The sequence below is a fragment of the Musa acuminata genome, chromosome BXJ2-10 (genome assembly GCF_036884655.1).
Source record: "Musa acuminata AAA Group cultivar baxijiao chromosome BXJ2-10, Cavendish_Baxijiao_AAA, whole genome shotgun sequence".
In the NCBI taxonomy this organism is placed as follows: Eukaryota; Viridiplantae; Streptophyta; class Magnoliopsida; order Zingiberales; family Musaceae; genus Musa; species Musa acuminata.
In genome coordinates this window covers 30,482,467-31,026,699 of record NC_088347.1, presented here as the reverse complement: position 1 = coordinate 31,026,699, position 544,233 = coordinate 30,482,467, and the positions used below count along the sequence as shown (strand labels likewise).

At 41.3% G+C, this 544,233-nt stretch overlaps 79 protein-coding genes, 7 long non-coding RNA genes and 2 pseudogenes across 150 annotated transcripts in view; 43 read left to right on the top strand and 45 right to left on the bottom strand.

Moving 5' to 3' along the window:
- Nucleotides 1-4,225, top strand: part of LOC103969831 (uncharacterized) — a 5,625-nt gene extending 1,400 nt beyond the window's left edge. Inside the window, exons 2-6 of the mRNA XM_009383472.3 lie at nucleotides 625-725; nucleotides 2,337-2,406; nucleotides 3,164-3,191; nucleotides 3,281-3,341; nucleotides 3,840-4,225. Coding sequence (XP_009381747.2) covers nucleotides 625-725; nucleotides 2,337-2,406; nucleotides 3,164-3,191; nucleotides 3,281-3,341; nucleotides 3,840-3,945 — 366 coding nt within the window. The 3' untranslated portion in view covers nucleotides 3,946-4,225. The remainder of the gene's footprint in view (nucleotides 1-624; nucleotides 726-2,336; nucleotides 2,407-3,163; nucleotides 3,192-3,280; nucleotides 3,342-3,839) is intronic.
- A 278-nt stretch (nucleotides 4,226-4,503) lies between these two features.
- LOC135625122 (uncharacterized) lies at nucleotides 4,504-11,308 on the top strand. 2 transcript variants are annotated; one of them, XR_010491908.1, is made up of 9 exons: nucleotides 4,504-4,941; nucleotides 5,032-5,127; nucleotides 6,250-6,360; nucleotides 6,506-6,815; nucleotides 7,803-7,893; nucleotides 8,033-8,375; nucleotides 9,041-9,189; nucleotides 10,063-10,653; nucleotides 11,007-11,308. XR_010491908.1 is itself a non-coding variant. In XM_065129473.1 (8 exons), the coding sequence occupies exons 1-8, from the start codon at nucleotides 4,645-4,647 to the stop codon at nucleotides 10,565-10,567; spliced, it is 1,902 nt and encodes a 633-aa protein (XP_064985545.1). In that variant the 5' UTR covers nucleotides 4,504-4,644; the 3' UTR covers nucleotides 10,568-10,930. The 2 variants fall into 2 exon arrangements, 1 of the variants encoding a protein (XP_064985545.1); XM_065129473.1 differs by lacking the exon at nucleotides 11,007-11,308 and having other exon boundaries at nucleotides 10,063-10,930.
- Nucleotides 11,309-11,439: 131 nt separating this feature from the next.
- Nucleotides 11,440-12,874, bottom strand: LOC103968774 (zinc-finger homeodomain protein 6-like). Of its 2 annotated transcripts, none has more exons than XM_018819970.2 (2): nucleotides 12,646-12,874; nucleotides 11,440-12,564 (listed from the first exon to the last, which is right to left on the bottom strand). In XM_018819970.2, exon 2 carries the CDS (start codon nucleotides 12,488-12,490, stop codon nucleotides 11,552-11,554), a length of 939 nt encoding a protein of 312 aa, XP_018675515.2. In that variant the 5' UTR covers nucleotides 12,491-12,564; nucleotides 12,646-12,874; the 3' UTR covers nucleotides 11,440-11,551. The 2 variants fall into 2 exon arrangements, with proteins under 2 accessions (XP_018675515.2, XP_018675514.2); XM_018819969.2 differs by having other exon boundaries at nucleotides 12,669-12,874.
- Nucleotides 12,875-14,190: 1,316 nt separating this feature from the next.
- On the top strand, nucleotides 14,191-18,308 carry LOC135625121 (iron-sulfur cluster assembly protein 1-like). The gene is made up of 3 exons (XM_065129472.1): nucleotides 14,191-14,541; nucleotides 15,392-15,446; nucleotides 18,000-18,308. Exons 1-3 carry the CDS (start codon nucleotides 14,247-14,249, stop codon nucleotides 18,160-18,162), a joined length of 513 nt encoding a protein of 170 aa, XP_064985544.1. The 5' UTR covers nucleotides 14,191-14,246; the 3' UTR covers nucleotides 18,163-18,308.
- A 1,234-nt stretch (nucleotides 18,309-19,542) lies between these two features.
- On the bottom strand, nucleotides 19,543-22,321 carry LOC103968772 (dof zinc finger protein DOF5.6-like). 4 transcript variants are annotated; one of them, XM_018819110.2, is made up of 3 exons: nucleotides 21,083-22,321; nucleotides 20,954-20,986; nucleotides 19,543-20,650 (listed from the first exon to the last, which is right to left on the bottom strand). In XM_018819110.2, the coding sequence occupies exons 2-3, from the start codon at nucleotides 20,978-20,980 to the stop codon at nucleotides 19,805-19,807; spliced, it is 873 nt and encodes a 290-aa protein (XP_018674655.2). In that variant the 5' UTR covers nucleotides 20,981-20,986; nucleotides 21,083-22,321; the 3' UTR covers nucleotides 19,543-19,804. The 4 variants fall into 4 exon arrangements, with proteins under 4 accessions (XP_018674655.2, XP_018674656.2, XP_018674654.2 ...); XM_018819111.2 differs by having other exon boundaries at nucleotides 19,543-20,647; XM_018819109.2 differs by having other exon boundaries at nucleotides 20,954-22,321.
- A 125-nt stretch (nucleotides 22,322-22,446) lies between these two features.
- LOC103968771 (small ribosomal subunit protein uS12) lies at nucleotides 22,447-25,048 on the top strand. The gene is made up of 4 exons (XM_009382079.3): nucleotides 22,447-22,585; nucleotides 24,053-24,208; nucleotides 24,305-24,431; nucleotides 24,729-25,048. The coding sequence occupies exons 1-4, from the start codon at nucleotides 22,581-22,583 to the stop codon at nucleotides 24,867-24,869; spliced, it is 429 nt and encodes a 142-aa protein (XP_009380354.1). The 5' UTR covers nucleotides 22,447-22,580; the 3' UTR covers nucleotides 24,870-25,048.
- Nucleotides 25,049-25,806: 758 nt separating this feature from the next.
- On the top strand, nucleotides 25,807-27,246 carry LOC135625775 (probable UDP-glucosyl transferase 73B6). The gene has a single exon (XM_065130866.1). The coding sequence runs from the start codon at nucleotides 25,807-25,809 to the stop codon at nucleotides 27,244-27,246; it is 1,440 nt and encodes a 479-aa protein (XP_064986938.1).
- A 672-nt stretch (nucleotides 27,247-27,918) lies between these two features.
- Nucleotides 27,919-33,037, top strand: LOC135625120 (RING-box protein 1a-like). Of its 2 annotated transcripts, XM_065129469.1 has the most exons (5): nucleotides 27,929-28,148; nucleotides 28,271-28,321; nucleotides 28,460-28,519; nucleotides 32,632-32,703; nucleotides 32,794-33,037. In XM_065129469.1, exons 1-5 carry the CDS (start codon nucleotides 27,995-27,997, stop codon nucleotides 32,829-32,831), a joined length of 375 nt encoding a protein of 124 aa, XP_064985541.1. In that variant the 5' UTR covers nucleotides 27,929-27,994; the 3' UTR covers nucleotides 32,832-33,037. The 2 variants fall into 2 exon arrangements, with proteins under 2 accessions (XP_064985542.1, XP_064985541.1); XM_065129470.1 differs by lacking the exon at nucleotides 28,271-28,321 and having other exon boundaries at nucleotides 27,919-28,148.
- Nucleotides 33,038-35,794: 2,757 nt separating this feature from the next.
- LOC135625119 (uncharacterized) lies at nucleotides 35,795-38,753 on the bottom strand. 4 transcript variants are annotated; one of them, XR_010491907.1, is made up of 3 exons: nucleotides 37,218-38,753; nucleotides 36,672-36,718; nucleotides 35,795-36,504 (listed from the first exon to the last, which is right to left on the bottom strand). XR_010491907.1 is itself a non-coding variant. In XM_065129467.1 (3 exons), the coding sequence occupies exons 1-3, from the start codon at nucleotides 38,597-38,599 to the stop codon at nucleotides 36,432-36,434; spliced, it is 462 nt and encodes a 153-aa protein (XP_064985539.1). In that variant the 5' UTR covers nucleotides 38,600-38,635; the 3' UTR covers nucleotides 35,882-36,431. The 4 variants fall into 4 exon arrangements, 1 of the variants encoding a protein (XP_064985539.1); XR_010491906.1 differs by having other exon boundaries at nucleotides 35,795-36,718; nucleotides 37,218-37,284; nucleotides 38,258-38,637; XR_010491905.1 differs by having other exon boundaries at nucleotides 35,882-36,504; nucleotides 36,572-36,718; nucleotides 38,258-38,637.
- A 307-nt stretch (nucleotides 38,754-39,060) lies between these two features.
- Nucleotides 39,061-40,068, top strand: LOC135625118 (uncharacterized). Its single transcript, XM_065129466.1, has one exon. The coding sequence runs from the start codon at nucleotides 39,139-39,141 to the stop codon at nucleotides 39,940-39,942; it is 804 nt and encodes a 267-aa protein (XP_064985538.1). The 5' UTR covers nucleotides 39,061-39,138; the 3' UTR covers nucleotides 39,943-40,068.
- Nucleotides 40,069-41,744: 1,676 nt separating this feature from the next.
- Nucleotides 41,745-47,777, bottom strand: LOC135625117 (peroxisomal membrane protein PEX14-like). Of its 2 annotated transcripts, none has more exons than XM_065129465.1 (9): nucleotides 47,594-47,777; nucleotides 46,351-46,577; nucleotides 46,172-46,214; nucleotides 45,075-45,265; nucleotides 44,750-44,933; nucleotides 44,512-44,658; nucleotides 43,923-43,997; nucleotides 43,779-43,846; nucleotides 41,745-42,444 (listed from the first exon to the last, which is right to left on the bottom strand). In XM_065129465.1, the coding sequence occupies exons 1-9, from the start codon at nucleotides 47,649-47,651 to the stop codon at nucleotides 41,962-41,964; spliced, it is 1,476 nt and encodes a 491-aa protein (XP_064985537.1). In that variant the 5' UTR covers nucleotides 47,652-47,777; the 3' UTR covers nucleotides 41,745-41,961. The 2 variants fall into 2 exon arrangements, with proteins under 2 accessions (XP_064985537.1, XP_064985536.1); XM_065129464.1 differs by having other exon boundaries at nucleotides 46,166-46,214; nucleotides 47,594-47,775.
- Nucleotides 47,778-51,240: 3,463 nt separating this feature from the next.
- LOC135584486 (L-aspartate oxidase, chloroplastic-like) lies at nucleotides 51,241-56,500 on the top strand. 3 transcript variants are annotated; one of them, XM_065129462.1, is made up of 8 exons: nucleotides 51,241-51,424; nucleotides 52,041-52,174; nucleotides 52,410-52,773; nucleotides 53,221-53,463; nucleotides 54,381-54,437; nucleotides 54,573-54,653; nucleotides 54,908-54,969; nucleotides 55,260-56,500. In XM_065129462.1, the coding sequence occupies exons 2-8, from the start codon at nucleotides 52,041-52,043 to the stop codon at nucleotides 56,275-56,277; spliced, it is 1,959 nt and encodes a 652-aa protein (XP_064985534.1). In that variant the 5' UTR covers nucleotides 51,241-51,424; the 3' UTR covers nucleotides 56,278-56,500. The 3 variants fall into 3 exon arrangements, with proteins under 3 accessions (XP_064985534.1, XP_064985533.1, XP_064985535.1); XM_065129461.1 differs by having other exon boundaries at nucleotides 52,030-52,174; XM_065129463.1 differs by lacking the exon at nucleotides 51,241-51,424 and adding an exon at nucleotides 51,432-51,554 and having other exon boundaries at nucleotides 52,030-52,174.
- Nucleotides 56,501-57,046: 546 nt separating this feature from the next.
- On the bottom strand, nucleotides 57,047-61,764 carry LOC135625116 (protein KINESIN LIGHT CHAIN-RELATED 2-like). Its single transcript, XM_065129460.1, has 3 exons — nucleotides 61,298-61,764; nucleotides 58,530-60,559; nucleotides 57,047-57,439 (listed from the first exon to the last, which is right to left on the bottom strand). The coding sequence occupies exons 2-3, from the start codon at nucleotides 60,497-60,499 to the stop codon at nucleotides 57,223-57,225; spliced, it is 2,187 nt and encodes a 728-aa protein (XP_064985532.1). The 5' UTR covers nucleotides 60,500-60,559; nucleotides 61,298-61,764; the 3' UTR covers nucleotides 57,047-57,222.
- Nucleotides 61,765-67,078: 5,314 nt separating this feature from the next.
- On the bottom strand, nucleotides 67,079-75,675 carry LOC135625115 (protein EXECUTER 2, chloroplastic-like). Of its 2 annotated transcripts, XM_065129458.1 has the most exons (11): nucleotides 75,323-75,675; nucleotides 73,811-73,927; nucleotides 73,665-73,730; nucleotides 72,261-72,367; nucleotides 72,114-72,195; nucleotides 71,290-72,033; nucleotides 69,774-69,900; nucleotides 69,543-69,706; nucleotides 69,390-69,464; nucleotides 68,362-68,454; nucleotides 67,079-67,501 (listed from the first exon to the last, which is right to left on the bottom strand). In XM_065129458.1, exons 1-11 carry the CDS (start codon nucleotides 75,626-75,628, stop codon nucleotides 67,400-67,402), a joined length of 1,983 nt encoding a protein of 660 aa, XP_064985530.1. In that variant the 5' UTR covers nucleotides 75,629-75,675; the 3' UTR covers nucleotides 67,079-67,399. The 2 variants fall into 2 exon arrangements, with proteins under 2 accessions (XP_064985530.1, XP_064985531.1); XM_065129459.1 differs by lacking the exon at nucleotides 68,362-68,454.
- A 393-nt stretch (nucleotides 75,676-76,068) lies between these two features.
- On the top strand, nucleotides 76,069-79,271 carry LOC135625114 (uncharacterized protein At4g28440-like). 2 transcript variants are annotated; one of them, XM_065129457.1, is made up of 3 exons: nucleotides 76,069-76,226; nucleotides 77,216-77,440; nucleotides 78,702-79,271. In XM_065129457.1, the coding sequence occupies exons 2-3, from the start codon at nucleotides 77,218-77,220 to the stop codon at nucleotides 78,887-78,889; spliced, it is 411 nt and encodes a 136-aa protein (XP_064985529.1). In that variant the 5' UTR covers nucleotides 76,069-76,226; nucleotides 77,216-77,217; the 3' UTR covers nucleotides 78,890-79,271. The 2 variants fall into 2 exon arrangements, with proteins under 2 accessions (XP_064985529.1, XP_064985528.1); XM_065129456.1 differs by lacking the exon at nucleotides 76,069-76,226 and having other exon boundaries at nucleotides 77,134-77,440.
- An 860-nt stretch (nucleotides 79,272-80,131) lies between these two features.
- Nucleotides 80,132-81,708, bottom strand: LOC135625774 (bidirectional sugar transporter SWEET6b-like). Its single transcript, XM_065130865.1, has 6 exons — nucleotides 81,535-81,708; nucleotides 81,283-81,319; nucleotides 80,949-81,165; nucleotides 80,699-80,860; nucleotides 80,356-80,475; nucleotides 80,132-80,257 (listed from the first exon to the last, which is right to left on the bottom strand). The coding sequence occupies exons 1-6, from the start codon at nucleotides 81,581-81,583 to the stop codon at nucleotides 80,132-80,134; spliced, it is 711 nt and encodes a 236-aa protein (XP_064986937.1). The 5' UTR covers nucleotides 81,584-81,708.
- A 2,170-nt stretch (nucleotides 81,709-83,878) lies between these two features.
- Nucleotides 83,879-90,429, top strand: LOC135625113 (proline-rich receptor-like protein kinase PERK8). The gene is made up of 9 exons (XM_065129455.1): nucleotides 83,879-85,699; nucleotides 85,888-86,283; nucleotides 86,399-86,485; nucleotides 86,571-86,641; nucleotides 86,733-86,809; nucleotides 86,889-87,036; nucleotides 89,123-89,284; nucleotides 89,381-89,570; nucleotides 89,722-90,429. Exons 1-8 carry the CDS (start codon nucleotides 84,673-84,675, stop codon nucleotides 89,564-89,566), a joined length of 2,154 nt encoding a protein of 717 aa, XP_064985527.1. The 5' UTR covers nucleotides 83,879-84,672; the 3' UTR covers nucleotides 89,567-89,570; nucleotides 89,722-90,429.
- Nucleotides 90,430-90,642: 213 nt separating this feature from the next.
- LOC135625112 (uncharacterized) lies at nucleotides 90,643-94,914 on the top strand. The gene is made up of 2 exons (XR_010491904.1): nucleotides 90,643-90,722; nucleotides 94,719-94,914. It is a non-coding gene; the product is annotated as an uncharacterized LOC135625112 (long non-coding RNA).
- A 2,414-nt stretch (nucleotides 94,915-97,328) lies between these two features.
- On the bottom strand, nucleotides 97,329-105,044 carry LOC103968758 (putative phospholipid-transporting ATPase 9). 2 transcript variants are annotated; one of them, XM_009382066.3, is made up of 12 exons: nucleotides 103,766-105,044; nucleotides 101,697-103,036; nucleotides 101,460-101,570; nucleotides 101,051-101,327; nucleotides 100,862-100,950; nucleotides 100,652-100,760; nucleotides 99,941-100,144; nucleotides 99,698-99,823; nucleotides 99,429-99,527; nucleotides 99,161-99,352; nucleotides 97,675-98,268; nucleotides 97,329-97,589 (listed from the first exon to the last, which is right to left on the bottom strand). In XM_009382066.3, the coding sequence occupies exons 1-12, from the start codon at nucleotides 104,156-104,158 to the stop codon at nucleotides 97,548-97,550; spliced, it is 3,576 nt and encodes a 1,191-aa protein (XP_009380341.2). In that variant the 5' UTR covers nucleotides 104,159-105,044; the 3' UTR covers nucleotides 97,329-97,547. The 2 variants fall into 2 exon arrangements, with proteins under 2 accessions (XP_009380341.2, XP_009380340.2); XM_009382065.3 differs by having other exon boundaries at nucleotides 97,329-98,268; nucleotides 103,766-105,043.
- A 3,536-nt stretch (nucleotides 105,045-108,580) lies between these two features.
- On the top strand, nucleotides 108,581-116,037 carry LOC135625110 (tRNA(adenine(34)) deaminase, chloroplastic-like). Of its 2 annotated transcripts, none has more exons than XM_065129452.1 (4): nucleotides 108,581-112,616; nucleotides 112,688-112,775; nucleotides 113,726-113,853; nucleotides 115,902-116,037. In XM_065129452.1, exons 1-4 carry the CDS (start codon nucleotides 109,030-109,032, stop codon nucleotides 116,014-116,016), a joined length of 3,918 nt encoding a protein of 1,305 aa, XP_064985524.1. In that variant the 5' UTR covers nucleotides 108,581-109,029; the 3' UTR covers nucleotides 116,017-116,037. The 2 variants fall into 2 exon arrangements, with proteins under 2 accessions (XP_064985524.1, XP_064985523.1); XM_065129451.1 differs by lacking the exon at nucleotides 115,902-116,037 and adding an exon at nucleotides 115,375-115,784 and having other exon boundaries at nucleotides 108,582-112,616.
- LOC135625111 (uncharacterized) lies at nucleotides 115,961-118,810 on the bottom strand. Its single transcript, XM_065129453.1, has 7 exons — nucleotides 118,435-118,810; nucleotides 117,740-117,832; nucleotides 117,217-117,361; nucleotides 117,001-117,111; nucleotides 116,835-116,917; nucleotides 116,686-116,743; nucleotides 115,961-116,286 (listed from the first exon to the last, which is right to left on the bottom strand). Exons 1-7 carry the CDS (start codon nucleotides 118,735-118,737, stop codon nucleotides 116,207-116,209), a joined length of 873 nt encoding a protein of 290 aa, XP_064985525.1. The 5' UTR covers nucleotides 118,738-118,810; the 3' UTR covers nucleotides 115,961-116,206.
- A 1,875-nt stretch (nucleotides 118,811-120,685) lies between these two features.
- LOC135625996 (piriformospora indica-insensitive protein 2-like) lies at nucleotides 120,686-123,618 on the bottom strand. Its single transcript, XM_065131189.1, has 2 exons — nucleotides 122,404-123,618; nucleotides 120,686-122,047 (listed from the first exon to the last, which is right to left on the bottom strand). Exons 1-2 carry the CDS (start codon nucleotides 122,602-122,604, stop codon nucleotides 120,818-120,820), a joined length of 1,431 nt encoding a protein of 476 aa, XP_064987261.1. The 5' UTR covers nucleotides 122,605-123,618; the 3' UTR covers nucleotides 120,686-120,817.
- A 1,765-nt stretch (nucleotides 123,619-125,383) lies between these two features.
- On the bottom strand, nucleotides 125,384-127,336 carry LOC135625928 (uncharacterized GPI-anchored protein At4g28100-like). Its single transcript, XM_065131078.1, has 2 exons — nucleotides 126,521-127,336; nucleotides 125,384-125,826 (listed from the first exon to the last, which is right to left on the bottom strand). Exons 1-2 carry the CDS (start codon nucleotides 127,196-127,198, stop codon nucleotides 125,482-125,484), a joined length of 1,023 nt encoding a protein of 340 aa, XP_064987150.1. The 5' UTR covers nucleotides 127,199-127,336; the 3' UTR covers nucleotides 125,384-125,481.
- Nucleotides 127,337-131,654: 4,318 nt separating this feature from the next.
- On the top strand, nucleotides 131,655-133,380 carry LOC135625186 (putative transcription factor bHLH086). Its single transcript, XM_065129602.1, has 5 exons — nucleotides 131,655-132,260; nucleotides 132,454-132,555; nucleotides 132,692-132,757; nucleotides 132,848-132,913; nucleotides 133,013-133,380. Exons 1-5 carry the CDS (start codon nucleotides 131,724-131,726, stop codon nucleotides 133,136-133,138), a joined length of 897 nt encoding a protein of 298 aa, XP_064985674.1. The 5' UTR covers nucleotides 131,655-131,723; the 3' UTR covers nucleotides 133,139-133,380.
- A 3,923-nt stretch (nucleotides 133,381-137,303) lies between these two features.
- On the top strand, nucleotides 137,304-147,561 carry LOC135625108 (heat shock 70 kDa protein 17-like). Its single transcript, XM_065129450.1, has 14 exons — nucleotides 137,304-138,299; nucleotides 139,504-139,736; nucleotides 140,557-140,716; nucleotides 141,841-142,086; nucleotides 142,203-142,339; nucleotides 142,531-142,867; nucleotides 142,947-143,108; nucleotides 144,389-144,463; nucleotides 144,548-144,648; nucleotides 144,734-144,803; nucleotides 145,409-145,465; nucleotides 145,588-145,649; nucleotides 146,756-146,828; nucleotides 146,923-147,561. The coding sequence occupies exons 1-14, from the start codon at nucleotides 137,529-137,531 to the stop codon at nucleotides 147,127-147,129; spliced, it is 2,691 nt and encodes an 896-aa protein (XP_064985522.1). The 5' UTR covers nucleotides 137,304-137,528; the 3' UTR covers nucleotides 147,130-147,561.
- Nucleotides 147,562-148,165: 604 nt separating this feature from the next.
- Nucleotides 148,166-151,796, top strand: LOC135625106 (GTP-binding protein BRASSINAZOLE INSENSITIVE PALE GREEN 2, chloroplastic-like). The gene is made up of 3 exons (XM_065129447.1): nucleotides 148,166-149,705; nucleotides 150,827-150,994; nucleotides 151,145-151,796. The coding sequence occupies exons 1-3, from the start codon at nucleotides 148,215-148,217 to the stop codon at nucleotides 151,493-151,495; spliced, it is 2,010 nt and encodes a 669-aa protein (XP_064985519.1). The 5' UTR covers nucleotides 148,166-148,214; the 3' UTR covers nucleotides 151,496-151,796.
- Nucleotides 151,797-153,719: 1,923 nt separating this feature from the next.
- LOC135624229 (uncharacterized) lies at nucleotides 153,720-154,352 on the bottom strand. Its single transcript, XM_065127646.1, has one exon. The coding sequence runs from the start codon at nucleotides 154,271-154,273 to the stop codon at nucleotides 153,893-153,895; it is 381 nt and encodes a 126-aa protein (XP_064983718.1). The 5' UTR covers nucleotides 154,274-154,352; the 3' UTR covers nucleotides 153,720-153,892.
- A 3,724-nt stretch (nucleotides 154,353-158,076) lies between these two features.
- LOC135625105 (U-box domain-containing protein 3-like) lies at nucleotides 158,077-161,354 on the bottom strand. The gene is made up of 2 exons (XM_065129446.1): nucleotides 160,943-161,354; nucleotides 158,077-159,192 (listed from the first exon to the last, which is right to left on the bottom strand). Exons 1-2 carry the CDS (start codon nucleotides 161,245-161,247, stop codon nucleotides 158,340-158,342), a joined length of 1,158 nt encoding a protein of 385 aa, XP_064985518.1. The 5' UTR covers nucleotides 161,248-161,354; the 3' UTR covers nucleotides 158,077-158,339.
- A 7,529-nt stretch (nucleotides 161,355-168,883) lies between these two features.
- LOC135625993 (uncharacterized) lies at nucleotides 168,884-169,422 on the top strand. The gene is made up of 3 exons (XR_010492229.1): nucleotides 168,884-168,994; nucleotides 169,068-169,135; nucleotides 169,234-169,422. It is a non-coding gene; the product is annotated as an uncharacterized LOC135625993 (long non-coding RNA).
- Nucleotides 169,423-170,269: 847 nt separating this feature from the next.
- LOC135625866 (rust resistance kinase Lr10-like) lies at nucleotides 170,270-172,948 on the top strand. Its single transcript, XM_065130980.1, has 3 exons — nucleotides 170,270-171,277; nucleotides 171,365-171,552; nucleotides 171,647-172,948. Exons 1-3 carry the CDS (start codon nucleotides 170,583-170,585, stop codon nucleotides 172,768-172,770), a joined length of 2,007 nt encoding a protein of 668 aa, XP_064987052.1. The 5' UTR covers nucleotides 170,270-170,582; the 3' UTR covers nucleotides 172,771-172,948.
- Nucleotides 172,949-176,712: 3,764 nt separating this feature from the next.
- On the top strand, nucleotides 176,713-177,931 carry LOC103968746 (rust resistance kinase Lr10-like; annotated as a pseudogene).
- Nucleotides 177,932-178,627: 696 nt separating this feature from the next.
- Nucleotides 178,628-179,497, bottom strand: LOC135625104 (E3 ubiquitin-protein ligase RHA2A-like). Its single transcript, XM_065129445.1, has one exon. The coding sequence runs from the start codon at nucleotides 179,306-179,308 to the stop codon at nucleotides 178,808-178,810; it is 501 nt and encodes a 166-aa protein (XP_064985517.1). The 5' UTR covers nucleotides 179,309-179,497; the 3' UTR covers nucleotides 178,628-178,807.
- A 3,452-nt stretch (nucleotides 179,498-182,949) lies between these two features.
- Nucleotides 182,950-185,145, bottom strand: LOC135625974 (auxin-induced protein 5NG4-like). 2 transcript variants are annotated; one of them, XM_065131149.1, is made up of 7 exons: nucleotides 184,928-185,145; nucleotides 184,722-184,786; nucleotides 184,479-184,595; nucleotides 184,156-184,390; nucleotides 183,902-184,060; nucleotides 183,625-183,776; nucleotides 182,950-183,518 (listed from the first exon to the last, which is right to left on the bottom strand). In XM_065131149.1, the coding sequence occupies exons 1-7, from the start codon at nucleotides 185,066-185,068 to the stop codon at nucleotides 183,350-183,352; spliced, it is 1,038 nt and encodes a 345-aa protein (XP_064987221.1). In that variant the 5' UTR covers nucleotides 185,069-185,145; the 3' UTR covers nucleotides 182,950-183,349. The 2 variants fall into 2 exon arrangements, with proteins under 2 accessions (XP_064987221.1, XP_064987220.1); XM_065131148.1 differs by having other exon boundaries at nucleotides 184,722-184,784; nucleotides 184,875-185,143.
- A 5,788-nt stretch (nucleotides 185,146-190,933) lies between these two features.
- LOC135625917 (protein PHYTOCHROME-DEPENDENT LATE-FLOWERING-like) lies at nucleotides 190,934-201,092 on the top strand. 5 transcript variants are annotated; one of them, XM_065131060.1, is made up of 12 exons: nucleotides 190,934-191,225; nucleotides 193,790-193,871; nucleotides 193,949-194,013; nucleotides 194,132-194,209; nucleotides 194,963-195,043; nucleotides 196,382-196,549; nucleotides 196,638-196,736; nucleotides 196,819-198,134; nucleotides 198,621-198,802; nucleotides 198,872-199,017; nucleotides 199,102-199,140; nucleotides 199,723-201,092. In XM_065131060.1, the coding sequence occupies exons 1-12, from the start codon at nucleotides 191,073-191,075 to the stop codon at nucleotides 200,746-200,748; spliced, it is 3,435 nt and encodes a 1,144-aa protein (XP_064987132.1). In that variant the 5' UTR covers nucleotides 190,934-191,072; the 3' UTR covers nucleotides 200,749-201,092. The 5 variants fall into 5 exon arrangements, with proteins under 5 accessions (XP_064987132.1, XP_064987136.1, XP_064987133.1 ...); XM_065131064.1 differs by having other exon boundaries at nucleotides 199,112-199,140; nucleotides 199,723-199,860; XM_065131061.1 differs by having other exon boundaries at nucleotides 190,992-191,225; nucleotides 193,846-193,871.
- Nucleotides 201,093-204,466: 3,374 nt separating this feature from the next.
- Nucleotides 204,467-213,706, top strand: LOC135625103 (CDP-diacylglycerol--serine O-phosphatidyltransferase 1-like). 3 transcript variants are annotated; one of them, XM_065129442.1, is made up of 13 exons: nucleotides 204,467-205,570; nucleotides 206,325-206,509; nucleotides 207,317-207,382; nucleotides 207,625-207,684; nucleotides 208,242-208,332; nucleotides 208,755-208,809; nucleotides 208,880-208,980; nucleotides 209,096-209,212; nucleotides 209,311-209,395; nucleotides 210,467-210,546; nucleotides 212,642-212,895; nucleotides 213,116-213,204; nucleotides 213,307-213,706. In XM_065129442.1, the coding sequence occupies exons 1-13, from the start codon at nucleotides 205,562-205,564 to the stop codon at nucleotides 213,432-213,434; spliced, it is 1,320 nt and encodes a 439-aa protein (XP_064985514.1). In that variant the 5' UTR covers nucleotides 204,467-205,561; the 3' UTR covers nucleotides 213,435-213,706. The 3 variants fall into 3 exon arrangements, with proteins under 3 accessions (XP_064985514.1, XP_064985513.1, XP_064985515.1); XM_065129441.1 differs by having other exon boundaries at nucleotides 204,482-205,570; nucleotides 210,455-210,546; XM_065129443.1 differs by having other exon boundaries at nucleotides 204,488-205,570; nucleotides 208,901-208,980; nucleotides 210,455-210,546.
- A 1,804-nt stretch (nucleotides 213,707-215,510) lies between these two features.
- LOC103968742 (alpha-1,3-arabinosyltransferase XAT3) lies at nucleotides 215,511-217,860 on the top strand. Its single transcript, XM_009382047.3, has 3 exons — nucleotides 215,511-216,141; nucleotides 216,252-216,335; nucleotides 216,538-217,860. Exons 1-3 carry the CDS (start codon nucleotides 216,012-216,014, stop codon nucleotides 217,776-217,778), a joined length of 1,455 nt encoding a protein of 484 aa, XP_009380322.2. The 5' UTR covers nucleotides 215,511-216,011; the 3' UTR covers nucleotides 217,779-217,860.
- Nucleotides 217,861-219,873: 2,013 nt separating this feature from the next.
- On the bottom strand, nucleotides 219,874-222,625 carry LOC135625099 (alpha-1,3-arabinosyltransferase XAT3-like). The gene is made up of 7 exons (XM_065129433.1): nucleotides 222,607-222,625; nucleotides 222,229-222,476; nucleotides 222,085-222,114; nucleotides 221,871-221,954; nucleotides 221,541-221,633; nucleotides 221,287-221,439; nucleotides 219,874-221,197 (listed from the first exon to the last, which is right to left on the bottom strand). Exons 2-7 carry the CDS (start codon nucleotides 222,359-222,361, stop codon nucleotides 220,038-220,040), a joined length of 1,653 nt encoding a protein of 550 aa, XP_064985505.1. The 5' UTR covers nucleotides 222,362-222,476; nucleotides 222,607-222,625; the 3' UTR covers nucleotides 219,874-220,037.
- Nucleotides 222,626-226,931: 4,306 nt separating this feature from the next.
- Nucleotides 226,932-229,732, bottom strand: LOC135584449 (alpha-1,3-arabinosyltransferase XAT3-like). Of its 3 annotated transcripts, none has more exons than XM_065129435.1 (4): nucleotides 229,181-229,732; nucleotides 228,997-229,098; nucleotides 228,526-228,675; nucleotides 226,932-228,399 (listed from the first exon to the last, which is right to left on the bottom strand). In XM_065129435.1, exons 2-4 carry the CDS (start codon nucleotides 229,076-229,078, stop codon nucleotides 227,189-227,191), a joined length of 1,443 nt encoding a protein of 480 aa, XP_064985507.1. In that variant the 5' UTR covers nucleotides 229,079-229,098; nucleotides 229,181-229,732; the 3' UTR covers nucleotides 226,932-227,188. The 3 variants fall into 3 exon arrangements, with proteins under 3 accessions (XP_064985507.1, XP_064985506.1, XP_064985508.1); XM_065129434.1 differs by having other exon boundaries at nucleotides 229,177-229,731; XM_065129436.1 differs by having other exon boundaries at nucleotides 228,526-228,828; nucleotides 229,177-229,196.
- A 768-nt stretch (nucleotides 229,733-230,500) lies between these two features.
- LOC135625100 (probable protein phosphatase 2C 40) lies at nucleotides 230,501-235,570 on the bottom strand. Of its 3 annotated transcripts, XM_065129439.1 has the most exons (5): nucleotides 235,411-235,570; nucleotides 232,827-234,015; nucleotides 232,470-232,734; nucleotides 230,959-231,039; nucleotides 230,501-230,867 (listed from the first exon to the last, which is right to left on the bottom strand). In XM_065129439.1, the coding sequence occupies exons 2-4, from the start codon at nucleotides 233,964-233,966 to the stop codon at nucleotides 230,993-230,995; spliced, it is 1,452 nt and encodes a 483-aa protein (XP_064985511.1). In that variant the 5' UTR covers nucleotides 233,967-234,015; nucleotides 235,411-235,570; the 3' UTR covers nucleotides 230,501-230,867; nucleotides 230,959-230,992. The 3 variants fall into 3 exon arrangements, with proteins under 3 accessions (XP_064985511.1, XP_064985510.1, XP_064985509.1); XM_065129438.1 differs by having other exon boundaries at nucleotides 230,501-231,039; XM_065129437.1 differs by lacking the exon at nucleotides 230,959-231,039 and having other exon boundaries at nucleotides 230,501-230,789.
- A 1,704-nt stretch (nucleotides 235,571-237,274) lies between these two features.
- On the bottom strand, nucleotides 237,275-244,740 carry LOC135625102 (uncharacterized). The gene is made up of 8 exons (XM_065129440.1): nucleotides 244,566-244,740; nucleotides 244,322-244,468; nucleotides 242,803-242,915; nucleotides 241,403-241,495; nucleotides 240,356-240,458; nucleotides 240,179-240,253; nucleotides 239,586-239,681; nucleotides 237,275-237,571 (listed from the first exon to the last, which is right to left on the bottom strand). Exons 1-8 carry the CDS (start codon nucleotides 244,656-244,658, stop codon nucleotides 237,512-237,514), a joined length of 780 nt encoding a protein of 259 aa, XP_064985512.1. The 5' UTR covers nucleotides 244,659-244,740; the 3' UTR covers nucleotides 237,275-237,511.
- A 670-nt stretch (nucleotides 244,741-245,410) lies between these two features.
- Nucleotides 245,411-250,158, top strand: LOC103968737 (fruit protein pKIWI502). 3 transcript variants are annotated; one of them, XM_018818905.2, is made up of 6 exons: nucleotides 245,411-246,055; nucleotides 247,623-247,722; nucleotides 247,836-247,931; nucleotides 248,016-248,096; nucleotides 248,750-248,796; nucleotides 248,886-249,120. In XM_018818905.2, exons 1-5 carry the CDS (start codon nucleotides 245,523-245,525, stop codon nucleotides 248,777-248,779), a joined length of 840 nt encoding a protein of 279 aa, XP_018674450.2. In that variant the 5' UTR covers nucleotides 245,411-245,522; the 3' UTR covers nucleotides 248,780-248,796; nucleotides 248,886-249,120. The 3 variants fall into 3 exon arrangements, with proteins under 3 accessions (XP_018674450.2, XP_064985503.1, XP_009380317.2); XM_065129431.1 differs by lacking the exon at nucleotides 248,750-248,796; XM_009382042.3 differs by lacking the exons at nucleotides 248,750-248,796; nucleotides 248,886-249,120 and adding an exon at nucleotides 249,814-250,158 and having other exon boundaries at nucleotides 245,412-246,055.
- Nucleotides 250,159-250,755: 597 nt separating this feature from the next.
- On the bottom strand, nucleotides 250,756-251,695 carry LOC135625773 (uncharacterized). The gene is made up of 3 exons (XM_065130864.1): nucleotides 251,670-251,695; nucleotides 251,245-251,559; nucleotides 250,756-251,074 (listed from the first exon to the last, which is right to left on the bottom strand). The coding sequence occupies exons 1-3, from the start codon at nucleotides 251,693-251,695 to the stop codon at nucleotides 250,756-250,758; spliced, it is 660 nt and encodes a 219-aa protein (XP_064986936.1).
- A 1,416-nt stretch (nucleotides 251,696-253,111) lies between these two features.
- On the top strand, nucleotides 253,112-254,242 carry LOC103968736 (uncharacterized). Its single transcript, XM_009382040.3, has one exon. The coding sequence runs from the start codon at nucleotides 253,444-253,446 to the stop codon at nucleotides 253,903-253,905; it is 462 nt and encodes a 153-aa protein (XP_009380315.2). The 5' UTR covers nucleotides 253,112-253,443; the 3' UTR covers nucleotides 253,906-254,242.
- A 1,164-nt stretch (nucleotides 254,243-255,406) lies between these two features.
- On the bottom strand, nucleotides 255,407-260,648 carry LOC135625098 (uncharacterized). The gene is made up of 9 exons (XM_065129430.1): nucleotides 260,367-260,648; nucleotides 259,964-260,157; nucleotides 258,304-258,482; nucleotides 257,550-257,834; nucleotides 257,408-257,466; nucleotides 257,229-257,265; nucleotides 257,040-257,111; nucleotides 256,556-256,883; nucleotides 255,407-255,995 (listed from the first exon to the last, which is right to left on the bottom strand). Exons 1-9 carry the CDS (start codon nucleotides 260,512-260,514, stop codon nucleotides 255,657-255,659), a joined length of 1,641 nt encoding a protein of 546 aa, XP_064985502.1. The 5' UTR covers nucleotides 260,515-260,648; the 3' UTR covers nucleotides 255,407-255,656.
- Nucleotides 260,649-263,071: 2,423 nt separating this feature from the next.
- On the bottom strand, nucleotides 263,072-263,479 carry LOC135625772 (uncharacterized). Its single transcript, XM_065130863.1, has one exon. The coding sequence runs from the start codon at nucleotides 263,477-263,479 to the stop codon at nucleotides 263,072-263,074; it is 408 nt and encodes a 135-aa protein (XP_064986935.1).
- A 1,216-nt stretch (nucleotides 263,480-264,695) lies between these two features.
- LOC135625097 (ABC transporter G family member 7-like) lies at nucleotides 264,696-271,670 on the bottom strand. Of its 2 annotated transcripts, none has more exons than XM_065129425.1 (11): nucleotides 271,360-271,670; nucleotides 270,834-271,024; nucleotides 270,550-270,700; nucleotides 269,884-270,016; nucleotides 268,938-269,139; nucleotides 268,175-268,451; nucleotides 267,619-267,750; nucleotides 266,440-266,660; nucleotides 265,906-266,118; nucleotides 265,674-265,758; nucleotides 264,696-265,110 (listed from the first exon to the last, which is right to left on the bottom strand). In XM_065129425.1, exons 1-11 carry the CDS (start codon nucleotides 271,597-271,599, stop codon nucleotides 264,943-264,945), a joined length of 2,013 nt encoding a protein of 670 aa, XP_064985497.1. In that variant the 5' UTR covers nucleotides 271,600-271,670; the 3' UTR covers nucleotides 264,696-264,942. The 2 variants fall into 2 exon arrangements, 1 of the variants encoding a protein (XP_064985497.1); XR_010491902.1 differs by having other exon boundaries at nucleotides 264,991-265,110; nucleotides 265,829-266,118.
- Nucleotides 271,671-272,207: 537 nt separating this feature from the next.
- Nucleotides 272,208-275,175, top strand: LOC135625096 (beta-glucuronosyltransferase GlcAT14A-like). 2 transcript variants are annotated; one of them, XM_065129424.1, is made up of 4 exons: nucleotides 272,208-272,995; nucleotides 274,115-274,163; nucleotides 274,243-274,358; nucleotides 274,420-275,175. In XM_065129424.1, exons 1-4 carry the CDS (start codon nucleotides 272,497-272,499, stop codon nucleotides 274,959-274,961), a joined length of 1,206 nt encoding a protein of 401 aa, XP_064985496.1. In that variant the 5' UTR covers nucleotides 272,208-272,496; the 3' UTR covers nucleotides 274,962-275,175. The 2 variants fall into 2 exon arrangements, with proteins under 2 accessions (XP_064985496.1, XP_064985495.1); XM_065129423.1 differs by having other exon boundaries at nucleotides 274,084-274,159.
- Nucleotides 275,176-276,050: 875 nt separating this feature from the next.
- LOC135625837 (uncharacterized) lies at nucleotides 276,051-276,583 on the top strand. Its single transcript, XR_010492165.1, has 2 exons — nucleotides 276,051-276,143; nucleotides 276,266-276,583. It is a non-coding gene; the product is annotated as an uncharacterized LOC135625837 (long non-coding RNA).
- A 300-nt stretch (nucleotides 276,584-276,883) lies between these two features.
- Nucleotides 276,884-278,870, bottom strand: LOC135624145 (uncharacterized). The gene is made up of 3 exons (XM_065127547.1): nucleotides 278,740-278,870; nucleotides 278,567-278,646; nucleotides 276,884-277,960 (listed from the first exon to the last, which is right to left on the bottom strand). The coding sequence occupies exons 1-3, from the start codon at nucleotides 278,790-278,792 to the stop codon at nucleotides 277,170-277,172; spliced, it is 924 nt and encodes a 307-aa protein (XP_064983619.1). The 5' UTR covers nucleotides 278,793-278,870; the 3' UTR covers nucleotides 276,884-277,169.
- Nucleotides 278,871-279,386: 516 nt separating this feature from the next.
- On the bottom strand, nucleotides 279,387-290,694 carry LOC135625095 (uncharacterized). Of its 2 annotated transcripts, XM_065129421.1 has the most exons (13): nucleotides 290,164-290,694; nucleotides 288,435-288,517; nucleotides 286,449-286,506; nucleotides 285,788-285,847; nucleotides 285,043-285,172; nucleotides 283,604-283,830; nucleotides 282,453-282,545; nucleotides 282,308-282,379; nucleotides 281,735-281,767; nucleotides 280,561-280,701; nucleotides 280,142-280,198; nucleotides 279,770-279,856; nucleotides 279,387-279,683 (listed from the first exon to the last, which is right to left on the bottom strand). In XM_065129421.1, exons 1-13 carry the CDS (start codon nucleotides 290,257-290,259, stop codon nucleotides 279,645-279,647), a joined length of 1,176 nt encoding a protein of 391 aa, XP_064985493.1. In that variant the 5' UTR covers nucleotides 290,260-290,694; the 3' UTR covers nucleotides 279,387-279,644. The 2 variants fall into 2 exon arrangements, with proteins under 2 accessions (XP_064985493.1, XP_064985494.1); XM_065129422.1 differs by lacking the exon at nucleotides 280,561-280,701.
- A 136-nt stretch (nucleotides 290,695-290,830) lies between these two features.
- LOC103968728 (actin-interacting protein 1-2) lies at nucleotides 290,831-299,116 on the bottom strand. Its single transcript, XM_009382034.3, has 6 exons — nucleotides 298,624-299,116; nucleotides 297,792-297,953; nucleotides 296,140-296,326; nucleotides 295,058-295,480; nucleotides 292,862-293,269; nucleotides 290,831-291,542 (listed from the first exon to the last, which is right to left on the bottom strand). The coding sequence occupies exons 1-6, from the start codon at nucleotides 299,013-299,015 to the stop codon at nucleotides 291,285-291,287; spliced, it is 1,830 nt and encodes a 609-aa protein (XP_009380309.2). The 5' UTR covers nucleotides 299,016-299,116; the 3' UTR covers nucleotides 290,831-291,284.
- A 1,695-nt stretch (nucleotides 299,117-300,811) lies between these two features.
- On the top strand, nucleotides 300,812-301,771 carry LOC103968727 (myb-related protein 308-like). Of its 2 annotated transcripts, none has more exons than XM_009382033.3 (3): nucleotides 300,812-300,984; nucleotides 301,068-301,197; nucleotides 301,277-301,771. In XM_009382033.3, exons 1-3 carry the CDS (start codon nucleotides 300,852-300,854, stop codon nucleotides 301,614-301,616), a joined length of 603 nt encoding a protein of 200 aa, XP_009380308.2. In that variant the 5' UTR covers nucleotides 300,812-300,851; the 3' UTR covers nucleotides 301,617-301,771. The 2 variants fall into 2 exon arrangements, with proteins under 2 accessions (XP_009380308.2, XP_064983676.1); XM_065127604.1 differs by having other exon boundaries at nucleotides 300,822-300,984; nucleotides 301,088-301,197.
- A 3,913-nt stretch (nucleotides 301,772-305,684) lies between these two features.
- LOC135625094 (stem-specific protein TSJT1-like) lies at nucleotides 305,685-308,427 on the top strand. Of its 2 annotated transcripts, none has more exons than XM_065129420.1 (4): nucleotides 305,685-305,893; nucleotides 305,971-306,211; nucleotides 306,280-306,364; nucleotides 306,479-308,427. In XM_065129420.1, the coding sequence occupies exons 1-4, from the start codon at nucleotides 305,691-305,693 to the stop codon at nucleotides 306,685-306,687; spliced, it is 738 nt and encodes a 245-aa protein (XP_064985492.1). In that variant the 5' UTR covers nucleotides 305,685-305,690; the 3' UTR covers nucleotides 306,688-308,427. The 2 variants fall into 2 exon arrangements, with proteins under 2 accessions (XP_064985492.1, XP_064985491.1); XM_065129419.1 differs by having other exon boundaries at nucleotides 306,280-306,400.
- Nucleotides 307,235-309,014, bottom strand: LOC103968726 (pathogenesis-related genes transcriptional activator PTI6). Its single transcript, XM_009382032.3, has 2 exons — nucleotides 308,636-309,014; nucleotides 307,235-308,544 (listed from the first exon to the last, which is right to left on the bottom strand). The coding sequence occupies exon 2, from the start codon at nucleotides 308,378-308,380 to the stop codon at nucleotides 307,463-307,465; it is 918 nt and encodes a 305-aa protein (XP_009380307.2). The 5' UTR covers nucleotides 308,381-308,544; nucleotides 308,636-309,014; the 3' UTR covers nucleotides 307,235-307,462.
- A 2,875-nt stretch (nucleotides 309,015-311,889) lies between these two features.
- LOC103968725 (uncharacterized) lies at nucleotides 311,890-312,951 on the bottom strand. The gene has a single exon (XM_009382030.3). The coding sequence runs from the start codon at nucleotides 312,791-312,793 to the stop codon at nucleotides 312,203-312,205; it is 591 nt and encodes a 196-aa protein (XP_009380305.2). The 5' UTR covers nucleotides 312,794-312,951; the 3' UTR covers nucleotides 311,890-312,202.
- Nucleotides 312,952-320,012: 7,061 nt separating this feature from the next.
- Nucleotides 320,013-321,884, bottom strand: LOC135625093 (uncharacterized). The gene is made up of 4 exons (XM_065129418.1): nucleotides 321,739-321,884; nucleotides 321,012-321,221; nucleotides 320,836-320,899; nucleotides 320,013-320,749 (listed from the first exon to the last, which is right to left on the bottom strand). Exons 1-4 carry the CDS (start codon nucleotides 321,834-321,836, stop codon nucleotides 320,468-320,470), a joined length of 654 nt encoding a protein of 217 aa, XP_064985490.1. The 5' UTR covers nucleotides 321,837-321,884; the 3' UTR covers nucleotides 320,013-320,467.
- A 1,340-nt stretch (nucleotides 321,885-323,224) lies between these two features.
- On the bottom strand, nucleotides 323,225-324,162 carry LOC135625091 (ribulose bisphosphate carboxylase small subunit, chloroplastic-like). The gene is made up of 3 exons (XM_065129417.1): nucleotides 323,899-324,162; nucleotides 323,684-323,815; nucleotides 323,225-323,588 (listed from the first exon to the last, which is right to left on the bottom strand). The coding sequence occupies exons 1-3, from the start codon at nucleotides 324,076-324,078 to the stop codon at nucleotides 323,358-323,360; spliced, it is 543 nt and encodes a 180-aa protein (XP_064985489.1). The 5' UTR covers nucleotides 324,079-324,162; the 3' UTR covers nucleotides 323,225-323,357.
- A 1,113-nt stretch (nucleotides 324,163-325,275) lies between these two features.
- On the top strand, nucleotides 325,276-327,833 carry LOC135625092 (uncharacterized). Of its 2 annotated transcripts, none has more exons than XR_010491899.1 (4): nucleotides 325,276-325,445; nucleotides 326,473-326,569; nucleotides 327,046-327,168; nucleotides 327,544-327,833. It is a non-coding gene; the product is annotated as an uncharacterized LOC135625092 (long non-coding RNA). The 2 variants fall into 2 exon arrangements; XR_010491898.1 differs by having other exon boundaries at nucleotides 325,289-325,445; nucleotides 327,068-327,168.
- A 22-nt stretch (nucleotides 327,834-327,855) lies between these two features.
- LOC103968720 (NAC domain-containing protein 92) lies at nucleotides 327,856-329,591 on the bottom strand. Its single transcript, XM_009382026.3, has 3 exons — nucleotides 328,913-329,591; nucleotides 328,523-328,788; nucleotides 327,856-328,423 (listed from the first exon to the last, which is right to left on the bottom strand). Exons 1-3 carry the CDS (start codon nucleotides 329,064-329,066, stop codon nucleotides 327,881-327,883), a joined length of 963 nt encoding a protein of 320 aa, XP_009380301.2. The 5' UTR covers nucleotides 329,067-329,591; the 3' UTR covers nucleotides 327,856-327,880.
- Nucleotides 329,592-330,851: 1,260 nt separating this feature from the next.
- On the top strand, nucleotides 330,852-333,035 carry LOC103969823 (uncharacterized). The gene is made up of 6 exons (XM_065128592.1): nucleotides 330,852-331,045; nucleotides 331,113-331,450; nucleotides 331,533-331,895; nucleotides 331,979-332,347; nucleotides 332,434-332,630; nucleotides 332,705-333,035. The coding sequence occupies exons 1-6, from the start codon at nucleotides 330,864-330,866 to the stop codon at nucleotides 332,954-332,956; spliced, it is 1,701 nt and encodes a 566-aa protein (XP_064984664.1). The 5' UTR covers nucleotides 330,852-330,863; the 3' UTR covers nucleotides 332,957-333,035.
- Nucleotides 333,036-333,205: 170 nt separating this feature from the next.
- LOC108951374 (uncharacterized) lies at nucleotides 333,206-335,185 on the top strand. The gene is made up of 2 exons (XR_001975782.2): nucleotides 333,206-333,613; nucleotides 334,500-335,185. It is a non-coding gene; the product is annotated as an uncharacterized LOC108951374 (long non-coding RNA).
- Nucleotides 335,186-345,277: 10,092 nt separating this feature from the next.
- On the bottom strand, nucleotides 345,278-355,880 carry LOC135625090 (uncharacterized). Of its 2 annotated transcripts, XM_065129415.1 has the most exons (14): nucleotides 355,551-355,880; nucleotides 354,595-354,669; nucleotides 354,408-354,515; nucleotides 353,679-353,711; nucleotides 353,505-353,594; nucleotides 352,332-352,457; nucleotides 350,982-351,125; nucleotides 350,418-350,837; nucleotides 350,183-350,317; nucleotides 349,138-349,359; nucleotides 348,717-348,992; nucleotides 348,370-348,507; nucleotides 347,057-347,362; nucleotides 345,278-345,844 (listed from the first exon to the last, which is right to left on the bottom strand). In XM_065129415.1, the coding sequence occupies exons 1-14, from the start codon at nucleotides 355,740-355,742 to the stop codon at nucleotides 345,629-345,631; spliced, it is 2,481 nt and encodes an 826-aa protein (XP_064985487.1). In that variant the 5' UTR covers nucleotides 355,743-355,880; the 3' UTR covers nucleotides 345,278-345,628. The 2 variants fall into 2 exon arrangements, with proteins under 2 accessions (XP_064985487.1, XP_064985488.1); XM_065129416.1 differs by lacking the exons at nucleotides 354,595-354,669; nucleotides 355,551-355,880 and having other exon boundaries at nucleotides 353,513-353,594; nucleotides 354,408-354,512.
- A 3,219-nt stretch (nucleotides 355,881-359,099) lies between these two features.
- Nucleotides 359,100-365,858, top strand: LOC103969821 (uncharacterized). Its single transcript, XM_018820018.2, has 10 exons — nucleotides 359,100-359,659; nucleotides 359,793-359,930; nucleotides 360,974-361,162; nucleotides 363,924-364,061; nucleotides 364,158-364,279; nucleotides 364,365-364,497; nucleotides 364,581-364,710; nucleotides 364,800-364,879; nucleotides 364,969-365,100; nucleotides 365,289-365,858. Exons 1-10 carry the CDS (start codon nucleotides 359,189-359,191, stop codon nucleotides 365,553-365,555), a joined length of 1,800 nt encoding a protein of 599 aa, XP_018675563.2. The 5' UTR covers nucleotides 359,100-359,188; the 3' UTR covers nucleotides 365,556-365,858.
- A 1,964-nt stretch (nucleotides 365,859-367,822) lies between these two features.
- Nucleotides 367,823-374,003, bottom strand: LOC103968717 (transcription factor BEE 3). 6 transcript variants are annotated; one of them, XM_065129410.1, is made up of 9 exons: nucleotides 373,794-374,003; nucleotides 371,956-372,084; nucleotides 369,963-371,105; nucleotides 369,469-369,879; nucleotides 369,241-369,360; nucleotides 369,057-369,122; nucleotides 368,892-368,960; nucleotides 368,726-368,809; nucleotides 367,823-368,190 (listed from the first exon to the last, which is right to left on the bottom strand). In XM_065129410.1, exons 3-9 carry the CDS (start codon nucleotides 370,017-370,019, stop codon nucleotides 368,080-368,082), a joined length of 918 nt encoding a protein of 305 aa, XP_064985482.1. In that variant the 5' UTR covers nucleotides 370,020-371,105; nucleotides 371,956-372,084; nucleotides 373,794-374,003; the 3' UTR covers nucleotides 367,823-368,079. The 6 variants fall into 6 exon arrangements, with proteins under 6 accessions (XP_064985482.1, XP_064985484.1, XP_064985483.1 ...); XM_065129412.1 differs by lacking the exon at nucleotides 371,956-372,084 and adding an exon at nucleotides 371,339-371,511; XM_065129411.1 differs by lacking the exon at nucleotides 371,956-372,084 and having other exon boundaries at nucleotides 369,963-370,780; nucleotides 370,941-371,105.
- Nucleotides 374,004-378,433: 4,430 nt separating this feature from the next.
- On the top strand, nucleotides 378,434-379,865 carry LOC135625962 (transcription factor MYB62-like). The gene is made up of 3 exons (XM_065131125.1): nucleotides 378,434-378,765; nucleotides 378,895-379,024; nucleotides 379,102-379,865. The coding sequence occupies exons 1-3, from the start codon at nucleotides 378,621-378,623 to the stop codon at nucleotides 379,763-379,765; spliced, it is 939 nt and encodes a 312-aa protein (XP_064987197.1). The 5' UTR covers nucleotides 378,434-378,620; the 3' UTR covers nucleotides 379,766-379,865.
- A 6,676-nt stretch (nucleotides 379,866-386,541) lies between these two features.
- Nucleotides 386,542-397,777, top strand: LOC135625088 (AMSH-like ubiquitin thioesterase 1). The gene is made up of 15 exons (XM_065129408.1): nucleotides 386,542-386,669; nucleotides 386,734-386,861; nucleotides 389,197-389,261; nucleotides 392,506-392,581; nucleotides 392,842-393,030; nucleotides 393,169-393,266; nucleotides 394,155-394,251; nucleotides 394,327-394,373; nucleotides 394,850-395,168; nucleotides 395,337-395,426; nucleotides 395,507-395,569; nucleotides 395,652-395,726; nucleotides 396,510-396,572; nucleotides 396,650-396,702; nucleotides 397,350-397,777. Exons 2-15 carry the CDS (start codon nucleotides 386,748-386,750, stop codon nucleotides 397,522-397,524), a joined length of 1,524 nt encoding a protein of 507 aa, XP_064985480.1. The 5' UTR covers nucleotides 386,542-386,669; nucleotides 386,734-386,747; the 3' UTR covers nucleotides 397,525-397,777.
- A 71-nt stretch (nucleotides 397,778-397,848) lies between these two features.
- LOC135625089 (uncharacterized) lies at nucleotides 397,849-399,773 on the top strand. The gene is made up of 3 exons (XM_065129409.1): nucleotides 397,849-397,989; nucleotides 398,064-398,191; nucleotides 398,532-399,773. Exon 3 carries the CDS (start codon nucleotides 398,679-398,681, stop codon nucleotides 399,474-399,476), a length of 798 nt encoding a protein of 265 aa, XP_064985481.1. The 5' UTR covers nucleotides 397,849-397,989; nucleotides 398,064-398,191; nucleotides 398,532-398,678; the 3' UTR covers nucleotides 399,477-399,773.
- Nucleotides 399,774-400,630: 857 nt separating this feature from the next.
- Nucleotides 400,631-403,571, bottom strand: LOC135625087 (uncharacterized). Of its 2 annotated transcripts, none has more exons than XR_010491893.1 (3): nucleotides 402,740-403,571; nucleotides 400,952-401,119; nucleotides 400,631-400,869 (listed from the first exon to the last, which is right to left on the bottom strand). It is a non-coding gene; the product is annotated as an uncharacterized LOC135625087 (long non-coding RNA). The 2 variants fall into 2 exon arrangements; XR_010491894.1 differs by having other exon boundaries at nucleotides 400,631-400,846.
- A 336-nt stretch (nucleotides 403,572-403,907) lies between these two features.
- LOC135626012 (uncharacterized) lies at nucleotides 403,908-405,342 on the top strand. Its single transcript, XM_065131202.1, has 2 exons — nucleotides 403,908-404,791; nucleotides 404,983-405,342. Exons 1-2 carry the CDS (start codon nucleotides 404,069-404,071, stop codon nucleotides 405,049-405,051), a joined length of 792 nt encoding a protein of 263 aa, XP_064987274.1. The 5' UTR covers nucleotides 403,908-404,068; the 3' UTR covers nucleotides 405,052-405,342.
- An 839-nt stretch (nucleotides 405,343-406,181) lies between these two features.
- Nucleotides 406,182-412,387, bottom strand: LOC103968711 (uncharacterized). Its single transcript, XM_009382014.3, has 6 exons — nucleotides 411,744-412,387; nucleotides 411,602-411,672; nucleotides 409,809-411,509; nucleotides 408,599-408,728; nucleotides 406,452-407,409; nucleotides 406,182-406,313 (listed from the first exon to the last, which is right to left on the bottom strand). Exons 1-5 carry the CDS (start codon nucleotides 411,880-411,882, stop codon nucleotides 406,706-406,708), a joined length of 2,745 nt encoding a protein of 914 aa, XP_009380289.2. The 5' UTR covers nucleotides 411,883-412,387; the 3' UTR covers nucleotides 406,182-406,313; nucleotides 406,452-406,705.
- Nucleotides 412,388-414,592: 2,205 nt separating this feature from the next.
- LOC103968710 (delta(7)-sterol-C5(6)-desaturase) lies at nucleotides 414,593-418,684 on the top strand. 2 transcript variants are annotated; one of them, XM_065129407.1, is made up of 4 exons: nucleotides 414,885-415,013; nucleotides 416,717-416,896; nucleotides 417,266-417,571; nucleotides 418,208-418,684. In XM_065129407.1, the coding sequence occupies exons 3-4, from the start codon at nucleotides 417,289-417,291 to the stop codon at nucleotides 418,498-418,500; spliced, it is 576 nt and encodes a 191-aa protein (XP_064985479.1). In that variant the 5' UTR covers nucleotides 414,885-415,013; nucleotides 416,717-416,896; nucleotides 417,266-417,288; the 3' UTR covers nucleotides 418,501-418,684. The 2 variants fall into 2 exon arrangements, with proteins under 2 accessions (XP_009380287.2, XP_064985479.1); XM_009382012.3 differs by lacking the exon at nucleotides 416,717-416,896 and having other exon boundaries at nucleotides 414,593-415,013.
- Nucleotides 418,685-419,765: 1,081 nt separating this feature from the next.
- LOC135625086 (probable calcium-binding protein CML18) lies at nucleotides 419,766-420,492 on the bottom strand. Its single transcript, XM_065129406.1, has one exon. It carries the CDS (start codon nucleotides 420,449-420,451, stop codon nucleotides 419,900-419,902), a length of 552 nt encoding a protein of 183 aa, XP_064985478.1. The 5' UTR covers nucleotides 420,452-420,492; the 3' UTR covers nucleotides 419,766-419,899.
- Nucleotides 420,493-420,774: 282 nt separating this feature from the next.
- On the bottom strand, nucleotides 420,775-424,064 carry LOC135586231 (LEAF RUST 10 DISEASE-RESISTANCE LOCUS RECEPTOR-LIKE PROTEIN KINASE-like 1.1). Of its 5 annotated transcripts, none has more exons than XM_065129402.1 (5): nucleotides 423,789-424,064; nucleotides 423,263-423,720; nucleotides 422,254-422,283; nucleotides 421,912-422,181; nucleotides 420,775-421,819 (listed from the first exon to the last, which is right to left on the bottom strand). In XM_065129402.1, exons 1-5 carry the CDS (start codon nucleotides 423,803-423,805, stop codon nucleotides 420,903-420,905), a joined length of 1,692 nt encoding a protein of 563 aa, XP_064985474.1. In that variant the 5' UTR covers nucleotides 423,806-424,064; the 3' UTR covers nucleotides 420,775-420,902. The 5 variants fall into 5 exon arrangements, with proteins under 5 accessions (XP_064985474.1, XP_064985475.1, XP_064985476.1 ...); XM_065129403.1 differs by lacking the exon at nucleotides 423,789-424,064 and adding an exon at nucleotides 422,628-422,778 and having other exon boundaries at nucleotides 423,263-423,534; XM_065129404.1 differs by lacking the exon at nucleotides 423,789-424,064 and adding an exon at nucleotides 422,628-422,778 and having other exon boundaries at nucleotides 421,912-422,178; nucleotides 423,263-423,534.
- Nucleotides 424,065-430,796: 6,732 nt separating this feature from the next.
- Nucleotides 430,797-431,978, top strand: LOC103969818 (LEAF RUST 10 DISEASE-RESISTANCE LOCUS RECEPTOR-LIKE PROTEIN KINASE-like 1.2). The gene is made up of 2 exons (XM_018819172.2): nucleotides 430,797-431,505; nucleotides 431,593-431,978. The coding sequence occupies exons 1-2, from the start codon at nucleotides 430,797-430,799 to the stop codon at nucleotides 431,976-431,978; spliced, it is 1,095 nt and encodes a 364-aa protein (XP_018674717.2).
- A 790-nt stretch (nucleotides 431,979-432,768) lies between these two features.
- LOC135625771 (LEAF RUST 10 DISEASE-RESISTANCE LOCUS RECEPTOR-LIKE PROTEIN KINASE-like 2.1) lies at nucleotides 432,769-435,421 on the top strand. The gene is made up of 2 exons (XM_065130862.1): nucleotides 432,769-432,850; nucleotides 434,570-435,421. The coding sequence occupies exons 1-2, from the start codon at nucleotides 432,769-432,771 to the stop codon at nucleotides 435,367-435,369; spliced, it is 882 nt and encodes a 293-aa protein (XP_064986934.1). The 3' UTR covers nucleotides 435,370-435,421.
- A 1,436-nt stretch (nucleotides 435,422-436,857) lies between these two features.
- Nucleotides 436,858-439,175, top strand: LOC135625084 (leucine-rich repeat extensin-like protein 5). The gene is made up of 2 exons (XM_065129398.1): nucleotides 436,858-438,126; nucleotides 438,218-439,175. Exons 1-2 carry the CDS (start codon nucleotides 436,988-436,990, stop codon nucleotides 438,927-438,929), a joined length of 1,851 nt encoding a protein of 616 aa, XP_064985470.1. The 5' UTR covers nucleotides 436,858-436,987; the 3' UTR covers nucleotides 438,930-439,175.
- A 1,231-nt stretch (nucleotides 439,176-440,406) lies between these two features.
- On the bottom strand, nucleotides 440,407-441,134 carry LOC103968706 (large ribosomal subunit protein uL24y). Its single transcript, XM_009382009.3, has one exon. The coding sequence runs from the start codon at nucleotides 441,063-441,065 to the stop codon at nucleotides 440,604-440,606; it is 462 nt and encodes a 153-aa protein (XP_009380284.2). The 5' UTR covers nucleotides 441,066-441,134; the 3' UTR covers nucleotides 440,407-440,603.
- A 443-nt stretch (nucleotides 441,135-441,577) lies between these two features.
- On the bottom strand, nucleotides 441,578-450,648 carry LOC135625083 (receptor-like protein 4). Its single transcript, XM_065129397.1, has 9 exons — nucleotides 450,494-450,648; nucleotides 449,368-450,420; nucleotides 449,126-449,276; nucleotides 448,000-448,071; nucleotides 446,689-446,757; nucleotides 445,666-445,734; nucleotides 444,436-444,513; nucleotides 443,473-443,678; nucleotides 441,578-442,200 (listed from the first exon to the last, which is right to left on the bottom strand). Exons 1-9 carry the CDS (start codon nucleotides 450,579-450,581, stop codon nucleotides 442,097-442,099), a joined length of 1,890 nt encoding a protein of 629 aa, XP_064985469.1. The 5' UTR covers nucleotides 450,582-450,648; the 3' UTR covers nucleotides 441,578-442,096.
- Nucleotides 450,649-453,616: 2,968 nt separating this feature from the next.
- On the top strand, nucleotides 453,617-455,804 carry LOC103969817 (transcription factor NIGT1-like). The gene is made up of 5 exons (XM_009383459.3): nucleotides 453,617-453,908; nucleotides 453,978-454,165; nucleotides 454,260-454,542; nucleotides 454,617-454,693; nucleotides 455,178-455,804. Exons 1-5 carry the CDS (start codon nucleotides 453,788-453,790, stop codon nucleotides 455,469-455,471), a joined length of 963 nt encoding a protein of 320 aa, XP_009381734.2. The 5' UTR covers nucleotides 453,617-453,787; the 3' UTR covers nucleotides 455,472-455,804.
- A 1,803-nt stretch (nucleotides 455,805-457,607) lies between these two features.
- Nucleotides 457,608-458,618, bottom strand: LOC103969816 (AP2/ERF and B3 domain-containing protein Os01g0693400-like; annotated as a pseudogene).
- Nucleotides 458,619-459,766: 1,148 nt separating this feature from the next.
- LOC135625082 (uncharacterized) lies at nucleotides 459,767-467,913 on the top strand. 2 transcript variants are annotated; one of them, XM_065129396.1, is made up of 5 exons: nucleotides 459,767-463,630; nucleotides 463,912-464,027; nucleotides 466,544-467,055; nucleotides 467,157-467,332; nucleotides 467,403-467,913. In XM_065129396.1, exons 1-3 carry the CDS (start codon nucleotides 463,491-463,493, stop codon nucleotides 466,651-466,653), a joined length of 366 nt encoding a protein of 121 aa, XP_064985468.1. In that variant the 5' UTR covers nucleotides 459,767-463,490; the 3' UTR covers nucleotides 466,654-467,055; nucleotides 467,157-467,332; nucleotides 467,403-467,913. The 2 variants fall into 2 exon arrangements, 1 of the variants encoding a protein (XP_064985468.1); XR_010491892.1 differs by having other exon boundaries at nucleotides 459,767-463,617; nucleotides 463,912-467,055; nucleotides 467,157-467,913.
- Nucleotides 467,914-468,071: 158 nt separating this feature from the next.
- On the bottom strand, nucleotides 468,072-470,465 carry LOC135625081 (DELLA protein SLN1-like). The gene is made up of 2 exons (XM_065129395.1): nucleotides 470,335-470,465; nucleotides 468,072-470,233 (listed from the first exon to the last, which is right to left on the bottom strand). Exon 2 carries the CDS (start codon nucleotides 470,144-470,146, stop codon nucleotides 468,359-468,361), a length of 1,788 nt encoding a protein of 595 aa, XP_064985467.1. The 5' UTR covers nucleotides 470,147-470,233; nucleotides 470,335-470,465; the 3' UTR covers nucleotides 468,072-468,358.
- A 4,445-nt stretch (nucleotides 470,466-474,910) lies between these two features.
- Nucleotides 474,911-490,786, top strand: LOC135625080 (uncharacterized). 2 transcript variants are annotated; one of them, XM_065129392.1, is made up of 14 exons: nucleotides 474,911-475,215; nucleotides 477,314-477,404; nucleotides 477,535-477,619; nucleotides 477,817-477,901; nucleotides 480,811-480,880; nucleotides 482,509-482,578; nucleotides 485,017-485,062; nucleotides 485,142-485,391; nucleotides 488,207-488,412; nucleotides 488,520-488,594; nucleotides 489,885-489,954; nucleotides 490,059-490,139; nucleotides 490,305-490,384; nucleotides 490,491-490,786. In XM_065129392.1, the coding sequence occupies exons 1-14, from the start codon at nucleotides 475,082-475,084 to the stop codon at nucleotides 490,567-490,569; spliced, it is 1,422 nt and encodes a 473-aa protein (XP_064985464.1). In that variant the 5' UTR covers nucleotides 474,911-475,081; the 3' UTR covers nucleotides 490,570-490,786. The 2 variants fall into 2 exon arrangements, with proteins under 2 accessions (XP_064985464.1, XP_064985466.1); XM_065129394.1 differs by lacking the exon at nucleotides 477,314-477,404 and having other exon boundaries at nucleotides 475,025-475,215.
- Nucleotides 488,540-494,173, bottom strand: LOC103968701 (uncharacterized). 5 transcript variants are annotated; one of them, XR_010491890.1, is made up of 4 exons: nucleotides 493,838-494,173; nucleotides 492,500-492,793; nucleotides 491,894-491,985; nucleotides 488,540-489,598 (listed from the first exon to the last, which is right to left on the bottom strand). It is a non-coding gene; the product is annotated as an uncharacterized LOC103968701 (long non-coding RNA). The 5 variants fall into 5 exon arrangements; XR_010491891.1 differs by lacking the exon at nucleotides 488,540-489,598 and having other exon boundaries at nucleotides 491,709-491,985; nucleotides 492,500-492,551; nucleotides 492,634-492,793; XR_010491889.1 differs by lacking the exon at nucleotides 488,540-489,598 and having other exon boundaries at nucleotides 491,709-491,985.
- Nucleotides 494,174-499,133: 4,960 nt separating this feature from the next.
- LOC103968699 (uncharacterized) lies at nucleotides 499,134-509,068 on the bottom strand. 6 transcript variants are annotated; one of them, XM_065129387.1, is made up of 7 exons: nucleotides 508,526-509,068; nucleotides 504,945-505,067; nucleotides 504,749-504,815; nucleotides 504,586-504,659; nucleotides 504,435-504,479; nucleotides 500,963-504,223; nucleotides 499,134-500,850 (listed from the first exon to the last, which is right to left on the bottom strand). In XM_065129387.1, the coding sequence occupies exon 7, from the start codon at nucleotides 500,802-500,804 to the stop codon at nucleotides 499,392-499,394; it is 1,413 nt and encodes a 470-aa protein (XP_064985459.1). In that variant the 5' UTR covers nucleotides 500,805-500,850; nucleotides 500,963-504,223; nucleotides 504,435-504,479; nucleotides 504,586-504,659; nucleotides 504,749-504,815; nucleotides 504,945-505,067; nucleotides 508,526-509,068; the 3' UTR covers nucleotides 499,134-499,391. The 6 variants fall into 6 exon arrangements, with proteins under 6 accessions (XP_064985459.1, XP_064985458.1, XP_064985460.1 ...); XM_065129386.1 differs by having other exon boundaries at nucleotides 500,963-503,576; nucleotides 504,125-504,815; XM_065129388.1 differs by having other exon boundaries at nucleotides 500,963-502,729; nucleotides 504,125-504,815.
- A 2,282-nt stretch (nucleotides 509,069-511,350) lies between these two features.
- On the top strand, nucleotides 511,351-516,520 carry LOC135625079 (phosphatidylinositol 4-phosphate 5-kinase 1-like). Its single transcript, XM_065129385.1, has 8 exons — nucleotides 511,351-512,801; nucleotides 512,891-513,052; nucleotides 513,165-513,330; nucleotides 513,757-513,867; nucleotides 513,983-514,176; nucleotides 514,278-514,408; nucleotides 514,488-514,590; nucleotides 515,435-516,520. The coding sequence occupies exons 1-8, from the start codon at nucleotides 511,594-511,596 to the stop codon at nucleotides 515,736-515,738; spliced, it is 2,379 nt and encodes a 792-aa protein (XP_064985457.1). The 5' UTR covers nucleotides 511,351-511,593; the 3' UTR covers nucleotides 515,739-516,520.
- A 2,917-nt stretch (nucleotides 516,521-519,437) lies between these two features.
- Nucleotides 519,438-530,270, bottom strand: LOC135584357 (oxysterol-binding protein-related protein 1C-like). Of its 5 annotated transcripts, XR_010491887.1 has the most exons (13): nucleotides 529,473-530,270; nucleotides 529,023-529,379; nucleotides 527,428-527,536; nucleotides 526,166-526,614; nucleotides 525,176-525,331; nucleotides 523,808-523,975; nucleotides 523,564-523,704; nucleotides 521,597-521,827; nucleotides 521,364-521,477; nucleotides 520,711-520,893; nucleotides 520,208-520,231; nucleotides 520,007-520,094; nucleotides 519,438-519,818 (listed from the first exon to the last, which is right to left on the bottom strand). XR_010491887.1 is itself a non-coding variant. In XM_065129383.1 (10 exons), the coding sequence occupies exons 1-10, from the start codon at nucleotides 530,085-530,087 to the stop codon at nucleotides 520,726-520,728; spliced, it is 2,508 nt and encodes an 835-aa protein (XP_064985455.1). In that variant the 5' UTR covers nucleotides 530,088-530,270; the 3' UTR covers nucleotides 520,505-520,725. The 5 variants fall into 5 exon arrangements, 1 of the variants encoding a protein (XP_064985455.1); XR_010491885.1 differs by having other exon boundaries at nucleotides 520,007-520,411; XR_010491886.1 differs by having other exon boundaries at nucleotides 520,007-520,231.
- An 8,086-nt stretch (nucleotides 530,271-538,356) lies between these two features.
- LOC135584350 (uncharacterized) lies at nucleotides 538,357-542,757 on the bottom strand. Of its 3 annotated transcripts, XM_065129382.1 has the most exons (3): nucleotides 542,610-542,715; nucleotides 539,680-539,780; nucleotides 538,357-539,581 (listed from the first exon to the last, which is right to left on the bottom strand). In XM_065129382.1, the coding sequence occupies exon 3, from the start codon at nucleotides 539,567-539,569 to the stop codon at nucleotides 538,529-538,531; it is 1,041 nt and encodes a 346-aa protein (XP_064985454.1). In that variant the 5' UTR covers nucleotides 539,570-539,581; nucleotides 539,680-539,780; nucleotides 542,610-542,715; the 3' UTR covers nucleotides 538,357-538,528. The 3 variants fall into 3 exon arrangements, with proteins under 3 accessions (XP_064985454.1, XP_064985452.1, XP_064985453.1); XM_065129380.1 differs by lacking the exon at nucleotides 539,680-539,780 and having other exon boundaries at nucleotides 542,610-542,757; XM_065129381.1 differs by having other exon boundaries at nucleotides 539,680-542,715.
- Between the last annotated feature and the right edge of the window lie 1,476 nt (nucleotides 542,758-544,233).

Below are 544,233 nucleotides of genomic sequence, written 5' to 3'. Positions count from 1 at the left end.
TCATTTAGATCCTCTGACAGCCACTTTCTTGTTGAATAACTTGTTTCTGCTTTACTTTCATAGCATACTCGACCAATTCAGAACATGGCATGAAGCAACCAGTGTCCATTTGCTTGGTGAGCCAAACTATTTGTGTAATATCTTCCATATGCTCTGGGAACTTTGAGGAAACTATTTCAATTGTTGAAGAAGCTAGAGGGTTGCTAGGGATCATGCACTGGTCGTCTGAAGATTTCCATTCTCGTTCATAAAAAAATATCTATTACCAATAACACTTTGTTTTGAAGCACCACCATCCATCTATTCCACACGTGAAACCCTTACTTTTCCTTTGCAACGATGATCCATGTTAAAGACATTTCACAAATAACTTAAATATCTTTTGTGCAACTGTTGTTCATATGACAAAATAGTCATTTACCCTGATGTCATGATCTGGAAATTTGTAGCTGATCTGACTGTTCCCTTTAAAATAAAAAAAAAGAAAGTGAGAGAATTCCACATTTACAATTTTTTTTTTGTAAGCATGTATTTTGGTCCCATTAATTGCAATTGATATATGGTTTATTTGGATGAACATGAATTAGTAATTGCATCTTCACATTTTCTGCTCTACTTTGTTAGATCTATGACCTAGAAACTACATATTTACAAGACTCAAATCAGAATGGAAGTGTGCTGAAAGGTTTTGAAGGTTTCTTGTCATCATCAAAGAGTACTGCTAAGTAAGTTTATTGAATTTGCAGTATAAATTTGTGCTTCCGTTCTTATTTTCTCTATTTATTGAATATTGCTTTCTACAACCAGTAGAACAATAATGCTGAAGTTCTCTTCTTAATCCTGCTGAGGTTATGCACTGTAGGTTGTCTTATACCTACACAAGAGTGATGGATCTTCATTCTGTTACTCTGGAACTTGCAATCTCGTACCTCTTTTCTATTTCTAATTGTACAAAAAACATCACACCCTTATTTTACCTTTAAAGATGTGTCTTAACCATCTAGCAGCAACTGCATCCCTGTTGGCTGTTGACCCTGCTCAAAATAATCTCGATTTTGCTGGATTTTACCAATGTGATCATAAAATATAATTCTCTTGAATTTTCTAGACCAAGCTTCTGATAAAGTTGGCTATTCCAGTGCCAGGTCTTTGATGCATTTCTTGTTATACACATGGATAAGGACAATAGTGAAAGTGACATGGATTACTAGTATCATGTGTTTATTTGTTGCCATAAATGAATTTTTTTTACCTTGTAACTCCCAAAACTTCTTCATAAGAGTTCTGTTCCATGCCTAATTTCACATGGAAGCTCAAAGTGTCTCCGCTTCATCATATTTGACCAATATCCCAATTGCTTTTTTTTAATATCCCAGTCATGTTGTTGACATAAGGCATGCCATTTACAGTTTGTGTGTATGGAAATTTAAGAAATCATTATATAATAATTGGGAGCATGCAGTAGATAAGAAAAAGAAGGGATACTGAAATTTGGCCTAACACATAAAGGAATATTCTACAGAGAAATCCTTTAACTCGAGAGATGATCATGTTCACGTGTCTGTGATACTCATACTATAATATTGGTATTCTCAACTTTCTTGTGGAATACATGCCACATATCTCATAGAAAACTCATAATCAATTGTGAATGATGTAATAAAGATTCCTTAACTTGTTTGAATATTCATTTTCTATCAATGTGTCTGCACAACCATATACCTTTTGACAAAGTTTTATTAACTTGCCTTACTTCTAGGATTGCCATCTAGTGGCACATGCCATTAAATAACAAGAAGTGAATGGAGGTGCTGAGTAGACATTAATTTTTGTCTCACTGAATGTTGCAACTACTTTTTCAATGAACTGCTTTATCTGGAGTTGTTCCCTTATCAAATTAAATCCTTGAAATACCATGAATATTGTACATGAAGTTTTATTTTATTTTATTTTGTCTTACTTGTGGTAGAGAGGAGCACTAGTATCTTTTTCACAATTCTTTATCTGCATGATGATTGTGATCTCTGAAAAATGTGCATCTTGATTGGCATTAAATCATTGATATGCTTGTGGCCAATGATTTAAGCACCGATGTATACCTGGTATACTGCTTGGTGATGCATAGTGTATCTCGGCTGGATCGATCACCTCCTAATGCTAATTGTATCTATTTTGATTTAGTAATGCTGCTTGAACACCCATCTGCATGTTTTGGCACACCGGTCTCTTCAGAGTTCATATTTTCAAGAACTTATCTATCACAAGCTCTGATGTATAACATTTCAGGTGGTAACAGCTTATAATAACAAAAACATTATTTAAAATTATGTTTTCAGCCTGAAGCGTTCCAGAAGGTTTCAGCCTGAAGACAGGCTATTCTCCTTGTCATCAATTACCTCCCCAGTGGTATGTACCTGCTGCAACTTTCTAAACATTAGCTAAATGGTCCTGCTTCAAATGCCAATTATTTTTGCATGTCAAAATAAATTTAACAAGTGGAAAATGATATCAGGTGGAATTTTTTGTATTATCTCTGATTTCACATTGTATCTAAAAATTCCATTTGCTGTTCTTATATAAGCTACAAAGGTAAATATGTTTTTTCACATCTTTGTGACTTCAATCTGTGAATTTATTAAAGAAGACCTACTTGTTACAATATGCTGATTTAACTTTATCTTCCTCTTCTGATTTTTTTTCCCACTTTGCCTTATGGAATACAATTGGCAGCTTGCCTCGTGTTAAAGTTTACGATCATGATGAAATACTTGATATTTGGGTTCTGCATCATTAAGTTGAGGGTTCATTTAGTTGTTAACGTATTGGTGTCTGCATGGCACTAACCTGGTGTGCCTGAGAAGGAAGCCACAGCATATCTTTGGCAGTAGTCACCAACACAACTGGTGTCAAAGGGTTGCTTTTGTGGCATGCGGAGTACAATGGAAAAAGAGAAAACAGTCAGGTCAGGTGATACAATAGTGAGATGGGGCTAAACCACATGTGAATATTTTTGTATTTAACATTTCCATCGTATGTAGTTCCTAATTCTATCAATATTATCTTTTTTTTAATCCTCACTTGTTGCTGTAGTTGGTCTTAATTACTATTGTCATATGACACGTAATGCAGAGATGAGCAGTCTAACCATTGTGCATGTGTTTAGGTTGAAGAACATGTTGCTGGTCGGGATGGTGAGTTTTCTTCTGAGACTATCCTAATGATTTTGTAGTAAGGAAGCTATAGTTGGCCTGTTTATCTGTCTCTTTGTTTTTTTTTATAGAGGGAAGGTCTGAATATGGTCCAGGTCGATCACGGGGTGGAGGAACTCCTGCAAATGGACAGTAAGTACACTTAATTATATTCCCATGCACCTATAGATGGCGGTGAGGTGTTGGAGGCAGTCTGTGGATGGAATAACGAGTTCCTATCTCTTTGCTTTTTGATTGGATGAATTCAGTAAAAGATTTACATCTGGAAATCCCAAGTGTGTTTTTCACCTGAACTTGATTCAAGGTGCATTTTTTGTGGTGTTAGAATGTCATGCCAATGGGATCTCTGTTAACTTTTAAAATCCACAAGGGTTATTGTCTGGTAGGAAGCGATCATCTACATTGAGGAACACAACTAGATAGCCCTCATGCGGTCAAAGAGAGCTTTCTAATCTGGAACTACCTCTTCATAACTTTGTGCAAATTATGTCAAAAGTGATTTCTAGATTTTATTCTTTGTGAATCTTCTTATCCTCAAGATGATGTACTCTTTTATGATTAATCTTGTTAAACCTTTCTATTCCAAGGTGCATGTGGCTGATCGATATCTTTGTCCTCTATTGTTTCCAGAGGAAAGCCAAAGAAGGGGGGAAGAACCCCTTTGAGAGAGGGGAAAAGGCTACGACCATCAATTGAACAGGAATTGGATGATGAAGAAGACCTTGATATAGTTTGAGATGGTTGTTATGCTTGGTAATATATATATATATATATATATATATATATATATATATATATATATATATATATATATGAGAGTTTTGTTTATCAGTTCTATCTGCTGTGCCAACTATTCTGATATTGCATAGAAAATTTCAGGAGAAAGAGTTTTTTGTTTTTCGAAAGGCTCTTTCAGGCCTCTTAATTTTGATTTATCGAGTGACTGACTATACATTTGAATTTATAGTGGTCGATTCACCTAATATTTATTGGCATAGTTATTTGATCCCAATTAGGTCAACCAGTTGGATTGGAAAATTTGATAAATTTAAGTTTGTAATGTCTCTCTTTGTTACATTTTCACTTCGTCTTTGGAGAATGGTGCATCAAATTAATTATCTACATCATTTAAATCTGCATTATCGTATGTATTTCTGGTGTTTAAAATATTACAAAATTTCAATATTATTTAATAATATGTTTTGTATATTAATTTAATGTTCAGAATTATATGGTTCATCCTCTAACATCCCATTCTGTGAATTAGTATAGAATCACCATTACTCATTTCTTGCCAAGAAATTGCATTTAGGGCTTTACGCGGGACACAGATGGAGGGTTCAGATTGCCCCTCCTGACCACCCGCGCCGCCCTCTCTCCTACTACGCCTAAAACCCTTCGCCAAGTCCCCTAAGACCACACGATTCTCTTCGTAATGCTCCGGCTGTCGCGCTCCGCCGCCGCCCTTTCGGCGACAGCGGCGGCCGCGGCTGCTCTCGCGGCGCTTTCTGACCACACCTACGCCGATGGCCCTTTTCGTTTCCCTTATCTCTCCTCCCCCTCTCCTACTCCTGCGGCGCCAGCTGTGCCGACCGCGGGGACCCGCCCACCGGGAGAGGCTCCAGGTGCGGCCTCTTCGTCGTCCACATCGTCCGGTGGGTTTGATCCTGAGGCGCTGGAGAGAGGGGCGAAGGCGTTGAGGGAGATCAATAGCTCCCCTCATGCGAAGCAGGTGTTTGCTCTTTTTCCTGGCTTTTAGTCCTCTTTTTAGCCCTCTTCAGCTTGTTTGGACCTGTCTCTATTATGACGATCGATTCTTTAGGTGTTTGAGCTGATGAGGAAGCAGGAGGAGACGCGGTTGGCAGAGGTGGCTGCCGAGAAGACCCAGTATCTTGCGATTCAAGCTGAGGGTGAAATTGTGAGCAATTTAATTTTTTTGTTTCATCTCCTTTCGACCTTTCTCTGTGTTCTTGCGGCACAGTTCCAGGGGCGGCGTAGATTGGAGACTATTGTTTATTTTCCAACACAAAAATTGGATTACATGTGTTGTCTTTTTTTCTTTCTTGGCATACACGAGTTGACGTAGAGTCCAGATTTTGACTTTGGCATTTGTAAATGCAACGAGTTCGTCAATGTCCTCGACTTAGTTTCATGGTTTGACACCATAAAACTGATATCTTTAGCAGGGAATTTCAAAGCACATTATGTGGCCTCAGAGTTGACAGGACAAAGATATCATTTTATTATGCAATGAGAAAAAGGCATTCTAATATAGTTTTGTTCATCAGTTGATTGTTTGCTGTAGTTGGAAATGGAAATCTAAGTCTATTTGATGCTATGTTGTACCATTTACATCACTAGGATACTGAGTCCAGTTGTAATTTATCAAGTAGTTGGACTGCTGATCCAATGTGGAAGTGGTAATTCTTGCTAAGTATAAAATTTTAGTATATTTCATGAAGTTTGTTATGGCATTCTTGCTTCACCGTGGTGTTTTCAGCATAAGTTAAAGTCTAGCAATTCTTTCTACAATGGAATCGTGCCATTTTCACAGAAAAAAAGAGGATTGCATTTTGGGTGGATTCTATCTCATGGGTCTTGTAACTACTTTCCATTTCCCTCGTGGTCTGCTTCAACAGTGCAAAACCTAGTTCTTGTCATAATGAAAGTAACTGGGTTTCCTACACTTGCATGGGAATGGATTTTCATGTCCTAAAATTTGAAGCTTCTATTACTTACAAGAAGCAATTCGACTATCTGACATATGATGGAAAATTAGAAGAGGTCATACTGATGGTCCATAAGCACAATTAATCAGTTTCAACTATTCATGGGTCTATATGGATTATATACCACCTGTTAATTCAGTTTAGTACTATGTTCTGCAGCAATGCTAGGCTTATTGTATCAAGCTATTTATCATCCATTGCATTTGACAGTTGTTCCCTGTGAAACAAATTTCATTTATCAATTTTATTCCCCGGAAGTTTAATGTTCATATTGCATATGTTTCATCAAATGTGTGCTGCTCTGTTGCCAGGAAAAGCAAAGAAAACTGGCTGAAGAACAGAGGAACTTAGTCCAACAACAAGCACAAGCTAAGGCACAAATGGCACGCTATGAAGATGAATTGGCAAGGAAAAGGATGCAGGTAATTGAATTTTTGTTTTTACTCTCAAGCTGCAAGAGTATTTACTTCAAACAATATGGTTATATGGTGAACATTTTCTTATGCATTGATCAAAGCTGAGCTTGCTAAATGGATATTGGATTTCCAATGCCTTATTTCTTTACAGATAGAACATGAAGCCCAGAGGAGGCAGAATGTCGAACTTGTAAGGATGCAAGAAGAATCCTCTGTAAGAAAGGAACAAGTAAGGCGTGCTACAGAAGAACAAATCCAGGCACAATTGCGTCAGACTGAAAAAGAGAGAGCTGAAATAGAGCGTGAAACAATAAGAGTTAAAGCCATGGCAGAGGCTGAAGGTCGGGCTCATGAAGCGAAACTCACGGAAGAGCATAACCGAAAAATGCTTTTAGAACACATGAAGGGTGAACGCGAGAAGTGGATTGCTGCAATTAATACAACCTTTAGCCACATAGAAGGTAATGAACTACTAGCAAGCGCCTTAGGAAATTGCACATGGAAGTAATTAGTTTGTGAACTAACAAAAACTTTTACTTGAAGAATCTTATCCAAATTTTGTGCAAATTGGGACTAGACGACTATTGGTTATTTCTAGTAGTTTTGGGAGAACATGGGCCTATGCATTAGAAAGAATAAGTTTTTTTGTACCAAAAGCATCTTACTTGCTGAGTCTGCTGAATTTGACTCAAATCAAACTTCTGTGGAAGTTAGAGAAATCAATAAAGAAATGTGATGCCAACTGCCTTTCATGATTCTTTTTTCTTTTTGACTGAAGTTTGTAGACTTTAAAATTTTCTCATATATTGATCCTTTTTCTTTTATTTCCCATTTATACTGTTCAATTGGAATCACCATCATTTGTTTGCATACAATTGTATTAATTTGCATGCGATTATATAGTTTGCATATGCGTTATCCTTATGACTTATTCAGAGCATTAACCTTCTAAAGGTGGATTTGCAGGGTTACTTGAGACTATATAATTCTGAGAGAGGATAGAATGAGGGGAATTTGTATATATGCTACGGACATGCTCGTAGGAGACTTGTAGATATCCTTGTTATACAAGGTGAGTTTTTTAGGATTAATGAGGCGAGGTAAGATAGGAGACCTAAAAAAAACTTTACTGAAACAATAAAAAGACATTGAACTATTTTTAGTTTAGCTACTGATGTTGCCTTACTGAGCTCTCAATAACATGAGAAAGATTCATGTAACCAACTCCGAATAGTTGAGACATTATGGTTTTTTTGTTTTTGTTATTGTTGTTGTCGTTGTTTCTGTTGTAATTTGCCTTCGGTAACTTTCCTGAATAAATCTGTCCATTTTGAGATCTAGCTAATGTGTACTTGCTTGTCAAGTTATCATATGGTACAGTAGCAAGATCTCTCTAATATTCTATCTCAGAGCATTTCTCTGTGCTGATAGTCATTTGAAAATTACAGGTGGTTTGAGGATGTTACTGACTGATCGGGGTACACTAATTATGGCTGTTGGAGGAGTAACTGCCCTTGCTGCTGGCGTCTACACTACTAGGTTTACCCGAACATCATCTTTTTGTTCCATCACCTCTAAATTCTTCTGTACTACAAGAACTTATGCCACTAGATAGTATTTCTTCGTTGTCCTTCTCAATTAGGTGATGTTTGTGCTGACCTTGATCTTTCATATACAGGGAAGGTGCAAGGGTTATTTGGGGTTATGTCAATAGGATATTAGGCCAGCCATCACTAATACGTGAATCGTCAATAGCCAAATTTCCATGGTCTGGACTGGCACCTAAGATCAAAAAAATTGTTTCAAGTTCTGGGGCTGCACTTGGAAAAGAGACATCGTTAGAAAATGGGTCTAATTTTGACAAAATTATTCTTCATCCTTCTCTAAAGAAAAGGATTGAGCAACTTGCTAGAGCAACAGAAAATACCAAGTCACATCAAGCACCTTTTCGTAACATGCTGTTTTATGGACCTCCTGGTACCGGGAAGACCTTGGTTGCTAGAGAGATTGCTCGCAAATCGGTAGGTGCATAAACTTATTGCTATCTTGTCTATTGTTTTCTGCAACTTCCTTACGTGACACATGCTTTTACCCTTCTTCATGTAGCAGTCTTAACTCAAGATTTTTTATTATCCATCTTTATCAGCATGTCTGTTTTCCAGTGAAGTACATGTATGGGTTGGATAGACCATTACATACAAGGCCCTAGCCAATCAGACTGCCTGAAGTGGTTATATCCTAAAATTGATTGTCTGCACAAATATAATTTTGACTCTGCCTAGAGGCAAAAAAGAATAATTTGGTGGCTAAAAGACCAGTGATGAACGGCTGTTAGATGTTCTTATGGAAGTCTTATGGTAAAAATTATAAGGCAGTGAAGGAATAGATATACATGTTAGCCCAAGAAAATTCATGTTCTTATCTGATAGGCTGGTTAAAATTGTACACATAGGTTAGCCAACATGGCTATGCCATGGTTGGCATCATAGTGTTTGTTGATATGTCCAAATGCTAGCTTGAGAAACTAATTTAATATCGTCTGTCTATTCCTCTTTCTCCTTGTAATTGTTTATCAAATGTAGTTGTCACAAACAGAGAATTTTATCAGTTGGAAACAAAGTCAGGATGTTTTTGGCACTTTTCATAGTTACATTTTAGTTCAAATGTCAACATATTGTGTCTACAGGGCCTGGATTATGCGATGATGACTGGGGGGGATGTTGCGCCACTGGGTTCAGAGGCTGTCACAAAAATCCATCAGATATTTGATTGGGCTAAAAAGTCAAGAAAAGGTTTATTGCTTTTTATCGATGAAGCTGATGCTTTTTTGTGCGAGTAAGTTACTGATCTAAATCTTGTTCTCTTATTCTGCTGATTGGTTTAGGTTCAAGTTCTATCATTCTTAATTGTAAACATCTATCTTGTAAATGTTTTCATTACCTATACTTTGCAAATGTCTATCCTGCAAACATATTCATTCCCTTTATCTTTTCACACTGTTGATAATGTTGTCATTTGGGAAAGGGAGGTTTTCAACTATATTCTTTTTTAAAATTGTAGAAGCATCCCTTTCTTTGTAATATATGTTAAATCAGCAGTCTTTGTACAGACAACATTTCTGAACTTAGTTATGATCTTGGACCCTTGGTTGTTCCCTTAAAATCTAAATCTAGTTATCAATGATATTAAAGAAATGAAAGATGGGGAAAGGTTGGCAACTTCCCCTTCGGAATCAACATGCTGGCCATCTCATCCAATGAAATACTGATTGGAGCACCATGTAGCCTAATTCAATTTATTGGCCTGGATAGGTTGTCTTTCCATTTGTGTCACTCTGGTCAGGAGCAACTATTGTTGTAATACAGTTACTGAAGATACTAAGCTGGTGGATTGCTTAAACCAGTTGTCTGAAGTTTATATTTGGTAACATGATATATCATACCAGTTCCTATTGTCTATGAATATTGAGGACTTCTGCATTTTGCTCTTACCAATCCGATTGTCAATAGGCTGGCTGTAAATAGTTTACCCAATACATTGTGTATATCGACAAACAGCAAGCGGTATGCAAAAATGATATGGATGCTAGAATTTCTTTAACAGGAGAACTGGATCATTGGAAATCATCAGACTATGATTGCTTAATTTTTGGTTTCAGGTCTGGTTTTATAGCAGTTTGCTCATAATTTTTTTCATATTTGTACCCAGGCGGAACAGTATACATATGAGTGAAGCCCAGCGGAGTGCATTGAATGCATTGCTTTTTCGAACCGGTGACCAATCAAGGGATACAGTTCTTGTCCTGGCTACAAATAGACCTGGTGACCTAGATGCAGCTGTCACGGACCGAATGGATGAAGTAATTGAGTTTCCACTGCCTGGCGAAGAAGAACGTTACAAGTTGTTGAAGCTCTACCTAGGACAATATATATTGCAAGAAGGCGATGGCCAATTATGGTGGAATTCTCTATTCAAGAAGCAGCAGCAAAAGATAATTGTGAAGGACATGACAGAGGATGTGCTTCGTGAAGGTGCACGAAAGACTGCTGGATTTTCGGGACGCGAGATTGCAAAGCTCATGGCTAGTGTCCAAGCGGCTGTATATGGGCGCCCTAATTGCATGTTGGACTCGGAGCTCTTTATGGAAATAGTGAACTATAAGGTCACCGAGCATCATCAACGCACCAAGCTTGCTACAGAAGCCATATATTGAGAACTACAATATGGAGTTATCCTAGCTACATATCTCCCTTGGCGGATCGATCACATTGATCCCAATTTTTCGCTAATAATTTTCAGGTGAGGCTGTAGTTATCAACACGAGTACATGAATGTCCTGTAGAAGGGTCGCTCATTAGAAAAAATAGGTTTTTTGTTTGCCCTTTTGTTATTGTATTTGAATTTTGATTAGTTGGGAACTCAAAATATGCATGAGGAGAAGAAAATGTCCCCAAGATTGACATTCTTGGATGAATGTGGAGTCTGGAGATGAGCTTTCCATTTCCTTCCTGTAGAACAAAATTAGTGAAATGAAATCATAAGAGCATACTCCTGCAGTCTATATGCATCGATTATACATATGTTCTGATGCAGATTCATCGCTTTGGTGTGGTCTATTGCTAATACTGAACCGTTTCATGTTTATTTTCAAGGAGCCTTTCGATCGCTGGAATGGCAATTGTTCTTTACAAATCCGTTTCTGCAGAAGGCTCTTCAACGGAGTCTTGTAAGTGCAAGCAATCAACAGACAAAATGTACGAGAGACGTGCAGCAAGAAAAGATCTTCCACACTGCAACCTTTTTGCTTTCCCTTCCGACTCACCAGCATTTTATTTGGATGATGATTCTGAATAATCTTTCATGAGAAAAGGAAACCGAATTATTGGGTTGCTCGAAAGTCCATTATCTCCTCCCTAAATCAATCATTCATCCTGGATTTTACTTGGTTTTAGGATCAGGGCAGTGGTGCCGTCGTGGATCCAATCGATGATTCCATTGTCGCACACTCGTAAATGCTTCATTACTTTCTCCACCGAGCGCAGCAGAACCATGTGGCGTGGCAAAAGAAACTACGATGCAACAGGATTAAACAGATGACTCTTACATGTCATGCCATTACTCCATCTGCTGGTCTAAGAACAAGAAACAACAGCGGAAACAAATTAAAGGTACGACAAGGCTTCTCTCCTCATGCTCCTCAGTCTTCCGGCATTTCATGCTGCGGCTGCTCCTCCTCGTCCTCCTCCTCCTCCTGCTGCGGCGGCGGCGGCTGCTGCTGCTGCTTCCTCGAGGAGTTCTTGTTGTTGTGCATCCACACCTTGAGCACTTGCCTGCTGACGCCAACGTCTCTGCAGAATTGCTGCACCGCGGCATCGTCCTGCTTCTGCATCCTCCACCCCACCGTCTCGGCGAAGGCCAACATGCTTTCCTTCTGTTCTGCCGTGAATTTAGTCCGAAACCTCTTCTTGGACGCAATGAACTGCTGCGGCGGCGCTCCAGCCATAAGCTCCTCGCTTGATGACTCCGTCGCCGCCCCCACGCTTGCACCGGCGCTGTTCCCGGCGTGCAGCAGAAGGCCGGATGGCTTCAGAGCGTGATGGTGAGGAAGTGGAGGTGGAGGGAGGTGGGGCGGAGGAAGCAAGAGAGGGACTCTGCCATGGGTGCCGTTCTGAAGGTCGCAGAGCGCACAGTCCGTCTCGTTGTCTTTGCGGTGGAAGCTCCGGTGGCAGCCGCAAGCGGCGCACCTGAGCGCGTCGTCGCTGCGTGGCATGAACTCGCAGCAGCCGTCGAGGATGTGGCCACCGAGGCTGGCGGCATGATTCCGGAGGCACTCCCGGTACCGCAGTGCCGTGTCAGACTCAGTGGCAGCAATGGCGGCGGCGGCGGCGGTAGAATGAGTCCGATTTCCACCACCACCGCCACCCAATGCACCTGACACGGCAGGAGCTGCGGAGATGGGAGTGGGCTTCTGGATAAGAGACCCCAACCCGTTCCTAGCGTCACCTGCTCCTTCTCTTCCCCCTCCTCTTACGTAGAGGAGTGAGGTGGAGGAGGACGGTAGAGGCCTGGTGAAGGCTGATTGCTGGAGAGGAGTAGGGTTGTAGACCTCCTCCTGCTCCTGTCTCCTAAATTCCATAAACTAGACTTGGAGACAAACTGTTAACTGATGTTACTCACACACCACCAAGGGAATTAAGAGGCGAGTTTGATCTGCAACAGGACCAGAAAGTCGGAACATAGTAAAGAAACCCAAGTTCAAATAAAAAGTGTCGGACGGGAAAGGAGACGAACTTAATGCAGCATGCAGTCATCACCTGAGGGAAGGAGGAGTGGTGGTGGAGAAGAGGGAGGAGATGAGAGCAGTAAAACATGGGGGTGGGAGGAGGGACTTGAGGGTCTAAGAAGAGAATCCGGAACAACCGACAGGGTCATGCTTCACTCTCCCCTCCCACGCTCTGCAATTTGACCCCACCTCCATTATTACTGCTGCCCCCTCTCTCTCTCTCTCTCTCTCTCTCTCTCAGGTCTGCTAGAATATGGTAGGTGAGGTTAGGATTCATTGATTGCTTATCTCCTGGGTTGCAAGTTGTGATAAAGCTTCTGTGGGTGTCAGCTATCTTCTTCTGGTCTCTGATGAGGCTGGCTGGGTGTGTGTGCGGTGGTGCCCCTGTCATACCTCCATCAGCTCAGCCATCATGCAGTCCTGGTCAGCCAAAAGAGTCTCAAAGGCTGGGTTTGGAGTGGGAGTTGCAATGATGGGGTCCTCCACACCCCAGCAACCCTGTGGGCATGTCAGTCTCTCCGCCAAAAGGGAGGCCCCTCCTCTCTCCTCATATTCCCTTTCTTTTTCTTTTTGCTACTCGAATTCTTGTCTTTTGGTGGATGCATCGATGCGTCGGGGCAGCAAACAGATTAATGGTCTGGATCCCCATGATATGTACTGTCACATACGTGCTGGAGACAGAATGTTCATCGACTTGTCCAAGCTGCAGAGTCGAAGGATGAACATTCACTCTGTTCGTTTCAGCCAGAAGGCACCATCTGTTCGCATCGAACGCATTGCCTCAACCCTTGAAAGATCGAGAAGAACATGCGATTTCTTCCGCATCGCCCGCATGCATCTCCCAACGATTCACGTATGCCCTCTGCTTCGGCATCATTCCTGCTAAGATTCTCCGGTTTCTTTTAAGGCCACCGTCTCCAAGTCGTAGATGCGTGCATGGGAAGCACCAGAGCGTAAGCCATCTTCTTCCCCTTCACCACAGCATCATGGGAACGATCTCTCGGCTGTTCTCAACTCGGGAATCATTAATCCGGCCAGTTGATCAACTCGTACGTCTCCGAGGTTGACAAGAAAAGTAAAAACAACCCATACTATATTTGTCGATAAGAGGAATTATTATTATTAAGCAAAAAAGAAATCATGGGTAAGACAATACGACGATCGGGTTCGAATCCGTTTGTTAGGGATTGGGCTCGGTTGGACTCGGGCTTGAATTGGGTTCGGGGTGGCGGTTGTAAATTTCCTAAACGAGCGAGGGTGTTCCCGTGATGTCACCGATCGTTTTAGGGTAGCAAACGAAGTATCGAACCCACGCAACGACCTGCGGCTCCATTTCTTCGGGAAAGCTTCGTTGCGTCGGATCAGATGTTTTGGATAAAGTAATTCTCCGCGTACTCTCGTCCGACGACTGTTCATCTACCGACGTGTCACCTTTTGATTAATGATTGCATTGTAACTATTATTCGTAATATTGTAACGGATCCGGATCCGGATCCGAGCCCAACTCCAGACTACCCGCATTAATTTATCTGCGCTCCTATGGAAGTCTGTTCTCCTTTCTGTCTTCGGTCCAGAGGCGGTCCGAGAGGGTACAGAAAAAAAAAGGAGGATGTTGAGGGCCGCGGGGAGGCGATTTCTAAGATTAGGGTCGGAGCACCGGGCTCCGACGGCGGCGGTGGCCGCGCGGGGGTATCACGAGAGGGTGGTGGACCACTACGACAATCCCCGGAACGTCGGCTCCTTCGACAAGAACGATCCGACGGTGGGAACGGGCCTGGTCGGCGCGCCCGCGTGTGGCGATGTGATGAAGCTCCAGATAAAGGTCGACGATGCCACCGGGAAAATCGTCGACGCCTGCTTCAAGACCTTCGGCTGTGGCTCCGCCATCGCCTCCTCCTCCGTCGGTCTGACCCTCCGATCCCTAGTTCTTAATCCCTTCTCCGATTTTCATCCATTCCGTTTTTTTCTTGGTGACGTCCGATTTGGTCTCTAATGAAATAGTTCAGATAAATTCTTAATAGATTTAGGTTTGGAGGTGGAGAATTGATTTGTGTTGTCTGATTATGTAGAAAATGATTAAAAGATAATATTTTCTTGGTTTTTGGAATCCAGAAAATGATCCATTCCATAAAGTTAATCTTTAAATGCTATTGATGGGATTTGGATAATCTCAGAAATTTATAGGGAGGAGAAAAAAAGGAACTTTGGTCAATCAACCTCACCCAGGGGATCAAACCTCCACATCCAAGCATTAATATGGTTTAATTACTTCAATTTGGGTGTCCATATTCCTTAAGATATATGGAAGCAGTTAGATGTTTCACAAGAAAAAGGAAATTACGATCTTAATTTCTGTAGTCGGATCCTACGTTTGATACCAGATGTGGGTGACAATTAAGAGCTCTGGACTTTCATATAGCTCAGTTTTATTTGTTATCCTGCGGTTCCAGTTGTTCTCTTCGGGCTTCAAAGGATGGAGTATAATTTCAAATCTTTTGGTGATCTCTGGGAATATTATGAAATTAGACTTGCGTCTGATTTTGTAACTTATAGCTGTCGAAAGCTGCCAGGAAGGGAAGGGTTACTACTCTTTATTGCTAAAGATTATTAGGCTCATAATCTTGTTCCTTATATGCAGTGTTTTGGTTAACATATGAACTTGTCGTCAGTTCCATGAATGATTTTTCTATTTTGAGAGTAGGAAGTTATTTTTTGTTCAATGCAACTCAGATATCGATCTGGTATCTATTGCAGCTACTGAATGGGTGAAGGGAAAACACATGGAGGAAGTGTTATCCATTAAAAACACGTAAGTGAACTCTTATCTTCATCTTTAGCAATTTGAATTTCTTACTCGTATTCTTTAATTCTTCAAAACTAAAAAAAATAGACCTTGAATATTCTGCATTCTTCTAAAGTATTTGCACCGCCAGGATTTCTTTGAAGTGCCGGGAACATTTGGTTGCTAGATAATATCAGCAAACTCCATGATCTCCTTGTAACCAGAAAATAGTAAAACCTCTTGAGCCCTTGCTTAACAAGCACACTTCATCAAAATATATCTCCTCTGTTTCTAGACCAGGAAACAAGTGAATACAAAAGAAAAATATTTTGTCTGACTGCAACCGTCCGATTGTTGTGGAAGACATGATACTCATAATTTTGTAATAGGGACCTGGATGTGGAGATCCACTGGAAAGAGTGTCGATCACTTTACTGATCTTGTGAATTGGTTGGTTTAAAGATATTTGAAACTGCTGATGTTTTAGTGGAGACCTCTTATTAGATTTCAAACCATTTGAAGGGTTATATATACCCACCTGTGCGATGTCTGAGATGCTATGGATTTAGATGAACTTCTTCATACATTATAATTATTTTGCACCATTTGAGATTCAACTTCTGAACTTCTATGATTTAGTCGAATTTGTTCATACATTATATCTAGATTCTGGAATATTTATCATGTACACTTTGAGAGAAGACACAATTACATGTTTAACTTGAAGAAATTTTTATTGTTTCCTGAGAAATAAAGTAGAAAGAAATTACTTCCAAGTATTAAAAGAAGTATCAGTAATATTTTATGTTTTTATTTGCTGCACCATGTTCTTGATTTGCTGTGGTTTGCTCTCTGAAGGTTGAGATTCAATGAGATATAAGTTGGGAAAATGGGTATAGGGTTTGTAACTAGAGAAGAAATTGAAACACTGAAAGAGTAAAATGGGGCTAGGAAATTAACTATGAGGAAGCATTGTGTTCAATCAGAGTCCTGGTTGTTTTGAATTGTTGATGGTAGGAAAATACATAGAGATGGTAAGGATGTATCGATTGCACAATATGGAGTGCACAATATGGTAAGGCTATATGGAGTGCACAATATGCTGGGGGTGTGATGATCTATCATGACTGAAAGAGAATACCTGGCAATCCTGCAATTATGGTATACAAGTCACTAATATGGTACTTTACAATTTCGGGCACATAAGTTTGTCATTTTTGAATTACAGATGTAGGAACTGCCTTTTGTGTTCAATAACTTTTCATACCCTTTCTTGGACATTGAACCCTCACGACTAGAGATGATAGGTGGCACATGCGAGTTTTGCAGGAAAATAGGTAGATAGATGATAAATCTCTTCCACTACATGAAATTTATGCGAAAAATTTTATATTTTTTGCAAAGGCCAATGCCAAAAATTGTTGTGAAAATGTCTTAAGTAGCATGGTTCATGGCAGTTCATGTGATGGTTGTAGTGTCTGGATGATGCATGTGGATGGAACTTTTGAATGATTGTTTCATCTTTCAGATTAGATCATTGCCAAACTAGATGCATGTTTTGCCAACATAACCAGGTATGGAGGTAGAATTTTCATGCAGGGAGTACCGGACTGATACCAGTAAAGAATTTATTAGCAAGTAATTCAATAGGCTGTTGGTCTATCCTTTTTTCTTAATTTGACTTATTTGCTCTTGATAGATAGCGTTTAGAGGCCTTTTTTCCAATTAAGAGAATAAAGTCCATCAAAGTTTGAAATCTCCATGAATTGCCAATTTAAGTTTACATGTCAGCGTATCAAATTGGATCCTATTTGTAGGAAAAGAAATGGTTATACATACTATCCTTGACTTAATGCTCATAATCATTTATTCATTAACAAAAGGAACTTTCTATGTATTTAGTGGGGGAACTGTAGGAAGTTTGTACAAATAAATAAAATTGAAATAACTTCTCCTCCTAATAAATGACTATACTCCACAATCATCAATTAGTGTGAGTTAATTCAACATGACCTGTCTTCAAAATTTATGTATTGGTGACTCCATAACTTATAATGAAAATGGTTGATTTGTGAGAATCTGTACTGCCAAAAATGTGTATGCCTATTTGGTCGGTAATCTCCAGAGTATGACCTCCTTTCCTAACCCTGAAACAGGAATCAAACTGAAGCTACTTTTGATATGCAAAGAAACTTAGAGCCTTCAGGAAGCAAAATTAGGATCAAGTACCTTTTATAGTGTCCGATGCAAAATTTACGACAGCTAGGTCAATATTTTCTTGGAAATGCAGTTTTACTTTGGGCTTGGATCCTTGCTTGCATTTGTAAACCTTCTAGCAGGTGTGATGCTTCTCTCTTTTCCCATAATCTTTGTCCTCGGTGTGTGTGCGCCACCTGTGTAGCTGACAGTTTGTTTTGGAAAAGATTCTAGCTCTTATCTGATCTTTAATGCCATGTTTATGGTAATGCTTTTGATTTGAACCAGATGGTTACCTGCTATTGAATCTGACAGCTCCCAGAATATTGTGGTCTTTCTCATTTACAATTGACTCCGATGATATTTACTTGTGCGATTTTACAGAGAAATTGCCAAACACCTTTCTCTTCCCCCAGTGAAGCTCCACTGCAGCATGCTTGCAGAGGATGCAATCAAAGCTGCTGTGAAGGACTACGAAGCAAAGAAAACCAAGCTGGCAGCCGGAAACGCTGAGACCACACAGACGGAGAAGGTTGATGGCGCTTGACATGCCACGGTCATCATACCACTAGATGTTGTTGGTGCTGTGCTCGTGTGTTAGCTTTTGCTTGGTGTGCCAATATCAAGTAATATGTCACTATAGCAGAATATGTCTTGAATAATAAATCTTGAATATGATCGTGATTTACATTAGCTCTTTGTAGGCCCTTCTGCTCGTTTACTCAAATTTCAAAATCAGCTCTAGATATTTTGTCTAAATTCTTTAAAATGGTATCATATCACGTACGGCCAGTGAATCTTGCATTCAACTGTAATAAATTTATTTGTTTATTATCATTAATCATGACGGCTACAGCCGCTTTTCTAATATTAGGTTGCATTGCGGGCGGTATCGAGTATTACTGGAGCAACGAACCAATACAGTTAGCTTCCCCATCGTGCTTCCCCATCGTTCTTCGACAAAGTAGGCTAGCCATATGCTGTAGCTGTCCGAGAGAGCTGCCTGCTGACCGCACCCTTGGCTATTGCTCCCTCATCCATCCTCCTCCTCTCTGGGAAAGCAAGCCACTGCAATCACATCCTCAATATGTGCAGTTGCTAACTTGACAATGGTGTCCTGGGACCCGAACTCGGTTTCCATCGAGTTTTTGAACCTTTGTTCAACCAGTGAGCTGTCGGCGGAGGAAAAGCGTTCAGAATTATTTCCTGTACTCGCATGGACAGGCACCGACGAGGTATGGTCTAGCAATGAGTAAGACGAACCTTTGAGACCATTCCTTTCGTGGCCCCTACAACTGTAGATAGATATCGCTTTACCTAGGACCTAGTTTTCTGCATCCTGGATTTGACACGCAAATCTATGCAGTCAACCTTATCCCATCTGCAAAAGGATCACGGCTTGCGTATGTACCACCGTATCATCTCATCTCATCTCATGTCCTCTCGTCTCCCAGGATCATGCATGCCGACGAGACCAAGAGGTGGCAGAACTATACATAAAACTAGAGTAGAAGAAGCATTTGATGCTGGAAACCTCAACGGATTCATATGAGTAGACGGAATTTGATGAAACAATGGCATCAATGAGAAGTACAGCCTAATCATGCATGCAATGGCATCTTACATTTCTCCCGTGAGTTTGCTTTTATTTCTTATTAGTTACAGTACTAAGATATTCTTAGTAGAATTGAGGTCTAAAATCTCGAGTTTTTCGACTGTGTATTTAGTGGCTAAAAGAGAAGTATTTTGGACGTGACAAACTTAAGTTCAAGCTCAAAGTAAATACAAGTTCAAAGCACCGTAGCATACATACGACCATCTTGTGGCGTGAGTTAATGTAAGGTATCAGATAGAAAAAGACATAAACCGAACCTGAGTTCATCCCTTCCGAGTCTTGGAATTTCTTTTTCTGAAACGTCGATTGTAGTTCTTTCTCTAGGAATCCACTTAAAGATCAAGTTGCTACAAAGACTTCATCAAGGGATAGGGGAAAAGGACAGAAAGAAACAAGAAGAAAGTATCAAAACATTGATTAGGTCACTCCACTGCTTCTATGATCACTTCACATTGCTCCGGAAATGGAAGACCAATCGAAAGGGAAATAGCAAATACTCGAAGCAACATAGGCAGAATGCTTCTTCTCTACCATTACGTAGTTGATTGTGGTAACGACTAGCAGAACTCTAGTTTCACATGGTCGCCGAGGAGCCATGTCCGTTCATCATCCCACTCCACGATCCAAGGCCATCGGAGCAACCCATTGCTTCACGTCCAGCATCGGCACAACACTGATCTTGCCACTCCATCGATAGAATCCTATCGCTGGGCTTGACATACACCGCATTTGCCTCCTCGCGCCCTTCCAAGGGGAGTGCCAGCTTCTGACATGTCTCCATGAAGGCCGCATGGTTCCCATCGATGGAGAAGCCACAAGCGTTCGAGCCATGGAAGCCGGCTGAGGTGAATCCATGGCTTGCTTCTCCGAGGCCTGCTATGCCTCCGCCCAAGGGAAGATGGCTCCTAGGAAACATGGCTCCGAACTTTGTATCCATGAGATCGAGACCATCCATAGTGTTGTCGAGCATCAGGTTGTACTTGCACTCCGTGAAATCGATGTTCCGGGGAGTATAGGTCAGTGACTCGAGATGCGACAGTTGCACCAAGGGAAAGGATTGGTGGAGAGCCTGCAGGGTTGCGTCCTGGAACTGCGAGGCCGTCGGATGAAACAGGTCGGCTGTCTTCTTAGCATTCGGGCGCTTGTTCTTCCGGCAGCCGCCGCCGACAGGCACATTCCGAAGCGTTCCACCTTTAGTCCAATACCTCCTGCATGTCTTGCAGAAGTACCTCGGCTGAGACAGGCTGTAGTTGTTATAGTAGCAGAACTTGGTGTGAGTCGAGTCACACCGAGGGCACTTGAGGGCCTGATCATGTTGCGGCCGCAGCCTTTTGTCCATGACCGGCGGCCTTGAGCATGAGATCAGTTCGCTGGACGGGGAGGAGGAATTCGTCCCGCTGTCCTCTTGAACCATGCCCTGCTGCATAAATTGCGACAAGGATCATCATCAAATGTAAGATTCCAATCACCACTCGACATACTTCGAAAAGATCAACTGAAAAGAGAGCAAATCTTAATGCACATAGTCAAGAACTACAAGCATCATATGATTCAGCATCAAGAACTACGGTCCTCTTGATGTACACACATGCAGAATCAAAAAAATGAGAGGCGAGTCGATTTTCTGCTACGGAACATGAAGGCATCGAGCATTCATTTATGCGACCAACGTATGTGGATTGCCAAACATCATGGCCACAGAAATTTCGAAGCGATGACTTGCCTTTAGCCAGTCGGAAGAGGCGTCCATGCAAATCTGCATCGGAGGAGTTGACATTTTGCAGATAAGAACAAAGCAGAAAATGAGATTTAACTAGTATCCAAATTAAACAATATGTTGCAAAGGACCGACTACTGATGCGGGGGTGCGAAGAGGAGGGAAGGATAGCTGGTGAGCGTCGGTGGGGCATGAAAGGTCGTGAGGATGTGAATATGAAGGGAGAAAAAGATGGGCGAGCGGCCACTGCGGCTCTCCTCCTTGTGGGAGTGGGGACACGTCTTGTCGGAAGCAAAGACCGACGACCCTGTGATACAGCTAGCTTAGCGGCCACAAAAGAACCGGCCGTCTGCCTTTCGTGTTTAGTTTGCAGAGAAAAGAAGGACGTACGCGGACACCAACATTAATCCCATGGAAGTCAAGCATCTTCTACGCACGATATTCCATGTCTGTATACTGTATCATCGTCGTATGTGATTTTTCTTCTTCTCGTATTCGCCTTGCGGACACCAAACTGCAGTAAAGCAGCTGCAGTTTCATCACGAAACAACGTGGGTCGTATTCTTCTTCCACCGACTCCTTCAACTCTCCATCGCGTGGATGCAACCAAACTGATCGTAGTGTTCTTTTCCTGGCTGCTGCGCAAGCCTAGCCTGCAAAGACAGAGCCACAGATAAATCTCGATAATGTGTGTAATGGAGACGACATCCGATCCAAATTAGATTCAAAAAGTTATGAGTTCTTGTTTTGGCTTTATAGGCTCGTCGAATTTGGATTTGAATCGTCCCATCGATAAAAATCTTATCTCTTCTGCGATTGCTCGGACACCGGCAGCCGGAGCCGTACAGTGAAATAATCCAAACACGTGTCAGGAGCTGCAATGTCGTTGGGCGATGGGAATATTTAGGTCCTCGGGAAAGCAGCAACAGCAGACCGCAAGCTCACTCCACGGCACGCTGTGGTCCGAAGAGGTGACATGGGTGGAGACCACCGCTTCCCTTTCCCCTTTCTGGCTCTCCACCCCTCAAGCAAGGGATCGATTCCACGGGACCCTCACGTGACTGCAGCGTGTCGCTCGTCGTGACGGCGAGACGTACGCTCGCGAGGAGCCGAACGCGCTGCTGCTTGCTGCGAACGACCGTCTGATCATCTGTTCGATCGACGAGACCGCGCGCGAGCACGGGATAGATGGCTGAGATCGTGATCTCCTCCTCTTGGCGAGTGGTGATTCGCCGTCACCGTGCACTGCCTGCAATGGCGGAGTGTGCAGCGCTGGCCGACACCGCCCGCGTTCATGGCATGCGTGACCGACCGAGTCGATTCCGTTGCCTTTCCAGTTGCTGCCTTCTGAAAGAAATGGTGAACACGTTCAAATCACGTGTAAAGACGCGTACGTTGGGCCGGGCCTTCTTCAATTGGGCTGACAGCCTGACTTGTTGTTACCATAGACACGTCACATGGACTCAGATGCTAACTGGGCCTGATTGCAGGCGTATACCGGCGGCTCGGTCCATTACTATATATTGCTTGGGCACAGCTAGGGCATCCCCACGCTCCGCCGCACTTGGATTCTTTCCAGCCCCAGACGCCGAGGGAGAGGTGAGAGAGGAAGGACGTTGCGACATCCAACACGATGGGGTGAGTTTCCGTGAGAGGTTGACTCGTGTTACTTTGTTGTTTTCAGTTGCCTCGTCCTTTTGTAATGCCACATTTGAACTCCTCCTTGCGGTGTATGCACTGGTGCTATACTTCTTATGTTCTTTGGATATCTTGGATTGGGTTTTGGATCTGGTTCTAATGGACGATGGAGTCATCTTTGGCGGTTTACGTTGGAACTTTCAAGTTCAATATTGGTAGTTTTACTGCTTTAGGTGGTTAAATGCTTTATCTTTTCAAGGTAATTGGAGAAGAAAACGAATGGGTTTTGATTGCTTGGGACATTCAATCCATGTGATGTTAACATAGGTTATGAGCGATGACTATTGATTTTAATAAATATGTTGCATTTAATGTCAATATTTCTCTGAGTGAGTAGTCAAAAGGCACTCTTCATTTGTGCTTTTTTTTATTTCTTTGTTTATTTTTGAACTGTGGATTTGTAATTCTTCAGTCTTACATCGTTCATCATACTGTTTTTTTAATGTGTAAATTCATCGCTATAGTTTAGCTCTTACATCATGTATCTGATGCCATAAATTGATCACTATAGTTTAGCTCTTGCATCATATATCTGATTCTATTTCTGCGAGGTCTGTAGCAACGAGTGAAACAGGTTTTTACTCTATTCTGATTAATCTTTGATGCGAACCGTTTGATTATAGTAGAAGTTGAAGATAATTGAATATTAGGTTGCCTTGCTAGTTCATGTGGAAGGAAATGCTGGACATCAGGATGAGTCATTTGCATGTAATAATCCAAGTATGCTATGTAGACGTTCTGGATCAGGGAAACATTCCTTGAACATTTGTGCCTAGTTGTTGGAATCCCGAATTGGTTTGAGTAAGCGTATGATGGTGATATGATTTTTTTCTTCTCTGAACTTACTAGGCCGTATCTGTCTCATGTTCATGCTGCAAGTTGGCAACATGTAAAACAAAACAACGCTAATGTTTGGCTTCCTTTGTTTTTATTGGCTTCAGCCTTGACCTAATTTTATTGGGTCCTTAAGGTTTGTTACTGGTACGTAGTTGCTTGGCACTGATCCTCTTTAACATGAAATGGAATTTAAGTTTATGATCCATGTGATTTGATTGTCTTAGAACAAAGGCTTCAGTGGTAGGGGTGTCAGATTTGGTAACTCAGTCTCATATTGTGGCAAGGACGAAGTTTATATGTCTGTGACATAACCAACAAAATTATTTAGTAGTAACTTTAAGATCATGTATGAGAATGGATCTTGATTATGAAATATATCATGTGCAGAAAGAAAAACAGTGATCAGTGCTTCTAAGTGTTGTGACAAACTCACCGGTTTTTGGTACCTGGCCATTGGATTGCATTTCAGATGATAAGGAGTAGAAACCATGAAACTATTCTGCCTCTAAGATAAAGACAGATGTTTGTTGAAAATGAAAGCTTTTTCATTAACTTTTAGCTCGGTTCCAGGAAGACTCGTGGTATGGGAGCTGGGCGCAAGCTCAAAACTCACAGGAGAAGGCAGAGATGGGCAGACAAAGCATACAAGAAAAGTCATCTTGGCAATGAATGGAAGAAGCCCTTTGCTGGTTCTTCGCATGCCAAGGGTATTGTCCTTGAGAAGATGTAAGCTATATGATTATAACTTTTACTCTTTTCTCCTCTTTCTTTCAGTTTTGGTTGCTTATACTGGCAGGTCTGACATTGGATTGCCTGTTGCAGAGGTATCGAAGCTAAGCAGCCCAACTCTGCCATCCGGAAGTGTGCGAGAGTTCAGCTGATAAAGAACGGGAAGAAAATTGCAGCCTTTGTACCAAATGACGGTTGCTTAAATTTCATCGAGGAAAATGTAAGTTTCATTTGTTGATTTTTCTAGAAATTCTCTATCATTGAGCTCTCCTGGAAAATGATCTTAATTTGCTTGTCAGCAAGAAAATTAGTGAAAGGGATATTACCTTGTTGGTCTTCCATAGACCTGGTGTGGGAACAATCTGGTGCCATCATCGCATTGCCGAGTGTGTACATGCTCATGGTGCTGATCTTGCTTCAAGATTAAAAAGAAAAGAACAAAATAATTGTAACCATCTTATCGGTATCAGTTTTCCGTAACTTCTGCTAATCGAAGGGAGTTGCTTTGCTTTTGCAGGATGAAGTCTTGATTGCTGGATTTGGACGTAAGGGCCATGCGGTGGGTGATATCCCTGGGGTGAGGTTTAAGGTTGTGAAGGTCTCAGGTGTGTCCCTGTTGGCATTATTCAAGGAAAAGAAGGAGAAGCCTCGGTCTTGATGCTTTATGGCATTATTCCGAACGAACCAGTTAGTCATTTGTTTTAAATGTCTTTTTTCATGGTTTCCGGTGAACTGTCTTTGAAGATGTTTTATGGTGTCTGTTTGTCAGCATTGCTACCTGCTCGACCACCATGGATGCTTTATTTTGTAGTTTATGCCAGTGTTGTCATTTCCTCACCGATCTAGAGCTTTAAGTAATCGATTGGGTTCAATCGATTCCTTGCGCTGGAATGGTTTTAGAACATGTTTTTGCAGGTACTTGCTGATGGAACTATTTGGCTTGAAAGCATGACAGTGGAAGACCCAAAGATGGTCACCGAGGTATGATCGACACTGGGCTCTATTTTTTTTCTTATTTCACAGATTTACTATTCTTCTTCAAAAAAATAGATTCTAGAATCATATCATATAGCACCATACCCTCGCATGGTTTTTTTCTTTTTTTTGGAGTTGTTTGACATATGTGCGATAAACATTAACATACCATAAATTCTCACGGCATGACACATTTTGAAGAGAATTTGATAGTTTAAAAACTGAATAGATCGATCCATCTAGAAGACAAAAGAACTGTTGATTAATGCTTAGCTTTTGGGCTCTTCATGGCTTAAACAATTGTTGTATTAAATCTCTTCGTAAGGTAGCCATTTTAGGACATTGAGATCTAAAACTGCTAATACAGCCAAGTATAAGAAACAGATGAATCCATTTGAAACCGAGGAAGGACAGACAAGAGAGTTAAAGATTGGTTCTTGAATAGAAAGTGAGAGGAAAAATAGAAAGATGAAGAGATGGAAAGAGAGGAGGGAAAGAAAGAGTGTATGACAGCCCATTTCAATTGTTCGAGAACAATATAAAAGCCATTTTTAAGCAACCATAGACTTCGATTGTTCACTCACTCCCTGTAACTGTGAGCAAAGGACTTCCATCCATCCATGGGCTGGGAAGCACCACCTCTCCACATCCTTCTGTTCCCTCTCATGTCCCCCGGCCACACACTTCCCATGGTCGATTTGGCCAAGCTCCTGGCCGCGCGTGGCGTCAGAACCACCATACTCACTACCCCAGCCAATGCGCCGTCCCTGGAAGCTGCCATCGAACTGGCCCAACGCTCCTATCAATGCCCCATTGAACTCCATGTCATCCCCTTCCCCTCGACCGCCGTCGGCCTACCCGAGGGTTGCGAGAACGCCTCCTCCGTCCCGTATTACCAACATCCCACCTTCATGACCGGCGTCACCATGCTCCAAGAACCCTTCCGCCGCGTCCTCACGGAACTTCTCCCTGACGCCGCCATAACCGACTGGTTCCTCCCATGGACTTTTAACATCTCTGAGGAGCTCAACATTCCACGCCTGGTCTTCCATGGCATCAGTTTCTTCGCCCTTTGCGCCCACGCAAGCCTACTCTTCGAGCAGCTGCCCACCGACGAAGATACCATCACCATTCCCAACTTTCCTCGCCGTGTCGAGCTGCAACGGTCGCAGATGCCTGACGAGACACAGATGCATCCCGTTTTCACGGAAATTATACATCAGATTGCAGAGTGGGAGCCGAAGAGCTACGGGGTGGTGGTGAACAGCTTCTACGAGCTGGAGGCGGAGTTTGCGGACCACTTGAGGAACGTGCTGGGGCAGAAGGCATGGCACGTCGGCCCCGTGTCCCTGTGCAACGCGCGAGCGGAGCAGCAGTCGCGCAGAGGAAACAAACCCGCCATCGACGGAGAGGAGTGCCTCAAATGGCTGGGTGAGAAGGAGGCCGGATCCGTGCTGTACGTATGTTTCGGGAGCATGGGCACGTTCACGGAGGCCCAGTTCCGCGAGCTAGCTTTGGGCCTCGAGGCCTCCGGCCGCCCGTTCATTTGGGCGGTCAAGAAATGCCGCGACGAATGGTGGCCGGAGCGGTTCATGGCGAGGATGGAGGGAAGGTGCCTGATCCTGAGAGGCTGGGCGCCGCAGATCCTGATACTGAACCACGCGGCCGTAGGCGGCTTCGTGACGCACTGCGGTTGGAACTCGAGCCTGGAGGCCGTCACCGCCGGCGTGCCCATGGTCACCTGGCCGTTCTTCGCGGAGCAATTTTTCAACGAGAAATTGCTCGTTGAGGTGCTCAAGATCGGGGTGGCCATCGGAGCGAAGCAGCACACGGTGGTCCCAGAACAGAGACCCTTGATCACAGCAGCAGAGATAGAGAGGACGGTAAGGCGTCTGATGGATGACGGTGAGGAAGCAAACATGATGAGGTCGAGGGCGAGGGAGTTGTCGTTCATGGCAAAGAGCGCCGTCGACGAGGGTGGCTCGTCTTACATTGATACGCAAAACTTGATCCAAGAATTAACCAACAGACGGACGATGCCAAACTCGAAATCCCAGTAGGAGTCCGCAACGTTAGCTGTTATTGTGATTGCTAATCTTGGTGTTATAATATTATGCGTGCATGCACATGTTACACCTTTCTGTTACAGTCGAGGCCACGTTTGCGAAGGGATTTAGTCAAATAAAAAAGACATGGATCTCTGTGATGTGATCAGTGACATGTGTGTATATATATATATATATATATATCAGTAGTCCACGGTAGACGCAGAAGATAGGCCCTTGCTCGTAGCAGCAGAGATACTGATGGTCATAAGCCAGTTGATGGATGGAGACGATGAGGAGGCGAAGAGAACGAGGGGGAAGAGTCAGAAAGCTCTCCCTAATGGCCAAGAGGGCTACCGAGGAGGGTGGCTCCTCCCACGGTGATGTGGAAAACGTGATCCAAAGGGCAAAAACTGGTGTGCTCTTCCATGATATTTCTGCCATCGGTGACGACACATGAAGCTCGCATGTCGACATGGTTTGACGCTTTTTCTCCTCGGAGAATATGATGGCGCTGACGTTTGAGTTGTCGGAATCCGAATCACATCGATTCATTCAATTGCACTTCGGATGGAGCTCAATCTACACGATCAAATAGCAAAGCCATGTTGGTCCGACCACGTACGATGGTTGTGGGCTGAGCATGAGCACATTGCAATATAGGAGTCCCCTCGTTGGCTATTTAAAGCGAAGATGAGATAGAAGGGCCCTTCTTCTGTGCCGTCTCCAAACCCTCCCCTCGTAGTTCTCTTTCCTCCGATCCATGGCTTCCCTCGACACCGACATCAATATGGTCCCTGCCGGGGAAGGCTCCAGCGGCGCCGTTGGGCCGTCTGCGGCGCCGTCCTCCTCCACCTCGAAGAAGCCAAAGAGGTTCGAGATCAAGAAGTGGAACGCCGTTGCCCTCTGGGCCTGGGGTATGTGCCCGATCCACAAACGCTTAGCAGTCCGTGTGGATTCTCTCGTTCTGGGTTTCGGCTTTTGCCCCAATTTTCTTGGATTTCTTCGTTTGGTTGACCGATTGATGGAATCGCTGCAGACATCGTGGTAGATAACTGTGCTATTTGCAGGAACCACATCATGGACCTCTGTGAGTCGCCTTTACCCTATCACCGTTTCTTGATTTTCCTTGTCTTGTGTGCTGATTCTTGTTTGTATTTAGGGTTAGGGTTCTTGAACTTGTTATTTGCTCCGGGTTTTGACGGTCATGTTCTTGAATCCTTTGCAGGCATCGAGTGCCAGGCTAATCAGGCGAGTGCCACCAGTGAAGAGTGCACGGTGGCTTGGGGTATGTACTATCTTTGGTTTCTTTTTGGATGATCGTATGATATAGTTTCCCTTTTATGAAAAGTTGGTAACCAACAAGTTACAGACATCTTTCCCGTACGTTTGATCTTGTAATTTTCTGTTCTGTTGTCGAAATGATTATTCACTGTTTTGGTTGCATGTACTAGTTTTTGCACCTTAGTTCAGGCAATAGTTCATCCTACAAACTGACCAGCACAATTTCAGGCTGCTTTTACAGCATGTTAATTTCAACTTATTTTGGCACACTCATAGGTGCCGAAGTTGGCAACTTCTGCAAGGTTTTTTTTATTCTTTGATCTGTCTGTCGTGTTGCTAATTCATAAGCAATGATCTTTGAGTTATTATAAATGTTAGTATCATGTAAGAGATTAATTGTCAAGTTACAAATCTGACTGGTGCTATCTAAGGGTAAGCTATCGTTGATTCATGGGATTCATTCATTGTGTGAAAAGGGAAGACTTACTCTGGAAGTAAAGCATTTTGCTTCTGTTGATACTCTATGCTGAAGATTGATTGAGGCAGGCTAGTCTTGTGATTGTGTTTAAATTAATGTTCTAATTAGTTGTTATGGTATGAGGAACCTCAGGTATTGTGTATCAAACATGTCTTATGTGGCTGCTTATGAGGTTCAATTAAAATATAAAAAATCATCATCCGTAAAGTCTAAGAACCTATTCAAGGTCGAAGTCATATGAAATGAGTAAAAATCCTAAAGTGATGAATCTCATATTATCACAGATCATATGTCATGAAACCAAATAATAGAATATATGAAGCAGTAGTAAAGAGCGGGTAATGTGAACATATACAAATGTGTTTTCATGCTTATTTCAGTGCGCAAGATTTTACATATCCATTCACGCCACATACTGAGGCTGCATAAACATATGTGAGATGGTCATGTGAGGCTGCATAAACATATGTAAGATTTTACATATCCATTCACACCACATACTGACTCTGTAGTTTCACTTAAGTTGATTTCATATTTTTGTTTGGTGAACCCAATTCTTTTATTGGTTTTATTTAGGTTTTTATGTCATTATTTTTTGGGGCAGAAACATGATACTTTTACCAAACTTGAAAAGTCTTTCATGGGCATCTCATTTTTCCTTTACTAGGCTGTAATTTTCCTCCTCCACTGAACTTCAATTTTATTGTGCCATGTAGATCTCTATCCTTGTGCCTATCTCAACCCATGTTATGATCACCTCATGATGAACTCTAATATACTCAAGAGCAGGGTTTCTAATTTCGAATGATATCACCCGTACGGGACGGTTCGTACCGGTCCACCAGCAGATAGGTAGGCGGATTGCCCGTTATCGAGCGGGTACCATTGATTGGGGCTGTTTTCACCCTGTTACCACCCGAAATAGGTCGGTGACGGTCAATTTCGATCGTTGCCGTCGACCATAGCCGCCCGCTACCGGACGGTTTTGGCCGAGGGAGAAGGAAGAAGAGGGAGAAGAAATGGGAGAACCTAGAGATCCGACGTCGCTTTCCCTCGACGATCCCGATCCGTCGTTGGCCTCCCTCGCCAGACTCCGCAGATGAGATGTCCCCTCCTCGTCCGAGGCGACGAGACCTTGGCGTCGTCGGTGACTTCTCCTAATCTGCGCGGGGAGAAAAATCCTCGGCGTTGTTGGTGACTTCTAATTTGCGCGGGGAGAAGAAGCCTTGGCGTGTGGAGAACAAACCTCAGCGGTGTCGTCGAGGCTTCGAGGTTTTCTTCTCTCCACGCGGGGAGAAGAAACGACACGAAGTCACCTCGACGGCGTCGCCCCTTTTTTTATTTTTTAACATATATATATATATATATATATATATATATATATATATATATATATATATATATATCGACGTACCACTCAGTATACTCGTACCGTACCGAACTGAACTCGATACTCTGATACGGTACGAAATTACAAACCTTGCTCAACAGGAAGAGTAAAATGTTAAGTCAACCTAGGCTAAACCTTTGCTAGTTGTTTAGTCTCTTGGACAGATTAAAGAGATTGTAGACATAACTTATATGAAGTTGGAAGACGTTGTTTTATTTTTTGTTTGTTGAGGAGGTTCCCTTTGACACATTTTCCTGCTCATGTCTGTTTCTTTTCCATATTTATTTTTTAGCATTAAATTTATGAAGCATGATGCAATATTTTCAAGGCATCTTTTTGCAACCAATCAGTTCTGCAATTTTATGGTTAATTGCTTGCTTCTCTATTCACTTGGTTACATGGTTTTTCTCACAACTATGGCCATCTTTTTGGAAGCAAATAGAGTGGCATGGTAGGGTAAGCCCACAATTGTTATTTGATATAGCAACCATGACCAAGCAAAAAGAACATACTCATGCAAAAGATAACCAAACGAATTACGAATTTGGTTTAATTATGATATGTATTAATGAGTGAAAGTGTAAGAGGGTTAGGATATTATGAATTGCGAGAATACTAGAATTTGGAAAGGAACACCCGATACGAAGATGAATAGGGAGAATGCAAGGCCTAATTACCCAAAAAATTCATTGTTATTGTCAATATGGTACAATTTGATTTATTTTAGGTTAACAACTCAAATACTACTAATGTTGTACAATATAAGGATCCTATTATATCATCTGGAACTGCTAAATATAATATCTTATCATATTTTGATTTCAACAGAATATAAGGCCCAAATTAATGATAAGATAGTCTATTTTTATACAAACTCAATGTCTAATTGACAAAAGAGGAGTTGAAATCTAATCTAGAATTAATTAAACAAAAAGAAAAAGATAAGTTCATTTGGATTGGGATGTATTAATTTGTTATCTGATCTTTTGAAGCAAAAAACACAAAAACATATATTGAGATTCAATTTCTTCAATCTCGGGTATAGAATCAACAGTGTATGTGGCCATTTTGATACATCAGCTTTAATGACAAATGGATTTAGGAAGTTTCTGGTGTATTTAGATGCTGGATCAGTAGTTCAGTGGTGATTTTTGCAACTGAGGAAAGATGCTGTTCTTCTCTTTGATTTTGCTCGTTACTTGTGAATTCATTAGTTGTTGTAAAACCAATATCATGTTCTTTTGGCTCTTTGATCACCTACATCTTTTAGTGTTTAAATGATATGTTATTTGAGCGCAATCATACTAGGCCTAACATCCGCAATAAACTTTCTTTTTATGAGGATTAGCAAGTGAAGAAGTAGAAATTTCTTTTAATCTCTTGCAATGGGTGTCATTGTCTTTGCTTGGCATCCAGTTTTTATATTTTGGATTTTTAATTTCTTTCTGAATTGATGCAGATTTCTTCACATTTGCTTTCTATTTTCTATAATTTTCTTCATATGCCCTTTAATACCTAAATGTCTTGTAAAGCTACTTTAGACATTCTGACTTTTGATCTGTATGTTGAATTTCATTTTACTGCTTCTGTTGAAGAGAGTGTTCCTTCCAATTGTAGTATCCCTGCTGTTGCTTGCGATTTTCTCTCTTTTGTTTCTCGTATCCTTTGGTATAGATCTACTAAGGAGCAACCCTGACGGTAGAACATAAGGTGCTGGCTTGGCACCAAATTGATTCAAGCACCAATAGAATGGTATGAATAAACAGAGTGAAGGTGAGGGGGGCTTAGAATTTTTATGGTAGGAAGACAGGAATCAGAATTTGCTTCCGTAAACGAAGCAATATCTATGCTTATTAAGCAATATTCTTTTACCAAATTTTCAAACTTGCTGTGGTACCAGATTGATGTAAGCTAGATAACTAGTACCAAGATGCAAACACAGTGGTGACGGAGCAAACTTGTATTTATTTTTGTGCCTTTAACCTGGTGTTTTCTTTCATCTAATATATCTAAATGTTTCCTTTCATTAATATATTTTTTTCTCCGAGCATTTGAATTGGTATATGTTCCTCATTCTAACCTGAATTTTGAATACCCTTACCCTGGTTAGAAAGAAGAGTGCCTAATTTCTTTTGAGGCTTATCCTCGGCACCTGAAAAGACTCCAGTTGATGTATCTGATCTTGTCCTCTACTCAAAATATTGAAGTCCTGCTCTTTTTTTTATTGTCTGTGTTTGACGTTCTTCAGGTGTCTGTAATCATGCCTTCCATTTCCATTGTATCAGTCGATGGCTCAAGACTCGTCAAGTTTGTCCTTTGGGTAACCATTCTTTTGTTATACGGCCTCGGATTTTACTGCTGCATGTAGCATGTGCTGTCGCTGATAAACAAAAGCTATATTTATCTGCAGATAACAGTGAGTGGGAGTTCCAGAAGTATGGTCATTAGAACAGTTGTTCTCTGCTGAAGAACCTCCTGTTGAAGATGCTTCCTTGTTAGTTTGAATCCTGCTGTAGTAAGTATCCAGATTAAAACCTGTTATTTGCCTAGTGTTGCATTGATGTGGATTACTTATATTCGTTGGTTTAAGTTGTTCACCCTTATGATGGACTGGTATTGTTGCAAAATTTCTAGATTTGAATTGATTCTCTCGACATGGTGAGTACTGCTTTTCTGGTATGATAGAGGTTTAATATACACATACATATCTCACCGCCAAGTGAAGTTCTTTGCAGGAAATTGGATTGTTTAATTCTTGTTTTAATCATGTTGTTGGGATACATGGACTGCTTGAACGAATGACAACGAACATGCAATTTATACCAAAGATTTACATATGTACGAACTTGGACAGTGGCTGTCATTGTATCGGGGACCTAAACATGAGATTTCAATGTTCTGCTCAGCTCCACCCCATCTGCTAACGTTGCAGCTGTTTCTAGTTTTAATGCAAATGATCAACATCAATGGTGGTTGCTATTATGCGTTGACATGGGGATGGGGGGGACGTCCTTCCAAATTGTTGAAGAGATGTATTATGCATTATCAACAGGATTGAGATCTTATGAGGAGTTCAAAAGAAAAATACATTATAATTTGGAAGGATATAACCGTGGGCTCATCTCTTGATCTAAAATTAATGTTTCCGACTCGACGAGTCCAAGCGGGGAAGAAGGTTCCGTTGCCTGTTTGTGAGGCCGGCCAGCCAGACGATGAGTGCAGGATGACGGAGGCGGTGGCACCGGAGATGTGTACGAGTCGATGGTTTATGGTTCGTGCATAGTCACGCATCATTTTGAGAGTCCACAAAAACTAAAGAGAAAAAGAAAATCATTCCATGGATCGATTCCGGTTACCGCTATGAATATAGAACTCGAGATCCTGAAGGGTTTTGAGGACAAAAGAAAATACTTGTGGCTCTCTTTGTCGTCAGGATGATAGGCGGTGAACGTACGAAAGGTATTCGTACTCGCTGTGATATGGGTCGAGTGGGCCGGCTTTTGAAAATTAAGGTATAGTTGACTGGGCCCAGCTTGGTTTTGACTCAATGGTGCGTGCGAAGAAGACCTTCCTGTTCGTGATGACGGTGGGTGGGGGTGGTGATTGATATTAGATCACTGTACTAGTTAGCATGATCTGGTCATGATTGTCGTCGGATGAGGCGCCGCCGCCGTCACTCAAAACTCATTCAAGCTCAGCGCCGCCACTTATTAGGAGAAGGACTTGCCCTTTGTCGGCAACTACGGGGGATGATGGGTGCATCTATCTACACAGTTCCGAGCGAGACCGACGTCGGCGTCAAATTCGACCATCATGGAATGAAGCCAGACCCGAGTAGGCGATGGAAGGTAACGCCGCCGGTTGAGGAAGAGACGGCGGCGAGGGTGTCGGCGGCGCTGCCGCATGCATGGAGGAGCACGCGGCCGCCACAGATGGGATGAGCCGATGCTTTGAGATTCGTGAATTTTCAAATAATCTCAGATGCTCGTCCAGATCTGGTCACCGTGGGTTATGTTAAGAGCGAGATCATGAAGCGTTTGAGGGCCCGAAAAATCTTTTTGGGGCTATTTTGACGCTAAACTGACGGACGGTAAGTACACGGGGGCGGTCCTTGTATCAACTCGAATAGTGCGACCCAGTGAAGCGTTCTTCCATGGTTCACGGGCTCAAGCACACGGGCCCATTGTAGTTACCCTCTGTCCGCCGACTCTACTGGGGTGGCGCGCGGGAAGACTACGGCGGTGCTTTGAGAGTCGCGAATTCTCATAAATAATCTCAGATGCTCGTCCAGATCCGGTCACCGTAGGTTAAGTTAAGAACGACATCATGAAGCGTTTGAAGGCCCAAAAAAAATATTTTGGGCTATTTTGACGCCAAACTGATATACGGTAAGCACACAGGGAGGTGCTCGTATCAGATCGGAACAAAGTGGCCACTGAAACGTTCATGGGCGCATCTTAGTTACTTATCCTCTGTCCTTCGACTCAATTGTGGCGGCGAGCAGGAAGATGGCGGCGGCGGTGGAGATGGCAGCATCATGAGACAAGGCCAGTGTGGTCATGAAAGAGCACGGGGCGGTCGGGAGCCCGTAGTAGTCAATGCAACATAATGCGGCGGGGGAAAAAGAGGATGGCGACGAGGGTGGTCGATCGTAAGTTAGCACGGTGGGGGAGGAAGAGATCGGCGACGGGGGTGGGGGCAGCGCTGTCGGCGGGCGTGAGGAGCGGGCGGATGTACCGGACATGGGGTTGAGGTGATTCATTGCCGAATAAACACGTGTCAATTTTCGTTACGTCATCCAGTAACTGCAGGTAGGAATAAGAAGCGTTGTCGAAGGGTTTCACACCCCAAAAACAATTTTTTTTGGTTGTTTTGCCGTCGGGCTATTTGACGGTAAGCTCACGAGCCGTACTCGTACCCACAGGACATGGATCGGGCCGCGTCAGTCTTCTTTAAATAGCGAAATCCCATATCTTTGTCCTGCTCGGTTAGGCCCACCCACGGGAATTGGGATTTAATATCCGGCTCGTCCTCGTCCCTGTGCGTCGATCGCGAACTTTCCCGTTCCTTTCTCTCCGACATCATCCAGTATTGGAGGTGGGAACTGCTGTTTCAACAATCTGCGAAATAGGCACTGATCCATTTTCCCTGTCCGATCGATATGGTGCGGACGTCCGCTAAACCGAAACCAAAATCCGACTTGCAGACCCCCAAGACCGAGCATTGATCGAGACTGAAGTCCGGCGTAATTTGACAATCCGAGAGCTCAAGCCAACACGACCGATTAACCCGGTCTACATAACAGCCAAACCACTGTTGATGCACACGGCGCGGCTGCATTTACCTTTTAGTTCGCAGGATCAATCAGGATTGGGTAGAGATCATTCACGCCACAGGCGGTAAAGAATCTCTGGAAGCCAGTATGTCGTATGTTCTTTGCATTTACCTTTTTCTTTTTTTCTAGACAAAAGCATTTCTTCTATGCACATGTTATCACGTCAAGAAGTAATAAAAGTTGCAAACATATGGGATATAGATAACATTTTCTGAGAAATATGCTCGGCTAGACTTGTAATTCTTTTTCTTATTCTGTATGTGATCTGGACTTATCACGTTGGGCCTCATGTCATTCATCATGAGGCGTTCATCGTCTTCACGACTAGCAAATGGTGATTGTGACGCTTGAGAACATGTGTCAAACTTCCACTTGCCAATTATATTGGATTGATCATCACCGTTGTCATCACTGGTCGGTGCCACCACCATCGCAACACTACTACGTCATCAAAATCATCACCACACCATATCATGCATCCAAACCACCCTCGTCATCATTACCATGTCCACATGGGTGAAGGACCTCTCTCTCTATTACTACCAATTGCAAGTGCCATAGTCCTTATCAGCACTTCCATCGAGATCATAAGAGTCAAATTCCTCAATAGGAAGATGCCCAGACACGGACATGTTATCAATCTCCTGTCGCTCTGGTCGCTTGCATTCGACAAAAGATCATCTGCATCCTCGTCTTCTTCAGAGGCCTTTTTTCTATTTAGGCGGAACTTCATCCTCTGCTGGCTCCACGATCACATTACCAATCAGACAGGTGGCCGAAGTCGATCTACATAAAACAACAAATGTTGGTTTCAAATGCTAGAATTCAATATATGAAGTGAACCGTACAAAACCTTTTCAGTTAGTTCATGTCGTCCATTTTAATTATTTTGATAGGTCCTTGAATCTTGTAGCTCAAGGTCATGCCAATTTTTGCAGGGCGAATGGCTGTACCCGTTTTCAGTCTTCAAACAAATTTGAGAACCAAACAAGTCCTGTACCTTCAAAGGTGTGAGAAAAAGTCACATATTAAAGCACATAATAGAGTCTAAAGATGATGATTGTGTTTCTACACGAGTCAATGAGGCCAGGTGCAGTTTTAATTGCAAAGACAATCTCACATCATACGTCTAGCTTGGTTGTTACAGACATTATCAACCAATATAGCATAGTAAAACACAGAAAGTACCAAAACAGCTTGTAGATGAACTGAAAGAACACAGCTAGAGGATAATCAGTTATTGTAAGGAATACGGGAAATATCGTTAGTGTGATGTCAGAACATATAAAGTATATATAGCTGAAAGGACACTAAATTGTTCCCTACTATGATAGTGATGTATACCCATGCAATTTAATGAGTATACGCAAAACCCACAAAGCCTAAAGATAAAAACAGTTATTTGTGGAGTATGACAATTAACATCTTCAATTAAGGCTGGAAGATTACATGATCCCATTTAAAGGGATGTCTCTTAAGTTTTAAGAAACCAAACAAACCTTTATTGCAGCCGCAACTTGAGATCCACCATGCCAATTCCTTCAGCTTTTCCTTTAATTTTGGTATCTTCATAATTTGTCGATATAGTCAGTGAAAGGACAGATCATTCAGAGCGTCACCATTCAAAACAATTTGAACCCGGATAACAGAGTCCAATCTATGGTTGCAAGTAATGGGTGGACATATGCGTAACCAGTACAATCAACTCCCCCCAACTTTCATGGTCTACATTACTATTCACAAAACATGCACAAACTTGTAAGCAATATTGTGTTTACTACAACTATTAAGAACTAACATTCTTTAACATTGTAAGGAGGTGAATAAGAAAGCCCCTATCAGCAATATAATAATCAAGTACCAGCTATCAGAATTATGAGAAAGAATTAAGATTCTATAACAGTGTGATTAAGTGAATAAGAAATCCCCATCATGTGATTGCGTGAACCTAAGAAAGGCTTTTAGGATAGTATGATGCAAGTCATTGATCCATAAGGACTCAATTTCAGTGAAGTCTTTATTTCTTTGTACCAGAGTTTGCGGAGAGGTAAATTCTTTACAGAACAAGAATTTATCCAATATATTTAGTTATAACTATAAGTTTAGCTTAGAATTAGGACAGAAAAAGAATATAGTCTGTATAAGAAACTCATTTCTTGATTTTCAAGAATAGTAAATACATAATTGATTGTATAAAAAATTCCACCGTATGAACTGATCAATCTAGTTACACTGTACCTCTGGGTACGTCTCACTACTCAACTCTATGTAAATCCAAATACGCTAGTCTGCAAATCCATAAGCAAATCTCTATAAAGGTTATCTACATCCCACGAGTTCATTCTCAGCAATAACAATCGCTATGGCAGAAAATCTATCGTAGAATTTAGGCTCAGTAAATATATCATTTTCTTTAATTAAGATCAACATTGAGAAAGATGCATGCCCTCTGTCCCCAGATAATTGGTCTGTACGACAGCCGTTAACCAAATAGCCAAACTCCATTCATCAAGAAGAGGAAAGAAACAAGACAACTCACATAACAACGCGTCCAGTGCAATAAGGTTATCCACCCGACGATGTACCAGTGCCCAGACAGAGCGCTCTCCTTCATCAAAAGAAAATCGGGGAGACCCTTCTTCTTCTTCTTCTTCTCATGTGAGTTCTCGACGGCGGAATCGATTCGCAAGGCATTAGGTTTGAAAGGGGCTTGGAGCCGAGATCTTCTTGGCACCTCCTTTCTCGTCGGAAACAAACGACGAAGAGGGTTGAAGGTGTGGGGATTTGGAGGGCTTGAGCGGTCACAAGGAGAGGAGAAAGAAGTTGGACGGGCGAGGGCGGCAGAGGAGGCGCGATCGGATTGAGGGCTTCGAGATCCCATCTTTCTTTCCCTCTGGGAGAAATGGAATGCGGTTTTAAGCTGTCACGACGGTTATATTTTGAGACTAACCCAAATGGAAGTTTATGATGGGCTGTCCATGGATCGGAAACGGGTTGGGCTAATAGCCCATGAATAGCAACCACACGGACGGCGATCCTTCGTCTGCAGAGAGAAGCTCCGCATGGACGGTTCAACACAACCCACGCGAATCGCCTTGACGTTCTAGAAACCATCGAATGTGCGTGCGTGAGAACAAACGGAAACGCTCGCTGCTTCCGCTTGCGGTCAGCGTCGCCCTCCATTTGCTAAAATCCTTCGATTTCACCTTCCAACCAAATCATCCTCCGTTGATTATTGTGCGATCGAAAGGAGAACCGTCCAGATTCGATTTGATCGACGTATTGTACAATCCTTGGGTGTAGCCGAACACATCGGACGACCATAGGCTCGGTCTGATGGTGATCTGAGCCACCGCTCGCTCTTTATAAACGCCGCGAAATCCCAATCGACGAAGCTAACAACACAGCGAAAGAAGAACGATGACGACGGAACGCCCCGGCAAGCCATCACTCGCTGACTCCCTCGGCTTTGGAAGCCGCGGTTCCGCCGCCGAGGAGGACGTCCCGCCCGGCGACGGCTCCATCCCAGCTGTCCACCATGATCCTGCTCGCCAGATCGAGATACTGGAGGCTGCGGACAAGGACGCCGCCGCCGCAGACGACGACGACGACGACTCCAGCGAGGACTTCGAGTTCGCGTTCGTGGTGAAAGACCCCGAGGCCTTCCCCTCGGTCACCGCCGACGAGATCTTTTCCGGCGGTCGGATCATCCCCGCCTACCCCGTCTTCAACCTCGCCTCCTCCGACGCGGGGGAGACGGTAGCGGCAGCAGACGCGACGGATGTGGCCGAACAGATTCCCCTCCGACAGCTCCTGATCGAGGAGAGGGTGGCACGGTCAGCGTCCTCGTCGTCGCAGCCGGAGGATGCCGGAGAGGACTGCGTGTTAGCGCCGGACCGGTGCAAGAAGAGCGCCTCCACTGGGTCATCTCTGCGTTGGCGGCTCAGGGACCTGATGGTCGGCCGGAGCCACAGCGACGGGAAGGAGAAGTTCGTGTTCCTCGAGACGGCGTCCGGCCCTAAGGCGACGGCAGGGAAGGGGGCGAAGAAAGCGGGGCGGGTGACGGAGACGGATGTGGTCACCGCCCCCAGGGGCTACTACGGAAAGGGGTCAGGCGAGAAGGCGGTGAAGGGACCGCGACGGTCGTTCTTACCGTACCGGCAAGAGCTCTTCGGGCTGTTCGCTCCAGTCAACGGCCTCCGCCGGTCACATCACCCCTTCTAATCAAAATATTTTCGGCTCCAATAATTCCTCATTTTGTCCGTAATTATTCTGTCGTAACAATTTAAGGTGGTGGGTTGTTCTCTCTGTAAATTTTTTGTATGATTAGATATATATTTTTCACTCAAATATATTCTCCTCGTGGAAGTGTAATGAGTTGGATTGGTTTGGAATCAGAAGATTCTGTAATTAGCGCATGCATGATGATTGAGGCTTATAGTATTAATCGCCGGACGGAATGAAGAGCGATGGTGTTGCCGAATGAATCGTTCGATGGAAACACAAGCACATGGGAAGAAGCCCCGCAAAGGATTCGGTCTTAGTTCGGCGTCTATGATGATGGGAAGACTGGGTCTTGGTCTGGAGTCGACATTCACATGCCCTCTCCTTCCAGGAAGCAGCTAAAAAGTAGCAATGTGTTTTCCTTCCTTCACATTAATTCTCCTCGTTTCTTGTGGAATCGTGTGACTCACTATATCGAACCGCATTGCCGACTCGGAGGGAGCGAGCTTTCCTTCCCTTGTCCGCGAGTGCTCTTTGGGTGAGCATCCCATCGGTGATTAATCAAGTCCCGAATGGATGGGCGTGACTGCGACACCACCCCAACCAACAAGTCTTTTTAATGATATATATACATATATATATATATATATATATATATGTATATGTATAAATGATATTGGTCTTTGTCTTTGTTTTCGCTGGCCGGATACAGCAGCAACCGAGTGCGTGTGGGTGGAAAACAACAAAGCCAAAGCAATTTACTTTTGCAAGGTCTTCAGGAGAACCTGTCCAAGTCAAACACCTTCCAAGAAGCTTCCAGTTGAAGATGAATCAGCTGATGGTGTTGGAAGATGTCACTATCATCTTATTCAACGTGAAGACCTTGAGGGTATCCAGAACAATTGAGCCAAGTCAAGCAATGCGCATGGCTAAATCCAACAAATAATTGGGAAATGGTTTTGTCAGTATGGTGACTTATCTCCCAGCTGAATGAATCGTTCGACGCAGCTGTGGCGGTGGCTTATCTCCCATGTTAATGAATGCCTCGCCTGTGGATAAGGCCATCATTCTGTGGATGGGGTTAGAATGAATAAAGAATGATGGTTAGCATAGGTTAGATGCCAAGGAAAAGGGTGGGTTCATCGAGATGAAGAAGAAAAGTAATATGTATATATATATATATATATATATATATATATATATATATATATATATATATATATATATATATATATATATGTACTTATTCTTTTAAAACGCTCGAGGAGCGTTTGAATACTTGACTTATAAAAATAAAATCCAGATGTACTTCTATTATTATTAATTAAAAAAAATATTGAAAGAAAGTTCCATTTTAATGCTTGTATTAGATGAATACAATATTAGCTTGTACTAGGTTTTTTTTTTTTTCTCAAACGAAAAAGAAAATTACAACGCTAGTTACTATCAAACCACTGGCCTATACATTAGGATGACTCATTTTATGGTCATTGTCTTGTTGCTCAGATCGTACTACATGTAGCAGCTTATTTTCATAAAACCACCATTAAATAACAAAGCTTCTCATTTTAATCAGACGAGCGTATTGTTTTAAATAATTTACAGAAAAACAACCAGTTTGCTTATCAGAAACCCTAGTACAAATGAACAATTTCCATAACAAAAAAGATTGTGGCATAATCAAAGAAAAGTTCATCGCCGGGTCAAACGTGTGCAATACAAACAAATGATCATCTACTTTTTTGGGTGAAAAAGAGAGACTTCTCATAGATCATTTTATGAGAAATACTATGCATCAGCGGTAACGGAACAGCAATTTATTTATTTATTTTTTACAATTTTATCATACTATCTCTGAGTGTTGATATATCCCCCAAGAGTCGTTCTAAAACTGAAATGATATGAGCTTAGACCAGCTTAGCACAGTGCAATGGATGAGGAACGAGGATTTTAACTAATCATCACCAATATTTTATTTTCCCTCATATGTTCTATCTTTTTTTTCCGAGATTTGACATTTCAGTTGATCTCAATGCCCGCTGACTTTTCTTCTTGTATTTCAATCTGACTGGTACTTAAAGCCATGCTACCTGAGTTCTCTGCCTCGGCAACGGAATCAGTTCTCATTTCCCTTTCTTTTCCATCATCAGAGCTTGCAACCGACTGTTCATCCCCAGATTGCTGCTTCTGAACAGGTGGTTTTGGGCGTCGAATGGCATCTGCAGCTTCTGGCAAAACAACAGCTGGTGGCTGCGGTGGTACCCATCCCCGCTGCTGGGGCCTTTCATCGAACTGCTTCCTCTCCTCCCCTTCAGTTTCTATTTCAGTTATTTTTGTGCTCTTCTTTGACCACTGAGGCTCTGGAGTATCATAATGATTTCCTGTCATCCCAGAAGAGGGACCATAGCTCTCTACTGTTTTTGAACCCAACCTTTCATCGCTGGTATGAGACTGCTGAGAATAGCTGGGTCTTTGCTGAGAGTGCTGAGCAGCTTGCCATGGCTGTTAAGCGCAGGACATCAATAAACATAAAGATCAAAAGGAGCAGCACAGGAAACCACATATAACACACATCCAATAAGAACGAACAATACTGATACGGTCAAAAGGTATGACATAGGAATTTACACAAGATCGTCAACCGTGGAGAACCATAAAAGCAACACCTAAGTTGGTAAAAAAATTATCATTCTAGAAGATTGACAGGTCAGTTTCTAGACAAAGTTTTGGTCTGCATTGGAAGAAATTATATTGGTTTCTTATCATTAATAAAATGGCCCAAACCAATGGATGATAACTTGTAACTAAACGCATTCCATGATGTTGTACTATAAAAGAAGATAAACCGTGGGAGGTTTCTCTGCTCATAATTCCCTAGCCATTCACTACAAAATAAGTATTTAAATTCAACAGCGTACAGAGATTGTTATAAATAATTAATTAATGGCAAAAATAAAAGTTATTTCACGTGCAATATAATTTAAATTAAATGCAAATATCCACACGGAAAAGATGAAGCTGAGGTAATAAGACAAGACTAAAATCAAAAAGATATTATGTCAAAACAGGGCGGCAGCTTGGTTGGGTTTAAACCAATCCAATCATCAGACTGGGTTTTGTGAAACTAGGGTTGGGCAATCTCAACCCAACATTATCTCAAGATTGATTAGGATTGACCCACAACACAACCCAATTCAACCAAATTTAGACTGACAAACTCAAACCTAACCAATTTAGCAATATGTGATTATGCTATCTGTAACTTCAAGTTCTGTTTATTACCAAATTTATTTACCCTCATATTTTTTATCTGGTAAAACTCACAGCCTAACCCTCCACAACCAGACCCAACCTGTCATGGGTCAAAGATGACCTCCAACTCAGCAAAACCAGGCTAGGTTGGACCTCTTTGTCTGAAGTACCAGTATGTTCTGGTAGCAAAGAATTGTCAGTCAAGGTTTTACCATGGTAGTCTTACACACCTAAAGCGGAAACAACATTCATCATCATTAGAAAAATCCTTAAAATGACAAAATTATAATAAAAATAATCCATTTATCACTTATTGTGATAAAAAGTTTAAAAGGAAAAAATAAGAACTGGTTCATACTGTTATCACTTATCTATTTATTTTGGCTCACAGATATCTGCACCATATTACTAAAAGCTATGAGCTATCAATCTTATCCCAAGAGAATGCATAATAAATAGATCATAAATTGATAAAATCCCAGATAAATCTAAAGATCCTAACATAAATGGCAGTGAAAAGAAGTTTTTAAAAGTGAACCTCCTTGCAGTTACATTATCATCGCAATCATGATAAAGTCACATACCTCAGTGTATGAGTTGTGATTGGGTACATACAAAGAATCCATAAATGCAGGTGATGATTGAGACCTCACTGTCAAAAGGCACGAATGAGATAAAATGACATGACTAAGGAACAAATTCTTAAGGGAAAAGTCATAAATAATAACCTTCTCCAAAGTTTGTATTTGATGTGTCACCAAATTTAACATGTTGAGAAGTTCTCCATGCATTGTTAACTGAGCCTGAACAAAGGACAGACATGAGCAGCGTTGAGTCAGGCACTAGAACAGATCAAATCCAGTTCACTGTATTCATCATTATCTATTTTCTAAATTAGATGTATAACGAGTAGCAATAACAAATATTCGTTACCTTTCTATATGATGGTTGATTCATATATTACAATCTTCGCAAGAAAATAAACTTACCAGGTTCACGAATTTATCATGGCTGGCATACCTGTTGTTGATTTACAAGGTCATGCTAGACACATACTATCTTTTCAGCAAATGCGTGTTGCCTCTTATTTGCAATTAAGATTAGTATCTTAAAGCCATGATAAACAAATACACTTAAGTAACCACATGAAATTATCTATAGATGAACATACTAATGAAATATGACCAAAAATGACTCGGCAATTATTAGTTTGAGATAACAAAGTCATGCATGTCATGACCCACATTGAGGCCATTCAACATGGGCAAGATATCATCAAGAAAGATGAGATTGAGGGCGTCCATTTGATCAACTTACCATTCCCATTTGTAGAATGGATATTTTCTTGAACCAGCTTGTATTCATCCCTTCTGCTTTCCAATCTACGAATAGCATCACCCATGGATTTCATCTCCTTAACTTGAACATCTAGTGCGCCCATGAAAGCCTCAAAATACTTTCTCTCTGATGAAAAAAACCAATAAAAAAACAAAAACAAAATACAGATGGCAAGAAACCAACAATTATTATTATGTGAAAAAGAATATAAATCTACCTTCACTTTTTGTGCCTAGCAATTCTTGACTTGCTTTAGCAACAGTGGCAGCAGCTGCGGCAGCTGTTTTTGCAGCTTCTGCTGCTTCTTCAGCCAGTTTTGAGTCCAGCTTATCCTCCCCAGATTCACTCTCTTCTTCTACAACCTTCCTGATCCATGCTTTCAACCTAGGGACAACCATTTTCTGCAAAATAGATATGCAAGAAGAGAAACTGTATCAGGCTATATCCTAACAAAATCATGAATGTATAAAGTTAAGAACAAATAGGTTAACATTTTGCACAATCATCAAAGTCCGCAAGGTATGGAAAAGGACCAGAAGTACCTTGAAAAGAAGAGCAGTACCAACCCCTGAAGAAGCAAGAACCCCTGCTGCAAGAAGTGCATGAGACCAACGAAACTTTGGCAGCTGCTGGGTTGGAGCCACGGAAACTATGTTGGCAGGAGCAGCTGCTGGTTGAGGAGTTTGTACCAGATCTTGGTGCTGCATGGTGGTGGATGATTTCTGCTGCATAGCTGTTGCACTCATTGCACATCAAACACTGATTAGTAAGGTGGGAAGATATAGGAAGTAGCCTGATATTGACATATTATGGAGTTAAGAAAAATGGATTCTCTCCAATACACAAGGTAACAACAAGCGTTACGAGAAATGTAGAGATTGATTGCAAAGGCTGCCCAATTTCTTAATGGAAAGCCTAGAATATATTAGAAATACTAATACAATTTGATATGCCTTGTTAGTTAGTTAAACAAAGAAAGATATGTTATTCCCATAGATGTAGATAGAGTGGTTAGATCTTGGAAGATAGAACTTTGAAACTGTGTATGATATACTCTTCACTGCAAGTCAAATATTCAAGTAAGCATAATCGTAGCCCCACAACGGAAGAAACATGATCATTTTAGCAAGTCCAGAAGACAATGAATTATTGCTCCATCTTCAAAAAAAAAAAATCACAATTTCACATTAGATGGATTTAAGGCAGCAGTTTGATTTAACTTGTGTCCTCTAAATCCTATTCTGTATATTATCATCCATCCTAAAGCTTTAATTGTCAAATTGATGACCTTCTGCCTCTTAATAATCTTCTAGGAATAATTAATTCCATTACAACAACTATCTAGAGCAACAGATCGGATGTTGCTGTTATATAGATTTGAACTATAAGGTGCATTTAAAAAGAAAATCACCGTTGAAGTATCATGGGTACTAAGGTAAAATAAATCAACCAAATGAAGAATAGAAAGTTGGATAAATTCAGCTGTCCAAAAGTGGATAAAACAAAAGGCAATTGGGTTGGAAAACAAATATCAGACACAAAACAAAAGCTTGATAGGCAAGAATTTCGACAATCCATTGCCTGGGCAGAAAGAAACAGTTGATGTCAAAAGGCTGCTGCGAAGATATATTACCAGGACCTGTAGTGTAAGCTTCACCGGTTGCAGCATTTGAAGGTGGGTCCTGAAATACACACGAAGCATCCAACTTTTGCATTAGAACAACAAAAAGAAGAGCCAAAGTCATAAAAAAAATGGCACAAGTGAAAGTGCAATGTCATTGTCAATTGATATACATATGCATATTTTAAATCTCTTACAGGCACACGACGAAAGGCTTCATCTATTTCCTCCTTGGTTAGGCCTTTCTTTTCAAGAAAAGAACGCCGGTGGACAACTGGCGAACTCCTAACTTTTGGGTGTGATAGAAACTTAACAGCATTTTGCACTTGGTCTTCCCTCAACAATGGCTTTCCCAAGAATTCATTGGCAGCATCCATCTTGGCATCACTCCCATCCCCACCAATTAGTTTTTCTGTCTCAGAACCTGCAAGTAGAATACACGCCAAACTCAGGAATCATGCTATCCGCCAAGATATGCATCCTCCACATGCTGTGAAAGAAAATAGTTGTTGGACTGTGTAGATCACCAACAACCAAAAGGTGTGTAGCACACCAATGTTACAACAGCATAACAAGGAAGACCACCTAACGCATCATCATATGTTTTGATAGCAAAATGTGTCTATCATATAAAATGAATAATCATAAACACAGACACAAAGGACGTGACACGTATGTAACATACTACAATATAAATACTTAAATGCAATATCTGAGGGTTTTGTTTATCAGTTCATGGGAGTTTTGACTTCGAAACGAAGCCAATCTTTCCATTTCCCAATTTCCTTCATGCTGATCCAAAGAATGGGAAATTTGTCAAGAAATAGTCCCTGCTGCTGATATCTGACTTTTTTGCTGGTTAGACAGCCTATGCTGGTGAAAAGATACAACAGTATCAACAGCGAGAGGAATCCATAATGTCCCAACTGTTTGGTGTCGACCCATAAAAACCCAAAAACCTTCGATCTAAACCTACTATGCCAAAGGGTTCAGTCAATCAGAAAAACCTTCGACCTTTAATCCCGTATAACCGATAGTTTTCCCCTAGCCCTAACAAACTTAAACTCTTTCTCCTGAACTCGGAATCGGAATCGGCGAAAAGTTAGCAACGATACATCATCCAAAGGCCAAGTTCACGTCTCAAACTATCAATTAAACCATTTGAATCCCACAAAAAATAACTTCCGAAGAACCTAATCATAGAAGACGGTCCCCCAACCATCCAATCCAAGAGGTCGCAATTTCTTCTCCACTGATATAAGAACCGCCAATCAAATCCAGCAACATAATCGCCAAAAATCCGTACTTAATCTGTCGGTGGCCGATTGATGTTCGCATCAACTGAGCAATATTCCGATCACCAATAAAATGGAAGTAAAAGAGAACGGGAGGAAATTTAAAAAGAAGGGAAGAATCGATGTCGGAAGCCCGAGTTACTACCCGGATTTGGAGAACCCTCGACGGAAGGGGGCGAAGGAGTTGGGGATTGGTTCGCCATGGCCGGTGTGGACGTCTGCTCGCGTCGGCGTTTGGCGTGGTCTTCAGCGACCACACGAGAAATAGACGACTAAAGGGAGGCGAAGGATAAGATATATTGATGTATACTTCAGACTGCCATGAGATGTCAGGGAAATTGGCTTTTGGTGATGCGAACACCGATGCACGCGTCGCAATAAAAATATAGGAAAGTTGCGAAGATCCCTAAAAACCGTCCTGCGACTCTCAAATTTCATAAATACCATTTTGTTATTTCGAATGATAATTTAGATCACACTAAATTAATTTCGACTCCTAATAACTTTCTTTGACATCTCGTAATGTCATTGATTCTGATTAATGGAAGATTTTGTATGGCCTTCCTGGAATGTGATATTTATCTCGTTATTTTGTTGCTTGCCTGTAATCCTGGGTGTCAATATATCATATTTAATTTATTCTGGTATTTATGGTTTCGATATATTTAGACATCTCTTCCGAATAACAAATTTTTATTATTTGTGTGAGAGGATTATTATATTACATGGGGCAAATTAGGATTACATTTCACATCAATTGTTTTTTTTTTTGTCAAGATTCCTATTCATAATTTTTTATGATTAAAAATTTATAACATTCCTAAGACATTCTTTGAATGCTCTCGTAAGTTTTTTTTTTTCTTCTTCTCTAATGAATTAAGAATGATATAGAATATGATGAATCACGTCGACCGAATATAAATATCTTTTTTTCTTTTTTTCTTTATGCTCATCGAGCGATAATAATATGGATGGCGTCATATGGTAGAGTGATATCGATGGAGCTACGGTTTCAATGGATGGAATAAAGATATGATTGATAAATAAATAATTATAAATAGTAAAATATAATTTTTTTTTTTTAGGGAGTGCTAATAGTAATATTTTTTATAAGTTCTCTAAAAAAATCCTAAGTTTTCACTTTTACCTATGGAATGTCCCCTTTTTATATTATTTTCTTAGTATATTTTTTTCTTAAAGACAAATTATCTATAACCTTCGTCTCATCAATCGTTACCTCCACCTAGTCGTGGTTCCCCTCGCCTTTTCAGCATTGTGAGTTGTCTCCACCACTGTGAGGCTCTTATTGTTGTCCTCGTTACCTCTATCTTTTCTTGTGACCATCATCTTTATTTGTGAGGCTCTTCCATATAAGCTCCTAACCTTGTCCTTATGAAGTCTCTATCTTGGGTGCTTACTACTCTTCTCATTATTTTCTTTATTATCCTTCCTCCAAAGAACATGAAGGAGGATAAATAAGATGGCCACCAGTGGTATGAGACCATGGGATGAAAGTAGTAAGAAGTTAGAGAATGGAGGATGAGCCTATAGACATCACAAATAATTATAAGGAGACGATAGCTAACCTCATCCCCTCACATGCCCCCAAAGCCTCCCTATGGGAGCTTCGTAGGGGTGGAGCTGGGCCGGACGTAGAGGGGCCTCACAGATGAAGGTGACATGAGCAACACTAAGAATCGATATTATAGAAGCTACTAGTAGCATGGCATAGCGAATGGAGGGATGGACGTCGGCTATGAGTAATTTTATCTTTAAGAAAATAAAAAATCAAGAGCATTCAAAACTTGAAGATAAAAAAAATATATTATTTTTTAACCTATAATTAGTGAAAAATAGTTCCCATGAATTCAAACATAAAGAAATATGAGTTAATATGTTAGTTGAAGTACAGGAAAAAACAATTGGTGGCATGGTAAAAATATTTTAGTCTAATATATTAAAATGATGTTTATACACGAGAAACAAAGTATTGAAAAGTTTTAAAATTTTATAATTAATAAATATCTGTCTTACTATAATATACTGGATCGAAAATAATTAATTTTTTAATCCAAGCATATTAGGAATTCGATCTTTGTTCATCCAAAGCTAATTGTAAATTTTATTTCGTTGGTTTTCAAGCTCAAGAGTATTAACATAAATCCTATTCGTGCATTGTCATCCTACAATCAAGCATGAGTCGAGTTGGCATCTTGTGTGACGTGTCCAGGTATGTGAGGTTTCAGCGAGCCTTACGTCCGTATGCAATACTCACGTCATCTAAGTCTATTCTACATAGACAAACAATAATAGTCTGGATTCAATAAGAAATGAGGATCCGATCCAATAAACTCCATTTCTAGACGATGATCCAATTACGTACGAACGTAGAGTTGTAAGAAGTATCAATATCCGCATTATCTGAACACAATTAAGGGATTCTGGCTGTTTATAATTATCCCAAAATCATCAATCTTCATAAGCATATATACCCACCATTCAGAACCTAAAAATTACACCATTTTTAATTAAATAAATTAAATTAAAGATGGTGTTAGTGAACAAATGTGTCGTGGCTGGTGAGTCAGCACGGCCTGGTCCACGGGTCAATGTCGGTAGTCTTCTGTCGACTGAGCTGGATGCCGAGTTTGATCGGGCCCTCACGACGGGGTGTTGATCAACGTTCCTTGGTATGTTGATCCAGGCGTCGTGTATGCCGAGCTGCGTCTCTCCTTTTCCGGGATGGTTGGCAGCTCGTCTTCATGAGGTGCTTGCGCCCTCGGGAAGGAGCGGTGGTTGGCGTTGGTCGGGATCCGGGTCGATTGGCTACTCTCATTCGTGCACTGGATGGTGATTCCCGGGTGGTTGGCAGCTCGCCTTCGTGAGGTGGCCACATTTTCCTACAAAAATAGCCCTTGTTGGGATCACCCGACGAGGCCCCTCCGACGAACAAGTCAGTGGAGTGATCAATTGATTTTTCCACCTTTTTTTTCCTCCCCCTCGACCAAATGCTTGCTAAAGGTCTTTATATTACTGTACGCGGGTCGGTCGTACGCAGGTTGGAGTGATGGACGTGTCGAACAGTGTCGTAGTACGGATTCTGACTTGGCGTGTCTTGGGGCCGACGTCGTCTCGGGGTTCCCGAGGTCGAGCAGTGCCCTAGTACGGATTCTGACTTGACGTGTCTTGGGACGGCGACGTCCCGGGGCTCTCGAGGTCAAGCAGTATCTTAATATGGATTCTGACCTGACGTATTTTTGGGGCCAAAATATACCGTATCATATGGTATTTATTATATACGAAGAAAATTTAAATATACGTTTATAATTTTGTGACGATGACCACTAACCAAAGTTAAGAGCCTTTCGTTTATGGTTGGCTTGCATCACTCTTTCCCAACAACTACTTTGACCGCGAGTCAGTTGGACTCTCTCCCCAACTGGACTACGCTTTTTCATTGATTGGACCGCCGTGGCGGGCCCACACTTGCAAGTGGACACCTACCTTTCTAGTAACGACGACCAATAAGAAAATGTGGCAATTTCATATATATATATATGTTTGTATAAAAGAGAAAATAAAGATAATACACGCTCCATAAATAAATAAAAAATGAAAACAATAAAAAGGAATTGGAATGAATTTAAAAAGATAAAGTGGGCGTGATAGGGCGAACCTTCGTCGAAGATGTGGCGCCTCGACCACCATCGACCAAGTCAGTCACGTCTCCTCTCTCTTGCGATTTCCACTTCTTCTTCCTTTCTTTGGCATAAATAAATCTATCCCTTTTGGATCGCCACACAATTCCACGATCACAGAGAGAGGGGGCCCCAAAAAGAATCAATATTACGTTACGTTTCTTCCCATTCCATATCATTCTTTCCGCCCCGTGTCGCTTCCGTTTGCCGACCTTGTCTTCTGGGGTTCAGCGAAGCGTTGCGAGTTCCGGCCAGGAGGACCGGAACGCGTGGAAAAGGTGAGCCCTTTGGTCTTGTAAAGGTTGGATCGTTTCTTTGGGATCGTGTGTCGAACTGCGTCCGGGATGTGTCCTCGATTGTGAAGTTCAGTTTCCATATCGAGATCGATCATTTTTCTCTCGTAAAGTTGTGAGTTTTAAGCAAGTTTCTTGCGTTTGCAAGCTTGTTTGTTCTTTCTTAAACTGAAATTCTTTTCTTGCGTCGTCAGCTTTCCGCTTTTTGTCGCCACTCTCGTTTTTCTATCAGCTGCCAATCTTAAACTCGAAAGTATTGTCGAAGTTGTACCTGAAAACCTAATCCGTTTTATCATTTTTATACACAGAGGTTAAAAAGAAAAGAAGATTTCATGTTTCCAGATCACTATAAATTTTTTCCCCTTCATTTTTACTGTAGTTTTGTGTTTTTTTGGCTAGAAAATTACAGATCTAAAAAGATTATGTTCGGAAGTTCCATAATGCCGATTTAATTAATCTTAATCTGACGTTCCATATAGATCTGTCTTGTCAGCCTTGTTAAGCAATCTGGTTATGCTCACTCGCAAAAGTATATATTCACTTTGATTTAGATATGAGTTTTGTCTGATTTATTTTTCTTTGTCTCCTAGCACCGATATAGATGGCGATCAGTCTCTTTGATGGGAGTGCCAACTTGCAATACGGATGGAACTTGCATATCAAGAAACAGCATCAACATGCTGCCGGACTTTCCAGTTTAGTTTTCAAGACCGGTTTCTTAACCGATGTTACCAGGTATGTCTTTTGTATTGTGATTATAAGTTTTAACAGTTTCCTCTTCCGGTGCCTTAAGTTTCCTGTATTTTATAGTTGATCTGATATCGGTTGTGTCATCAACGGTGGAAACAACGATCATACTGTCAACTTTTTGCTGATTGAATATATTGTAGCTTTTTTTTTTGAAAATTCCAAAATCGGATTTTTAAGTGATCTGTTTTACTCTAGTAACTTATAGTGCCTTCTGTACCAGGTTATGTGCAATTTCCAGTGCTGCACATGGTGCAGTATTTCGTTCTGTCCGTGCGCCGCCGATGCCAAAGAGCATCTCTGCCGCTAGGAGTGCTAGAATTTTGTGCTTGCAAGACAACAATAGCAATACAAAGTATTTTGATTTTGTAGTCGTTGGCAGTGGTGTTGCTGGGCTAAGGTATGCTCTAGAGGTTTCAAAACATGGATCTGTTGCCGTAATTACTAAGGCAGAGCCCCATGAGAGCAACACAAATTATGCTCAGGGTGGAGTAAGTGCTGTTTTGTGCCCTTCAGATTCGGTAGAGAGTCACATGCAAGACACTATTGTTGCAGGGGCTTATCTCTGTGATGAAGAAACAGTCAGGGTAAGCTTCCTTGTGTTTCAGTTTGACAGCCTCTTTCGAAATATGCATATCATATTACGGATATAGCTTGGACTATTTTTGCTCTCAAGCTCTCTTTAAATGACTTGCTACGCTTTTGTTGATTGTGCCACCTTCTCTTTTGGGGAGTGATTATGTTGTTATGGTAATCCAGTGGATAAAAAGACAGAAGCAGAACTATGAAATAAAGAGATTGAAAATGTCTTTGCTTATTTTGCATGCTATGAAGTTAGAGAGATGGTGATCCTGTAGCATTCAAGTTAGTAAATTTCTTACAAAGATCTCAGAGGAACTTCTTGTACTTAAAGAGAATTGTCATTTGATTAATTGCTTCCCCAGCATTTAGTATATCTTATTGACCTCGAGTTGCATTTCCTTTAATGGTGGTATACAATTACCTGCTAACACCTCTACAACTGGCTTTTACAGGTAGTGTGCACAGAGGGCCCAGATCGAGTTAAAGAATTAATTGCTATTGGTGCATCATTTGATCATGGACATGATGGAAAATTGCATCTAGCCAGGGAAGGAGGGCATTCTCATAACAGAATTGTTCATGCTGCTGATATGACTGGACGAGAGATTGAACGGGCATTGCTGAAGGCTGTTGATGATGAGCCGAACATACATTTGTTTGGCCACCATTTCGCTATAGATCTACTGACTTCTCAGGTCCTCCTTTCCTTCGGTCCTTCTTTCCTCTATGATATGTTGTTCTCTAAATTTTCTTCAATTTTATTTATGAATTGAAATCAGATTATGTCTTAATCAAAAGCATTAGCCAGTGGTATCTGAAGAGCATATGTCGTGGTCTCTGGCTAAAGGTTCAATTGATCGATGATATTATGATTTGGAGGCTTGTGATATTTTTACATTTTCGGTTTCAATGATCCTACAATATTTATCCCAGATTATTTTCCCTAGACACCTAATATTTGTAATCTATTTTTTGCTACTTTGGAGGAAATTGTTTTCTGTATGTGGTCTTTGGTTGACTGGTTGACGAGGTTTAGATATTGATGATGCATTTGAGATATGGGTGATTTCTTGAAGGAAGAAAGTCAACTTTAAAGTCCAATTGTCTTGAAACCTACTGAAAGCAGTTGTGCTTGTATCACATGGATAAAAGTTCTTGGGTGCTTCTTTTGGGTGAATTATCGATTAGGTTCTATTGAATCTTCGAGTGATGGTTGATATCATACAAAAAAACATGTTTCCAGAAGGCTACAACTGTAAGTTAAATAATACAAAATTGTCTGCGGTACCCTGTTCTTGATTATAGTTCTTCAATTTTGTAGCAGACTATATGCTTAAAATCCAAAAATATTTGAGATTCAAGATGTGAATCCCAGTGAAATCTTCTTTATTTTTCCTTTTATGTTGAAACATATTCTTGTGTTTTGTGAAAATAATCATCATGGAAACAATATGGTATGTGTGACAAACTCATTAGCACATACTCTGTTCCAAATTGTGTTTACTTATTCTTAGAGCATCAACATGTTCATTTTAATCAGTGATATAATAGTGGTCTGCCAAGATATCTGAAAAACAGTTATACTAAGCTATTCTACCGGATGATTTTGCAGGGTAATGATGAGATATATTGTCACGGTGTGGATACACTGAATACAGAAACTCAACAGGTTGCAAAATTGGTTCCATTTGAAATCGATATTTGTTAGTGGTATTCTAGTTGACGATGTGACGATGTCTAGGTCATTATTGTATGACTAGCTAGTAGTATATGACGTTTAGAGTTTTGTGTTTGTTAATTTCAGGTTGTCCGTTTTATCGCAAAAGTAACATTGCTAGCATCAGGTGGAGCTGGACATATATACCCAACAACAACCAATCCACTAGTAAGTACCGTCTAACCTTGGAAGTATGAGTTGCTGAATGTTGGCCTTTGATTTTCATGCTAATGATGCAGAAGTTGCCTAATCCTTTGTAAATGTATATGAGGATTTTTATTAAAACAAATGAAGAAAATTTGAATCTAGGGCAATCTATTGTTGAATTAATTTCTTATTCAGGGAGATTTTTTTTTATTGCAAGGCGAACATGAGAACAATGGTTGTGGTGTTCCTCTAATTCGAGTTTCACATGCCTGCAGGTAGCTACAGGAGATGGAGTTGCAATGGCCCGCCGTGCTCAGGCTGTTATTTCAAACATGGAGTAAGTATCTCTTGGGAGAGAAAGCCTAATTATCTGACTAAGCGCTCCAATAACTTTCTGATTCTTGTTTCCTTTATTAAGTGCTCTGAACTCCGAAGAACTTTTTTCGTCGTGGAGATACTGCTTTTTTTTTTTGACAAGCTTGTCTCTCATCCAAATAGAATCTTAACTGTCAGATGCCTTCTCTTGAGCATTCTCACATAGTGTGCAATATTGAAGAATATTTATATTCTTTAATGAATAAATTGTCTTTGTTAACTTAATGCATTGACATTTTTTCCATCATCAAGATTTGTGCAGTTCCACCCTACAGCCTTAGCTGATGAAGGCCTCCCAATTAAGCCAACTAACAGACGAGATAATGCTTTTCTGATCACAGAAGCTGTCAGAGGAGATGGTGGCATCCTCTATAATCAGTCAATGCAGAGATTTATGCCATTGTACGATGAACGAGCAGAGCTAGCTCCAAGGGATGTAGTTGCAAGAAGCATAGATGATCAACTGAAAAAACGAGGAGAGAAGTATGTTCTACTGGACATAAGCCATAAGCCAAGAGAACAAATACTTGCACACTTCCCCAATATCGCAGCAGAGTGTCTCAGATATGGACTGGACATAACAAGCTCACCCATACCGGTTGTTCCAGCTGCTCATTACATGTGCGGTGGTATCCGTGCAGGACTACAAGGGGAGACAAATGTGAAAGGATTATATGTGGCCGGTGAGGTTGCATGCACGGGTTTGCACGGGGCTAATCGCCTTGCAAGCAACTCGTTGCTTGAAGCACTGGTGTTTGCTCGACGTGCAGTGCAACCGTCGATAGACCACATGACCAGATCAAGCCTTGGCATTCATGCTTCAACCATGTGGACTCGTCCAGTGCTTCCCACATCCCTTGAAAGCCACACAATGCAGGAGATTTTGTTCAGGACAAAAACAACAAGGGTCGAGCTACAATCTATAATGTGGGAGTATGTAGGTATAGTACGTTCTACAAGCCGATTGAAGACTGCAGAGTGGAAGATTGGAGAGTTGGAGGCAGAATGGGAGGAGTTTTTGTTCCGGAGAGAGTGGAAACCGATGATGGTTGGACTGCAAGCATGTGAGATGAAGAATCTTTTCTGTTGTGCTAAGCTTGTCGTGAGCAGCGCTCTTGCAAGGCAAGAAAGCCGTGGACTACATTACATAGAGGACTTCCCTTTCTTGGAGGAGAGTAAGAGGAAGCCAACAATAATATTTCCGACTTCATTGAAGTTGACGTGGAGCTCACAACAGGCACATAAACTAGCAGCAGGTGCACCACGATGATAAAATCTCAATCCCGTCTTGTCTTTGGCATGCTAATGCAAGTTTCGTACGAGAGCTAAGTCAGATTGAAATTCATTTAAAACCAAAGGTTGATAGGTTTAAGTCTATATCTTCAATTTCAAGCCTAAAATGTCTCTGGCACATGAAAGTTTGATACTGGGAAATACTCCTGTAACATTGTGCATTCCTATTAATACAGAATTGAAAGTAACTTCAGTTTCTACTCTTTTGGTGTCATATAGAAGAGTAGACCCTAAACTTAAACAGCAGGGTTTTGATGTACATGCACTTTGCACTTGCTCTCTGTGTCTTGAATGTTACCATCATAAGCATTGAGAACTATTTCAAATTATAACATCGTTCCAAAGAATCTTTCAAGTTCTCTTTTCTAGTTTGTTTTAGCACATAGCGACGTTTTATGTACCATAGCATAAATGATCAGTCTAATGGATATCTTTGTGATGTATGACTTGTTCTTTGTCCAATCTCAGCTTTCAGCCAACTAAACTAATCCTGAGACACCCTATTTATACCATTAGAAACTTATCATTCAGGCAACCCTACAGCTCATTAACCTGTCCCACATAGTTCTTATATTTCACCATCATGGTGTACAAGGTGTAGAATTCCTCAAGGAGTGCCCCGAATACACTTAATTCTCTATTTTCTTTTCATTTATGGTTAATAATGCAATAAAGTTAGTTCCTATGATCCATAATTGGGCTTAAAGTATGATATGAAGCATAATCTCAAGTACTAGCATGTAGAATTCAGATGAAAATTCATTTGATTATCTAAAAGATCAAAAGAACCGGTCGAGTAACCATTATAATGACACATATACAACAGAATCTTGCAATCACACAGCCCTCTGTCCTCTGGAGTACAAGAATAGAGAGTATTAAAAAGAATCAGTGCATCAACAGTTAATTCTGGAAATATACATCATGCTTCATGCAGAGTGGCATCTTTCTTTACAACGCGTGGATTGGTGTCAAGGAGAGTTTCCAGTGACCTGGCTTTCCTGTTCCTGACTCTCCCGGCTTCCTTCAGCAACTCGGCCAGCCTCCTCTTCTCATCGTCTACGTCCGGGTTAGCTGTTCCAAGCTTTTCCTCCCTGAGTCCGACAATGTATTCCAAGATCTCAATGGCTTCATCCAACCTGCATTGAGGGAATAATCAACCAACAAGATGTACAATCAGCAACATGTATTTTTTAAAGGAAGGCAATGCATTAAACTATCAAAGTTTAAGTGATTATTGAAAAGTTCTTCATAGGAATTGATATGATTTGAAATCACATGGGCAACAAGAGTCACTAGTCATTCCTGCCCAGAAATTATGTGCAAAACGTCTTACAGAATTAGTAAATCACTCCCTACATCTTTCTCCACTGGTACAAACTTAGCTATACCCACCACAATATTATTGGTTCAAAATACTGCTTCCACCTTTTTAGACGATCGGTATATCAAGAACTGATTCACTTTTACACAGGCTTTTATGTGGACCAGATGGCCATTTGTAACAATGCATGAACATGATAATGAAAGTTAATACATTTCCAAAAGGCTGCAGAACACATGCATGTATGGATAAGTCAAAAGGATCAAGCCAGAGTTTTATTTATAAACAAAGTCCATTGTTCTATCACATTATTTGACTGAAAAATAAACCAATTAAAGTGATGAGGGAACAAATATAACACAATCCTAATAACTAGTGATTATAATTTAAGATTTAACTTTAGGAATCACATAGAAGCAAATTAATAGATGTCCATGATTAGTTTTGTTTAACATTGTATATCATGACTTTTGACTCTTCTAAGATAAAATCGTCGTTAATAATTTTTTCCCATCAAATTTTCACCTGAATGATACCAAAAACGTTTTATGATCTGTCTTGATACCCAAAATTCTCAGTTAGTAGGCAAAGTGTACCCAATAGCCTTCAAGTATCAGGATAACGACATTCAACATGTAAGAACAAAATATCATTTTTTTTGTCATTTATGATCTATATCAACTATGATTGACATAACACAACCATGGACGTTAGAGTTCCTCTAGACTTTGAAAAAAATCAGCAAAGGGGGAAAGAGATGTTAACATTCAAAGATTTTATCATCTTCGATTCATATTTTAAGAACAAAAAAGACTAATATACAAACACTCTGTTCCTAAAATATGAAAATAAGATGAGAAGAGCCAAAGAACATACAAAAACCACGATCATTAAAGAGAGACTACCTTCCCATTGCGTCATAGGTTCCAGCAAGATTGCCGTAAACTCCAAGTGTCTCAGAATGATATGGTCCACATACTTGCTCAAGAATGCTCTTTGCTTCCTCAAACAATTCTGATGCCTCATTTAATGCATACCTCTGTACACAAGCTAGGCCCATCTGGTTTAAAGCGATTCCAAAGAAAGCAGACTTCTTCTCCCCACAAGCACGAAACTTAGCTATTGCACTCTTAAAGGAAGCATAAGACTCCCCATAATTCCCTAAGATATAGTATAGTACACCAATCTGTGCCTCAATTCCAGCAATCGTGCTTTGTTGACCAGAAGAACTATTATACATCTTCAAGGCCTTCTGAAGTAACTTGAGTGCCTGCTCATGCTCATTCATTGACTCATATATGGCAGACACATCCGTCAGTCCAGCAGCAATCTCCTCTGAAGAGGTCCCTGGAATAGGCTTTCCATAAATGCGGAGAGCATTTTCACAGTAAGACTTAGATTCCTTAAACTTTCCTATTTTATTGTACAGATCAGCAAGTCGCACAAAGACAGAGGCAATAGTGGTGTGGTTAGCTCCTTTTGTGGTTTTAAAGACGTCCAGTGCTTTCTGATATGCAAAGACAGCTTCATCATATCGACCCAGTGAGAGATAGATATCTCCTATGCTGCAGTCGACCGAAGCCACCTCTGTTTCCTGGCCATTAGCTACCATAGCCACGCTTGCTGACACTAGATGCTCAAGAGCCACTTCACGGTTGCCCTTGGTAACACAGATGAGACCCATAAGTCTCCTATCTGCTGTTTCTTCTAGAGAGGCTGCTTCGCCGCCTTCACTATGGATGTCGAGAGCCATCTGGCACAACTTCTCTGCCTCATCAAATTGCAGTGCTTGAATATGAGCTTCAGCCAAATAACGGCAAGTTTCACCAACCCGAGGATCCATATCTCCCAATGTCTGCTTCTGAATTTGTAGCCCCGTGGTGTAGCATTGTATCGAACTCTCTAGCCGACCCAGCATGGCATGAATGTCACCCAGTTGCATATAACCAGAAAATTTAGCAAGGGCATGCTCTTGGCCTTCTTCAAGGACTGGAATTTCAATAGACTTTTGAAGAACAGGAACAGCCTCCCCAAACTTTCCTAACTTGCAATAGATTGCTGCTATAACATGCAAGCTCATGACCAAGTCCAAGTTTGGCTTCTGACCAGCACATTTCTCAAATGCCCTGGCTGCTCGGAGGGCATACCTCAGGGCTCTTCTTGGGTTGTCAGAAGCAATTAAATCTCTTGCATGCTTAAGGAGGAAAGGCCCTAGATCAGGGTTGTCTAAACCTGTGTCAGATGGGTCCGCGGTTCCATTATGCGACTTTGCATCTCCCCTCGAACGATTATTTATTTTCTTTGCACGGCCAACTCCAACATTAGCCGTCACTTCATTCTCATTATCTTTGTCAGGGGATCTTCCATTCTTTGTGTCAGATTTCACAGATATACTGGTTTCCAACTGTAACTGCATAGGCCTTCTCGACTGCTTAGATGATCCAGAGGACACATTTGGAGAATGAACCTTCTCGGTATCCTCTTGTTTCTTACCATCAGAACCATTTTGTATTTCTTCTCCCACATTGGTGCCATCCTCCTCTTCTTCTATCACTCGGATAGCTTCCATCTCTGCACCTACTAGATGGCGCAGCTCCGAATCAATCCTCGACTCCTCTCCATCAGAACCAAAGCTGTGCCGGGACCGTGACCCGTCACTAGAGCTTTCCATCTCACATACATTATCATAAAGTTGCTCAATTGACGGCTCATTAGAAGTCTCAACGGGCACATTGACAGCCTCACCTGGAGCAGTCTTTCGGCTCGGAGAAGCATCCGGAGATTTTTGGGTGGACAAATTCTCTTTGACGTTAGAAGAATTCAACTCATGAGAAGCCTCGTTCACAACGATTCCATCCCTTGGGATTCCCGGCATGATCACGGAAGCAGAAATTGACCAGACCAGGGGAGGAACCGGGTCCAACAACAGGAAGCTCTGCAAATATTTCCAAGAACAAAAAAGATCCAATCTTCCTTTAGAGGACAACCAGAAGCATGTACAAAATCATGAAAATATAACTGGAAACTCTGCAAATATTTGCAATCACAGAAGACAAAAGATTCGATCTTTCTTTAGAGAACATATAACGCAACCATGAAAACGAAGAAAGCAACATTTCATCTCGTGCTCAATCAATTACCAACTCGGAGTTGCAATAAATGATGAGATGAATTCAACGAAGGGCAAAACGACCAAGATCCAAACAAACACGATCACTGATATCGGATAAACAAAGAAACAACCAAAAAAAAAAAAAATCAAAAGCTTAGGGTCCTCGCCTTTCGGCCACAGGAGAAAACAACTCCAAATCAATTTTCGATTCATGAACAAATGGAACAGTGGGAAGCTTCGAATGAAAAAAAAGATCAGCATACAAAAGAGCAGCAGAAAAGGGGCAACTTTTTTCCTTAGATCGGTCCAATCCCTAAAACCTCATTCATAAAAAGCCAAATTCCTCCTGGATCTCACTGCATCGACCTAAACGGCTAGAATGAAAATTGAACAACAGTAGGAAAAAAGACCACAAAGAAGCCATTTTTCAATATGGGGCCAGCTAAATTTCTAATGAATCTGCGGCGCACAAGAATACGGGAACAAACTCGTCGGTTCCAAAGATCCAAAACAGGGGAAGGAAACAAGAAAACAATAAAAGACTGCAAGGGAAGATCTTACCCTAAATTTCCGACATCAGAGAAGCGTCAGCAGATTTCCAACTCCTCGACAGAAATCTTCGGACGGGGGAGACGACGGAGAGTGGGAAATCTGAGCTCCAGAATTCCAGCCGAGACCATAGAAGTCGGGACCTCGAGGACAAAGAATATATATCGGAGGAGGGCATAGAACAGGGATTTGACGCAGCGGCGGAGGGCAAAACCGGTATTTACGCCGACGGGCGATGATGACATGGGGCCATCTTAAGCTACTCCTCCTTCAATACGGCCGTCACATCCGTCGGATCGACGGCTGTGATCTTGATGCAAGGGAAAATTATGTGAGATAAATTACTAGATGACAAAAATACCCCTATCGGCGAGAAAACAAAAGGATAAACCCGCCCCAGGGCGACGGTAGGTGAAAAGAGAACGCCATGTCGGATGTTAGAAAAAGGAAGACGGTGTCGGGTCACGGTCGCATTCGTTGGGCACGTCGATCGGAATGCTACCGAGGCTCGATCAAATCCAGGAGCGACATCTCGACGAGATCGCTGCAATAACTCCATCACTGAATTCGCAGCTCCGACAATGGCAGCGATGTCCACAAAGCTGTCCTGTTCCTTGGCCAGAGAGTAGTGGTACTAACCTGCAAACGATCACATGCCGTCGATGACAGCGGATGAGGCCATCCTCAAGTACCGAGATTCCACTTGGGAACTAACCGAAGACATCGAGTGGGAGAGTGGTCCTAATCTTATTTATGGTGAGCTTAATTAATTGGGATGAAGGAGAGTTAATACAGTGTTTGGGAGCATAATTACGAGGAGGCAGACAGCTGGCAGGTCCAGCAAGGCGACAGGCTGGCGATCGGATCATGTCACATGGCGTCATTCCAATTAAATCCCCGGTGGGGAATTTTGTCAGACTCCCAATCTGATTCTTTTTATTTTCTTTTTTTAATTATATTTTTTAATATTTTAAAAATGATATTAACTAGATAAAATACATTATTGCTTTGGACTTGCCTAAAATCGTAGATTGAGTGAGTCCATCTAATTAAAATTTTCTTGGATTTCTTTTGCCGGATAAAAAAATGAAGGGGGAAAAAACTACTCAAAGGGAATCCATCCTAACAAAATAATAATAATAATAATAATAATAATAATAATAATAATAATAATAATTTTATATCTGGGATCGATCAAAATAGATGGAGAGTTATAGCATGTGTTTCCGGTCCTTTGTGATAATACTTGTTTTTCTCTGGATCAGGAAAGAAAATTTCTCGTGCATGAGGTTGGCGTGAATGATTAATTCACCTATAAATGTTTGAAATGGTGGTGGGTGGTAAATGTTTCCTTTATGGTATTGTTTGATCCCCTGTGACGATGATTTTATATGACTTCTTCTTCTTCTTCTTCTTCATGGGTTCTAATAAGAACGATGCATGCTGATAAGGTATATTTTGGATCCAGGCCTCATCACGATCGACGCCATGTCACGCTACAGTCATGTCAGCAAGAGGAGTACCCCCACGCGCTGAGCCAGAATCCATACCAAGGCATTGCTTAGTATGTCCCATCCCGGAAAGCTCGGGACGGCGTTGTATGATATCGTTTTGCGTGCCCTGAGACGACAACCGTACGAAGGTACCATCTCACCTCTCGATGATCGATCACCATGTCAAACCCGTGTACGACCGACCCTCGTACAGTAGTATAAAAATCTTGGATCAGCATTTGGCCCACGGAGAGGCAAAAGAGCAGATCAACACACCGCTGACTTGCTCGTCGGAGGGGCCACAGTCGACAATCACCCAACAAAGGTCATTCTTGTAGGAAAGCTACCACCCTCGAGCTACAAGCGTTCCAACCTTGGAGTCGTCGACTAGCGTCTAGACGTTAAGCCACTAACCGACGTCTGGACCGAGAGACGCTGATCAACACCCTGACGCCGACACCCAATCGCAAGGGCTTGACCGACCACGGCAACCAGCTCAGCCGACCAAAGACTCCCAACATCGACCCGTGGACCAGGCTGTGCTGACTCACCAGTTCACCAATATTTTTAGCGCTAAAGGAAGGGCTGAGCAAAAAATGATGGCAACTGTTCTGGAAGAAGCTTATAAAGAGCGGGATTAGGGCTTCCCGAGGAGAGAGATGGTCGTAGCATTTAAAACCCATCATAACTCCTCGGATTCTCCAGATTTGTCGGTCTCAAAGCTCCCGCTAGAGGCATCTCGTCACCCGAAATCTCCCGCCATAAACCATTCGGAACAAGAAGTTTCCCACCAGTCCCTGCGCCGCTCCACCATGCGCACCACATGGCGCGGTGGCACCCGAGCAAACCCCAATGCGCCACCCAATGATGCCCCCCAGTCTTCATCCTAATCACACCAGATCGGCTCCTGACTTGCGACTAGCCAGTCTTTGTCCAAGTCGCGCTAGGTCGGTCCTCCGACTTACGACTCGCCAATCTAGCCTAATCCTAAGTGCAGACCCTCGGCCCACAGGCCCAGTCTTCATCCTAGTCGCGCCAGATCAGTTCTCGACTTGTTACTAGCCAGTCTTTATCCAAGTCACACCAGATTGGTCCTTCGACTTGCGACTCGCCAGTCCAGCCTGAGCCCGAGTGCAGACCCTCGGCCCACAAGCCCAGTCTTCATCCTAGTCGCGCCAGATCGGTTCCCGACTTGCGACTAGCTAGTCTTTATCTGAGTCGCACCAGATCAATCCTCTAACTTACGACTCGCTAGTCCAGCCTAAGCCCGAGTGCAGATCCTTAGCCGATGGGCCCAGTCTTCATCCTAGTCGCGCTAGAACGATTCCCGACTTGCGACTAGCCAGTCTTTATTTGAGTCACGCCTGATCGATCCTCCGACTTGTGACTCATCAGTCACAAGCCTGAGTTCAAGATCAGTTACTCGACCAACATGTCATCTCCTCTCGGATCACACAGTTCGATCTCTTGGCCAATGACTCGCCAGCCACAAGCCCGAGCCTAAGATAAGTTACTCAGCCAATAGATCATCTCCTCTCGACTCACACAATTCAGTCTCCTAACCAACGACTCGCCAATATCATCCTGCATGGGCCTAGCCACCCGACCGACGGTGCAAATCCTTCCCAAAGCACAGGGCACCACCCCCGAACTGCCTCACGATGAGCCAATTCGGCTTCCCCTTGCAAGCAATGAACACAACCATGACATTCCTACCCAAACGCGCCCCTCGCTCTCTCAAGGACCCCACGACACGCCTCGATGGGGGGTGGAGAAGTGATAATGTATATTTTGGATCCAAGCCTCGTCATGATCAACACCATGCCACGCTACAGCCATGTCAGCAAGAGGAGCACCCCCACGTGCCGAGCTAGAATCCGTATCAAGGCGTTACTCGGTATGTCCCATCCTGGAAAGCCCGGGACGGTGCCGTATGGCGCCGTTCCGCACGCCCCGGGATGGCGACCGCACGAAAGTACCATCTCACTTCTCGAGGATCGGTCACCACGCCAAACCCGTGTATAATACTGTTGACCCTCGTATAATAGTATAAAAACCTCCCGGGTCGGCATCCGACCCAAGGAGAGGCAAAAGAGCAGATCAACGCACCACTGACTTACTCGTCAGAGGGGCCACAATCGGCAATCACCCGATGAAGGCCATTCTTGCAGGAAAGTGACCACCCTCGAGCCACAAGCATTCCGACGTTAGAGTCGTCGACCAGCGTCCAGACGATGAGCCACTAACCGACGTCCGAACCGAGAGACGCTGATCAACATCCCGACGTCGACACCTCATCGCAAGGGCTCGACCGACCACGACAACCAGCTCAATCGACCAAAGACTCTCGACATCGATCCGTGGACCCGGCCGTGCTGACTCATCAGCCTTGGCACATCAGTTCACGAACACACGTCACATGATACCCGTCTTGTGAGCTTCCATGAGCAGGTGTTCGATCGCGCCTCGGATTCTTCCGCCTGGGAGAAGATAGCATCATTCTGACAGTAACAAATGTGATTTGGAGATGCCACCCCATCGTGTTGTCTTTTGCAAAACGTACAAGCACAAAACTTGCTCAGAATCTTACAACTATTGGTGGCTCATACAAAGCGAACCCCCCCCCCCCCCCTCCTGCGCTGCTTGGCGAGACGAGGAGTGGGGCTGAAGAAAAGGAGAACTCGCTCGATCGCAAGCGTTTGCTGCTTGCGGAGTGGGGACCGCAGTCGGGTGGCAAGAGCTGTGTGTCCTCCATGGGAATCCGATCGCTGCACTGCTACTGCTACTGCTACTGCTTAATGTTAATGTTGTAGGCTTTTAGCACGAGGCATGCTCGACAAAGGCAGCGACTTTCTATAGTAGATTGTTCCATAAAGTTGTAAATCAGAAAAGAGTTGTCAACTCGGACAGGACGCCGTACTCGTTTATATATCATGAGACATTTTGTCACGAATGTGTGCAACCATCTGCGTACAGCCTTTTTCGTTTCGACCAGTGTCGGTCCTCTCTCTCTACCGAAACCTCACGAGACCGTGTAATCAGCGGTATCTTATCAACTCTAGCGGGAACACAAGACAATGCGAAAAGCAGAAGAGAGAATAGATTTGAAGTTGATGATGTTGATGTTGATGTTGATGGAGAGGAAGCTGTCGTGATGAGGGAGGAGGAGGAGAAGAAGGTTCCGCCGGACTTCAATTTCATGGCGGTGGGTGGTGCTGGGCTGGCGGTGGCCCCCGCCACCACGAGGTTGAGCTCATCTCCGGTGCCTAGAGATCGATCACTTACTTCGAGAGCACGGCGTCGGGAGGAAGAGCGTGAGCACACAGAGTCGCATTAAGTTCCTACCCGCGAGCATTTATTACTCTTCCTGCTTCTCTTGCCTTTGGATATCGCTCGACTTGAATTAACAGGCGACGACGGATGGATGGCATGTGGACTCCACACGTTACGACGTTAGTTCAATCGACGGTAAAGAATTTAGAGATCGTTGGCTTTGCCCAAATAGAATTTTCCTAGTGCCAGAGAATCCCTCGTGGTGCTGTCTAATTTACCAAATAAAGAATTGGTGTTCATAATGATGATAGAGCCCTTTACGTGATTTTGTTTATCGTCTTGCAATATAAATACTCGGACGACGGCTTTAGCAACAGGTCAGTGGGTGATGATTCCTCTCGAAGTCCTTTGGAGTGGATGGTGGGTGGGTGTGAAAGTGATAAAAGTTATATCTTTGGGAAAGTAGTGAGTGGTTCGGGCTGTACGTGTCCACTATGTTGCTAATGTAAGCTTGGAAGGACGACGACAGTCTGTGAGGAGTTGACTCTCCAATTTAAACGGATTTAATTGCTTGCTATTATGAGCGCCCCATATTTTGATGGGTACGACCGCTTGTCCTCGGCCGGGTCGGGCGGCGCGCATCACCGCGTATCTACATGTGATTGGGCTACGACGACGATAAATTGGATTCCAACCAACCAACCAAGCACCACGACTTACCGGGGGAACTCGAGATACGAGAGTAGAAACATACTGCTAAGCGTCCACTGCATCTGCAACTCATGACCGAGGTCGGATACAAAGTCGTGGCGGTACACATCAGTTTTTTTGTGTCTTTCGAATGGTTGATAGCTACGCGCTCCACCGTGGCGCTTTCCTCCTATCCTATCCACGTTATGCACAGCCTTGTACGGGCCGACACCCCTCCCAGGTTAAAAGCATTAGCCGATCCAATAGACTGGTTATTAAACAACCGATACGGGCATTCATATTTACTAATGGCTGCGAGGCAAATAATTATGTCGGATGAAGTGAAAACATTATCAACATATTTAGGAAACATAAAACAAAAAAATTACATGCCTTGTGTACGACAAGAAAAGAATCTATAGGAAAGAAAACCTTTCCATCAGATCTTCTTGGGAACTAGAACAGCCTTTCTATCAGATCCTCACTTGGAACTAGAACACAACATCAGGAGCTAATCATATTAGCTGACATATGAACAACCATTTCCTGGCATGTAGAATGAGATAAAAACCTTTATCGATCAAAAGCCAGTTTACTGAAGCCGTTCCGGAGGAGTCTTGCTTATATCTGGATGCAAATTTCGATCTGCACGATAGCATTAATCGGGGAGTTTCAACCGCTCAAACAAGACCAGAAATTTCTGCTCGGGTACAACATAGAGAAAACCAAGCTCTGTGCCTCGGACGTATGGCCCCAAACCCTGCATAAACATAATCCCAACACTGAAAATCACAATTGTTTTGCTGGTTTTGCATTTTTGGGATACAAACTTAGTTATTGGGGTAACTTTCTTCAATATAATAAAACTTGCCCCAAAAGGCTAAATATTGCTGAGATTATAAGGTTCGGTAAGAGATGTCAAACTTGTCAGACATCTGAAATGCAGTGGTTATAAAGAAACTAAGGATCAAAACCAAAAATTATTTTGTAAAACCCATTATAGTTTTTCTGAGTGCCAACAATTCAAGTTGCTTAGGAACACGCTAAACACTCATCACATGAACAATAAGATGCAAGCCCTTTCATGGCATTCTAAAATAACTTGTTTGAAATTGTATACCTATCTATTTCAGTTGCTCAGCAAACTTCAGCCCATTCATTGAATGCAGAAGACTACGATTCAAATGCTCATGATCATCTGCCGATGCATCCCTTCCTCTTCTTGTAATGCATCAGTTTCTCGCCCTGTAACTTCCCTCCTTCCACATACCCTTGCTACATTGAATTACATTTATTTTTGCCATGTTAATTACTACTCATTTGTATTTTTCCCATCTTATTTAATTAACATGCTGCATCAGGCAACAGTTTATCAGATCATCTAAAGTCACAAAACCATGATAACAATCACCACAACCATGCTGATCTCATTTATTATGAAGTGATTTAAACTTTTGTCATGCCTATCCTACAACAAGTATTCACTTCTTCCACTTCAAAAGGTCTGCCATCTGTTTAGCAAGCATTCAATCCTAATTTTTACGTCAACTTTTGAATGGTGCCACCTTAGTGATACAAATGCATATAATTAGAAATAGGCAGCCTCAGATGTATGTTTACCTTGCCATTAAACTGAAGCAATTCTCCATCAACCCACTGTGGATTTTTAAAACCAGGTTCTGCTATTCTACCCTGGCCTTTGTAACTTGCAACCTGCATTCAAAACCAGATGCTAAGATGAGTTTTAACCAGGGCATACAGTTTAGAATGATACCGCCTGGTACGGGCGGTACGTACCAGTCCGACAAGTTACCAGTACGCGGACCGCCCGTTACTGGGTAGAATGCATAAAAGCACCCCGTATCGGACGATACGGGGTTATATCGGGCGGTAACGATCAAAATTTCGACCATTACCGCCCGACACAACTCGGTAACGATCGAAATCGACCGTTACAACTTGGTAACAGTGCTCCAACGGTCAAATTGACCATTGGAGCCCTTTCTCATATGTTTTAAACCCTTCTTCTCCCCTATTTCACTCCATTTCATTCTCATACTCTCTTAAACTATCTCAAACTCTTTTTTTCTCTCATTTGTGCTCTCCTAAACTCTACAAAACAACGATTTGTGAATTAAATCAAAGCTAATTTGGAAAGATTAAGAACTTTCTAATCAAAAGGTATGTATTATCTTTATTTAATTAGAAGTAATTAAGATCTGTAATGTTATGATTAGTCTGTTTAATGTTGATTAATTCGAAATTAGATATTATTAAGTATCTAATAAGTGTACCGCTCGGTACACCTAAATTAGGTATACCTAAATTAAGTATCTAATTAGATACTATTGATTAATTCGGAGGATTTTACACCTAAATTAAGTGTATTGCTCGGTACGCCCTGGCGTACCGCTCGGTACATGGTACTGTACCATACCGAGCCAAGCTCGAAACACCGGTACGGTACGGTATTTCAATCCTTGGTTTTAACAGTTTTCGTGTTCTTACGAATTGTAAAATTACTTTGAGAAGATTCAATCAAATAAATCACCAATGTGGCAAAGGCTATTATTGCTGAAAACATTGCCAATCTTTTACTGCTTCCTCAAGCACAGATACTGATTAGGAGATTATCAAGAGACAATTACCACACCAAGCTCCTCTGGATACATCCCACGATTGGATCGACGATTTCCCTTCCCAATTTTAGCACGAAAAGTCACCTGTTCACAAGAAAAAATCAGAAACAAACCTAACTGTAGAAAGAAGGCTGAAAAAGCATCAGATAGCAAACTACATGCCTGGCCAGCTGGAACATTTAGATCCCCAGTCAATTTTACTGCTTCAACATACTCAAAGAACTCTATGTCAGAACCCAATTCATCAGTACCATTCCAATGACCATATTTGCGCTGTATCTGTACCACCTCAACACCATAGGGACCAAAAGCACCCACATACAAGCCTGCATGGAAGAGAACAATGGTCATGACATACTCTACAGAAAAATTACCCAGCATTGAAAAACTTACCATCAAAAGGATCCAAGCTTTTATTGTCAGTAATGATTCGATTAAAAACAGTAGTTTTTGAAAGTTTATTTCTTCTCTGAGCGTGGCTAATTGCAAGCTTGATAACCTCACGAACTTCTTCAGAGACCTAAAAAATATTGAAATGTGCTTTCAGTTGGTCAAGAAACACACAATACACATATACAGCACTTAAATATGCAGTCAAAAGCACACTTCCAAAACATCATATGTCCATGGAACAGAGGAGAATATAAAAAACATAAAACAATGTGCTCTGATAACATGGTGCCTGTGCTATGCTTACACCACAGCAACTTGTAAGTGCACAAATTTGCTAAGTGGCATGCCCTATGCTTCGTAGCAGTACCTTCCATGTTGGCAAGAGACACACAGCAAGCATGTTTGGTTCACTCCAACTAGCAACAGAACTAACTACAAATAATTCCCAAGTCGCTTCACAAGGCCCATACAAAATAATGAACCACCAGTATCCATATTCTTTATCAGCTGGATCCCAAGCAGCTAAAATGATCGTCACACAGTTGAATTTAAAGAAGTGTCTAGTCTTTTAAAGACATGTACAACAAAAGTCCATTCCAAACTTTAAGTTGCCACAAATTACAATCACATCATGTAGTACATATCAAAAAATTAGTAATAGTTTCTACCAAGAAGTAAACAATTCATTTGAACCAAAGGAAGCTCACGTTAGAGAAATACAAGTCAAGCATTTGGAAAAATAGACCTGAAAATAAGGAAAATTGATAGTCATATATGTAAATTGAGATGTAGTAAGCAGAAAACAATGAACCGAAACAAGGCCAAAAGTCATTTAGACAACAGCCTGGATACAAAAGCAGCTATCAGAGATATGACCTTTTTTCTCATATAGAATTCAGTTATAACGACAATGAGTTTTGCATCATCAGAAAACATTTCACCCTAAAGGCTTCATTTATATCCAGGCTGACATGTGGTGATCAGCATAAAAGGACAGCAAAAAGACAGCATTCTCTTAGATATTAACCTTTAGACATGTATTAATCAATTATTTAAGAACGAAAGAAATAACTAAAAAAATAGTATGGATTCTGATTCAACAATTTAACGCTCAGAAAAGGGAATTGCCTAATAAAAAGAACAAGTATGAGTCAGAACCTCCGTAGAACTATCGCTGTTACACACTATCTAGAGACTCCCCGAATTTAGGAGTGACCACTTTCACGTAAACCTATTGCCATAGAGGAACCTTCTTCAGACAATTTTTCAACACCTCATATATAGTATTAGTAGTATGAATGTGACTTTTCAGATGTTATAACCGACAATATTACAAATAGATGTATAACTCTAAAAACACAAGTATCAATAATGTGAAATCAAAAGGGAAAAAAAATTCAACATTAGCCATTACCAAACTTGGTAATGAAATTTTTGCCAAGTCAGATAAGCAACTCTTTGATGAATTCCAAGGAAATAGGAAATCATTATCCTTAGAAGAAAACATATTTCCAACCTTTGAAATTGCTTTGTCCGAACTGAAGAATGCATTTGCAACATCGGGAGGCATAAGATCTGAGGCTGATTGAGTAGCAACAGCAGCAACCCTGATTTTTTCAGGCTTTCTTTCTACAATATGTGGATCAGAACTTCGCCCAAGAAGATACAATGTGAATGAGCCCTTCTCCACATCTTTCATTTCTGCAGGAATACGTTTATATGACTTTGTCATGGAATCATCTTTGTTATGAAGAACTCCACCAACAAAAAGCTTCACGGCCATATCTTTACTTTTATTGGCTGAGTCAGCATCCTCACCATCGGGAAGCATCTCTCCCTGACTATTTTCTGATTTACTGTCATCATTAATGGAATATTCAGGAGACCCATCCTTCTCATCATCTTCCTGCACCAACTGCTCTGACGATTCTGCATCCATCTTAATTTCCTCTTGGACAGAGTTGTTTGCTAAATTAACATTGAAACCAGGAATTCTTTCCTTGAAAAAATTTATAATGCTCTTCAGCCCTTCTTCATCAGAATCCTTATTAATGACATTATCTACATTCCTGATCTTAGCTGCATCCTTTTTGTTTTCTTCTTCTGAATCTTTGCTACTTTCACTTCCAACCTCATCAGTAGTTGGACTAACTTTGATGGATGATTTCAGAGAAGGTGATATGGGAGTGTCATCTATGCCTCTCGACGGTGATGAAGTAGACAAGGTTGAAGTTTCTTTAACTGGCTGCAGTGCTACTACCTGTCTAGTACCATGTGTCAGATGTGAATAAACAACTGGCCATATGATAGTAGGAAGAGCTTGTATCATTATCAGTGTACCTGTGTTAAAAATTTACCATCATCATCTTTGACAAGAAATATTTCAAATAATGGTGTTCCTGAAGATCCACTTAGCAGTTGCCTGAAAGAGAATTCTGGCGGTTATAATGGTTAATCTAGGTTCACAGGATAACACAAGAATCTTACCTTGGACTGTAACTCTTGGCTATGTATCTTCCAACAGCAGGGGTTATCCTAACTATTCTGCCAAAAGGATCACCAGAATCCTTTGCCCAGCCTGCCCACCAACCAACCTGAAAAAAAAAATCATCTAGAATAACCTGCTTTGACTAGCAGCATATCAGAAGGTAAGAGATATATGATGCTGGTGTCTTGGAATAAAGAGGAGAAGATGTGGACACAAGATGATTCACACTATCTAGTAATATATAAAACAAATACACCACAAATGGGTTGAATAAATCTCAAATGTCTAAGAAGATGAATCCTAAATGTTGAATGCAAGGGGCAGGAAGGACAAGAGGGATAGGTTACCATGCCAACATGACATGTTATTCACTAATTTCACTTAACCTATTTCTGTTTAGGATGGCAAAGAACAAAGTTGGAATTTTCACATTAGCTGCTCATCGTAAGCAAGACCTTAGCTGCTGATTCATTTGACGCACATATATATATATATATATATATATATATATATGTGTGTGTGTGTGTGTGGTCATGCGCCCTCCGCAAAACAAGCTACTCACTGTCAGCAGGCACCATGGTCCTTAGGAGCTATTGAACTCCCTCGGTCACTAGACACCTAAACATGTTTTCATATGTATTGAACCTCCACAATAGAGCTTCCCCCACTCACTTCCCTTTCCAACACCACCTGAATTTCCACCTCTATAAAATCGATGATGATGACTACCAAATCCCTTGTTCCCCTCCTCTCTATACCCACTCTCAATCTCCCCACTCTATCTAACTCAGGCTTGTGAGACTATATTTTAGACAACAGTGGAGTTGGCTAAAAGAAAACACCTAAAGATGAACATTCCAATTTGAAAAAGAAAACCTAGAGTCATAGGCCGCACACTGTCCCTTCCAAAGTAAATGAAGAAAGCACAAGACATGGCTCAAATTAATACCATGTTTTCTGATGTTATTAGTATTGCGTGTTTTACTTTGTTAATGAACTCACTTCCTTTTTTCCCTGATATTCAATACTGCCTGTTGCCTTAGTTTGAATCTCCAGCATTGTTTTTCTTTCTCTTTGTTGTTGCTGCCACCTTTCTACCTCCTCTTCTTTTCCTTCCTCTATCTTATTGCCTTAAGTCTCACAACCACTCTTTGTTGTCGACGTAGCACTCACAAAAGGATTTTATTATGAGAGTAGACTCATCCAAATTATATTCTCTAAAAATTCTGTCAAGAAAACTTCAGAAAACCAGAGAGATTATGAAATTCTATATATGATCAATTAATCATATGTAATTTTAAAAAAAATTGAAGCACACAACAGATAGTAATCTTCTAAAAGGATAGGATATCAAAATTCAGTACATTCATGATGCATTAAAGTTTATTAGGACTAGAAATTACCAGTCCACTCCCAGAAAGCATACATAATCTTGATGCATCATGATAACGCTCTTCTTCTATAGCATACTGCATATAAGAAATCAATTTTGTGTTTTTTTAGCTCTCCTCAATTAGCAGTTCCATAACAGAAGGAAGAAAATTCTTGCCTTCAACTCAGACATAACTTCTGCAACAGTGTCCTTTGATGTTGCTTCTGCAATAGCTGCTTTCAATTTGGCAGCTTCCAGAAAATCTTCCCTTTCAACAGCTTCTTCAAGTTGAAACTAACATACAAATTTGTAGACACATCAGCGTTTTTCCGAGAAAAAAAAGGCCAACACCATGGTTGGATAGCATATTCTCAAATGCATTATACCACCATGGGCAGTAAACAGCTAGAAGATCCAAAAAATACTAAGAATAGCAACAATACAATATATTTACATAACTTTACCTACATAAGACAGCTTTTAAATGCTGAAAGATAGTTGGAATCAGAACAGTTGTATATAGTGATGAAACACATGATTCATACATAGTGCTGAAAAGAAGCTAAAAATCCAAGTCAGACAAAGAAAAAAGGTAAACTTTGTGAAATAAAATTTACAAACGGGAAATGATGACATAACAATTTAATTAAAGAAAGTCCATTTTAAAACTCTAGCCAATGACAGATTTGATCTACATCAAAAAGAATTTTGGAACTGTGAAATCCTATATCATATCATCAGTTGTCAGCCAGATCTAGTAAAGAGATTTTCCCCTCTAAAAATCAACAGCAGAACTATCAATTTTGCTGCCATGACAAAAGGTTGTGCATCATGAATGCAAGCATCTGGGCTTCATGCACATGAAGCCCAGATATACTATCCACATGCTGCAGCTTCACTGAAATTCTGTTCTTAATTTTAAACCTTTTGCAGCACATAATCTTGTTCACTTTGATAGTCACAGGTTTTTGCTTGTACTTTTAAATCCAATGATATAGATGCATCAGACTTATTTGTTAGATAATGAAAACTGTTACATTGGTGTATAACTATAACTCATCGACCATGTAACATTGACAATGAACATAAGACGAGAGAGGTCTGTAAAAACCCACCTTTTTGTTTTTTTCTCTGTGCATCTTTCCAGGAAAACATCAAATACAGGAACACTGTATTGAAGTTTCTTGGCCAGAAACTGGTTCCTACACAATTCACACACAGAAGCTCACTGCCGTCAACCCAGATCTCGCTCAGGACTTTCTTTGTTCTAGATATTGTTTCATGATAACCAAAAACAGTGGAAGAATTGCTGTTCCATATGGCAAAAACTCAAAATCCAATCCTCATTCTCTGAGTTATTGTATCCTCTTATGTTTACCTGACCAAATAAACACAATCTGCACGAGTAACTCCTTTTGCATTATGAAAACATCGTCTTTGTCCTTTTTTCTTTCAAACTGTTCGTGTCCGGCATTTTTCTAATTGTTTGTGATTCATCAACGCTGACATGTTCAATTTCTCGGTGGAATACATTCGAACTGCCTCAATTTTAGATTTGAATAGTGCAGATATGTAGTTCAAAAGGAAGCCAATATTGCACGATCATACACTAGAAACCTCAAAAAAAAACGAAGATCATGAAGAAGGGATGAGATAAGGCATCCGTGGTGGATCGAGAGTGCCACTTACCTTGAGAAGAGAGGAAAAGCTCTCGGCCTGGTCGGTCTCGGAGAAATGTTGGTTCCAACGGTTCCAATCCCAATCGGAGCAGATTCCACCGCCGCCGCCGCTGGTGGTGTTGTTGGAGGCAAAGTCGCCGCGCTGACAAGAGAGGGCGGGAGGGCCACGGTTTCTCCTCAGGGCGGGGCGCCGGGGAGACGGGGCGGCGAGGCTAAGGAAGCGCAGCTCCCCCGATGACGGTTCGAGTTTCGGAGGACGGAGAAGAGGTCCCGGAGGCGGCGGCGCTGCCGCGGCCCACGAGTTCGTCAACGACATCTCTCTCGCTACACTAGATCCCCTGTTGCCGGATAAGAGGATTAGGGATTTGGACGGTGCAATTTAAGAGCTACAAATAGTTGGGATTTCGTACACCAAAAGAAACAACAAAATCGTGTTCAGCGTCTGGTTAATCAACACGTGCATCAGTGTTGTTCTCCCAAATACCCCTAAAAACTTGAACTACTTTTGTTAGAATTCCTCATCATTTATTGACTGGACAAGTCGCGGTGGGCCCAAGTTCGCTTGTTGGTGAGTTAGCGCAACGTCTTTTGCATCGGATCAGCTCCGTTTTCCGACGTATCAATATAAGGCAACAAATAAAAGCCAGTGCATGGGTGATAAAGTAAGTTAAAGGGGACCTTATCCGAACAGGATTTGAAGCCCATATCAGTAAATTCATTGAATGCAGAACCATCTGCCATACGTGCTCACTTCTCGCGACGGCTGCCACCCAGATGTACGGCCGAGATAATCTGATCGAACGGCTATAAGAACGCTCCCTTCTTTCTTCACGAGACGAGCTCCCGAAGTCTTCCCTTTCCCTGTCGACGGCGAAAGAGATCTCCGTCTCCTCTACTGGGTTGTACGAACAAGGGTGATCTTTTTGAACTTGCGTCTTGCGATCTGCAATTGGTTTGTTAATTAGGTCTCCGATCGTGTTTTCTTCTCCGACTGCGGCCCCGACCTCCAGATTTCTTGTCTTGTTTGTTCCCTTTTGGTTCTCAATTTTTTCAAGCGCCTTCTTTTGATCTAGGGATTTGAATTCTTCTGTGTCATAGCCTTTGATATCGTACCTGGAATAGTTGCATTTTTCTTCTAATTTTAGTGTCAGATTCCATTTTTATTTTTCTGAGGGAATTCTCACGCTTGGGTTCTGTTTAATGATCGGTAAAAGAGTGAAATAAGTCGACTGCAACGTTGTCTGGTCTCGATCGAATTAATATTGCAATTTTTTAGCCCATTTCGATCTTTGAAATTTTTCGGACCATGATAATGACAAATTTCGTCAAATTTTCCTTGGTTCATTCGTATAGGAAGTCTTCGACTGTTGCTATAATTTGCCTCTAACGCAGCTTCTACAATTATGGTAGAATCTGTTATTTATGTGGATAAATTCAAAGCGCTTTCAGCTCATCTGTTAAAAACGCTAATGAAAGATAGCCGTGTCGTGCCGCAAAGTCATCCAACTTCCCTTTTAGCTTAAATGATAGTACTGGAGTCATCATTTAATGATGTTGCGTGCATAATTAGGGTTCATATATAACATTATTGTTGTGTACACAGTTAGGTTGAACTTCATATAGTGGCGCCGACTGCTATCTGCTTCGCATATGTAGATTGGATTGTATTTATCTCCTCCTTTCACTAAGTTAGCTATATTATGACACAAAGAGCTAGTAATGGTTTTATGCCAGTAGCATCATCATATATGCTTGTTCTTGAATTATACCATCTGTAGTTAACATTTTAAATTACTGTGACAGAATGATGTCGTCCTCTATGATTGGTGTATTGTAATGGTCACTGAGAATTATAAAGGTTTTTCTAGTGTGAGTATCTTTTCTGTGTTTGGTTATTTCTCAGAAATGTCTGATACGAAGTCTGGATTGAGAAAACCAGTCTTTACAAAGGTTGATCAGCTGCATCCTGGGACCAATGGGCACACCCTGACAGTGAAGGTGGTGGATTGCAAAATGGTCATGCAGAAGAATCGCCCAGCCGGACCTCAAGTTCGGCAAATGCGTATTGCAGAATGCTTGGTTGGTGATGAAACTGGAATGATTGTCTTCACTGCTAGGAACGAGCAGGGTAAACATACCTATAACAATTAACTCTATTGACTGCTATCTTTATTTAATCCATTGTAGTTTCCCCCGATAGGACTTATGGGATCGTACTTGAAACACCTGTATTTTCTGGGTCCAGTTTCCATCAGAATTTATATGTGCTCTTTAAAATGCATCTCCACATAAAGAACTTATTTTCTTTCAGTTGGAACAACTTTATTATAGATTTGCTATTGAGCCTCTTTTTTTTTGGATTAGATGTACACTTCAGTACTCATGCAAGACCTTTTAAACATTAAATATATGAGTAATCAAGATGATGATACATGTATAGAAAATGTCACCAAATCTTTTCTGAGAAAAGACAGCGTTTCATTTGTAATGACCATCAAAGATGGTTGTTCTACCCCAATTTACAATTGTTTTGTAATGACGATCATGATTGTTTTAATTTTTCTTCTTGTTTTTGTTTCTAGTGTTACTAAAAGTGCTTTCAGTCGACAACTTCTCTCCTACCTTTGACGCTTCTTCTGACATGAGGTTTTCTCAAAAACTGTATCGCTTTGTAGATTTCAGCCTTAATACTAAAACAAATGAACAGTCTGAGACATAAAGTTTGATAAACTTATATCGGAAGTTTGCTTTGGCCATCATTATCAAGATATACTTCTGTTTTTATGGTGTTTTCCTCTGGTTTACAAGAATCTTCTCTTGAACTAATATGTAAAAACACCATAACAGGAGAAAAATATCTCAATTAAGGAAAAAGAGGTACAATACTGAACTGAAAGATTTGCACCTCTATATATTGTGCACTGCTTCACTTGTCTTGTTTCTTTTTTCCTTTTTTGTCCATTTGCACTTAAATGTGGAGATATCCTTGGAGGTCCCAGTTTCACAGTTTCTTTACTTCCAGTGCTTCACTTATTCATTTTAGTTCCATGGATCTTGCTTCAGGGCTTGCAAATGCTTGTCCGGTAACCTGCATGAGTAATTATTTTAATTAACTATGGTCATTACACAATGGGATCATCTGTGAATTATTTAGCGAACTCTATATGTTTCATTACTTTATTTTATGAGCTTGATGGTGGCGAAAGTAGGTTGTTGTTTAGTGAGTCTTCCCCTCCCTTCACATGAGCTTGCTGCAATCTTTAGACCTTTGGCGTTCATTAAACTGTGAATTAAATTAAGGATTATTTGGTGAGTTATATTTGCTGATCCTTCTCAGTTATATGCCTCCTGTCACTTCTGTAACTTGTAAGGGCATGATTTATTTTCAGTGGACTTGATGAAGCCAGGGACCACCTTGATCCTCCGGAATGCAAAGATCGATATGTTTAAGGGATCCATGAGACTGGCAGTGGACAAATGGGGCCGTGTTGAAGCGACTGATCCAGCCGATTTCACTGTGAAAGAGGATAATAACTTGTCTTTGGTGGAATATGAGCTGGTGAATGTCGTCGAATAGCGAGCAGGCATTGCAGCGACGCTACGGAAAACCCTGCAAGCTGACCAAATCAAGATAAATATGGTTTTTGTTTGTTTTAGGTTGTTGGCAAGTGGTGTTTTTATTCTCCAATCGGGGCAGCTAGGATAAAGCCATTTTAGGACAACATGGTGCAATCATGACCAAGCTGCTTGCAGGCTTCAACCTTGCTATCCTGTGGAAGTCTTTGTCAACCGACAGATGCTAATTACACCTCAATTTGAACTCTGTTTGGTTTGATAAAGGTCAGTCCATTCTAAGCTGTTACCGGCTGGCTAATTCGGTTCTGTTCTAATAATGTCTATGCCTAGACTTCTCGTATGTTAAATACAGAAGAATAAATATCAATGTTATCTTCCAGTGAGATTTGGGCACTCTTGGATGGTGAGTTTATGTAATTCTATAATCCCACACAACATTTACCCAAGTGAAGTCAAAGTTGCTAAATTGCAGTTAGGCATTTTACAGCTTCGAGAAAAGCGACAGCTCACTCATCAGGATCCAGGAACAGAATTGGTGTCGCTGTGTTATCATCAGGAACACCTCGCAGCTTTGATGGAGGACATGAGAATGCAAACTGCTCGAGAAAAGAATGGGCCATGCGAGAAGAGCTCGCAATGCGTGTTATTCGTACTGCGATCGCTTCCAATCTTATGGTTCTTCTCAGTATAATCCTTCTCTTGGGATTTGGTTATAAATCAGAAACAGTCTTCCATTTTAATGTCTTACAAACAAAATATCTTCGAGTGTCTTGATGGCAGTTCAACTGAGGCATCCTCACGGCAAAAACATTACTTCAGTGACGAAGAAGAACAAGTTCTTTACCATAGTGTTCTATGATGGCAGCCCATATCCGTGTGGATCTCCACCGAGTACGAGTCGGTAGTATGATAGACAAGCCAACATTTCCGTTACGATTGGCAAGCTTTGTAACTTCTCTTTTTCTCTGCTTATATTCTCTCGAGGGTGTTGTCTCCCAACTCCATTCGGCTAATCTAACTGGATTATACAAGTTGGATTCGTCCTCCTATAATTTTGGTTGTCATTATTTCGGATGCCTTTTCTTTTATTTGGTAAAACTAACGTTATGATCGACGTTATTGTGTCAAAAGAAAGATGAACGTAATAAAGGATATACTTCATTGCATCAAACACCGTTCCGACCCACATGAGAAGACAAAGATGACGGCAAATAAAACATCGAAGGCGTCGACAGAGATCGCCTTAAACATCACGTGCACTGTGCAGCTCCACCTCGGCCTTGGCATCCTTCTTCGGTGTGGCTTTGAAGTAACAAGCATAGAGTATCAGTTGCAAGAAGCCGAAGAGGGCACCCAACCCATTGGGAATCTGCAGCACGAGCACAACATATCAATAGTTCAACTTGCACCGAGTCTGAACATTACGCCTAATCAAATCACATCACATCACGTTAGCGAGGCTCTTACGAATAGGTTGACGTCGAAGGGGAGGAAGGAGTAGGTCGTCCAGCAAACGCCGTTAAGGAAGCTAGCAAGAGAGAGAGTGAAGGGCATGTACTCGACGCTCTTTGTCTGGATCACCAGTTTCTGCCACAATGCATTCAAGATATCATAAATGCATGCATCACAAATTGTCCATCGACTCCTAAAGATATCATGTGTGTTCATAAATGCACTTTCCCTGTTCGTCGATGGCACATGCCTGCATGGTCAGAGTGCCTTGTCCATGACATATTCTAGGATAGGCTGTTAAACGCAAAGCAGCTATCACAGAAGCATGAACTTTGCAGTGCTTCCAGTGTGGTCTTACCATGACCGCAAGCGGCGAGGCATACATGCAGGTGCCGAAGATGATGCAGAGGATCCCCACGATGAGCGACCTCTTCTCGTGCGTGTGCGCGGCCAAGAGCACCGCCACCACCACCACCGTCATGAACGCCAGCTCTCCCGCCAATATCTTGAGCACCTTCAGCTGATATGCGTTCTTCCTCAGTGCCATGCCTTTTTAAAGACGGTACAGTAGAAAATTAGAGAGAGAAAGGCGATCGTGTTAGGCGTACGCGGCCTTCTCGGGTGGCATAAATGAAGAAGATGGTGAGGTAGGCGGATTCGATCACGAGACCAATGCCGTTGATGGTGACGACGAGGATGCTGTGGGGGTGGACGATGGGGAGCCCGTACAAAAACCACATCATGCAGTTGAGGAGAGTTGCGAGGTAGGGGATAGGGGAGAATTGCTCCACCGCCTTTTTCTTGATTATTTGTACAAAGGTCGGCCTGTAGACATTGCAGTTCCATAACCCAACCGGCCGTGATCAGATCTTTCCGGATTCAAACCCACCCACCCCAAGAAGAAAACGAATCAAAGATTTGAGAGAGTCAATCGAAGCTTACACGGGTGATAGGAACAGACCAAAGGAGATGACATTGCCTGCAATCGAAACGGCAAATAAAGTTACATACACATCGATGGATGCATTTGTCGGTGAGAGTTGAGATCTGACTGAGAACGAGTTTCTTTTGGTTTTCCTCCTTCCAATTTACGTTTTACGAATTCGTGTTTTGGTCAATAAAATTAAGGGAAAATGGATTATCTGAGAAAACGAAGACTCGGGTGAGAGGGATAGTGGAGAAGGAAGCTTATACCGATGAGACCAATGACATTGCGGACTGCGTCCTGGCTCAGCATCACCATCGCGGCGACTGGCTAACTCGGGCTCAGAAACGAGGTGATCTCGGAGAGGAAGTTGCTAGCGGAGCGTCGTTTCCACCGTCAGTGCTTCCTCCTCCTCCTTCCCTCTCTCTCTCTCTCTGTCTCTCTCTCTCTATATATCTCTCCTTGGTTCATTCAGTTGTCGAGCGTGCATGGAGGGGCGTCTTATAGCCGTCTCGGGCTTCGGGGTAGACCCCACTGCCGGATGGGGCACACGAAGCGCCCCGACGTTCTCATTATTTACGAATTAACCATCTTCTTCTGATCCGCTTGGCGGTCTCAACGGACCATGCGCTGTGGCTTGCAGTGCTGTCAAGAGCGAGCGATATGTTTTTTGGCAGCCCTTCACGTGGTTTACCGTCAATCTCACCTTCCCCGTAATTGGAGGCGGACGAAGGTGGGTGAGATGGTTAACCCATCATGGGGCCAATTGATTTTGTTTCTCATTGTTTTGGGACGCGTCATTTTATTTGCCTTTTATCTTTAGTCAGAATTAGGTGCGACTGAGTTGCGTGTATGTATTTATTTGCATTGATCCCGTCGACAGATAGATAATTGGTGTAATCGGTGGATCATCGATTAAAAGGGGAGGTGAAATGAGCACAGCATTGACCGGTTCAGGCGCGCCGATTGGAGGGGCACTCGACGCGTCGCAACATTTGGTTAGAGCGTCCCTTCTTTGTCGGGGATCCGCAGGTTACCTTCCCATGACCAGATACGTTCTCTCGCCCACTTTTAGAAACACAGAGTGCAGGGTTTCAGTACTAAATACGTACTCACTGCTGCCTCTCTCTCTCTCTCTCTCTCTCTCTCTCTCCGGTTTTGGAAGAAACCACAATCTGACATGCACGTAGGCGTTGTTCGGTCGGGCCATATAATTTTGCCATGCATATTATTTTCGACGAGGTCGGCGTCAGACACCTAGAACCGTTCCGTAAAATTTAGGACGATGCAGCACGGTGCTAACCCATAAGGGTCGATCGGTGCTCATCTGCAAAGTACAATCCTTCCTCTCGAAGAATCAACAATCATTAAAGGATCGAGTACGACCGACCACCCTAGACAGATAGAAGAGCTAGTCCTGTGACTAATGAGGTGGGAGAAATTCTTTAGACATATTTAACTCATTCTTGTTCTACTCAACATTAAGTTTAACTTAAGCTTCAGAGGGGTTAAGTTAGAAAATTCTCCTCCTGACCTCGACCTATGTGCAGAAGCCTAACAACGGAGAAGCACGTCGCTCGTCAAGAGAGAAAACCACGCTCAGGGGACGAGGCTTAAACCCAATCCAACTCGATGCTCGCTCTCACCACTCGAGCATCCACGTGGATGACTCTACGCATCGGGAACTGGATCAAACCATGTTGACTTCTCGACATAATGATTTACCGACAGATAGCTATGTGGTTCTAATAACTGTTTCCCCGACTCGTGGATCACTCGTGTTCAGGTCGAAAGGAAGTGAGCACTCGTGGATCTTTTTGGGTTCATTCATGTACATGGTTGGGTGGCAGCTCGAGCTTCTGCAGTCCCCGTGGTGGGGGTCAGACCTAATTGCAACTCAGGAGAAGGTGCGGGCTACAGCTTAAGTTGTCGGTTGCCAGTGCTGACATCCCAAGTCAAAGTCATCCATGATTCTGTTTCTCCTATTTAATTTAAACCGAATCAAGTTGTTAGTTGAATGAAATGATCAGTCGGTAGATATCCTGCTTCATTGATTGGTGCATTCGTGATTCATATATAGCACACATCTCCTATACTAATAATCTTATCACCAGAGTTGCTAACGTGAATGGTCATCGTATGACTTACGAAGCCAAAATCTATTTCTCTCGATGGGTCCACTCTCCCGGCGGTGATTATAATACTCGCATTAATTCTAAGGTCCACTGTGTTGACGAGTCAACGAGGAGATGGTTAGATACTACGCAAATACTCAGTCACTGACGCTCTTAGTGTCGTGATAGCCAACCATTGACACGTCAAAGCCAGTCTAAACGCAGAGGTTGAATCCCGGTCGCTCAGCATCTTCGAATTTTACAGCTCAATCAATGTTTACGGTGGAAGAAAGGTGGGAATTCTGAACATAAGCTCGCAGATGGTGTTACCTTATGGGACAAGAAAAAACAATATAGAATTTTAATTGGTAGATTTGTCATTGCAGGGAGACGATTAGCTTGATTCTTCATATTTTTACTCTTGTGCCAACTCGGCTACCTCACTGGCTTTCTCTCTCCATTCCCACCCAAGAAGGTCACTCGAGTCATCGTCACGTTTTCGTTGCCGATAAAGGGTGGAGGAGCGGGTGTGTTCTGCGAGGTGTGTGCTCTGCAGCTAGGAATATTTGAGTTATTTTATGTTCAACGTTGCTGGGAACGCGCTGCAATTTGGCTGGCAGGTTTAGGGGCTCGGTTTAGGATTTTGTGATCCGTGTTCTTCTTGGTTTTGGCCTTTTTCCTTTTTTTTTTGGCGCAATCTCGGGAAAGGTGGGATGTCGAGGGAGGTTGCATTTTGAATGACCATTTCATTCATCGGAGTAATATTTGCGGCGCAGTTCGGACCTTCAGTGGTGCTTTTTTGCCATAAAGGTGGAATCTTGCGAAGCTAGGTCACATTCTTGGGTGAAGTATTTCCTTCTTTGCGTTACGAGCGGTGGTGTGTCGTTGGGTTTGTTTGAGGAGAGACTTCAGAGATTTGTCGGAAACGAGTAGATATGGAATTTTCTCATTTCGATTTCTCGGTTTAGAAGCTGTGTAGTTTTTGTTGGCTGATTTCTTTACAGAGAAGAAGGATTTCTGGCGTCACAGAGAACAGACTTTTGATCGCTACCTCCGCCGATGTCTCTCTATGTCTAAAGCGAGGGATAATTGCAGGTTCCAGTTTTGTACTAGAGATTACTAGGATCTGAGGTTTTGCTGATTCTGAGATCTCTTGTTGCCAAAGGAAGAAGCTTTTTTTGGAATCCTTTCTTGAGTCTCATGGATTCATGGTGATCTGAGTTCTCCATATTTTCTTTTCATTTGATATATTTATAGGTGGAAGGGAGAAAGGAATTGACAGTATTAGTGAACATGTCCTCTTCCCCTCCACCTTCTGTTTCGGCGACTCCGCCTTCTTCTACTGTTTCGCCTCCTCCTGCTTCCTTTTCACCTCCTTCCACATCTGACTCACCACCACCTTCTCCGCTCCCTGATCCCGTTGCTCCCTCCCCTACTCCTCCAGCGTCATCGCCAGAGCCTCCGCCACCACCGTCACCACCCCCTCCAGCTGCCAGTTTCCCTCCGCCTGCTACTGCTTCTCCGCCGTCGTCGTCTCCACCACCTTCTGCTTCTCCCCCACCTCCTGTTGCCTTTCCTACACCCCCTGTCGTTACAGCTTCTCCCCCGCCACCTATTACAGGCTCTCCACCGCCATCTGTTGCTGCCTCTCCCCCGCCACCTACCGAGGTTTCTCCTCTGCCACCCACTGCAGTCTCTCCCCCGCCACCAACCGAGGTTTCTCCTCCGCCACCTATCGCAGCTTCTCCTCCCCCGCCTTCTTCGGCATCCTCACCTCCTCAAACTCCCAATGCACCTCCGCCGTTGTCTGGCTCTCCACCACCTCCACCTTCGGCCGGACCACCTACCAGAACTCCTCCACCGCCTTCTGTTGAACCACCAAATGCTCCGCCTTCTCCTCCACTTCCACCGAGATCTCCCAGCCCTCCTATTCCTTCGGCACCAGCACCTAAAAGCCCATCGACTCCAGCTCGTTCACCCCCTGCCGCTCCTCCTAGCAATTCTTCCGCTGGTACAGTTCCTTCCCCAGTTCAAGCCTCTCCTCCCTTACACTCTCCCACCGTTCCATCTGACAATTCGCCAAATCCAATTAGCCCAAGTTCCAACAAGTCCACTCCTGGTTCAGATGTGGTGAGTGACAACTCTCCAGGTGGTGGTGGTACGAAGACAGGCACTGCTGTAGCTGTTGGATTGGTGGTTGTATTCGTTATATTTTGTTTTCTAGGGATTGTGTGGTATGTAAGGAAGCGCAGGAAACCTGTTGCTGGATATGTTCCAGGGTTTGTCATGCCTTCACCACGCTCATCTTCTATGATATCAGGTCATGCTCTAACATCTCGACAAGTATTTTCATTGGTTATGGTCTTACCAGCTTCTTTGTCATTGAGACACCCAAAAATCTTGACAATACTGATCCAAGAAACTTTGAAATATCTCAACATGACACCTCCCATGTTATCAAATTTTGATTATTCGACTGGTCTAAATACATGTTCTTTTTCTTACCAGAATCACCCCACCCAAGGTCTCCATCAGCTCCTCTCGTATATCACCACAAGTCTGCAAGTGTCGCGTCCGATGCTGGAATAGTCAATGCTCAGTCGTGCTTTTCTTATGAAGAGTTATATGAAATAACAAACGGTTTCTCACCCCAAAATATTTTAGGTGAAGGTGGTTTTGGTTGTGTTTATAAAGGATGCTTTTCTGATGGAAGAGAAGTTGCTGTGAAGCAATTAAAGGTTGGCAGTGGACAGGGTGAACGGGAGTTTAAAGCCGAGGTTGAGATTATCAGTCGCATACACCATCGCCACTTGGTTTCGCTTGTAGGGTATTGCATATCGGAGAACCAAAGATTGCTTGTTTATGATTTTGTGCCCAATGATACACTTCACTCTCATCTTCATGGTATGATTAACTTATCAGTTCGTTGGATTTATAAAAGATAACTTGTAATATTTGGAATCCTGTATGTAAATTTGTTAGTTACATGTGGCACCATTTCTGTGCAAACCTTTTTCAGGTACAGGAAAGCCAGTTATCGATTGGCCAACAAGGGTTAAGGTTGCAGCTGGTGCAGCTCGTGGCATAGCTTACCTGCATGAGGATTGTAATATATGAACTTAGTATTACTAGCAACAGTTTTCTGTAACTTCTATTTATTACTTATAATTTGGTTTGGTGATTTTGACCAGGCCATCCAAGGATCATTCATAGAGATATAAAGTCCTCAAACATTCTATTGGATAACAACTTCGAGGCCCAGGTTATCCTCCATTAATACCTCTGTGGACAGTTTCTGAGGCACTTCCTTATCATAAATTCCGTCTTGTTAATAATTTGTGTATGTCGAGTAGGTTTCTGATTTTGGGCTTGCAAAGTTAGCTATGGATGCTTGTACGCATGTCTCTACACGCGTAATAGGGACCTTTGGGTGGGTAAACCAATTACTTGATAACCGTGATTCCATGGTTCTTTGATATTAAAAATTATGTGATTGTTTTTCCATCTAGATATTTGGCTCCAGAATATGCATCGAGTGGCAAGTTAACTGAGCGATCTGATGTTTACTCCTTCGGGGTTGTGCTTTTGGAACTCATTACAGGACGAAAGCCTGTTGATGACACCCAGCCTATGGGTGATGAGAGCCTTGTTGAGTGGGTAAGCTCTGAAATTTCTTTCTCAATTTGTCTCTTCAGAAAATTGTTGAACTCAAAACTAAATGCATATCAGATATAGAAAACTCAGTAGCACATTCAATTTTCAGGTGCTGTAGCACTTGATAATGAATGGGCAAGTCAAAATTATTGTGCAACTGAAGAAAATCTGTAGTTGGTCTTGAAACTTATCATGTCTAGGGCTTGCATCAAAGAAAGGAGACAGCTTACCTTGATGATCGAACAAATGTTTTCTGTAACGCTTCAAATAACTTTCCTCTTATATCCCACTTCATTTTACCCCATTTAAATTGGTCAATCTGTCTGGGAAATACCACAAATTAAGACGAGCCACATGATCTTCTTGTGGTAAACAGAACCGAAATCTAATGAACTTAAGAGAGAATGTTCTTTGTGTCAAATGGTGTTTGAACGATAAAACCAAATCTAATGCTTTCCTGGAGATTTTTTCGTAGAATATTATTAGCCAATTGCTACTTGATGCTCTGATAGAAAATTCCAGAGGGCTTCATAAATTGATGGATCGAACTTTTGTTTGTAGAATGAGGTTCTTTTTTACTTGACTTTCTTTCCTCCTTTGTTGTTGTGTTAGATATCTTCCTATGGCCTTAAAGATGTTTGGCTTTAATGTTGTTATGGTGTCTACTCCTCTTTCCCCATTACAAACTTTTGCTTTACTAGCATTTTTATCCGTTTTTGTTTTTTCTTTCTCTTGTCCTTCCAGTCCTTTATAGTGGCATATATATGGAGATTTTCTTCAATTCCCCCATAGAAGTTACCTTTTAGAGGTTCATTGTGAACAAGGTTTTTGTCGGGTAACAAAGCTCATTCTGGTGGTCTGCCACTTGTAACCTTGAAGGGCTTATATATTTCAGCTAAGTAGCTTAGCTTGAGAAAATAGGGTTGGACTGTGAATGTTGCTTGTTAAATTAGATACTCGGATACACATCAGATTCTTATATCAATGCCCATATAACATTATTATCATTTTCAATGTTCATTTTGGAAATGTATTTTGTAACACCCCTGATTAGTCCCACATCGAAAGTGAGCAAGATTAATATTGGCTTATAAGGGTCTGATGAGTGTACTACTATCAATTTCAGCTTAAGCATTTTGATCAGTGGTTTAAATCAAACGAAATTGATAGGTCAGTTAGCCTATCAGACTCGTGGTATCAGAGCTGACCTAGCATTTGGGCATGGTGAGGGGCATGGTGAGGGGGCTCGAGTAGGAACGACGTGGAGCCACCACTGGTTTGGATCAAACGAAGTTGACATAATCCCCAAAAGAAGTTATAGGTCCCCAAAAGAAGTTATAGGAGACATCTCGCGTTCATAGTTTGTTTGAATTAAGTATACTACTAATTGGTTATTGTCATAGTTTGCTGTTTCTCTTGGTATAAATGCACAGTTCATTGGACATCCATGCTTGGGACTTTAAAGTACCTAGCAACTGGATTCCTTCCCGAAGAATTGCACTGATGCTGCTTTTACCTTTTCTTTCCTTCAATTAAGTATTTGTTGTTGTTGGTGATGCACGACCATAAAACTTAAGCTACCAATTTGCACTTCTTGGTACGAGCGCAAGTTCATGTTAAGCTACAGAGCTTTTATTTGGAGAGCTCTTGGGCATCTTTTTTTCCATTGGTTTCCATTAATGTTCAACCTTTAAGCGGTGCCCAGAAGGCAGAACATCCAACATCAAAATTTGTGCACAATATGAATTATGTACCTAATCTGTCACCATGCATCTATTGCCAATTTGCCACCAAGCATCAAGTGATGCCAAACAAATCATGTTGGAGACTCAATGTTGGAGTCTGAGATAGGAAACCTGAATAAGTGGAGGTTAGGGTAGTTTTCTTAATTTAGTTGTCCGAATGGAGTATTAATAACAAATAGAGTCATATATTCCCTGATCGAGTTCCCTTGGTCAGACTTGTCGATAACCAGATTGCATCTGCTTTCTCGTTGTGTGGATATATAGATTCTAGAGTATCTGGCGTAACTAAGGTTCCTTTGTCTCCTGCAGAAATTTATTTAGTTTATGTCGATGTGATTTTGTAGGCACGACCACGGCTGTCCCATGCTCTTGAAACTAGAGATTTTGGAGAATTACCAGATCCAAGGCTCGAAAAGAACTACAATGAAACTGAGATGTTTCGAATGATCGAAGCAGCAGCAGCATGTATTCGTCATTCAGCAGCAATGAGGCCTCAGATGGGAAAGGTAATAATTCAGCATAAAACGATGACTATGCTAAATGTGAGGGGAATCTCATCTACTTGCAACGTGTTGCTTGTTCTATGAAATATTTTCGTTCAGGTAGTAAGGGTTCTTGATATCCTAACCGATGTTGATCTAAACAATGGTGTTAAACCCGGACAAAGTGAAATCTTCAACGTAGCAGAAACAGCAGAGATCAGACTGTTGCGGCGGATGGCATTCGGGAGCCATGTCTTTAGTTCTGGGTATAGCCAGTCTGATTGGAGTCATCAATCGGATATTTGAAAAGGTTTGTTTTTTGGCCTTTTGCTTTTTGTTTCATTTTCTTCCCCACGTAGTTATTCTTTAGCAAAAATGAGGCCTTCTTTATGGTTTATTCTCTTAATTCTTTTTTATTCTGTTGTCTGTACCTGTAACATATTCTCTTATTTCTGCTACAGAGGCGTCACATAATCAGTAGCAAATTCTTTATTTTCATGAAGAATCTAATACTCGGAGTCACCAATCCACAACAGAGATCTATTGTTCTTTTAACTCATTCGTTTCGGTAAAGCAATTCATCCACTGCTTTGATGGCCAGTCGAAGACTAGAAAGTTGTTTCAGCTGATTGAAGTTTGAAACTACAGATGGTCACTCGGAAAAGCAGCGGATTCTGTGAATGATCTTTGAGTGATGGAAGTTGAACAATGTTATATATCGATTCGAACAGTGATGTTACCCTGCACAAAACATCCATGTAACAGAAGCTGCTCGTGGCCGTAGCACCTGAGGAGGGTTATGATGTTTAATGCTCTCTCCCTGCTGGTAATGTAGATGGACGCATCTTTCTGGAGGATCTGATGCTTCATGGGTGTCTTGTATATCTACGGTCAGATTCTCCATTGTTGCTCCGGTCAACAGCCTCCGAAGGCGGGGAACGAGGGTTGTCGTGGGCTGAAGTCAGCTGTGCAAGAGAAAATTGCTGGACCATCAACGAGGGGCAAAAAAAGAATTTCAAAAAAAGAATTTTAGGGCCATCATCTCATGTGCATTTTTATGTTTTTGGGTGATACAAAGTAACAGTAATTTCAAGAGAATTTGTACATTATCAATTTGCGAATACTTTTCTTTAGAGAATAAGATCGATTATGTACTTTTATTATTACTATCACTATAATTGTTGTAATAAGATTATTATTGTATTGCATGTTATTAAACATCACACCGGCACGCAAACGATCCGCTCCAGGAATGAGTTTAAGAGATAAGAAAGTCCGGTGAATGCTTCGATGGAAATCGACTAACGGTGTGCCACGTACGTGTACCCTTTTTTGTGTGCATCTATAAAAGGAGGCGCGGTGGTCGAGGTTCTCACGGTGAAGCTGTGGAACGGAAGCGCTCCGATGGACGGATCGGCCGCCCACGGAACTGAAGCTTTGGAATCCTCGCGCGATTCTCAAGGTGGTGTTGGTTCCACGACGATCTCGATTTCGCATTTGACTTCTTGATTCTTGCTTTGCTTCGATCCGATGTTTGTTCCCTTATCATCACCATTTCTTGGAGTTTAATGCGACATGTAACAAGTCGAGAAAGGGTTTTGCGGTTCTCTACATGAAGGATGGGTGTTCGATTTTGTAGATCGTTCTGCGCTTTCTTGTGTCTCCTTTTGACCTCTTGATGCTAGCTTTGCATTAATCTTATGCGTTGTCACCGTATCTTGAAACAAAATGTGATCTGTAACAAGTAGAGATGGGATTCTTGCCTCGTTCTCTTCTTAAACAAAACGACGTTGGGTGTTCGATTTCCTACATCATTCTTTGCCGTATTTGTTGTTCCATTTGATCTTTTGATGCTTGGTTTGCTTCTGTCTCGTGTTTGTAACTTTGTTGTCACCGTTTCTTGAAGTTTAATGCGACCTGTAACGAGTAGAGAAGGATCCTGCGGTTCTCTTCTTTAAGGAAGTGATGATGGGTATTCAATTTTCGAGATCAATCTTCGGTTTCTTTATTGTTCCATTCCATTCGATCTGCTGATGCTTGCTTTGGTTCAAATCTTATGCTTGTTTCCTTATTGGCACCGCTTCTCGCCTCGAAGGAGATGATGATGGGTATTCGATTTTGTAGATCAATCTTCGGTTTCTTTTCTGTTCCATTTGACCTTTTCATGCTTGCTTTGCGTCAATCTTATGTTTGTTTCCTCACTATCACCGCTTCTTAAAGTACAATGTGATTGTAATAAGTAGAGAAAGGATCTTGCAGTTCTTTTCTCAAAGGAAAAGATGATGAGCATGTGATCCATTTGATCTCTTAATGCTTGCTTTTCTCCACGTTTAATGTGGTCTGTAACCATTGGAGAAATGATCTTTCGGTTCTCTTCTTGAAGGAAAATATAATGAGCTGGAGATCAATCGCTAGTCTGTCTCTGTTTTGAGTGTCTATTCAACTTCAAGTTTATTCTTGTTTTACTGTTCTTTTCTTTTTTGTTGCAGAAGAACTTACTTATCGCCCTTTATATAAAATCATTGAATGCAACTATTTGTTCTTCTTTATCATAAGATGTAGGCAATTCCTTCCTCGAATACGAGGTGAAGTTTAGTGGGGATTTGAGTTCAATCATGCTGAGCGCAGACTCAGTACTCACCCAAAGCTTAACAGTTGGGTGGGTGATGCGCTATGCTTCTAGTCTAGGCAAATGTGTGACATGGCACTTCACAAGGGGACTCTACTTATTTCTTGAAGGTGCAGCTCTTGCTAGTCTGCCAAGCTCCAAAAGACATTGGTGCCTCTGTACTTTTTAAAGCTTGATTTAGTGAGCCAAAGATGTTTTGGATTATAATTAGGTTGAAGATGTTTGGAAGTATAGATTTCTAGGTGCAGCCAATTACCTTCTTTTTTTTTTAAATTCTTGTAATATTCTTTACATTATGAACCTAGATGAGAAACTGCTAGACACTCGAGAAATGACTGTCCAGTTGTATTTTTGTTTAAGGTGATGAACAAGAAACGAATAAGGTACATGATGAAAATAAATTTTGTTAAGAAAATAGACTTTTTATGTATTACATGCATAGAGTTAGATATTTGAGACCTTAATGCATTAGGCCAAATATTACTTGGTTTTTCTTAGTGATGGTTATTGTTGATGATAAGATATACTGTTTGTTATTCCTTTTTCTGTCTTTGCTTAACGCATATAGATGTTGAATTCTTTGCTGTTTTACATTTAACATGTAAAATAAAAAGTGTCTAGCTGTTTCTGGATTAAAAGGATACATAATGTATAGTAAGGAATTTTTGGATCTTTAGTGTCATTCTAGTTGAGAATTTTACTGCTATGCTCATTATCACTTTATATAATTATATTTTGTAGCTTAATGTTTCCTTTAGCTAATTATAGTCCTGAAATAACCAAACTTATGTTCCAATTCTTCTCTTCCATAATTAGAAATCTGGTTTGCAGGGATCCAATTGAGAATTCTGGTAATTAGAATGATATCAAATATCTAATATTCTTACATAATTCTATAGAAAAAGAATATGGTCAACTGAAAGATGGATACTCACTTAAGATCATTATTGGGCTTATGACAATTAGTTGAGTTGGTTATTATCCTTCTTTCTGTCTCACACATTTTCTCACAACGTTCTTTCTGTCTGCATTCTTCATTTTATTGGACTTGTATATTAGTTTGCTATATCTCTAGCTGACATAAAGACTATGTATATGTATATCGTTCATAGGTTAAATACTTAACGTATGTAATTGGAGATTTGATTCCCAGATTTAAGCAAAGACATATGAGATCTTCTAGGTGCAGAGAGGGTGTCTTCTTTGCTTAATCTTAGGAAATTCTTTTAACTACTCATGCAGATATATCAGAAAATTTTTGGAAATTATTACTTGAAAATGATGCATCAGAATAAAATCTGAGTTAGTATAATCTGTAATAAAAGTTAAGCTATAACATAGAAGATTGAGGAATCAAGATTAAATGAAGAGTTACCTCTTTAAAACCTTCATAAATCAGAAGCTTAATGTTTTTCACATATATGGTGCTTAGTATTCATGAAAAGTTGAATGGTGTATTTCTGTGTTCTTGTCATAAAGTAAATATATTTTGGGTGGTTTCTTATGGAACAGAAAAGGGTCTGAGATTGATTGCAGTAAGAGATAAGGATATCAGCTCCACTATCATTGTTGAAGTGCTAAAGTTTGTCTTTATGATACCAAGGTTGAGCAGCCGGATGTTTATCACCATTGAGAAAAGAGTATATATGTTGCCACAAGTAATCTTCCTTATGCAGAGGCCAAACTTATTTGATAGCCCGAGGATGTCTCTGTCTAACTTAACCCTATGCTTTTTACGTTTTATCAATGCTGGGGTCACCAAGTGACCATCCTTTTCCTTTGACTGATAACCCAAGGATGTCTCTGTCTAACTCAACCCAAGGTTGGTTGAAGGATAAAACAAGAAAATAGAGAAAATGGCTCTTGGATTATAGTAGGATTGGCGAGGGCAATGCTAAGAAAGCAAACTTCATCACTGAGTATGTTATCTTCAAAAAGAAGGCCCTGAGATTAAAGAACTGCGAACCCACTGGTTTGCACACTCGCAAAGGTTACTATCATCCCCTCAATTTTTCTTCACTATGATCGTTTGGTAATTCTTTAAAGGGTGGTTAAGTAGCTGATTGCCTTCATACATGTACGCATTTGTGAATAAAGTGGGATGTTCAATTGGTCTAATATCCTAGACGAATTAGCAGACAATGTTTCTTTTTGGACAATGCTGTCATAATTTTAACAGCCTTATGGAAGCTGTGTTCAAAAAATTTAAAAAGTAGTTGTTTTTAGAATTCTATCATTCTGATTACCACTGATTATCTGAATTTATTGGAGGTTTAAAAGGTCAAAATGTTTGAAACTTATCTTTCTGTGTAAACAAAGTTGTAAATTTGAATTAAATAATAAAATTGTGATTTATTTGTCAGCAGCATCATGAATTCTTAGTCATGCATTATAACAAAAAAAAAAATCTCTTGAAAATATGCCTCCTATTAGTGGATAAATTAGTAAGTGGATATTTATTAGCTCAAATTCTCAATTTTTGTTTTGTTTTTCTTTTTCAGTTGGTTGTAGTTTTGGTTTTCCTGTTGATTGCATGATTAAGAAATTTTTAACTTAAGATGTTGGATGGCATCAAGTGGTTGGTGATTTTGCCTTTTGTTGTGTGATTTACAATTGATGACCTCACTTGTGTTCGTTGCTTTTTGTTGTATGATTTACATTTTGCCTAAGTGCATGTGTCTCTCACCTAAATAGTTTTGTATTTAGGCTTGGAATCTGTATGTAGTTGAGTTTTCTGTCATCTCTCTGAGTTTTCTATCAACTCAAGCAAATCTTGGTTTTGTATATAGGATGGCTAAATACTTTTTTTTGTGTGTTTTCTGTGAATAGGATGGATTTTATGAGGTATCTTGATGGAAAAAGCTCCGGAAAAGTTGGTGGAACCATCTTGCATCCATTATACAAATTTATCATAACAAGGAGGTGCCGGATGCACAAAGATTCCAAGAGACATAAGTATCACACAAATGGTGTTATCTTAATATATGTTACTAATATATTGCTAAAGCTCAAACAATTGCTAATATATTGCTAGTGTTGTGTATATGATTGCTATAGCTGATTTACGAACCATGCAGAAATAAAGAGACGTCTACCAGAAAAGAGAACCATATAGCAAGAAATTGATTTCTTGAAGAAAAGTAAACTGTGCCCGATTCAACAACTGTACAGAAATAAAGTGATTTCTCCAAGAAGTGAAGCAAATTACGCCCGAATCAACAACTGTGCAGATATAAAGTGATTCCTCACATCCGAGAATCAGATCACGGCCGATTCGAGAACCACTAGGAAAAAAGTGCTTTCCCCAAGTAGTGAAGCAAATTAGGCGCCCGAATCAAGAACTGTACAGAGTTGAAAGTGATTTATCCTAGAACAGAATCTGATTACGCCCGATTCAAGAGCCGCAGCGAAAAAGGTTATTTCTCTAAGAAGAGAAGCAAATTACGCCCGGTTCAAGAACTATACAGAAATAAAGTGATTTCTCCTAGAAGCGAAGAAAATCCCGATTAGAGAACCTTAAAGAAATAAAGTGATGCCTCCGAGAAAGAGAAGCCAATCCCGATTCAAGGATCTTTAACGAAAAATAAATCTCTTCTCCAAGAAGAGAAGCAAATTAGTTACGTCCGGTTCAAGAACCACAAGAAAAAAGCCCACTGTCTGTACTCAAATCTTACCGAAACCAAAATTGAAATCACAAGACGATAACCCAAAATCAGACGCATATGATGGGAAAGAGAAGAAAAGGAACCGTGCAATGTCGAAAAACTGAAATCGCGATTAGAGCTCTTGCCGTGCTAGCGTTTCCGAAGTTTCGATCGGCGGCCGATGCCGGGTAGAACGCCCGCGATTCGGCCAGGAGGATCTTGCCTGCCTCGTGTGGGTGCGTGTGTGTGTGTGTGTGTGTGACAGAGAGAGAGAGAGAGAGAAAGAACAATCTTGCCCTATTTATAGTGAGTTTTAGTGATGACGTGGGATGTTCCAACTGGCTAGAGTGCCATGTTTCCTATTCTCTGTGATTTCGGGTGAACGCTCTCTGAACTGATATTTACTTATATTTTTCATTATTTTCTTGACTAACATTTTTTTTTTCTTTTTGAAGAGTGGTTATCATAAATATATATATATTTGTTATATAATACATAGAAAACCCAAACATGAAAATAGAATTATGTGCATATTGGGGTCACTTATGAATGAATGAATGTACATCATATTCGTAACTCGTGCTTTCATTTGACATCATGTTCATATTATTAACCAAATGTTATTACAGCATAACTGTTAGTGCTCCATTGTTTCCATCAGCCATCATCATTGTGTTGTATCACGAGCCTTCGGATGAATCCGCTCGATAAAGATCCCATGTGCTCCTGCAGGTAAATCACAATCTCTGTTCTCACCAGAGGCTTTCTTAGTGGAAAGCTCATCCTTACACGAAGCTTTCACTCATGTAGGAAACAATGAATATAGCCAATACGACACGACATCTAAGAAAAAGGATCCATCTTTCTTAGTCACACACACTAATAAAACCTTCGACCATGCATTAAGCTTTTCTCCTTTCCATGTTGTTCTCCACTAAACCACAAAAGCTGGCTCCTTGCTTTTTAGCTTTACAAGACTCGTCCTCTGTTCCTTCGGCTTGTAAGGTGGCATGAAACCGACACAACTGCGGCTCCTCCACCTCCCCCTTCTGTTCTTCTTCCTTCGCTGTGATGGCTTCGACCACCATGACGCCGGTACCAGACTACCGAGGACAAGCTTTAGCTCCTTCCGGGCATCGTTCGGGATCGCTCGGGCCATTCTTTGCCGTCATGTCGGCGATAGTGATCCTGACGGTGTTCTCATGCGTCTTTGGGCGGGTGTGCGCGTCGCGGGTCGTCGGTCCCGACGCATCGTACGACTGTGTTGGGTGGACTCGACGAAGATGGAGCTGGTGCACGTGGCGTCGCAGCATCGTGAGCGAGGCGAAGGCCGCGGTAGCTGCGGAGTCGGAACCATCACTTGCCTTGCCACAGCCATGAGCTACTTCGATGGATCGATCATTCCCTCCTCAAAGACTTGGCAACTCGAAGCTGTTGCTGCTGATTTCGCAAGGTTTGGCTGTGAAGCTTTCTTGTGCGTCGATCGATCGCATTTGAACTGAATGTTGCGAGCGCTCGACTCTTCATTTTTGAAAAGCAAGCGGTAGCTTTGCTAAGAAATGATCTTGCAAATGTCATTCCTCCTCTGCTATTTTTTTGATTCAAATACACTTTCCACTCCCATGTATTCGTCATAAGATGGAATCATCATAGATGGCAATAATGCTTTCTGCCGGAATTAAAAACCGAGTCGATGTTCGATCACCTCTTTGGCCCATTCTTCAGTTCATCGTTTCAGAAAAGGTTGGAAGAGCATGAGATGAAAGTCAAAAATTTGGCAATGCATTTGAATCAATTGCGACAAGGACTAAGAATTTACTGTATTAAAAAGAATCTACACCGAATGGGCAAAGAATCAAAATTTACAGCTGCTATGGCATCAAAAAATAAACTCATAATACATGGACACTCTAACCTGACCTCCAAAACCTAAATACTCAAACCAACATCATCCATCCGGGCAGCAGCTCTGACTCGAGCCTCCGCACTTTTTTAGGGAATCTAATGGTACAGTTTAGGAGGATTCTCGAATAGAAGCAGATGGTTGAGAGTGTAACTGTACAAGAGTGACCGATTTCAGATGACACAACAGATTATGGTGAGTGAACTACATGATGGACTCTGCTTCCTAACTGACTAACCTTTGCATCGATCCGAGCAGACACCCCAACCGTCGTAGGTCTGACCGACCTCTGGCGCACCACTTGGCAGTACTCAGGATCATCAGCATGGCCATCAAACCGCAACCACTGAATCATGTTATGGTACATCGGGAAGAACCGCATCCGAATAACCGAATAAGTGAAGAACGGGATGAGGGTGGCAACGACGACAAAGAGTGTTGTGATCCAATATGAAGGAGCTGGGGCCAACCCCTCCACAAAGACCATGAAGGCAGAGGTTGATAAGGTGGGCGTGATGGCTCCGTAGGCTAGCAGGAAGAGATACCACAGAGCAATGCCACCCCAGATGAAAATGTGCTGTATCAGAGTGAAGTAGCTGACAGAGAGTGCCATTTGACAGTTGGCAACCCATACCACACATGTGTACATTGTGGCCCCAAGAACTGCAAAGTCGACAACCTCACCACCTTTTCGGAAGGCCTGGTGCTGTAGTGCAGTAGTGCAGAAGAAGAAGATCATGACACCATTACAGGCACCATTGAACATCCAACCCAGTATCCGGAGCCAGCTGAACAGGACATTTTGCACGCCTTCTTGGTAAAGCATGGGAAACTGTTTCCAAACAGAGGCAAAGTTTCAGGATCTAAATGTTCTAAAGTAACAAAACAGTGCCAGGGTAACAGCAATGAATAAACATTTGAATGCAACAATGGATTTCTCATTCACTCATATTACATGATGTAGTTGAATTTTTGTTTGATAAATTCCCAAAAAAAAATCAGAAACTGGAAAACAAAGTATGTAAGGTTAAAGAATACTTGAAATATTTACTCCATTGAAATGAACTATACATCTATACATTGTTTGGTCACAAGGGCCACAAGATGCATTATTTTGGATCTTATAACAAAAACAGTGAAGAATATATTTATACACAAAAATTACCCTTTTACTTGCTGAAGTTCATAAACTTGTTTTCTTCTTTGCTATCTATTAGTGTAAGCACATGATGTCATTTGATGGATATATAAAGTCGAAACTTCAGCCAAAAATTCATAAAGGTAAGGAAAGGAGTACAACAGTGAAAATACATTCGACATTAAAAACTGTTCTTTGCCCAACTACAGAATCTAGTTGGATAGTTCTGCCAATAGATAGTCATTCAGTGAAATAATGCTTAGCTATTTATGATATTATAAAGCTAATCCTACCATCAAAAATACACTCTGATTTGCCGTCAAACTTAGTCGTCAATGATTCCCAAGAATTTTTCAGGAAACAAGGAGCTCTAAAATGTTTAAAAATGAAGTTAGTACAACTTGTTTTCACAGGATATATTAGTATATTGTCACAGAGTTGGTGGTAGTATGGTTAACTTTTAATCGACTACAGATCACACTATGAAAAGACAGAAAAGTTGGAGAGATCACATACACATCACAGGTAAAATAATTGAGAACAATCATCACAGGACAAACTTTGTGGTCTATGGCAATGGACATACCTTTAAACAAAGCCGAGCAGAAACATCCTGATCGAATACCCCCAAAGCAATCACGGGAAGAGAAGTGAAGAAGACATTATACAAAGACAGATACCAATCATTATATGCAGGTTGGCCAGAGAATGATGCATATGCCTCATACAAGAAGAGGGTGAGTCCAAAAGTGATGTTTTTGTAGAAGAAGTAACATATCTGCAAAATGAAGGAACATGTCAGGAGACTAGGCTGAAAAGAGAGTTGAAACCGAAATTTATGTGAGAGAGAATACCATTGATGATATCCTTTGGTAGCACCAATGCCCATGCACGAGTAGCAAACGCTCCAAAAAGCGAAACTGAGCTATTGCAACATCGCTCGCCATGACAGCCTAAAAAATTGTTGCAATGGATATATTTTAAAAAAACACTTAAGATGCACTTCATAAGATCAAAACACTTAAAAAGTGTAGAAGGGCAACAAGGCAGCAGCGTGCAGTCTAGCATTTCACTGAACTTTTGGTGGTTTTCTGTCACCAAACATGTAGGTGCAATCACTAACCTGCATTCCTTCAGCACCACTAATGCCAACCCCTATGTCTGCTTCTTGAAGCATTCCGACATCATTGGCCCCATCACCGATTCCTAAGGTTACTTTCCCGGTGCCAGCTTTAACAAGTCTTGTTACCTGAAAATGATTAAACACCTCCATTAATTTCAAACCAGATGAATTACCTGAAGTATCAACCAGACCTCTCTTTTCATTTTTTTTTTATTCTCCATTTAGAAAACTATCCATACTCACAAGGGCTTTTTGCTTGGGGGAGGAACGACAGCATATAACTGATGCACATCCAACAGCCAGTTGTAAGAATAAGTTCTTAACATCATCTTCCAAAGCGTATGCAAGTGATTTGCCATCAATAATCAAGGCGAATGACTCAGTACTTGACGAACTAAGAAGTTTCTTTCCTTCGTTTATCTGATAGATGACACTATCCCTTGATGCCTGAAATATTAAAAACAAGATATTGTAGCAAAGGCCAAAATGGAGAAAACATTTGTGTCTCTCTCTCTCTTAGCTTATGACAAAAGCATCTTGCATACACATAAACCAAATATAAAATCGATAATGAAGTGTAAAAATGATCTTGGTATTACTATGAGTTAAGCTCATAAGAACAGTTAACATTGAAGATGTTCTAATGGTGCAGTTTCAACTGAATGGAATCAAGTGCAAGTTACCTGGCAATTTTTTTTTTTTTTTAAGAAAGACAGGATTCAGTGAAGTTTGCAAGTACTTTCATTTAAGTCATCAAAATATGCTTCAAACTGCACTATCTATACGTTCCTTAATAGTTCATTTAGCTAGTATCATACGCTATCCGTTTCTAGAACTGGTATTTGAAGAGGTCAAGTATAGAAATATTACAGCCACTTAGTGGCATCTAGATTTTTCAATGCTAGAAGGCCTTATGCTAATTTTCTTTGGTATACTTCCTGCTGAACTAATTACCTTAGCAACGGCGTCTTTGTTCCCATCTTTCTCCAACCTTATTATTTCTGGTCCATCCAAAGTGATTATTATTTGCTTCATTCCCTGCCTTAGAAGACTGCAAGCGTAGCTGCAAGAAGTAAGAAGAAGAAGTTGAAGACAACGTGCCAGAAGATAGAATCAGTAATTTTCCTGTTAAGGTATCAAGGTGCAGATCAAATAAATGTGTACCCTATATTGATGGCTGTCTCCATCTTGTCACCAGTCAGAACCCATATCTTGATCCCAGCTTGTGCAAGTTTGTCTATGCATTCAGGTACCTGTTCACCCATTACCCAGAAAATGAAAACAATAAGCAAATGCATACATGAAATGGCCATAAAATACACATGAATCATGTCCAGATAAATTCCAACTCACCCCATTTTGCAGTTTATCTTCAACAGCCGTGGCACCAAGAAGAATCAAATCCCTCTCTATTGAATCTGCAGCTTCCTCAATTTTTTCATCTCTATCAGCAGAGACTGAATTCTTAGCGGCCATGAACTTTTCATTGAAGCTTTTGTATTCTTCTTCATCAAGCTGACGATATGCGAGAACCAAGGTTCGTAAACCAGCATCAGCATATTCATGCATCTGCTCCTTAGTTTTATCTTCAAATTCCCTTCCATCTTGAGCTAGTCTTTCAAACATAACACTGTGTATATGTACAACAAATTCCATCAGAAATTCTAGGTGTCTATTAAGAAATGAAGAACATAATAAGTGGGAATCTTGTGCTTTATTCCATTATTATGTTTCCAGTAGACAAGATAAGCAGCTTACAGACCTGTCAGCACCTTTGCTGAGGAGTAGCAACTTTCCTTCCTCATCCTGAACTATTACAGACATCCGCTTCCGGGTGCTGTTGAATTCTAATACACTTAACAGCTTATATGACCTGCCAAGGAAAAGATCAGACTGAGTTGTGAAAACAAAAACGACATCAAGCAATTTAAAGTCTACATCAGGTGCAAGTTTAATGGACATTATTCACTGAAAATAGTTCAGCAGATATTTTTCTTACTTCTCGACATGCATGCCTGACACTGGATCAAATTCACGGATACAAATGTTCGTCTGCGTCCTCTGGTAGAACTCAAAGCCAAGTTCTCTTGCAGCAATAACAAAGGCAGCCTCGTCAGGTGATTCGGCTTCATATGATATTTTCCCTGTTTCCTCATCTACTTCAGGTATTGCAGTATGGCAGACTGCCAGCAACCGAAAGAACATCCGAACGACATCCGAGTGAGGCTCATTAACCCAATTCCCATTCATGATGCGTTCATCATCGAAATTAAACCCTTTAACTGCCAGTTTTGGGTGCTCATGATTTTCATTAGATTGTTCATTTTCCATCAACGGGAACCCTTTCCTCCTAGCGATTGCTCTCTCAACCTCAGTATACCCATGGCCATAAGCAGTTCCAGCAATTGAGCATTTAATGAACTCCATTGAGTTGCAAGTCAGAGTTCCAGTCTTGTCCGAAAGGATCGTGTCAACTTGACCTAGCTCCTCATTCAAGTTTGATGTCCGTGCATGAGCAGGTTTATCTGACTCCTCATGATACATCTGGATGTCTTGGTTAATAAAAATAGTCTGCAGAACCTTAACTATTTCAATGGAAACATATAAGGAAATCGGGATGAAATAGCTATATAACATCATGGCCGTCAAAAAGTGCAATATTGCCGCAACAGCTGCTTTCTTAGGATCATAATAGATTGAAGAGTCATCAGGTTTAAGATACCATCTTTTCATCTTGCCATCTTGAATATCATCACTGGTTATTATACCGAAGATAACTGACCCAATAAATGAGATCGCAACCAGTACTAACAGGAGAAGATAAATTAGCTTATCCATTTTCCTCTCAATTTTGCTCCTTTTTGATGGTGGATTTGTGGCATTCTGCATCACCTTTGTATCATGACCTGTGAAAACAACAACTCCATATATGTAGTCAGTATTCCGCAACTTCGAGTCCCTAAGAAGAAGTTGTTGAGGTGAAAGAGGGTACTGTTGCTCTTCATATTCCATGGTTCCAACAAAAGTATAGAGGCTTGCATTTGGATCCTCGCACTTGATAATTGCCTTGAAATTTTGGAAGCTAGAATCTGCTTGTAAACCTGAAGTTGCATCCAATGCTTGTTTCAATTTCAAGTTTGTTTCTCCATCGAGGTTCATTGTCTCGACATAACATAGTCCATCATCATAACCCGATGCAAGCATAACAAGGTCAGTGGGGAAGAAGTTATCCTTCTCAACCTTCACAATGTCACCAACCCTTAGATTCTTCCATTCTGTAAATTCGAATTTGCCATCCCCACGATGTATTTTGACTTTTCTATTATTCACTTCCAGATCCTGCATAAGGAAATATTGACATCAAACTTTTAAGGATTTTCAGTGTGAAGTATGGGAACGGATTTGGTAATCATACAGAACTTCCAGAAAGCTAATAGAAGAACACATATGGTATTCACCAAACCTAAGCAGTTTAATAATTTCCATCATCGGTTGCAAAGTATGAGAGGTAAAAATTATTTCCTCCTATTAGGATCAGATAATTAGATCGCTCACTACTAATCGTGCGGTGGAACCAAGTTTTGTTTCCTTTCATGACAAAACATATTCTTCAGTGACGCAGGTGGCATTTTAGGTTATACCAAAACTACTAGGTATCTATAAATGTTAACTTCAACATATGTGTGTATAAGATATTTAGATAAACAAGGCCAGTTCTGTTTTCTTTCTAATACGAACTATGTCTAGATCAAATTCTAGAACCTTACACCAACAGTCCACAATCATCCTGCCAGAGAACCTCTCATTTTCCAAACATTCACGAGTTACCATATTCGGTTTTGCCCATCTGCATATATTCACAATTTGCAGTTAGAAACACATGAAGATAGTCTCAAGTTAAAAGTGAGATATGCTATGGATTCTGTAAAACAGTTTTGCTGGTCTAGAATTCCAAATTAATTACAACATCGCGAGAAAAAAAAAAGTCTGCCACATGCAACCAGGAAGATGCATCACAATTATCATAGCATCATAAATCATCTTTAAAAGAGGATTGTAAGAACCTACCTGCTGATATCGTCGCCAGTCTTCGATAGCTTCCTTCGCCATGGTGGCTCCAATGACCACGATTAGTGGGAGAATCGCGCTGACAGCAGAGTAAGGGGCCAGTGGGGTAAAAGAAAGGCATCCAGTAAATAGAAAGAATATGTTAGCAACTCTCCTGAACTGCTCAAACAGTGACTTGGGGAAGAATGTAGCCAACGTGTACTTGGTGGTAGAGACGTAGTTGGATCCGTAGTTTAGGTTGGCAGCCTCGAAGCAATCTGGCTCATTGGCATAGGCCACACGGGAGAAGCCCGGGCCTCCGATCTGAGAGTGGTCGACGTCGAACTTCGATCCACCACAAGCAAAACTGTATAATCGACCGAAATGAAGCTTTCTTCTCCTCCCTCGCGCCATTCCACTTACACCACGATTTCACCAGACTCGAAAAACTAATTTCAAGGAGAAATCAGAAAGATACAACCTTTAAAGCTTTAAAGCCCCTGCAACTCCCTAAATTCCCCCAGCAGACAAAAGTATCTCCTTGTCTTCAACAAAACCAATCTTAGCAAAAATGGCTAGAACTCTTAAAAGTCTCGCCTTTAAGAACTTCCCATAATACTAACCCACGCCTAGCGGCAGACACAAATAGATAACGAAGAAGATCCAATCCAACCTCCTCCCTCTCCGAGACCGGTGAGCTAAGAAGCAGCAGACTCTAGAAAAGAGAGAAGAATATCAATGTGAAGACACAAAAAACCCAAGAAAAATCACACCTCCGATGCACTTGCAAGCCCGATTCATAAAAAGGGCCAGAAAAATCGCTTATTTATCCCTCCGACGCCAGAATCCCTAGATCATCAGAGCTTTCAGGCTGCTATAAATGACAAGGGAGGGGAGTAATGTTAATAGAGCCATCTTCGTTGAAAGATTCGTGGTCGGAAGGGACGGCAGCGTCGCGTTGAACCTTCAAACCTCGCACCAATTCCAAGCTTTGACTCGAGCCCGAGGGTGGGGCGAAGGCAAACCAAACTAGAAAAGCTCATAAAAATCTCGTACGAGCCCATGGATTTGGTGTCGAAATGGCGCACCAATTCCGTGAAGAAACATTCGCAAAATGGATCCAGACTTTCTAGAAGGTCAATCTACACAACCGGTCAACTACGTTGTATTTGACGGAGAGAGATAGAGAGAGACCTCCCAGCTTCTCGCCGCTCACCGCCGGTCCAAAATGTGGTTTTTCTACTCATCTTCAGCCCCGTTCCTTCTCTCCCCCTTCCACGAAGCTTCTCGTCGATGGAGAGGGGGGAGAGGAGAGAGAGAGAACGACAACTATTAATTAAGCGCTATGACATGGTAATAATAAGAAGAAGATGATGAAATTAGTTTGTGACGCAGGAGCTCCGGAGATTCCAGAAGAACCCAAAGGGCATAAATGTCAAATATTTAATGATATCGGAGGGGTACCACTTCCAAATCCTCGTAAAAGTACTTTCTGCAGACGACACACGGAGACTATGATTTATCTCTGACTAAGAAGATGATTATAATAATTATTCTAACTTTTTATTGACAGCTGAAGTTTTCGATACGATCACAAATTGTAATAATTATTAAACAAAACATTTTTTTTCCGCATAGAATTAAGATTTTTCTAGTAAAATACCAATAATGGGCTTTGACATTGACGGACGGCTTCGATCAACTTTCATGCTTTCTTCGTTTACTCAGCTGACATCTGACGTTGGATCATATATTAAATGCTCCTGATAACGTAAGAAGCTTAGATTCATTAATTAGGTGATCAAGTCTCGAGACCATTGGCTGCCGCGAAGGTTAACAGTAAAGGGAAGTCAATCGAAGCGGTCGCCATCGGCTGCAGAAGAATGTCTTTTTGTACAAGATGGCGACTAGGGAAAAAGAACAATAATAATTAATTATGTTTTAATTTATTTGGGATCAAATATATATATATATATATATAATTAATTTCCCAAGAAAAAAAACACACACAAACACCACAAACACAAGATTAACACATCCAGCACTTTAAACATGGGATCCGGTCCGAATCCTTATCCACTACATGTGATGTCACGCGTGCACGAGAATACCACAAGGAATCACGACAATTTACAATCTAAACCATGCTTTACGAGCAAGTTGAAATGTCGATACTGCACAAAGGTTCACATGCGATTGCCCCTAATAAAGCGAATTGATGTCACGATGCCATGTGGTAGAGAGGATGAGACAGAGGAGCGGTTGACATTTATTTGTTCGCCTGCCTCCTCCTGGAAGATGCGGAATCATAAAGTTACACGGCCACTCATAGGTGAGGATTTGGCTTAGTTACTTTGGGCGTCAACCAGTGGGAAAAGGAATGCCAGGAGGAGTCTGAGTGCGTGCAACACATGATTAATGTCCTATCTAAAAGACCCAACGACTTTGGGGAAAAAAAAAAGTCGTTTTCGTTGATTTGCTATTTATTACATACTACCTTTTTTTATATTTTTGAGCGAATTTTCGAAAAAAAATCTTTGAACTTTGAGAACTTTTTAGATAGCACTTAAATTTTAAAAAAAAATTCACATAACAATCATCGATCGTATGAATGAAAGATCACTTTACTCTTGCCTCCGTAAAGAGCATCACAAATATCCACACTAATCCTAACTACCTCTATCGCTTATCGTAGGGGTCGGTAGGCTCACGCGCACGAAGGCACAAGCACAACGCTTGTTCAGGATGGAGGGGTGAGACCATCGAGGTCAACCAATGCATGGAGGCGCAGACATAACGCTTGTTCGGGGCAAAGGAGAATAATCGATGAGGCTAGATTACGCATGAAGGCACGGGCATAGTGTCTATTAGAGCTAAAGGGGGTAGTCGATAGGGCTAAGTCATTCACGAAATTATAAGTGCAACACTTGTTCCGAAAGGATGCGATGATGGGTTGTGGTCAATGATCAATGGTAATGGACAATGAGAAGAGTCAACAACATGATGGGCAATAGGGTGGCAGAGAGAACGGTGATGATTTGGTGCACAAGTGGGGTTTATGGGAAAGGAAAAAATAATAATAAAACGAAAGGATAATAAATAAATATAATTAATTATATAAAAATATGAATGAAAATATCCAAATTAAGATTTTTATAATTAATAAATTTAAATTAAATTAGTATAATATTTTTTCCATCGATCCCTTCAATATGTCATCTTCTAATATAAAATATTTTAATACTAGTCACATGTCACTATCTCGCAACAGTCATGGAGTGGATGTGAACGATAACTCAACATCCGTCTAACGCAGAGTAGAGTCAACCTAGCAGGTAGTGCCCCTTCAATCACTAGCTTCACAACGCATGAGCTGGTGCCACTCTACAAAGGCCAAGATGGGTTGACCCACATTATCTCAAGCTGGTCCTACCTAGGCACAGCTCCCTCCCACTAGCTTCACAGGTGTAAAAGTTGGTCTCCGACATCTGAGCCCTCCAAATCCAACTTAAGCATTGGAAGGGTTGAGTCGAAATCCCCTCTCGACATTAACATATCGTGTAGGATCTCCGTATAGATTAAGCACCCTTCGACTCCACACCTTTGAAGCAGCTCGATCGCAATCTCGGAGTTGGCCTCTCCGGTCCGAACTTGCTATCTCTAATCTAATTTTTCTAAAAAATCCATCAGGATGATCAAACCATACCAACCCCTCGGCCATGATACAAAGGTGTAAAAACACCTTCCATACTTATAGTTGGAAGATCAGAACACGACTCTTCAAAAAACAATAAAATAAATAAATAAATAAATCGAATTAGTTATATCCACTGATTGCAATTAGGTTCGGTCCGTTTTCAAACGCGTGACTTCGCCGTCTACTTCGTGGACTTTTGGTGGCTGGTAGAGTCAGCCATCACGACCAAATGCTTCCCAAGTATTTGACGTCCGCGACCAAATGTTTCTAGAATATATATTAGACACGGCTTTCTTTAGAAGACATAAATTGACAAAATCGTGTGTGTAAAGTATGCATGATGTTTCGATCATTTTTTCTCCAACAAGAGACAAAAAAAATATTCTTAAAATAAATTTTTAAAAATGATAAAAATCATATATATATATATATATATATATATATATATATATATATATATATATATATATATATATATATATATGAAGAGATGATTAGGGGCTATCGGAAATTTGATCATCCGTTGACCGGTCAACTATCTCCGGTTGGTCAGTTTTGGATTCTCTTGATTATTCGTTATCGGGATAAGGGATCCGCCCATGTGCTGTTCACGTGTTTGATGGAATGCGAGACCCGAAGATGTGGTATTTCTATTACTACACCCAAAAAAATATTAGAATAAAAGAAACAAATAAGACAGTTTCTCTGTCTTTCTTTATTAGTTTAATTTTACAGGCATTTAATAAGGGTTGCCTCCTCCGATGCATACGAATGAGATCTACGTAGCCGTTCACTTGAATCCGAGATCATGTGATCAGCGTGCAGATTGAATCCATCCCATCTATCCATCAAATAACAGAAATATTTTATTATTTAGAAAATGGATAACATGTTTGATATCAATAGTTTTGGAAGTGATGGTGGGCCATTTGTCAACCTCGGCCCGACCCAAACGGAGAAGAAGCCCAGCGTAGTTCCCTGGAGCTCAGGTTGGGCTTCATTTAGCTGCATGGTTATATTAATTATTATGTTTGTGAGTAATAATAATATGAATAATATATCAAGGTATATTTTATTTTAATGGAGAAATGCATCACAGACTGCTTATGATCCATCCCAATAGTCATTGTTCATCGTTATCGCCTCCCATTGGCTTGAAGTTTTCTTTAATAAATATAAAAATCGAAACTAAAAACAATACAAAGGCTCTTTTTACGTCATATGTATTGCATTTCTCCGTCAGGAATACTCTCCTACCTGTATTGCATTGGATCCATCCATGCGTGGCCCCACCAGTGAGTCACTACGCAGGTGACGCGAGCACGTTGCTCCACCCAACCCGCAGGAAGACATTGCTTTGTTATCCGTACCACCTTTGCATTGCCAAAAGAGTTGCTGCTCGCATCGTAGTTCCGCCGGACCACCGAAACCTGCGTCACCCTTTCCCATCGTTACCCCTCGTCTCCCCTCTCAGGCTCAGCTCTCAGGTGGCGACCGCACCCCCGCCAATCGCCCGTCGTCGGATCTTCATCCAACGGCCGTGCCCTTCTGGTATGCCCTTCTCTCTTCCCCTCCTGTCCCAGTCCCCATGTACGGCGGCTACGCGGCCGCTACCTTCGCTGTGAGGGCAAAATCCTCCATTTGCCACTCTCGCCGCCTTGCCCTCCTCGACGATGGGGGAGGGGATGAATTCGCCCTCCATGGGCTCTCCATAAACCCCAGATTCATGCTCTATGGCTACTACTCGAGGCAGTCCAGTTTGATCTACTGGTCGCATCTGAGAACCTTTCTCGCCGGTCATGGTCGGCGCCACTACCTCCGGCTGAGCCTCCGCGACGTTCAGCCGTGCGCTCCCAGGGTGCCAGCGAGGAGAGGAGGGTGCAGGGCTTGTTGTTGCTGTCGGAGCCCCCAACCGAGGTTTCAAATGGCCGGTGAGTGCTGCAGAGAAAGCTTCGATGACGGGATGTGGGAAGATGACGCGGACTACGTTGAGTTTGGCGATATGAGGAGGCATTCGAGGAGGGAGGTTAAAATTAGGTCGGATGATGGTGAAAAGGTACGATCTTTGAGAGCGAGGAAAGATACATCGAGCTCGGTCTGCCCCTCGTGTGGGCATGAGAACAAGATGAGTGGGGGGCTGAGCTCTGGTGGTAACAAGTGTTACACTGGCAAGAAAGTCAATGCAGCGGTAAGAGAGGTTCGAGAAGGTTGGAAGTTGGAGGATGATGTTGATTATGATTCAAGAGAAGAATCAGATTATAGAGCTAACAACTATAATGTGAGGGACTTGACATCGGCAAGGGTCTCTAATAGGAAGACTGAGGGTAGGTCGGCCAAATCAATTGCTTCAGCCTATCAAGAGAAAGAAGATCACCAATTTAAAGTGGAAGACGAGGTCAAGAAGAGAGACTCAAGGGAACGTTCCCGAAAGTTTGCAAAAATTGTTAAGGTGGATGACAATGTGGATGTGGCTTCCAGTTTTATTAATATGGCTGATCTAAGGAAGGTGGACAGAGACAAGCAAGTCGTTGAACAAGATAAACAGGAAGTTGACAAAAGAATGCAAAGAGGCGCTTCATGCAGTTTTTTGGCTCATGGAAGGAGGGATGAATATTACCTTGGAAAGCAAAACATTATTGGGAGGGAGTCCAGGGAAGGATCACAAAAGTCTGTAATAGCATCTGATGTACATGAGGACGATATGATGATGACATCCAGGCCTAAGAGACACGTTGATGAAAGGAAGGTTGATATGGCAGAAAGTTCATTGAAACAGCATGGGCAAGTAGACAAAAGAGTAGTTAGACGAGCTGAATCGAGAACTGAAGTCAGTGACGAATATGTTAATAATGAGAATCAGGTTGCCGTGCAAAGGGAAGCGATAGAAGGATCTCAAAGATTTAGGAGAATACCTGGGGTGCATGAGGACAATGCAGGGAGGATCGCCAGTGCTGAGAGCATGCTTGACACGAGGAAGGTGGACAAGGAACATTCTTCTACATCAATCATGAAGAAGCATACTGCAGTAGATCAGCAAGCAGTTAGAAGCTACGAATCAAGAGAACAATTACAAAATTTTAGACAGATAGAAGAGGTCCATAATAGCAACATCCAGAACGTCTCAAATAATGAAAAGCGACACGAGGAAGTGCTGGTGAAGAACAGAGATGATAAATCAATTTCAGTTCACATGGCTAGAGATAACAGAGGCCACATTGGCCAACAGATTATTGATAAAATGGAACTTGGTAAGCAGTATGAAAATCAAGTTGATGTTTCTAGACCCCATGTAAGGGGAACTGAGAATGCCAGCAGCTCTCAGAGCCTTCTGCGATCGAGAATAAATGATCGAGTAGACTATTCTACTTCAATTATGAATCCAATTCATCAAGTGGAGAAGCACCAAACACAATCAGAAAGTCAATATACTTATCAATATAGTCCAAAAAGAGAATCTGGAAAGGCCATGTGTACTTCTGAGTTGCCAAGGAAAGATAGTGGAAAGGTTTCCACTGCCCAAGTCATGTACAATGCAGACATACAAAATGAGCTCAACAGTTGTCAGTATAGTTCGAGAAGAGAATGTGAAACAGATGCTAGAATGTCTTATGCAGTGACTGACATCCAAAGGAACTTTAATTCGCAGAATATATCTAATATGAGAATCAGAAACAGTAAAGAGAGATCTTCATTGTTGATGGTGCAGGATGATAAAAAGAAACTTGGTACTGTAACCGGAGAGAGTTCACAGCCGATAAATCAAGAAATCACTTCTCTTGGTGCTTTTGATGGTGATTCCAGCTTTCTTGACACACATATGCAACAACCAGATGATCCATCCTGCAGAGATGAGAACTACCTAGTCAAAAGTGATACACTGGATTCTGCTAGTAGATTAGAGAGCTCTTCTGCGATGTATGTTGGTGAGTTTGTGGACAAGCTAAGGCACGAGTCATCAACTTTTATATCTTCTGGAACTCAGACAGAAAAAGCACATGGTAAAGGCATTCAAGCAACTACATCCATGCAGTCAGATAGACTTGTTGCCACAATAACAGAAAAGGATGAAAAATATATACAAGAAGGTTCAGGGAGATCTTCTAGGTCTGGAATTAGAGGGCCATCAGATGAGATGTGGGATGTTAGGAGCCTGATTTCTCAAAAAGATGGTAGGAAAGAAGAACAGGGGGAACATGGTTTATCTGCTGGAGTTATAGATTCTACAACCACTACCCCTACTGTCGAAAATACCATCGCTGGAAGATCCCCCAAGTCATTGTGGGCTCACATAGCAGATATAATGAGAATGGGTTGGGTTCATCGTGCTGAATCTCATACTTCAAATCGGAAATCAGGCAAGAGAAGCTCCTCTGAAGGCAGTGAGGCTTGGTTTTCTGGTCAAGATGCTAGTGATGATGAGAATGATCCTAATGCAAGAAGCAGTGAAATAAAGGAGTTATTGCCAGTTGCAGCCCCTGTAGATCGAGGCCATGAGACACATTCTAGTATTACTCAAGGATGTTTTCAGGCACCAGATGTTGTTGTCATGCAGTTGGGAGGTGGTGCATCCACCTCGATGGCAACTGCAGGAGGTTATGCATCAAAAGGTGCTTCTGCTAATTCAAGGCCAGAACAGTCAACATTGGCTGAGAATGAAAAGGGAACCAAAAGTATAATTTATCGTGCAATAACAGTTGACAAACCATCATTGATGACTGGTGATGCATCTTCAGTTGCCATTGATGAAGGAATAACTTATACAGGAAATCTTACAGTACCTGTATCTGGCTACAAACCATCATTGATGACTGGTGATGCATCTTCAGTTGCCATTGATGAAGGAATAACTTATACAGGGAATCTTACAGTACCTGTATCTGGCTACACGAATTTTGAAGAAGATCTATTGAGAGAGGAACCACCTGAAGCTGACAAGACCGAAGGGAAGGATGGGGAGTTAAAAAGGAGGAAACTTCGAAGGAACAAACAAGTACTAAAAGAAACATTTGAGGAGTGGGAAGAAGCATACAGGTTTGAAAGTGAACGGAGAAAAATCGATGAGTATTTTATGAGGGAAGCTCTAGTGGAAGCTCAGAAAGCTGCAGACATCTGGGAGGTACCAGTTGGGGCTGTATTAGTGCAGAACGGAAAGATAATTGCTCGGGGCTTCAATCTGTAAGTATAAATTTACTTGATCCTGCATTAGAAGAATCACTGCATAAACATAACTCGGAATGTATTCACAGAGTGGAAGAAAGGCGTGATTCAACTGCACATGCTGAAATGATTTGTATTCGCGAAGCATCTAATCTTCTTCGGACCTGGCGCCTTGCAGTAATCTTTCTTGCCCTGCAGAGCTTGTTATAGTGTTACTTTTGTTTGTTAGTGCAGATTGTTTGTTATGGATATTAAAGATGAACAAGTCTTATAGATAGCATGAGATTTGATTTTTGTGTCAGTTCCCTAGGTTGTGTACCTTTTGTGGACCATTATGAAATAGTATACTTTTAAGTTTCAACTTACACTTTTTTTCTTCCATGTTTTGGAAGAATTTTATGGATGGATTTGGTATAGGTTTGTTGTGCATAAAGATTCATTGGTTTCAATTCGATCATGAACCATTTGCATCTGAAACATGCTCTTAGTAGTTTAGCTGTAATAAGATCAATGAAAAGGTAGAAATTTGATCAGCACAAATTTATTGAAATGTGTACTAAAAGAAGAAAATATGATACTAGCTAAGCATAAAAGTTGAACCCAGCAATCTTCAACATTAATGGTATTAATGGTACCAAACGTATTTCTTCACAGTATTCTTAGTCAATTTAGAACTTTCTGAAGGTAGTTGAAAAGGAAAGATCTGAAGTACTTGATAGATTTGTGGAAAGCTGGTTCGATGAAGTAATTTGACAATTTCTTGCACTAGTTTTGGATCATGAAGAAAAAAGAAGCGACCTCATCACTAATTATGGTGCCAAGTAGGTGATGATATCAGGAGGTGCAAACCATGAGGAACACAACAGCTAGGCTGTTACACACTTCTCTTTTTGGTAGTTAAGACGGAACCTTAGGGGGTTGATGCATGCCTAATGAATAGACAATCCTTTTGAACTGCTGATTCCTGAGGTCATAAGCAAATGAGCCAAAAGCTCATATAGTTTTCTAAGCCACATATTAATTGGACCCCATTTTTTATTTGTGAACATGGTTTCTGTAATTTTCACCAGGAATACTGGCACATGTTTTACACTTCAGTTAATTATCATTTTGAAAATGTGCTGCAGGAAACAACACTTTATGTGACACTTGAGCCTTGCCCCATGTGTGCTGGAGCAATCCTCCAGGCTAGAGTTGATACTGTGGTATGGGGAGCTCCCAACAAACTACTAGGAGCTGATGGCAGCTGGATCAGGTACTTGTTAGAATATTTACCCTTTTTTTTTTAACTAGATAACATATTGGTATCTTCTCGTTTATATGCTCAAATGCAAGTTGAACTGATATTTTTCCAATACATCATGCTTTATTGATTTTCATGATACATGTTCGAATATTTACCTACTATTTTGCTTTGTAAATGTCTTCTCTCTTCTCTACATGCATGGGGACAACTGAGGTTATAATCGTCACTCATCATACTTAGTATGATATGTGTGAATGGAAAATTCTGATCAACATGTAACCTCTAATCCAATCACATGAGTCCCTTTGACTTCTGTCCACACCTTTTTGCAAGACTACGGACAGTTTGACCAGGATTTCCTTTTGCATTAATATCTTGTTCACATTTGTCTTATTTTAATAGAAGAAATTCTTGCTGTGTACTCTTCTAAACTTTCATATCTGTCCATCTACCTTGTAAAAGTGTGAACTGTCTGCATATACCTTTTGACATTAAGAACCCAGTAGGTTGCTTCTCCTCAACAACCCAGTAGCATTGATTTTTGGGAGGTCACCTTTACAAAATATCCCTTCCCTCAATTCTATTATCTGGTGGGGCCCCACCTATTGCTTACATCAATTTCTGTGGTGGTCCCACCCAGTCGGAGTGGGATGGAGCTTTATGGACATCTTACATTTTTGCAGGGGGTTATACAGAAAAATATAGAACTTTGGAAGGGTGCTGTGGTATAAACCCCATAATAATTTATCAGAAGTCGCAGGTATATAGTGGATTGTGGATCCTATTTCATTCTTTGGATCGATTGTAGGTCCGCATAGTATGATGCAGTTGAAGAATTTGATTTGGATCCATATTAGGATTCAAGGTACCAGTTACCATTAAGACATTGATAAGAAAGCAGATCTTGTTGGTTTTGGATTAGAAATGAGGTGGGCCTATCACTCTGGGCGAGAGCCTGGAATCACGGCAGGCCTACATGTTAACATCCAGTTGTATCTGAGGAAACCCACAAATAATTGAAAATACAGCTTGACATGCAGGATGTAAGAAGAGGTCCAGGGCTGTGGTTGGTTCACGCTTAGGTTTCCATCTATCGATTAAGCAAATGATTTTTCTTACCTGCGTTGTTGCATTTCCTAATTCAACTATGCTATTTATTGGATTCATTATGTATCGAATCCAAGCTGCAAGTCTCTTTTCAATATTAATTATGTTACCAGCTAACTGTTTGTCAACTCCGCACCGTCTGTGTATTCTAAATAACGTTGTTGATCGCTTGGTCTCATGATACCATATCGACGAGCTGTTACTTGCAGTAATGTCTGGTATGATGTCGCATTTAGGTGTTGATCTGAAATCATGTAGAGTTTCCACAGAGAAACTAAATCACCATGAATCAAGATTTTCTAAGTTGTTCTTGTTGTATTTGGCTTATTTTAAACTGGGCATATGACAGTGTGCTGATTCATCGAGAGAAGGCTCTCTCATGAATCATAATCATGACGGTTTACTGTAATTCTTCTTATACAGGCTATTTCCTGGTGATAATGGAGGAAGTAGTAGCTTAGATCCATCAAGCCAAATGGCCGGTCCTGTTCATCCCTTCCACCCTAACATAAGAATAAGACGTTGGGTGCTTGCAACCGAGTGCTCCGATGTACTGCAACAATTCTTCCAACTCAGAAGGAAGAAGAAAAAGAAGCCGGAGTCACCACCGCAACCATGTCTGCCAGTGCCAAACCACCCTATAAAGTTATTTACGAGGATGCATAACATCTTCTCCGTAATGTTTTGTTTGTAGCGTTTCCAACGGGCTGGCTTTTTTTTGTACGATCGATCGCCGGTGATTAGGAGTTGCTTGTGCAGAAATAATTGTCATGTTTTGGTTGCTCTCCATGATTTTCTATTAAATTAAAAAAATGGTTGATAAGATCTAACAATTAGTACGTCTAAGAGTGATTAGTTTTCCATTAATGTTCTCCATAATAAAAACGTGCTGCTCCCAAACTGTGACAGGATAATGTTCTCCATAACTTCTCTTCTGTTGCCTGCTATAGGATGGTGATCACATTGGCAGCAAAAGAGAGACAAGGAGGTAAATATATGACAACCATGCTACGAGAACACGCATCCAAAGAGTATATATTCTTCCGAGTTCCAGTTCAATGGTAAAAGAATATCTGATCGTAAGTTACAGTCAGATTTTAACAGTGTGTCGAGTTTCCAGCCCATCAGCTTGGCAACACACTTCTACAGGGGCTTCAGTTGCAAGAACTGATTTGTGAGAATAATAAGCTCAAAGCAAACAGACTGATGGCTGATTACTTTCAGCAATTCCCAGCTTAGTCACCGGAAGAAAAGTTCATGTGATCCTCCATTTCTGCTCAAAGGCACTGCAAATCCTGTTTAAGCAGCATGCTGCGCTGAGAGGGTATTCTGAAACTGCAAAAGCCAAAGAAACCAGCCGTTAGCTAGCAGATCCTGTTCCTCGGCACCGACACATGTTTCTAATCATAAAAATCATGTGTTCCTGATTTTTTTTAAAATAATATCCTGAAAAGCAACCAAGTGTCGATCTAGAGATCATATGAGCATCTGCAGAGAATGACTCATATTTAAACTTTTTCAAAATCATATAAAACTACATGCAAAGATGGATATTTGTAGGGTTCATGCAATTAATTGGCTGTCTGCAAGACACTACATCAAGTAGATACCTGTTAGATAAGACAATATCATTATCCTTCTATAAAGACAGAACAGCATTATATCATAAAGCACTAAAGCATCAACAATCTACATAGTTGTTGCGAACTGCCTGTTGATTGACTAGAAGCTTACTTGATATAAAATCATCAATGTATTCCTTATCGATCACTCCATGTGCCATTGCACCGACCTAAAAAATGGAAAAATGGAATGTTGTGTATCATTTATAATATTGTTAAGAGTTCGATGAATAAGAAAATAGACTCATATTTCAAAGATACCACAAAAACAAGGGTGGCATCGTCGCTAGCAGCAGCAACATAATTACACAAGTTAGCCAACTTTTCTGAACTGTATGAGAGACCTACAAAGAACATACTTCAAAAATTAACAGATGTGATCATTCGTAAAGTTTGTTTCAAATAAAATCAAAATATAAAGTATCACCTATTTTCCTGGAATTGACAGGCAGGTGGCGAGTTACAGGGTTCTTTATTACATTAAGAAGCTTCTCCCGCTTGCCAACAGCAGTAATGCTTAACTTTTGTAACAATTGTGCTACAGCATTCACAGATCAGATGTGGCAACTTCCACAGGTTAATTTACTGAAATCCAAATGTACAACACCTGAGAGGAAAATAATTGCAGATCTATTGTACTTACACATAAGACCGCAGAATCGCTTGAAAGTCCTTGGAATGCGGACATATGGTTTAATTTCAAAAAGCACTCCTTTTTCTGTTTTTACATAGACAGCCTGTAGTCTACCAGCCTTGGCTAGGGGGCTATCAAATATTGCAAGAAGTGCCTATTGCATCAGTTGACATGTAAATGTCTATATGTTAGTAGAGCTGCAAAACTTTCCCCAAAAATTGGGAGTGAACTTTTCAATGCAGAAGTATGAACCTGAGCATTCAAAACAAATAAAATGAAGCAGATGGGCATCTCATGATCATTAAAACTTCTCAGCTATTGAATGTCAAAGATCACACAATTCTTGGAGTATCTAATGAAGCATAATTTATATACTGCAATTTGACAAGGATAGGCCACTCTTCCAAACACAAGCAAGATTGCCAAATTATAAAACAAAAAGACAACCAAGACATTCACAACTATATAATGAGAATTGCGAAACAGACGGAAAATCGTAATACATAGGGAGCTGGCAAATAAATTGACGTACCTGATGAATAATGTCAGGCCGATAATCGGCAGGATTCCTATTCTGCTTCTTTAGGTAATTTGCATGATCATCCGAGTTCAGGATCTGGAAATTCTGAATACAGAGAAAGACAAGTTTATAATTTCCACACCCAAGGAACCACCAACAGGAAGGAGAGAAAAGAGGTGCATAGCCCACTCGATACAAGGGAAGATGCACAAAAAGAGACTCCTTTTCACTTCTCAAATCCTCTAATGGGACCAGAAACCATGTTTCTCAAAATGAAAACCAATATTCCGACAAGAAAACACTAACTTGACCCCCAGAAGCCCTGTATAAGCAGTTTGATTTTCCTTCTAAAATTTTCAGACATTAGCTCCTACCCAGTACCCTTTAGACGGTCCAAATGCCTACTTGAACCTAGAAATCACCTGTAAGGATATTGATCTTCCTCAAGAACGGTAAGTCTGCCAAAGAATGCAAATAATAGAACCCAAATTACCTATATGAAACAAAATTTTATGCAAGACAACTTTTTTCCCCACAAGTCTTTCCAACTCCGGACCACGAATTGCCTACCTGAGACTAGGTACGATCAAATACTTTACGAACATGGACTACAGATTCCATCAAAACCACGGTTTCAACGCAACCACAGCAGAGAAAACCCTACTCCCAAACCCTCGATTCGAAACTCTTGAGTGACTCCGGCTTACCTTCCCGACCTTGCCGACCTCCAAACACGCCTTCTCGAGGACGAATATGACCCCCGGCCGCTTCGTTTTATCGACCGGCGCGGTGATCGGGATGCCGGGCATCTCGTTAACGGCCTCCTCCGCCCTCTTCTCCTCCTCGGTCTCCGCAATCTCCCCTCCATTTCCGGTCCCCTCTTCAACGCCGACGCCTTCTCCCTCGTCGGAGAGCACCTCCTCCTCCTCCTCCTCCTCCTCAACTGGCGCCGAAGCTTCCACCTTTCGCTTCTTGAGCTTTCGCCCCTTCACGCCGTACGGCCGAACCATCTCTCCCCGCGCCGTCAGCGGCGACCTGATATCCAAAAGATTAGGGTTTTTGTTGCGCTGGGGAAGGGAGGGGTTTAAAGAAAAAGGACGGGGATCCGATCGTCCAATTAGGGTTTGGCCCCTCTCTTTACTCGATTTTATTGCAAAGTCCCTAATCGGCTTCTTGCATAAATATACTTTCAATTTACTATCCTACAAAAATATTTCAAATATATGTACTTAAACGTAAATTTTTCTCTGTCCTCCATTACTTTGACATACATTCGCCTCTACAGGGCTTCATTTATGGGGATGCGACATTTTCGGGATTGCTTCTTTACTGGGCCTAAAAATGGGCCCAATTGAGAAACACGTCGACACCGCATTTGGGCCGAAGGGATAAATATCCCTTCGGGGACTGCCGCATTTGTTCTCCTCGTTGCAATCAATCCAAACACGAATGTCAAATCACATGATGAGACTGCTAAAGGACTGCAACTGCCCCATCAAATCGACTAATCCTTTTACCTAAATGCCACTGCGTGCACATCAATCTTCACTGCTGGCCACCAGTCGAACAAAAGCCGAATCAACCAGCGATGGAGATAGATACCAGCGCAACCTACGAAAAAAAGCTGGCGATCGACGATGAAACACCGGCATGAGGTGACATTAAATATGCAGAAACCGCAGGATGATGCCGTCCTCGATCATCATTAGACTGTGGTACGATGGCCGCAGGGCTGCGAAACACAGAGCCTAAAACTAGGGTATCTGAGTCGTAGGCTCTGCTCCACGGTAACAGAGCGCTCCTGCGGGCTCGATAGGGTCAGAACTCCTCTGAGGAAGGCAATCAGGTAAATGGTCCACAGAACCACCGGCCTCCGAGTAAAAATTCTTGGAATCCGCCATCTACTGTGCGGATACGAAGATTCATGATAGAACGTATCTTCTGGTCGACTGTGTGCGTCAGTGGCAGCGGATTTCGGATGTGGGATTGGATGCCCTGTTTCAGAAGCTTGATCTGACAACAGAAAAAGTGGCGCTGCAAAAGTAGAGCATTTGTTGATTTAGCGTCGGGCATTGTTGACATGCTTCGGACCAGCATGGAATGCAGCTCTGTAGCCACTTCTGAAATGTTCCAAGGTGGTGTTCTGTATGCGAACGTCTTGTCCGACTGTTGGTTGTGCCATGGCAGATCCTGTTAACATCTATCTGGAAAAGGATGCTTCCCTGTATCACTTTTTAAAGGATTTTTTTCATCATAAAAAATCTGTCGGCCTCCAAAAGTATAAAGAGCGAAATTTTTACATACTGTTTTAATTATAAAAAATTCTCTTAAAATATTTTTGATCTGATTATTTTATCTCTATTTTCGTCGGATTCATTATTATCTACGTCATCGCCGCTATACTGTCGTGGATCGTTGTGAGCGTTCACGTCAATTCTAACCACCCTTTACATCATCGCTCCATCGTTGTGAGCGTTTACGTTAATTCTAACCACCCTCTACGTCATCGCTCCTATGCTGTTATTTCTAATCATCCTCTACGTCATCGCTCCTATGCTATCATGGACTGTTGTGCGTTCACGTCAATTCTAACCACCCTCATTAAACATTAAAAGCATCATATATATAAAGGAGAGTGTCCTGCAAGATTAGTGGAGACACAAACACTACTAGGGAATGACCGATTAATAAAACTAATTTATAAATGGATGTGTAAATATCTGTGATGAGGTGGAGAGGGATAGTTGACAAGGAGGAGAGCGATGATTATTAAAAAAAAAAAGAGAATGCTCTTTAGAAATTTTTAAAAATTAGGATGTGTTATGAAATTTTTTTTAACTTATGAATTTTTTTTCTGAAAATTCACCCAAGTCATAATCTATCTATTGCTAGAAAAAAGTTTTCAATATCCCTTTCTGCGATCTTCATGAAGGTGTTCATAAGCATATTTTTAACAGATGGAAACGGGTAAGGGACAGTAGTTAGATAACTATTCCAACATTCTGCTTGATTACAAGTAGTTTAAAAGAAGAAAAAGAAGAAGAAGAAAAATTGACGTATAGAACTATCTACCTACGCAGGTTTGCAAATTTACAAGAGCATGATCAAAAGAAACATGATGATTACCACTTCCTGAGCAACAATTCCCCACCAAAAGCCACTAATCGAAGAAGGCAGAGCAGGAAGCCAAAAGCAGGGCACCAGACCAGAATTCTTGTCGAGATTCTCATTGTCTACCCTTCCGTTGGAAATGGAGTCATCATAGGTCGAAGGCTCTCGGTCCTGCTTGCATTGTGCCACACCATAAGGAACATTTCCCGTGACAGCATTGTAACAGAGATTTGGGTTGTCCCATGAAGCAAATTTCTTTCCCATCCTCCGAAAGAACCTCTCGGGGAACCGAAGCTCTCCTGTCAAATTGTTGCCATTGAGATAGAGAGCATTAAGAGAAGGCAGAGCTGCTAATTCAGAAAAGACACTGCCGGAGAGATGGTTGTTATCCAATGCAAGGTATCTCAGTCTCTTCAAGCTCGCAATAGCTTCAGGAATCGTCCCAGTCAAGCCCATATGAGAAAGGTCCAGGGTGGTAAGGTTCCTCAGGTTCTCCCAATCGAATTCCACGATACTCCCACCCCATGGGTTGTAAGACAGAAGCAAGTCCTGAATCGACTCCGTGCCAAGGAGAGATTTCGACGAAGCACCAGATAAGCTGTTGTTCCTGAGGTCCAGTAGCGTGAGGTGCCTGAGATTTCCGAGCTCCGGTGGAAGGCTTCCGTGTAATTGGTTATTGCTGAGATCCAGCTTCAGCAGTGACCTAGCGTTGCAGAGAGAAGAAGGGAGAGAACCCGTGAGAGAGTTCCTGCTGAGGTCCAAGATCAACAGCTCAGCCAGATTGTTGCAAAGCGAAGCTGGAATTGTCCCGGACAACTGATTCCCCGACAGCATTAGCCTCTTCAGGTGGATTAGATTGCCAAGTTCCATTGGCAGCTTCCCAACAAGGGAGTTCTCGACCAGCACCAGGGACTGCAGATTCCGAAGCTGACCGAGGTCGGCTGGGATTTCTCCAACGTAGCCTCGATTCGAGCGCAACTCCAAGGTTTCCAAGGTTTCAGCAAGATTCTCCCAGTTGCTCGTTGGTATGATTGTTTGTCGACGAGAAGAGAAGCAGCTAAAGATGGAGAGGCTTTTGAGATGCTTGAGCTGAAAAACCAGTGGACTGAACTCTGCGTCCTCCGCGCATTCGAGGGAATTATCAAGGATAGGTCCGATGCTTATGGCTGTAACATACCATAAACCATCAAAAAGATCGCACGACACCCCCTGCATTTGAGAATTTTATGGATCAAATATGCGAAGCTGTGTTCTTCCTCCAAGTTCATAGCTGAAGAGTGCTCTTATACATGGCATGAAGCTAATAAGAAGTGGGATACTCCGCAACTCAATTAGGTATCAACTAAAATGTGTGTTCGTAGGATAATGCCATGCCGAACATGTTTTTTGCAATTCAAAGATGAAGTTCTGCTACCTCCGATTGAGAATTTTAAGAGAGAAAATAACTAAATTTAACTTGTAGCGGAAGAACAGAAAAGATGATAACTTCAAAGGTGAGATAAACTACACACATCAGTTAACTAAGCATAAACAAAGCTATTAAACAGTCGATCTCTGGATAGAACCTGTATTAGTGTCCAGCCGCAGGGATCTGGATAAAGATCAGAGCCATTCCAGGATCTGCCGACAAAGCCTTGGATCACCCGATACAGGGCATCCCGCTCTGTCTTCTCCATCGGAGCAATGGCGCTTTCTGGTTCGGATAACGAATGGAAGATGAGGAGATGGAGGAGGAGAAAAGCCAACCGAGAATCGCTCTTCCTCATTGCCGATTCCGAGACCAACTCAAGGCGATACTATTCGGAACGAACGCAGGGCCGAACTAATCGAAGAGGGAGAAACCAAAAGATGCAAATCAACAAGGAAGATCTCCGATGACTCAACCAAGGAAACGTAGAGATTTTGACAGCGTGAGAAGAAGCGGAGCTTCTCCTCCCGTGAAGCGCAATAATTTCACGTCGATGGAAGCCAGACCGACGTTCCCAGAGAAAGCAGCACTCGGGACTCGCAAGAAAAGCAACAGCGAGCAGAAGATTTGAACAATGGCATGCGCGAACTCATACTACCACAAAGAGCTAAACCAAAGATACGGACATCAAAAGGAAAAGGATCCAAGTCATGCGCGAACTTATACTACCACAAACAGCTAAACAAAAGATGTGGACATCAAAAGGAAAAGGATCCAGGTTTGGCTTCTGTTCTCCGACTCTGATTCAGCCACCAACGAAAGAAGGCAACCGGTGCCGAGCAATTTCCCAGAACCGATGCGACGACCAAAAAATAAACCCGAAGGAGAGCAATCAAAGCATGGCAAAGAAGAATGGTATTTGAAGACCACAAGTTAGAGAGAGAGAGAGAGAGATCTAACGTTGACATTTATCGGAGCTTTTTAAAGTTGAGTAATGATGGGAAGGACTACAACGGGAAAAGTGAGTTGAAAGGATGGAAGATGGATGCAAGGCCGCAAAACAAAGAGAAGGCTGTGTCTGAGCCGGCAAGAATCGTACCTTGGGTTGGTTAGTTGTCTTCTACGGCCCCCTCCTCGTTCCAGTTATAACCACTGCCGGAAGAGACACACTAGCCATAACAGGTATGGTATTGGTCCAAATCTAATCTTCTTGCCCAAATCGATTGACTCACCGTAAGACAAGACTTTTCTTAGACTATATCAGATTAATCAGTGAGGTGAGATCGTATGCCTCCTTTTGTCCTCATGCCCTACAGTTTACGAAGCAAATAGAGAGGCGGGCTGCTCTTTGGCATGGTGCTGCAGAGGAGTAATGGAAAAGCTACACCGACCGATGTTTACAGGCCTAGAAAAGCCACATGGAGTGTGCCCTTTATTTGACGGTGGAGGTACTCTGCACTGCAGTCTGATCCTAATTTACCTGCCGTTCCATCTGCGAAATGCCAGCCCGAACAGTATCTACCCTTTAAGACTCACCAAGAGGCAGGCAACCTCCAGAATTGGTCTGCTATCTAAACGCACTTGTGCCTCAGCCATCAATGGCTAGTTGGGCTTCATGAATGAATCCCTCTGAATGGAACTCCCTCCGGTCGAGCCTTGGTTTCAATCGAGAAGCACGATGAGTGCATGATTGCATCAAAATTTCCAGACAGGTAGCGATGGCCAAATTAAATTGTGGAGCTATATGTTAGCAGTGGCATAACCTTGTAAGTTTCAGAGCAGGGGATGATGTCTATATACCCTGACTTGTAGGTTTAAGATGGCCAACGATTTTACTGATGCAGTTTGCAAGAAGACAGCTTCGTTTGGAGATCTCTGACGATTGTAGGACAGCGGCAACTCACGCCTCGGTGTAACTTGGCATGTACATGTTATGAGGGAGCAAACAAAGAGGAAGGTCCAGACCAAACCCACCGACATGGCAGGCCACCACGTCGCAAAGCTTGGGTGAGACAGCAGCGGCATTAAGGAGCCATGGAGATGTGGTACCGTGGACCACCTTCTGCGAGATAAAGAAGGAGAGGTGGATGAGGCCACCTCCCTGCCCCTTCTTTACGCCCAGTCCCTGCGCATGCCGGCGTTCACATTTTGGCAGCTGCAGCTCCGGGAAACCGACCCAAAACCATGAATCTCGAAGCCACAATAATATAGGTTAAAAGAATCGATCAGAGAAGAGTCGGAGAAGATACTGCCCGACTATGACTCGGGAGAGGGGAGCGGGTGGTGGACATCACCATTGCCGAATGTTTATTTACACTTATATTCCTTTGATTAGCCTATTATCTATGATGTTTAGTTGATTTATCTTTTATGATCCGTGAACTTATAACCGGATCGAGATTTATTTGAATATCCTTTCTTACGATTTATCATAAAAAGAGAATTAAAGATGGTTGGTTGTGGACCAGCCCAAGAAGGACTAGTCTGCTATAGATCTTAGGAAACCAGCCCACGACATGTCTCTACACATTAGACCTTGTGAGATTGCTGCATTCTCAGGCTCTGCAGCAACAGAAGGCTGCTGCAAGCCCATAGTTGCTACTACAACTGATGTCCTACAGCGACGCTAAGTTTATTAGGCTGCCGTGCCACCCTCTCTCTGCAACCTGTGATACCCTAGGAATGGTTTTATGCATCGGCTCAAGTCCAAAGCAAGTCAAGACATGCTCTTATGACTTGCGCACATCATCCTTGATTTACTCTAATGATTTTGTACCCTTATTTGTTGTTATCTAACTCATACATCACATGCACAATTAATTCATCATGATATATAATTTTTACTGGGCATTTGTGCTCATCCAAAACTATTTTCATATATTATAATATAAATTATTTCAAGATAGTATGGTAAATTATTTCATCCAAAACATTTAATCAGTATGTTGCTATTACCTTTTTCTCGTATTTATCTCTATGCATTATTTTCTTCCTTCTCTCATATAATTGGCATCTCGTCTCTAGCGTTCTAATTAATGTAATAAATAAATAAATATATAGCAAACAAAGCATTCCCAACCCAACCCCACAGCCCACGTTCTAAGAGCCCACCATAACAGATGGGTAGCTTGGAGGCATGTGAATCCATTATGGCAAGACAGCTTTCATTTCTACACAGTCCGGACTAACTTGAACAGTCATTTAGATCCTTTTTCTGTTTTCCTTCACGTACGAACTAAACATGGTAGAGTGCAAAGACGACAAGGGTTAGCAGCGAGAGCTGGAACAGGGGCAAAGACCCGACGGTGGAGCATCCGCCATGCCCACCGATCTGGTCGGATCCAACGGCGAGCGGCATGTCGTAGAGGGAGAGCGAGCACGAGGTTGGATCGGAGCCTCCGGCGCCATCCGCCGCCATGAGCACCCGGAGGACGGAGGTGGTGGCCGGCAGGAAGAGCGTCCGGTTCTTCGAGAGGAGCCATGTCACCCCCATTAGTTGGCATTCCCTGTCGTGAGCCGGGGTCGCCTTCTTGTCCGACCCGTTTGCATCGCCGCCACCTCGTTTCTCTTTGGACTTCAGCTGCCAAAACCGACGCAGATTTAGATCTGTTAATGAGCAGTTGAAGGTAGAGATAAGCGCAGATTTGGATCTGTTAACGAGCGAGAAGACAAATTTTGGGGAATTTATGCTTGAAATGTCATGTGACGACGCTGTTTTTCCGCAATAATTGATCCGAGAGAAGAGAGCATCGGAGGACAGCGTTGGCAATGGCTCACTCAGCTAAACTGCAAGCTTTCCTGGGCCATAGGGACGGTCGAATTCTCAGACAGAGTGACGCAAGTACCTATGCATGTGAATCCACATACATTCTGCTAAGTTCTAGCTCAGGTATTTCCAATCAGTGAATTCATACTGATTCGACTTTTCCCGACAACTCCTATTGACCCACAGGCAGCGGCAATCATAGGCACGAGTGTTTCGACTGAGAATATAAGAATTTAAGATCAGAATATTTTTTTGATGACTTTCAGCTAAAAATTTAAGAGTTTGCTCGATTGGATACTTATGTTAGCAAATCGATACGGAGAATATGTTAATTTCGCAAGTCCATCTCAACAAAACTGAGAATGGAGAGAGGTTTAAGATCGAATGGATTGGAGGATGATTTCTTGGAGGACTGTCTTTTTAACGTCTCATCCCAAACCGCACCTTGCGAGTTAAACGAGTTAAGCGAGTCAGGTAGGGAACTCAAATGGGGCGAGGAGAAACTCACCTGGTTAAGGGTCCGAAGGCACCGTGTGCACCCGGCGAATCCGGGGCGAGCGCAGTCCCTCTCCAACCGCCGCCCGGCGTCTCCCGCCGGGACCCACCGCCCCTCCGTGGCGTTAGCCACGAATGCCCCCGCGCAGGCCAGCCGCCGAAGGCGGACTCCGCAGAAGCAGTACGCCGCGTCGCACGTGCCGTTCACGCGCGGGAGCTCCACCCCGCGGTCCCGGAGCGCGCGCTCCACGCCGCCGATGCACGACTCGGAGTCATCAGGCAGGGTGGGCAGATCGTAGCCGGCGGATGGCAGAGGCCGGGCGGCGAGGGCGGAGGCGGAGTAGGCGGCGAGGAGCCAGGCGTTGAGGGTGGGACAGCAGCGGGAGCGGGAGGGAAGGCTGCCGTCGGACGCAGCGCAGGCAGCGGAGACGGAGGAAAGGAGGTCGGTGGGAGGGTCGAGGGGGCAGGCGGCGGAGACTTCGGACTGCTCTGGGAAGGCGGGGATAGTGACTGGTGGGGAGAAGGAGGAGGCGGCGCCGCCGCCGCCGCCAGCGGCAGCCGCCGAGGTGGAGGGGATGAGCTGAATGGAAGCGGGCTCAGGTTCGGGCAGGACAGGCTGAGCGGCCAAGAGAGTAACCTGGAGGAGTAGAAGAGATAGCAGCAGCGGTAGGAGACGAGCCATCGTTGTCATTCCTCTCTCTTCTCTTCCCACCACGGTGTTTCTTCTGAGGCAGTGGAGCTTACGTCGTGCTCTTGCTTCGTTCTCAGGGAATGGGTGCAGTGCAGTGCTTTTGCTTTTCTGATGTGTGCTTGCCCCCTTCCTTCTAATATCGACTCACTGTGAGTAATAGATTGGTGCCTGGAGTTGATTGTACATATGATTGGGGGTGAACGTAACTCGCACATAACAGTGTAGAATACACTTCGGTGAAAATGTCTCACTCCCCTGTGAACAACGAGTACTTCTCCGTACCTGCAAACCGTTGTGTTTCTCCATCTCACTAAATCATGCTGATAGTGTTTGTGACTGGAACATGACATACGGAAACATGGAGAATTGTCTTTTAGATCCCGTCTGTTGGTACCCTTTTGGTTCTAATTCGCCGGTGGGCGACAACCTTGGCCTGAGAGTGTCATCGAGACACCGCACCAACTTAAACGCATCGAATGGGACGCTAAACTTCTCGTGTTCTTGAATCTTGATAAATGCTTCAATCTTTCAGTCAACAACAGTTATCATGCGTAGGTTCTTCTCCTTCTTTTTAGGTCTTCTACTTCCTGCAAAGTAAGAAAGAAAAAGCAATTCGACTACCCTTTTCATCATCTCGAGAATTTGGTCAAGGTATTTGCTGCCACCCAAAAGCTGTCACACAGTCCTACACAGTGCATAACCTGAGTATAGTATAGCAGGAGACGGTCGGACAGCATAGAATTTTCTCCACCGAAAAGAAAAGCAGTTCATCGTTCTTTGAGTTGCCATCACCTGCTCGTCCTCCATCATTCTCTGGTTATCATTCCTGGTGATGACTTCAAGATACCAATATGTGACAGAGTTCTAAAGCTCGTGCTTATGTGTGCCAATGCCAAATTAAGCTCTCGACTAAACAGAGAACCAGAACAAGCAGAACTCCATCATTAAGTTTCGTCAGCCTTTTTGCGAGCTGCAATCACATTCTTCTCATCCTGTGAACTCTCGCCCTTTCTCGTGATTCATTCAGCATCGACCATACTAAAATGGACCTGTGCTGGTGAAGTGTGGCATGAGCACTTTTTAGCAGCACTATTCTACTTCCTTAAATCGAACCATCGATCCTTCCTGGCACGGAGAGATGACCACAGCTGCACTGATACCGAGAAAAGAGCGAAGGGAATGAGAACTTCGAGAAGGGCATCGATTAAAGCCCTCCGTTCATAGGTTCTGTTTCATGTCTCACGGCTTGACGCTCTAAGTGGAACGCGGAGGAGCTTTCGATGCTGTAGCTGTTGACGTATTTACCGGGCATTGGCTTCGCTCACCTCACGCGCGTGAACGAAGCCAGTGAGCGAGTCATGGACGCGCACGGGCGCGTGACGACGGAAGCAAACAGCAGGTAGCCGTGCTTGGGACCGCATGACTGCGTGTCCAACCTTGTCTGTTTGTCGATGTGCTCACAATCCCAGCAGACAGCGGTTCTGAGCAAAGGATTCTAGGAAGAAACACTTGATGAGGCTGCGTGATGACATCAAATCATGGGCCTTTTACATGGGATTTTATCTACTGCAGCAAGCCAGTGCGAGGATCCTGATGGATCACGCTGAGTCGCCCCATCGTCGAAGGTAACTATTTGTTCCCAAGTAGCCGAGTAATTCTACGTATTCTTCATTTCTAAGCACTAATACATAATAAACTCTGTGTGACCATGAATTATCATCTGCTTTCCGTTTCAGCTTTTTGCAAGGAGTCGTGTTGCTTGTTTCATGCACTTTCTTTTTACGGTTGCCTTGTGTTTGTAAGAATGCCAAAACGATCATGAATGTGATTCTAGGATTGGTAGGTTGTTGGCTCATATCTTTTAAGCTGCTGCAGTATCTCATTCTGTACTCGGTTTTCTCTACAGCATTAGTCTGTGAGCCGAGTGAATAGATAGTATGCATGAAACCTCATCAAGCGAGCATTAGTTTCCAGGCTGAAGGGCTTTACCGATAGGTTAAGATCAATTGCTTCAACCATGGATAGACAGAATTTGGACCCTGACCGCCGTAATGGCACAAACTGATAAGAGCACTAAATACAGAATTTGGAACCTGTCGATAGGTGATGTGGTCCTTTTGGTATCACTGCCAATCGAGTGGAATTGGTATTTGTTGCTATGCTGCAGACGGGATTTAAGAGAACAAGCAAGCAGAGACAATGCAGTAAGGCATGACAGGAACAGCCCTTGGCTGCTTCTTTTGCCTGCCGGTCTTCTGTTTGTACTTCACACACTGTAGTTTTCATATTCTACCATGTTCATGGCTGATGACAAATAAATATTTTAATCAAGTGATCATAATATCTTAAAAACAAAACATTTTTATGGTAATTTTAGTGGTTTCCCAAAAGTTTTTCGTATTATGCTGTCCCTTTTTAGGGCCGTGTCGATATTAGGCCGACAAGAGAGATATATGAGTCCATTATTAATCAAAGCAAAACATATAATTTTTTTTTTCTGGAAAAAGAAAGAACAACAAGTTATGAAATTTGGTTTAGCCTAATATTCTGCATGATGGTTGGACGATATACATTACGACACATCTTGAGTCTCAATTTGGTCATATGAATCACTAGTTTGTTATTTATCTACTGATTATAAACAATTAAGTACCAGATGACTGGTTATGGTACATGAAACTTAAATGTACATTTTCTTGGGGATTAAAGACCTGACTCACCTATCATGGTCTACAAGCTTTCACTTGTTTGAGGGTGAGGACCGTAAACATCAACTCCAAGCTATTATTTAACGTCTACTGTATGGCACTCATTTGCTCATATACCATGGAACAGAGAGCTTATTGGTCCATCTTAGTTCTAAGCTCTTGAGATCCCACATGAACAGCTGTGCTTGGTAGACTTGTTGTTATGTCATGCATTACACACTCCAACAGCTGTGCCCACCCAGCATTCAATGCTTTTAATCGCTGTCTTGATGATCCATTAATACTTCACCTCTATCATGCCATCTGAAGGGTGGGGGGGTGTTCTGTCGTGTACCACGTGATCTCCGCGGATCCGTGGGTTCATCGACAACAGGCAACCCACTCATCACTATCATTCATTTGGCTACTAATTTAGTCCTCCCATCAGTTAAAGCAAGTGTTAGCTGCTGTTGTTAATTGTGATGTTGGCTAAACAAGTTGAGGAGCACGGCTTTCAGCACAGTTTACATCGTAAGTTTATGTGAAAAGCAGATTAGTTTAAGGCTTGAGCTTTACATAAGTTTGTGTCTGGTGGTGCAGTTTTCTTAACACGGCTTCAGAGAGGACCGAGAAGGCACAGATCGGGTGCAACAGCGGAAAACATGCTTCGACCGAGATCAACTGGATGCTTAATCAGAATTGTTAGTCCTTGAGATCATTTAACTCTACGTTGATGTTCAAAAAAGTAGATCATTTCTCTGCGACTATGAAGTTCAAATGCATTTCCCTAAGCTTTGAGACTTCAAAGTTTTATGGCCTGTAGTTGTTTAGCTAATGTTGTGTGGGTTTTCATCGTTAATGCACCAAGACCAACTGCCAAAGGCTATTCTGCTGCTGCAGCACTGTTCATGGCTGCATAGTGGCCGAGAAGGTATCCGACAAGCAGCACTGTTCATGAATTTGTTTGTCCAATTAAGTGCAAATTTTTTACTGAAAATTGACTTCATGAATGACTAGTCATGCATCTGAATCTAAATGCTGCTTTGGAAACCATTTCTAGCTTTCTTCTTCACTGTTGTGTGTTACCATTTCTAACACTATCTCAAGGTTCTGTCTCGCATTCACAGAACCCAAGTCGTAAGATGCACATATGAGTTCTATTCATGCTTGCCATATAAAAAGTTGGCCATGCCAAGTTACAATGCGAGAAGGCATAAACAATGAGATGATGATTCAGCCTAGGAGATGACCCAGCAGGTAAAGACTCAGAGTAAGTGGTAAGCTCTAGAAATGAGCTGAGTTGGAGTTGGATGGATCATATCATAGGATGTGTTAATGGAACCAACTTAAGGCGTCGATGCTGATCTCTTGTTTCGGTATTGATGCCACAAACTACTACAAAAAAGAACGCAGCATTTAAAGCTTCCAAGTTTGATGTCCAGAATTATACTTGTTTTGAGATAAGAAAATGATGCTGGGGTTTCATGGCCACGTGCTACAGAGACGTGGAGGTGAGGAGGAAGGGAGGCTCATGTGGGAATCTTAGACGTGGGTTTGCCAGACTTCCAAGCCCTCCTCCTTCATTCACGCCAGCTAACACCAACCTCTCACAGAAATGTATGCGAGCGCTTCTAAGTTCCATTAATTCTGATGATATAGAGAATTTAATGAACCCCTCACATGGATCTTTGTTTAAAGGAGCAGTAGACATCTCCCTGTATGAGTTGCAAGCCTACGCCATGCATATATAAGATCAAACAAGAGCAAATCCTCCGCAAGGAAGTCCATCCATCTTCTCCCCACTGTCGATTAGCACCACTAGGATTGGCCGAACTAGGATGATGCTCTCGCAAGAAGAAAGCTCTGATTCCCTCGGGCGCTACTCGAGCACTCTTCTTCCTTTCATGTCAGACCCGAGCAGCTCCTCTAGCAGCGCGTACGTGCTTGGCGCAGTGAATTTGCCACCGCAAGAAGCTCTCTCTTTCCTCGACTGCAAAGCCGCTGCATCCGAACACTGGGCCTACTCCAACGCTTCGGTGCTTAGCTTCGAGCAAGGCGACCATACGTCTGGTGCTGGTTACCTGAGCCTTGATCATGAGGACGAGTGTGATGCTTGGGTGGCCGCCATGGATCAGAACTATCAGCTGCGTCACCCTGACGTCAAGCGTCGAGCTGCTGCCGATCGCTCGAGGCTAATTCACGAGCGAGATTCTTTCGAGGTAGAAAGCGGGTACGGTTCGGTAAGAACTCCGGTGAAAGATAAGCGGCAAGGTCAGGTTCGGTTTGGGTTGGTGTACCCCGGCGCTGCAGCCGCAGTCGATGGCCGTCAAGAAAGCATTGGACGAGCGACGGTCCTACAGAAGCGTCGACACATGGTATCTTTTTTGTTGTTGATCCTTTTGAGTTTGATCATGCCGATACACATTACGATAATCTATGGAATGAATCAAGCGCGGTTTCTTGAACTAAATTTAAAGGGAGAAACGAAGAAGTTTTGTTCTAATTGCTTGAAATATGCAAAGCGATTCGGCACATTCTGATCGAGCATGGTTATGCATCTCGTTGCAGGATGCATGTGATGTTCCAAGTCCGAAGAAGCAGTGTGGTAGTACTGGAAAGACAAAAGACAAGTCTAGTCCAACCAAGGATCCTCAGAGTATTGCAGCAAAGGTGCCTTCATCTGCTATATCTACACTAGTGATTCGGATATGTTTTTTGTTCTCTTTCTTACCGCTATACGAGCAATTACACGATCGATAGTTCGTGGATCACATCGAGCAATAAAATAGATGTTTCCTCGTTACAGAACCGGAGGGAACGGATCAGCGAGAGGCTCAAAATTCTACAAGATCTTGTTCCTAATGGCACCAAGGTCTGCCTCGCATCAGATCGATCTGGTTTCCCATACGTGTTCCTTTCATGGTCGTCTTAGCACTTATGTTTCTCCAAATAATTTCCGTAGGTCGACTTGGTAACCATGCTTGAGAAAGCAATTAGCTACGTGAAGTTCCTTCAGCTGCAAGTGAAGGTGATGCGCTTATCAAACTCTGTTAGTTTTCCTTCTTATTCAATATATCGCATGAACTAATTAACATAAAGAGATTTGCTTCTTTGCATGCCGGTGCAGGTGTTGGCTACCGATGAATTCTGGCCGGCGCAAGGGGGAAAAAATCCAGATGTTGGGCAAGTAAAGGAAGCTATCGATGCCATCTTATCCTCTCAAAGAGAGAGGAAATCCAGCTCTGAGCAGTGAACAATTTGCATAGGAGATCAAAGCCCAGGAAGGAAGCAATGCTACGTACATGAGAAACGAGACAAAGAACTCGATGCAAGTAGAACCCACAAGGAATAGTTTGAATTTAGGTGTCGATGAAGACTTAATATTTCTTTCTTTTTTCTTCGTTTCTTTATAGCTCTGTCTCTCTGACACTCGCTTTGTTCGATGTAGTGATAACTGAAATAAACTACAACATTTCAGGATTATATCGAATATTTGCCTTTGTTGTTCTCTTGTTCTAGCGAGAACACCCAGTTTCTCTTTACATGTTGAGAATCGATATCGCCTGTTCGAGTGCCGAATCACTACCAGAAGGATCTAAATGCATAACGAGGTCCTACAATCTGTACAAGTTCGAGCTAGTAAACACACGAAGAAACAACAAATCACCAGGCTCCAAGATCAAGCTCATGAAAGTTGTGCGATTATGTATGTCAGTGACCTAAATGTCAAACAGAAGAATAATCACCAGATGAATAAATATACATATCTTTTGACCTTCATCGATCAGGGTAACATGGGAGGTACAGCAGGTAGTACAAGAAAACGCCTTCTTTCACCTAAGAGAGTACTGGTTGATGCAACTACATGTCCTTCAACACATACGTGCAGGCATGATTCTTCTTAGATGGATATTATACGACTGGGTGATGGAAGATCTAACTGAGGAGTGGGTGATGCAAGTTTACCAAGTACCAGCTTAATTCGAGGCCGATGCTGTCCTTTAAATAGCAAGGTAAGCTATATAATCATGAGAAGACCATAGGCAAGCCTTCACTGAGTATACATATACCTTCTGCTGCTATCAATTTATTTCAGCGACAAATAGAGTATAACATGGTGAAACGCAAAAACGTGTCAGAGATAGAAGTTCATGTTCTTGCATTCCTGGTGGTAAGACAAACAAAATGGCGGTATACGCGGAAGTACTGATTAGAATATGTTATCTTTCACGGTGATCACCGAAAGCCATTTCTTTAGTAGGTGAACCCTAATGTTAGTAGTAGGGAAGAGCAGCAGTGAGAAATTGGAAGAACAACATGGAGTGCAGCGGAGGATACGTGCCTGCCACCAAGGGAAGGAACGGTGGTGGAAGCTTCACTAGCTTCACCTACCAAAGCCTTTGCGCATGTGTGCATTAATTTCAAGCCCTCGTATCCAGGGAACACGTTCCCAAAGATCAACCCTCAAGGACTGATGAAACCCTAGATAGCTAAGAGCAGCCGGTTGCCGTTCTTCCCTGACACACAAACATGCCATTAACGAATGGGTTTCCCCCGGCCCTAAGCAGAATCCATGTTTTTCCTAGGGAATATGCTACCGTGACTCGCGTCGCAAAGAGCTCCCCACCACATGATCGCTCGATCTGCTGGGCCTCATGCGGCCTCTTCGATCTGTAGCTCGGACGCTTCTTCATCGCAGACACGGGCAGCAACGTCGTGGAAGAATGACGACATGTTGTGTTTCTCTCGGTATTAAACCGAGCGAAGACATGAATTCTTTTATGTGAAATGTCTAATGCAAGAAATAGTAAATTCATAATTTATATAATTTTTTAATATTTTTTTTATCTTTATAATACTAAATATTTTTAATTAAAAAAATATAATTTCTTGGGAGTGAAAAAATCTTCTGTAAATTATAAAAACATGTCAGTGACATTTGAAAAATTATAGAAATAGTATCTAATACTCATGAAATATATTCGAATATTAACACTTTAATCTAAAATGAGAATGTATCAATTGATTATGAAATTTATGTATTAAATAAATAATGATAATTCTTATATAATAAATAAAATTATGAATTAGCCACATGTAACATATTTTGATGGCATACATATTTATCAAGTAATAAAGATATACAACGAATATGCTCCCGATAACAGATGGATTATATATTTTTCAAACAGAGATAACTTATATCATACTCCTGATAACAAAGGAATTGTACAAATATTGGTCTACTTGCCCTTGGCATGGAAACAAAGTCCTCGATTAAAATGTTATGATCATTAATTTATATTCATTTATTTCTTCTATTTAGGAAATTAATATGATAAAATATTATGATATACCATGTTTCATATATGATCAGCTACCCTATAACTCTTTTCATAGGGTGCATTTTCAACATGGGTCACTTAACATAGCTATGTATACCATAACATAGCTATGTATAGCATGTTATAATAACCACATTAATGTTTATTAAATCATAAGTTTTAAGTTTATTAAATCATAAAGACATGATATATCAATATCTCAATAACTCTCAATCAATCTAAACTCTAATTGGGTTCAATTGGGTCAAATAGAATTAACTAATCAAATTAGTCCAGAATCATCATAAACAACCTTGAATCAATAAAGGATAGAAGGAAAATATTCAAATTATTTAATTAAATTTTTATTATTATTAATAATTAGGAAATAAATTAGTCAAATAGGTTCACGTTATTGATTGGAAAATAAATAAATTAATATTTTAGATTATTTAATTAAATTACTAAATTCTTTTATATATATGCATTCATATGATTAACAAAACTAATTTTAATTAATTTCATAACATATTACACAAACTAGGAAACAAATAATTTAAATAATAATTTAATTTATGATAAAAAATCTCTTATTATTATTCATGATTGTGTGTCGATAGTTGTGTTTAATGATAATAATTTAATGACGAGAGAACATAAGCTTTAGAGTTTTTATTAAGGGGAATATCTATTCCATTAAGAACTCGACACATGGCAATCATGGTTTAACATACTATAAAAAACCCTAACGAATCATAAAAAATCAAGATCATTTATTATTAAAAAGTTTATTTTATTTTTATCAATTATTAATTTGAGTGTCAGAGGAATTAGGTCGGAAAACCCATCCGACTTTCGTCTTTATGTAAATTAACTATAAAACATACATTTGAGTTCACCACAGCCGAATTTGTAGCTCTCTTATCATGATCTTATTAAGCTTAATATGCTTATGGCTCCAACCCTAGTTGAATTAGTTTAAAGCACTGTCTATGTTAAAATATTTATTAGAAAATATTTATTTTCCTAAAATTCATGATTAGTAAATAAATTAATTAATAGTTTTTGGATTATTTAATTATTATTATTTCTTAAAATTCACATCATCGATCACGAAACAAATTCCTAACTTAAGAAAACTAACTTTAAATAAATAAGTCAAATAAAATAACATATTAATTATGATGATTTGATTTATGGAAAGAAAAGAAAACTGTGTGATCTGCGATGAGATAATTTACTGACGAGAGACCAAAAGCTTCGGCGTCTTCGAGGAGGTAGCACTACAAACTTGAGGCGGCTAAAGGGGTTAGGGATGGTGAGTGCGGCAGGCCGTCTGGTTGCTAAATCTTGGTGTGCGTTTGACAACCCAACCCTTTCCTCACCTTCGTCGGGGACCTGAATGACACAAATAAAACAATGCAAGTGTTTGTCCCTCGGAGAGATGAACGATGATCTTTCATCATCACAACACTACCTTATAACAATGGTAAAGGTTTTAAATGTCGATTGCTCCTCTCTACTAATGAAAATATCAATTCTTCCTCATTAAAATCGTTCCTCTCACCATTCCTACAACTTTCTCTATTTAAAATCGTTCTCTTTTGAAGCCTCCAAATTTGGTTGCTTACCATTTTATTCTATTTCATTTTGGTTCGTATTCTTTGTTCCAGTGGCATTTGTTTCCGCGTTGGACTTGGTGTGGGGGCCCAGTTATGGCTCGCTCGGCTCTTCCGATGAGATCCTGTTTGCCCGAGGTTCGGCAACTCTTATGGGCTTGAACATCACCAGTAAAAGGCTTACGATTGGCCGGCCCATTCGATCCATGACATGCGGCGATCTGGTCCGTCCATATTTCAACGGTCAAGATCACTCCATCAAGCGTGATCCGCCCGCAGACGCACCCCTCGACGGGGAGTCGTCCATCCACGACCCTGGATCTCCCAACGCACCCCGCTTATTACCAGTCGCCACGTGTACGTATGTCGACGTGGCAATATGCCATTGGCACTATTGCGGCTTTGCCATGTAGTATTTTGCTATATATATTATATATATATATGTAAATGAGACGGATTATTATCGTTTGCAACAAATAGCGAGGAATAATAGAAAGCGGAAAGAAACTCTCCACGAGAGAGAAGACGAGAGACCGTTCCGCATCCTACTTCCTTCCACAGAGCTCCTTCGGAGGCGACAGCGCCAAACCCTACCCTACTCATCCTCCAACGGTGAGATTCCCCTCCCATTCCCCATCATCCGGCTACTGATTCCAAATTATTCTTCATCTTTGGCTGGAGCTCGAGATCGGCCGCAAAGATGTCGAGATTTGCGGCCGGAATCCGGATTCTTTTGGTATTAGTTTCGACCTTTTCCCTGCTTTTGATCCCCTCCGAACCGGCCGTCTCGAGCATCGATCTTGGCTCTGAATGGATGAAGGTGGCCGTCGTCAACCTAAAGCCCGGCCAGAGCCCCATATCCATCGCCATCAACGAGATGTCCAAGCGGAAGTCCCCCGCTCTCGTCGCTTTCCATGGTGGTAACCGCCTCGTCGGCGAGGAGGCCGCCGGGATCGTCGCGCGGTACCCGGACAAGGTGTACTCCTTCGTCCGCGATATGATCGGGAAGCCTTACAAGAATGCGAAGGATCTCACGTCTTCTCTCTACCTACCGTACGACCTCGTCGAAGACTCGAGAGGGGCCGCCGGCATCAGGATTGACGATGGGGTCACCGTCTATACCGCAGAGGAGTTGCTTGCAATGGTCCTTAGTTATGGGATCACCTTAGCAGAGTCCCACGCGAGGGTCCCGTTGAACGATGCTGTGATTTCGGTGCCGCCGTATTTTGGCCAGGCGGAGCGGAGGGGAATACTTCAGGCCGCACAGCTGGCAGGAATTAATGTGCTCTCGCTGATTAATGAGCACGCTGGTGCTGCTTTGCAGTACGGGATCGATAAGGACTTTGCGAACGAGTCACGGCATGTTATATTATATGATATGGGTTCCACTAGTACTTACGCCGCTCTAGTTTACTTCTCGGCGTACAATACAAAGGAGTTTGGGAAGACGGTATCGGTTAACCAGTTCCAGGTAAGACTCTGATCACCTTAAATTCAAATGTGCTACTTAGAAAGCTACTTTTCATGAAGTGCCCGTTGTTTAGAACTCTTGGGATTATATAGTTAAATAATGTCCTATGCTTGCATTTGTCTCTACCGGCCTATCTTAGTCGTGTCTCAATCTTCCTTCTCTAAAAGTAGCCAGAACTTTTTTTTCCTTGGTCTGCTTCCATTCTCTATATACATACATGACCTTTCTTCTTATGTGGCGTCATGACCATATACAAATATATGGCCTCACAAACTGCATTTTAGAACACTGATGACAGAATTATACTGTTACTTTCTAGGACTATGTAGAAACTTCTTAGATATATAGTTTTTTCTGGAATTTAAATGGATACTATGTGTATACTGGGGGACTGTTCCAACATCAATTAAAGAAAGAGCAGATGGAGAAACTTGCAAGTCAGGTTGATGTAATGTACAACGAGATATTGGGCTTTTTTTATTTTCTATATCAACAATGATGCCTTTTAGGTTGTAACGGGTAGCCAAATCCTTCACCTTGGAATAACCTTAACTAATAGGAACCGATATGTATGCTTTGATAAAGCTGTGGGTAAGAACATCAACAAATTGAAAATCATGTAGCTTATTGGACTCATTGATGCAAAGTAACAACTGGTGTTCAGCTGTATGAAAAATCAACTATAGAATATTTTGAGTTAGATTTAGGTGTAGGAATTTTGTGGGCAATCCCTGCAAAGGCTGATATGAAAGTCCTTAGGCTGGAACTAAGCAATTTGGTTTCTATAATTTGCTGGAAGCTCAGGACAGCATTCAGCAAATATGTTTATCACCAAGTTGATCAATTATGGTTGAGAATCAATGTCTATTCATGAGTGATATCTCTTTACAACAAAGATACAAGCAGAAAATTTAATACCCACCAAACACAAATAAGAGGAAGCAATAATAAAAACATGGATAAAAAGAAGATTCAGTTTTGGTGTTTCCTATATTCCTTCCTAGAATATGACTTTAGTTGGGTTGAAACTTATGACTTTGATGTTGTTGTAGAATGTGACTTTACTTGCATTTTCTTGTTTCATATACTCCCATTAGTTTTGCTTTCATGCAGCATGCACATTGTTTAAATTTTGTTCTATGCAGCAAAAAATGATTTAATCATTACTTGTATGAGTTTCATGCTAGCATATTAATTCTGACAGGTAAAGGATGTTAGATGGGATGCGAAACTTGGAGGTCAAGATCTGGAATTGCGTTTAGTGGAGTACTTTGCTGACGAGTTCAATAAACAATTAGGAAATGGGTTTGATGTGAGGACGTCTCCTAAGGCAATGAGTAAATTGAAGAAACAAGTCAAGCGAACAAAAGAAATTTTGAGTGCAAATACAGTGGCCCCAATGTCAGTGGAATCTCTATATGATGACCTTGATTTCAGGTATGATCACCCTTGTGGTGTTGGGTATTTATTGGCCTGGATAGGTGGAGCACTGAATCTGATTGCTGATGACTTGAAACTTATACTCTCTCTCTATATATTTTCTATTCCTATTAATATAACTTGTTTTCTGCCATCATTTGGCTACTACCATTTCTCTTATTGTACTTCTGTTAGCACTATATTATTTTAATTTATCACATCATTTAAATTGTTAAAAGTCAGTTGTGGGATGCCTAACACTTGAGTAAACCTCTGTCAACTTTCAGTTAACTTGCATTCTGTTTTCCTTGAGCTTTATTATTACTTGATTGTTGAGTTTGACTTTCATTATTATGTTCAATTAATTATGCATGTACGGTTGGATGCTTTGTCATATAAGATTTTTCTTTCCCTTAATCTGCATACCTTACTATGTTCATTTATGAAGTTTGATTGAATGACTAGTTATATGATTGATGTTCTTAGGTTTTTCATGATTGTTTTGAAGCATTTTATATTTTGGAATTGGTTGTACCTAAGTTATCGGTCATTTTTTAAAATTTCATTGAGCAGAAATATTCGCTAACTTTCTTGAGGTTGTTACAAAAAACTCTTTCACAAACCAGGAGACGAAGTTTATCTGTTATTATTTGTAGTAATGTTTTTAAGAGGTATTTACAATACTCAGTGATGTTATCTTAAAATTTTTTGGATGTTGTAAAAGTTATTTGTGATTGTATTTTCCTGCTAGTATTTGCCAAGTTTATGCTATAATGTTATCTTCAGCTTTGCATTTACAAAGTCAATACTGAATGTATTCAATGTTTGTGTGTTTCAGAAGCACTATATCTCGTGAAAAATTTGAAGAACTCTGTGCAGATTTGTGGGAGAGGGCACTTGTGCCATTAAAAGAGGTTCTGAGAAACTCTGGATTGAAGATAGATGATATTTATGCTGTGGAGCTGATCGGTGGGGCTACTCGTGTGCCAAAGTTACAGGTAACTAGCAATAATATTTCTGTTTCTTTGGCCTTATAACTTTGTTCCTGAAAATATGCCCTACTTATCGCATAGACAAGTTGGAGTTCTGAAAGAGGCTTTAGCCAAGAGTGATCATTACAAAAATGATCTATTTGTCGGTTTAGATTTTGGATGATGTTGTTCAGGAGGTTCTTGTCAAAATGTCCCTGTTTCGGAAGTTGTGTTATAGTTTTATAACCAAGTCAAATCAACAGCCATGTACCTTATATGAAGGTATATTTTAACCTAAAATGAAGATTGTGTAACATAGGTCGAGAAGTTGTCACCATTAATTATTATTAGCTAAAATCTAAATTCAAGTAGGGAACTACTGTAGGTTTTGTCACGACCCGGTCTTATAAGATAACTGGTGTATTAATTTCATTGAGCCTAAACCACTGAAAGTTATCGGTAGTACAGCTATCGGACCTTTACAAGCTAATCTAAGTGTTAGTCTACTTCCGATGTGAGACTAAGCCTAGTGTTACATGTCTTTATATATCTATTACATATCTAGAGTATCTGTTTATTTCTGTATTAGTGGGGCAAATTTAAGACTCTTTTTTAAAACAAGAAAGCACTGTAACAGTTTAACTTAACAATTTTCACCTAGATAGGTTGGTACTTATCATCTTGGTTGATCACCTTTGGGTATAACTGGTGTTGGATTAGAAATCATAGCAAACATATCAAGAAATAAGTTTGAACTAATATTCTTGCCTTCTAGATTTATTCATTTTCGGATAATTGTATTTTGTTATACTTAAACCAAAGTCTGAAGTTCAGACTCTGAACAATCAATTAGACAGGGATTGCTAATTGTTTTAGTATATATTATATTTGGTTGATGGTTGATTCCTGCAGCAAATTTACATGATATTGCCAATTACTTTTCTTAGAAACATCTTGAGAAGTGTAAGATCAAGTTGTATAGTTTTGTTATGAATAGAAGTTGCATGTGGTCCCTTATGCACACCTTTTGTAGTTTTCGCTATACCTAGTTTCAATGATATGTATATCAGTTATTTATCAATGCCATGTTGATGATTACCATAAAAAAGTTCGATGGTGGAAATGACTTACTACAATGTATCGTGATGCAGGCTAAGCTCCAGGAATTTCTTGGCAGGAATGACCTGGACAAGCACCTTGATGCTGACGAAGCAATAGTTCTTGGTGCATCACTACATGCTGCCAATTTGAGTGATGGCATCAAGCTAAATCGTAGGCTAGGAATGATTGATGGATCTTCTTATGGTTTTGTGCTTCAACTAGATGGGCCTGATCTTTTAAAAGATGAGAATACTGATGTGTTGCTTATACCACGGATGAAAAAAATGCCCATCAAGGTAGAAACTTTGCATTCTATTGAGTCTACTTCATATGTTTAATTAAAAATTTCTGATATAACACCTATTCGGGCTCTTAACTCTTTGGTTATTGTCGTAACCCTTTTGTTGAACAGTTATTCAGGTCTATTAAACATAACAAGGATTTTGAAGCTTCACTTAGCTATGACAAAGCAAATGAACTGCCCCCAGGAGTTTTTTCATCTAAGTTTGCACAATATTCAGTATTGGGTTTGACTGAAACTAGTGAAAAGTAAGACACCTCACCTCTGAATTAATCACTACAGAGAAGCTATTGAAAAATCTTGTTGTTTTTTTATTTAAGTTGCTTTTTGTGATATTTCAATATTACATATTATTTAATTTCTTTTTGTTTATTCTTTAGTTGTTTTTTCTAATTGCTAGTGTTACATTGAACTTCTGTGTCACCTTTTTCTTTTGAAGGTATGCTGCTCGCAACCTCTCATCTCCCATCAAAGCAAATCTGCATTTTTCTTTGAGCAGAAGTGGAGTTATATCTCTTGATCGAGCAGAGGCAGTTATTGAGATAACAGAATGGGTGGATGTTCCTAGGAAAAACACTACATTGGAAAATAACACCACTGACAGTTTTAATGCATCTACTGAAACAAGTCCAGGGAATACTTCACAAGGCAATGCAGAAAGCCTGAGTTCTGATGATGATGCTGATATCTCATCCAATGCCACTAAAGGGAAGCAAGATAACGATATCATTACAGAAAAAATATTGAAGAAGAAAACCTTTAGGGTACCACTAAAGGTAGAACCTGATTGATTGTTCTGCTTTTTTGTTATTTAAAAATCATTTTCTGAATCTAGAATCTTTTTGTATGCCATAGGTAGTGGAGAAATCTTCAGGGCCAGGATCTGTTCTTTCAAAAGATTCATTTTCTGAAGCTAAAATCAGATTAGGTGCACTTGACAAAAAAGATGCTGAAAGAAGAAGAACTGCAGAGCTCAAAAATAGCCTGGAAGAGTATATATATTCTACAAGAGAAAAGGTTTGTCGTGTAGTTTTTCCTATTTAATAGTGTGCTCCCTGTTATATGGTGAAGGTATTACTTTGTGAGATAATCAACTCTTTGTTGTTCTGTTCGCACTCTAACACGTTACTTTATTATTTAATTTCTCTTTGAAGGATTGAAAAATATTATGAGCTCAAAACACAGTTTTTTTGGGTTATTGATGGTTAAGCTTAGTTTGATTAATTTATAACAAAATTTCCAAGTTAATCCAAAAATTTGTTCCACCTTTTGTAGTTTTGGGTAATTTAGCTTTCACCTCTAATTATAGCGGGGGAACTTTTTCCATCTCTGTGGATGGTTGTAGTCTGTATACCATACTAATATAGGTGTATATAAGAAAATCATGGCTGCACAGATTGTCCACTTAGGACAACCTTTAATCAATTATTTTGGCTAGAATTTCATACTCCTCAATGGTTGAAACTGATAAACAAGGCAATGTAGGGATCTGAGATCAGGTTTCACTAAATTCTATCATGCAACCAATTTTTGAAATAAACACGTAATCTTGTATTAGTATTGCTTTAGGAAAAAAAAACAATCAGAAAAGTCATCCTAGAAATATTTTGGAAGATCATAAAACATCTATAAAGATTTTTTTTTCCTGGAAAAAGATAAACAGATAAGGAAAATCAAATTGTATCATCCAAACATATTTAGAGAATAGCATGGACTATGATGTATAAACTTTGTTTGAGAGGAGACTTTGAGAGCAGTTATTCCTCAATGTTGGTGATGGTTCATCATAATTCTTACTTCTTAGTAGCTTGCCTGAAAGTTATACTCCTATAGTTTCAAGCAACTCGAGAATCCTTCATAGCTCCAGTTGTTTTTCAATCTAAAAACTTGAATTTTTGTGTTGACATGTGCATGCAGCCTTTAAAAAGGATCGTTTTGACAACTCTAAGTTTGGTAGCCTTTGGCATTTCTGTGAATAAGTTATGGCAGTTGAAAGAAACCATATTGTATAATACTCATATTTAACCATTCAAATCTGAGAAATCTTATTTATATTGGATGTTACCCAATTTTAACCATTCAAATCTGAGTGCAACAATGTGAACAAGTATGACACTCTGCTAACATAAGATATGATAACCATGGGATTGGGTATTACAGGAATATTCCCATCTATCATTTAAATAATTTGATTTTCAGAAAATTCTGCTGGTAAATGATTTAACTATTATGTTCTAAACTTTTGTATCGTTTAAAGTTTAAACTATTCTCTCTTGCTTTAACTTTATTTGTTGCAGATAGAAGATAATGCTGAAGTTGGGAAAGTCTCATCTGAAGAAGAGCGCTCTTTCTTTGTAGAGAAACTTAGTGAGGTGGGGTTGGTCATTTATTTTACCAAGTCTCTAGTCACATGGTGCTTTGCGCTGGGTTTTAATCATTCTTTTCTGTTATTGCAGGTGCAAGAATGGTTGTATACTGATGGTGAGGATGCTTCAGCTGGTGAATTTAAAGAACGACTAGAATCACTCAAAGCCATTGGTGATCCTATATTCTTCAGGTAAATTACAGTTTAACTATTGAGGAACATGGTGGTGATGATAGATAAAAATGTATAATATCTAATACTTGATTTCTCTATCTAGATTGAACGAGTTAACGGCACGACCACTTGCTTGTGAGCATGCTCGTCTTTACCTCAATGACCTACAAAAGGTACTTAGTAATGCCAAGATGCTGATTTCACATGCTTAATTTCCATTTACTAATAAATAGAGGGACAACTCAATGCATAAGGTTCCCACCAATGGGATCCTGAGGGTCAGATATACAGAGTTTGAGTCTACATGGATAGTGCGAATCATGTTATTCGAATCCTGGACAGTCACCATGGAGCAAAACTTATTGTGGACCTGTGGTGCCAAGGCTAACTATTTAGACTGTTTCTTCTTATTTTCCTATATGTCTGGAAAATGTGCTAATCTGATGCCCATAAGTGTCTTTGAATCCTCTTACTTGTTTGAATGCAACCTACATAAGACATCAATGTCATTGTTAGAGAACGTAAACAAAGAGGTTTTGATTTATCATTGTAAAATCTGGAGTTGCAAACTATGAAGTCAGATTTGTTAAGCTGATTCATGTTGTTCCTTGATTTGTTCAAATATCCTTTCTTGTAACAGAAAAGTCATAAGTTCAATCAAAATAGCTCAGACTGGGGTAGAACTTGTATAAGTCACATTATGACAAATGCATTGATTTGTTATAGACTGGCTACCGTGTAACGCATCTGTTGATTATATTTTTCTGAATGTTTACAGATTGTGAATAATTGGGAAATGAATAAACCGTGGCTTCCCAAAGCTAAAACTGAAGAGGTAATTATTGGCATTATGACTTAAAAAGTTGATTCATGCAGTAGGTGATATATATTTTCTTGTAAACTATTCTCATGTTAAGAGGTTGTAAATACAACTCAATCGAATGAATTCTCTTGCAGGTACTGAGTGAAGCTGAAAAATTAAGAAATTGGCTCGAAGAAAAGGAAGAACAACAAAAGAGGTGTTTTCTTGGGCTTTATATATTGATGAACCTCAACTTTTCTGCAAAATGTTCCCTTGTTTCTACTATTGAATAAATTTTATTTTTCTTAATTGGTCAATAAACCATCATCTTCTACTTAAGATTTGTGGGGCTAGGAAAGGTGGGGGAAGACACTAAATGTTATACGGAACACTTTGAATGGTTTGTGGCATCTAGTTTGATCATTTAAGTTGCCTACCAAAGGAGTTCAATTATAGAAAAAGATTCATCTAGCTGACTCTAGTAATTGTGAGCTTTTGCTGTTGTGCTGCATCTGTTTTTTAAGCATTAGAAATGAGTATTCATGGAGTTTATTAGGCTGATGTTGGGTTATGCTATTGCTGCTAAAGTTGAAGCAGAAATTCTATCCATGCCCTTTCTTCTGTGACCATTGACCATGGGAACTACCTCAGAATTGTTTTTGCTTTTTCTTAAGCACTGTCATTCTCAAATTTGTGAAAATGAACTTCCATTGTAATGTTTTGTATAGTATAAAATTTCTGCTGGATCAAGGAATTAAGTACCAGTCAGTATGGTGTGTACCAGACCATAACCAAGGGCAGGTACTGGACCATATAGGCCTGTACCTGTCTGTACTTGTTTTCAATTATTTTTTATTTTGATATCGGTTGATCTACCTGTACTATACAGATCTATCAAGTTACTGAAACCAGTATCAGATCTAGATTTTAGTCCTGGATATCAATATATAGATCCTTCACACACTGGTTTTGGATAATTTGCAATAGGTTAAAAGCAGCATGATAAAAGCTAGATGGGCTTTGGTAACATCAGGATGTCCAAACACATGAGCATATAGGGTTTCGAAAATATTTAGGATTTTTAGTTGTGTGATAAAATATAAATTACATCTAGGGACGGTCTAGTTTGGTTGCACTGCCTAACATCTCAACAGTATACTATTTGGTATTAGCTCAGGTGGATGTTAGAATATTTTGTGAAAATGTTGGTTTGCCTGACATCTCAACATACCATAGTGTGATCAGCAAAACCTTCCAATGATTTTTTGCCTTTGGTTTGAATTTGTGTTCACTCAATTAGTGTTTTTTTTTCCTTTGTTCCAGGACTTCCATCTTAAGCACACCAATTTTCGAATCAGAAGTAGTATACCAGAAAGTGGCCAAGCTTCAGGATAAGGTAAGGGAGCTCTGTACTGTGTACATAATATAAAAGCAGGTTAATCAATTTCATTTTGTGCTATTTTGACATACCAAAAATCCTGTGTTTTTAGGTTGCAAGTGTCAATAGGATTCCAAAGCCAAAACCAAAAATTGAGAAACCTCCAAAAGAAGAACCAGTGAGCCAAGAGAACAGCACAGGCACCTCAAACAATACTTCTGGTGAGCCAACGCCTGAGGCAGGGCACACCACGCAAGATTCTGTTGATTCATCCCATGCTGGAACTGATCAAGAAAGAGCGGTCCATGATGAGTTATGATCATCTCGTCTCATCACTGGCTCCATATCTAGATGGATAGCTATTGATTTTCAGGGAATATACCACAACTACAACTACAGATGAGCTCAAAACACCAGGCATTATTTCTTCTCTTCAGCAAATATAGGCATTTTGGTCATTTACATGAAAGGTAGATTTCTGCGGCGAGCAATTTTGCTAGCCCAGTGTTGCATCTACGAGCTATAAGCTATACTTAGGATCATATTTTTGCAATATTTAGTTTTTTTCCCTTGCTTCAATGGCTGCAGAGGGGCAGTGCTTTTTCAATTGGTGGATTATGTTACCATCCAAGAGGCTGATGGCATGTTGTAGAATTTGCACTGGCTCTAATATGTACTTCTGTTTTAGTGATTGTGGACTGCAACTTTGATGAAATGAGGAGCTTTATGAAACAGTGATTTAAAATTTTTATTCTTGCCCATTTGTACTTTTATCTTTTACTTTAATGGATGATCCTTGACAATGTTATCCGTATCAGATTTCTCTTTTGGGGGGTTGGCAATCATGCTAGTTCAGATTAATGTTTACAGTTTGGCAAATATATACCAATGATATTTAAATTTTAAATGTAAATTTACACCAAATATCATCACAAAATTGGTGTACAGATGAATATTCTACTTTTATGATGTTCTTATTATCTTATCAATCACGTATATCAGGTCAAATTAAATCAATAAAAATAACATAATTATTTTCGGGTTCCAATGATCTTTATACTTGTCATAATCAACAAAGAGAAACTAAATAAAGGATTTTAGTTTTTAGCTCTTAATTTAAATATTTTTTATAGGATGAATTCTAAAAAAGATGCAAGTGATTAATGGCAAGGAAGGAACGATCGACATTCCCTGTCAGCACGAGTAGACACAGTGATTAATAGGGATAAAATAATTATTTTTGAAAAAAAACTTTGGAGGTTTCTGCAAGGAAAAACACAATGTTTTTTTTTTTCTTCCGGGAATTCGCTCATATTTTTATATACAACATTTGTATTTTTAACTGATAAGAGCCCTTCGCGTACCGGATAGCACCAGCGTGAGCAGAGCCCTGAGCTCACCCCGATGGCGGAATCGCTGGGCCTCGCCTCCGTCGCCCGCGAGCTCTTCTTCCTCCGAGTAGGAGGAGGAAGAAGAGGAACAAGCAGCGGCTCTGTAGGTTATCTTCTGCTCTCCTCTTCTTTTTCTTCTTCTTCTTCTTCTTCTCCAAACGCTCCCTTCTCCCCACTCGCTTTCCCCACCCGGGGTATCCGTCCTTCCTCTTGCTCTCTTTCCGCTTCTGCCAAGTCGTTGATCCCGAAAGGCCCGGTATTTAGTGAAGGGAGGGAGGAGGACGAGCGCCGCCTCGTCTGCCCCGGCTGCGGCATCTTCATGCAGGACACTGACCCCGATCTCCCCGGATATTACCGGAAGAAGGTTGTCGCCCCCCGGAAGGAAGAGGAGAATCACTTTGGTGGCCTCTCCTCTGACACGGATGGATTTCTTGAAGAAGAAGAAGAGGAGGGAGGGATCGACGGGTTGGCGTCAGGGTCCGATCTTGAATTCGATATGGATGACCTTTCTGATAGGGTTTTGATGGAGGGAGCCAAGGAAGGAGAGGCAGTGGATGATGGGATCGATTGGGACTTGGACTGGGATATTGAAGAGGACGATGAAGAGGATAACCTTAGGAAGGAATTGGATGGGTTTGCTCCAGCCGGCGTTGGGTACGGGAACAACACGGAGGAGACGTTAGAGAAGCGCAAGAAGGAGAAGGTTTCCAAGTCGGAGAAGAAACGGAGGATGAAAGAGGTTAAAAGAAGAGACACGGAGGAGGATTCCGTCACAGTGTGCGCTCGATGCCACTCATTGAGGAACTACGGGCAGGTGAAGAACCAGAAGGCAGATAATTTGATTCCCGACTTTGATTTTGATCGGCTGGTCACTAGCCGGTTGATGAAACCTGCGACCAGCGCACCGGTGGTCGTCATGGTCGTCGACTGTGTGGACTTTGATGGTTCCTTTCCAAAAAGGGCAGTGAAATCCTTGTTCAAGGCATTGGAAGGAGGCAATAGGCACTACAAACCATCTAAATTACCGAAACTTGTGCTCGTTGCAACGAAGGTCGACCTTCTCCCTTCTCAGATATCACCAACGAGGTTGGACAGGTGGGTTCGCAACCGGGCTAAGGCTGCAGGAGCTCCTAAGCTTAATGCTATTTATCTGGTAAGTGCACGCAAAGATCTTGGAGTGAAGAACTTGATTTCTCGTATCAAGGAATCGGCAGGACCCCGTGGGAATGTCTGGGTGATTGGGGCTCAGAATGCTGGAAAGTCTACTCTGATTAATGCATTTGCCAAAAGAGAAGGTGTAAAGACTACAAGGCTCACCGAGGCTGCAGTTCCAGGGACCACATTGGGCATTCTCAGGATTCCAGGTATCTTGCCTGCAAAAGCAAAGATGTATGACACTCCTGGTCTTTTGCATCCATATCTGATGACAATGAGGTTGACAAGAGAGGAGCAGAAGATGGTGGAGATCAGGAAGGAGCTGCAGCCAAGAACATTTCGGATGAAGGCAAGTTGCTCGATACTGTGTTTACAACCTTTTTAGCTATCTGATTAACATGCTTAGGGCCTATATTTGTTAGCTAAAGTTTTTGGTCATAGATGTTTTGCACCTAACTAGTAGTAATTGGTGACACCTATTACAATCAGATTCAGGGTGTTCTTCGACCAATTGAGAAATCTAACAGATTAGTTACTCTTCTGATTCTTTATCATTGTAGTAGCATGCCCTTCAGAAGGATAGCACACTATCTGTGCACTTCTGTGACAAGCATGTGAGAAGATCGTATAGCTCCAGAAATATCTTCCAACATGACTCACTTATCACAAAGCCACTCTTTGATGAAGTATTTTTTTCACCTATTTGTCGAGTGTTACTGCATATGGATTTCATACATGCCATGAATGTTAGTTCAATAATGGCTTTGAGTTATATCTTTGTGGTAGAATTTTGCATCCAGAAGTTCCCGTTCTGTTAGAATTTGTTTGATCTTGGTAATTTCATCTGATAACAAGGTACTGTTGGGAATCTTGAACATGCTTTTGCATCTGGATTTTGAACCTTCTGTGGAATAAATAAATAATCTGCTAATATTACATCATGGAGTTAAAACTCAATGTTCCACATGTTCAGGGTAACTGACGTGTAACGTGCTCAGAGTTGCATGCAGTAAAAGTCTTGCATTATTCTTCTTTCTTATTGACTTTTTGGTATATAAAAAGTAGAGAACAACTTTGATCCACTTTGTTCTTAGGGATCATTCACAGACGAGCAGCAAGATTCTACTGCTAGTGAGAGCAAATGCTTTATATTCAACTCTTCAACTAGTTGTCACATTTTTTTCTTTTGCACTGTATGTTCTTCTTACAAGCTATGCAGATATCTAAATTGAACTTTGACCACAAGAGCTATTCATTTGTTTCGTTTCTCGGGTGACCGTTGTATTCTTACATGCTAGATCTATACTGTCTGTCTTTGAAACTTGAAACCAAATTGTATTTTTCAGTGTTGGATCTGCATACAGTTGTTTCAGAAAAACAGTTGTTAGATGGAGATTCAGTTGCAGATGTTTGTTTCATGCTGGTTCTTTGTTGTATTAACATTAATATTGTGGTTTATGTCCATTTCAGGTCGGGCAGACTGCTCATGTTGGTAGTTTGATGAGATTAGATTTGACCCAGGCTTCTGTGGAAACAATTTATGTTACCATTTGGGCATCATCAAATGTATCTTTGCATATGGGAAAGACCGATAATGCTGATGAGATAAGAACGAAGCATTTTGGCATTAGGCTGCAGGTGGGTTTTTTTTTTTTATTTCCACCTTTTGTGGCAGTAAACCCTCTATTCTGCTACCGCTATGTGATCATGCACTCCTACTTTGTCTTCAATCAAATCCTATCTTTGTCAGAGGCTTACCAAGATCCATTTCTGTGCTTGGGTGTTTAGCCACCTATTGGGCAGGACCGAGTGGCTGAACTGGGTGAATGGAGACAGCGAGAGGTGAAGGTATCTGGTAACAGTTGGGACGTGAACAGCATCGACATTGCAGTATCTGGTGTAGGATGGTTTTCACTGGGACTGAAAGGTGAAGCTACTGTGGTGCTGTGGACCTTTGATGGTATTGAAGTAACACAAAGAGAGCCCTTGGTTCTTGATAGAGCTCCGTTCCTGGAGAGGCCCGGATTTTTATTACCAAAGGCTATATCTGATGCCATAGGTAAGCAAAGCAGGATGGAAGCTGAAAAAGAGAAGATGAGAGAAGAGCAAACAGATTTTCTTCTTAATGCAAGCATCTAAATTTCATCTGCGATTGTAGACTATAGCTTCCTCGGCAAGCCTTTGGTTTGGTTTGTACCAAACAAGCATTGCAAGGAAGAAGTTTCTGAAGAGAGTATTCTCTTTGGACTCTTTATGCAACCGAATACACCCTACTAGTTTCCTTTGATAAAATATCTCCTGTTTTGCCTTAAATCTTACGTGAAAGTGTTATGTAATAGATCGGTAGAGATTCTGTACCATGGAAGTCGTGAAATTTGTCGTTGAGGATAATCTTGGCAAAATTATGAAGCTGATATTTAAAGGATGAACATTACCTGAAGTATGGACTCCTTAGATCTTCCAACTTATGTATCTTGGAAATTTTTAACATCTCCGGCTTTCCTTTTCTGTTGTGCATTTGCATTCAAATAAGGTGGCTCGGGAGCACACTAGCTTTACTCTAAGGTTGTATACAAGTCAATGCAGTTGTTTGCTTTAAGGAGTGCATTGATCCATCTCATCCACGAGCCAATGCAGTTGTTTGCTTTAAGGAGTGCATTGATCCATCTCATCCATCTCATCCAATGCAGTTGTTCGCCCATTTGTGTTCAAGGTATGGGTCTCCCTTTTTCTTTCTTATGGTGATTGCTTGCTTCCCTCTGTTGCAACTTGACTTGTGTTTATTCCCTGTCAATTGGGAAATCGGGCTTTGAGTCATTTATTCTCCTTTCAAACAAATTCATGCCATGAAGTTCATCTGATGAAAATTTTGTCGTAGTTTGGCTTAGACTGTCTTTGTTGTATTGGGAGTCGATTCAAATTCTAATTAGAATTATCATTAGAATGCTGATGTGCTTTTCCTTCATGCAGGTTGTATTCCATAAAGGTACCCGTCAAGTTTCCTCTAACCTTATTGTTGTGTGTGTATTTTACCATCATATAGTTGTATTTTTCCTGTAAAGAATACAATTTTTTTATGAGTAATTTCATTTCCGTTTCGATCCTGATCGTGTTTACACTGATATACCTCAATCCTTGCCTCGTTCTTAGCTCAAAGCTGATCAAGTTCGACCCGGATAGGCTGGATTGCAACAGTGACTACAAATGATACAGGAACGGAGAACGTTCTTAATCCAACGTTGGCTTGTGTTAAGACTTGGAAGATTAATGTGTCACTCTGAGCTTGGATACACCTTCACCTAGCCTAGTCAATCCATTTGTATCTAGCAATTCTTTCAAGTTTTCTTGTGTCCTACGAAAACGAAATTACCCTCATAACGTGAGATGGTGTTCTTGATCAGGTCACGGGCTATGACTTTTTTTTTGTGAAGCATCACAGTCGCAACCTTTTACGGTCAATCCTTCAGCACAGATCACCATATCGAGAGAAAGAGAGAGGGGCACAAATTGCCCAAGGACCTAAAACACATCTGACTGGTAATCAAAGATATTAATTTTAATATCTCATCGGTCCCGTAAGCCAGTCAAAATTCTCCCGAAGGTAAGATAATCTAGAAGCAGGGTCGAGGAACTTGTTTTAGAAGCGATGTCCATCTTCAACGCATGAACAAGTCAAATGAACCATCTCTTCTATCGTACGACGAGCCATGAGACTCCTAACGTTGTTCACATAGGTCGAACTTGCCGAAGAAGTCTATCGATCTGCTTCCAGCCGACTGTTTGAGTCAAACAGCTAATCCGAGTTTGATGTACGGGTTAGTCTGACTTACTCAAGCTGGATTCAGCAGTGAGACCAAAGACTTAATGCGGCGAAAGAGGAAGAGAATGCTGGGAAGGGACCAAACATGCTCTGACTTGGTCGACAATCCCCATTGTTGTTTGTAATCTTGTCCTCTTGGAGCTTTGACTACCAGAATAGCAGCAATCCGGTTGCTGCTTCTCTCTCAATCGCTAGATCAAAGACAGCTGCTTTCCGATCACTAGATCCAAGCTAAATGAATCCTTCTTTGACTGCCAGTACTGAAAGCTTCCTATCAGTACGAACATGGAAAATGGATATAAGAAATATCTGTCCGTCTTCATCACCCATTGTTACATGTTGAGAGTATAAGGAATCAAAGTTCCCATCTTTCTTTGTTACAGGCCAAATAATGTTCAAGCTCATCCAAACCTTGAAGTAATACTCTTTCAGCTGGCAATCTCTCCTGTTTGCAGTCTGCAGAAGCTACTGAGAGCCATATGTAGCAGAACATCTTCTTCAGTTATATATCGGAGACCACCACGAAGCTGAAAAAGAGCTATATATCGGAGACCATATTGATTCAACCATGAAAACTCAATACATCCATTGAACTGCAAAAGAAGTACATAACACTCATCCCTTCTACTTTGTTTGCACATGCCAAAGTACTCACGGAGGAGGAGAAGCATAAAAGAAACCAGAACAGAGTTCACGTAGGAATTATAGTCACAGCGCTAACAAACGTAACCGGCGGTCACCGGACTCTTCTGGGCGAAAGAAGGCAGCGGGCTCCGCAGCGGGGAGCGCGGTGTGGGCACCGCCTGGAGCTGGCGTCCGTCGGCGTCGTAGTAAATGACCCCGGAGAAATCCAGTGGCTGGCACTTCTCCCCCATCAGAATCGTCCTCCGCCACACACCGTCCTCGCCCTGCATCTCCTCCTCCAGCTCTCCCTCCGTGTCCTCGTCGCCGAAGCCTCCATCCCTCTCCTTCTTCTTGCCGCGGAAGGAGGGGATGAAGCTGGACCGGCGCCGGGAGAGCTTCCTGGCCGCCCGCGACATGTTCCTGGACCAGGCGGACACGAGGGCGGTGACCGCGTGGAGCAGCCCGATCGCCATGGCCTTACCTACGGAGCTCGGCCTGGAAGGCGTTCGGATCGATGCCTTCAAGGTCTTCGCTCACATCACGCTCGCACACACACACGTATATATATATATATATAGATAGGGAGAGGAGGGAAACACAGCGGTCCGGGATTGGACCGGGTATTTTGAAGTAGAAAATTAGCATGGGAGTCGGTCCAACCAAAAATAAAAGGGGTTGCTTAGGAAGTAATGGTCATATTGTGTGCGCGCATGGCCAATAAGAAATAGTAGATGAGCATCAAAAGAAAGAGGAAAAGGTTTGTGATTCCCTCAAAAGCTTTCCTTTTGCTAAATGATATCTTTGTGCATTAAAAATTAGGGTTTATCAGATATTCCTCATCAGTAATTTTATTGTTGGTCGGCAATTTCTAATCAAATCCCATTCATCACTAACATACAATTCCCACTCCCAGTCTTGCCTTCGATTCTATCATACTTTAAATCCACTTGCACCTCAAAGTGATTGCTAGTAAAGGTGTGCGTGGAAGTGTATCACCATTTGCAAACATATGGATTCTCTACGATCTCCATTTCGGTCACATCCATCCAATCATGTCTTACAACCAAAGTTACTGACCAAAGAAAGCATATCCATTTGCCTCCAATTTGAACAGGTAAAAGAGATGGCTGATCCTAATCTAACATGGAAGGAAGAAAGTTTAGGCAGCTTTCCTTTGTTTCCTTTCCGCAGCCATTTCATTTTAAGGGAGTCAACCTGCAGAGATTGGGTCGAAGATTTTGTCCAAACTCTTATTTTCCTCGTTTGGCGTCACTGCGTGTCCATCATCGCCCACCATGACTAAGACCGTAGTGCAGTGGCCGGCGCAATGGACCCAACTCACATCTCACCGAGCTCCAATCCAGGAAGGACAATCCATGGATGTCCACCAGAGATGAGTGGGAGCTTTTTACACTTGAAGAAGTTGGTTCAGCAGCATTTCGTCGGAGATAGAACAGCACACATCAGATCATGTGATGGTGGCGGCACCGAGTTTGAAGTTTTGTGACATTTGTGGCTCGAGAAGATACAAATGGCAGCGCAAGTCAGTTCCTTGTCATCCATTAAGCTGACAAGCTGCGTAGATAAACTGCATAGATAGATCAGCAAGTGGTGACCAACCCCTGCCAAGAACGAGACGGTGGCATTCACCACCGGGGTGGCTCATCTTACATGGCTGGAGACATGCGGGAAGCTCTTACAAGTCCCTGATAAATTAGTTCGTCCAAAATGCTCTACTGTGGCAATTAAGCAGTCAAATGATGAGCACTTCAGTGGGCCGTCTTAACGCTAAGCTGTAGGATGGTTTGATATGCCATCGTACACGAGCAATGATCGAACTATTTGGATTCTTGCTGGGTTTCAACTCTCATATACGATACACCGACCTTCAAGGATTCGCAGACGGCAAGTAATCGGTGAAGAACATGAGCTGCAAAAGCTCTCACGAGCTTCAGATCTTTTGTTTATCCTTTGGCTGTGGTTGAAGGTGAAGGTGCATCAGAAGGCAAGCAATAGTTATCCTTACTCGAAGTCAGCATTGAAGACCAAGTCTAACAAGTTAGGTTGTAGTGGAATGATAACGGAGGTGGGCATCGAAAGACCCACTTCATCTGCTCAACAGGTCATTCTTCTCTCTAAAACCTACATAGTAGTTGGGTCAGTGTGAAGGTCAACGTACAAGGCCAAAGACATAATAAGCTCACATTTATCACGGGACCAGAGTTGACTTACTCATGTATGTGCTCTCTTCCCAAACATATTAGTCTCTGACTTCATGATGATCTTCCAACCAGTCATCCGAACCACTCTTGTTAAGAGATCATTTGTTTTCTTCACCTTGACTTGTGTATCAATAATGCATGTCCATTGCAGGGTCGTCTTCGCTCGCACATGTTAAGTGAACTAAACCTTCAATCATTTGATGTCAGAAAAAATAATATATACATATATATATATATATATATATATATATATATAAAATTTTGTACTCTATTTAAGTCGTGAGAGGAAAGAGAAGGCTCAAGATGTGGTTATGGGCCTTTAAAGGGTCTCATTGAGTACTAGCCCGGCCCATAACCTCTGGTGTATCGAATTTAATTTGGGGCTAAAAGAATGCCTTATTGGCTCCAACGTATGGAAATTGAAACTACACCACTGTGTGAGCTTTGCTATTATTGCACAATAAGGAATAAATAGGGGACATGAATTTTCTTTTTCATTCGTCTCCATCAATATTAAGCGAAAATGCGGTGCATCATGCGAACGACTAGTTAATATTCCAATATCACCAATCTTGATGCATCGATCTCGATCTAACAGTTAAAAACAGTTATAGTCTCACTAATTTCCAACGACTCCTCGGAAGCTGTCGTCTTAGTGTACGGAATAGAACACTGCTTGCTCTACTCTCAGCCTAAACGCTGCCCGCCTCTCGGTGGCACGACCTGAGCCAAGTTCGGCAGCTGGTTTCCCTGGGAGTCGTACAGGATTTGGCCCGAGAACACCAGGGGCCTGCACCTCTCCCCCATGATGATGCTCTTCCTCCATAAGGCCTCTTCTACGGCTTCGCTGCAGAGGAGCTCTCCGTCCTCCTTTGGCGGAGTGCTTGGGCTACTGTCTGTATTCTCCTTTGCCATCTTGGAGTGCTTGCGGGTGGTGCAGAGGGAGTTGACAATAGAGGCGACCGCGGCCACCAAGGCCACAAGGAAGAACAGAGCGGCAGCGGCGTTGGAAGCGGGTGAGAAATTTGAGAGAGGAGCATGTCGGGCCATGTTTGCTTGTGTGTGTGTTATTGTTGGACCAGGCACTTGCCTTTTAAGCAGGAAAGGCAAGGAGAGGATGGTGTTTGGCGACGATGGAACCGGACAAAGAGTGAACATCTCCTCCATTTCGTTTAAAATCTCATGCAACACACCTCTCTCTCTCTCTCTCTCCCTCTCTCTCTCTCTCTCACACACAAACACAAACACAATAGTCGCACAGAATTCTTGGGAAGCTGACTGCATCTGAGTCAGTGGAGAGGCATTTTATAATTGGGATGGTTAAAGTGTCGTTACGGGGGGTCGGTAAATGTGCTCCAAGGAAAGAGAGTGGGGGAGGGAGGAGACGCTTACGAGCGAAGATAGCCTGATGTTTCAGTGCGACAAATCAATGAGGCCAAAGCTTCCGGCACAACTTTGCTTTCCATTTGCAATGGAGAGGTTGAGATGTGAACTCCCACCCTCGTTTATATCTACTTGTTTGTTCCTCGTTAGTTTGTATTCGAAGCTCTCGAAGTGCTCTGTTGCTGTCATTCCGTGCTGGTGCAGCAAGCCAGAAGACATCAATAATTTCACCATGGCTTTTTGGGTTTTGATTCGTCTGAATTGGCTAGTATGATATAATTCCATTAGAAAGGTGTATTATTCTAAATGACAACTACATAGGGTCGGATGATTCGGCCAACTTCTTCGCAAAGATCCATACATATTAGCAAGTGTAGGACACGCTCAGAGCATCACCACCCAAGGAAAGTGAGAAAACAAGGGGCAACTTGAAATTACATTTCAGATGTTGCTGTCGGAACTCTTTTAGGCCAAACGACTGTTTCTGAAAATTCCATGCATGAGAAACACAGACTCACAAACACTATGGTGTCGATATTTGCAACCCACCTTTGGAAAGGGATTAGGGATATTGGATTTGACGTCATGCTGGCTGCATATTTGGCACTAATATGCAATAATTGCTGGACATAGATAGAATCCAAAATATCAAATCAAACCAGAGATCCATATGAACACTAAAATATGAGACTGCAATTGGCTACGCTATAGAATTGTAACACAAATAGATCAGGAATATACTTTGGGATCATAAAGAGGTAACATAAAAAAGAACATATGAGATCAAACTAACAGCGCTTGGCTTGCGCTTCACCAGTCACCCGATACCATTAGCAGCCTGGACTGGCATCATCATGTTACGTTATTATGTGCTCACCACTTAAGCACTAAGGACAGAGAACAAACGATAACGCTTGTAGGAAAAGAAAGTTTCTCATTTTGAAGAGACTTCAGATCGACGCTTACCAGCAGGTAGTTCGGATGGAGTGCACATGAGTGCTCTTTGCTGCAGCTGCCTCAGGCTCTGCTCCATGCTAATCTGAACCATCTCAGCTAGCATTTTCTTTGCCTTTTCAGCTTGCTCGTGGCCGTCGATCTTAGACACGATGCTACTAACAATATTCTGCAGCGTATCCGCTTGTAATTCAGATCTCGGATACGGAGAGTCCCTCAATAACTCTAGGAGTCGATGGGCTTTGCCTTGAGATTTCGATGTCCCTTGAACGGTGAGCTCAAGAAGACCTGGAATGACGCCTTCTTTGAGAATGACTTCTCTGTATCTACTTCGGTCGCTCTCACACATCGTTAAGAGGGCTCCAACTGCATGCTCTCTGCTCTGAAGAGATCCTTCTTCAAGAATTTCCACCACCGTGAGCACCCCAGCTTCCTCGGCCATCAATGCAGTTCTCCCTTCATCAAAACCAACCAACGATTCCAGAAGGGCACAGCATTTTTCAGCTGTTTTCGAGGACTTCTTGTGGGTCTTGAGAAAGCCGATCAGAGGAGGGATAGGATGGAGTAAGAGGATAGTTTTGAGGTTATCTGTGATGGTGGAGAGATTGTAGAGAGCCGCAACGGCATCTTTCTTGGCTTGCTGGCTTCCATCTTTAAGGACGTTGACAAGGAGAGGGATGGCTCCAGAGGCACTTATGCTGGCTTTGTTGACTGATGCAGCAGAAAGGGTAAAGAGTGCAGCAGTGGCATATTCTTGTAAATCAGAATTTGTGGACTCTAAGAAAACAATTAGTGGTTCGAGTGCACCTGCTTCCACTATGCTGATCTTATTCCTGTGAATATCGAGCACGATGCAATTCAGGTCAGCATATTTTGAATTTTTCTCCACCAAGTTTAACACAATTACTGCTGCAAATTAATTAAAGAACCTAGTGTGGTTCTAACAGTCACAGTAAATCTTACATATTGAAGTGCACCAATGTCTAGAAATCACCATGCATAAAACTAAAAACTGTGAATTAAGACAGTTCGTTACTCTGACAAGATAAACCTGTAGGTTTTACATTTATACCTTTGTATCAACCGAGATATTGACTTCTGTTACTCTTTCTCTCGAGGCATATAAGCAGCATTAGCAATTCAAGAAAGCATATTTAGGGAAAAGAACACATTCTAAATGAAGAACATCAAGAAAGATGTTTGTATCCTTTGTTTTGCTAAGTAAGCTTGCTTTTTACCCTCATATGTATCGAGACTATGACTTCGTGCCAACCTGAGCTTCCCATTTATCCTCATAAGAACTAATACAGAAAGCTCCTCTGGTCCTAGGCAGCACAGAAGAATCCCTAGAAAACAAAGAACACGGTTGATAATAGGCTAGGAATACGACGGTGGACCTAGAAGTATTCTACATCATCAAGTTCAAGAAGAGCAATCCACTGAGCTTCCACAAACCTAAACAAATCTGGTAAAGTAAAGAAGATACCAGCTAAAAGGTGAAATTTAGAGAACGGCCAAGATGATACACAACTACTTTCACTGATTGCTTAACGCTGATCGAAAGGAAAACTATATTCATGAGTTTTTTTTTTCATTTTCTGCCTCAAAATTTTAATAGTCTAATCATACCTTAACATTGAAAGTTTCTTTACTGGTGGACCACAAAGTCAGACTATTTTTTCTAACAAATAATGGTGGCAAATGAGATTTAAGATGCATGAAATATATATAGTAACCAAAATGGTGATATAACGAAGCAGAAACCCCATTGAACTAAAGGTCATACACCTTCTACAAATCCTGGAAAGACACTCAGAGTAGCAACTCTACATTTCTTGTTATAAATGGTAAACTCATTCAATAGGTAGGCAAACTTGTTCTAGAACCTCCTTAGGCTTGGATTTCTGACAAAATTCATAATTGAAGCACAGATTACCAGACAACAAGCTCCTTTTTTGTCACACTAAACAGATGAAATGCATTGTACTTCCATTTTGAAAACTCAATAACATACGGTAAACATCTTCCTTTCTTGACAAAATTATGAAATAACAGATAAAACAAGGATATTTTTATTGGATGGTTTTTCTTAAGCTAAAGTGCTTTTTTTTTTAATTTGGTATCAACCTTTCGGCTAAGATGTAACTTCTGTAACAGGGTGTTTTTCACAACATCACAAAGTTGTGAAGTGTCATAACTAATTTCCTCAACCAAAAAGATAAAAATTCCTCACCTACTAAATCTAGACTCATTCTTAATCTAAATTCACATGATATCTCTGCAAGCAAACAAAAAAATGTTTTTTTTGTTTGTCCCAACAAACTTAAGTTCCAAAGAGTCAAGACAAAAACAGAAAAGAAAATCATCACAACAGCTTAAAATGTTAAAAGATTTATTCACATAGAAAAGATATGATAAACGCGATCCTATAACCCATCGATTTCACATAAGAAGAGAAGGCAACGCAATAGAGGCAAAAGAAAAATAACAGCAGCATGAGAGGAACGAAATTTTTCTCCACCGTAAACAACATATAATTGTACCCAACTAATTTTTCCGAGGGCAAAAGAACAAAGATCTCACCTTTCATCCTTAACAGCAAGATTCAGGAGTCCGAGGATGGCAGCCTCGCTGGACCCGGAGCTTCCAAACCGAAGCATCGACACGAGGGGCTCGATGGCGGCGGAGAGATTTCGCCGATTCCTGGAAGACGTCTTCGTCAGCCTCCGGATCTCCAACGCCGCCTGGACCTTATGCTCCCCCGTTCCATACCTAATGCGATCCATGATTCCCTGCAGCTCCGCCAGGGAGACCCTCCTTTCGCTGCCGCAATAGCCGGAACCCTCACCGCGGGCCTGAATCTCCGACAAGGCCATCCCTAAAAACATGTATATCTCCCCGGGTAATTCGTCCTCGTCTCCCCCTCTCCCTTTCTTTCTAGTAATAGTAAGGCTAGGAAGCGGTGAAGAGGAAGGACGGAGGAGGGGAAGGGGGCAGGAAAGGGGGTTTTATCACGAACGATAATGGCCGAGGTTAACGGCGCCGACGCTTTCGCAAACGAGCCGTTAGCTGTGGTGACGGGGCAAGCGGAACCGTTCGTGTCCGCTAGCCTTGACCGAGGCGGTTGGATTTCTTGCGGGCCCCTGTGACGTCGAGATTGTTCGACGCTGATCTCCTCGAAGAGATAGCACCGGTCAAACCTTGTTAACGATTTCAGGCATGAACTGTCGTCGTATGTTACATACACAATCACGTACACGCTGATCTCTCTCGCGAGCTCACAGAGCGAGGCGCTCATTGTATGGACCCTACAGGTCGAGATTTGGAGGGCCAAATCTTTTGGGTAACAAGATTGGGACGTAAATTGGGTCTCTTATTTTAATGAAGGCACGTCAGAAAGGTCGCAAGTGGCCCACATAAATCGGGCCGAACCGTTGGGGTGGATTTGACCCGGCTTATCCCAATTTGATGCCGAGGCGTGTCCCAAGCATCAACCAAATCTTAACACGCATCTCAAGGCACGATGAATTCGAGTCGCGCTATGCATCTTAATATCTCGTCGAGGAAATTGACTTCACGGCATCGAGAAATATTGATGAATATTTTACGTATATTTATTTAGTATTATTAGAATGTCATTATTGTTGGAAATATCTGCACCAACTCCCCATGAATCACATGCGTACAAATTTAGGTGGTGATTGTCAAACCCGGCCCCACCGTGGAGCGATGTGTTTCAAGGTAAAGAAAAGGGTAAATTGCAAATGGAACATTCATTTATAGCGTATCGAGGGAAAAATTGGAGGTAAATTGCTGTCTGAGAATCGAGTTATCCCATTAATTATAGAGTGATTAGCCTTTGTTCTAATACCAGATTAAAATATAAAGATCAAAAAATTAATATCATTAGTTGGCTTATTCATTCATTGGATCCCTTACGACGTGTGCGATTATTGGTGCCCAATCCAAATTTGAGTGACTGACTGTGACTCATTGTTATTTTGTCAATGACATCTTCCTACGATTCAATATGTGGTGCTAATCGCACCACTATTGTTAGGTAAATACGTTCCTTGCACCTCCCACCTACAATCACTCTCATAAATAAAGATCCATGCAGGTGTCCAACGTGATTTATATCACAATACGACGTCTTGAATGAACACATGGATTTCACGTAGGAAACGTGTTTCGAAGACAGAAATGGGAAGTGGACATTGCAAGAGGTCAATTAAGCAGACAAAAAATATTCTCAAATGAATCATCACTCTTGATTTCATCAACTACTCTCCTCGATCGTAAACTCCTGTGGCGTGGGGACAACAGCATATGACAATTAAGCGTGTGGAATTGTCAACAATAATTATTGTTGACCTAACTGCGTGATGCTGCTCAAACATAAAAATATGGCACATATGTAGCTTCTGATAATTTGACCAGTTCACGTAGCTTTTGAGTGACAATAGCTAAGTACCGATAGGGTGTATTATGGAATTTGCCACGAGGACTCGACCTCCGCCACATCAGTCCGAGTGCAAGGCCTTAGGATGAAGACGTAAAGCCATATCGGAAGCTCCACCAGAAACCCGGGATGATAGTTGGCTGCTCCTCGTGCCATCCAACGTTGTACTGACCAATTCGATCGCAACAAGGATCACTCCGGAAAACCCAGAACGGCACCGCATGATGCCATTCCATGTATCCTGGGTGATGAACGTCCGAAGGTATGTTCATCACCCGGGGGGTCAGCGTCGGTAAAGACCACGTACGATCGACCCCCCAAGAGCTACGATAAAAACTCATCCCTGGCATCTGACGAAAGGAGAGGCCAAAAAAAGAGAAAAATATCATCTCCCTATTGCCTTAAGCTTTGAAGGGGCCTAAATTGGGATCACCTCCCATCTTGACCTAGGCTCATGTGTAGGAATCCGTCGGGGGAAATCAAGGCGAAAGAAGTGCGTCTACACCAAACTCGACCTCGATCCTATCAAGCGAGACTTTCATCCCCAAGACAATCTTGGATATCGCTAGTCGGACCAAGCCGTACTGACCATGTGGCCACGGCTATAAGTTCACGGAACAAGTACAACCGAGGCATTATGCTCGATCGATACGGTAATTATATATTAAAATCATCTATTGGTTTGGGTATGCTTGAATATATTGCCTAAGAATGTTTTTGTTTCGTTGACAATTGCATCACGAGAGATGAGAGATGTGACAAATGTCAAACCTTTCATGGCCGCTCGACTAAAGGCAGCAAATGACTAGGGATCTTTAGAATCTGTCTGACTATTAACTACCAACGCAACGTGGAAGTAGGAATAACTACGGCTGCAGCACTCGCAGAGCTCCTTTAATGTAAACTCTGTCAGCTGCTTTACAGGTCATGCAGAAAGAACCAAGAATTCCGTGCATGCAGCTGCTGTCTTCATGCCGGTAGCTAATTTGCCTTTGACTTTTGGTGTTCGCATCTTTCCTTTTGTTCTTGCTCCATACAGAGGTTCTTATTCTCGTTTCTGCAGAGTTCATTTAATTCTTAGTTCAAGACAGATCAGAATGTAGCAGAACACCAAAATCAGTCCCCCAAAGGAGAAAGAATAGAAAGCGATCGCACATATACACGCATCGTATAGATAGCACACAAGGACTCGCATGATTTAGCTGTGGGATAATCCACTTAATTGAATTTACACAAGATAAATCTCTCGAGAACCTGAAAATTTTCTTGATGGAGGGAGGCTAAGCTCAAGAAGAAGCCTTTTATGGTTAGTTTCTGGGGACACAATCACGGTGGGGAATGGGGAGAGTGATTGCTATTTGTTTGCATCTTCAAATGGTTGGCTCGTGGTGAAGTTGTCGCTGTTCACATTCTCCTTGTTTATAGAGTGTCAAACCCACGGCCACACCCTCAAGCAAGCCTTTGTTCTCTCTCTCTCTCTTCTCACTCTCGTTGCCTTTGTTTCCGTTCCTTCTCCCATGGAAGATGCCTCCGACGACCGCGCAGGCCATCGCAGGAGCCTGAGAACCATGGTTGTGGATGATAACCCAACGTGCCTTAAGATCATCACCACAATGCTCGCAGCATTGCATTTCGTAGGTACTTACTGTTAGTCCAATCCGTAGGCTTTGCATGCATTCATCCCGTTGCTCGTAGAGGCTTCTTTATGGATTTCAAGTCATCCATGGGTATGAAATGTCTTCAGTTCCACCTCTTCTTTCCTTTGCTTCTTCGTGTGTTTCTCTGCTCTGGCTTCTTGATCTCTCGTAAGTAATAACTAGTCTCGTTTGCTGCATGCCCAGCCACAGAACGCGGCTGTTCCATGCTTCTTGCATTGTTTTGTAAAGCCGCATGAGACATGATCTAAGAGTAGCTTTTCTTTCTTGGTAACGTGGTTGCTTAACAAATGAAGCTATGGTTTCTTGGGGCAGTTCAACCCTTCAAGAGCGCAGCTGAAGCTTTTCTCTCTCTCCGTAAACAGAAGGAAGAAATCGATCTAGTCTTAATCGAGGTTCACGTCGGAGAGACCGGCTCGACTAGTCTTACTAGTTTCAAGCTGATCGATCATGTCGTGAAGGAGACCGACGTTTCTGTCATCAGTTAGCAACATCTCAACTTGTAATTTATGTTCTCGATCTCCTCGTTTCGGCATTGCATCGATCCACCTCAACTTCTTTGTATTACTTGTTGATGCAGCTATGTGCGCTGATGATGATCACAACATTTTGTGCGAGTCGCTCAGACATGGAGCTTGTTTCCACTTTACCAAGCCTATGACGCCCGCGGTCATCGAGGTCATGCGGCGGAAGGCAATGCGCGATGTGAGCCGACCTGGTTCTGCAGAAGGAAAAGGTGTTTCCGCCAGTAAAAGGAATCTTGGTTTGACTTTCTACGGTGTGGTCGGTCCGAGAAGATCGATCCAAATGGCCGACGAGCTCTGCTATATCGAAATATCGAGCGGGGATGAGTCAGGGAAGGGCAGAACCACTGCTGGCAGAGTACAAGGCAGTTGTTCTAAGAAGCAGAGGATGGGCCGCTTGCTCTGGGACTCCGATCTCCACCAGAGGTTCTTGACATCCGTCGAGCTGTTGGGGAAACGTAAGCTTTCTTGTCGCTGAACAAACAATGGATGACATGATTCATATCAGCTCGACGTTTCTTCCATTGTGTCCTCTGATGCTTCTTGATCTGCTTGCAGATGCTGTCCCGAGAAAGATACTCGAACTGATGAACGTTGATGGACTGACCGTGAAGCAAGTTTCCAGCCACCTTCAGGTACGATCATTGCATATATTCGTGTTCATCGGATCGACGATTAAATGACACTGCAGTGCTCGCGAATGCAGAAACATCGGAGACGCCAAGAGAAGGCAAAGAAGAGGTCGAGTCTGCCGCGTGAGCTAATGCCCAAGCCATGGCAGCTGCAAAGCCAATCGACATTTCCGAAGAGGCAAGGCAAGATGAAGTCTTTTCTACCCTCACGCAAGCTGCCTTTGCGGCCTCTGTTACCCAAGCTTCCGTCAGCTATCAAGACCCAGCATCCTTCGGTGCTTTTGGCTCAGATGGAGGCGAGGATACCCCAACCACCCCAGCATCGTCCCATGACGACAGGAGGAAACAAGCACTTGGCTCTCAACCCTATCCAAACGAATCAAGCACGGCGAGGGGGGCACCAAAAGATCATGCAGTGTCTCAGCCTGCAACGCATGTTACCTAACGACACTTGCATGGGAACTCAGTTTCCGAGTTTTGCCAGCCGGGTAATAATCGACTGGAGCTCATCGTCGACCCACCAGATTCCGGAGAACGTCGTCCATTCCTCAGGCAGCAACGATTCGACGAAGGTTCTTGCCCCAGGTGTCAATCTTGAGCCGTCCGGATCGGATCGGGGCTCATCGACAGGTAATTAGTGATCAATTCAGAATCGTATATCATGGCGAGTGAAATCACTGATTACGTTTTCGATCACGAAGATCTTCCTGCCGTCGCTGGACTACGACATGATAAGTTGCAAGACTACTTCGATAATAGCTTAGTTATCGAGAGAGCTCTGCGTAAGGCCTTCGACGTCTCAAGCGATGAAGAAGACTCGTCGCCGCCTGATGCTTATATGAGCCTTGCAGAATTGGTTGGCTTGGACCGAGCGAGAGGTGTTGTAGAAAAGGATGTTACCAAAGACAATTCGTGTGTGGAGGAGGGTATGCTTGACGAGAGGAGCAGAAGTCCAGTGCAGGACTTCTCTGCCGCTCCTGATCGGTTCTCTCAGCGAAGACATGAACCGGAAAGCTGCAGCACGATGCAAGAAGCTGTAAACAAAGCCGAGAGCATAGAAAGTGAGAATTCCGGCAGCTTCGACATCCAAAAATTCAATGTGGATGAAGACCTCACGGCGGAAATCTTTGAGGAAATAAACAAAGCTAAAAGGTAGAGCATCACGGTGACTTCCTAGAGTTGATCTTTTAAGAAACAAGCTCGTAAATGCAATCAGATCGTCATCGACTTCTCTAAATGCAATCAAAACTGTATTTTGATTCCATCATGGTTCTACTCGGTTGATGTGAGAATAAACGAATCCAAAACCTGTTAATCCCACGATAAATGTCATCTGATAAATCATTATTTGTCCTCATCGGCGAGGACAATGAGCACTCTCAATTAGCAGAGTACCCAAAGAGACGCTTAGGCAAAGATAATACTCGACTCACACCACTAACTTCAGCATTTCCGTGAAGTTTCTGCTTCTTAATATAGCTCTAGAAAGTCTTTCCGTTGAGCCTTTGGAGAGAGTTGCAAGGAGACTCAGTGAAGCTGAGCCTTTCCTCACCAATTTTTAGCTCTATGAAGTATCTATGACGGCTGAAAGAATGTTTTCCTTCCAAAATTATGTAAAGAAGATCTAAGGAAGACCACAATACGTGACTTTTCGTGCTCTGTAACGTAGGGTAAAAGTAAAAGGTGTCACCTTTCCCAGTTATCGTTTGATCGTATGTGGGAAATCTCTGCTTGGACGTTATAATTTACATATCTTCTATAAATCCTTCGGGCGATCCACGAACATTCTCCAGACTGTTCATATCGTTCGAAGAAGGCGATGGTGCAATTCTCAGCTCTTCTTCATCGTCTTCTCCGTTGCGCCTTCTTCCACTTCTGCGGTATTCAGTTTGCATGATTCAACAGAGAGCAGAAAAGAGAGTCTGATGTACCCTTATGTATCGATTTTTTCTACTGGAACTTTTTGTAGCTAAATGTACAATTCTTTGCTGTATGTTGACCTACATTTCCACTGTGATGCACTTCTAAAAGATGGCAGGTTGCAGCTGATCAGAGAAGGCAGAAGAATTTAAAGGTTAATTTGATGGGAAATCAATGATCAATATCCTCAATCTTGCAATTAATTTCCCTTTTTCTTCAAGCATTTACTGATATTATCTCTCAATTCTTCGCAAGCAACTCGATTACGGTGCCCATTTCACTAACATCGCACCTTGCCTTTTGGCTTTCTTGTAGGATCATGAATAGATCCAGAGGATTGGTTCTTGCTTCTATGACAGATTATGCATTGGATGTGGGTTCATTTATAATCGATGTTGTCAATTTCTGATGGAGCCCTTAAGAAGGTATTGTTTGAAGCTTTAGCTATTCTATATATATGTATGTTCCCATAACAGGGTAGGAAATGCTTAGAAATTTTTGTTCTTCGGAATAACATCATGAGATCATGAACACAAGAAATTGGCAAAATAAACTCAATGTGCAGAAATCATTTATTCAGAGATCTTTCCCTCTTTCTTGCCCTGGAGGTTTCCGCTGGTAACACACACACACACACTCTCTCTCTCTCTAGCTCGGTCAACAGAGGTGACAACAAACGTGAGCACTTCCTGGCTGGCAGTGTGCATTGAAGGAAGTTTTCAGCAGGGAACGTGAGAAACATGAGCTCAAACGACAAATGTGTAAGCTTTACTTGTGGTCTGTTTGGATGCTTCTTCTGCCCGGACTGCAGTGAGGCAGCTCTCTCTCCATTAGGGCTACAGAAGAGCATGGGAAGTTTCAGACCCTGACCTTGTCATCATCTCCAACCACCCTGTTTTCCTCTGCCATCCTTCTGCTCTGCTTTCATCTGACCCTCCACCGTTTCTCTCTCTTCCTCTTTCTCCTTCTCCTCCCCTATTTATGTGGTCTCATGCTGCTGAAGTAGCACATCCAAGCAAACCCATCGTGTGCTGCCTTTGGAGTTCCGCCACCCTTTTGCCTCTTCCTCTCATTTGTCGATTGGTGTGGAACAGATGGCCCATTACAGAGAGTTCATCCACCCTACTTCGCAGTCGGAGCAATTCCCGGCAACATCAGCTGCTGATCCTCCCACCTATGACTTCCTTCAACTGCCTCAAAATCCACTGGCTCAATTCCATGACATGCATGAGGTAGAAGATTCACAAAATTTCCTTTCCGAGGAATTAAACTTCTTATCTACGACATTGCAAGCCTGGTGAAGGAGGTGTTGACTTTGTTTGGCTTTCTACAGGTGGTTGGACAAACACAGCCATTGCATCCTTCTAATTTCATGGAGCTCCAAAAGTGGCATTTACAACAATTTTGGCAGCAACAAATGCTTGAATTGGGAAACCTTGCAGGTGAGTTGATACCGTCAAAAGACTTCTTCCATGGGGGCGTGGAATGAGATTATGATTCTTCTTTTCCTTACAGATTACAAGCAGCATCAACTGCCACTTGCAAGGATCAAACGTATAATGAAATTGGATGGGGCGGCAAAGGTCTCGAATGATGATGCTCTTACAAGTCTTCTAATCATCCAGTTTTCAGTTTTTTGTGTGTGTGTGATTTAATGCTATATAACAAAATCTTTCAACAGATGGTTAGCTCGGACACGCCGATCATATTTGCAAAAGCATGCGAGCTCTTCATCTTGGAGCTCACGGTACGCTCATGGCTCCATGCCGAGCAGTGCAAGAGGCTCACCATCCGAAGAACCGATGTAGCAGGGGCCATCTGCCATGCAGACATGCTTAATTTCTTGGTCGACATGCTTCGCCCAGATGAGTTCCAGGTATTGCGATGTTTTAGCTCCAACTTGGGAGTCCTCTTTGGTTTCTGAACAACACAAGGAAGAATTCTTCCATTGGTAGGGTGAGAAAAGAACAAAGAACAGAACATAGTTTGTAGGAAAAATGAGGAGAAGAGAATTTTAAGACAAATAAGTTACCAGCATACCATCCTTTTAGCATCAAATTAAATGCTAATGGTGCCTTAGAAGTTTGACTTTTGTCTTGCAAAGGTCTTCATCAGGCAACCACAAATGCTGCAGCAGCATATGATGCCCCGGCAACAATCTTACCCTAACCACATCTTAAGTGAGCCACCTCCACCATTGGTAAGCTGTAAGAACTTGCATTCTCCAATAATAGAGCAACGTATATATAAGATCTTCATTCTGATTTCAAAGCAGGGCCTTAAATCTCCTAAACACTTTAACCAGGAAGAATCAAGGATTTGATTGCTGCTGTTAACCTATGCGTCTCTGTTTATTGTTTTCTCTTTTGCAGTGAGGAATTTGGACCGGCACCTAAACTGCTGGGAGCAGAATTGCGATGCCTCAAGAGACCGCTCAAGGACTGTTCTCATGGAGGGTAAAACGCCATGTAACGTGCATTCATGCCTAGTAAAGAGCTGATGCATTGATATTTATGTAAGAGACTCTTTTCTCTGCGTTCACCATTCTGGTTTCGCATGAACTTTATATACTGAAGTCGATCAACCTCCTGAATCCCTTCATATGCAGTAAAGAAATTTAGAACAATCTCCAAGAACATATGTATTTATCTATTGAAGGTGATCAGATCATATCACCGTGGTCTTATCCACGATGAATTTGTTGATAGAATCTATCATTCGTCCGTGGTGCCGATGCAACCTGGAATCCTTTTCTCAAGTCAAGCTTGATCGAGATAACACAATAAATACAACAAAGCAACTGTGTGTATTTTTCGACGCTTGACGACGAAATAATTTAATTGCTGTTTTCGCAGAAGAAGAAGAAAGTTGCATTCAGCGTTTACTAATGCATCATCTTAGGCGTGGCACCAATTGGGCCTTTAATTCACGTTATAGATAAACTGCTTTCTCTTACATTATGGGCGTCTTCCCTCAACCCCCAATCTGCAGAGAACCACCACCATCTCTTCTTCGTTACAAAGGAAGAGGATGAAAAGCTCAACCCCAGTATCCTTTTCTATTACTACCGTTTCTCCTCTCCTCCTCCTCTTGCTCCTCCTCACCACCGCCGAACTCTGTAGCTCCCAGCGCAATAAAAGCTGCCCTCGTTCTTCTTGCGGCGACCTCAGCATTCGCTCTCCGTTCCGTCTAAGGGGCGATCCGCCTGACTGCGGTGAACCGCAGTTGGAACTTGTGTGTGAAGGAAAAGATGCGGTGCTCTATCGCGACTCCGACAAGTACTACGTCACCGAGATCTCATATAAGAGACGGCTATGTCGGCTCCTCTATGCTGGTTTCGTGACAGGCACTTGCCGTCTCCCACCCCGTGTCCCTTTTAGAGTTATGGATTTCCGTACCTTCCTTTCACCGTTCATTTTTGAGCCAATTGGGGTATCAACTACAAACTGGGCCAGTTTTATGAACTGCACGCAGGAAATCCACAGCCCGGAGTATGTGGCCGTGCCTTGCCTTAGCGGGAACAACTCCACTACATATGTCGTGGTTGAGTCCGATGCATATGAGATACGCTACCTTAAGAATTCTTGTAGCTGCATCACCTATCTTCTGGTTGAAGGATTCTTGAGTACAGGCATGGATATCTTTGAGCTCCTACGGAAAGGATTCCTGGTTGAATGGTCGACGAACGAGAGCATCGTCGACCAGTGTTGGACAAGCGCGACATCGTGAGAAGATCTTTAACCTTTTTGATCTGCTCGGCTTCCTTATGTGTCCTGTTGGCTTTATTTGCTTACGAATTATTGTTCATACAGGTTATATACGAATTTTGTTATACATGGAACCGACGCTATTTACATTAAGTTTCTAGAATCCATTTCTTTTGAGATGGACTTTCTAGGTTGCATCTTCGTCGAGGAGAGTGATCGCAACCGCAGCCACACTATCTTCAGTATCGCACTGGTCTTGATCATTTTATTCGACGTAGCTCTCTGTTTACTAGGTAGAAGTCTATTGGTTCTACATTAATTGGTAGATCATCTATTCAAGTACATATAGACTCTGATCTTCCACCCGTCACCTATGACTGTATGCAGTGAGCAGAATAATATTTGCTACTTCATCTGTTGCTGTATTCCTGGCGTACAACGCTTGGAAAATGAGAGCACCCGTCGACTCAGTAGAGAAGTTTCTGCGGAACCAGCAAACTCTGTCGCCCACACGGTATGCTTATAGCGACATCATCGCCATGACAAGCCACTTCAGAGAAAAGATAGGCCAAGGCGGCTTCGGTTCCGTCTTCAAAGGGCATCTCCTCGGCCGGTACCCGGTCGCTGTTAAGATGCTGGGCGGCTCCAAGTTCGACGGAGAGGAGTTCATCAACGAGGTCTCCACCATCGGTAGGATTCACCACTTGAACGTGGTGCGGCTTCTCGGCTTTTGCTCCGAGGGATCCAAGAGAGCGCTGGTGTACGAGTACATGCCCGGCGGCTCACTCGACAAGCACATCTTCTCTGCAAGCAGCAGCAACCATCGCCGGTTCACCATGGAGAAGCTCCGTGACATAGCCCTGGGTGTGGCCAGGGGCATCGACTACCTTCACCATGGGTGCGACATGCAGATCGTGCACTTCGACATCAAGCCCCACAACATCCTCCTCGATCACGCTTTCACTCCCAAGATCTCGGATTTTGGATTGGCAAAGCTGTATCCGAAGGACTACAGCCTGATATCCATCAGCGCCGCGAGAGGCACGATAGGATACATAGCGCCTGAACTGATATCTAGGAGCTTCGGGGTCATATCTCACAAGTCAGATGTTTACAGCTTCGGCATGCTGCTCATGGAGATGGCTGGAGGAAGGAGAAACGTGAATCCAAAGGCGGACAAGTCCAGCCAGATCTACTATCCTTCATGGATCTACGACCAGCTCGCCGGAGAGGAATGGCCAAGAGAGCCAAGATTGGATTGGATTACGGAGATCGATGCGATGGAGAGAAAGCTGTGCATGGTTGGGCTCTGGTGCATTCAGATGAAGTCATGCGATCGCCCCTCCATGAGCCGCGTGATGGAGATGCTGGAAGGCGACGTGAATGACTTGCGCATGCCTCCCAAGCCCTTCTTCTCCTCCCCACAGCCAAGCTTGGGAAGACAGTCCTCCTGCATGCCTTCATGTTCTGCAGGACTAGAAATCATTTCAGAGCATGACGACCTTCCCTGAACCTGACACAAGTAAATGCGGTTTACCTGCATTGTCCAAGCTAGTTTCAGTATTCAAATTGCTGGTGTGAGCAGGCCACTGTACTGTCGATTTCCACAACATCAATAAGCAACACAAGTCTAAATCTCGTGTTAATGTAGATTTAAATTCAGGAGTTAATGCTACGTGTTTTATGCCATGTCCTATACATATATTTAGGGAAAGAACAATGGATTCGCACAAGTCGCCGCCGAGCCACCGAACATGATTCTGGGCGTTTTGATTTGCCAATGCCCCCAAAGCCTCCAAGTCAATGGCGGTCAATCTAATGATACCACTCAAATAAGTTAGCTTTCTCGAGGCTTCCAAGTCATCGGCAGTCAATATAATGAAACCAGTCAAATAAGTGGACTTTCGAAAGACTTGACGTCTCGAACACGAAACCTAAGCTTTCAGACATGTCGGGCAAAAAATAAAATAAAAAGACAAGATAACCACTTGGTATCTTTCCAAGGCTTGACGATGATGGATATGATTAGAAACATATTTAAAATGCATATTGAGAGTTAAATACATATTTAAAATATAAATTAATATTTAATATTTTTTAAATCATATTTGACTTGGATACTAAATAAATGTTCAAATGTTGATGCTACTAAGGGGGTAGCATTAGTATTTCAATATTTATAGAATACTAATATCATTTTTTTAAATTTTAAAGATAGCTTGTGACTTTATCTAAAATTATAAGATTATCAAAATAATTTAATAAAAATTAATATGAAAGTAATTTTTTGTTTATTTATTTTTAATATTATTTTTATATTTATTTATATGTTTATATTTATTTATTTATTATATTTTTCGGCCATATGAAAATTTTTTATAAGATCGGATACTTTCATTTATTTATTTTATTTCTTAACTTTATATTTAAATATATATTTTTTTTATTTTTTTCGTAAATACTAAAAATAATAAATGTAAAATTTTATCATAAAATATTTAATAAATTTTTAAAATATAATTTTACCAAACAAAACTTACGCCAATACACATTTAAAATATAGTTTTCATCTATTATTTATCAAGCACTTAAAGGTATTATACAACTATGTATTCACTCAATTTTTTTCAATTATATATTTAAAGTATAAAAATATTTACGAACACAAGTGAAGTAATTTGATTTCTCTTTAGACAGAACAACTAATAATAATAATATGGTGACTCAAATGTTGACTCGAATAAGTGCTCATCAAACTTGTGAGGATAGTGGATCATGTTGTCGAAAGAAGCGAAGTTTGAGGAAATAACAAAAATAAAGGAAAATATATAGATCGAGTGACACCCAAAATAGAAGGCAGACATCGTCCCTAAGATTGTTTTACTTCATATCTGTCTTTTCGCCCGTAAACAGACTTTATTAGAGATCCTTGGCATACGAGTTAGCCAAACACAACTTCTATATACTCATTATATTTCATATTTGCAGTCGGATAACTATGTGGGATTTTTTCATTAATTCAATTTTTTTCTGAATTTTATCTTAATTTCCTGATAAAAAAAACCAATCTTTAATAAAATCTGCCACTAATCTTTTTTTTTTATTCTTCTTTTCCACTCTTCTTCTTCTCTATTTATTTTCTTTTCTTTTTCCACTTCTCGTGCCTTATTTCTTCTTATGCTTTATTTTGGTTTATTCCTGCCAAGAGAATTCTTGTTTTCTGTCCAGTTTCTTTCTCTTCCTTCACACTCGCTACAATTTACGAGGACGTTCTCTCTCTCTCTCTCTCTCCTCATAAACTGATTGTACGTTGCCAAACTTATAATTTTTTGTGTTAGATATTTATATAATTTTTTAAAAACAACTTTTTCATTTATTCGCTATACCAAAGTATAATTAAGGATAAAACTAGATGATGAAAAAAATCAAGATTTATATTCTCTATAATCCTATACATTTCAAAAATTCATAGGTGTTGAACTAGTTTGGATTATCTAGTTGGATGTTGATGAAGAGATAACTAGGGTCACTCTTTCGTATTTACTCTAAGGTAATTTCAATTGATATTATGGTTCTCCAATTCTATTCGAGTTAGGCACTTATAAAATTGCATGGTGAGCACTCTTTACAGTGTCCTTTGATATCTAAGTAAAAACGAGGTTCGAAAGATTCAACTTTTATTTTAAGAGAAAAAGGTTTGTATTTCGGAATGCATAAAGAATCTCTTTTATAGTGAAGCTCTAAATATCATTACTTTCATAGTATATTGATTATGGAGAATGTGGTATATTTTTTTTATACATAACTACCATGGTGGCGCATGAGTGCGATAACATTCGACCCACTGAATCCTATTGATGCGTGAGCTATACAATATTGAGGTATCAATTATATGATGATAAGATGTCGAGTACTTAGCGATGACGTATCCTTCATGTGATACTTAATTTCAATCATGGTTGAATATATAATGTTCGATCCACTTAATCTCGTGTTGAGGAGTTGATCACGTGATGATAAAATATTGTCTATACGATGTTGAGATGTCGATCGTGACGATGAGATATCAATAATATGATACTGAGATATCAAACACATGATAATAATGATGTGACATTCACGGGATAGTAAAGTATCGATCATAGGATGTTAAAATATCAATCACACGATGCTAATATATCAATTACATGTTTATTCTTATGTCAACCAAAGAATTAAAAAACCTAAAATATACCATATGACGGTTTGGTAGGATAGCCGGTAATGATACTGATAGCAATTCATGCGTCGACCATCAGGTCCAATTAAGGACCTGACTATTATACGCATTTCATTTTTTGAGTGTCGTCGCTCCACTTAGAGCAAACCAAATCCACGGAGAACCATCTTCTTTGTTCCAAAGGAAGACCACGAACAGCTCTGCTTCTTCTATTGCTGCTTCTCCTTGTCGTCTCCTCTTTCTGCTCCTCACCGCTGCCGAACCCTCTAGCCCTCATCGCCATAAAGGTTGCCGTCGGTCCTCGTGCGGCCACCTCCATGGCATTCGCCTGAATGCGGTGAACCGTAGTTGGAACTCGTGTGTGAAGGAAAAGATACGGTGCTGTATCACTCGCCGACAAGTACTACATCACCGAGATCTCATACAAGAGTTCGCAATTCCGTCTCGTCTATGCTGGGTTCGTGACAGGCACTTGCCGTCTCCCAACCCGAGTCCTTTTTCTCTATGTAAATTACCGGAATAGCAGTATCTTCCTCTGTCCGGTCATTCATCACGAGACGAGTGAGGCCCAATCTGCAAACTGGTCCAGTTTTCTGAACTGCACGCAGGAAATCCAAAGCCCAGAGAATGTGGCCGTGCCTTGCCATTGCGGGAACAACTCCACTACATATGTCGTGGTTGAGTCCGATGCATATGAGATACGCTACCTTAAGAATTAATGTAGCTGCATCACCCTATCTTCCGGTTCAAGGATTCTTGAGTACAAGCATGGATATCTTTGAGCTCCTGCGGGAAGGATTCCTGGTTGACTGGCCATTTATAATCTCGAACGAGAGCATCGTCGAGCAGTGTTGGACAATCATGACATCGTGAGAATATCTTTAACCTTTTTTATCTGCTCGGCTTCCTCATGTGTCCTGTTGACTTTCCTCACGCAATATTGTTCATACAGGTCATACACGGATGATGATGATATACATGGCATCAACCCAATTTACATTTAAGATTCTAAATTCCATATTTTTTGCGATGAATTTTCTAAATTGCATCTTCTGCGAGGCGAGGGATCGCGACCACAGCCACACTATCTTCAGTATAGCACTGGTCTTGATCATTTCATTAGACGTAGCTCTTTGTTTACTAGGTAGGATTCTATTGGTTCTACATTAATTGGTAGATCATAGACTCTGATCGTCTACCAATCACCTGTTGGTGTATTCACAACGCTTGGAAAATGAGAGCACCCGTCGAGTCGGCAGAGAAGTTTCTGCGGAACGAGCAATCTCTGTCGCCGACACGGTAATGCTTATAGCGACATCATCGCCATGACAAGCCACTTCAGAGAAAAGATAGGCCAAGGCGGCTTCGGTTCCGTCTTCGAGGGGCATATCCTCGGCCGGTACCCGGTCGCTGTTAAGATGCTGGGCGGCTCCAAGGTCGACGGAGAGGAGTTCATCAACGAGGTCACCACCATTGGTAGGATTTACCACTTGAACGTGGTGCGGCTTCTCGGCTATTGCTCCGAGGGATCCAAGAGAGCGCTGGTCTACGAGGACATGCCCGGCGGCTCACTCGATAAGCACATCTTCTCTGCAAGCAGCAGCAACCATCTTCGGTTCACAATGGAGAAGCTCCATGAAATAGCCCTGGGTGTGGCCAGGGGCATCGACTACCTTCACCATGGGTGCGACATGCGGATCGTGCACTTCGACATCAAGCCCCACGACATCCTCCTCGGTCACGCTTTCGCTCCCAAGATCTCGGATTTTGGAATCCGAAGGACTACAGCCTGATATCCATCAGCGCCGCGAGAGGCACGGTAGGATGCTTAGCGCCTGAACTGACATCTAGGAGCTTCGGGGTCATAGCTCACAAGTCAGATGTTTACAGCTTCGGCATGCTGCTGATGGAGATGGCCGGAGGAAGGAGAAACGTGGATCCAAAGGAGGACAGCTCCAGCCAGATCTACTATCCTTCATGGATCTATCTACGACCAGCTCGTCGTAGAGGAACGGCCAAGAGGGCCAACATTGGATGGGAGCATGGAGATCGATTAGATGAAGAGAAAGCTATGCATGGTTGGGCTCTGGTGCATTCAGATGAAGTCATGCGATCGCCCCTCCCTGAGCCGTGTGGCGGAAGGCGACGTGAATGACTTGCGCATGCCTCCCAAGCCTTTCTCCTCCTCCCCACGGCCAAGCCTGTGAAGACAGACAGTCTCCCTGCGTGCCCTCATCTTCTACAGGACTAGAAACCATTCGAGAGCACGACGACGACCTTCCCTTAACTCGATACGCAAATAAACGTGGTTCCCTCAAATGAATCGCGTCTTTGTACTACATTTGCCATTTGGTCAAAATTGTGCCCCGCATCCTTTGACCGAAGAAAATGAACTTTGACATCCCACTTGATCTGTTTGTGACTCGCCCTTCTCTGGTTTTCCTCGGCCAAGTAGTTGGGAACTTTGCGTGTCGAATGGGATCGGTGAAAGCAAGTCCAACAAGTTGTCAGTCCAAAAGCATGTATGTTCTTCACATCTTGGAGCAATCGAGGCTGCAACTCAAGCTGGTTGGGCATGGCAGAAGAATTTAACGCAAAGAAGATTACTAATCGCTTGTAGCTTTACAGGCAAAACAAGTCTTCGGATATCGTTTGGCAAAGACTCAAGGTTGGGCTAATCCGAACCTTGCTAATCTCGTGTGGCATGATCCCTTATCAAGCACTTGAATTAAGCTCGACAAAAGTCTTCTTCATGAGCATGGGTGGCAACCCTAACCTACCCAGTCTCCATGTCCTCTCGACTCTACAACCTAAGAGACTACACAGTGACCTAAGAGGGCACAAAACAAGATTAACAACTGAATCAAAAGTACAAGCAATAAACTGGAATGAGCCATTAATCAGCAATTGACATGTAAAAGAAAAAAATCCATATCTGAGATCTAAATCGAAACTACAGTCATGCAAACAAACACCAAGACAGAATTAATTGGCAAGTAAAAGAAAAAAAATAAAAAAAATTCCATGTATCCTGTTCTATATATCGTTTTCACCCTAAGAACTCCAGTAATTTCTGCTATGGATGATGTCAAGAACTCAAACAGTTCATTTTTGCATGATAGATCTGATCATGGATACGAACCAAAATATGCCAGATTAAATATCTCTTGCAGAAGAGACCCAAAAAATAAGGCCTTATATACACAGGAGAACAAAAAGTGCATTAGAAACCAAAAAAGCAAGAGAAAAAAAGGCCAAACCTTTAAAAAAGGGCAAAGAGAGGGTTTTTATATGATAAGATATTTAACAGCAACAGCGACCACAAATGATCAGTGGTGGGAGAGCCAGGCGACGAGCTCGGCCCCGATCCGGCGGTCCGCAGCGGCGCGAACCTCCGGCGCGGCCAGCTCGGAGCGGCACAGCGGGCAGGTGAGGTTCAGGTGGTGGAACCAGCCTTCGAGGCACTCACCGTGGAAGACATGGCGGCAGGGGAGGCGCCGGACGCGGTCCCCGTCGGCCAGGCCACAGAGGCACACCGCGCACTCCGCCCGCCGGCCCTCCCCTCCCGACGAGCGGGAGGCGAAGGCGAAGGACCGGTTGGAGGCGAGGTGGTCGGCGAGGACGACGAGGCCGGCGAGTCCGGATCCGACGGACGGCTCGGGGTCGGCGTCGGCGTCGGCGTCGGCGTCAGCGGGGGAGGAGGAGAGGGAGAGGGGGAGGAGGCGGAGGAGGAGGGAGCGGAGGTAGGCGATGGAGGCGGCGGCCGCGGCGAGGAGGAGGAGAGGGATGGAGTCGCCGGAGACGTCGTGGAGATGGTTGGAGAGCCCCATTCTACTCCTTATTTCCCTTTAATGAAGCCGTGTATCGAGGATTTATAAGGGAATGCGTGCAGAGAAAGGGTGAGAGAAGAGAGAGATGAAATGGGGGATTAAGAGGAAGGACGGTTGTGGTTGATGTGATGGGTCCCATCACGGGCAAATGGTTCCATCAATGAGAGGCCTCATGTTGTCACGGTTCTACTCCCCCCTACTGTCACGCCTCTGCTTCTTCACCTCCCTCCCTTCCCTTCCCCTTCCCCTTCCTTCCCCCTTCCCCCTTCCCCTTCCCATCTCTAGATTAATCTCCAGAGACGTGTTCGAACGCTGCTGCTGTTCACATCTTTTCAATAACCATGTCCTCTTCGTATCAAATCTCATGCACCATTCTTCTTGGAGTTTCTTCTCCGATCCAGTGTGTACGCAGCTGGGCCATGTAGGGACAAATATTCCAGATTTCACCTCATCTTTATACCTGAGTTGAAGTGGATACGGCCTTCTCGCTTAATCAATCACAGAAAGACTAGTGACAGGATTGTGATGGTAACCCGCTATTACGGATATCGACAATTCCTTCTTCCTGTGAACTTGGAACTGTTCCTCTCTCTCTCTCTCTCTCTCTCTCTCTCTCTCTCTATATATATATATATATATATATATATATATATATATATATATATATATATATATCCTGATATCACAGATAGGATATCACTTATGTTTTCATCATGATGGGATTTCAAAAACAAAAAACCACATATGTTTTTATTTTTGGTCGGTCAAAAGTCTATCAAACTCTTGCTGGCATCACTGCTGACCTACGACGAGCAATTATTTGGTGCGTCGTAAACATGTATCGTCAATGACAATCTCAAATCATGGGGTCGAGCTAATGTCCGAATCCTAAACAATTGGCGTGGTGTGCGTGTGACAACATAGTCCAAGTTTCCATTCAACAGGTTGCATTTCTTTTATTCTTCCTCTTCTTCTTATTGACACTCAACTGGCAATAGTAAACTCTGGATACATATTGTATACGTACACCGGACGGACGACGGTGCTTCTCGTGTTCTTCTTTATCGGTTCATACGATCGATGAAATGGAGAGGGAATAAAATTATCGAGAGATGAAGACATGAGAATAATCTTTCACATGTCATATCCGCATGCGGCGGTGTCTAATTGGGCATCGATAAGATCGGTAGGCATTACATTTGGACCTCAATAGCCGATACATGTCTTTTTTCTTGTGAGATCTTCAAATCTACCGATAGCTCTTAATATAAGTTCGTGGCACACATGTTTATCCTCAGTCACATCTCTTCAAATCTACCTGCTCTTGATAAAAGGCCAACGACCACCACAACAAAAGATGTCACATCAGCTCCTGCAAATTGCACCACGATGTGACCCAACTCGTACGAAATTGTTTGGACTAATGCTGATGATCGATTCCAACCGCGAATCACTCGGATGCTTAACCTATTCGCCTCCGATGTCTCTGTTACTGCCACGGCAGTGGAAGACTCCATCCACAGAGCAGCTACTTGCAGGATCCCAACATCTTTATCCGGGCACTGTGATTCGAAGTATTCGACCTCATCCACCCACCTCTGGTAGAGCTGCGCACCAGTTGTTTGACTAAATGCCGACGCCGGTGCCTCTTTGGAGCCAAAAAGCAGACGCGGACATGCAACAGCGTATAAAGCTTCTGGTAACAGTGGACGCAGGTGCTTCTTCAGTGTTTTTCTAACGCATCAGATTCACCTGCCAAATGAGGTAGAGTCTTAGTGCGTTTTCCAGCGTGAACCATAGTGGAGGCCCTACTTCCGGATATGCCACGGCCTTACCAGCCTCCGCTGTTCTAGTAGGACGACATGGCCATACGCATGTTTTGTGTGAGATACTTGAATCTCCATTCTCAAGGTTTCCACATGATTGCAAAGTTCTAAGCCTTACTGGCATGAAGGAACAGCAATCAGAGGGTCGAGTGTTGTCCGAGAAGCCTCGAGGGTAATGGAGTTGAAGCAAAAGGAGGTCCAAAGAATTATCCAGTTGCTTCAATCTAGTGAAGCACGTTAGTTTTAATGGTCAACTTCACCTTCGGAGTCGAGAATCTACCCAACCGTTCCACTTCCTGAGGTCAGCCTCATTCTCTACAGTGATATCAGCCTCCAGGAAATGCTTGTAGGCCTCCAGAAAAGGATACGAAACATTATGTATATTTAATGTTTCCTGCGGTCTTCCATCAGTTTCAGAACTATAAATTAGAAACCAGGAAATGGTGGTTACAAAATCCTTTTCTTTAGAGAAAATTTGACGAGCATACCAAAAAGAATATTGATATTATTTTCTAAAAGAGAAGCATCCTGCTTTCAGGTCACAGTGGAAATTGTTGCAGGCATCAAGTTGTAGCAAAATTTAGAAGAAGCTTGATGCATTGATTTCGGAGCTATTCGGATAACATCTCTGTTTCCATGAACCCCTCCATGGCATGGCCCTTCGAAAGGACTTGGTTTCTTCCAGAGACAATGAATGATATCAATTGACTCGTTCAGTGTGGCAGGTTCGAAGCTACGGACAGCAGCCGAAGGAACACTCCAAGCTGTCTTCATTGCTCCTCTTGTGCCCATGCTCATGGCCAGGACTCGACAGTGACGCGTCTTAATTGGATCTGTTCCCCACAGTGCCCGATGTGGGGTCTGTGAAGGTTGGATCTACGATTAAATCCGTGCTCTGTTGCAGCAGTGTCATGCATGATACAACTTTGTGATCCCAGTTCATAGAATGCACACGCGTGGGTGGCAGGCTGAAGAGGCCTCTTGGCAGTTTATGGTGCAAACGACAGGGACAGGACGAAGCTTCATGTGAGGTGGTTCATAAAGATGTGCAAGGGGATTGGAAGACAACACTTCATTTCAGCTCTCCATTGCTATCTTCAATCGTATATGGTGTTCGTTGCTCGATTGACATGAAAGAACTTCAAGGTTTGTGATCCACAATTTATGGTGCGGTTCATCTCTTTGATTGAGAACAATTTAGTCTGAAGTCCCAAGTTTCTTTCAGAACTTTTCGGAACAAGAGTATGCTCTGAAATGTGGCAGTGCCTCTGAGGATTAGTTGATGGAATTTACTTTGTGAACAAAACCAAAATCATGCATCAAGCATGAACATGTGAAATAAAATCTCATCGAGGAATTAGTTCTATAATCATTCTTTTCATGGGAATCGGGTGTTTTTCTCATGGAATTTCTCACTTACGACAGAGTTTGGCAGGAAATCATGCTGAATGTCTAAGTGAATTTGGTAATGAATTGTATTCCAGAATGAGTCCAGATATGGAGGTCTGTGAAAAAGCCATTTAAGTTCAGTGACAAAGTTCTGCTATAAAGGCTACAATTAGCAGCAAAATGTCTTTCATGGACACAGTGCACGGTTTCGGTGCTAAAGATCTGTTCAAGTTTAGGGGTAATTTTTTTTCTTTTCGTGATAATCATACTTATACAGATCTTATTTCTGTCAGTGCTTGAGCTCAATCAGTTGCACTAAGAGTACCCACAATGGTTTTTCTTGCAAACAGATAAATTGTATTCAATGGTTGCCAGATCACAGATCATTACCTGAAATTTCAGATTCCAGCAGCTGACAGTACTGCATGATAAGACACTTAGACTGTGTTATTTGAGGGACAGAAGTATCATTTGCATGTGAGGCACCTACAAGTTACCAGCTTTCTGTCACATACTTCATGCCATGGCCTCTTGACTACAACACTCCAACAGCAGGAGCCAAAAGAGTTCAACATCAATCAAGATGTGAGTCACACCTTCATTTCAAAGTAGTTGGGCATTATCCCCACTGGATCAGAACCCATACTGCCATGTACAAGTTGGACAAGACTGGAAGAGCTTGTGAAGCTTACAGTGCCTATAGGAATCTATGACTTCCCACAAGACTTGAACAGGAAGAACTTGTGAAGCTTACAGTGGCTTTTGGAACCTATGACTGCCCACACCAACTCCATTATACTTTCAGGACACACAGAATGGGCCACTCTCATGGGATGTCAGTGACTGCAGCGTTTTCTTTATGCAAGTTCTCTTGGTCAAGGAGAAGCCTTCTAAGGTCATTATTCTCCAGTGCCTCCTTTGTAGGTTTCTTCTCCTCACTTTTCCCCCAGAGGACAAAGTAGAGGCCAAGCACAATCAGAATGGATCCAATAATCCTGGAAAAGAGCAAGGAAGACAATTATTAGGATGTTAGAAGATTATGCACTACATGGTAGAAATTGTGATTATAAAGTATTCTTCATGAAATTACTGTCACCATACCCTCCTGAGTACAACTGGTCACCAAGTATAACAGCTGCCATGATGGCCACCACCACTGTCTGCACTGGTTGGAAAACAGCAACAAAAAGGGGACCTCCCCTATCAATGCACCAAATCTGGAGAGAGAAAGAGACTCCTGATGCCACAAGACCCTGTAAAGGTTGCAAAATAAGCATCAAACGTAAGACTGCAAATCTGATGATCTTAAGCAGCAGCCCAAACTGTTTGTTTAATCACGAGAGAAGCAAAGAAGCCAGCAGATGTATGGTGGCATTACAGCATAGAGGATCGTAAAGAGCTCCCCTCCGGAGTGGACTTTCCACCTCTCAATGTCCTTCTCTGCGAAGGCTGCTATTATGAGGAATTGGATTAGCCCAAAGAAGCAGGTAATTGTAGTAATTGAGAGCCTGGCAGGGTACTTCTTGAGCAATGGAACCTGTATTCATTCAGCACAAGCAATCACAAGCTATCTTGTTATGATACCATAAACCAACTGATACCCTCATGAAGAGTAGATATTGAAGGGCTAACCTGAAGCACCATCCAACCTGACCATGCAAGGCAATTCCCAAGGATGTATACACAACCCAATGTCCAATTCAGTATTGTGTTCGATGAGGCACCGAGGAATAGTTTGCTATGTTGTTGGTGATTCAGAAGAGGAGGGCCCTTGTAGAGAGTAATGATGGTGGCACCTCCTATACTGGCAACAGTTCCGACCACCTTTGCCACACCATATCTACTGTTGACATTGATTTGCTCAAGCCTGCGGAACGAGGATTAATTAAACAAGAGCACATGAGATGTAATACTGCATGTATGCATATAGACTTGGTTACATTTCCTTCAATTACCTTAGAGCTGCAGCCATGGCAAATGTTATTGCTGGAACTGAGTTCTGGATGGCAGAAGCATAGGTTGGAGACAAATAATATAAACCCAAGAGATAGAATCCTTGGTTAGCAGTTATCCTGGAAGTTAAGAAAAAGAAAAGGAAAAAAGAAAGATTGTAAGCTGAACAGTAACCAAGTGTAGACTTGGAAAGAGGCACCGAAAGCTGGTACAACTCATGTAAACAGGACTTTGTATTTGCTTACCCACATAATGCCAGAAGAAAGAACTGACACAGCAAGGATAAGGTAAGAGGTGGCCTGTCTTTCCTGAAGAAAGAGAAAAACCAGACTTAGACATCAAATGACTAAGTTTCACTGCTCTCAGCAGGAGCATGTAAGCCAAGAGAACTGCCTTACTTCTCTAGAAAATATGCAAAGGGGGCCAACAAAACCAAAGCAATGACATTCCTATAAACTGGGAAGACAAGCTTGCTGATCCCCATGTTGAGTGCGGTTCTGGAAACTATATGGAACCCTGCATAGCTGAATTGGAGTGCAAGAACAGCTACAAGAAGCTTCACTTTCTCGGAACTCTGTGATCCTCCCGCCATCGTCTCTCTTGACAGCGAGTACAGGATGTCACAATGGGGAAATCAAAGTTGGTGCTTGCATCCAGAGGGGACGAGGCTTTATATAGAGCATTGGCCGTCTGCTCAAGTGCAATTTTCTTTAGTAGGCAATGGTTTGATGAACATGGCGTTCTAACAGTTAAAAGTAAGCCTTTGTTCTCTCTCTAGAGTTCTTTGCTGTAGTACCATTATTGAGTAGTGATGTTATTAATGCATTCACTGGATATGTTTGTTCTATATAGTATGATTCTTGAAATTGGTTGGGGAGACAAGCAGAAGTAAAATCATGTTGGCTAGGCTGCTACAAGCATACAATTAGCATGGAGGAGACATCATCATTTCCTTATCAAACAGGTAGGTCATCCTGTTCCTAATAATTTTTTTTCTTTGACATCTCTAGTTAGCGACGCTTACTTTATGTTATTTATAGTCAAATGACCTTAGTTACATTGACCATATGGAACTGATCCATATGATTTGGATAATTTCTTCATCATCTGAAGAGCTTTGTTTTCTCACAACTTGCGGCACTTGCTTTTGCCTTCCAAGTAGTATTTACAGCCATTTGCAGTTGCAGGCAACGTAAGGCTTCATGCAGACTAATGATGAACGAATCATGAGCCACAAGTTTATTAGATTTCAATGAAATAAGTGCATCTATGTTGGTGGCGGCTTTTGTTTTTTGATCTTTCTTCTGTTCACAATTAATGTCTTTCCAGTCCTTCATAAAGATGGATGGGCCATGTGTAGCATCAATATGTTATTTGTGAAACTGATGATGATAGAGTGTGGTTGGTCGGAGACTGGAAGGAATCAAATATCATGTGGTCCTCAATAGATGGTGTTAGACATCTAACTATTCATTTGGACTGGAGATCATAAACATGGTGAAGCACATGAGGAGGACTCATTGCATGTAATAGAATATCTCAGAACTAGACTTTGTTAGTGGAAGCTATGGATTTGGTGAATATACATGCAATGAGGCATTTTGATAGTTCCATTAGGTGTCCCTACTGATGACATTCCCCCTACTGTTAAGAAAACCTAAATGATGGTTGATGAGAGATAATACTCCAAGGGAAGAATCTCTCTGCCTCCTTGCAGATTTATTATTGCTCACATTTCTTGTTTTTTGGCAACTGTTTCTAACTGTTGTTACTGTTTGGTTTATTATGTTTCCTAAGCTATACTGTTTATTTTATGATGTCTGATAAGGTGAAGCTTTGTTTTGTAGAGATGTGGCTTTTTTGTGTTTCAGCTACAGCAAGCACAAAATTCAGTGGCTAGACTCATATGAAAGTAAGCCAAAGAACAGGAAGTCAACAAGAGAAGGGTAGAAGCAGAGAAGCTCAAACTGTCTGGCGAACTCTAGTGCAATGGTGATGGACCTTTTACCATAGAGGGCATCATCTTTCAGACGATTGCGAAGCAATCATAAGCAATGCATTGAATCGAAGTCTTCACAGAGAAATCAAGCAGGCAATCAGAAACTCAGGTCATCATATTCATAAAAGTACTGATCAACTTGAAGATTGTCTGCACTTGGATGACAATGCAATCCTGTGCCTGCTTTGCATGTGTACTACCTGTGTCCAAAAAGGCTAGCAGTGCACCCGCAGAACACCAAGAAGAGGCGGCAGAGGGATCCTTGGAAAGTTGCAGAGGTTCAAGAGCCAGCAACCTCCATGAGCAGAAGCCTGGAGCAACAGCCCCACTTGCTGCATGTGGTCATATGGCAGCAGGTCTGCAGCAGCAAGTTGAGAGCAGCCAGAATCTTTTAAGCCTGTGCAGCGGAGAGAAACAGGTTTCTTTATTACTCTCTGACTTGAACCCATAACACTTGTTCATGGCTCTCGGACAAGGCTGTTCCCAATCATGAGAAGCTCTGTTCCACTTGGCATTGGATATATTTGCCTTTCGAGAACACCAACCTGTTTCTTTTTCCTCTCTTTAAGTGTCGGCACTTATTTTCATCTGAAAATTCACATCAGCAAGTCAAAGCGACAACCAGCAGCACATATCTATAACATTTTCCATGCATTTATTATCAGATGAATGCCAGAAAACAAAAAACAAAAGATGATACATAGATTAAAATATATTATAATTATTAATGTCCTGTTTCTATATTTTTTTATCTTGGAAACATGATATTTGATTTTTATTATATTTATATAATACTCGATTGGAAATAATTTTTTTTCTCTTATGTAATTTTATCTTTTTAATATGTTATTATTTATTATATTTTAATGATTCAATGCTAATGAATAAATATCTTGATTATAATTTTATGATGTCATAATTTAAAATTAAAAAAAATTAATTAGAATTTGAATTGAAAACAACCGATAGGTTAGGTCACACCCCATAGACTAAGTTGAGCCGAAAGGCTAAACTCGCAAGTCAATAGGCTAGACTCAACTCGCAAGTCAACCCGAGCCCCTAGGCTAGCTCAACGCAGCCCAACATGGGCACTCATATGCGGTGCACATGATCAATTAATGTGCTATCGGTTAGCTCGACCAAGAATAATACATGCATAGTTATATGAAGTACACATGACTAGTACATAGATTGGCCTAACTTAGCCTACTGTTTTACGAGCTAGCTCATTTTCTTTTATTTGATTTGAGTTCAAATATTAATTAAATTAAATTAGATTTGATAAACTTAGATCGATTCAATTCTGAATCGATTTAGCTTATTCAAATCTATTTAACCTAAATTGAACCTAATCTGATTCAAATTATACCGGTCTAAGGTGATTGTAGATCAATTAAACAAGGATTAGAGATCAATTTAGTTAGGTTCTAGTTAAATCAAGTTTAATTAGATCGATTGAGTACGATTAAGTCAACCGAGGGATAATTAATATTATTTGATATTAATGATCTTTAAAAAATAAATTGAGATATTTTAATATATTATTTCATCTAAAATATAGATATGATTAGTATGAGATGATTTATTTTTCTAACGATGGTGAGTAGGGTGATTTCCTTCGGGGATTAACGGGCTATTATATGTGGCAACTAGATGGTTCAGCCATCCGCTATTAGGAGAAACATGTATCAACTTTGGTGAGTGTGAGACACTACTTCATCCTTTATTAGGAGTGCAATATAAGTTTATTTTCATCTGTTGTTGGGAGAATATAAACTCATCATATAAGAGAAAATTTTTCTATCCATTTATTGAAAGTGTTTCTTTAGGTATTTGATATATACTAGTGGGAGATTGATTTTTGGATATGTATTTATTTTATAGTTAACATATAGGGTTCCTAACTAATTGTTATTGAAATTTTTTTGTTTGATTTTGATATTCAGAGCAGTCTCTCGGTAGTACTAGATCAAAGTCTAACAGAGAATATACCTTCCTCTACCACTAGATAAATTCAATTCGATTTTATTTTTGAGTGATGAATAAATACATTTTAATAAATATTTATAATTTATGTATATTAATAGAATAATATTTATTTACTTAGCTCTTAATGTACAAAAATTATCGGTGAAAAGATGTTGTAATCCTATAAAAAAATTCCAAGATGTGACAAAAATTGTCCTCAACCCTATCCAAACATCTCCAAAACTATTGATTATAAAATATTTAATACTATTTTTAATTTTTTTGATTTAGGGTTATTATTTGTCATAATATGAGATTTTTGAATCATTGAAAGTAACCTAAGTATAACTCAAGTTTAAATAAAGAAATTATCATCAAACCTATCTAAACTTCTAGGTTGACATGATATTATTATTCTACCACATGTTGTATCCTTTTTTTATTTTTTTTTCAAATTTTAGGGTGTTGAATTATCCAAATAAGGGATGTGTGATGTTTGATTTCAAACATATTAAAACTTCTCTATAATAATAATAACATAATTCTAATATGCTTAGTATTATTTTTCCTAATTTATTTTTATTTTTAGATAATTAAAAAAGAATATTATAGTTTTGGGTGGTACTACCATCTAATATTGAGTGATGGTTGATTGTAGCTCGAGTTACAATGAATATAATTGATCAAAACTTATGTATGATATGATTCTAAGTTGATTAGTATTTATTTTTTAATTTTTTTAATAATTTTAGTGTAATTAGAGAAATTTGACACATGGTAATCCGAATAAAACATATCTTAACAAAAAAATTATCCTAATATCCACTTTGAAAATAATCAAAAATAAAAATACAAGGATTGTAACATTGCAAAATGATAACTTCAAATTTAAAATTTTCATAAGTTTACATTGTCTCGTAACGTTATAATACACTTGTCAAAAATTTGTATATGTATACTTGTATAGATATATTATCCCTATCATAAGTAGCATATAATTATATGACATTCGGAATTAATAATATCAAACTACAAAGTTGTATTTATGTAATACTATATATTTTCTATTATTCTAGTAAAATGATTCATAATGTATTGAAAAATAGATCGATGCAATCAAGCTTCAATGACACTACGAAGGACGTGCTTCAACAATACTATAGATATTTCACTAATACAACATAAGTCATATAGCGATTCAAGTAGATCGTATGAAATAAAATGAGGATATAACGAGGTTGCTAGGCTTCATTGAAGGCGACAATGACCAATAAGAATAAGGACATCAGTGATAGCCACCTCCCGAGACATCAGTGACAATTATGCTAAGTCTCTATTGTCCAATTAGTCACTAATGCTCAATAAATGGTTTTATTGATGGGGACTCTCACAAACACCAATGGCAAGGAGAATATTGATGTTGGTGATCACTCATTACTGAGGCTCATGACCACAATCACGATGATCAATAGGAAGGCGAAGGATGATGACTAAGCTAAAGCTCGATTGTCCCACTGATCGTTGATGCTCAACGTTTAATCGATGACCACGATAATGGTGAATAATAGGAAGGATGACATACTATTAGCGTGAAGGCAACATCCACCTTCTATGCTATTGGCATCGACAACCATGACCTCCCTTCCTCTGACAATAGCTTGTTAGCAAGAAATCAATGACAACAATGTTACCAACAACGTCGTCAGTGGGACTGCCCTTCCTCTCTTGTCCGACAACGCCCACCTTTTGTCGCTTTAAATGGCTATAGCTCGTGCTATCTTTGCTTCATGTTGGTGACAACAACAACAAAGGAGACGACGACGACGAAAACCATGACGTTGTCGATCACCATTGGCAAGAAGGTCGACAACAGTAGCCTTTCACATCGTTGTCGCATTGGTCGAATAGGTTAGTAGGGTGATTTAAGAAAAAAAAAGAAAGCAATTTAAGTCATAATAATAATAAATCAAATACTTCAAATTTTATTAAAATAGTTTGATTCAATAAAATTGATCCGATTGAACCATAAATTTGACTTAATTTAGGTCCATCAAATCGATTCAATCTATAAAAAAAATATAGTCAACCATAGTCAATGGATATATTTTTTTAGTTTTATAGATGATAATATAAAAAAAGACACATAAAGGTAAAAACCAAAGATGATATCATCCGATAAAACCTCATTATTGAGATTTTTTATAAATTATTCATTATTTTTTCTTTAAAAAATAATTTCCGACATGTATGCTTGTAGTTATTATATTTATTATTATTCTTGTTGTTATTATTATTATTATTGGTAATATTGCAATTTTGCCAAATGGAGCCTCTTCGCGTTTCCTTGTTTCAGAATGTAGACACGTACACACACGCGCAACAACAGCAGCTCGCTCAGGCTCACTACCCGGTGAGCATAACCCCCAGCTACTGCATCTATAAAACGAACCAACCCCTCTTCCCCACGTCTCGCTCGACACCTTTCCACGATACAAAGTCGCTTTTGCATGTACTCCGACACCCGAAGCCCTCCTCCGCCTTTCTCTCCCCCCTTTCGTCTCCCTCTCCCATTTGAATCCTAACGCCTCCTCCGTCGCCGCACCACCTTCAATACCCTGCTGACGCCTTTATGGGCGTTTCCTTCAAGGTCGCCCGCGTCGGCTCCCGCTACCGCCCACGGGCTCCCCCTCCGGACCCTGCCGACGCGGCCGACGGCGATGTGGAGAGCGCCCTCCTCCCTGTCGATGGCCCCGCGGATCCACCACGCAGCGATGATCCTAAGGTGAACCTTTAGTCTTACCAGCTTTGGGGTTTGTGTTCTCCCCGTGGTTTCTGTTCCAGCCCGATCTTTTTAGCAGTTGGGCGCATTCGGCCTTCGTCGCTTGTCCGATTTTGGGGTCGTGGCCGCGATTTAGGGTTTGCGTGTTGGATTCTTGTGAATGCTAAGGGTTTGGAGTTTGATTATTTGGGAGGTTATGTGGCTTTATTCCCTTAGTTACGCGTTCGCATCTGTTGTATTCCGAGTTGGATTGGAGCTTGGCGATGCTTTCTTTGTGGTTAATGGGTTTTCTCCGGGGTTTCTTGCTTCGCCATTGTTCTGTTTTACCCTTTATTTATAGGTTTCGATTTGCACGATTCCTTTAAGGGTTCCGTGTTGAAATGGTTATTGCCCAATCCAAATCCCCCACTATAACTTCGTTTATCTTATAGTATGTTTTTTAATTGTTATCTCGGCTGTTATTTTCCTTCTTTTCTTGTTCGCTTAATATGATCGAATTTAAGGATGGGTTTTCAGCTTAACCCGAGGCGGTGCCATGTGCATTCAGATTCAGCTTTGGTGAACTGTGCGACAAAAATAAGCGATATACATTGTCGCCCTCATTACACGGATATACTACTGTTATACTGACCCTTCTAGTGAAGCAACATGGGAGCAGTTTATCACTCTCTCAAGTCCAATGAAGTTTATCTTTCTTTACAAATATAATATTTACGCAAAACACAAGCAACTATGTTCTCCCAAGCATAAATGTGAAGCAAGCAAGTATCAGTTCAACGGCAACTCATGGCAGAAAAGTAGGTTGTATCATGATAACATATTACTCTAATGTCTACTCTTGACTCATTACGCACCTAGTTGCATTTGGTGATGGATGATTTCAGGGCATGCCATTTTAGGGTTTTACAATTATGTTATTCACCGCCTACATTAAGATTCTGGTGGCTGGAGCATGGATAAACGATACCTTTCAACTGTAGTGATTCATTTCTTCTATTTACCTGTTCCTTACCCAGTTTTAGACTGACAAGGTTTTGTACGCTTTACCGCTTTTCAAATGAATGGGCTGTGATCATTTTGCCTTCAGGATTGTATTGTCTAGTTTCAATTGGCCGACTGTTTTTATTTCTATACTCTGCAACAGTTGCCAATTCTATGTTCTTTCCATGATGATTTGGCTTATTACAACCACAATATTGGCTCACCTTTTATTTGTTTCATCCATGTTGGTTGTGCATCTTTGCATTCACTTCTTTAAACATGATAATAAATGCACCATCGCTAATTTCTTTTCTCCTTTGATACCTTGAGTTAAATATGACTGTATAACTTCCAAGAAAATAAAGGGTGCAATTTAAAAGAGAAGGAATGACGATTGGATTTAGGTGATGCAAAAAGGATGAGAAAGAATGATATCTGCTTGTGCGAGGGTTTGAATAAAGACATTCAGGCATCAGGCTACCAGGAGTAAAGAAACTGATAAAAAACATCTGATCACTTGCAACCACACGAGCAAAGTAGCCTCCCAAGAACATTGAAAACCCATCCGAGGGTAGCTCCACCAACTGGAACCCCCAGAGGATATATACACCAATCATTTTTTGAATTATTACAGGAAGGAGAGAATAACCTATGACTAACACCAGACGGAAGTTGAGAGAGTCCCTAACTAGTTTTAGTAGATAGGGAGGTGGACTTTCCCTGATTGGAATGTAAAGTGGGAAAAGGAAGGAGAAAAAGGAAGATAAGAAATAATAGAGAAAAATGAAGAGAAAGAAAGTGGTATATATTGTGAGTCTGTGACTATGTATATGTCTATGCATTCATCATTTTAAGGCTTTGGTCCATTTGTCGAAAAAACCAGGTTTAGAAGCCAGTATGATGGACCATGCAGTCTACCATCATGAGCCATTGTCTGAGTGAATATATTGGTTGTGTTAACTGTTAAGCTTGCTGATATATGCTTGATCCGTAATATCAATGACAAATGTTAAGATGATTGCCCAACAAGCCTAAACTTGTTGCATGTGCTACAGTAGATGCTTTTTTGCTTCTGGAAAATAAAAACCTAACTTAATCGACATAACTCGTTTTATTTGTCATTGACAGGTGAAGTAACTATTCTAGTTTCTTGCATGCCAGTGAATATTATCATAAGGTTTTATTTTCTTTTCCTTCCCTTCCAAATCCAAACTATGGAAAAAAACCCATATATTTTCTCTGCAATTATTATTCAATTGGATAAATTAAGGTGCTTCAGGTTCAGGCAATCTTGACTAGTTATCTGCTTTATGTTGAAGTATTTCAAGCCACCTTCGGTAGTTGTCTCCTTTATATTTGATACAACCTTTTACTAATGAATAATGATGGGTTTTTACATACTGCATTGATGTCTACTCATATAGGTTTGTGATGTTTCTTAGTTCAGACCTTCAGTTCATAATTTCCTATTTTTTGATTGAAATTTGTTCTTATTGCTTATGTAATATACCAACTGGATATTGTGCCATTTGATCTTTTGGGTTGAAGTTTGTTAAGGATGTTTGTTTTTGAACTTATTCCTGTAGGCTTCTTTGCTGGGGTTAGATGATGGACTTGGTTGTTTTTCTTTTTTTACAACCAGGAAGGAAAACAATTCCCTTGGAATAGGTGATTGCAATGGCCATCATGTTGTAATTATTATGCGTCAACATAAATGTCTTCTCTAAATGTTCTTCTAATGGCAGAGTGTGAACCATCCTTCTCCATTAACTTACACCCTGATGGTTTCTTTATCGGAAAACCTACTGAGGTTTGTCGCTTCTACATTTAGTTGATATGTGAGTTATTACAATCAATTTTTTATCAGGTTTCTGACCATTTAGTGTTGTCTTATTATGTTATGTTGATGAATTTACTACAAATTTTAGGGTATGCTGCTGCCTTTGCTTGAAGATGTTCCCAAGTTGCTGCACCCTTATGATAGGACATCTAAGATATTGTTTTCTGTAAGTATGCTATAATTAATAGTGGCAAATGATTTGGATATTGTTACTTGAATTCTGATTTGTACTTGCTTATCTAGTCATTGTCTTATACTCATTTCTGTTGAGTCCTCAAATATGTCACTTCTCTTTATGCTTTATGTGAGCTTCTTTCTGACATAATCAATATGCTAAGACATGGTCAGAAGAATATTTAAAAATCAATTCACCTTGTAGAGGGTGACTGGGGTTAGGTCAAAAGTGTCATGTGTGTGTCACAGATGTGGACACCACTGGAGCATCTATGTTGCTACATTCAACCCTATTCCGGACTATACGATAAAGTTCAGCTTCAGTTCAGTGTGCAAGATGAGAACAAACTGAGGTGATGACACTGAGGGTGGTCAAACCCAGCCATGTATTTAATTATATATCAAAGAAGTTGCACAAAATTTTTTTTTCATTAGTTAATTTGAGTACTTGGTTAGGTTTTGATGTGCTTTTACTATTATTAAGTCATTTCCTTTCATTTGCATACTTGAGAACTGGAGCTACACTGGTGTCAATTCTAGTGTTTGTTTGGATACAAGGATGGAGGGGGAGAAACTGACCTTTCTTTTTGTGTTGGATTTCTCCTGCCCAGGCCTGAATCAATTTTGGAAAATTGACTTTCTGTTTTATGTTTATCTAATTTAGAGTGCAAGAATGGAGCTTTTTCTGATTTATTACTTTTGTGCCATGTGTCTGATTCTAAGATTCTGATTTCTCTCTATGCAGGCAATTGAGTGTGGCTGGTTGCCTGGAGATATGTTGGATGACATACCTTGCAAGTACTACAATGGAACTCTTTTTTGTGAGGTGAAGTACTGCTAGATCATTATCATATTAGTTCATCATTATTTGCTTCCTTTATTTTCTTGTGATGTACTCATGATGACTGATATTCAGAAGTTTATGTTTGACATCTTGTAAGTTCACAAGGGAATTCTCTTTTGCCATGTTTATGGTAACTTTACTGATGGCATTTCAAATTTCATTGGCATGTACTATCTTGACAAGATACTGGAATACATGCTAGACCTTGGATCAATATTCTCTCATATGGCTGCAGTTTCCTTGTGTATGTCTCATGCACCATGAACAGCATAATGTGGAACACAAAACCGATGGCTGGTATATGGCATCGCATGCTTGGCACTTGACATGTTTATCCTAACTTATTTTGCAAAATACTATAAAGCAAATGCAAGAATAAGAGGATTTTTAAATCCAAAGGCTTTGGATTGTTGCAGAAGTTGGCTTCTAAAGCTTCTAAATTTATTTTTACATGATTTCAACATATTTCTAACACCATTACTTTTTAAATGGTGTTCTTCTAGTCAAAATCCTATTCCTTTCATTGCTACTTTTTTGTGAGTTTCCTCCCACTTCCTTTTCTGTGCTGTTTGGGATTTGGCCATAACCAGTGACATGCAGTTATATGAAATAATATGATGTGCAGGTTGGTAATAATGAACAATATTTTTAATTTTTTAAAATTATATATCATATATATTTTTTTTTTATAATTTTAGTTAAAAAAAAGATAACCCAGTGATAGGGTACACCTCTACCAAACATCTACTGATGCCCTATATGCTACATACCGTCATGTTCTAGTTCAACCACATCTTGCCATGGTATGATACATTTGGAGTTGCCTAGACCACGCGTGTCGTAGTCCTTGATTATTTGTTAATATCTAATAAGCCATAAGTTTTTACCCACATGCAATCATGCATTCGAGTCATTACCATGACACTGGCCATTTGTGAGTTTACTTTATGTCTAAGCTGTGGTGAAGAAAGATATTGAAGGTGATGATTACTTTAAGTGCCCATAAAGAAAGAAAAAATGGTGAATTCCGCAGCCTATGAGATGGAGTCATTTTCTTTTGCATCTAGCATTAGGGTTCAAGTTCAAATGCACATGTCTTCACTCATGCTGTTGGTGGTGATATAGTAGAAGATTTTATTTCCTCTGTGCGAGTAGATAGAGTTGTGCATCTCTTTTGCATCCATGCCTTTTAGGGTTAATGCTATGTTGTTATTTTGTGGTACTAGAATTTTCTTATTTGGACTTTGACCATAGTTGTCTCTGCATATGTTTTTATTTTGTTTGATATATGATAACCAAAATGAATATCTATTCTGGTAGGTGTGGGACTTTCGCACCTCTTTGTCTAAATTGGGGCTTGGTGGATGTGATTCCTCTCATGATGAGTTTCCTAAAGTTCAGAAAGTCTGCTTACGAATGGGTAATGAAAGTGTGGTCAAAGACTTGCAATCAATCTCAGATGATTCTTGGACTTATGATGATCTATTGGTTTGTGTGCTCAGCTAGTATGTTATACCAATGCTTGTTATCACTTCAAGCTTGATGTTGTTGTTTTCCTTTCTTGAGTTATTTTCAGCAAGTTGAATCTGGGATCATCAAGTCCTTGCAACCGCTGCTTTATTTGTGCCCAAAGCCATCTTTGGACAGATTGTGCAGGACGCCATCTTCGAAGAAGGTAATAGTTATGATGGTTTAAATTGCACTCTTGGGTTATGATATGGTTCCAAGTTGCATGACCAGCTCTGAGGATTATGTAGCTTGATTTAAGCATAATGGGGAGGAGATTGACAAGAAAGCAGCATGATGAGCCTGAAGTTGGCCTCAAGTCTGTCCCTATGGAAATGGCAAGCAGCAGGATTATTGACAACTTGAAGACACAAACAAGTGGTTCCCTTGAACATGGAGGATTATGTTATGCTCGGAATACCATTTTAAGAAGCATGCCATTCATACAGCAAGCTACTGATTGGAACCACAGTATACTTCACACTTTGCAAATGGCTTCACAACCATTTAGTATCTCAGATGCAGGTTGCTCTCTCCCCGTTCCAAATAATGCTGCAGCAATACCAAGTTTTCTATTACCACCTGATCACAATTCAAAAAACTCTCTACTTCATACTGAATATTGTGCTACTCTTGGAAAAAGGAGCCAGTTCCAAGAAGAAGTTACTCAGAATACTGCTGTAAAAAAGCCAAAACAAGGAACACCAGTCTCGGATATTTCACAAGCAGAAAAAAATGTGCTGCCTGGAATCCAAGAACAGAGGAGAGTCAAGTTGTCAAAGAAGCAACAGGAAGTTCAGATTAGCCAGCTTGTTGTAACTTGTGATCGACATAGTTGTCCGTTGATAAGTGAGACTTCAATGAAAATAATTCCAGAGGTTGAGGTTCAAATGACCTCTCAGCTATACAAAGAAGCAGCAAAAGATATGGTCAAAGAAGAGCCTACTGAAGAAAAAGTTTTATGTAGGTCAGATTTGGTGAAGGGTAAGAAGGATAATCTAGTGGATGCCAGAAGTAAGATTTTAAAGCAGCAGTTATCAGTTCAGAGGTCTCTGCCATTTCGTCTGCAGTGTGATAAAGATGGTCCATCCTTTGTGAAACACCCAAAGAATGGGGATTTTTCTCGGAAAAGAAAATCGACTCAAGGTTATCAGGTTTCAGCTGAAAGTTCAGACCAATTTCCAGTGTCTCAGTTGGGTGAAAACCAGATACTGTCATTGGGAACTTCCAGGACATGTCAGGAAGTTGCTGCAACTAAGTTACAGAAGGAAGATACTGCAGTAGATCCTGTGGCTTCAGTTGGAACTGCTTCCATGACATCTGTGTCCAACAGTACTTTAGTACAAGTGAGTAAGATGATACTCAAGAAAAAGCCCAAAGCTCTTACCTCAGCTTTTGCTGAGGGCACAATGGGAATTAACTTTGACACAAGTGTTAATGCTACACGAGTTCAGGACATATCAAATGGTTCCTTAGCTGAGATCATACCTGCACCAGCTCCATCAGAAGCTAATGATGATACGACCATTCTTGAGAAGTTCTCCAAGATTCAAATTATAACACAAAGGTCCTACCCAAGTCAAAACCTTCTTATTAAAGATGATTTTTTTTCCCTCAACAATCATTATATCTGTTAGCCAGTCGATGACTTCTTGAAAGCTTTTCCAAGATTCAAATTGTAACACGAAGGTCCTCCTCAAGTCAAAACCTTCTTATTAAAGATGATTTTTTTTCTCAACAATCATTGTATCTGTTAGCCAGCCAATGACTGAACATGAAAAGGACATTTCTTGCTTGAAAAGGACAACCTTTGCACAAGGCTCCCACTGATGGGGTGTTTGAGGAGGTTTAATGTGCATAACCTTACCCTTGGAAGCAGGGAGGCTGTTTTGGTAACTTGAATCCTAGTCAACTAGTCACAAGGAAACAACTTAACCATGATGCTGAGGCTCGTCCTCTTGCCAATGTCTGTCCATATAGCTAGTAAATCATGCAGGAAAATGTTTTTTTATTTCTTCCCAGGTAAATCATGCTATTATTTAATGCTCTTTAGGTATGGACTTGGCTGCAAGAAGAACAAAGTTGACAGTTACATTATGACAAAAGCATCATCATGTTCCCTCTTACCACCAGTTGGGATCTTGATGCCTGAAGATAGTGAAGAAATTGATGGAAGTAGAAATGTTTGCAAAACCCGCATACTAACATATAGGCGTGTTCTATTTTTCTTTGGAGGTACGTAATCTGTTTCTGTTATCTGGTTTTCTTTTTTAAGCTCATTTGCTTGAAGTTTCTTCTCCTCAGGAAGTAGCTTACCCTTGTCGGCTTCTGAGTCTTGGAGAAAGCTTGTCTTGACTGAATTTGATGAGCCTTGTGGTCACAAGGTAGGAGCTGAAATTGTCTACATAACTGATGAGAAGCGCTTCCATATTGCTTTACTTCCGACACTTGTAAGTCTCGATCAACTAAAGTTATTATTGACCAACATTTTCAAAATATAGTTGTTTTCACCCATTTGATGACCTGCTTTACAGCATCTTGCAGATTTGTTTGCTGCTCAGTTCACTTCATTGGTAAGTCTCCCTTTCTTGCTTGCATTTTTTGCCTTTCTATGAAGCTTGCACAACTACTTCTGGAATCAAGAGCTATAGAGCTTTGAGTTTCTGTATTGGCATGTCAATATGTCATATGCAGGAAAAGTGTGAATCAGTGTTCGTTCTGTTGTTAACTTTTTCTTAGTAGCATAATGTAGAAACTTTTGTGGTAGATAAAGACATCTAATTAGTATAATACTCCTAAATTCCTATTGCAGTTTTCCAAACCATTTGTTCATGATGGTCTTTTCTTTATATTAGTGTATTACATATTAATCTTTTAAATTCATGGACAGTCTGATTTACAATTGTTCATAGAAAATTATCAAATTGTCCATGTTTTTATTAGCACAATCCTTGTGTCCAATTATTATTTAACATGCATACTCGAACTCTTAATCTCTTGAATGTGAACACTACTGCTTAACCACTAGGATGTTTCCTTGAGGTCTCCCAAACTGTCCATGGTGTCTTGTTGTTTTTGGGTTATTTTTCCCGTAATGTTAGGAAAAAGCCTACTTGATGATGATGAACCTCACAGTGTACCTCTTGCTTGTTCAGATGGAACATGACGGATATGAACTTATGAATGATCGGCTGGAGCATTCTTCATCTACCACCTCTGATTCTTCTTTCAGTAGTTCTCAACATAATGGTTTTTCTGGTGTTCCGTTGCTCCCTTATGGAACTTCTAATATGGATCATCCATTGAGGAGAGTTACAACATTAGATAAGAGCATCTGCACTACTCATCTGCATCATTTTTCACATAAAAAGATTCTACTTCCATCGAGATTGACATCGTCTTTCGCTGTGGCCAGGCAACAACAGTTAGAAGCTCTTACCAATTTAGGTTTCATGCATCAGCACATTCCTAATGGTTGGAGATCCACGACACTTTATGAAGACACATCGGGTAATGTAAATAGTGCTGCCTTTCTATCACTTAATGGCTTGCAGCAAGGTCCACAGCAGCCTCAGAGAATCTTGCAAAGCAAAGTGGCCGGTGGTGGAACTGAAGATGATGTCATGTGCGGGGAAGAACTTGGGCAAATTTCTGGTTCCAAAAATCCTTGTCAACATTTCTTAAACAGAGGCACCAGTCAAATAACTCAGGCAGTTGATCTAGCAAAGACCAGATTGGCAGTAGGTCCAGGGATGGATGTTGGTCTAGGTATGGGACGTACGAGTAATGGATCTGGGATGACATTAAACCTGGATCATGCTCTGGGTAGAAGCAACGTGTATCCATTCCAAAGTAGAGACACGTATCTGCTACATTTTAACAGTCCATTAATGGACTTGTGCAACAATACCTGTGATCCACAGTATCAGCTGCATGTGGATCTTCAGCAAAGTCTGCTACAGAATTTGCAGCATCAACAGCTCCAGCGATTAGGCCCGCTTGAGCAGCATAATTTACCAATGATCCCAGCAGCAGTTAGTCCTCGACAGCTACCCAGAGTACCAGGCAGGCAGGTTATTTCGGGCATTGTAAATGTTGGAATCCCACAGTTGAGCTCCCAAAGTGTCAATTGTGGTGGGAGGTTCACAAAGGAAGATAATCATGGCAAAGACACTGTCTAGGTAGTAGGGGTGAAGCGTTTGGATAAAAAAAGTTGAGATTCAAAGTGTAGCTTCAATTTTCCTGTCTAAAACATCCTTTGGTGGGTTGCTGCTCATTATGGGATATGTCGCCATCATGGAAGTGGCAAGGAACTAAGGACTTAATGCATTTCAATTATTTGCTTAGGGTTCTTTTAGCTGATTTCTTTGTTAAGCATCTCAGCACTCTCGATATTATCTGATCACTCCCATCAGACTGGTGTCACTCTTTTTATTTTTATTGACATGTTGTACATGCGCCAGGTTTGCTTATTGTTACTGTTGGTTAATTGAAGGTACGATGTACCACTCATCTTTCACATCAATTTTATTGCTTGCATCATGTGTACTATTATTGTCTCTTGTCCTTCGATTATTTCTTTCTTTCCACTTTCTCTTTTTTCGTTTCGTTCCATACAGAGAACGAGTTGTCCAAGGAAAAGAATGACGAGCTTCTTTAGAATATAATAGAAGTGGAGACGTATTGTCTGGGCCACTGGACTGGCAACAAATGGGCCTATGATTGGCCTAATCTCCTGTAAGAATCTTTGTTTTATTTGTTCTCTATCTATTACTGCCGCTACTATTAACTACATTATTCTTAAAATTACATTTTTTACATATGATCACTTTTGATTCATATAATTGCAGTCTAACCTTTTTCTGGCTATTCTGGAGTGGAAGATAAGAAGTATATCATAATCCACGCCACCTGTGCCTCGATTTTTGTGCAAATATTTATAATGCACACGTATATCTATATTGAAGCTAAATATGAGACTGCATGTGCTGCTTATCTATCCATGGCGAGGCAATCCGATACAAATCATGTTCTTTTCTCGCATCTCCCACCCTCAGCAGCAGCAGCAGAGCTTCATGCTTTGTTTTCAGAAATACAAACAGGTTCTCGTCTTGCGGCTCTTCCGTTTATCACTCGGTGGGCGTTCACCGGAACGACGGTTCTAATGATGCTGTCCTGCGATCTCCTGTTGTTCTGGTGATGCTGTCCTGCGATCTACTGTTACCCTCACCGTGACATGATCAGGTGGAAGGGAAGACCTTTGACCGGTCAATTATGATGCGGTGGGCCAGGGCACAACCTGTAGCTGATGGGCCCCCCTGCGGATGTCGGACAGCTGTCTTCCAGGCTGTGCTTGTCAACATCCGACAACCGAGCACCGTCCGATCGCGATCGGACTGTTGTGCTGGACACTTATTCCTTGCCATGTACTGCAACCCCGCGCCCCCTTCCCTCCCACCATCACAGATTCCCTTCGCTTACTAAATATTAGCGTCCGTCACCATCGCAGTCATCAGATGTGCAAACACTCTTTTCGAGCTCTGCAGCGCTTTCAGACTCGTAACACCACTACTACTGTCTCGCTGCAGTCAATGGTCAACAATAGGCTCCATTCTCCTTCTTCTTCTTCTTTCTTTTTTTTTCTTGTTACTGTGTCAGTAAATTATCCATGAGAAAACTGTAGACAAAAGAAAACATGCACATTTGGGTGGGATCTCAAGGTTTCTCCCGCTTAACCTAGACCAGGATGATCAAAATAATTGTACCACAAGTATCAATGTTGGGTCCCAATAGGTGTCGTTATCTTTGGGTTCAAGGGTTAGGTCTGACAGCCCAAGGCAGCACCAAGTACTACCGATATGTGTAGGAGATGTCACCCTTTGTCGCCTCTCGTGGGACCTTTTGTCCTGTAGCTTATAGAGTCGGGCTGGCAAGCATATGAGACCACCTTTTGGCCATTCTGTCGTCTCCTTCCTGACTAGAGCAAAATATAAAGATGAAGGACGAGAGCGAGGGGGGGATTTAAATCTCGGCTGCTGTTAGCTTGCGTTTACGTAGCAGTAATATCACTGTGTGCTTGTAGCATTTTGAAGATTTTTGGATGTTTTCTTTTCCTTTTATGGTGCTCCGAGCGAGGCCCACGCCGCCATGTCCCCACACTTCTTTTGCCATTTTTTGGCTAATAACAAGGGAGGCAAGGACGGGATCTGAGGTGGCCGCAGGACCACACGGACGTCCTTCTTTCTCTGACTTCTTTTACCATCCTTATGATGCTGTCGTCGGGCCTCGGGGAAACGTCTCATAGTGGTTGGGAAATGCTGAGAGTTATTATCAGCGACGATGACACCTTTGTGTGGTTTCCCATGTCGAGAAAGGTCGAATATGCCTTGTGATGATACATTTGACATCGATGATAGCTGAGCTTGAATGATGATGATCATAATGGGTTAGATGATTGAAGTCCAGAAAGACGAGTGCATTAGTATTAAAACAAAGAGCAGGCGTCGATTGATGGAGGAGGATGGTAAAATATATACCAAGTTGTGATCGCCATCATTCATGATGAAATCACTACAGATATTGATGAGCAATTTAGAATGATTGACTTGCTACTTTTTATAATAACATATTCGATCATTTCATCTTCAAAATAAAAATTAAAACTCAAATATAAAAAGATGATGAAAGAGAAGTAGTATATTGAATCAACCAAACCATTTCAGCCGATGATACAAAGTCTCTCTCTCTCTCTCATTCCACCTGCTAGTGAAACGCATCCTATTGCAGATGGATGCGTGCCAGCTCTTCTCTTTCTCCTCCGTTCAAAACCCTTTTCTTGGACGCGTCAATGGCAACGGGGAGCTGAGCTTGGGCTCTGTGAATCATGCGTTTCTGCGTGCGGCCGAGTTTGGCGCCGTCAAGCGTGAAAAGGGATAAACCATTGCTGAGATACCCTCCGCTGAAAGTTTCACAGAAACCCTTATATTTCATTCACCCTCGAACTTAAATCTACCGTCGTCACTGTTCTTTGCTTCGTTCAAGTTTTTGGACTCGGGATGACCACAGTTGTAGATTTTACTACAGTAAGGCACGGGCAAGTATTCGTGCAGACAGTTCTGCACACATCTCCATGCATTCATTTTCCTTGTTCTAATAATAGGAATCGTTTGTGGGACATCAAGTCAGCTTGCGGATATACTATTCCGCTACAGTAAGTGGGGAGACCTTGTGGGAGCAAATGTGGTCTTCCACACCGGTTGAGATTGGTGCAGGCATTAGTTTACTCCGGTCGGTAGGTTCAAGGATCTTTAAATGACCATATATTTTGGTGTCTTCTTGGATGCGAACTCGCTAGGAGAAAGACATGAATGAATTGCTTACAATTTCTCGGAACATACATATCCATGACTCCTCACCTTCATATGGTTCATCTTTGTTGAACAAAGCAAGCAGCAGATCCTATCGCTGGCTGTGAGATCTAATGGTCGGTCCTCTCGCTATCTGTATCAGACCGAAACGCAAATGCTAATGCAAGTTTGAGACATGCTGCAACACCTCATGACATCGGGTTACATTCGTTCATCCAACTGCTGCTGGATGACCGTACGTGCGGATGTAGCACAGGATTGAAGGAGAGAAGAAAGCCTATGGATTGACTTTGTGGATCAAAAGAAAGTGGCCGCGTCCTTATCGCGTCTCTTAAAAACCAGATAGCTGCTACTCATTAGCTTCTGATGCACCGTACTTTTGTCATCAGAGCATCATTTAACTTCATTCCCCAACCTTTCGCACACGTACGTATGGGCATTCGGAGAAGGAAAGTGCTGATTTGAATGGACGCTGCGGGTGTGTGCGCGCGTGTGTAGGAACAGTACTCTGAAGACGAGGAGGCTATTATGAGGACAGTGGAAATCTCTCAGAGGGATCACTGTTGTCAGCGAGAGTGGAAAGATACATGGGACAGTCCTACGGCCTACGCCCTTCTATTGGCCTCTTTAGTGTGTCCTTATCTCCGCGTCGTCTCCCCCCTCCAAGCTGTTGCCATTGATTTCCTTCCTGAATGGTCTCAGTTCACCGACTTCCCTGTTTGGCTACTCTTCACCTGAGGGAGGAACTTTGTTTTAGCTGGCTGGCTTCGCTTCTCGGATAAGCTGAGTGGAATAATCTTCTCTTATTTCATTATGATTTCATGTTAATCGAGTATAAGAACTGTGTTGCCATTCTTTCCATTTCTCTACCCGAAGGAAGCGCTTTTCTAATTAATTGTATTATTATTAATGTTAAGGAGTTTGATTTTTATGTATCATTACATCCAACCTAATGTGTGAAGTAGTAATCTAATTAAGCCTCATATATATTTATATTTTTTATTTATAAAAATATATATAATAATACACAGTGGCCTCTTATGTAAATATGGTAGACTAAAAGGGCAGTATTGCACATAAAACACTGCTCTTCCCGTAGATCGAAGAACCTTTTTGACCACCTACGGAATCTCTTTCTTCCGTCTCTCTCACTCACTCGTTCCTTTATAAATCGTTCTTCTCTCAAACCCTGTTTTCGCCTCTCGCGATCGAGTCGGGAGGACTGAGGAGAAAAGAACTAAGAAGCTTGCGGCTTGATCGATTCGGGCTGCTTTTGGCGGCCCGGATCTCGTCGTCCTCTGATCGTACGGCGGGGGCGGGCTTGTCGGCCACTGCCTACGTGAGTGTCCGTCAAGAAACGGGAAATAAAGGAACCGCCTTTCTCGTGTTTCTCTTCCAGTTTTCCTGTGACGCTTTCAGTCCATTGCCTTGTTTTCGTTCTCCGCATTCCGGTTACATTACCGGAGAAAAAGAAAGAAACGCTGAAGGAAGAGTACAATCTTCTCTGTGTAAGGTACTCTGCGTTCTTGATTGGAATCTCTTGGTTAAGCCTTCTATTTTTGGGGTAGTTCTACCCATTTCTCGGTGTTTTGCCTCCATAATTTGGAAAATATCGTTCTGTTCGAAAATGAAAAGGGTATGGTCTCTTGCCTTTGTTGCGTTCTATTCGCTTTATCAGATACTCAACCATAAGATTATGTTCCTCCGAAGACAACTTTATCATTCATCTTTATTTTGGTGCTTGGTTTCGAGAATATTACCCAAGGAAAATGATCACTGGTGTAGATTTAGCAGAAGCCGCTATGGCGTTTCCTTTGAACGGGTCGCTTAGATGCTCTCAAGTTTGGATTTTGGATTGTGATTAAGGCTTATGAATTCGCAAAAATTGTTTCTTGTTTTCTTTAGTGGAATCCGTCCTTCGCATATCCGAAGGTGTAAAGGTTTTGGTTGGAAAGATTGTCTTTTCCAATTTCTCTTTTAATTTTAATCGTTACCACTCTAAGTACTATTTCCGAATTCGTGAGATTTAAAACTAAAACCGCCGCTTATAATAATGTAGCCATTTGTATTTCTGCTGATATAATCTGTTTCGCAGGCGATCTTTTTAGAGTCATGTGCTTTTATTTGTGATTTGCAGCAATCTGCGTATTAGATATCTTCAGCACCGGTCGTTTTAAGTCATAGAAGACAGACTTGGTTTTTTCAAGAGGTGGTTCTTTCTGACAGTTCATGGCCGTAGAACTGATTATTCCAATGAATCTTATGTTGGATTGGTTTTGGAACCTACATGATTGAATTTTATGTTGTTTCTCAGGAACGATGTCTGCTCATTTTTTAGAGTTCTTCATATACGAGTATTATGTCTCTCATTCATCGACTAATGACGCCAGGGAGCAGCTTGGCTGATGCTTATGGAGGCCAATGGCCTAGTAAAGATAACAAGAAGGAACCACATGGCTCAAGGAGATATTGATGCGAAATCTAAAAGTGATTTTGGCGAGCTTGATCCATGGACAGCTTGGGCATACAAGCCACGCACAATATCTTTACTCCTCATCGGGACATGTATATTAGTGTGAGTTATGGCTCTTTCTAGTTTGATAGTTTGTGTGTGTGTGTATGTCAGTGTCTATATATATATATATATATATATATATATATATATATATGTATGTATGTATATATGTATGTATGTATATATGTATATATATATGTATAATTTATATGTATATGTATATGTATATGTGTGTGTGTGTGTGTGTGTGTGTGTGTGTATGTATGTATATATGTACGTATATGTATGTATGTAAATATATATGTATGTATATATATATATGTATGTATGTATATATATATGTATATGTATATGTATGTATGTATGTATGTATATATATATCGTTCTCCTTTCTTTTCTAAATTGTCAATTAGAGAAGACACTGATATAGCATAAGCATATCTGAACTCATATTTGATTTAGCAGTAACTACTTGAAATATTGTGTTGAAAAAAAAGGGAGGATAAGTGATCAACAAGGGAAAGAATGGTTTAAGATATCTAGAAGAATGGTCACTGTGGAATTGCATCGTTAACTACTTATTTCATAGTCTTCCACAAACTTTAAGGTAACCTTACATAAAGATATGGTGATGAGGCCTTGGTAAATTACTAATAAGCCATTTTAAGAACAACAGAAAATCTCATTAGCAAGTTGTAGTGTGAAGCAAAAGTCAAGATTGAGTCACTGATTCAACCAGAAGTGTTTTGTTCAGAAAACACTAAGACACTACATCAGAAACCTGACAGTCCTATAATGCATATGCTTGTTAATGTTTTATGGTTTTATTACAGATTGGCAGGTTTACATAACCATCTTTTTTTACAGTTGGGCAAGTGGAGCACTTGATCCTGAAAGCACAGCATCAAAAGACATTGTTTCATCAGTAAAGAGGTGTGTTTATTACATTACTGAAAAGACTTTTGAAATTGCAAAAAAAAAAAAAGAAAAGACTTATGAAAAGTTATTTTCTTTGTTTGCATTTTGATTATGAGCTTAATGTCCAAGCTATGTTCTATAAGTTATTTACTGATGAATGGTTCTCTCTGCATCATTTTTGCTCTCGGTAGTTTGTATGTTTCAATTTGCTTTTATTATATCAGACTTGTTATCATTGATCTGTCTTTGTTTTTCAGGGGTGTTTGGGCAATGATTGCAGTGTTCCTAGCCTATTCCTTGCTGCAAGCACCTTCAACGTAAGTTATGACTTCCTTTGCTCGATCCGAGGATTTAAATTTGTTATCTCTTCATTAATTTTCATGTTCTCAATTTATTTGTGGAATGAAACATGGTTCATATGCCCTTCATAAGCATATTAGACATGAAAGTCATGAAATTTACCTATACTACCACAATCAATGAAATCTTAGTGATGTTTCCTAAGCAACTGTTCCTCTATATAGGCATCAGAAATAAAATTGTTTCTATCTTGTACTTTACTGCCAATATTCAACATTTTAAGTTATAAAGTATCTGGTATCATCACAAGGATGCAGAATGATTTGATAGCATATGGAGGATCTTGTGGTACTTGCACAAGGAAATTTAAACATAGCAAATGTTTTTTTTTTCTTTTTCTTTTTATGTCGAATCATATAAGTGGTGGGAAGTTCTGTCTCCTTCAAGATGTACAATCTAGTTTGCTAGCAAAAAGCTGTCACTTGTCTTTAGACTTTTATTTTAAAGCTGTTGCTGCATTCGTATAAGATGGCATGGTAATTTATACCTTGTTCACAGCATATATGTTTTTCAGGGTCCTTATAAGGCCGCATCCTGCCATTTGGCGCTTGGTTCATGGAATGGCTGTGGTGTACCTTGTTGCCCTCACTTTTTTGCTTTTCCAGGTATAAATCACTAAGAACATTATCATTTGTGAATCTTCTTTCTATTATTAATTTTTTTGAATCGTTTTCCTTTTGCTTTGCTCTGGTACTTGGTATTGGATCTAGAATCAGATGAAGTTTTAGTCACATTTTTAAATTTGTGCAATATCAGCTAATCTGTTCTGTCTTTTTCCTCTTAGTGTGTGTCATGGTGGACCATGTAATAGGTACTTGACTTTTGGTTGGTCTTGTAACCTTTAAAAAAAAAACATTTTAGAAGGTTCTGGTGCTTCTGTTTGATTGGTATTTTACCTTTTGTACTTCTTGTTGTGTTCTGAGAAGCGTCTACACTCAAATCTAAATATACACAACCTAAGTTTTGTGATCACTTCCATCTCTAAATTCTGTAATCATTTCTCTGGTGTCTTTGCCCCACTCCCCAGAATCGTGATGATGCTCGGCAGTTTATGAAATATCTCCACCCTGATCTAGGAGTTGGTAAGCATTGATCAGGAACCTTTTAATTTGTGTTATAAAAATATTATTTTTTGTAAATAAAAAAAATCAGAATTCTGTTTATATTGTACAGAACTACCTGAAAGGTCATATGGAGCTGATTGTCGTATTTATGTCCCTGATAATCCAAAAAGCAGGTTTATCAATGTTTATGTATGATTTCTTCATTCTTCAACCTAATTTTTTTTATTCTATATTTCTTAATGTTTTCAAGCAAAACATATTTTGTAGTGTTGCAATTACTAATTGTTTCTTATGTTATTTCCAGGAGACATTATTTGATGAGTTTGTTCTTGCTCATATTTTTGGATGGTGGGGGAAGGCGATAATGATACGTAACCAGCCCCTTTTGTGGGTGTTGTCAGTTGGCTTTGAATTAATGGAGGTCTGTGTTCACATTGAGCAGCGATTACTAATATAGATTATGACTTTTTTCCCTTTAAGAATCCAGCATTTTGAAAGTTTTCCATCCAACAATCACAGCTTACTTTTCGTCATATGTTGCCGAATTTCAACGAGTGTTGGTGGGACAGTATTATTTTGGACATCTTAATCTGCAATTGGTTTGGTGAGGCCCCATTTGCTTTTATATTGTTGCTGAATGCAAACAATGCTTATCAAGTTTTGAATTTCCCAAGTTTGAACTAGCCCAGCTAAACAGAACAGAATTTTTTTTGTGAGCCTCATCCAACTCTTTTGTGGCATAAGGTTTCATTCAATATCTATAAGGCTATAACTATGTTCACAGCTTATACTTCATTTACGAAAACTGGGGTATGATTCTAGTCTCTGATTTATGCATCCACATTATTTTGTTATTTGGTTGGTTTCTTAATTCCATGATAGGATGTCATCATTGCTTCAACCTTGTGGGCTTCTGGGCTTCAACCTTGTGGGTTTATCTTCTTCTTAAAAGAATTGTATATATTTGAATTTTGGGACATGTCAATGAGCCTTTTCTGTAATTTCTATCCTGGCAAGTTTAATAGGCTAAAAAGAAGTTTGCTCAGTGTATCTGGTTTGTGTTCTACTTCATAATATTGTTAGGTTGATGGTAGAAGCTTCCTCAACAGCTAGAATATTCATTGTTGGACTAGCAAAAATTCCAGGATTTTGCTTCCACCTTTTGCTTGTGCTTCTAAAATGACTCACTTATATAAATTTGTCTATATAACAGAGCACTATTGGGCACTTGCCACTTTCTTATTTCTGTTGATTGTATCTGTATTATGAGGAAACTCGTTCCTAAATGGCTTTATTACTGTTCTTGGGACATAATGAAGTTGCACTCGTGCACTATTGAGACAGAAATTAAGAGATTAATTTGGAATTTTGGAATTGTTATCTTTTGTTTCTCATGATGACATTTACTTGATGGTTTATGTAGTGACAGCTTGTCGAATTATCATAACGATGTAACTAATTTGTAAAAGGAGACTTTTCTGAAGTATCAGGATTTGACTATTCACCCATGAAATTCATAAGTTAGATTCTGTATTTTTTTATTTATATTTCTTTTTAACATATGAGGTTCTTTTTATACATGATGTATGAAATTTTACTCAACCAAAAAGAGGAAACAAAAGATTTGGCTGACATTATGATGATATTTTGGTTCATGGTTCAGGTATTTGTGCAGGAATGCGTACTGTTAGGTACTTTGATGGGAAAACCTATGAATGGGTTGGCATAAGTCGCCAGCCAAATATCATTGGTAAAGTATGTACTATTACAAGTATTCTTCAGCTTTTATGAATATTCGAGTCTGCCTTTATGATTATGTTGCAGGTTGGACCTGATATTTATCTTTCCTTTGTTCTTGGGAACATGATTAATTACCTGTCGATAAGAGTATTATGAATATAATGGTTGTGTTATTCTTTTATGACAGTAGATTAGGATAAGAATCTTTTTTTTTTCAGGTTTCAGAGTTCAATTAATGAATTTGTTTGCAGCATTTCTGCTAATGCTATGATACTTGATATATTACTATTACCTCTCTTGTGACCTTTGTAGAATGAAGACAGGAGGCAGATCATAAAGAGTTACACGATATATTGAACATACATACCCTAAATGATTCTTTATTTCTCTTGTTGCTTAAGTTGGGGAACATATGCTTCTCTCTTAAGAATCAAATAAAAGTTTTACCATGAATTTCTTGATATGGTTTCACAAACAAGTAAAATTAGCCTCACCATTTTGCAGAATCAATATACTAGTAAATGTCAGAAAAGATTGCACAGAGGTCTATTGACCTCTATTAATTATTTATATTCTTTTCAATTTCATATGTAATGCTAGAAAAAACTGCATGATGATCTGGTATTGGCTGGTTATAGAATGGTATCATGACTATTTGGGAGGTCTTTGGAACATGTGACATTTGGATTGCAGATGACTTCATTGAGCTTGAAGAGCTACCAGTGCATAAATGTTCAGCATCTCACCGTCATGTTGCTCCTTGATAAGTTCAAATTGTGGTCAGCCTCACACAAAATTGATCTTGCTGCACCACCAATAGATATGTTTTGTCAAGCTGCTTGTCATCTATAAACTACAGGCACTTGATTGATTTATGATTAAATTGCCATTGTGCACATGCCATGACACAAGTTGTCATTCGTTGGTGCTTGTGTCATGATCATGTGCTGGTCATGAATGGTGCAGATTAATGACTGTCATGTCAGGTGCCCTTTCAGTGATGACGGATCCTTGGTGCAAATATCTCAAGCCTATCATGCCTATGTTTACCCAGTGAATGACAAACCAAATTTTTAAATAAGAGCTTGCCAGAATAAGTGTAGGATTTGCTGCAGGGTATACTTTCTAATTTCTATCATTCTTTTCAATTTGGCATCTACATATAATAACTTGTTTTTATCCAGAAAAGTAGATAATATCTAATATAGCCAAATTTGTACAAAAAAGAATACTTCAAATTTTGACCAGAAATTGAATATTTGCAATTAGATTGTTGAGATTGCATTTGTGCAAATCTGGAAGCTTCACCAGTTCAGCTGAAGTTGAGGCAGAACTATTTTATGGATGTTTGGATATCTTCAACAGAAATCATTTCATGCATAGAAGAACCAACTTGAATAGAAGTGCTAAATGACAAATACCAAAGGATTTGCTTAGATTGAGATGAATGTCAAAATTGGTCATGTAGGGGTTTCAAGCAGGCTGGATTAAGGGCCCTGTTTACTTAAAAAATGATTCAGCAAGATGCTCAATCTAGCTCGCAGCATCTTACATTAGACATTCCTCCCCAAGGCATTTTATCCTACTTGAGCTTGATCCAGCCTCCGGATGTAACCATGTTCGAAGAAGTTGAGCCTGATTTGGATCTAATGGTTAAGCTTGTGATTAAGCCAATTAGCAAACTGCCTGCCTTACGGTTTGTACTTTGTTATGAGAATCCATGTCTATCTATGATCCAATGGGGACTTTGCTATCTTTTGATCTCTGTTCACTACAAGAGATTGTAAATTCTTATTCTGGTTTCTTAATTCTTACTATTCTTTAGTTTCATGTGTATCCAAATTTTGAGAAAGATTGCTGTACATGATTATTTAATCATCGCAACCCCCATCCCTGCTATAGACTAGTTGGCTTCTATTGCATTCTCTTATAGAGTCTAGTTAATTTCTTGCTTTTGAACTTGTACAAACTGATGGAATTTATAGACTAGATGGGAATATTCATATTTTTTAATGCATGTCTTAGTTGCTTCCCTGCCACAATAATTGCTTTGTTATCTCAAAGATGTATTCATTTTTTTCATCTATATACATGTTATTTGTTTTTCAAGGTCAAAAGAACATTGGGGCAATTTACACCCGCACGATGGGACAAAGATGAATGGCATCCTTTGCTTGGACCATGGAGGTTCATTCAAGTGCTGTGCCTCTGTGTTGTTTTTATGACCGTGGAGCTCAATACCTTCTTTCTCAAGTTTTGTCTTTGGATTCCACCTAGAAACCCCTTGATTGTTTATAGATTGGTTCTGTGGTGGTTAATTGCTATACCAACTATCCGTGAGTACAATACCTACTTGCAAGACAGGTATACTTGGTTCTACCATAAAAAAAAGTATTCTTTAGTAAATGTGCAAAATTCCTGTTCATCTCAAGTTAATCGTTAGCATGTACCACTAGTTCTTAATTTATTAAAACACAAAATGGTATCTAATTTTTGATGTATTTTCACTTTCCAAAATGCGATGATCACAAGCAACTGTTGCACCTAGAACTAGAAGGATGACTAACATGATCAATGGTTTCAGAAAGCCTGTGAAGAAGGTTGGAGCATTCTGTTGGATTTCACTAGCGATTTGCATAGTGGAGCTTCTGATGTGTGTCAAATTTGGACATGGTGGGTGCCTAATATTTTGGTTTTTATGGTTTATACTTCCAATGTGCTGCTTGCAAAGTTAATTTCTGCTATCACAGACTGATTAGTAATTCCTCAAACCAGGTCTCTTTCCCCATCCAATGCCCCCGTGGTTGATTACATTCTGGACGACTGTGGGTATGGCCCTCGTTGTCTTCCTACTTGTTTGGTCATCGCATATTCATCGAGTAGTGATGAAAAAAAGGTTATGATCGCCTTTCAGATTTTTCTTCTACCATTTATTGTGCCATGTAAATATGCCTCACATTTGTAAATGGCGTAATTGATGCCTAGACTGGAAACCAGTCTGGCAGGTAGAGGAAATTCCTTTATGTTCTGTTTTTTTTTTTGTGGCAATTATGTTTTTGGTTTCAATTCCTCCTGTACTGTTAGTAGCTGTTTTTCTCAATGACTTTGACTCTTATTTATTCAATTAAACTGTGAGATAAGTTCATATTTGAAAAATGAAATCGGTGTTCTCACTTGTGACATCTCAACTATCAGTCGTTTTAATTGTTACTGGTTTTTTCAGGATCATAAGCAATGTTCTCTTGTTTACATCACTAACCAAGAAACCGGGCACCGGTGTTTGTACTTTGTTAACTTGCTGGTTCAAGTTGGCTTGATAGAAGTATCTGTCACTGCACTCATTATCCCTATTGTAGGTATATTTGTTCCACCGTCCAATTCATATTCTACTCCATTTGTATTAACAGATGTCCAGATCATAAAGTATTTGGTACACTTATTACCCTTCGGTTGGTCATAGAATAGACTTATGGAGTGTTGGATGAAACATCTACAGTCGGAACCAATTTATTCGTTCCTCTTAGATATCAAAGTTAGGGCATCTCCTATGAACTTGCAAGACCAACTCTACACAGCTTGGTTGCCTATCTTACTTTGCTTGAGGAGTTAGATCAAGAACTACCTGTAAGAAAACTTTGTTTGAATGAAATGACTCTGTAAGATGATTGTCTCGATGGATGTTCAAAGTCTATACGTCCCTATCATCATGTTTAGGCTGCACTTTCTTGTCCTCTCCTATAGGTATCATATAGATTCAGCTGTAGTATGTTCTTATTCTGAAGGTGGGATATGTTTGTTGAACGTCTCCGACCTTTGCATGATAGCTTTGAGGTAACCCTGTAAGTCGTCAATGGTGGGTCTGCTAATTGTGTTAGGTAGAAATCAAAGTGACTATCTCCATGAATCTGTCCTAACTAAGAATGATAAAAGCTGCAATAATCTAAGGAGATGGATGCAAAGGACTTGATGTTCTTCTCTTTTCACTGCCAAATCACAGTGTTGCTGGAATAGACTCTTTAGATTTCGGAAGTTGATGACCTACCAGTTCTAATGCATCTCCACTTTATATGCCAAGTAATAGGTTGTGTGTAAAGGCCCCACAGGTCCAAAAGAAGAAATTGATAGCCATTAGGGTCTCCAATCTCATCATACATGCAGATCTGGGAAATGCTTCGGCATCGATTGCCTGAGAAAGTTATGTCAGAGAAAAGAAAAGAGAAGAATCAGGAATCTATGTAGCTGCCCAGTTTGATGCGTCATGAAAATTTGAAGTATTCTGCTTTCCTGTGTCCAAAAGAAAAAGAAGGGAAAACAAAGATTTACTTGGATTTTTCCGGTGAAGAATCTGATGTATATAGTTTCTTGCAGCGGTACTCGTTGGTAGGCATGAAAAGTGATGTGGTGTCATGTTGTTATCATCCAGTGATGTTAACGGCTCGTCGGCAATCTTGTTCGACTGTCCATTCTTTTCTCAGCGATCGAGTTGGCTTGCAGATGAACGAAAGCAGTGCAAATTGCTTTGCCCTGCGTCCAGTATTTGGATCAATGGTGCTGAGAACAGATTCTATCATTCACGAGCTTGATGTGAGCTTCTATGAATGATTTCACGTGGTTCTCGAACAAATCACATCGAGTTCACTCAACACAACAGTCAGATGGCGGAAGGAGAGGAGTTGAGCTGTTCTTACCAACTCTGTAGAAGTTCTTCCTGTAGAGAGAGAGAGAGAGAGAGGAACTCTTTATGGGGTAAGGTGATTGATGTTGCACATACTTAAAGTAGCTTCTCACTTAGATCATCATGCCTTTAAACTGCAGCAAGCAGTGCATATTTTAGTAGAAAATGACAACCTTTTACTGAATCAGATTTCAGCACTAAAAAAAAATGTCCACCAATCTATCTTATCTATCTACCTAACCAAAAAATAAAATCTCAGTGGCTATTGATATCTTCACAAGTTGGACAGAAAAAAGATACATTCATTCCCTTTTCACCTCTCTCGCGTTACAAGATTGTAAATTCCAATTTTTGTTATCATTGCTTTTCTTGTGACTGTTGTCATCATTATATTTTGCTGATGAAATGTCGTGAGGAAACCTTTTCTGTCATGTTTTTGGTCTTCCTAATGCCGCTTCTCCAAACATTTTATAGTCAACATCACTCGAGAAGTCAAGCCATCATGGTAAACTACAGGATGGAAATCTGGCTATGTTTGACCAGACAAAAGCTTGTCAATATGTCCATCAGTACGATAAATGTCCAGTATGAGGTGATAAAGCTATAATTTTGGTTTCTGTTCATTGCAAGGGTGGTTCAGAGAGATCAGGGATCAAGCAAGTTTGTGAAAGTGGCTTGCAATCAGTCGATCGATCCTGGGAATGGCCACAACAATGTAGTCTGCGAGAAGATTGAGCCTTTAATATACTTCAGAAGAAGAGTGCTGCGTAGGTTGGGGAGTTGAAGGAAGAAGCGAGGGAGAAGGATGAAGTCTCTCAGAGCTCCTCCCAGGCTCGAGCCAAGGAGAACGGGCAACGCGCTCATCGTCGCCGCCATGCTTCTTTCCCTCTGCATCCTCTCTCTCATCAAGGCTCGCTATTGCTCTGCTCCATATGGTCTCTCTCTCTCTCTCTCTCTCTGATTCTTGTTTGAGCTTTTCTGTTCTTGACGACATCTAGAGCTTGTGTTCTCAAGAAACGCCTGCTGTTGTTTGTTCTTCTTGCAGCAAAGCTACGATCATTGGCAGAAATAGAATCCATTGAGGTCCCAGAGTCGGCTGCGGCGAAGAGTTGGGAAGCCGCTCTACCAGGTAATATCGACTGCATGTCCTTTTTCCTCTGCTTGTTTTCGAGGAAAACATGGTCATTTGGGGAGGCACAAGCAGCGACGAAGATTAGGACTCTAAATCTACAAGATCTTTGGCAAAATTTGCATGTGTTCTGTCGATCATTTGGAGAGGCACAAGCAGCAACTTCTGTTGATCCATCGTTCGTGTGTTGCGTTACGTGCAGAGGATGAAGATGACGAAGGTGATGTTACAACTCCTCCAAAAATTGTTGCAGAAGAAACTGTGACCGTCATCAGCAAACCGATATGCTCCGAAACAAGCAAGAGATCCAACGTCTGCCGAGCGGAAGGCGATGCAAGATTGCGAGGAAGCTCCCGAACCATCTTCCTCCACCCTTCTTTGACAGATCGAGAATGGAAGATCAAACCTTATTGCAGAAAGCATGACGGCCCAGCCATGAAGAACATCGAGGAGTGGACTCTAAAGCCTTTGGCCAGCAATGAGCCGCCCCCGCGATGCACCGTGCACCACAAGGTCCCGGCGCTGGTCTTCTCCATCGGAGGATTCACCGGCAACCTCTTCCATGACTTCACTGACGTCCTTGTTCCCCTCTTCATATCATCCTACCAGTTCCATGGCGAGGTCCAGTTCGTGGTATCCGAAAACAAGCCTTGGTGGGTCAGCAAATTCATCTCGATCCTGAATCAGCTCTCCAACTACGACATCATCGACGCCGACGACGACGACCCGGACGCCGTCCGCTGCTTCCCGCGCGTCATCGTCGGGTTGAGCTTCCACAAGGAGCTGGGCGTCGACCCCTCCAAGACTGCAACGGGGTACTCCATGGTGGAGTTCAAGACGATGCTGAGGAAGGCGTATGGGCTGGAGAGGCCAACGGCGGCGCCGTGGGCCGACCAGCGGGATGCAAAGCGGAAGCCCAGACTGCTGATCATATCCCGCAGGAAGACGAGGGCGTTCCTGAACGAGAGGGGGATGGCGGACATGGCCATGAGCCTGGGGTTCGACGTGCGCGTCTCCGAGCCCGACAACACGACCGACCTGGCCAAGTTCGCGCGGCTGGTGAACTCCGCCGACGTGATGATCGGCGTGCACGGCGCCGGGCTGACCAACATGGTGTTCCTCCCGGCAGGCGCCGTGCTCATCCAGGTGGTGCCCATGGGCGGGCTGGATTGGGTGGCGAGGGACACCTTCAAGAAGCCTTCTTCGGACATGCAGCTCAAATACATGGACTATCACATCAAGGCGGACGAGAGCTCGCTCAGCGATCAATACCCCAAGAATCACCCGGTGCTAAAGGATCCCGATTCCATCCAAAAGCAAGGCTGGTACACGACCAGCAAGATCTACTTGGAGAACCAGAACGTGAAGCCTCACCTGAGGAGGCTTAGGAACACTCTGTTGGAGGCTCTCCGGCACCTGCCTCACGGCCTTAAAGAGGCTTAGAGTCATGGCTTGTAGCTGGAAGAGATCTCCCATATATATATTTTTTTATCCTTGTGTGCTAATTTTTGCATTCATTTATTTCCCTTGTGCTGTAAGAAAATGTAATCTCACACAAGTGTATCTCTAGATTGGGCTATAACATATGATGAATCTTACACAATGTAATCACTCATGCTGGGAAATTGGAGCACAGCAGTTGACATGTTTGTCATCGTTCAGTTCTCGACTCATTTGTATGTATATATATTTTTGGGTAGTTAAATATCCTTTGATGGAAAATTTCATGTACTGTCTGAACTTTCTGATATCAACTGCTTCCAGCTTGAAAATTAATTGGTAATATTAGCAGAAAAAACATGTAAAAATCTGCACCTGATAGCTCTTACTTTGGTTCCCTGCTCACCGGAAAGAAGAGTGTGAAACAGCTCGCATGAGGAGTGGGGTGGATAGAAAAAATCTCTCGCCAAGAACAACAGAGAGCTGAAGCGTCAATGTTCGCCTGTTCTTTTACTGTGTTGATGATGGGAGTTTGGTCACTGAGAGGGACCACTCACTCTTACGATTTGCTTTTGACATGACAAGGTTCGTCATCCTTATCTGTAGGAGACACACTCGTTGCTTGTTTCCTTGGATTCTTCATGTCTCGGGCAAACGACAATTAAACGCCCGTGATACAAAGGTGCGGAACTCCACTTCATCGTCTAGCATCTCTTCTTCTCCATTGACACAACTCGAATCTCATCCATGAACTTACTAATAAATAGCTCCTTTTGTTTTGGCGTTGAGGAGCTATCAAACAAGGCTGGAAACACCTCTCTCTCTCTCTCTCTCTCTCTCTCTCTCACCTGCATCTGAATTTTCATCCAACAGCTGAAGAAAAAGCAAATCCAACCATCATCGCCTGGGGCATCCAAAGGGCCACCAAAATCTGATTTTGAAAGCAGTGTTCTCATGTTTCGATCATGACCGTGGCTGTGGCCGGCCAGCTAAAAGCAAAAACTAAAAATGGTGGTGCAGTGACTGTTGGGACGACCAGCTGCTTGCCATATGATGAAGCAATTCCGTGCGTGGTCTGGCCAGACATCACATGCCACAGAATATGTTATTGCCCCATCATGTTGGTGGAGCATCTTTCTGCAATACTTTTTATCTCGAACTTCGAGGGAAGCCCCCACTGACTCAGATCGGCATGGAGCTCGATGCAAATTGTTGTTGTACATCAATAATTGTCCTTCCTCTGCCACCACTCTCTTGTGCTCCTCCGCTAATGCTTGATGCAGTGCCACTGAGAGATGGACAAAACAAACAGATACAGATTGGATCCGTTCCATACTTTTATTTATTATTTCAGATAAGAAAAGGGTTTCTCTAGCTTGGGTTAAGATTAGCTCTGCAGATTGTAGTTAGTTTCAGAGATCATAACCGGAGTGTTCCGATTGGACTTAACTGTAGTTTCAAGTAGAAGTTATCTTCGTTTTGGTAAGGAGAACACCACACGACTGCCATATCAATATCACTGTTGTGGCCGCAGGAAGATTCCCTGGTTGCTGTGCCATTCATGTGGCACAGAAGCGAGTGTCCTCTCATGGATTTGGCCGGAAAGCAGAGAAGAGATTGATCCTAAAGCAGAGAAGAGAATGAGCGAGGATAGATGGTGATTCTCACGTTTTTATCCTTTTCATGAGCCCCACAAGTAAATGACACTGGTAAACACTGTGTGCGGCGGTAAAAGTGGCTCGGAAGAACAAAAGGTCAGTGATCAGTGATGATGATGCTCATCGGTCTGACAGCAACACTTACTTTCCGTCCGGCTGTCGGTTTGAATTAAATATTCTCCAAAATAATTGCTCAAGCAAAAGGTTTCTCAGCCAGATGATCCATCATACTCGATGTCTCAACAAAGCTTGCTCAAATCTTGAGTATGATAGATAAAAAAAGTGCTTGCTCCTCGATCATCCAGGCATAAATCATCTCTGCATTTACATTCTTCAAGAATGCCTGTGATCGCTAAGGTTTTATGTTTGTCTCGAGATCAAGGAAGGTTGAAGTTGCCATTTTTCGCTAAAAAGCCAGCAAAGTGATCTGATACCTCATCTCGACAACAACACAACGTAATCTCTGTAAAATGTTTGAATCTGTGTGAGCAGAGCAACTCGATTTTAGTTACAAAAAGTTTCTGAAAAACCACTCTGGATCATGGCAAAGAAGACGAGTTGATGAAAGAAAAGAATTAGAACATGGAGTTCCCCTCCAATTCTGCTATTGGATGATATGCTCGAGTGCTTTCCACAGGACATTCTTGAACTTTTTGGTATCAAGCTTCACGTTCTGTTTATCCATGAATGTAGACCTCACGACATCAGCTCCTTGCTTGTGGAAGGAGAGGGGATCCTTGAACACGGGGTGGTTCTTCGGGTACTGCTTTCTCAGAGTGCTCTCCTTGATGCTTATACTGTACTGCACATAGTTCAGCCCCATATCCTTGGCTGGATCTCCAAAATCCAGCGTAGATATCCATTCCAAGCCTCCCCATGGCACGACCTGTATGATGGTTGCATTGGGCGGCAGGAACACCAAACTGGTGAGCCCGGATCCATGCACTCCGACCATCACGTCCACCGAGTTCACCAGCCTTGCAAGCTGACCTACGTCGCCTCCCGCCTCTCCATCATTGATGACCGCTTCGAAGCCCAACTGCTCCGCCAGCCGAGTTATCTCGGAGAGATTCACGAACGCCCGCGATTGCTTCCTTGCAATGATCAGTATCCGCGGCCGCTTTCCGGCGAGATCTTCGATGTTGGACATCGTTTCCCTCTCCAACGAGAAGGTGTTCCTGATGAACTTGCCGAAGTCAACCATGGAATAGCCATTGGGAGCTCTAGCGGGATCGATGCTTAGCTCCTTGTGAGCTCGAAGACCCACGATCACCCTGCTGAAACAATGCACGCCCTTGTCCTTGTCGAAATCGATCACCGGGTACTTGGAGAGCTGCTTAAACACGAGGAGGTACTTGTAGATCCACCAAGGATTCATGTCGCTTACGACGAACTGAACCTCGCCGTCGAACGGACGCGAGGTTAGGAAGAGCGGGATGAGCACGTCGGTGAAATCGTGGAAGAGGTTGCCGGTGTAGCCGCCGGCCGAGAAAACGATCGCAGGGACGTCGTGGTTGACGGTGCATTCAGGTGCTGCAGTGCTATATTTCACGGCCAACTCCCGGACGCGACTGGATGCGGCTTCGTCCCCCTTGCGAGCGTATGGACGAAAGCGGAACACCTCATTTCTCCCCGGAGATTCCACGAAGATGACATCCGAAGAATTCCCAGGGATTCTGATGTCGCCGGACATCTCGCAGATATCCACTCGAGGGTCCGAAAACTCACACGACAGCTTCTTCTCCACATCCTTGATTTCCTGGACTGCATCAGGCAACACGGTGTTGTAATGTCGAGAAAACGCTGTGTTCTGCTTCGGATTTGATGTCAGTGGTGATCGACGATCGACATACCCGGTTGGTCGGGAGCGGTCTTGTTTTCCACCTGAACATTATCGTTGATGGTGTAATTGGAGACCGTCGGCAGCGTCATTCGATTGTGCGGTTCGTCTCGGTCGGAGCTCCCATCGTTCTTCGTCCTGTCCTCCTCCGTCTCACTTGTGCTCTCTGCAACAAGTTGAGCAAAAGCTTTAGCTGCCTCAGATCCGTCAAACCAAATCTAGACCTTCCCCATGTCGGTTCTCAGCTCTCGGTGATGATGGACATACCCAGTACTTCATCGATGTCCGTCTTGTCTTCCTCGATTGGATCAGCAACGGCGCCGTTATTTTTGACCTGGAGATTCTCCTCTGCATTCTTTTCTGAAAGACGAAGCAAATCTTCACTAGATTGCATAAAAGCTCAAAAATCAAACTAAACTGTTCTAAACTCAATCTCAAATAGAAACCAGACAGTGCTAGACATCAGAGAAACTCAGGATGCTTCACCAGCTAAACCTCTATTTTCCACTTTCTTCCGGGATTTCAACCCAAAAAAGGAGCTGAGCTGAGCCAGATCTATTGATCTGGCGAAAGATGCAAACTGAAACAGATGCTCACCTGATTGCTGAGTAATTTGCTCATCTTCTCGCATGAAGGGGGCCGAATAAGGTGAAGAGTCCGCTGCTTTCTTTGGCTCCACATCTGGGAAGCGAAAGATTACGACTCTTAAAAGATGATCTCACAAGCATAAAATCTCTGGCTACAATCATAGCTGTTCGGATCGAACACCAAAAACATCCATGAATTACAGATTCAAGCCCGGGGGGTGCACCTGATTTCTTCGGACGCAACCTTGAACTGACTGCAACGCCGGTCAAACATATCATTTTTAGCATCAGAATTTGCAGGAATCCAAGCCGATGAACCCAAAAAAAACCAGTGGACAGAGAACAAAAACAAGATCGAAGGAACTCACGGGAAGGAAAAACAAGAGGCCTCGACACCACTATGAAGGTCATGGAGACCAGAAAGCACCCTATGACGAGCACCACGAACCGGAATCTTTGGGACTGGCCGGCGTTCCGGAACATCTTCAACTTGGCCGCCATCCTCGCAGGCGGTACCGGCCGCGATCCTCCACTCTTCAAGATGATATATGGCAGAGTTTTCTTTGTGCAGACAGGCCAATCTCTATCCACTCACATGGAGCCTGAAAGCCGCTTCCTGCCAGCCTCAATGACATGAGTAGATTACAAGAAACCATCTAACTATTTTACATGTGTTGTTTATGTCATGTCTGCAGTAGTTGGTAAAACTTGGCCGTGGCTGCGGTTGACGAACGTGGCAATCTCACCTTCTTGCCTTCTTCCGGGACATGGAATTGGTCCAAAGCTCGACTGCAGCAAGTTGGGTCCGCTAAAGCAGTTGGGGGCATTAACCGAGCTTTTCATCTCGGCAAGAAAAGCATAAAAATGGGAATGCGTGATAGGGAAGATGGCCTCCCACCGGCTACCTTGACTTGGTCTGGAGCTCTGCACCCTGTTTAATATCAAAACAAATCTCCATGATCCACTGTAGCATCTAATCCTCTACTTGGAAGGCCATCATTTTGACTAGCAAGCTATCAAAGATTCTGCGTGGATGAATGAATAAATAATTCTTGGGAAAACAAAAGATGAAGCGAAAAAGAAAGCAGAAAATTTGGGGGATGTTTTGGTTTGTGATTTGTTATACAGATTGAATGTTTATTTCTTATTCCTCTTTTCCTTTTTCTAATAACAAAATTCTTATCTCAAATGCCATGGAAGCGTATTTAGCAGAACAAGCCAACAGTGCTCTTGAAATGCCCCCCCCCCCCTATCTAGTAGTGGATTGGTTCCTTCTTCCTTTCCCCACTATCAGTCAAGTATTTCTCCTTTATGCTTAGTGCCTATCCGTTTCTCCCACTCCGATGGCACATCCGAAGGAACACATCATTGTTTTCCACTAGAAACTTGTAATCATCCAGAAGGATTTGTCAATAGGAATCGGATTGCACTGTTGGAGACATGAGGAAGAGGCCTCAGTAAAACGTAGTTTGCACACACACGAAAAGTTTGAACTTACTTCTGTCTTGCTTTGATGTCGCTGCCATTTGTGTCCTCCCACAACATAAAGGCAGCCACAACGCTCCTGCCGAAGGCAAAGGCATAGAATAATGCTGAGATGAACAACCAAAGCAAAAAAGACGCCTTGGGAGGTTGCAGTCCATGCTTTTAGAACAACTTGGGACATGCTCTTTCACCGGCAACTTTTAGAGGTTATCTCTCTGCTTTAGGGAGTGCTTTAAGACCATTATTTTGTACGGGGTAATGTGCAGACTGCACCACCACAAACCACAGCAAGGACACCGCCGTTGAAGCTGGTTGAACACATGTAGGTCCATCATATTAGGTCTTTGGGAAACCAAATCACCACTGAAGCTTCTCTTGGATGGCTCAATCAACCCAAACAAAATCAACTTCTTAATATTTCTTGTGCATTTTATAAGTTCCATGCATTATTATGAACTTTAAGTATCTAAAATGTTGTGTTATGTGCCTTTTTTCCTTCTCTTCTTAATGGTGGTGTTATATTTGTTTGTCATCAGAGCAGGTTGAACAAGTGTAGCATTAGGAAGGGTACTTACTGAGCTTTTTAGATGCAGGATGGTACTTTGAAGGGTGGCAATTAGCATCAAAAGTAAAGTTGGAAGATGGTGAATTTGGGGTGCATGTCCTGTTGAGATAGTGCACCTCTGTCTTGGAGCCTCTGAACACACACAAATTTGTGTGCCAAACTCCCATACTCAGTTTGATCCACAGGTCTTTGTTATTTCATCATCAGATAGTTAGCGCATCGTACATACTTCAAAAAGTTTCATGATCCAAAAACTTTGTACTTCTTAATATGATGGAGTGTCTGAGAGTATTCTCCTATTTATGCTTCTTAATATTTGTTTGTCCTTATCATGAACAGGTCTTATTTACTTTTCCTTTCTTTTCAGTAGAAGCAAAGTTGCTTGTGACTCGACAACAATTGAGCACCAACCCACCAAGAACAAGCCTTCGTGTTCAAGAACAGCTCCTCAACTACCATGATGAAGAGAACTTCTTTGACAACCAAGTATAAATTGTAGAAAATTTGCAGGACTTTCTATTTCCTTTTCTGTGAGCAAATCATTGTCACTGGTAGCTGCAATTTATACGTCACTGATTAATTCTGAGCGAAGCAAAGGCATTGGACCGATCCCAAATTGAAAGCAAATTTTATGAACCCAATCATCCATCTCAAAAGCGAAAATGATATTTTCCAAAGCAGAAACCGACTGATGAACCGACCGAAAACCAATAGGTAAATAGTTAAAGACATGAAAATCTTATTGTTGAGGAAAAGCGGGTGATCCGAAAGCATTTGTGAGGAAAGTAAATCTTGAGCTGATCCTTTCACCTGAATCACAAGAACTCATAAAATTCAACCTTCTTTTCCTGCGACAGCAGTGTGGGCAGGTGGATGATCCATGCATCATCCAAGGCTGTTCAACACAAAATATCAAATGTCATGAACCAAACCCCACCTCTCACCATGTAGCTGCCAGCTCTGTTATTATCAGTACCCAGTAAAGCACATGCAGTGAAGTGCTTGTGTTGTTTTCCTCGAGGCTTTGCCTACTGCCTGGGGTTTCCCCAAGAGAGTCATGTGAAATATTAATATGAGACATGCATGCTATCATCACAAGGAAACATAGTAGATAAGTTTATTTAATGCTTTCACCATAACCATAACTGACCTGCACCCACCAATCCTGACGTTGGCACTGAAGCAGTGAATTGACCCACATGATTTCCCATGGGGGCTTCAGAATTCTAACTTTTGCACCATCCTTGTTGAATTGCCTGCCCAGCATCTTGGATTACATGTTTTTTCTCAATCAATTTAAACCATCTAGCTAATTCTTTAGAGCATGAGCTTGTCTGTCATATCGATTAGCTGTAGATTAGACCAAGTCATCATCAACATGACACCTGGTTTTTTTTTCATGAACCATCTAATTAAAAAAAAAAATGGATATGAAACTATTGATTTCATTGGACCTACCAAATCAGGTCATACGTGTCAAAAATGTTGATCTTTTTTCCATATGCTCACTCATGTACATATTAAGTGAGAAAACAAAAAATGAAAAAAGAAAAAGAAAACCTTGCCGAGTGCCAAGTCATTTAGAATGATACAAACAAAAGCCACACAATCATTAAACATCAAGTATTTGAGTTGCTATGGCTTTTGCAAAAACAAAGAGTTGTAAAAGAAATGTTCAGGCTAGGTTTAGGCAGACAGTGGAAATGATCAGGCTTCCGTGGTGTGCCATACTCGGGTTGTGCACCAATTTGAAATCAAATGGATCTGCCGGGTTCATGTAAAATATAATTATATGCACTTTGATAAGTGGTAAAAAGAGGTAAGGTTGGATATGTTTCTTGCTTCGGCATCCTTAATCAATCAACAACCTACTAAAGCGTTGAGTTCTCAGCTGCTGGACAAAATATTAAGCTGTTTGGCCAGGTGACATCAGTTGCCAATTACCCAAGTTTGACCTGACTCAGCCTCGTTAGTGCAGTCAAAACTTCAGACAAAGTGCTAAAACTTTATCTAATTAAGATCATCGCCTAGGTTTATCTAACAAGATTAAAGAAGGGGTGAAAACAAGTAAGAATCCCTTTGGGTCCATGACTTAAAAACCTGCCTTCCATGGGGTTCAAAGGCTATCTTCAAAAAAACCATGATTGATAATTTGTACTACATAAGACAGGCTAACAACATTGGTTTAGGAGTCCCACCATGAGACACAAATAATGATCATCTAACCTTGTCCTCAAGTTGCAGCTACAAATCAATGCCACATGATTAGCATTTCAGGCTGGGGACTGCCAAATTCACCATAATCATGCAGCCCTAAATGTAGGTGGTGGATCTCAAAGGGTCCTTGATCCATGCATACTTTAATCATTTACATCAGTTGCATACCAATGACAGAAATCAGAAACCAAGTGCCATGATACAACCAACAAAAGGGCTCTTTGTCCTTCAGTGCATTACTCATTCACAAAAAGTAACAAAGTAATGGCAAAAGGTCACTTAACGCTGGGGCCTACCAAGTGAAAAATCAGTGAAATCAGGTAATTTACGCTTTAAAATCTTGTACAGTTTCATACTTACAAACCAAAAATCATGCAAACACTATCTTTAGGATGGCTACTGTTTTCTTGTGATAATATGCTTGTTGTACATGTGGGTTTCTTTAAGTTAGCATGGGCAGAAAAGGAAGGGAAATCTCATATATTTTTATTGAATTCTTATTCAGGGATGATGTTTAACTCTTTTTCTTCCCCTCAAGACTGTTAATAGTTCCATGGAACTCAATTTTTACTATGCGAGCAATGAATAAACTCCTCATTTAAAACTTGACTTCTAAAAAATTTTCCTTTATGAAGTAACCAAATAGTGAAAAAAGGCTCTTAAGATATGAAACCTTTTTTGTGTTGTTAATATACTCTTTTTAGGAAAAAGTAGGAGAAATCCCAACAAAACTAGTAGCTTAGAACCAAGCTTGCCACAGTTTAGAATGCAGATTGTCAGTAGCCAGGGCATAAGTCAGAGATGTCACAAAACACTTCCATGGAATGTAACATTTAATTATTTCTGGAAAAGAATGCAGAACCGAATATGTATTTTAATACTTACATACCTGACAATGTTTCAACAAGAAAGCAATGTGAGCCATTTCAACATTATATTATCTCCTATCTCACTTCGAAACAGCTAGTATAAATGAATAAATCAACCAGCAACTTATCACCTTTCGCTAAGAACTGAATGCACGGTAATGAAACCTGCTCACTGATGATAAGCAGATAAATTCATCTGTACTGCTGCTCACGGAGAAGTTGAAGAGCATGTTCCAGGACAGGCCTAAACTTCCTCACATCAAGCTTCACATTCTGCTCAACCAGGAAAATCCTGGAAAATGTATCCCATCCTTGATGGTGAAGCGACATTGGGTCTTTGAACACTGCATGGTCTCTTGGATACAACTCCGACAGAGTAGTCTCTTCCTCATTGATACTGTATTCCAAATAGTGCAGTTTCATTTGCCTGGAAGGATCTCTGAAGTAATTCCCAGCTATCCAATCTAGATTGCCCCAAGGGACTACTTGGATCACCACAGAGTGTGTTGGAAGGAAGACGATATTAGTAAGTCCTGATCCGTGAACACCCATCATCACATCGCATGAGTTCACCACCTGCGAAAATCTAGTAATGTTGGCATCTGCCTCAGTGACCACTGCATTGAAGCCCACCTTCTTAGCCATACGAACTATCTCTTTTACATTCGTGAATTTTCGGGTCGCCTTCCTTGTTACGATCAATATCCTTGGCTTCTTACCAGCTTGTTCACCTGGCCGCACTGGATGATCTCTCTTCAGTGAGTAAGCACTTCTTGTGAACTTGGTGAAGTCGGCCATGGTATAACCATAAGGATCTTTCGAGGGGTTGATTGTAAAGTCACCTTGGTCGCACCGGAGTCCAAGAGTCACTTGCTTGAAGCAATGCACTCTATCATCATTGTCATAGTCGATGATTTTGTACCGTGAGAGCTTCTCAAAGTATTTGTGGTACTTGTTGATCCACAACGGTTTGATGTTCACTATGAGAAATTGGACCTCGGCTTCAAAATGGTACGAAGTCTCGAAGAGAGGAACCAACACATCAGCAAAGTCATGAAAGAAATTTCCAGTCCATCCACCAATTGCAAAGACCAAAGCTGGGACAGTATGATTAACATCGCAGTGTTTATCTTCTCCATGACTCTTCACTAGTTTCATCGTTACCTCCCGAACTTTAGCACCTGAGCCTTTGTCCCACTTACGAGCATAAGGTTTGATGGTCCATGATTCACCTGTTTCTCTGTTGCTGAATTCAGAGTTTGCAACATATATCATGCGGGTATCCTTGCCGATAATTCTAACATCTCCATCTGCTTCACAGATATCTGATTTTGTGTTTGAAAGATCACATATTGGTTTCCTCCCGGGCTTTACATTATCACGTCTTTCTTCTTCATTAAAAACTGAAGTTTTTAATCAGAAAAAAAATGGTGTCAAACAGAGCTCAATTTAGCTCCCCTCTTTTAGAGGAATGCCTAAAGAGTGTGGATGGTTCGATTTTAGTCAAATTTGAAAGGTTGACACCCTACCTAATTCATCTGAGCTAGCCATCACTCTTGTCGGATCTTGATCAACAACGGTTGAAGAATTCTTAACCACCATCCTACCGTGACCCGTCTCACACTGACCATCTTTCAGCTCACAAGCCAGGCTTCTTCCCAATTCTGCCTCCTCTGTTTCTGATAGATGAATGAATCAACTAGATTAGATCCTTCAACTAACAAACAAGGCCTTGCCCAGTGCTTGTTTTTTTCTAGCCATGAGGTAAGTAAGATATGTGCTCAACCAAACTGGTTCCTTAGGGAGAGAGGGGAATCTTTCCCTGTGTCATACTTGAGAAACAAATAGTACAAGGAACCCTTCAGCTGGTGAAAGATGGGCTTTGCAGTGAAAAGTATGGAGTTCAGCTTTGCAGAAACTAAACTTGATTTCGAAATCATTGGTTTAAAAGGAGAAAAAAAGAAGAAGGAAAAAGACAGAAATATGATGAGTTTGCATACCTAGTCCTTGAGAACGGATCGAAGAATCTTCCGTCACAGGATGGACATCAGATGCCATGTCGGAGGTATTCCCGTTCGTCATCGGCGGTAGCTGAGAGTTCACTGCAGAAAAAGCAAGATGTGAGAACCGGAGTGAGCTGCCGTTTCTCACCTTTATGTGGCTCAGCAGCAGGAAGATACCTACGGAGAAGCGCAACATGCTGGTTTTGGACATGGTAAGGTAGCTCAGCGAGATCAGAAAGATTACGGCCAGCAATCCAAAACAGCAACTTTGCGGCTTTCCACGGCTGGTGTTCCTGGGCTTCATCTTGTGACTTAACCTCTCCGGTTCCGGCCGCCTCCTACTTCAGTGGAACCTCCAAAAGTGTGCAATTCTCGTCTTGCAGAAAGACTGAGAGGCGATTTTGATGATTAGCATGCAAAAGATGGAGCTACTTTATCCTCCCTCTTCTCTCCAAACAGTGATTGAACGGCGATGAGTCGGGTTGGGAAAGAGTCCAAATAAATTGGCCGTGATAAGGACCTCGTAACCTGTCAAGTAAAACAAGCACCAGAAGGCGGCTGCTACTGCTACTGCTTCCACCACCACATGACAGCTTTCTGTGTGGAGAGGATGCTCTGGAACGAATGCTTTTAGGTGGTGTTTGGTGAGGAAGGTGAGTTGAATGCTCTCACTTCTTCAGGGCTGGGTGGCTTAGTATTAGCGATACAAAGCACTCGACACGCTTTCTATTACTCGATATGCTTCGACTTAGGAATGTGCTGTTTTACTCGTTTGTTTTCACTTCTTAGAAGAGGTGGGTGGAGGAGACCTCTACATCAAACCACAATGTCTCCCTCTTCCTTTATTTCTACATAAATAAGGTATATACGTACGTGTATAATTTTTTGTTCTGTTCGGGTTGGGGACGAGGGATAAAGCAATTAAAGCAAAGCGTGATGAGGACCATTGGCTAGGAAATTGCATCGTGCATTGATTGGGGCGGACAGGAATTTAATACTGTGGCTCTCCGAGGCAAGTTGAGATTCTCTGTCAGAGTGTCGGTGGGAGTGCGAGACGAAGGCGCCTCTGCTGGCCGTGTCCCCACCCCTGTAGTGTCATAAGGACCGTTGGTATTGGGACGATAAGAAACCGAAGTATCACCAACGCTCGAGTTATTTCTGGAGAGCTTTCTTCACCTGTAAAGATAGCAGCAGACCCACCGCTGCATCATCTCCCTGTGTTGTCATAGGGACTGTTGATATTGGGACGATAAGAAATGGAAGTATCACCAACGCTTTTGAACAAGTGTAGACCCTTTAAGGAGGGGACCGGGCAGAGCCATAGCTTAAAAAGCATTTAAAGATGCGCCAATAAACCAGACCACGTTTTAAAGAAAAAAAAAAAAAGGTTCTATCGCCCTTTATTAAAAGACCATAATCTATGTAACACCAAGACTGAGGCCATAATCTATGAAAAGCAATATTTGTAATAGACGAAGATCACAATCCAAGTGCAACAGAATTAAAGAAAACTGTGCCACCAAAATTTCATTTTGAAGTTGGCAAAACTTTACTTTGTACAAATAGGATATACATACAAAGTGAAGAAAGGTAATAAATATTAACCACATTTAACAAGATGAGTACTTATCCATAATTCTGGCAACATGAACCTTTTGACATTCATAAATATGTAGAGGCAGTTGATGTTCGACTGTCAGTCCCAAGAAGAATTACCATTACTGTGACGTCGTCATGGTACTTTCTTCTCATGCCAGCAGGGATGCTCAGCAAGTCATCTAGACTCAACCCTGCGACCCCGAAAATGTGATGTGTTACATGAACTATACAGGAAACAACTGAAGTTCCAGACGCAATGATTCAAGTAACTGCAAAGATCATCGAGGCAGTTCAAACGAAGTCATGCATTAACAGTAGTTGCAAATCAGTTCTAGCACATGGAAGTTAAATTGCTTCAACCTATGCAGTGAATTATGACCAGGAACTCTCTTCGTCACTTCTCCCTGACCAAGAATGGCTGATCTGTATATTCATTTAGTACTGCATTTTGTTCGACAAAATGTGATTATAGAATAGCAAAGGAAACCAAATGCCAATAAATTCAGTAAATGCAGATAGAGAGGCTCCACGTATAGGATTAAAGAAGCAGATGCAATTTTAATGACCCTAGGAGACTGCAAAAAAAAAAAAACCCACCGAAAAGCTGCACAGACCTCAATTTGGGTTCAGTGGATCTAGATATACACTAAGAAGAGACCTCAATCATCCTAATATGATCTCTATAATAGTTATGTCTCAAAGGGTTTGAAATTGGAAGTCGAATGCTAAGGATTCCAGGCATGTATCTCTTTCTTTGATTCAAATATAACTTCCATATTATCTGTATCATGATTATGTCTAACAATTTCGCTCCCTTAACCCATGACACTGGTTTCTAGCATTTTAAATGTTCAAATAAGTAATAAAATATTGTAAAAAATATTTATGTAAATAACTTGCCCAAAATTACAATAAAGCAAATTCTTCTGTGGAACGTGATGTATCTAGACAGACTAGACTAGCTATTCAAAGAGTGGAATGTTAAATGCATGGGAAACACCAATTATATTACATGGCTATTAATCTTAGAGATATATTCTTTATTCTTATAATTCCATTAAATATTCAGAGTAATAATGAAGAGCTCTCATAGAATTGTTGCGTTCTGATATCTCAGGTTACACGATGCACCATCATCGAGTTAAAAAGTGTGACTTGAAAAGCATACCATTTGGTATACTTTGGTCAAGAACCTTCATTTACTTTGTCAAGTACCAAATGGAAGATGGGGATATCATGCAGAGGAATTGCCCTAAAACAGGGGAACCTCACGGGTTTTCCAATTTCAATAATTTGTAGTTCAATGTTCTTCAAGTTTTCTGAGAGTTCGAGGCTGCAACTCAAGCATTAAACTCGCACTAACATCCAAGATCAAACAATTGATTCCCAAAGAGATTATCATATATACATCTATTGAGCCTACCAGTAGTTTTCATCTTTGTAAATACTGAAAAGATCCTTCTTAGATAATATTCTGAAGGCATTGCAATACATCTAATGGCTACTAGGTGTTGCATCTTTTACATAACAAACCTACTGAACTCAAGTCCACTGATATACTCACGGAAATAACCTCTACATATAAACCACACATGGAATAATTTATTTATAATAGAAGTACTCATTTTCAGCCTACTTTAGTGACTTCTGGGGACGTTCTCTGGAAAATAAAATTCAATCTTGCCACAAAGGAACAGGTTAATTTCTATAATAAAAAAGGGTTGAATATAGTTGGTTTATCTTGTAGAAGTATCATCATAGGTATAATCTCGTGTGTAGCTTGATACACCATAGAGTGAAGAATTTTGTCAGTTACCAAAAAATCGAACTTCAATGAACATGGAAGCAATTTCACTGATGCGTGACCATACCTGCCATTTTGGCGGCTTTTGAGAGAAGCTGCTCCACTAGGAACTTGGCTGGGTCACCAGCTGGGGAGCTTAAAATGTAAGAAGATACTAGCTTCACAACTTCGTCGTTGCTCAAGAAGTCAAACAGACCATCACTAGCTAATATCACAAAACGATCACCTTCTGACAGTCTGTGGACACTAACAGATGGTTCTGTGGAGATATACGGTGGGCTGCACAGATTTGGAACTTGAAGTATACCCATCAAAGCATCATTCATCTTTCTCTGCATAATTAAAAAAAGCTAAATGACATTTTTGAAAGTGGATAAAAATTACAGTTTACAAGCATGAAACACATAGTTTCAATTGATGCTACCTCTTTTAGATATCCTACTCCAAATGCACGAGTTAGTCTCAGTTTTCCCTTCACCTTGCCATGTACAATCGTCTTAGGGTCATCAGGGTGCTCAGACAGAAGTCGCATACGTTCCATCTCGTTATCAACTGAGTGACATTCCATAAGCTGAATTGCTTCCAAATCCTTGGTATCAATGTTCTTTTGTTCAGATGTTGCCAGTATAGCTCGACTATCACCTAGGCTGAGTGTATATAAATCTGATCCATGAAGAAACACAACCAGAACACAAGATCCAATGGACACTAAATCCGGTCGGTCATCCATTTCTCGTTCAACCATATGCAGGAAATCACTTTCAGCTTGTGCAAGAGCTAGTTGAAGGCAATTAACTATGCCACATCTAAACGAATCAGACAAGGATTCATCCTCTTGGTCATGAACAACTCCTAGATCATTGAAACCATTAGCCAACAGATGTGTTTGTTTATGGAAATTATCATCCTCTATAAAGTGCTGGATGAAATCATTTGCATAAACACTACCTAAATTCTTAACATCATTATCCTTTATTCTTGAGTCCGATAGATTTAGATATAACACAATATTCTCATATAAAGTTCCAGCTAGAAAGTCAGCTGCATCGCGCCCATTGAAGCCATCAAAAATTGCACAAAATAGCCATCCATTTTCCTCCGAACATACAGCTTGTACTCTGTCTTCACCAGCAGCTCCACCTGCCATTTGCACTTCCATGACATTCAGGAAGCCTCCACTTATGGGAGCACTCATCGATTTGAACATACCCACATCTGAATCTAAGAAATCACCATGTGAAGACATGCTTCCAATTGAACTTGTTATGTTGGTCTTTGAAGAAGATGATAAAACATCCAAACTCGATAATGATGTCAAAGAAGCAACCTTATGAAATGTTTTTGGAGAATCCAAATTAGGCAAAATTCCCATCCCAAGTAAACCATTGCCAATATTGGTGTTAGCTAAAGTTGCATTTGCACTTATAGCAGCCCCTGATAAGAAAGCAAATGAACTTCTGCTTGCAGGAAACTCTTTGCTTGAACATTCTTGTTTAACAGAGCATTGATAACCAAAATTAATATTAAGTTGTTGATCCGATTCAGCAAATATTCTGCTTAGCATGATTTACTGTTGAGCCTGAGAAAGTCTCCTTCTAAAGAACACTAGTTCTCTGTATAACACCAAAATCACACAAGTAGTCAAAAGAAAAGTTATAATTCAAACAAGCATATAAAAAGCCATATGCATACTTATGTGAGAAATAAATTTAGTAGGTATCATAATCATGCACATCCAAAATATTACAACATTGTGGTATCATACAAAAACATAAAGTTTTGTACATTTAGTCATTACAAAAAATATACATATATATGAGACAAAATTTTGTATCCATTGCTTTGAGCTGGAATCCTATCCACATAAAGCAAGTACATGCTCATTCTTCTGCATACAAATGGGTATACAAACAAAAAACTTGCTCTAAGAGCATGATATGCTAAAGTAATTCAGACAAATTGTTACATATTATCATGCACAAGATTTGAGTACTAAACAATCACGTTAGTGCCATATACTAAACAAACAAGCTAATTGTTCACTTGAAACCCATGCATTTGCACATAAATGCATAGTTAGTAAGTTCAGAAACCCCCCAAAAAAGAAAAAGAAAACCTATTATGAGATTGCAATATAACTAATTCCGGATCGATTTGATATATCTAGAGCAACATGAATGCTAATATATCAAGGCTTAGGACATTTTGTGTACAAGTTGCAGTTAGCCTAGCACGCGAAGGGATGATACGATACTTTCAGTAAGCCATGCAATGAATTACTCAACAGTACCCCTCCAAGGAAAGAGGTTGTGTGCATGACTCGAACTTTGGTCACCTGGATCGCAAAGGAGCAATCTCATATGACACCTAGGCTTCACCCTAGTATATGCCCCATCACTCGTATACAACATTCAGAAACCTCAACTTGATATTCATTTCAGCTTCATGGTTCTTCCAAGGTAGACAAGATCTGTCTATTATATCCCACAAAGCTTCATCATGCCAACATCCCAGTAAACGACTATGGCCGCTCTGTTACTTTTTCGCAGATATGGTATCCTTATCAAAGAAACCTATAACTTGATTCCATACTTAGCAATAAGGCCACGGTTTTAGCAAAAGGACGATTCCCTTGACATCAAGCGATGTTGTAAAAATTCAATACCATAATTATGTTCTTTTTTTTGTGCCGATCGAACTGTCTGGAAAAGAGGGAGAAACCATCAAATCAAGAATTTTAACGTGTCATTAAGCTCTGTACAACCAAAAATTGACATGGATTTGCCTAATGCCCTCGAAGATGAACGAGGACAGAAAAGATAATCAAGATCAAGGTACGGCTTCAAGAAGAAGAGTTTGGGAATGACGGCAGAGATGCAGCCCATCAAACCTAAGGAACAACACTGCACAAGCAACAAAACACCGAGGGCAAACTCCACACACACCAATGCCTAAAAGAAGTAGGATATGAAGAAAGGAGCAACAGAAGAAACAACATCGAAACCTACCTTCAGTTCCGAAGATGCCTCTGAACTTAACCCGTATCGAGGGGAGAAGAAAGATAAGGAACGAAACGAAAACGCGAACGAGGACGGGTCGGTGCCACGAACGGCGTCCCCCGTTATACATGGAATTTAGGTGGTTTCGGTCCATAATAATAAATTCGGAACGATATTGTTTTTGTTATAGCAATGAGAAAAATATATCATATTATAATAAACAATAAAAGGGAAGAGATTATGACTTGTGCGGGAATAAACCATGACCACCCTTTTTTTTTTTGGTCTCAATCTTTTTATGTGATGCGATGCTGCCAGTCCACAAAATGATCGGAATCGATGCCTTCAACCTTTCTTTAATGGTGAAAGATTCACATCACGAGAAAAGGCATTGTTCTGCTCCTAAAAGAATGTTCGGCAACCGTGTCCTCCGAACTCCAATCTGAATGCGATCTTCATTTAATTTTGTACCCTATGTATGCATTTCACAACGAAAAAGGAAATTAAAGCTCAACAAACATATTGAATTGTGGCATCAAACCGGAACAATTTTTCTTGGGCAGTTAATATTGTGGTCGAATGGCAGTAGAGAGGCAGCCATGGAGTCGCATGGCTCCCCTTGATTTCCCATCTCGATCAAACATGCTGACTTCTCTGATGTCTGTTGATCCACGCACACCAACCTAGGCCACGAGCATTGTTGTGGGCGGGCGGGCGGCATGGTCATCCGCCATCACAAACCACGCTGGAATCTCTAGGAATCCATTATTTGTGGCTTAGCATCTTCTTTCGGATACCACACATCCAAGTCACAATTTCTGACTCGGTCTTATTTGGACCGCACCAATTTTGTCCCCAGCTGCAAGTGAAGGCATTCGTATTTTGGAGGTACAAATTAAACCAAATAAGAAAAGAAAAAAAAACCCAAGTACGGAGAGGCATCTTATCTAAATAGATAAGGTCGTAATACAGCAACACTGATGTCGCTTCTCCTAAATTGGATAGGGGATAGGAAATTATCATTGATCAATCATCGAAAAAAAATAAAAAATAAAACTCTGCAAGATTAAAAGTGTGTGAAAGATATGAGGTGTCAAATCAAATGAGCACACTTTGACTCTTAACACCTCATATTTCATAAAGCCCAAACAAGAAATAAAATTCTGCAAATGCATATTCACCCAGCACGCACTCAACTTTCTCTGGTCATGAAACAGGGATAACCACATACAACGGGCCTGTCCATGTGAAGAAGGATTAACATTGATAACGACATACAATGGACCTGTAGTTACCCAAGAAAAAGGTACACATTATGGATTTGGAGTAGCAGATGAAAATATCTATACACATGGGAAAACAATCCAAATAATATTTTCTCTAAAACAAAATGCTCAATCACCAGCTTCCATAAGAGAAATGTCCTCAAGGCTCCCTTGAGAATGTAGGGTGAAATCAAACGTATAACTAGCATAATGCTTTTCTGTTGTCTAGCTCAAAATAATTGAAAAAGACCAAGGAATTAGACAATATTGGAAACAAAAGATGTCATGCTTCAAGTTTACACAAAAAAAGGCTGGTTGTAAGTATTAATTCTGCTAGCTTCGATCGAAACCACAAACCATCCTGAGTCAATCCAAAGTCCAGTCATTTGGTTAAATAACTGGGATGAGAGCTACCCATCCACAACCTGACTCAGAATGTTCATCCCAAGCAATTCTCCCTATTTTTCATGCCACTAAAAATCAACCAAAATAATATTTTTCTCAAGGAAACACCCTGCCCAAACAAAGATCATGGAAGTATTTCTCCAACATTGTCAATAAATTTCTGAAACCTTGTCACACCAGGCCTTCTTCAAAGTTCTTACGACTGAAAGTTCGTAAAGTATAAATCAAGCAACTTAATTGGGGATACAGAGTAGATTCTCCCTGGTACATTGAGTATCATGGACTAATGACTACTCTTTGAGCGTGCTTGAGAAGGAAAATCAAATTCAGTTGAGCCATCTGTTTACAACAAAATCACTTTATACGACGGTATTGTAATTACATATTGCATGAAGGAAGCATAATTCCAATCTATGCAGAAACAAGGAACACAGATTCTATCAAGGGCTGATGCTATAGAAAACTTTGGTAAGACCTTTCTTTGTTCGGATCTGTGTGACCTGAAACCAAAAAGGAGACTAACAAATGCATCCATACTTTTTTTTTATAAAAAAAAAAATCAAAGAAGACAAATTTTTAATCTAAAAAATGAAAAAAGAGTAAATATATGGGCATTATACAACAAGCAGAAAAAACTGATTCTGCACAGCAAGAAAGACACCATTCAAGACGGAGCAAGCAAACTGACAGAAACCTATTCTTGTGCCAGAGTAAGATACAGCTTAAACCTAGCAACCAATTTTATTACCTAAATTCTTCAAGGTTAGATCTGGTTGTTCCACATTATGACTTCACAATGCAAGTCAGAAGGAAGAAGTGGGAAATTCCAGATAATAAGAGAAATAGCTGACATACAACAAAAGCTGTTTTGTCAACTTCTAGTTTTAGTGATTTTAACTCCAACACTTTCTCATCTATCCAACCACTTACTTTTTCTCATTTTTTGATCAATTGGGATGGACAACACATGGAATACAGTAAGTGCCTACCGGACATAACATGAAAGATACAATCTCTCATTAAACTGACCGTTATAAGATTACTCTTGAGACAATGTCACAAGAAAACTGAATACAAAAAGTCCCAAAAGAACTTATCAGTGAAGATACCTCTCACTCGACTTTCACTACAACAATTGGTCTTGGAGAAGAGGCCTCTACCTTCCCCTCACCAAAGCACCCATCATAACCCAAAGCATCCCCTTTGTGCATGGTGCATCTACCCAAGACAAAAAAACATTCAAAGCACTCAACATATCCCATAGCGTCTCCTTTGTGCGTAATATGTTCGAACAGAACAGAAAAGCATTTGAAGGGCCCAACGTATCCCATAAGGCCTCCTTTGCACGTGATGCATCCTCCCAATACAAAGAAGCATTTGAAGTCATTGATGCATCCCAAAGCGTCTCCTTTGAGCGTGATACATTCGCCCAAGAAAAAGAACATCTAAAGTGTCTGATGCATCCCAAAGCATCCATATCGAAAGTGTTGTCTAATTTAGCTAGTAAAGACTTTAGTAGATCATCATAGGATCCTAGGTTTGAATCCCACATTCGCCACTTACCCTTTGCAAAAACAAAAAGATAACACTATATAAAGTGGTCTTCTTATATATGTTTTCATTGGAAGCCGACTAAACCAACACTTACAACCTTTAGATGCCTACAGACCTAATTTGATGTTGAAGGAGTTTTTCGGACAATCAAACGTAGTCTTCTTCTATAGGAAGTGGAATATGGGATATAAACATATTTCAGCACTCGAACTGACGAGGGACAAGGGATATAAGATATAAATGCCTTCAGAAAAATTTCTCCCTCATCGAAGTTATGAAACTCAATGACTTTCTCTCTTTTGGATGTGATGGTACTCGAAAAACAAACCAGGTTGTTCAATTTCACTAAGTCAAATTGACAACCAAATTTGACCTTATCAAGTCTCATTTCATCACTTCTGTTGGGTAGTGTGTATATGCAAAGGCACGTGCTTCTTCCAAACTCTAAAAGTAAGCACAACAAAATAAATTACTATTTCACTATGATGTTTCATTGTCCAAGCCACATATTTCACAAAAGCCATAGGATTCAAATTCCATCCACCATCCAATTAGCATACATTTGTATAAGATTTTGAACTTAATCTCGTGCCATACTGTACCTATTAGTGGGATGATAAGGGAAGAAGTTCTTTGGTACATTCTGAAACCTGAATACTATTGCAACAAACATTAAAACACCACCACAAAATGCTTTGAAGTCTCTCCATGAGCAATGGAGCATCTACTTGGTGTTAATGTCCATCGCCTAACAGGAAAAACTCAATTAGCGGGTTACTTGGTGACTCACAGTTATATAGGTATCTATGTTCCTTCGACATGGAAGAAACATTTCAGCAGCTTCGAAATGAAATGGGAAAAGGATTTGTTATGCAAACATGCAATTATCATCAGTACATGTTAATATCCTTTGACATGCGAAGATAAAGACTTAATCAAAAGAAACCAAGTCAATCTTACCGTCAAGTTCCTTATATCGGCAATATCAGCAACATGTGTCCCACCACAAGGACAGCCAGGATGGTCACCCAACTTCACAATCCGTGGAGCACTATCCTGAATAGTTTCATGAAGCACTAAAAGATCACTTACATTCATAGAGGTACAAAATATCAACAAAACCACAATTTATGTCAAATTTGAACAAGAATGACAAATTAGTGGGACACTTTAGGAAGAATTTCACTACTTGATAGTTTTAATCATTAATTATGTAGATAACTTGTAACTAACAAAACCTGAGAATGATTAGTAACCTACACCAAGTTTAAGCATAAGGATTGTCAAAACTTCCTTCAGCACATCTATTATGAAGAAAATACAAGAACTCATTTAAACAGAATTATTGTACCTAACCAAAAATGCATTTCTGCATCTATGAGTTACAGTGTAGACTATAGAGGATGATATGTTACAAAGAAATGAAGAATATGTGTCTGAGATGCAATTGTTATCAGATCTTTTAGCAAAAAATTCATCATAGGGTATAACAAAACACACGCTTGCCACATAGTCTTAATTAGCAGTCATCTTCAAAGTTCACAGTTACATACCGTTGGAATGTAACTGGGAAGAACACCCCCGCACCACTCAGCACCTTCATTATAAGATAAAACAGAAGCTGAAACCTAAAGAAATAATCACAAAAGATCATGTTTTATGACTAAAAGAAGATCCAAAAATAAACACAACTTGCAAACAACTAATTAGTTACATAGTGTGGTACCCACCTTTCCTCCAGTTAAAATCAAAGCATTTGCTTCTTTCTCCAACTCCTTTGATTTAATTTGCAGCAGATCTGGTGGGATAATGCCTTTATATTCAACAAATGGCCTGTGAAAAACAAGTAATTTGTCATCCAGACTACAAAATTTGCATCCATGTAAATCTGACAATCCAAGTGAAAGTGCAAGTCGAGTTACAAAGGATGTAGCATCCATGTAGCAAAAAGGGCAATAAGAAAGAATATGGACAACTATGAAGTGTGTACAGAACAAATAAGATGGTACAACTACATGGAATGCATTCTGACTGAGATATTCTCTAAATCTAGGACACAATTAACGCCATGTGCCAGTGTACACGGAGTTCCAATACAAGGACAAAATAAATGTATGCTCCTTTGTGAATCTTGATTGCTGAAGAGTATGATGAACTACAACAGAATATACACTGGAGCACATTTTAAGATACGTTCTTATAAAAACTCAAATATGACACCGTACAAATTAATGCTCTGGAAGAACCAAATAAACACAAATAAGAAAGGGCAAGTGCCATGGATGGATGATACACTACAACAGAATGAAACAAATATTATGTGGCAGCTAATTCCCAGGAAGTTGCTTTAGGTGCAAAGATTCTATTAATTAGAATCAACAACTGGATATTCTGGGAGTACATATTTTAACCCCAGCAATATGATTACGCACTCAGACATCTGACACACAGCATGACTAAGTATGCTTTGCAGACCATAACAACACAAAATATGCATATTGCAAGCAAAATGACATAATAATGGTAACGACAATGAAGGGTTTTTTGAAGTTTCAAAATTCTGAATTTATAGCAGAGATATAATCTCAAGTAAAAACACTATTGGAAACTGCATGTCCACCAAAGCAGCCAAAGTACTATGAAATAAAAAAAAATGCAAAAGATGTAAAAGTGCTTAGCTATTAGCATCATAAACATCAGATGAAAAAAACAATCCATTAACAAAGAACATAGTAGCTGCTACTCCAAAAGGCGTATATAAAAGTGCAACATCATACCCATCCGAGAAATGGTAACCTTTTCCAGGTTCTAAATGAGATAAGCCCATTTTCCGCATGCATATATCAAGCAAATGCCCTGCTGAATGAAGTCTGCAGAAAAAGAAACAGAAGGCCTGAAATGAAAATTCCTTGTATTCTTATAAACCGTCATTAGTCGTGTGCAAACCTAACTAATGATCTTGACATTCACAAGACATTTGTTTCCATAGTGATGCATAAAAGTACTTTGTTTAGCATTATTACAGAGGAAGAATCTCGCACACACAATAAGGGTGCCCAAGTTTCTTTCTATAAGAAAAATTCATAGCAAAGCAACATAGATAAAGCAGCAGAACCTTCTCATTGAGCTTTCTTAGCTACATGCAACTCTTCTTCGACTTTACAAACAGTTCCAAACTAGGATTGTAAAAAGTTCATTTGCATGCCACAAATGGTAAAGTTCGATGTTGCAATAATACATGGTTTGTTATTCAATCATATTTGATGCCTCAGGAAAAAAATTGAAGCATGCATAAAATACAATGTTTTTATTATGTAAATATATCAGAAACTCAGATAACTACCTAATAGGCGCTACTCTATAGAATAACAAGCAGCTATAATCAAATGGATTAGTGTGACATCTATTGCTGATAAAATAGCAGCAGCAAAGATGGGCACCAAATAGTAATGTGGGACACCAATCAATTTTGCAATTGGTTCTACTATAAGTGGTCCAAGCCAATTGAGTGAATGGGCAAATGATGGGTGTGGTAAGGATTGACTAGCGCTCATCCAGGTAGGTCAAACTTAAGCCTTTATAGTACTGGTGAGGCAAGGTTGACTTGGTTATGGTTGGCTTTCAAAAGTACCAAACCAAACTGACTTAGATTAGTAAACTTTTGCCAACTTGATACTCCTTGGAGATCCACCCCAGTCAAGGATTTGAAACTAGCCAGAATGGTCCACCCGAGAAATGGTACAGAGACCTGGTGATTTCACACAGTACGGTTTCATACAGGGTATGGTTACCCTTAAGGCCTTAACTATAGTACACTTTAGATACAACTTGTTCAATTTAAAACCCTTGTTCTGTCCTTATTTCTTAAGGATAATGAAGCTGATGTACTTTGTGAGTCTGTATCTTGATGATTGTTTCATTTAATTTTGGTTTTATACTTCCGTCAAGTGTTTGCAAGTGAAGGCATATGGGGATAACATAAGCTGATATATTTTGTATCATAACATTTTTAGCAATTGTTCAGTTGTATCCTTTTCTAAAGCATTTGCAAGTAAAGAGATATGGATGGACAGTTCGTCTTCACTTCAACAGGGAAAATGTTTACTCAGGAGAAGTGTGGCAGTAACTTGGTTATAGTTGACTTATTGTGACAGTAAGTCATGAAAAAAATCAATACCTTGAATTAAGATCACGTCTTTGGGGGTTGATATACAAGTTAACTTCTTCTCCCTCTTTTGCTATGGATACACAATCATCTTGAGGGTTCTCAAAAGAACCATAATGATAAACCTAGCAAAGAATAGGAAAAAGAAAACATGTAAAACGAACAGTGAGATGACTGAAATCTGCGGCCATGCAACCCCAAGAGATACTCAAAGCAACCATGCTCCTGCGACATGGAAAATAGCAATAGGCTATTACATTTCTATTCTCAAACAAAAAGTTTACTCAACTCCTAAGATACCCTGATCTACTATCTGCTAAAACATTTTATCAACTGCTAAATTAGCCATATCCTGAGAATTAATGTTACACTCTTTATGGCTAATCACAGCCTAGAGGCAAATTTATAAGCTCTAAAGCAAAAAATAACATTATCTTAGTCTCTTAGATATATTTTGATTGTGTTGACACATGTTGTACGGTGACTGCTTTGGTACTAAACATTTCTGGTTTAAAGCCGTTCTCTATATGTCTCTAGTTTGGGAGTTAAAGGGGTTGAGCCATCCAAGGAGAAGCAGAAGAAGGAGGCTTTTGTATAATAGAATGGTAGTCAGCTATGTGATCATTTTCTGACACTACTATGAAGAATGAGCTAACTAAGATGGAGAGTGAAAGCCATCAATGGGAAATTTCTATGGAGGCTTCAAAGTGATGAATACCTGAAAACCAGTATGAACAGTCACAGGAAGGGCTATAAGGACCATAGAATAACAATATCCCAAAGTGCCAACTACCAGATATGCTACGATTTTAACACCAGGAGTTAACTAGAATGCCTCATATGGTGATAATTGTGATGTTAGGTGAATTTCTAGCTCAATCGGGTGTAACCAGGATGATAGTACTTCAAACCATCCCCAAGACTAAGTTTTAAATAATTAGAACCAACAAGAAACTAAGACTTCTCGCACCAACATGGGTTCGGCTATGGGACATAAATCAAATTCGAGATGCTCTATGGAAAGTTTGATAGGGTTTCAGGTCCCAGCTGAAAAAAAAAAAAGAATGTTAGAAAAATGGACGCTCGCCTCTTTGATGTCCAATTCTCGAATTGTTTTTGGTCAAACTGCAACTGAAGAATGACACGACAGTACATGACTGTCCCACTTCTCACCACTCAGCACCAAGACAGCAGAGTCAGGTTGCGAAGGGGAGGAAGAGCACATTGAGAGAGAGATGATGAAGAAGGGTTCAAGATCCAGCGGAGAACAGCCGAGAGGCTTGAGAAAGATGATGGGACGAAGCAAAGTGAGGTGGGAACAAATTCCTGCATTGCTGAATCAGATGATGATAGCATTGGGTCATAATACGATAATTTAACCATTGGATCAATTGCTAACCGATCACAAGAAAGTACATAACGCTGTTTTTCTGTACCAAATTCTTGTTTTCCCTTTTTTTTTCTTTTGTATGATCTGAAGAATCAAGAACGAGAATTAGACGATTAGACGGCGAAAGGGGGTTTAACTCACCAAGCCATCCTTCAATCTCGCGTCCTCCACGACGAACTTGAAGCCGGAGGCGGTGCCTGAGATGAACCCGGTGTCAGCCGGCTGGCCCCCGCCCTGGGGATGGAATATGGTGGAGTCCAAGATCAGCGCTCGGCGGCCGTCCTCGGCCTTTCCGACAAAGATTACGGAACCAAAGTAATCAGGATTTCTCTTTCATTCGGTGGACATAAAACGTTCGGGGAGAGAGGGGAATTCAAATCTTTACCTGGAGGTGGGAGAGGAGGGTGGCGGTGGATTGGACGGCCCACATGTTGTCGAAGTACGCGAGCTTCGTGGCCGGAATCGCTCCCGCCGCCATCGTTCGTCGTCGCTTCGGATGCGAGATCGAGCTGCACCAAGTCGTTTCGTCTTGTCCGTGTCACCTACCCACTCTAATAAAAGCAATTCTTCAAACAATAATAAATAAGAAATCGTGCGAGGAAGTATATATATATATATATATACTTGTATGTATAAATAAATATTATTTTTTATCGATCACAATCTCTGATATATTAATTTACTAAAGACCTATTAATCTTTATCAGTCACAATCTCTAAAATATTATTTTGATTCTTTACTTAAAATTGATCCCAAGTAAGATCATAGATAATGCTACTTTGATTATTTTTAAGAATAACGAACATATGTTAATTATTGAACTTGACTTATTTCAAGTTAATTAGATCATTCGGGTAAAATAATTTTAAATACTTATATTCAAAACTTAGTTGGAGTCAACTTTTTTTTAAAATACCTATAAGATTGAATGAAAAAATAAATTTGATATGACCTTGTGATTGGACTATCTAAGAATAGAGTGCATGTAAAATTATCCTTTACATAGTTAATATAATATTAGTAAAAATATTAAAAGTCATAAGATTTTAAATAGTTCATAGTTTCTAAGGTTTAGATTTTCTCAAACAAATTTAAAAGTATATTCTTGAATTTTTTTTACATAAAAAAATTAATTTGATACCGTACTATAGATAAGCTAAAGAGAAAAATGAAGGGAACCACACAAACATCTCCATCCCGTTTTCCATGTAGATAACCGATCAATATAACACAAAAATTCAGAAGAAAAAGGGAGAATATTTTCTAAGAACTGCCGTTATTTTCCACCCTTCTCTCGGCGGCGAAGACCAACTCCTCCTCCCCTTGCTCTCTATATCCCCAATGGCAACTACTCTCGCCGCCTCGTGTTCCTCGCCCCCTCTACTCCGCCCCATGTCTCTCCTCCCCCGCCTCCGAGTCGGCCTCTCCCTTCCCCTCCGCCGCCGCGCGCTCACCGCCGTCGCCGCCGCCGTCCGGCAGGACGCCGCCACCTGGACCCAGGCCCCTCTCAGCCTCGTCGTCCCCGCCTCTGCCGACGCCTCTCTATTCCACGTCTCCGTCGACGTCTCCTACGCCCCCGACCTCGCCGTCTCCTACACCGTCCCCGGCCAGTACCTCCAGCTCCGCGTCCCCGCCTCCGACAAGCCCTCCTTCCTCGCCATCGCCTCGCCGCCCTCCTTCGCCAGCTCCCGTGGCGAGTTCCAGTTCCTCGTCAAGAGGGTCCCTGGCTCCACCGCCGACCTTCTTTGTGGGCTCGGACGGGGGGATGTCGTCGAGCTGAGTGCAGTCATGGGGAAAGGATTCCAGGTCGAGCGGATCTCGCCCCCCGACGCCTTCCCCGCCGTCCTTATCTTCGCCACCGGATCCGGAATCAGGTAGGGCTCTGGTCCCTTCCGTATTTCCAATGAATCTCTGGAGAATCTTCATAGTTGACTCTATTTGTGGACTTCTTTTATAGATACAATTTTGTGTATTAAAAATTCTTTGTTCTTCTGTGGATTCCTCAGCAAATGTGAACTCTATACAAGCACTGAAAAGACAAATAGAAAGTCGGGTAAATGTGACCAAAATTAGGTTAATTTGGGTGGGGAATTAGCTTTAACCAAACAAGTAGCAAAAGATAATTAGATTAGGAACTCTGTGGACGGAACAACTTTAATTCTAACTGCTAATTAGAGTGTCGTATCTCTCCTAACTATAATTTAGATGTAATCTACATGGGAGTTCTATAACCAGCGATGGAGCCTTGTTGTGTCATTATTTGGTGCTGACATAAGAAAGCATGCGTTTTCTCATTTACTCTACGCATCAGATCCATGGTGATTTAGTATTTAATATTTTGAAGAGAAAAACCATTGTGTTTCTGGCAACACCTTCTTCTTGGATTTTTCTTCCTATATTTTGATTACTGTTGTCTTCTGGTTTGATAGGGGATGCCTTTATAGGAATGCGAAGAGTAAGTGTGATGTATAGATAGTCGGTCAAAACTAGTATTTGTTTCGTTGCCCTGGGCTGATGAATCTATTAGATTGTTACCGCTTGAGGGTTGTATCAATCACAAGAGAAGAAAAGAATGGTAAGGATGTAGTTGGGAAGTCACCATGCTGTGGATCATGTGGTTCTATGCGTGCTAGATGTATCAGGTGACAGTCTGCTGTTTTTATTTGGATTTTGTTGATGTGATTTTATTTCATTTTCTCTTTCCAAGTCCCCGGGTTCCCTTCTTTTGTTTAATTTGTTCTATCAGGTGCTTCAAGCAATTCCTTTTTCAAACCACAGGGGACAATTCCAGTGGGCTATATAAGTCATCCTAAGGATAGTAAATCCGTTGCAATCATGGTAGATTATGTTCTGTAGTTCAAATAAAGGCATGGTTATACAACTTAGGAACAAATACACAGGCTCTTTCCTTCAGAAACAGAAAAAAATAGGCACAGACAAGAAGAAATCGTAATTACTCACAGATGAGATGCATGCCATGTCTAAAAAAAAAGCATTCTTCACTAAACATGGTTTAGCAGAATGTTTCTTTCATGTACAGCCTGAGCCGCTGCTAAAGATTTAGACAGTCCCTTAAAACTGAGTTTTCTTTGATATCGCATTCCTGTTTTTGGCATGTAGATTCCAGAAGTTCTTCCTTGTCATTCTTTTGTCAGGGGAATTGGTCTTTGTTAGTAAGTTCATGTTACATCATTTGTTGTTGGATTAAATTTATAACTTGAGCTAAGTTTCAATGTTTGACTTGACCAAACTTGCAAGCGACTGTTTGCTATCATGCTTAGGCTATAGTTATAGAGTATGCAATACATAAATCTCATGTATCTCTTTGCTTGTAGAACACTGTATAAGATTTTGATCTCTTGTATGCTAAATTTTTTTGCCACTAGTCAACACATTTGTGTTTTTCTAAAATATCTTTATTCTATCAACTCTTCGTGGCAGTCCCATTCGTTCGCTAATTGAATCAGGTTTCAATGCAAATGAAAGATCTGATGTGAGACTTTACTACGGAGCTAGAAACCTTCAGAGAATGGCATATCAGGTCTCAGATATGATATATGATGTTCGACATTATGGTTATCATCTTTCATAGAAAGATGCTGCATCATTCTGAATCAAGAAGTCAAGTGTGAAATGGTTTGTTCCTCTTTGTAGGATAGGTTCAAGGACTGGGAATCTACTGGAGTTAGAGTCATACCTGTTTTATCACAACCTGATGAAAAATGGAGTGGTGAACGAGGCTATGTACAGGTCACTCTCATAATCTATTATCGCTTTATGAAACTCTTCACTTCCTGTATCCTCATCAAATTTATTCTTGCAAACATGTTGCAGGCTGCATTTTCAAGAACTAAGGAGATTCTAAATCCTTTATTGACTGGTGCTGTGCTTTGTGGGCACAAACAAATGGCTGAGGTATGTTTTTCTGATGCCTTTTAATTATAGTCATTGGTAAATGATCTGAAGTAGCTTCAACTGTCTAAGTGCATCATTAATAGGTTTCCTGTTATGTCGGTACTAAGAAAAGGGTGGCCCAATGCACAAGGCTCCCACTATTTGGGGACGTCAACGGTTGCCGCCTTACCCCAACAATCATAGAGGCTATTTCCGTACTGATTCTTGATACCTTATTTCATAGCTGTCACTTGTATCCTGCCTGGCTTGTATCAGTGGACTCCTCTGTTGATCACCATGTTCAGCCCCGTAAACCAACTCCCAGTAGTTTGTCAAGGATGGACCAAGACAAATTCAAGTTCGATGGTAGAAACAATCTCCCAGATACCTTAACTCTAGTAATTAACACTAAGACAATTCACTTTTCATGATTCATCTAAAATTATGCCGTATACTTACTTCTAGTAGTTTGAGAATCTCATCCTCACCGTGCATGATCTAGGCCCTTTTATTTCTGTAATGATCTTCTTCACACCTAATGAATTGCTTGGTTTGGACTCAAAACTTAGCCACTATTGAGTGCTCATTTTGATTGATACAGTTGTCTTAGCTTCCATTTTTTTATGGAACATGATTGTCAATAAGCAGCGACTTGTTTTGCTATGACACATTAGGTGCATATTCTGCTGGTGATCATCTGCTGATGCCTCAGTATGTTTTGGTACAATTGCTTTATGAACCTGTTTGATCTTGTCATCTATATCTCATAACCATATATCTTATTGCTTTCTGTATTTGATTGATCTGCAGATTGCCACTCTCAAAGGAAAAAAAAAAAGAAAAAAAACTGGCATTCACGGACAATAAACTTTGAGTTTGTTGGATAACCTTCATCTAGATTTAAGATGTCTGTCTTGGTCAATCCTCTGGAAGGTCAAGAGTTTTGTAAAAAAAATTTGTTTATTTAAATCAAAATTTGAGGGAATTCTAAGGCATGCAAAACCTCGGTATCCTTTTTCTTTAATAAGATTCTCCTTTTCTCGAAGCTATTAATAAAGTTTCCTGCATTTTCATCCTAGAATTTGATAGGACATAAGTAGTTACTTTTGTGTACCTTTTAGGTTGCTGGAGCTGATGCTTGAAAATGTTAAGTCTGGCTTGTATCATTCCTTTAGAACCAAAGTTTGGAAACAAGTCGTGATTATTGACCATAAGCAAAATATAAGGAGATGATCCACGAACTTTTTCCTATTATTCAGAATGTATTAGTTTTGAACAATGTACAAGTCATAATATGATCTGGTACTGAGAACAGAACATAATATACCTGATTTCCAGACCCACCATTGTCAGATTTCATTGTTAGATTTTTGGTGTTCACCTACTGTTGAGACCATGAAGCTATGACAAAATTACTTTCTACGATATTTATTTATCTTATGAGTTATGATACATCATCTCATTTTTCTTAGCTCATTTACGGGTGAATTTTACTAGTCACAACAGTATGTCATTATGCTGTAATGAATCTCAGTGGGTTCTGAAATTAAAATCACATGTCATGAATGCTGTAGATAGTAAGCTTTATGAGTTATTTTCGGAAAGTAGAGGATTTTGTTTGATGAACCAATTGTTGTTGTTCCAATTTTTGGTAAAGTCTCCAGATTTGGTTGCACGATAATGCTGGTTAACTTACAGTGGATAGCTTATCTGCGACTTTTTCTTTTATACATGGCAGGAAGTGACATCTGATCTTGTGGCTGACGGCGTATCAGAAGAGAAGATCTTAATGAATTTCTAACTGAGGGCAAGTCCCTCAATTTTTTTTCAAAATCTTTTGCCCATGGAACATCAACATGATTCTTTTGTTATCGGATGCTGTGATCATCTGATTGAGCTTGGAGCAGAACGATAGCGAATAATTTATCTGATACTGGCAGTCTCTGATGGCTTAATGTATGGCCTCTGCGCGGAATGAATTTTGAAGACCTGTACCAAGTAAAATGAATAATTGATGTATACTCTCCGTTTTTAGATCGATGGACAGTAACATGTCTGAATATACAACGAAAGATTCCTATTCTTTTTTTGTTTTTTAACCATTACCTACTTTTGATTAGTTATCTTAGTCAGTGTATGATTCCTTACTTTTAGTGATCACCTCTTTTAATTATGTGCTATGCTCAAGTGTATCATCTATATATTGATAGAAGATAAGATTTTCTCAACTATATGAGAAAATTTTATCTATTCTGTTGGAAATCTTATTTATTCTGTTGAAGAAAATCCTCTATTCTATTGAGAAAAATCCTCCCTCCTAATCCCTATAAATAGGAGAGGGACATGCTAATGCATTTAAGCTAAAGTTACTTTAATAAAGCTTCTCTTTTATTCTTTCTATCATGGTATTTGAGATGCTTGCCTAGAGCAAGCTCTTTTCTCTCTTCTCGTTGTCGACTTATCACTATTGCTTCTCCATCTCTGACGGCAAAAGAAAAAGCTTTCTACCATTGCTTTTCCATCGTCAGCCCATTGGTGCGACAAATCTTTTCTCTTTGGCGAACGACAATCGTCTTCTCCACTGCCACTCTGCGCCAACGTCTGTTCCCTTCATCTGCGGTGCCTCTAGTGCTGTGCTCACCAGCATTGCCCCACCTTTCTTCCTCGTTGTAGCTACCTCCTACCTCTTTTGCTGCAGCTTCCTCCTTTGTTGTAGTAGCATCACTGTAACATTACTGTAGATTTCTCCTCTGCCATCATCACATCCATCGCAGTCGCAACCGTCGTCGTCGCAGCCGCAACCGTCGCCGTCGCAATTGCAACCGTCGCCATCGCAATCGCAACCACCGCCGTTGTAATCGCAATCACCGCCATTGTAATCGCAATCGTCGTCGTCGTAATCGCAACCGTCGTCGTAATCGCAACCGTCGTCGTAATCGCAACCGTCGCCGTCGCAATCGTCGCCGTTGCCATCACAGTCGCAGCCATCATCGTCAAAACTATAGCAACAACAATAGTAGCAGCAATATGCCTTTTCTCTTTGGCGAACGACAATCGTCTTCTCCACTGCCACTCTGCGCCAACGTCTGTTCCCTTCATCTGCGGTGCCTCTAGTGCTGTGCTCACCAGCATTGCCCCACCTTTCTTCCTCGTTGTAGCTACCTCCTACCTCTTTTGCTGCAGCTTCCTCCTTTGTTGTAGTAGCATCACTGTAACATTACTGTAGATTTCTCCTCTGCCATCATCACATCCATCGCAGTCGCAACCGTCGTCGTCGCAGCCGCAACCGTCGCCGTCGCAATTGCAACCGTCGCCATCGCAATCGCAACCACCGCCGTTGTAATCGCAATCACCGCCATTGTAATCGCAATCGTCGTCGTCGTAATCGCAACCGTCGTCGTAATCGCAACCGTCGTCGTAATCGCAACCGTCGCCGTCGCAATCGTCGCCGTTGCCATCACAGTCGCAGCCATCATCGTCAAAACTATAGCAACAACAATAGTAGCAGCAATATGCTCTTGCCCTACTCACGAAGCCTCTCGCTTGTAAATCATATTTTGCATCGATCCAAGATTGGTATCCTTATAGGAGCACCATCCCGCCATCTTGCGGAGCACCATCCCGCCATCTTGCGGAGCACCATCCCACCATCTTGCGGGGCATGATAGAAGATAAGATTTTCCCAACTATATGAGGAAATCTTATCTATTCTAGAAGATAAGATTTTCCCAACTATATGAGGAAATCTTATCTATTCTGTTGAGGAAAATCGTTTATTCTATCGAGGAAAATCCTGTTTAAAATATGCTTAGGCCGTAATGACACACAATGCCACTCACTGCCGATACCTGTTTAAAATCAAGATAAGAAAGTTGGAGGATTAAAAGTGTGCAGCTATCATGGAAGTGTGTTAGAGCTCATGTCCCACTCCTAAACAATCGACATTACAGCTGCTGCTTGTATCCTGCATCAGTGACTGCAATTACTGCTTTTGGTTGTCATCATAAATCGCACTGATGCAATTACTGCTTTTGGTTGTCATCATAAATCGCTGAGTATATTTGTTCATCTATGTATCGTTCTAATTTTATCCGATATCGCCGAATAGATTTTATATTTGTTCATCCTTGTAAAGAAGCTTTTAAATGGGAAAATTAATTGAGGACAAAAGTATGCACAAACTAAATGAAGGAATGCAGCATAAAATAAAAGTATTTTTTTTGCAGTGAACATGGAAGAACAGATCACAGTTCAGCCTCTGCACTTTGCTTCACAGACTCATGAGATTTACTTTTTATGTAATTGAGCAGAAGCCATCTGTCGAGTTCGATGTGCTTTACGCGATCATCTAATCCACGATCATGATCATCATCATGTCCTCTGATGATCATTTGTTCCGTGCCAACTTGCACCGCCTTCCTGCAAGAAATCTTTGGATTGCATTAAATATGCTGTGACTGGATTTTTGTCTTCAGGATTCCCCAAATGATCGAGCTTTAGACCCGTTCCCCACAACCACCGCAGATTCTTCAAACTGCAGATCTTGGGACACAATATGCGTTAATCGGGAAAAGAGTGGCAGAGTCTGCAAACGCAGAAATCCAGCAGAGTTTGGTGGAGAACAAACAGGGTTGACTGTAACTCCAAGAACAACACTGATTCATCCTGCAGCCAATCCACTCGACAAAGGTTGGCTGGAGCTTGTTCTACACAACTCGAGTCTTTCTTTGTGCTTTGGTTCACATGGAAGCATAGGGGAAAGATTTGGGCCCTCGGACAAGGACAGAGACAGCTTGCAAGCTAAAGCACACCAGCGGGCAGTCCTTCTGGGGGCAGCGATGGTGAATGGGGCCAAATCAAAATAAAGAAGAATGCACGGTGAAAGCAAGCTGGAGTTGGCACTTTCGTCACTGGCCAAAACACCATCAGATTGAGATGAGTCGATTGTCGTCAGCATGCACTGGCACAGATGAGCAGACTCCTCCCGTGTTGTTATTCTCTGTGTCCTCTCTACTCCTATAAAGAAGACACGAAGAGAGGGCGTTAGGTGACAGACCGAGCAAATGGCACTTTGGCCTCCCGCTGATGCTTCTCCCCGTCTCTTTGTTTCCATCATCGTTTTGTCTGCTTCCATGCATGACCTAATTCCTAACTCCCAGCCCATGTGCTCTCCTTGCTAAACAATCCCACATCAATAGCGACTGCTTGCCAAATCTCTCCCCCTCCCACCCACAACCCTTTTTTAAGTACCGGCATCCACAGGCATTCCTCAGTGGCTTGCTACTTAATTTCTTCCTTGCTCTCTCTCTCGATCTCGACGAGTGCTTATGCCCCTTGCTGTGTTCTTTTAGTCGCCGGGAGACATCTCATGGGGAACACTGCATGCGCGCCATACGCTACTGGCTCAGGTGGATCCATAAAGGTGATCAGCAGCGACGGCAAGTTCGAAGAGTACGTGCACTCGGTGAGAGCGGAGGAGCTGATGGTGGAGAACCCGGGAGAGTTCGTGTGCGACGCCGACCACCTCAGCGTGGGGTGCCGGATCCCGGGACTGGTGGCCGACGAGGAGCTCGAGAGACGCCGGCTCTACTTCCTGCTCCCGATGGACTTGCTCTTCTCGGTGCTCACCGAGGAGGAGATGGCAGCTCTTTCGTGCAGGGCCTCTACCGCGACGAAGAAGAGAGGGGTGGCCAAGAACTTTGGGAGGAGGATTCTCCCCGTCCTCGGTGCAGAAGCCAAGCGAGCGAGCGAGACCAGCAGCAGCGTCAAGAGGATGTCGACGCAGCGGTCATGGAAGCCGGCACTGGACACCATCGAAGAGGTTCCATGAACAAAGCCCATAGATTAGGTGTCGAGCATCAGCAAAAAATAAGCAACTCTTTATTCTTTGGTCACATCTCTCGGTTTTCATTTACGACGACATCCGAGGATTCGATTTCAGATTCTACACTGACAGTGTCATGACTTTGCCTGGAGTTTATGGGCTTTTGAATTAAGACGGGTGAAGACAGATTTGAGTTTATGGGTTGGGAAATTTTTTGTTTTGTTTTGTTTTGTTTTTGTTATGTGATTATAAAAGTGAGTCTCGAGTCGTATAATTAATATAAATGTCATTTTTCACAATTACTTTTTTTTATGACAGAGTGAAATAAGAACGCTTTTTAGGACAGAGCAAATCCAAACGCTAATATCTATCTTTTGATGGTTTATAGGAGGATCCTACATGAACAAAAACAATATAAAATTAAAGCAACATGCATATAAGGGCATAAAGCTTTTTTTGCTTATGATGTGAAATATTTTTATGTGGTACCAGTAAATTTGTCAGCTGACCTTTGGTGTCTTAGTGTGTTGGGACACTAGCGTTGACTTTAGGCTTGTCTTGTCCCATGCGCCAGTGCTGTTGAATCAAAATGATGTCATGAAAGACGCCACTATAAGAAAAAGCAAGTCGAAGATATGATTCGAAGGCATTCAATCACAAACAAGAAGGTTGTCAGTTGAACTCTTTCGAAACAGGGTGAATCCAAGTCATCAGGTGGGACGACGAGACGAAAGTCAACCAAGAGTAGTATCATGGAGCTTATCCTACATCAAAGCTTCTCGTCTAAATGCCAAACATATCATTCTGTTGGTAGGCAACCGATACAGAACTCATCAACTCCATTGGAGCTCTCAAGGATATCAACACCCGGGGGCACCGAAGAGTAGCAATATTATATACAGAAGAATAAGAGAGAAACGGGAAGAAAGGGACGAATACGACCAACCGTGGAAACAAAAGCATGATGACAACATTGAAATATGTTGATGGAATGCACCTTTGGTTAAAGAGCAAGTGTCGTACCGGCTGCTCAAGCAAATTCCATCTGAGGTTTTGATCTGTCGGCCACCTTTGAGCTCTCCTCGGACCTGATCACTGTCAAAAGTGTTTCCACAACTTGAGTAGAAAGTATAATGAAGCAGTGATTACAGATATCTGATGCAATGCACAAAAGCCAAGCAAAGTTTAATGTCAGGGTCATGTCAGTGTCAGTACACATCGATCCTAGGATACATAACATCTGATGGAGCAGCAGTTGTGATCAGTACAACAAAGCCATTCAACCATCAATCTGCAGGTGGTCGCTTTAGAAATAAGTAACAGGAGAGTAGCAGCTCCACATGATGATACTACAGGAAGGACCACCACAGAGGCAATGATGCAACTTGAGATCCTGGATGAGGAAGTACTTTTGTTAAACCTGCCTTCCAATCCACCTGGCCTCAACAGAACAAGACTCACACCAATGCAAAAACAGAGGGCAAAGACTGCACAAAAAACACCAAACTTGAAAAGAGAAATAAACTTAATATTATATTTCTTAAGGCTCAAAAACCTATGAGTTTTTAGAGTTACAGCAACTGCACTAGAGATAGGAATTTGATACATATCACCACAAGTGACGCTTTGCTCCACTTGGGTTGCGATTTCGATATAAATGCTAGAAGAGTAGTATGTATTGCTTATATACTAGGAGATAATTTAGATCATTTAATTAAGATACTGCTATCTGAAAAAAAAAAAAAAAATTCTTAACTTCAGACAGCAGCACAAACACCTCCTCCCTTGTGGGGGCGGTTTGCGTTGACGATCCACAAGATAAGGCACAAAAGGACTCCGATTGAGATGAGTGCTAGTCCTGCATTGACCATCCGAAGGTTATTTTCCAGTCGAGGACAGTAGAGAGTGGTGATAGTGTTGAAGGTCTCTCGGACAAACTTGCAGTCCTGAAGGCTGAGTAGGAATGGTGTGTAGTGGTAGAGGGCATAGCTCACGTTTACGGCCATGACCAGCTGATCGTAAATGCCAGGGGTAAGCCTTCCACGACTGACACATGAACCTGAATCGGCAACCTTGCATGTGTAATTCTCCCATACCTGAGAAGTTTCAATATGTGAAAGCCTGTTAATATTAAATGAGTACCCTAGGAGTCAGAGGAGAGCTTTGAAGGAAATGAGACAAAATGCCTGAAAAATGATCTAAGGACCAGTTAATAAATATCTGCTACTGATCACAAATGGAGAGATCATGTTATACAGAAGAGCTTTGAGGAGACTGCTGAAGTGGAGGAGCCAAAATGCAAAGCCTATTTGTCATATAAGTGAATTTTGTCTGCATAGTTTCAGTTTCAACCATGCACGTCACAGTAATGTAAATAAGCAGAGCCTGTAAGTACTATAGTCACATCAAACCAGAAGGTGCAATATCTACCACAGGTTACCAAAGATGGCTAGGATATAACAGACAAATAAACTAGAAAATCAGCATGTAGAACAGCACATACCAGCCACCGAATGCTTGTTTCATTTCTTGAGTTGAAAAAAATTCAGAAGAGGGTTCGTCAAAATAGTACCGTTTACTTTTCAATTATTTGTGAAGATATGAACTTAAGGAAAAGCAAACTAAGGACTATTCTTAAGGGCTGTTGTTTACATACCAGTGATGCATTAGCAACCGATGCCTCGTCAGGGTTGCACTGTCGATTTTGCAGGTGGAAATCATAGGGAGCACAGAGATAAGGAACCATGGGCCCAGACTGGTTGTACGAATAAGTTTTCTTCTCCTGAGATGAGGTATCTGAATTCACAGATGAAGATATTGCTGTGTTGACTATGTTTACAAGCTGGTAGACTACTACTTTACTTTGGTACAGAGTGTGATTTGTGGTCTGCTCATCGACACATGGGAGAACATTGCTCAGGGCTGTCTCGGCATAAGGATAACGAACCCATTCACCCATAGCTGTACAAGTATCAACTGTAGCACTGCAGAAGAAAGCATTTGTGAATCTTCTGATATGCCAAAGTGAAAACCATATTTGTTGTGCTCCCTAGGTTTTACGGAACATCATGGATAAGTTTGTGATTGATAAACAACAGGACAAATGAAAAAAAGGAGAACTAGAAAATTAATATTCTTACTTGTGAAGCATCACAAAAGTTCCACAGAGAACAAAGGTAAATGCCACAAGTAGCCAACCACTCATTATGAATCTGAAAGATTATACATAAGAAGAAGCCTAAGGAGTCTTCTAAAATCTTTATTCAAGATGAAAATACACCATAGTCCAGAATTTATCTACGCTGCAAACCTGCAACTTCTCAACTTACATGTAAATCGTGTGTCTGTACCCACATATTGAAAACACTGCAGCAGAAAAAAGTGGGAAATGCAAATTGCATGTCAAAGTCAATATGAGAATTAGTCAAAAAACTAAGACACAGCAAACAACAGACATGAATAGACAAGTCAGAAGATAATGCAATATAGCGAATTAGAGATTACATACCAAAACCAAGTGTGGCCAGCAAAAGCATCAAACAGGCTACACCAATCAATGTGCAATGCCTAAACAAAGAGAAAATGAAGCATGGAATATTAAGATGAGATACACAGACCAAAGAAGTAGCAAAAAAGTCGTAAATGCATACACAAAATCAATGCCTCCTTTAATTTTGCCAGAATTTTGATCTGTTTTCTCTGAAAGAGCATTAGCTGCATCATCTAAATTTGTATTCAACTTGTCAATTTCATTCTGAGCATCTGGTGGAAGATAGACCTCTTCAACATTGACAGTCTTTGCAGAGGATAGAAAGTCGGTGACATTCCTTAGAATCTGAACTGTAAAATCTGATTGGTTGACTACAAAACTCAAGGTATCCATCACTTCGCCATGAAATTCAGCCTGTTCCACAGAAAGCAGAATGCATCCAGTCCTGCATGGAAACAAATTTGACGCATAAACTAGGAAAGAAGCATCTGAAGAATGGAACGCAGTAATCCAGAGATTCCAAACTTCTATGTCAACCAGATGACACTAAACTGTTTTCGAATTGTATCTCAATTAGATCAATGGTTCAGATCTTAAAATGGTCTACAACTTATTTGACATACTAACCATATTAACTATATCCATTTTCAGGCTTCTTATTTGATGACATACATGATACCACTCCAGACAATATGAATGTGCCAAAACATCTCAACAATGTAGATCATGCTTAACAGTTTAAAGAAGTACCCGACATACTCTTGAGGATCTAGTTAGACAAATGCCACTTAGCCATTTAACATACAATTTAGCGTTTGATAATCCACGTGATGATAAATGAGAATTTTCTCACGGAGATATTGTAAAGCTTAAATTTTGCCCAAAGAAAAAAGTTAATAGCTTAGGAACATTACGATGCAACACAAGTGAAGACAAACAGCAACATAAGACAAACACGTTGTTTGCAGAAAGAGCCTTCATCTTTGATTTGTGGTCCCCATCCACAGCAGAGACGTATAGCTAAAGCCAGTCCAAAGGAAACCAACCACAGTAGTGCAAGGAGAAACCCAGCAGCTCCTGTAAAAGCAACAGACTACACAAACAGCAGTTAATATATAGCAAAAGACATCTAATAATAATTTAGGGGTCAATAGAAAGAACAAAAAATCGATTTCACATTTTGAAAAAGATGCATATTTGACTGGATTTAATCCAAGCAGAGACATTCTTCACTCCTTGAATAGTCCAATCATATTTGGTGGGATCATCAGCAATACACAATCCCAATTAATAGAATACTACGGCAAACATAACTTAATATTTGCCTGTGTATTTTAAAGAAGAACATGATACTAAAAAAGGGCAATCAGTTTGAAAACCAGTTTGCATCTTTAACAACATCAAAAGATGGTCCAGTTTATTATGAGTCGAAACTGAATTTACCGGATACATCATTATGGGAGACATGCATACTCCAAAATAACTGGATACTATGACACCATCAAGACTATGAACCAAAATAGAAGATCATAACAAGATTTCCAATTATCCGACCCTAGCTATAGGATGGAATACAAAGGCAACCTGAAAAAGAAATGGACCCCAGGAGATGCTCTAGACCAGCTACATGGAATGCCACCCTTTATTGTGATTCTCTGGTCCAGCTTATTATGAGTCAAAACTGAAATTACTGGATAACATCATTATGAGGGACATGAAAACTCTGAAAGAATTGGATAGTGGATACCATGACACAAGTAAGATTAGAAAAAGGTATACCCTGTGCGTGAGGCTCTAGCCATTGTGAGATCTGGGAGAGGTACCTTACCATTGTATCGAGGCTACCGAAGCCCGCCCTCTAAGCAAGCAAGATTATCACCAAAATAGAAGATCATATCAAGCTATCCATGCATCAGACCACAACAATGGAATGGTACAAAAGGGCAATCAGAGAAAGGAATGGATTTCAAGTGATGCTCAAAACCAGCTGCATGAACCACACCCTTCCTTTTTTGTGCATCCTTGGACAGTGTCTCATGGGGCCCAATCTACAATCCCAGGATGAGTACGCACAGATACCATCTGTAGCGAAACATTCATCAGAAACAAAGTCATGCAGCTCTAGCACTAAATTGGGTAAACAATATATTTCTCTTGGCATTCCACATTCATCCTCAATCGTCTTGCAACATGATGAGCAAAATGAAAACAGAACCAACGTAGGTGAAACACTAACCGGGATCTATTTATCTGGCGTCGGTAGAATTCCATTCACAACTCCAAGAACACAGATACAAATAAAATTTAAAATATCATGTCAGAAACAGTAATGCAATCTCTGCTAAGACTACAAGAAAAGCCCCAAACCCTGATTGATTAACATGCACAACAGGGATAACAATAAGATATATACAAATGAGTGCAATTACACTTGAGAAGAAAATATATAGATTCCCTTTATGTTTGTTGATGAGTATAGTCTCTATCACAAATCAAAGCCATCTTAGCCCTTAAGATATCATAATATAACACAACCATGTTAAAGCATGAAAGAGGAGGACTTGATGAACTCACCGCCCAGTAATGCTTGTTGGTAATGTCCCAGCCCCCTCGATACATCCTGAACTTGTTAAGAACGTCCGGCCTCTTCGTCCTCTTGGCCGCTAAGACCAACGGAAACCTCGCGTCGGGAGCCGTGGCGACAGGCCCCGACGCGATCGACGTCAGCTTCAACAGACCCTTCTCCCATGTCGGCAAGTTCTCTCCCCCTTCAATTTACATCGTCAACCAAGGAATCCATCAAACGGGAACAGCCAAAAAAGACGGAAAAGAATCTTATTGCATGAACAATACATATCAAATCGATCGAAATCCCAATAAACGTTCTTTGGAATCAAGAATTCAGTCTCGACCGAAGGTGACGGGATCGGATCCAAGCTTCAAGAACCAACAAAGAACGAAAAATAATCTCACCGACCTGGTATGGATTCTCCGGCGGTCCCTCCTCCAAACGCGGCCGGCGCCGCCTCGGAGACAACAACGAAAGCGGCGGAGGCGAGGAACAACAGGACGACAGCTCCACCTCCGCCTCGGCCGCCGCCACCAGCCCCGGCGCCAAGGTCCATCACCCGATCGGAGAAAAAGATCCAGTAGGGGTTCGATCTCAGCCCCCGATGACAAGAAAAGCCGGGGAAAAGAGCGGCAGCTCTGCGAAGGTGACGGCTTTTAATCGGCGGGAGTGGAGAGAAAGTAAGGAAGCGAACGGGGGGTGCAATCTCTCATACCTCGAACGTTACCCGCAATGACGTGTCGTCTAAAAGGCCCAACTGTGTGGATTGCGATGGAAACACCGTGTGGGGTCCGTGTTTGCTTTAGGGTCAAAAGCAAGCGCCACGTTGTGGAGTCATGAAACGGGTCTCTTTCTTTGGTGGACTTACGTAACGCTTTGAATGGGGAACGGTACGACCGAATCGCCTGCTGACCCCGTGTAGTGAAAGTGAAAGGAGTGCCCTGCGATTCTCAGATAATCACCAAAACGCCACTATTCCGTTTCCTTCGCTCTAACCAAAGTGCGCTTTGAGTGCGCCACGATATGCGTGTTTGTGGCTGGTAGTAATATTGTTCACTTGTTAGGGGTATTATGGGGTACGAAAAAGAGAACGAGGATCTTGTCTAATTATACGAGCATTGGAACCTTTAAATCACATCTGAACCGTCCATTAGAGCTAAACCCCATTCTTCATCCGCAGGATCTTAGCACCGTAGCCAAACCGTACAAACAAAGATTTTAGCTTGGAGAGAATCCCACCTGTAGGTTTGCGACACTGATTGGAGCCGTGCAATTATGATCGTACGGCTACGAGAAAAGACAGGAATTTGTTTGCTCGTTCTCCAAATAGTGTGAGCATAGTAGAACGAGAAGACCAGAAAGATAGATACTGTCATTAGATGGCTTTACCGTGAATCAAACTAAAGGAGGAAAAGAACCTGTTCGACCAAAAGGGTTGGTCAAGATTTTTCTCTCGCCTGAGTATGCTCCTGAGGAAGCGAGAGAAGGGAAATGCTTAAGCAGGGACTGGTGGAATTTCACCAATTACTCAGATTGGTTGGAGACAAAGAGGATGCGATTTCCTTTGGTTTGACACTCAATAGTAAATGTATATGTCTGCTGTATAAGAAGCAAGATTACGATAGTGACGGCTGCTAATTTATGCGATTCTAAACGAGATGTCTTATGCTGGAGCATGTGTCTTCCAGTGGCATCTTAGCTTTCTCAAGATTCTCAGGTAGGATATGAGTATTCTGTTCTTAGGAAAGAGATGGTCCGACTATCTAGTTTTGGATGCTTGCATGTGATGCAGTGGGAAGAGAAGAGACTGATTTGATTGAATCTGTGGATGACAAAACAATGCATCTGTGATGGAAAAGGAGGAGGAAATAAAGCAGAGAAAAAGGAAAAAGAATAAGAACAGTGGGACCGCCTGGTACAAAGCTGCGATGCAACCGACGTTTTATTCTACTGTTGTCCATTCAGGTGGTTTGTCTTGAAGGTGACCGTGCCGCCTTCTTCTTCTTCCTTCGTGCGTGATCGGTGCTGGCTGCAGACACGGAGGAAAAGGTGCAATAGATTAAGGGATCACACCATACCACATGGCCTTCCGCCATGCGAGGGAGCACGTCAGATGGTGGAGTGCACGCTGGGTTTGGTATACTGTTGCTGCTGCGTGATGGTGTTGATCATCTTTCACAGATGATCAGTATCTCTTCGTAGGCTGGGATGGTTTAGCATACGGCTGCTGGTTAATTAAGAAGAGAAAAGGAGAAGGGTGCACATGTTGTCGCCTTCCTTTTCTGGTTTTCTCCATCCTTCTCTTTCGGAGGAACCGATCGAGGGTGGAAGATAGACTGGTCTTCTTCAGAAAGCTATATACATAACTACCGATCATAAATGTTCTTAATCGACCTTTTCTCGAACGGCTTTAACAAGTTATAGAATTCAATGGAAACGAGTTGAATATACGATGGAAGCTTTACAGGTTCGGTGCAGAAACAAAAGATTTCTTAGGCACAAAAGGACAATTGATAGAACCTTTCAACCACTACCAAACTCAAAAGTAGTTTACATTGATGAACTACCATTCTTAGTACTGAAGAAGACTTCAACTGCTATCTAATATAAAATCACCAGTAATAAACAATCAAGCCTTAGGCAAGGAAGAAGCATACTGTTCTGAGCCTCAGGGAGGTCGGAGGTGGTTATGGAAGATCTACTGCACTTACTTCTTTGGACTGGTCTTCCCTTTTCCTCTCCTACAATGGATTTAAAAGTTACAATCTACAGACATCTGTTTGCGAGGGCAATCTACTCCTGTCCGCAAAGATGAGGGTTGTATAAGGAGGAAGAAGAGATGGGGGATGCGTGAGTGTGCTCAGGAGAGACAGTGTGGTGGGATTTTGATGCTTGTCGCTGTGCTTCCTTCCTTTTATTTGTTTGTTCGATGTATGATAGAAAACTCGATTGCGATTCAAACAAAACCAACCATATAATGGTGTTCTGTGCATAAGAGAGTTGAGGAACAATGAAACAATGGGTAAGCATCTAAATGCTAACAAAGCCAACTTGTTCCAACGTATGTGATCCCAGAATACATTGCTGCATGCAGACCATACTGAGCTCGGTCACTAGAACGATCGAGACATTAGTATCAAGATCACCGATGCCGGCATACTCAGCGCAAGCATCGCCATGGCGGCCAAGCCCACGCCAGGACGTGCGTTCAGCAGGAAGACCTGCAACGCCCCCATCAGCTCCGACACATCCGATCCGTATCTCGCGTGGTATCGCCTCTCCCACTCCATCCATTCCCTCGGGGCTTCGTAGTTGTTCTCCACCACCTTCATCTCATGGATCCGCCTCCGAAGCGTGGCCATGTTCTCGTCCACAAGCCTGCCACCATAGTGCTGGCCGCCGCCGTCCTCCTTCCGAGCAGAAACCACGAGCCTTGATCTCTTCTTCTGGTGCAGGCTCGTTTTCACGAGGAGACGAGAACCCAAGGAGCAAACTGGGGAGACGAAAGAAGAGGTTGCCATGCTGTGTCGATAGATGATGCAGAGGATGACAAGAATGTGTGTATATATACATACAGGCACGGTGGTGGGACGCGGAAGCTTAAAGAAGAAAGCTGAAGGAAGAAGCAAGCGTGTTGAGGTCGAAGAGCAATATCTCACGTTTTCGACGGCTGTGTGGGATCGATGTGACTGCTGTGGAACTTTCCTCGTTCTTATTAGCCCTAATCATAAGTTTGCTTACGAGGAGATCATCGACATGTTGCTGTCGGCGAATATAATATCGGACAACGTAAAAGCTGTAAACCCATGCATGGAGAGACATGCGTGCTAGCTAAATCTTCCGGTAAACGAAGCAAAGTGTGGCCCAGTTTCCAGGTTTTCTTCTCTCTTTCTTCCTTGATGTGTAGATAATAAATGGCAATTTATTGGAGATGGGCGACGTGAATACCATTAATTTGATGTCTCCATGCTCATGCACAGAACCTTCGTTGGCTGCCAGCAAAGATCTGCTCGTATCCAAATTAATGCAGCCTCGTGTCTTCATCCTCCAATATTTGAGAAATAATTTTAAAATGAGATGGAAAAAGAAAAGCTTCTAATTTTGAGGGGTTCATTCGAGTCTTTCTCACACATCTTGATACGTTCTTGTTTGCCTTCATTGATGTTTGGACGGCGGCACTAAACCACCCTTGTATCCCGAATGTTCTCGTGCTCCGACTGATCGAAAGGGCAAATCTCTTTGATGTTCTTGGACGAACAGATGTTTTCTTTCCTCACGAACCAAAAGGCGGCTGCTGCCCTTCACGGGTGCAAGTCTTCTCGATCTCGAATCGACCTCCTCTCGATCTACGCAGGGGCAAATCCAGTCGGTGTTCTTGAACGATGTTGAGAGTTCTGTACTGTTGTTCTTTCATTGAGTTCTTTTTCGGAAGCTTTGCCGCGTCAGTCAGCGAATACAACATTGCAGTCATTTTCTCGTCAAGAAGAACTTGAGAATTTTCTTCATGCGAGCAAGTATCTTTAAAAAGGGTAAAAATAGAAGAAAAAAATCATAATACAAGCTTTTGACAACAACTCTTCAGAGTGAAAGTATTGAAAGTTGTTTGCATGGCAATCACATCTAAATTCGATTTCGAAGATCTGAAGCATATATCATCAATCTCATCATATTCGTGGTTTTAGTTGGACTGTCTGCACCATGCAGAATAGATGCGGATGTAGGTAAAAGAATCAGTACTTGATGTGGAAATATTGACTCTCACTTGCTTCCACATGCATTTTCTTAAAGAACTTGATACAACAATTACTACCCATGCCAGATTCTGAAGTCAGGCAAGAAAAAAGAAAAGCCTATTGCTCACAGAGAGTTTCAGAGTTTCTGATACTAGGGGAATTCAGCAGGAAAAGAATTTGGTAGAACCAAATCCACTAACATTAGACCAAGTTGTAAGTACTTGTTGCGATTCCTGATCGCACTGACCTATCTATACCTGTTGTTGATGCGACGAATCAGACGACACAAGCTGTTGATATTTTGGTTTGTTCTTCTTAAGCAGAAAGTAAGTGGTCCAGTACCAGAACATCAGTATTCTGGCCTGCGCAACAATGGTATCCCTCACTCGACTGCCTCCAAAGGAAAGCCTCTCCAAAGCCTGCCATGCCATAGAACAGAAGGTATTAATTGAAATCCTCAGAACAGTCACCATGCAAAAAATAAATACTAGTATGTTCAATGGACATCATTTTAAAGATGAGCCATTTTACGCTATTAGTAACTCGGACGCTGAGCACTTGACATTTGTCTTCTATTTCTATCTAACAAGTGATCATAGATATGCTGCACCAGGGATACACACATTGCATCCAGTTAATATGGGCTATTAGTGATGCTGCAACCTAAACCGATCATCTTAGTTGAGAAAATGATAATGTCTTGATTCCCAATACTGAATTAATGGAAAATAGCATGTCTGAGATGAAAATGCAACTAAAAGATAATGCTCAAACTTACAGATCAAAGCAATATCCTCTGAGAACACTAAAATGCTGCACCAGTTTTCTATAATTATATGATTTATTAAAATCTATATTCATTTACTTGGCAAGTCTATCAGTATATTGACTTCATCTTTTTGTTTTTCCTTTCTACAGGTTAATTCTGCCTTTTTCCTGGAGATGATGTTATGTGATAGATACTTTCCAATTCCCCTCATACCTGTTCTCCAGTTTGGATATCATACGAATGTTGTTGCTCAAATTGAAGGCCACTGAATTCGTTAATGCAAAGCCCCTGGAAGGCCCTGAGAATGGAAAAACGAATATGGTTGTCACTAACCGATCCAATTCATGATGTCACAGAATAATTAGTACCATCTTATCAGAGGAAAGAAAAAAAAGTGTCTTGCGTCACCAATGGTCTGATGAATAGTGTCACAGAATAGGCATACCATCTTATCAGAGAGACTCGAGGGATCCAACGGAAGACCAGAGGTGTATTCTCAGCATTAACATAATAACCACCAAAAACAATGAACACAGTCATCAGGGATGGGCCCACAGCCATTGCTGCTTCAGTTGAAGGAACCATAGCCCCAACTGTCAGACCCATTGCAGAAGCAGCAAAGGACTCCATCGTCACAATGCCACAAAACCTTGCAAACCTGCTTCAAGAGTTGTGTCAGGTATACACAAAAACAACTAATACTATATTAAAACTGTGACACTCTTATGAAATGACTATGGCCTTGGTTTGTCGAAGCGAGATAAGCTGCATACTATAAATTGCTAGCATGATACATGGATGAAGTAAATGAGGAAAAATGGTTAGTAATTTGCTACTGTGAGAATCAACAAAAAACAATAGCATATGCTTGCCACTTGGAAAATAGAACCTAATGTGTGCATGTAGATATCAACCACACATGAAAAAACACTACTGTATAATTACAATAATATACAAGGAATAAACATCTAAAACTGACCTGGTAAGAGTAGGATGGAGACGAGCCATTGGATATAAAATTGTTCCAAACATCAAGGGGAATGCTGCTCCTATTGGGATTTCAGCTAGCAATTTGGACAAAAGATAAGGACCCAATGCATAGGAATCTTTGGCACGTTCTCGATCAACAATGGCACGCTCCTTTGGAAATACACCTACTGTTTTAGTTAGAGCTGCCATTGCTGTGTTGATTGCAGCCACCTTTAGCCAACAAAAACAAAGATCCGAATCAACTACGTGTTTAATTATACTAGCACTCTTGTTTTTTTAATATAATCATCAAGACAGAAACTCCAATGATGCACATTGCAAGTACTTTCTGGCAGTAATAGGTCATGTGTGCACAACTGAGTTTGGAATGCAAAACTACTTGAAAAATCCTGCCATGGAGAGAGAACACACGTGCACACCTCTATTTTGAAAATGAAATTTACACAAGCAAATAATGGAAGAAAAAAAATTATATTTATCTAGTGCTCGTTATCTTGGTGAATGTGACTTCATTATGATTGATCTACCATTATGATTGATATATGTTCATAAATATCCCAATATGGGAAGAAAACAAAGATTTCTATGTGCCAAGAAGTTTAACCTTCTCAAAAGAAAATTAGCTGGCATTTAAGAACATCCACATTTCAAGCATTCAAATGCCTTTTAGACATTTTCTCAACAGCAGCATGATAATGAAACCCTTGCATTGTGCAAGGAAAGATATCTTGCAGATGATATTTACTCTGTTTTCACCAAACACTTCATATGATATACTCCCATCGATTAATCACAGAAGCTCACATTTCATTTGCCAAAAAATATTTTAGAGGCCCCATATTTTAGGAGTTTGCAACGTGGATCTAGGAGTTCTTCATTCCAGTTCTGTCCCATATGCTGAAGATACCCCATAGAAAACTCAACCCCCTTTGTTTTTAGTACACATGAAAAGCATATGTGCAGCTTTAGTTAATTCAGACAATAAAAGGTTTACACATCTCAGTTCCACATGCTAAACAAATAAAGAATTATAGTTAATAACACAAGAATCAATTAAGAGATTGCAAGCCACCAAGCATGAATGTCAACCAGATCTAATCAGTTAAATAGCTAGTTTGCAAACAATTAAATGCACTAAAGACACGAGAAAACAGAGGGTGATGCATACTTGAAGAAGTCCCATCCTATCTTGTATTGATGTTTGAGTTCTTCCCATTCGCCAAAAAACAGATCCAAATATGATAGCTGATGCAATTGACATTCTTGCCCTAACTTTGTTTGTTGGACCATCACGAGAAGCCTGAGCACAATAACAACCTCTGAATATTTTCAAAGCAAATATGAACAGTGACTATCAACACAGTGATTAATGATAATTTTCCTATTTAAAAGGAAAGAGTTATAAAAATTCTCTGGTCTCTTCACCCATATGGCGGGTCAATAAATTAAGAGCCAAATGACATAGAATATGATAGTGTCAGTGAGATGTCATCTTGTTTTACATTAGCTAAAATATATTCAAGTTAATATCAGCTGGACATGGGATTTTTGGGAATTTTTCAAGATTATGGACCCAACACTCTGAATCTCCTGATGTCACACTATTGACAAGATATAAAATTTTCATTAAAATTAAGGACATCTAAGCAGCAGAACACCTCTCTCCAACCCTTTGTTTAAAGCCCGACAAAAGGAATTAAGAGAAAAGGTAATAGATGACAAACCTGCATCCATGCTCGCTTAAGGAGCAACCGGAACTGCCTCCACCAACCATTTCTCCTCTTTACCATGGTTTTCTTGCCAAATTTTGCGGAAACCTTGGAGTCATCCAACTGCATAATTGGAATTGTGCACTGAATCATGAAACTGCTTTTTGAGAAAGCTTCAATCAGATCATCAATTCTTTGCTGAGATGAATGCACACTTTCAGCTGAACTATAATCAACTGAAATCAGATCAGCCAGAAATTCAGCAGGGTTCACATGATCAGGACATTGGTACCTGCCAAAGAGGCATCAGGTAACTCAAGAATCGCAATAACTTGACAAGTCAGTATAGCAAGAAACTAGACATCAGTGTAAAAGAATCCCACTGGTATCAGTCACCAAAAAGTTTCTGATACAAACAATAAACCATTCCATGGCTGTTTTACTCTTGACACAATGATAGTTTGTTATTTGCATTGGCATGCTACATATTCCAGTCCATCATTCTGTTCCACCATACCTCCAATTTTGTGTATCTCAAGTTAATAGAAAATGGGAATTCTATTAACTTGAAACTTGCATCGATAGTTTGTTAACATTTTGTTCTATTATGATTCTGTTCTACTATATTCTGTTAATAGAATATGGGAATTCTATTATTATTTTGTTCCACTATTGACACTGATAATTTGTTATTTGCATTGAAGGGTAACATGAAACTTCAAAAAACATAATCAACTTCTAAGAATAGCATATACGAGCCAGATAACTGAGTAATAACCCGAATTTAGCAAAGTATGTCAATGGTTCATCCTTCGCAGGACCCATGTATACAAGTGCCCCCTCTGATAACAACACAATGTCATCGAATTTGCTATAAACCGAGCCTCTTGGTTGGTGTATTGAGCAAATAACAGTATGGCCATCCTCTGCAAGCTGTCGAAGTGTTTCCATAACCTTCTCTGCCTGGAATGCATCAAGACCTGCATGTAACACAGACCACTCACTATCAACATGTATAAGAATCAAGTCATAGTAAAACAATAATCTCTATCATTCATCTTAAAAAATCTGTTTCTTTTCTTTTTAAACAAAATTTCTCTCCGACAATATAATAGTGCTCACCTTTCCCCAATCCAATTAAGGACAGAATCTGTATTTGTTAATTAAATTTGCTTAAAATTATAGGTGAGGAATAATTAAAAATTATACACTTCTTAAAGCAGAGTGGTCACTTCGTGGTCTACCGCCTACTCAAAAAGTACTTCTTTCTTGATCTACTGTCCAAAGTAGTAAATGTATATGACCAGCTATTATGTTACACAGTATAGTGAGCTATTCAGAAAAATGCATGTGGCCAGTTAATATGATTATTTCATTTTAAACAAATTGTTCCTTCAACAGTTAAGTGCATCTTCCCTTCTCCCAAGTCCAGTTAAAATGCAGTATCTGTCCTCCTGAAAACTATATCAATGAATTTGTCTGAATTAGAAGGTATGAATGCAGTAAAATATGTAGTATACTCTTTAAAGTAGTTGTTAGTTTCATTGTCTACTTTCTAATCAAAAGAGTTTTTCTTAATCAACCACAAAATCAAATGTTTGCAGTGGTATATGTGTATGTGGCTGACAGCTGACTATTATATCACATGTAGTGAACATTCAAGAAAAGAACAATTCCGATTAAATTGGAAATAGAAATAACATATGATGATATGACAATGATACCAGTTGTTGGTTCATCTGCAAATATGACAGATGGACTAGCAATCAGTTCGCAAGCAAGTGCAAGGCGCTTCTTTTCACCACCACTGATTCCACGGACTTTGGCATCACCAACGATAGAATCAGCACAATTGACCTTTTTTAGCAAAATGTTATATCACCAACAGGGAGAAAGCAAATAAGTATAATGTATAAATTGCAGTCATCAAATGGAAAAAAAAAGAGAGAGAGAGAGAGAGAGCAAAAAAGTTAGGTACCAATTGTCGGTAGAAATATCTATCCTATGCATGTTACATGTGATAATTACCGTTAACCTTTGGATGAAAAAAAAATTCAAAACATAAGTTGGACTAACTAGTTAGACTAGATGAACTTTTAAATGAAAGGGAAAATAAATCTTATGTATAGGTGTTGCTATGTGCATTTGCAGACGTAGCATAGACAACAAAACTGGGGAACTTTTTAGATTATTCTTTGGGGAAGAGTTCACCAGAGAAAAGATTGGCATGAGTAGATTAATTGCCACTTGCTTAGTCTGTAATTTACCCTTGACTCTTTTCTGTCTCGATTTCAAGCTTCATTTGATGTGGAGTTTACTGAAAATACTGCTATCAAAACTCTTATTGGTATCATACTTCCATTTTAGTATAGTCATCTTTGGATGCTTACCAAGCCCAATCGGAACAAGAGGCTGCTGACATACTTATCCTTCTTCTCTGCTAACCATGTCTGAGGAAGCTGAAGTTCAGCAGCCAGTAACAGGGTTTCTCGTACTGTAAGTTGTGAGAAGAAAAGGTCCTCCTGCCTCAAATAGGCAACCCTGCAATATAAAGATCCTAATTGGTGAAAAAACATGACCAATTCACTCTCAAGAGTGGCAATGCAGTACGGTGGCGGTGGCACGCTAACAATCCTTGAAAAACCTAGATCAAACAATGTCCGAACCGACTTACTTATAACCTTCGCTTGGCATTGGCAATCCGTTAATATCCAAGTGTCCCGATAAGTGCAACCGGGGAGAAGCCATGAGCTGCCCTGCCAGTACATTAAGCAAAGTGGTCTTCCCCGAACCTGACGGGCCCATGATCGCAAGCAATCTTCCGGGTTTCGCCTCCCCACACACATTTGATAGCAGAAACCTTGTCTGGTAACAAAAAGAAGATGAAAACACAGAAAAAAAATGTACATGATTCGAACCAACATACATTTAGCAAACAATTCGATTCTTTCCAAATGCTTTTCAAATTGATTGCCCAGCATACACTGATGCAACTATATTCGATCATTTCAGAACCTAAGGAATTAAATCCAAAGCTTTAAATGCTGAGTTCACCTAACAAAGGGACAGACGCAAACAAGTGGGGGTCGTCAAGCGCCTCTCCAGAAGCATATAGCAGGGAGAGAAGCGGCTGCTAGCATACGCACACGTGTGATAAGATAAGGGTACGGGGAAGGTTTCCACGGTCCATATATGCTTACCCGTCTGCCACGCTTATCGGAGAGAGTGCAGGTGATGCCGCTCCACCGGATGGTGACCGGAAGGACCTCGGCGGAGACCGGAGCCTCCTCGTCGCCGGCCGGCTGCTGCCCCTCGTCATCCTCCTCCTCCCCTGGCAGCGGGAGGGCGGGTCCGACACCGGATATAGCCCGGAAGAAGAAGGCCGCCGCCAGCGCCGCGAGTATGCGGCCCAGCCCCCTGCCATCGAATCCTACCACCATCTCTTCTTTTCCTTACCCTCTGCTCTCACTTCCCTGTGCGTTCGGAATCGAGGGAGAGGACAGGCATCGAGCTGCTGGTCCACACAAATGCCGAAGGATAGCTAATCGCAGGCGACAGCTTTGGGCCGTCGCAGGGTCAGTCCAATTTTTGTTTCTGGGCCGGGCCACAATGTTTGTAATATTCATATTTATTTATACCTCTATATTTTACTTTAGCGACTTTGATTGACAATGAGTTGACTGCTCAAATAACATTAACGCCCTTATAGTCCGTGCAGTAAGATATTTCCACGGTTGGTGTGCCGACCCACCAACTCGCGTGAATTGCACGTGCAAGATAATAATCCATAGCCAGCATTAACTTGCTATCCTAATCTAATTTGGTGAAGCACGAATTCACAAAGAAATCACAAGTTGCCAATTAACCTTATCATCTATTCAATTAATTTTTTTTCATTTAGTAAACTGTAATAATAATTGTTATTATTATTTTTATTTCTAAAGAGTAAAAAATTATGACGACAACTAAAATATTCCAAAATAATTGATGCCATACTTTAAATAGGCAATGCAATAAGCCCATTCACTAAGCATACGCAGCTCTGAAAGAAGAGCATTTAAATAGCATTCCATGGTCGCAAGCAGCACATAAGGAACCGCTTCGGGAATCGGTTTCCCCCGTTGCCTCTTTAATCGTTGGGTCGGAGGAGCTCTCTTTCCGTTCCTGTCTTCCTTTCTTCTCTCCGTCCGTCCGCCTCGAGATCGACTCGTCTACCGCAGACCCTAATCCCGTGGTTCTGAGATCGAGCAAAGCCGTGATACTAGCTTAGGTGCGGTGCCCCCTCGATCCCCGGCGTCGAGCCTAACCGTAGCCCTAAGCTCCATGAGCCTCGGGTCATGGCGGGCGGGAGATGGCTCTTCCCCCTCGTCTCCGTCTCCTTCGTCGCAGTCCTCCTCGTCCTCTCCGCCATCTCCGGCTTCATCGCCTCCTCAGCCTTCTTCGCTGGCCAGCCGGACGCCGCCGATGTTCACCGCGGCGCAGCCCACCCGCCGGCCTTCGCGTACTACATATCCGGCGGTCGCGGCGACGCCTCTCGGATGATCCGCCTCCTCCTCGCCGTGTACCACCCCAGGAACCGCTACCTTCTCCACATTTCTGCCGATGCCCCTAACTCGGAGCGCGCGGATCTGGCGATCCGGGTCCGGCTCTTGATGCCCGCCGTAAGAGCGTTCGAGAACGTGGACGTGGTGGGCAAGGCCAGCGCCATGACCCCGATGGGGTCGTCCGAGCTGGCTGCGAGGTTGCATGCTGCGTCGGTGCTCCTCCGCCTCGATGGTAGCTGGGATTGGTTTGTGACCTTGAATGCAGCGGATTATCCGCTGGTCACGCAAGACGGTATGTGATCCTGTTTCATTAAGATTTTTCTTTTGGATCTTAGTGGTAATTAGTGTTCCGTCTTGGGGTAAAGAAAATGGGAAAAAGGATATTTTCTGAATTTTAAGCAATAAGAAATTAAGAAGCTTTTCCTCATTAAACCAAATATGGATTGGGAGGGTTGGGATTTTTTTTTTACCCTTAAATATGTTAAAAATTATTGTTTTGTTGTTTCGATTTGTTCTTGTTGGTTCTTGCACTAGAGTGATAACAAAGGCCGATTGTGACCGTTCCAGATTTGCTATGTCTACCTGAAATTAGCATGAAATATATGCTTCTTTTAACTTTTAACTGGAGAAGTATTGCCTGTAAGTCCTATCTGAAACACTGGAACTCTTGTTTCTCTCACTTTGATATGCCACCGGAACATCAATTTGAAGACATGGAAGCACGTTTTTTTTTTTTTGTGAAGATAACCTGTGCCTGCACTTTGTAAACCAATCTAAACATTTGTCCCATGTGGATTTGGATATACCGTAATTATTAAATGGTTTAGATCAGATTGGGAGCAAACATTATGGTGCTCTAACATAAGTAATCATGCTCTCTTTTAGTGCCTGCCTTCACCGAAGCTTTGTTGGAAAATGAAGTAGTTTCTGATCTAGGAACAGAAGATTTCCTTTGCCAAAGAAAGAACCTATTATTTTGCTTTAACAGATGTACAAATATGCACAGAGATAAATTAATGGGTTGTTTTATTGTCTCATGGTATTTTAATAAACTAAACATGTTGAAGACTTGATAAGTTGTAAAAGGCCAAAAATCATGCAGGGGTTCATGCTCATCTTATTCATATTTTTCGTACTAAAAATCAATAGGGAATTTTGCTCATATTTTGTTTGTTTATATGGTTGATCATCCTCATCTTGTTTTCTTGACTTGAATCCCTTAGTTGTTAATTGTTTCCGAGTATTCTTTTCTTTTGAATTGTATTTTGAAAGATGTGAAATATTTTGGTGTTGTAGAGAGTATAAAAAGCTCTACAATGTTTTTAACTCTCCCCCGAGGGACTTTTAACTTATTAAATATTTGTCTTGTCTTTGTTTCAGATATGATTCATGTTTTCTCGTCTGTGCCTAGGGACTTTAACTTTGTGGATCATACCAGTGACCTTGGATGGAAAGAGTGGGTACATGCCATTTAAGTTTCATGATTTGTGAGATTTGTTTCTTCAGCTCCTCTGAAGTTCTCCTATTGTGTCCTTGCAGATATCAAAGGGTGCAGCCTATTATAGTCGATGCAGGCATCTATTTGGCAAATAGGAAACAATTCTTCCAAGCTTCACAGAAGCGGGACACTCCTGAGTCCTTCAAATTCTTCACAGGTAAAGAATCTTTTGTTTGTGTTTTAGATGATAAAGCCCATTCTTATTTAGCCACGTGCAGGTTCGCCATGGGTTATTCTGAGCAGATCTTTCATAGAGTACAGTGTTTTAGGTTGGGACAATCTTCCCCGAACATTACTTTTGTACTTCACGAATGTAATACTGTCCCAGGAAGGCTATTTCCATTCAGTCATGTGCAATTCCCCTGATTTCCAGAACACAACCATAAACAGCAACCTGAGGTACATGGTGTGGGATAATCCTCCAAAGATGGAGCCTCATTTCCTGAACATGACAGATTTTGAGAGGATGATGGAAAGTGGAATGCCTTTTGCAAGGCAGTTCCATCAGGATGACCCAGTGCTCAACAAAATCGATGACAAGGTACTCGGACGTCGGCACCATCAGGCTGTTCCTGGGGCTTGGTGCTCTGGGCGCAAGAGATGGTGGACAGATCCATGTTCCCATTGTAGCAATGCCAACATCATGAGACCTGGTCCACAAGCTGAGAAGTTTGGTCGGGTGATGAAGGATCTTTTAGACAAATGGAAGTCCGATTCAAGGTCATGCAAAAGCCCCGAGAATGCCACGATTAGTTCCTAGAACCTCAGTGGCGTGCCATCCAGCCATTTCCCCACGCTGGGAACTAGCATTGGTAGGATGGATTTTGATACGGAGGTGGTGGGTGGTTCATTGTTTTGATGTTCGTCTGGCTTTAAATTTTCCTGTATATTATTCAACTAGCTACGGCGATACAATGCATTTTAGAGGCCAGCATGTCATCAAAACCCAATAATATAACTTCTTTCTTTTAATACATTTAGTCTCATGAGTTGTATACGTGTATGGTTTGGTGTGTGACTCTGGAATCCTTTGCCTTGTATTGCATTTTGTGTAATTAGTCAAAACAATTGCATGGATGTGGAAGTGTGGACTTGAGATGAGCCACCCTCGGAGAAAGAAAGCACTGTGGAAAGTTGTGATTCCGAGAGGCTCTTCAAAACACAATTTCTCGTGTGCAAATTCTACGATTACTGTAAGCAATAATAAGATGTCAAGCCATTGGATGAAGTCATTGTTGATCTCGAGTGTGCGAACTCAAAAAGGATTCCAAAGTTAAATGATTGTGTACCGAAGGAACATGTGAATAAGTTAAGTTGATGAACGCGACCTTACATATGCGATAAGATCAAGTCTCTTATTCCATAAAATTAGGAATCAGATCAGAATTAAACTGAGAGAATCTATTATATGTATACTGAAATATGTTTTTTTGTGTTGTTTATACCTTTCTTTTTTTTTACTTTTTGTTTATTGTAATCAGATTATTTCTTTAAGTGTCATTAAGTTCATTAGTACTAAAACAAAGATAATACCACAGTTTAATTATAATGTCATAATCATGATATATATAATAACACATTAATCATAAATATAAATATATATGATTAAAGTAAGTGATTATGTGTAATAAATAAGGCCCATCGCGGTTTTAATTCTTTTCACCGGAGGTGAGACTAAGAAGTCGAAATTCGAAGGATTTAGACGTCAAAAAATATTTTTTGAGCATTTGTATCAACTGTTGTGTATGCGGTAACCTCACATTCGATGGTCACACTATCTATTATCAGGAAGATCGTGACGGATTTAAATGGCACAACGCATAGCTTTTCGTCTTTGAAAATGGAAATGGGCGAATAGAGATGGTTCTGGCGAGTATCGTCTGCGATCCCCGCCCGCGCCTTTGCTCGATCCGATTCTTACACGATCATCCTTGGGTTATTGGTGAGTATTATTATTATTCTCTGCGATTTCTCCTCTGCTCGATTTGATTCTCGTAAGTTCATCCTCGGCTTTGGTATCTTCTTGGAAGAATCGAGTAGTTCCTTTTCGCATTTTCTTCGTAGTGTCAAGCTGCGTCCACGGGATGCGTGTTCTTCTTGGATGATCCGGCGGTAAATGGGCTTGGTGATGGTTTTCCTTTCGATTCATTTCCATCTCACGGCAATTTCTGTTCTCTTGCGGTTGGAATTCGAACACACAATTAAGTCATCGATTGCAATAAGTGCTTATGTAATGTGAATTTGAAGATCAAATCCGATCTACCCTTTCCACAACACATGGTCACAGAGACTACAAAATTGTAATGACACCACCCACCATGGAAACATTTCAAATAATTGCTGTAGAGATACTTCAAAGACAAAGACATTGATTTTTTTTTTTGTCTTTTGATGATCCTAGTTCCATATTTTATACTAATTAATGCATGAAATTTTAAGTTTGGTAGAAAAAAAGGATAAGAACAGATGACACATCTCCACAGAGCCAACTGTGTTAGGAAGACTAGCAGAAAGAATTGGCAAAGAAGTAGGAAAACTGTTGATTGTTTCTCAGGACTTTTTAAGTAACTTGATCCTTGATGAAATCTTAAATAAGTGCTCAGGACTTGAGCATCATTCCAATACATTAATTAATACCTTGTGGTATTAAGAGATACAATAGTTAGAAGAAAACACACACCATAGGAAATAATCCTACTTCATATCCCACTTCACTTCACATCAATAGGGTTTAATAGAAATAAAAGTAACAGGAGATCATTCGATCAACCATTAATGCACATATGTTTGTCCATTGAAATTTTACATGGCATTCTACACTGACATGTTGCCAAAGAAAGGAGAAAGACTTGTAAAAGTGTTAGCCTTCTCAATTCATGCATATAGTGTTCTTTCCTCTCATGAGCAGAAATCATGCCTGAAAGTTCCCTCCACTCCTTGATCAAAATAAATAGAGAATTACCTCCTGTTAACGTCTTTCGTTTTTCCTCCTCCTCGCTTGAGCTTTTTGCCACTTCTTTCGAGGGACAAATTTGCTTTTTGGCTTTAGTTTCAACTCGGGCGAAAATTTGAAATTTGGATCTCTCATGCGTGCTTGTATATCCTTGAAGAATTGCATATTTAGCTTCTTAGGCCCGCCTTCTCGAAGCTCTGCATACTCTGGCCCTGAAACAATGTTTTCGAAAGCTCCAATCAGGATATCGATGTCACTCATCACCTCCCAGACATTTATGTACCGCCCATCTGGCCCTTTCTTTAACTTCTTCAGTGCATTTTCCACAGCAAGCTTTCTCGCTTGCTTTCCCGGGGACAACTCTGGGGGTTCCTTTTCGGCTTTCAACAGCTCCGAAATGGTCCTGTACTTGGGTGTCTCCTCAAACTCAAACAATTTGTCTATGTGTTTATCACTACGTTCATTCGCGTGTGACTCAGTAGGAATATCATCATCGTCGTCATCCTCACTGCCACTCCACAGGGCAACCTCTTCGTCACTTTCCGAACACAAACTTCTCAGCTCATCGCTCTCATCACCATCGATGAGGTCCGAGTTCTCCTTTGCCTGCTTCCTTATCTTCTTAATTGCCCTTTCCAAATTTCTGCTGTCCTTCTCGTTATCTTTTTCATCATCCTCGCTCGCAGTCCATAAACAGTCATCCTCATCCATCTCTTCTGCCCAAGCTTTTCTGAATTCTTCATTGCCAGGCCTTCTATTACCGAACAAGTTATAATGTGTTCGCTCACGAGCGTAGGATCGTGATACTGGAGAACCAATAAGAATAAGGCTTAATAAAAACACAAAATAACACATACAAGGAATGACATCTCACAGTGTGCTACGTTCTCAACGAGTGAAATTTCCTCTAAAATAACATTGAGCTTGAAGCAGTTACCACTTTCAAGAGAACTAATTTCACATAAACAAGCAGTAGAAAACTGAAAAGAAGTCGGTAAACTCTTCTTGATCATGACTGCGTCGATAGCTAAACCAAGTAAACATATTGGAATCCCCCGGTTTCGAATTCCAAACCACTACTACTGTTGTTCAGTTCATTCAACTTTTATAAGATTGCAGTCTGAGATGAGGCGAAACCAATCATCGATATCTCATAAAGTTTGACGATCCTTTTTTTCTCTCGAAGGATTTATATTCCATACATTTGCTGTCGTCACTCTGTGTGGAGGACACAGAGGCATATCATCAAACACAAAGTTGTCATTGGGTAGAAACGAATGATGCCAAAAAGACTTCCAACTTTTTTAGGTTTAAGCCAATCAAAAGGTAGTTTCTTGGAATAGGAAGCATCGATCATCGCACGTAAAACTCCGATCATAAATGCTTCATGGCAACAAGAGGAGAGAACGGACCTTGTAGGATAGGATTAAGATGTCCTGCACCGGTTCTTCCGCCACGGTGCACGCTTGCTAGACCGGGCGAAAATTCAGGCCTGGAATCGAGACCCAAAGAAAGCGAGTTAAGGAAAGACGACTAGACGACCGTAAGCAGGGCAAAAAGGAAAGGAACCGGAAGCAGCGGTAACCTATGCGACAATGGAAATCGAACGAAACGCAGACGAGCCAACAGCCGCGCCATCACAGTTTCTGAAGGGGGAGGTACGATACATATTGTCTCTCGTGCCCTGCCACGCGGATGGTTTTAAGAATGGCGGTGCACATTATTTTAAGAATATATATATATATATATATATATATCACCAAAGCTCAACAGAGAATGGAATGGGCTGCTGACCCAACAACGTATGGAGCCGCTTAGAGGTCATTGGAATAGAGTTTCCGAGTCCGAGGTGCCTTCCCATCTCTCAAGAGTCGGTTGGCATTGGAACGGAAGAAAGCGGCTGTCACATTTCATTAGTTTGTTGTTCGCATTAAGAAAAAAAAAAAAGATTAATGATGAACCAAGCAGACTTCCCTCTTCGCTAGCAAAACATCAACTTCTTGATTCAATCACATGAAAAGAGACCGGCAGTTCATTGTGATTTGGAAGCATGACTTTTTTTATCTGAAAAGAAATACAAACGATCTTCAACGACCTTCTTGATCTGAAAGTTTGTTACATCACAAAGACCTGTTTACCTAAGTTAAATGCGATTGCCGTGAAACCACATTGTAGAACACCAGAGAAACCATGGTGGATGCTAAATCCGAAATGGACAAAACAACGTTCCCCTCACTGAACAAAATATTTTAGAATATGGAATTCATATGGGACAACAATCTTTTTCAGAAGTTGGCAGTTAACAATACTGGTGGTGGTAAGCCAGAATTTTGAGATGGCTGCCATATGGGACAACAACCTTTGCAAGCGCCCACCTTAAGTCAAACACCATTGCTAATATAACATGTCCAAAACAAACCATGGAGAAGAAATCCGTAAGTTAACACCACAACTGGATCCGCCACTTAATTTTACTGGGAAGCTTGGAGGTTAATTCACTTCTTCAGAAGGTACAATTACTGGAGAGAACTGCAAATGACAGCACAGACAGATCAACTTCCAGAGCTTTGAAGAGAAAGCTAAATCATGTTTAGTTAGTAATTAACAATATCAACCTCATCCCCTTCGTTGCAGATAACTTCCATCACATCTGCAAAATCCCACCCAAGTGCAGTCTCCAGCAGTCTCTTTAGTTTTCTCGTCTGCAAATAGCATTACCAGTTAACATGTTAATGAAGGTCTTTAGATAAAAGGAAAAGAAGAAGACCCAAAAAAAATCTCATAATCCATGCCCACTGTCATTCATAAAAAGCACATAGAAAACAAATACCCTACACTGTCATTCACAAAAAGCACTGAACTTTGGTTTGCCCTAATATACCAAGTGATACACAATCTATATATAAGAATTAGAAAAGCAGTAATTTTCAAGAATAAAGATTACAGGATGCTGAATGAAAATTTTAAAAAGGTTTTAACATTCAAACCCATAACAGCAGGTCACCATCAACAACCGGGGACTCCAGCACCAATGGGAAGAAATCCTGAAAAATTCAAACATGATCAATAACTATGACACTGACCATTAATACTTAAAAATCGCTCACTAAAAGAACTAAACCAATTTAGACAAACCTTTTTATGAAATTCCATCTGGAAAAAGTTCAACTAGAAAAAAAAACAAAAGCAAGATGACTAATGCTAAAATACAAAAACAACACACTTTGACAAGAATCTTGATCGATCATTAATCTCATTCTAAGGCTCACATTTGCTTATCACACGCCAAGTAGTTCTTGATTTATTGGCAAAACAGTGATCTAGACCACACGTTAATAGGGGCATGAAAGCTAAGGGTATTACACTAATAATGCCCATACATAGTTAACCAAATGATAGAGATTACCTTGCACAAACGGAACAAAAAGATGTCCTTTGAAAACCACACATCATCCAAGAAAAGGGATATTCCTTTGCCTGAATCATTCCCATGATTTTTTTTTTTATGAAAGCCATGCTTGAGTTGGGAGTAGAGGACTCTGATAAACTGCATGCGGTGCTATTGCAATCAGATATATGAGGAAAAAAAGGGAAATTCTTCGCTGCTAGTAATTACAAGCAACACATTATTGAAAAGAAACTCGTGTCCATATCACAGAAAAGTATACTGTTACCAAAGCTAAAGCTTGAATAAGAGTTTTTGCAACTATATGATGAACTAGAGTCAACACAAATCCTAGTTGATACTCCTTTGGCTATGTTACATATATATCCTCATCCATAATGAGGATATATCTGATTTCATAGTAAGGCTCTCCAGATGTTCCTTTTTTATTCTACCATCAGACAAGAAAGACATGCTGACAACTCAATATACAGGACACAGGACAAGCACCAGGAAGCATGGGCAAAATATCATTCTCATGTGACAGAAGAAGTTCCAATTTATAATTTTTTAATAATCAATAAAACTTTAAAATATATTAAAAAGCACATTTATGTACCTTTTAAAGAGATATTTCAATGTCAATTGCATGTAGACCTTACAATAACACATTTATCTTTCGATAGGTAAGGAGTCATATCCTTAGTTAAGAGTATTTTAAATTTTATTAACAGTTTCTATTAAAATATTTTTAGATTTTCATATACTTCTCATACCACTAATCGTAATCATTTCATTTCTTCTTACTACCGCATCTATAAGTCTTCTTATATCATTTTAAACGAAGTTCTCTTATTTTATTTTTATCGAAATGAATGAAAATATTTTTTTTCCTATCTTTACTAGTAAATTGAACAATATAAACTTTTTATAGCTGTCCAACTGCTGCTCAAGACTCATGTAGACCTTTAGTCCTAGTAATTAGATATTTAGGACTGCAGCCAAAATAGTACTACAATCATAGACCATAGACTTAATCCAAATTCTCCAACCGAAGATACCTGTGAATACTGTTATGCAATATGAAGGAAATAACTTACTATTTCATCTTTTGTTTCAAAATAGTGTTCTTAGATTGTCATTCAGGAGTAGATATTTTAAATACAGTTAATTGACCAATGTCTGTTGAAATTACCTTGGAGAATAGCTGAGTCCTTGTCCGAAGTGGCTGCAAGAAAGAGACAAGAATATCAAAGTCATATCACCGTTTAAGCATAATTCCACTCAAGCAACACAATTACATCACATGCAAGACAAACAAAATTGTTACTGCAAAAAAAAAAAAACATCTGTTATCTCATCCAAGGTTTGTAATACCGCCAAACAGAGATGGTGCATGCCATAACTACCCAGTATAAGGTCAGTGCCTCCCGGTACAAGAAGGTACACGATCTGTTTTTTTTTTTTAAGTATTTTTAAGCTTTTTTTGAAACTCAATACATAACGGCACACTGGCACTCAGTACACTGGTAGAGGACCAGCACAGTACCAGTCATTTTTTTGAACAAAGATCAAAACAGGTGAGTCATTTAAAGGCAGGAAAAAGGATAGGCAGTCAAACAAAGATCTAAACAGAATCATAAAATCATAAAAGCAAAGCAAAATTATTTAAGCTCCTTTCTTTTATGAAAAGTAACAAAAGAATCATTTAAGCAAGCAAGAGCTGTTTGTGTCTGTTTAACTAATACATGAATATTGCAGAACTCACAGCTTCTGTACAGCTTAAAAGAAGGCTAATTAATGATTTCCACTGTAGAAAGGCTTCAAGTGACTGCCCCATCTGCAAGATCCACAATTAATGAAAATACAAGGGCTATAAATTTACCAGGAAACACATGCCACCAGACACATACCATAAATGCAACAAAAGCAAATTGTAGTTCCCCCAAAAGTGAATCTTCTTCGCCTCCATAGTCTTTCATCAAGATTGCTTCCAGTAATTTTGTCTGAAGGAAAATGTATCTCATTAGTCAATGCATAAAAACTCTTTAGTAATGTGACCCTTTTAGTACACAATCTAAATTAAAAATGTCATTAGTAAGCCTTTAACCCAGCCAGATAACATTCAAATAAACTTTAATATCTAAGGAACAACTCCATGGGTTGTAGGAAGGATTTAAGTCCACAAAATCAAAGAAATTAAAGTAGCAAATAAGCCACCAGAAGATAGATTAAATTATAAACATAAACTGCTGTATGGCTTCTTAACAGGCAAATATTGTATCACATTGAAGTGTCATACACAAATGCCATTGTTTCTGAACCATTGGTGTAATAAAATATAAGTTTGAGCAAAATTAGAATCATGGTGTTTACACACTAAATAGATATCATCATATTGTGCAACACTCCTAAATATTAGCACTATTTTGATACCAAAACAACTAAAATGCAACCCATCTATACACTCTCAATTTCCTAATTTTGTGCTGATACAAAGTTTAAATCAATAAGTTCATGTTGGAAAGCTTTATCACGAAAGTTATTGAATGTTAACCAATGTCCCACTTTCTATCAGACATTTCAATTTAAACTTTCTTTTTAAACCGATTCAACAGAGAAAATGTTTTAGCTTTATGCCGGTAATTTAACTTTGACCCGTTATTTTTCTTGAAGATACAAAATGGCAAGGATCCAATGATCTACAGTATCAAGGTATCTATTTTGGTTTGAACACAAACGGACAAGCTCACATTCCTAGGACAATCATGGATTAAAATATTGGAAGTTCCAAAGAAAACCTTGCATAGAAGTATCATTTTGAACTGAATAAAGAAAATCCATTTACAAAAAAAACACAAACACAAGAATCTTGACATTACACACTGAGTTCAGCAACCCTAAGCAAAATTACATTTTCTCTTTTCACCAAATTCTTGCCAAACAATCCAATTATGACATTTGTTTTTCGCTTATTCAGGTAGATATAAAGATCTATAAGGCCCAGTATGCAATATATTAATCCTTCTACTTTACCAAATGGGGTAAATGCAAAGATAATTACTTTGTCAAGGTTAATTGCTGTAAGTTCCTCTCCAGAAATGCCCTTATGCTTAACAGCATGGGGAATTGATGTGTAATAGCATCCACGCCTGTGAGATCCCTCTGCTTCAGAGTTTGAAAACTTACTGTCCTTTAGCTGTTCCATCAGACGTCTCTCCATAACAGAAATAGGAACCCTGTCGATCAGTCCAGACTCGTAGGCTATCATAATATCTCCACCAATGGGCTCTGTTAATTCATCCATTCAATATGTAAAATATCTGGATATCAAGGTTATCCAAGAAAAACATTGAAGCAATCTTGCAGTGACAAAAGGCACAAATAATTCAGGGAATAACCAAAAGCCTAATAAAAAATAACAAAACAAAGAAGAGAGATAGAATACAACAGAATGCAAAGGGAATAACAAATGTAAGAACTTGAATGCACAGCAACTCAGAAACAACTTTCTGAAAGGATATCTTTCCTTTTGTGTGAAAATTGAACATTCAAATAATGTTATCACCTAGCAAGCCTCTTTTGTTTGATAACAATACATAAATCATGAAGGTAATTATCAACTCTCTTCCAGTTTGTCCAATTACAGCAATTCCACTGAAGAAGTATAAAGAGTAGAGAATGGGATAAAGATCCCTGAATCCTTCTTAAAAGACCATATGGCACAATAACATCAAATAATTAAAAATCTTTAGCTACAATCAAGGTAGAGGTCAGAGATAAAATTGACCGATGAGTTACAACCAACTAGGACAATGACAAGTGAAAGAAAATCCTACCAACGCAAATGCACCATACAAAGACCAAAGAAGGTAACGTGCCTTTCACAGAAAATAGAATAGAGTGCCACTTATTGGAAGTTCAGGATTGGTAAATAGACTAAATAATAGTTTTCACCCTAAGTATCACAAGCAGTAGATAGATGCATCAAAGAAGATCACATCCATGAGCTACCCAGACTTGTACAGGAAATCTATACTTAAAGAATAAAACTCAAGATGAGTTATAAGACCAATAAACTAAAAACATCTAGCATGTCAAAAAACTATAAGCATATTTGATATCTCCAACATCTGCCTAAATTCCATAGAACATAGTCTTTCATGGTGCAAAAATTTTAAACGCAATGGTACATGGCTTCCATTAATATAAAAATTCTTCTTTGCACAAAATTTAATTTTGATATGGATGTGAAACCTAGTAGTTTATTTTCTGTGCAAAGAAATGAAGGTTGGCACAAAGAAAGTTTTTGTAAAAGAGATTGCAAATGATATGTCACCTTGTAACATATTAGACAATACCAACAAAAATAAGAAAACTATACATGATTCATGAGGATTTAAATAAAAGAATTATAAACAAACTCATTCCAACCTAATTATCCACAATTAAAGCCAATAAAACAACAGCATCCACAGCTAATATACAGTTTGTAAAACTTACCAATTCTCTCAATAATGTTCTGTGTAATGTAATTAGAAAGCTGCTTCCACTCTCCATGCCTGTCTAAAGCATAAGGCCCAAGGTGGGGATCGAATTCCAGACGTCTCACTGCTTCAGAGTACCTGCCTTCCTAAATAGAAGTCAAATTATAAGTGACAACTATCAAATTTCATTGTAAATACACTAATTCTACCATTGCATAAGAATGAAGAGTTTGACTTGGTAAAAGCTGCTTATCAATCCAAAATTTCAGTAAGTTCACATTGTTGGTCTTTGCAAAACAGTAATATGTTGACAAATATTTCCTGCCACAACAGATTATCACAGATATGTTCCAAATCAACTTGGCAAAAGATCTGAATGAATCCATGGCAACAAACTTCAGTAAGTTCAAATTGTTGGGACTACACAAAATACTAGTACATAAACCAGCTTCCTGCTAACAGATATTATGCAAGACATGTTCCAAACTTCAGACATCTAACTGTTACAACACACTGAACTATCAAATTACTGCAGCATCAGAATGGACAGAACAGCATATATGTTCAACATAAGCAAAGACAGAATTACCATACCTCACAAACACACATTTTAAAATTTCAGTCTTAAGTACACCACATTTTAGATAATACAAGCAAATTCACCTATATAATACTTTTAATTAGTTATAAAACTCCAATCAATTAAGTGATATCTAAATTTTTGTAACTATCATATAAGACTTGTGATCATAAATGGCTACCTCATCTTCTGAAACTTTAATCAGCCGTTCCTCCTGATGATGCCACTTGCGCACAACTACCTGTCCGAAGCATAATAAGAACTTATAAATCCTATAAAGCACAAAAGCTATACTTCTAAAACAATTCAATAATTGATAGAACCACATGATTTAAATGCTATCTATATCGCTTTTTCCATTTAAAAAATATTACTTGCCACAATGATAACCAAGGTTGTAATTTGGTTTCTCAAAGTCAACAATGTTATTCTTGTGTATGCATATAAATTACAGCATGCATACACACAAACAAGATATGTAACAAGTTAAGAGTCCTTGTGTGTCTGATACATGCTGCAGGAATGCAGTGAGAGATCCAAAATGGTAACCTTGAAAAATGAATTTCACGTTATGGGACTGTCATGTGCTACAAGTATCAAAATGTGAACACAATATTTTATCCAAAAAAACATTTTGATATTCTTGATCTGGTAAGAAAAGTGGCACATTCGAGAAAAAAACTCCAAAAAGCAATAAAAAATTCACTAAATATCACCCTTGGTGAAAGATCTCAAATTCTAGATTCATACCTACGAGTTCACAAAGATATCTATGTATGATTTTGCAAAGTCATATCAACAGATACCAATCAAACATAAAGAAATATTACATAGATGAATACCTCAGCAGGATGGGTCGTAAGGAAGAAGCCAACTGTCGGTGAAAATTCATTCCCCTCTCTGAATCAATCACAGTAAAGACAGTAAGACACCTAGCTTAAGTATCAGTTGAATCAAAATACTATGGCTTAACCTATACAGTTGCCAAAACTACAACAACAACACAGATACAAGAATTAAGCTATAATGACAAACAATCTTTCCATGCCAACTGGCATGTCGAATTGTGTGAATACAAAAGTCGACCAACTTTTGCCTATTTTGGCTGGCACAGTGGAAAGAACCAGCACAGCACAGTTGGAACAACATATCAACATGCTTCTGTATCATGAAATAACAATCTCTAGGAATAAACATTACATGAGCTTTCACAGAAAGTCAAGTATGTTACACCAAGCTTAATGAAGGTTCAACCAAGAGCTCAGTGAGGGGTAATCTCAATTCGTAATCACAGAACTATGAATGACTGATCCAGACACTATACCGAATTGGATCCAAAACAGTCTGACCCTAGTCAAATCAATTTAACCTCTTAAACACATTATTTAAGTCTTTGAAGTATCGAATCCATATAGAAACCCTGCCTGCCTTATGCCTCCATGGTTTTGTCATGGCAGATGTGGAAATGTGTGAACCAGGAGAAGAGGAGACCAAAGAAAAGGTTGTAGGTTGGAGAGGAACAGAAGGCAAATATTTTTTACATTGTTGCAATGTCGTTCAAATTGTTTCTGTTTTATGGTACTGCCAACATGATGATTTGTCATCCACGCGAGTTGTATAGTTTTTTGTTTTAGTACTCCTTTCATGTGAAGAACTACCTAAGGACTAGGACAAGACACACAACCTAAGGTTTGCCATCTTGTAAGACCAAAAAACTCATATTATTCTAATTGCTGGAATACACCAAAAATAGAATGTCCAAATGTGATTTGGCAAACTGCAAGATCAGAATGGATGTCTAATATTACAAAGACTATCCTCAAGAAAAGAGCAGTGGCAAGTGGCAACCAGCGCTGTTATGTCTCACCTCAACCGAAGGCAGTTATAAGATGCCAAAGAAAGGGCTTTCAATGTTCTAGATTCCGAAACCTGCATGTATGCATACATGGAAGAAGAGCCTTTGTTATTGATATAATGCTTGTATTATATGATTTAAGGTCAATGGTCACGTATAATTGCACTCACAATGATACTATTGTTTCAATTCAAAATTAATTTGATTTTAAATAAAAATTTCCCCTGTTTCCCACGGCACTGCACTGCCATGATCTTAATTGGTCTGTTAGTGCTTCATCTCTTTGTTCTCAGACAATCAGAGACTTCAACTAATCACCAAACATCTAAAAACCTTACATAGAGAAACTTGGTATTTCTAACACTATGAATACAAGCCAGTAGACTGAATGTCCAGTGTTTCAACAATAATAGAACCGTATAGCAAGTTTAACCATGTGGCACTCAGTAATTATTGCAACAATTGCAATCCAAAATTTTTCCAGTCTCTCACCCATTAAGATTTACAGAATTACTACATGTATTATTCACTTGAATCCACTATTTGTTTTAATTTATCCTTAAAAGACCATCTCATCAGTCCTTAGGCATTAACAACTTCAAAAAATAGCAATATAACTTGCCATCAGAATGAGCTGTTATAATATTTGAAATTTTGAAATATGAAAATATATTAAGGCAACTCCCTGATTCCAGACATTGAGGTATAGTTGTCCTTTTGTTTGGATTTTGGAATCAGCTAAAGCAACAAGACAACATATAATTGCAAAATTCTTGTAAATATTTCTTAGGTAGGTTATGCTGATTGTTGATACTATGTCGTATATCAACCAAATTAACAAACTCGAATTCAACATACAGTGAGAAAAGTTATTCCATATTATTATCATTATAGTTGCACATTGCAAAGAACTTCCATATCAAGTTAATCATATATACATAAAAGAAGATGATGTTAGAAGATCACATCTTACTTGCTTGAGGGACTATAGTAAATGAAGTGTGTGCCCGGTGGGATCATCTTCATACCCTTAAACATCGGCCCCACAGAAAACATCTGGAAGAAATTACATCAAAGCTTAAAGATAGTTATGTCGACACAACAACAATATGCTGTAATGATCCAACTATTTGTGAGCAATGAATCTTTTTCTGCCATAGAATTCTATACAAGACAATACCCTTAGTTAGGCCAATAGCATTCAAATTGTTTTGTATAGTTTCTACTTTCTAACAATTCTTTTGAAATATCCTTCTATCTCTTCTAACCTTGTTTAATCACAACATCTATATGTCTTTTTAAAACATATTCTTAATAATCTTATTCTTCCTAATGTTATCATTTATTTAGCTATACCTAATTGTTTATGAATGAAATGAAGATTTTTGTTATCTATATTTCCAAGTAACTTCATACATTCACTTCAACTCATTTCAACTAATATTTTTTTGTACATATTTTTAATAAATTGTCCAATACTCAGATCCACTGAGTATTGTTGATCAAACAATTGTTTTATATTTTTTTTCTAATCTAAGAGCATATGATGATCATACAAAAGTAACAAAACTCCAAATTCTCTTCTCCATTATATATATACACGTATATATACATATATATGCATATACATATATACATACATACATATGTATATATATATGTGTGTATATATATACACACACACACACAGGCTAAATTTGTCATGCATTTTGATGTCACATTTTAGTTGCATTAGTACTAATTATTGTTGTTGGCATGTTTATGATATTAGACATCCGTCAAATTTGATAAATTTCCACATTAGCCATGAAATCTGTATATGAAATTGCTTCACAAATAACTTTGCCACCTATGGCCTGGTTAAATTTCAAGTTTTGCAAAGACACCAAAATAAAATTTCCAATTGTTGACACAGACATCAATGAACAAGTATTTTGCATTTAAAAGGTTAGTAAAACTCATGATGAATTAAATTTAGGATCTTGGTTGACATAGACAATTATAAAGTGTTTATTTTGTATAAAAAAGAATGGTTTGGACTCATTAGAATCTTAATTAATGATCTAAAACCTATTATGGTTGGATTTAATTTTTTTTCTTAAATTTTAATGATTACTATTATTATTTAGTGGCTAAAAATATCCGTGAGAAATTTTTTATTTGATTTCATTATTGATTTTCTTAGAATAAAGGTAGGAATCTGAGTGCTACAAGTAAATGCAAACAAATAAAATAGATGCACTCGTTGTGTATAAATGTTAATTTTAAATAACACAAAATTGATCTTATTGGGCCAATCATCCCACACGTAACGTACAAGCAGATAGAAACTTCTTTCATGCCTTTGAGATATGTGTGCTAAACCCCCAACAAGTGGAGATTACATCACAACAAAAGGGCAACAGACCACATGGTAAAATACTCGGATTTCTTGTTAACATAAATCATTATACAATGCAGTTTACGGCTAAAGTTTATTCGCAAGACGCGGGTATCAGTGCTTTCCATGACTCCAGAAACCCTAAAGGCTATCTTATTTCTTCTCGTCATGAAGTTTATGCGAATATGCATATCCAGGCATCGAAAGGAAAGAAGCTTCTTGGAAGAAAAGAGAAAGAGATCTTTCAAGGGTTCGTGAAATAAAGAAACGTAAAGGAGGAATTGGTAGAAAGAAATGAGAATAGGGAACTGGAAGAGGAGACCTGGGTGTCGATGCCGAAGAGAGTGAACTGAGGGACGTCGAGGAGAAGAAGTGTTGCCCCTTTCTTCACGAGATCGAGAGCGGCTTCTTGATCCATCTCAAGCACCAGGCCGGAGAACGCCGCTTGGAGAAGGCGAGGAGTAGAACGACCACTCGGTTGGGGTCGACGCTCGACCACGATCGGCGGTTGTTCTCGGAGGTTCAAGAATCAAGAATCAAGATGTCTGATCAGGTGTCGCGCACGTGAAACAGAGAGGACGTTCTCTTCCCTTCCCTTCTTTTTTTTTTTTTCTTTTTTCTTTTACCTTAAAACCCTTACTTTAATTTAACAAAAATGCCCCAAATCCTTCTACGAGTCCTTCTCGGCACACGACCGTCGGCTGCTCGGACCACGAGTCGCACCACCTGTCACCAGGGTTAGGACAACGTTGCTTTAAGATTCGTAATTCATGATTTCCATGTCCGAGGTTTGTTTGCATTGGGGAGTTCCACCTTCGAGGGAGAAGCCGATGTGAACCTGCCAGAGTGGGGATTGATTACTCACGAGCACCAGGAAAATGGACCTGTTAAAATGGGGATTACTCATCATTTGTCAACAAATTAGAAGTAAAAAAAAATGCAGCATCACAAGCAAGCAAGCTTCTCTTAGCATTTGCATCTCGAGGTCATAAACCCAAGCAAAAAAGACAATGAAATTGCACACTCAAACCAGTTTTTCGCAGGCAAACATGTCCATCACAACTTGAAATGACGATGGCTGGTCCAAACATGAATTCAACACCTTAACTGCACCTATATGGGTTCACCAGTCCCCATCTTGTAATCCTACTTTGCTTTCACTTGGAGGGAAATAATAGAAACGAACCCAAAAAAAGCCGCCACCAAAGGTTGCATCTCTCAAAGTCTTCTGCACTTTTGACTCCATAAATCAAATTCATCGGTCTTCTGCAATATTATGTTCCGATGCAAATAGGCACTGGCTTCACCAAAATGGTGGTAACTGTTGTGGAAAGTGATTACACACACGCACAAGCCAATTGCATAATGGTTGAGCAAACTGCAACACAAGAAAACTTGATCACTCTGCCACCAGTGGCATAAATTTCCATGGGTCAACCCTTGTCACTGTGGTAATAATTTCCAAACACGGACGCATGCATCTTCTCCTGCACTAACCAAACTGTTTTCGTCAATGAAAGCTAATCCATACACCCCTCCCAAGTGAGCCCCCTTAATTGTGATCCGGCTGGACGCAGGCTTATCTACCTCATAGACTATAACACTAGTGTCCAGTGAGCCAGTGGCAATCAAGTGGCTATCAGGAGACCAGGCCAGGCAATTTATGCGGGCAGTATGGTACAGCATGTTCTTTAGCTTCACCTAAAGATGCAAGGGATGATGAGAGTGTGAAGTGAAAAATTAGAACAACATAAAATTTTAGTTCTAAGACACCATGAAAAAAAAGATAAGGCACAATCAACATTTTCAATAATATGATAAATTTATTCATGGCTGGGAGGTTTTTCTTCTTTTCTTGCCTCATTTAAAGAGTACGTATTATCAAAGTATAGATTAAACAGTTGGACAAGGATACTATAGGTTAACTTTTTATGCTTATTCTGATTTGTGCTCTAGTTTAAAGATATATAGAAATACACTCCACCAATCTTGTCCTTTTCAAATATAAACAAGTTTTACAAGATGTCTAACTCGGAAATGAAATATACAGGCAACAACACACCAGAAGCTAATAAGAGAATACAACTACTAGTATGTTCACAAGATAATATCATATAATACTAAAACAAAAAAAAAAGTTAATTTGATTGTCCGTGAAATCTCTTGGTACTTGACCTGCAAGGCATGTGCAATACAGTATCACATAATCACAAACCCCATCCATGAGCCATTGGCATACAGCATGATGGTTCGTGATTTTCCTTTTCTTTAACTTTCTCAGACAATAGCAATTAAGAATTGAATTACTCAAAGTTTCGATTGTACTAGTTGGTTAATATTCATGACCAACATTTTTCTTCAGATGGCTCAAGGAGCTAAAGAGAACCTATTTGTCAATACTAGCATATAATGATGTTATGGATCAGGATGTTTATTATATATACAGTTCAAATTGAAGTTGGAAACACACTGACCAAAGCAAGCAACTATAACTGGCTTATATTGCATATTTCAGAAAGATCAAGGCTTTCCATCCCACAGTAGACCTAGTTTGACACATTTTGACAAAGATCATGCCATATGTGATGTTCCAAATGTTGTATGTTACTGACACACATGGGGACAGCTGGAAAGGAAAGCAAATTGTAAATAAAACAGCCCCTGAAGAAACATCATTAGAGTGCTGAAATTGATAGCTGATCTCATTCATTTATATTCTTATTTGAATACAAGCTTTTAGAAAATTTACCTAAACATTTTCTATTGTCTGCAAAAGCTTCTGTTGTTAACCCGATCCAAATGAACATATGGATCTTATAAGAAACAAAATTGTGTGTGGTACATTATTTTACCACAAGTTCTAACTTAACATGAGTTAAACCAGTAAGCATTAATCAACTTCCTTTTACCAGTTTTCTAGTAGCAGATGGTGGACAGATGGTGGACAAAGCAAAACAAACACATCCCTCTTACCTTCATGCTCTAAACAGACAACACAGTACCAAGTTAAGAAGACATACCTCCCGAGATATCCGATCCCACACAACAGCTTCTCGATTGGCATCTGCTGAAGCAAACATGGAAGCATCGGGGGAGAAACATATAGCAGTAATAGTTCCTCGATGTTTCTCAAGGATTGCTTCCTCTGTAAGGGTGTCTCCATTAACACTATAAATGTGCAGTTTCCCATCTTGACCACCCACGATGACCTCATTTCCGTCAGGGGAAATTGCAGATGTTGTTACAGCATATCCTAGTTTTATCTGTGAAACTACTTTTGGACCTTGCAGCAAGACAACTCCTGAATCAGTAGAAACAATAGCTAGTTCAGGGGTCTGAGCTGCAACAGTTAAACCCATCGGCTGAGACCCAACATCAACTGGCTGTGAATCCCCACATTGATCCCCGTTAACAGGAACTCTCCAAACCTGTTTGAGACAGAAGAAAGAAATAAGATTTAGAGAATGACCACAATCATTAAACAACAAAATGAAACTAGTTCTTGATTATCATTGCACAATGATACCAATACCACAACAATAATGGGTATCAAATTGACGAGTGCTTTCTAAAAGAAATTTAACATGAAATTTAACAACAATAAGCCAAATCTTACCAGAGAAGATCAGATGGGAAATTTAACATGAAAGGGTATCAAGAAATCAGTTAGTCCCAATTTCCACTTGTTTGTTATGTCACCTAGACAAGTATATGCAAATAATCTGTGTCGATTTTTTTACAAACATGTGAAAGTTATATCTCTTGTATGCAATATTTAGAATAGGCTTTAATGTCTTCTTATTTTAAAGCTATTTGAGTCTACTATGTAGATTAGGCTTGGTTGTATAAAGTTCGAAGAATCCCAAGAACCTTTCCAATTATGGTAATAAATATATTTCTATATAATTTTTAATTGTTTGTATCAATGGAAAACATCAAATGCAGACAAAAAGCAAAGCAACCTCCCAAATTTAACCACACTAACCACTCACTGTCATGGAACTTCGTTATCACTGCTTAGTGCATGTAACTAGTAACTATTTCAGTATCTTGTTCTACTAATACCAATATTGATAAAAACACTCAAAACAGCAACAACAGTCGATCTGTAGGATTATTTTTGTGATCACATTGTTTTAACTGAAAGTGCCATCCAATTGAGTTCAATTGGAAACGAAAGTAAAGATAACGAATGAAGAAAATAAATGAAGCATAAGAATCATCAAGATGTGGACCCCAACTATAATCAAAGAACAAGCAAACTGACATTTCAAAGACCAAAATTAAGTCATGTAAGCATATGACATCACAAAGGTCGTTAGCCTCTTTGTCCAAAGAATTTTAATGAATTTATGAAAAATAACTGATGAATCAATAGAAAAATAAGTGTCAAGTGTCAGCTCAACAGAAAAACTGACCATAAACTTAATTAGCCTGAAATCACATGACCCAAAATGCTCAAGCATGACTTAACGATAATAAGTCCATATAGCCCTAGATAATCAGTTCCATCTTGTCACTTCAAATGTGGGACCAAATTGAAGTATGGCAATCTCTTCCACTTAAGACTTGACATCCTCGTCAAGGTGCAAGGTCAAACATAATTGATAGTTTAGTAGGTGGCATATGACAACTAGTCTAACAGTGACTCATGTCGTGATATGCCTCCAGCCCTATCCACGAATAACGTTTTTTTCTACTCTACCCTCGCACAATACCTACTATAGATTTGATTTATTACCTAGTAGCATGACCCCAACTCAGATTCAGAAACTGCTCCACCAACTTGAGAGGCTTGAAATCATGTAACTAAAAAATATTTGAGGCCCGGATTTTAGTCAATATAATCAAGTGACATCCTCCCACTTCCATTGTGGGACTAAATTGGAGTATCACAATGTGTTCATTTAGATATATGTTTATCTCTTATAGACCTTATTATCTGTAAAGCATTTTACAATTCTACCACTATCAAAAAGAATGTCATGAAAACAGTGGCTTTTATTAGTCATACCTCATTGATCATGATGATCAACAAATAGGAAATAGAATAACACCTTTGAATCTGTAGTTGGTTCTGGAATCACATGCACAAACAGCAGAGCTTGTGCAACCCAATAATTCTCAAAAATAACATGTAGCAAAATGAAGGCATAACTAGAGCTAAAGCCAATTTCAAAACTATAATGGAATAACATGCCAATAAGAACACTCACCTTATTGTCAAACCCTGAAGTAATGATTTCTTCTTCAGCTGCAGCAAAACATTTAATTTGGGTACTATCCTTTCTAACCAACTTACCAGCATAACCAATGCCTCGTATCCATCTTGTAATAATTCCATCATAACTGCTAGACAAAATGACATTCTGACCACTTTGAAGAAAAACCAAAGAGGTGATGCTTTTCATGTGTCCAGAAAATGATACCGGTGACTTGTCTGGATCACTTGCTGAGAAAATTGTCATTGTTCCACCAAGAGAAACTGTGACAAGATGATCATTTTGCCACAGACAACCGACAAGCATATCATCCACTCCCCCAGAGCCAGGACTAGCCAATGTTCTCCTTAGTTTCCCACATCCATCCTCCATAATGTCCCATACTTTTGCCGTTTTATCAGCAGATACTGTGAGAACCTAAGTTTGACAAACAAGCAAGATAACTTATGGAGAAATTCGAGGAAAAAAAGAATCACACTTTATATAAAAAAAAAGTCACAAAGACAAATGAAAATCAAATGTGAGAAGAAAGATCATGTCCAAAACAAACTTGGGCACAGTGACTTAATACAATGAAGCTGTTATTAGAAAGTCAAAGACCAGATGACCCAAGAAAATGTTCATTTGGAAGCATAAGTTGATGTAATGTTGTCACAAACTAGAACTTTATTAGGTTCAGTGACATATTTTGTTATATAATGTTACTTTGGGCTTTTGTTGCATGCATATTTTTCAGCCTACCAGAGATTTTGGAGACAATTATAGCTCATACATACTCTCCAGCCCACCAATAATTTTGAGGACTACGGCAGCTAAATCATACACAATTCATTCGTCCCATCAGGAACTACTAGATAAAACTACAAGTGAAGTTATATGTATTTCATACTTAAGAGGGAGCAAGGATGAGAGAGGAAGAGAGAGAGAGAAAGACATGAGGAAATTGGGTCAAGTAGTAACAGGTAATTAACTGATCAACTGAGAAACCATAAGAAGTAATTGAGTCAGAATATTTCATAACATGAACTTCAAATAATATATTACATCAAGGAATGGAATCACAGATAGGTGTTTACTTGTTTGCTATCAGGACTCCAGCTTACAGCATATATGCTACCCTTGTGACCATCTTGTATAGATAATTCCCCAATCTTTTCTCCAGTCTTTCCATCGTATAATATACCCTTCTTGTCTGAGCTCACAGTTATGAACTTACTCCCATCAGGAGAAAACCGTGCACAATTAACAAAGTTTGAGTGTTCCCTGCAGATCAAGAAAATAGACAGACAAAAGGTAAAAAAAATCTCAGTATGGTGAAACTCAAGTATTTCCAGTATACGATGAAGGTTACACATATTAGATCATTTTGCATATGACTAAATCAGCTAAAACAGAAAGAAATCACTCTAAACTTATTTAACAGCAGTCATATCCAAGACCTATTCTTAGGATTCGTATTATTTCATGCAAAAAGAAAAGACATGGAAGTGAGTGGCATACAATTTTGGTGAGACAAAACTATTTTCCAGTGTCTGAAAGGTTATGTATACTGGATGACTATGCACATGCCTAAACCTACTAAAATAGATCAGAGATGATAGATAAGACTTATTCAGCAGCAGTCACATACAAAGGACCCAAATTAGAGCAATTATCATCTCATGCAAGGAACAAAAAACATAGAAGTGCGCATATTCATATCACATGAACACAAGCAGGTGACATGATTACAGAAAATGGTCCAAGTCTGATATCCAAACTATGAGGAAAAAGCAGACAAGAAAAGAAACAATAAGTAAAATATGACACCAGTTTTAGATTTTTTTAAAAAAAATAAAACAGAGGGGACCTGGTTCAAAATCAATAAGTGAAATATGACAGTGTGTGTTTTCTTGTCCTGACATCTTTATGTTTGATGTAGAAAGGGAAGGTTTGCTGCACAAGCAGGAGAACCAAGTTAAGAAATTTCCACAGTCTACTCAATATGCTGTTCAAAAATTCAGTCCTTGCATGAACATTCCTCCTCTTATACAGCCTGCCACTATTGCAACACGGTCTCCGTATTCACTATCAACCTCATATCCACCTCTTTTCCAGCTCTCACCATTGCAACCACTGTCACCAGCTTCATGACAACCAACTCATAGTTCACCTCCTAGGTGTTGGTGATTGGGGCGACAATGAGAAAAATAAGAATAGGGAGAGGTATAACAACAGGAAGAAACTATGAGGTGATAATAGGGCTAATTATTGTCAGCATACCAAATTCTTGTTAATTATAGGATGATAGAGTGCCCAAATATATTTCATGTACTTGATGGCAAGGGCTAATTCTTGAACCACCGAATAGGAAAGGATCATTTATAGGCAGAGAACCTTTTTTTAGTCTATGTCCAAAGAATTCATTTGAAAATGTCTGGAAGCATGTCACCGTTCTGACTTTTGCTAAGATGTAAAGAATGAAACAAGAGAAGAACATCTCACTAAGCTTCAAAATTTTCAGACCATTAAGTACTAGTGCAAGGGTAAGTAATTACAAGACAAATTCCATGTTTGAAGTGCCTAAGCAGTAAGTTATTTGATCATTCAACAATATTCTATACATACTGAAGAAAAAAACTCAGACAAACTGTAAGGAAACAATGACATGTCAATAGCTAAGAAAGCTGGATAAAGAAAAGGTCAGCAAAAAACTGCTTGTATCATTATTGATATAACTGGAACAAACCTCTGGGAGAGCTTGAATTTAAAAGGTGGCCCTTCATAAAAGTTCACCAAGAAATCTTCACCGCATGTGACAATGCGGAATGGTCTGGTTGGCTTAAATGCACAACTTAATACCCTTCTAGAATGTCCATCAAACTCCCCAACATTAGTACCTGAATCCCACCTACACAAGAACAAAATTCCACAGCCAAAGCAATGATCAGACATTTACTGAAAACACTACTAACAACGGAAATAGTCTGCGAAGGAAGGCAAAAACAATGTTAAATTTACGAATTAGCATTCCTATGAATAAATGACCATTACTCATGGATCATGTTTGCTAAAGAAAAATAATTTTTAAGAAAAAAGACAAACATGGCATCCCAAAACGCTCAGACATGGATTTTTCTATTAATTTGTCAAAAGTGGCAGAAACTTTCCAGCAAGAACGAAGAATTTATAGTTATCCAGAAAAATAGATAAACGGTAAAATTTGAACGAAAAAAATATCAAGAAGGGCCAAAAGATTTTTCAATGAGTTTCATATGGCGGCAAAGGAACTTCAATAACAACCAGGTTTAGTGTTAATATGGAACGGAAAGGAAAGATCTATTTTCAAAGTGACATCAGCAAAGATAAAATCAACAAGACATATTTCAAGAACTAGTGCATTTTGCGGTCTCGTGAGGCAGTAATTCTTCTCTGTTTTACTGGTTCTCATAGTATGAAGTATTAATCCGATCCAAAGTGGAGACCAACACAACACAAACAAAAGCCCTAAATCAGCCCAAACCATCTTATTTTCCTTGTCGGAGGAAAAAAATATCAAATTGGAAGAAGGGATCCCTCACATGAATGCCCGTACGAAGGACTTGCCCTTGCCGTCCCCGCAGGCGACGATGCGGAGGCCATCGGGCGACCACTGGAGGTCGTCAACGCGGCCGGAGAGGACGCGGAACTCGTTCTTGAGGGCGCGGTCGCCGTGCCTCCCCCAGATCCGGACTGTCCCAGAGACGTCGGCGGAGGCGACCCACTCGCCGTTGGGCGAGAACCGCGCCACCGTCACCTGGTATGCGTGCTCCCCGTAGATCGTTGCTTCCAGCGGCGCGTCCAGCCTCCGGATGATCACCGACCGCCCGTTGCAGTACGCGATCGAGTCCGACCGCGCGTCGCCGGCTATGAGTATCCCCCGGCCGCGCTCGGTCGCCGGCACGCACGCGTACGTCTCTGACAGCTGCGCCATTCGCCTTAGAGAGAGATCGAAGGAGAGAGGAAGCGAGCCGCCGATGGAAGCTTTTACAGTTAAAACACAAGACGTTGCTTCTCGGTGTCCCTTCGACACCCCAAGTAGTGTGACTCAAATATGCGGGGTCAGAAGAACTGACCACATTCCAACCCATCGGTTACCGGCACAGCAAACTTTCCACTGGGACCCACTGACGTTTTTATCATGTGTTCGACTTATGACGAACGTGTCAGGGAAGACACGTGTTGCTCAAAGGAATGTGGCGGTGGCTCGGTTTCAGAATTATTATTCTTATTATTCTCATTATTATTATTATTATTATTATTATTATTGTTATTTAAACCGTAAAAATGTCGAATGTGATTCTGTTATCTTAAATCGATATATTAATTAGAAACCTATATATTCATTTTAAATATTTTTTACTAGTCTTTAAAAAAGATTGATGATACGTTTATTTGGTCTCAGTTGAGAATAAGCGTTCAGAGTCATATTTATCTTTAGGGTCATCTTTTTTATCATTTATATGAAGATATAAAACTATATTTTGATGTTATCGATTGATATGGTGTCGCTCATTTGATATTATAACTCATATTTATGATTATTATATGCTCTCCGTATTTAAGACACAACGATTATGTTTATCATTGAGGAAGGCGTATAACCATTTTCTAATATTAAGAAATATTTTTAAATATGTAAAATAATCTTGAAACCTCATTATAAAAAATTCTCATGTGTTTTTTTTATCGTAAGATTCTCAAACTCTAATACGCTTGATATTAATACCACACAACTAAGATTAACTTAAGTATACAAAGAACATTATCGAAACATCCCCATATAATTTTACAAAGCTTCCCGTAAGAGATGAATCGATCGAGATCCTAATCAAACAATTATAATATATATTAATATAAAAATAATACTAATAAAAATTATTATTTATTATTGATTTAACAATCTCTTTCCAATACCTAAAAAGTAAAATAAAATGTCATGTCAAACCCCAACTTCTCGCCAACAGATCCTCTAACTACGTGCTTAGTAGTGCCTGCGTGCAACATGTGCACGAAGGACTAATCGTTAGATTTTGGTACAGAATCGACCCTTTCCTAACCATTCAAATTAACTTAAATCTTTTTATATTAAATATATATATATATATATATATATATATCTGAATGAATAACTTATTTAACATACATCACGCATTTAAGTTCAAATCTACATACAAAGTCTAATTCCAATTTGCACCCGAGTTCATTAGTAGACAGACGGTGAATCCTTTCCCAACAGCTTTAGCGGGACATCAATCGACAAAGAGATGTTTGGAAAGGATTCACTGACATCAACCAACAAAGCTTCATAAAACCCTAGAGATGATCGACCGACTCCGCAGCATTCAGAGGAAAAGGTCCCATGAAGGCCGTGTTCTAGTCGAAGTTGAAGTCCCTGTGATGTTCCAAGCTAGGAGCATGGATATGATGAGCTGGTGGCCACCAGAGATGGTTGGGAGGTGACTGCTCGGAACATGGAAATCTATCGGTCAGCTTGCGTGCGTGTGACGACCCTCCCTGCCTTCATCGGCCATCTCCTATCTATATAGCTGGAAGAGGAGAAATGCGTACGATGTTTGGTTGCTTGCTTTCCTTCAAGCCTCGCGAAGACTTTTAAGTTCTACCACTGCAACTAACAAGCCCCAAAACCTATCCGTCTTCCAGTCAACTCCCTCCCTCCCTCCCTCGTGCTCCGACCTCGCTCCTATATATCCTCCAACATTCTCCTCCTCCTCATCCCTTCGCACATCTCTCTCTTTGCTCTGCAACAATGAGGAGCCCTTGTTGCGATAACAGAGGCAACAACAACAAGGGAGCGTGGTCGAAAGAAGAGGACCGGAGGCTCATCGACTACATCAGAGCGCATGGCCGCGTCTGCTGGCGATCGCTCCCCAAGGCTGCAGGTTGGCGACGAGCACTTTTGCCACGAGTGTCGCTTGCGTTTTACGAAAGCATCTAAAGCTTTTTGGGCTTCTTTCCTAATCAGGTCTGCTTCGTTGCGGTAAGAGTTGCAGGCTGCGGTGGATCAACTACCTTCGTCCCGATGTCAAGAGGGGGAGGTTCGAGGAGGATGAAGAGGACCTAATCATCAAGCTCCACGCTCTACTCGGCAACCGGTATGCATGCATGCATGCTTACTGACCGATGAATGACCAAAGAGACGTATATGCTCCATATTTGTTTGAATTGATTCAGGTGGTCGTTGATCGCCGGGAGACTGCCGGGGCGAACCGACAACGAGGTCAAGAACTACTGGAACTCTCATCTGAGGAAGAAGCTAGCAAGCATGGGTATCGACCCTGACAACCACCGCGTGATCTATAACGGACGGCTCCATCGATCTCACAGCTCCGGCAATGCGACTCGATCGAGTATCGACGACGCGACCAACGGGTTGCAGAACAACTCCAAGAATGGATTTCGTGATGCTGATGATCTGAACCTTGACCTCACCATCTCCCTTCCTTCTTCGCAAAGAACAGGTTCCGACCACCTCCAGAACACGGCCAGTCCTACGCTCCTCCTCTTTCCATGACTTGAGATTCCCACAACACTGAGATAGTGCAGAGTGTAACGATCACGTAGGTCCTAAGTTGAGAGTTCAGAATCATTGGTGTCAACTCCGAATCATGTAAAGAACCTGTGGGTATTTGTTGTATGAATTTTATCTTACTGTGTCTTATTCTCGCACATTTCTTGCTGTGTCGTTGGCAAGCAAATTCCCACACTGCATCGCCGGTCTCTGCTCCACAGGAGCAGACCATGCAGGTCGAAGCAGTCACTGTACACCATATCGTCGTCCTCTTGTTGATTGTGATCAGTGAGCAGACATCCCTCGGCGACACATTTGTTCGTCTTCTCCAGCTAAACGTTGGCACATCCAAGTCCGTCGTCCTCTCTGGCAACCACGTCCATGATGTCCAGCATCGGCATTCCTTCAAATACCTCGTCCCTGTGAGGCAACACATTGGTCGGCACTGGCGCTTCTCCTTTTTCATCATTCCTGGAGAGTGAGGGAGCCGAGTAAAGTCAAAAATATGAACTCCATGGCAAGCGAATCTCCAGGCTAAGCCTGTAGAGAAGTAGTGTCAGATCAAAGTCAGACATAAAGTGCAGATGGCTGTTCTACCATTCTGCTCCCAAAAAAAAAGGTCTTTGACAAGTAGTTGAGTAGTAGCAGTATCAAACAGGACTTAGAAAGATCCGTAACAACTGAACAACTGACAAAGGATCAATCGATTTGATGATCAATCATTATAATATATATATATATATATATATATATATATATATATATGTATATATAATTTAAGCATATAATCAAGAAAAATCTATACCTTAAATCTGTATAAAGACACATTACCTGAAGGAACGAAATCAAGGCTTTCTTGCTTCAATCATGACTTCCTCTTCCTCGTTACTCGGCAACAACAATTCCTTTGCTAATTTTTATTGCCCAGTGACTATTCTTACTCTTCCTTGCTGCTCCAAAGACAATAACTCCCTCTTCCTCGTCGATTTACTATAGCATCAAAGATTCCTCTCTCTCTCTCTCTCTCTCTCTCTCTCTCTCGACTCAACAGCATTCTTCCTGTGCCATCTTTTGCTCTTCTGCACCTACTGCCCCTGTCGCTACAGTAATAACAATGCTGCTTCCTCGTTGATCCGGAGCAATAGTCATCGTTGCAGCAATTGCACCGTTTCCTCCTCACCCGCGCCTCCTTCCAATCAATGCATCCTCCTCACACTGCAATGAACGCTTGCACTAACGAAGACACGCGATTCCTCTATATGATCTCCCAGTTATCTATCTGTAAGTTACACTATCAAATCTTGTCAACTTCAACCCAAACAATTTAAAAAATAACTTCAATCATAATAATTATTATAATTATCGATAACAAATTTAACATATAATAAAAATTAATCAATCTTAACCCAAGCTTACCGTGACACTTAGTTGGTCTCAAGCAAACATCAAGACTACCATAAAAGTTCATCTAAGTAAATGGATTATTGAGCCTAAACATCACATGATAACATGTTTCAAAAATGACATCTTTAAACCGCGCTAAATCCTTGATATTCACGCTATCACATGCTTTCCACGTAGCCTTACTGAACCCACAAACTTCACCAAACCTAAAAATCTCTATACTAGTGCCAAACGATGTGTGAACGATATGATGTTCTACTCCATAATATCACGTAGACTCTTGTACTATCTCACCTTACATAAAATATCATCAGTTGTAAGTTGATCTTTAAATTAAGTGAAACCTAGATGGATCCATTACTTGATGTAAAACATGTCTAGTGGTTAAGTGGTTTCACCGATGATCAAATGTTGATTTCATAAATATTTTTGGTCTAATTATTAAACCAATGAAAATTTGATTCATCTTAATTTGACTATCACTCAAGGTTGGCATATATGCTAACTAATTGTTAATAATACTTTTTTATTGGGGACTTTAACTGAAGATACATTTATAAAGTAATCCCATGGCTTCATTCATTTTAATTTTAAATAATATTTTAATTTTTTTAAAAAATATTTATAGACTACGTCAAGCCCTAAGAGTCTAGTATGTTGAACTTGGCTCATTATTATATGAGCTAACTTCATTAACGCCAAATCTGATAATTTATTTTCCTATAATAACAAGATATATTATATATCTACTAGTTTACGTTGATAACATTATCATTATAGGTAATAATTTTATAAATATTAAGTAATTCCTTTAGTAACTTATTTATCAATTATCCATCAAGGATCTAGGAACCTTAAACTATTTTCGAGTGAAGATAACGTTCACTCATTCTAGACTTTTTTTATCTAAAAAAAAATACATTCGAGATCTATTATTAAAGACGAGTATTTATAATGTGAAAGAAATTATAATCCCACTCTTCTATATTAAGTCGATCAGATTACATAACAATAGCCCTACTACATATCACATACAGTATTAACAAGTATTTAGTTCTTATAATATTTAACTCTTATGGAATCTGCAGTAGCAACAAGGCTATTATTATGTAATCTGATCGACTTAATATAGAAGAGTGGGATTGTAATTTCTTTCGCATTATAAATATTCGTACATCCATGTATTTCATTTACAGTAAATAAATTATCATAATTTATATGTCGACCCTCTACGACGTATTGGTTTGCATTAAAATATATTCTGCGATATCTTAAATAGACTCAATCATGTACTTCTTATTAGGAAACACTTAATATTTTATCTGGATACCTTTGTTGATCCTATTTGGATAAACAATACCAACGATAGAACATCTATATTAGCCTATATTTTCTTTCTTAGAGTAAACTTAGATCGATTAGAGTTTTAAAAAATAAAATACAGTCATGAAATCTACCACTGAAACTGAACACTAAGCCATCGCCTCTACCGCTGCATAATTTGATTATGTCACTAATATACTACATGAACTTGACGTAGTATCACCTACATACCATGGTAATGTAAGTATCACTTGCTTATGCTTTAAGTTGATGTTTCACTCTTGAATGACACATTGCTCTTGACTTTTATTTTATTAAAGATAAATTATTATACGTAACTACTTGCTTCGCATGTCTATATTTATGACCAACTAGCTGACTCTCTCATAATGTCTCTCACTAGTAAGGTATCTCGATTACATCGTTCGAAGATTGATATTATTTACAAAAATTTAATCTAACAGGAGTATGATAGACGATCAAGATAAAAGATAAATATAAAATGATAACTTTACATTCATTATGTATTCTAATATTTAATCAATCTATAATTAAAAAAATTATCATATATATACATGATTTAAACATATGATTAAAAAAATCTCTTTTTTAAAGATATGCAAATACACGTTATCTCGAAATCGCCAAGTTTTACATTAATTCTTCCACGACAACCTAAAAATACCTGTAAAATATGATTCGAATCATTGGCTTAACATCCTACGAACACATGTTTCCTAGTGTCTCAGTCTTAAGAACAGTTTCTCACGATTAATCTGACTTTAAGTAAGCATTAATTTACCATGTTCTGAACAAATCTATGATAACTTTGCTCTGCTAAAACTATTTCAAGCTGTCGTCGAAAAGTTGGAGGACATCTATCGATGTCTTCTTCGTTAAGAGTTCTGCTACATCTCTCTTCCCCCTCCGGACACCGACCCCCACATGAATCGTAACGAGCCTCGGCTTGTTCCGCAGAGCGTCATACGTCACATAACTCGAGCTCTTCCAAGGAATCCACGTCACTTTTACTCCGAATCCACCCGATGAACACCACAAGTGTCGATCTTCCCAACGCTACCCCCATTTGTCTATGCTTGCCTGCCATGGTGGTTTTGCCTTCACAGAAACGGCTTCCAGAACCATCTTTGTTGTCTCCTTCGTAACGACGACAGGGGGAAGAAGCTTGTAGTGCGGTCACTTCGATGCTCCTGCGGTCGACCATATTTTATCTCGTACAAAGGTAAGAAAATTTCATGCTGCGACATTGCACAAGAAGACCTATAAAGCTTGATGCGCATCCGTGGAAGGAGTCTCCCTGTTTTGGGTGGTTCTGCTTCTCCACCAAAGATGCTTGGGGTCTTCAGCGGCGCAGTGGTGAGCCCACCGGAGGAGCTCATCCGAGCCGGCCACCGCACCCCGACGGCGAAGAAGACCGCAGACAAGCTCCTCGATGCCTTCCTCAAGAACAACCCATCCTCCGTTGCCATCAACATCGGCAGCGCTGCACGTATCTCCTACAACCATCAAAACCAGTCCCTGCTACAACCAAGGTGAGGAGCACTACTACCCTTCAACGTATCATCTCTTTGGTTCACCAACCACGCTTCCCGTCGTCGGTACTCGGCAGGTCGTTCGCTGTGAGCGACGAGATATTTTGCTTGTTCAAGGGGACGCTGGAGAACCTGCCGAGCCTGAAACACGATTACGGTCTGGGGAAGAATGCAAGCGAGGTGGTGCTGGTGATGGAGGCGTATCGGGCACTGCGAGACCGCGCTCCTTACCCCACAAACCTCATGCTCGCTCACCTCGTAGGCAATTTCGCCTTCCTCGTCTTCGACAACGTCACCTCGACGGTGTTCGCGGCATCGGTAAGCATCATGGCGCGCACGGTAGATGGTAAGGTGGTCACTTCTGATCACTCGTGTGACTTCGTCAGGACGGAGATGGTAAGGTGCCCTTGTTCATGGGGATAACCGCCGATGGCTATCTAGCTTTCTCCGATGACACCGAGGAACTCAGAAGTGCATGCGGGAAATCATTGGCATCATTTCCGCCAGGTGACTCCATACTTCCTTGGTTAGTACGATAAGCTGTTCGAGTATGGCAATGGCTAACCAGTCGGGATCTGAAACAAGGGTGTTTCCTGTCGACGTCCACTGGACTCAGGAGCTATGAGCATCCGAAGAACAAGGTCACTGCTTTGCCGGCGATGGAGGAGGAGATTTGGGGCACAACCTTCAAGGTAGCATGGGACTGTTCGATTTGCCACAGGAAACAAAACAATAGGCTCTTCCTAAATAGCATAAGTAGATCGATTGATTCAACTAAATGGATTGCAGGTTGAGAGACCATATTTACGAGCGAGAGAGAGGAGTGAGACATGACCATGGGAAGGGCCTCAATGTCTCAATGGCCAACAGATACATCCTCCAAACGCCAGTAATAAATATGGCTACTAAGAATTATGTAGTGTACCTAAGAATAATATAATACCGTAAAAGATTGATACGTTTAGAAGAGCAGAAGCAGCTTTGACTCGACTGACGCTTCACTGTCAAAGTAGCATTGGCACGTGAAAGTTCACTGTATCAGCTCCCCTGTTTGACAGAGACGGAGAGCTCGACGACCATCCATATACAAGGAGCACCAAAAGATCTCAGCAGCAGCGCAGCATTAAAGAACTCCACCACCAACCTTGGCTTGGAGACAAAGTCCGAGCTCACGATGTGGGGAACAGAGAGCATAACATGCGGTACAACACCAGCCATGCTTTTTTTCCCCCTCGGGCATCATCAACACAAGCATCCACCAAGAATGGAAGACAGCTTTGAGGGAATAAGGACAAGCGACCAGTCTTCGAACGCACAGTTTCCATGGCGAACGCATTGCAATAGCCGAACGAAAGCAAGACTATGTTTTAGAGAAAAAGACCAACATGCAATGACAAGGAAAAGTCTTCTTCTTGGGGGCGGCTCTTACAGCTCCGGAAAAACCCAAGAAGTCTTCACTCACGAAACAAAATTGAACGAAAATCTCGAAAAACACATCTATCTCTTTCTTGCTGAGATAAATAATGGTAGCAGTGATGCTGGGGACTAAGCTGCAAAATCTTCACGCTGTCATAGATCGAATTCCATCAACTGGCTGAGGGCCTCGAGGCTGGGAAAATCATCGCCGACGATGTCGTCATCAAAGACGGGGAGGCACTCGAGCGGCACGAACTCCTCGTCGAGCAGCACCGACTCGAGAAACGGGTCCGACTCGAAGGGGAACGCCGACTCCAACGAGAAGGGGGACGCCAGCTGTTGCTCCATCAAGAGCTCCGAGAAGCACCGCTCTGCTCCTGCCGGGGCGGTCTTCTCGGGCGACACCTGGCTATACTCCGCGATGGCGGATGCGGAGATGTCGAGCACGGATGAGGGAGAGGGGGGCGCCGCCACAGCCACGGCGTCGGAGTGCATCGAGACACAGGATGACGTGGAGGTGGTGGTGGAGTTGGAGGACACGTCGGCCGCGAGGATTTTCTTCTCAGACTGAAAGCGGCGCGCAGCAGCCGCGTAAGCTGCGGCGGCTGCCTCCGCGGTGTCGTAAGTGCCGAGCCAAATCCTGACGCCGCGGATGGGGTCACGGATCTCGGCCGCCCATTTCCCCCAAGGACGCTGCCTGACCCCCTTAAACTTGACGGGGGAGGTGCCGGAAGTCGAATTCACCGAGCCGAGTGTTATGACCTTCGGCCTCCGGGAGTTTTTGGGTTTCCTTCCGCTGCTCTCCTCCGACGAGGCTTGCAAGAGCGACAAAGGGAATGTGGGAAGCACCGAGAACTCGTGAATCGCCCTCTTCTTTCGGCAGGAGTAGTTCATCCCCTCGTCGTCGCTCGACTCCGTGGCGTCGGGATCGTCGAAGACGACGCGGATTCTTCTTGCGAGTAGTCTGGATTGGAGTTTGGAAGCGGCATCGGTTCGGTGGCGTTGCTTCTTCCCCCTCCTCCTCAGCGGCTTATGATGCTGTTTCCCACACAAGCGCTCACAGGGCGTCATTTCTCCTCTCAAAATCGAAAAAAAAAAAACGAAAAAAAAAACGAAAAGGTGGGCTTTTCTTTTTTGGATCTCTCCGTCAAGTAAGGGTTACTCTCAAGAAGATGAATCGGAAACAACACAGATATGTATGCTGAAATCCGAAATACGTCACTCCAAAACCAGCCCTGCAACCAAGAACACCGAAAGCAACCAACTTCAGGCGTTTGCCCCGATGTTTGTTTCCAATCAAAGATCACGGGTGCGATACATCCATACCTTGCATATTGCATCGAATCCCTCCTCTTCGGCCACTGGGAAGAATAGGAGACGAAGGAGAGGATGAGAAAGAGGGAGAGACCAGCGATGACACCAGAAGCACACAGTAGCCGATCCAAAGCTCCCAAGTTTCCAGCACCGAGAAACAATAGATCGAAGGGACCAGACGACATAAATCCAAACCGCCCCTTAAACGTAGCTCGCGTTCGACCTCTCCTCGTCCCCTCTCCGCCGACTCGATCGCTTCACCGCTAAAACCCCACAGCCAAGAGGGAGGAGGAGAACGGAAGAAGACCGACGGGGTTGTTCGCATTAATAATGAGAGAAACCGAAGCAGGTGACGAAAACATAAGCCAGCAGAGGCGCGTACGGCTCAGATTTGTTGCCGAGGGCCCTTTCTCGTTACGTCACGAATCTCGAGTAGGAATCCATTGAGTTAATGGCTACGATGGGATTCGTAGAGATAAGGGAACGCTACGCCGACCCGGTCTCGTGTCCCACTGATGCTCGAAGACAAAGTGGGCCACGCATGGAACCCTCCGGGTGGAGACGTGGGTCCATGAAAACATCTCGGAGACAAACTGGGAGAATAAATACGCAATTGATGGGGTGATTAATTCGGAAACGGCAACAGTTGGAATAAATACCAACAAGGAAACCAAAACGTTTCCAGCGCATAGATTACCTGAGTAATTTATATTATTACGGTGATTAATTTGATGTTACCTTCTCCTTATTACCCCCACAAATAAGTTAATATTACCGATATCGAAAGTGGGAATTTGCAACTCTTTATCTTTCGATGGTGAAGGTTGGTGGACTCATGGAAGGGACGTCAGTTTACTGTTCGATGCCATGCTCGCCTTGTGACGGGGGTGGGTGTGATGGGGCCGCATGCGAAGACTCTTCCAACACAAAGAATGTCCATATTCTATTGGCAGAACCCACATCTCGAGCAGGAGAGAAAGAGATGGAAGTCCCACGACTCGAGCATTACCCCTCTCTTCTCTGCAGCAGTCGAGACACGCGGTTGGCATCACTTACCAAAGTCTTCCTACTAGAAATGTATACATGATTGAATCATTGACACTGGACAAATAAAATTTCAATCTATAATTCCCAAAACAAATGTCAATCAGTGACATCGGCAGTGGCTCGTTTGCTTTGAATGTAATTTCAATCTCATCAAACACATAAATTCCTATAAGGTGATGGATGCAAGTAATCTATAGAAATTGAATTAATGTAATTTTGATATGACTGTTAGCACCAAACAAAATTCTATAGCGATAATTCAATCTCTAATCAACCAGTACTCTCAAACTTCGCATGACGATAAAGTCCAATTTATCCTCGATTACGTGAGCCGTGGACATTGGATGTATTCCCAATCCACCATCTAAATTCTCAATCAGTATTAGTTTCCCGTCAAAAGGTCTCCTGGTTGTGGCATTTTGTCAAGCACATACCAAACAGTCAAAAAAGTTGATGTTTTTGTCTTCATCCTTTTGTTGGTAACGCTCTTTTTCTCTAACAATCAGAGGACTTTCTCTTGCCATATCTTCCAATCATTTATGTAGTTTTCATCCGTGGCAATGCGTGGGTTGTAAGGCCGTAAGGCAATAAAAAGTGGGATGGTTCCGATCCTCGACTGTGCATGTTGAATTTCACGACATTAGGAAAAAAAAAATCATTAACATATTGGTTAGTTCGATGTGACATAGATCCATATGTATATGAATACTTAAGGTATTTCTGAGATAAAAATATTATGCTTACGAGGTGGATCCGTGGTAGCTTCGAGATAATTCCGAGATGAATCCGAGAGAGCTCTGAAGTGAATATGAAATGGGTGTGAATCCGAAATGTCAAACTCTCAAGGTACTACCTACACTAAGATCAAGATCGAAAATAATTTTTTAAATCCCTCCGAAGCCTAATTTAGTAATACGTGATCTCAAAATATGGGTTCGATTAGTTCAAGAAAAAATATTTACAATATCCTTTTTTATTATAAAAAAATTATTATTATCTTTCTTATCATAAAAAAAATTATACTTATCAACTTTAAATCTTTATAAATGTAGATGGAAGATTTTGATAACACATAACAACTGCATATTAACTATCGATAAATTCCCTATCACTAAGCTACCCCAAATTTTCATAAGAACACACAACCATACAGCCCTCACGTGAGGCTCAACAGACGATACCACAACGATAAACAATAAAACTTAAATTAAATACCCGTTTGTAGAGATGACGCCACTATAAAAAGGCACGGCACGTGCGGATCAACACCTCGCACGCTCGGAGCGGAGGCCGTGCACGATGATGCCGTCTACTTCATTATTAGTGTAAGTGAGTCAGATGGTGGGTTTACGGGAAAAGACCACTTCCTTGGAAACACGTGGGCGCACTTCCCAATCGGAGTTCCCATGTGCGGAGCACGTGAAAAGACGCAGTCGGCATGCCTTCTCTCCAGTAAAAGAACATGTAAACTCAGTGGACCGGCCCATGTGATGTAAATGAGCCCGTTTCAGACGGTCCATTTCAGAACGCAGTGATCAACAATGCAACAAGAATCGGGGAAGACACACCTGAGGAAGGAGATCCCTCCAGCAGCACGCAAGGAGCAACGAAGAGAAATAGGGAGGCTGTGGCCCCATCGACTCCTCTTCGAACTCGAGACTTGGTGCCATCAGAACGAACAGCGATGATGGTGGACAGTCTTCGATCATCCCCAAGCAGCGGTGGGATCAAGTCAATGTCCCCGGTCACAAGAAGAGACGAACAAGCAATCGGAGTGGAGAATCAGAGAGAGAGAGAGAGAGAGAGAGAGAGAAGGGAGAGCACGGAACACGAAGCTTAGGGCAGAGTCTTATAGGCGCTACTAGACCCCCCTAATCACTGGATGCCTAGCCGAAAGGAGACGGAAGGACCGCGCACGATCCGCAGGGCCACCCGCCGACACCTCGATGAGAGGTGGGTTTAAAGTTTAAATAAAACGGACCGGGTCCAATTGGATATAATGTGAATTCCGATAGGGTTAGACGAGCCCAAATCCATCTGAATTTGGGTTAATTTGCCCGACCCAAAATCAAACCCGGTCCAAATCAGAAGCCATAGGTTCTGATGGGCACCAAATCCATCCCCAAGAAATCAAATATATAAATCTCGTTTCATCGTCACAATAAGACACTTGACATGGTGCCGGAGCATCATTCAATATGTTTGGATCTCCTGCGTCATTTAATATGATATATAATTGAGTTGTTATCACTATATCATGGTTATTAGGTTCACGAGAGTTCCATTGAGAAGGGAAACCACAGATTCATAGTACATATAATTCCCTATCTTTTCTCGTATCAGATGACATCAATTGATGAAGCGATTTGGATCTGCTGCAAGTTTTGGGTCCTTTTAATATATATATATATATATATATATATATATATATATATATATATATATATATAATTCTATTTTTTCGAAAGTTTACAAACTAAAAAATAATTTTAAAAACTTTAATGGAGAAAAGCTGGATGCGTCCGACATCGATCAGACGGCGGGAAGCGTCTCCGACCGCCAGGGGATATCCGCGAAGTCGGCCGGCGAACAGTCAGCGGCGTCAGCGACTTCGAACAGCCCGCAGTCGAACAGCATCCCGTTCTCCGACTCCGCCACCACCCTACACTCCGACCCGATCCCGAACACTTCATCTGGCAACCCGTAGCCGCTGAACTCGTCGTCGAATCCCCACATCTGACCGATCTCCACAGTCTCCGTCGCACCTCCTTCGGTGGCGACAGTGGAGGCTTCCAACTCTGGGGCCTCGCCGCCCTCGACGGACGATGACGGAACCGAAGGCGGCGGCGGTAGGCCAAGCTCGTCATCGGAGGCCTCGCAGAGGTACCCCAAATCCGGCTGGTCTGACCACACAGCAGCCTGCGACTGAGGCGGCATAGGCGACGGGAGAGAAATCTCCTCCTCCAGGCTCTTCATAACGGAGGCGAGGTCCTGCTCCCGGGCGCCTGCGTCGTCGTCATCAAGGAGAAGGTCATCGTGAAGGCGCTTGGCCGCGGGCAAGGAACTCTCCGGGAAGCCCTCCTCCTCGCCTCGGCGCCTCTTGTGTTCGACGGATTCCTCCATAGGAACTAAAAGGCCAAGCGTGGATTAGGGAAACGATAGTGAAAGGACTACTTCGGCGTCGGTGTACAATACGAAGACAGCGGTAAAGCACGGGGGGGTTATCGTAGGAAGGTTAAAAAGGCAAAGCACTAAGCGCACGCGAGTCTACACGGCGGAGCGGGTGGGAGGGGGTTTATATAGTGCGAAAGGCGGAATTTTCGTTCGTGCTTATAATAGGTGAAAGTAGGAGGGCCAAAATGTTAAGAGGACACGTCCGCATCGAGCCGGATTTCAAGTCCGGAGTTGGCGTCCGGAGGGAGTGGACCAGCTCGGCGCCCGGCTTGGTCTTCTCAGCTCGGCTGGATGTTCTTGGAAGCCATCTCGTTCTCGGTGGGAAGCGTTTCTTGCGGCATTTGTTTTTTCGCTTTCTCGAACGGTGACACACAAAAGGCCGGTAGGTGTCAGATCACGTGACGTACTGCCCTCACCGCCACCACAAGACTGGAAGTTCATTTTCGGGGCCCCGTCGTGAACTCAATCAAATCGTACCGTGGGCCCAACAAAGGGAATAGGCAAGGAACATGGGCCCACCGGTTCACGCCTACCGAAGTCTCCAGAGCCTTTTAGTGGGTTCAACCGGTCCGGTCGGAGATGGGCACCGATTAAGTCCATCGTAATCATGACGGCTACCGCCTCAATGAATGTGTGATGGCCACAGCATCCTAACTCGGCTGGACAGTTTGTCCGTCGGGACGACGAGCCGATCACATGGGAGAGTTGGACCGGGCGTCCTAACGTCCCCAGATTTCACCCTCCCATCGGAGGAGTCGTGCGCATCAATCAATCGCATCGGAGGAGCACGATTGATTTGGGAGTTCACATCAATGTGAGCCGCACATGATCCGAACGACAAGCTTGGCGTGTTTGCGGATCCACCACCACGCAACGCGAACGCCCCGATCCATCTCGAGTCCGTATGCCGAATCACATCAAAAGAAAAGTCCTCTCGGTTCCTTGTGTACCTAAAATGGATAGATGTTTTGTATGTGGATATACAAATAATGACCGTCTCTGTCAACGTAAACCGAGGTTGACTCCTTGTTTCGTTGCATCGCAAAACGTGCAACAGCGTGAGACGCCCCATCAAGGTTTTATAGCTTCTCCCACCGCTTTCTCCTCGGTGCGAGGAAGGCGGTGACGGGTCACCAAACTCCAAAGAGAGATATTATTATGCTCATCGATTTAGGAAGATGTCAGCTGATTTATCCGATATCAAAAGTCTTAATTAGCTTAATCGATAAAAATTTTAATTAAATATATCTTCTTCTCAAGAACAGACTAATCCTTCTTTCTCTACCGTTGTTTAAACCTCGAGAGAAACTTCCTCTGCTCATTCTTCCACCGATCCATAGAGATGTGGGTAAACCGGGGAGCTGTTGCGGACCGCAGCTGCAGCTACGTGTTCCTCGAGAAAGTTAGAGAATCGTCACCGGAAAATTCATCCCAACTTCCATGAAACCGTAAGTTGAGGCAGCTGCAAATGCCGCCGATCATCATCCATCCTCACCATCAAAACTCTCCATCATGACACTCGGGGGTAGCTTCTCGGAAACCTAATCTAACCATCTGTCTTCAATAGACAAACACGATATTGATATATTCTACAAAGTCCCACCACCGCCATGTCTCGCGAGGACCCGGATAAGCTCGGAGGTTCCAGGCAGGAGGGATATGAAGTGATTGGCTGACACCGTCTTGCAAAGGCCAAAAGGCGAAATTAACACGATGGTGTCAAGATAAACGTACATACATTTCTAGCCGCATACGTCCCAACTGCAAGTTCGAGTCCGTATCAAGGAAATGTCCAAGAGAGAGAGAGAGAGAGAGAGAGAGGGGTGGGCATCAACTTGTGGCCAACGAGGCATCGTTGAGATGAGCTTTCCCGTGGTTGCGCACTGTGGCACGGAAGGAGGACACGATGACTGTTGGCGAGACCAGCAATGTCGGCTGCCGCTGCCGCCTTCATATCAGATCGGAAAGCTCAGTTTACGGGCACAGTCATTTGCCAGGACATGCCTCTGCAGTTGGAGAGATTGGAGGTCATCTGAAACCAACCTGCCAGCTACAAATCACATCTCGTGATCTGCGCCTGACAGGTGTTTTCGGCTTGGCTGAGCCTCTCACGAAGACGAGGGATGACAGACCAGGAAGAAACCCTTATTGTGACTTCATCCTCTCCGCCGACCATTAATTAATCTAGCCGTCTTTATTCTTCTTTTATTCACAGCACAGAAACTGCTCTCTTTTTGTTTCCTATCATTCTTCGTCAACCATGTCGAGTTGGTGTAGTCACTCTTTTGCTTTAGGGGAAGGAAACACTTTTGATGGCTGAGACTGGGAAAAGGATTAGCATTAACAGTAGCCAAGCGGTTAGTGCTTCGAGTTTTTGAATGGTAGCCGGAAAAGGAACTCAAAGCAGGAGGATTACAGCTGTGTTTATTGGTCTGCGAATAGGAGCTCAATGGCAGTGGCTCGTACATGCATCAAGATGCTCCGACGAGCGACATTGGTCGTGGGAAACAGGAAGAACCATCACTATTAGCACAGCAAATACAGAGATCGCAAACAGCATTCTTACAATCCATACTGGTGAATAGAATGCCTCCTTTACATAAAAAGGTGTGCCTAAATACTGTTACTATGATCTCAAAGCACTCATATCTGATGCCACTCCACATGCTGCAACAAAGACGCAGGGAAACAACTTCGATCAACGCTAAAGCTTTAAAGCAAGTGGTGGAAGGTCGCACAGGCAAAGTTGGCATGCACTTCTCCATCTCTTGCTCTTCACAAAGAATAATTCATCACGCGAGAAATCTGACACTGAAACAAGACATGATTCCCCTGTCTCCCTATAGTAGATGCAGCATTTTACAGTTGATATAGAGATCAACGTGAAGCATATTGTTGAGTCAGAAATCGATATCGCTGTAAGCTCAAACACTCGTGATATGTGCAGTTGGTTGTTAATTTCCTTTCGTAATGCTGTCATGTACCTTCAGCCCTTCGTCTCATGGATCATTCAATGGAGATCATTACAAAGATGGTGACCGGAAAATTGCAGCATTAACAGAGAGCCGCAGTACATGCACAGAACCAATTAATGACGCCGTTTAGCTTCTTCTACTTCGGCTGTCGGTACAAAGAACCAAAGCCTGCGCATGCTGTTGGACGAGCTTCAGTTCAGCTGTCGGCGGCAAGCATGAACAAAAAAACCAACGCCTGACATGATTTCTCTCCTTCTTTTGGAACTACTGTTCCTCTCATTCTTTGTAAGATGAGCTTATATTGATTTGAATTCTACAAACATAGCAGTGAATTAAAATAGAGAAAATGGAAGCAGAGTCCGTAAGGAGCCCGGAAGAACCTCCTGTATCAAACCGAGCAGAGATGATACTCTCCGCCCATGAATCATTTCACAAATTATCCCTATAGATCTCTTGAGAAATTTCTAGTTTGTGGTAATATATTCCTCCCATTGTAAAGCTAGAATAGTAGATACAAACATAGATGAAATATGACACACAAGCATCAGAAGGATCAATATAAGAACGCATCATTTCCTGCTTTGCTCCACATCACCCATCTCCGAGCAAAAATGGAATCCCATCTTCCAGAGACAGAGAAGGGGGAAGAATTCAAGAATTAGAGCGAAGAAGAAGAAGACACGAGCACAAGAAATATCATTCTTCGAGTGAGTCACCTGGCCCTCAGCTCCGAGCGCTATATTTGAACAGAGCAATAAAAGCCACAAAATCAACCAAGAAACCATTAAAAACCCACTTCACTTCCAAAGCTGCAATCTTTCACCCATGTCTTGTTACTTTCTTCACTCTGTTTCTCTTCCTAATCTGTCTTGTCCTCTACTTCTTCACACTGATTCCTACTTTCCCTCCAATTTGCACCTTTAATTATTTGGCCGCTGCGTGTGGGATCTCGTGGATGTTCTGCAGCTCCCAGATATCATGGTCCTCCTCTTCCCAGAGCAGGCCGCCCGGCCCCTCACTTCCCCTGCTATCGGAGCAGAGGAAGTCTTCGTCCACGAACGGGAACCAGCCCAAGAGCTTCTCCTCCTCCACGCCCCACAGGCACCACCACCACTCTCCCAGCTCCGCCGCCCCGTCCCCCCACCCCGCCGCTTCCTCCTCCGCCGGAGCAGAGGGAATGAAAGACGACTGCCGTATGTCGGCGGCGGAGGCAGCAGCAGCAGGGTTCTTGTCATCTCCTCCGCCCATCGCCGCTGCGTTCTCCAGCGAAGCCACCGCCGTCGCCAGCCTCGGCGTCGACGCCTTCTGCCTTCGCTGAGCCTTCCCGGAGGCTTCGGCGGGGGCCTTTGAGGACGGCATCGCGCCCTCTGCTCGACTTCGTTTCATCTCTTGCTTCCTACTCGTTTTGCGTCACCGTGCAAGAGGAAAGGCTGCCGCAGCTGTGAGAGCAGCAAATAAGGAGGGCTTCTTTGGGTTCCTTTATAGCGAATGAGATCTAATACATGTGTATTTATCCTTTTGAGATATTGACATGCCTATCCTTCGACTGTTTGGAAATAACATATTAACTAATCGGAAGGCTTTTTTTCTTTTTTATTTCCTATCTAAATTATAGTAAACATTTCGTGAACGCAACAACATATTAACTGTTGGCCGCAAACAAACAAGTCATTCGTCCAAGAGATCGTCTTGGCCTTCGCCTTCAACGCTACCTGCTCGCTTTCTTTCCTTCTCCGAAGGCGGCGTAGGGAGAGAAGAACAGTCACACTGTCAAGACTTCACCAGCACCGCTGAGCAGACGTCCGACAGAGCACGTCACCGGGCGAGAGGCGAGCGCAGTCAAACCTGAAACACTGGGGGAGGGAAGGCGTATCTCCATCGCAGTCATCGTCGTCCCCACGTACGCTCGTGCCTATCAACATGGACACGAACGAGGGAGAGGCAGCCCTGCAACCAGTTAAGGATGGTTTCGTTCTTTCTACTTATCTGATTACGTATTAGCACACTGATCTGTGACTGGAAACCGAAACAAGCAAAAGGAAAGGCCACCCATCCTGCTTTGTTTGCTTCCTTTGGACATCGAATCGATCCCTGGGGCTGTCACGCAGCTTCCGAAGAGGGTGATGGTGACAGGTGGAGCACAACAGCGGCACGCAATTAGATCCCCAGCCAAGAATCCTATAAAAAATTAATAGTATTTCAAGAACCAGACAGTATTTACAGTTTCGATCGATCCAAACTCTTTTTTTCTCTTCTCTATGCTTTGTCTGATTGCTCGTTCAGCGCCACAAAGTGACGGAGCGACTCGAAACGTATATTCGAACGATCTGTTACTCCACGATTAGGTGTTCTAGATGTTATTTTATTCTGATGAGTCTGGCTTCTGTGATGAAGTTGAACAAAGAGGCTTAGAGATGTATGATTGGCGATTTAATTTACAGTCATCGTAAAGAAAAGATTATTTAGGAGGACACAGTCTCGTGAGAGGGTACAGTCACATGAGGGCTGCCGTACTTCCGGCGCGCTGTCGACTGCATGTCCTCCGCCTGACTCCGCCGCAGGACCAGTACCCGTTGCAGGATCTGGGACATCAACAAGCGTGACACGAATCGCACGCCATTCGACCACATAAGGCACCCTCGGTGCAGCAACTCAAACCCTCAAGCACAGTCTTCTTTGTCGTAGATGTCTCGTCCAATCAAATGATGTATCCACAAGGAGAAGAGCCAAACAAAGAGAGATCCACCGTGCGATCTTTCAGTGCTCCCAAGGGCCGAGGCGAGGATAAAAAATCTGCAGCCCAAGTAAGAGCAGCAAAGAAGCCAAGCAAAAGAGAGAGAGAGAAAGAGAGAAGGGGGACAGGGGTGGAGGCAGAGCAGCTGTTGTCGGCTGGACGAATCGCATCGAAATCCGGGACGTTTCTTCAAGTTCATCGACAGAGGTGAGTCGCCGTACGTAAAAGGCAGGATACGATATCCACTTGGATTTGGATGTATGCGCCGGACTGAGGCGAGCTAAGCTGATCAGGATACGATATCCGCAAGAGGACATCAGAGGCAGCTGTGAGAAGCATGCATGACAGCCTCCTTCTGTTCCTTCCCTCTGTGATTTCGATTGCCACTCGTCTGCTATTTCCTTTCTCTTAATCGTGATCAGCATCACCTTTGGTAATATAATATTATAATATATTATATACGTCTATATTTATTAGGATGGATAACTGTTTTTAAAACTAAAATTAATTAGAAAATTATACATACATTAGCTTTACTTACGGAACACCTGATCGACGTATGATGATACTTAGTCGGCTCCATTTGAGTGATACTTCAATACCGTATGATCGACTAGTTACGAGAGATTCTGAATCTATACACCAATAACATATCACACCAATAAGAGTGTCGATTAATCAAATAGCATGGATACAAATGTTAACTCGATCAATCGTTACATCCTATTCTCAGATTCAATACACAAATCTTTGATTTTCGTATAAAAAGACATTTTTGATAGATACGGAAATAATGTTTTACTATATTTAGAAACTAGTTGTCCGAATATACACTGAGACTCGGTCTTAATGGATTGCGTATCTAATCAGGATTAGGGATCTGAGAACCGGGAGGTTAACTGGCTTAATCTTAATAGACACGAGCTTCATACTTTTCTCTCTCTCCTCCTTGATTTCCGACCACTGCCACCGAGAGACGAAACGCCTCATCAGGGAAGATGACATTCTCAAAAGTAAGCTCCATGTTTTGCTTCACCTACTACTGTGTTTGATGATCAGATCAATCAACAATGGGATAAAAAATATGGCCACACGAACATGAAGTTTGTGTCTTTTATTTGGGATGATGTTTAATCCTCCTGACCAATTCAGGATCGTAATACGAAGATTTAGTCCGATGAATCGGTGGATCAAACCTAACCCAAATCCCTTTGTTTAATGGGGAGGGAGGGGGGGGTCCAGTGCAACCCACACACACCATATGGGTAGGCTGTCATTCACAGTGGTCACCTCGTCCTTTAGACCACCGCCAAGCAAGCCGAGTCACGCACTCTCATGTTCATGTCCACACCCTCTCAGTTGACAACATTGACCAAAGCAGATGGGGATTCCAAGCGCACACATAATGGTCCACATTGAGACCACCCTCTTTCAATCACTTCACAGGGAAAAGCAACGCTTGGGGTTCAAACCATCATACGATTTATACATTACGTTATTAGAATTTACACATTTCATGACTCGTTGGTGTTTGCAGACTTGGAAGAGGAAGAAGATATCAAAGCCACAACAATGAGCTCAAAAATCTCCTCTCCTCCCTCCTCCCTCCTCCCCAAGTCTCAAAATCCAATGCTTGGATCAAAAACAAAACACCAAATTATTGGCTTCCCTTCCCATCTCTCTCGCGATCACTTAATTTTGTATCTACATAATTACCTCGATTACAAATGGAAAATGTACAGTCACGAATAACAGAGCTCCTCCATGGGATGAAACACTTGGTGCTTCTCTGCCCGTGCTTAGCACCTAATTGTTGTTTTTGATTTCTTAGTGTTAATGTTATCTTCTTCTTCTTCTTCTTCTTCCTCTCACACGGCGCTCCAAAAATAAAGCAGGAAGCGCGGGCAGGGCTGTTCAGGCCACAGCAGTGATGCTGCTGCAGCTCCGGCGGTCGCGGTTGAGGCAATCAAAACCCTCGATGCGCACGGCCGCCGGCATGAGGCCGAACTTGGCGTGGGCACAGCCCTGCTTGGGGGAGAGCGGCGGACCTGACTGGATTAGTGGTACAGGGGTGAAGGCTGCCGGCGGGCGGTCGTCGCCGAACCGGGCGTCGTGGACGACCGGGTTCGCGGCACGGCTCGGTGGCGAGCCGCAGAAGAACGGCGGTGACGACGACACTTGATTCTGCTCCCCGCCCTGAAAACGAAAACCGTTCGGGTTGGATCTTCTGCTACCGAAGAAGACCCTCACGAGTAGGTACGGAGGTCGGCGAAAAACCTCACCTTTGCGAGAAATATGCCATGGAGGTCCGCCCCGGCCTTCGAATCGGAGAAATCGGTTTGATGACTGAATCAAACAGGGAGAGAGACGGGAGTCAGGCAGGGAAAGAAAAAGGAGAGCGACTCGCGATGTAAAGGGTTAAGAGTTGCGGACGAGAAAGAGAGGAGGAGAACCATACCTCGAGAGCCAACGGAAGGGTAGGACCGGTTCAGCGACGGCGGCAAGCGGGCTGAGCCGGCGGGGCTTAGGGCAGAAGACGGGCGGCTTTCGATCGGCCACCGCGAGCGGCGCCGTCATCTCTTCGCTGGCAGATAAGGCGTTCTGCTGTTGCATCGCGCGGTGGTTCATCTTGTCCACAGATCTCTTGGAGCTTCGCGTCTGCAACCGCCTGTTGACGCACAAATCCACAAAATAAGCCCGTCTTTCCACGCAATCTCAATCTCTTCGCACAAACACGAAAAACCAGCGAAAGCAAACGAAAATTCCCACAAAAAGCAGCGAGTTTCAGAGAAGAAACATCAAAGGCCGTCACAAAAATTCCATTTTTCGGACAATAAATCAACAGAAAAATCAAACAGAAGGAAAATTCCTTGCAAGACCAGTAAAAATTCGATGCTCGTCATAAAATAGCAGCCCATGATACCACGTGGGAGACCGAAAGACTCAGAAATGATGGAGAAGAAGCCGGCGACTACTCAAAATCGAAGAACAAGCACAGAACAAGATCTTAATCCTTGGAACACTAGTAAAAATTCTATCTTCGTCAAAAACATCAGCCCCCGGAAGAAACCACGAAGGGGGATCGAAGGCACAGGGCTCATACAGTAGAAGCTTGCAACCACTAAAGATCGAAGAACGACGCGAGACGGGGACGCGGAAGAAGGTAAGATTGTGTCTTGACTTACCTTTTCCACCTTTCTACCAGCGAGAGAGGAACGGCGAGAATCGGAGGAGGACAAGGCGGTGCAAAGGGACGACGAAGAAAGAGAGACTCGGAGTCCATTTATAGAAAGATAAACAAATAATAAAAATAAAAACCAGCATCATCAACTGATCGAAAAGGAAAGGTAAAAGTAAAAACCAAGAAGAGGGGCGAAAGCATAAATCAATAAACAATTAAATTCTAATTTAGAAAAAACAAAAAAAGGTAGAGAGATGGTACGTTGAATTCGGAAAACCACAAACGACGGGTACTATTAGCAATAAAATAATAATAATAATAATAATAGTAAATCGATTAATACAGTGAGAGTCGTGACAAACGTCACGACGGGGCATTCGTGACCCTCGTGATTCCTGGTCGACTACGCTCCTTTGCCTGCGTGGTTTAGGGTTAGTCAACGCTTTCGCTCCGATCGTTCGCGGCTCGGCCATTCGGATAGGGACGCTCGTTGACACACACGTCCGTCGTCGATTTAAGATCCTTCGTACACATTTCAGCGAAAATAATCTTTCGACATGTGGAGTCTAAGCCACGTCTGCTGATAACATCCTCTCTCTCTCCTATGTGGACGCATGTGTCACGAGGCCACCACATGAACACGGGCTCCGCTCGACATCAAAATGACTTGCCAACCGCTGTAGGCATCGAGAGATGATGGCCGTCATGTGCGTGCTCTTACCATACACTTTGGCATGTTCGTGGTGAAAGCTAAAGCATGTGGGAGACCGTAATAGTTTGTAGGGTTCGTGGGATCCAAGAAGGCTCATCGGCTCTGCGTTTGCAGCGTGCAAATGTTCGTCCTCGTTGGGTCCATGAAACCGACGGGTGCCACATTTTTCATATTGGGTGATTAGATCTAAGTATACGTCTTCTTCTTTCTCGGAGTTGATGGAGGCAGATACCATTAAATGATACCGGAGCAGCCGTCGGTGAGTTCCCAGCCTGGCCTTTTGACCCGGTTGTCCTCCGTCAGGTTGGGTGGAGACAAGCTGTGTGCTTAATGAAGGTGCCGATTCCTATGGTTTTTTAATGATTCCTGGGTGTCGATTTGGGCATTTGGTGCCAAAGAAGCCTTCGATGATGGGTTCGAGCCCGCGGCGAGTCTGGACGGACCACCCTGATCTTGCTGAGCCCGGTCGTGAACGGCCGAAACTCCGATCTCGGCCCGTTTCGGCATGTGTCTCTCGGCCCGGTTAGGTCTTTAGGATAGTACCGGACGAGGTTATCGATTTGAATGTTAAGCTTATCCTATCATTGAATCTTATTCCTCCTTCTAGGAACCAAACAAACACATCTTCATCTCCAGTGATGAATTGAGAGAGAGAGAGAGAGAGAGAGAGAGACCTTTGACGTTGAAAGGAACTTTTAGACCGGTGCTCCTCCGCTGCCAAAAGAACAGTAAACGCCTTCGTATCGGTTTATCGTATACGATGAAGCCGCCGACAATATAGTTTAAGACGATAAGGAGTTGTTCACCAAACAAAACAACGACGACCGTAGTACATGAGAGTCTGCTGGGACACAGCAGACGATGCAAAGAGAAGGATGAGCCAAAAGAAGGAATTCGAAGGAACAGAGTAGTTAGTAGCCGGGGGGCTTGAAGGCGATGAAACTGATACACTGCACTTGGCGGTTGTTGTCGAAGCCGATGATGCGGATGAAGGCCTTGGGGTACTCCTTCTTGCACTCCTCCACCTCCTTCACCACCTGCACCGCGTCGGTGCACCCGAACATGGGCAGCTTCCACATCGTCCAGTACCGCCCGTCGTAGTACCCCGGCGACCGGTGGTTCTCACGCCCCACGAACCCCTCCTGTTATGGCCACCGGCGTTCATCCATCAGTCCCCCCCACCCATACATGCTCCACGACCTACTTCCTTAGGCAGGTTAAGTTTGACAGTACTTACATGGCTGAATTCTAAGCAGGGAATCCATTTGGAACGGAGAAGGTACTCGATCTGCTTCACCAACGGCTCGTCCACCAGTGTAGGAAGGTAGGAGAGGGTCTCGAACTTCTTCTTGCCCTCGATCGGCCACACCTGCAACCCATACTCGATGTTTGTGATAACTACTACGGTGGGACATAACAAGCCTGGTGGTTTCATCCTCCTCCGCTACCTACCTTCATGCACTGGACTCTGCCACCGTTGCCGGGAAGGTGGGAGAGGTCGGCGTTGGCCTTCCTGGTGACCGGGAAGGCCGAGGTGGACTTGAGACCGGTGAAGGGCGCCACCATGCTGGATTGAGCCGGGGAAGCCCGGGACACGGTGGCGGCGGAGGACACCATCATGGAGGAAGCCATTCCTCTTGCTGTTGCTCGTTGACCTGCCGCGTATATACTCTACTACTCTATAACGGGACGAAGGCTCCTTGCTCTGAGGCTCACCTCTCCACCAGCACACCTATATATAACCCCAAACCTCACCTCCATGGATGCTCTTGATCCGTGGGTGAGATCCGTTTGAGGTGGCGAGTGTCTCCGATCTCGTCCGTCGGTACTCGAGGGGTGACAAGCACACCTCGCGCACCACACACGGCGTGAGGAAATGGATGACATCGTAATCTTCTGGCGTCCCTCTCGGCGTGCCGCGTGGCGACGGCGATGGCCCATCTTATCTCCATGAACGTGAAACGAGCGATGGCCCTGTTTGTATCCTCTTCTTCCGTTGGAGCTACGCACTACTGCTGAACCCGGTCACGGTTCAAACTCCTCGTTGTTTACCGGATCGTCGATTCCATGACAGCGCACAAGAAGACTTGGATTACATCATAATTTGTCACACATGAATCTTGGTAGTTGAGCTGCTCCTGTTTCATGGTTGATGGAAACAGAGCAGGAGAAACGGTGGTTGCTGGGAGGAGATGGTTGTGAGATCCGACTTACCTCGTCCTTCAACATCCACAATCCTTATCGAATCGAGTTTTTCTGGTGCACGAAGTCTCTTCCTCTCTGAGCTTAATTCTCGTTTGATGCTTACGGCCGTGATGGTTTGCACTGTAGTGGGGAAGATGGATTGTCATTCAGCACCGCACTGTCATCCGAGCACAGCAGATCACTTCTTTGATTCTTTGGCTACCATTTTTTGCCATTTTATATCAGTTTAACTTCTCCTGAAAGAAAAAGGAAAGAGAGAGCGTTGACATTGACAGAGTCCAAACGTTGAAAAACAACAAGGCCTTAAATTATACTTACTGAGCAGATCGAAGCACTGTCGAGATCTCCTGTTTATGGCATCTTCCACAAACTGGACACCGAGGAAACCAGTAGCAGCAGACATGATACAGAGGTTTCCAGCAATTTCACTGTTCCTGGAGAAATACAGAGGAAATCCACATACAAGGTTTCGGTTTAAACAACAAAAAGCCAAGTTTTTCCTGAAGGCTGTATGACAACATTACTAGCTTTGTAGGGATATACGGGTGTGTGAGATAGATTACAAAGGACGGAAGAAGGTTAAGTGGACTGAGGCCCACGAGGCCAATAAATGGGCCGCACATGTCGGCTCACTGTGGCCCGTTCAGTTTGGGCACGACGGCTTTAGCATCTCCTCGCCCGAAGAAAACCTAGATCAGGCTCCTTTGGTGCTCACGGTCTCCGCTCCGTTCGAATTGGTAGAAAGAGAAGAGAAGACGACGAAGAAGAAGATGCAGCAGCTCTCCACGCGACCGGTAATCTCTCTCTCTCTCTCTCACTCTCTCTCTCTCTCACACACACACACACACACACACACACATAGATGTCCCTCCTAGGGTTTTGTGTGCAGGAGATGCGCTCCGAAGAACTTTGGTTCATGAATGGACTCTGGAGATGGAGCCAAGTCTTGATTGAATAAATTTGTTAGAGGTGTCCAAATTTGATTTATTTTTTCATCATAAAAAAAGGAACTGATTGGGAAATGGGAATGATAAGCTTCCCCTAAAAATGTGAATTGCTTTATTGCATGGACGAGAGATGGGTATATCACCTGCTTGAAGCAACTGGCGATTTCTTTTCTCCCTCGTAAGTCAAGGGCCTTTAAGGGCATGGGATTTTGGTTAAATGGTGCCTTCTTGTTATCAAAGAAGAAGATTTTGTCTCAAACTTTTTTTACCACCGTGAGTTGCTGGGTGGTGGGAGGCTTATGTGCTGGAAGTAATAAGAACTTACAAATATTCATTAAAAGATGTCGGATACCCTTGTTTCTGTTTATTGTACTTGCATATTTATCTGACTTATGACTTTGGTCATACTCCCTGTTGGCACCAAAAAAATTCATATATATATATATATATATAAAAGGTTTACTGTACTGCCCAAGAAGATATGGTATGGGTGGTACGTACTAGTCCGACTCGCTATCGAAACGCGCCTCGCATGAGTCCCCATCGGCACATCACAGTGTGCCATGTGTCGGTGCACCAGTATAGATCGGTTTATACCATACTAACAAACCCCCGAGAGAGGTCCGGTACCCAAAATGACAAGATATATATTATCACACACACACATGTGAAGATAATGATGTTCTATCCTCAGTGAAATTCTTTTTATTTGACAGTCATGTACAATAACATGAAGCTCAATGCTGTCCTCCACAGTCAGCTGCTTCTGGATATAATAACTATAGGTGTTTTTTTATTGTATGGACTTGCCTTAGGCAACATCTATCTTGCTTCACACATGTCACAAGGTTATGAATTTGTCTCATTTTTTCAGGTACGCTAGTTTAAATGGTCCTGTGGATGTTAGGATCCCGAATAGCACGATGACTTCAGTAATTGATGCTGATGGTGGCAATATCCATGATCATCAGGTACAGTGAAGACATTGTGTCTTTTTCAAATTCTTTCTTGATGAAAAAACATAGAATAACATAAAATGGCAATATTTCCTTAATGTAGTCAACGAGCATTTGTTACCTATTTATTGACTGTGTGAATATTTTCTTTTTCATTATAATCAGGTCGTTCAAACATCAATGAAATTGTCAATCCATGACAAATAACTTCAGTGTCAGGATTCTTATATATGATTGCAATAAGATTCAAATGACAGGATTTGACTGTGTGATTTGCTATAGATTCACCGCTGTCTCAAGCACTCTATCCTTAGTCCTACTTGGAATCGGTGGTTGTAGTGTTCCTTGATGGTTAAATGCTATGTGGACATTGTTGCTGGCTTTGTCAGTACAATTATGCTTTGTTTAATGATTAAAATACATGAGTTAAATGAATTAAAATACATGAGTTGCTAATTTATAGCTGTTATTGTACAATGGTCTGTTTACAGGATCATTTGCTGTCTATTTCAGAATTGTTGAACTAATTGATATACGGTTCCCAGCTATTCACGGATGGTGCCTTTGTAAGCTGTGAAGCCTGTACATTTCAGTATTTAGAGTTCATGCGACAGGTATAATCAACTCCAGTTTCGAGTGCATCATATTATGCTTTGTTCTTTGCAAACTTCAGCATTATAGTTTATTCTTTGCTTTTCTTATTTTTTCCTTTATCCGTCGAATTTTGCATCAGCTTGCTGATGAATCTCTGGTTTATTGGTGATCTTTAAGCTCTGGCATTCTTATCAATCAATTGAAATTGCCATTTTTCTTAATTTGAAGTGATGTTAATATACAGTAACCCACATGCACACGAGTTCCAGCTTTCAACCCAAAGATCAGAAAACTAGAACGTAATCAGTGAGTTAAAAGATGCACAACAATTGCATCCTTTACCAGCTTTATTTCGGGTTTTGCTGCGTGTGGACTGAGTTTACCTTTGTATGCAGGGAATGTTTCTAGCTGAACCGGGATTTTGCTGTAGCAAAGCACACATATTACATGCCTGACTCCGCGTGGTAAAGGACCAATTTGTCGAGACAGTTATCGTGCATTGCTCTTGGATTGCTGCCGTTGGATCCAGTGATTAACACAAAGGATAGTTGGTGCCTTTCACAATGATTAATGTGTAATTATAGTCGACAGAGGTTACTTTGATTAAAGATGCACATGAAATCTGAAGTTGTACAGCATTTGCTCCACCACCAAAGAAAGAAACTCTTTTTGAAGTCTGGTAGAAGCTCTATAGTTCCACCAACATTATGCAAGGTTGAGATTGAATTATTTTCAGTAGCTGCTCCAAATTGATTCCTGGTTGAATGACTGTGTTTGCTGTTGTTGTGGTGGTGGTGGTTGTTCTTGTTGCTGTTGTGCACACTCCACACCTATAGACGAAGAGGCAGTAGGGAAGCTCGATTTCAAGTCATTCCCAAACAGAGCATCTCCTTGTGCCACAAAGGAGGTTAGACCGGCCACGTCGACGACGCCTTCTGGTTGCTGTTGACCATTAAAAGACAATCCCTTGGGAATTGCCGGAGATGGTGCCAATCCTGAAGCCAGCAAGCCTGACGCCCATGGCAGCGAAGCCTGGCCAGCCGCTGCTGCTCTAGCCAAGAACCAGTTCATGTCGAGCCTGCCGCTGCTGTTGCTGTTGCAGAGGCTGTAATCTGTTTGCAACCTGTCAAAGCCCGATGAACCAACCAGTTTGTTTAGCACCGATACGTCGAGTTCCCCCGGTGACTCGAGCGATGCAGGCATGGCGGGGGAGTCTGGTTGCGGCTTCTTTCCGGTGGGGCTCTTCCTGAAGACCCTGCACACAACCCATTCCTCCTGCAGAAAGAAAGAAAGAGAACCAACTCCTCCTTCAGCCGTGCAACTCGTCGAGTGGATCTGCAGGCATAGATTATTGCAAGGGGTTGTGGTGGTGACCTTGGTGGGTTCGTAGGGGAACCTGGTTTGCAGCCTGTACTCATGCATCACCCAACTCGTCTTCTCGCCCCTGGGAGCCCTTCCCTTGTAGAACACCAACGTCTTCTTCATGCCCACCACGACCCCACAGTGGAAGATCTCCTTGTCTTTCCCCGTCGTCTTCCAGTAACCGGCGTCGGTGGCTCGGTTGGTCCGCAGCCCCGTCGGATACTTGCGATCTTTCATACTGAAGAAGTACCACTCTTTCTCCCCCATGCTGGCCTTCCCTGCAAATATACATATATCCACACCCACACCAGTGATCAAAAGAAAGACATTGCACCATTCCACGACCAAGCTGCACAACCCAGAATCAACCAAAAGAAGAAACAGGTGAAGGAGCATGAATACCCGGTAGGTCCCAAGGCTCGCACTTGTTGATGTCGACATCAGCGATGGCTCTGGTGGCGAAGCTGAACTCCGTCACCTTCCGGGTCAGATAGTAGGTGATGAGCTCTTCATCGGTGGGGTGGAATCTAAACCCTGGAGGAAGGGACTCCTCCATTAATGGTATGATAACCAAAGTGGACCGGAAGAGACGCACATACAGACAGCCTCTCTAGATCTAGGAAGCACTCATCCTCTCAGCGTTGGCTAAATCGAGCAGAAGGAGCAGTTGCAGTGAGGAACATGAAGGACAGGTATTAATAATGGGTGAAGGAGGAGTGAAACTTTGAGATTCCTGCTAGTAGTGGAAGCTTCTTCTTCGTCTATTTTGAATCCCATCCAACTCACTGAAAAAGATGGTGTTCCTGAGAAGCTTATTTTTTCGAAGGAAGAGATAGGGGTAAATAATCCATCCACCATCCCTTCATCGAGAATGGAGGTGTTTATTGCAGTGCTGCCATGGTGAGGTGGGAGAAGGGACGCCGAGGGGTTTTCTTGACATGGTCATTTCAAGTACAGTAGGAGGTTAATGAGGTCATTTGAGTGTGTCTTTTAGAGTATCTAACACACTTCTTTCGGATCCTGTTGTCAGTTTTCCAACCAACTCCAACCGTTTCTACCCACTGAGGGCCACACCCCTTGGATTTCAACAGGATCTAATAAATATAGAACATATATCCAGTGTCTCTTGCACGTGAGGATTACTCTACCTTAATTCGTTCATACTTGTTCATGTTTAGTTCCTCTTTTTAAGAATACAGATGCGCGTTTTAATTCAAGAAAAAGGAAAAGAACACACACTCTGCATTGCTCTTACGGAGAAAGAAAAGAACTGAAGACAGCAATGAACAGAGATACAATTTTGTCTTACTAAACACGGCCATAAAGGTTCAATAGGCAAACCCAATTGAAGATTAAGGCATTCATGTCCTTGGACTGGGTCATCTTACTGTCCACACAAGTATCACGATCAAGCATCAATCACCGAGAGCAACATGCATAGACTTCCATAGCAAACGAAGCAGGACAGCAACTCAACACTGTGTGAGCACAGCGATCATATGCTACAAAAACAGAGGCTACATTAGTTAACAGAGAACGGTGACCCCTCTCTCGGCCTCTTCTGCCTTTGTGTAGCTACCTTCTCTGACACTTCAATGTGATTGAAACAGAGTGGCTCGGTAAAGATTTTGGCATTCGTGTGTTGGATTCTCCTCACGCATGCAGACCGAGGAGGAGTCGCTCCTAACGAGTACTTTTTTTGTTTGGTGAAGGCGATGGCTTCTCGAAATGTCACTCTCTGTTTCACTACCAGACCTGCATTAAGAAAGATGGAGGTGAGCTGTTTCCTCCCAGCTGCCACTCGTTTCTAGATCTCCTTTCCCTCGATGCGCTTTGTTCTCCATCATTCAGCTTCACCGAGAAGAGTTTGCTGTAGTGGATTTGATCTTTTCGGAAGCATTCGGAAGACCTGCAACATTATTAATTAGGCTTCATTCAGCTTTTCTTGCAGTAGAAAGTTCAAAGATTCATCTGATCTTACTTAATACCGAACGTAAGGTTTTTAATAAAGAGAAAATCTTCATGGAATTGATTGTAATCGAACAGTAAATCGATACGGGTGTGAAGTTTAGGTAGCTTTCATGAGAGCTTTCTCTCAGACAGCAAAGACTGGATGGGCATATTACTTGCTTTCGAGTCAAGTCATTCCATCCGTGCAGGAGTTTAACCTCTTACGGGTTCCAAATCCAATTTGTACCCGTAATTAAGCACTGTTAATCTACTTTAAGAGTTATATTAACCTCACCTCAGCTTAAGAGAGTGTCCACAGCATTAGATAAAGCACTTCACCATTGTGCTCACTGCAAGTTGCTCCTCAGCCTTGCTGCAGTGTATTTGCCCTCTCGGGTCTTCCATGGAGTGCACGGTGCATTTGGCCTCGAGCGTCTTCCATGGAGTGCAAGGCACCAAAGACGAGGCTGTGATGTTTCTCCTCCAAGTTTCCACCTTCCTCATCGTCCTCCACCTCGTCTCCTTCCTCCTCACCAAGCTGTTCACGTTTCTCCTTGACAGAGCAACCACGTATGAAGAACAAAGGTACATATCCGTCGAGTCTCCTCCTCTCTTTCATGCACTCTTTCATCGGATCAACCTTCTGTTGCAGAGACTCCCTTCTCATCACCGAAGACGAGATCAAGCACGTAACCCACGAGATCTGCTCCGAGGATGGAGAGCTAGCTGCCGGTATCTTTGGCAGAGAAGGCCTACCGTTATTCTACCATGAAAGCGTCGTCAATGATACTCTACTTGTCCATGAAGCAAAGGATTTCAATCAACAACATCTTTTGGAGGTTGACGAAAGCTTTGTCGCAGAATTCCCATACGGCTCCCCACCTTTTAATAATGAGAAGCTCGGAATCGAACAGTACGGCGATGCTCCAGTGACCGACGTCATAAGACCATCAGATTCTCCATCTCCGATCGTGTGCGAGCTTGTAGAAGGTGCGTTTGGGGTTCGATTCTCCCCATAAAGCCTTCGGTAATAGCTTGTATCGTGACACGATATTGCTTATGCTGTTAACAGATGAAGACATCGGCGGCGACGCATGCCACGGTAATGTATTGGAGGAGGCAGAGGAGGAGGCTAAGGTGTTATCAAAGAATGAGACTCTCTTCGTCATCGGCCAAACACATTCCCACTGCAACAAGTTTCGGCTGGAAGAAGACGAGGGATCATTTGATGGTTCTCTCGCAGGTGAATCGACATCCAATGGCTTTACGAAATGGAGAAGCTCTGCAATCAACAGGGCTTCCGAGACAGAATGCCTCCTCTCCTCTTCATCACGCAGGAGCTCTTCCAACTGGGAAACACTTGAGTTGTTCCAAAAGTACGATGAGGAGATGACGTTCTTGGACAGAATCAGCTCACAGAAGCTCGCAGAAACAGGTAACGTCCTCACGTGCTTCCTAAACATACATCTTAGCTCCTTCGTTCATGGATTGCCTCAGAGCTCATACGTCCGTTCTCAGAATCAGTTAGGTCCATAAGGTTCCAACCAAGATCAATCTCGGAAAGGATAGCCCGCAAATTTACGATACAGAAGAAGAAGGGAGGCAACAGAGATCCATATCAAGAACTGGAGATTGCTTACGTGGCTCAAATTAGCCTCGCATGGGAAGCACTCAACTGGAATTACGTCTGCTTCCAGCAGAGGAAAGCCAACGGCGACGGTGAGCGCTTCTACTGCACCGCACGAATAGCTCAGCGGTTCCAACAGTTTCAGGTCCTCTTGCAGCGGTTCATCGAGAACGAGCCATACCAGCGCGGTCGGCGGCCTCAAGTCTTTGCTCGGACGAGGATTTCTTCCCCCAAATTGCTCCAAGTTCCCGAGTTCCAAGGTACTTACTAATGGATTCTCCTTCTACCTTTCCAAACTCTAGTCCAAGAATCTGTTTCGCTGAATCAATGGTCTTGGAGGATTCAGAAGCCGATGAAGATGGAGAAAACATAATTTCACCTACCGAATTCTCGTCCATTTTAGAAGATGCGATCCGAACCTTCATGAACTTCCTCAAGGCAGACAAGAAGAACCCTCGCCAAATCCTCAAATCATTCGTCAAGACAACCTCAAGCTCTGTAGAACCAGAAGTTCTTCGTTCACTGAAAAGAAACAATCAGAAAGTGAGTCTCCCCTTTCTACTCTCTCTCTCTCTCTCTCTCTCTCACACACACACATTCTGACATGAAACTTTCAGATGAAGATGGGGCTCAAAGGCCTGTTGAGGCGAAGGAGGTGTTGGAACAAGAAGTGGGTACAGGGGGAGGAAGAGGAGATGGACATACTGATGGGATTAATAGACATGAAGATTGTGTCCAGAACGCTGAGGATGAGTGAGATCAGCCAAGAACAGCTGCAGTGGTGTGAGGAGAAGATGACCAAAGTAGGAGCATTGGAATGGAAAAGTTCAAAGAGAGTCCTCCCCGCTACTTTTTTCCCTCTTAACTGATCCCAATCTTAATGTCGTCGGGTCTGCTTTGCTTTAGCCTGCCTGACGAAAGGATCCACCTCTTGTTTGTGTATATGTAGATGTATGTGGTTGTAAGTTCAAGATCACAGATGTTGATGGACGGTAGCCATCTGTTCCATGACTGATGGACGGTCTTGATGCGAAAGTTGTGGAAGATTGAGAGGTCTGGTTCCAGAGGATCCGCATCAGTTTGGATCCTCTCCATTTATTTGAAGGATGCAGGTATCCCTCGACCCACTCACTGTCCAAGCAGTGGTGGGGTCAGTGTGATCAAGTGGGGTCCACATCAATTAACAGCTACTTCTGTCGGAATAGTATGGTTTCGATTAGATGTCCAACTGGATCGGATCCTCACCTAGCGGTTACGACGCCCGTTACCTTTACCTATATATTCCTTCTTTTGCCATCGCGCCCTCGCTCCTCGATCAGGCAGGTTCCACTAGGGTTCGAAGAGGCAGAGTGAGTCGATTGGTGGAGTTCTTGCTGCGGCGACGAGCGGCGCGGCCGCTTCGGTATGGGAGGGTGTGGACCGGCGATGGACGTCGAGGCGATTCTTGGGAAGGTCACCGACCGACGAGGGTTCGGAGACGCCTTCGCGGCCGAGGTTTGCTCGGAAACGAGCACTGCTTGTTCCAGGTAGGCGTTATATGCGCCTTGTCTTGGATTTGACCTTTCAATTGTTACTTGCTGCTATGCCATAGGAAGACGACAACCTGAGGCTTCTAATTAGCAGATGATTTTACCATTTGCTTCGTAATTCTTGGGAAATGATGTCGGCTATTGCGTATTCATACGAGAGTGGATAATTTTTTGATCCCTCGTTTCTTGAGCTCTCCCATTAGAATTGACAACGGCTTCCGTTGAAGTTCTTGACAATATTAGGAGGCTCGTGTCAAAGCTGCTCTGTCTGCCCACATATTTATTGCAGGTTCAATAAGGTTTACGGTTATTGGAGCAGGGGGTTTGTCATGTTTGATTATTGGGCAAATACATTGTTCCTACTGCTAAATGTGTTAAGATGCCTGAACTCTACTTTGCAATTACCATAATGGAAACATCAGAGCGTCAAATTTGGTGCCTTGATCTGTTTCTTTCCTATATATATGTCACTTGAGAATGATCTTTAACTTCATATTACACAAAAAAAGGCAAATAGCAGAAAATGCTGGAGCCTAATCCCGCTGCATGGCCCAAGGTCAGATGCATGCCACCTACTAGCTAAGTCTGAGGACTTTCATAGATTTACACACTATCTGACCGTTTCACCTATGTTTGTCAATTTCAATTTTGCAGAAGGTGCAAGTGCATCTTGTTGATTTATTTATCCATTAACTTTACTTTGTCACCAAATAGTTCTTTAGTTTTTGGAATATTAATTATTATAAATTGGCTTCAACTTCCTCTCTTTCCGCAATCTTCCTTCCATTGTAGATTGATACATATATTTAATGATTATATATATATAACAAGTATAACCTTACTGCTAGCACTACTCATGGCAATTCTTGGTCCTGTGGTGCAGTATGCTTGTAGAACCAGTATACGGACTGCAACTGCGATGCCACTAGTTTGTTTCATGCAAAGATGGGTTCTCCAGAGTTCTAAGATGTGTCTGTGTGTGTTTGTGGGTCATAGCTTTGGAGGCATTTGAACATTGTCCCTCTTACTATTGGTTGCGACTTGCATGTAGATTATGTTATGAATGTGCATCTGCTCTCAGAAGTGCCCTTTACAGTTTTCATAGCTGTGACAAAACATTTTGCCATGTTACCATCTAACTTGGGCTTTCAGGAGTTTGTGGATATATGCCAAGATTTGATACAGTTGCAGGGATATAGTTGATACTTATCTATAAATTGAAGGTATGATACACTGGTAACGCTTTCATCATTTTGTGTATTAGTGATAATTTAGAATTATCTATAAATTTAGAATCATTTTGTGATTGTGTATTAGTGATACTTATCTAATACACTTGAGTATTAGTGATGATTTAGAATCATCTACCAGTAATGCTCTCATCATTTTGTGGAAATCGATTACAGCTCTTTCTCTTTCTTGTTATCTGAATACATCATTGGTAGCAAAGAGCAGTCAGCACGTGCTTACTCTGCCCTACATGTATGTATGTTATGTCTGAAAGTGTACTAAACACAACTCAACGCCCATTTATATGTTGATTTATCTAATGCATAGTTCTTTTGGCTACCAACTTGAGGTTTTTTTTGTTTTTGTCTCACCCTATTCTACGTGATGGGGCCGATGCTGTTGTTGATTAATATGAACAGCTTTTATACGATGCTAAATCAGCTCAAACAGGAAGTTATGTTCCTATGAAATACTATGTTTGAAGATGAATCAGATGAGATGACATTCGAAATTCCTGATATCCCTTGACCCATCGAGTACTTAGATTAAAAAGTGAGTACATGTTTGTCTACTTGAAATTGTTTGTGCACGATTCACCTATAGTCTGTTTACTAGTGTCATGACAAAAAATATTCAGAGATAATCGTATCTGATCTAAAGCTTTTAGCATAGCAACACCATGTAAGGATTAAACTTGGGGGCTGTTACGTACATTAAGAAGACTGTCATTTTATAATTTATCATCAGTTTTTCTTGATTCTATTTATGAAGTTTGTGTTAGTTACTGCTGTAGTCTAGTTTCTCATAATGTGTCAACTTGAAAACTTGTTATAAATGTAGTCACATTTGCTTTTTAGATCCCAGAAGATGCTTGGGCTGTTAGATATGGTCTTTGATCATAATATTTAAGTTGCTTTTTTTATTTAAAAAAATAGGAGTGTTAATGGAGTGGTCTTAGGTGAATCAACTTTTAGAGAAATGTTTTCTGGCCTCTAGCCCCCCCTCATCAAGTAATTTATGATGTGGATTATATGATACTGGATATCTCCTACTAAATGCTGAATAAGTAATCAATGGATTACAAATTTGCCCGGCTTTAAAGCGCATGTTTATTTCCTTAAAAATTCAGCCAATTAAGATAAGGTACCCTTAATAATGAGGCAAGAAATACACGATAATAAACTCTCTTTTTTTTAAATTAGGAAGTGTACATTTTAATATACCTACACATGATTATTGAATTGTCCTCAGCTAGCTAATATTTTGTTAAGATACCCATAGTTCATCGTGATAATCTTGTTAAGTAGATCTTGATGTGAAGGTTGTTTTGTTGTATGCTTTCAGTTGATGATTCTGCTTGATGAAAGCGTAGAACGTTGTTGTTATGCATGATGGAAAACTATATACATAGATCTGAGAGTATTGTCGAAGAATAGAGTGGTTCTACAAAAAACCAGAGGCTACTTCGAAAGAAGGAAATAGGAAAAAAGCACTACGAATAGTGATATGTGTATCTTGAATTCATAACTGTGCATTTTAGCCGATTCTTCCTTTTTTTTTCTCCTCGTTTAAACCTCCTCTGTTGTTGTCTCTCTCTCTCTCTCTCTCTCTTTTGCTCTACCATATCATTGCCCCTTCTCTACTACTACCTTAACACTCTTATCTTCGCCGCCTATCCAACCCGAACGTATCTGACCACTCCTCGAAGTATACATGGTCGAACAATAATAACAATCCAATCATGATTCCCGGATTCATTACACCATGTAACCTGAATTCCGGTGGTCAGATGCCTATCAATCATGGACCGCAGAAGGGGGAAGCATAACGAGAAGACGGAGGGACCAGACCATACATGCACTGTAAGGTTGTGTTTTTTTTACTTTTTATTTATTTTTTCTTGCTACCCATATCTCGTTTGAGGTTAAGTATAATGATGGCGTGGCACGGGGGGTTGGGATGGAAGCGAACCCTAGACTGGCGAGGCTACAAGTTTAGGTAGGTGGCTTTGCCCATAACACCTAAATGGCAATCACTGTTCCCAGCATAAAGTCACTGATCAAAGTGTTTGGTAGCACCCAGAACTCTAAGAGCATTAGCTTTGACAACTCATGCCCGAAACCCTAAAAAAATTCAACACCTCTGTTGAAACCCTTGCCGCCTTCATTCTCTAGGCCTTTTCTCCTATTGTCCCCAACAACCCTTCGCCTAACGACTGCATCACATCGTAAAGTACCCAAATTGGAGAGAGAGAGAGAGAGGGTGCATATTGTTGAAGTCTTCAGTATAAAAGCCAGAAGAAAAAGACCGGTAACAAGCGCATAACCCACCACAAAACTTATGACCCACCCGACTTGACTTGGGCGATCATTCCCGCATGCCTGCTTCTTCCATCTTTGCTACGAGATAACAACTTGGGCCCATTCGTGGTGCTCGCCATCCACCTATCCGTGAAAGTTATCCCGGACAGAAGAGGAATCCATGTGTTGGACATGCCCATGACCTCCAGGTGCACCATCTCCTCCTTCCCTCAGAAAGCTGTGAGCAGGAGGAGCTCCGAAGCAAGCGAAGCTGGAATCAGAACCGTAGCCCGGGTGATGCAGTTGACAGTGGGAGCTTCCCGGGACGACATGGCCGACGTAGTAATCTCCGACGGGAGGTTGGTAGGCCTGCGAATGGTGGGGGAGCGAGTGCGAGGAGGAAGACGGGTATATGAATTGCTGCGTCTGCGGTGAGATTGGTGGCTGTGTTGGTATCCGTGGATACACCGGGCGGAACTGCAGACAAGGGTCTCCGATGCCGCCGCCTCCATGAGGGAATTGCGAACCTCCAAGGTTTAGATCTCTGAAACTGTTTGTTATCATCAACGAAAGAAGAAATTGAATGGCCAACCAATGGGGTAGCAACACATAGATGAAACGACCCTAGAAACAGGAGGAGCCGAGATCGAAGTGGGTTTAGGTCTCTTCACATACCCCCCGATGGCACCGGCGCTGCCGATGCCTTCGTTGTTGAAGACCAGCTGACGAGCACGGTTGAGGGTCTCCGTCTCCCTCTCTAGCAAAAAGGGAACAAAAGCATAAGAACCGCTTGCCGGGGAGGGAAGAAGTAGCAAAGCAACAGATTGACCGATCTATAATGTCACATCAACTTTTCTAACTTCCATGGTGGTGGTGGTCATTGTCTTGCCTTGGCGGTGTCGGTTCATGTGCCCTCCCAGCGCTTGAGATTTGCAGAACTTGAGGGAACAAAACCGGCACTCATACACCTTTGCAGAATCATCCTTTCCTCCGCTCTTCTTCTTCTTAAACCCTGCAAGCTTTGGCATCAGTACGCATGGCAAGGATTATTACCACCACCACCACCACCACAATGACTCATCAGGCATCAGTATAACCTTTCTAATTTTCCTCTCCTCCCTCTGCTCTATCTACTTTTACTCGGTTGTTTTCTTTAGCAAATGATTCATTTTCTTAAGCGAGTACTGAAATTTTCTGCCCTCGATTTTCTTTCGGCCTACTTACGAGTGGTGTCAGCCGAAGCTGCGGTGGTCATCGAGCTCTCCTCCAGCGGTTGCTTTCCTGCATGCTCCTCCGGCAAGTTGTTGAGGTCTAGTGAGTTCCCCTCTGGTCTCCTGCAACCACATCAAATCAAATCAAACCGAACTTATCACCACTTGTTCGAACAAGATATCTAGAAAGAAGAAACATACGGGAACCCTACATGGTATTGCACTCAAGGAGAAGGCAGTAGAACACCGAACATCCAGTTGAAGGGACCCAAAAATGAAAGGGAAGTTAATGGAAGAAAGGTTGCGGTGGTTCTTTGAGGGGCAAAAACTGCAGTTTGCTACTGCACTCCAAACAAGGCTGGCTCTGTGTTTTAAAGTGAGGGTAGAGATAGATAGAGGGAGAGATTAAGAGTCCTGTGTGTGTGAGTTTCTCACTGCCCAGCCGTCTCTTTCTCTCTCCAGCCCGTCTCTTTGCATCTCCTCTTCTCTCTCCTTTTTCTTTTTTTTTTTTCTCCGTCTACGCAAGGGGCAAAAGAGTCTTGGTATCCGTGACTGGTAGAAGACGAGTTCCTTCGGCTGGATGGGGGGATCAGTAACAGTAGTCTTTGTATTTGTTTAGGGCGAGAGCAGCGTTGAGAGGGACGTGGCCTTCGCTCCTCTCTCTCTCTCTCTCTCTCTCTCTCATCTCTCTCTCTCCCCTCCCTACAAACCCTACTCTACTCCTCTCCCACTGCTTCATATCTTTCCAACTGCGCCTCCCTGCATGAGTAATTACAACGGCATGGCTTCCACGCAAGCCCTCCCTCTCCCTCACCCATGCAGCCTCTCCTCCTCGCCACCGGATCCTCGATGGACGACCGGAGAGGGCTGGGTGGACAGCGAGCATGTGAGATGGGTGTCCTCCCGCGGCAAGGATGTCATCCCGTGGGAGGCAATAAGGACAAGGGCACCCCTTACAAAGTGATGCTTGGGTATTTAGTTGAGAAGGGCATAGTAGGCCTACAGTCTCAGATGTAGCCTATTTATGATAAGGGCCATCACAGAGTGTACCTCTCTTGGCTTTGTGGTGCTGCTGTTGTCAACTACATCTGCGACCTATTTGGTCAGTACCCTCTTTTACATTATTTGAACTGTGCCCCTTGGACCCGTGTTTTCTTCTGCTACCAAAGATTTTGAGGTGGCAATTCGGAGCTGTCTCGGCTGTGTGTGATTCACGCTCGATTTCTCGTCCACCCGACTCTAACTAAACCTGACCCGTTTAACCCACACCGTTGTGATCATCCAAATCGTACTCATCCATGTCTGTAAACAATATGTTTGCAGCTTATAATAGCCTTTCCTCTCAGCTAGGTGATGGACAAACCGATGAGAAAGGTGATTGAACATCACTGATAATGAGAAAACAAATTGCATGTAAGTCCACAACTTGATCGTTTCCATGTGTGTATTTCCCTCTCTCTCTCTCTCTCTATATACATACATACATATATATATATATATATATATATATATATATATATATATATATATATATATATATGAAACCATGAAAATGAAACCATGTTTGCTCACTGCTGGCAAAACTCTAAACCTAATATCTGATTTCCGGATTCTCCAAGAATCTTAGATTCTGCTGTTCGACCATAGCAACCTCGTTTGTTTGACAAGAATTTAGACAATAAATCTGACATTTTGAACTTTGATGACTTGTTAATTATCCTGAACATTCATTCTTAGATGTCTTGGTTCTCCTACAAATCTTTTGACTCGACGAGATTCTTCGGGACTGCTCGAGAATGTGATCCTTCCGAGAATCCAATCATGGAAACTTCCTCTAGTGTTAGGTTCGAAACCTGTTGGGTATAATGATTTCTCACCTGCCATACTCACCGGCATGAGGAGGAGCACTTGAGATTATCTCCGCTGCGAGATATATATATATATATATATATTTCTACATGGAATTCTACAGATAAGTTGGACACAGCAAAAATGGTGGAATGATCTGACCCTGTGCAGACACACCCTTTTCACAGCTCGGATTAATTAATGGAATAGTTTGATGGAGTGCAGAGATTCTGGCTATCTGATGCATGCACACTGTATATATGCATGTGCATGCGTCTCAGTGTGCCTCTAAAGTACCGAGGCAAAATCAAATATGTAGGGTTTGCATTACTGTCATGCACATCTTGTGTTTGAAGGAAAAATAGATATGCCAATTAGGAGTTTCCGATACCATATTGCTTGCAAAAGCATTGTCTTCTTTTATACCAATGACCTGATCACATTCATTAGCACAACTTAAGCTTCTTCATCATCCGTGGCGATTGCAATAGCCAGTGCCGCCTGTACAATGAAGTTTGGGGCATGTACCGTCGCGAGCCAACATAGACTCAGTTAACTTACACAATATGTCTAACCTTGCCTTCTTTGGAAGATGTCCCCTTTGAACTCGTGCTTTAAAAGTGTGTCATGTGGTAGCACTTGGACTTACGCATCATTGGAGCCACCACTACAATCTAAATCCTCATCATGGCCAACTTGTTGCACTGCTGCAAATTCATCCCTAATTTGCTCCTATTAATGTTTTATCGAAAACTCGGATCTTGCCGACAGTTTATTGCATGCACAACCGATGCTTTACTCGGCAACATCTTCGTAATAACAACAGCATTTCCATCGAACATGTACATGAGAGGTCCTGACCATCAATGTCACGTTGCTTCAGATACATGTCTGCATCGACAGTTGCATTCTCCTCCATAACAATCTCTCATGTTGCTTTATCCTAAACTACAAGTAAGTTCGATTTGGACAACTCTCTTTTTCTTTTGCAAACCCAACTGAAGATAATATATAGATATTAGATTAGCATTACTTTTGTGGGATTCATGTAATTCTTCCGAGTTGCATTCTCCCCGGTCCGAGCAGTATGTAACCTTAAATGGTTGTGACAATCCCATCATCTTACGGTACTGGTTAGTTGACCTGATCTGGAGATGATTGCATGAATCATGGTCATCGACTAATCCTGATCGGGGAAGCATCAGAAACATCAGTCCATGGTTTCCTTGGGTAGGAGGAAGGAGGAGATGGAAAAGGACAAGTACGAGAGAGGTGTGGGCTCTTCTCCTTGCTGTGCGGTGCGCCCACTCACCAAAATTTCTCTTTTATCCTGTGGAGTAAGACAAGAAAGGAAGCGGGGGTGGGTGACAAGATGTAATAGATTTCTAAGAATAGCTACTGCTCCATCACTGACAGTTGAGACTGGAGGGATGCTGCGCCTGTAGCTGGGGAGAGCGAAAGAGGGGGAAGCTTTTCCATGCCCATCTCACATGATTTGAAATCTTTCTTCTCCGTCCTCTTTTTGTCTCTCAGTGCCGGATGTTTGTCAAGCACCTGTCCCCTGTACCTCTCTCGGGCATCTCCGCCCTTTGTCAAGCTGCTGTCGTCCTCTCTCTCTCTCTCTCTCTCCCCTCTTCTTCCTCCTCCTCTTCCTCCTATGGTCTGAAGCATGATTAGTTATAACAGTAGCCAAACATTAAGGATCGGCAGAAAAAAGAAAGAAACACGTTGTCGTTGTGGCGTGAATCCTAATCTATTTTTCTTATACATATTCATGCTATCTATATACATGCACGAGTGGTCGAGGCTATGAAAGCGCACAACCGGTGGATGTTCGGCGTCAGGCTAACTCTCTAGCGGTGATTCAAACAGGGAAAAAGAAATGGTTTCGATCTGATGCATAGTGGTGAAATATATATATAGGTTGCCATAAAAGTCGTATTCGAATATCCTGCAAAAGCTGATTAGGGTATTTGTCTCCAATCCTTCGTATGTGTGGTGAGACATGTTTTGGGTGTTGGTCTGCTGTCAAGCTGCAAATGGATGTCACATATTGCACATATATGCGAGCGATCTGGTGGTAATCAAGTTTTGTTATGATCGGTGTCCTTTGTCAGGGTGAGAAATGGTGGAACAGCAACTAGTCCGTTGTACAATAGGGTGAAACTGAGGGGGGAGAGAGGGAGAGAGATGTAAACAAATGGCGAGTGCAGTAAAAGCTGCATGCTGTTGTCTTTTTCCACGAGTTTGAGATCACGTTCAGATGTGAATCATAAAACTGGTTACTTTCATTAACATTAATGGGGAGTTGCGAGCCACTGCAATTTGCTCTCATGTGCATGGAAAGGAGGACGAATGTCCAACCCCTGCATGCAACAGTGTACGTACCCCCTACTACCCTATTTTTGTGCCTCCTGACCTTTCCCTTTCTCTACCACCACCAACCCCTCTCTCTCTCTGTCTCTCTCTAATAACCCCAGCCATCTCCACCTAATGACTTGCTCTCTCTCTCTCTCTCAGCACGGTATGATGTGGAGTGCGCTGCTTCACGGGGTACGGCGTCATAAAAACAGCCGTTTTCTCTCATCAGGTACATGGCATTTACGGCTGCAGACGATCGACATTATTCTCGCGCAAAACCTCCACATATTACACGTAAGAATCAATGGTGTCGGTGTCGTTATCTGCACGTTTAAATGACCTCAGTACAACCTGCAGTAGATTCAGTCTTTAAGCTCATAGATAGATCTTGATGTTCTTTTTCTCGGTCTGTAAATCGTTCCGAATCCATAGATACAACAGGGTAGAAGCTTTAGAGTTCACTCCATGTGGATGGGATATTTGTGCAGGGCGTAAGCTCCATTAATCTAGCATTTGTTTGCTCTTGCCATGAATGATAAGTCTGACAAAGTGGGGGTGGGTCTTAGAAGCGTGGGAGCGATGCGAAGACGGAGGCGATGACGGTGGGAAAGGTGAGGTGGTGGTGGTGGTGGTGGTGGGAGTGTACGAATTGGGTGGCTGTTAATATTTCTTACTGTTGTCGTCCCAAGGCAGGCGGGAGGAAGAGGAGGAGGAGGAGGAGGAGGAGATTGAAGAGAGGGAAATCCCACGACACTGTTGTCAAGTCACCATCCATTTGGATATGATTACCTGTGGAGGGTCCTAAAAAGGCTGCGGCGGAGGCAGAAACATGGGGGCACTCTGTCTCACCAAAATCTAACAACTTTTAACATCATAGATTTTGGCGGGGCTCTCTCCTGGATCTCCTACAACCCCATTTGCAACGCTCCACCACACGCTCTCATCAACCAAACCAAGCAAGCTCCAAAAACGACGGTGAGAGAGGCATGATATGGTCATCGACATGAAATAGTCAAGAGATGTGATGCGACGTTCGAGTTTCGATCGGATGACACACTAGAGAGATGCAGCAGACGGCAGCTGTGGCAAGTGGAAGAAGGCAACTTTGGATGGAGTCAGCAGTTAATACTAGAGAGATGCAGCAGATGGCAGCTGTGGCTACTTCAAATGGAGGCAGCAGTTTGATCTTTTTTCAAGCCAGCAGCACAAATAATTAAGGGGTATACGTTTGATCGAAAGGATATATATATATATATATATATATATATATATATATATATCTTCAACCACAGAAAATGATGACATATGTGACATCGGTCGGTCATGGGCCGGTATGGGCCTGTGCATAACCAGGCCCAATTCAGGTGCTTAGCAATGTAACGGATTTCACACATCATATATATATATATATATATATATATATATATATATATATATATATATATATATATATATATATAATTGACTCATCATCTACACAAATCTTGATGAAAACATCTGATTCCAGCTTTGCGACCAAGAAAATCCCTCGATATATTACATAACAAAAAGGAGGAGAAAAAGAGAAAAATTCAGAGAGAGAGAGAAGAAAGAGGGGAGAAAATTTAGATAATTCTATCGATGAAATTTCTAGACAGAGAAAAGTTGTAAGTGGTGAATTCCTTCAAGTGTTAGAATACGGTAAGATAAATACGGCACTCCCTATTTATATAGGGAGTGCCGTGGCATGCGACCAGGAAGACAGAGTAGCTATCGCCATGCAACTTCTTCCACGACATGCTCTCATGGCTCATGCAGCTGCGCCCATCAGTTCTGAAGCACTGTGGAATCGCTGCCGTCACGATGTAAATTGTCGCTACCTGTACTCTGTTCACGGTGGCGGGCAGCGGAGCGCGGGGAAACCCGGTAAGCTTCTGCACGAGTTCCATGAAGCTGGAGGGGCTGGTGTGTCTGACCTTCGGAGCACGAGCGTATGTGATAACGGGGTGTCGCTGTTGCGCGACAGAAGCGGTGGTGGCCGAGAGAGGGGAAGACGACGACGACTTACAAACGAGGTGAGACTTACTTGTACACCTTCTTCAACCTTTCACCGCGCCACCCACCCCCACGTCTTCCCTCGTCCATTACTGTCTCACGCAGGGGAGACACGATCCGGTGAGGAAGAGGACAGAGGGCGAGTCAGGGGGAAATGGGCGCTCGGGTTGGCCAGCTCGTGCTGCGGGAGGCATGCCGCGGTCTTCGGCTCTCGGGTGTAGGGATGTCCGTGGAACGTGGGCTGGCAATCGGGCTATTAATAGTGGGACTTTGGAACACAATGGCGGCAGGCTTTTACCCTATCGGGAGATCAGTTACTGGAGGGATAATTCTCGCATTCGCTAATCGCACGTGCATCGAAGCTTTAACTGCGCCTTGCACGTCATATTATTCAGTCATCCTTCATCTCACGTTCTTGAGATCGATCCATAACGAAAGAAAAGGTGACACTTTGAAGGATGAAAGATACTTCTACACATACGAATTCGGATATCAGGCCATATCGAATAAATTAGCTAACTTGACAAGTAGAGAATTTATCAAACAATATCTTGAGATCAAAATCGGTCTTTACCATTTTATCTTTCGAAAGAAAACCACAACATTTCCTGTATGGAGAATGAGGCAGACTGATCGATGCAAGTGTTTCATTCCAAAGAATACAGAGCAAACAGATCTATCATGAACTCTTCATGTTATACAACCAAATAATAATCACAGTTCTGGAAGCAAGTTTTCCACATCACATATTTTACAATGAATGACATGGTAAACAGTCCTTACAAATAGGACAATTAAAATGTTGGCTTGTTTCTAAATAGTATTTCCAATTAAAATCTAGCTATGATCGAAGGAAAAGTAAGCAGCTAGCCACATATTATCATGTAACTTCTTGAGTATCCCCTTTTTCTTGTATACAATGCTTCTGTTCATTTACAGCTTGTAGTCAAGGAAGTGTTGAGTCTGTTGGCCGAAATATAGTGCGTAGCAGGAACAAAATAAGCAACTTGGCAAAACATGTTCGAGTTTCAGTATGACATCTTGGTTGGAGCAGAGGATGTTCTACTGATTTCGTGGCCAAGTTCGCTTATTTTGTTGATCAATAGTGTCTTTTCTCTTTGAAGTTGAATCATGTATTCCTCCTGTTCATCTTCAGCACTTTCTACTTCACTTAAAGCCAGTGATAACCCCTCTAGATCGCCATCCTCAATCAGGCCTTGAAACTTCTTTAAGATGTCTCTGATCTATATTTATTGTACTTTAGCAGTTAATATCACACATGAAAACCAAAAAAGAAAAAAGAAAAAAAATATGTTTTATGCATGGAATATGTTTCACAAAGGCACAAGACCAGCCAGCACAAGAAATGCCTCAAAATCTAAAACTTCATAACATTTATGTTTATTCGTATATAAAAAAAATGCTTTAAGCTACAAAAGGTAATTTCCAATATACAACACATGCAAAGAAGCAAACACGTGCATGTTTACATGTACAAACATAATATATAGAGAGATGAACATTACTATTCTTAGGAGGAGAAAAATCTTTTCCTCTTAACCTTTGACTTTTAGGATATAGAGAAGAATAGAAGAATAGACTACATGGAAGACAAATTGAGAATTGACAAAAGTTGTATTACATCTTTGACAGTATCCACGTTAATCATCCATATCTATGTGATTATAAAGTTGAGAGGAAAAATTCTCTTATTCTAAGCGGAAGCAAAATCCATCTCTACTTTTCTGCGGGAACAAATGTGTCCACAGAGACATTCATGTCTCAAATACACCCAAAAAAGGGGTTTGGTCAAGTCATTTTATATGTAAACCTAGCAAAACTTCAGTTCTAACATAAAAAGAGTAAACTCAGCGCACAAGATTCCCACCGCTACATGATCTAGTGAGAGTCAATGTACACAACATTTTTCTCAGTTATGACCAGATACTAATCTACACATTAATTCAAAGTGACAGAACTGAAAAGCTGATTCTTATATAGTACCACAAAGCTCCCTCTTCCTATATATGAGCTTGGCTACCAGTTGATGGCAACATCGAAACATGTAATAATTCAATTTTTTATTTATTTGCAAGAAGTTAAACCGAACATCTTATGCAGCCCTTCATTGAACTCTTAAATCGGAGCCTAGGTCATGAACATTCAATGTGAAACTTCATTAAACCCTCAAACTGAATCCTAGATTACTGATATTATACTACATAAATGAGCAGACTGGGGCTAACAGTCCAATTCTACGTCACTTTCTCACCTTGATTAGATTCCACTGCATCCAGCATATGGATGTTCTATTATATAGGTCAAAGATGGATGATTATACTTCACAGCTGATCTTTCACTAATCATGCAAATATGCAATGAAATCTCAATTATGATTCTCCTAGGAAAAAGAATAACGAATAAGTAGCCTTTAGAACTCCAACAGAACAGCTTACCTGCGTGGATATCTTATGTGCTTTGCTTAATGAAGACACAACAGTATCTAAGTTGGATTTCTTCTGCAGATCTGGAATTTTTCTTGTTATTCGTACATGGATCTCCCCACTCTTTACACCTTGGAGAGGAATCCACTTGTCAGCTGTTTGATTTGGAGGCAAGGCTTCATATTCCACTGTGCAATGACCTATGCTAGATGTGGGCAGTACAGCATTATGATCCTTCACATGTAAAATCATGGGACTGCCATTGTCCGGAAACTCTAAGGTTTGGTTCCATTGGGGAACCAATGTTTTGTAAATGACCTGCACATTGAGTACAAGTATTAATAACTTATGCTCCAACTATGATTAGTTGAGAAACAACTAAAAATATACACTTCTTTTCAGTTACATTCAAAGAACTTTAAAAGCAAGACCATATGTGTCAAAGATGCACATCATGTCAAGAAGTTAACTGATGACAACCGTAAACTGCATACAAATGAAGTAATTTTCGAGCTTCATAGAACAGGTTGAATATGATATCAAGTGATTCATGTAGATTTTATAAACATTGCATAGCTAGGAATATTTCACATTTAATTAAAGCAAATAGCCTAGATTATATATTATCACGGTGGCTAGTGAATAACCATCCCTAGTCATCTGTTAAAGGAATCAAAGGGCTAATTTGCCATAACTGTGCCTCTTCCTGAGTTTAGCTAGAGCACTCATCTAAGTTACCTGAAGTTTTGGTAGAAGAACCTAAGAAAATTGCTCTACAAGGCCATCACAGACCACAGGTGCATATACAAAGCTGATGATATTAGAAAATCCCAACCACGGGGTGCTTATCATTCTAACAAGAACTGCATACAAATACAGGAATTGTTTTATTTGAATTGTTAAAAATTTTGTGAAGTTTTATGATGAAAGCAATTTTAGGTCACAAATAGCACACAATCTCTGTCAACTTAAGTCTAACTCTTGATCAAGGATAAAGTAATAGAAAATGGTTTTAAAAGATATACATGCATTGGCTAAATGACATGAGTCAATTAGGATTTATTATGTGAAGAGAGAGAGTGAGAGAAGAAAAACTAATAGAACTTTATTAGTGACAACAAAAGAGTTATGATGGCTGTTTATTTGACTAAAAACATTGCCTTCAACAAAATTTAATACTGAGAATAGATCCATGTTTTCACCAATCAATTAAAATTCCTTTATAGAAACATTAATCATGTCCACCTGCAGATTGCATGAAAGAACATTAAAAAGAATAAAAGATCTGTCATGTCAATGTCAGAATAGTAGAATGGTTGCCTGACCTTCGTTCGTTTCTTAATGTTCCCATAATGTACCCTCACATAAGGGTCACTGGTTCCTCTTATATCAGCAGCAACTAGATCTTTAGCTTCAACTAGTACTAGTTCAATCCAGCCAGATCCCTGTTTCATTCCTAAATTCTGCAAATGGTTTAAGTGAGCTAGTAACACATGAGAAACTAAATAACGATGAACATCAATATTCACAAAATGGAATGCCCTAAATAACGATGAGACCCGGTAAAAATTGCAAGTATATCCACTCATTTTAAAAGTTAATAGCAGAAAAAGCAGTGAGCTATATGCTTTTTGCAACTAAAATATCAACCAAGAGTCAATTAGCCACATACTTTCAAGCTTTCATTGTCCTCATTCTTTACTACTTCTATTTGGAACCTCAACTCTCCAGAGTTAACTTTCTCAAGAGGCACCCAGATATCCCTGCATGAACCTTCTGAAATTCCTTCTAGGTTCACCCGTGCACATCCAATGTTCTCATCTCCAAATATATCTGCACTATAACATTTGATTTTGAGATATTCACCACCTCCTATTTCATCAAATTCAAATATGTGCTTCCACACTGGATCTGAAGTATGAGAAATAATTTTTGTTCGATAAAAAGCCTACAAAGATACCATTTTCTGTTAGAACAATAAGGTAGACACAGAAGCAAAAATATCTATCACGTGCTGCTATATCTTTGAAATAAAGCAAAAGTGAAAAGAAAAATGTAGATGAAGATCAAAGATTAACAACATAGCAGCCAACCTTTCCATATTGAAGCTTAACATAGGGGTCACATTTTCCAGATTTATCTTTTGTAGACAGGCTCCGTCCTTCTACTACAGTTACTTTGAGCTTCCTTCCTGTTCTCAACTGAAGATTATGTGAATTATACATCAACAGTTGTGCTGCACTGTTGGTAGAGTTACTCAAGCTTACAGAACCATCTGAAAATTGCCATTCTTTAAGAATAAGCCTCACTGTCAACTGTGAATTAAAGAGAACCATAGCAAGTCAGATATGGCATTGCTAGAGCAATAAAATAAAATGAACACGAACAGTTAACAATCCAATGTTTTTATAGAGATGTAAATTGGGAACAAGAAAAATGCTTGCAATTCTAAAACAGAGAGGGGTTTTCGTATAAGCATTTCTGCTTACAAATGCATATTTTTGATAGTGAATATGACAGTGCATAATTCAACAGCAATATAAAAAAATACAATTTAAGGTGATGGAAACTGAGAGATCAAAAGTTATATGTGCTTGAGAAATGAGGTTAATCATTTAGGATTACCCGGGCAAGAAGAAATACAATCAAGGTCCAATTAAACTACACTAACAATGATTAAAAAACATACTAATTTTTAGTTTGACCATTGTTGTTGTTCTTGTGAAATAAGACACCATGGCTTATTCAGTCAAGCTCTTTGAAGATAACTAAATTCCATGAAATAAACTTTTGAAGTCATTTAGTAAGAAATTCTTATATAGACGACTAAAATTAATGTTGCTTCTTAAAAGTAGGAATACAAAATCTCCCAACTTCCTGATAACATTCACAAAATATGTTACTAGTGCAACATTTGTATGGAAGAATAGGTGTATCATGATATTGATAGAATTATATTGGAGCATATGATGCAGTAATAATGTACACAAGTTTACATGGAGCAACTGTAACTCATATACAAAGAAACAGAGATTCATCATACTAATTTTGCCAAGTATAAAGAAATTAGAAATCATATACAAGAATATTGTGTAATTAATTACAAGCAGACCAAAAATATCAAAAAGAATATTGTACCTCCCCTAGATTAGCTTCTTCAAACGGAATAGTCATCTCTACTTCTTTCCCACAATTCTCAGCTTGTTTTGCCACTACACCAGATCTATGCCCTATTGCCCAAAATACTGTAGAATCATCTGCGACATACTTCATCTGCCGACAATCATCATTGTAGAAAGTTGCTTAATAAATATTAAAAAATAGTGTAAAGAAAATTAATGAATAAAGTGAAAATATTTTTCACTGCTGGTACCTTTATCTCACAGCTGGTTAAGTAATTTAACCTAACACCACTTTGATCCCATTCATAAAGATGAAATTTGAGAATTCCAGTTTCTCCATGTAATATCATATTAAAGGTAGCATCCCATCTGGGATTTAACCCTTCACTAACACTTGTTCTTCTTGTTAGATCACCAACTTCTACTTCAACAAATGTCTTCAAAGCCTTTTTCCCCAAGTTCCCTGACAAATGGCTGCTTACAATAGTGCTTTGTCGGGTTCCTGAGTTGCTGCTTTTCAAGTTATTCCTGCCTAAATTACTGGCTGAAACTACAGTAACTGAAAGTAAACCTCCAGTGGCTTTCTTCCGTAGATCCACTGGCGGCAAAGAGTAACAATGACGGCGAGGCTCAACCATTATTTTAGCTATGGTTTCTGTGAATAGCTTGACCTAGTAATAGAAAGATTGTGCAGCAAATGGGTCATGACATGTATATACCGAATTGAACACACAGCATTTGTGTCAAAGACAACTTAAATTCTAACAAATCCACATAGCATTATCATTCAGACCGAGAAAAATAGAGGAACATACCAACCAAGTTGGAACACCAGGCAGCTCTGTAGCTGGAAGTGTTTGGCTACCACCGCTTCCAAATGCAACACCTATTCTGATCTCAGGAGTTGATTCAAATGAATACAGGACTGCTTGGCCATCAAGAATCGGTCTTAAAAGTAGCTGCACAATGTACATTGAAGAATGGTTCTAAGTTCAATAGTGAAATGATAAAAAAATTTTGGAACAAAACTCAAACTATAAGTAGTTTCTAGTGGTAGAGATTAATATCAAAGATTGAAAAATTCCCTCTCAGTTACTGCATAAAATGAGACAAAATAGTATTCTACATGGTCACTCTAAACAATCAGAAAATATATGAAATTCTTCACTAAGAGAGAGAATAACAACAAAGTTAGATTTGCAGATATCGTGAGTGACACTACTCTGAAATATAAGCATAACAGCAAGGCTCAACCCAGTCTATTATCTGTTGTACCTTAGTTGGGATTGACTGTTCCCATTGTGTCATGCTTTCCTAAGTTCCTTATTTATCTCTCCTCTTTTTCCTCTCTTCTGTCCCTTTTTTTCTTGTCATACCTTTTTTATGATCCTAATGAAATCAGTGACAGGCTTTGACTATTTTTGCCACAAAAGAAGTGTCCTTCTCATTTCTATCCTTCAAATTATTAATATCATGTATCCAAGAACTGCCAACCAAAACCCAGGCATCATCCTCATTGTGTTTCCTTTGCATATCATGCACTGCACAAAAAAGTTTCGACAACTTGATATGTCCTGAAATGTGATCACATATGGTTATGTTTCCACGGTTCCACTTATGTTGAAGAACGCAAATTTCTAGGACACTGTTCAGAAAACAAAGCCATTGTATGTATCTATCTGTGTGCATGTGCACATTAAATCGGAACCATGTGTAAACCAAATAGTTGTACAGAAACCTATGAAACACAGGAAATATAGAGGACACGATATAACTGACTTTTACAATAATCACAGCTTTACAAACACTATGGAAGGACAATCATCTTTCAGTTTAACTAATCAAGTTTTGGGCTGTGATTTATGATTTGGCGGTATCAATCCACAACTGCTGCTGAACCATTCGAGTTACAAAGGCTTAGAGAACTCTAGCAAGTGGACTACATTAAGTGTCAAAAAGGCATGAAACTCGGTAAGCATGGTAAGCGGTGACCATAGTACAAATTTGTTAAGAGGATGACAAACCTACTATTTCTAACATATCTCAAATCAAATGGAGAGGAACCATCAATGTCACGACTTAATTTAAAAACATCTTGTTGCAGTCATCAAGCATAGAAATTGCAAAGACAAAAAAAAAATGAAAAGGGAAAAGAACTTGCATACATCTCCCTTGATCTGAATGCTATTAATGACAATGCGGGCTGTTCCAATCAATGGCTTTGCCAACTTGGCAAGCAACAAAATGCTCATGTCATTTACATCCCAATCAAAACCCAGTCGCATGACTAGCTGTAAATTAAAAAAATGAGGAATATTCAGCTTGGTATCAGATGACTATAACGAAAAAAAGTAGACAAAGTCATGTAAACTGCAACCAGTATCTATCTGATAAAGCAAGCATAAACACTTTAACAAATGAAGTATTAGATCTATTATTTGAAAGATACCACATTTACAACTCCTACATTATTATATACTCGATACTGACATCTAGTATATCAACTTACAGAACAAAACACATAGGAAAATGTAAATTTCAACGAAGTTCCAATATATTTAAATCGAAGAATAAGCATAGAGATGAGATTAGAATCTGATTACTGGGATTGAATTGGAACTTTTCTATGACTCGATGCACCTATTAATCTTGATAAAACAAAGTACTTGCTAACTATTAAATCTTTTACTTTTGTGTAAATTACTAAAGTTTGATTGTTCTTAGATCTACACAGTTGTCTTAACTTGACTTTTGTGTTACTATGTAGATTCTCATGTTATTTTAATTTTCTTTCTTGCTATGAAGCTCCATTAGTTGAATATAACTTCTTAGTTCTTATTCATAAATTATTTGATTCTTGTGACTCAATCTCGGTAAAAGCTTCCATTTGGTTTCTATATGATCATACCTTATAAACTACTGTGGACGACCTGAGACCCAATCTCTTGCAATAAAATGCACAGGGACCAGGATCATTTTGTACTACTGAGTGGAGCAGATCCAGGCCAGGTGATACCAGATATGACCTTGATACCATCAGCAGAAGATATTGGAGTAGACTCAAACAATAAAGCAGTTAATCCTTTTGCAATTCATGGGGATAAATTACACCTAGAGAAGATGGAACTTTTTATCACACATGTAATTTCCATGTCTGTGAGAATCCACCTATTAACATCATTTGGATTTTCCTACATTAATCAAATAAAAGAGTTTCCTATATTATCCAAACATTAAGTGGATCGAATGTCAAGAAAAATCTGAGACTATCAAGAAGCTTCTTATATTATTCAAGCATTGAGTAGATCAAATATCAAGCAAAATCTAAAATATCAAACCTGATCACCTGAAGTAATCCATTGCATGCCATTTCGACCCAAATTAGGTGGACATGGACCTAGTGAGAACTCCTGCAGTTCTATTTTTTCCTGACAAAAAAAATGTAATAATCATCAGAGGAATGGTTATGAATTATTATTAATCCAGACAAACATGATCAAAATTGCACTTACAATCCACTTTGGTTTCCGGTACTTTAACCGCTTCTGCAAAAAAGTGAAGAGCTTGTTCAGTTATTTCGTGTACAATTTAAAAAAAATCTTGTAAAAAAAATTCTTTCTCTACAAAGTTTCCTGTACACTCATGGTTCACCTGGTTGGCATGTGAAAAAAAAAATGGCAAAGTTAGATGTGTCAGCATTTCTTAGAACTTTTTAATAGACATGAAAGGACTTACCTCAACCCCAACGTCCTAGTTTCTGAATTAGTTTTACCAATTGAATGATACATAATGCACAACAGGTTCTGTTTATGTTTAAATTCATTACAAATTTTAGGTTCCAACCTTGTTGGCTTACAAAAGAAGTCATCTATTCCAAGCTTTCTTTGAATCACTTTGTAATCTCTGGAGCATGAGGATAAATTACTTCATCTCATCTACAGTTCTTGATGTTTTGCTACTGATTTCAAATAAGTGATGTTAGTCCTCCACTTTGATCTACTTTGTCAATTACGAGTTTCAAATGGGCATCTGGGTAATTCACATCAAAGTAAGTGTCAAAACTCTTGTGACCAAAAAGCAATAAGACTAAAGAGTTTGAAGAAAATGGTGCCTTTAACACTAATTGAAGCTAATCTTGTATAACAAGGTAGCTGTGACTTAGAATTCCTACCAACATATTTATCTTACGAACATATTTACACTTACACATGGCACCAGCTGAATTGAATGGACAGACTTACCTCTACCATTGAGAAAAATGTTCTCGAGAGTTTTGGTTCCATATAATTGGGCCAAACTTCCACCAAAAGTTTGTTGAACCATTCACATGGCTCGAGTGGTGTGACAGGCTGTATGGTGATTATAAAATGACATTAGCCACTTGTTCATCCAGATGAACTGCAAAGAATATAGATGACTTGAACATACTGCTGTATTCAATAGGAGCTGCTTCCATCTTCTATTCATGTCTTCTACAAGTAGCCGGCGCTGAAACTTACCATACTGCACCACAACAAACAAAAGTACGAATAGAATAGATGTTCATGCCTAACAAGCTTAAGGTAGAAAAAGGTCTAAGAAAATTATGTTCAACTTTCACCAAGAAATTCAATTGCTAATAAAAGATTTAGCTCAACATTGCATCATAAAGCACTGTCGTGGGATGTGCTAGAACATGTGGCATGTGTCCGACTTCAATCACGTGGGGACATGGCTCATCATGTTTTACATGGTGTCCCGGCCATTCCCAAGGACCAAGCCGATGAATCATGCCGGAGGCCTTCTCAGCACCGAGGCTTGAGAGCCACCCTCACGCTGGTGATCAGCCCCGAGGTAGACAAGGTTTCATCATAGATGCAGTCGAGCGTTAAGAGTCTCGGATAAGGAGCAAAACACCCACCTTCAGGCATGCCAGTCACTCGCTCGATACCAATCGACGCACGAAGCTCCACGCTGTCGGGAGCTTCGATCACGAGGTTTCAGAATGACAGCCATCGGGGTCGAGTTATGACCTCTAAAGAAGAGGTTTCCGCAACTACCCAGAACCCCTTTGTTCCATCTGATAGTATCTTGATCTGTTTGCTGAAGAGATCTATGTCGGCTTTGATTGGTGAAACGAACATCTACTTTTGATATGATTTGTGCCGAAACCATGTAGGTCGAATAGGAATCGTGTTGGATTAAAAGTGTTTTTGACCGAACTGAATATTCTCGTTAGAGCTTGACAATCGAAGATGCAGATAGAAGGGCCGAAACATAGAATCATTCTAACGCATGATTCCACCGAGATCATCAACAGGAGCCAGCTAACCCAAATCATCACAAAGAAGCTGCCTTTCCGCTAGAAGAAGGACCTAAAGACATCACAGATGGCGGCAACTCACCTGGATGGTGACCCAGACGGCGGCGGCGAGCGGCACCCAATTGGAGAAGGGCACGAGCCACCTCTCCACGGCCCAGGCGAAGAGACCGAGCGGGATCAAGAAGGGAAGCAACGGCTTGTCCCGCATCATCTGGTTCAGCAGCTCCATCGCCGCCTCCTTCGCCTGAAACCCCGTCCATCTTCTCTTCACCATGTACCGGCGTCAACGAATCGGAACAGAAATTGGAGAAGGAAATCGGGAAGAGAGCAATCGGGAAGTCGAAGAGGAGGGGATTGAAGGGGGCGGAAGGGAGGAACGCGACGACCAAAGACTTGTTCAACTCCTCCGACTTCGCCATCTTCGCTGCCGTCTTTACTTACTCCATTTTTAGTAATTATATTTAAATCTTCTGATTTCTCGAATTTACGTATCCGTCCTTTATAATAATATAAAAATATGTACATTAATTTAATCCTTTTTTTTACAAGACCAAATATTTAATCTTAAACGAAATTTAAATTATGAAATCTGAAATCTAAAGAATGAATCTATATTTTTTCGATAATTTAATAAAAATAAAAATATATAAAATTGGGGTTAAAAATTAAAGACAAGATATTTATTTAGGTAGTAGATCACGTATTTCCCCTTCCTACCATTATGTGCAGGAGTTGTGGGTTGGAGGTCAGAGTTGGATGACAGCATCTATTGTGCCTACGAGCAAATCAATCTCTTGTTGGGGGCGTAGACTTCAATATGAAGTCAAACATAAGATGGGAGACGTCTCGTTTCCGAAGATGGTATGAAATGTCTTTACAATTCTGCATCGTTAATTAGATTGTTCGTGGTTTGACGTCTTTATAATGGCCATTTAAATGTATATGTTTATCTCGATTATTAGCCAGTTTGAGTGTTTGACTTTTCCACTTCCCTGTCTACACGGAACTGACCGAGATATGGGAAACGTATGGTGATAGGCCAAAGTATCGAGCTCAGACGAGGCTAATTGGACGACTTGGGATGTGGTCAAACAATTCGAGAAGAAATAACCATCGATGAACGATTTGTACTAACTCTGAATCAATAGTCGATGGATTTGTTTGTTCTTCCAGAAGTGTTGTCAGGCGATGTACCGTTAGATGAGGTCATTTCTTTCGAATAAAAGCCATAAATTTCCCCATTTATAATTTAGTCGTCCCAACTACCCCCACTTTTAGATTAACCTCCCCGATGAGTCCCTTGTGGGGCCGACGCCACCGCCAATAACAAAGAGGTAATTGGGACGCGTAACTCATAAATGCATACAGCGTCAAATAGTGTCTTTGCACTCCTACATTTCTCCAACCACTTTATATATATATAAATATATATATATATATATATATATATATATATATATATATATATATATATATATATATATAGCATAATATTTCTTTATTAGGCGACAAATGAATCCGATAAGCACAAAAATAAAACCAATCATCAAACATATGTGATGATCAAACAAAATGATGTATATAACTCAGTGCAGTACCGTCATACGAACTGTTGATGGATTGGTGCGTCGTGGCTGATAGAGTCAGTGCATCGTGGCTGATAGAGTCAGCACGGCCTGGTCCACAGGACAACGTCAAGAGTCTCTGGTCGGTTGAGCTAGGTTTCGAGATTGATCAAACACCACTTTGAGCGTCGACAGCGAGGGTTTAATCAACGCCTTCTAGCCGGCGATGATAGCTTTCCTGCAAAAAAGATCGTCGTCGCATGTTTTCCAACTTTGGTCTCTCCAACGATCAAGTTAGTGACGGGTTAGAGTTTTTTCTCTCTCTTTCTTCCTCCCCTGGTCGGATATCGGCCAGGTGCTTATACGTTATTGTATGAGGGTCAGTCGTACGCGGGCATAGCGATCGATCCTAGGGAGATGAGGTAGTATCTTTGTGCGGTCGTCACTCCGGGATGCGTGGAATGGCGCCATGCGGCGCCGTCCCGAACTTTCCGAGATGAGACGTATCAAGCCACACCTTGATACGGTCTCTGGGTCAACGCGTGGGGGTGCCCTTGGCTATAGTGCTATGTGGCATTGCTCGTAACGTGATATGGACCCAAAATATATCTTATCACCAACCATAGATCAACGACATAAAAATCATTAGCACAACTATTGTCGCATTCGAAATCCTAATTACGTGATCTAATAACGTTGTTGTCATTATCCGTGGAAACCTTATCACATCATTCGTGCAATAAGAATACAAATAGCTCATATAAAATATTATGAAATAATATAAGCATAAAAAATAATAATAATAATAATTTATAAAAAAAACCCTTAGTTATAGGCTTTTATTAGACAGTGCCCCATAATTATTTCTGACCATAGATATTTATTTTTTTTTAAAATTGATAATGCTCTTAAATCAAACTACTTCGAGCCATAAATCCATAAGCCAGTTTGGTTTGATCTCAATATCACGATTCGGATTAGAATGAGTCCGATCGTAAAAGTTTGAGTGGAATCTCGTTGAATCTACATGAGTATAATTTAAGTGTATCTAAGATATTTTCACTACATTCATCCAAATTTTTCTAAGACTACTGGTATATAATTCTAAGATGTCTAGTATTAATTTTTTATTTCTTATGATTTTACGATAAAAAATTTTAAATATGATTTTATAGTTTGAATCGATGAGTGAGTGTTGCTCGCTAAATTTTCATCATATCTATTGAAACTTCTTTCGAACTGCTACGGTGAGATGATAATGTTTAATATCACTTTTTTTAAAAATAATTTTAGGATAATTAAAATTTTAAATATAATATTTTTGAATTGAATATATGATCGAGCACAACACAAGTGTAACTATTTAAATTTTCATCAAATCTATCCAAAATTCTTCGAAGCTACCAGCGATAAGATACTAATATATTTAATATATTTTTTTATTTTTATATAAATTAGAATGATTACTCTTTAAGATTTTTTTATGTTGAATTTATAATCGAGTATGAGTTTTTCTAAATAAACTATGTGAAGAGAAGGCAGAGAGCAGTGGGAGAAGGAAAGCCAAGAGAGAGGAGGAGATGACGAAAAAAGTCACGAGGATAAAAAGGCGAAGGTAAAGAAAGAAGAAGTCAATAAGAAGAAAAAGAAGATGACACCGGAGGTGAAGTAGGAAGAGAAGCAATACATTGAAAAGAGAGCGGAAGTGGAGAGACGATGATAATTAAAAAAAATAAAAAAAATAAACTAAGGCTGAATTAAATCAAATTGAATAGTTAAATTTTAATTAAAATATTTTGATCCGATTTATTTAAAAAAGTTAATTAAAAAGTAAGTTAAATATAATTAAAACTAAAAATCATCAATATTATTCAAGATGTTTTTTATAATACCTAAAAATTCATTAGAAAAAAATTAAATATAAGGTCACTTAAAAACTCATTAGCGCTTTTATCGGTAAATTATCCAATAAAAAAAGATAATTACGCGATTTATTTTCCCCTCCCTTCCCTAAATACTAACCTGGAAATTAGAACACCCGTTCACGGCCTAAGTGGCAGCACCCCCTCCTCCCCTCCCTCTCTCTCTCTCTCTCTGCTATTTATTGTTGAGCGAACTCGCCTCGAATTCCTCCCCCACATTTTGACACGACGCCATGAAAGACACCATCGATTCATCCTCCCTCGACGGCGCGGTCACCACCGCTGACCCCAGCCCCAACCACGGCTGGCAGAAGGTCACCTACGCCAAGCGCCAGCGCAGGCCCCAGCCGCCCGCCGATCCTGATCGTAACCTCCCCGACGGGCTCCCCCACCCCAACGATCGATCCCACGTCTTCGACTCCCTCGAGGAGAAGGCCCGCGAGCGGCGGCGCGCCATCGAGTCCGCCGCTGCGGCGGCGGCTGCCGCTGAGGCTGGTGGTGACAGATCCAGGCTCGCCCCGGCCGCGTCGGATGATGAGGACGACGATAGCGGGCCGGAGGACGTTCGCGGGGCCCAGGAGAACGGAGGGGAGGCACCGAAGAAAGAGAAGCAGAAGAAACCAAAGAAGCCTAAGGTGACGGTCGCCGAGGCCGCCGCCAAGATCGATGCGGCCGATCTGGATGCATTTCTTGCCGAAATCTCGGTGAGAACCGGATCTGTTTTTATACATGAACATATAAAATCTCTTAATCTAATGTTAAGAAGATCGATTCAATTTACGAGTTATACAGGTTTCTGTTAAAAGTTCTTTATCTTCTAATCTTTTATCTTTTCAGGCTTTGTACGAATCCCAACAGGATATTCAACTCATGCGATTTGCGGATTTTTTCGCGCGATCCTTTGCCTCTGTCAGCGCATCACAGTTTCCATGGACTAAGATGTTCAAGGAATCCCCTGTTGCTAAGATCGCTGATGTAAGCTTGTTCTGCCTCGAATGTTCGGTCCTCAAATCTCTGCTACTATTCAAGACGATCATGTTGTCATTTCCTAATATCGTTTCGTAGTCTCTTCCTTTGTCAATAGAAAACTTTATGCTTGATTAGTCATCATCGAAATTGATTTGTAAATTAAAAACATGCGTTATGAATACTTAATTGGGAAAGCTATCATTTTGACCCATGATTATGTACCATATCTGTTATTGATCAGTACCAAATTTTCTTGCTTGATGTTAATTTGTTTCTACATTGATTGCAACCTTGTAGCTAATAACAAACAAATAGCTTCAAACATGTTTTTATCAACCAGGATCTCTGCTTGCTATTTACTATATGCACATGGAGATATTTCTTCAAAGCCAACTTTACTAGTTTTCATGCTTAGTGTTTCATAGTGTTGCAGTCCACTTTGTGTCCATAGCTTTTTAGATGCTTCACTAGTTGATTCTTCATTGTATCCAAGAATGTCATTTCTTAGTTAATAAGTCAAGCAGCAGGAAAATTTTCCACTTGCTTTGCCAGTAAAGGTTGCTTGTTTAAAGAGGAAATAGTATTAAATGCTATCATTTAATACTATTGGCCAGCATTGCTTGTATGTAATACACAAATTTCCATGTAATTCAAATAACAATATATAATTGAAAGATGATCAATGCTAGGATCGAAAACATTTTTTTGTGAAACTGCTGTGTTTTTTTTTTTAGTTGTGAATTCTTGTGATGATATAAGTTTTCTGGCAGTTTGACACCGACGAGCAGTTTTCCCATCTCCAGTTTTGAAGAGCTGACCCTGTCTAAATCATGACTTTTTGTACATGATATCCTGCGGTGATGTCATACATTTTAAGAATGCTAATTCTAGTTATAAGATGCACCATATTACTTGCGTCGCTTTATGCCATTTGTCTCTATGGATATGAGTTTTTTAAGTTTTTTCTTATATATCTCTTGTTGTGTTTCTTGTGCATATTTCTTAGCATACCATTACAAATCTAATTCATGTTCATTAATCTGGAACAGATTCCCTTGTGCCATATATCTGAATCTGTTTGCAAGACTTCGGTTGGCTGGATCGCATTGAAATCTCCTGAAGCTTTGGGAAATTTTGTTTTATGGTGCCTGGATGGCATCCTTGCTGAACTGGGAAGTCAACAGTCAGCTGCCAAGGGTTCCAAGAAATCTGTTCAACACACTCCATCAAATAGTCAAGTAATATTCTACTAGATTTTCCTATCCTTCACCCCGATTGTGGAATATATGCTAGTAAAATTTTAGAGGAATATGATTGCTTGCGAAATAGCACTCATCAGACTGAAAATTGCACCTGTTTTTTCAGATGGTTATTTTATTCCAACCCATGCACAAGAGCCCCTCCAAATTTACCAGATATTCCATCTTTTCTAATGCATATCACTTTAATCTTTTCCAATATCCTTTAAGCCCTTCTTTTGTTATACATATTCTGCAAGGAAAAGTATGTATGCCAATCATGTTTGATCACTAACCTCTTGAAAATTTTATCTAAAGCATATATATTGCAGCTTTTGTAGTTTTGTCTAGTTTAACGAGGAATCATTTCTGATCAATGAGCTTATAAGGAAAAATAAAGACATTAAGAAAAGGCATTTTAGATTATTTTATTAATTAAGTTTCCAGCTCTTGAGCATCCTTTTATGTATTCATCTTTGCATGAAACAGAGTCTGATGCAACTTGAACTCCTACTTCTACCTAAGGAATTGTATGCAAAGAAATGAGATTCTTCCATGGAAATTTTCAATAGATAATTAAATATTGATTAGTACCTGAGATCAGAGAAAGCAAGAACTATATAGCGGCAATCAGAAGAAGTTCTATATTGGCAATTCTGGTTGTATAATCAACCATGAAAATATTTACATACCTCATCCAAACATCCTGTGACCAATTAATGGGTTGAAACTTTTTAATGATACGAAAGTAAGATAAAAGAAAGGTGTTACGCCAAATCCACCACTCATCTATGATTAGCTTATGAAGGGGTACTTACTGTAACACTCTTCATTTCATACCTTCTGAATATAAGAGGCATATTTTGTAATTTGGTTTGTAGTGTTGTTCTTTGACCTAGTAAATTAATGTTTCATAGTTGATCACATACTTCATATGGCAAATAACACTAAGATATATACAAAATAAGAAAAAAAAAAAGAAGAAAGAGATCTATGGGGCTATTGACATGTAATCTGTAACTTCATATGGCATATACATTGGTAATTAATCTAATGTGGCTATTCATGTATGAAGCCATTGGCCACTAATTGCCATGGAGGATGTAACACAGGCCTTAAAGTATGGTCATTCCTCATTCACCCTACGCCAATCAATTTGTGTTTCATAGCTGGCTGCAGGCTACAAATGCTGAGTAGCACCAAGGTATAAACAAAAGAAGGAAAAAGAAAGAAAAAGAAAAATGAATCTTCAGAGCTATAGCATCGAGGGCTAGACATGCAATCTAATAAATTTACAATGGTGTACGTTGATTATATAACCTAGTAGGCTAGTACAGGCTATAATGCAACCACTAGCCAATAATAATTATCAAGAATGTTATAAAGGCCTAGCATGGCCATTTTATCATTCCTTTCTGTTTTCTTATTCTATTTCATATATTTTTAAAGTTGTTTTTTCTTTTGTTGTTGTGGTTTCTACTATTTTCTTTACATATTTTCTCTTCTTTCTGGATTCCATGTTTCTTGGCCACTTGTCTAGATTCCTGATGAGGCCAGCAAAAAAAAAAAAAAACATCTGTGATATCCTTAAGAAGCATCACTAAATTTCATGTTATTTCAAAATGTGTCTTTTTTTATTTCAGGTAATTAAGATTTTTTAATATATAAAGGAGTGAAAAAACAAACTGGTGTAATTATGATCAGTAGGTTTTGGATTCAGGACAACCAAAAACAAAACAATAATAACCTACTCTCACCAGTCTTTTGGTAAGCATTCAATCATCATGTTACAGGAGAAGTTTTGCGTGATGGCTAACATGTATGCATTGATGACCACGATCTGAAGAATATTTAGAGATTAACATGTGCACTCATATGCGTACGTGCATGTGCACCTGTGCGTGTTCGTGTGCATCTCTGCATGTGTTTATGCCTATGTGCGCTTGTGTGCATTTCTATGTATGTTTGCACATGTATGCATGACCGTGTGTGCTTACATTGGTGTTGTGTGTGTATGTTTATGCTTATGTTTGTGGTTCGTGGCGATAATAGTGGGGGGTAACTACTGTTTCGAGTGCTTCCACTATACCTTGTTTGTCTTGGGCTATGCCATAAATGTGTGAGAGAGAGGCAGGTGGTGGGAAGACATGGAAGAGTCTCAAGGCATAAGACAATGAAGCGAGCAATTGTTCGATAGGGCTAACACTGAGACTAAGAGACGGCATGGAATAGTGACAGAAATAAGGAACACAAAGATGTAGTTGTTCCATGCTTTTTCTCAATCTTGCTTTCCTTCTAGATTGATCCATCTCCTCTTCTCTCTTTCTATGTGTTTTTCTCCCAATATTAGCTTACATTCTTGTTGATTCCTGCTGTTCCTTAATCCTTGTATGACCCTTCTCCTTGATGACTTAGCAGACAACCATGTTTTCAACATGCTTTAGGAAAATTTAAGTCTGCGCCATATATCTTTTCTAGTTTTGGTCTTCATCACAGTAACAACAGCAAGTTCATTATAGGAATGTTTTTTTAAATTGCAATAGCAAATCGCATCCGAAACTTCCACATATAAATGCAGGTTTTATATGTTTAATTTGCAATTACATTCAAGCAATTTTCTTGAATTCATGAATTTTATGCAGCAAATTGATATTATATGTTTATGTCAAATGTCTTGCAAGTGCCTTTGAGAGAAGTCCTCTTATAGATAGCAAGTTGGAGTTTTCACTAATATTATTGCATGTGATTATACCAACTACAGGTTGCAATATTTGTTGTTCTGGCAATGACCTTAAGACGGAAGCCTGACACACTTGTAAACCTTTTGCCCAAATTAAGGGACAACCCTCGATATCAAGGACAAGAGAAACTCCCAGTTCTTGTTTGGGTTATTGCTCAGGTGATTTGTAAAACGTCCAAATTGAATGTTCGACTCAAGGTTGCAAGGCTACAATGTAATATTGTTGTTAAATTGAGAAGATTTCTATTTTGATAGGCTTCGCAGGGTGATCCAGTTGTCGGAATGTACTCATGGGCACATTACCTATTTCCTGTAGTTTGTGGAAAATTGCAGGCGAACCCACAATCTCGGGACCTGGTTTTGCAATTGGTTGAGAGGTTTGCTCTAATGTTAAGTTGACCTAATAATAAGTGTGTTGTTTTGGTGTTTGATTCAAAATTTAGTTTTGCATTTTGTTTGTAGAATTCTTGCAGGGCCGAAAGCTCGAGCTATTTTATTAAATGGTGCTGTCAGAAAGGGGGAACGCCTAGTGCCACCTACTGCACTTGATTTGCTTATGCAAATGACTTTTCCTGCTCCTGCGGCACTGGTCAAGGTCTGTTTGTTTCTGTATGAGATGCTGCCTATCATCCAGTTTAAAGTTTAAGACTAGCATTCCTGAATTGTGGGATTTTGCAGGCCACAGAGAGATTTAAAGCAGTGTATCCTACTCTAAAGGAGCTGGCTCTCGCAGGTTCTCCTGGGACGAAAACTACGAAACAAGCATCACAGCAGCTTTTGCCTGCTGCTGTTGTTGCAATTCAAAGAAGTATAGCTGAAATCGTTGGCATTGTACATATGTTCTAGATTGATGCTCCAATTTTTATGGCTTTATTGGTAACTGCCACCTATTTGCAGACATTCCAGAGCTAACAAAAGAAGCGGCAGATATATTCATCTGGTGTTTGACTCAAAATGCTGAGTGTTACAGGCAGTGGGTGAGTTGTTCTTGTAGAGATTTAAATTTCTCATTCTTCTCCTTTTTCAAAGAAACCATTCTGACTGCTTTAACTGGTTGATTGTGAAGGAAAAACTTCACCTAGAGAATGTTGATGCAAGTACTGTTGTTCTCCATAAACTCTCGAGCGAATGGAAAAGTTGCGCATCCAAAATCTCTCCCGAAGCTCTTAGAGTAACACTTAAGAATTTGAGGGCTAAAGTAAGTAATCACTTCCAATAATTTTGTTTCTGGATGTTGTATCAGTTGCTTGACACATGCTCTTTGGTTTGAATAATTGGTACTTAATATCGGAACCACGGAATTGGTTGTTAATTTCAATTATATTAGTATGTGTGTGGATCAGAGTCTGAAATATTTGGTGCCCTTTTGTACTTCCTGTTATGCAGAATGAGGAAGCCCTGTCTCAGGATATGAATGCCAGCAAACTAACATCAATCAAGGATGCAGATAAATGCTGCAAGGCAATCCTTGGGAAGTTAGCACATCATTCTGGCTACATGAAGGGTGGTGTTTTTGTGCTTGTGCTTGCGGTTGGAATCTATTTTGCCCTCTTCCCAAGTTTTGAGTCTTTTGACTGGGAGAAACTTCGTGTGGTGTTTAGTTCTCTTCAATCCTCTGTGAAGAACTTCATTCAACCTCATATTGGTAACTAAAGAGAGAGAACAAGAAAGCACGAGAAGGTTACATCCTATAACATTGGTTTTCATCTTGGAAGGAGATACCTAGAAATGACCATCACAACATCCTCAGGTCTCTAGGAAAGGGAACTTATTTCTTAATTAGTTTTGAGATATAGGTCGATCGAAATGGTTTTATTCAGACTAAAATTCTCGTGTATCTTCTTCTTCATAGCAAAGCGGATCTTGTTTAATAGGTTTCCTGTTGTTGCTCAGTAACCTTAATTGTGGATTGAATTGGATTCACAACTTAAGCTCATGATTTCTGATTGCCGTTAACCGTTTAGCTTTATGATTATTTTCCTGTGGTGGGTTTGTTGCTGTTGAATCTTTGACAATGGTACTACTTGCGTGATCAGTAGCTATAGCTATATATATATTTACTTGGAATTTACCCACACACATACACATATTGTGAATGGTTTCTCCAAGGTTGAGATTATATTAATGTGTTCATTGAAACGGCGGGGCTGCTGTTGCTACAGAACTTAGAACTATGTTTCAATTCCAGTACTAACACACAGATACAGAGCGTTGGGGGCTCTATTCATTACAACATCATAGAGCTCATCCCCATTCTCTTGGAACCTAAACTTCACCCCAAGGCTCTCCATGTTGTGCTCATATTATCGATACACCAAGTTTTAGATTGAAAATAATCTGCAGTGCATGTTTAGATTAAATCTTAATATATGCATGTCAAACATGTTGATGACTTTTAAGAATTCGAGTCCCAATCCAACTGATCAATAATACAATATCTAAAAGCTTAAGTTGTTATGTTGCAAAATACAAAATATATCTATCATTCAGCTCTTTCGATTCCTGACAGATACAAAAACAAAAGGTTGCCTGCCGAAGGCTCAGCAATTTAGCAACAGCCTGCCTTTTTCATGCAGCATGCACGGCTTGGCTTGTTCATCAACCACCAACTCATCTTCGTCTCTTCTACGCCCAACAGATTGGGTATTGAGATTGAACAAGGAAGGCAAAAGCCGAAAGCAAGAAATAAAGAGCTTCTTTGAACTCTTCCATGCCCATTCTTCACAATCTTTACGTATTACACGCCAATTATTATTGAGTAGGACCAGTCGATGCTTCCCACCACATGGAGGTCATGAGGACTCCTCCGACACAGGTCAAAAAGGAGCTCCTTCCTACGTTCCGCTTCCTCCGATCTCGCCCATAACATTTCCGGCGAGTTCCATTTCCAATGACTCCATGCATCATCGAGAGCACTGCATCTGCCGCCACGTTCCACCGTGCACTGGAGCTGCCTAGCCATCGACAGCCTCTTTGTCGCTTCTCCGGCCCGCAGAAAGGATAACGTCCATCGACGAAGCTTCCTCGTCGGCGATCATTCGCCATCCGAGTTGTTCCTTTCACGGGCGCTGTGGCATTTATTTCTCTGGCGTTAGCTAATCCATCCTTGTTCGAGCCGTCAAGATGTCTCATTTGGTACGGCTGCAAGATTGCCAAGCGAGGAGTCATCATCATCCTCCATGGGGGCGCACTTCTTCGGGACAAGGCAAAGGAAGCTTGGTCTGCAGCCAAGCGACCTGAGAAGTTCATCGCAACATGGGAATGCTTCTCGATCAATTATGTCGAGGAAAATGTGATCATTACTGATCACGTGAGTGTTGGCCAAACTCTCTCGCTACGTGTGCATGGTAACCAGTGATGACACGTACGTAGGTTTCGACTTGAGGCTCTCATGATTGGGATGTCTTTCATTGCAAGCACGGCGGTGGGTGCCATGCAAAAGGAACGCCGTGCATTCCCCTTTGGGGGCACTGTAGATGGAAATTGATTGTTCTGCCGATGCGATTTGGAAGTTCTCGGATGTGGATGACCACGTCCGTCATGTCCACATAATAAAATGTACTCTCGGATTCTTAATGTCTCCTTCCGTTTACGTTAATAAGAAATCTATGTTGACAAGCATATTTTGTCCCGTTAACTGTATCCTTAATTGGTGTCTTTTGGAGGTTCATGGACAATAATAATATCCAACCTAAAAATGGACAATTTCTTACACGTCTCTATAGTATATAGACTTTCCACAAGCCAAAATTTCTCTCTACCCTCGTTTAGCATCTGCTCGTAAGATTGCGATCTCAAACGATCCAACAAAGATTACGAAGAAGGAAAACAATTAGTCGAAGAAAATAGTAGTGTCACCATCTGACACGGCACGTACAACATAGCTCTTTGCAGATACGAGTTACGCCTGCCACATCAGATATAATTTAAATAAATCATGCTAAAAAACGTGGACTTATTTCTTGCCATTCAGTTGAGATAGAGAGCAACATCAAGTACTGAGTCAAAGTGGACAGATGCAAACACAAAAAGAAGTAAAGCTTATATATATATATATATATATGTATATGTGCATGGGAAAATACATGTGTGCCATGCACGAGTAGATATAATCAGAGATGGCAGTCGAAGCAAAAAGAGAGAGAGAGAGGGAGAGAGAGAGATGCGAAAGGACAAACTAGAGAGGAAAGCCGGTGGTACAACCCCCATACTCCTCTCGCACCGGTCTTACAGCTGCCTCATCTGTCTCCTGCCCATCACCTGCCTGCAGATATATGAGAAACAAGGACTAGTGTCCCTTCAGGCATTAACTCCACAAGTAGGGGTGTATATATGAACAATGTCAGGTACACAAATCAACTTCATTACGACTATGTTTTACAGTGCATTAATGTGCGGCAGAGTACAACACAAGAAGAAGCCAGTGGCTGGCATCCATCAGAGAAGGATGAACTCTTCTTAAAGCACATAATTAGGTTGACTCCGAGTGTTTAACATTACCTAGCTAAATTATATTAACTCCAAACTCTGGCCCATTGGAGGATGTTAAGTTCACTATAGTCGTTAGAAGTGGCACGATCAATCAATTCATTTCTTAGCATGCTCAGTCATTGGTATCACAGCAACTGCAGAGGTGTGGTTAATATCATTGGTATCATCACATCATCTGTATCGGTATCACTTTGGCATAACCTTTCATAAAATTGTTGTTGTGATGTGTGTGGGTGTGAGAGAGCATAAGAACAAGGGAGTGGTCCTCGCTCTTCTGCCTCTCTCCCCAATGGAACCGCACATGGACTATATATTCACACGGCAAGGATCACCTGTGGTGTGGAGAGAGTCTCCATGCCCATGTCGAAGCAGCAGTCGTAGAAGGAGCTTGCAGCCGAAAGTTTCAGCGAAAGGAACTGTATCAAGACAAAACAGCAGGTGCTGAAGAAAGCAAAACAGAGTGACAAGAAAACCCCTCGGATCATGAACAAGTCTTACCTCCACTTGGTTCTGCAGTGATTGTACATAGTTAATTATCTCGTCGAGCATTCCGGCCATGCCCATGGCCTGTAATCACCATGGCCTCTCTTTAGAATATTCACAAAGTAATTATTGAATTGCGCGTAACAAAAGCCGACAAGCTTCCTTGTGGGCTATATTTACCTTGTAGCAGCCGGGAACCAGGCCTTGTAAACAGCGCATTCTTTCATTAATCCTCTCTCTTCTCACCTGAAGCCATTAACGAATCATGTAATAAACAAACAGGTAAAAAAATCATCAAACTGATGAATGCTATTAGTCGATCGACATTAGTTTCTTTGTCGGTGATGGGAGTTTCCGCGCTCACCCTCTCGGCTAGGCTGTGGCTGTCAGTGGCTTGGCCTCTTCTTGCCCTCACATGAACCACCTCTTTGAGCTTCTCCGCTTTCCTCGAATTGCCTCTCGCTCTCTTCCCACCCCCTGAGCGCTGGTAGGTAATATCCAAGAAGAAGGAACGACAGAAAGAAAACGTTGCTTGCACCTCCAAAGAATATAAGATTATAGACAATCGAACAATAAGCATAGGACAGCGTACGTTACTACTATTCTTCTTGATCTCGAGCACTCGCAAGCCGGACTCCGAAAGAGCTGCCGAAGCGTGTTCGCTGTTAGAAACAGGCGCCTCCATGCCCTTCCTTCTCCTGTCTCCCTGACTCTGCTCAGGCACAGACGCCTCCATGCCCTTCCTTTTCCTGTCTCCCTGACTCTGCTCAGCTACAGACGCCTTGGACTGCGGCGGCGCCGCGGGTGTTTGGCATTCTGCCGGCAACAAACCAGACACGTGATCCGGAAAAGGCATGCCGAGGTCAGACTGGTGGGACAAGTAATCCTCGCTGAAAAATCCCACGACTCCGGAGTCTGGAATCTCCATGGCGGATCCATTTAGCTCTTCGAGTTGGCCCATCAGCTCCAAGCTCGGGTCCATTTCCACGCAGGAGAGGAAGGGCTTCAGGCAACTCAAGCTCTCGACAGTCTCTCCCATCACAATAAAATAAAATGATGAAACGGAGGAGGGGAAGAAAGGTGTACATGAACGAGCCGGTGCCCTCCTCTCAGAATATATCCATGACTGGTTGAAGGATACATGCTGAAACACCCCACAATGGTTAGATTTAAGTAATTAGGAGGGGATTGATTGGTAGGCCTTGGCAGACTGATGATGACACTGTTCCTGTCAGGTAGGGAAGCAGGAGCAGGTACTTGCTATCCTCAAATCCTGTGGCCTCCTTTCTTGGATGCATGGTCATGGTGAACAGCTGTGGTCTAATTCTTTCCTGCCTAAGGTCAAGTCATCATCCGGTCCGGTTTAAGCTGCAGCCTTAAAGGAGCATGGTGAACCCAACGGAAGACCTGCGATATTCCAACGGTGAGGGGAAGACAGGGTTGATGGGCAGAAGCAGGCATGGAGGCGTGAGTGCTCGTCTCTCTCTCGGGCACGATGGCCCTCCGATGAGATGAAGCGAAGCCTGTGAACCTCTACTTCACATAAATTAGGCAGCCATGGACAAGTGGCATCCATGGACTGGAACTTCTGGGGGAGGTGTAGGATGGCCAGAAAGCACAAAGCCAAGATAAGTAAGGAGATGGCAACTCGGTCGGGGAGGTCATAAAACCTGTGAATTGAAGTTCTCCAACCTATCATTTAAGCCTCGTGGATTCATATTTCACATCTCCATCTTTAAGTTGGCTAGCTAGGGAACGTTTTTTACTGAACCAACTTTGAGCATGCCTTACCCTATATTATCCACCTCCACTTCCAGGAAATATTACCCCCCTCAGTCATTGCAATGAAATTGAAGTTACGGTTTAATGGCTCACAATGGACTGTCTGGTCAAATCAAGATGGCCTGTCGATTTTGATGTTGGCAATGCAAAAGGAATTAGATTAGCAGAAAGCTATGACGCAACATAGAAAATTACCAACTCTCATCATCATGTGACCATCAGAAAATAATAATAATATCTAGAAGAGGAATGAGAGTCGGCGGAGGAGGGACTGTAACATACCTTTGAGTACTTTTGTGGAGGAGGAGGAGGATGCCCTTTTAAATAAATGGTTCTCTTGATATGTCACCTTCAACACTTGCAACAAGTACCCGAGAAAATGCCGCCTAGTCATCCATCATCTCACATTTCCTCTTCGGCAAAATGCCATCCAAAGCAGTGAAGAATCTACATTTTATTTGAGGCAAGATAGATAATAAAGGAGAAGCTTTGCAACTTTACTATCACAATCTTTCTACAGTATTATTAATTACTGAATTTAATACTAATGCAAATAATTCTTATCTCTATGACACTTAGATTAAGACAGTCGTTCTCGATCAACTAGCTCTATCACAGTTTTATTTCAGTGCATCTGTCTGCACTTTGAAGGCGGTCACCTACCAGAACTGCCTACGTACCAGAGATCATGAAATTTGCATCATAAGCCTGGATGCAGTGCCTCTGACGGTAAACTTCTCTCATGAGTTTACCAAAACTATTCTCAGTGAATAACAGTTGTATTCCATAGTAAGGATTGTATGCATCCAATGTCTAAATACAGCACTTCTCTCATATCACAAGCATGCAACACCTAAAGTTCATGAGAAAAAAAAATGTAAGCAAGCCTTAATTTCAAACGTATTTGAGTTAAAATAACACGCATCATCAACTGGTTTGACAAATGAGCAAAGAGATGGCCAAGGCATATAATAAAAGCAAACCTATGAGTATCTAAAACTGAAACTCGACCACAAAATATATGCTTTAAAAAAGCTTGCAAAGTACAGATACCAAACAAGCTAAAAATTAATTTCAGACTTCTCATATAGATGCCTTGTTTTAGATACTAAACCTAAGTTTAGAAAAGAAGCTACCTCAAAAACCAGCTCATTAAATTTGACGTGATTAATTGAGTTACACCAAACAGAAGAAAGATTTTTCACAAGTAATGATGTTGAAAGGCACTGACAAAAATAAAAAATAAAAAAAGGGAACAAGCCAAGTGTAATCACATGGAGGAGAATGGAAAGCTTACGTAAAACCACATCAAACTGACATTATAGAGTAAAATCCACAGTTTCAAACTTGACATAAGTCATCTAGACTTTACGAAGAAGAAGTCCGTGATTGAGAGTCCCTTTGAGATACTGCAACACTCGTTTTACTGCAAACCAATGTATAATGGGTGGTCAATGCATGAATTGTTATAATTTGTTGATGACAAACGAGATATCCGAACGTGTAAAAGATAAGTACTATAAGGAGCCAAATACTTGTCGATATTGTGTAGGATTCGTAGTAGGACTGTCATCATATAATTTGAGTGATTAAATAGTAAAGAGTGGAGTGACAATGGAAATATGTCCTACCAAAGAATATGTGGTAAAAAACATATGGTTTTGTATTTTTTTTTTTTTGCTCTAGACTGACATCTAAGCATCCAAAGAGAGGATTATCATTGCTGTATGATTTTATCAGAGCCATAAATACCTTAGCTTCCAATCCCCTAATCTCTCTGAATCAACCTTGCAGTAATTATCTGTAAATGCAAAGTATCTGTGAAGTGACCACACAGCAATTCCATTACATGCACTATATGCCTGAATAAAATACATCAAAATGCCTTGTCACCAGGACTTTCCGGTGTGATGACTAAGAAGCAAGAAATGACCTCCTACTTTCTGTTGATAGCAATGGCATAAATAATAATGAAAAAAAAAGCTCCACTATGTCTTGCTTTGTTCTTTATGTCTCAATGTGGAACTATACAACCGAGGTATGAGCTTTTTATCTACATCTGACACCTATCAGTCGTCAACTCCATAGAAAAGTCCCATGACCAACATTTCCATCAGTTGGTTAGGCTGAATTGGTAGTAGCCTAACCAAGATGCAAGAGTGAACCAATGGAAAAACAATTTAGACACGGCAGCCTAACACCAATTTAATAAGTATGAATGAATATAAATCACAAAGAAAGACCTAATTCAGCAGCCAAAAGGTGATTCCTTCAGAATTCTTTCAATGTTTCAACATTGTAGATTTTCCAGTCTGCCATAATACTTATGAAATCTGCTGAAGGTAAACATAAAGTTGTGTTCGGAACTGTAAGTATTTGTACTCAAAGGATATCAAACAGTTCATATGAACACTCTACAGTAGTCAAAACAGTAGCCTGAGTGACTCACTTGAATCTTAATAATTTAACACCTATAGTTATATTCCTAGCTATCCATATTAGAACACAAACTATACTAGTCTACCTTCCTGTATCGTTCAAGGTTAAAATATTTATTTACACAGCACCAAAATTTTAACTGATTCATGGGTTTAAGAAGGAAAAAACGAAGAATAATGTTGGTTCGTCTAGCCTAACAAGATAACAACAGGAATTCCAACTAATTAATATCAGAGTAATCTGTTCAAAACTTCAGATTTTACCGACTATAGCAATGCCAAGTTACCTCAACTCCCTGGTTATGGATATATTTGCGGGTTCTAAATACTATTTTGATTTCAGCCGGTCGATGCCTTTGATCCTTAATTTCATGCTACATCACAAAATCCAGTTCATTATTTCAGCCCCCATTCAGAAAACAGCATATCTTCAAAGTTCAGACACATGCTCGACATCACATCATGGCAAACGTGCCACTTCTCCCGGTTAAGAAACAAGTTCCGATCTTATCACCAATCATAATTATCACTCAACATCGTCAATCTACCAACCAATCCCAATCCCCCGCCTCCCATCAAGAAAGCAAATTACAACTCGCAGTTCGACAGCAGCCATTGCCATCATATCTCTAACCGAGTATTTTCAAGACTCGTCCACGACGAAGAAAGAAATGAACGGGGAGGGAATGGAGGTCACCTGAACGAAGACCCGTAACCCTAGCTAGAGAAAGAAAGGGAACCGACGCTCCGCCCAGCGCCACGCCGCCCAGTGGATCCCATGGACGAGCACCGTCAGCGGAAGATCCATCTTTCGCCCGCTTCCACGGCTGACGGGCCAATGGCCGTTTCTCGGAAGAACACCACCGCCACAGGCCGAAGGCGGTGAGAAGCCGACTCAAGAGACGGAATTGCCCTTTTGCTTCAAAGCGCACGAGAACAGGGTGCGCAACATTTTCAAGGTGATCACGTGGTGCGCGCGTGACGTGCCCTAATTGGATTTGGGCCTAATGGGCCATAAAAGATCCCTTGGAGCCTATAATGTGCCCAATTAGTGTTATTAGAGTAGATATCAATCAATAATGACTACTGGTGTTCATATAGTGACTATGGTGGGATCAAAAAATCCTCTTAAATTTTCTCATCATCATAATTGTTAAAATGCATTAAAGTTGATTAAATTTGTATGTCTTTATATTATAATAAATGATAGTCAAATCACTGAGATTAGCTGTGTGACTGGTGAGTCCTTCCTTGCATGATAAGAAACAGAGAAAGTAGCAGCACTGTGGTCTTAGTTGATGACCTCACAATTGGATATATTGAAGACTTTGGCAAGTTAAATAGCATCGGTTTCACAGTTTGGTCGCTCCGTGGACTAAGAAACAGTGCTCGGTGGCCTTTGAAATGATTAGAAAATTGCAATCTCTTTCAGTCTTACTTCATGGAATGGTCAAAAGAAGAGCTTCAGAAAGAAACCATCGGTTCAAACTACTGTCTAATGTCCACTAAAACATCACGTTGGCTTTTCCAAGGCTGCTACTACCGGACATGGCCAAACAGATCAACAAGTGATGTGATCTTACAGTGCAAAGTCTCTGAGTTGGCCTCCAAATCTTCTACCTCGAGGCTGCTACGCGTCGTCGTATGCAAGCTCAAGTTCATTGGGCATGCAGCTAAACTCATGCTCCAACGTCATCTGAATGCGGATAAGAGTTGAGACTTCGTATTGACATCTGACACGGGGCATGTCAACGAAAGGCAACTCAAGACTCATACACGGATCAGTTGTGGTGCTATCTCGAAGCAAACTGCATCCTTGGGGCGATCGTTGTTCTTACCAAAGCATAGTCCAGGAACTGAGCTGTCTCGAGGTTGCTCAAAGACGGGCCAAAACCGTGTACCGTCAAGTGGTAACATGGTCTGAGAACTTGCTCTAAGGATGTGGCTTGGAACAAACATCAACATCTCATGGAACTGTTGACTGCTGACTGCTTTGAATTCAAAAGGGACTTGTCAAACACCTCCGGCCAGTTGCTCTTCTTATCGTGGGCGGTGGTCGCACTCACCAGCTGGGTGGTGTGAATCGCTGAAACAAATGTGAAAGAGAGAAGAATTGTATCGTTCCACCTATGATTACCTATGGCAATGGTGCTAGCTTAGGCATATTGGCAGAAAGGAGTTATTCTTTTTTGTGCTATCGAGCTGAGCTCCCTTTTCTCTCGTTCGTTCTTCTAGATTTGATATGTTCAAAAAGAACACATCCATTATTGAAGCTTGAGCATAAACTAGTGGCGTTAAAGGTAATGCTCTTTACATTCCCCAAGTAATCCACAATCGTCTTTGTGTTGTAGCATCCGAGACAGATCAGCAACCACACACGATTTGTCGCAAGATAGCAGCATCAAGAACAGATAACTGGACATCTGTTGTAACGTGCTTGTTCGACCGATGAAACTGCGCCATCATCATTCCCACCGTCACAGATAATATCGTCATCATGGCCGTCCCTGTCACCGTATAGGTTTAGACGAAGCTGAACGTAGGCTTCGACTACAACACGCACTCAGCGAGAAGAAGGAATAAAAACGAGCCAAGGCGGAGGAAAAAGGTGGAACTGATGACATCGATTACTTCCCATCGTTTGAAGTCTCAGGGCGATGGATGGCGTCCTCCGCCCTCGGATTTACCGGACCGGGGAAGGGGAAGCTGAGTCGGAGACATGCCAAGTGCTGTCACCACCTAACTCAAATGCAGGTGCGAGGTAGGAGTTGATGCAGTTGGTCATTAGCAAACAAAGACTTCCCATTCTCGAGCCAACCTAGTGATGGTCCCCAAGAACCATATGATTGGCATGTCAGAACAACATGATCTCTCTCTCTCTCTCTCTCTCTCTCTCTTCTTTTTCTTTTATTAATATTTTATTGAAAGCACCTGCAAGTTGTAGTAAGTTGAGGTGAGAGCAGCAGTCATACATGTCGACAGAGACTCGCTTAACTATTGCTAATGATAAGTCTTTTAAAACTTCAAGAGATAATGTCCCAATTGCATAAGAAATTATAATATAAGAAGAAGTTTCCTAAAGAAAAAAATTGATAATTAGGATCCAATTTTTTTTTTATTATAAATATCTCATATATTTCTAAATTATGATGAAAAAAACATGAGAAATATTTTTGGTGTTTCTGAATTTCTAAAATTATAAATTATTATAAATTTGATGTAAGAGATATATAAGAAAATTTGTACTGAGTAGAAATAACTCAAATATCTTATAATTAATTTATATATATATATAATTATAAATATAAACCATTCTCTTTGATTCTGGATTGTTCTTCTCTTCCTTCCTAACCGGAACAGACAACCCGAGACATGATGTTATCTCCACAAGGGATCAAATTGCGCTGGCTTGACAGTACTTTGTCCTCCTATCTAAGTTCTTTTGAGGAAATAATGTGTGAATCCACTGAGGATGAACAGTAATCGAGTATAGTCCAATGGCCGCTGCTTATTGTAGAATCTTTCTATTTGACAAGCACAATGATGGAGGAAGAAGGACGGGTGATGGCAGCAAACAGGAAGCAGCAATGCTTCCTTGTACTTTGGTCGAGGAACACCGCAGAAATCTTCCTTCCAAGGAAATATTTTGGCCCAAAGAAAAAGAAAAAAATACTGTGGGATTATGCCCCATATTAAATCGTGCAAAGCATGATCCTTCTTCTCTTTGAGGTGCTTCCCAGAAAACGAACAGGAGAGCCTGTCTGGTTATCTACCATGATTGGTTTCCCGCTTGTCCTTTTCTTCTTTGTCCCATCGCAGTTTTGATCTCTAGTCTTGAGTGGCTTTGCAGTGGGGTCTCACGATTAACCTACTCCATGAACACTGCAGGTTGCAGGTGGCTTTGTCAAGGTCATCTAAGCATAGCCTTCTTCAAAGTAAGCAATCTAAATCGATGCTTTACTGAAACGCCAAGCAGGTGGCTGTCTGGATTTTAACTGCATCACTAGAAAAAGATGTTAATATATCTGCCTCCCGATCACCATACTCCATGACTCTGAATGGACAAACTGGAACGGCATCCTCACTTCAAAGGACATGGAGGACTCGAGCATTGATGGTGCCAGTGGCATCGAGGACGGAACAATCTCACAGAAGTGGTAGAGAAATATTAACATTGATGGTTCCATGTGATTCTCATCTACAGACTGTAGAAGATGTTGAGAGAACATATTGCGTATAAGTTAGATGGTAGACTAGTAGGTGAAGCCTAAGAGAAGGTTAAAGCCTACATCACATTTCCCCACTTGGCCTGATGCGGGGATTGGATTAGTTCTACACCTAGGAGCTATATATCTTTTTTCCGCTAGGTTATCATCTTTTCCATCGAATGATGATGAACTTGTGAGCACATATATCATGGTTAACAGGCCCTGGCAATAACAATGGCTTTGTGGTCCAAGGAAAGCTACACAATCATAGAAAAGTGCTGTCTTTTAGGCGGAGGGAGTGAAGTGCTTCTAGTGCCAATTAAGTAATGCTGGTACTTTGCTTTGCATGTCGAACTTACGGGTGAGGCTATAGGCGATGATCGCTCGCCGGGTCGAATCTTTCTGAACTTTGAATGATCGAGCAGCTCCTGCAAGGAGCAGTCAGAGAAGTCGTTGGCTTGGCACAACCTAAAGAAATGTGTATGACATGATTAACACCCTGAAATTTACAGGTAATATCAGCATCATATATGGGAAGCTTGGCGTCATGGAGGGTGACATGGTTCCTGCTCATGGAAGATGAAAATGAAATAAGTTGGCTTGAGCTGAGACACAGATAAAGATTCGATGGTACGCATATCTGGCACTTGCAAATTTCATATCTCATTCGTGAGATGTTTATTCACAATTCCCAGAGGAAAAGGGCAAGATAGAAAGGATGTTCAAATGCTGAGGACATGATAAAGTGTCCTGTCTCTGAAACGGGGAAAACTTGCTCCTCTTTTGTTGGACGAGGGAGACATATTTCAAATGTGAAGCTCAAAAGGATGAGAGAAGAAATGTTACCAAAGATTCTAGCGGCTGAGATTGAGCAAATGAGATGAAGCCCCATTCTCTCTCTCTCTCTCACACACACACACACACACACACTCACACTCTAATAACGCCAAGGTCACCAGTATTTACCTACCACTGTATGGTCAGTCAAACACGTTTCCTGCAGGGCCAGAATCTGAAAACAGCTTCAAAAGCCACCAAAGGAGCTCAGCTCGATGTCTTTTTTCTCCACTATAAACCCCAAAGTCTATGACTAAGAGTAGATCGCATCCAAAAAATCCTTTGTATCTGCCACAAGTCATAAAGAGAAAGAGGATCCAGTAAGTTTCACCTTTGGGGTACTTCTTCTTCTACTACTGACCTGTCCCATTATTTGTAGCTTTCCTTCTTCTTGCATGGCCTATATAACACGGAAACTTAGCCCTCTTCTCCAAGCCTCCCTATAGGAAAGCATTCTTTAGGAGGGGAGGGAGCAAAGCATGTCTGAGACAAGGGGATCATCCGGCAAATATGGGGACATGGAGCTAAGGAGAGGGCCATGGACTCTGGAGGAGGACACACTCCTCATCCACTACATTGCTTGTCACGGCGAAGGCCGGTGGAATCTCCTCGCTAGGTGTTCAGGTAGTCAGGCATCTATCTATCCTGTTAGCTAGCTAATGACTTCATCAAAGGCCACTCTTGCTTCCTCTTCTTTCTTTGGTTTTTTTTTTTTTAGATTTAGGGCTACATATCCTTTTTGCTGATTCGTAGGCTTGAAGAGAACCGGCAAGAGTTGTCGACTGAGATGGTTGAATTACCTGAAACCCGACATAAAGCGAGGCAACCTTACGCCTGAAGAGCAACTCATGATTCTTGAACTCCACTCCAAGTGGGGAAACAGGTAACATATATACAAATAAGCTGTTTCTGCGATTAAGGTCTCTCTTGATGCATCGAAACGTCAACTTTCGTGTGTAGGTGGTCTAGAATCGCACAACATCTACCCGGTAGAACGGACAACGAGATAAAGAACTACTGGCGGACTCGAGTGCAGAAGCAGGCGAGACAGCTCAAGGTCGACGCCAACAGCGCCATGTTCCGAGACGCCGTGCGTTGCTATTGGATGCCGAGGTTGCTTGAGAAGATGGGCTCTTCCCACAGCATGCAATCTCTTGGTGCCTACACCACCACGACCGACCAGGCTCCGCAAGGTCCTCGCCATGAGCTCGTCAACCCAAGCATGCAACATCACCAGTTCGGAAGTCTCACCTCCTACGAGCCACCGGCAGTAGCGGAGAATCGCAGCCCCAGCAGCTCTTCCTGCTCCACCGTCCTCCCTCGGCTCCCGGTTACCGTGTCCGAGTTCCCATCAACAGCACCCGACGAGCTGGATGGCGTCGCATTCGATCCACTCTCTAGTGGCCTCTCCATGAACAATGCCTACGACCTAGGCACCTGGGACCTAGCCCCGGTGTCGGCACCAGCGCTTGGCTATTCGGCGTCGCCCGATTACACTGTAGCTAACAGCGACTGCAGCAACACCATTGTCGATGGCTTGTGGAGCTTCGACGAGTTATGTGACATGTTAAAAAGCTACATCAGTGGCGCAGATCCTAAGGTTCCTTTCGGTGATAACTCTTAGGGGTTAAAAAGCATGTAGCACCTCGAAGTGAACTGTATACTCTGTTCCTGCTTCTTACACTTGAAGCCAGCTAGTCCTCCTTCTCCGTGTGATCGATCCATTTCGGTAAAGGTCGTCATCATCTTCTTGACTAGGGTTTTCATGTATGAGTTGTGGGAAAGGTCCACGTACCGCTGACAGTGCCTAGGATGTACAGAGAACCAGAGGCCCAGCGAGATCAAGTTCCATGGAGCAAACGCCAAGGAGTGTTGTCGCTACATCATTGGATGGCTTCACGAGCATGACAGAACCGGAGACCGGCGAACAGCGAGGAGTGATGGTCCGGAAGAAAGGATGATGCGGCCTTTGCGATGAGAACATCACATCAAACCGATGGATCTCATCCTGTCACTTCACCACATCTATCCCAGACAGCTGTCCTCTATTCGATTCCTCAGCCCGAGCGATCGATAGCCACGTGCATATACTATCCATGCTCGATAATCCAAAGCAATTTTCTCATGTGCAAATCCTCCGCGAAGAACTTTCGATCGTAATCCAATATTATACGATGGATTGCGATGGAAGGGATGCTTGCTTTGTGGATCTTTTTTCTTCTTTAGCTCTTTTACACGTAACTCGTTTCGGTAAATATTCTTTGGAAGCTTCCCAACCTGCATGACATGTACAATAAACTAGTGAGATTGGAGAATAAAGATTGGATAAGGACTTCCACGTACTCATCATGTTATGGAGATCTACAACATGAGATTTGGTGGATCCCTAGACAACATTAACTGTGAGCAACAATGTTGCAGCTCGGAGCACCACACTGCAATTAACCCGAGGTCACTTTCCATGCTAATTTCGTATCGATTTCGAGTCGTCATCCCTGGATTCATTTGGACTTTGTCCAAACACGAAGACTATTATTTCTACCGAGAATTTATAGCAAAGAACATCGTCTCTCATGGATTTCCAATGCTCGTCCCCATTGCATTCTCAGCCAAAATTGCCGATTTCACTTGGAAATGAGGTATATATCCTTGCAGAAGGTCGTACACGACATCGAGATTCCCGTCCACCTTAATTTTTGAGAAGCCATAGTTGTAATAGGGGCGATTCGAGATCACAAATCAAGTCGGTCTTTCATATGAGATCTTTACGAAAATGGCATCAAGAAAAGCTGAATCTGATAAAGATAAGGCACGATTTTTCCATTCGAAGGAATGAGTGGTAAACAGGAGATGCGGTGCTCGAAAGCAATCTCCACAACAAGCATATTTTTGTGTGGGAAAGAAGTGTGGCCGACTGCTTCTCCAACATATATAGGTAGGCGATTTGTGGTCGTGAAGCATCCACAAGCTCGCTAGTTGAACCAAACCTAGTTTTCTCTTGGCAAGAAAGCTTACAGAAAGCCACCCCTCGGATGGACAGATTGAAGGAGGTCTGGTTTTGCCGAGAGAGTAGGTAGGAGAAGAGGATCCGTCGCATCTCATCACCAGAAAAGATTAGCTTGAAGTCTCAAGTCATGTCACGGTCCATGAGTCGAGGGGGTTTAGTATGTTAAGATTTCATCGTTCATTGGTCATTGGTTTGAGGAGATCCTTTCCACGACAGTGGGGGTGGAAAAGTCTTAGGGGTTCCTTGTGGAACTTCATGCAACTTGCAAATATGTCTTCTCATCAATTCTGCATCACTTTTGTTTAGGGCTCTGTATGAAATGACCCTTCACTTGTCAGCGTACAAAGCTAAGCTCAAAACCATTGATCTTAAACAAAACCCACTTGCATAGTTAAATGCTGTGCTAAAGCTTGGTTTTATTCAAGTCTCATATGTGTAGTGCTTCCTCATATTCGTTTCTTTTTCTCAAAGAATTCGATCTGATACTGCTCAATCTTTTTGTCTGCATCTGTCTTCCATCGAGGGAAGTCTTTACGCTACATAATCACATCACTTGGGAATATTGTTGGAAGTTTAACCTAAATTCACGGCATGAATGTGACATGAATGCTATTCTTGACACTTGCAGATATTTCTTAATATCAGCATCAAGCAACTGAAATAGAACAGTGGCAAGTATTTATTATCTCGAACAAGAAATCTGGCTCTTCTTTGGACAGTCACATCCCGAAGAGGTTTCACAAAGGTGCTTTGGAGAGATGAGAGAGAGAGAGAGAGATTGGGCAGCATCAAAGCCACCGCCGAGTGCATGCATGTGCGAGTCTCCAATCACATCGAGCTTTCCTTGTCAGATAGACCCGTGAAGGGACTGAACTCCCGGGATGGGCCATATCATTTAGAGATCATGTGTTTCCACTCACAGCCATATAACTTCACCTAGATTTCACCCCCTCCCACTGCTGCAGCGGCAACAGCTGCCATGGGAGATCCATCTCCAACAGTCCCGAGGACGCACAGGTTATCAGAACCCCTGGAGGATTGTTCCTTTTGTCCTGTGGCCATTAAACCCCAGCACTGCACCAAATCCTGTACAGTAGAACAGCCTTACCTAAATCTCCAAGGAAGACATGCGTATCTATGGCAACAACAGCTGGATTGCCTTGAGCTTCAGTGCCTCTACTCTTCACTCCCATGAAAGCGTAGGATTCAGAAGGATACACATACACCACCACTGTGTTTTCGGAGTCCCACTCCGATTACCTCCACTCGGTTAGCAACAGTGGGTTAGATCCTGTGCTGTGTAACTTGCGGCTAGCATTAAAGCTGTGGTTTGCCATCTTCTCGGTTGGCCAACCGAGAGCAAGTGGCAAACACTTCGATGTCAACATTTAATATCGATCTTATTGGATTATACTCTAAGAAATTAATACCATCGTAGTCCATCCATTGTTAGATAGTCTATCTCATAATATTAATGGGCTTCTTATCCTCACATGGGTGGTCTCCGAAGCCTTCTGATTCTATAAATATCTCATTTAGCTTTAGGTTTCATCAAGGAAGGTAAGAAAATACCTTAAATATTCTCGTATTTTTCCCACGAAAAACACAAAAGGGAACTTATAGTTTGATGTCCCATGATCGAAAACTTTACCTTCTGTGATTTAAGCATCAGACAGATTCTTATCGAGCTCGAGCTCTTTTCGATTTTATACAGATTGCTTTAGGTTGACTTCCTAAGCATCTTAATTTTGACTAATACACTACATTAGCCGGATGATAAAGAAAGGTGAATTATCAATTGATTGTCTATGATCATTTATGGATTAATTTTTTTAACGCTTAGAAACTGTGAAAAAGAAGAAGAGGTTTCCAAAAAAAAGTCAACGCTTAACGTCATACATAGTTCGGAGACGACGAAAACAGGAAAAGGAAAATTAGAGATGGACACAGATAGTTTAATAGCGTGTTGAGTGAATCCTACCGGTCCAAGTTGAGATTACATCTCTCGTGATATGATCAGGTGAATGGTCCTCGATCTGAACGATCATTGTCGTGTAGTTCGTAGGCTTTCTTGTCATATTTAATGGCCAAAGAAAATTGTGTTGGTGATGAAATGGTAGTTTCTGCGAGATCAATTTCGATTGACAGTACAAAGGGCATTGGTGATGGGAGTTTTCCGGAGGCACTGTCGAATGGTAAGCACTGACAAGGTTGTATTTCCATTTGGTGGAACGAATTGTTCCAAAATTTTGGTCTCATGTTTAGTGCAGATTTATTTTGTCGGATCCATAGGTTGTATAGGTTTTGTATCATGTTTTAAAATCCAAATCCACTATTATTGTTGTCGTCGTCGTTATCGTTGTATTATGATTATTATTATTATTACAGAAAAAATTTATTGATTAAACTGTATTTATTCTATAGAGAACAAATCTATTGATTAAACTCAAACTAATGAACTTAAATATTATAAAATCTATCTAATTAAGTTAACTAACGAACTCAAATCAATAGAAAAAAATTAAACTGTATCGCGTAATGTTAGCGTAGACCGAATTGATCCACCTAAGTCATAGATTGTATATGCCTGTGCTAAGTAGTAGGTTGGGCTAAGGTACAACGGGTTAGATGGATGAGTAACAATGTGTTCAACGCCAATCACATAACTAAGTGAGCATAACTTCATAGGTTAGGCTCAACTTTACCTGTAAGTTAGGTTAAACCTTACCACTGAACTAGATCATGCTTGGCTCACAAGTTAAGTCATAGTTAGCCGCATGGGTTGAGTCATGCTTGATCATACGGGATAAGTCATGCTTCACCACATGAGCTAGATCATGCTTAACCACATGAGATGAGTCATGCTTCACTATATGGGTTGCACCATATATAATTATATGAGTTAGGTCATCCTTGATCACATACGATCGGGTCATGCATAACCACGTGAACTAAATTATATCTGACCATATGTGTTGAGTCATATCTAACCATATGAGTTGGACCATACTTGATTATATGATTTAGAATTATACTTAATCACATTGACTAATCTAACAAATTAACTTAATTTATGTTAGAATATAATTTAATCATTCTCATTAAATTATATTTTAAATATATTTTTTTTTAATTTTTTTAAAATTATTATAACATAATAGTTATTCTCAAAATTTATTCTATCGTGAACTAACTAATTCAGATTTATAATTTTAATTTTAAATTAATTAAATTATAAAATTCACACATAATTACTTGAAATATAAATGTGTTTAATTAAATGAATTGAAACTATTATTAACATAAGTACTCATTCTAAGATCATAATTCAATGACCATTATTTACTAATCATAAATTTTTAAAATTAAAATATTATTAAACATCATACAAAATATAATAATTTAATATAAAAATTAAAAAAAAAGAGAAAAAAAAAAGAGGATCCTATATGAGTATATGAGTACATCTAGTTCTCTCCTAAGTCTTCCTACCGTGGAAAATGATAAAGGGAAATCTAGAAAATGAGCTATCCAAAGATAAAAAAATAATTTATTTTATTTTTTATTTTTTACTTTCACACATATATAGAATTATAATATTTATTTTTTTTATGATTCACACATAAAATAAAATTAAGCTATTTATTTTTCAAAAATCACATCACTCATTAAGAAATAAATTAATAAATAATTTAATTGATTGATTAAATTCATAACTTATTCACATGATAAAAAAAATTAGTTTTATTTATTTTCTTAACCATACTATACAAATAAAAAATAATTTTTATTAAAAAAATATTTTTAATTATTCACATCACTCATGGTAATTTGATTTCTGTTAATGGAGAAAAAAAAAATATTGGTGATTACACCTAACCGATCGGTTTTGAGCCGAAGCTCCACATAAAAAGTAAAAAGTAAAAAACAAATACATGAAAATATTATCCAAATTAAAGATATTTTAAAAACATTTTTTGGTACCATTCATTGTTATCTATGAGGTCAATATCCACGAATCAACTTCCCCAAAAACAATTTTAGTTAGATCAAAATTGCAATCTTCTCATCCTAAGTCAACCGGGTAGAATCCTCCTTTGATACTTCAATTATAATTTTAACGGAAACAAACTAGAAAAAGAAAAGGCAAATAAAGACGGGAGATACTAAAATTAAATATATTTTATATGGGAAAACCAATCGAATGGGGGCCAAAAGCATGTATTCCTTCCCGTGTGGGTGTTCTCTATCGACTGACTTGGACCCACCAATATCAACAATATCCGGAGATAATTACCTTATTTGTCCACCTTACATCTCAATCCATCTCCGAGCATGTAACGCGTGCTCCTCACACGCAACCAAACACATGCCAAATGCAGATGATCCCAAAATGAACTCAGCCGAGACAAACCCCCTAAAGAGACTTACTTGACCAATTTTAGTCACGAAAATGATATATCTTTGCTTTATTATCGATAGGAAAAAGTTTGGCTAAGTGTCATCAATAGGGATTTATAGATAGAGAGATCCCATTGATTTGCTTAGGACGTTAAAGGATACACGTCAGTAAATCGTCCTCGTTAATGCCTCCACCGTATACGGTAAGAGGGGCATTGGCTAACGTATATTTAAACCACTCGTTGTTCACGCATAAAAATCAAGCGTTAGACAAAAATAATTAGACAAAAAATTTATATTTTTTCATTCATATTGCTCATACTATTTATTATCTTCCTTCTTTTTCATTTTTTGCTGACTTAAGTATTAGATGGGTTAAGTTGAGATGCTCCCGACGCAGACTGATTGTGTAATACCTCAGGCACCATTTGGAGATGCGACCAAGAGGCAACTCAATAGTTATGAGAATCCAATCCCCGTACATGGCTTCACCATACCAAGGCCATGCTGCCCCCAGCGATGGTACTCCAAAGTCCGGCATCGAGATAAATCATGGGGCACATAACGCCAGTTCGACTTGGGTCGGACCTGGGTTCACCTACTCCTCCTTTCCCTTCACAGGCTGGCCCAAATCGAGCTCTCGGATTAAGCCCATTTACCGAACCGAGAAATCCTTCACGGAGCTTTAATTGGACCCAAATAATTAAGCGTCCAGGAACCACTTTGTGATAGATTAAGATGTCTCTTGCACCGGTCGATTTGAACCGAGTCAGATCAAAACCAAATCGAATGGACCAAATTAGAATCGAACTTCGAACGAGTTGACTCTTCACCGGGTGAGTGTTTGTGTTCATCATGAGGTCACCGTTAAGCTTCGACCGTAGGATTTGACCGACAGAGAGGGTAAAATCGTAAATATGAGTTTTCCGGTTTTTGCCACCGAAGTCTTCCATCTTCATTAAACGATGCCAACCAAAATGATCCGTATTCCGGTTTTGCCCCTCTTTACGAGCGAGTTGGGTTGCCCTCCTGTCTCCCCCCTCGCGTCGCAGGATCGCCATCGAAGAAGGCCCTCGGAGGACGACCGCGATCTCTTTCACGGATAGGTTTTCTGCCATCGGTGAGAATCCCTTACGATTCGTCTCGATTTGGATGCGAATTTGAAGAGCCGGTGACGGGAGCAGGAGTAAACCCTAAGATGAAGCCTTGTTCGGGCGAGATCAATATCTCGGAGAGCGCCAAGAGGCTCGATGTCGACAATCGGATCTCTCTCCGTTATTACTACCGGATCGCCCATAATCTTCTCAGACAGGTTTCGATCCTTCTTTGGATGTTTTCACTATATGAACCTTGAAAAGGATAAAATGTTTCTTGCGTTCAGCCAGCACTGTCGTTTTATTCGTCAGGGCGCTACTTCTAGTGGTTTAGATGTAGGCAATTCATGTGTTGTTTGATCGATTACTCGTGATTAGGCAAATCTGGGCAGTTAATTTTAGCGAATTGTTCATGGTTGGAAGAGAAGTTGGATTCTTTTATTATATTATTAAGGCTTTTATCTTTCCCTCAGTAGATGTGATCTAACATCAGAAATCGATGGACTACTGATTTCGTTGGAAGCATCAGAAATTCTTCATATGCCATAACGACTTTTATTTGGCGAAAAATATACAACACCACTCAGTTGATCTGAAATACTTTTGTCATCAAACTAGATTATTCTTTCAGGGCTAACAAGACTCTCTTTTTGTTGTTTGCTCTGGGATCCCATGTAACCAGCACATATGTTTAACATGGTCTTAATACCTTTTCTAATATATGTGAAAAAATCTTCTTTTCCTCTCTTGTTTGTGGATCTTGAATATATACAAGTACTTAGATTAAAAACTTGGCATGGTAAATGATACATGTGGTTTCGGAAGAATGGTACTTTTAGCAACAGCATCTTCACACGTGGCAATATTGTTCATAATGTGTGCTAGGTTAGTAGTTTTTGGTAATGTTCTTCATAGGGCTTGAAAAACAGGAGAGTCAGGTCTTAGGGTTCACTTGGTAACATCGGTGGCAACCTGCAAAATAATAGAGTAGCACATTCTGTTAGACGATGGAGTAGCTTGGTTCTTATGTTTGTTAACCAATATTATAAGCAGAAGTATGTTCATACAGTTTTGTCTTTTGCTTGGTGAATATTGGAAATATTCATGGCAATAGAACATTATTCATCTTTTTCCTTAATTTACTTTTACTGTATAGATCCTCTATGTTCTAGTTTATGGGCATGCAATTCTGGGTTTCTGAACAAGGACATTCTTGTTTGAGAAATGTTATGGAATTGACCACCAAAAATTTTAAAACAGTGTCTATTTGAAAGACGAATCACTTAAACAAGATATGTTTTAGTTTCGTTGCAACTAAATTAGTTTGTCTGTTCACAACAAATATTGTTGTCATCACTACCAGAGCTGTGATTTTGTGGACCATGGGGGACAAAAAAAAACCAATGTCAGTTATACTATGTACTAAATTCAGAATCAATATGTCACAAAGAAGTAGGTGACTAGAGTTTACACATAAAAGCAAACCACTATCTTGGTTGATGTCAATTCGTTTGTTGCATCTCTGGAATCTGACACTCTTTTTCTTGTGTTGTAACCATTGTGTTGCTGAGCATGTTATCTGCCACTTTTTCCTTTTGTACTTTATGATTAGCAGTTTTTTTCCAGACCATGATGACATGCGACACCTCTCTCTTGTTATGAGGTAGAGACTGCATGGTTGACTGTTCTTTTGAGTTTGGATGAACACTTATTGGTCATCCTATGATGTTTTGCTCTCATTGATGGTTGATGCATTTTTTTCGCATCTTAGAATGTATTTTCTTAACTCAGATGTCAAAGAACTGGCATGGGAAAAAATAATTCCTTCACTTTCCTATTATTTGCATGGGAAAGAAGTTTTACTTTTGTTTTTGTACATTATCCCAATCCATTCACCGATAGGCTTGTCATTTTAACTTTTGTAAATAGGCCATTTATTTTATGACTCTAGAATTTTTTTTATGATCTTTTCATTGAAATTTAGAGCTTAAATGCACAATAAGCTCATTCTCAATCCGAATCAGTTTGCACATTGGAAGTTAGGTGGTCAATTATGGTAGATGTCCTAGACATTTTATTGATGTGGGCCTTTTAACTTTGGGCATTGCTTTGATTCTATTATGTTGCTGTATCTTTTTAATCACATGGTGATTTTCCTCCCTCGTATTCTTTTGGTTGGTAATCTTCAAGAAGTTGTTCATTATAGTAAAAGATTCTCCACATGTTGTCCGTACTAATATGGAAAATATAACTGTAACTTATTTTGCTTCAGTGATTGAAACATGTTTTTTTTTTAATTGAAACATGCTAGTTGTTACACTACTGCATTTTACAATTAAGAGGGATTTGAAGGAACTTTTTAGTAGTTGGTGCTCTCTTTTGCCTTTGGTTAATATTGCCAAGAGATCTTAGACTTAGTTCTGCTGAGTTCACAGTTAATCGCTGATCTTACGAGTGTACTTTGTCCAATTTGATTTATTATGTTGTTGAGAGGTCTAGTTATTCTTCTCTCATCTTTTTAATCTCGATCTCCTAATTATTGGATTAGTGCAGGCGGAAATTTATCGGAGCGAGAAGAATATTATCGATCTTTTTGTTATGCTTATGAGATTTTCTAGGTGAGGAAATTGCTCGGTAATATCTTAATTCATGCATTTTAAATGTAAATTACCAGCTCATAACTAGAATTTGGTTCTTTAAGGCACCTATGAGATCATATTTGAGCATACACATCTGCATCACATATTTTTCTCAAGTTCTAATTCCTTTCTTTAGATTTATTAATGAGTGCATGTTATTTGTAAATGCATTGAGCCTTTTTATCTTAGCCTTTGATGTAACTTGGTTGATCTGGAGCATACACCAAATAAAACCCATTCTGCTTTAAGGTTAGATCTCATAGTTATGATGAGGCATCATCTGGAGTCATTTTGCTTCATCACCTCCACTTATCCTCCTAACACCAATCTGTTAAGTCAGATTTTTGGTTGTCCAAGATGGAGGCTAATTCGGATCTAACCTAGTCCTTTCCGTTAGCCAGTCTTAAGCCAAACTTCTCTTAATCCTATCTGAACCCTATAAAAACTGTGTTGGGGCACTCTCGACAATGCCCCTCTGATGCTTCAATTATTAAACTGGTTGGACGATTTTTGAGTTCAATGTTGTGTTCTACGTATTTGTTGCTCCCCCTTTTCCAGTGGGTTCCGGAAGCCATTTTCTTTGGATGAGGCACCATGCGTGGGAACGTGGTGTGCCAGTCTCGGGCATAATTGTCACCACTTCTCGCCAAGTCCGGGATGGCATAATGCTCTGACATGTGGTGCTGATCGGATGGTGGGGGTGATTGGTTGGCGGGATGAGACGGAGCCACTTGACATCAATGTGCCTGCCATGTGGCTTTGAGGTGTCGGGCATGTGATGCCGAGGTGTCAAATTTTGGTTCTATGTTTGATGGTTCATTGCTTTACGGTGATATTTACTTGTACAAACAGTAAGAGAGAAAACAACAAGCAATATAGTAATGAAATTAGAGGCAAGGATTTAAGTTCCAGTAGCATGATGACACTAACTGGTTGTTGTTATTTTATTTACCATGTTGTGTCAGCTGGCACCTCATGGTAAATAAAATAGCTATGAGATCATGAAAAAAGGGAAAATGAGTTTATGGTGTGTCATCACCTTCCCACAGGCCAGTCTTTTCTTGCCCTTAACCTCTTTTCCTTTCCGCTGGCATGTTAATACTTCCCATATATGTCTCAATTGATGTCTCAAGAATCTGTTCCAAAAAGGTTCTGCATTTTTAGGCTTCTTATGTTCAAGGCAAAAGCATGTAACAACTTACAAAGATATAGGGTAAAGTATGGAGTACTAGTAAAGTACGCAACCTTCATATGCCCATTGATGAAGATGATATTGAGGATCTCCAATGAGGTAAATAATTTTTGAAGATTGGTGCTGAACCCCCATCTTGAAATAATTTTCTTACTCTCTAGCTGCCCTTTTGAGAAGCCCTAAAACAGAATAAATTTTTATGATGCGAAAAGTTTGTGAACATCAAGTGAGTAAACATGAATAAGTTTCAAAGATAACCTGAGAGGATTCAATTTTAGAACTTTGGTAAATGAGTTGAATGCTGCAAATGAATGAAAGACAACATATTGCAAAAAAAAAAAAAAAAAAAAAAAAAAACAATGTTAAGATATGCAATGCCAACCGGCCTATGACAATTCCTTTTTCTTTAATGAGTTTGTCATGTCCTATTTGTTTCCATACCCTTCTTTTAATAGTACTTGAACAGTCATGTTTTTCTAAAACTTCGTAGGACATAAAACAAAACTACTCAGCTTACTGTCCCCTTCCTGTAAATTGACCAATATATTATCCCATCATGAGACTTTGAAGGTTTCTAAAAACAGAAAAAGGAAAAAAAACTGATTTATAAACACTTACACTATTCCCTAAAACTAATCATCTGGCACTTTTTTCTGTTCTCTTAACTGTTAATTGTCTAATTGAACAATGCTAATACCAAGCCCTCAAAGTATTCAGTCGACTTCGGCTAAGCCCTAAGTCCCACACCTAAATCTAACTGCTATCTCTTTTGTTTCGAGAAGACTTATTGTTTGAATTTCACAAAACTAATTTTTGAACTTTGAATTGACACAATGAACTTAAATAAAATTTGACTATTGACTCACGACTAACTGTAGACTTATAAATTCAAATTAAAGCTATTTATTCTGGAACATATTCGCATGACTTTGTTTCCTCTGTAAATAATCATATTCCTGTGATGAATTGTCATCAGAGCTCCTTTAATGCTTTTTTGTCTTGATCTTTTAATATTGGTGAACTACAATTCCTTAAGCTTATTAATGTGGTTCTTTAGCACTATTTTTTTTCATAAATATGAAAGCTTCTTTTTTTTTTTTTTTTTTTCAGTTTTTGGGACATGGAGATTTTGTGGTCCAAGTAAAAGATACTGTCAATGAATAATTAGGCAGAAGGAAGATGAAATATATACAAGAATAAGAATGCAATTCTAAATGGGAAAAATGGATTAAATAATAATATTCCCTTTTCATAGTCTACTTTTTTACCAATTGATAGTGCTTGGATCCTCATGGTAGCTCAATAAAGAAGCAGTTTCTGATTCTTAAGTTATAATTTTGCATGTAGGAAAATATAAAAGAACAATTGGTTTAATAAACATTTGAAGTAGGTATTATGGAAGAGAAATATGATCTGGAAGAAAAATGAGGGTGGAAACTAATTCAGTTTTGGATTTTTGTTGTTAGTTGATCAAAGCTATATAGGATTGGTTAGTAATGGATTTGTTGAAACTAATCAAGAGGCCACATTTACATTGTCCTAATAGATCAAAAAGAAAGAATCTAGATAATTTGGATCCACTTGAGCCATTTATTGATTTGGTCCTGCCTGTTATGATATTTTCTATTAGCTATTTTCTCACGAATTGACAGGTAATAGGAGACTTCTAAATCATTTAATTTATATTTTCTGATGTCTATGCATATTTATGTTGAAATGAATGTGACAATCAATGATCTTAGTTATCGATGTTCCATCTTCTATAATTTTTTTTGGTTAAATTCCATTATCTGGGGCTGTTTTTGTTAGAATTGTATATTCAACCTTTCAAGTAGTATTATAGCTTTTCATCTTTTTTTCATGTACCTCAACCTTACCCTGTGTATTATGTGTTTGGAAGACTATCTGAGCATATATAAGAAAACAAGCATATGAACCTTTCAATTATTGTTCATTTTCCTTTAGCTTTAGATGTATGTTTCTTCATATGTAAACTAACTTACATAAGGAACGTATTTCTTTCTAATGCAGTTTGATCACTGAGACCATACCATTCCACAAAGACTATCAGGTTGTGTTACAAAATGAAAAACTGTATTTCAGAAAGGTAACTCGCTTTTTGTTTATTTGTGTTGCTAATACAGTTGATATTTGTGTTAGCTGAACTTTTTTCCCTTTCATATTTGGATAATTGAGAGTTGATTGTTGGTCTCTGTGGGGATCCGTACTGTAGTGAAGTCTTCATGGTGCTTGTGCTGATCTGTTTCAGTTAGCGCAGATCCTGTTGCACATCATGGGCTTTGTCCATGCTAAGAAAATAAAACCTTGGAGAAAGTTTTTATTTGACTTTTATTACTGTTTACACAGAGATTATTGAATGCCTTGAATGAGTTAGAAGCATTGAAGCCAGATGTACAACGTCGACTTGAAGAATTAAATAGGAAGAACAGAAGCCAAGTGAATATATGGGGACAAGCTTTAGAAGATGGTTCTCTTGATGATTCATTTGTGTGGCCGCCGGTGAAAAAGAAGATAGAAAATAACAGAACCAGTCAGGTATTGTGGCCTCTCACTATGACACGAAAGGTGGCTTTTCTACAAACTGATAAAGATGACTGTTATAAGTAGGCTGTTTGTGTATCTCTGATACATATTTCATATCTTTATTTGTGTGCGTCTATTCTTATGTTGCAGGCTTATAGAGCAGTTGTGAGAGATGGATTCTATAGGAGTCCTATTGTTCAGAGAAATAGTTTTTCAACCAACAGCAGAGAAGATCAATTTCGTAAATTGTAAGGCTCTAAATATAAGCTCTGGAAGTTTCTCAATTTGTGTCGGATGGAATATCCTAAGTCCTAACTTTCTTCAGTTTGCAGTATCACTATTATAATCATGCATTTTAGTGGGAAGCTACATTGATCACATAATTGTTGATAAAAAGTAGAAAAAAACATTCTAATTTTCCGGGTTCAAATTGGTTTCAGATATAGTATAGAAGTGTAGAAGAAAAGCATCATGTTCTAGGATAAATACATAGAGGCAGATTATGAAATTTTAATTAATATCCTTTTTAAAATCTATAGTCAAAATAGAGAGAATAACTTATTCAAAAGAAGCAATTCATAATTATTACTAGTTCAATGCTCACATACAGAAGAAAAAAAGAAATTGTAACTATGGTACAAGTCACCCATGGAAAAATAATCTGAATTATGGGTTGCCTTTACCTTAGTGGCTAAGCGGAGCCTTGACACAAAGATTGGTACAAAACACATGATGGTTATGTTTGCAACACCACCTGTTTACCTACTTTTGATTCCATGCCTATTGTTGATATCATGCTTCCTGTGAACTCTTGAACTTTGAACTTGTATCGATTGAACTCTGTTATCTGATAGTGATGTTAATTAGATGATAAATATTTGATGTTGGGATTGTGTTTGCATTCTTGACCTGCACTGGTTCACATAGTACAGGTCAATTTTTATCAGGAAGTAACAGCAAGTGCATGTAGTCGTAGCTTCTAATCATAACTGGATAAAATTTGACAGCATATTTTGCTGAATTTAGCAACAAAAAGCTGCATATTCACTATCCAATTGTTTTTCTCTTGTGCTGATTGGCTCATCATTTAACAATTTTCTGATATTTTTTCTTTGCGCTCTCTGTTATCCTCTTAGTTTCCTGCCCCCCAAGGAGGAAACACTATCAAGACACTCAATCTTGGGTCCAAATGGTCTTCATGGGCATTGGAAGCCACCTGTTGCTGATCGAAGGGTATATTTACTGTCCACTAAATACTTGTTTCATATTATTCTAATGATAATCACACCCCTTTTTTTGTTACTGTAGATCCAATACCCAAGCAATTTGGACCTGACTCCAATTGAGTTCCCAAGGTTAAACTCTTTGATCTCTTTGTTCCACTTGGTTTTCTGTCATCTCAATGCGGTCATTGTTCTTTTTTGATGTGTCATCCCCTTTGTTTATTTTTTCCTTTTTTTTTATAATGTGGAAGTCGAGGACGATTATTGTAATTTTGCTATGGTCGATGAGTAAATAAGTGATCCAAGCTACAAATATTATCAGTATTTGACATATCCTGAAGCCACATATAGAATAATATAAACTCATTAAGACATGCAATATGTTATCATAAAGAAGTGTCAACGGTACAGGCCTACAGGGGCTCTAATATGTTCTGAAGAATCCTATGTGTTGGGAGTGAGAGGAGGGACAAAGACAGGAAAAGAAAAAATGAAGAGAGAACATAGGAGAGGGATTTCAAACCTGTTTATCCCACCTTTCTTTTGAAACATGTCAGTGCATTAATACTTAAACAAGGTTGTTCTTTCTCTTTTCCTTAATGCAACAGCCTGCTTCAACCAACAGAGGATAAACCTGGGGCCGCGAAGGAAAATGGCACTTCGGAAATTGAAAAATCTATGCTGGAAGTTCTTTCGTTGCAAGATGATTCCACTCAACCACAGGAAGAACCACATCCAATGGTTAGCTTGGATGTTTCAGATGTGAATCCTAAGATGGATATCGTCAAAGAACTCTGTCCTCCACCAGTCCTTGCAGAAGTACAGGATGTTCATGTTACAGCACAAGATTCTTGTTCCTTAACTTCACAAACAGTTTCTTTGCAGGATGAGCTAATTCATGCAGAATCTCCTCAGGAAGTTCACATAGTGGGTCCTCCAGACTAATGAACAATAGTCCACTCTTTTTCTGTTTTGAATTTTTTTTTTTTTTTTGGCAGAGGCTTTGAGAATCATCCGTGTTTTATTTATAGGGTTTTCCTTCTTTGTTTTCTTTCCATGTTTTCTTTTAATTACTGGTTTGTTTTTTGCTTGCAGTCAACATCTCTGATGGATAGTTTTATGAGGCTTGCAAAATCAAATACTGTCAGAAATTTAGAAACATGTGGTGTCCTTGCCGGTTCACTTGTAAGAAACCATCTGTATTCAATATAGAGCACCATAAGCTCGGGTGATATGTTCACAAAAAATATCTTTTGCTTTTACAGAAAAACAGAAAGTTCTATGTGACAGCTCTCATCATCCCTAAGCAGGAGTCGACATCTGATTCAGTAAGATAGTGGTATCTCATTTTGCATTATTTTTCATTCTATGAAATTATGGTCTACTGTGATTGATTATGATATGATTCAGTGTCAGACAACAAATGAAGAAGAAATATTTGACTATCAGGATAAACAGTCACTGTTTCCCCTGGGATGGATTCATGTGAGTATATACATATTCCTGCATGCTTCTTATCAAGAGAATTTCTTTGACTGCATCCGTAATTTAGCGATAACTAATTTTATATGAGTACTACTTGAAAAAATAAATGATGTTATCCTTCATAAGAAAAACTTATTTTCCATGTAATGATTGAAAATTTCAGCATTTTTAATTTACTACTTAGGACTGGAAATGAGTCTCGTAATTATTTATGTTAGATGAACCTGCTATATTAGTACATTATGTCTTGGACTCACTTATATAGCATACAAGTTAGATCTTTCTTCAAAGGAAATGATGGTTAAATTTATCATTTTTTTGGAGGTTCCTGTAACCCAAGAAAACAGATGCTTTTCAACTATTTTAAAATGTTTAATTACTCTCCAGTGTATTTATAGTTAGATCAGTATGTGCAAAATTTTCATGGCCTACTTTGGCAGGCCTGTGCTATCTCCTGGAACTTCTTTTATCCTATCCATTCACCATATCTCTGATGTTGTCACATCCTTATTTAGAAAGCATGTTGCAGGAAAACTGAACTTCAATTATGAAGCTTGACTTTGTGCATTTGTCGATCTATCCGCCATTCTTTGAAAAGTCAGAGCTCTTAAACATAGTGTTTTTACAGAATTGGATTTTATTTTGTTGATAATGTATATCATTTACTTCTGGGAAGAGTCAAGTGCTGGCACGTTTTTGGTTGAGTTGATGCAAATGCACAGGCATATGTTTGCTGTGAACCAATGAGGTTGCCTAACCAAGTATCTTCTGTTAAATTTGCAGACTCATCCTACTCAGTCATGTTTCATGTCCTCAATTGATGTACACACACACTATTCGTATCAGGTAGATTATATACACTATTCTAGTTTTCCTGGTTTCTTGTCAAAGTCAAGTTTTTAATGAAGCTGAAATTTGACTAGATTATGTTGCCTGAGTCTATTGCAATTGTCATGGCACCAAGAGATGGTTCGAGGTATGAATTTTATTTCTTACATACATTTGTTACAGTCTTGCCATGCTAATAGCTTGTTTCAGTTGTGCCCTTGAGGTTATTGGTTTTTGAATCTTTTTTGTTATATAACTAGCTGATTTGGGTTGTCAATGGGCTGTCATGTTTTCAGCTTGAACCCAGCTTGGGGATGTGATTTTTATGCAGTTGCCTTGCCCGGTCAGGAATTGTCTTTTTGCATTAGTTTCATTTTTTTAATTTGACCAGGCTTGCTAGGATAAGCTCATAGTCAATCTTGGTATAGAGGCATTATTGGCTATCAACTAAAACTCATGAACGAGACTTTTTAGCCGATATTGCTGGTCCTAAATTGCGGAAGAGCCTTGTCACCATAGTGAAGTTGCTCTTTCATGATTTGAGTTTTTGCGGTTTTAAGAAGAGACCGTTTGCATATGAGGTTAAGATGCTGACATCTTTGAACTCTCAAATCCCACATTGATGGGAGTCCATGTATTTCAAAGAGCCAGTTATTATTTCTCTACTCTTCATTTAGTTGTTGGGGCCTAAAAATTTGTTAAACATTTTATCAGTCAGGCACTAGCAATGCATTACATTACATTTGTTGGCATTTATGCATCATGAAGCAGAGTTAAACTTGTTTATACATGCAGAACCCACGGGATATTTCGGCTGACCACACCAGGAGGCATGTCTGTCATAAGGCAGTGCCAACAGCGTGGCTTCCATCCTCACCAACAGCCATCAGATGGTGGGCCTATCTATGACCACTGCTCCGATGTCTACATGAACCCTGACCTGAAGTTCGACGTGGTAGACCTCCGGTAGCCACCCATATCTCCCTAATCGTTTAATCTGAATTGCTTCCGAACTCGTGCCCAGTATGCAATCAATTCTTTGTACCTATTATTATCCTCCTCCTCGACGACGACGACGTTGCCATAACAATTGTGAGAAAGATGGATATCTAGCACCTTCCTGTACATAAAAGCTGGCAAAGTTGTTCTGAGAACAGGTCCGAAACCTCCCTGCCAATGTGATGAACCAAGACACCTTTCATCAAATTGTATTATTTTTTGCACCGACTCTTCTTTATGTTGACCTTTTAAATTTAGCATATGAGATCCTCCTCGTGTGATGCTCCAGCCATAGGCTTACGATGCCGAATCAATTCATTTTGTCGTGGATGCTGCTCAACGCTGCTGGGATAAAGATTGATGCTCGTAATGCCTACTGGTAGGCATTACGAGACTGGAAATATAGCAAGCTGCTGCCAGTGTGCTGAGTGGTTAGGTGAGCAGCTGAGTCATCCGTCGTGATGGTTCTTCTGCTTTCTCTGGTTGCTAACTTCTCACTGCCCATTTCAGCGGAAGGGTAAGCAGCGCATTCAAGTTAATGCATCCGTGTCAGATTCTTCCGCTGGCAAATTGGATTAAGCAAAAGACTGTGTGTCTTGGATGGAATGCTTCTTCATATGGCGGTAGCTGTCCATGAGGTACGCACCAATAACTTTTAACACCTGCTTTTATTCTCGTAATCAACTTGGAAGAAATCCCTTGCAAGCTCACTTCTTTTATCCCCATTGCATTAGGATATGCAAATAAGCTACCGATTTGGCTTTTATATACTTACTTATAGGCACACATAAGCATTCATAATTCTCAACGCCGAGACAATAAGACGTGTACGCATCGACCTTCTTTTCCATGCACGCACCCCACCCGATGCACATCACCGTCGGTAGTTGGTGACGGACGTCTGCTCCCTCATTTAATCCCCGAGTAAAGCATCATCACCCTCTGTAGTTGGTGACGGGGCTTATTTAATTCACGCAGCACCCCACCGCAGCGCGCACGCACGGAGCCAGACGTCACCATATGTAGTTGGTGACCGGCGTCTACCTTCCCCTGCTTATCTAATCCCCCTCTATCTGCTGCTGCTGCTGCTCCCCCTCCTCTATCGGAGCGGAGTGGAGCAGGGTAATGGAGGTTCGATTGGAGAGCTTGAGATGGACGGGGGCGAGCCCAAGAATCTCATTCTCCCACGACGTCGACCTCCCGCAGACCGACGCCTCCGAGTCCACCGACGCCAATCGCCGCCTCGACGTCTCCCTTCCTCTGGAGGTTTCCGCACCCTCCGACTTCGACTTCAGCCTCGCCATCGACGCCCTCTCCCATGACCATTCCCTCGCCGACGATCTTTTCTCCGACGGCAAACTCCTCCCCCTACCCATCAAGAATCCTCCCTCCTCGTCGCGGCCGTCGGCGCCAGTAGCAGCCCCTCCTGCAACAGCCACATGCCGGAGGAGCCGCGACAGCCTCCGGGAGATGATGACCGGTCCCGAAGCGAACGGCATCGGAAGAGCTTCTCCGCCGACGCCCTTTTGGCGGTTCCGCAGGAGCAGCAGCGTCGGCTACGGAAGCAGCAGGAGCAGTCTTTGCCCCTTCCCCTTGCTGCGGAGCAAGTCCTCGGGTTCGTCGTCCACGCAAAGGCCAAACGCTAAGCCGGCCATCACCGACAACAGCTACTCATCCGCCGGTATAGGCAAAGGCAGCAGCCGCCCATTCAGCGAGCTGTTCAGGAAAGGCGCAAACGAACCCAAGACAAAAGTCTACTACTACTCGGGGAATTCGCGGCGATCATACGGTAGCAATGCAGTGAGAATTAGTCCGATTCTGAACGTGCCGACGCCGGGCAGCGGCAGCATATTCGACTATCTTCTCTGCAAACGAGGGGACAAGAGCATGAGCAAGAGCTCAGCTGTGACTAGTTATCCATAGTTGTTTGTTTGTAATGATGGGAGCCTTACTTTGCTATCACGGGCCGCCTCCTCTCACTTCTTTTTCTCCTTTGGCCTTCGTCTACTCCACCATGCGGAGTGCCAGGAATCGTGGGCTGGGAATCATCAAGGATGCTGCGGGAATGGGGGACAGCAAGAACAGGTCCATGTTTGCATGCTTGTTAGGTTCCTTGGCGTGTTTGTGCATTTAATCTTTCACTTTGTTACCGCTTCTTTTCTCTTCTCCCTTTCTCTACAGTTATTTGATTCTTTTGGTGGATTGGCTTTCTTTTACGTACGGCATCCTTCTTTGTCTTGTAATTGCAGCATGAAGAATATTCGATTTGTGTGTGTGTATATATATATATAGAGAGAGAGAGAGAGAAAGAAAGAGAGAGAGAGAGAGAGAGAGGGGGGTAAGTGTTTAAACATATTCCAACCTGACAAGGACACCTCAGCAGGCCTTCGCAGGGTATCCTAGTAAAAAGGAAGCAATAGACAGAGGCCCCACAAGTGAGCCTTGTGCCAGCTCTATGTTTGGTCTTACATCAATCTCACGTGCTGTCATCTTCACCTATTCTATTTATTTATCAAGGAAACAGAGGCAAAATAATAATAATAATAATAATAATAATAATAATAATCCGTATCAATTGTACTAGTCTCACTTATCAAAGCTCTCTTTTTCTCTCTCTAACTTATCCATTAAAAAAATAGTGAATAAATCCGATATATAAAGCTAACTCGAGTCTGCCATCTAAACCTATCGCTACCCTTAGTGTCGAGGTTGAAATAATTGTGATGTTTATATCAATAAATAAGTTTTAAGATTCAAAAAATAATAATAATAAAAACATATTATGTGTTAAAACAGATTTGCTCACTCGAAAATCCCATTCACAAGTATGTGTGCCTCCTCATTACCACCACTTGTGATAACGAGGCAAGGACGACGAGTTCGTCCGATCTGCCGAGTTAACTCGGTATTCGTGGTGATGATGCTAACGAAGACATGATGCTCGATCGATGTGTCACGTCGACGAAGTATCCGATGTAGACGTAATGAAGGGTAACTCATCATCCACGTGTCAAACATAACCTTTTATATAGATAAAACTAGTGGTGTTAGTGCACCTTATCACCATCCACGTAGACAAAAAAAAAAGAGTGCTCAAAAGTACTTGTTTATTGGTAAATAGTGAACACATACGTCATAATAAACCTTAGCCCACAAAGATTAGCTAACTCTATCATTCAGAAGAATGCTTACACTTTCTTCGTCATTTGAAATAACATGTCCATCATAAAAATGTATGGGAGCAGAATTCATGGTTCCAGGAGTAGAATTCCCGGGCCGGCATTGCCTGAAACCTGCACAAAATTCCATACTTTCACTGCATGCAGAATACAAAAAGTTCCAACTCAGAATCAACTCCAAGAAAATGAGAACACAGGCTCAAGACAACAGAAGTTGACCTTGATGGAGCTTCACTAAGAATGGTCTTACGAGTTGGCAGGCTCGCTGAATAGTTGAGTTGATGCAGGCAAACCATCTGATAGATTAACCTCGCAGAGGATTTTCTCTTCTGAGCAAGCTCGACTTATCGCCGAGAAAACAAATAGGAACATCAAACCAAGTTGCATCTGTCGACATCAAGTTTAAATTGTAAACATCATATGTAATCTCTCTCTTCTCAAATTTCACTTATCTTACACAAATGACGGATTTTTCAATCTACAAAGAATAATCTTATAATTCATAGTGCAACAAGCAAGAAAAGTTTCAGTTTACAGTAGCATATAACAACCACCAGTAGAAACTGGGTCAGTTGCCCACAGGAATAAGAAAGCAACACTATTCACCAAGGGGAAACTTAAACCTAATAATATCAAGGTTGCAAGTTATACCAGTGATATCTGTAATTTATCTATAGCATACAAAAACAATTACACGAAACCGAAAAAATCAGTTGAAAGCTGCAGTCTAGCTCATATCGCTCCCACTTCTAGACCATGAAATTTGAGCAGCACCGAGACAACAAAGAAAAGAACACACAAATACACTGCTGAACCCGACTAACCCCCCATAAATCCATTCCTTTGGGTTTTTCATGTTAGACCGATCAAAGCATGGAAAAAAAAAATTCTTTGCACAAAACTTGTGATCAAAATCAAATTGTCCGGATTTAAAATGATGTCATAATCAGCATAGATGCAGATAATATCAGCTTACTTGAATCCACATTAAAAGAAAAAACTGGTTCCTATAGTTGGACTCATAAAAGCTTTCTCTGAACTAATAAAAACTGAATCATAGATTAGTGCAGTGTGACTCTTGCTTGGGTCATAAAAATTAGCTCTACCAGATGAGCATGTCTATAACGGTACTCGGGGCCATCCAAGATCAAGAGAACAAGCGATATGTTAGATAAATGTCTACCCTATTTTGTACTTGTTCCTTATGTTGACAAGAGGTGCGGTGTGTTTCAACTTTGGTTTTGTTTTTTTAGTGTGGCACTTGTGCAACCACAATCCCTTTTCTGCATTAAACTCAAACCTTTCTTTTCTGAGCCTTCATCTAAAGACAAGAAACAATATCAAATTTGCTGAGGTTTCACAAGAGCTTGCTTTTCTTCAGTCTTCATTTACAGTCAGAAAGCTCTCTCTCAAGCTTGGTAGGATAGAGAAGATTGCACCAACATAGCATGATATCATCCTAACAACTATATAGTACATTTACTCACCATCATCCTTCCACCAAGTCTCTTTCTTTACCGACATGAATCAACTCAGAAAGACTTGAGCAAGATCCCCGAGGAGATCAATCAAAAGTATACAAATATCTTATTTTACTTGGGTCCACAAGAAAATTTCAAGCAAATGGGGTGAAGATTGGCACTAAAATCTACAGAAAGGGAATGATAAAATCAAGAAAAAGAAGACAATGGAAAACCATACTATTGCCTAGCAACAGAGGAACCGTAACACTTTCGAGGACCAAGCTACCTTAGTCACGGATCAATAGGATAATCTAGGAAATCGAACCGTCCATGTTGCAAGTAAACACAGAAACTATAAGCATTCGAAACCGTAAATACTTCTCCACCAAACATAACCCTTTGTCATCACGCTCTCTAACTTCTGCAGCCACAACGACGACAACAACAACAGCAAAGGAAACAATTTGTTCGGTTCATTTTTGAGAAAGCGATTCAAGAAAAGGTATATAGCAACGCTTTGGACAAACGCAACAAATAGTACTACCTAATCCATCGATTTTGAAGCGTATATATCTCCCGAGTTCCTTCCAATAAGCATAATCCAGGAGAAAGCGACTGCAGAAAGAGTTAGCCGAAGAAAGAGCGTAGCGAAAGCGTAAACTATTGAAGAGGTAGAAAAGGGCTCAATCACTAGCCAATGGCAGGAAATTAAACCAAAATTACAAAAGATATCTGTTTTGGTGCGTAAAATACCTTACATCGAGCTGTCGCTGGAGGAGTCTAGGCCCCTTCTTTGGCCTCCAAAGGGGCTTCGTCCCCTTGATCGCCAGAAAGTCCTGTACGATCTCCTCACACGACAGTCAGATCCGGAACATGTAACGCTTTCTCTTCTCGGATCCGTCCGATCTCCCCCTCACCATCTCCGGCCGGGCTGTGTTTTGATCAGCCGCGGGAACCATCGTTCCAACGGCGTCGAGATCGCGGAACAAGGGGACTTTGGAGCAGCGAATGGTGCGATGAGCGCCCCAGCTGCGAGCAGGGAAGGTGGAATTGTGCAGCCAGCTTCAACCGGCGTCGAGATCGCCTGCCGTCGCTCCCACGAGGCCGTTCTCGTCTTCCCCAGCGGCGATTACCATCGATCTTGCAGTCGTTGCGGGCTTTCTTTCCGCTACACGACTCTCGTGGGCTTCGCACTGGAGACGGAAGGGATTGAATCGGTGCTTTGAAAGCGTGTGGGGGAGACGATGGTTTCAGCTATCTTACTCGATCGCGTCCACAAGATCGGTGGGCCCATTGTGGGAGTATACATCCGACGGCGAATGCGTGACGTTACAGCGCATCGCGCAAAGACTCTACCGGTGAACGAACCAAATTAAGTTTGAACTTGGCTTAAGACGAGCTTAACGCAGCATATAAAGCCATACATGGCGGAGGCAACGGCTTCGCACGTGCTTGGCGCATGTGCAAGACTCCGACGTCGGTCCCGTGCCGCTCACCGCACCATTCTCTTGCGATACTCACTCTTGGAAACCCGATTCGATACCCAGTCGCCAAATCTCGTGTTCCGCGGACCCCACACCAAAAGAAGCCTTCGTGTGGTGGGCCTGTCGGTCGCGCGGATAAGAAAGTAATAAAAAAAGCATTTTCTTAAATTAATTTATATTATTTTATTGATGCCTTCCCCTCCGCCTTAAGAGGAGCTGTGTCTCTCTCGCACCCCCGTCTCCCCCTCTCATGCCATCACGCCAACCCCCAACTCAACAACGTTAGACGACCGTCCCCTTCCCCTTACCCTCACCACCGGTTTTGGTATCCGCGGCTACCGCTTCCTCTTGGCGCCGGCCCCCACCAGTGTTGGGTAGGGCTCGGCCCCATGGTCATCTCGGCGGAAACGCCAACCCGGCCGGCGGATCCCGCTGCAGAGTCGACGGCGGTGGCGGCGGCCGGTGCTACGGCTCCTCGTGGGGAGGCGAAGGGGTCCCTCCTCCATAACTTCTCCTTCCCGATCTTGAAGACGTGGGGGAGCCACCGGGTGCTGCGCTGCATGAGCGTGAACGGGAAGCGGGAGGTCGTCGCTGGCGGTGGACGAAGGTCGGCCGTCCCCCCGGAGCCTGCTGGGCCGCGGATCCATGAGGAGGTGGAGAGTGAGGACGGCGACGATCCCGGGATCGAGGAGGTCAGGGAGAAGCTGCTGGTTCACCTCCGGGAGGCGGCGGACCGGATGAAACTGGTCGTACCGTCGCCGCCCAAGGATGCGGGCCGCAAGGCGCAGCCGGCACCGGCGCAGGAGGAGAGGCTGGATCCGGAGGTGGGTATATCGGCTGCGCCTCCGGCGCGGCCGTGGAACCTTAGGACGAGGCGCGGGGCAGCGCGGGCTTCGACGGGGGTCGAGCGGCACCTGAGCGGGTCGCCGCCGGGTCAGGTGGTTAAGAGGACGGTGCGGCGGAGGTCGGAGGACCCCTGGTGGAGGGAGCGGCCCAAGTTCTCGATCTCGCTCACGAGAGAGGAGATCGAGGAGGACATCTACGCCGTGACGGGCCGCAGGGCTCGTCAACGGCCGAGAAAGCGGGCGAGGGTTGTCCAAAAGCAGCTCGACGTGAGTTTCTTCCGCCGACACTTACCTTCCTCTCTTCTTTGCGCGTCAGTTTCTGATGATTTTGGGTGACCTTCTGATCCAAAAACCCATTTTTTGCGTCAATTTCCCCGGTTTTTGGGTTCCTTTCTCGTTGCAAACTCGATCCTTTGGAAGAATATTGAATCTCTATGTTGGTTATCCTCTTGTCTCAGGCGTTGCTCCCCGGTTCGTGGCTCACGGAGATCACTGCCGACACGTACAGGGTTCCGGATTCGAGGTAAGCGTACCGCGGGTGACATGATACACTTTCTTTTTCGTCCACCAAACCTCTCCGGTTCTGTATTGCTCCTCAACTCAAAGCTTCCGATTCGATCATGACAACAGAGTCTTAGCTCTACGAGTAGATTGGTATTTTCTTGCGTCATAGTGTATCTCATTCTGCGAGATTGCTTGCTGTGCGATTGGTCTGTTTAAAGATTTATAGTGGGTGATGCTCTGTTTCTGATCTCATGTTACCGGTCAAGAAAACTGTAGGAATGCTTTCGTCATGAACAGTTGTTGCGTTCGACTTACTTCTCTTTTCGAAACGAGCTATGTTTTGTGTAATCATCTTCCTTAGTGGAAGATGGACGCATTCGTAGGCGGCAGCAGCAAGGTGTGATGCGGGGTCAACCATGGCCGTCGGATCTGGGGCCGCGGTGGCGTTGAGCCGATGACACGGACGCGGTAGGTGGGCGGAGGGAGGGTTGTCGTCAGCGAGTCTCCTCGCTCGAACCGCGGCTCACCCTTTTACCGGGTGTGGTCGCCGTCGTGCCCATGATCTCTAGCTCGTCCCAGCATCAGGATGTTGAGATGCACAGTGCGTGAAGGGGCACAAACACCATCACAGATGCCGAACGATTGGACTCGATCGAAGTCTCTTCATCCTCTTCCAACGAGCGAGCCATCACGGCGTTGCGTTACCGACCTCCAGTCGCATCCAAATGGGCGCAAAGCAAGTCAAAAGTACAGAAACCTTTTCTTACATTACGTGACTCCGTTCTTCGCCTACTGGTGGAGTACCGGTGGCGCATTGGGTTCGTTTCTTTGATGGGACCTCACACGATTGTGGGCAGGCATTCAACACTTGATTAGCCATCTGGCGCCACTATTTGGATACGGATCCAATCATTTGAATCCGGACAAGTCGAGCCGCAGACCAACTTTTCGTCATCTAGCTTTATATATATATATATATATATATATATTGGTTGGACTGGAAACGAATGGTCCGTCGATCAAATTAGATTCGTGCACCGTCCCGACCGTTGGTCCTACTACAAGTACAGGCATCTCAGTGGCCATGTGTTGTTCTCTCTCTCTCTCATACAACACAAGTCAGAGAGTGTCTGCACTCTGAGATACCAAATTCGCCCTGTTGTATAAACACATGAGAAACCGAAGATCTCCATCTCTAACCGGAAAAGAACACATGCCACAAAAGCCTCGCTTGTTCATCTTCTCCCAGATTTCAGCCCTTTGTTCTTTGTCCTAACAAAGACAACTGAAAGAACAAAAAAAATAGAGAATTTGTAAGACCAGAAAAGAAGAGGAACTTAGGGAAGGAGCAGAGAAAAAGCATGCTGAGTAAACAATTTGACCTCGACTCTCATTCTCTTCTCAGGATGGAGTGTTACTCTACCTGTGAACACTAATACTTCTCAGGGTCTGAACACTCGAGACTCCCTCGGACGCAAAACAAACAGCTGCAGCAAACAAGCCTCCCACAAATCTTCATTTTTTGCAATTAGTACAAAATATCACTTGCTTCTTAGCGTCATAATTACAGAGAAAAATAAAAAGAAAGACAATATATGCACTCTAGTAAAATCAATCAACTAATCAAACTTCGTTTTCTTTTCATTAAACACCCATTAGTTTGTCACCATTTCGGCATCAGCAGAAATCTATCACAGTTTCGTCAACCAAAGTCTGAAGTATGTTGCTCTCTATCTCCATGCCTGCCTCGAATGCTTCCATCATACAATCCGCCCACTTTCCAGCTGAGGTTTTCATTTCATTCTTGACCATATCATCCAAAAATTTCCCTGCCAAATCCATCCACCCTCTTATATCCTGGTGAACTTCTCTCATCAACTTCTCTCGGGTTAAAAGGAAAGTTAGTTTAGTATATGTCATGTAACCAGATTTGCACAAACAGCTATAATTGGAATCAAGGCACTCAATCATGCAATCAAATAGTAGCTCTCTGAGCTGATCTGTTTCATTAATCCTTGTGTAACCGGGATCACTTTTCGGGCCCATACGAAGAGCATTGACAATTGCTTGCAGCATGTCTAAAAGAAATGATTCTAGAGACATGTCTACAGAACCATCCGACCTGTCCAAGGTGAAAGTTTCAAACAACAATACTGCACTCGAAATGGCATGCCTCACTTCACAAAGTTTGGTTTTTGAGAGCCCAACTCCGTCGCTACGAACAGCAAAGTCGTTTAAACTCATGTAAGTCAAACGCCTGATCTTAGCTATAATAGACCTCCTGATGTCAACTGAAGAAGCTGAATCTAAAAGATCAGTGTCCAGATCGGATGATCGCGTTGTGTTGCAACTTTCTGTCAACCCAAATTGTAATTTGCTACCTGAAATCAAGTATTACCACCAAAATATGTTCTTAATCCACAATCTCAGAAGTCTATAAGCAATGGTTCATGCTTCTATGTAAAGCACTTCAGCATCAGTATTTCTGGTAGCAAAGTTGATAATGTAATTCCATGGACAGTGTGCATGTAATTCATTATACGAATCTTATCAGGATTCTCGGTTATAACTTCTTACAGAAGCCAATGGCCATTCATCATAGTATCTCTATATTTTAGATAAAAAATTAGAAAATAATGATTATGTCAAGTAACCAAAGAAAATAAAACAATTTAGTTCTGTAACTTGAAATCATTTGGTGACTAAATATTGGAAACCTTGTACGTCCCATTCACCAATCATGCCATTAATAGAAAGCAATAATGCAGAACTCTCTTGTATGTGCAGGAGACTTGCAGTGAGTGTCAGATGCCAGATAAGTGTGAGATGTAAGATGTGCGTTTGATGCTATAAGATGTGAGGGTAAGGGTCAGTACATATAGATTGGTATACTGTGTGGTGTGGTTTGTGAGAGGCAGAGAGAGTACGACAAAGAGTTGTAACTTTGCATGATGTACCAAATAATGAATAGTGTATTAGGATATTGTTTATTAGAGAATATATTAAGTTTCTTGATAAGTGTTATAATATGTTTGAGAATGCCCTTTGTTTATTTAACAGCTACGGGGACCAGCTGCAATAGCTTGTCTTGTATTTAAATACTCTTAATTTAACTAAGGATATGACATTCTATATAGCTCTATGATGACAAAGATACATGTAGTTGATCCCCAATAATTGAAACATTATGACTTTGTTATTGTTGTTTGCAATGATACATGTCCATTCTGTCGATTTTGTATTATCTGCACAATTTGGTGATTGTTATTGGTTATCATAAACAAAAAGGCAAAAATAAAATAATATTATTTGCATAATTTGGATATTGTTATTTGTTAGCATAAACAAAAAAGGTGTGATCTTATATATGGTCCTTGACCAATAATAAGAAATTAAAATCAGGACAAGCTAGCCCTTGCTAATTGAAACCAAGTATATATTTAGCTAAAGACAGCACAGAAATGATGATGTCAGTTCTAAAAGCTTATGGAAAAGTAAAAAATGATCATAAAAATAAACACAAAAAAGTTAGAAGAAATATGGTGTTGCAAAGATGAACATTTGTCATACCTGAGTTGCCATTGAGACTTACGAAAGAGCAACTCTCATTTGAAAATGAAGCCTCAAGAATAGATATTGGACTAAGTTGATTATTGTCGACGGCCATAACTGCAGCAACACGGCCAAATTTTCTGTCCTCCTAAAGGAAAAGCAATCAAGCATATGTCAGAATAATCCATTTCACCAATCTTCTTACTTCATACAAGATCTATCAATATTTTCATGCTATCTAAGGTCCTAGTTAGCTCATATTGGTATTCAAAGTAATATCAGAAGAGGAAAATAAAAGTCTAGAAGGTTGACATATAAAGCAAGATGTAAATTTAATTTTCTAAAATCAATATTAAAAAAAAAGTATTTTTTTCCATTTTTTTCCAATACTGTTATTATATTTTGTGTCAGTCTGTCCTTGATAAACTGTGATCTCTTGCTTAATTTAATTATTAGAGTGAGAAAACATCCAAAAGAAATATGTAGATGATTATGACAAAGTCTCTAGAAAAAGTATTAATCCTGTTACAGGTCATGAGTGCTATCGCCAACCATAAGCAGTAGTTTCGTGTGCATTTGGTCAAGACGATATATTTCCTTAGAGAAATTATGAACAAAGAACCTAGTTAGCTGATATTATGTCTGCGAGCATTAATAGAAAAACTAAGATATATATTCTCATGCCAAACTGATATGGATAATTCAGATTAGTGATAACAGATGAAGCTCATAACCCATGCTTGACAATAAACTCAAAAAATGACAACAGCAAGAATAATTTTTGTATTAGTATGACAAAATTTACAGATAGAGTTTCTCATAACAGCTCTGTGTGAGAAGAAACCAACCAAGAACAATCTCTCTTATCATAAGCATATACAAAATTTATAAACTCAGAGAACTCCTAACCCATCCATAATGACTAAATAAACAAATCACAGACTTGGCAATACTCACAAAAGCAAGTTATTAAAATCCAGAGGACTTTCACAACCTATGAGATGATCCTACAAGTGATGTTAGTCCCTCCCAACTGAAGAAAACCCTATGTATCCACAATGACAGCTAATCATTTTTCCTCTGGATTTACAAAAATTCATGAAGTCCAAGGAAGCAAAAGCAATTAAATCTTATTAGAAGCACTCTTAGATGACTGTAGGAAATGACATACCACCAGTATCTTTTTATGTTCCAGATACGAGAGATGAAAAACGTTATATTAGCGCACCTTTGACTGTGGGATAGAAAAATCAGACAAGTCTATGCCTTTCTTCGAAGATGCACCAGCATGATCATGATCGTTTTGCTCAGGTGTACAGGCAGCTCCCAGCTCTTCGAGAATGTAAGAAGCAGACCATGCATCCCTAGCTACTAATTCACTTCGATCCACGGAAGTCAGTTCCCTGATTTTTTCTTCAAGCAGGTTGCTTAATTCATTCCCGCTTAAAGTAGTACTTCTATCATATGTCAACTTTTTACTATGTGCATCCAAGGCTATGATATCATTCCAACCACCGTTACTAATGTGTTCGTTTTTGGTGTTGTTCTCGTGCATTTTTACATGTGTGGATGACCTAGATACATGCTTCATTGGTGAATTGAATGTGAAAGAAACAATGTCATTGGCCCTGAAACCAAAATCATCACCATTATAATTCTTTGACTCACTTTTGATAAGTTTCTTGTCCAGAGGTGTGTTACTGGTACGTCTTATCCCCTTTTGGTTACTCAAACGACTACCAACATTTAGCTTAGCACAGACTGAATGGAACACATCAACATTCTCGACATTGAAATTATTGATTGTTCGTTTGCGTGACATGTTGTTCTCCATGGTATTATCACACAATGCCCTTCTTCGACCTTCTTTTTCATACCCTGATTTCACACAGCTATAGCTGCCCATATTGTTGTCCGCAAAGACAGACCCTTTCATGCCATGTGACACATTGCCATCTCTTCTCCCTTGCTTCCTAGAACTAACCTTGGAACCAAAAGGTACTTTGTCTCTTGTCATAGCTGACTGATTCTGCCTAAATTGATTCCGTCGAAATATAGTTGCTGATCCATCTGGCTTAATCTTGTTTGTACCTCGGTTGCGCATCTCTGCTAAGTCCTTCGTGTTACTTTGCATAGATGTCTTTCTGTTCCTGTTCTGTTCACCTTGCATGTCAAGTGATGTTGAACTACTTTCCACAAGAACAGTACGAGAGCAAGAAGCACGGCTCATTCCAAATGCAGATGAAACGATCTTTTGTCTCAGAGGTTCTTCCTCACGTTGTTTTGATCTCAATGTCCCACCACCTAAATTGCCATAACTCGTGCCAGACACAGGATCCCGGAATGGTTCATTAGAGTTCTTCAAGGTGGTATCAACGCCAGTACCTTCTGCATCAACCGGCGAAGAATCCTTGTAAGATATAGCAGGCTTGGCCCTATTTTTGGACTGCAATCCAGGCTCAAGAATCTTGGTGGCAGCCTTGATCAACCGAGAACGATGATGACCCCCTGATGGTAATCTTGGGCTCTTCACAGGTGAAGCCAGCTTGTGAAACTTATTCTTCGAGGGGGCCGAAAGCACCTTCTTGCCCAACACACCTGGCTTTGCTCGGGCACCATCAAGCGGCTGTCTTTCCAAGAACCCTCCAATCTTTTGTAGTTTCTGCGGCCTAATCTCCAACTTCGCACTCCCACCATCTTCCAGGCACAAATCTTGATCGACCCGGTGTGGCACCTGACCACTACCAGACTCGCTGTTAAGGCAGCAGGAATCTGTAGCCTTTCTCGGCCTTTCTTGCGCGACGACAGGCATGGACTCGAGACCCATCAGCCTGGCCACCAGCCCAGGAGTTCGCATCAATTTTCCAAGCTCGACCTCGGTTTCAGGATTCTTGTTGCTCGGAAAACATCCCCCGTTATCGTCATCCACCTAACAACGTTTTGACCCAAATGATCAAGATTTTAACGAGGGTTAGCAAGATCAAGATGACAAAGAGTGAGAAGCCAAACTCATCACATTACCAAAAGCAACTTCGCCAATGGCATCTTGTCATCGGCGCCGAACCTTTTCGCAGACCCTTTCGCGGCTCGAACTGAGACGTACCAGAACGAATCAATGATCCAACGAACCATACACTCAACATAGCAGAAGCTGATGATATACCTGGAGGGAGTGGTTTCCTGGAGGAGAGATTCTTCTTGGCGAGCCGGCGGTTCCAGTTCAGGAGCCGGAAGAAGATGGCGACGAACCCACCAGGCCGCCTGTGCTGCTGCGGCTTCTTATCCACGACGGCCAAACTCATGCCTGGTGTCCACCTAAACCTCAGGAGGCTCCCCGGAGAGAAGGGAAGGTAGCTGGGTTTTGCGACTCAACAGTCAAGAGAGAGGAGAGAGAAGCCAACGAGACCTTTTTCTCTCACCGTCTTTTTGGCAGTGTAGCTGTCAAGCACCATCTGATTCGTGTAAACATCGGCACGCATAACAAGGTGAACAATGGAACGGAAATGGGGCGATGCGATGATGAGTAAACAAATGGCATTCATAGAATGCAGAGAGCGGTGTCGGAGGGGCTTCTCTCTCGCTTTCGACGAAAGAAAGCGATGCCCCTCTCCGTCGGGCTCTTGCTATCCTTGTTCTCTCTTCGAATATTTCCTTTTGTTGTGCGTGCAAAGAGGGAGGGAAGGAAGAAAGGCAGAGACAGCGGCAGCGGCAGCGGGTGGCGGGGGCAGCAGGTCTGATGGTGTTTGGTGCCTTCTTCTCGGGTTGAAGAAGGGAGCAGAATATATTAGAAGCAGTGGGCGCCGAGGCCCACCGAGTGCTCGACGTAAGTCCCTGTGGCAGTAGGTATTGCTGCAGGACTCGCTTTTTTGCGGACCCCTTTCTCCTCTTTTTGTCATCTTAGGAGCAGCCACGCGTTTTGGGTCGCGCATAACAATTATGGTGGGTGTATATAGAAAAATGGTGGGGTATGATTACGTACACGTTTTTTAAAGTATATTAATGATCCAGATCAGATCCAGATGTGGTTTTGCGTCTGACTTGAGCTCAATCAATCGACATGATGAACCCTTCTTAAAACCCGGCCCACCGACTGGGGTGACGACTGCTCTATGAGGAAAGGGTGCATCGCGCATCTGCATGCGTGCGTCACGTGACCACGAATGCTGCGAGGCACGAAGTCCTGCACCCACAGCGCGCCAAGCGTGCACATCTGACAGAGTCGCGAATCGTGATGGGCGTTGGAGGGATTAGAGTCACGACACCGAGGCCATCCGGCTTTGTCGCTCTCGTGTCCGTGTCGCGCGTGTCACGAGATGGATCACCGGACGTGGTGGGGCCCACGATGGAGGGCCCCGAAGCGTGGCTTGCGTCTGCACGTGATGCCAGATAAGACAACCGAGGTGGCCATCGCCCTTTCTTGGGGTCCGCCGCGGCAGTACCATATCAGGTAAATGTAGATTGCCCCCTGTGCGTCCAATGAGATGATTAATTCGTGGGAAGAAGACTCCATGGAGGGTGTTTGAATGCGGCCACGGGATGGTTCTTTGGGGACGAAGACTTGTTTATGAATTGCACTTTTCGAGGACCCTTGGACTGTTATGGTCCCTATAACATGAAGATAGTTGAACCATCTATTTCTCATTGAAGGGCCACTCCATTGTCGTAGGGATTCATCCCTTACTCATTCAAGTCCTTTCTAACTTTGCACGATTTATCTCCGCAGTGTATGTCACAGACGTCTCTGTCTGTGTATACAGCTCACCAACACTTACCCTCGTTCAAAACTAGAAGGGTGTAAGCTCCTCCTCCCAACGAGGAACCTCGTCCACGGGAAGGGAACGACTCTGAGAATGAATGAATAAATAGAGATAAACTTATGGATATTTAAGTTAGTCTTGGAGAGTTGATATGTTATGTTGGCAAAGCGCCGAGAACAGTAAACCGAAAGATTTGATCAAAAAATATAATATACATAATTATTTTTTAGATATTGACATGAAAATAATGATTTTGTTTCATCATCACATAGATATAATTGATATGCGATCCATACACAACGATATGCTTGGCATCACTGGAATGACATGTGTCCGATATCTCGTTATTATATGAACGATGATCAATATCTTGATGTTAGAATCAAGTCAAATCAATCATTAGATACATCCCGAATTCAATTAGTCATAATATCACGGTGGTAATTAAGCTCGAGAGTAATACACAATTATTTTCTATGATGAAAGAAAGCAACGATCTCAGACGAGTTCCAAAACAAACGCTTTCTAATAATAATATCTTTCGAACCATAAACTAATTCAGACGTCATCAGGGGAACAGAGTAACATTTCTGATGTAGTTTTAGAGGTTTGACACGTTCAGAGTCGGACGATTGGATCGGATGTGGATCGGATCTATAAAACTAATTCAGACTCGAACTTAGCGCCGCGCTGAGGTATCGGAGTCCACAGGAACGGCACACAGTTTTGGGCTCCCTGCTGTAAGAGTCGTGCACCAATCAGATCCCGATGCGGTATAAGCACCGGAACCATCTCGTGCTCACGTGCATTCCAGGGAACAAAAAAGATAAAAAAACGATTTTTACTCGTTCCGTACCCGGTCAACACCGACCCTTACGTGGCTCCCAATTGGCGAGTTATGGTGATCCATCTCCTGGCGTTTGTGGATGGTGTAGACGGCAGTACGCGGTGTCGTAGTTCGCAAGAAAAATGAAAAGATTCTACTGATATTCTACAACCATCCTTTTTTATTCTATTGCAGGTTCTCTGAGCTGTCCTCCTCCTCGAGTGGGAGAGTTGTTTGCACACAGATGCCATTGAGTCATATTAACCGGCGTAGGAATAACAAATATTCTCAGCGTGTTTGGAGTTCCGTCACCGCTCTATGAACGGGCACTGGTCGGTGCGGTGCCACCATCCCATCGATCAAGGCTCGGTTTCGTTCTAAAGCATGATGTGTTGCGATCACGTGGTCCGATCAAATAGTTCCTTGGAAGGGAAGACCACAAGTCGGTATGTGGATTTAACGGTGAAGGGATCCGGACGGCGATTGCCCCTTATAAATCTGGAGTGGAGGTTGTGGTGGTTGTCGGAGGTGTTGGCATCGTTGCTGTAAATCTCTTCCTCGCCGAGCTCTCTGGTTCATCGCTCCCTCCTGATTAGGGATCCTGCACCGGTGGCGAGGATGGGGACGACGATCGCCGCGGAGTGCCTCCACCAATTCGTGGAGGAGACGGACTGGTACAACGGGATCGTGCTGGACGCGCTCGTGCCGGGCGGTTCCTGGAAGCGCCTCCCGCGGCCGCTACAGTCGTGGCTGCGCAACTACATCGGCGGCACCGCCCTTTACTTGGTCTCCGGCTTTCTCTGGTGCTTCCACATTTACTACTTGAAGCGCAATGTTTACATCCCCAAAGGTCTCCCTCGCATCTCTCTCTCTCCGTCCCCTTTTTCTATCAACTCGTTTGGGTCAAGTTCATCTCAGTCGTTGTTTTTGTGATCTTATTCTTCTTATTGTTTCTGGACTCTTGCTGGGAAGGACAAAAGTCGGTTCCCGGTTGGGATCATCTTTCTCTCCTTGTGCTTTTTTCCTCGGGCACTCAATGTTTGTTCTTTTTTCTCCTTGACGATGTTTCATCATCATGCTCTTTCTTTCTATTTCCATGACTTCCTTTGTTGATTTCTGCGGTCTAAGTGGGCGATTTCTTGGTTTGTGATTTTGTTCTTTTCTTTTCCCCTTCTCATTGCGAGGGAAAAAATAAATATAAAGATTGGGTTTCTTTAATTATCTCATGTTTTCTGGTTACTTAAGTGACTCAAATGTTGTTCTTTCTTGACCTTGATGATGAAATGTGGTTTTTCTTGGATGGGTTTTGGGTTCTTTGGGTAGCATCTTGTGCTGCTTTCTTTTTCCACACAGATTGTCCTCATCTTGGACTGGGTGCTATTTTATGACAAATTGGCGATAGGTTGAAACCATCAGACCATTCTGCCTGGGCACGTTTGCACAAATATTCCTTGCCATTTATGTTGAATTGGTTGGTTCTAAGAAACCATCTGCATATATAATGTGCTTCTGAGAGTTATGTTCTAGTGGAAACTAATGTGGTTTCAGTTTGTCTAGTTTCAAGAATTATTGTCTTTGAGAAGAGACATCAGGCATAAAAGCTTAAAAGAATCATCTCTTGATTTTTATGAACCCTAGGTTGCTGGAAAGAACACTAAGCCTGACCATTCTTAGATATTATTAGCTTAAATAAGACTGAGAAATTTGTGTTACCTGCTGGAATGGTTTTGCTAAATTTGCTACATTTTTTCAGTCAAGTTGTATGATACTGATAGATTCAGTTCGTACTTGAAATGAGGTGAAAATACTTTCTACTAGGATTTAATATCTAATGGATGGTATATATTGATCAAAGTTGCCAAATGAGGGTACACTTGCTCACTTAAATGCATAGGTTATAAGATTGAATTCAGTTGCAAATTATTACTTTAAACTTGCCTCGTTCCCTGTTGTTATGCTTTTCCTTTATTGTAGGTTAAAATTTTGAAATTTTGTCTCAATGTTTTCTTAACAAAAACCAAACTTAGAACTAAGGTTACTGAGAGCAAGCCGAATAGAGATTAACTTTTGGTCTTTGCATCAGATATTCATCATCGGAGAGGCTCGATTTTGAAGTTATATGATTAATGAACAGATTAAGAATAAAACTATCAATGATTTTCTGGATGTAAAAGCATCTGAGTCTCAAAAAATGGGACCTGCATTTAATGATATTTCAGTTATGCTTGTTTGACTAGGGACATGGTCATCTATTGCTTAATCCTTCTCGTGAATATCATCTTCTAGTGGAGACTTTAAAAATGTTATGATTTTAGCAGTGATGGAAAAGAATATGTGTGCTATCGAGAACCACTCTCAGACTTGCACTGCTGTGGTGGAAAGCCTGTTTGATTTTTCTTCCATATTGTTGAATATGTGTATGTTTGGGGATGAAGTACATCCTTTTCTTGTCTTCTTTATTTTTATTTTTTCCATCATTTTCTCTCGCTTGGTATTTCATTTCCGTTATTTGAAATGAAATGTGAGCTTTTTGTTGTTTGTTTTGAAAAAAAGAAGGAATTGATGGATATGACGACATATGTGGCCGAGAAATTTTCACCATTGATCTGAAGATAGCCCCATCTTTTATTTGGTTGGATGACAATGAAGATATTTCTTTAAGGAACTTTCCTTTCAAAGATGGACATTTTGTCATCTAGGAAGCTTAATTTGAAAAGCAATGGCCACGAGAGAGTGAGTAATTTGCAATTCTTTGTCCATACATAGTGGTTTGATGTTGAAAATGTTACCACTAGCTTGAAGCGACTTACAAAAGCACATCATTGCTGCAATTTCTCTTACCTTTTTGTACAAATAGTCAAATATTTTTTTTAATCCTTTTGAATGAGGTCTGGAAGGGATTTTTCTTTTATACACATCCAGCACCTTCTTAGATTTTATGTTGCTAGGATCTAATGTATTGAGATTATCAAAATTTTCTCTGCCATGTCACATAATCAATACACTAACTGATGCCTTTGCCTACCGGGAGAGTTTTAAGGTCAGTCTCCTCTGCTAGTATGCTATTTTCTAATCCTCTTCTAATTTTCTTCGCTACTGCAGATTCAATACCTTCAAACAAAGCAATGCTTCTGCAGATAATTGTTGCAATGAAGGCTATGCCCTGGTACTGTATGCTCCCAACACTTTCAGAATACATGGTTGAAAATGGATGGACCAGATGCTTTTCTAGTGTAGGAGAAGTTGGTTGGCCAGCTTACATTGTTTACCAAACAATATATTTATTGATTGTTGAGTTTGGTATATACTGGATGCACAGAGAGTTGCATGACATAAAGCCACTATACAAGTATCTTCATGCAACACATCACATCTACAATAAGCAGAATACACTCTCTCCTTTTGCTGGTAAGTCTCCATACATTGCATTGCTTGTGTTAACATGTGATTCTGCTTTCAATATTCCACATATTGTTTAGGAGTTCTGCCAAAACTTATATTTAAAGTTACAAGATTTAGAGAGGAAAACTATGAACTTGTCAGTATCTGAAATTTTATTCTTCATATTTGTGAACCTGAGGTTTCAAATTGATATGATTTTTCTAGGAAATTGAATGTTAGATGACTTAACTTTTGTTAAAACGAAATTATGACTCATTCTCTTTCTCGTACATGTACTAACAAACTTATTCTAAATGCAGGTTTAAGTGTATGACAAAAAGGGTAAGCATCCATGTGAATCACTTTATAATGCGAATAACACATGTATACATATCTTCTAGAGCTAGTAGTGGTTGACAGATCTGGAAACATTTACAAGAAACCATGACCTAATGCTACAGAATTAAATTAATTACATGGTTGCTTGTTAATAGTAAGGACCTGTCAGTAGTCTTGGATTTTCTAAATTTTGCTCATGTGTAACCTTTCCTTCATTTGACAGTGACTGTATACTGGCATTCAAGGTCTTCTCGCTTGCAAATATCACAACATTTCTCGTTAATCTAACATGAAATCGGTAGCAACTGATGTTGCCTCTTTCAGGATTGGCATTCCATCCATTGGATGGGATATTGCAGGCTGTGCCACATGTGATAGCTCTCTTTCTTGTCCCAAGCCATTTCAGGACTCACGTACTTCTCCTGTTCTGTGAGGCTGTCTGGACGGCAAACATCCACGACTGCATCCATGGTAAGATTTGGCCAGTTATGGGTGCAGGCTACCATACAATCCATCATACCACATACCGGCACAACTACGGTCACTACACGGTATGGATGGATCAGATATTTGGAACTCTTCGAGATCCTGAGGAGGAATTCAAAAAGGCAGATTGATGCAGATCCAATGATTGATTCTTCCAGGTGAGTGAGCCGCCGAAGTCCCCATGTGTCCTGTTTCTGAATTTTAATTTAGCATTGTTGATGCCATCTTTAAATGGTCTTGTGTATGATTAATCGAGTTGCCTCCCTAACTAAGTTGGTCCTGTTTCTGAAGTTTAATTTAGCATTGTTGATGCCATCTTTAAATGGTCTAGTGTATGATAATTGAGTTGCCTCCCTAAGTTGCTACTTGGAGATCTTTGTCGAATTGTTGACTCGAACAAAAACTTCATTAACAATAGTGAAGACTGAGGGTCAGAGGCTATGTGGCCAACACGATAATGTGCACTAATTTCTATCTGCTTTGTGTTTAGTCATATTAATGTCGGTGCAAAATCGTAGAATCTTCCTTCTTTCTTCTTATCACTACCATCTGCAACATGTTTAGCCAAATAGACATTGGTGCAGCCTTTTTGTGTCTTTATTTCTTTTCTTGATATCTTCCATCAGCTGTGTAGAAGATATTGGTCCAATTTTTGGCCGATCCGTACGAACCGGACTTGCGGGTCGGGTCGGCTCTGGGCCCAGGGATTGTGACCCGTTCGTTAACGGGTCATGCACACCCAATTGGCCCATTATTTTTGTCCACTACTGAGCCCAACCAAATATGCACTAAACAAAAGACGTCGTGGTGGGTCCGCCTGCCCATGAAAACCGGTTCGGTCGCTTTCCTACGCGTTTCATTTTGCTTAAACCTTACGTACGGTCTTAATATAAGGCGCACCTTTGGATGAAAAAGTCGCCGTTGACTCCGTGCTTCCACAATAAGAAAGATTCTGTGTATTCTCGGTAAACCCAATTTATTAGTCTTTCACCACAATCCATCATCTATGACTTGTCTGCCGAGGATGTGTTCCTAGAAACATCTAAGCCGCGAACAAAAGCAAATTATGTGCTTTGATTTCCATTAAATTTATATGCAAATAAAAAATTTACGTAGATTTTTTATGCAAGTTGGACTGGGTGATCATAAACGATTAAGTATCGTTGTGGGATGAGCCTTTTTATCTGCAGAAAAAAAACAAAGAATATAGTCACAACTTATTTGATTGGCGAATCGTATCCTTTTTTTTCTTTCTATTAATTAAGTAATTAATTAATTTCTTCATAACATTTCTACCTCAATTTGTTAGGCAGTTTGAAATCTCCCACCTCAATTTCTTCATCCGTCGCGCAATCTATTGTGCCAACGCTAATTATTCCCACAGGCAAATCAACAGTGAAACCGAATCAGATATTTAGAAACAATTCTTGCGAAGAAACGCAACTTCGATCCAACACATAGGATGAGATACTACTAAACCCTAACCTACTCCGTCAGATTTCGTTAATCCCAGCAGCCCTGTATCTCGGATCAGGCGGCGGAACTTGATGGGCCGCCGCGACCGGACGTGGAGGACTTGCGCCCGCCAACACCGCCGTTGGTCATCATCTTCTTGAACTCCTCGAAATTGACGCTGCCGTCGCCGTCGTCGTCGAAGGACCGAATCATCCGGGAACAGTCCTTGACGGAGCACTTCTCCCCGAGGAGCCTCAGCACGCGGTGGAGCTCCTCCGCGGAGATCAGCCCGTTGCGGTCGAGATCGTACACGTCGAACGCCTCCCGCAACTCCCGCTCCTCGGCGCCGTCGTCGCGGCGGCGGCGGCGGTGGAAGTCGGCGAACTCCTGGAGGTCGACGAAGCCGTCGCCGTCGGCGTCCATCTCGGCGATCATGCCGCGGACCTCCGCGGGGGACGCGTCGGACCCGAGGGAGCGGAGGACGTCGGCGAGCTCGGAGGCGGAGATCCTGCCGTCGCCGTCGGCATCGTAGCGCGCGAAGACCTTCCGCAGGTCGTCCATGCAGTGAAGACCGGCGGAGGCCGAGGGCGAGGGCGAAGCCGGCGACGAGCTTTCGGCGCTCGACATGGTCTCTTCCTGTTGTGTGGAGAAAGGAATAGGATACGACATACAACAAGAGCCGTTTTTGATAGGGCATTGGATGGATTACGCGTAAACCTTAATGCGGGCGATGGGTTTACGCGTTTTTTTGGGGACGAAGGATGCAGTTTCGTGCACCCAATTGGTAACCCTAATATTTTTACCATCCACCTGGCTCTCTAGTTATCTGACACGTAGCATACCGATTGACTTTGCAAAACTTGACCAGGACACGATGCGAGTAGCATCATTGACGTAGCACACTCGTCCACATCATAGGTAGAGCTCAACGGTAACCGTAAGTCCACATGGAATCAAGGCACGATTATTATGATATGTAGGATATTAATGTCTTTTCCTGCTTGCAGGTACAGCCGAGGAGGAGTACGTTTAGCACAGGCCACGGACGGATCTTTACTTGATAAGATGATTCTCCAGCCTACTTTGACTGAGAATTATTATTGGATAATGATGTAGTTGACCTACTTTGACTGAGAATTATTATTGGATATGCCGGCCGTTCCTTCAGCAAGTAGTCGTCTTCCTCCACCATGGCATCAGCTTCCACGCCCTTAGCGTCCTCTATCCCTCGCAGTGCCTCCACAACCTCTTTCATGGTAGGCCGCATGTCGCCGTCCGCTTGCAAGCAGCTGAACGCTACCTCGGCCACCTGTCTTATCATCTCGCAGTTCGACTGACACCACAGATTCGAATCGACCAGCTGATCCAGCTCGTCGTTTTGGATCTTGGCGATGGCCATGTCAGCGAGATTGATTTCGTGCCGCCGCCTGCTGATGTCGACGGCCGGCTTCGACGCTATGATCTCCACCAACACCACCCCGAAGCTGTAGACGTCGCTCTTGTCGGTCAGCTGATAGCACCGATGGTACTCGGGGTCGACGTAGCCGGGCGTGCCCTGTGGCGCGGTAGATACGTGGGTGGCGTTGACGGGGAAGAGCCGGGAGAGTCCGAAGTCGGCGACTTTGACGTGGAAGCTGTTGTCGAGCAAGATGTTGTTGGTCTTGACATCCCGGTGTATGATTTGGGGCGTGACGGCGTGGAGATAGCTGAGCGCATCAGCCGTCTCGATCGCGATGCTCATCCTCGTGGCCCACGGGAGGCCTGCCTCGCCTGCACGGGGACCGTGGAGGTGGTCTGCAACAGTGCCGTTGGGCACGTACTCGTACACGAGGAGGAGCTCTCGGCTGCGACGGGAGGTGCAGCCGTACAAGGTAACGAGGTTTGGGTGTCGGAGGGAGGAGAGTATGCGGACCTCCGTAATGAACTGCTCCACTCGCCTGCAGTTGTGCTCGTACAGTCGCTTGATGGCCACCGTGCGACCATCACGAAGATTTCCTGCACCGTGGAAGCGTCGACAAATGAGCAGACAGACCTTTGGATGGGGGGAAAATGTGAGGATACATTAATCCGGTGAGGTTTGCATGTGCCTTTGTAAACGGCGCCGAAGCCACCATCGCCAAGTTGATTGGAGGAACTGAAGCCACCCGTGACCTTCTGCAGCTCCTCGTACTTGAAGACCTGGGTGACGTATCGTTCGCCGCCGAACTCTGGATCTTGCTCGGAAGTTGACCCAGAAGAGGCGGTCCGATGTAGCGGAACTGAAGAGATCAGCCGTTTCCACATCTCGCGACGGAAGAAGAGAAGTCCGAGGAGGCTTACCACGACCAAGCCTGCCACGCCCACGCAAGCTGCTCCTGCTGGTGACATTGATGGCAAAGGATGTGAGACCGGTAAGGAGATCAACCGGGTCAGAAATGTAAGTTTCTTACCAGTCACAGTCCGCTTGTTGCTCTTAGATCCTGCCACACAATAACCACCACAAAAAGAAGTCAGCGCAGAGCTTAAATCATGATTGCAATGCTGGCAAAGACGATCATAAGAGAAATCATGGCAGATACTGCATCAAGATGGAACGGTGGCTTTTGATCCCAACCGAGTTGCCGCAGCGCAAGCAAGAAGATAGATCTGGCATGTGAAACAGTATCATCAACTCTGCACTACAGCAGACTGATGCCTAGCTTGATTCTCTATGCAATCATTTGACCCAGTAGTCCTTTTGACCTTTCTTTTGGCGGCCGGTCGGTTACGTATCCCTTATACGACTGACCAATGGTTGTATTGGACAGATTGACTAAAAACCTACCTGGAAAAGGATCGGAAGGGTTGTCCTCCAAATTTCGTTGGACACATTTTGGGGAATCAAGCTGGTCCATCTTCTTCCTTGTTTTCCTGGCCCTTTGACTTGTAAATTTGAACCCCTTGATGAAAGCTTGAGATTGGTGTCCATGAGAAGACTTGAAAAACAAGGAGAGGATAGATATCATGTGAACAAAGAAAGGAGGCGTCTAAGCATTGCAGAGAGTGATTGCATCGAACAAACAAATTTTGAATATATCTAGTGAATATTTTATTTAGAGATATTACTCCCACTCAGGAGTATATTGACTTTGGTCAGCAAGATTAAAGGATTGATTCAACATCGTTGAATGTAAATAATACTATACTACGACCATATGTGACACGATCTTAAGCGACAGTGATCACTGGAAAGTCTCCCCTAATTGTCTCGATTCCAACTCAAACTAAATCATCGTCAACAGAGAGGAAATTTGCATCAAGTTTGAAAGCAACATCACCAGCTCTTTCGTTTTGTTTGAAGAGATGAAAGAGACTACTCAGATGCTAGCTACTATGTCATCGATCTGTTCTTGAAGCCAGTTAAAGAACATCCAGTATAGAAGAATGGACTAAAGTCCCAAGTGTTATGGTTTAACTCACTGCAATTCCTGGGACTGTGCCGTCCGTCCGGGCAGATACACACGAATGACGCCGATGCATCGTCATGACTGCACCGTCCGTTGCTAAGTCTGCATTCCCAGCAAGCATCGATTTCTCCCCACTCCACCAGAAATCCATTCTTCAAGAGACGCTTGATGTCTTCTGTGCTACTCCTTTCTCTTCCTCCGTCTCGCAACAAAACCGGTGCCCTTGACGTGTTGCATCGGTTCGGTGGTGACGGCGGTGACGTCGAGTTGTCACCATAACGTCCACCGACAAGCGCAAAGGTGGCGTTAGGAGCACAGTCTATTCTTGTGGTATAAATGGTCGGCGGCGCCCAGCAATTGTAGAAGAAGCGGAGCTCTGTGTTCACCGCGCTAACTCTGAAGAAACCGGGGAGGTCCACCCGTATGTCGTAATTGGGAATAGCGCAGCCTTCATCGTTGAAATTTTTGTTCCTAACCCAAAAGGATTTGTTCCCGTAGAAGATGTCCTGAAGGTAGTAGGAACTGTTGTAAGAACTTACCAGAATGGGAAGACCATCCTCGCAGGAGAGCTCAAACGAAGAAAGTCCACCACAGGGAGGTTGCCGTGGGTCACGGAGCCAGAAGGGATGGCTAATGTTTGTGACGCGGCCACAGCTCTTGGCCTCACACCCTGCCATGGCTGGTTTTAACGGGTATGCGATGCAGCTCACCAAGAGCAGGAGGACGGGAGAGAGGCCACCGAGCTTTAGCATCAGTGAGCCAAGCATAATTCGGCAGGGAGACAGAGATGACAGAAAGGAGCAAGAGGAGGAGGAAAAGAATGCTGGAAGGCGATGTTAAAGGATGCCAACACTTGGTCGGTCAACGTCGATGACTAAGTCTTTTGCTCTATGGACACATAAAAGGCTCGGTGGCTTGGCGGGAAGTTGTGACGACGGTGTTAGACAAGTAGAAAAGGCTGTGTGAACTTGGAAAAGGCGACATTAGGATCAAAGCAGATTTCGTGTTCCACGGAAGATGCTTCTACTATGCTGAATAAGCACCAACAATTATGAAGGGCAAGTGCAAAGCAAGCTTTTCATATTTTTATTTAAGTCGAGTCCGTGATTTTGACAATATTCTATTTAAACTTTTATGGTTACTTATATCTAAATTAATTTTTATATTTTTAAAAATATAACAAAGCTCATTTCATTAAGTCTAAATTAATAGACATTAAAATTTACTTATATGATATACTGTTTTTAAATTAAATTATTTAATATAATAATATATATTTTAAATTTACTCCATTAATGATAAAATAAGATGTAGCCGGAAAGCAACCATTAATATTATACACATGCACCCTCTCTCGTACTAACGATAAATTTACGAGCTTTTAACACTCTAGGTAGCAGTAGCTCGGTGTTGTTGTCATTGGTCATTTCCACGATAATGCATCATCTCGTCGAAGGTTTCAGTTTTTTAAAAGAAACTTAAATTATATATATTATTTATATTAATAATTTATTATGAATCAATATGTCATTTAAGTATATTTTAATATTTATTAACTCAATAAGAACTTATATATTATATTTTTTTAAAAAATATAAAATTATTTTATATATGAGTAAATTATAAAAATTTATGAGGTCAATGACTAAAATGAAAGAAGTTCAAATGAATATTAACCTTTCATATGCCGGAGGATGTGAGAGATCAGATTTGACCGTGTCCAGTTGACTTCGATCGACTTGGTACAATTGCCTCCGCACAGCAATTGCAGACGCAAACTCGCCTCGTATCTTTGCAGCAGAGTCTCTCTCTCGCGTGATTGGCGCCACATGATTCGATTTAATGATATGAAGCCAAGCAGACGTGCAATTCATCGAGACTTAACGTATCGAACGAGTAGAACTTGTGATACACATGGTGGATGTCAACCTCGTTAGTGGCGCACACGATGACGATGATCGATGAGGGCTTCGGTGGTTCTGTGCGAAGGAGAAGAACAGGCGTGGCTTTGTAGCAAAGCAGCATCGCATCAGCAGGAGAGGAGACGCCTTTCCGCCCCTAGAATGAAATGAAAGCAGCAAAAGCAGAAAAAAGAAGAATGAAAGAAGGACCACTATATCTCCTCTTCCACACGCACCTTCCTGGTGCTGGAACGCTGCACGTAGATCCATCCGCTCCAGGAATTAATGGTCGTCCGGCGAGAGTTGCGGAGGTCCCAGTTTGCATTGGAATCGAGCAAGAACAGTGGCCAAGAATCTCGCGTTCGAATAATTGTATTCATTAGATCTTCGAGGTTTCCTAAATGCAAGGTCAAAAATCTTGTGCTACGAGAATCTTTTACGTTTGAGGACAAAACTCGATGCTTGAGGATCAAATTCTAGTTTCTCCGAGATGTCTCTGAATCATCGGGTGAACAGAAAAGACACTGCTGACACAGCATTCATACTTTTATGTGTCCATGGAAAACGATCTGATGCGACTTGAGCTCCGAGGCTTCGACTCCGTGCTGCCTTAAGCCCCCATCCTTTTCCTGTTTCTGCGTTGATTTGGTCTGATGGTCATCCTTGCACCACTTTTTCTCTGTCCCAACTCAAAACACGGGTTTCCGATCAATCCACACGCAAGTCTTTTGCAGTCACTGTTGATGTTGATAGGAAGAGGGGATAGAGATATCAAACAGAGGAAGAGTAGGACAAGCTTTCAATCTTCTGTATTTCTCTCAAGAAAAACACTTTTAGAAACTCTACTTTTTTTTTCATGACCCAACATATGAGTTTTATATAGTCCCAAAAAATATATTATATTAATTATATTCAAGATGAATCATTTTCTTTCAAGAAACTCTTTCAAGAACCAATAACCAATTCGACTTATCATTCTATAGACTTTTAATCCATTTTTTCTTCTTGATGTAATGATTCTCTCACTTGATGCAATGAACTTTTTTATGCCTCTTGAACAAGTTTAATTCCAACATTCTCCCCTCTTAAACTTGTTCCATCCAGCATGCCAAGTTTTCTTCGAAGTTGTTGAAATATTTCAAATTTAAGAGGTTTTGTGAGTATATCAGCCACTTGTTCACTTGTCTTGACATGATATATCTCAACTTCTTTATTTTTGATATGATCTCTTATGAAATGAAATCTTGTATCGATATGCTTCGATCTTTCATGATAGACTGGATTCTTGGCTAAGGCAATAGTTGATTTGTTATCAACATAAATCTTGGTTGACTTCTCCTCCTGTGGCATATGAAGTTCTTGGAGTAATCTTCTTAGCCATATTGCATGACAAACACTAGAAGAAGCTGCTATATATTCTGCTTCACAACTTGATAGAGCAACGATTCGTTGCTTTTTTAAAGACCAAGTGAATGTAGCTTCACCAAAATAAAATACAAATCCAGTTGTACTCTTCCGAATATCGTAGCTTCCGGCCCAATCACTGTCACTATATCCAATGAGCTCCAACTTTTTAGATGATGAATAGAACATTCCATACTCAATTGTTTCTTTGATATATCGTAAAATTCTTTTAGCGACATTTAAATGAGATGTCTTTGGAACTTCCATAAATCTACTTATTAAACCAACTCCAAATAGTATATCAGGTCGAGTGCATGTCAAATACCTTAAACATCCAACTAGACTTTTATAATAAGTTGGATTAATGTATGTACCTTCACATTCCTTGGTCAACTTGGTGCCATATTCAACAGGTGTATCTGTAGGATGACAATCTTCCATGGAAAACTTCTTTAAAACCTCCTTTGCATAATTTTCTTGTGAGATAAAAATTCCTCCATTATCTTGGATAACTTCGATACCAAGGAAATAAGTCATTAAGCCCAAGTCAGTCATCTCAAATTCCTTTTTCATAGAGTGCTTAAAATCTTTAATCATGGAGCTACTATTGCTTGTAAATATTAAATCATCTACGTACAGGCATACAAACAAGATATCTCCATTAGAGTTAGATTTCGTATAGAGAGCATGTTCATGTGGACATTTAGAAAAACCATTTTGAATAAAATAAGCATCTATTCGAGAATTCCATGCTCGTGGGGCTTGTTTAAGCCCATAAAGAGCTCTCTTTAACTTATATACTTTGTCCTCTTGTTCTTGAATAATAAAACCAGGGGGTTGTTGAATATATACCTCTTCTTCAAGAACTCCATTAAGAAAAGCGGATATGACATCCATTTGTAAAATCTTCCATTTCATTTAAGCTGCTAGAGAGATAAGTAATCTTACTGTCTCCAATCGAGCAACTGGCGCAAATACTTCTTCATAATCAATCCCATATTATTGTTTATATCCCTTCACAACCAATCTGGCCTTGTATTTCTCCACCTCTCCTTTTGCATTTCTTTTTGTTTTGAAGATCCACCTAACACCGATAGCTTGGTGGTCTTCTGGAAGTGTAGTAAGCTCCCATGTATTATTTTTATTAATGGCATAAATCTCTTCATTCATAGCTTGTCGTCATTTTTTATCTCTATAAGCTTCTTCGAAGGTTAATGGATCATATCTTGCAAAAAGATAAAATAAAGAAAGTTTATCATTGTTAGTATCAATCCTTCGAGTCACATCATATAGGTCCTGAATATGTCTTGTCCTTCTTATAATTGGACTTCTTGAATCATGTAACCTAGCTGATCTAGGTGATGATTTCGGCACAGCCACTTCAGTGCTTGCTTGTATTATATCATCTTCTTCTGAAGCTACAGCTTTCTGCTCATCACTTTTCCAGTTCCAAATATGTTGTTCATCAAACTCAACATCTCTTGACATCACAACTTTATTTGTGATATGATTGTAGAGTTTGTAACCACTAGAATTCTCTGGATAACCTAACAAAATATATTTCTGGCTTTTATCCTCCAATTTCGTTCTCTTTTCTTCTGGTATCTTGGCAAATGCAACACTTCCAAAAATCCTTAAGTGATCAACTCTTGGTTTTTGTAAGCTCCATGCTTCTTCTGGTGTAACATTACCAATTCGCTTTGTCGGAAACCTGTTAAGCAAATAAACTGCACAAGCAACAGTATCACCCCAAAATTCTTTCGGAATTTTTCTTTCCTTTAACATGCATCGGACCATATTAAGGATAGTCCTATTTTTTCTTTCCAAGATACCATTTTGTTGAGGTGTGTATGGCATGGTGAATTGATGTAGAATTCCATTATTTCTACAAAAACTTTCAAATTCATTTGATATATATTCACCACCTCTATCTGTTCTTAAACATTTAATCTTACAACAACTTTGTCTTTCAACCAAATCCTTAAATTCTTTGAATTTGTTTAAAACTTCTTTCTTTTCTTTTAACATGTAAACTTAAGTTTTGCCACTATGATCATCAGTAAATGTAAGAAAATACCTGCTTCCTCCAAGTGTTACTGGATTGATAGGGCCACAAACATCCGAGTGCACCAGATCGAGTCGATGCCCATGCTCTTTTTGTTCTTCTCATTTTGAAAGGCTTTTTTTCTTGTTTACCTATGACACATACTTCACATAGTTTTGCTGGGCGATCAATTTTTGGCATTCCTGTCACCATATTATACTTTTCTATAAGTTTCAAAGCCTCAAAATTTAAATGAGCATATATAAGATGCCAAAGTGTAGAAATATCCTCAATATCAGCTTTAAAACAATTTGATTGATCAAAAATACTCAAATATAAAGGAAATATTCTATTTCTTGTCATTTTCACATGTGATATCAATGTTTTATTCTTGTCACGAATTGAGAGAGTCATATCTTTCATCTCAATATCATAACCTTTTTCAAGTAATTGTCTCAAACTTAGAATATTATTTTTCATATCAGGAACATAATAAACATCTGAAATGCATAATTCCTTACCATTATTAAGTTCAAGGAGAATTTTACCTTTGCCTTTTACTGGTCTTTGAGACAAATCACCAAATGTAATATTCCCGGAATAACTTGTATCCATTTATGAAAATAGCTCTTTGATGCCACACATATCATTTGAGTCTCCTGTATCTAGATACTATGTCATAGACTGATAATTTTTTAAATTTTCGTAACTCATTAACAAAAACTTGATTTTCCTTCTTTTCTTCCTCAACAAAATTTGCCTTATCACCTTGATTGTTAGGATTATAATAACATTCATAAGAGTAATGTCCATACCTTTTGCAAACATAGCATTGTATTTCAGACCTTTTAGAGTTTCTGTCTCGTCCACGGCCTCGGCCACGTCCTCGACCATAACCTCGACCTCTTTGGCTATAATTTTCTCCAACATCTTCACTGTTTGGAGATTCTTAATTGGTCTGATTTCTGCCTCCTCTTCCTCTTTGTCCTGTCCTCTTCCTCTTTGAGAAATTGATTCTCTTTTATTTTCAAGAGCAAACTTAGCTTGTAGTGCTTGCTCTATAGTTTTCTCTTCTCCTCTTTTTGTAATCCTTTGTTCATGAACTTGAAGGGAACCCATAAGTTCTTCTAAAGACATTTTTTTCCAAATCTTTAGATTCTTCAATCGCAACAGCAATAAAATCAAATTTCGGATCTAGAGATCTCAATATTTTTTCTATTACTCTCTGATCATTTACTTGTTCACTATTTCATCTTATTTGATGAACAATAGAAATGATTTTTAAGAAGTAATCAGAAATAGTTTCAGAAGTACCTTGTTGTAGTTTTTCAAACTCGGCTCGTAAAACTTGTAGACGAAGTTTCTTTACTTTATCAACACCACCGAATGCTTTTTGAAGCATTTCTCAAGCCTCCTTTGAAGTATTTGCTAGAGCGATGATCTCGAACATTGTATTATCAGGGCCTTGGTAGATTGTGAACAAAGCCTTTTTCTCCTTCTTCCTTCTTTCTTTGAGTTGTTTTCTTCCTTCTGCATTCATTGCTCCTTCTTCTGCTGGACTTGGTTCAGCAAATCCATCTTCTACAAACTCCCATACATCTTGGGAGCCTAGAAGAACCTTTATTTGGATGTACCATATGTCATAATTTTCTTTTATCAATCTGGGGATCTGGAGTTGGATGACACTTGAGGAAGAAGTCATAGCTTAACCTATGCTCTGATACCAAATGTTGAAGTTGATAGGAAAATGGGATAGAGATATCAAACAGAGGAAGAGTAGGACAAGCTTTCAATCTTCTGTATTTCTCTCAAGTAAAACACTTTTACAATTTCAGAAACTCTATTTTTTTTTCATGACCCAACATATGGGGTTTATATAGTCCCCAAAAATACATTATATTAATTGTATTCAAGATGAATCATTCTCTTTCAAGAAATATTTTCAAGAACCAATAACCAATTTGACTTATCCTTCTATAGACTTTTAATCCATTTTTTCTTGTTGATGTAATGATTCTCCCACTTGATGCAATGAACCTTTTTATGCCTCTTGAACAAAGTTTAATCCAACAGTCTTCTCCAAAAGACTCGAGTCGAGGTCAAAGTCGGCTACCGGCAAGCCTTTGATCATTAGCATCCCATCCCTCATTCTCTTCTTCTCTGTCTCTTCACCAAACTAAATCATGCTTTTGGCAGTGATGATAAAGCTTGTTGGTCTACTTCTGTACCTGATAAAACCAGCCACGGCAGGGTGTGAAGCCATGAGTTGTGGCCGCGTCACAAACATTAGCCATCCCTTCTGGCTCCGTGACCCACGGCAACCTCCCTGTGGTGGACTTTCTTCGTTTGAGCTCTCCTGCGAGGATGGTCTTCCCATTCTGGTGAGTTCTTACAACAGTTCCTACTACCGTCACGACATCTTCTACGGGAACAAATCCTTTTGGGTTAGGAACAAAAATTTCAACGATGAAGGCTGCGCTATTCCCAATTACGACATACGGGTGGACCTCCCCGGTTTCTTCAGAGTTAGCGCGGTGAACACAGAGCTCCGCATCTTCTACAATTGCTGGGCGCCGCCGCCCATTTATACCACAAGAATAGACTGTGCTCCTAACGCCACCTTTGCGCTTGTCGGTGGACGCTATGGTGACAACTCGACGTCACCGCCGTCACCACCGAACCGATGCAACACGTCAAGGGCACCGGTTTTGTTGCGAGACGGAGGAAGAGAAAGGAGTAGCACAGAAGACATCGAGCGTCTCTTGAAGAATGGATTTCTGGTGGTGTGGGGAGAAGCCGATGCTTGCTGGGAATGCAGACTTAGCAACGGACGGTGCAGTCATGACGATACATCGGCGTCATTCGTGTGTATCTGCCCGGACGGACGGCACAGTCCCAGGAATTGCAGTGAGTTCAATCCGATCACCTTAGTTATGGCTGTGTTGTAACTGTAGCATGGACTAATTCTTGTTTCCGACGGTCTCTGTGCTGCAGGAAAGGGCCATTTCGCAAAGAGTATTGCAATAGGTAAGAAACTCTCATGGGTTTTCATCCTTCTTTCGCCATGCATTCACGCATCGTTTGCCCTCCTCCACGTTCCAGGTTCGATGGCAGGAGTCGTGGGTCTCCTGCTGGCCTTCGCTGCAATATTCATCTACGTGCGGAAAAGGCCCAACCCCTGGCTCAGATCAAGAAACACACGCGAGGGACACGGACATGATTTCCTGGAGAAGTACGAATCCCTGGTCCCCCAGGGATACAAGTATCGGTATCTAAAGAAGATAACCAAATCCTTTGGTGAGAAGCTCGTGCAAGGTGGATTCGGAAGCGTGTTCAAAGGTAACTTGAAGACAGTCGTCTGGTTGCTGTCAAGATCTTGAGCAGATCAAGGAAGATGGGGAGGAGTTTGTTAGTGTCAACATCTATATGTCGTGGTCTCGGGGCAATACGGTTGGGTTTGAGTCTGAATGATTGGAGATCTTCCTGAACGACCTTTGAGACTGCTAAGGTAGCCGACCGCGGTGGTCTGATCGCGACGGGGTCACTGTTTTCTCCGGGAGGGGACCTCTCGCTTGGACCTTCGATGAGAGGCACTCCGTCTTCGTCCCTGCACACAGGTCGGGTCAGGAGAGCTCGGCTCGACCCCTCCGACGATCAAGTTAGTCAATAGTCTCATAGGGTTTTTCTTATTTTTCTCCCCCTCTTCATTCTGAACGCGAGGGTTTTTATAGGGAAGATCACAGTTTCCTGATGTGCCCGCTTGCAAGGAGCAGGGTCGTATCTTGATAACGTTTGACACTGTCATTGGTGTTTCATGAAGGATCAGGCTCCTACAGGATGGTGACGTGCCTCGATCGGCGTTTTGGTCTGCTTCGGCCAGGCGTTGTCAGGTCAGATCGAGGCAGGCGAACCCCATAACTCCTCGGTCTACATGACCTAGGAGACGTCACTCGGGAGCAGATGATGCTAGTTCGTGTCCCATCATTATTATTACCCTCATCATTCCCCCCTAAGGGAGCCATGCATTGATTGTTGCTAGGGGGGTTTGAGGCGTGGCTTTTGCTTTAAGTAGTTGTTCCTACCGGTTTGCCCTCTGGTCAGTGTCGAGGAGGTTTCCTAGAGGGTCGCGATGGTCGGTTGTTGGCTCGTCGTCCTATGCAACGTGTGACCATGGGGTATGACTTGAGCAAGGCAGAAGACTCGGGCGAGCAAGTGGCGCCGAGGCGTAGGAATAATGCAGTTTGTGACCGAGGTACGTGGCTCATGCGGGTAGGCCCCGCAGAGGTGGACTCGGGCAGTTCGTGGCCGAGGTGCACAACCTAGGCGGGCAGGCCGTGCAGAGGTGGGCTCGGAACATTGCGGCCGAGGGGCACGGCTTAGGCAGGCACGCCGCACAGAGGTGGACTCGGGCAGACTACGGCCAAGGGGCACGGCTCAGGCGGGCAGGCTGTGTAGAGGTGGACTCGGGCAAACTGCGATCTAGGAACATGGCTCAGGCGGGCAGGCCGCGTAGAGGTGGACTTGGACAGACTATGGCCGAGGGACACGGCTCGGCGGGCAGGCCGCGAAGGACTCGGGCAAACTGTGGCCGAGGGACACGACTTAAGCGGGCAGGCCGCGCAGAGGTGGCCTCGGGCAGACTGCGGCCGAGGGGCGTGGCTCAGGCGGGAAGGCCACCTAGAGGTGGACACGGGCAGACTACGACTGAGGGGCACGGCTTAGGCAGGCAGGCCGCGCAGAGGTGGACTCAAGCAAACTGCGACCGAGGGACACGGCTCATGCGGGCAAACCACTTAGAGGTGGACTCGGGCAGACTGCGGCTTAGGCGGGCAGGCCGTGCAAGACTCGAGCAAACTGCGACCGAGGGGCATGGCTCAGGCGGGCAGGCCGTTGAGTTACTGGTTAACGAAGCGTAGCTGGGCTCGCAGGGAGCCCATTGAATCTAAAGATAACACATCGGGCTCCAGGTAGGCGCTCGGGTGTCCCATTGCTCGATCCTTGAGCGGGGTCGATCGGACCTGAGGTGACACGGGGAGTTCCGAAGGTTCCATGTGAGCCCGAACAGGCGACTCTTGTTGCCGTAGTGGTTGGATCGTAGGTGGGTGCGCTGGATGAGAAATGAGCGGGATAATGGTCCGCACCATCCCAGTCAGAGCTTGGACTTGATGAGCGAGGTCCTGAAAGGCCTCGGGTGATATGGGCGACGGGTCAGTTGGGGCGCTTTCAGGCGGCGACAAGCCCGGGTCGTTGAATAATTGCCAATAGCGCTCTGAGGTCGCGGCGGGGTGCTCAGCTCGAGGTTCACCATGTCAGGGGCGTTCCCTCGGAGCCCTGATCAGGTGCAACTCCTCGATTATGGGTTCGTCTGGGTTGATTTGTCGATCCCTCGACATTCGGGCCCTTCCTCTAGCACCAAGCTGTTAGTGTCAACATCTTTACGCCGTGGCCTCGAGGCCAATACGGTTGGGTTCGAGTCTGAATGATTGGAGATCTTCCTGAACAACCCTTGAGACTGCTGAGGTAGCTGACCGCGGTGGTCCGATCACGACGGGGTCACTGTTTTCTTTGGGAGGGGACCCCTCACTTGGGCCTTCAGTGGGAGGCACTCCGTCTTCATCCCTGCACACAAGTCGGGTCGGGAGAGCTCGGCCCGACCCCTCCGACAATCAAGTCAATCGATAGTCTCAGGGGGTTTTTCTTATTTTTCTCCCCCTCTTCTTTTCGAACGCGAGGGTTTTTATAGAGAAGATCACCGTTTCCTGATGTGTCTACTTGCAAGGAGAAGGGTCGTACCTTGGATAACATCTGACATTGACATTGACGTTACGTGAAGGACCAGACTCCTGTAGGATGGTGATATGCCTCGGTCAGCATTTTGATATGCTTCGGCCAAACGCTGTCAGGTCAGATCGAGGCATGCGACCCCGTAACTCCTCGGTCTGTGTGACCTAGGAGACATTCTCGGGATCAGATGACGTTAGTTCGTGTCCCGTCATTGTTATTACCCTCGTGAGAGTTATCAACGAAGTCGCCAGCATCGGCAGGACCGCCCACGTCAACGTCGTCACTCTTCTGGGATTCTGCCAAGAAGGTAAGAGAAGAGCGCTGGTCTACGAGTACATGCCCAATGGCTCCCTGGAGAGGTACATCTACTCCGATCCGCCCGAGACATCGCTTCCTTGGGACAAACTGTACCAGATAGCAATCGGCATCGCCCGAGGGCTCGAGTATCTGCATCAAGGTTGCAACACCCGCATCGTGCACTTCGACATCAAGCCTCACAACATCCTCCTCGATGAGGATTTCTGCCCCAAGATAGCAGACTTCGGGTTGGCGAAACTGTGCCCTAGGAAGGAAAGCATACTCTCCATGGCGGAGGCAAGAGGAACGATAGGGTACATGGCGCCGGAAGTGTTCTCCAGGAGCTTTGGAGCGGTTTCGACCAAATCTGATGTCTACAGCTACGGAACGATGGTGTTGGAAATGGTGGGAGGAAGAAAGAACATAAAAGCACGTGCAGATGCTAGGACGAGCGACGCATGCTTCCCCCACTCGATTTACCAGTATCTGGATGGAGGTGAAGATGACCTGCGAGTTGGTGATGTGACGGCGGAAACGGAGGAGATCCCGAGGAAGATGATGTTGGTCGGGTTGTGGTGCATACAAACCGCGCCGCCGAATCGGCCTTCCATGAGCAGAGTCGTTGAGATGTTGGAAGCAAGCGTCGGTGACATTGAAATGCCACCGAAGCCATATCTTTGTACTCCTTGATCAACTGTACAACTCTTCTTCTTGATGATGAGATTAAGCAAATCTTTGGTTGGCTCTTGCGTGCATTATCATGCTTATTGTTTTTAGAGTCCAGCAAAAACACCTCTGCTAATTGTCTGCCACGGGAAAGCATTTAGTAGCGTAACAGGACATCAACTTGCACGGCTTGTGTTGAGTGCTATCATCAATCGCGGCAAAAGCCATGGCGGTGGTGGTTTTCCCTCCATCTCCTCTTGGGGGCACAGCAGCGTTTCCCACTAGCAGAGACACGGGAAGAGGGACGAATGGGTGGTCTCTTGGATCGACAGAATCAATCACTACATTCCAAAGATCTCATCATATTCTCGAACGGGGAGATTCCGATTTGGGGTCGGAAAGAAATTCTAATTGGATTCGGAATAGGATTTAGGAGTAAGAGGAAGAGTCCGAAACTCGGATGATTTGGAGTCGAAGTAGAATTGAAGTTTCAGACTCGCGTTAGGAATTGGTCTCGTCTTCTCCCTATTCGCCACGAGCTCCCTCTGCTCCGACCATATCCACGGGGAAGAAAGGATGGCAGATCGAAGGAGCAGCAGCAGAATGCCGTGCAATTATCCCCTTCTTTCCTACTGTCATCCATCGATCTTTTTCGTTGATTTCTCTGCTAAAGAATTCGTGCTTTCTTCTCCCCATCGATTCTTTAGTTGCGTATTCATTCATGATCATAAAAAGAGTTGTTTGTTTTGAGAATCTCTGGCTCGTTAAGAGTATCCTAACACAATTGCACAGAGAATACACCACCTTTCAGAATGGCAACCCAATCCGCTTTCCACTCGCCACCACATAAACCCCTTGTCAAGGAAGCAGAGAGAGAGAGAGAGAGAGAGGACAAAGTGGGAAATCATTCGCTAGAGAGAGGACAAAGTGGGAAATCATTCGCTCTCCCTGTCGTTGGGAGACGAGTAGAAGCCAGAAACAGAGAGGTCACCGTGCCATACCACATAGCCAAAATTATGGAGCGAATGCGACGTCCAAAGCTTGAAAGAGAAATAGGTAGAAGAGGGCAGAAAAAGAGAGGTCATTTTCCTAGAAGCATGGAGCGAATGCAACTTCCGAAGCTTGAGAGAATGCCAACACAGTGTCATGGGTGATGAAGATCCTCGACTTCCCAAACGATCAACATCTGCCGCCACATGAAAAGATTAATCCCCAGGGATTCGGATTCGGATTCGGATTCGGATTTGGATTGGGTTAGTTCGTACGGTTGTCCCCTTTGCACGAGGCAATCGGGCAGTTGAAATCCAAGCTTACGATTCGTGGATCGGATGTTTGACGTGTCTTCACGAAAAGTATGGAACGATCTAACAACAGATAGATTTTTTAGATCGATGGATAAATTTATTATTTTTTTATTAAATGGATAAAAATAGTTTGACTTCTTTTATTATCTTTTTTTAGTGTTTGTTAATTAATAAAGTGCTGATTTTTAGTGGAAAAATATATCATGAAATTTGATGCTTTTTAAATATATAATAACGAAGAAGTAAAACATTTTATTCGGTGGTGCTCTCTCCGATGACCGCACTTCTCCTAATTCGCAGGGCGGGCGATCCTTCTCCACCTCTATCCCGTTCCGAGCATGATGACATCGACAGCGCCGACCGCCGTATCCGTCGGCGCCTCAGCCCCCGGCTATCCGAATTCCGTCGACTCTTCTCCGCGCTCCCGCCGCGGTGACTCCTTGAACGAGCCTCTCGCTTCGTCCGCCGCGGCGGCCTCGTCGCGCCTCCGCGTCATGTGCAGCTACGGTGGCCGCATCGTCCCCCGCCCCGCCGACAAGTCGCTCTGCTACCTTGGCGGCGAGACTCGCATGGTCACCGTCGACCGCGGCTCCTCCTTCGCCGACCTCTCCGCCAAGCTGTCCCGCGACCTCCTCGGTGGCCGGCCCTTCTCCCTCAAGTACCAGCTCCCTAACGAGGACCTCGACGCCCTCATCTCCGTCACCACCGACGAGGACCTCGAGAACATGATCGAAGAGCTCGATCGCATCTCCGCTGCCACCGCGGCTCCGACCTCCCCCGGAGGCGGTGGATCGAGGCGCTCTCGCCGCCCCCGGCTGTTTTTGTTCCCTTCGAACCCGGAGTCGGCTCCTTCGTCCTTCATGGGGTCATTGTTGGACGAGTCGAAGTCGGAGACGTGGTTCGTGGACGCCCTAAATACCGCGATCGGCGGGATGGGCATCGACGGTCTCCCCTGCGGTCGTTCCACCGACTCCGCCTCCGTCGTCTGCCTCCTCGGCCTCGAGGACGACTCTTCCGTCCACAACCGCAGCGGCGGCGGCCAACAGCCGGAGTCCGTGCAGGTCGTCCTCCCCCACCGCGACTCCTCAGGCACGCTCGTCCGCCATGGCCAGAACCTCAACTCCGTCCCCGGTTCGCCGATGCTCGATAAATCTCCATCCTTGGGATCCAACTCGTCGACTCCATCCCTCTCCAATCTCCCATCCATCCTTGTTACCACCGCCGATCCCCATGCCGATCACCACATCAATGGTGTGGACGATCACTTCGCCCACATGAATCCCTCAACCGACAAAGAGCCATTGCATGCCGTCCGCCACCAGCCCCCTCCGCCCCTTCCTCTCCCAATCGCTTCTGTTCCCACTCCCACCATCTACCCAACGAGTAGAGACTTCGACGACGACGACGACAGGTCCAACCACGGTGGTAGCGTCCTTGAGCCGCCGCAACCTACAAAACCTGGTGATCCAGTGTCAAGGTATCGTCTTTCTTGTTCACTTACCTCTCTATAAACAAAGCTGTAAATTTTACCAAGATTTCGGATTGTTTACATTGATTTCTTCATCCAGGCTGACGTACCTGAATGCAATCTCGGATCCCAAGGTCTCCTTTGATCCTACCTATCGTGTTCCGGTGCCGGTCACGGGTTGTGTGTCGCCACCGACACAGGCAGAGCATATACTGCAGCACCAACAGTCTCAGCCACAGTTCATCCCGCCAAATGCCCGTTACATCCACCACCCAGCGGTCGGGACCGTCCTCCCCGTTCCTTCCTACTACCCTATCGCAGCCCCTCCGGTGCAGCAGCCAACACCGACCCAACCATTCCATCCCCAATTTCGAATGTGCTACGTGCCTTTAGCTGCAGCTCCGCCCAATTTGGGGGATCCCAGTTCTGTACCACCATCAGCAAAGCTGGCTGTGGCAGTGCCTAGTGTTCCAACGAAGCCCGAGTTGCCGGTAAATTCGTACATGTCGGCACCTGCACCTGCACCTGCACCTGCTTCGTTGCAGCCGCAGCTGATCCGTGTAGCTAGCAATCCTCACGCGGGAACAGGCTATCATGTGATGCAGCAGCAAGCCCTCCTGCCTCGGACACCAGCAACATCGGTTACTTACGGTGCTGAAGTCGCCGCCACACCCGGCCATCCGGCGCTCTACCACGCTCGGGCCTTTTCGAGACCGGTAGTGATCCCTCAGCAGTATCAGACAGTGTGTTCCACGGCTGTGACTCGTCATGCCGCACCTCCTGGAGATTCCAACACATCCGGAACATCATGATCACGAATCAGAACCTTGATTAAAAGAAAGGATTCTTTGTTTTTTTGACTGGAGGGAAGGGGTGTCTTGATCCGCTGCTGCTGCTGCTTATGTTGTCAAGCGCTTTAGTCTGTCTATTGAGATAGCAACAAAGGGAATAGGTTTGCAGTCGAGGGTTTCAGGATCCATCCCTCGACTGCTGCTGGGGCCATATTCCTCATGTTGATATATCGTGGTATTATAATAAAGTTAAGTCATTCCTTGAAATGGAGCTCAAGCTCAGCTGGTTGTTGTACACATTAAATTCAGCTCCTCCTTTTCAGAACAAAATCTCGTTTGCTCGTCTTTCTTAATTAATGAGATGCAGTTACCAAATGCTATTCTATTCATCTTCTTTCTTTGTTGTTGTGAGGCTGAAGTAGTAGTAACAACAACAAATTGATTTCGGGATGGCTACGATCAGTCTACACGAGGGAGGTTGGTTGGATCTCTTAAATTTGAGTGGGCGTTCACCAAGTTGTTCATGAAGGATGGGGCAGTTTACAGCTCCTCCGAGCATGTGAATGGCCTACTCATTACATTCTCATCACCAAAGTTATATCTTAATACGGAGGACACCATGGTCATTTTTTCAGCTAGCTATACTCCCAAGTCTGATTCTAGCAGATCATGGCTGCTTGGTTGCTAAACAAGGGTTGTAATCGACATGAAAGGCTTCATCCAGATGCAACATCTCCACTATTGCACATCAAGGACTAAACTCTCAGTTTGTGAGAATTTAATGGCACTGCCAAATAGATATTGTCAGGAACCAACCATCAGATCCACCAAGAAAAGTATCCTCTGCAAAATATCATACAGTATTTGCTTGAAGGAATAGGCTACTAAATTCAGCTCCATAATTAGCCGGACTGTCATAGTCAATCCATGCTGAATAGATATCAGGTTAGTCTCAAGCGAAGCTAAACAACACTTGAAACCAAAGTCAGAAGAATGACAACCCCAAAGAAGAAGTGGAGCACAAGATTTGTTCATGGCACTTGTAATGTGTCATAGTAGTAAAGTAACCTCACACAACAAAACGCAGCCCTCTAATTTGCAATCTTGTAGCGACTCAGATGCCAATCAGTGCATTAAAGGGGATGATCAATCTCAGGGGAATCAATAACAACAGATGATGTCTAACCACGAGAAACCATCACTTACAATGACCCAAGTTGCATCTTTGCAAGGGCCATCACCATAGCTATATCTCACAACTATTTCTCGCATCGGTTTGGCCTCTTGTTTGAAGGTAGAAAGGACTTCCGAATAGAGGCTAGAATTGATACCCAACTACAACACTTGGGTGGATACAACTTTTACACCAATAACCATGTAATCATGCATGCATAAATCATTCAATCTAGACAATAAATACAGTCATCAACAATTGAGTGCATCTGCCTATCAAATATCGATAGGATCTACTGAGCATGGGCAAAGCAGAAAGAAGAAAGAAGCGAAACAAAACATATGCATTGAATTCATAAATGTAGTTTCAAATGTACTAACAAAAACAGTGTTTTCATCCAACATATAAGAGAAATAAGACAGACTTCAATGCTTTACTTCGAGATCTAAAACTCCAGTCCTAAAGATCAAGAAAACAAGCGCAACCGCATAACGAAGACAGAAGAAATCGGATAGATGAAATCAATCGATTTCCTGGAGAGAGGGCGCACCAGCGGCGGCGGCGGCAACCTCGTCCGCTGAGAACTTACCCTTGGCCTTGTCCGCTGCACGGCCGCGGGCCTTGCGATCCAGAAGGGCCTTGCGGTCCTTGTCGAGCTTAAGCTTCGTGATGACGACCTTGGAGGGGTTGATGCCGACGTTGACGGTGGAGCCGTTCACCTTCTCGCGGGCGATGCGCTCGACGTGGATGACCCACTTCCGACGGTAGACCTGCACGACCTTGCCCTCGCGGCCCTTGAAGGTACCGCGCACCACCTGTACCTCGTCGTCTTTGCGCACCGGAACCGACCGCACGTTGTACTTGTTCCGCAGGTCGGCCGACAGCGGCGCGCTCATCAGCACTCGCCGGACGCTCGATGGAGCCGTGAAGTGCGCCTTCCGGCACTTCCTCCGGGAGCTCGACACACGAGGGTTGTACTTCATCGTAGCCGGCTGCGGCTGCGGCGATCGAGAGGCTATAGGGTTTCGGAAAAGGGATTCGGCTAACGACGAAAATGAAGATATATATAGGAAGCAGTGGAAATCTAGGGTTTCAAGGGATGATGAATCCATAATGACTATAACACCCTCGCGCATCAAGGGGCGATCACCTGTCTTCGTAGGCACGTGAAACCCACGTTTCTCTCCCTCCTTCCTCGTTCATCTCAATTTTACCACGCACCGCTTGCCGGAAAAACGAGAAGGAAAAGAAAACGTTTGGATTTGTTTGGGTTCGATTTTATGGTAATCGTAGCACCGAAGTGTCACCGATCTCATTAAAATGATTTCAATCTTTATGTAGGTAATAAGTCTGAAGAGCACAGCTCTGCTTCGGATGACTCTTCGAGACTATGTTATGTTGATGAGGACATTAATAATATTTTTTTCCCTAACACTTACTAAGGAGATGAAAGTATCATAATCTATCTCATGGAAGTATATATAACTAACAAAAATAATGCGTTAACTTCGCCCGATGATCATTTATTATTTGTGTAGGAAAGCACATTAGTCATTTGCTTCACCAACAAATCAACCGCCGGTCTACTGTAATATGACACATTTCTGTACCCAGCTGCAATTGGGTTTTAGCTGACGTCGATGTCGAACGTTTACCCCGAGACCTACTTGAGACAAGCAAAATACCCGACTTGCTTCGATATTGTACATGAATTCACGCAAGGCATTAACAAAATTGTGTGGTTTGCACCAACCATCATGCCTTACTACATCCTATTAATGTACACACTTCACCGCACAAACATGCAAACTTTTCTAACAACACTCACCACCTTGCACTATGATAAACAGAACACGATCATGGCGTGCATCAGTTGCAGACTCCTGGTATAGTCACCTTGGGGCAGTAAATTCTGTGTGCGACCGGATCATATGATCGGATAAGTTTAAAAGCCATCTGACTCTGGTATTCAAAGAATTAAGTTATAAGTTTTCCGTCTTCGTTTAAGAGATTGCTAACGAGTATTCGAGGTGCTTGGAAAACCATTGGAATTTGGTGCTTCCATCTCGACAAGCATCAGCTTCTGCCTCTGGTACCTATTTCTTTTTGCTGCAATTGCTGAGAGTGGCACAAATAAGAATGCAGTGAGTACAAAATATAGATGAGATAACATACAGTTTCAGTTGAGATATTTCAGATGTAGCCATAGCGAATCAATAACTTAATTATGCCCCCTAGAGGCTGTTTAATCAAGTTCAGAGATCATATACAGAATACATAGAGTTACAATATGACTTCAATGAACGAACATTATAAAACAAGGTGATCAAAATCTTTTACTTTCAAAATAAAATGCCTCTGCAATGAAGCAGGTCACAAAACACATTATCTGCAAACTAGAAATTAGAGCATCATTTTTTTTATTAAGTATAAAAAGATTAATGGGATGCTAACTCCTCATTCATACTAGTTAAAAGACATCGAGAACACCTCACTATTCCCCGTTTATACTTCTACTGGTCCATTTATGCAAATCCACAGATAATTATGCAAGTCCTCAAGTTTCAGAATATAGGAAATACAATGCCTGAAACCAAGCTAACATAAAAGATGCAGTTTCTAGAAAATTTCTTCATTATGATAACATCTTTATTTGCTTTATATCCCTGCTACAGGATCAGCTGAGCTGCCACGTGTTATGCCACTGAGATAATGGTTTCTCCTATGTGGTTGTAGCTCATTGAATGAATCAATTGAAATGTTCTACAACCAATGTTGATCTTTGGTCTTCCTGGGGAAAAAAGAAGGAACCAGCACTCACCATCCCATATATTACTTCCAATGTCAACTGCTTGAGATTCTCGGTTGCTTAAAAGCCCTCCTGCAATCCATTCCTGGTTTGTGCTGCATGCTCAACTTGACACATATCTTATCCAGTCTCAGACTTAGAACCATCTGTATATAGTATTTTCTCTTCTTAAGATGATAATTACTACTATCTGACCTGCTACCCTGGATGTGTTGCTAGCCAGCTCTTCTCCTATTACACAAGTTATTTCTTATATACTATCTCCACCTGATTGTTCAACTAAGGCTTCACTGGAAAGGAAGAAATCTAGAAAAGGAAAGTAATTACATTTTTCAAAGTGTTAAGTATGGACGAGGAAAGAAACAAATACAAAGTATGTTTAAAAGTCAAGGAATTAAAATATGACAAACTATGTTCAGGCATAATTAACAATACAAGGGGCAAACAATTATTATATCTATATCCTTCCTGTGTCTCAATTGAAGAATCCCAGTTCTTCTCAATGGAATGGCTACTTTGTCAAGCATAAAGCAAATTCTCAGAAAGAATTTAGAATAATGTTTAAAGTTACTTGTACTCACATATTAGGTCTTGAGGAAACTCAAAATCATAGTCATCGTTTTGCCTTCTTATGCAGAACAAGTAAATTAGGAGTAGCACGATGACGACAAAAGCACATGATAAACCAATTGCAATTTTTCCAGCTGTGGAAAGCCCTCGTTTGTCCCAAAACAAAGGGCAAGCGGGCAAAGTAGGTACACCACAGAGGCCTTTGTTACCTGAAAGGCTGAACCAAGAGTATATAATTATTTTGCTAAACAAAAAAGAAGCAAAGAAATTGATGCAAAGTTATGAAACTGCAAGTATATAACACATTTCTGTGTAGTACAGCTATGTTTATCTCTCTACATTGATGCATAAAGGAAGATAACAAACATATTTACCTAGTTCATATATGTGTTACTAAGCTATTTGGTCACTCAGGCTCTGGCCGGTGTGACATTTATGTAACTTTAGCTTTTACACTATTCTCAATTCTTGAACCTTGAGAGAAGCCAGAATGAATGTGTCTAATATCAGTAGGCTACATATTTGTGTCAAGTAGTTCTATCAATGAATTTTTTGTGTGCGCATGCGTTGATGATAAGCAACTCTGTACTGGAATAGATGCAACTGGTTGAGAAAGCCTTTGTAAAATACCCTCAAGGTCAAATCCAAGGATTTAAATCAAGGTTAGTTACCAGTGTAACCTAACACACTGGTACACTAGCAGTAATTTGAGCTGTACACCAACCAATACAACCTGATATCATTGAATAAATAATTAAAACAAGAATGATATTATACTGGTATCAAACTATATGTTTCGAAACCAACACTTGTTTCAACGGGAAAACACTGGTTTATACCAACCGGTACAGTCAATATTGAAACCCTGGTCATGACACAAAGATGTGTAACAAGAACAGCCACATGATGCTACAAGAAACAAGTAACATTTCAAAAAGCATAATGAATGGAAGGAAAATTGCTGGATAGCTTACTCTATGATTCCACCATGTACACCAATTGAATAAAGTTTCTCAGGAACTTGCCCATCCAGTTGATTGTTGTTTAATAAACTGCATAAGAAACCAAAAGGTAAACTAGATAATTATCATGATACTAGGATACATCCAAAAAGGTTCCAGATTAAAGATACGAGTCAGAGAAACGGCACCAAGTTAAAATATCTAAACATTTAAGAATCATATATAAACTTTTAAATATTTATAATGGTTGCATGTCTTTAATGCATTAGTTATCGGTAAAGTTATTTATAGCTGACATTTATGTAAAAGCTAACACAAGTTAGTTCGAATATTCATTTTATTTTGTATTTTTATTTTGTATTTTCTTCTAGCTTATTTTTATTTTCTCCTCTTGCCAGTTTTTTTCCTCTAATTCGTTCAGAATAAGGTGGCCATCTCACTGTTGAATATATAAATAAGTCTACAGCTTGTGGTTAGGGAAATTTCTGCATAAACTGGGTTTCAGTCTAGTTAAGGCCAGTGAAGCAGAGTCTCCCCATCTCCTTATAGGGCAGAGACCTCTCTCTCTAAACAATGCCTCTCTTAGGATGTGCTTTGAAAGAGCCAGCTCCAGCTGGTATATGGCCAATTCAAGCAAAGTCGGACAAGTCCAGCACCATGAACCATGTCATATATCAATTCAGGCATGGGGGTGAATTCCTAGGTTCAAGTAACATAGGTATATAAATATCTACTCCAATCATATTTCATTAGCATTTTAATATGTCTAGGCAAGAGACTGGTCCTTTAATATAATGGTAAGATTGCTATTTTATGACCTGGGTGACCAAGAATCGAGTCACTAAGTAACCTCTCTACATATAAGGGTAAGGTTATACACACTGACCCTCCCCATACAGTCAATCTTTCCTATGAACTGAATTAACAATCTATTCTGAGAACCAAAACACAAGAAAGGAAACATAATTGATATATCAGGAAGAACAAAGTCTGATTTGTTAATCGAGTCCATGAGATGCAATCGTACAAAGCTTATGTTTGTTTTCATATGATACATTGTCCTTGTTATCAACTAAGACATGGACTACATGAATAACCTGTTGAAACTGTAAAATTTCCAAACAATAGTGATAATCAAAGAGAAGCGATCAAAATAATTAAAAGCTTTGCCTCATGGATGAGAACTACAAAGAATATTAATGATTAAAAAAAACTACAGGAGCAGATTATCTGTCTACTCACACAACTTTCAAATTTGAAGACCCCAAGCTATCTGGAATGCCACCTGTGTGCTGATTTGATGACAAATCCCTGATTAAGAAAACAAATTCCAGTTTTATGAAGAACAGAAGAAAATGACAGATCTGCTGTGCAATCATCCTTAGATAGCATCACAATTTTGCTTTCAATAACAAAAACAGTAAGACTGATAATATATAAAGGGTATCTAAAACCGATGTGATCTCTATAAAAAAACTACCAGATGAATGACTAACATTCTTTTTGTGTTTCCTAACATTAACATGATAACTTTTGCATGTAAAACATCAATGCATAATGTAACAATCTCAAAAGTTAATTGTTTATATCAAGATTATAACTATGGATGTGATGGGAAAAGAAAATATAAAATTAATTAATCCACTATACATCCATAGAACAAAATAGCACAATATTTCCCACACTCCATGTCCCCTCACTTCTTCATATGGAAATGTCCAGAAAAATGATTGCAAATGACTTATACTGGAAACATAATGATGCCTATCAGATCTCTTCGTGAAAATCAAAATAAAAAGACAAAATATTCTCATTGAACATTAACGAATCCTACTGGGAACACAATAATGCAGTATTTACTGGTTCCAACGTATTAAGAATGAACGCCATAGTTTTGCCTACATTGTTGACATGTGCACATTTGAAAAGTAGCCCCAAGTTATGTAGTACTGATGTCAGTAATTCATGCAATGAATTAGAAAATTAAGGTCACACAAGAATCTATCAATATGCAACCTTTCTAGGTATAGCCCATCAAAATGATCTCCATTATACGATCGTTTAAGTAGAAAAAGACAAGTCTTTCTCCACAAAAATTTGTATTTTCAGTTCCTAGGATATAAATATGTCATATGGATTACATACTAGAATCTTTTAACCAAATGCAATGTGTTACTGACAATAAGAAGCAGCAACTTCATATGCCTTTTATGAAAAGAGACATGAATATTATAACTAGACGATGGATATCAAATATCAACTCACAAGCTTACAAGAGATCCTTGACCTAGACCTGATGGCAATGTTCCTCCCAGAGAATTAGAGCTCAAGTTCCTGTCCAGATTTTTAACTGTAAGCACATGAGATAGGGGATACTAAGAACACATGACACATATATAGAAGTACCAAAACTAATGAACGTGCTTTATGAAAACCAACATGATCAGTTTGAGTATTTTGATCAAGACAAATGAAAAGCTATACAAATTCCAACTCAAAAATCATTCCAAAATGCTTGTTTCATTAGACAATATTTTAACAGGTTAAAGTAAGAAGAATAAGTTAAGAGTAAGGAAAGCTAGACTATATGACTGCAGAAGATATGTAGACAAAAACCAACATGTTAGGAGCAAACCAAAGGCCACATGGAAGTAAGTGCACCATAATCAAGATAGATTCTGGTAGAGGAACCTCAGGGACTTAACAAAATCACGGTGCTCAAGAAAGATTGGAACCAATTTCTTTTCAGTTACAAAACCACAAGAAGAAATGTTGATAAAGTAAAATTAATAAAGTAATTCTAAATCAGGAGTTCATGATTCCAATGTAGCTTCCTGAAAAACACCAAATTAGAAGTCTATCATCCAACGGTAATATTCTACACTTCAGTAAAACAGAGAACATCTTGCATGAGAAATAACAGACTTCATTGCATGACAAATAAAAATGTCAAGTCATGCCAACTAGGCATCTGCAGACGGCAGACCCTTGGAAAACATGTCAAGTCATCATCCTCTGATGGTGACCAAGAACAGAGCTGTGTGATAAGAGTACTAAACATAGTCTTCGGACTCTGTCCTCGGCTCAAAATCCTTGGTCCTTTGCAGTGCCTGGAGGTTTGCACCGCGTGAAAAATGGCATGGTTGCCACATTGGACCAGGCAATATAAACCGCATCATTGTAACTGTGTATTAATTTAACGTGAAGGTATCAGGACATTAGCAACATTTCTTCATTGTCGACTTGCCAAACAACGACTGGGTCAATGGCCATGAATTACTATTCATGTTATATGAAGTTCCTTTAGTTCCACCTTATGTAGTTCCTGGGGTATAGCAGCATCTTATAATACCCAATATCAAGTGTTTAATATTTTCACATCCACCTATGGTCCTCAAAGTATAATTCAGGTTGACCTTTGTAATTTATCCAACAAAAGGACCATATGAACAATATGAATGGTACATAAGCAGCCATTTGTGACTTACTTCTGCTTGCATATGCACAAAAAATAACAACTTTAAAAAGCAAATTAGCAAGCGGGAAATGGTACACGGCAACTTAACTGATACTTACAAGCTTACCAAGTTTGTTAGAAGACTTATTTGATCACTAATATAACCTTTCAAGCCTTGACTGCCCAAATCCCTGCATGTTAGGTACGTAAGGGAAGGAAAAACAGGTTAGACGTAACCATATTCAAAATCCATATAGACTAATTACAATTTGACAGAAGTAACACCAAGGACGAGCACAGATTCCATATAGACCATGATGCATAACATCCATGCAAACAATACAAGATTAGAACATGACATGCTTGTTTTTTCAATATATATTAAAAAAATGACATAAAATGTTCCATGCAATTAATCACAAACAAAAGAATCATACTGAAAATCAACTATAAGGCAAACGGACAAGAAACATCTAATGTATCAACAGGGAAATTTAATTGCTACGATGTCATAAGAATAGTGAAGAACAAATGCAGATTAGAAAATAGAAAGCAAACATGCAGAAACTAAGGAGTTACAATGATGCATCAGTTCATAACCAATATCTAAATGAGCTACTTCGAGCACAAAACATAACCAAAATCAGAATAGTGAAGAATCTAACGAATCAATAGAGGTAGTGGCAGGTAACAGCAATGACTGGTCACGCAGAATAAACCGACTCTAGCCAGATTTTATTTGTGACTTACACTGTCCACTAACTAACTAGGCAGTGCCTTGATCTATTGTTCTGGCCCTTAAATGTGGATCTAGCCATGTAGGAGGTTCTAAGGAGAATCCAATTAATGCAAACAAGGAAGATACATTTTCTAGCTAGGAAGCACGACTGCATAATGCAACCATCATTCACCTTATTCAAGAAAAAAGGAAGCACGATTAGCCAGGAACCAGCCAATGCTTTTCCAACTGCTTCCTATCTGCAAGATACAGCAGATGACAGGCAGTCCAATAGGAAAATTTATTGCCTTCATAATATCCTTGTTAGCCTAAAAATCTCCTTTTAATAATTCATGGTATTTTCATTTAAACTGGGGGAATTTCAAATTCTCACTTGCTATAATGTTAAAAAACACACAGAGAATCACTTTCCACTACTACCAAACATTGCTAGCAGATCAGAAGAGTATGAATCAAGCATCAATAAAATGCATATGCTATGAGCCGAAAAGGATTGTGTTACTTACAATTGGGTGACAACAAGATTCTGTCCGTTGTCACTGTGATGACAAGTTACGCCCTCCCAAGCATCCCAGGTGGAAGGTGCACAAGGATCCCCATTCCATCCCATCCTGTCTGGTATCCGCAGAGATTCCTTCAACGCCTGCATCGCCATCACTGTCAAAATAACCACAAGAAACGGATGAGGCATTCGTCAACCTGATGTACGCCATGCTTGGGTCTCCGAGTCCTGAAATCACGCACGCACCTTGTCTTGGAACCGTGGCAAGATCCAGGGGCACCATTGCGTAGTTCTCGAGCCCACAGATGATGGGCTTCCCCGCCACCGGCACCAGCTTCACGACGAGCGTCGTGCTTGTCAGGTTCTCCACGATATGATGCCACTTGAACGCGTTGAATCCTCCCACCTCTTTGTAGATGTCGATCCTGGTCACGTTTTCCTCACCGATCACAACGTCGAACACCCTGTGCCCGACCCTGGTCACCCCGGAGTCGATCTCAGCGAAGTGGAACCAGACCATGTAGTCGAGCCGCGTATCCACTGGCAGCAGGTATTCGAGGGCATCGCTGGGGTTGACGGTGGTGACGGCGGTCTCGTAAAGCTTGACGGGGAAGTAGTTGGGGGCCTGGTTGGCACCGAAAATCCGGTGCCCGCCGGCCGAGAGCGCCTTGATGGGGACGTCGAGGCTGCGGAAGTCGGCATCGGACTGCCAGACCCGGGAAAATGCGTCGGAGTCGTTTGTGAAGCCAGGGCCAAAGAGGGTGCCGCCAGAGGTGAGGCGCCCGTAGTTGATGAGGATCATGTCGGTGCCAGTGGAGGCGGAGCCGTAAGCGAGGGGGTGGACGGCGGCAAGCTCGACGGAGGCGACGACGGGGGGGTCAGTGGCGATGCTGTAGAAGCAGAGGTTAGCGGCGCCGTCGAGGACAGACGCGATGAGGTCAGCATAGGCGCCGGAGCGGGCGGCGGCCTCGGGCCAGGGGGAGCGCCAGGAATAAACGAGGGTGCCCTCGAAGGAGACGTCGAAGCTAGGAGTGCGCAGCTTCGAATCGTAGTTGTCGTAAACGGTGAAGGTGCGGACGTAGTAGCGGCCGGAAGGGAGGGGAACGGAGTAGCAATTCTTCTTACCGGCGGATACGGGGGGAAAGAAGCGGAGGGTGCGCTCCTGCTGCTGCAGGAAGCGGTGGGGCTCGGCCACCAACCCGGTGGCCCCCGCCGAGAAGTATCGGTCCGCCACCCACGCACGCCCGAACTCCGACGTAAAGTTGGCCGCGCCGCCACAGTCGATGTTGAGCGACACGCCTACAAATTGGAGATCAACAAAGATGCGGTGAGTCGGAGGAAGCAGCGCCAATGTGGGTGGGGATGAGCTTACCAGCAGTGAAAGGATCGGGAGATGAAGCAGGATTGGTACCACCGGAAGCAGAAGAGAAGAGGAGGAAGACGAGGAAGAGGGCAGACATCTCTCGATCCTCGATGTGAGCCGAGATGGAGACGGGAGAGAGTTGGGGAGTGTGGTAGAAGACGACGACGAGTTAATCTTGGCCGTTGATCCCGCTGGAGATGCAATGAGTCCACACAGTAGTCACGTGATGGTCGGGAATGATCAGCTGTCTTCGGATTGGATGGTTCGGCCCAAACACCAAATAGCCAGAATAACGGCGATGGAAGGGGAGAGGACAAGATCAGGGAACACGCGGCTTTACAGCGCACTACCTAACATTGGGCCCACACCCGAGCCGGGTGGGTAATGACGTGCCTAGCTGTAAGGCATTGACGCGGAGATCAGCTGTGACGCTTCGAACTGCAACGCCGTTACCACCACAGCGTTTCATCGTTTCTCACTCCCGACCCCGTTTTGTAGCGGAGTTGGCACGTGATGTGACGTGTCGTCCTACCCTTTGGAATAAGACCGCGTATGGGGTGGTGCGTGGTGCGCATCACGGGACGGCGACTTCATGCCAACCATTAATGCGCGGGGGCCCCGCTGTACCTGGGACCACTCAACCACCAACCCACTATGACACGATGATTGATCGATGGACGCGGTAGTCCAATCATACTCGGTTGGTCAGATTCGACTCCCAAAACGAGTCAATCCGGTCTTGCGTTGTGAAGCCGGTCTCGCCCGATCCGCATCATTTGACCCATTTTTCGTTGATCTCGATGCCTCATTAGCCATATCAGATTAGGTTCCGATGAAGCCAATTTTAATGATATATATACATAGATATATTGATTGAGACACGAATTTTATTTAACTTTTGTGAGCTCCATAAAAGCATATATGAGCATAAGAATAACCTAATAAATATTATTATCGATATTATTATCAATACTTTTTCCCACCATAGTCAAAGGATCAAGACTCTCGTTATATGTGTGATAGGTTCATGAGAATTTTTTTTGCTCTATACGATTGACATACTCGTACTATTTTATTCTTTTCGAAACTCGTATTCCTCGATCAATATAGAACTAAATATCATCATCAATGCTCTCTCCCATATGAGAGCTAAGGGCTCAAAGCTTTATTTTTAGTGTTAAAATGTTATTGTCATTGTGTTGTTGACCAAAGAGTCAACATAACCTAATTTAGTCTCGAAGGCACAGGTCCATTAAAGGGGTCCACATGGGAGTTGGGGGCGATGACCTAAGTAGGAAGCTGAAGTGATAAGCGGAATCTTGAAGTGCTGCTGACCTATTGAAGATGATCTAAAGTTATTCATATGTGTATCTTAGCTCTACTAGATGATGTTCTGCATCCTCCTAAGGAACGCCTTAGCGATGCTAGGATCCTACACAAAAGTTAATTTCAGAGGGATGTCCTGACTCAATCTCTCTAATACTTAAGTTAGTAATGTGAAAAAGTAAATAGGGTTTGATAAAGCTCACGAGAGTACAGGTAGAGCTCGATTGCCCCTATTTAGCCTAAGGGTTTGGCTTTTATACCTAAGTAGAGGGTAGTGTGAAGCTAGTAATATGTTATGATAATCATTACTTTATTTAAGGGATCATTAATGGTGACGACTAATGGACACATCCTCTCAAGGATAGCAACAGGAGAGTAAGACTACTACAATATATTTTGCTTGGGCTCTTGGTCTATTTGGGACAAGTAAGGGGTGGTATTTCTGTATCGTTTATCCGAAAGGAGATGGGGGAAGTTAAGCCACAACGTGAAGTTTTAATACATATGTGTAAGCTTTCCCTTAATTATGGTTGAGGATACTAGTGGGCAAAAGGCGAGGTATGAACCTTATTCATCTATCGATGACTACATAATATATTTTGGAATTGTTTATCCCTTCACTTATGTAGCTTTGTAACATCAGTGACAAAGTGAGTCGGCAACAATATCATTTTTCTATTAAGACTTGTTAGAATAAAGGCGAGCGAGATTAGTCGATGGACTCAATAGTCTAAGAGACTCATTCAATAGGATTTTTATATGACTTCCGTATCGAGTTTTAAATGGGGAGCTATGCGACTCGAGTCTTACGAGTAACAGCTACAGAATGGAGCCATACAACGTATCTATTGTGGGATTCACACTCATGAATGAGATGTTAGTGTTATTACAAAAATCATGTTTGTCTTGTTCCATCGTTTCAGATCAAATGCTTGTCGTAACTCATTTGTAACCTCCAAACTCAGTTATTTTTATTTTTTTATTTAAAATAGAAATACAGCATCTATCTTAATAGAACACAAATCTTATAAATAAAATATTATATTTAATAATACTTTGTTAGCACACCAACTGAAAAACTTCAAACAAATATTAGTTATAATAGCGATTGACCTCGCAAAACTAACCGTTATAATTTTTAATGCAACTGGACGGATTCAGTACATGTTTGACTATTGGAATTACAAATCTCGCAACATTAATTGAACTGAAGTCAACACCAGCGGTCAATGAGGCGCAGAAATTCATATCATTCAATATCAAGCTTCACTCGGAGAGTGGTGATCATTTCAACGCTGTGTATTTTAAAAGGCGAAGCAATCGAATCCTCCCTTCTTGTCTTGGTTTACACATTTGATGGGTAGCATTAGTTGCGCAGTCAACACAGAGTAATAGACGTCACGTAATATTTTTTGCATGTTGCCAAAGTTATGATGTATACCAATAAACGTAGCTACGCGTATACTCTGATACCTAAGCCTGAAAAGTAGCATATACTTGTGGATGAATATGGATCACTACAAGAACTAGCATATACTTTTTGGATTCTCCCTCGAGCAATTCGACATAATCCACCAAAACTAGGGACTATAGATCTCCCAACCCCGGCCGGAATCTTAAGAAGATTCCGCTAAGATTCCTTCCACGAAAGAAGATCTCATCCATCCGGAGCGACATCAGCCCCCCAACGTGTGCTGAAGTCAACGCCAACGCATCGACGCGGAATCCCACCGCGGGAATATCCGAAGCCGTCCTCATCTCTCTCTCTTCTTACGGTCCACCTCCCTCTAATCTCACGCCGCCTCCTGTCGGAGGGAATCGAAATCTTCTACGTGACGCCCCGACCGTGATTCCCTTCTCACGGCTTCCTTCTTTCCTCGTCTACCGAGTCTTCCGTTCCTTGCACAGCCGTCAGAATATTCTGCTCTCGCCTGCTTTAAACACTGTTAGACGCAGCCGCACGCATTAACAGCGGTGATGGATTTATTGGGGCGAGCGCAGCGATGTCAGGACTGCATCAGAGCGCTCGAGGAGGAGCGCAAGAAGATCAAGGCTTTCCAGCGAGAGCTGCCTCTCTGCCTCCACCTCGTTACGCGAGGTGTATTTCGTTACCTCTCGGTTCTGAAGTGGATTATGGCGCTTAAATGGTCGTAAATTGTGGTTGCAGCGATCGAGAGCGTGCGACATGTTATGGGTGATGACGAGAAGGTGAACCATGGACCTGTCACGGAAGAGTTAATACCTCCGATGTCGGAACAAAGAAGCGAGGCTAAGAAGAGCGCAGCGGTCCGGTCCGAGATGAAGCTTAGATCCGTCCAGCTCCGGAATCAGGAGCCGGACACAGTTCCTAGGATGGTGAGAGACTGAATTGTCTTTCCTATTAATCTTAAGCAGTTGATTTATGCCGGTTTTTAGTAGCGGGGGTTTTGATGTTGTTGATGGAGCGTAGGAGCCACCAAAGAAACCTATAGTAGCGATCTCGAAGAAGATCAGCAGCGCATTCCAGCCTTTTAAGAGACAAAAGTACGTCGTGCCACCACCGGCCTCATCGGCAGCTACTGCCATCCCCGCAACTACCGATGGCGATGGTGGCCGTGATTATGGTACTAAGGAAGGAAACAGGGAGAAGAAGGAAGAACAGTTGCAGCCTCATCGCAAAGCAAGGCGCAGTTGGTCGCCGGAGCTTCACCGCTGCTTCCTGCACGCCCTGCATCAACTCGGTGGATCCGATGGTATAAGCCTAAAACCTGAACATCTCATTATCATGCCTTGTTTCTAAAAATTAGATCTCTTCGACGGCATGCAGTCGCCACGCCGAAGCAGATCAGAGAGCTGATGACGGTGGACGGCCTCACCATCGACGAGGTCAAGAGCCATTTGCAGGTGATCCGTTGGATCCTTCACCGATTAGATTCTCACTGTCGCTCACCACGCTTTATCGTACGTAGAATGTGCTTCCGTGTCGTCCTACTGCACTTGCAAGGCATCGGATTCCTTCAGATGATTCGCTTCGTATTCTTTATTCTCCTTCTCGCGTTTCCATGGCTTCTACCATAAATGTTTCCCCGATAAATCTTCTGCGACGTGACCAAACATGATAAGATGGAGCACTAATCTTTCTTCTAGATCGACATCTAAAATCTTGGATTCCCATTGTCAAGCTGCATTGCCTTTTAATATCTCGGTGGACCCAGTAATTGCCCAAACCACTCGAGCCCAGATGGTGACAGATTGATTCCCATAACGCTGTAGTAATCTTCTAAGCATGGTTTAGGTGGAATCGGATACGTAGAACAGGGCATCAATCACAATGTTTTCTACAGCAAATTTATGTTCAAAACATACTGAAGGTAGGTATTTTGATCAGAAATATCGGCTGCACGGAAGACGACGGAGCCCTGCAGTCCAGTGTAGCAGCAATGGCAGTCTCGCGGTGAGTCCGCAGGTTGTGTTGGTCGGTGGAATTGTGGTTCCATCCCCAGATTACAACATGGCGGATGCGGCAGTTGCTGCTGCAGCACAACCTGGGAATGGTGCTCGTGCTCCTTCGAACGGAATGTACGCCCCGGTGGCATCGCATCCATCGGACTCGAGATATCAGCAGAAGCAGCCGCAGAGATCCATCACGCTCAGGTGGAGAAGACGACAGCATGGGGGATGATGGCAGCAAGTCTCCGTTCCCTACCACCTCTGCAGCTTCCCAGACTAACGACGGCTTCACCTCCCTTCTCATGAGTCTACGGCGATAGAGTTCTGTTTCCTCGGTTTGTAACGGAGCTTTCTCATCACCTCTGCAGTCCACGGTAATAGATATATGCCAATGGTGGTTTATATGGCACGACCAGAAACGCTCGTGAATGCCATGCATGAGAAGGAAGACTCCATTGCAGCTTTAAGTGTGTTTCACTTTCTCTCGTCACCTTGGCTGAGAATTTGGCAGTGATTGTTCATCATAAACCTTAACCTTACTAACGGATACGCGCATAATGTGCATGCCCCCATCTATAGCTTGTTAATTATCACTAATTCATCCATTTATTTGTTGATAATGCAATATAATATTAGAACATCTATTGACATGTGATCCCCTGTTTGATCATTTTGCAATCATTGTTCTCATGTGATTAATCATAATTATTGTTGGTGAACAAATACACCGTGGCTGATGAGTCAGTACGGTTTGGTTCACAAGTCGATGTTGGGAGTTTCAGGTTGATTGAACCGGTTGACGAGGTCGGTCAGACCCTTGCAACGAGTGTCGGTGTCATGATGTTGAGTAGCGTCTCTCAATCTCTAGGCTGGTTGGCAGCTCGCCCTTGTGCACTGGATGACAACTCTTGGGTTGAGACGCTCATGGCTCGAGGCTGGCCGCTTGCTTGCAAAAATGGCATTCGTTGGGTGATCCTCGACTTTGGCCCCTCCGATGAGTAAGTCAGGTTCTCTTCTTGTTTGTCTTCTCTTGGTCGAATGCCTACAAGGGGCTTTTATATTATTGTACGAGGGTCGGTCACACGCAGATTCGACATGGCGATTGATCCTTGGGGGATCAGACGGTACTATGTGGTTGTTGTCCTGGGACGCGCCGGACAGTGTTAGACGGCACCGCCCTGAGATTCCGGGACGGGACATGCTAAACAATGCCTTAGTATGGATTCTGACTTAGCGCGACGTGGTATCGGTTGTGACATGTTTTGAACCCAAAATATACATTATCAATTATCAACCATCGCAAGCTGCTGTCATTTACTCTTAAATCATCACAAACAAACAATATTCAAGCTCGTGACATGTCTACGATCCCATTAGAAAGCTACCAAGTTATATTAAGCTATTTGTAGTAACAGTAGCAATAATAACAACGACAATAATTATATGAATGTATATATATAAAGAAACACCAGAGGTGTCGTACCAAGCGAAGATGGCAGATGGGGCTCATGGTTTCTGCAAGTTGGTGCAAAGCCAGATGCAGCTTTCGGGCCGGGAAAGCAAACTGGCAGCGCGAGTTGGTATGCTTGCCGCTACAAGTGGTAATCCACATATGCAACTTGACAACACCATTCGAGAGCTCGACGAGAGACTGCAATCGCAAGCTCGTGATCGATACGAACCACTCGTCCTGCCCAATTCTTGTGCATATATGTACGTAGAATCGTCAATATAATATTGGATAACTAGATGTTTGATTCATGAACAATGACTGAAACCGACGCACGAAGCATCATCCGCCATGGTTAATTTGATTCGATTGTCTGCAGTTGTGAGACTTAACGTGGTACGTCTAATGGACCAATAAGGATCAACCTACGCGTTCTTCCGCTCGACCTCTGTGGTGAGATGATCCATCTCACGAGACACCGTGCGTTTTCCTCGTCGAAACGATGCATACAAGTCGATTAAAGTCAACAAAGAAACGGAAGCCTCATTGTTCTGGCAGCTACCACTCATCACCGCCCTGCCGTTGCATTTACTCGCAAATGACTATAGTTGAGAAGACTCTCTCGCCAAAGACACAAGTTTGCCATGTCGGATCATAAGCAAAGTATCCGACACATTTTGCTTCTAGAATGCGAGCCTGCAGTGTTAGACTGGAATGGTTTTATGGGACGGCTCAAACAACCGAGTGTTCAGTTTGAATGAAGGGGGAACATAGTCAACCATGTGGCGTCTCGGTTCTACTCGCTTCACCAAATATAACTTCTTTTTTGTGCTTTTGGTGAGCCAAGAAATCTAAGTTGTGTAACACGATGTACATGATTCATGAAACCAAAGCAAAAGTAGGATCAAAACAGGAAGAACAAAGAAATCGATAGACTACAGAGCCTCTACGAATTGCTTCTTGAAGAACTGTGGTGGTGGAAATAACTCCATCTCTCTGCCTCTCTTCCCGTCGTCACCGCTCGCCGGGACTCCTGATATGTCCACACCAAACAGCTTCACGACGGGAAGAGGCCTGATAGCGGGCGGCACAGCGCGGTTGCACGCGACCGGACTGGTTTTCCAGTCTATGCACAGCTGCTTCTCCGGCCCGGTGGAACGCCAGAAACTCACCAGATCACCGGCCTTCAGGCTCTTCTCCTTCACAAACCGGCTCCATCCTTTTGTCACTACGTAGCTCCGGCTGCTGTTCCAATACGAGTACCTAAACCTCCACATCTTGCCAGCGGCGTCCTCAAAGTTGAGCAGCACTCCGTTGAGGGCCACGCTGCGTGCCACTCTTCAGCGGGAAATGCTTCTCGGCGTGCTGTTTCGGTATCACGAGCCTGTTCAGCTTCCCCACGTCGCTCGGCGTGACCACCTTGTCGAACAATATCTCCCGAGCTGAGCGCAAGGCTTGCTTGCTCTGCTGGAGTTCGTCGTGGTACGTGTGCTTGCGCAGCATGTCCACGATCTCCGCCTCGGAGTGCGCCACGAGGAAGGACAGCTCGGCGGCCTCCTCGTCGTTGGACTCCGTGAGAGGCTTGAAGTTGCCGAGCCACGGAACCACTGCGCGGCGATGTCGTAAGCTCGCGCTGCCTCGGCCTCATCGCCGAAGTTGCCGAGCCACACCCGCTGATGCCTTTCGTAGATCTGGGAGCCATACCGGCCATTCGGCTGGGGGACGACGCCTTTGTACCAGGACGACGACAGCTTCCTCGACTCGGCCTCGATCCCCCCGCCCTCAGCGGACGGATTCAGCACCACGCTGACGCCGCTGCCAATGCGCTGTGGGACTTTGCTCAGATGCAGCCGCTTCACCCAGTCGCTAGACGCCTCTTCCACGCAGCCACCCTCCATGGCTAAGGCAGGTGGCATGTGGCAGATGGTTATGGCCAAGCTAAGGAGAGAGTGAGAGAGAGAGAGATAGAGATAGGGTTGAATTCTTTATACGAGGAGGTCTCCACAGCTTATATAGACAACCATGTTAGCGTGTTGCAGGCGAGATTTATCGTGTGGCTTGGAAATGTTTACATTGGAGGTACTTCTCTCTCTCTCTCTCTTCTTCTTCTTCTTCTCTTCTTCTGGTCTTGGATGCGATTGGGTGACGAAAGGCAGGGACGCAAATTGGATTCTGTGGGGTTCACATGATAGCTAACTCACACGCCAAATGCATCCCCCCTCGCATTGATCATGGCGTTGCTTATTGCTTTCATCTCTCTCGCTGTTCTCCGGGATGATGCGCATCGGTATCCACTTGACGTGTGTGCGCAGCAGAACCGCAGTCTACCGCTAGCAGAAATGAAGCTTCTGCTCCGACCGACCGCAGATCAATATCATCAAAAGATAATTCAGTTCGATTGTCGACCTCGAACAAGCAACTAATAGTCCAATCCGATGACACGACCTTAAATTCTTATCACACACTCTTCCAACTTCTTTTAATACTTGATACAATACTTGACAGTTCCTTTTAAGATACGAGGATACACTATTCACATGTTATGATCATTTTCCGTCCTTTGCCGAGGATGAAAGGGAATATAATTCCTTGTTCGAAAATCCAGGATGTAATTTTAGAAAATTAAGATTTTTTGGGGAGTAGACTATTCTAGATATTTCCCGTATGACTCCACTGGCTATTGAATAACCTTCCGTACGCTATGCGATGGGCCCTTAGAAGCCCAAGAAGTGACACCTTTTAATCTCGAGGGCTTCGCGGGTGGAGAGCCGCGAAGAGGGAGAAAATAGAGAGAGAGGAGGGACTGACGATGGTGGCGTCTACCCGGTGGGCGTCCATCCGAATCATGATCGGCACCATCCTCGGTGGAGTCCTCGGCTTCTATGTCATGCACCGCGTTGAGATCAACTACAAGGTACCGCCACCACCTCCGCCCCCTTGTCTTTGTGCCCTAAGTTGACGAATGGCACATTCTTGTTACACACAGGAGAAGATGAAGGAGAGGTTGGCCAGGTACCAGCAAGAGATGGAGAGAAAGGAACAACAGCGGCTGCAAGACGAGCCCTTATCCGATTCGTGATTCCTGACGCGGCGCCTTCTTCTTTCTCTTGCCTCTTGGAATTCGGGTGAATGGAGGTCTAGGATCAAGGTCCCGCTGACTAAATTTTCATCGTGAATTGTCGTTCTTGGCATGCCCAACTCGGTTTGCTTTTGGATCTCTTCACTTTTTGCCTTGCCGGATTCATATGAAACCTATCTAGAATTGAACTTTGTTTCACAGGCTTAACTTCAAGCATCAGGTGGGTGCTCCTCCAGTCTAACTTCAAGCATCTTTTTCATTCTAGCTAATACTTGGAAAACAGACATCTTGTATCGAGAATTTAATCTTAATTAGCCTCCGTTAATAATTTTGCTGGGCATCTTTAATTCCTTTAAAGTTATACAGTTGTTGAATGAAATGACCACGTGTCTCACGGATTAGTATACATACCCTGCCATCTGCTTGTCGAATTTTTACTCTATGACACAATTCTTTATGTGCTCAAAATTATCTGGCATGTTACTTTTTATTTTAATCTATTTATCATCACGTTTCTCAGTGCAGTGTGATTTGCCTAATTATGTTTTTTCCCCCTTACAATATTTCAGGAATTCCAAGTTCTCCCTAGAATTAGTCATTCGATTAAGAGTCTAGCATTTTAAGGTTTGTTTTCAACAGTATCAATTAACAGCTCTTGGGTCTTAAGTAGATCTTGTATGGGCTTGATCTTCCATGTTTGGAGCCATGCCTTTATAGCATGCTCCTCAAACTAACTGGCTGCCAACTTCCTTCATCATTAAGATAGACAAACTTCACCAGGAAAACGTTCCTTGATTTCTCATGCTGGCTGAATGTGCAACTTCTTTCGGTGCTTTCCTTCTTTGATGCATATTCAAAAAGCTAGCAAATTTCTTGGAGAACCATTGTCTGCAAGTTGGATTCAGCAACTACGGAGAAAGGTCAGTATCTCAAATGAAATTTAGGACATCGACTTTAATCTTAGGTTAATACCAGCTATTCTGTCGAGCATAATTTCTTCCCCAAAAAAGCTCAAACTCTAAGAACGCCTAATAAGCTAGACGAGTAATTTCCTTGAGATCTCTGCTGCGGTTAGTTTAAATGGTTTCATCAAAAGATCTAACATGTGTTTCACATAGGTATATATTGAATATTTATCTGTAAAGCCAATTCCAGGTTACTTAGGAAGTTTGAAGCACAGATGCAAGAAGATTTTTGTCACTCAAACTCGCCTTACATGTAGATAACAACTGCTGGTATAGAAGTAAAGAGATTTTCTAGCAGCTGAACAGTTTTCCAGCTAGGCTGTTTGGTAACAGCCTCGAAAAATCTTAAATATATTATATAATTTATCAGATAGATAAGAGGAAGAGATGATGAGTTTGAATGCATCTGGGATTTGTTTATAAGTTGATTACAAGTTGATTATAAGAGATGATGAGTTTGTATCCAAAACCCTGTGTGAGATGAAAGGAAATAAGCTAGAGACTTCAAAGATGATTATAAGTTGATCGGTTCTATGGTTTCTGGATTTGTTTTAGCTGTCATTTGTGTCTGCAGATCCTAAAGTCCACTGGAGATTTGAGCTGTGCCACGTGATACAGGACCTTGAAGAAGAGTGTGCCTTTTGATTGCGGTTTCTGTTAATGGGTACCCATGAAGCTGGATCATTAGAATAGGTATTATGCAATATACAAGATCCAACCCTGCACCTATGCTTTGATAAATTTAATTTAAATGCATATAAGTTCTGTTTCGACTATGATATCTGCTAGGACTATGGTGTCGTCCAGAAATTAGGGAAATGTTATCACATAATTATTTGCTTCTGTTTTTGATAGTTTTTATTGGATGCTAACAGTCTTTTGTGCTCCCAAGGATTTTATTGGTATGTTTAGTTTGTTTTTTGGCAATAATATTGACATGGCTTGTTGCTTTGTTTATGGCATTTTTGTTATCAAAATCAGAACAAGTATCTTGGACAGTGCAAGTTACATATGAACAACTACTTTCATCCTTGATCTCTATACCTCCGTGGGCATTTATTCTGCATTCTCGCTTCTCATAGATTCTGCAGATAGTACATGGTTCCATTTGTTTCTCGGGTCACCATCAGTGCCTTCCATTAATTCAGAGGTAGAGGACAAACTAGTCAATAAGTTTAACGCTTGAATTTGATGGATCACATCGTCCTGCTGCACGCTTGTTTCCTGTGCATGATTGAGTCACTCATCATTAGATGTCTGTAGCGAGTTCTTCTTACAAGGTGATAAAGTTCGACCGTAATATCTACATTAAAGCACCTCTTTTTTGGATATCAGGAGCGATGGTTTACACGACTTATTATAATGTTTGTATAAGCTGTTTTTGTTGAAATCTTGTTCTGATTTCTGAATTAGTCGGAAGAAAGTTTTGTACGAAACACACAACTGGTGTAATGGCATTCTGCGGTTTTCCATCGTTTCAGATGATGTATGGTACTGCAAATGGATGTTGACCGTCCATTATGGCCGCGAACCTTGGATCTACTAAAGGACGAAACCGGGTATTAAGCTTCAAATTATCCCGAACGGTGCTTATTAGACGCGATGTCTATCGGATTTATTGGTTCTCTTGATTCTTTATCGGTTGTATTATGACCCATGTCTGACTCGAATCCGAACAGATTAAGCACCGGTATATGCCCACGCGGGCTGTTGCGTGAGGGAATACGTACTCTACGGATTGTAACGGTCGTGCCCGATCTGATTTCGGAAATTCTTCGGAGGCACGAAAGAACGAGCGAACCAAAACATCTGTAGAATCTCCCAGAAACTCTCTTTCCCCTCCTGCGACGAGCCAAGCGATCGAATCGAAGTCGAAACCCCACCTTCTCCTCCTCCTAGCCGGCATCGACGACAGCAATGAAGCGCTCCGCCGACGACCGCGACCTTCGGAAGCTGCCATCGGCCGCAGACGCCAAGCCCGTCTTCATGTCCAAGGCCGAGCGCCAGCGCCGCGAGAAGGTCGTCGCCGAGCACCGCCGAGCTGCCCTCGATCTCCTCCGCAGCCCTCCGACTCCAGCCGCCGACGCGACCACGACCGGGACTGTGATCGTCGCGTCCGAAACCGTGAGCGCGAGCGGGATAAGGAGCTCGACGCCAACAGGGAGCAATACTTGGGGTCCAAGAAGCCCAAGAAGCAGCGGGTGATTAAGCCTAGCGAAAAGTTCCGTTTCTCATTCGAATGGGAGAACACTGAAGCCACCTTCCGCGACATTAACGCCTTATACCAGAATCCCCACGAGGCGCGGGTCCTCTTCGGCCGTGGTTTTATCGCCGGCAGCGACCAGTGCGAGCAGAAGAAGCCGGCCGCTCTTCACGAAAAGGAGACACGGGAGGAGATCCGCCGCAAGGAGGGTGTGGAGGAGCGGCCGGAGGAGGCCGCCGCTGACCTATATGATACCTTCGATATGCGTGTCGAACGTCATTGGTCTGAGAAGAAGATTGAGGAAATGACTAAGCGGGACTGACGCGTCTTCATGATCCTCAGTGGCGCCTTTAACGTAGCACCGGAGGAGGGTGTTCCAGAGGAAGACGCGGGGCTTGTGCATATCGTCGAACAGGCTGCGGGCGTAGGCCACGTGTCCGGAAGACATCAGAGAAAGCAGGATCCGGGTGAGGAGGCTGTTCTTGCGGGCGAGGCCGGTGGCGAGGAGAAGGGCGTGGCTCTGTTTGAGGTGGGCGGGGTAGGAGTGGGATAATATGAGTGCCGCGAAGCCGGCTTTGGTTGTCGGGGTGGGGGAAGGCTGTGTGCCAGCGACGAGGAGGGCGCTGCGTCGGGTCGGAGCGATCGTGGTCGGTCCCACCCACTGCCATATGGATCTCGCTGGTACGTCCTACAGGTAACAATTTGACCAATTGATGAAATAATGCTCCAAAAATTGTATTAATTCCGCGCTATTGACACTTGATATTAAGATAAGTAAAATATTGGCGGCGAATCACTTTTCGACACGTTTTTGGAAAAAAAAAAAAACATAGAGCCAAAAAAGAAGGAAAATTCTTTGAATACGCTGCGAGTCTTTTAAGAGAGGAGCGGAAACCAACCGACGAGGACGCAGAGAAGCCGGTGTCCGCTTCTTCATCCTCCTCCAGCTTCATGGTTTGTGTTGGTTCTTCTCAGGTTGGGCGTCGCCGGTATCTTTCCGACGTATCTCGATGGCTTCTGCGGCGGGTCGTCAAGCCGGATCTTGATCGATTCGGGCTCCTTCCCCTGCCTCGCCTTCATCCTCGCCGGTGGTAAGCCTAAACCCTTATTTTCTTGATCGCGATGGCCCATTCTTTTATCTTGTTCCATTGTTACATCACATGTTTGCCGCTTTCTTCGTCTTGGAGCTTGTAATCGGATGATCATATCCGATGATAGTGCAGTCATTTGGGTCGGTTAGTAACGCAGAATTGTTGGTAGTCGTGCTGACGGGTTCGATGTTATAGCAAAAGCGCAGGGTTAAGGAATGTAGTCGTGCAATGTTGGGATTAGCTTACGTTTGTTGCCCTATCTACAAATCAGTAAGTCTGGTTTGTTGGCGATTAGATGGCTAGATAAGTTGTTGATAGATAATACATTGCTTCGAAGCCCAATGGAGAGGTATCTGTTGACAAGTGCCAAAACTAATTAATTTTTTATTTTAAAAATATTGAACCATTTCTAGATTTGAGCCATGCTAATTTTCTTTGGATCGTTTCAATTTTATCATTGTACCTAAATTTCTATAATAATTTTGAGATGTTTTCTTTACAGTTTGTCGGTATAAACCCTACTAGAAATATTTCTTTCGGGCACAACTGCTGGTCACGTTAACTGATATCATTGGCATCATGTGAAAGGTTTAGAGAAGAACCAAACTGGAGTTTACTTTCTCCTATATGATACTTGGCAGGGTTGGAGCACCTTTAGATTTGTATGCCTAGTGGGCTCTATTTGACTTGTGACTATGTAGCTAGACAATAGTTAAGATTGCTCAACTGTAACTTGTAAAAGCCATGCCAGAAATAGAAGTAGAACAATGAATATATCATTTTTTTATCTCGAAAAACATCTCTTCTACTTATTTTCCCACAGAATTGGAGAAATTATCTTTCGATGGATGATTTTTTTTTGCTTTGCTGTAGGAGAGGGGGTCGAGCGGTCCTTGAGTAAGGTACTCATTTGGAAAACCTTAACATTTAAACTTGGCGAACATGGATACAACTAAAATCAGTTGAACTTGGCATTAACTTGGTTGGGTTGGGTCAAGAGTTAGCACCACTTGCCAATATGTTGACACAAGGCTAATTAGCTTGATGTTGGACAGGATGAGCACCGTCGGGACCAAATAGCAGACCTGTCTCTTGATATGTCTAAAAACTTCAGAACTTTGGGCTTCAGACTCTTCTTGTTCTTACATTCAAGGAAAACTAACTAGTGTTCACCCAGAAAGGAGCCTATGGTAATAGGTCTAAGTTGTCATGTGTGCCAAGGCTTGCAAGCCTAGAATAATAGGTCTAAGTTGTTGTGAATGTTCCAGCCTACCAGCGTGCAGAAAGCTGGACGTCTTCCAGCACACTGGCTGTGCCATCTGGTACATCCAATATAGTACATATACTGCTTGGTACAGGCCCAGTACCAAGTGGTTTCTTCTTTTCTTTTCAGTTTTTCTAAGAATTTTTTTGAGACTAGATATGTTCCAATATATCGACACTTGATACATTGATAATCAATCCACGCCTTGACCGATACACTACTGCCATACATAATTGTGACTCTTGGTGTGTACCTGCAAATTTATCCTCTTGATTCCAGACCTCTTATTTGAACAATGCTTATTTAAGAATGGTTGATTGCGAAACCATGCTTCTTAGTGAGATATGTCATATCTTAAGATCTACCATTCTCTTGCCTTCCTAGGTGCTTGGAATAAGTTATATAGGACTTGGTTCATTGAGTTGTTCCTTAGTTCCGGCAGTTATAGAAATGCATCAAACAACTTGCACTGAAGTTTGCTTTTCCTAGATAACTCTTGTTGATTCTTCTTTAGCTGCACGTGACATCTGTTGGTCGCCTGATGGCTTTTGAGATTTGTTTAGATGGTTTGCAGAACTGTTGGTCGGCTACAGGAAACCGAATGGTAAATGGTATCAGCTAACTTGAGATTTGGTATCCTTGCAAACAAATATAGTGTCAATTTGGTCAATTTATTGTGCTACTAATTATGTCAAGGATACTAAAAAAATGTCCCTTTGTCAATAAGCTAGGATGATGGTATCAGTTATATTGACACAAAAAAGATCATATGAGTGATCAGTGTTTTTTTTTTATAATTGAAACAAGGTGACAAACTCTCAAGTTGCTGGATCCTAGATTATTGCAAGTTCATTTGGAATTAATTTTGGTTGGTGTGATTTCCTCCAAGTAATAGAAAATTTGTATAACGTGCAGTAGCTACGTTTGTTAACATGACTCTTCAGTATTGCATAATACCAAAAAAGTTGTGTTTAATCTGTTAGCGGGGCTTTGCGTGATCACTTGTTGCCATCAGAATTTTCCTGTACTTGAAGACCTGCCGCTTGGTGGAATTTGATTAGAACGATTGGTTTGATGGTGACATGTTAGGTGGCTTAATGCAGCAATGCTGTCGAGTACAGTGGTTTAAGGCTGCAATGTCAATCACTTCTGATAAGGTTTTGATACATCTCTGTCAGTGTGAATTAGGTAGAGCTAAATTTGGTCTTTTAGCCGATAAAATTGTTTGATAATATTTGACTTGGCTTCTCAGAGAAGGCGTTTGCCGTGGGACAGGGTAGCTTTCATAGGAAGGAGAAAGAAGAGAATATTTCTTTCTTACACGAGCAGGTTGGTGTGATGTGGGCTACTCAGACTCCATGAGGTAGGAAACAAACACTACTGTTTGTGTTGAAATTGACATAGTATATACAGGGTTAGGTGATGTGCACGATATTTAAACATACACTTGTTCCAATAAAGAATGACCATACGAGCAGGTTGATGCATTTGGTGATGTGTACTATACATGGAGGACCTTTCAAAGTCTAAGACTAGCTGATCAGACAACCAGCGCACTTCCAATTCTGTTCTCCTGCTCACTAAGAGATGCCTCTTTGCTTTAGCTCTCCAGGAACAGATTGTGAACAAGAGGTTTCCGATTAGCTCAACATTATGCCATTCTTCTAAATAAAGTGATCGTGGAAGGGACAGCTCGCCCGATGTGTTAGACCCCAAAATAGTGGTCCACTTGGTGTTCTAAATGCCCTCATCGAAGTCAGGGAAGTATGTTCTGAAAATTAATAGTGCCTCTTGAAAAATAAAACAATAGTGCCACGAGTGATCTGTTCCGGTTTTGATTGATCTGACAAGTCGGCAAATTGCAGTGAAATTTCCTTTTTTTCGGTGGGTTGATTCTACACAAGTGGCCCGGATTCATTCATCTGAAACATCTCAGTAGCTGAGCGGAATTATGCAATGATGAGGTCGACATCAAGAATTGTGTTCATACAAGCCTATGTTGAGAGAGCTATATCCGAAGCATGGAATGTACTTGTCAATGGTATCAATGATCCAAAACTAGGTGCCTTTTGGTTGACACATGGTACTGTGCCTTATCTTTCTTCTGCCAGGGAAAGGAGAAGCGAGAGACAGCTGGACTTTACTGGACCAGGGGGTGATTCACGTGAGCTGACACCGGCACATTAAGTAAACTTGGTGTAAGAAATGAGCATGTGAACCTTGTAACAAAGTAGCAGCATTTGAGCAGGATTGGGCGGATCGAACAGGCCGGACAACCTCTACAGCCATTTGTCTACCACCGCCAACGATGTTCTACGGTCCCAAGAGATGCATCCCTCGAGGATTCCTCCCCATCTCTGCATTATTTTTGTTGTTGTTTATTTACTAAGGTTTCGCTCCGATCCCCCCAGCCATCGTGCAGCCCGCTCAGAGTGCCGGGAAGACGGTCGCAGTTGATTTGACCCCTTAACCAGAGATACCCCTTAGTGGTGGTGGGGCCCTAGTGGCCCTCTCCAGCCTGGACTGGTAGACCCAATGCCTCTCACATACTCTCTTCTCTTCTGACGCCTACCTGATCTCGATTGGGCTACTGTGGTGGGGACGACTCCACTATCCTCCCAGGTAACCAGCCCTTCAATGATCCACATTTTGCAGCTCGTTAATGATAATAATAATAATAATATGATTTTGTACCTCTTTTAAATTAATCTGCCTCCACCAGTGTGGCTAATTGTCACTCCATGACTTCTTTGGAGAACAAAAGCACAGCTCTTCTACCCTTGTTTGCCAGACAAGAAGAGTGGATGAGATTATATTCAGGTAATCCCAGTAGATCAACCATTGAGGGAACAAGGAGGAGCTCAAGTTACATTCTATGATAATGATAATAAAAGAGAGGGAGTGGAAGACGGGGCCCGCTGCGCCCCCGAGCCGGGCCTACGCCAGCGACTGCGCCTGTTATACCGCACCGCCAAAGGGGAAGACGATCGGATCGGGAGATACCCATCGGACGGCTGACCTGCGTTCTGCCTTCAGATTGAGAAAGATGGTGTCGCTTTTGTGATGATCAGCGCGCGGCCGAGGCAGAGAGAGGATCTTCGGCGGGTGCGGCGACGCGCCAGGCGGAGGTCGCGATCAGGGGGCGGGTGTGCCAGCCGAGGGTGAGGCAGCCGTCCTTCTCCTCCACCCTATACCCGTCACCGCCAGCGAAGAGGGCGAGCAGCATGCTCGCCTGCTTGAAGGCGTTGGAGCCAATGGGGACGGGCTCGAAGCCGGCGCGGTCCATCCGCCCCCGCCACTGTGCCAGCGTCTCGTGCCGCTCCGTCCGTTCCGCCCCTTCGCACGCCACCACGTTGCAGATCTGCCGCCCCAGGTACACCTCCGACAACGCCTGGTCCGGCCCACCATCGTCCGCACCCGCCGCCGCTGCCCCGCCCTCCAGCGAGTCGAACATGGTCGAGTAGTAGTGCAGTGCTTCCGTGAACCGCTCCTGGAACGTCCCTCCGTTGTGGTTCGCCTCCTGCTCCACCACCGTGACGATCCGTGGCCGCACCGCCCGGACCGTCCCCAGCACCTTATCCAGAGCCCCTGGCCGCGCCAGCAGCCGATGCAGCTCGAATACCGAGTTCACCGCCACCACCTCCGGCTCCTCGTCCTTCCCTCCGCCACCGCCGTCGGCGTCTTGATCGAGCAGCATGTAGGGCTCCAGATCCGCAAGGCTGGCGGCCACGAACCCGCGGTAGCGGAAGTCGACGCGGATGGACTCTGCAAGCTGCGCAAGTTTCCATCCCACGTCCTGCAGTGCGTCCGAGTTGTCCGGCTGCGGCGGACCGATGCCGGTGAGGCGGAACGAGGGCGGGCCACCAGGACGGAGGGCCAGAGCCTGGAGGAGGGCAGGCCACTGCATCCCCTGCCTCATCCCGAAGTCGACCACATGGACGCGGCGACAGCCGGCGAAGGCCTCGAGGATAGCCTGGTTGGCGGTGAAGTGTGCGAATTTGAGGAAGGGGCAGCTCTCGTAGAAGTGCATGTGGAGCATATCGTCGAAGGCCACGGAGTCGAAGGAACAGCATCCCACGCCCCCCCGGGGCTGCGGCCGGTAGATTCGGCGGGCGAGGGCCTCCGCGAAGTACCCGGCGACCTTGCGCATCGCGCCGCCCTGGGACGTGGCCAGCACCGAGATCTGCTTCACGAGGGCGTCCGCCGCCTTGAGGTTATCCTGCTGCACCGCCTCCGCACACGCCAACAGGGCGTGGACGAGGCGGATCCCGGCCTCCTGCGAGTCTACCACCACCACCGGCATCGCCGCCGCGGCAGAAGTTGCCGTGTCCGTGGTCGTCGACGACGACGGAGGTGAACTGCAGACCTTCATCCTCTTCCTGTCTCTCGGGGACGGCGTGACCTCGGACTGGAGATCGGACCCCAACACGAGCGGGTCGGCGGGTGCGGGAAGAGCTGGGAGTGGTTTGAGGTCGTAGGCGTCGGCGGAGGTCAGGGGTGGTGGCGTGGGGAGAGGGGGAGGAGGGGCGTTGAGTTCGGAGAGGATGTTATCCACCCAGGTAGAGAGGTCAGAGGGATTGTAGTGGACGGTGTCGGAGGCGAGGTGGGATAGGAGGGCGTCGTCGTTTGTGGCGGCGCTGCTCACCATGGCCATCTCCAGCTGCTCCAGCTTATGTGCAACGTCGGCCATGTCCGACGACCGAACCTTGTACCCCAGCGCTGCCAGCAGCTCGTCGACCTCACCGCCCTCCTCAGCCGCCCCCATCGTCGTCTTCCGCTTCCCACGCTCCATCTCCGGCGCCACGGCGTACCAACCCCCTCCGCCGTGGAGAGTATCTTGATGACCTCCTTTCATTTTTCTCCTTCTTTTTCTTGAAGTAGCGATCCGAGTGGCCAATCCTTCTCTTTCTCTCCTGTGAAAAGGCTCGGACGCCACGACTAGCTGTGACCGAAGAATAAAATGAAGAAGAATCAAAGGGCGTGACTGGAAGGAACAGATCGAGAGAGAGAGAGAGAGAGCGAGAAGGGGGCGTGGGAACAAACTTGGGCGCAGGCTGGAATGAATATAGTGGAACAAATTAATCAGGAGGCATCTCTCTCTCCCACACTGAACTGATTCCACCCTCCTTCCCTTTCACAAGCCCTTAGAAATCATCCACCAGCTTAAATTAATCCCTAAAAAATAAAATAATAAAATAATAAAAAACGCATCTCGGTAATTGTCTGTGTGCCACAAACCCAAGAAAAAGGAATCGTACCACCACCACCACCACCGCTAACTTTCCTGTGTTGTTATAAAAGTTGCTACAGCCTGCTGCAGACATCTCTGCATATGACAATCCCACCACTCCATCTGGACTTTGACGTTTGCGTCGACCATCCGATCCCCTGCCACACCCTCTGTTGATGTCCTTTAGACGCCCCCAGTGCAGGAGTGCTGGATAACCATGACCTTACCGCCTTTCCGATGACAACTAAAAAAAAAAAAAGGAAAAGGTTTTCGCTTTTATCCTTCACTCATTATATATTTATTTGTTCCCGTATCTTTTGCATATTTTTATGCATTTGTGCTATTGAGTCGTATATCTATGAGATAAAAGATATATATATATATACTTACGGGTATTTTTCTTATAACAGAGAGCAGCTTATCAGCAGTGGCAGAAACACTGCACCATGGAGGTACAGACCCCCACCAAACAGTCACAGAGAGAGAGAGAGAGAGAGAGAGAGCGAATCGACGGTGTGGGCAAGGGAACCAGCGCTGCACCCACGTACGCAGGGTCGAGGCCAGCTGTCACTGTCACACTGAATTTGGCAGTGGACCACTCCACTGTCCTTTCGGGCCCCGCTTCCCCACCCGTTCCCGACGGAGCTCCCTCCCGGTTGGGCTCACGGGATGAGACGCCGTTAGTCACCGGGGCGCCAATCCTCGTTACCGTACGTCATGGTTGATGGCATCCGTAACGGCCTCGACGAACCGTCCGGCTGTTCTCGACCTTTGACCCTTTTCCCCGATCGCTTTCCGACCCATCACCTTTCTTTATTCCTTCGAAGGGAGATGAGTTGCTACTTTCATGCACCGCTTTAATAGATAGCTACGTAATTTTCTATGCCAAAAGAGTTCCGCACCATTTTTTTTTTCTCTCTTTTATCTACATGACCTGGCTTCGCTATCTCGCAGCGCGTGGAAGTCGTTCGACGAAATGCCGAGGATAAGGGATCGTCCAAATTATCCCTCGAAAAGCCCAACATCCACTCTTCTCCGCCGTTGCCATTGGCAGGTACTTCCAGGGTCAATGGAACTTCACTCCTAGAGAAGTGTCCGTCCGCTACGTTTCACAATTTTGGTGGTCTTAAATGATATGTTCTGTGTCGATTGCTTCCCGGGGCTCTGAATAATTGGATCCAAATGCTATCCATTTCAGCCTCCTGTTCTGTTCTTGTACGAGTCCGGTGGCATTCAATCGGATCGACATGACCGGCCCCGAAAGCAAAGCGAAACAGTTCCGTGCCTTATCCTCCTTCCACCTCCGTTCCCGATGCGCTCTGGCGCTGACGTCGTTCCGGCCCCATGGCAACGCATCCACCACATGATCTATTCACGTGTCCAGATTCTTCCCGCACGTGGTCCCATTCTCTGACCCCACCTATCCCTCTCGATCCTCCAAGTGCTCGACAAAAATCCCTCGTAGTTTTGGGGAGAGAGAAAAACAAGTTGGTTGCGTACTCGTTCGTGATTGGCTGACGTCCGCGGTCCCGCTTTTGTGGGTCCCGCGCGCAGGGTGCCTCTGCAGGCGGAAGCCGGATGTGGCACGAGGTGGTGGGCCCCCTCGCGGCTGCTTATGTCCAGCGATCACACATGATTAGCTTAAAGCAGCACGGAAAACAAACGATCGGAAAGGCTCAGTTTGGTGGCTTAGCAGATGGCTTCACCCTCTCTCCCTCTTCCACGCGTCACGCGGATGGGAAACGAGGCCAAGGAGATGAGAGCGTGATCGACGACGCGGACGTGCCGTCGAATCCGACGTAGAGAATTGCGAGGGGACATTAAGAATCGTGCAACCGAGCCGCCTCCTTTCTCGTAACGTTGTTGCGACGGTCTATTTAAGTAGTGTGCATTTGAATAATTAGTCGATGGTAGTCTACCTGTTTGGAGTGAGTCAAACGGAAAGCAAAAACAAAGGGGCGACAATTTGGTTGTGTGTCATTATGGGACCGAGGAGAGGCTACAACGATAGAAATATTCCAGCTGCGATCGACTTCACATGTATTAAAGCTTATTCTATATACTTTTGCTTGGTACTTCGTGCTTGAGACGTGGTCCGGCGATGAGTACGAGAAGCCAGGCAGCAGCATATGATATAGGTTGTTGTTCTTTTTTCTGAACGGCAAAAATAAAGACGACGATGATGTCGATGATATGTATTTGACAAGGATAAAATTATCCTTTTTGAACTTTTAGAAATATAGTATGTGGACATCGATTTTTATTAAAATCTGTTGCATCAAATTTATCATGTTGATAATTGATAGGGCACATTTCGATATCGCCCACATGAACTCAAACAAGCAAACATGACGGTGCATACATGAAACTTCTAGGCCAATGTGACATGCAGCACACACGTGGCATCGCAAACTCCATCGAACAGTCGCTTGCTACTTCCTCCGTACGAAACAATATCATCATGGTACAATCGCCTCGGAAAGCTCGGGACGACGCTACGTGACGTCGGTGAACGCTCGCATAGAAGCTTAAGTCGGTCGTTTTAGGAGTTGACCATAGTTAATTGATCTCGTACGGTCAATTCGCCCTCACAGGTATAAAAGCCAACCCTCCCTAATCAAGAGAGAGGAGGCATTCAGAATTCTCAGCTTTCTCATACACACTATTGACTTTGAGCTTCGGAAGGATTGAGTCGGGAAATCCCCCTCTCAACCTTGACCTGTGTGCAGGAGCTTGACGACGAAAAAACATGTCACTCGCCAAGAGAGAAGACTGCACTCGGGAGACAAGGCTCAAACTCAACCACCACCCGAGCGTCCACGTGGACGACCCCTACGCATTGGGGATTGGACTAAGTCATGCCGACTCATCGACCATGGCGTAAAGGTTCACTAACAATAATCATCTCAACAAAAAAAATTCTCTTAATAATTTACGATTTAAAAAAATATTCTTTAATCATTTGCGACTACAAGTAGTAAATTTTTTTTCTTTATTTCCTCTCAAAGTCTTTCAGCTCTTGATCCTAAATTTTAGGAACGTAGGTATTGAAAGAATCGAGTAGGAAAAAAAAGAAAATCTGATGTTAATCTTCTTCTACAAGACTTGGATGTGCTAGGAGGAGCTTGGCATATCATGAGGAGTTCAAAACCCTAACAATCCGGAGCTCCAATTTGACAATTCGGTTCCAATTAAGCTTATAGGGGGATTCACCTTCTTTCATTTTGTGCTCGAACCGAATTTAATCATTCTAGATATCTCTTAATTAATAAAATTTTGTAGATAATAATATCATTATACTTCAAAAAGAAATTAAAGAAGTAGCTCGTTAGTTTTAGGAGGAGACTCTCGCTTGAGCTTGTAATAACAGTAAGCTCTCTCCCGGAAGGAGAGATAGAGAGAGAGAGAGAGAGAGAGAGAGAGAGAGAGAGAGAGAGAGGAGTGGAAGCCAAGACCTCCACCAAGTATGCTCAAAATATCGACTGATTCTTCATTGTTTTGAATGTTTCTCGGAGGTTACACCAGCATGATCAAAGCAGTCAAAGGCTTGATTTGAAGTTTAGGATTTAGGGTCAACTCAAACCATTGTCGACCTTCTCTTTACTGATCCTGGCATCGAATCTAGTTTATCGAACAATCTTCCTACTGCAGCCAGCTTTGGTCGAGGTTGGTGATGGTATTCCCTTCTCGTCATCCACATTTCATTTATAATGGACTAATAGGAGCCTTATTATGCCTTGCAACTTTTAAGCGTGAATCTTTCTAACGATGTCACGTCATAGTTTGCTTTGATGAGTCCCATCGATAGCCAAATCAGCAAAAGATATTGATTGCCTTAATATCGAGCAGCTATTATTGTGGATAAGATATTATAAGAATATAAGTGTGACATATTTTCTTTACTAACCTATCTCATTTGTTGATCATTTTTATGATGCGACGCATTCTAACAAGTCAATTGAACCGACCGTCTATGAATTATATTTTAGAAAAATACAATGTATCTTCGTAATCCACAAAATGCAATGAAGTATGTCCGTCGTCAATTATAACATTTTATCATATTATAATAATTCGATCAGTTTTAATGACCGGATGGGGAAATGACAAGCTTTAAAGAAAGCTACGATACAGATACGTACTCTTCGTTCGTAGCACTAATCTACTTTTGACCAACTCTGCATCGGCGACTAATTGGATGGAGGCGGAGATTATTTGAGCCGCGTAATTGCGAAAGAGAGGGTGGGGAGCGGTTCGCCCGTCTCCATCGCGACAGGCGACGGGGAATCTCCACCAATCACGGGCGTGGGCCCCACCGACGCACCCCATCGACAAGCTGACGTCGCCCCTGACAAGATTCAGGGGTGGCTCAGCACCCCCCGCTTATCTCGCAAGACATCCTCCCTTCTCCTCGTGTGGACCGGACCGCTATGCTCACGCCCTCTCCCGCCGCACAAATTCCGTGCCAAGAAACCAGAGATTTCGCCACTAGGTAGGGGCGAAGAGCGGTTTCCGAGGGCTCCGCTGGTCTCGAGATCAGTACAGAGAGGGGCGCGGGCGATGCAGCGTCAAAGGGCGATGTCGTGGAGGAGGGTGGGGAAGGCGGCGCAGGGTCTGGCCGCGCACGCCCTCCTCTTCTGCTTCACCCTCTTCGTCGCCCTCAAGATAGACGGCCGCATGTCCTACTCTTGGTGGTCAGTTCCTTTCTTCGCCTCTTCCCCTCCCTTCCGCTCCTTCCCTAATACTTTCGAGGTACAGATTGCATGTTTCGTTTCTTGGGGGTTTCGGGCGGGATCCTTCGCCATAGTGTGCGATTCTTGGAAAGAAGACCCCGGGTCGCGCTTCTGATGGGTTCGGGTAGGTGGTGGATTTGACCAACTGGGGTCTTATGGACGGCGATGGGTGGGGAGGATTGAGCGGAGCTTTCAAGAAACGTTATTGGCTATATGCTAAGCTTTGTGCACCCTCGATTTAGAATTAGGAAAGCCGAGTCGGAGGTATGCGAGGGGGATCTCTGTGTCTAATTCTGTTTCCTCCCCTCCCCCCACCTTTTTTCTTGGTGCATCTCTTGCGGAGCATATACGTATACATAGAGATTTCCCATGCCGATTATGGGCATGCATCAATGAATAATGACATAGATTTCCTAATAACGCAAATGAAGAATTCTTGTAGCCAATTAGAAACGTGGCTTTGCCATTGCTTAAAGCGAGGGGGCATGTTCACTGTGTTATTTCTTAATCTTCTTGTTGGTCCTAATTTCCTTTTCTTGGTGCTGCTTCACTCATTTCTCCCTCCCCTCCTCATCCATAATACTTATCTTATTCTTGATCAATTAGAAGAAGAGCCTACAGTTGTTATTTTCACATCATTGATCAACCTTGTCTGTCTATCTGCATCTTAAAGCCTCATAGTCGTTGTCATCTTCTGGTGTTCTCTGATGCTAATGATTCTGTTTTTGTTATCACATTGGGAAACTTCCTGTCAGAGCACTGTCAGTTGATATGTGAGAATAGCAAATTTCCGGTTGTCTGTGCATAGGGGAGGATCCTACATTTCTTGGTGACTGAAATTAATGTTATAATCTCTCTCCACAATTACCCATGTGAGTTTTCCAGCAGAAGAAGACTGCATCAGTGCTAGTCAATGTTAGGATAGACTATAGAGTGCTTGTGAAAATTGTTATTACTAATTTTGATTGTCAGGTCATCTTTTCACGTTCGCGATTGATGAATTTGCTAGTCATATACACGATAGATTCGAATGATGTATGTTAATCAGTGACAATATTTGTTCAATTAAGGAAACTTTCTTTGAGATTATTTCCTAAATTGAGTTATGGAGACAAACCTATACACTAAATATCCTAGACTAATTAGGACTAAAACCGATTATACGAAATGTAGTTCTAGAAATACCAATAAAAATAATAATGATGTAATTAAGATGGAGGGACAAGAATTTCCTGTAAGTTTTTGGTTTTAGATATTTTAGATCTATTATTTAAGAAAGAGAGATCGATGAAAATATTGTTCATAAATAAAAAATGGGTAGGTTAAAATTGAGAGAGTTGTCGTAAGTTTTGTGCAATTGACATGTTACCTTTGAATTAAAAGTAAATTATATTGTAGGGTCAAATATGCTTTATGGATTAGAGTATTCGACAACTAAAAAATATGCAAGAAGAGTTAGTTTAGCTTAGATGAGAATGCTGAGGTGGAGAGCTGCATGATTATTGGAAAAAATATATTGATTTTGGAATAGTTAGGTATTGCTCCAATGGAGGAGAGAATGAGAGAAAAATATGTATGATAGTATGAACATATTCAAAGGTGTTAAATAGTTTGCTTAGATGATATGAGTCGATTAGGATTGGTATCGGGAGAGGCAAAGGGAGACCTAAAAAGATTCCATTAGAAATAATAACAAGAAAATTGAATGCTCATGCTCTTGATTCAACTAAAGATATTGTATTATATAGTGCTAACAGGTGGGCAAAGATCAACCACATGGTAGTTTGGACTAGTTGTTATCTATAAGGATCAGTATGCCGGGGTAAAGCATGTAGCATCTTATGTAAGCCACTGATAAAATTATGCTTGTCGTGAATTGCACAATTATACGATACTGTTCTTAACAGTGTTGTCCATGCATTGCTTTTGGAACATATCCAACCTTTTTTATGTTATTCATATGGAGCATGATGCTGAGCTATAACACTTCCCTCACAATATATTTTTTCTTCATTTTCCATTTCTTTATGTCAGTCTCATTTCTTGTCTGATGAAGCAGGATAATATTTGTCCCTCTTTGGCTATTTCATGCTGTTGTAGCACGAGGGAGGTTTTCCTTACCTGCTCCATCGTTGCCTCACGATCACCATGTATGATTGAACTTATTGTTATATTTGTCTAGGTTGTGTTGTGGTTGTAATTTGTATACTATATTATGTGGGTGGCTGGTAATATGGGTCTTTTGTGATGGTGTGCTGACAGTGGTTTCTTTTTCTACAGTGGGCACCTTGTCATGCTGTTGTTGCAACACCACTGCTAATTGCATTTGAACTTCTTCTTTGTATATATCTTTATAGCATAAATGGTAAGTTAATAAGGCACACATTAGTTAATTTGGTCTTCCTCTGTACTAAATTACAGTCTAGATGAAATTTATTGACATACACTGAACAAGCCATTAATGTGCAAATGCATATTTGATGCATCCATCATAGGCTTGGGAGTCTTGAACTCTCTCCTATGGTACTTTACCTTATCTTTTCTATATGGATTTTCCTGCAGTAAGTGCCGAACGTGCTATTAACTTAAAGGTCGTTTTTCTTCCGCTTCTGATCTTGGAGATAATCATCCTTGTCGACAATTTCAGGTACTTTGTTTCTACTTGGCCATTAAAATATATTTGTATATATTATGGAGCTCAGTGGTTGGAAAAGATACCCAAATGGTTGCGACATGAACTGAGTTTTATTTTTTGGTTGCACTAGAGGTAACCTGATGTGGATTTTTTTATGGCAAGTTACCTATATTTTAAGCTGTGTGGAGTCTTTATGAATATCAAAATTTTCTGCAAGCCACTGGAATCTTAATCTTTTACGAGTTCTTATGGTTTTAAGCAAGTCATTACTTTGGTTTGTTGGCACAAAACTCAGCATAGGTGTGGGAGTAGGTCAAAGCTAACCTTTATTATTATCATAGTTCACTATATTATCTGATATTAATATGCATTTCCTGGTCAGCATCGGTATCGGCTAAGTCCCATCCATTTCAATCGAATTCTCAGTTTTATTGCCTAAATGATGTCAACAGTAGCTGGAATTGTCTGAAAGTGATTGGATTTGGTCAAATTTGGCTGATCTGGAACAGTTTCAGCCAATTTGTCAACCTCAACATTAGGAAATGCTGCTCTTCATCAAGGGAAATAACTTCCAAACAGGAGCTAAGAGATAACTAAGGCTAAACTAAGTTAATTTTATGGATGCATAAAAGTGATGCAAGTGTTTGTTTTTATAGCTGACTAAGAAAAACTATGGGAGAAAAGTTTTTTTTTTTATAAATCCCATCACCTATGACATCTTATCTAAAGAGACATCTAGTACCTTCTAAGTACAGGTTTAAATAGTTAAACAAATTCCTTAACCTAGACTATATTCATAATAGGATTCTCGGGTATTAATTGAACTTAAAATAGGGTTATAAAGAAGTACTAAAAGTAAGTTTGTAAATTCATCTAAAATCACAAGAAATTTTTCTAAACAATATGCATATACTACTAGGAGCAAGGTTCACCATACCGCAACATACCTCTCGTTATGGGCGGTACGTACCAATCCGATAAGGGACTGGTATGAGCGGTATATACTGGTTTGTCAGTATGTCCCATCGTACCGTGTGTCGGTATGTCGGTACGGTTTGATACGTATCATACTGATGGCTGTTTGGTACACCGGTATGGATCGGTAAGACGAACCATGACTAGGAGTGGTTGGGAATATATGGACTACCCTCTCTTAACTAGGAGTGAATTGAGATGGTGTTTTCTTCACTCCTATACATGCTAAGAGTACCCTAAAAGTATCTTTTAATTGATCAACTTGTTGTCCACAAATTCAACGCATTTTGCTAGCAGAGGTTGAAGTGAGCTACCCGTAAGCTGGTGGGAGCTGCCTTAAGTTTGCTCAGGCCCATTATGGTTAGCCTAGCCTCGGTATTGGTTGATCATGCTGAACTTGACTCAGGTTGATGTGGCATGGGCTCGTGATGATGACGAGGGGTGTTAGAAGTGGTGAGTCTGACTAGCATTTTCCAATTTGGTAAGGAGACAATGCTAGATAACTTTACTTCACAAAGCATAAAAAGTAATATTCAAAGATGGTATTTAGGGTTACAAGGGAAAATTAAATCTTTCCACCCTAACCCAATGAAGAAGGCACCTAGAATTCTCAAAATATGAATCTCAGTGGTAACAGAACTTTGCCCAACCTATTCCACTATAATGGAACTCTAGGACACAAATATGACTATCTTGACTAACTAAATTAGCAGACAAAAACCAAATTGAAATAACAAAAGAATAGAATAGGCCATAGTGATACTACTAGAAGCTAGCAACGAGACTTCGGTAGCCCACTCCTTTTCGAACTTCCATTCCTGGTCTAACTAGGATACACTCTTTAAAAACTGGATAGGCCTCCTTTATATCCTTTGCTTAAGGTATTTCTATACCAAGCTGGACGCGACTCATACCATGCTAGATTCAGCTCTTTTGTGCTAACTCGCTGGATTGATTAAATAAAATATTGTACCAAGCTGTACGAGCTGAAGCATGCTGAGCCCACTTTTTTTTTATACTTTTCTTCGGACTCTTCATTGCTTTAATTTATCCTGATTATCTTTTTCTTTGTTTTTGTTGACATTTTAATGTTATGTGTTTCACCGCAATTATCAACTTGAGCTAACAATGAGAAGAGCAAAACTAATGGTAGCCATATCTTAGGTTAGTTCACAAAGGATATTACACTTTTAGGGTATCTACCATGGGATTGTAAATTCATTGCAAAAAATAGCATTTCCATTCCATGCCTTCATGAAGATACTGTTGAATTCATGCAGTTGTGGGTTAGCCATTTGGCATGAACCATTTTCATTAGCTTACTCTACCCCACTATTCAATTATCTAAGACCGACCAGATTTTGAGATGGTTTCAATTATGTACCTTATCATGGTCATGGGTATATGTTCCTTCCTGCAAATGATATTCCTATTTCAGCTTGTCTAGAAATTTAATCCATCCAAATCCAATGAGTTCGATGTGGGGTAACTTTTGTTATACTTGATACTTGCCAGGGGTGAGATTCGTAACTCAAGGAATCCATTTCTTATATATCAGGATGTATGGAAGTATGGAACTATGGAAGTAATGTCTTGTTCTTGTAGTTAAGTCTAAATTTCAAAATAAAAATGCAAATTACTGTCCCAGAGTGGAGGTATGCTTGATTGAGGCAAGTTTGTAAAAGGTCTAGAGACTAAATGCTCTTCTTAAAGCTGTAGTTCCACAAGCTCCAAAACATAAAAAGTTACATGATTAAGGGCATATGAAAACAATTAAATAAAGCAGCGACAGCGTTAGTTACCTCAAATGCTGCAAATTCCAATTACTAGGCACACATTTACTTCTTGTTGTCTGAGGTTTCAATAAAACACTCGAGATAATGTTAAATATTAGTGATTTTATCCATTCCTTTTAGGCCTGACATTCTATCATTCTTTATTTCCAGAATGTGTAGAGCTTTAATGCCAGGAGATGAAGAAAGCATTAGTGACGATGCTATATGGGAAATGCTTCCAGTAAGTTCACACAAATTGGTGCTCAACATCAATCCATTTTGGGCAAATGCCATATGTGATCTCTTTTCCAGTTCCTCTGTCTGTCGATGCTTATAATTCTGCGTCAATTGTGACTGTTTGATTATTAAATTTGTTATTTATCAGTTGGACTTTATATGGCAACCTATATAGTATGCCAGCAGAACTTCTATTTATAAATTGTTTTTTTTATGTTTTGCTTGCTTTCAAACTCCTGGTGTGGGACTAGAGCTTTAATAGATTAAGAATACAATATCTCTCTGTGGGGGCATTAGTTCATATTTCTTATTTTCGTTTCCTTGTGATATTCAATCACAGAGGTGCTTTCCTTGTGAAATGTGAAGTTTACAGCAAAAATAATATGAATGTTCTTTAGATGATTGTGGAGCATGTCTGAACCTGCATGATAAGACTAAATTAATTATCTGATAAAGGCTTATTACTTATTCCTTTCCATCTTTCTAGTGGCAGGCAGTTCAACTTCATACATGGAAACACTTCTTTCTCCTCTTCCCATACGTATATGCCCACCTCCCCTCTTTCTGTCCTCCTTGCTGTTCTCTTTTTTTCTCTCTGTCTTACAATGAATCTTGGCTATTCTATTTCCCTACTTTCTAACTGTCACATCCCCTATTTCTCCTTCTATCTCTGCTGGCATTATTATATAATATTTCCTCATCATTGTTATTGTGATTTCAACAACCGCAGCAACTACTAATAATTGTCTTCATGGGAACCTTTCCTATGTTAATCCTTGTCAAATAAATCCCTCAACTTTCCCTTGTTGTTGATCTTTTCTCTGCATTATGCATATTACACACCCCAGTTGTTTCTTCTGTGCTGTAGCAAAAAAAAATGATGCATGCCATTTAGTATCTCTGTAGGATTGATGCATGTTTGCAACTTTCACACATTTTTAACAATATATTTTCCTTGCAAAAATTGGATTATGTATCTCATTCATTTGAATTCTTTTAGAAGTTTTGCAAGCAGAAAGAAGTTTCTGAAATGTTGAAGCTGACAAAGATTCAAAAGAAAACAGTTCACAATAGTTAGTACTCAGTAGTTAGATAAGTGTTCTAAAGCTAGATTTTACCATGTAATTTTAGTGACCTGAATCTAGGCTTTTCTAGTGTCACTACCATAAAGAATTAGCTTGTTTATGGTCTTCTTTACATTGTGACCCATTTTTTGATTCACTAAATATGAACTCAATTTCCTGAAAGCTTGAAGAAAACCTAGGAAGGCATTCTAGTGTGTTAAAATGTGACAGTCCTGTGAATTCTAGATCATTCGTTTTCTGTGGTTTAGACAAAATTGGTGTGCACTACTTTTGAGTTACATAATGTTAGGTCTCTTCCTGTGCTTTACACATATTGAGGGAATCTGGATATAGAGTAAAAGACAACATGTTTCTAATTGAGCAAGCGATGAAAATGGACAAGCACAGTTAGTATTCGATGAGAATGGTAACTTGCACATTTCATAGTCCATGGTTCCCCATGCTAATTATATATATACAGTAAGATCTGCATTGCATGTTACATCACATTCTCTTCTTTTATTTACTTTCTGAAGTTACTTGTACTAAAATTTTGGCTCTTTTCTAGCACTTCTGGGTTGCAATCTCGATGGTGTTTCTCATAGCTGCTACAGTATTCACCCTTCTTAAGCTATGCGGTATTAAGTCATCTTCGTCATGGTTCTTTGAAGCTCTATTTTGTGCAACTGATTTGAACTTTGCATTTGCTAAACAGCATGTCCTTAAAGCTTTGTGTATCCATTTTTCTCTTTGTTTTTTGTGCACATTCTACAAAAAAGATTAGACTAATTGTCCATTGTCGATTACCTTTCCCAATAAATTAGAAAAAATGTCAGCCTGGCTGGTTACCTGAAGAATAAGAAAAATGTCATCCTTAATGTTTATAAGATTTAAGCCATCTGTTACTGTGTTACATCTCTATTGACTTTTAACATAGTAAATAAAATAGAATGAAGGAATTCAGGGACTTTCGTTAACATTGGCTGCTGTGCTAGTGAACATTGACCATGTATATTATACATCGGTATTGTGGGTCATGGCCTTATCTCATCCTCGAGGTTTCTTTGGTACAGTTAACTGGAACTTGCTCAAGGATAGCCAACTGGTAGTTCTCTAATGCACTTTTCAATAGGGTTAATTATTGAATAGTCATCTCTCACTGTTTGTGTACCTAAATCTATAAGCTACATTACAAAAAATGATTAACCAGATATATATTGTGAAACAACAATGGCAAAATGGACACATTTTCTGGCAGTACTAGGTGAAATGTTACATGCGGAGTCTTGTCCAATTAGCAACAAAAAAGTTTTTATGATTAGGGCCTGCCCTCTGAACTTTGACATATGGTTATGTTCTGTCCATTCTGTTGATTGTCTGTTTATATTAAGATATTTTATTCTATAAAAAATTAAAAATACAAAGTTTTCCTTGAGAAGCATGCATCTGATTCCCTCTTTCACTGTGTAAGAAATAGATCCATGTTTATTTTGTCACAGGTGGCATCTAGATGTTTGTAAGCTGGCATTGGACTTCTTGAATAATATTTTAATCCTGTTAAAATGGTTCAAATATAAAAGATTTGTTGGATAGTTTTTGCACAAGAAAAATGGATCCAAGAAAATATTGACCACATAATATGCTTCATCCTTGAAGTTTGGATACTTGTTTTAAAAAAGGAACAAAGCAAAGAAAAGGAAAACAAAACTCCAACAAGGAAGATTGTATTGATTATATGAGCTTAAAGAATGGAATACATCCTTACAAGATGACATAATGGTGAAAGTTTGGGTCTCTAAGATCATCAATGTATATTAAATATAAAAATAAGGTTGACAAATTTTGTGATCCACCAAAGTATAGAATGGGTTTGTACTACCATAACTTGAGTTTAAGCATTTTAAGTTGATAAAGTTGATAAATCTATTATCTCATCGAGTCAAATGTCAATAAATGATATCATAGTGGACTTAGCATTAGGCATGATGAGAGACCAAGTGGAAAACATTATAAATGGATGGACCAGAGACACAACACAACTTGGAGTCACCGCCAAGTTAGACCTCACGTACATCATACTAGGGTCTGGTTTTGGATTATGGTTTGGGTTTTGATGAGGGAGTCAACACTTAAGTGGTGGAGATTATGACACTCGAATTTATTCTGGATCATAGGTTTTAAGCCATCAAGTTAGTGGGCCAATCATCCCATTGGATTGGATCATGATAAATGGTGTCAGAACAAATATAGCTAATTGTGATGAGCATACGTATGATGTGACCTCATTATCATATCGGGATATAACATTATGGTATCTAAGTGGATCTTGTGTTGATCATGGTTAGTCCAAATAGAAAAAGACCATCAGTGAATAAGGCTAGTGGGACATCGTAGTCTTGTGTCATGTTAGGGTTTGATTTTGAACTACAATTTGACCTTTGACTAGGACATCAAACCTTTATTAGGAGAGATTATGATACAGTTTATTCCTACTCTAGAAGTGGTAGAAGATTTTGTGTTGGTTTATATGGTTCGTCTGAGTCTATTACTGTTAAGTTGAGTTTTAAGTATTTTGAACTAATGATTTGTGCTTATCAAGTTAATAGGTTAATGATTTCATCAAGCCAAGTTGTGACGGTTTTATAATACAACACTCTTTTTCCTTTTTTGGGATGACTTGGACAAGTTATGTAGAGTTGGTTGCTAAAATGGATGGCATAATTGTCAGTATGTTTCTCTAACATGGCATGTATATGCACCACCAAACAAGTGATCCATGTTTAAACACCACCCAGTTCTTCTCATCACTGTACAAGACCAGAATTAATTCTGGCAATATCCAGGACAAAATGTGGACTCATCTATTATGTGAGTTTGTTCTACTTGATTTCTTTGGAAGAGTATATCAGTGTCTGACTGTCATTAATCTCTCAGTATAGGTAGGTTAATGTAGCCTAAGTACCAGTAGACAATATATTTCAGCTAGCAGTTAAATATGTATAAGACAACTATGATACTTTGTAATGGTATTTTGCCTTAAAAGAATGTTAATCATTTTCTTTTTGGTATGCTGCAGGTGATGTTGATGCTTTTGGATGGTGGGAGCTGTTTATCAATTTTGGGTAGCACTCATTTTCCTGCACATTAGTTGCCTTTCCAAGTAGTCCATTTATCTCTTCTTATCCTATCTACCATTTGCAGAATTGCAGAATTTTTTGCTTTTCTTATTTGCACAAAGTGGTCTAATCAGATGATCCATAGACATCCTTATCATGGAGAAGCGTGTTCATCTTCTACCCCAATTAGGTACCGTGACTGGAATAGTGGCCTTTTGCTCTCTTCTATGGAGGAACATGATCAGGACAGGTTATGCAGTCTGCAAGATGTAGGGGGCCATATAATGAAGGTTCCTCTTGTAGTTTTCCAGGTTTTGCTATGTATGCGCTTGGAGGTATGTTGGTAGAAATTTTGCTTTACATCAGAATTTTTTATATTTCTTCCAATTATAAATGTTTGCTTTTTTTCTCAACTTTTTTGCATACTTCCAAATATTAATGATATGCTTGTTCATTTAACTAGTCACTCTCCTTTGTGGGAGCATAATCAGGTGAACTAGTATAAAATATAGTGATGATTGTGTGTGTGTTAAAACCACTATTAATTGCGCAAATGAATGAGAACTTTGTGCATCTCATGCAAATGTTGTGTTATAAGGTGTATTTTGACAACCCAATTTGTATGTAGATTCTATGAACAAACTATGTTCCAGAAGATGTAAAATTTTGCTCGACTTTCACTCAAGATGTTTTAACCTTGTACAAAATGATGTGGGGATGTCGGTTATGCCATATTTACTAACAAGTGGAAATAATGCAAAAATGTAGGGATTTTGTATATGGTAATTTCTTTAATTTTTGGTTGTGATATTAGAGCACTTTCAGCTTGCAACAAGCATCAGAGGCTAGTATATTGTCATTGTGGCATTGGGATCATGGGCATTAGTGACCGGTATGATATAATGCTGGAGGCACGTGGAGATTTGCCAGGTCATGGTGATCCCATGCCCAAAAATTTAGATGGGAACTGCCACCAGCATGTGCTTGTTTGGTGTGCTATACTCGGAATGGCTGAAAATGTAATCAGTAGTGGAACTTGAAACGCCTGTTTGGGGGGCCAGGCTAGAAGCATTACCATGTCCATAATGTAATATATTCTTCTGTATTATATATACAAATAAGTAGTGCTGGTACTTTTTTTAGCCTAATTACTAATTATTTTACTTTTTTATGGCAAGGTTCGCTATACTATAATATATCGTTCGGTACGAGCGGTATGTACCGGTTCGATGGGGGACTGGTATGGGGCAGTACATACCGATACGTTGGTATGTCTCACCATACCATGTGTCGATATGCTGGTGCGGCTCGATACGTACTGTACCAATAGCCGATCGGTACATTGATACAGACCGGTAAGACGAACCTTGCTTTATAAGACAAGTAACTAAAAGTATTCCTGATCATTTATTAATGAGCATTTAGTTCTATTATCAAATTTATCTTAGAATCTAACAGGAGTGGATGTGATTTAAATTGCCAAATAGCTTGTTGGTTCAACTAATTAGGAAACTTAAACCCAAAAGAAATCAAACTTTCAACTATTTATATCGATTGAGTGATTCAATTCTTCTGTAATAAAAAAACTATTTTGCTGTCAATTGAAGATTTAGGATTTGAAAACTATGAATCCAATATAACTCAAAAGAAAGATGCTACAATTTTTTACTCTTTTTTGTTAATCTTTCATCTCGAAAAGATGTTAAATTTAGAACTTTGTTAAATGATGACATTGATTAGGGTAATAGTAAACTTTTTTACTCTTTTTTAGTTGATCTTTCATCTCTAAAGAATATTAAATTTAGAACTTTGTTAAATGATGACATTGATTAAGTTAATAGTTCCAAAAATCTTTGGAGGTGCTGTGGCCCCTGCTAGTATCCACTAAGATCGGCCCATGAGTGTAATCCATGACTTGAAGTATCTTTAGAACTGAAAGCATATATAACAAAAGCTGTATAATTTTTGGAATTTGTTGCTAGAACTAGAAAGGAAAATAACAGAATTAATTTACAAGGTCATCAATTTTCCTTTTGTTGTTTATGGAGCTGGATTAAGATTAACTACATTTTATGTGTGCAATCAAGAAAACTTGAATTTTTTTTAAATGTCATTTTTGGTAACTGCTGGATCAAGATCACTTAACATTTTATGTTTACAATCAAGAAAACTTGATTTTTTTAAATGTCAGTTTTTGTAACTTCAGATTGTGGTTTTGAATCTTTTGATATGGTCTCTTTATTTGTAGTTTTTCAAGTCATGATTCTCTTTTGTCTGCTAGATCTGTCCCTTCTAAATATATGAATTAGTTCACAGAAAAATATGCATGTTTTTATGTGAAAACCCTTCTTCAAAGAAGAAAGAATTCAATATGGCCGTGAAACATTTAGTTCAGTTGTGCATTTTAGTGGTCTAAGCCTACATGTAGAAGAGAGACAATTTCTAATGCATATAGATGATTAGTAACAATTAGTGTGTATATGTGCCATGAAACAAGTGGTAACTATTGGACATGCTTTCGTGGAATTATTATTATACGACTATTATTGTAGAGATATTATTCAATTATATTAGTAAAAGCTTTAGATATCTTTGATCAATTATTCAACAAGATGGAGAGATTGATGAAGATATTATTCATAGAGTAAAAACAGGATGGTTAAAATGATGAGGGACGTCTGTGTTGCCGAGATGAGAATGTTGAGATGGATGTGTGGAGCCACTAAGAAAGATAGGAAAAGAAATATTTTTGTTCGTGAACAATAAAATATCACTTTGATAAAGGATAAGATGAGAGAAAATCATTTAAGATGGTATGAGCATATGTTGAGGAGATCTTCGGATGCAGTAATCAGAATAGATGAAATAATTAATGTTAGTGGTACGATGAGAGGTAGAGGAAGACCTAAAAAAACTTCAATAGAAATTATAAATAAAGATTTATGTATTTTGAACTTAACTAAACATATAAATTTTTACAGTTCTGAATTTTTACTTTTTATTAATGTTATTCATGCACCTATCTAGACTCTTTAGTTCTTTATTATTTTTCATATTTATTTTTATTCAATATCATTATAACTTAATATGTTGATTTCATGGATCCACATAGTGCTCATGCTGAGATGTTAGTACTTGCTGATATTTCAGGGAACACCACCTGGTGCTCGGCATATTCCAAGTTTTGCTCTTTTCTTGCCATTATTTCTTTTGCAAGGTGCTGGTGTCTTATATGCTGTTTCAAGATTAGTGGAGAAGCTTGTTCTTTTACTACATAGTGGAACAATTGATAGTAGATATCTCCGGATTTCATCAAGAGTTCATGATTTCTTTGCTTTCCTACATCATGGTTCAAGGTACTGGTTTAGTTGTTCACCAAGTAATCATGATATTCTAATATCTAGATGATAGAATTGTAACAGCTTTTTTGGAGCATTGTCATACCTTATTCTAACTAATGCAGACTGCTGGGTTGGTGGTCAATCGATGAGGGAAACAAAGAAGACCAAGCTCGCTTGTTTCATGCTGAAACCACTGGGTATTTCTCGCTTCATTTTCATACTCAAACAGACTATAGGGTGGGGAACCTGCAATCCGCTGTTCTGATTGACTTTAGGTGCATGAACTATGACAAACTTTGTTGATCTAATCTACAACTCTTTCCACCCAGGCCATCCCCATTTTAGAAACATGAATAACAACCTGGCGTTAGTCTGCCATTGTCACCTACTGAGAAGCCCACCAGTGCTTTTATCACATTTGATATATCTTGGTAACTTAACATAGTTAGCTTTGTGGAAATAAGGTGAGGGCATCTTCTTCAATTATATCTTGGTAACTTTGAAATAGAGTTTACTTGTTTTCTGCAATAGTGAATTTAGTTAGACTTTGAAGAGAAGGAAATGAATGGATCACACTATTAAGATTGTTTAATGCCAACAAAGAAAGCTTAGAAGAAAATTTGGCATGGTCATATCTTCTAGATCAAATTCCCAGTTTTGCAGTTATGCTAGAGTAGGGCTGGCAAACCTGCAAGTATTCTACAGGCGATGCTGTCAAGTTTAAACTATTGTCCTTGTATGAAAAATTCGATCTCTGAGACCGACTTGTGTTGATCTCTTATTCATCAAATGCATTTACAAATTAGATTTTAATTAATTCTCTCTTTCTGAATATAAGCAGGTAGTTTTCTGACAATTCATGTTGAAAAGCCTAATTACCTGTAGGCTCTGAAATTAGTTGTACCTGCGGACATGCTCAAAGAACTGTGAGGTAACTTTGGATTTTCCCAAAATGAACAAAAAGCTATGGTCAACAAGTATAAAATTGATCCACAGATCATTTAGAATTAGAATTTTAATATGGATTATAAAATGGATGATATTATCTACAGTGACAAGTCCACTTCATGATATTCATGCAAGTCATCCATTTTATAAGAAGATTTGAACATGCTGAGAATATGCAAAACAAGGCCAGGCCATGTCTTTTAGCTTCATTGCACGGTTGCATTAGCTTCCAAAAATAGAGAAGAAATGGCTCCTGCACAACAAACCATTACGGGATCAGTTCAAATCAAGCATCTAGTCCTCGAAAAGATCTTGGATCAAAATATTTATTGCAGTAATAACCATTCAGGGATCAAGTCTATTTGATCATGATGGATTTTTTTTTAATATTAATTTTTATCAAAACCTTAATAAACTGTAGTACCCTGAAACCATATCCAGACCATCGTGGCAGATCTGGCTAGGATCGGAACATTTCCTCGAAATGCTTGGAGTGGAATTTAATTTCGTCTTTCTGCTAACTGAAGTGTTATCTGCAGGTACGACACTTTCTGTGGGTATCCACCTGAGGTTGTCAAGAAAATGGCAAAGAAGGATCTTGCAGAGGAGGTTTAGTAGATTCTATAGTTTCTATTTGCTTGGCCACTAAATTACCAAGGTTGAGTACCACAGATTCTGTTTTGGCTTTATTTTTGTTACTTTGTGTATGTCAGGTTTGGAGACTGCAAGCAGCTTTGGGAGAACAAGCTGAAATAACAAAGTATAGCCAGCAAGAATACGAAAGGCTTCAAAATGTATTAATTCTAAACTTGGGTAAACTTGTAAATCGTGATAGAACTTATAACATGATGCGTAGTTTGCTTTTCTTTTTAGCATGATGCGTGATTTAGTGCAGCTATTCTGTTTTGAGTTTCTGGAAATTTTTGTATGGTATTTATGGATATGCTTGTATTTTCCAGGAGAAAGTGCTCTGTAGGATTTGCTTCGAGGCAGAAATATGCATGGTCCTCCTTCCATGTCGGCACCGAATTCTTTGCAAGTACATTCCGGCACCATCTTTTCTTTTCCTTTTTATATGTTATCAATAATTTGATGTGTTTTCTAGGAGTTTGTTTCTGCTTTTTGAGTGCTGAATTTATTTGCAGGCGCTGCTCGGAGAAGTGCAAGAAGTGCCCGATATGCCGTATTCCCATCGTGGAGCTGATGCCTGTATATGACGTTTGAGCTCCCACAGGTCACAAGTATATGAAATTGCGTGTTCATAGATGTACATAATTGGAATGTTTTTAATTGCATGGGGGGGCTGAATTGACATAAGTCTAATTAGGTTCGTTAACACACAATCAGAGACGATTGGTATATATTAAATGAATACTCAAAAGGGTTTCCTGATCAGTGTTTTATAAGGATTTGATGAGTATATATTAAATGTTTTGGATTATTAGTTGAGATTTAATGAAATTAATATGTCAATTATCCCATCATATGTTAGGAGGTAGTGACAATTGTGACATAGTTAGGAGGCTTGGAAGGACGAGATTAGAGGATAAATTACAACACATCAACATGCACCATATTAGAGCTTGATTTCAAGTTATGCTGGGGCCTTAACCATCACATGATTTATTCTTGCATTTAAAGTAAATAAAAATTAAAACAAAGTTGTCATTTATTAGGTTAAATCATGATAGTTTATCAAAATCATGATAGTTTATAAATATGATCTCGACTACTTCAACTTGATTGTGATTCACAATCACGATGGTCATCATTAAGTTGGACGTGCCATCAAGACAACCACTTCAAAATGATCGCACCATCGTCCTCAAAAAGACCTCAAGTGGATCGTACCATCATGGCGGTTGCTTCTTTAAGACAATCTTAAGTTGGATGCACCTTTATGATTCCTTAGGTGGTCGCACTGTCAAGATGATTATTTTAGTTTCAGAAGTTGTTTTATCCCTTCAAGCTAGACTTGATCTTGATTTTAGTTTCGAAATTGAACGTCTAAGATTGATCCTGGTTGCCAAAAACGAAGGATCATAATCGAATCATCTAACTTTAGTTTCAATTAACAATCATCGAGTCTAGTTTTGATTTTAGCTTGAATCATCAAGATGATTGCATCTCCACTAGTTCTTTCAAGCTAGACCTGACCTCAATTCCAATTCTTAAAATTTGGAATCCAAAATTGAATTGTCTAAGGTTAATTTTGGTTTTTAAAAATAAAAATCATAACTGAATTTCCTAGCTTCGATTTTAATTCTAGTTCGTGCTTCCTCCCGACCACACGACCAAACAAGAGCAGAGACGGCAGCGGCATATAGAAAAATGGAAATAATTAATCAAATGAAATATAGATATCCTCACTGTAACTGCCCCTCCAGATTGCAATAAGAAAAGCTTTAGAAGCTAAATCCACAGTGGGCGAGCTCAAGTGTACAGAAGATTCTGCACTGAGCTTACCGGACCCCCTATCACCATGATGATAACGAGGGGAATAAAAAATAAATAAAGAGAAAAAAAGAAAAGAGTTTCGATTTATTACCAGTACCGATGTGTTTAGCACCAGTAGGCCCCTTCCGGTCCGTGATGTCACCTGCCCACACGGGGTGGTCTTCTTACCGCTGTACATTATGTCTGTCGAAATGCGTGGAAATAAGTTCAAAACAGATGATTACGTGTCTCTCTCTTTATCATTTAAGTGAACAAGGGTTTAAAAAGAACTATCAAAGACCCCTCTACCCTATAAAAGATCAATCACCTTTTTATCAATTCTAACTCACTTCATCTCACAACCAAACTAACTTGAGCCAGAGATCGAATCAAAAAATTTATTCTAGATCTCAATCATCCTTCATATAAGTCATGATCAAAATACTTGAATACACCCACAACGATTTTCATGAGACGTCTAATGTTATCTCAATGGTATTTCATCATTTCTACACACTTGCACGTTCACGATTATTTTCAATAACATATTTTACTCACGAAGACACCAGGACAATACAATTTGCACGCACGCACACACACACACATATATATATACACACACACATATATATATATATATATATATATATATATATATATATATATATATATATATATATATATAACATGATGTCATTATAACTGAAGAAAGCATTACCGTGCAGAGAAATCTGGTCCTTAGGGATGATCCAACCACTTCAACTTATTCCCTGATTCAAAATACTCATAGTTCACAAGAAAAGGGATTTTGCCCGAATGCATACCATTAATCCATAAAGGAGGGGAACTTACTACCAACTCCAAGTTTTCATGTGCAACGTACCACCCTGCTCTGATCCCATCTTCTCACCAAAACATAAGTCAGCGACTCCAGATGAATGCAAAAGAAAGAAGTAAACTCCGTGGCTAATTATTCCATCAAAGTTTTGTTGAACAACAGAACAATTAGTTTCTGTCCACAAAAGAGAAACAGCTGCATCAGAAAAACAAAAGTATAATTTATGCATGAAGTGGGATGAGATGTCAGCTGTTCTATTCAGAGTGGTAATAATCGATCTCCTATCTACAAACATCAAACATAGGCTTAATTAACAAAAGTTTTGTTAATGCTCCATTTTCGTCCGGGCAATACTTTCTTGAAAATTATTTTGCGTAATGCCCATGGAAACACAACATTGCAGAACTACCAAACATCAAGCAAACGATCATCAAGACGGATACAGTCGGTATGTCTTCGATCATTAGAGGAATTTCCCTCCCTATATCGTCTCTGTTTCGTTTTCAGAAATAGAAATCTTTCAGAATCCACTTCACACTGATAGAATTCCTTAATTTGTTTTGCCTAAATCTCATCTCTCATAATAGACCTGAATCCTCCATGGTGAAGTACTCGTACACATTCTCATGTTATCTATCATAGGGCTCCGAACTATGATAGGTCATGTTATCAGCCAAAACAACATGTGGAATTTTAGTTCGATGTGCTATACTACGTTCTGTTATTATCCGAACAAACATCGCCTTCTACTGCGGGACTAATGCTTCCTCAATATTATGCACGAAATAATCTTTATTGTTGAGCTTCAAGAACCCCTAATCTCTAAAGCTAAAGAACTTATATAATTCGAATTATGCGCATGCAACAATGTAAAAGTGAAAGGATCATGATGTATAGCCGAGTTAAGAGCACAAACATGGTTCCTCTCGTCGGAGCTACCAAATGTTGTATCTCCATTTATGATCAAGCATGATGATCCTCAATCGAGACTGCATTTTGTCGCGTCTTCTTCTAGCCCCAATCTTTACTCTGTCGGCCAGGATTCAAGATTACTCCTGCCCTTTATAAGAAGCATCTCTCTATCTCGTTTTAGAAGGAGAAACTACAAATCGCCTACTCGTTCTTAAATCTAAAGCGATCCCGTGGTCTGAAGCGAAATTAGGTCAAGAACAACGAATCTTGGAACTCACATCACCAAAAATGTGTTAGGGTTCGGACCTGGTATAGGAAGAGAACGTTGATCCCGGACCAACATGTCCAAGATGGATCTTGGAACTCGTACTGACTCCCAGCACTGCGCCCACCAGTTCGTCCGCTGCATCCAAGAAAAGGTTAGACGGAGAAAGAACCCGGAGCAAGAACGCGCTAGGGTTCTTCAGACCCCGTAGATGACGAAGGCGTCGGGCGATCGGAGGAAGATGGCGGTGGAGAGATCTTCTAGCAGAGAGTTTCGAGGACGATGGCGGTGGCGAGAGGTCGGGGAGGAGGACAGATGCGGAGAAAGGGGGATCGGCTCACTCCAGGACCTCCCGATCTCCCCGCACATCATGCCCATGCTAGCCCTATATATATATATTCCATGGTGGGAGGGGTCGATGGAGTATAGCAAGGCCGTAATAGGATTCGGATCTTTCCATTCTACGGATCCGAATTTGCAATTGGCCGACGTACATTGCAGCGTTCAAGGACCAATAACCCGGTTATTCTATCGGATCATTACCCTATATGTCATGGATTAGTGTGGACTAAACTTGTACGATTTGTATAAATAAAGCAAAGGGCCTCACAAATCGGGGATGAATTGTGCTCGCAATTAGAAACGAGCATCAATTGCAACATACCCACAGTTCCGGTTCGTTAAAATCCTGGGTTGTGATTCATGATCAAGCCCAATCTGTGAAATCTTGACTACTTTGGGTTCGGCCCATTATCCGAATGGATCGGCCCAACACAACAGCATTGCCCAAAGCTACCTTGTCTTGTCGAGTGAAGCCTAAGAAAAGTCAACGACACTGGTCATCTTCGTACTGAAGCAGTTCAACCTGATGTATGAAGCTTCCTTCGCTGACTCACACAGAAATGACACCGAGCAATCGGATCAAAAGTCAACTTTGGTTTGGAAAATAAATAAGAAACTAGGATCACATGCATTGAAATCTCATGATTTCTTATAGATTCAAAGAAAGGTCAAAGTTCGGCTTTGAAAGATCGGTGGCCGAAAGACGGGCTTGCGAACAAGTTCAAATCACACTGCAAGAAAAAGCACAGCACGCATGCAAACAATAATTGGTGATCTTTATTTCTCTTTTCTTTCATCCTCAGAGATCATACCAAAGGTCAATTTTGGTTCTCTGTTTTCAACAGTTGGAACGATTTGTCACACACCGACTTTTCATGTTGATTTTGACTGGTTATTACTTTGCATGATGCTGCACCTGTTCAGCTGTAATGTTAACCTAGTACGGACACATTAATATTCACACAGCCATATGTGGTACAAATGAATATATATATATATATATATATATAAGTTTCTGACATAGAATGCATGGCCTGTAACTTGATTGTCATGATGTTCTACTACTGCTACCCTTTATCCGTTCATTATGGTGGAAAGACATTATACTTGAGATTAGATTGGTCGAGAAGTCAATCGTCTTCTTCATCTTCGAGTTCATGGAACTCTTTACGGTCTGATGGTGGTGAAACAAGGCATTCCCGGCTCACATCTTCGACTCCTTGTCACAGACTCCATGATTAGAGTTTGGTTGGCCTGTCAACCTCACATCATACTTCAAAGCAACAAGATTTAGAATGGTCTTCGACTGGATACAGCCTCGCACAATTATTAGCAGGACCAATTATTCTGAAACGATGCATGAAACTGAAGTTACCGCACGAGTATTAATCGACTCGACAATGACTTCTCCATGCTGACACTTAATTATCAGATACTATGGATCATACCACAAGAACCGTATGAAGGCATCATGCTTTAGAAAACATCAACCAGCGAATGGCAAGGGAAGATGTGGTTTACGTTCCGTTCTTTCTTTCGATCTTCCTGAAGAACATTGAGTCAATTTTAGCTGCTTTGTTCGAGTGATATCATTCACCCCCTGCCTCAGTTAATGCTTGCTGGGAAACCATTTCCTTCCACCGTTCACCGGTGAACAATCATAGAATGCAGTGAGAGAGACCACAGGCAATTAATGCCTCGATCAACAAAAAGCCATGCACTGCGAGAGATGGGGCCGTCTGCCACCTTGGAAGAGATCGGACCACTCCTCTTAAATAATTGCGGGGGTATAGTCTCGATCATTCCAATCGAGCAGTCATAGATTACATCACCCGTAAATGAACTGAGCGAAGTCTTTCAAACCCATCCATCACCTTGTTCACATGCAGTCACCATGGGCTTGATGGAGTGATGTCCGATCACTTCGTGCAGACAAGGACAGTGCAACAAAGTGTGGCAAACAAGCTTAGTAGACAAAATGCGTGACCTATAAAAGTACACCAAATTCTCGCTGTCTACCGCTCATCTCCCTCTGCCGCTGCACCATGACTTGTTGAATCTGCAATGCCCATTTTAACCACCAGGGGGAAGGAAGTGCAGCCGCTGCAGCAGTAGGATGCTGGTAATACTTAACTAGCTTTAACGGGAGCTGCTGATGGGAGATCCAGGGGGGGGTGGGAAACTGAAGGCATCGGGTTCTTCTTCCTTCTTCCTCTCCCGGTTCATGCTGCTTTTCCTTTTGCCTTTAGCTTTGCCTTTGCTGCTGCTACCATTTCATGGTAATGGATGTTGCACGACCGAGACACAATATGGATTCCACCACTCGGTGTTCTTACTCCATGACCATTTCTGCTCTAACCAGTAGGTCAACATCCGAGTGTCCTCGAGTATACCAAACGGAGGGATCGCTTCGGCTCCACGCAATCTTCCCATTCGTTCTCCTCTCTCTTTCGAACTATTTTGTGTATTGTCTTGACTTGGCAATACCAATACTGAATGGCTATTGTTTCGCTATTGCCCTTTTCATGGAGAATCAAGGTGGTCCATGTCGCTGTTGCATTGACTAGTGTAAATATGAGAGGAAGAACATTCGACTCGAACAGCAAGAATAAACAAACTGTGGCCACTACGGATCTAAATTGGATTCACAGAAGGAAAGCACTCAGGAAAAGGGAAGCGTAAAGCCTTTGGCAAAGGCCTATATCGTCTGAGAATAAATGAAATTCTTTGTGCCTCCTGAACAAAAAATATAGCTTTTGTTTCACTAAATAAAGCGACTATATTCTGGAATTTGATTGTGACTCCAAAAGTGAATTACAAAGTTCATGAGAGCATCATGATCTGAATATAGTGAAAAATAAATGATATTAAAATTAAAATTTATTAATTTATTAAATAAAATTAATAGGGGTTTTTTTTTTTCTACACATCATGTTTTTGACACCTGTATATAAGTATAATATTTAACTAAAAAAAATTCAAATATAATATGTCCAAAATTTATACACGTAAAATGCCCATAAGTCATCATCTATCTATATCAATGTTGGCATAGGCTTTCATGTGCTCACTTCTCTATCCGATCATTTGGATTAAGTATTAATATTCTTACTTATAAAATATGATTTATAGTGAGTAAACACTTACTAAGTATAAATTTTTATAACTTTATTCAGGCGAACATAAGTCATGTCATATATATTATATTTTAAAATCATCGTCATAAGATAATTAATAATAAACACTACTTATGGTTTCTTTAGCAAACATAATCCTATAACATAAAATATAAAAATAAAAAAGATAAAATTTTACGTCGAAATAATTTAGGATGTTTATATGCACATATAAGAAACATAGCTAATTTTATGAATTTCTATGTCGAAATAACATATATGTGTACTTCCACACTGTACATCATAATATATATACATACTCTGCACATCATAATATATACGTATACTCCCATATCATACGTTATAATATATATGTGCATTTTTATAATACACGTTATAATATATACATGTACTATCACATCACATGCCATACTATTATTATATGTTTTGAAACATGTTTTCTAAAATATATTTTGCATATGATTATTTATATGATCACTATTTTACAATGAATTAAACTTATACTTACTTGAACTCAAAAATAAAGATATTAATAAAAGACCTCATTCCTTAATGATCAAGTATGTTGTGAAGTGATATACCTATTAATTTCGGAGCATAAGATCATGAGATGACCTAATTAAGAACCCTACCTCTTGAATTATCGATTTACAATAATTCATTACAATAGTCCATAGAAAAAATTTGATAAAATCTCTCATAAAATAAACTATACTTAATCAAAAAATTTATCTATATTTCACTATCAAATTTTCTTACAATTTCCTCTAGCTAACGTTAATCAAACCATCGTACAATTCTATAAAAAAAATTTACTTTACTATTCTAGTAAACCAAACGATCTTGAATTGTCATAAAATTTCGTAGAAAATTATGAGACATATAAAACTAAATATATATCAAATTTTAGCTTAAAATAAAATCATTTGGAGATTAAACTATCCTCCTAATTCAACTATCAACACTTATTATGTTTTGTTAAAACTCGATTAGGATTATCTAAATTTATAAACCTCATATATTATTGAACATAAGTGGTATTTACTCAATTCTAAAACTCATAGAACCTTAGAGTCTAATTATATCTGTAAGGGGACTAATTTAGCTCATACAAAACTCTTTCTCAGAAAATAGAAGATTTTGAGTAGCTTAGATTAAGATAAGAATAACTATATGCACCATAAAAGCCAAGATTTATACAAAACATATCTAAAAATCAAAGATAAATTGAAAGTTTTGGTGACTCAAAAGTAGCCAAAAATTTCACCCTATGATCTGTAAAACTAAAACCTTAGGTATAGCAAGTAAACAATTGACTTTTTTTTTACCTTATCTTCCTTAGAATTGAGGTTTCTGACCTCCATTTGACTTATTGTATTATGCTTAACGTAAACATTAATACTTATCAATTAATATTTCGTTAAACATTAAGAATGATATTTTAAAAATATATATTTTAATCTTAAAAATAAAAAAAAATATGAGTATATTATTTATCATATTTATGAAACATTAAGATCGTGGGTGAATCTCAGGACACTCGGGGAAGGTCTTACGTTTCTATCATCGAACAAGGGTGTGTGGCAACTCTCAAGTGAAATCCCAACGCGAACGAAGAATACAGTGACCCAATGACTATGATTTACATCCAACTAGGAGACCAACATTCATTGACATCACAACCCCCCGTGCTCGGTCTGCTACTGCAATAGAGAGAACAAGACCTGTCGGCGGGGTCGTCGTATGCAGCATGTCAAGGCAGAAACATGTGTTGTCATGCCCAGCCAAAAGATTGTCTCCCCCTTCAAAGATACCAATCTGATTCCAAGACCAAACGACGACGACGCCGAGGGCAATCTAATCATAAAGATCCCAAATCTTTCATTCTAGAAATCAAATCCAATCACTGGTTGGAAAAAAGGGACGTTGGTCGTTCCCAAAAAATTAATAATAACAGTAGAAGAATGACCACGATACAATGCAGAGGAAACCAAACAGTGAGTCTTTCTTTGTCATGCGATGCTGATACTTGGTAGCCTGAATAGTAGCAGCAGCCGCAGCAGCGATCTTGGGCTATTAAGCATGAAGGTGGATCCTCGAGAGACTGTCTCGAGTCTCAGGAGGAAGTGGCAATGCAGTAGGGCTCCCATATGAACAATGGCCTGCGCAGCTGGCTGCACCTCCTCATGTTGTGCAGCAACTCTTCGCGGTTCCGCCGCTTCGATGTGAAGAGCAGCTTGTTGTCGAGCGGAGGGCGATGACCGCCGACCGCTGTCCATGTCCTGCCGTAGCCGTGATCGTGGTGGCTCTCTGTGCTGACACCGAGCGTGGATGCCGCCACTACTGCAGCCGCTGCAGTGGTGGTTATCGATGACGCCCGCCTGGCTGTCGGTGCCGATGAAACAGTGTGGTTGTGCTTGTTTTGGCTGCTTGTGTTGTCCTCCTCCTGCGCGGATGGCTCGTGTTCGGCCATGCCACTCAGCGGCATATCTCCGACGAACTTGTTGATGACGAGCGAAGACCGGTGAACCTTCATGGCACCGCTCTGTTGCTGCGGTTGCGTGCTCACCTTTACCTCGACGACGGTTCCCCTGTCGACGACTTCCACTTCCTCTTCTTCTTCCTCTTCTTCGTAGCAGTTATTTTCCTCTAATTCTTCTTCCTCTCCACCATAACGGTTGTTTCCTTCTAGTTCTTCTTCTTTCACTCTTAACTGTGTTATTCCCATTGATTCGCTTTCTGTAGCTTCTTCTTTTTCTTTCTCGACGTCTTCTTCTGTTAATGTTTGTGTGATTTCAGCGGCAGCGTCAGAGGCATCGGACTCGTAACCGGGCTCGTCTCCGTAAATGGTATCGATGAAGGAGAGCACGAGGCGGCCGTCGACGCGCCGGGCATGGAGGTAGTTTTGAGGAGGGACGGGGACGGCTTCGACTACGAGGCGCCCGTCGCAGCGGTGAGGCCGCATGTGGAAGCAGGGGCCGTCGCGTCGAGAAATCGACGGGAGCGGCGGAGGGAACGACCTCGGAGGTGACCGCCTGCTAATGGAGCAATGGTAGTTCACCGATGTCAGCTCCGTGCCTCGGGGAGACCGCTCTCCGCGTTCCGCTGCTATTACCTCGCCTGCCTCTGCTGCTGCATCTTGCTTCTCATGGACATATTTCGTCTCCTCTTCTTTTTCTTTATCGTCGAGCAAGGGTAGGTCGTCCATGAAGGAAAAGAAGTCGTCGGAGCCGGTCTCCGAGCCAAGGCTCTCCGTGCATATCTCAAGGCTCTTCTGGCTTAGCGAGCTCGAAGAGGGCCTCACGAGGGGATGAACATAAGGAGTCGCCGGCTGGTCAGCTGCGGCAGCGGCCGTCTTCTGCGACTGGATCGCGCTCCATATATCGAATTGCGAGGGAGGCTCCTCGCCGCCCTCCTTAAGCGCCGGAGGACGGTCTTCTTCGCTCCGGTATCGATCCGCTGGCGATAGCCAGTTGCGGTGGCCCAAGTTGAAGCTTGCGGGCGAGCTTTGAATGACAGCCACCGACATCTTTCCTTGGCCGGACGGTCGGAAAGCAGAGTGATTACGAGTGTCACTGAGAACAAAAAAGGCAAAAGGGGTTGAGAACTCAAGAGGATGGGAGATGAGGTCTACTGTTGCGGTCAAGAGTGGAGGGAATTGGGCAGGGACAGGAAGAGTTTGATTACCTCAAATAAGGATGACATGCAAAGTCCAAAGCTTGCTTTCCTTGGTCCGGGAGGCAGAGAACACAACGGAGTCAGGGGAGGGATGCGACGGGTTGGTTTGTGCTTCCAAGAAGAGGGAATCACGCAAGGCCGCTAAGGAGCGAGGAGGGGAGGAGGGGAGGAGGGGGGGTATTTGTAGGTGCGGAGAAAGGCTTCCTCTTTGGAAGCTTTTAGCCTCCTGAGGGTCCCCCACCACTCTCTCAGCAATCGCACCTTCCTTGTGCTTTCCAGTTTTATACCCTCTCCATTTACCTGCATCACTCGCTCGCTCACTCTGCTTTGTCATTTATGCTCTCCTCTCATTTCTTTCCCCCGGTAATGGATTTTATATCGCTTTCCTTTATGTTTTATTCTCCACAACTTCGAATAACTTTTTCTTGCAATTTTTATACATATACCCCTTTACATTTGTCCCACTAAGCTTATGTTGACTTCATATTTAAAAACTTAAATACATAAAATTAATCCTGTTTCTGTGCCGACTCATCCATTACTTGCATTCTCTACTTCCCTTGATTAATCAATTGGCCGGGTGGTGTTTGTTCTGGTTATTTATCTAGTATAGTTCCTTGAAAGCAAGGAAGGCAAGTCAATGGTGAACCAGGGATTGTAGTCATCCTTCCATTCCAAATAATCTATCAGTCACTCCTTTTTCCCACTCCAATTAATTAACTCCGGTCACACTTTTTATCTAAGCCGCAAACACTGCAACCGAATAGATGCCACTCTTTGGAACCCAAGTGACGCAGTTTGGATAGTTACATCTCGTACAACATTCCCTTCCAATGGTGTCGACGAACTAGTTCGAACCACGTAATTCGAACTAGAGAGAGAGAGAGAGAGAGAGAGAGAGAGCGCGCAAAGGGTAGGAGATATTAATTTTCTGATGTAATCAAGCTTGGGACATGGCCAAGGCTTCTCCAGTGTTATGGCCTTTTCTTGTTTCCCCCCTCTTCTGCACCACGCTAAACGTGGCGAGAAAGGGGGTCACTACATGGTGGGAGCATAAGATCCGGCAAAATAGACAGAAAAAGGTAGGTTGAAGGCATGGAAGGGAGAATGGCCCTCACACATGGATGAGAGGCAGTAGCTCAAGTAACTCACATTCCAATCGATTAGAAACAATCAGCTTATTCGATGAGATGAACGACAAGATGAGAACAATTGATGATCAGCAATAAAAAAAATGAGACGTGTGTATGACACAAACTGGTTCCACGAGACCTTTGAACTCTTCCATGTTCTAAAACTGATTTTATCTTATGGGAAACCTTGCTGGCTTCCACGTTCATTTATCTTATGACAGCATGATGATAGCTCGAGGATTACAAAAACTGATTCCTCTACACACAATGAGGCTATATCAGCTTCCGACACTCCTACAGCCCTATTCTGACCGTAGCAACATCTGGGATGATACAAAAATGAATTCGTGTCAGATTATAGACCATAAGCCAAAAACCGTGCTCAAATCAGGATCGGATACAATGGCAGACATGCGTCGATGGGTTGGACCACGGCAAGGGTCTCGGAGTGAGACCGACGCATCCTTGCTCGCGCCCATCGACATGCTCAAGACACCGCGCCACATTAAGGCCTCAAATCCCTCGCCGATGTATCCTTCACCAAACATCATATGCCACAAAATTTTCGTCCTAAAGGCTACTCCGGTCACTGATCCTTTGGACTTTTCCATCAAAGACCACGTAACACACGTGGAAATATGCCCTGTGGGGTTGTGTAGACCTGGTTACTACACTAGTGAAGATGATAACGATTTAGATTTTACAATAGCAACCATATCTTTCCCTAGTTTGGTCTCAACCAGCATAAATCTAGTATGCATGGTGGAAAATTGCAAATACATGTGCTAAACGCAACCAGACAAGAAACATCACCCACGCACTCGTTTAAAAAAGTGGTTCCATTATTGGATCCTAGAAGCCGAAAGATCCACTCTAACTCTCCAAGTCTTTGTTGAGGTCACCACCACCACCACCGCCACCCACTCTGAACTGCTAACACTACATCTACCACGCCTTTGCCACCAAGTAATCGTCCCCCACCGTGCTCCCTCTTAGAACTTGACCCACACCAGCATGCAATCTAGCAAAGAATCCACCAGCACCACAGACAAGGACTCAAGATCTAAGAGGAGATCTCATTGCCTTCTTTTTAGCATGGGACCAGTTTAATTTGAAAGAGTCTCTGTATGAAGTTGATGATAAAAGAAGGGGAAGGACAGTCCTTTGGACTAATAATGAAGCAGTGGCCCAAGGAGGGGACCAACTTCTTACTGTGCTGATGAAGTCAAAGAGGGGTATGTTGCCACCATGTTGTCGAGCACTCAGGTTTGAGAAGAAAGTGGTACGGCGGACCGAGGGAGAAGTTCTTGGTTGTGGAAGGGAGAAGAGGATCTCTGCAGTACTTTTACCTGGCTGTCAACAGATTGGATCTGAAAGCACTCTGTGGTGGCAAATGATGATGAAAGGCTGGCCCCCTGGGGATGGCGTAAACGAAAGGCTTGATGACGATCTCAAAGTGTTTCCATCTGTCGTTGGTGCTTTGTGCTCACCTGTGAGTTGTGATGTAAAGCAAAAGCAGTACCTAATCGTATAATCTGGAGATCGCAATCTGTAAAAGACTTTGGAGAGAAGTGGTCCTCGAAAATTTGGTGCTCAATAAGCCCCCGCATTGGAAAGCCTAATTATTCACTGGTCACGCCGGCGTTAACTAGATGTTGTACCGCGTAATAAAAGATGGATGGACCAGGCAAATGCGAATGTGGTTGTGCATATCAGTACCTAGTGCATGTGAAGAAATAGGAGGCAAACCCATATAAACAAATAGCAAGTCTTTTACCCGAGCACTACCTCGACAACTATCTGACGCTACGTACTCCAAGGAAAAACTTAACACTAGGTCAACGGTCTGTTGATTCAGCTATAGATCGCATGATTGGGCCAGCACACTTCTATTTGGCCACCTTAAGTTGTTCATGCAATTATGAGGCCCCAATTAATATACAAACTAAGCCAGTTAAACCGGTTAGATTGCCAATTTAAATGGGCCAGAAAAAAGAGCATGCGAATATCCATGATAAATGGCGATCAGAACCCTTACCTCGAGTTGAGCAATCGTTGCCCTTTCTCCTTGCCAATGCGACTAATATCTGCAAGCGTCCAAAGCAGCTTCGATAGACTTCCTTTGGTAAAACATAATCTGAAATCAAATCAGGAAATTATCACGTGAACCTAAACTTAAATTCCATATCTCTTAGTGGCAATGATATGATGAACAAGCTTATGGGACCATATCTGAAACCACATTGTAAATGTTTTCTATTTTCAGTACTGTTTAAGATTGTAGAGGACAGAAGATGCCAGCCCGCAATGTAAAGGACCACAAGTACATGTAAGTTTGAAAATAATACCAGGCTAGACATGCAACCGCGGACAGCATCGACTACTCAATATTCCTTCAGTGACAAAATTGCAAGAGCAGGTAAAAACTAAGAAAAGAAAATTGACATTTCCTAGGAATTAAGGAATATATTCAAAAGGCCCATGTGGGATTCTCATTACCTGAAAAAGACACTACCACAATAATTTTACTTGATTGAGAGGAGATCGAGTTTGCACCAACATCATAGCTTAAACTGGGCCAGCAACATTATCTCATATAAGACCGTCTGATTCTGAAATGCCAAATAGTAGCCAAGGAGCATGAAGAGTATGTTGACGTTACCATGAGCAAACTAGGTGATACTCCAACAGTCTGATGCACATTAGCAGGCATGAATTCCTTCAAGGTCCTAAATCAGTTTTCACAGTGGTAATTACAGCCAAACGGAAAAAGGTATACAACTAATAAATCAAACACTATATCACGACGCTAGCAAGCAAGGAAAGATCATTGCAGGGATGGTTGTACTTTGCATTACCATTTTAACACCAAAAGATGCAGAATTTCTCTTGATAAGCTTTGCATCACATCCATTTATGCAAATTTTAACAAAAACAGATGCAGTATTTCTCTTGATAAGCTCCAAAGCTCCAACCCCTGGCTTTTCTACCAAGAAAAGAACTGTGTTCAGATTCATTAAAACAAAGAAAAAATATCTTATCACTTAGTGTCTAAACTTCTATATCCATAGGAGCAGAAACTGAGGCACAATCTTTCTCGGTCCTAACTATTCAAGCAATAACCACTTCTTGAATGTGAGGATCTGGGATTCTGCAGTTATTTTTCCCATGTAATAGGTGAGTTTGAAATAGGAAAATAGTAAGAGACTGAATCATGGAACCAGTTTCTCTATATTTAGAGGTAAAGCTGTATATTTTGATCCACCCTAGACCCCGCACCGGCGGGAGCCTAGGCGGGCACGTCGGTTTTAGAAAGAGAGACCGAATCACACAATATAAAAACATATACATTAGAGATGCAATTATGCATGACAAACGATACTTGTTGATCTTTCTTTAATATCCTGATAAAGAATCGATTTCATTGCCTTCTCAAAGATGGGAAAAAGAACTCGCTACGGCCATAATATTTCATCATGGTCAACACCTTCAAAGTCAGAATCAACCCCTACTTGCAAACAAGATGATTCCAGATTTGCCACAGCAAAGCCTAGATTTATCTGGTAAAATATACAGATTTAGCACATATGTGACTGCACCAGTGCACAGTCCATGGTGATCATACACAGTTAAGCTCACAGGCTCGAAGCTAGCATATCGACATTCCTTAAAAATGTCTGACCTGCTAATGCATACACGACCAGTAATGTCATAGCAATCATTGATTACAGTGTTGACATAGATATTCATCACATTATATACAAACAAAAAATAAAGAACAATGTACCTCAAAGTTTGAAAATGAAATGCCAGAAATATGACAACAATGCTGAGGAACAGAACAGCAAAATTCAAATTAGCAACAGACCAAGAATTCCCTTTTGTTTCTGAAAAAATCCTGTGGCCGACCATACTGACAGTGTGCCCAAAATTGACCATGTGTGACCAAAGAAATGTCAAATAAAAGTAAACACTTGTATATTGTTGATTTTCATGTCAGAAATCAAATGAGAAGAATTCATTGCACTAGCTCATCATGAAAGGAATATGATATATGATTAGAGCCATGAAAATGCTCGAAAAGTTATCAGAAACACAGCTATCAAAAACTAGTTACTAGAAAGTAACAATGCCAATGATCGCAAGCCCATACTATGCAAACCAGATTTTAAATCTATCTGCCACATTATAGCATATGCATGGTGTTCCATAACCTAGCCAACCATAACTGACCAGCTTGACCTAGTTTCTTGTATGGAACGCACCCAAGTCAAGTTCAAACAGTTGTAGGCTACACTACCAAATCTCAACTCTACCTGACTGAACCAATAGCAGCTGTAGCCTACAATACCTAATCTCAACTTTGCCTAACTGAATCAATAGCCAATCCTATGCACAAAGCAAGCAATCAAGGAAGCAAAATGATAGTCAGGCTTGCCTAGAAGGTGATCTATTAGGAAAAGAATTATGGAAACTATAAGCTATGAAAAAATGATGTATCAATGTGATGCCAGATCCCACCTTATATAAGAAACCTTCAATTCCTTTAATGCTTGCAGTTGTTTTGCTTATAAACATTTTATAAGCATGTGAACTATACATAAACATGTGATACTCGCTAGTACTCATCAGAAGGCCTCCTTTTTCACTAATACTTCATCCTTAAGTGACATAAAAAATCTTATGTTCTTATACTGCTCTTGTTAATGTGCTCTTTAATTTTCTTCCCCATCATCTTATCTATGTTCGTTTCAAATATTTTGAAGTTATTGGTAGGTTCTTTTCACCCGGATTCCATCAAAAAGATATTGTTGTCATACTAAGCACTGGATCATGCACTTCCACAAAAAGGTGCATCTATGTCCTTTGTACATTCTTCGTCTCCTTGAAGCAGTTCTAGATGTAAAAACTATCACTTCAACAGAAATTATGAACAATTTACCCATATGTTAAACCAAAGGTGCAGGCCTCTCCCAATAACATGACTATGGAACCTCATCCTAATTAAGATAGTGGCCTACCAAAAGGATATATTGCCTAGTTGAAGACTATTTCTAAATTGCATAGCATCTTGTTGTAGAAATAGACTCCTCTTCATGAATAACTAGGGATCCTTGTTTGTCAGCTGTTCCCATTTGTCAAGTTTTATGGTTTTTGATTCTGTAGTAATGTAAACAAAAATTAAGCTTCCCCATATTAAATATTAAAAAAAATGAATTTTCTTTTGCTTCTAGATTTATTGGTGGCACTTATCGTGTCAAATCCTTGATCCATGCTTTATAGGCTCATGGAGAATATCCCTGATATGACAAAACAAACTCATTTTGTAAATTAAAATAACATTATCTAAAGCACACACAAACGTTCAGGAAGGCTAGAACTGATGCAAATTTCTAAAGTTGGAAGTACATAGAAAACAAATACCATCAAAATAGTTTGCTAATAGCACTCCCCAGAGAACATCATTGTTGTAGTTGAATAGATACGTATCAATACAATTTTTCTTATGCAGAAAAAGCATAAGAATCCCACTCATAGTAGATGTCCATCTAAACGCATATATTTCTATGCCTTAAAGGTAATTGGCAAGATGTATAAAGGATGTTGAATGCAGGAAGGCTACAATGTTCATGCAGATTTCAATATCTACCCCTCAGGAATGATGTATTTTTCAATCCATGCCTAAAAGATATAAAAAGTTGTTCAAGTAATACTGACCACAACTGTTCAACTAACTCTGTGATGGAGCGAGTGAGTATTGATTTTTACATAATTCACTTTTATCATTGCCAAAGTTCAAGACCCAATTTACATGGCATATTCATTTGTCTACGTCAGCTTCCTATGCACTCTAAAGAAACAATGCCCATAAAGTTAGTAAAGTTGATTCTGGCAAATCTAAAATCAAGACTATAACTAGCTTCCCTTTGAGAGTTTTATAGTCAAATACAAGCACCATTCAGTAGTTCTCCAAATGAAGAAGAGCTAATTTATGATTTTACCCATTTCAAGCACAATGAACCATATGGAAAGTTAAATTTATCATTGGCTGGATTGAGGTTATTGCAATGGAAACTAGGCATCTGATGGTTGGTGTTGAAGAATCCGATTGGTGAGTTTGTCAATGTCAAACGTTTACACATCAAAGGTAAAGATAACTCTAAAAGAATAGTCCAGTATAACTACAAACAGATTACAAAAGATCAAGGTATGATGTGTCAGGCCAGGCAATGATGCAAGTCATATCTAGCAACAGATGCTGAGGCACATAAAGGAAAAGAAAAAATGCTGTCGCGAGCAAGGTGCCATTGCATTAGAATCTCTTGTATGTAATGTGCTCATTAATGCGTCACTTTTCTCAGACTCGACTCTTACCTTGTAGGTTTCACAAAGAACTAGATGCATTAAAAATCCAAAAGCAAATCACGGCATGATCTACCTATATATAAATAATTGAAGCCTCAAGTTTTTCGCAGCAACTGAGTAACATCTTCTTTACCATGGAATGAACAACTGAATGTTATCGTGTTAGATCATGACCGATTGCAAGAATCGCCATTCTCAGTTAGAATCCAATAACTTATCCAGCAGACATCTACTTCCCCGGAGCAATCGAAAAGGATTCTCTCCCTCATTCGATCCACTTAACCCTTTTCCAACCCTATATGGAAACAACGGTCGTCGGCCCGCAAGAACCGGCAAAACGAAGAAGAGCATTAACAACGCTGATCATAAAAGGGGGAACACAAAAGGGAAAGAAAGCACGATACTAGTGCGTGGTCGGCGGCGTCCTCGGAAAGGAGCAGAGGTGGCGGATGATGGCCGAACGACCATCGGCGGGCACCTCGACGACAGCTTCATCTCCTCCTCCTCCTCCTCCGATGGCCACCGATCGAAGCGAAGACCCTTCTCCTTCCCGGCGCCGAACGGCGAGGGAACGAGAAAAGAAACACAGGGCTTGGTCGCCGTGCGGTTTTGGTGATTTAAATGAACCAATTTGGACCGATCGTGAGCCGAAAATAATGCTCCTACTTTCTTGGGCTGGGCTTGATATGAAGCCGCGTATGGATGTTATTCTTACACGTTGAATAAAGATATTATTATTATATTTTTCTTGGAAAGTCTAAAAGATGGTGCATTTGTCATATAGATTATAATATAATAATATTTTCATCCGAATATTAATATTTTCCACATGTACCAATACCATCATAGATTAATATTTTCCCACCTAGATTTCATCGTGGATACCAATACCATCGTAGATCTATAAATCGCTCGATACTTTCATAAAAATCATGTTTACTTCCACGTCAACTATGCGATTATCATCATAGTCATCCTCGCTATCTTTATAATCGGTCATCAATCTTCTCATCGACCATGAATGTTGTTATCGATTTCGCTAGTGTCCTTGAATGCCTCTTTTGACATAGATCCCAGATTTGCTGATTAAACCTTCCTCGACGTCTCCTTCAGTTGGTTATCTACCTTCTTTGCTTGTATCTCTTACGCCTTGCTATCATCACTGATGATCGACAACCTCATTCATATAGTATCAACTGCTCCTCTTCATTGAGAAATCACATCACTCTATGGATAGTTTGATGATCGTTCTCCTTTTCCTATCAAAAAGTAATCGATTATTTTATATAGTGATTTTATCATAGTTCGTAATATTCATCGTAAATATGTAATATTTTTTCCTATGACTACGCGATCGAGAAAAATCTCTTCTTGTATAAATATATATTACTTAATGAATAAAATTATTTCTTAATAAAATTATTTAATGATAACTTTTATATTTTAATTTTATTTGTATAAATTATTTTATCATATATTATTATACTACAACATAAAGTACATTATTCCTATGACTTTTGCAAGTTGATGTTTACTAACTTGATTCCTTATTTTTTAACTTCAGAACACAAAATCGACCAAGGGTCAAATTAGATACTTGGTATACTGTATGGAGAATGCAATTCTAAATCTGCCACCTGATCAGGAACAGATGGTTTGGGTCATCGATTTCCAGGAGTTCATCTATTTCAACATATTATATACTACGACATGGAAGCTTATAATAGAAAGCTGACAAATTTTTTTATTGAATGAGTTATTTGAAGAAAAAGAAAGAGATAATTAGACAATGCAAATCGAAGAGGTGGTGCCAACATCACCGACTAAAAAAGACGCTGTACACCATAATAATACACCTAAATTTGTAGGTGACATTTATACCTCCGTCTCCCTTCTCTAAGTTTAATGATTATGAGCATATAATTGCATTATTAGGTAGGTTGATGTCTAAAATTCCTATTCCCAATTTGATTCTCTCTCACCTTCCAATCATTTGGAAATGTCAGTATGAATCGTTACCCACCTCTATCATTCCCAACAAATTATAACTGGTAAAGAGGTTTATACAAATGATCTCCCGTCGTCGAGGAAGAGAACACCTCTACAAACATAATCCTCTCGTGCTTTCAATAATAAAAACTTCTACTGTCCTATAATATTTATTTATGGGGATTTAATTGGTTCTGCTTAAACGACTTAATTAACTTTCCTAACAAAAGTGATCGTAATGCATACATGCTTTGAGAAAATATTTAATTTTTATTTTAAAACAAAAAAAATATATTTGAAAAGGCAAGTATTAATGAATGTATCGATATTTAAAGGCATCGTGATTACTCTAATAAATAATAATAATACAAATAAACGAACCAGGTTTGGGTCTTCGATTTTTATGGGATCCAGCAAACCGGTCCGGTCCAGGTTTAAGGGCCATGACAAAAGAAAAAGACCGTCATGGACCACGTCACTCACCTGGGTGGGACCCGACCGACGCGTGGCAGTTTTCAGCGGTGATTCGGTCTGCCTGTTTGTTTCCGAGGGAATCTTCTCGTGGCCACTGTTACGACCAACCATTGCACGATCATCAAACGGCCGTTCCTCTTTTGCATGACGCCGTAAAGAGACATCTTCTATATGAATATATATATATAACGACGGAGGTCGTTGTGGGGTTGTAGACCGGTCGGTAGGGGTAATTTCGTAAAAGTGGTTGGACGAGCAAGCGGTGTCCCCACGACGAATAAGAAATGCGTGCTTTAGGATAGCGGAGGGTATTTTAGTCAAATGCTGAGGAGGGTATTTTAGTCAATTCGTTACACGAACGGCCACGCTGCCGTGCCTTCGGGTTGCATTATTACCGAACCGGAGCAAAGCGAAAGGCAAAAGAAAACAAAAGACACAGCGAAGCCACGGACGGCCACCTCCTCTTCTTCTCTTCTCTTTTACTTGCTTGAGCTGTAGTGATTCCTTTTCTTCCTTCGGGTTTCCGTTCGTGATCTCCTCGGGTTCTTGGGTTCGATCCCGTATCTCCTCTTTGTCGAATCGAAGCTCCTCGGAGGAGGAGCGGAGGGGGCGGCGTGTTTTCGATCTGAAGACGAATGTGGGGTGCGATTGGAGGTGATTAGGGGTCTCGATTGGAGAATGCGGCGGCTTGGACGTGACGGCGACGCCACCGGACTCGGCGCTGGAGGCGGGGACGCGGCGGCGGAGGATGTAGGCAAGCCGGTGGTGGTGGCGGTCCCACCGGCGGCGCAGGCGGAGGTGATCTTCCACTCCAGGAGTAGATCTCAGGGCGTCGGGGGCCGGAGAGTCGCCCCCGTCACCCCTGCCGCCGGTTCCCCGGAAGAGGACGCGACGGTGGCGGTGGTGGAGAAGGTGCTCCCTAACGGTGACATGTACACCGGGGGTTTCATCGGGAACTCCCCCCAGGGTCGGGGGAAGTACCTGTGGGCCGACGGGTGCATGTACGAGGGGGAGTGGCGGCGGGGAAAGGCCGCCGGGAAGGGCAAGTTCTCCTGGACCTCTGGCGCGACGTTCGAGGGCGAGTTCCGCTCCGGACGAATGGAGGGCTTCGGGACCTTCACTGGGTCGGAAGGCGACACCTACCGTGGCTCCTGGGTCGCCGACCGGAAGCACGGGTACGGATGCAAGTGGTACGCCAACGGCGACTACTACGAGGGCGGGTGGCGGCGCAACCTCCAGGAGGGTCGTGGCCGGTACGTATGGCGCAACGGGAACCAGTACGTCGGAGAGTGGCGAAACGGGGTCATCTCTGGTCGCGGGGCGCTAGTCTGGGCAAATGGCAACCGCTACGACGGCCACTGGGAGAACGGCGTCCCGAAAGGGAGCGGCGTGTTCACGTGGCCCGACGGCAGCTGCTACGTTGGTAGCTGGGGTAAAGGTGATCAGAAGAGCCTCAACGGAACTTTTTACCCTGCCGTCACTGCCGACCGGAAGGAGATCGCCGGAAAAAGGAGCCCTTTCTCGCCTTTGGATGACGCATTTGTGTTGCCGCCGCTGGTACCAGCGTCGAGGAAAAGATCGTCGGTGGATGGAGTACTGGGGAGGAAGAGCTCCACCGCGGATAAGAACTTCCCCAGGATCTGTATCTGGGAATCCGAAGGCGAGGCCGGAGACATTACATGCGATATTCTTGATACAATCGAGGCGGCGATGCTTTGCCAGGATGACTTGTCCTCCGATCAGGCCGGGCATGCACTCATTGGTAGTGTGCCACCGCGGCGGAGCCCATGTTGCTTGTCGGCAAAGGAGGCGAAGAAGCCAGGGCAGACTATATTGAAGGGCCATAAGAACTATGATCTGATGTTGAGCCTTCAATTGGGCATCAGGTAGATGGCTCGATGTCTTGCTGGTTAGCTGCTGTTTTTGCCTTTAGAATGTCATTTGAAATGTTGGTTGTACAATTTTTCGGTTTCAGTTACTCTGTTGGGAAGCCAGGTTCACTGAGAGAGCTCAAAGTGGGGGATTTTGATCCCAGGGAGAAGTTTTGGACGAGGTTCCCTCCTGAGGGATCAAAGATTACTCCACCCCACCAGTCTGCAGAGTTCCGGTGGAAGGATTATTGCCCTGTGGTTTTCAGGTAGTATTCATTTGTAGTGGCTGGAATAATGTAATTTCTTTTAGTTTTTTACCATCTATTTTGGATTTTCCTTTTGGGTTGTGTGAGTAATTGTGGTGGTCTTGGCTTGCAGACACTTGAGGAAGTTGTTTAATGTGGATCCGGCAGATTATATGGTAGCTATATGTGGAAATGATGCTCTGAGGGAACTATCTTCTCCTGGGAAGAGTGGAAGTGTCTTTTACCTAACCCAAGATGACCGCTTCATGATAAAGACTGTAAAGAAATCTGAAGTGAAGGTTAGATAATCGAGAGTTCTTGTTTTTCATCGATATTTCCATTTGAGTTTGTAGTTCTGCATGATTCTGAGCTCTGAGTTCATAAAATCATTCCAGGAAAGAAATGATATGAATAGTGGGACTGTAGCCACATGTCATTATGTAAAGTACAGCTTAATGTGGATATCAGATCTGATTTTTGCTATGCATTAGAGATTTGGTTTCTTTTAGCCTGAAGTTGTTTTAATAACTTGCTTTCGGTCTATGTGAACTTGATGAATTCTAGTGCCCTTCATCCCGCATATGGCAGGAGGATCCAATTGATTAGACAATATACAGTTACATGTACCCCTAGTGATAAAAGAGCCCAGAGAGAGTTTGTTGCTTCTTTGCGGAGGCCTTTGTCTTAGCAAATATTCATGACTTGTTTTTTATCTGGGTGTTCAGGTGCTTATTAGGATGTTACCCAGTTATTACCAACATGTACGTCGATATGAGAATTCACTAGTCACAAAGTTCTATGGTGTGCACTGTGTGAAACCAATTGGGGGGCCAAAGGTATGACGGTAGTCACAGCTTCTTTTACCATTACTTAGCTCTCCATAAGTTTCCTTTATTAGGTAATTATGTTAACATTCTCTTTCTTATTTGCTTATATGTGTCTGGGAAACAGGTACGATTTATTGTAATGGGCAATTTATTTTGCTCAGAATATCATATTCATAGAAGATTCGACCTGAAAGGTTCATCCTATGGCCGAACAACTGACAAGGCAGAGAAAGAGATTGATGATATGACAACCCTCAAAGATCTCGACCTGAACTACGTATTTCGCCTGCATAACTCTTGGTATCTGGAGCTTCTCGAGTAAGTTCACTTTCTAAAACTAAAATGTTTGATTGTTTGTGTTTCTCATCAGTTATCCTTTTTTTTTTTTTGTGGTTTGATGATATTTATTCACCTTTCAGACAAATCAAGCGAGATTGTGAATTCTTGGAATCTGAGGGAATTATGGATTATAGTCTCCTGTTAGGACTTCACTTCTGTGATGATGTTTCAGCATCTTCGACGGGCCTATCACCATGTTCTGCATCTCCAAGTAAGTTGAATAATGTCAAAGTTTGATATATTACGGAGCACTACAGGTGTATTTAAACTTAGTAATGTTGCTTGATTAGAATCTCACCGCAAGAGGGGCTCATTTCAAGATCGAACAACTCGGTCTGGCTTGCAGTTCTCAAGATCAACCCGTCAAGATATGGATTTGACTATGGATGGCCGGTATGTCTTTTGAATTAAATGTTCTCTTTTCTTAAAGAAGCTGATTCAATTGAAATAAAAACACTAACACATAGTCCATCTCTCTTTAGTGCGATGATCAGAATCAACTATATTATTTGTTTGTTTTTATGATTTTGATTTTTTTTCTTGCATACGCGTTGTCCTTGGTAAAAATATTAATGACTTGAATGCATTGCTTTCTCTTTTTTGCCCTTTTGATCTCGTCGAGGACAATTTGAAGGGATTGTCATGTTCAAGCTTCAGACTTACCTAGAAGGAAGCTCGCTATATACAACTCTTATTTAATCTTTGCTGACACTGATTTTCCCTCAGGAAGCTGTTGTGAAAGATAGGAATCATTATATGGCGATTTGGTATTCAATGGCTAGTGGTTGCTTTTAGACTGATTAGGTTTGGGCATGATAAACTGGCAATTGTTTTTTTCCTTAAAGAAGTTGGTCCAGTTCATGCTTTTTAATAGCCAGCTGATGATGATGCATGAGAACCACTAGCAAACCCCAGCGAACTACTACTTTCAAGAGTAACACATGAAATTTGGTACACTGGGGCCTCCTTGCTGCTTCTGTATGGTCCACATCTCAATTTTCAGTATAGATATGTTTTTCAGTATTATGTCACTCCGTTGCTATCCATTCGGCTAAAATAGGATGAGCATTGCATCATTTGGGCCCTAGCCGGTTACTCCCCAGTGTCAAGACGATACATGTTGTCTTAATTTCCTTCACTAGAATGATAATATCCATTGTCCTACTTAAGCTACGCTTTGGAAGATTTTATTTATAAATGTTAATAACCGATGTAAATATATATTCTTCATGATCAGGAACCCTTCAATTCGGCTGGGTTTGAACATGCCAGCAAGAGCAGAGCGCACAACAAGAAGCGCCTCCGATCCATTTATCGCTGGTGGAGGGTTGCCGATGCTAACCCGCAGTGGCAAGATCCATGATGTGATTCTCTACTTCGGGGTAATAGATATTCTCCAGGATTATGATATTACTAAGAAGCTGGAGCATGCCTACAAATCCTTGCAGGTGGATCCCAATTCCATCTCAGCAGTAGATCCAAAGCTCTACTCCAGAAGATTCCAAGACTTCATCAGGAGAATTTTCATGGAAGATGACTAATATAGGGGAAGGAAAGGAGGGGATAACCGGAACAAACTTCTGAAGCCAAAAATCATACTAGAAGTGGCATGATTTTGTGAGGAGAATGGGATCAGTGAAAATGGAAGTAGTTTCTGTTATCGGTTCAACATGTTCTGTTCGTAAGGTGCTCTCAGACATCTGAATTCGAAAAAATCAATCGGAGGAGGGAGAAGGTGTGACCGAGGAAGAAGAATTTTAAGGTTGCTAAACAAGAGGCAGATGAGCAAAAAAGGTGGTTCGTGGCTCTTGGAAACCTAATGTGCAGAGGCTAAGTACTTATTCGAGGAAGGCCATAGGTGGTCAGTGAGGTTAATAATTCTGAAGCTCACGATAATGCTCGGCACAGAGAACATGAGTTTGAGAGCTTCAACCATCCATCAGATGAACGCATATTTTCGAATTGCTAATTTGCAAACTCAAAAGCTCTACAGAACTCAGTAGCTTCAGTCCAAGAGCCTCGAATCACCTGCGGAGGACGAAAACATTTGCTCGGCCGGACAACACTGGGCTGGTTAGGCTGAATTTTGAAAGCTCAGCCATGATGAAATGTTGTCACATGTTAATTTTGTTTAGGATTGGAGGATTCCCACTAGTTTTCTTTATTTGTTGTTGTTTCAGATACAAAGGTTACTCAAATTTTTTGCTTCCTGGGAGAAATATGAAGCCGTTGTTGAAGGCATCAAATAAGACTTGTATAGGTCATAAATGACGACGATGTTTATGATGATAATATAAGCATTGTCAGAGTACATTTGAACTCCCATTCTGACTGCTGTGTACTGTGCCACTCGCTTTGCTCTCTCTCTCTCTCTCTCTCTCAGCTTCTTTCCTGTTATCGTTTGCCGTTTGTTTCTAGTCGTTCTCAGTACCGAATGGTCTTATTCCGATGTGCTTTACCAGACCATGGCAGGGAAGCTCGCACTGCCCCTCTCGCAACAGCTCATAAGAAGGGGTTAAAATTGGGATGGGCGATGAAGTGGGGGGGAAAAAAGGTGTAGAGAGACAGAGAGAGTGGCATCAAAAGCAGAGAAAAGTGCAGGAGCGAAGATGTGGGAGGTGATGAGAGGGTCGCTCCTCTTTTCCTTCCTAATCTCTCTCTCTCTCTCTCTCTCTCTCTCTCTCTCTCCCACGTTGTCACCCAATCCCCCCTCCCCTCTCATCTCCTTCCCGTTGTCCCACCACCGTCTCTTTTGAATGCCCCCACTCTTTTGTTATCCTTTGGGTCTTTTGCTGTCCTCCTGTTTGACTGGTCTAAACCTCAGAATCCCCCCCCCCCACCAATTGCTTTCTCTTTTTGAACCAAAAGAGGAGGGCAGGAATGGCTGCTGGTCGAGTTTGTTCGATTTGATGAAGTATTTGAATAGGTATCGAACTGACAGTGGTGTCATGTTTCAATATCTATCTTCGTGTCAGATCATCTTTATCGGATATGACAATAATATTTTTGAGAGATGGCTATTTGTTGACTGACAATAAACACTAATTCTCGCTAGCTAGTCATATAAAATAGAGAAACATTGAAGTCTGCACGCCTCACGTCGTGCCTCCCTCTTCTCTTCTCAGCTTCCCTTCTTCCACCACCGATGCTTGCTTGCATATGTTAATTTAGGTCAATGACGGTGTCAGGGATGATGGCCTTTCCGTAATTTTCCTCCAGAGTCGCTTTTCCGCTTTCCTGCCGCTGCTCTCTCTAAGCCCATCATCTCAAATCTGCGGCTTCGATGCAAGACCGACTGCTACTCTAAATCTTTGTTTTATGGATCGCCCTGCGACCTCGAATCTGTCTGTATCGTGCGTGATGCTGCTACTACGCCTCCGTCTTCCTCGCCACTTGCTTTTCACGCAGATATATACATAGACTCCAATATTTCTCGAGATTCTTCGCACAAACGGCGTCTTACTAGCATAGATCGAACCCGATGTGCCACTTTTTGACTGGCTAAAGGAACGGACCCCGTAATCGCAGATCCACAATTGTGTTTGAGCTAATTCGCTCCTCGGACAGCAAAAAAGGACGGCTCCTCGTGCACCGTTCATGGGACGGCTTGTTTCCGCCGAGTGTTGGATCGAATGGAGCAACCCAATAAGTGCGGTGCGGTGGCGGTGACGGTATTGCCTCTTCAGGTTTCGTCACATGCGCGTGCTACGGCCTTCTCTTTTGGTCAGTCTCGCCTCCGTGACCTCTTCTGGTTGCACAGTGTAGTGATCCTTTTACGTGATACGTATTCCTTTCAAGAGAGAGAGAGAGAGAGAGAGAGAGAGAGAGAGAGCATGTGGGCACTGTTCACAAAGCTAGTAATGGCCTCCACCACCGGAGGGAGAAAAACGAAACCTAGCTAGCCATTCCCAACCTAATGCTCGACTGTACAAGTAGAGCTTCTTTGAGCCTCGTGCAGCTCAAAGACCTTCGTATCAAGATATGTCCTTACCTCCTCCTTTTAGCTGTTATCGTTGTCGTTGCAGGCTCGTATAACCATGTCATTAACACACACACACACACACAAAAACATACAAGTAATTGAGGTGTGAAAACCCATACGAATTAGCAAATTGGACCACTATGCCTTTAATAATACATGAGAAGGATGATGCCAATCTGGTAAGAGTGCCGAAGCAGAAGTTTCATCGATGCAGTTAGTCCAAGTCGTCTCCTCGAATGAATCCCACCGTCTCATGTCATTCATCTTCTCCGATTCCTCGTAAAAGAAAATAGAACATTTATTTACTATATTAAGATAATTTCTACACGGATTCAAACCTTCAACATGACAATGGAATGAATATACGAGGAATCGAGGGTCGCCATCACTCGTCAGGCGGTCCCCTTCGTGGTTGACCCATGTCAGATGATGTGCCCCCCACTGAAACGTTGCTTTCAGCTTTTGTTCCGTGTCTCCCCCCCCCCCCATTCAACCTCACCGCTGGTAAAACCGCTACGACTCTGAGGTATTTGTTCGTGGACATGAAGACACGGTGTACACACGTTGTCATCATAGGTTAGTCCGAGACCCAAGTCATCAGCAGCAAACAAAACGTGGTCGTACCCTGTGCACTGTTATCACGCAACACCAGGAGAAGAGTTCCCACAGGTCTCGGAACATTGACACCGGTGATCGGGCGGACCTGCCTGCGTCGGTTTACACTTCCGAGATGTTGCGTTGTTGCAGGAGAGCGGAAGGATAGGGAAGGGGATGGATGAGAGCGATGGGCATTGGACCAAACAGCTCTCCTCTCTCGCACGCACTGCGGACTCTGCGAGAAGGAAGGATAGATTGTAAATGTGATTCTTTTCCCAGTTGAATTTAATGCACCATTTATTTCTCTGGTCCAAATATGCAATCATAATACTCATTAATTACTTTAAAGTAAATGAAATATATTTAACTTTCTCGGAAACATGATCAGAGAGACTTTAAAGCGTATTAATGTCAATTAAATCTTCCAATAAGATCAAATTAATTGTCTACGATTAGAGAGTTTAGAGGATCAATTAACTCCAACAGATCGGTTAATACAGGAATGAACTGTTTTGACGTAATAAAAATTATTTTTATTTTTCTAAGAATATATTTTCGACAAAATATTGAGATCCTCTCTGAAGTCAAGTCAAACCCATCTATAAATCTCAAGCAAACTGCTAGTCGATATAATTAATAACAGTTAATGTTACCTTAAAAGTAAACAAAAATGTCTTTGTCACTTATAAGGCAAATATGCAAATCCACAATTTTATCAAGACAAATATGCTCAAACATAGAGGAATAAATACATCAAATAAATTTCTCAGGAGGGATATATACATACACACCATAGTGTAAATGCCACCATCTACTTTGCGTGCATGAAATCTAATTATCAGAAGCAAACTTCGATTGCTATTAAACTCCTCGTGTTATCTTTGCAAAAGATTTGGGTTGAAGTGGCAGACTAATCGAGCTTTGAGCTGCTTCTTTTATGATCAGGTCCTCGATAGTGTCTCCATTGACATGTAGAGCAGAGATTGCATCTGTTACCTGTCTGATTCTTCCTCCTGCCTTCACCTTTTCCTGTTCATTTCTCCTGTAGATCACACACCACACAAGGACACTTTAAAGCTCACACTACACCAGATCATAAGCCAGATGTGCAAAGATGATGACAAAAGGAACAAGACGAGATATTGCTGCAGATTGTGCCAAAAATTATTGCTACATTGTGAGGATCTCTAATCTGCATTTTAACACAGCTTTACAGAATGTAAAAAGTACCTGTAGATATCATCATAGAAGGCGAGACAATGATGAAGAATCTGTGTAGCCTCTGCCCTCTGAAGGGAGTACTGTGGCCTCCAGGTTCCTGCTCACATGTCAAGCAAAGGGTAAGAAGAGTAGAGAGTAATCCTAAAAAAGAGAACAAACAATTCAAGGCACGAGTGAAGAAATGCTGCAGGAACCAGTAAGGGATCTTACCGTGTAGCAGAGCAGAGCTTGAGCCTAGATCATGTGTAGGCATTGCAACGAAATACAAGAAGCATGAGTAAAATGGCAAGCACAAGGAAATAAATTACAGCAACATCAAATAATGATATCTCTTCAGTGTGATCTCTACAATATCCCGACTAAGCAGACTCCAGATTGCATTCAACAAGTAATAATCTACTCAAACAGATGACCCTGCACCGAATAACTCGTAATGAGATCCAATGGGGATCAGAAGAGTGATCCTCATGTACTTGGATGTTTTCACGGGAAAGAAAACTAGCAAGATTAAGAAGAAATACAACTCTTATTATTTACTCTTTAAAGGCAATAGTAAACTATACACTTTCCTCTGTTTACACTACATGGAATTCTGGTTGCTCGAAAATGGCGAGCAATGAGCAGCTGAACCACAAGAACCCAAATTCTCGAAAAAAAGAACAAGAAATGCAAACAAAGTTAACACAACATTTCAAAGAGAAGAGCATGTTTGCCTTTTGAACTGCTAGTTAGTCGATCATTTGATCAATGGCGACTTGGCCGAAAATATCAGGGCATCCATCCCACTTGCCTTCTTCCCTGGCTTCCCAGTAACCACCGATATACCGGTACATGTCACTTCCTTTATCTTTTGCAAACCATCGAGGTTTCCAGCCTCTTTCCTGCATCTTTCTTGCCTGCATCACACAGTTACCGATCCATCAAGGAGTTCTAATTAAGAAAGAAAAACTAGTTTTACTACTAATAGTGTTAGTGTCTGCTAGTAAGAAATTTAAACATGAAGGCAACAATTGATTCTAAAATTACAAATGATAAAATGCATTGTGATTCAACAGAACATTCAGTGTTGAAATTTAGAGAGACACACGGTGTTAAGAGTTGAATGGTTTTTTAAAAGAGAAATCATCAAGCAACTCGATGCAAGAACTCAAAAGTCAGAAAAACTAATTTACTAACTATGAGTATCTCTAAAACTTAAATAATGTAACAAAGAACTAAACACTTGAGCCAATACACCTTAACAAGCAACAATTGAAAATTTAGCAGCCAAAGGACTCCACAAAAAACAATAATTTCCAGTACTTGTGGTGGAAGTTCACCTAAAAAGAATTAAGAAAGAATATGAGGATAATATTCCAAGCTTAACCTGACGTTGTCGCTGTTCAAGTCTCAACTTCTCAGAATTTGCCATTTCAAACTCCCCGTTCTCCAAGCACCTCTGATCAGGCCTTAGTCTTGAATCTGTTGGTGGCAATTTTTCCTGCTCAACAATTTGGGTAAACGAAAAAAGAGAGAGCAATAAATAAAAGCTTCTAACCTGAAAACAACAGGAAACACAACCCAGAGGAAGAATGCGACGAGCAAAATTATTATTCTCACCTTTAATCCAGGAGTGAGTTCATTGATTGTCATTGCAAAACGAGTGAGATTGTATCTGGTAGGATATTTAGGTGGTTTGCTACGTTTCCACAGTATGTGGGCTTCAGAAAACGGGTCAGATCCTTTCCCTTTTCCAGAGCAATCTCCATTCACATAATGCATGCTCTCATCCCATTTGCCAATGAGTGTGGCCACAGTTTTGCCACTGCGATCCTGAACTATGCCTTGCACCTACAATAGTTCACGTTTAGAAACAACCATTTCACAAAGGAAAAGCAAACAACTCATCAGATTTTTTTCGATCAAAAGCATCAGATAGAATATTAAATTGAAAATCTACAAGAACAAGTAGAACCATAGGACTCAAACATGTCCTATGCAGCTTCTACCAACACAAATTCTGCTTGCCTAGTTTTACTAAATATAAAACTTCCAAAAATCATAATATGTAAAACATCTATAAAGGTATAAAAAAGAGAGAAAATATGGTCCACATGTATATAAGAAATTAGGCTACATAAAAAATGCATTAAAACTAGCTAAAAGAAACTGGACAAGGACATACACAGACAAGCTATTAATTTCAGATCAAGTACTCCAATATCCAAAAGTTTTCAACATGGACAAATTTCATGGATCATTGTCCATAGCATTCAGATATTATATAATCCTAAAAGTAATATTCTACAGGCCAGTTCAATCATATTAGACATCTAACAGAGTCTAACTGGGAATTTGAATGACAAATGGATCATTTTTCTTATGTAAAATGGTGGATATATATAAAGCAGCAGATATACAATCATCATACTTGAAATTTGCTGTGAAAATAGTGGGGGTGACTGTGCTCCCTATTGTACAACAGGACAACAAGGACACACCAAATCTTTGCAGATCATGCTAAAGGATTTAAGCAAGGAAAAGCTATATAATTGAATAGTGTTCTACAAGATCACAGTACCCTTTAGGCCCTTTGGACCTCTGAAAACCAAGTGGGGCTTACAAGTCTTCCATTTGAATCAATTAAAACAACCTGACAAGTGTATACTACCAAATGTAGCATTGTCCCTCCCACAATTAGGGTTGCCAAGATAGCTAAATATTTCGAACAACTCAAACTCAAGTTCATGTTCAACTCAGGCTTGGATTCATTGAGAATACAAGCTATGTTACCCTGTCAGGTTAAAACCCTATCTCCCTGCCATTTCCACAGTATATTATCTATCCTTGACTCTTTCTTTGATCTCAGAAAGCTCTCCACATTTCCTGGCCTGAAATTTCCACCAACCATTTTCTTCATCCAGCATTTTTTGCAACTTCCCTTTCGATTCTCTTCATACATCTCCCTCGCTCTGCTGTCGATAAAGCTGTCCAAAATAACCTAGTGTTCATGACCAGCTCAAACTTGAGCACATTCTTAGCTCAAGCTCAATCTGTCGAAACCACATATGCTGTAAAGCTTACGACAATCACGAACAACCATGTGTCTATTTAACTCAAACACAAAAAGGGTCTGTTTGTCTTTGTTCAGCTTGCTCACTCCCCTTTATTGTGCTTTTACTGAGAACAGGTTCTTTGTTGCATAAAACAAGACTAGTAATCAATGTTTAAGCCAAGAACAATTACAAACAACAGTGTTCATCTAAATCAAACATATTGAAGGGTCTGTTCATCTTTGTTTGGCTTGACACCCCTTCATTGTGCTTTTCCTGAGAACATGTTCTCTGTTACATAAAACAAGACTAGTCTCAAGGTTTAAGCCAACACAAAATAATCTTACTGCAGCAAATAAAAATTCATCAATGATCAACTAACACTAGAATGGACAATAAGTATTAGATAGATGAAACAACATTTGAAAAGGAATGCTACACATAAAGGGTACCCAGAAATGATGCAGCTTGGAGAAATGTCAGCTACCACCACATTGAGTATCTTAAAAAAGAACCAAGGAGACGGATACACACCTGATGAGGGTTGCGGTCTATTATTGACTGCTCCTTAAATTTTAACTTGCATGAATATTCACGATTTCCTTGTATTCGCATAGTACCATAATGATCACAATAAAGTTTTCCCAATATAAGGTTATAAATGGATGTTGTCACCTGAAATATCATAATTTAATGTTCAACATGAAGAATACAATTTAATGTTCAACATGAAGAATACAAAATCATATTTCAAATATCTCATGTAAAGACCTAATACCTTGCTCCATTGAAAAACTTCACCATCATCAAATTCGAGGGTTAGCACACCAACAGGATCAACCTGAATTGAGCGACCCCAAAACTTGCTTTTCAAATTGCTATCTCCCCAAAACCTCCATCCCTTACCCTCACAATGACATGCAACAACCATGGGATGATGACTGACCTATATAAATGGTAGAAAGGATAACAAATTAACAATGTTAACAGTTTATCATTCACAACATAAAGCACAAGTGTTTTGAGAAAACATTGTGAATACAATTGAATAGGGGAAAAGAATAAGAACATGGACACAAAAAAAATGAACATAATGGCTAGTTATGACGATAACAAGCATGAAACCGAATAAGCATTTGGTGAATATATTGATTAGGATAACAATAAACTTTCAAGCTCAGTAGATTTATCTTTATAAATGGGATACAAAATCGCAGTTACAAAAGAAATCCTACTAGGGCACAAATGCACATATCAGTGTTGTCGATGGTGCTACGTGCTATAAGGCACCAATATTTCAAAATGCTCGGAGTGTTAGGAGCTCGTCCATCGAAACTAGGCGCTTGCTAGTGCAAAATTATAAAAAGTATAATTAAGGGTAAAGACAATTCCAAATTCTGCATTAATGGGAGCCTTGTGCATTGGACCACCATTTCCGGATACTATAGATTGATAGTTCATTTACCTTAATAAATGAACTATCAAAATTCCAAAAGGATAATTCATTTAAAAAAGGATAGTTCATTTACCTTAAGAAATGATACTATGGATTGATAGTTCATTTACCTTCAGATCCAGGCACTCACCAATACAAAATTATAACAAGTATAATTAAGGGTAAAGACAATTCCAAATTCCGCATTAATGGAAGCCTCATGCATTGGACCTCCTTTTCCGGATACTATAGATTGATAGTTCATTTACCTCAAGAAATGAACTATCAAAATTCCAAAAGGACAATTCATTTCCAAAAGGATAGTTCATTTACCTTCGAAATGATACTATAGATTGATAGTTCATTTACCTTACGATCCAGGCACTCACCAATACAAAATTATGACAAGTATAATTAAGGGTAAAGACAATTCCAGATCCTGCATTAGTGGGAGCCTTGTGCATTGGACCACCTTTTTCCAGATACTATAGATTAATAGTTCATTTACCTTAAGAAATTTGTCTAAATTCCAAAAGGATATGAGCAAATTCTGATATCCATATGTCCTGTGAAACAACCTTTGACAAACATGCAAGCACATACTAAGATCTAAATATAATAAGCAAAACGAAAAGATGCACTCAACTGCAGCTAGTCACCAGATACAAATAATCATAAGATCAACTACAGGGATCTGTATGTTAACTTTACCTTTTCTGAAAAGAACCTAAGGCCTTTGTCTGGATAATCAGCCTCGTATGTTTCCCCCAGGAGTGGATTAAAGGGCTTGCAGGTTCTGCCATCCGTAGAAGCATATCCAGAAACAGCAAAAGCAGCAACGTTAAGCATCCTCATGAGACCATTGCCCTAGAAAATTTATTGGAGAAGAAATAATAAGTAAAATAATAATAAAAACTGATGCCTTGCAGCAATTACTAAATATTACTGCATGGACACCACTAGTTTGTTAACATATTTTTAATTCCACGTAAAAGGAGGATGCCCAAGGAACAAGCAAAATTCTATCCTGGTGACTTCAAAGTTATCTATGACATGAATAGGGGCATCACCTCAGACTTTTTAACCCATACTACCAGACCTAAATCTGATCCAATCATCTTGTAAATGTCAAGGTTAGATAAAGATGTGAAAACTCAAAATAACATGACTTGAATATTAAAAAAAATATTTACAACATTGCTAGTAACTCTAAATATCAAAACAGATGCAAATGTCAGACATTTTATCTTTTATTATTATACTTGCCTGTTTACAGCTTAGCATGGTGTTTTCCAGAATGAATACATTGTAAAATTGTTGAAGTAAACGTTGAATATGAGCAATGGTACACATTTAAGCTTGTTGATAATATTGCAACAATAAAAAGAAAGACCAAATGTAACATTAATTCACTTTAGTAATGAACTTGTCCATCAAGAAACTTATCATGACATTAATTGGTTTGACATCCAAGTTCCAATTTGGAATAGAAATGGTCACACAACAGCTAATGCAAACTTACATCAAGAAAAAACTTTGATTCAAAATATATTGCAATGAAAATTTGTTGATGAAGTGAATGGAATTTACAGATAAATCAATCCCAGATAAAATAAACCGAAATGAAAGCTTCTCAAGTTACTAATAATTATAAACAATTTAGATCACTTTTATCCAATATTTGTACATCCAACGGCCTACCTTTTTGCCATACTCATAAGCTCGATCAACAAGGTAAGAATATTCCAAGTCCTCAAAACATTTTTGCAGGGATGAAAGTGGTTCATTGAAATACACAGGAAGGCAAACTTTGGTAAGATCCTTTCCAATGTTGTCCTTAATCATCGACCAGAGGCTCACTCCTTTTTCCTTTTCAATTGGATCAGGCAATTTTTTTCGTCTTTTGACATAGGGATAGTTATATCCCACATACTGCATGGAAGAATCACTAGAACCAACAGAATCAACACCGTGATCATTCTCATCATCAGAATCAAATTCAGATCTGTGGAAGTCAGATTCAGTGCTCTTAAAAGAACTTGATGAGAGAAAATCACGTGTATCAAAAAATGTATTATCTTCTTCATCAGTCTCTTCCTCAGCAGCATCAGGCTTTTCATTGTCATAATCAGATTCACTTGCACTCTCTTCTGGAGAAATATGTAACAGATGAATAAGACTATAAACAACTTATGTTTGGGCAATTATCGTCAAAGATAAGAAGACAAAATGTTACTCATATTACCGACATAAACAAGATAGACAACTCAAGTGAAAAGAAAACAGTTGTATCGAGTCATGTTCGTAAGTTTCAAAACATACCAATACTAAGGCAAGAGTAATCTTCTTACAACAAGCAATACCTTAGGCCAGCTTATGGTGCAGAAAGATTCCTTATAAAATATAAAATCTGTGATGCTAGTCAGCAAAATTGAATAAACATATTTAATGTAGGTAGCATTATAGCAAGACAAATAATGAATTGATGAAGGGTAAGAACTGGTAAAAGTAAAGCCAAATGGAAACTGTCCTAACTAAGTTTCTATTGGTTCAAACGTTTGACCCAGTAGAGAACAGATCAGAAGATAGGCTTGAGAAGTGAAAAAAATTATCGTTCGCATCAGCAGCATTATTGTGCCAAAATTATCCTATCCTAAAAATGCTTGGTGGTTCTCATTTATATTTTTGGGCGAATTGATTCTCAGTCAAGAAAAGTTAAAACATTCAATCAAAAGGAACGTGATAGTAGTAGACCTTGATCTTTGCTCGTTAATTTACATTCCATTTCATCTAAAGGTCAAGGAGATTGAGATACGACAAGCTTCAAATTGAACTGTTTCGTTGTGAGAAAAGCATAGGTGAGGTTAAAGTTAAAAAATTAGAAGCAATCCTCTAGAGAAATCATCCAGTAGCAATTAGCGGGTTACATCAACATTTTACAAGGCATCTGCCATACATCATACCACTATACTTCTCTTGTCTTGATCTAGCAGCCAATCCATACTCTTTTGATTGTCTTGATTGTCTTTGACCCTCATCAACCACAGTGTTCTCTAAGTCAACCTTTTCTGTCTACATAACAAAACAAGTAAATGTATGTTACACTATAAGGAAAATAGCTGGTTTGCAAATCTCATATAGAATGATTAAACAAACGTAGGCAAGATTTAACGGCATATTTAAAACTTGCAGAAGAGTAGTAGGGTCCATCAATAGTCATCAACAATGATGGTACATGTGAGAATGATTCAGAGCTAATACGCAGCTTCATTAAACAGACTTCAGCCATTACTAGCATAAATGACAAATCTGATGAATGTACTATTTCTAGGGAATGAAGATAGTGTTGAGATGAATAGACATGTAACTAAACCAATGGGGATCTTGATTGCATGAATGAGGGTTTTTTATATGATGAAATTAATGATGCTTTTGTTTGTTCCTGAGGACTTATAAACCACCCCGGTGAACTAAGACAAAGAAGGGAAAGAAACAACTTATTCTGATACTGCTTGGACACTGTTACTTTTTATCTGTCAAGTCTCCACATGAAACAACTTAGTTTAGCTCAAAATAAATCAACACGAAGTAGATTCCAAAGGCATGGTAATTTGCCCATTTCTAATCAATGCCTAAATTCCCTAACAAGTTCATTATTATTCTAGAAAAGCTATAATTGTCCAATTTAAATCCACTGCACCTAATTACAAGCTGTGTTAAATAAACATGAAGAAATAAGAGGATTACATTTGGTTCTAGGTCGCAATAAAGGAATTATTTTATTGTTACTAGGAACTACTCCTACTCCCCTAACAAACTTGGGACCATAAATTGCATCACAGCCCTATTGCTCCCATGTGGTCAATCTACAGACTCAGTTGGGCATGTGCACATGTAGAGGAATGTGCCAAAATATAGTTGTGGGCAGCATGAGCACAGCAGTGCGCCCATACCATGTCAAAACTCACTGATCAATGACAGGATTGCTCCATGCCCTGATTAAGAACCCCATTCCTAAAGATGGTTTGATTTTTGTTCCTACTTTGAAAAATCAATAAGGTTTCCAGTTACAAGAACACCAAACTCAAGATATGCTTTCAGTAACATGCTTATCAGGAGTCCACACATAGCGTACTTGCTCAATTGCAATGTTATTATTTCTATCCAAATAGAGATTGCTTTTCATGGCCTCTGCAGGTGGCTACACTAAATTTTTTTTGGTAAATGACAACTACCAAAATGCTTACAGGGGATGTCTCACCAAAAGCTTGTGGAAAACATCATACCAAGGAAAAAGAAAGATTAGGTCAACTATACTAATATTGACGAAAACTCAAGAAACCCGAGTACCACAAAGCTGGCTTGCTAAAAACAAGCTAATTAGTGCTTAACGTGAAAATAATAAATGTAAATCTAAGATGAAATTACAGAATCAATTTTTTGGAATTGGAATTTGTGTATTTTAGGACAAAAAGAGAATAACGTCAATAGATATAACAAATATTCACACATCCAAGAATCAGAAGAATCCGTGATAACAAAGACATCCTTTTTATACCTCTAATTGGCCAAGATGGTCAACCAGGAGGTTTTGATTCTGTTTAAGAAGCATCAACTGGTTCTGCAGCGCAGCAAATTCGCTTCTCATGATCTGCTCACATTCCTGAATCGTTGCCTCGCCCACCCCTTCCTCCTGTAGCCTCTGCCGCAATTTATCCGTAGACACCACCACTTTGTCCACCGATCCCGTGAACTCACCGTTTGAATTCCTCGGAAACATATCCTTTACCGCCTGCAGCGACTCCATCCATGCCACCCGATCCTCCCGCGTCTCTGCCCTCAGATGAAGTCTCCTGGTCCCGGTAAAGATGGAGAACCTCTTATCATCTGATCTACTCTCCCGAATCGATGAAACCTAAAGACAGAAAGAGAAGAAAATTCTAATTTTTGAAAGAAACCAGATTAGGTTATCTTGCAATTGGATAATCGATGTGGGTGCGACTCTGGCCTTGAGGTGGACTTCGCCGATGGGCTTGCGGGGGAGGTGGGTACGGCCGTTCTTGCGGCGGGAGATCCGGCGGATAGACTCCTCGCCAATGACCTTGGAGCCCTTCTCGGATTCCTGGCTGACCTCGATGCGGTCCGGGCCGTGGATCTTGTAGTAGGAGAGGACGCCGTCCTGGAGCACGAACCAGCGCGGCCGCCAGCCCTTGCCGTAATTGACCCACTTGTGAAGAATCCCAGCGATCCCGTTGCCCACGATGTTGTTGAGACGGACCTCGCGGTGCTCGAGGGGAGCGTCATGGAAGGAAGAGCGAAGGGAGGCAGAGGCCAAGATCTCCGGCGCTGGGCCAGATGCGCGGTGGTGGCGGCCGTGGTCGCTGGCAGCGGCGCCGGCGGGGCCCGATGGCCGGCAGGAGCCGCCGTTGTTGATATGGTTCTGGTGCGGAAAGGAGTCGCGGCTGCGGCCGGCGGCCGCCGAGGAGGAGGGCGGCGGGGGAGGGGGAGGCGGAGGAGGGGGCAGGGCTGGGAGGGAATGAGTAGCTGCGGAAGAGGAGAAAGCGGAGGCGGCCGCGGCGACGGGAGAGACGGGGACGGGGGAGGCGCAGCAGAATGGATTCATCTGTCGATGTATTCTATGAGAAAAGAATTGAGACGAACCGAGAGAGGAGGAGGGTGAAGAAACGGAGGCGGTGGAGATGGCGAGGGAGACGGAGATCGCGGCGGCCACGTGCGGGCACTGCGGCTGCGCTCGTCTCTCCCCTATGCGTGGTTCGGTTATTTCGTGGTAAACAAATCAATATCATGTAGGGACGACGTTGCATAAATATATGCTCTTGTAAACAGTAAGTTACTTACATTTCCCTTTTAGATCGCCTCTCACTCGCATCCGCACATGCACAGTTCCCTGCATTTTCATTTTCCTGCAAAAAACAAAATACTTATTCCTTTTAATTTAAATAAACATATATTGTTATGATTAATATCTATTTGTTAATTATCATTTGACTGTTGACAAAATCATTCAAAAACTAAGTATGATTATAAGAACATTAACAGTATTTCAGGTATTTTAGACATGTTAATTCAGACTGACTAATATTGATCATAATTCATAAAGATTAACCCGAATGGTATAGAATGGATGCGGTTAGGAGAGGTATATGCTAAGGACAAATGCGGTATCAATATTTCGAAGGGTAAATATGCTACTGTCATACTTGAAAGGAATCTGTAAAAGTCCACCATATATATGATTAGATTAAAATTTCCGATTCCAAATTAAATAGCCTGTTGTCGTTCCCAGTGATTCAAAAAGAATTTTGGTGAAATTTAGGTAGGGTTCCTGGCCTGGTCTTTTAACACACTGCTTTCTATGCGTGGTTGTCGCTTTCTAAGCTATTACACTCTAAGAAATACCCACGCGAAAAAGCTGAGCTTTTGAGGCGCATCGTTTCTGAGTTGTTGAGCCAGGAGGGTCACAGTGCATAACTTTTTACATCCATATATTAAAACAGTCCAGCCTATCATTTAAGGAGAACCAAGAAGAAATGGTACCTTTTTGTGTTATATTAAATTTAAAAGAACACTCGTACAGAAGAGCTAAGCATTTAAAGGGAATATATCTATATCATCGACGAGAGATAAAAAAACAGAGCATCCTAAGCAAAAGAGAAATGCGTGGGTATCAAATTGTGTATTGTTTTAGACGCAGGAGATTAAACTTCATTATAGAACAAGGTAGGTTAAATAAGAATTAAAGGACTAGTTATTAATCTAGAAACACCATCATGACCGGCTGCACGGGTGAGATTTCTGGAAGAGGTGATGCCAAGGAAGTGCCTGCACGGCACGAAAGAGGAGACGTGGCTGTCCGGGCTCGGATCGGATCGGATCGGAAAAAAGAAGTCGATAAGTAGCCCGACCGGTCCAAGTGGGTCAGTTAACAAATTGGATCACCAGCTCATCTCTCTCTCTCTCTAGGAATTTTAGGTGGATTAGGTCAAGACGCGTAAGAAACCCCCTCCTCTCACAGACCGAGTATGACGGCCCTACTGGTGCGACGGCTGCTAGAGTTTGGTCAAAAGAGAGCAAACGAAGCTTTGTTCTTTTTCCGTGTAAAGCTTCAAGCCACCGAAACAAGTCACATTAATTGAAGGCTCTTGCACCAAACCATCCTAATAGGATAAAAAGGAAGGGCATGGGATGCACGTTAGCATCCACTGATCTTTCTCTTCCCCTTTGGATAGAACTTAAATTAAAATAACCATATACCAAAATTAAATGGATGAAATTTAAATATAAAAACAACATAAGCGACTCGGATTCCTTCCAGTATATGAAATTTACCTTACTGTTGTTGCACGGATCACAACGTGGAAGCACGGATGCCCGAACTCACCCAAAATGTAGAGAGTCGAACGTGGAAGCACGGAAGCACCGACCCTGCAATCCAATTGTTCACAGTCAACGGTTGATTGGAAACTACAAAATTCTTAACCACAATAAAATTTTCTTGTCTCTGTCACTGGTGGATCAGTTCATCTACGTAATCTTAAAGTCTGAAGACCATATCAAAGTCAAAAAGTTTCATCTTTATCTTCATCATAACCTGTGGTCAAGAACGGGCGTTTTGTTGTATCAACAGGTGGAGTAGTAATCACGAGAAACTCTCTGGTTTTAGTCGCATTGATGAAGCTGTCTCTGTGGACCACAATGTTTTACCTAGTCAAGAAAAATAGCTTGAGCAAGAGGATATTAATTCATACCTGATGCGCACATTAGCATGATCTGGACTTGAAGCCACCACAAATTAAAGTTGCCAAAAATGCTGAACTTTTAGTCTTAGTCCATTAGACTTGGAGTCATGCTTGCAGTTACTCAAGCTCCTGTAACTTTCTCGAGCCTGAATGACTGGCCTTAAATGCTAGAGCTAAGGTTAACAGCAATACATCATTCATCAGATCTTCATAGATCAGACTTAGTCTTAGTCCACTTCCGATATAGAACTAAACCGGGGTATTACAATTTGAACTGCATTTAATAGTTTCGACCAAGTCGAACCAGAGTGGTGCCACTTTGAATTGGCCAAACACAAACACTACCACTCAAGCATAAATACCTAAAGTTGATAACTTGATATGTTCCTTGTTGCTTTTTATGCTGATTTAGCAGAAAATTTGACATAATCCAACTGCAAAACCAAGTATGTCACATGATGCAGGAGCAGGTGCGATCAAAGGAGTGGCAGCACAAGCTAAAAAGCAGGATGCTTGTGTAGAAGATAAATGCAACCGTACTCAGGACTTAAAGAAGAAATTTTCTTGTCGGTTTGACATATGATTCATTATGTAGTGCAAGTGAAGTTTTATTCCTCGAATTCATATGAACATGAAGATTATTTTGCAAGGGTTTACCTCAGAGTCAAGAAGCCCGGCAATGTTGCTCTTCCCCTTCGACTTGCTCAGATAATCTCCTGCAAAATCCGTAGTCATTGGGTGTAAATCCTTGAGGGTTCATCCTCTTTAGGGCACAGATAGAACAATATAGTGATAATAACTACATACTTTCCTGCTTCCTCCACTTCCTATCTTATCATTCTTTCTATGAAAAGCAACTGGATCATAATTCATCGATATTTAGCGATGAATTGTTTGTCGGTGGAATTTGAGGTCGACCACAAAATCCTCTCCGTAACACTTTTGCCAAATGACGGTTGTGTTGACGATCAACAGAGCCCTTGTTCCGTTGGGAAGAGCACGATCCTTGACACCTGATGACACCTCCGTGGAGGAAGAAGATACCTGAGCTAGAAGGGAAATCTGGCAGCATGCTGGGCACGCGTAGACCGAAACGTCGGACCTGCGTTCACCGACAACGCAGAGAGATCCCGAGGCACAAAGCCCCAAACTCTTTAACACTCTCAGAACAGCAAGAATCCCCCGTCGAGCCAAGATCTTCCACAAACAAGAAGCAACGTGGTTCGGAAAATTAGAAGAAGAAAACCGTCAATGTCATCGGACGCTACGAAATGAACCGATTTAGGGCAGACGACAAAAGAAAAAAAGAGACAAGCGGAAGTGGACCTCAACTAGAGATATGTGGCGCTCGACGACGGCTTGCGCCCGGCGAAGGAAATCGGGGGGAAGAGAAAGAGAAAGAGGAGGATGAGGTTGGCGTCGGCTGGGATCGGTGCTCAGGAAATCTCCTCTTCTCCCACGAATCGCAGCGTCTTCGACTACGGGAAATGAAGAGATTTCAAAAACGGGCGGAAAGCCGCGCCGTGGTTCCATCAGGTACCCGCGTCAAGATGCGTGAAAGAAAAGAAGTGAACAGGACCGTTCATTTTGTCGAAGTGAAACTGGTGAATGTGGCCGTAGACCTGATAATAAAAGCAAAAAAGAATACAAAAATTCTGCCAAGAAATGATGATCGCATCAAATCAGCTGCCGAATATACCACTTTTTTACAGGAATATTCCTTGGAAATCTGCACAAGTGTTGGTGGCTGCACCCCCAATCCCTAATCCCCGTACGCCAACCCAAAATACAAGAGTTGAGAAGCTCAGCCCAAGGTTGTCACAACCCAAGCTTAACAGGCGAATTAACTTATCAACTTTATTTGGATCAAACTATTAATCAAAATACTTCAGCTAAGATTGATAATAGTAAATCTATTAGACTCTAATCAGGGGTGTTACATTGTTGCTTCCCTTAAAAGTACTATGAGTCGAAGATAGAGCTTCTTCACTTAAGCATTCATTAAGAGCATCGACATCGGATCCTTGTTTTAACACAAAAAATAATAGAAAAAAAATTGTTAATGTCCTAGTTAGCCCAATATTGTTTAGACCTATATGCATAGGATTGCTCGAAGTACCTCCAAGATGAAAACACTGAGCACTCGAGGTATCACCTGCACTAAGACTAAAGTTGAGAGAGCTTTTTAGATATAATCCCTCTGATGCTTAAGTTAGTAACTCGAAGTCTAAAAGTATGCATGCGAGTGATAAAAAATGTTCAACTCCCTTTTTCATGTGCTGAATGTAAGTTTATATAATATGGAGAGATAAATGGATAAAATATTTTATGAAATATTCTCTTGAGAGATAACATGTTATTGTCTCAAACAATCACCTCTTGACCTCTTGTTCACGTGGGTGATTAGGGGGAGAGGAGGTAGCATATAACTACCTATCTTGAATTATAATTATAAGATAATTAATACTATTTATTTTTTTTAAATAATTTATAATATTTTAATTATCAAAACAAAAAAATATATTTTATATAGGTTCAATCATCAATCATATAATTTAGTTCAATTTCAAATGCAACAAACTCAACTTCAACCAGAAACAACTCAAAATTTCACCCAAATATCTAGCTATGATTATAATTAATTCTATTCATTATTATTTTTATATAATTTCATATTTTTTAATTATCAAAAAATATATATTTTAGGTAGGTTGTATAATCAAGTTTATAACTTAGTTCAATTTCAAGTGACACTACATATCAGTTACATGACGATTAGCTGATAATATACTTTTTATTATTTTTTAATTTGTTTAATTCGATTCATCTCGTTCTGCCCTACCATCTCCTCTTCTTCTCCCTCTTCTTCTTCGTCTCTTTCTCGTAGTTTATCAAAAAAAAAAAAAAAACCGTCATCTCCTCTTCATTCTCAAGTTACGCTCAATCATATATACTATTAAAGAATATATTAATTTTTATATAAAATTATCCTTAATTTATCATAAATTAAGAACTAACACAATTCTTGTTAGAATCATATTCTAGTAGATTTTTAAATAAATTTATAATTAATTATCCTAAAATCATCTAAATAAAATTTTAAAATATATTTATTAAATTTAAAAATAAGTTTTATGATGGAGTATAACTTAATTCAATTTCAAAAGTTACTAACTTAATTTCAACAATACTAACACAAACTTCCACCAAACAACTTAGTCATCATTATAAGTTAATTAGTATCATTTTTTTTTTTATAAAAATTTATACTATTTAATTATTAAAATAAGAAATATGTTATGTAATCGACGGTAATCGGATCGACTTCAACCAAACCAAACTAATTCAAATTTCTACCAAACTGTCTGACCATAATTATACGAAAATAAAAATCAATACTATTCATTCTATTTTTTAAAATTTTATATATTTTTAAATTATAAAATAAAAAAATATTTTAGATAAATTGTATTATCAAGTGTATAACTTAATTCAATTTCGAGTGCAACAAGCTCAACTTCAGTTAGAACCAACTCAAAATTTAGCTATTATTATAAGATGATTAATATTTTTTATATTTTATAATATTTAATTATCAAAACAGAGGATTTTTCTTTGATAGATCATGTGATCAATACGATTTATATTTATATTTGGGCTATATTATTTTTTATTTACTTATTAATTTAAATAAAAATATTATAATGATAAATTTATCATAAAATTTTCAATGAAACTTTTAACGTACAATCAAAACATTCCACACTAACACATTCACTCAAATCTCTTACTTTAACCATATATTAAAAATAGAAATATGTTCCCAAACGCGACTTATATTGTCGTCATACCGATTGTGTCAAGTCATCGTCATATCGATTACGCGTTGTCATGGATAGATCGAAGTTTCCATTGGGCTACATATGGAAAGACTTTGATTGATTAACTATGTTTCGATTTGATATTTTATTTTTAGTTTTGGTTAATTATCGTATCTAATCATATCACTAATATAATTAGATCGACTCTGATGGTATCGAGAATGATACTCATTTAAACTTCACCGAGTTCCTATCAAATTCCAAACCCAAAACACAAACTCGTGTATAGTGAAGCCCAAAGCTCAATCGACTAATCACACACACAATCCGATGATCCTTCGTGAGCAGCTCACCCACTATGTAAGTTTATGTGACGTTGATGATAACGAACGGGACATCATTCTGAGGCACTGACACAGACGATCGATTGATTATAAGGAAGCATTATTGAAGAAGGAGAAGCTTTCTTTATTACTCCCAAACATTCATGCATGCATGACGAGAACTAGGAACAACTCAGCGCCTTGCGGCTACCGGAGAACCGCCTATCACCATTGCGACGCCTCCACAACCACGAAAGCCCTCCCAGTAGGCACCTCCACATTCCCTGAACGCACACAAAAGCACCATTAGAGAGGAAGAAAGAAGAAGAAGAAGAAGAAGAAATCCCGGCAGCTTCGTGTGAAACGTTCACTCACTCGGCAAGAACATGAAGGAGAGTGTTCGGCAGCAGGCACGACAGCGTTGTACTCCCTTAGTCGCCTTCTGATTCTGGTCAGAATTCGACGAATCCACGCCCGAGTTCGCCGTCGCAAAGAATTCCTCTTCTTCATCTAAGACATTCCAACTCAAAACAAAAGCCGGTCTCAGTCCCCATCCTAACCCTACTCGTTAGTACACAAGCTTCTCATCTCACCCAGTATCAGCTAAAGGAGGTTAGTCGTCTAACTTACACCACCATGATTCCGCAGAAAGGCTGCCTTCCATTGGCCCCAACTCGGCCGGTGTACGATCTTGCAGCAGCCTTGGGTTGGCTGCTCGTGGCACTGTCGCAGCTGCTGAGAGTAGGCAAGCAGCATCTTCCTACGGTCGTAAGCGAGCGACGACGGTGCACCGAGTCGACTCCGGCGCTGAATCGGACGATTAGCACCGGGTCTCGGCGGTGCTTCCTCGTACACTTCGATGATGATTCCGTTGCTGGTACGTCGTTCTCGCTGCTGCTGCTGCTTCGCCTTCCCAGCTTCCATTATTCGATCTCCTCCGATGCGGTGTAAGCGGCTGGTTTGACAGGATCGATCGTCGATAAGATGGGTTAAGATCGGAGGCCCGGTAATGTCGTTGACCGCTTCGTTCTCTTCCGCCTGTGGCCGGCTGCCCAAGGCAATAGCAACCATTTGAACAGGTCAGCCTCGCAGTTTTCTCCGCCCTTTCGAGAAGGAAGATTTAGTTGATGGAACACGCAGCGAGTTCGAGTTCGCATGGAAGTTACCTGTCCTCGACCTCCATCGAGACGTCCTCCATCGAGGTGGTATCAATTAGGAGAATTTATGGTGGATTTGAGCTGTTCAATGCAAACATCCCTGTAAACAGGTAGGATTCTTATTAGCCAGCCAAAAAGATCTTCGTGGAGGTGCGTCCGTCCTCCCCCGTTCGAAAGCTTTCACCGAATCCGCATCGTCAGATTCAATTTCAAGGCATTAAATGCACCACCAAGTGTGCTTGGCCCCATCAGATACGGTATCATCGATTCATTGCATCAACTGCTGCCATCCAAGATTCACTTGTAGCCGGACAAGAAACACACACACTTCGTGACCGTACGCAAAAGAAAACCGACTCCTTAATCCTTGAGACTCGTGGTAATCCATGGAGTCCAACTCCATTGGAAATGCAATAAGAGCTCAACAAGCCTCTACAAGCCAAGAACTCAACAAGCTCATAGAATGGCCGGACTCTTTTAGAGAAGGAACAGTTAGAAACACATATGTTAGCTAATCGTCAACTTCATCAGCAATGCAATTCCATAACACCAATGGTTCCAGCAAAATAAAATCACTGTACAGATCGCAGGGACATGACACAGATCATACCTTATATATACCCAAACGCTAATTTGGATGATAGCTGTCTTTTAATATCAACTTTCCACACAATTTTATCATCATCATCAGAGTCACATATTTCCACAACAATAAAATTAGATATTCCACCTGCTGTCATCAGCTATACATCAACAGAAGGCAGTGGAATTAAATGCTCGCCATGTTACATACGAGGAAGACAAATTAACTGGCAGACCCACATCGCATACTCATCACAAATTCAAAGTTTTGATCTCCAGATTAAATTTTGATGTTGATGAAATATAACGGGACTTGCAGGAGGAACAAGCTTTAATGTTTGCTATATCAGTACATATTTATGAAGAAAAAAGAAAGAACAAAGGGAAAGAAATAATTTGAATTTGAACATACACCACACCATCACAACAATCTTGTACCATGTACTGATGATCTTCCCAGGCTCCTCCTCCTATGCTGCCTTTCAGAACGGGTTATGCCTACAGCACTCCCATCATCATCATGTTCCTCCAAGCGATAACTAAATGCTGCATCACGCGAAGCACGATCAACGATGGTTGGAAGATGACCATTGCTCCCTTCTCTAGCATTACCTACACGGCTTCTTCTAAACCTCCTATTACGGGCAGCCTCCCTCATGAGTGCGGTAAAGATACTCCGACCATTCCTCCGTCCAAAGATACCATTTGCGTTATCGAAAAAATCATCATTGTAGTCATCGAAATCGGTACCAGAGTCACTGTCGTCATCAAAGTCGGTATCAGAGTCACTGTCGTCCATGTCTATCACATAATCTCCCAATATAACTGCCCTAGGCATTGAAGATCTTATTGTGCTGATCACATCCGCCCGCTCACTCTGGTACTCGAGATTTCTCCATTTCTGTTCGAGAACAGGATCCACTACATGGGGCTTTGCACAAGGGTGCTCAGACCTCATGTGCTTACGAAGCTCTTTGTAGCTACCCATGAATGAGCAGTCGTCCTGCATGCAGCTTCGCCTCTTTTTGTTGAGATATTTACGTGCTGGTTCCACCACAGTCCATCCTTTCACCTGCCCTCGGCATAGAGGGCATGCTAGCTCCACTACCTCGCATTTCTTCCATGCAGGCAAATCATGGATCCGACTTCCCACCAATGAAGTTGTTTTAGCATATGCCTTCTTGAATTGTTCAAGACAGTTAGAAAAACGGCAGCTGGTTGCACACATGTAGGGGCGACAGCCCTTGTCATGAGATGAACAAAGGAGGAGTACAGCATTGTGTGGAAATTCCATGCACACAGGGCAAGTAGCACCCTTCCAATCCTTCCTCTCCAAGGTAAAAGATGTCTTCTTTGAAGACCTTTCTGCTGAAATAGGTCGTTGATATGAAGGCACCGGATATGGAGTCGACCGAAACTTCCGAGATAAATTTCTGTGATAGCTTCTGATTCTTCTTGCCATTTCTTACAAAATCTAATAAAAAAGAAGTGAATTTCTGGAAATTTAGGACCACAGCAACCATATTGCGTTGATAAAGATGACATCAAAAGAATAATAAAGAGATCGGTCACCATAGGTATGGGGCAGAAAATAGGCATCCACGCGTGTATGTCATTCATAATGAACAAATCATCACATGGTTTTAGAAAAAGGAAAAATATCTCATACGTACCTGATCCAATTAAAGGTTAGGCAACAAAAAAGAAAAATTCTGGAACATAAAACAGGAATCCAAGCCATTTTGTTAATACGCACAACCCATCGACATATACATACCTGATCAAGTTAAAGAAAGGGCAACCGAAAAAAATAAAAAACATCAAATAATGGAGCATACAAAATTCCTTGATAAAGTAACAAGAGATTCATACTGTTATTATCTCCAGAGAGACTAATGACAAAGTAAAAGAAGTTTCCAATGTTCCCAAAAAGAGAAGCAACCAGTTGTCTAAGAAAGATAACAATGGATTTTTCTTTTCCTTTCAAAGATCCCACTTTAAAAAACTTTATATACGAACAAAGTTATGACGACCAGCATGGGCAGAAAGGAAGTAATGCTACTTATGGACGATACAGCATTGACACCATTGATTGTCCTCCAGGCACAAGCAAATTCAACTACATTTTTTTTATGTTGGCGCTTCAAAATTATGACCAAAGAATCACCATCGCAAATTAATCAAAGAATCCTTTGACACTGCTCCCATTGTGTCATATTGAAAAAAGAAAAAAAAAATCAAAAACTAGGCACTTAACATGAATGGTGACAATTGTTTATTCTAAAATTCACAAAGCAAAGACTTCTTAAAAAATTATCAGAAATATAAACAACAAACAATAAGAAGAGATGTAAGCCAACCTTGACCTCTGTGATCTAGAATCTTCTTAGCCAATGGGAAGAACCCCCTCACAATGTGATCATCAAATGCATTTTTAATCATTTGTTGTTCCTATAACATGAAATCCACTAACATAGACTCAATGCTGAAAGAGGCCTTCGAAACTATGCAAAAAGAACTAAGGTTAATTGTTTCACTATAGTTCAATTATCATGTTCCACCCTAACACTTAAAAGCTATTTTCTTACAACAGATTTATCTGGGGCAGTGAAATACTCCTGGAGTCAATAATATGGTTGCCTATTTTTTTCAAACCCAACTTCATTTAAGAAATCATTCAGATTTGCAGAACCAACCAAAACCGAAAAGGTAATAATTCTTCCCATTTATCATTTTCATATAATTGATCAATGATGTTGAATGTCTCAATATAACTGATCTTTCGATGTATACACACATCCAAGTATAGTATTGTTTTGATTAATGAAGTCAAATGTTAGAATATGACTGATCTTCTGATGTATATATGTTACATAACTAACTGTACATATAGTAAAGTGTGGAGTTCGAAGCTTTTTCGAGACTTGTTCTGGTATTCTTAGTGGCAGCTCCATGAGTCTTGAAAACCAACAATCCTGTAAAGAACTGGACCTCTCCTCAAATTTCTAGAATCTAAGGAAAATTCAGAGTACAAAAAACAAAAAGAAAGGCAGAAAAATTATGTACCCTTCAGATTAAGTATATGATGCCATGAAATAAAAAAAAGAAAGGCAGCACATCAATGTCTGGTCAATAATAGATAACACAAAATCAAAAAGGCTTCATGAAGGATCTGACAGGATTTTATGTACATCTATCAACCTAACAGCAAACTATTAAAATTGGTGTCAAGTCGTCCTAGCCAAGAAAAACTGAGGTGAGAAATTGTGATGAATCTAAAAGACATTCATGGGAGTGAAGATATACCCTTTTGGTAAATTCAAGTGCCATGAGCCAAGGAACAATAGTCTGAAATTACTTGAGACAAGAAAAGAGATAGCATGATATTGTTGGATAATTAAAAATAGCATGTCCAAAAACCTTACCATAGATAAGATGAGAACATTGAAATGGATGCATAGAGTTTCCAGAAAAGATAGAATAAATTGTGTTTTCATTTGCAGACAATTACGAATCGTCCCAATAGAGGATAAAATGAGAGAAAAATAATAATAAGTCAACATGTTATATATATAATGAGAGAATTATCTATTTGAGCACAAAGTAAGATTTCAAAATCCTTGTTGAACTTATTAAAACAAGTCATAAAATAAAAATGGAAATGTCTTGAACTTACAAGCCTTGCCAACTTGGTCATATAGAATCATGACTGTCACAAGCATAAACAATACAGTTTCTTTCTGTAATCTAAGACAAAATCGAGACCATAAGTCCGTTGGTCAACCAGGTGGTCGATAGATATCTTGGCAGAGGTAACACAAAGTCAACATGGAATATCAATATTCTAAATCCTGCTACAAGGAAACATTTCGTGATTCCATAAAACTCATAAAGGTTCGGTAACATGACAATCAACAATTCAGATAACAATACACTACATAGATTGCTTCAAGCAGAAGAAGAATTAAGAAATGCTCAAAAACCACATTAATGGTTACAACTCGATTGTCAGTTCAAACTTTCCCAATAAAGAAGAAAAGAAACAAAAAAATACACCCAACCCAGAGCAAGGACTGGTGATATTTGTGAACGCAAAAAAAAATTGCGGTCATGTGAATCAAATAACACCAGAAAGAAAAGCAAAAGGTGCGCCAAAATTAGTGGATAAAGGAAAGAGCATCAACAAGTTCTTGAACCTAAACAAGTATGACTTCAAAAGAATCACAAACATAAGATCTCGCGGCAATCAATCGGAAAACGTCTCCAACAGACAACGTTTAATCGTAAGAAGAGTGACGGTGAATCTTTCCAGGCGTAAGAAAACGAAAGACGAAATCTTGATGCGAGCAGTGGTGCAAGATTCAGTCCCGGAGGCGGAGGAATGTGCAGAAACAGCGTCAAGCCCTAGAAATCAAACGGGCGTGGGAGGGAGGGAAAAGAGGAGGGAGCGACAGATATGGAAAGCGATGGAGGAAGGAAGAGAGGGGAGAGGGGATTCGTACCTAGAATGCGGAGACCGTGGGAGGCGGTGGTGATGGAGGGCAAGGGCGGGCAGATATCGCCCTTCCGACGGCGATGGCGTTTCTGAGGTGCGGCTCTTCAGAGCGATGATGGGGTGGCTCCCACTTCCTTCGTTTTATAGCGTCGCTTTCGGAGAGAGATCTCTCGTCACGCAACCCCCGACGACAGACACTTTATTACTACCACCACCGAAACGTCCCCAAAACGTTCTCCTCCTGCGCGACCTCTCACAAACGGACACAACGTGCCAGGGCCCACTCAAAGATCAGATCCCCTTCACTGACCCACGCGTCGGATCCCGCGTTCCCCGAGTAGGCAAAAGAACTCCCTCCCAACGTGTCAGTGGATCCTTTGTGGGACCCATGACCTCGGGCCAATGGGAAAGCGTTCTTCTCAGCATGGAGCGTTTTAGACCTTCCAACATATTCGTGAAATATTCTGAGCATATTTTCTAATCCGTTTAATCAACCATTGCCTTTTTTGGGTGTTTATATATATATATATATATATATATATATATATATATATATATATATATATATATATATATATATATATATATATATATATATATATATATATATATACACACAACACACACCAATTAAAGAGTGCAGGGGCATATCCCTCCAAATACTAGGATTCTTCACATATGCTAATTCATTAACCACAATAAGGTTAACATTAATTTATAGACATTTAATAAGATCATGAATTAGTCAACATGACATAACTACTGCCATGTAAACAAACTTATTGATTTAGTTCCTTGAAAAACACATTAGTCTAACAGATATACTCTAATTAACTTGAGCTATACTGGACAAAATTAAAGGGACTCATCAGATAAAGTTGTGGCATACACAGTACTCAAACATGATCATTAGAAAGTTTTGAAGAGAGATGTGCTTAGGTGTAAATAGTGGTATCAAACTCCATGATGAGAATTCCAGCCAATCTTTGATATCTTTCAATGCAATCCGGAACATTGTTGGCGGTAGTCAAAATAATAGTTCTGGTAATTGATATCATCAAGTTTGTCACTACAGAGAAACCTATCAATTGAAAAAATGACCAATAACTTGTAGATAGTCAAACACAGCAGCTTTCCATGGCAACGTTGTGGATTGTCAAACACAGTGCAAGTGGTGTCTCAAAAACTTGTTGGAGCACTTGAAATATGGTCATCAGACAATGTAGATTCTATTAGATGTGCAGCTATTTCGTTCTCCATGTTATTTCTAATTTACAGCAAGACGTTGAAGACCAACTCCTGCTTCAAGTGGAGTCTATTCTGGCCTTAAAGCTTAAGCTTCTTCCGATCTCCATCTTGTCTTGTGTGTAAAGTTCTTGACATGTTTCTTTATTTTGTAGAGAAACAATAGTGCGGCAAACTTTCTCTTTCTCTCTCTTTCTCCTATACAAAAGAAATCCGAGATTTCGAAAGAACCATGATGAATGCTTAGAAATTTACAGCCTCCTATTTCTCGCACAACAACGATATCATACCTCAGATGAAGGAGAACAAGCAGTGCACCGATCAATGTGACGCTACCAGAGATCGACTTGTGCACCTTCTTTCTCGGGTTTCTTGTTGCAGCTACA

Excerpts from the sequence above, each read along its gene's own strand:
- LOC135625122 (XM_065129473.1), top strand. The coding sequence starts at position 4,645 with ATGCTCCGGCTGTCGCGCTCCGCCGCCGCCCTTTCGGCGACAGCGGCG. Across the intron at positions 7,894-8,032 it reads GCTGGCGTCTACACTACTAG|GGAAGGTGCAAGGGTTATTT; the intron begins GTTTACCCGAAC and ends TTTCATATACAG. Across the intron at positions 9,190-10,062 it reads GCTGATGCTTTTTTGTGCGA|GCGGAACAGTATACATATGA; the intron begins GTAAGTTACTGA and ends ATTTGTACCCAG.
- LOC103968774 (XM_018819970.2), bottom strand. The coding sequence starts at position 12,490 with ATGGAATTTAGGAGACAGGAGCAGGAGGAGGTCTACAACCCTACTCCT.
- LOC135625121 (XM_065129472.1), top strand. The coding sequence starts at position 14,247 with ATGTTGAGGGCCGCGGGGAGGCGATTTCTAAGATTAGGGTCGGAGCAC. Across the intron at positions 14,542-15,391 it reads CATCGCCTCCTCCTCCGTCG|CTACTGAATGGGTGAAGGGA; the intron begins GTCTGACCCTCC and ends TATCTATTGCAG. Across the intron at positions 15,447-17,999 it reads GTGTTATCCATTAAAAACAC|AGAAATTGCCAAACACCTTT; the intron begins GTAAGTGAACTC and ends GCGATTTTACAG.
- LOC103968772 (XM_018819109.2), bottom strand. The coding sequence starts at position 21,007 with ATGTCAACTCCTCCGATGCAGATTTGCATGGACGCCTCTTCCGACTGG. Across the intron at positions 20,651-20,953 it reads CCTCTTCCGACTGGCTAAAG|CAGGGCATGGTTCAAGAGGA; the intron begins GCAAGTCATCGC and ends CAATTTATGCAG.
- LOC103968771 (XM_009382079.3), top strand. Across the intron at positions 24,209-24,304 it reads GGTATTGTCCTTGAGAAGAT|AGGTATCGAAGCTAAGCAGC; the intron begins GTAAGCTATATG and ends TGCCTGTTGCAG. Across the intron at positions 24,432-24,728 it reads TAAATTTCATCGAGGAAAAT|GATGAAGTCTTGATTGCTGG; the intron begins GTAAGTTTCATT and ends TTGCTTTTGCAG.
- LOC135625775 (XM_065130866.1), top strand. The coding sequence starts at position 25,807 with ATGGGCTGGGAAGCACCACCTCTCCACATCCTTCTGTTCCCTCTCATG.
- LOC135625120 (XM_065129469.1), top strand. The coding sequence starts at position 27,995 with ATGGCTTCCCTCGACACCGACATCAATATGGTCCCTGCCGGGGAAGGC. Across the intron at positions 28,149-28,270 it reads CGTTGCCCTCTGGGCCTGGG|ACATCGTGGTAGATAACTGT; the intron begins GTATGTGCCCGA and ends GAATCGCTGCAG. Across the intron at positions 28,322-28,459 it reads GAACCACATCATGGACCTCT|GCATCGAGTGCCAGGCTAAT; the intron begins GTGAGTCGCCTT and ends AATCCTTTGCAG.
- LOC135625119 (XM_065129467.1), bottom strand. The coding sequence starts at position 38,599 with ATGGGATCTCGAAGCCCTCAATCCGATCGCGCCTCCTCTGCCGCCCTC. Across the intron at positions 36,719-38,257 it reads TGCACTGGACGCGTTGTTAT|GTACAGGACTTGTTTGGTTC; the intron begins GTGAGTTGTCTT and ends ACACCTTTGAAG. Across the intron at positions 36,505-36,671 it reads TGTTTGAAGACTGAAAACGG|ATCGACTTCGGCCACCTGTC; the intron begins GTACAGCCATTC and ends TGTTTTATGTAG.
- LOC135625118 (XM_065129466.1), top strand. The coding sequence starts at position 39,139 with ATGACGACGGAACGCCCCGGCAAGCCATCACTCGCTGACTCCCTCGGC.
- LOC135625117 (XM_065129464.1), bottom strand. The coding sequence starts at position 47,651 with ATGGCGAACCAATCCCCAACTCCTTCGCCCCCTTCCGTCGAGGGTTCT. Across the intron at positions 46,578-47,593 it reads CGAGGGTTCTCCAAATCCGG|GTTCTGAGACAGAAAAACTA; the intron begins GTAGTAACTCGG and ends TTCTACTTGCAG. Across the intron at positions 44,934-45,074 it reads GTACTGCTCTTCTTTTCAAG|AAAATGGTTGTCCCTAGGTT; the intron begins GTACTTCTGGTC and ends TCTATTTTGCAG.
- LOC135584486 (XM_065129462.1), top strand. The coding sequence starts at position 52,041 with ATGGCGATCAGTCTCTTTGATGGGAGTGCCAACTTGCAATACGGATGG. Across the intron at positions 52,774-53,220 it reads GTGATGAAGAAACAGTCAGG|GTAGTGTGCACAGAGGGCCC; the intron begins GTAAGCTTCCTT and ends TGGCTTTTACAG. Across the intron at positions 54,654-54,907 it reads CAACAACAACCAATCCACTA|GTAGCTACAGGAGATGGAGT; the intron begins GTAAGTACCGTC and ends ACATGCCTGCAG.
- LOC135625116 (XM_065129460.1), bottom strand. The coding sequence starts at position 60,499 with ATGCCGGGAATCCCAAGGGATGGAATCGTTGTGAACGAGGCTTCTCAT. Across the intron at positions 57,440-58,529 it reads ACCTATGACGCAATGGGAAG|GTTGGATGAAGCCATTGAGA; the intron begins GTAGTCTCTCTT and ends CCCTCAATGCAG.
- LOC135625115 (XM_065129458.1), bottom strand. The coding sequence starts at position 75,628 with ATGTCGTTGACGAACTCGTGGGCCGCGGCAGCGCCGCCGCCTCCGGGA. Across the intron at positions 68,455-69,389 it reads ATCCAGAGGAGCTTGGTGTG|GTTGCAAGTTACAAAGGCCA; the intron begins GTAATTGTCTCT and ends TTTTGAATGCAG. Across the intron at positions 67,502-68,361 it reads TGCTTCAGTTTAATGGCAAG|GGTTTGGGGCCATACGTCCG; the intron begins GTAAACATACAT and ends ATGTTTATGCAG.
- LOC135625114 (XM_065129456.1), top strand. The coding sequence starts at position 77,149 with ATGGTCACTGAGAATTATAAAGGTTTTTCTAGTGTGAGTATCTTTTCT. Across the intron at positions 77,441-78,701 it reads CACTGCTAGGAACGAGCAGG|TGGACTTGATGAAGCCAGGG; the intron begins GTAAACATACCT and ends ATTTATTTTCAG.
- LOC135625774 (XM_065130865.1), bottom strand. The coding sequence starts at position 81,583 with ATGGTGATGCTGAGCCAGGACGCAGTCCGCAATGTCATTGGTCTCATC. Across the intron at positions 81,320-81,534 it reads CAATGTCATTGGTCTCATCG|GCAATGTCATCTCCTTTGGT; the intron begins GTATAAGCTTCC and ends TTTCGATTGCAG. Across the intron at positions 81,166-81,282 it reads GGTCTGTTCCTATCACCCGT|GCCGACCTTTGTACAAATAA; the intron begins GTAAGCTTCGAT and ends CAATGTCTACAG.
- LOC135625113 (XM_065129455.1), top strand. The coding sequence starts at position 84,673 with ATGTCCTCTTCCCCTCCACCTTCTGTTTCGGCGACTCCGCCTTCTTCT. Across the intron at positions 85,700-85,887 it reads CTCATCTTCTATGATATCAG|AATCACCCCACCCAAGGTCT; the intron begins GTCATGCTCTAA and ends TTTTCTTACCAG. Across the intron at positions 86,810-86,888 it reads CGCGTAATAGGGACCTTTGG|ATATTTGGCTCCAGAATATG; the intron begins GTGGGTAAACCA and ends TTTTCCATCTAG.
- LOC103968758 (XM_009382065.3), bottom strand. The coding sequence starts at position 104,158 with ATGGCGCGAGGGAGGAGAAGAAAGCTTCATTTCGGTCGATTATACAGT. Across the intron at positions 100,951-101,050 it reads AAGATAAACTGCAAAATGGG|GTACCTGAATGCATAGACAA; the intron begins GTGAGTTGGAAT and ends ATGGGTGAACAG. Across the intron at positions 100,145-100,651 it reads ACAAAGACGCCGTTGCTAAG|GCATCAAGGGATAGTGTCAT; the intron begins GTAATTAGTTCA and ends TTAATATTTCAG.
- LOC135625110 (XM_065129451.1), top strand. The coding sequence starts at position 109,030 with ATGTACGGCGGCTACGCGGCCGCTACCTTCGCTGTGAGGGCAAAATCC. Across the intron at positions 112,617-112,687 it reads ATTGCTCGGGGCTTCAATCT|AGTGGAAGAAAGGCGTGATT; the intron begins GTAAGTATAAAT and ends ATGTATTCACAG. Across the intron at positions 112,776-113,725 it reads TTCGGACCTGGCGCCTTGCA|GAAACAACACTTTATGTGAC; the intron begins GTAATCTTTCTT and ends AATGTGCTGCAG.
- LOC135625111 (XM_065129453.1), bottom strand. The coding sequence starts at position 118,737 with ATGGTTCGGCCGTACGGCGTGAAGGGGCGAAAGCTCAAGAAGCGAAAG. Across the intron at positions 117,362-117,739 it reads GGCCTGACATTATTCATCAG|GCACTTCTTGCAATATTTGA; the intron begins GTACGTCAATTT and ends CTGATGCAATAG. Across the intron at positions 116,287-116,685 it reads CATTGATGATTTTATATCAA|TTTCAGAATACCCTCTCAGC; the intron begins GTAAGCTTCTAG and ends TGGCTTTTGCAG.
- LOC135625996 (XM_065131189.1), bottom strand. The coding sequence starts at position 122,604 with ATGAGGAAGAGCGATTCTCGGTTGGCTTTTCTCCTCCTCCATCTCCTC. Across the intron at positions 122,048-122,403 it reads GCGGCTGGACACTAATACAG|GGGGTGTCGTGCGATCTTTT; the intron begins GTTCTATCCAGA and ends TCTCAAATGCAG.
- LOC135625928 (XM_065131078.1), bottom strand. The coding sequence starts at position 127,198 with ATGACAACGATGGCTCGTCTCCTACCGCTGCTGCTATCTCTTCTACTC. Across the intron at positions 125,827-126,520 it reads GCCTTCGGACCCTTAACCAG|CTGAAGTCCAAAGAGAAACG; the intron begins GTGAGTTTCTCC and ends CGGTTTTGGCAG.
- LOC135625186 (XM_065129602.1), top strand. The coding sequence starts at position 131,724 with ATGATGCTCTCGCAAGAAGAAAGCTCTGATTCCCTCGGGCGCTACTCG. Across the intron at positions 132,556-132,691 it reads CTCAGAGTATTGCAGCAAAG|AACCGGAGGGAACGGATCAG; the intron begins GTGCCTTCATCT and ends TCCTCGTTACAG. Across the intron at positions 132,758-132,847 it reads TTGTTCCTAATGGCACCAAG|GTCGACTTGGTAACCATGCT; the intron begins GTCTGCCTCGCA and ends TAATTTCCGTAG.
- LOC135625108 (XM_065129450.1), top strand. The coding sequence starts at position 137,529 with ATGTCGAGATTTGCGGCCGGAATCCGGATTCTTTTGGTATTAGTTTCG. Across the intron at positions 140,717-141,840 it reads CTCGTGTGCCAAAGTTACAG|GCTAAGCTCCAGGAATTTCT; the intron begins GTAACTAGCAAT and ends ATCGTGATGCAG. Across the intron at positions 144,804-145,408 it reads ACCTCAATGACCTACAAAAG|ATTGTGAATAATTGGGAAAT; the intron begins GTACTTAGTAAT and ends GAATGTTTACAG.
- LOC135625106 (XM_065129447.1), top strand. The coding sequence starts at position 148,215 with ATGGCGGAATCGCTGGGCCTCGCCTCCGTCGCCCGCGAGCTCTTCTTC. Across the intron at positions 149,706-150,826 it reads CAAGAACATTTCGGATGAAG|GTCGGGCAGACTGCTCATGT; the intron begins GCAAGTTGCTCG and ends TGTCCATTTCAG. Across the intron at positions 150,995-151,144 it reads ATTTTGGCATTAGGCTGCAG|CCACCTATTGGGCAGGACCG; the intron begins GTGGGTTTTTTT and ends TTGGGTGTTTAG.
- LOC135624229 (XM_065127646.1), bottom strand. The coding sequence starts at position 154,273 with ATGGCGATCGGGCTGCTCCACGCGGTCACCGCCCTCGTGTCCGCCTGG.
- LOC135625105 (XM_065129446.1), bottom strand. The coding sequence starts at position 161,247 with ATGTTTTTAGGGATGGCCTTGTCGGAGATTCAGGCCCGCGGTGAGGGT. Across the intron at positions 159,193-160,942 it reads CTTGCTGTTAAGGATGAAAG|GAATAAGATCAGCATAGTGG; the intron begins GTGAGATCTTTG and ends CGATATTCACAG.
- LOC135625866 (XM_065130980.1), top strand. The coding sequence starts at position 170,583 with ATGAAAAGCTCAACCCCAGTATCCTTTTCTATTACTACCGTTTCTCCT. Across the intron at positions 171,278-171,364 it reads TGTTGGACAAGCGCGACATC|GTTATATACGAATTTTGTTA; the intron begins GTGAGAAGATCT and ends TTGTTCATACAG. Across the intron at positions 171,553-171,646 it reads CGTAGCTCTCTGTTTACTAG|TGAGCAGAATAATATTTGCT; the intron begins GTAGAAGTCTAT and ends GACTGTATGCAG.
- LOC135625104 (XM_065129445.1), bottom strand. The coding sequence starts at position 179,308 with ATGGGGCTCTCCAACCATCTCCACGACGTCTCCGGCGACTCCATCCCT.
- LOC135625974 (XM_065131148.1), bottom strand. The coding sequence starts at position 185,068 with ATGGCGGGAGGATCACAGAGTTCCGAGAAAGTGAAGCTTCTTGTAGCT. Across the intron at positions 184,785-184,874 it reads TTTGCATATTTTCTAGAGAA|GAAAGACAGGCCACCTCTTA; the intron begins GTAAGGCAGTTC and ends CTCTTTCTTCAG. Across the intron at positions 184,061-184,155 it reads CAGGTTGGATGGTGCTTCAG|GTTCCATTGCTCAAGAAGTA; the intron begins GTTAGCCCTTCA and ends GAATGAATACAG.
- LOC135625917 (XM_065131060.1), top strand. The coding sequence starts at position 191,073 with ATGGGCGTTTCCTTCAAGGTCGCCCGCGTCGGCTCCCGCTACCGCCCA. Across the intron at positions 195,044-196,381 it reads ATGGAACTCTTTTTTGTGAG|GTGTGGGACTTTCGCACCTC; the intron begins GTGAAGTACTGC and ends CTATTCTGGTAG. Across the intron at positions 196,737-196,818 it reads GGACGCCATCTTCGAAGAAG|CTTGATTTAAGCATAATGGG; the intron begins GTAATAGTTATG and ends AGGATTATGTAG.
- LOC135625103 (XM_065129441.1), top strand. Across the intron at positions 210,547-212,641 it reads AGCCAAATATCATTGGTAAA|GTCAAAAGAACATTGGGGCA; the intron begins GTATGTACTATT and ends TTGTTTTTCAAG. Across the intron at positions 212,896-213,115 it reads AATACCTACTTGCAAGACAG|AAAGCCTGTGAAGAAGGTTG; the intron begins GTATACTTGGTT and ends CAATGGTTTCAG.
- LOC103968742 (XM_009382047.3), top strand. The coding sequence starts at position 216,012 with ATGAAGTCTCTCAGAGCTCCTCCCAGGCTCGAGCCAAGGAGAACGGGC. Across the intron at positions 216,142-216,251 it reads CTATTGCTCTGCTCCATATG|CAAAGCTACGATCATTGGCA; the intron begins GTCTCTCTCTCT and ends TTCTTCTTGCAG. Across the intron at positions 216,336-216,537 it reads TTGGGAAGCCGCTCTACCAG|AGGATGAAGATGACGAAGGT; the intron begins GTAATATCGACT and ends CGTTACGTGCAG.
- LOC135625099 (XM_065129433.1), bottom strand. The coding sequence starts at position 222,361 with ATGGCGGCCAAGTTGAAGATGTTCCGGAACGCCGGCCAGTCCCAAAGA. Across the intron at positions 221,955-222,084 it reads GTTGCGTCCGAAGAAATCAG|ATGTGGAGCCAAAGAAAGCA; the intron begins GTGCACCCCCCG and ends TTCGCTTCCCAG. Across the intron at positions 221,440-221,540 it reads GGACATCGATGAAGTACTGG|AGAGCACAAGTGAGACGGAG; the intron begins GTATGTCCATCA and ends AACTTGTTGCAG.
- LOC135584449 (XM_065129434.1), bottom strand. The coding sequence starts at position 229,303 with ATGAAGCCCAGGAACACCAGCCGTGGAAAGCCGCAAAGTTGCTGTTTT. Across the intron at positions 229,099-229,176 it reads CATGTTGCGCTTCTCCGTAG|TGAACTCTCAGCTACCGCCG; the intron begins GTATCTTCCTGC and ends CTTTTTCTGCAG. Across the intron at positions 228,676-228,996 it reads GATCCGTTCTCAAGGACTAG|AAACAGAGGAGGCAGAATTG; the intron begins GTATGCAAACTC and ends TTCATCTATCAG.
- LOC135625100 (XM_065129437.1), bottom strand. The coding sequence starts at position 233,966 with ATGCTAAGCAGAATATTTGCTGAATCGGATCAACAACTTAATATTAAT. Across the intron at positions 232,735-232,826 it reads GAGTAGGATATCTAAAAGAG|AGAAAGATGAATGATGCTTT; the intron begins GTAGCATCAATT and ends TTAATTATGCAG. Across the intron at positions 230,790-232,469 it reads AAAAGCCGCCAAAATGGCAG|GGTTGAGTCTAGATGACTTG; the intron begins GTATGGTCACGC and ends TCGGGGTCGCAG.
- LOC135625102 (XM_065129440.1), bottom strand. The coding sequence starts at position 244,658 with ATGGCGGCGGGAGCGATTCCGGCCACGAAGCTCGCGTACTTCGACAAC. Across the intron at positions 240,459-241,402 it reads GGTTACCATTTCTCGGATGG|GCCATTTGTTGAATATAAAG; the intron begins GTATGATGTTGC and ends TGTTTTTCACAG. Across the intron at positions 237,572-239,585 it reads CCGATATAAGGAACTTGACG|GTCACACAGATCCGAACAAA; the intron begins GTAAGATTGACT and ends TTTTGGTTTCAG.
- LOC103968737 (XM_009382042.3), top strand. The coding sequence starts at position 245,523 with ATGGCAACTACTCTCGCCGCCTCGTGTTCCTCGCCCCCTCTACTCCGC. Across the intron at positions 247,723-247,835 it reads TTCAGAGAATGGCATATCAG|GATAGGTTCAAGGACTGGGA; the intron begins GTCTCAGATATG and ends TCCTCTTTGTAG. Across the intron at positions 248,097-249,813 it reads GGCACAAACAAATGGCTGAG|GAAGTGACATCTGATCTTGT; the intron begins GTATGTTTTTCT and ends TATACATGGCAG.
- LOC135625773 (XM_065130864.1), bottom strand. The coding sequence starts at position 251,695 with ATGGTGCTCCGCAAGATGGCGGGATG. Across the intron at positions 251,560-251,669 it reads CTCCGCAAGATGGCGGGATG|TTTTGACGATGATGGCTGCG; the intron begins GTGCTCCTATAA and ends TTGTTGCTATAG. Across the intron at positions 251,075-251,244 it reads AGGAAGCTGCAGCAAAAGAG|TTTTGACGATGATGGCTGCG; the intron begins GTAGGAGGTAGC and ends TTGTTGCTATAG.
- LOC103968736 (XM_009382040.3), top strand. The coding sequence starts at position 253,444 with ATGGGGAACACTGCATGCGCGCCATACGCTACTGGCTCAGGTGGATCC.
- LOC135625098 (XM_065129430.1), bottom strand. The coding sequence starts at position 260,514 with ATGGACCTTGGCGCCGGGGCTGGTGGCGGCGGCCGAGGCGGAGGTGGA. Across the intron at positions 258,483-259,963 it reads CCAACAAGCATTACTGGGCG|TCTGTTGCTTTTACAGGAGC; the intron begins GTGAGTTCATCA and ends CTGTTTGTGTAG. Across the intron at positions 257,835-258,303 it reads GTCTTCACTTGTGTTGCATC|GACTGGATGCATTCTGCTTT; the intron begins GTAATGTTCCTA and ends GTTTCCATGCAG.
- LOC135625772 (XM_065130863.1), bottom strand. The coding sequence starts at position 263,479 with ATGGCAACCTCTTCTTTCGTCTCCCCAGTTTGCTCCTTGGGTTCTCGT.
- LOC135625097 (XM_065129425.1), bottom strand. The coding sequence starts at position 271,599 with ATGGTGGTAGGATTCGATGGCAGGGGGCTGGGCCGCATACTCGCGGCG. Across the intron at positions 266,661-267,618 it reads ATAGGATGGGACTTCTTCAA|GTGGCTGCAATCAACACAGC; the intron begins GTATGCATCACC and ends TGTTGGCTAAAG. Across the intron at positions 265,111-265,673 it reads ATATCCAAACTGGAGAACAG|GCTTTGGAGAGGCTTTCCTT; the intron begins GTATGAGGGGAA and ends ATGGCATGGCAG.
- LOC135625096 (XM_065129423.1), top strand. The coding sequence starts at position 272,497 with ATGGCGGGCGGGAGATGGCTCTTCCCCCTCGTCTCCGTCTCCTTCGTC. Across the intron at positions 272,996-274,083 it reads TCCGCTGGTCACGCAAGACG|ATATGATTCATGTTTTCTCG; the intron begins GTATGTGATCCT and ends TCTTTGTTTCAG. Across the intron at positions 274,359-274,419 it reads GTCCTTCAAATTCTTCACAG|GTTCGCCATGGGTTATTCTG; the intron begins GTAAAGAATCTT and ends AGCCACGTGCAG.
- LOC135624145 (XM_065127547.1), bottom strand. The coding sequence starts at position 278,792 with ATGGCGCGGCTGTTGGCTCGTCTGCGTTTCGTTCGATTTCCATTGTCG. Across the intron at positions 278,647-278,739 it reads CGATTTCCATTGTCGCATAG|GCCTGAATTTTCGCCCGGTC; the intron begins GTTACCGCTGCT and ends TCTCGATTCCAG. Across the intron at positions 277,961-278,566 it reads TCTTAATCCTATCCTACAAG|TATCACGATCCTACGCTCGT; the intron begins GTCCGTTCTCTC and ends TTGGTTCTCCAG.
- LOC135625095 (XM_065129421.1), bottom strand. The coding sequence starts at position 290,259 with ATGGATCAAGAAGCCGCTCTCGATCTCGTGAAGAAAGGGGCAACACTT. Across the intron at positions 282,546-283,603 it reads CAGCAATTAACCTTGACAAA|ACAAAATTACTGGAAGCAAT; the intron begins GTAATTATCTTT and ends ATTTTCCTTCAG. Across the intron at positions 282,380-282,452 it reads TTGCTTTTGTTGCATTTATG|ATGGGGCAGTCACTTGAAGC; the intron begins GTATGTGTCTGG and ends TGGATCTTGCAG.
- LOC103968728 (XM_009382034.3), bottom strand. The coding sequence starts at position 299,015 with ATGGCGCAGCTGTCAGAGACGTACGCGTGCGTGCCGGCGACCGAGCGC. Across the intron at positions 297,954-298,623 it reads TCCTTCGTACGGGCATTCAT|GTGGGATTCAGGTACTAATG; the intron begins GTGAGGGATCCC and ends GTTCTTGTGTAG. Across the intron at positions 291,543-292,861 it reads GGGATCGGATATCTCGGGAG|GTGAAGCTAAAGAACATGCT; the intron begins GTATGTCTTCTT and ends TTGCATCTTTAG.
- LOC103968727 (XM_009382033.3), top strand. The coding sequence starts at position 300,852 with ATGAGGAGCCCTTGTTGCGATAACAGAGGCAACAACAACAAGGGAGCG. Across the intron at positions 300,985-301,067 it reads ATCGCTCCCCAAGGCTGCAG|GTCTGCTTCGTTGCGGTAAG; the intron begins GTTGGCGACGAG and ends TTTCCTAATCAG. Across the intron at positions 301,198-301,276 it reads CACGCTCTACTCGGCAACCG|GTGGTCGTTGATCGCCGGGA; the intron begins GTATGCATGCAT and ends GAATTGATTCAG.
- LOC135625094 (XM_065129419.1), top strand. The coding sequence starts at position 305,691 with ATGCTTGGGGTCTTCAGCGGCGCAGTGGTGAGCCCACCGGAGGAGCTC. Across the intron at positions 305,894-305,970 it reads CAGTCCCTGCTACAACCAAG|GTCGTTCGCTGTGAGCGACG; the intron begins GTGAGGAGCACT and ends GGTACTCGGCAG. Across the intron at positions 306,401-306,478 it reads ATTGGCATCATTTCCGCCAG|GGTGTTTCCTGTCGACGTCC; the intron begins GTGACTCCATAC and ends ATCTGAAACAAG.
- LOC103968726 (XM_009382032.3), bottom strand. The coding sequence starts at position 308,380 with ATGACGCCCTGTGAGCGCTTGTGTGGGAAACAGCATCATAAGCCGCTG.
- LOC103968725 (XM_009382030.3), bottom strand. The coding sequence starts at position 312,793 with ATGGAGGAATCCGTCGAACACAAGAGGCGCCGAGGCGAGGAGGAGGGC.
- LOC135625093 (XM_065129418.1), bottom strand. The coding sequence starts at position 321,836 with ATGGACTCCGAGTCTCTCTTTCTTCGTCGTCCCTTTGCACCGCCTTGT. Across the intron at positions 320,900-321,011 it reads CCCTTCCGTTGGCTCTCGAG|TCATCAAACCGATTTCTCCG; the intron begins GTATGGTTCTCC and ends TGTTTGATTCAG. Across the intron at positions 320,750-320,835 it reads ATGGCATATTTCTCGCAAAG|GGCGGGGAGCAGAATCAAGT; the intron begins GTGAGGTTTTTC and ends TTTCGTTTTCAG.
- LOC135625091 (XM_065129417.1), bottom strand. The coding sequence starts at position 324,078 with ATGGCTTCCTCCATGATGGTGTCCTCCGCCGCCACCGTGTCCCGGGCT. Across the intron at positions 323,816-323,898 it reads GCAGAGTCCAGTGCATGAAG|GTGTGGCCGATCGAGGGCAA; the intron begins GTAGGTAGCGGA and ends TATGGGTTGCAG. Across the intron at positions 323,589-323,683 it reads CCTGCTTAGAATTCAGCCAT|GAGGGGTTCGTGGGGCGTGA; the intron begins GTAAGTACTGTC and ends TGGCCATAACAG.
- LOC103968720 (XM_009382026.3), bottom strand. The coding sequence starts at position 329,066 with ATGGAGGAGTCCCTTCCTCCAGGGTTTAGATTCCACCCCACCGATGAA. Across the intron at positions 328,789-328,912 it reads CGAGCCTTGGGACCTACCGG|GGAAGGCCAGCATGGGGGAG; the intron begins GTATTCATGCTC and ends GTATATTTGCAG. Across the intron at positions 328,424-328,522 it reads TCCCCTACGAACCCACCAAG|GAGGAATGGGTTGTGTGCAG; the intron begins GTCACCACCACA and ends TTCTTTCTGCAG.
- LOC103969823 (XM_065128592.1), top strand. The coding sequence starts at position 330,864 with ATGGAGTGCACGGTGCATTTGGCCTCGAGCGTCTTCCATGGAGTGCAA. Across the intron at positions 331,046-331,112 it reads ACCACGTATGAAGAACAAAG|AGACTCCCTTCTCATCACCG; the intron begins GTACATATCCGT and ends CTTCTGTTGCAG. Across the intron at positions 332,631-332,704 it reads TGAAAAGAAACAATCAGAAA|ATGAAGATGGGGCTCAAAGG; the intron begins GTGAGTCTCCCC and ends TGAAACTTTCAG.
- LOC135625090 (XM_065129415.1), bottom strand. The coding sequence starts at position 355,742 with ATGGTGAAGAGAAGATGGACGGGGTTTCAGGCGAAGGAGGCGGCGATG. Across the intron at positions 354,670-355,550 it reads CCGTCTGGGTCACCATCCAG|TATGGTAAGTTTCAGCGCCG; the intron begins GTGAGTTGCCGC and ends GTTGTGGTGCAG. Across the intron at positions 349,360-350,182 it reads AAGAAGCTAATCTAGGGGAG|TTGACAGTGAGGCTTATTCT; the intron begins GTACAATATTCT and ends TTTAATTCACAG.
- LOC103969821 (XM_018820018.2), top strand. The coding sequence starts at position 359,189 with ATGAAAGACACCATCGATTCATCCTCCCTCGACGGCGCGGTCACCACC. Across the intron at positions 359,931-360,973 it reads CTGTTGCTAAGATCGCTGAT|ATTCCCTTGTGCCATATATC; the intron begins GTAAGCTTGTTC and ends AATCTGGAACAG. Across the intron at positions 364,880-364,968 it reads CTGAGTGTTACAGGCAGTGG|GAAAAACTTCACCTAGAGAA; the intron begins GTGAGTTGTTCT and ends TTGATTGTGAAG.
- LOC103968717 (XM_065129410.1), bottom strand. The coding sequence starts at position 370,019 with ATGTATCCTTCAACCAGTCATGGATATATTCTGAGAGGAGGGCACCGG. Across the intron at positions 369,361-369,468 it reads TCAAGAAGAATAGTAGTAAC|CGCTCAGGGGGTGGGAAGAG; the intron begins GTACGCTGTCCT and ends ATTACCTACCAG. Across the intron at positions 368,961-369,056 it reads TGGTTCCCGGCTGCTACAAG|GCCATGGGCATGGCCGGAAT; the intron begins GTAAATATAGCC and ends TGGTGATTACAG.
- LOC135625962 (XM_065131125.1), top strand. The coding sequence starts at position 378,621 with ATGTCTGAGACAAGGGGATCATCCGGCAAATATGGGGACATGGAGCTA. Across the intron at positions 378,766-378,894 it reads TCTCCTCGCTAGGTGTTCAG|GCTTGAAGAGAACCGGCAAG; the intron begins GTAGTCAGGCAT and ends GCTGATTCGTAG. Across the intron at positions 379,025-379,101 it reads CACTCCAAGTGGGGAAACAG|GTGGTCTAGAATCGCACAAC; the intron begins GTAACATATATA and ends TTTCGTGTGTAG.
- LOC135625088 (XM_065129408.1), top strand. The coding sequence starts at position 386,748 with ATGAAGCCTTGTTCGGGCGAGATCAATATCTCGGAGAGCGCCAAGAGG. Across the intron at positions 386,862-389,196 it reads CCCATAATCTTCTCAGACAG|GCGGAAATTTATCGGAGCGA; the intron begins GTTTCGATCCTT and ends GGATTAGTGCAG. Across the intron at positions 389,262-392,505 it reads ATGCTTATGAGATTTTCTAG|TTTGATCACTGAGACCATAC; the intron begins GTGAGGAAATTG and ends TTTCTAATGCAG.
- LOC135625089 (XM_065129409.1), top strand. The coding sequence starts at position 398,679 with ATGGAGGTTCGATTGGAGAGCTTGAGATGGACGGGGGCGAGCCCAAGA.
- LOC135626012 (XM_065131202.1), top strand. The coding sequence starts at position 404,069 with ATGGTCATCTCGGCGGAAACGCCAACCCGGCCGGCGGATCCCGCTGCA. Across the intron at positions 404,792-404,982 it reads TTGTCCAAAAGCAGCTCGAC|GCGTTGCTCCCCGGTTCGTG; the intron begins GTGAGTTTCTTC and ends CTCTTGTCTCAG.
- LOC103968711 (XM_009382014.3), bottom strand. The coding sequence starts at position 411,882 with ATGAGTTTGGCCGTCGTGGATAAGAAGCCGCAGCAGCACAGGCGGCCT. Across the intron at positions 411,673-411,743 it reads CAGGAAACCACTCCCTCCAG|TTCGAGCCGCGAAAGGGTCT; the intron begins GTATATCATCAG and ends GGTACGTCTCAG. Across the intron at positions 411,510-411,601 it reads CATTGGCGAAGTTGCTTTTG|GTGGATGACGATAACGGGGG; the intron begins GTAATGTGATGA and ends AAACGTTGTTAG.
- LOC103968710 (XM_009382012.3), top strand. The coding sequence starts at position 414,782 with ATGGGGACGACGATCGCCGCGGAGTGCCTCCACCAATTCGTGGAGGAG. Across the intron at positions 415,014-417,265 it reads CAATGTTTACATCCCCAAAG|ATTCAATACCTTCAAACAAA; the intron begins GTCTCCCTCGCA and ends TCGCTACTGCAG. Across the intron at positions 417,572-418,207 it reads TACACTCTCTCCTTTTGCTG|GATTGGCATTCCATCCATTG; the intron begins GTAAGTCTCCAT and ends TGCCTCTTTCAG.
- LOC135625086 (XM_065129406.1), bottom strand. The coding sequence starts at position 420,451 with ATGTCGAGCGCCGAAAGCTCGTCGCCGGCTTCGCCCTCGCCCTCGGCC.
- LOC135586231 (XM_065129399.1), bottom strand. The coding sequence starts at position 424,016 with ATGCTTGGCTCACTGATGCTAAAGCTCGGTGGCCTCTCTCCCGTCCTC. Across the intron at positions 422,284-423,262 it reads GCACAGTCCCAGGAATTGCA|GATCTAAGAGCAACAAGCGG; the intron begins GTGAGTTAAACC and ends ATTGTGTGGCAG. Across the intron at positions 421,820-421,911 it reads CTTCGGCGCCGTTTACAAAG|GAAATCTTCGTGATGGTCGC; the intron begins GCACATGCAAAC and ends TCCACGGTGCAG.
- LOC103969818 (XM_018819172.2), top strand. The coding sequence starts at position 430,797 with ATGATAAAGCTTGTTGGTCTACTTCTGTACCTGATAAAACCAGCCACG. Across the intron at positions 431,506-431,592 it reads GCACAGTCCCAGGAATTGCA|GAAAGGGCCATTTCGCAAAG; the intron begins GTGAGTTCAATC and ends TCTGTGCTGCAG.
- LOC135625771 (XM_065130862.1), top strand. The coding sequence starts at position 432,769 with ATGGGGTATGACTTGAGCAAGGCAGAAGACTCGGGCGAGCAAGTGGCG. Across the intron at positions 432,851-434,569 it reads TAATGCAGTTTGTGACCGAG|ATGACGTTAGTTCGTGTCCC; the intron begins GTACGTGGCTCA and ends TCTCGGGATCAG.
- LOC135625084 (XM_065129398.1), top strand. The coding sequence starts at position 436,988 with ATGATGACATCGACAGCGCCGACCGCCGTATCCGTCGGCGCCTCAGCC. Across the intron at positions 438,127-438,217 it reads CCTGGTGATCCAGTGTCAAG|GCTGACGTACCTGAATGCAA; the intron begins GTATCGTCTTTC and ends TTCTTCATCCAG.
- LOC103968706 (XM_009382009.3), bottom strand. The coding sequence starts at position 441,065 with ATGAAGTACAACCCTCGTGTGTCGAGCTCCCGGAGGAAGTGCCGGAAG.
- LOC135625083 (XM_065129397.1), bottom strand. The coding sequence starts at position 450,581 with ATGTCTGCCCTCTTCCTCGTCTTCCTCCTCTTCTCTTCTGCTTCCGGT. Across the intron at positions 449,277-449,367 it reads TGCCACGGTTCCAAGACAAG|TGATGGCGATGCAGGCGTTG; the intron begins GTGCGTGCGTGA and ends TTATTTTGACAG. Across the intron at positions 448,072-449,125 it reads AATCTTGTTGTCACCCAATT|GGATTTGGGCAGTCAAGGCT; the intron begins GTAAGTAACACA and ends CCTAACATGCAG.
- LOC103969817 (XM_009383459.3), top strand. The coding sequence starts at position 453,788 with ATGGATTTATTGGGGCGAGCGCAGCGATGTCAGGACTGCATCAGAGCG. Across the intron at positions 453,909-453,977 it reads CCTCCACCTCGTTACGCGAG|CGATCGAGAGCGTGCGACAT; the intron begins GTGTATTTCGTT and ends TTGTGGTTGCAG. Across the intron at positions 454,166-454,259 it reads CGGACACAGTTCCTAGGATG|GAGCCACCAAAGAAACCTAT; the intron begins GTGAGAGACTGA and ends GATGGAGCGTAG.
- LOC135625082 (XM_065129396.1), top strand. The coding sequence starts at position 463,491 with ATGAGTGCCGCGAAGCCGGCTTTGGTTGTCGGGGTGGGGGAAGGCTGT. Across the intron at positions 463,631-463,911 it reads CTCGCTGGTACGTCCTACAG|GTTGGGCGTCGCCGGTATCT; the intron begins GTAACAATTTGA and ends GGTTCTTCTCAG. Across the intron at positions 464,028-466,543 it reads CGCCTTCATCCTCGCCGGTG|AGAAGGCGTTTGCCGTGGGA; the intron begins GTAAGCCTAAAC and ends TTGGCTTCTCAG.
- LOC135625081 (XM_065129395.1), bottom strand. The coding sequence starts at position 470,146 with ATGAAAGGAGGTCATCAAGATACTCTCCACGGCGGAGGGGGTTGGTAC.
- LOC135625080 (XM_065129392.1), top strand. The coding sequence starts at position 475,082 with ATGCAGCGTCAAAGGGCGATGTCGTGGAGGAGGGTGGGGAAGGCGGCG. Across the intron at positions 477,902-480,810 it reads ATCCTTGTCGACAATTTCAG|AATGTGTAGAGCTTTAATGC; the intron begins GTACTTTGTTTC and ends CTTTATTTCCAG. Across the intron at positions 485,063-485,141 it reads GAGCTGTTTATCAATTTTGG|AATTGCAGAATTTTTTGCTT; the intron begins GTAGCACTCATT and ends TACCATTTGCAG.
- LOC103968699 (XM_065129386.1), bottom strand. The coding sequence starts at position 500,804 with ATGTCGGTGGCTGTCATTCAAAGCTCGCCCGCAAGCTTCAACTTGGGC.
- LOC135625079 (XM_065129385.1), top strand. The coding sequence starts at position 511,594 with ATGCGGCGGCTTGGACGTGACGGCGACGCCACCGGACTCGGCGCTGGA. Across the intron at positions 514,409-514,487 it reads ACCATGTTCTGCATCTCCAA|AATCTCACCGCAAGAGGGGC; the intron begins GTAAGTTGAATA and ends TTGCTTGATTAG. Across the intron at positions 514,591-515,434 it reads GATTTGACTATGGATGGCCG|GAACCCTTCAATTCGGCTGG; the intron begins GTATGTCTTTTG and ends CTTCATGATCAG.
- LOC135584357 (XM_065129383.1), bottom strand. The coding sequence starts at position 530,087 with ATGAATCCATTCTGCTGCGCCTCCCCCGTCCCCGTCTCTCCCGTCGCC. Across the intron at positions 526,615-527,427 it reads AAGACAAGAGAAGTATAGTG|AAGAGAGTGCAAGTGAATCT; the intron begins GTATGATGTATG and ends ATATTTCTCCAG. Across the intron at positions 525,332-526,165 it reads CTTATGAGTATGGCAAAAAG|GGCAATGGTCTCATGAGGAT; the intron begins GTAGGCCGTTGG and ends TAAATTTTCTAG.
- LOC135584350 (XM_065129380.1), bottom strand. The coding sequence starts at position 539,569 with ATGGCAAGAAGAATCAGAAGCTATCACAGAAATTTATCTCGGAAGTTT.